The sequence below is a fragment of the Brachyhypopomus gauderio genome, chromosome 16, assembly GCF_052324685.1.
Source record: "Brachyhypopomus gauderio isolate BG-103 chromosome 16, BGAUD_0.2, whole genome shotgun sequence".
NCBI lineage: Eukaryota > Metazoa > Chordata > Actinopteri > Gymnotiformes > Hypopomidae > Brachyhypopomus > Brachyhypopomus gauderio.
Window position 1 is genome coordinate 15,540,790 of NC_135226.1, and position 543,594 is coordinate 16,084,383.

At 44.4% G+C, this 543,594-nt stretch overlaps 30 protein-coding genes, 4 long non-coding RNA genes and 1 pseudogene across 76 annotated transcripts in view; 15 read left to right on the top strand and 20 right to left on the bottom strand.

Annotated features, from left to right (window-relative positions):
- Positions 1 to 35,834: 35,834 nt before the first annotated feature.
- Positions 35,835 to 85,942, bottom strand: LOC143477365 (RNA-binding protein Musashi homolog 2-like). Its single transcript, XM_076975948.1, has 8 exons — positions 85,704 to 85,942; positions 85,385 to 85,425; positions 84,992 to 85,073; positions 84,484 to 84,568; positions 79,417 to 79,458; positions 42,231 to 42,323; positions 37,466 to 37,505; positions 35,835 to 36,031 (listed from the first exon to the last, which is right to left on the bottom strand). The coding sequence occupies exons 1-8, from the start codon at positions 85,763 to 85,765 to the stop codon at positions 35,835 to 35,837; spliced, it is 642 nt and encodes a 213-aa protein (XP_076832063.1). The 5' UTR covers positions 85,766 to 85,942.
- Positions 67,192 to 80,522, top strand: LOC143477495 (uncharacterized). Its single transcript, XM_076976107.1, has 3 exons — positions 67,192 to 67,606; positions 68,485 to 68,660; positions 78,687 to 80,522. Exons 1-3 carry the CDS (start codon positions 67,546 to 67,548, stop codon positions 78,771 to 78,773), a joined length of 324 nt encoding a protein of 107 aa, XP_076832222.1. The 5' UTR covers positions 67,192 to 67,545; the 3' UTR covers positions 78,774 to 80,522.
- Positions 85,943 to 92,614: 6,672 nt separating the features above from the next.
- Positions 92,615 to 104,736, bottom strand: akap1b (A kinase (PRKA) anchor protein 1b). Of its 5 annotated transcripts, none has more exons than XM_076976126.1 (11): positions 104,542 to 104,736; positions 99,123 to 100,696; positions 96,405 to 96,538; positions 96,072 to 96,198; positions 95,826 to 95,950; positions 95,531 to 95,708; positions 95,080 to 95,230; positions 94,928 to 94,995; positions 94,755 to 94,828; positions 94,576 to 94,641; positions 92,615 to 94,369 (listed from the first exon to the last, which is right to left on the bottom strand). In XM_076976126.1, the coding sequence occupies exons 2-11, from the start codon at positions 100,669 to 100,671 to the stop codon at positions 94,307 to 94,309; spliced, it is 2,535 nt and encodes an 844-aa protein (XP_076832241.1). In that variant the 5' UTR covers positions 100,672 to 100,696; positions 104,542 to 104,736; the 3' UTR covers positions 92,615 to 94,306. The 5 variants fall into 5 exon arrangements, with proteins under 5 accessions (XP_076832241.1, XP_076832242.1, XP_076832244.1 ...); XM_076976127.1 differs by lacking the exon at positions 104,542 to 104,736 and adding an exon at positions 103,574 to 103,858; XM_076976129.1 differs by lacking the exon at positions 104,542 to 104,736 and adding an exon at positions 103,146 to 103,537.
- A 3,801-nt stretch (positions 104,737 to 108,537) lies between these two features.
- nf1a (neurofibromin 1a) lies at positions 108,538 to 160,353 on the bottom strand. 9 transcript variants are annotated; one of them, XM_076975922.1, is made up of 59 exons: positions 160,109 to 160,353; positions 156,421 to 156,564; positions 156,042 to 156,125; positions 154,370 to 154,560; positions 154,144 to 154,250; positions 153,909 to 153,976; positions 153,744 to 153,819; positions 153,466 to 153,623; positions 153,206 to 153,379; positions 150,978 to 151,106; positions 150,078 to 150,152; positions 149,496 to 149,627; positions 149,008 to 149,136; positions 148,559 to 148,672; positions 148,377 to 148,456; positions 148,151 to 148,274; positions 147,088 to 147,334; positions 146,864 to 146,937; positions 146,683 to 146,766; positions 146,189 to 146,533; positions 145,856 to 145,995; positions 145,318 to 145,440; positions 145,054 to 145,137; positions 144,846 to 144,962; positions 143,675 to 143,856; positions 143,347 to 143,558; positions 143,095 to 143,256; positions 142,857 to 142,960; positions 142,479 to 142,614; positions 141,004 to 141,066; positions 138,750 to 138,908; positions 138,550 to 138,647; positions 137,971 to 138,117; positions 137,391 to 137,537; positions 136,765 to 136,875; positions 121,182 to 121,614; positions 120,573 to 120,913; positions 119,976 to 120,178; positions 119,620 to 119,813; positions 119,298 to 119,438; positions 117,709 to 117,988; positions 116,884 to 117,098; positions 116,690 to 116,751; positions 116,437 to 116,578; positions 115,487 to 115,588; positions 115,182 to 115,322; positions 114,872 to 114,998; positions 114,585 to 114,716; positions 114,307 to 114,442; positions 113,611 to 113,762; positions 113,006 to 113,128; positions 112,623 to 112,741; positions 112,339 to 112,439; positions 111,496 to 111,638; positions 111,089 to 111,135; positions 110,455 to 110,671; positions 110,088 to 110,165; positions 109,562 to 109,615; positions 108,538 to 108,787 (listed from the first exon to the last, which is right to left on the bottom strand). In XM_076975922.1, exons 1-59 carry the CDS (start codon positions 160,166 to 160,168, stop codon positions 108,645 to 108,647), a joined length of 8,406 nt encoding a protein of 2,801 aa, XP_076832037.1. In that variant the 5' UTR covers positions 160,169 to 160,353; the 3' UTR covers positions 108,538 to 108,644. The 9 variants fall into 9 exon arrangements, 7 of the variants coding, with proteins under 7 accessions (XP_076832037.1, XP_076832033.1, XP_076832032.1 ...); XR_013121545.1 differs by having other exon boundaries at positions 108,702 to 108,787; positions 110,022 to 110,165; positions 153,909 to 154,003; XR_013121544.1 differs by having other exon boundaries at positions 108,694 to 108,787; positions 109,562 to 110,165; positions 153,909 to 154,003.
- Positions 118,441 to 123,402, top strand: LOC143477341 (uncharacterized). 3 transcript variants are annotated; one of them, XM_076975931.1, is made up of 3 exons: positions 118,441 to 118,655; positions 121,965 to 122,109; positions 122,306 to 123,401. In XM_076975931.1, the coding sequence occupies exon 3, from the start codon at positions 122,311 to 122,313 to the stop codon at positions 122,827 to 122,829; it is 519 nt and encodes a 172-aa protein (XP_076832046.1). In that variant the 5' UTR covers positions 118,441 to 118,655; positions 121,965 to 122,109; positions 122,306 to 122,310; the 3' UTR covers positions 122,830 to 123,401. The 3 variants fall into 3 exon arrangements, with proteins under 3 accessions (XP_076832046.1, XP_076832047.1, XP_076832045.1); XM_076975932.1 differs by lacking the exon at positions 118,441 to 118,655 and adding an exon at positions 118,712 to 118,916 and having other exon boundaries at positions 122,309 to 123,402; XM_076975930.1 differs by lacking the exon at positions 118,441 to 118,655 and adding an exon at positions 118,717 to 118,916.
- On the top strand, positions 124,116 to 128,245 carry LOC143477344 (uncharacterized). The gene is made up of 2 exons (XR_013121547.1): positions 124,116 to 124,395; positions 124,870 to 128,245. It is a non-coding gene; the product is annotated as an uncharacterized LOC143477344 (long non-coding RNA).
- On the top strand, positions 131,231 to 136,875 carry omg (oligodendrocyte myelin glycoprotein). 3 transcript variants are annotated; one of them, XM_076975928.1, is made up of 2 exons: positions 131,231 to 131,453; positions 132,705 to 136,875. In XM_076975928.1, the coding sequence occupies exons 1-2, from the start codon at positions 131,449 to 131,451 to the stop codon at positions 133,870 to 133,872; spliced, it is 1,173 nt and encodes a 390-aa protein (XP_076832043.1). In that variant the 5' UTR covers positions 131,231 to 131,448; the 3' UTR covers positions 133,873 to 136,875. The 3 variants fall into 3 exon arrangements, with proteins under 3 accessions (XP_076832043.1, XP_076832044.1, XP_076832042.1); XM_076975929.1 differs by lacking the exon at positions 131,231 to 131,453 and adding an exon at positions 131,477 to 131,890; XM_076975927.1 differs by lacking the exon at positions 131,231 to 131,453 and adding an exon at positions 131,935 to 132,225.
- A 767-nt stretch (positions 160,354 to 161,120) lies between the features above and the next one.
- On the bottom strand, positions 161,121 to 170,484 carry LOC143477621 (galectin-9-like). 2 transcript variants are annotated; one of them, XM_076976316.1, is made up of 11 exons: positions 170,226 to 170,482; positions 169,858 to 169,946; positions 168,757 to 168,964; positions 164,065 to 164,184; positions 163,851 to 163,877; positions 163,643 to 163,672; positions 163,454 to 163,483; positions 163,190 to 163,222; positions 162,999 to 163,087; positions 161,724 to 161,880; positions 161,121 to 161,556 (listed from the first exon to the last, which is right to left on the bottom strand). In XM_076976316.1, exons 1-11 carry the CDS (start codon positions 170,259 to 170,261, stop codon positions 161,410 to 161,412), a joined length of 966 nt encoding a protein of 321 aa, XP_076832431.1. In that variant the 5' UTR covers positions 170,262 to 170,482; the 3' UTR covers positions 161,121 to 161,409. The 2 variants fall into 2 exon arrangements, with proteins under 2 accessions (XP_076832431.1, XP_076832430.1); XM_076976315.1 differs by having other exon boundaries at positions 161,461 to 161,880; positions 170,226 to 170,484.
- A 6,289-nt stretch (positions 170,485 to 176,773) lies between these two features.
- LOC143477214 (kinase suppressor of Ras 1-like) lies at positions 176,774 to 206,214 on the bottom strand. Of its 6 annotated transcripts, none has more exons than XM_076975732.1 (19): positions 205,746 to 206,214; positions 197,462 to 197,602; positions 191,354 to 191,501; positions 190,573 to 191,014; positions 189,108 to 189,262; positions 188,925 to 188,985; positions 188,750 to 188,833; positions 188,608 to 188,666; positions 187,963 to 188,072; positions 187,620 to 187,791; positions 186,820 to 186,862; positions 186,072 to 186,108; positions 185,479 to 185,927; positions 185,188 to 185,284; positions 184,968 to 185,101; positions 184,743 to 184,874; positions 184,354 to 184,489; positions 183,528 to 183,661; positions 176,774 to 177,862 (listed from the first exon to the last, which is right to left on the bottom strand). In XM_076975732.1, the coding sequence occupies exons 1-19, from the start codon at positions 205,965 to 205,967 to the stop codon at positions 176,860 to 176,862; spliced, it is 3,759 nt and encodes a 1,252-aa protein (XP_076831847.1). In that variant the 5' UTR covers positions 205,968 to 206,214; the 3' UTR covers positions 176,774 to 176,859. The 6 variants fall into 6 exon arrangements, with proteins under 6 accessions (XP_076831847.1, XP_076831851.1, XP_076831852.1 ...); XM_076975735.1 differs by lacking the exon at positions 176,774 to 177,862 and adding an exon at positions 180,801 to 182,593 and having other exon boundaries at positions 205,746 to 206,211; XM_076975734.1 differs by lacking the exons at positions 197,462 to 197,602; positions 205,746 to 206,214 and adding an exon at positions 193,950 to 194,410 and having other exon boundaries at positions 176,787 to 177,862.
- On the top strand, positions 204,403 to 206,576 carry LOC143477216 (uncharacterized). Its single transcript, XR_013121521.1, has 3 exons — positions 204,403 to 204,825; positions 204,934 to 205,011; positions 206,501 to 206,576. It is a non-coding gene; the product is annotated as an uncharacterized LOC143477216 (long non-coding RNA).
- A 4,247-nt stretch (positions 206,577 to 210,823) lies between these two features.
- On the bottom strand, positions 210,824 to 222,552 carry wsb1 (WD repeat and SOCS box containing 1). 2 transcript variants are annotated; one of them, XM_076977367.1, is made up of 9 exons: positions 222,161 to 222,552; positions 221,010 to 221,178; positions 219,421 to 219,692; positions 217,843 to 217,974; positions 217,373 to 217,473; positions 214,321 to 214,493; positions 214,104 to 214,217; positions 213,367 to 213,474; positions 210,824 to 212,641 (listed from the first exon to the last, which is right to left on the bottom strand). In XM_076977367.1, the coding sequence occupies exons 1-9, from the start codon at positions 222,198 to 222,200 to the stop codon at positions 212,479 to 212,481; spliced, it is 1,272 nt and encodes a 423-aa protein (XP_076833482.1). In that variant the 5' UTR covers positions 222,201 to 222,552; the 3' UTR covers positions 210,824 to 212,478. The 2 variants fall into 2 exon arrangements, with proteins under 2 accessions (XP_076833482.1, XP_076833481.1); XM_076977366.1 differs by having other exon boundaries at positions 219,421 to 219,695.
- Positions 222,553 to 230,347: 7,795 nt separating this feature from the next.
- cuedc1b (CUE domain containing 1b) lies at positions 230,348 to 247,093 on the bottom strand. Of its 4 annotated transcripts, none has more exons than XM_076976217.1 (11): positions 246,861 to 247,093; positions 237,720 to 238,386; positions 236,771 to 236,898; positions 236,140 to 236,266; positions 235,740 to 235,971; positions 235,065 to 235,127; positions 234,810 to 234,899; positions 234,612 to 234,705; positions 234,279 to 234,337; positions 233,785 to 233,854; positions 230,348 to 233,094 (listed from the first exon to the last, which is right to left on the bottom strand). In XM_076976217.1, coding segments are annotated over exons 2-11 (1,191 nt in total). In that variant the 5' UTR covers positions 238,047 to 238,386; positions 246,861 to 247,093; the 3' UTR covers positions 230,348 to 233,093. The 4 variants fall into 4 exon arrangements, with proteins under 4 accessions (XP_076832332.1, XP_076832334.1, XP_076832333.1 ...); XM_076976219.1 differs by lacking the exon at positions 246,861 to 247,093 and adding an exon at positions 241,117 to 241,319; XM_076976218.1 differs by lacking the exon at positions 246,861 to 247,093 and adding an exon at positions 239,787 to 239,994.
- A 455-nt stretch (positions 247,094 to 247,548) lies between these two features.
- On the bottom strand, positions 247,549 to 263,800 carry vezf1b (vascular endothelial zinc finger 1b). Its single transcript, XM_076976437.1, has 5 exons — positions 263,597 to 263,800; positions 258,634 to 259,391; positions 258,160 to 258,229; positions 250,991 to 251,156; positions 247,549 to 250,831 (listed from the first exon to the last, which is right to left on the bottom strand). The coding sequence occupies exons 1-5, from the start codon at positions 263,627 to 263,629 to the stop codon at positions 250,485 to 250,487; spliced, it is 1,374 nt and encodes a 457-aa protein (XP_076832552.1). The 5' UTR covers positions 263,630 to 263,800; the 3' UTR covers positions 247,549 to 250,484.
- Positions 263,801 to 266,305: 2,505 nt separating this feature from the next.
- LOC143478222 (ras-related protein ORAB-1) lies at positions 266,306 to 269,398 on the bottom strand. The gene is made up of 6 exons (XM_076977189.1): positions 269,289 to 269,398; positions 268,830 to 268,902; positions 268,538 to 268,633; positions 267,994 to 268,089; positions 267,786 to 267,917; positions 266,306 to 267,517 (listed from the first exon to the last, which is right to left on the bottom strand). The coding sequence occupies exons 1-6, from the start codon at positions 269,300 to 269,302 to the stop codon at positions 267,296 to 267,298; spliced, it is 633 nt and encodes a 210-aa protein (XP_076833304.1). The 5' UTR covers positions 269,303 to 269,398; the 3' UTR covers positions 266,306 to 267,295.
- Positions 269,399 to 269,401: 3 nt separating this feature from the next.
- On the bottom strand, positions 269,402 to 273,333 carry LOC143478221 (uncharacterized). 5 transcript variants are annotated; one of them, XM_076977186.1, is made up of 5 exons: positions 273,126 to 273,333; positions 271,904 to 272,090; positions 271,204 to 271,629; positions 271,034 to 271,090; positions 269,402 to 270,935 (listed from the first exon to the last, which is right to left on the bottom strand). In XM_076977186.1, exons 2-5 carry the CDS (start codon positions 272,037 to 272,039, stop codon positions 270,502 to 270,504), a joined length of 1,053 nt encoding a protein of 350 aa, XP_076833301.1. In that variant the 5' UTR covers positions 272,040 to 272,090; positions 273,126 to 273,333; the 3' UTR covers positions 269,402 to 270,501. The 5 variants fall into 5 exon arrangements, with proteins under 5 accessions (XP_076833301.1, XP_076833303.1, XP_076833302.1 ...); XM_076977188.1 differs by having other exon boundaries at positions 271,904 to 272,119; XM_076977187.1 differs by having other exon boundaries at positions 271,904 to 272,119; positions 273,043 to 273,333.
- Positions 273,334 to 273,949: 616 nt separating this feature from the next.
- LOC143478223 (synaptosomal-associated protein 25) lies at positions 273,950 to 292,394 on the bottom strand. Of its 2 annotated transcripts, none has more exons than XM_076977191.1 (8): positions 287,498 to 287,638; positions 277,878 to 277,962; positions 276,653 to 276,694; positions 275,757 to 275,805; positions 275,461 to 275,572; positions 275,195 to 275,332; positions 274,705 to 274,849; positions 273,950 to 274,607 (listed from the first exon to the last, which is right to left on the bottom strand). In XM_076977191.1, the coding sequence occupies exons 2-8, from the start codon at positions 277,947 to 277,949 to the stop codon at positions 274,542 to 274,544; spliced, it is 624 nt and encodes a 207-aa protein (XP_076833306.1). In that variant the 5' UTR covers positions 277,950 to 277,962; positions 287,498 to 287,638; the 3' UTR covers positions 273,950 to 274,541. The 2 variants fall into 2 exon arrangements, with proteins under 2 accessions (XP_076833306.1, XP_076833305.1); XM_076977190.1 differs by lacking the exon at positions 287,498 to 287,638 and adding an exon at positions 292,252 to 292,394 and having other exon boundaries at positions 273,951 to 274,607.
- A 403-nt stretch (positions 292,395 to 292,797) lies between these two features.
- On the bottom strand, positions 292,798 to 302,494 carry LOC143478226 (calpain small subunit 1-like). Its single transcript, XM_076977193.1, has 11 exons — positions 302,203 to 302,494; positions 301,734 to 301,809; positions 301,524 to 301,560; positions 301,259 to 301,351; positions 299,972 to 300,029; positions 294,609 to 294,673; positions 294,413 to 294,481; positions 293,885 to 293,963; positions 293,558 to 293,674; positions 293,401 to 293,459; positions 292,798 to 293,284 (listed from the first exon to the last, which is right to left on the bottom strand). Exons 2-11 carry the CDS (start codon positions 301,778 to 301,780, stop codon positions 293,258 to 293,260), a joined length of 651 nt encoding a protein of 216 aa, XP_076833308.1. The 5' UTR covers positions 301,781 to 301,809; positions 302,203 to 302,494; the 3' UTR covers positions 292,798 to 293,257.
- A 5,796-nt stretch (positions 302,495 to 308,290) lies between these two features.
- On the bottom strand, positions 308,291 to 316,471 carry LOC143478225 (calpain small subunit 1-like). Its single transcript, XM_076977192.1, has 11 exons — positions 316,074 to 316,471; positions 315,764 to 315,846; positions 315,545 to 315,581; positions 315,297 to 315,395; positions 314,468 to 314,525; positions 314,055 to 314,119; positions 313,410 to 313,478; positions 309,718 to 309,796; positions 309,383 to 309,499; positions 309,234 to 309,292; positions 308,291 to 309,097 (listed from the first exon to the last, which is right to left on the bottom strand). Exons 2-11 carry the CDS (start codon positions 315,811 to 315,813, stop codon positions 309,071 to 309,073), a joined length of 660 nt encoding a protein of 219 aa, XP_076833307.1. The 5' UTR covers positions 315,814 to 315,846; positions 316,074 to 316,471; the 3' UTR covers positions 308,291 to 309,070.
- Positions 316,472 to 319,700: 3,229 nt separating this feature from the next.
- LOC143477174 (calpain small subunit 1-like) lies at positions 319,701 to 326,798 on the bottom strand. The gene is made up of 11 exons (XM_076975692.1): positions 326,120 to 326,798; positions 325,690 to 325,772; positions 325,480 to 325,516; positions 325,264 to 325,362; positions 321,814 to 321,871; positions 321,386 to 321,450; positions 320,865 to 320,933; positions 320,514 to 320,592; positions 320,184 to 320,300; positions 320,034 to 320,092; positions 319,701 to 319,897 (listed from the first exon to the last, which is right to left on the bottom strand). Exons 2-11 carry the CDS (start codon positions 325,737 to 325,739, stop codon positions 319,871 to 319,873), a joined length of 660 nt encoding a protein of 219 aa, XP_076831807.1. The 5' UTR covers positions 325,740 to 325,772; positions 326,120 to 326,798; the 3' UTR covers positions 319,701 to 319,870.
- A 6-nt stretch (positions 326,799 to 326,804) lies between these two features.
- Positions 326,805 to 335,525, top strand: LOC143477172 (transmembrane protein 87A). 7 transcript variants are annotated; one of them, XM_076975686.1, is made up of 21 exons: positions 326,806 to 327,035; positions 327,334 to 327,406; positions 327,497 to 327,588; positions 327,704 to 327,823; positions 328,070 to 328,114; positions 328,204 to 328,245; positions 328,541 to 328,618; positions 328,706 to 328,814; positions 328,933 to 328,994; positions 329,147 to 329,330; positions 329,984 to 330,083; positions 330,173 to 330,266; positions 330,529 to 330,596; positions 331,643 to 331,755; positions 331,871 to 331,929; positions 332,124 to 332,227; positions 333,002 to 333,075; positions 333,273 to 333,334; positions 333,423 to 333,475; positions 333,807 to 333,837; positions 334,326 to 335,525. In XM_076975686.1, the coding sequence occupies exons 1-21, from the start codon at positions 326,898 to 326,900 to the stop codon at positions 334,365 to 334,367; spliced, it is 1,743 nt and encodes a 580-aa protein (XP_076831801.1). In that variant the 5' UTR covers positions 326,806 to 326,897; the 3' UTR covers positions 334,368 to 335,525. The 7 variants fall into 7 exon arrangements, with proteins under 7 accessions (XP_076831803.1, XP_076831804.1, XP_076831801.1 ...); XM_076975687.1 differs by lacking the exon at positions 330,529 to 330,596 and adding an exon at positions 331,131 to 331,199 and having other exon boundaries at positions 331,647 to 331,755; XM_076975685.1 differs by having other exon boundaries at positions 326,807 to 327,035; positions 330,529 to 330,600; positions 331,647 to 331,755.
- Positions 335,526 to 335,587: 62 nt separating this feature from the next.
- LOC143477171 (uncharacterized) lies at positions 335,588 to 341,420 on the bottom strand. Its single transcript, XM_076975684.1, has 3 exons — positions 341,181 to 341,420; positions 336,973 to 338,966; positions 335,588 to 336,092 (listed from the first exon to the last, which is right to left on the bottom strand). The coding sequence occupies exons 2-3, from the start codon at positions 338,801 to 338,803 to the stop codon at positions 336,088 to 336,090; spliced, it is 1,836 nt and encodes a 611-aa protein (XP_076831799.1). The 5' UTR covers positions 338,804 to 338,966; positions 341,181 to 341,420; the 3' UTR covers positions 335,588 to 336,087.
- A 4,244-nt stretch (positions 341,421 to 345,664) lies between these two features.
- Positions 345,665 to 364,332, bottom strand: LOC143478089 (uncharacterized). Of its 2 annotated transcripts, none has more exons than XM_076977025.1 (13): positions 364,092 to 364,332; positions 354,527 to 354,807; positions 354,127 to 354,277; positions 353,463 to 353,645; positions 352,939 to 353,076; positions 352,620 to 352,814; positions 351,290 to 351,509; positions 350,924 to 351,021; positions 350,110 to 350,161; positions 349,590 to 349,747; positions 348,561 to 348,734; positions 348,128 to 348,189; positions 345,665 to 347,456 (listed from the first exon to the last, which is right to left on the bottom strand). In XM_076977025.1, the coding sequence occupies exons 2-13, from the start codon at positions 354,802 to 354,804 to the stop codon at positions 347,225 to 347,227; spliced, it is 1,941 nt and encodes a 646-aa protein (XP_076833140.1). In that variant the 5' UTR covers positions 354,805 to 354,807; positions 364,092 to 364,332; the 3' UTR covers positions 345,665 to 347,224. The 2 variants fall into 2 exon arrangements, with proteins under 2 accessions (XP_076833140.1, XP_076833139.1); XM_076977024.1 differs by having other exon boundaries at positions 349,590 to 349,750.
- A 5,620-nt stretch (positions 364,333 to 369,952) lies between these two features.
- On the top strand, positions 369,953 to 371,150 carry dharma. The gene is made up of 3 exons (XM_076977170.1): positions 369,953 to 370,612; positions 370,708 to 370,892; positions 371,015 to 371,150. Exons 1-3 carry the CDS (start codon positions 370,294 to 370,296, stop codon positions 371,090 to 371,092), a joined length of 582 nt encoding a protein of 193 aa, XP_076833285.1. The 5' UTR covers positions 369,953 to 370,293; the 3' UTR covers positions 371,093 to 371,150.
- A 2,267-nt stretch (positions 371,151 to 373,417) lies between these two features.
- Positions 373,418 to 389,980, bottom strand: clip3 (CAP-GLY domain containing linker protein 3). Of its 2 annotated transcripts, none has more exons than XM_076975925.1 (14): positions 389,833 to 389,980; positions 387,324 to 387,475; positions 386,969 to 387,108; positions 382,559 to 382,652; positions 382,056 to 382,217; positions 377,343 to 377,461; positions 377,005 to 377,241; positions 376,275 to 376,410; positions 375,630 to 375,773; positions 375,299 to 375,433; positions 374,778 to 374,901; positions 374,493 to 374,557; positions 373,983 to 374,055; positions 373,418 to 373,876 (listed from the first exon to the last, which is right to left on the bottom strand). In XM_076975925.1, exons 2-14 carry the CDS (start codon positions 387,451 to 387,453, stop codon positions 373,822 to 373,824), a joined length of 1,614 nt encoding a protein of 537 aa, XP_076832040.1. In that variant the 5' UTR covers positions 387,454 to 387,475; positions 389,833 to 389,980; the 3' UTR covers positions 373,418 to 373,821. The 2 variants fall into 2 exon arrangements, with proteins under 2 accessions (XP_076832040.1, XP_076832039.1); XM_076975924.1 differs by having other exon boundaries at positions 373,418 to 373,879.
- Positions 389,981 to 390,658: 678 nt separating this feature from the next.
- On the top strand, positions 390,659 to 408,128 carry LOC143477337 (cytochrome P450 2M1-like). Its single transcript, XM_076975926.1, has 9 exons — positions 390,659 to 391,034; positions 395,500 to 395,662; positions 395,754 to 395,903; positions 396,188 to 396,348; positions 396,819 to 396,998; positions 397,560 to 397,701; positions 405,572 to 405,759; positions 405,881 to 406,022; positions 407,813 to 408,128. Exons 1-9 carry the CDS (start codon positions 390,837 to 390,839, stop codon positions 407,995 to 407,997), a joined length of 1,509 nt encoding a protein of 502 aa, XP_076832041.1. The 5' UTR covers positions 390,659 to 390,836; the 3' UTR covers positions 407,998 to 408,128.
- On the bottom strand, positions 407,849 to 409,265 carry LOC143477345 (uncharacterized). The gene is made up of 3 exons (XR_013121548.1): positions 409,017 to 409,265; positions 408,549 to 408,627; positions 407,849 to 407,980 (listed from the first exon to the last, which is right to left on the bottom strand). It is a non-coding gene; the product is annotated as an uncharacterized LOC143477345 (long non-coding RNA).
- A 2,740-nt stretch (positions 409,266 to 412,005) lies between these two features.
- On the top strand, positions 412,006 to 414,121 carry LOC143477342 (cytochrome P450 2M1-like). The gene is made up of 3 exons (XM_076975933.1): positions 412,006 to 412,324; positions 412,415 to 412,564; positions 413,942 to 414,121. Exons 1-3 carry the CDS (start codon positions 412,168 to 412,170, stop codon positions 413,959 to 413,961), a joined length of 327 nt encoding a protein of 108 aa, XP_076832048.1. The 5' UTR covers positions 412,006 to 412,167; the 3' UTR covers positions 413,962 to 414,121.
- Positions 414,122 to 414,342: 221 nt separating this feature from the next.
- On the top strand, positions 414,343 to 416,446 carry LOC143477340 (cytochrome P450 2M1-like; annotated as a pseudogene). The gene is made up of 4 exons (XR_013121546.1): positions 414,343 to 414,595; positions 414,763 to 414,948; positions 415,065 to 415,206; positions 415,998 to 416,446. The product of XR_013121546.1 is annotated as a cytochrome P450 2M1-like (transcript).
- Positions 416,447 to 416,821: 375 nt separating this feature from the next.
- LOC143477826 (cytochrome P450 2M1-like) lies at positions 416,822 to 424,294 on the top strand. Its single transcript, XM_076976668.1, has 9 exons — positions 416,822 to 417,171; positions 420,121 to 420,283; positions 420,502 to 420,651; positions 421,188 to 421,348; positions 421,628 to 421,807; positions 422,217 to 422,358; positions 422,518 to 422,705; positions 422,848 to 422,989; positions 423,614 to 424,294. The coding sequence occupies exons 1-9, from the start codon at positions 416,968 to 416,970 to the stop codon at positions 423,796 to 423,798; spliced, it is 1,515 nt and encodes a 504-aa protein (XP_076832783.1). The 5' UTR covers positions 416,822 to 416,967; the 3' UTR covers positions 423,799 to 424,294.
- Positions 424,295 to 424,774: 480 nt separating this feature from the next.
- gipr (gastric inhibitory polypeptide receptor) lies at positions 424,775 to 441,429 on the bottom strand. 2 transcript variants are annotated; one of them, XM_076976667.1, is made up of 15 exons: positions 441,211 to 441,429; positions 434,073 to 434,168; positions 432,988 to 433,165; positions 432,690 to 432,786; positions 432,287 to 432,394; positions 431,993 to 432,114; positions 430,754 to 430,860; positions 429,763 to 429,916; positions 429,381 to 429,540; positions 428,658 to 428,718; positions 428,503 to 428,572; positions 428,102 to 428,190; positions 427,416 to 427,554; positions 427,258 to 427,299; positions 424,775 to 426,835 (listed from the first exon to the last, which is right to left on the bottom strand). In XM_076976667.1, the coding sequence occupies exons 3-15, from the start codon at positions 433,042 to 433,044 to the stop codon at positions 426,497 to 426,499; spliced, it is 1,545 nt and encodes a 514-aa protein (XP_076832782.1). In that variant the 5' UTR covers positions 433,045 to 433,165; positions 434,073 to 434,168; positions 441,211 to 441,429; the 3' UTR covers positions 424,775 to 426,496. The 2 variants fall into 2 exon arrangements, with proteins under 2 accessions (XP_076832782.1, XP_076832781.1); XM_076976666.1 differs by lacking the exons at positions 432,988 to 433,165; positions 434,073 to 434,168; positions 441,211 to 441,429 and having other exon boundaries at positions 432,690 to 432,895.
- Positions 441,430 to 475,523: 34,094 nt separating this feature from the next.
- Positions 475,524 to 493,382, top strand: eml2 (EMAP like 2). 2 transcript variants are annotated; one of them, XM_076976503.1, is made up of 22 exons: positions 475,524 to 475,745; positions 478,471 to 478,656; positions 479,027 to 479,153; positions 480,063 to 480,167; positions 483,980 to 484,008; positions 484,767 to 484,896; positions 485,153 to 485,302; positions 486,065 to 486,134; positions 486,337 to 486,447; positions 486,796 to 486,891; positions 487,441 to 487,575; positions 487,693 to 487,792; positions 489,300 to 489,454; positions 490,467 to 490,592; positions 490,768 to 490,899; positions 491,188 to 491,255; positions 491,447 to 491,535; positions 491,726 to 491,823; positions 491,928 to 492,015; positions 492,102 to 492,197; positions 492,499 to 492,629; positions 492,718 to 493,382. In XM_076976503.1, the coding sequence occupies exons 1-22, from the start codon at positions 475,676 to 475,678 to the stop codon at positions 492,841 to 492,843; spliced, it is 2,418 nt and encodes an 805-aa protein (XP_076832618.1). In that variant the 5' UTR covers positions 475,524 to 475,675; the 3' UTR covers positions 492,844 to 493,382. The 2 variants fall into 2 exon arrangements, with proteins under 2 accessions (XP_076832618.1, XP_076832619.1); XM_076976504.1 differs by lacking the exons at positions 475,524 to 475,745; positions 478,471 to 478,656; positions 479,027 to 479,153; positions 480,063 to 480,167 and adding an exon at positions 481,259 to 481,386.
- Positions 493,383 to 498,607: 5,225 nt separating this feature from the next.
- gpr4 (G protein-coupled receptor 4) lies at positions 498,608 to 516,512 on the top strand. The gene is made up of 2 exons (XM_076977171.1): positions 498,608 to 498,740; positions 513,536 to 516,512. Exon 2 carries the CDS (start codon positions 514,023 to 514,025, stop codon positions 515,115 to 515,117), a length of 1,095 nt encoding a protein of 364 aa, XP_076833286.1. The 5' UTR covers positions 498,608 to 498,740; positions 513,536 to 514,022; the 3' UTR covers positions 515,118 to 516,512.
- Positions 516,513 to 520,556: 4,044 nt separating this feature from the next.
- On the top strand, positions 520,557 to 522,793 carry polr1g (RNA polymerase I subunit G). Its single transcript, XM_076976924.1, has 3 exons — positions 520,557 to 520,780; positions 520,868 to 520,988; positions 521,244 to 522,793. Exons 1-3 carry the CDS (start codon positions 520,708 to 520,710, stop codon positions 521,935 to 521,937), a joined length of 888 nt encoding a protein of 295 aa, XP_076833039.1. The 5' UTR covers positions 520,557 to 520,707; the 3' UTR covers positions 521,938 to 522,793.
- Positions 522,794 to 531,289: 8,496 nt separating this feature from the next.
- nova2 (NOVA alternative splicing regulator 2) overlaps positions 531,290 to 543,594 on the bottom strand; it is a 43,288-nt gene continuing 30,983 nt past the window's right edge. The window contains exon 4 of the mRNA XM_076977270.1: positions 531,290 to 541,349. Within this exon, the coding sequence (XP_076833385.1) occupies positions 540,327 to 541,349 (1,023 nt within the window). The 3' untranslated portion in view covers positions 531,290 to 540,326. The remainder of the gene's footprint in view (positions 541,350 to 543,594) is intronic.
- Positions 541,672 to 543,594, top strand: part of LOC143478309 (uncharacterized) — a 3,874-nt gene continuing 1,951 nt past the window's right edge. The window contains exon 1 of the long non-coding RNA XR_013121726.1: positions 541,672 to 542,263. This is a non-coding gene — a long non-coding RNA (uncharacterized LOC143478309). The remainder of the gene's footprint in view (positions 542,264 to 543,594) is intronic.

Sequence of the window (543,594 nt, forward strand, 5' to 3'; positions counted from 1 at the left end):
AATAAAAGAAGACATTGTAAATAGCTCTTCGGAACAGGAGCTGATGTTTAAAGTCATCATCACCATTGTGCAACTGCTGTAAAGCTGCTCAGCCTGCCTGATCAGTGCTGGCTGCAAATCTTAAATCTCAACCACTGTCTGTTCATTGAGATGATTTTTAAAAAATAAGGTGTTTTCCAGTCATTCACGAGGCTTTAACAAACCCATACCATCAATGCCAACAGATCCTGGTCCCTTCACACAAATGACCATAAAACTAATGTTTGCATCATATATATTTTTATATAAGCAGTAGGCTGCTGACGGTTGCTAATATAATAAGCAAAGATCCCACTGGATAAAGACTTATGTGCTGTATTTGTAAGAACGATGTAAATTACCACAGTTTCACGAGGGCCGAGTATAAGCTTAGTTATTAAGTTATTAGGCTGAGTTATTGATTTAGTTATTAATAATTCACATCAGACCAGTTTTGATTCTGTTCTCTAATCATTAGCAGCCATAAGAGGTAGTTTTCCTATAAGGAATATTAAAAAAAAAGACCATCGACGTGCATATTTTACTCAGGAGCACCACTCACAAGTCCCATAATTCCTTGTGCTTACCGCAGTCTCACTGACCAAAGAGCTCAACAAATCACACTTCTTGCTCACTCTCTCTTCAATTAGAGCGCAGTGTTCTCGGTGAACTAACCATGAATAATGAACCGAAACACGTTACAAAACAAGCGTTTCCATTCGGACGGCCAGGCCAGGCTCCGGTGTCGGGTTCAGGTTCGCGTCCTCTGGGTTTGTCGACCGAGAGGCCACTGGGAGCCACTGCTGCTCATTGTCTTTGGCAGGGCCCAGAGGGAACCTGAGCAGGCAACCTGAAGCCTGTGCCCTTTATTTAGACCCCACGAATAAAGACGGCCAGAACGTTTGGGTTCAAACACTCGCAGGGTGAGAGACAGCAGGAACAGATCTTATACGCAAGCATGCAACAGGTGGGCCTGTTTCATGAGCCCCAGCTGTGGAAAAGTTTCTCACACCCGATTGGGATTTCGGTGCAGAGGTGGTCCATCACGTCCGAGGCCTGGACTCACCACCCTGAATCTCACCAGACTGTAAACACTGAGCAATTTTAAAGATTTATGTAAACTTTGATGATATAACAAAATCACTTGATCAACTAACCATGCAAAATCCCACACTGGGAGAAGTCAAACAAATCCAGCAGTGACGTGAGGTAGTCCTAAGACGACGGGTTCGGTTTTAGCGGTATGTTTTAATTGCACCAATTATAAAATTTCAGGAAATTTCAAGTCTTGGAATAAGTTTCCCTTCAAGTTAATGACAACAGTATTTCCAAAACATTTGTCCAAATGAGGATTCTCTGTCTCAAAATTCATGAGGTCTGCGGCAAAGTGGCACTGCGATTTCACTCCAGATCTGTTCCAGAGTGTTTGCCGCTGTCCTCGGCACGCGGGTCGGCCATGGCTGGGCGCCGAGAGCGTGTGGCGGGCCAGGAGCCTCCGGTCCAGGATGGGCCGCCGTCAGCAGGGGCTGGCCCGGGTTGGCCAGGACCGGCTGTTACAGTGCTCAGCAGGAAGCAGAGCCATGGCCCTGTGACGAGCGTCCTGTGTGAGATTTATCTGCCCTCTGGGGGCCACGGGGGGGGGGGGGGGGGGGGGATCGACTCAGAGTGCAGGGATGGGGACGGATGGGAGGTAGTGATGAATTCCCAACCACTTCTGTTCGCAAGCTGCTCAGGAGCGGGTGGGTTAGCCCAGCGCTTTATTTATGGGACTTTAACACGCCAGGCTGTTCCCACTACGCTGCTCTGGACGAGCTACGGCGCTTTTCCGCGGGGACGTATAACGGCTGAGAGCACACTGGGTGCACATTACGATCCACTAGCACGGCCAACCAAAGGGCCACAAGCCCATGTTTGCCACGTGAAACGGTACTTGGGGAAGGAGCAAATCTAAGCACCCCAAAGGAAGTGTTAAAAGCCAAGACTCTGGGATGTTCAGTCAGAGGTGTGGTCTAGATCAAGGCTCCAGGTTCGAGGCCCAGTTGTGCCAGATGCCGTGCGTGGCCAGGGGTGGCACCGTGGCATATGGCACCAGTATGAGAACACAGCTATCTGTGATCTCACTGGATGGGAAGTCTGGGTGGGCTCTTCACTGGTATACGGAGATCCACAACCACAGAAAGCTGGCTGGGGCTAATAAATACATCATATCTGACCATAATTCTGTGCTTTTATTAAGTTTTGGACTTCAAAAGCATAAAATATATTTTTGATTATATTATATATATATATAACACCTTGATTTTTATTATTATAATTTTTTTTATAAAAATCATTGTATTTCTTCGAATTATATGGCTTAATGATATTAAAAGCTTGACAATTCCATAACAAATCCTGCTAACTGGAGTGTAAACATGAATTCTAGAAAGGCTTCTGTCCAAATTCACAGATTTAAGAATAAATATGACTGTCAGTTTTCATTATGGCCGAGTGACACGCAGGCACTGGCCTGTGTGGACACACAGCAGCGTGAAGGCTGCTCCATGCCAAATGAACTGCGTGTGTAATCTAGCGGGTCAGTTCACTGGGGCAGGGGCGCTGACCAAGGTGCTGGCTTAACCCCACCCCCTTCCTGTCCCTCTCTCCTCCCTCTCCTCTCTCTCTCTCTCCTCCCTCTCACACTCCCTCTCCTCTCTCTCTCTCTCCTCCCTCTCTCTCTCTCCCTCTCTCTCTCTTTCCTCCCCCTCTCTCTCTCTCTCTTTTTCTCCCTCCCTCTCTCTCCCTCCCTCTCTCTCTTTTTCTCCCTCCCTCTCTCCCCCTCTCATCTCTGCTCTCAGATCGATGGTAAAACTGCAGTGGAGAGCGGACCATGAGGGTGAGTCTCCAAGTGATTCTTGTAGAGGGCCAATGTCATTTTCAGCATAATGGAAAAGGAGAAGAAGCATTTTTGCTCTTCTGCAGAGCAGGTGGTGTGAGAGCGTTGTGAGAGCGTTGTGAGAGCTCACCTACGCCAGCGTCTTTCTTATCAGAGACGCCAACACCCTCCCAAAAAAAAAAACACTAGAGGACACGCTCAGCCTCTTACCACATGGGAAAAAAGGACAAAAAAGAGAAGAACCTCTCTGGTATCCCTGTGCACCTTTCAGCATAGGAAAAAAAACGAGATGTGGCAGCACTGGAACAGACGAGGAGGCACAGGTGGACCGACTGGTGGACAAACGAGGAGACAGGTGGACCGACTGGTGGACAAACGAGGAGACAGGTGGACCGACTGGTGGACAAACGAGGAGACAGGTGGACCGACTGGTGGACAAACGAGGAGGCACAGGTGGACCGACTGGTGGACAAACGAGGAGACACAGGTGGACCGACTGGTGGACAAACGAGGAGGCACAGGTGGACCGACTGGTGGACAAACGAGGAGACACAGGTGGACCGACTGGTGGACAAACGAGGAGACACAGGTGGACCGACTGGTGGACAAACGAGGAGGCACAGGTGGACCGACTGGTGGACAAACGAGGAGACACAGGTGGACCAACTGGTGGACAAACGAGGAGGCACAGGTGGACCCACTGGTGGACAAACGAGGAGACACAGGTGGACCAACTGGTGGACAAACGAGGAGACACAGGTGGACCGACTGGTGGACAAACGAGGAGACAGGTGGACCGACTGGTGGACAAACGAGGAGACACAGGTGGACCGACTGGTGGACAAACGAGGAGACACAGGTGGACCGACTGGTGGACAAACGAGGAGACACAGGTGGACCGACTGGTGGACAAACGAGGAGGCACAGGTGGACCGACTGGTGGACAAACGAGGAGGCACAGGTGGACCGACTGCTGGACAAACGAGGAGGCACAGGTGGACCCACTGGTGGACAAACGAGGAGACACAGGTGGACCGACTGGTGGACAAACGAGGAGGCGGAGCAAAAAAAAACACCAAAAACCACCTACATTTCAATAAACAAAATATCCGTCTTCCCAAAGCTCCATGCACCCCCCCCTCACCCCCTCACTCCCCTCACTCCCAGTCCTACCCCCCCCCCCACCCCCCCCCAAGCTGCAGCAGATGTACGAAGCCGATAAAAGTGCATTAGGGGTTACATCAGAGTGCTCATTTCAATTACGCCTCCTGACAGCCCATCCCCCCCGCTGTCCTTTATTTAGTGCGCGCGCTAAAACCTTCATAAGGCATATTCAATAGCATGACATTCACCATGGGGGAGGGGGGAGGGGTAAGTATAACATTCTAGTACCCCTCCACAATGTAAAGCAGTGCCACGTTCTGAGAACTTGCCGTTCCTCCTTTTTGTTCTTTGAGAAATTCCAGGGCACGATCTGAATAGCGTTATACATCCCTCTATTTATTAAAGCTTGGATGAACATGACAGGGAGTTTTGTCAAGGGAGTCTTCTCCACAGGCCAGAGAGCACCTCCACGCAACCGTAATAGTCTACGGTTAATATCTTTGAGTGATGCAGGTTTCTTGGTGTTCTAAAGCAGAACAAAAAGGGGGTTTATTTGAAGTGTGAACACAAAGGTGGGATTGTAAAGTGGATTGGGGGGGTTGAGACAGTAGAGATGAACGCTGCATTATTTGAGATCGAGAGCGAATGAAAACAAAGGCAGGAGGAGAGAACTCGGACCTGTTGACTAGAACCACGAGCGCCTTTTACTCCTTTAGCGACCAAGGACCGACTCTTTGCACCGTAAAAACACAATATTTGTTAAATACTCATTTTTCGTCCCACAGGTAGCCTCGGGTTCTTAAGAATGGGTTTATATTTGAGCCGCTAATTTCAGCGGCTGTGAGCCGGGGAAGCAGGAAATAAAATTCATCATTCCTGAATACACACTGTTGGGTACAGATAAAAATTCTACAGGATGTAATTCAAACTCACAAAAGGTGTTTTATGTCTTGGATAAAGAACAAATGACATATTTCATCTTCATATCAAGCGCCTTCAACTACAATAAATTCAAATAATCACTGACTTGCAGCATTCTAATGCTTTTTAAGGAAGTCGTCCAGCCGTGGCCTTCTGGCTATCATTAAAACCTTATGAGCCCACATTTTTAGATGCGGTGTCTCCTTAAAACTCTCTCCAAAGCCACTGGAGGCTGTTTCAGAGTGGGGGGGGGGGGGGGCCAGATTGTCCGTTCTCTGCTTTTGCTCATGAACATGTATGAGGAGTCGGGCACCCCAGCTGAGCTCAGAGCCATGACTCCAGCGGTGCTCCCAGAAGTGCAGATGAGCAGAGGTTCAAACATCTGGAGGTGCTCACCAGGCCTCCAGGGGCCCGCGGTCACAGGAGCCGGGGCTGGGGACGAGGATGGAGAGCCAGGGCTGTCTGAAAAGAGTTTAGGAGAGCTGGCTGGTTCCTGGAAGTGGCTCCACGGGGCCACTTGTGGGCCGGTGAGGACGTGGCGGTGTCGTGTGAGCGGGTGAGCTACTCTGAACGGCCACACTCCATCACGTTAACCCGAGGAAGACGAGACCGCTCTGGATGCTCTCTTAGCGTGATAGCAGCTAAATGTTTTTGGAGGAAAACAAAGGAGGATTTAAACGGCCGGTCAAAACAGAACATGGAGGTTAAGGTAATGAAGCCGTCTGGAGCAGGGAGACGGGTCACCATCACAGGACCCGGTACCCTCCACGTCCTCTACCGCTTCTGTTATTACCTCATAAACAGGCAGGAGTCCTAGAAGAGAGTGCGTATCTCAGAAAGTTGGGAATTGCCGACATCTCCAAGGTGCTGGTTGTTATGGAGTCAAAGCTACGTCCGTGCACATGACTGATGACAGAATCCACGGTAGCTAGGGGTGACTGCAGCCTCTTCTGACGCACTTTCAATGACTTCGGCAGGTATCGTGCAGAGGCAGACGTAACCGCGCGGGTAAATTCGCCGGGCGAGTTGTTAAGGCGTACGATTGTTCCGTGTACTGTTTCTAATGCCCCCCTCTGCCTTCCAGCTCACTGTGTAAACACAGACTTCACCAGAGTGCCTCATTACAAAAGAAAGAAAGGAGTTATTATCACAACTATTTCACTTAGCTAGTGGACGAGTGCGCCACCATCAAATAGTGAAACCACCGCGCTGATACTTCTCAGTTACGGATATAATTTAAAACCGCATGGTGTCCTTCGCAGACGCGGCGGTGGGGCTGGAGCTGCTCGGTACCGGTGCCACACGCCACTTCTCCTCTTTAAATGCTTTCACCAGCTACAGTCTGGAATCGGGGGCTCCCGTCCCGGCGCCGAGGGTGGCATCTGTGCCCGCGGCCCGGTGGCGCCGGTGTGGCGGCTGGGCCGGGTTAGCGCTGGTAGGAGAAGGCAAGGCCAATCACGACCCCTCAGTCTTCCCTCAGCAGACAAGACGGGACGCGCAATTATCTGGCATGCCAGTCACGCGGCCCGGCCCGGTCGGACCGCTCTCTCCACGGCCCGTTTGACGGCAGAGCGGCAGCGGCGAGTAGGGACGGCGAAACGAAGGGCTGACGAGGTTCTCACAGCGACACAAGCGCATTAGGGATGTAACAAGTCGTTTTAATTCTGAGAGACATCTATTGACTTGAGGCCGTAAAAGGGATATCTGGGTCAGAGAAAATACCGGAGGCCTAGCAGAGACACAGAGATAGATAGAGAGAAAGAGAGGGAGAGAGGGAGGGAGGAGAGAGAGAAAGAGAGAGAAGGAGGGGGAGAAAGACAGTGAGAGGGACAGGGAGAAGGAGGGAGGAGAGAGAGAAAGAGAGAGAAGGAGGGGGAGAGAGAGAGAGAGAGAGAGAGAGAGAGGGAGAGAGAGAGGGAGAGAAGAGAACAAATGCGTACCTCAGCTGTTCTGGTGGGCTTTCCATTATGTTTCTGAAAATGGACTGAGGAGGCAAAAGAGCGTCGTTCAGATGGAGCGCAGAGGCAGAAATGAGTTATAATGAATGAATGCAGGCGGCTGGCTTTCCACATACCACACCATTCAGTTTTAAAAAGGACTTTCAGAAAAGTTGCGTGAGGACATCAGCGTCGTTGTGACTGACCTGAGGAGAAGACGGCCAGGAGTCTCACTACATCTCTCTGTTGACTCATACTGAAATTCTACTTTTCTCTCTCTCTCTCACACACACACACACACACACACACACACACACACACACACACACCTCTCTCTCTCTCTGTCCCTTCACTTTAAGGTGTTGTGCTGAATCATGAACAGAAGTCTGTACTGAATTAGGCATTCATTAAGTCATGAAGTCTGTACTGAATTAGGCATTCATTAAGTCATGCATATGCATAGATGCAGAACTTCATGAATATCTAGGATGCATTTGCTTAACTCCACCCACTCCTTCTTCTTAAATGCACAAAAGGTTACATGAATTCAAATAGGACAGGGCCTGCGGCTCACAGACAGAGGACACACGGGCCGCAAACCCAAAGCCAAAGCAAACAGCACAAGCGAGCTTCAGACGAACATCAAGACACCGGTCCCGTTTCCGCATGAAATGACACCATCGGCGGAGGCGACCGACCGAGAGCCCCTTTCAGTCGCACGTCGCACGAAGCCTGCGTTCTGAAAATTAGCGGTAATTGATGTTACACTCTTCCAGCGGCCGCCCCCGCGTAATGGGACAGAGCGTGTGACGGGCGTCACCTTTACGTAGCAGGACAGGGATGCCCATTGATTATGACATCACTTCCAGGATGTGTGAGGAACGCCAGACAGGTGGAGGCTCGTCATCAGCTGTTAGCACTGGGCCTGCATCACCAGCCAGAGGGAGGCCCACACAGCAGGGTGGAGCGGGTGGGGGCGGTGGGGATCTAGCCTAAAGGCACCTTGTGTGAGCATACTGTGCATCCGTTTAGCAATAAGCCCCCTATGCAGCTGACAAGCAGCGGGAGGTGTGTGCGTGCGCATGTGTGTGTGTGTGTGTAATACACACAAAGTAACTGTGGTTTAGTAGGCATGAAAAGCAATGCCATGTTTAGCCCAACAGAACAACACAGCAGCTGTCTGAGGCTCTGAGTGGCCAGCCTGATCAAACACGACTTCACAAATGCCACAGGTTGGATAACATCATCTGTGGTTCCAACCTACTTGTTATTTAAAAAAAAAACTAAATCACAGAGGGAAAAAAAGAAGGACGAGCAATAAAGAAATCGTGTTGTTTTAACACGCAGACAACACGGTCAGAGACGACAACACTGTCATTCTTAAACTCAGGAATGCTTACACAGGGAAGTCGGCCCTTATTATATGAGAGCTTTTGTTATAGGGTGCTGGGAGGTTTCTTCCTCATCCACTAATAATGGTAGATCTGTCTATCCCTCTCTCTCTCTCTCTTTCTCTCTCTGTCTGCCTCTCTCTCTCTCTCTCTGTCTGTCTCGCACTCTCTTTCTCTCTCCTTCTCAGTCTCTTTCTCTCTTTTCCCCTTTTCTGTCTTTACCACCCCCCCCTGTCAGTCTCGAGCAAGGCAGGCTGCCTCTCTGGACTGCAGGAGATAAGCAGGCGATTCATCATGCGGCTGAAGGCTACACACGGTGTCTTATCAGAGCCTCACACCCAACACCCCCACCCCCCCACACCCCCACCCCCCACCCCACCCCGCAAGCTCTCTGTTTGCAAAGTGACCCGCAGCTTCCCGGCCGCAAATTACCATGACAACATTAGAATTACCCGGGCAAAAATGACAAGAGGCAAATTAATATATTTCTCACACATATACCCCCCACCAGGGCACCCCCCCCCCCCCACCCCCAAAAGCACAGAACTCCACCACTCCGCCTCAATCTATGTTTCTATTGTTGAGGGAGAATTAATAGCTAACCAAAGCCAACCTGGTGAGGGTGAGGGTGGAGGTGAAGGTGGAGGTGGGGGTGGAGGTGGGGGTGGAGGTGAGGGTGGAGGTGAGGGTGGGTGTGAGGGTGGAGGTGGGGGTGGAGGTGAGGGTGGAGGTGAGGGTGGAGGTGGGGTGGAGGTGAGGGTGAGGGTGGGTGTGAGGGTGGAGGTGGGGGTGGAGGTGAGGGTGGAGGTGAGGGTGGAGGTGAGGGTGGAGGTGAGGGTGGAGGTGGGGGTGGAGGTGAGGGTGGGTGTGAGGGTGGAGGTGGGGGTGGAGGTGAGGGTGGAGGTGAGGGTGGAGGTGAGGGTGGAGGTGGGGGTGGAGGTGAGGGTGGAGGTGAGGGTGGAGGTGGGGGTGGAGGTGAGGGTGGGTGTGAGGGTGGAGGTGGGGGTGGAGGTGAGGGTGGAGGTGAGGGTGGAGGTGAGGGTGAAGGTGAGGGTGGAGGTGAGGGTGGAGGTGGGGTGGAGGTGAGGGTGAGGGTGGGTGTGAGGGTGGAGGTGGGGGTGGAGGTGAGGGTGGAGGTGAGGGTGGAGGTGGGGTGGAGGTGAGGGTGAGGGTGGGTGTGAGGGTGGAGGTGGGGGTGGAGGTGAGGGTGGAGGTGAGGGTGGAGGTGGGGGTGGAGGTGAGGGTGGGTGTGAGGGTGGAGGTGGGGGTGGAGGTGAGGGTGGAGGTGAGGGTGGAGGTGGGGTGGAGGTGAGGGTGGAGGTGAGGGTGGAGGTGGGGTGGAGGTGAGGGTGAGGGTGGAGGTGGGGGTGGAGGTGAGGGTGGAGGTGGGGTGGAGGTGAGTGTGCAGGACTGGGGTGAGTGTGCAGGACTGGGGTGAGTCTGCAGGATTGGGGTGAGTCTGCAGGACCGGGGTGAGTCTGCAGGACCGGGGTGAGTCTGCAGGACTGGGGTGAGTGTGCAGGACCTGGGTGAGTGTGCAGGACCAGGGTGAGTCTGCAGGACCTGGGTGAGTGTGCAGGACCGGGGTGAGTGTGCAGGACCGGGGTGAGTGTGCAGGACTGGGGTCAGTGTGCAGGACTGGGGTAAGTGTGCAGGACTGGTGTGAGTGTGCAGGACCGAGTCTGCCACGAGGGGCCATGAATCCGCTCTATTCTCTCCTCTCTGGAGTCCCCATGAGAATATCAGCACACCAAAAACACTCTCGCTGAAATAATATGAATTATCAACAAATATCTGGCTCTCTATCCATTTTCTGACATTTGAAAAATCATGAGTCAGACATGCACACACAAACACACACCCACACACACACACACACACACACACACACACACACACACACACACACACACACCAGCAAAGACAGTCCAGCCTAACCTTATTTACTGGGAAAGGAAGATGATGAGTTGGGTGATAAAGTCGCTGCTTTTGTGTGAGTGTGTGTGTGTGTGTGTGTGTGTGTGTGTGTGTGTGTGTGTGTGTATTTGGAGGTAAGCTTTTCTGGAATAGCTGTGAGAAGAAGGTAACTATGAAGCGTGTTTCCAGCATGGGGTTTGCCCTACACCCCCGCCCTTACTACACACACACACACACACACACACACACACACACACACACACACACACACACACACACTGAGGACAAGTGGGATTCCACGACTACACACTCGCTGGCATTCCCACTCAAAGGAACATCCAACGGTTTGGGATTCCTACAAAAGCGTCTCAAACAGCTGCTCAAACAGCAGTCCGCATGCACACCAGTCTGGCTTTCATTCCCTCCCTCGTCAAATTATTGTTGTATCAAATTTCATTTTAATTGGGAATACCCGTTTGAAGGATCCCTGAGCTTCCGATCGTCAACATGCTAAACAATACAGTGCTTATTAGAGCAGCCCAGACAGCTCTGTGCTGAGAGACGCCGGGGTGACTTGGATTTTCAGAGGTTTCCCTGCAAGGTATTTGCTACTTTAATTAACAGCCCTATTAACAAGGCAAGCGCGAATTGTCGACGTGTTGGGCCCCGTGTTCGGCCCTCGGGCAAACAGAAGGGTGAACGTTCATGACTACCCGGGCAATTTCCTTTATAAAGCAAAGATTCAAAATCTGCCCCGTAATGATATGCAGCCTTGGTACTGATCGAGAGTAATGTTTATACTGGCTACAGCTTAATATGAACCTTAGTGCGCTGGTCAGAAACACACCAGTTCACCCCTAGAGATGTTTTTGCCACATCCGGCTACGGGCCCCGGGCTGTGTGCGACCCCGTGCGCTCGGGGAGTTTACCGAGTGCCAGTCTGTCCGCACGGCAATCGTTTGCCTCTCATCTATTTCTCCTCCAGGTTTCAAACGCTATTATCTCAGGGAGCCGCGCCGCGAATGCTAAACGCCGCCAAGAGTGCGGGGCCCACGCTCCGCATCGCAGGGCCAGAACGCTCGCTTCAGCGGAGACGCCGGCCGCGATAAAGGGGGCGGGGCGGCCGCGGGGGGCGTCGGCTGTCGAGGGAGGGGCCCGCGCGGGGCGGGGAGGAGCCACAGGCGGCGCTAGCCCTGAACGTGGCGCTGAGAGACCGCGCTTGGCAGCTACGCCGCTATCACTTGGCAGACGGCGCTGCCGTCTCCAGATCATCTGTTGATCGTTTAATTACAATATGTTTCACGGAGGGAGAGACGAGGGGCCACTATGGGAAAAAAAAAAGAAATAATTATTTTAAAAAACCAAAAAAAAAAAACAACCATGTGGTGTCGCGAGGAGGAAACCAGACCGCCCGGCCCTTAACATCACAATGGCCGTTTCTCTACCCCTACACCCCCCGCGCCTTCCCCCCATGTTTAATCCATTTAGACAGCCAGAGATAAAGATGGCTGGAGGGCCCCTGGGTTTCTCAGGGCTAAAAACAACTCGAGGTTTTGGACGAGTGAAACAACATTGTGTCGTCCATTTGCTCAGGAGCACTCTCCAGTCTCCGAGTCTAATCTGAAAGCACTCCTTCACTCTCAGATTCCCCCTGAGTACCACCATCCATTCACACACACTGTATCTTATCCATCTATTTACTCCCACACACACATACGTACACACGCGTACACGCGCGCCTGCACACGCTTGTCCTGACAATCACAGAGACAGCTCCGTGCAGCTCAAGCCTAAACACTCAGGCCACGCCGAGATAGATGCCCAACCATTACTGGCAAATGAAAAAAGACTTCTTGTGTTGTGATAGCCACCATTCTTATTTTCTTGTTGCCAACCAGACAGTCCAATAAGTTAAGGGTTCAGAGAGGTAAACACAGAGATCTCACATGTCTGATCCTCTAGCTAGATTAGATATTGGGAATGAGTATAAAGACAGGAGACCCCAAACACAAGATATATAAGCTGTGGGTTATGAAAACACATCTTCTTTAAAAAAAAACAAATAAATAAATAAAAATAAAAAAACACCATTAAAACAGCAGAATCCTAATAGACTTAATCATTCACATCAATCAATCTAACAACGACATTATGGCCAATCTGGCATAACTAACTCATACAAATGACAGTTCGCTTAAATTCGGATGTGCCGTCATTGAAAAGCCTCGCAAAGGTTAATGTGTTTTTACAGGAAACTGCATTGATTAAGGGAATACACAAGAAATGTGGCGTGGGTCCAGAGAGCAGGCGGGCTGACCGTGGAGACAACGGGAAACGGAAAAAGACCCAAAATTATGGAGCGGCACCTTGATCTGCAGCCACTTGGGTCCGCACTCCTCGCCAGAGAAGTGGAGTGTTTTACAACTGCAGGCCTCCTCTAACCCAACACTTCCTGCTTTTGTTTTGAGCTGATTACTCCAGCACCGCTCACTAGGGGCCAATCAAAAACAATCTCTCATTAAAACGTAAAAACAATGAGAATGGGGTGGGGGGGGGGCTAGCAATTACTGCGCTTGTCTGAAATGACAAGTCGGCAAAGCATCAGATGTCAGTCATGGCTGGTGGGGGGGTGGGGGGATCTAGGATCTGGGAATAGGGTTCCTCGGGATGTCAGTGAAAGGGTTATATCCACACTCCATGGACAGGAACGGGACACCTGGTCTCTTACCAAAACCCGTCTGGTGTTACGGTGAAATGAAATGTTTTCCATCATTTTGCCCCACAGATTGAAGCTGGTGTTGTCTGTAGCATCCAGCAGGCAGAGAGCAGAGCAACAATGTCTCCGGATATACTTCCTGTTCCGGCTGGCCCGAGCACGCACACACACACACACACACACACACACACACACACACACACACACACACCGCAGCACAGCAGAGAACAAAACAAAACAAAAGCACACACACACACACACACACACACACACACACACACACACATTTCACACCTCACCAAAGCTAGAGAAGGAACAGACTGAATTCACAGACAGTGAGTAAACTGAGCTGAGGGAAGAAGAGGAAGAAGAGGAAGGAGGAGGAGGAGGAGAAAGGAGGATGAAGGCTGCCACAGTGCTCCCACCCTCCGTCGAGGGGGTGGCGCCCCGGCCCCTCCGGTCCCTGCACGGCCCCTCGTGCCTCTAAAGGCAGAGCACGACATCAGGGGACGTGGCAGACGAGTCACGCTGCCTCACACCTCCACACCCAGCAACGTTTGGTGGGAGGCTGACAGGAACGTGGGAACAGCCACGGCTGGAGAAGGGGCCGTCTCATCACACACCGCAGCTCCAGAGCACAGACATGACACCCACACGCAAGAGTCAAAGGCAACGCTTTGAACTTCAGAAAGATTCAGTCAGAGGATTCCTGTCCTACCTGTGTTTAAGGACTACGAGGCTTGTTCTACCAACGCCAGTCAGAAAAATTAAACGCTGTTCAAACAACTTCGCCTGCTCTTATTGGATATTTTTAGCTGGCGTGTCAGGGATGTTTACTGGGCCACACAGGACACCTTTAAGGAAATCTCAGGACATTATAAACAAACCATGAGCCACTGGCCTTTACGAATACATCTGCAACTTTAACGACAGACTGGAAGATTCCACCTCAGCCGGGTGTGATGGAAAAAAAAGAATAAATGAGCAAAATCCAGTGAATGATGTTTAAATGGTATAAAGAGGAGTTGGAGGGAAGCAGAGGGGGTTTGTGTTTGGTTCAAACGGACGACAAGATCTGTTTCACTACGCGCATTGTCTTTGCTGAATTTAGATATTAATGAATGCAGAGGTTTTGTGTCGTCTGCAATGGCACCTTCCATGGAAGTGCAAATGATCCACTCTGACACGCTCTGAACGCCGCTTTGATCTGCCATTTGACTAGCACCGCTTCCACTGAAAGGACCGAACAGAGAGAGAGAGAGAGAGAGAGAGAGAGAGAGAGAGAGAGAGAGAGAGAGAGAGGAGGGAGAAAGAGAGAGCGCAAAAAACCCCCTCTGAGCTCAGGGGAGCATTCGTCTAACAAGGCCTCTCTCTGATCCCTCTGCTCTCCCTTAAATCAGCGCTCACTCACAACCCCAGTGCTCGCTCGCTCTCTCTTTCTCTCTCCGTTTCTCTCTATCCGTCTGTCTCTCTCTCTCTCTCTCTTTCTGCTACGTCTCTTTCTTCCACTGTCTCTCCCTTCTCCTGCTCCACCCCGTTTAAAGTGGGGAAGCAGCATTTGACTACCACAGATGAAACGCGCTGCCATTTATCCACTGACAGTAAAGATCATAAAAGCAAATGTGGGAGTGGAAGGTGTAGCGGTGTGACGGTGTGTCGGTGGAGGATGGTGGTGTGTCGGTGTGGAGGGTGGCGGTGTGTCGGTGTGGAGGGTGGCGATGTGTCGGTGTGACGGTGGAGGATGGCGGTGTGTCGGTGTGCTGGTGTGGCGGTGGAGGATGGCGGTGTGTCGGTGTGACGGTGGAGGATGGCGGTGTGTCGGGGTGTCGTGGAGGATGGCGGTGTGTCGATGTGACGGTGTGTTGGTGTGACGGTGGAGGATGGCGGTGTGTCGGTGTGACGGTGTGACGGTGTGGCAGTGGAAGATGGCGGTGTGTCGGTGTGACAGTGTGTCGGTGTGATGGTGGAGGATGGCGGTGTGACGCGCTGCTCTCCCCGAGCACCGTGAGACCGAACGCCCAACCTCGCCTCTCCACCGCTGCCGTTTAAACTCGCGTTGCATCACTCAATGAAAGAAAACACACACACACAAACACACACACGCACACTAGAACGGCGCACTAGCTTTGGTTTGTGTAATAAAGCAGTCCTGTCTGAAGACAAAGGCACTTGCTTTGACAGCGTGTGTCACTGGGCCCTGAGGCGGGTGGAGGGGAAGGGTGGTTGTATCTCAGAGGGAACCTCCACCCGCTGCCCTACCAACTCCCCCTGCTACGCCAGCTGTTTGCTGCGGGACTGGCTTGTCTCGGTGCAGTGGCGACACTCCGGCTGCAGGGGGCGCTCTGGGACCCCCAGGGACCAATGTATGAGCAAACACCCTCAATGTGTCTACACTGAGCTGTTTTTTTTGCCCTTACACATTAAAGAGAAGGAATGCCATTGATGACTTTACATTCAGTGCGACGCAGGAGGGTGTAAACATACGGACGCTCGGCCGGGGCGGCGGGAACGGGGCCAGCGATTTGTAAACGTCGCACTGAAAGAGGATGAAACAATATACCATCAGGACGACGCGGGTGAAATCATTAGCGGGTCCGTACGCAGCCGTGGCTTCCGCTGCCCCTCTTTCCTGAGCCCCAGTGTAAAATTGGCTCGGCAGCAGTGTTGGCTGGGCTTTGCGTAAGCATTGCAGCTGTGTGTGTGTGTGTGTGTGTGTGTGTGTGTGTGTGTGTGTGTGTGTGTCGCACGCAGTATCCTCTTTGTGCCACGGAGGCGCTCACTCTCCACTGCCATTGCCACAGCGTTGCCACGGTGAGCAGGTCGCCCTGGCGACAGTAGGAAGTCCTACAGGAGCAGCGACCTTAATAAAGTCTCCTGGGGTTTTTATCAGCCCCACACATCTCAACACTGGGCCACTTTAACATGACGCCAATGGCCCTCAGACATATTTACAGTCAGGGGCAGAATACTTTACTATTTGCAAACTTTACAACTTAGTGGCAGCAGTACAAGTGAATACGTAAAAAGAGACGGATTGATTTTTATGTGTGATGTGACACAGACCAGTGATGGACGAACGTGTAATATATGACATAGGTACGTTGGAGGGGGGTGAGGTTAACGTTGGCAGATTAAAAAAGGAAAAGAGAGCAAATAAATTAATGATCAAAGACCCAGCTGTGAAAAATATTCTCCCCTTAGCTATCAGTTGCATTTATTGATTGCCACTAAACATCGCAGCTGGCAGCGTATGAAATATTCATATTTCAATTCTGACAGCTTTTGATAATTTCTAAATATTTCAATGCAACAATATCACAGAGAAAAATGCTCTTACAAATCAACAGTCAAAAAAAATAAACAAGACTTATGACTACTGCACACACACACACACACACACACACACACACACACACACACACACACACAGTCAGCCTCTGGAGCGCCACTCAGAGATCTGATAAATGGCCACTATTTCAAAGAGTGAGAAATCCCAGTCACACACAGCCTCTTGTTTATAGGCAGGTGTACAAGTGTGTGTAGGCTGGTGTAGGAGTGTGAGCGTAGGTCGGTTTTAGGAGTGTGAATAGGCGAGTGTAGGTAGGAGTGAGTGTAGGCGGGTGTAGGAGTGTGTGTGGATGGATGTCGGACTGTATCTAACAGTGGGCTGCTTATCATAGATGCCTGGTTTGACTGACACAAGGATCAGCATCTATTTGTGTATTTGTGTTGCATATATGAGAGAGAGAGAGAGAGAGAGAGAGAGAGAGAGAGAGAGAACGCACTTGAGTGAGTGCACTTGAATGAGGTCTGTTCAGTGTCTTTGAAGAGTAAAGCCATATGTGAGCAAAGAGGGAGTTCTTAAAGGGGCCATACGTGAGCAAAGAGGGAGTTCTTAAAGGGGCGGGGCCAAACGTGAGCGGAGACGAAATTCTTATAGGGGCGGGGCTATACGTGAGTAGAGAGGGAGTTCTTAAAGGGGCGGGGCCATACGTGAGCGGAGACGTAATTCTTATAGGGGCGGGGCTATACGTGAGCAGAGAGGGAGTTCTTAAAGGGGCGGGGCCATACTTGAGCAGAGAGGGAGTTCTTAAAGGAGCGGGGCCATACGTGAGCAGAGAGGGAGTTCTTAAAGGGGCGGGGCCATACGTGAGCAGAGAGGGAGTTCTTAAAGAGGCGGGGCCATACGTGAGCAGAGAGGGAGTTCTTAAAGGGGCTGGGCCATACGTGAGCAGAGAGGGAGTTCTTAAAGGGGCTGGGCCATACGTGAGCAGAGAGGGAGTTCTTAAAGGGGCGGGGCCATACGTGAGCAGAGAGGGAGTTCTTAAAGGGGCGGGGTCATACGTGAGCAGAGAGGGAGTTCTTAAAGGGGCGGGGCCATACGTGAGCAGAGAGGGAGTTCTTAAAGGGGCGGGGCCATACGTGAGCAGAGAGGGAGTTCTTAAAGGGGCGGGGCGGGGAGCAGGGAGTCCCGGTCTGGTCCTCCACCACCACGTCGTAGTTGGAGGTGTTGGTGCTGACGGAGTGGCCAGGGTTCCCTTCCCCACACTGGTCACCCTGCAGGTCAAAGCTCCCCACACCAGCGCCGCATATCAAGCACCACTGGATTATTACCATTTGCATAAATTGCCAATTACGTTTTACAGTTGCTACAAACCTGGCTAATCACTTGTTTCCAGGCGTTTAATTACCACTCAGCGATGGCTGACTAATATCATTAAATGTAACACCTTATTGTTGCTTATCATGCCATATTAAGGAAATTACACCGGAGTCGTTTTTCACCACTCGGTGTGTATGTAAGCGCCCGTGTCTGTGCACGTGCGCGGAGATCACCTTGAACACACACCCGTGTGCCCTTCACACCACAGCTCAGCGAGGGAGCGGCAGGCGGCTCCACTCTGCAGACCCAACACGGGGAGAACCGGCCTGAATCTGGAGAGGCACGACATCACAGACGGGCCGCCATAGTTGTTTTGAAATACTGCAATAAAACATACGTACGGCTCTGACTGATTGAATTGCCTCTCACTCACCTAACACGGTGGTGTCATCCCCACACACAGAGGAAGTGGTGCATGCCTGACTCCGCCCCAACATCTACCCGCACTCCAAACGTACATGATGAAAATAATTACAGCGGCAGAGTGACCTGTGGGCTTCTAAAACATCTTTGTGGGCATCTTTGTTTCTTTTTTACTCACTGAGTAACACACACACACATACACACACACACACACACACACACACACACACACACACACACACACACACAGTGTGCGCTCATCCTACCTAGGTTGTCACTCAATCAACATGAACTTTAGAGAGCACTTCATCTAGATCACCAGCGTCTCCCAGCTCAGAACTGCCTATTAATGACAGTCACTCCTCCAGCGGTGTGTGCTCCACCCCTATTAATGACAGTCACTCCTCCAGTGGTGTGTGCTCCACCCCTATTAATGACAGTCACTCCTCCAGTGGTGTGTGCTCCACCCCTATTAATGACAGTCACTCCTCCAGCGGTGTGTGCTCCACCCCTATTAATGACAGTCACTCCTCCAGCGGTGTGTGCTCCACCCCTATTAATGACAGTCACTCCTCCAGTGCTGTGTGCTCCACCCCTATTAATGACAGTCACTCCTCCAGTGGTGTGTGCTCCACCCCTATTAATGACAGTCACTCCTCCAGCGGTGTGTGCTCCACCCCTATTAATGACAGTCACTCCTCCAGCGGTGTGTGCTCCACCCCTATTAATGACAGTCACTCCTCCAGCGGTGTGTGCTCCACCCCTATTAATGACAGTCACTCCTCCAGTGGTGTGTGCTCCACCCCTATTAATGACAGTCACTCCTCCAGCGGTGTGTGCTCCACCCCTATTAATGACAGTCACACCTCCAGTGGTGTGTGCTCCACCCTGTCAACACACGTAAGCCTTTCCAAACAGCTGACTGACTGGAAGCACGCAGTGCAGCTAATCATGCAAGAAACACCAACGGGAAAAAAACCCCAGAAACATCATCAAATAAACCGAGAAACACCAACGGAAAAAAACAAGAAAACACCGACGAAAAATGGGACATCTAGCAATGATGAAATTCTAACAGTAAACGAGTGACAGCTCCGTGCTTGGGGGAGTGGCTTCTAATCAGCAGCGACACAAAACCTGGCTGGTGACATGTTTCCATGCTCGGGAGGAAGTGTGACCTTTGTACCTAAAGTCATCTCTTTCTAAAGAGAGGTCTGATACCTGATGGGTCTTTTGGAAGACAGGTCTGGTGAGTTACTCAGCTCAGGCAATACTGGTGCTGATCAAACCCGAGATTCCAGAACCTCAGTACGGTATATAAAGAAAAGCACACGTCCCCTCACGGGTTCTGTGCTACTCTCAACCTGATCTCCAACCAAAGCAGCCTAACGGTTTCGAGCCTTTGGTGAGGTATTTCTCTTTATGGCCTCTCATCTAAAAATAAACAGAATGAACCCTCACAGGCGATCTATCAATCTGTTAGTCATGCAAGTGGGCTCAGAACCATCGGTCGTGCCAGGCCAGAGATGACGGCCCCTTCCCAGAGGAGACGGCGGGCGATACCAGGCTGCACATGAGGCGAGAAACACAAATCGGCTCTTGCGCTTCTTGGCAGGGCGCGCGCTCTCCACGACCCGAGGCAGCGAGGCACCAAGTGCGGCCACTCAGACGCCAAGGGCATCTGGGCTTTCGCACGCGGCTGCCAGCTCTCCCGCTCCGCCAGACGCAAATGGAAAATGTCAGGCACAGATTCTGCACAATCATCTGCGGCCATTTCTCTGACCTATTTATCTGCGCATTACCAAATCGAATCAAGGGGGCCAGCTTCTGGCTACGAGCGGAGGGCTCGCGAGGCCGCTGAGGCCGTTTCCTGGCTGCCATTTTCTTTTGGGTCAACTTCGTACGTGTCCCCCGCCCAGAGCAGAGAACATAAGCGGTAGATCCACGGGCCTCCTTCTCTGCAGGAGAGGCTGGTAAAACCTTCGTTTTTGATCGTCGTCGGCATAACCAGAGCAGGTGCCTCAGTGGCGTGGCTTCCTGCTTTCACACACACGTTCAACAATATATTCACCTACATCAACCGTCAGTCAACCTTGGCAAAAAAAAAAAAACACCAAACAGCATCATTTTTAGTTCAACCTGAAGACATCCTTTTGAAAACCCAAATTAGTTCAATTCCGCAGAAGTAGTTCAGTCCTGTCTGTCAAATCCTGGCAATGAAGTTCTTGTGCATCTCCATCGCAAGAGACATGAAACACAGCACTGGAGCGGCAGCTGGAGGCCTGATAGCTGTAAATCATGTAGCAGCGTTTGCACAGGGCACATACCAGGGGCGCCCAATCACCTCCTCCAAATCAATGCAAGGTGTGGAAGCCAGACAGCCTCTTCAAGGGAACAAACACGTCAGGTTCCTACAGCTGACGTGCAGCTAAAACGAGAAGCACTTAGCACTTAATTTTTCCCCCCGCTGTACTTCACTGGAACAACATTCGCTTTCCCGTTTTGGCCCGACATCCTTCCCGAAGAATCATACCAAATAACATAAGTCGCCGTCCTCGGCGGCCCGAAAAAAAGGGACGAACTGTCTGAGAAAGGAACGAAAAATAAGCCGCGTGGACTTCGGCAGATGCGACACGTGACTTATGGTTTTTCGGCCCGTAATTAGAAGAGCGCTGTTTGGTTCCCTTCCGTTTTGCGCGGAGAGACTTGGCCGTTTAGAGTAAATACTTCAAAAGCCATAGCAGCTGTGCCAACACACTCGCTCTCGGGCCAATTACCGCCTGTCACTATGGTTACCCCTCCTAGCACCTCAGCTCATGACAGTTCCGGAAGAGGGCTTAGGCACAGATGAAAAGGGCCTGACCGCGGCGGCCGGGGACAAACGTGCGGCGTCTGGCCCGCCGTCTAAATAAGAGACAATGGAGCGGAACACACAGGAGGTCAAAGGGCGAATGCCTGAGGGATTAGGTTTAATTCAGACGTATCGGGAGGGGCCGTCCACGTGAACGCCACGGTCCCCGTGTCTGCTCCGGTTCAGCGGCGTTCTGACTGCCAAGCGCGCCTGCACGTCACACGCAGCTCACGCGGCACGCCGTGATCTCGGACCAGACAGCGGCGTCAAATCACGGCCGGTAACCTGTGGAGAACTCACGGAAATTAACAGACTGTGTATACGGAGGGGAAGTCAGGACGGAGCATTCGATTTCAGGGAGCTCACGAAAGGAAAACTCAGGTGACCTTGAGAAATACCCCTTGCTTCAGGACTGCTTAAACTCTCCTACCGTTTAAGTATGTAATTTACGAACTTATTTATTTATTCGCCAGGGTCCTGAAATGGCCAGGCCGATAAACAACCCATTGACGGCTGTCATTTTTATCCGGCACCTGTGTGACTTTCATAGCTCAGGACGAGACGGGTTCCCCCCTCCCCCCCTGTTTTGAATGTCTTTTCAAGCTGGCTATGTCTGAAACATAATTGAAACTTAATCTTCACTGAGCTGGATTCTGAAGTCACTTTGAGGGGAGGGGGGTTAGGAAGAGGACTAATCCCCCCTCCCCCAGTGAAAGGCCAAGTGGCTGTCTAATACTGTCTAATATACCGGATGGCCAACCGGAGGCTGGGATGAATCCATGCGGAAAAATCGGAGTGTGAAGTAGAGTTCCCTCCACGCACCCTCCACCCACCCTCGCCCACAGATGTCCTCCACTCTGTCTACCAACTGCCTGGGACATACCCGTCCTTCCAGGACGATTTCTCCAGCACCCAGCGCTGACATGGGGTTAGGCAGAGGCAGCTAGAGACAGCAGGCATAATATAGGACACTGCTTGGTTGTCGGCCATAGACCTAGTTCAGAAGAGGAATGATAACTCAATACATTTGACTCGGTAGACAGCTGATGAAGGACCTCTGTCCGAAATGTTCTGTTTCTCTGAAAACCTTGTGAACGTTACTACAATTCTGAAAATCTCTACATCTATTACTACAGTACACTGCAATTACTCACCTGGAAGTGTGTTGAGTGTGTGTATACGCACACACACACACACACACGCACACACACTGAACACAATTCCAGGTGAGTAATTACAGTGTACTGTAGTAAGAGTGTGTGTATATATAGTAAGAGTGTGTGTCTCACACACACAAACACACACACACATATATATAAACAAATAAATATCTGTCTTCCAAGTCAAATGTATTGAGTTTGCTCCAGAGGCCAATAAATCTGGATTAAGGTTTGATTCTTTTTTGTGTCTCCTCCTCTATCCTTGTCCAACAATGACAGTCCTCCAGAGACACGGACGCAGGACATATCAGCTCAATACAGGCTCGCGTATTCTGTCATAAATATCCCCTCAGCTGTATTAATTGCTAATGGTGCCTGAATGGTACCATCAGCGTTGCATACCAAACGTCTCAGTTGCTTCCTTTCTAGAATGCACCTGGTTATGAAATGGATACCGCTGCCGCAAACAACAGAGGCGAACCGGCCGCTCTGGACGGCCCGAGTCTCTGAGACAGCGAGGGCCCGAGTCTCTGAGACAGCGAGGGCCCGAGCGTGGAGACAAGGGAGCAGTTGTGCTTCTAACTTCCACACCGGCGCTTGGTATGAAAGGGCCGATGAAAGCCGGTCCACCCTTGGACGGTGAGCTTCGCCCTTCAACGCTGCTTTGGCTCTAGTCTGGATCTTGGAGGTGGGGGTGGAGTTGTGGGGGTGTGGAGAGAGAGAGAACAAGTTTCAAGAATGTGAAGTAGGCTTCCGGCTTACTGGGCTAAATCGAACAGATTGAAGATTCATAGGGGGCTTGCTACACATCACCTGTCAAAGTCAAACGAATTTTAACAATAGCGTCACTGTGCATGCGAAGCCTCGTGTAATACGCTACCTGCGCTCTGGAATTCAACGAGCCGAAGGACTGCTTACAGATGTTCTGTTTTGTTAATTAATGGGTGACCTTTGCTGAACGGAGCCTGTGTAAACATCACTGTTTAGAAGTTCATGGTTGAGATTAATGCTGGATTGCAACCAGTAGCGAGCAGCGCGGTGTCACGGGCCCACGGGCCCCCGTGCTCCGTGCGGCTCCCAGGAGGCGTGCTCTTCTCCTGGCCTGGGGGCCCCAGATGGCACAGTGTGGGGAAGCCCCAGGCCGCCAACCACCACTGAGCTCTGCCCTCTGGCTGCTTCTGATGACTACCAGATGCCTGTCTTTCTGCCAGCCAGCAGCGAGATTGAGAGAGAGTGAGATAGAGAGAGAGAGAGAGAGAGAGAGAGAGAGAGAGAGAGAGAGAGAGAGAGAGAGAGGGTGACAGAGTCAATGGATCGAAGCTGAGTGACATCATTGTGGCACGGTGTGTAACCTTCTATCCAACAGATGGTGTCATGATTGGAAACAGGGCCCCTCTCGCCTCGGGGACCTTCCGCTGGGAGACGTGTCCGCCGGCCAAGCCACCACCGCTGGGACCCACCGGACCCCCAACCTGCGGCGGCCATCGACTCCACGAGTCCTGCCCTTGCAGCCAAAAAGGACCCCCCCCCTCCCGGGTATCTGGCACCGGGCGTCCCCCAGGACTGTGCGAAAGAGCACAGGAAGAACCAGTAAACACAAACAAGGGAATTGGGAGAAAAGTCACCCAGTTGTAGTGTGGAAGAGGCCAGGGGCTCCAGGCGTTGCTGGCTACACAGGAACAAATAGCAGGTGTCAGGATAACAACTCTCTCCTGCTCATATGACGGCGCCGTTGTTCAGGGACGAGAAGGCCAAACGGACCTTGGAGGGAGTCTGCAGGAAAAAACCTCCACGTCCTCCACTCTCACTCCCAAAAGTGATTTGTTTTGACCTTAAAAAGCAACACGACTGCCTTAAAATTCTTAATCCACTGAACAGAGTTTACAGAACTTAACAGAAGGATAATCTGTGTATCACTTTCATGTACCTCACTATTTGAAGTTTAAAGGCAGCCGGGACAGTTACAATTTGAAGTTAAGACAACAAATACGGTGGCCAGGGGAATGGAGAATGCCAATCATTCGGCTTTCTACACCACCACACAGACTCTTGGCCTACGAGAGAAAGTGGCCACTTGCAGCTACAACCAACCAACTACTCACCCTCTCTTAGGAATGGAGTCATCTGAATTCTCTATAAACAGCATATGGCACGACTGAGATTCGAACCAGCGCAGTGGTGCACGCTCCTCCTTTATAGGCAGTGTTTTCCTGGTGCAGGGCTCCCAAATGGCTTATGGATAAAAACACAGCATGTTAAACAGGGGTGCCCAGTGTTCCTCCAGCCCTTATAGGCTGTGTTAAAGATGGAAGAACGCGTCTTGCACTGCCCCATACCAGCTCTGAGGACTTAATAGACTAGAAGCTTGGCTGCGTTTTAATTAGCCTCATGAACAATGTGAGATTATGCATCCGGTTGTCCAGGGACTCCCGATAATAAAACAGAGATGATTAAAAAATAAATACAGGCCTCCAAACTTTGAAACAGTTTGTGCCGGCAGCCTGCCAAAGCACACATCTCTACTCGCTCTCCTGCTCACCTAGTCCTCCGGTTCCTCTCTATCTCCATCCAATTCTCTTTCGTTTAGAGTCTGTCTGTCCATAGTCCTCCCCTGTCTCCTGACTAAGTCCCCCACACAGGTTCATAAGAATATGCAGCAACTTTCTGAATAAACACAGCACAGGTGGACAAATATTTAAGATGAATCAGAAGGTTTTTTTGACGGACCCAATGGTTTATGGGATTGGCTGAATCCTCGTTGTCTATGTAAACCTTCAGGTCATTGATTCTGATGGCTAAGGTTCCATTTTATGGGCTGCTTTCTGTCCTATTAGATGGTAAGAATGCTAAGAACCAAAGAAGCACAAGGTCATTCAAGGTTAAACTCAGGCGTTTCTTTCAAAACAGAACAGAAATAAACGTGAGGAGGAACAGGAAGTGCCCTCAAGACCGAGGCTGCGTCAGCCGGCCAATAGCTGGGTGAGACGCCCCCTGGCTCCTCCCACCTCAGTTCCTATTCTGTTCTCGCTAAATAAACAACAGGCAGGTCCAAGATTGGAGAAGAAATTGGATGGATGCTAGTTCAGTCAGGGACCTATTTATTAACGAGAGCAGAATCTGACAGACCACACAGAATCGCCCGAACCTTCATAAACTGCTGAAACACGACATATTCGAACAGACTGCTGGAGGAGAAGAAACCATCGAGGGTGCGGCGCAAAAAAGCAGCGCTGATGTTCCCGAAGAACGAATATCGACCTGCGTGAGACTCCGGCTGAGGAGAAGAAGCCTGGCGCCCCGTCAACCTTCTACGAGAGATCAAGCAGAGTGAAGACGCCAGGAACCGCGCACCTCGCTCTGTGTTAAGAAACAGAGCCATCACACACACACACACATACACACAAACACACATGCACGCACTCACATGCACACGCAAGCACACGCACACACACACACACACACACACACACACACACGCACTCACATGCACACGCAAGCACACACACACACACACGCACTCACATGCACACGCAAGCACACGCACACACATGCATACACATGCACACACATGCACATACACTCACACACACACACACACACACACACACACACACACACACACACACACACACACTTGCGAGCTTGCCCTAGCCCACCCGCCACATTGATTTATGCCCCTTTAGGCCATGATTCAGAACACATGGGACTGTGCACTGTCTCTACATGTGTGGGAGGAGCTAATTAGTGCCCAGGCCCGTGTACATGTGCGTGTCTCTGTGTGTGTTATATATACCTACATGCTGTTTGTGTGACACGCTCCTGCCTCATGTCTCTGCGTGTGGGTGTAGGGGCCACAGCACTGTGACTCATGAGCAGAGCCAGCTAACTGCATTAGGGCTCCGCACAGCTACAGCCCAGACCCGGGTGCCCACAGGCCCACGGGGAGACGCACAGGGAGCCCGCCCCGCCTCCTACCCACGGCGGTGTTCGAATTAACCCGATCCTACGTTCACACCAGGACGGGGTCACGGAGAAAAGGAGGTGGGACCAGAAAGTTGGAACAAGCGGCAACGAAGAGGTTGGTGTGCAGCCAGAGAACGACGTCCACACGGCCATTACGAACCTCTCCCACGTTCGTCAACCCCTCACATGGATCTGCAAACGGCCGGTGGATCCTTCAATAAATCTTTATTAGCATTTTTAAAGTGAATTAGCACTCAGTAAATTGCTGTGACCCTGGAGTCAGAGGCAATAGAAATTAAATTGCTTCAGTCTATCAGACTTACACCATCAGTGTGATTACATTTGCTGGCTGTGGATTCTTTTAAGCTTTAAGCACAATTATGCCATTGTTTGTTGGTTTTATTTTCTCAATCTATCAAATGGGGGGGAAAAACACAGATTGCAGGGCACAGCCTTTATTGGCCAGCGAACTCTTTGGCACAAGGCACGGTGGGCGGTAAAACTTGGACCTCATCAAAGAAAGAAACGAACTTCTTTCATTCCTCAATATTCCACTTCAGTTCTTATTCTGATCTGCGAATCAAACTGTGGTCGTGTCACCCTCGTGGCCCCTAACTAAGTCTAATAAGAAGGCATTAATACAAATGCAGGATATCCTGGACCGTTAAATGGTACTTAGCATTTTAATCAAGATATTTTTCAAGATATATCGCCTGCCTGACTGTTGAAACCCCAGAAGCGAGTGCGGAGACATCAACACTAGGAACAGGAGTCTCTTAGCAGTGTGGTCAATGGCCACCCAGAGCTGAGACCAGGCCTGGCAGCTTTTCGCCTCTGAATGAGCAATCGACTCGTTCTCACCCTATACAATCTGTCCATTCTCCCTGTCATTTATCAACCTTTTCTTTGCTCTTTAGCCTGCCCCAGTAATGGCTTTGAACAAGGCTACTTGAAACCCTGCCAAATTTAGAGCGTGAGAGAGTCGCAGGGAGAGAGGGAGAGAGAGAGGGGGGGGGGAGAGGGAGGGAGAGACAAAGTGAGGAGGGAGAGAGAGGAAGGGGAAGGAAAGGGAGAGAGAGAGAGAGAGAGGAGGGGGAGAGTGAAACAGAGAGAGAGAAAGAGAGAGAGAGAGAGAGGAGGGGGAGAGTGAAACGGAGAGAGAGAAAGAGAGAGAGAGAGAGAGAGAGAGAGAGATGACTTTTTGATTATTTTTCTAAATGACACTTCAGTCCAGCACTCAGGCTGTGTAATTGTGATTACTGTGCCTCTATTTTGGGGGCGATAGAGGCTGCAGGAGTAAATAGCTGAGGTTCTCCTGTGGCTGAGGAGGACGCCTGGGGTGTGTGTGTGTGTGTGTGTGTGTGTGTGTGTGTGTGTGTGTGTGTGTGTGTGTGTGTGTGTGTGTGTGTGTGTGTGGCTGGTGGGAGGTTAAACACCAGCTCTGACTCCACACCCACAGCAGACCCGCTCCAAGCCCAAGGCCCAGGCCCGAGCAGCTTGGCTTCTGCAGCTCCTGTGATCACATCTCTCTGCAGTTCACACACAAACACACACCACGTCACGTGATCGTGAGCTTCCGCGGGCGGGACAAGCCCGTGAGGGGCCGGGGCTATTTTTCTCTGCAATTTCCAAAGCAAACAGGCAGGAGAAAGTACAACAACGCGATACTTCATAACACGGCAAATCGAGTTTGCCGCAGAGCCGGCAAAGCGCGGAGGAATGACTGATTGAATTAGGAAGAGAAGAGACTCTCTTCATCCTGCAGGAGGGAGAAGGCTTCGGGCAGACACTGAAAAGCGTGTGCCGTTTGGACTCGGTCCCTGGATGAAGGTCAAGCGCTTGAAATGGCTGGAGGAACCTCCAGAGGGCGCCGCTGAGCAGCACTGCAGGCCATGTGACCCGAGGGAGGTCGTTACGGGGAAAGACATGGCCCGGGCGAGCCGTTTCCAGTTTGGTTACCATCTAACGCGCCGGCCGTCACCTGACCGCTCACCGTTAAGACCTCCCCGCCCCCCCTCGCAGTTGCCACGGCAACCCTTCGCCTGGCCATTTAATTACATACGGTGCGTCTCGAGGCAGGCCACAGCCACCTAAGGCTCGGCCGATGGCAAAGGTGAGGCGCGAGCATCACCAAGGGTCAGAGGTCAAGAGCAGGGAGAGTGAGTGCTACAAGAGCCCGTCCCACTCGGACCAGGTGTCCCCTCGTCTGCTGTCCCTGTGTGAAAAGGCCATGACCTCAGGAGCTTTGGGCTGGACAACCTGACCGGTTATGGCACCAGAGAGAGAGAGAGAGAGAGAGAGAGAGAGAGAGGGGGGGGGGGGAGGGAGGGATGGAGAATAGGGGAGAGGAAGAGAGAGCATGAGACAGAGAGAGGGAGTAAGAGAGATAGAGAGACAGAGAGAATGGGAGAGAGGGAAAGAGAGAGGGGGAAGGGAGAGAGCGAGAGGAAGAGAGGGAGAGAGAGGGAAAGAGGGAGAAAGAGGGGATGTATTATTGTATCACCACCCACGGCTGTCACGAGTGTCATTCTGCATTTGAGCACTGAAGTAGATTAACAGGCTTATCATCCATTTGACAAAATAACACTTCACCTGACGCTCCCCCTCCAGCTGGGAGGGGGGCTCCTTTCTCCCTTTCTCCCTTTCTCCCTTTTTCTCCTCTTTCTCTATTCCGTTTCAATCTCAGCCTGCATCTGTGACATGATTCGTTCTCACATGACGATGTCAATTTGAACTGTGAAGGCTTGTAGAGGGAAAGTCCTGATTCAGCAGGCAGACACACACACACACACACACACACACACACACATGGCGCTGCCAGTCGAGCGCTCACTGCCTAATCGTGGAGCTTTTGATACGTGCTTAAGGCTTCCGCACAGGGGAGTCACCAACTCACAAGATGACATGTAAAATTTCAAATGGCGCAAAAGTAATGACAGCTGCCTGGGTGACAGCTGGTTAAAAGCTCGGAGGAAGGTGAGTGTGTGTGTGTGTGTGTGTGTGTGTGTGTGTGTGTGTGTGTATGTGTGGAGGTCGGTGTGTACTTGCTGATTCAGTGCTGCACACACAGTGGTGAGTGTACTAGCTGATCACTGACACTATTGCCCTTCTCTTCGGCTGGGAGCCGCGCCGCTAATTTACTCAGACACCCTCATCAGACGGAGAGTCACACAAGGTTTGGACGCCAAAGGCAGTGGGAGCGTGTTTGGATCGGCCCTTAAGATAAATGTATTTCAAACTTTACAACAGGCCCCGGATCAGCGAGGTCGCAAAAATCTGCTGGTAATGTTAGTGTTCCCCTTACGACAGACTGAACACAGAGCTTATACACAGGGGCGGTGGGGTGTGCAGCAGGTTAAGGGAACTACAGGCCAGGCTGCTGGCTGCACAGATGAGTGGAGGAGGGTGTGTGTGTGAGGGGGGGTTGTGGGCGTGAGCTAGAGTCTGTGTGCAGCGTGGGGGGGGGGGGTGTTGGACAGAATCTAATAAAGCCAGCCAGCAGAACTGTGCAACCCTACAGCTGCAACTACAGTAATTACAAAACACTGCACCTGACAGTCAAGCTGTAAGCCCTGGACCAGGGCGCTCTCTCTCTCTCTCTGTCTGCCACACACACACACACACACACACACACACACACACACACACACACACACACACACTCTCTCTGAATCTCTTTTTGCCACGTTGGCGTAAAATCCCGAGTGAGGGAAAAAATGCCATAGAGGTCAAGGTGCGTAATGAAGCGTTCTGGTGGTGTGAATGGTTATTAACTGCTGTGAGGAAGGCCCCCCTCCTCCTCCTCCTCCTCCTCCTCCAGCAGTGGAAGACGAGAAGAAAGTGTCCCCTCCACAACAGCGCCAGAAGGTGAAGCAGGGGGTGAAGCAGGGGGTGAAGCAGACTCCAACTGCAGCACACACTCCGAGCCCGTAGGTTGATGTAATCATTAGCCTATGCAGCTTATAGCATTCACGCTGTAACAAGCAGCATGTTGACCGGGGCGGTCAGGACGAGGCTGCTCTAAACACCGCAGGCTTGCACACTCCTGAAGGCAATGCCACAGAACCCATCAGTGGCAGGATCGCCGGTCCTGACGCCCCAGCAGTCACACAGGGGGAGTGTCTCGGGGGTGGGGGGGGGTGGCGCCCCCTTGAGGAGCACGGCGGAGGACCTGTGGCCCCACATCTCTGCGGCCCAAAGCCCGTCTGTCAGAACTCGCTCACGCACACACCCCTAGGATCCTCTGTCAGGGAAAAGAAAACGCAAACACTTTCTCTCTCTTTCTCTCTCTCACTCTCTCTTTCTCTCTCTCTCTCTCTCATATCCTCCTCTCTAAACAAGTCCTGCTTTTATACAGAGCATTGTGTTTAACGGTCCAAATGCCAAATCTGAGGGAGCTCGGTTCCCCCTCTCTCCCATGGCATGCATAAATTGCCAGTAAATTAGAATATAAAAGACGTCGGCGAGTGAAATCTATCCGCCGCGGTGCACGGATATGTATTCCAAGCCTTGGAAAGGTCACATTCAGGCCTGGCGCACTCTGGCAACAGGCGATTATTCCGACGCTAACAGGCTGGAAATACCAGCACTCGCACTGAGGGCACCACACATGGCCGCCTCACTTCCTGCCCGGGATTTTGTTGTTGTTTATGTGTTTATGTATGCGTGCGTGCATGCGTGTGCGTGTGTGTGTATGTGTGTGTGTTTCAGCTTTCACGCTTGTATTAAGCAACTTCTTTTCATGCCTTTGGTCCTCCTCGGGCGAGAGGTCCCAAAGGTAACCAACATGTAAATGCAGGTGAACGTGGAAGAGAATCAAGCGTGGCCTCTGAAAAAGTCCAACTCAAGTCAAATTCAAGTCCAATTTGTACTACTTTTAGTCACATACATCTATACACTATAAGACATTAGGAATCGTCTTATTGGTCAAGGACACGTTATCTAGTTAGTGATATGATAGATCTAGCTCAAAATCCAAGACGGTGTATGAGTGGGTGTGAGTTATTTCAATCCAACTCAAACCGCTCAGACGATGTAAGAGTGGGTGTGAAAGGCTTTGATGTGACTCGGAAAGGTAACAAAGGAGATTTAAGATTCAGAGGAACTGTTAAGAACCATCTATATCCACACAAGACTGCTGGGACGTTTTACGTTCGTGTCTGTTTTTTAAGAGGATGACGGTGAGCGATTTCTTCATCTGTGGGTTGCATTTGCCTTTTGCGCTCAGGAGTTCCTTCCTGTGGAGGAAGACAGACGTGAGGAGTCACAGCACGCTAGCGGTCAGGAGGAGGGGACGGCACTGAAGGTCAGGGCCAACCAATAGCGGCAAAGGGTGTGCCAGCTAGCGCCCGTCACTCAAACGCTGGCCACGCCTCTCGGGAAGAGCGCTCTGGGTCAGCTTTCAGGCAGCGAAAAGTTCTGACTTTCTACAAGGCCACAACTGCAGATAAGTACTGCAGGCAAATTGCCTTTAACCACATCGTAATCACATGTTGGGAGGAAAGACACAACCGTTGACCCGCCTGTCTGCCTGTTTTTATTTTTAACACACACGCAAAACTGTTGTACGTTACATAAAAACAATCGAAGCATATTTTAGATATTTAATATTAAAATTCACTTATAAAATATAACTAATATAACTTCCTGACCTGATTAATAAGGCTGACAGTGGGCAGGCTGACTGGCAGTCAGTGTGTGATGGGGGGTTGGGTGTGCAGAGCTACTAAAATCCCCCCCCACGCTCTCACAGCGGGCAGCGTCTGGCACATGCCGAGCTCATCGTAAACATAAACACGGAGCCCGGCGGGCCGAGACAGCGCCAGGCAGCTGAGCACCGCACAGCCCGTCAGGCACCAGAACAGGCGGCCCAGGGGCAGGCGGTCCAACACTGGGCAGCTGCAGATGTGAACCGTCTCTCTCTCTCTCTCTCTCACTCTCTCTCTCTCGTCTGTACCCCCCCCAACCCACGTGATGACCCCGTCCCACCCCCCCCCCCCCCCCCCACCGCCATGCGTCGCCGTTCATGCCATGCATGGTAATTGGAATTACACGTCAGCTCACTAACGAGACCCTGACCCCTCCCTCTTTCTCCTGCGGCAACTGAACCAGCCGCTGTCTGGCCGTCCTCGGGTCGGCACAGACGAGACGTCAGCCCAGCTTTTTACCAACGGTCTATTCTGCTATGTCGTTAGCAGTGTGGGCCATTGCTAAGAGACATCGCGGAACCACGTGGAGGGAGCGAGACACACGTACATGGGTTCAGCGACTGAGTGGCTTGTCCTCTATAATCGCCTGCACTACAGTCAAATTAGCTCTTATTTATTTGTGAACAATGTTTCCGTTGTTTTCTTAACACAACACTCACGCTGGGTCACAATGATTTAGAGATTACATTAAGCCACACTCTCAGAGCTTAGCTGCCGTCTGCCTAATAGATGGTCTCTCACAAACAGCAGACAAACGGCACCAGTCCGTCGGCTGGACAAGCGGCACGTTTCAAGGGCAGATTAGACGAACCGGGTCGCACTGCAACTTTAAGATCTGGACCAAAGGCTGGGGCCCATATGTATGTACCATACACACTGTCCCCACACTGCAAAATACAACCATGTCTGTGGACAGTCGATATCTGTACATAAAGGGCAACGTCCTTTCACTAGTTTTCCAGAAGGCTTCCCCTCACCGTCACCCCCACCTCCAACCATGCCCACACCTGATGTAGGTCTGATGATATAGGTCTGATCAAATCAAATCAAATCAAACATATTTGTATAGCGCTTTTCACAACATATGTCTGATAGTATGTCTCTTCCAAACATCAGACATTCAACCTCATTACATCAACAGTCATTGTTTCTAATAAAATTTTTCCCAATGTTCAGCGGCCTTGGTGTGGAGGTGGGCACTATGGTGTGGAGGTGGGCACTATGGTGTGGAGGTGGGCACTACGGTGTGGAGGTGGGCACTACGGTGTGGAGGTGGGCACTAAGGTGTGGAGGTGGGCACTAAGGTGTGGAGGTGGGCACTACGGTGTGGAGGTGGGCACTACGGTGTGGAGGTGGGCACTATGGTGTGGAGGTGGGCACTATGGTGTGGAGGTGGGCACTAAGGTGTGGAGGTGGGCACTATGGTGTGGAGGTGGGCACTAAGGTGTGGAGGTGGGCACTACGGTGTGGAGGTGGGCACTAAGGTGTGGAGGTGGGCACTATGGTGTGGAGGTGGGCACTAAGGTGTGGAGGTGGGCACTATGGTGTGGAGGTGGGCACTACGGTGTGGAGGTGGGCACTAAGGTGTGAGGTGGGCACTAGGTGGGGCCTATGGTGTGGAGGTGGGCACTAAGGTGTGGAGGTGGGCACTAAGGTGTGGAGGTGGGCACTTTGGGGTAATGCCACAAACATCTGAGAGTGTTGGGAGCGGTCTAAAGGACAGGACAGTGGCGTGTTGTCATTAAGACGGCCAACGCTGGTGCTCTCGGAGATTGAGGGGTGGAGGGTTATCAGGCAAGAGCCCCCCTCTCTCTCTCTCTCTCTCTTCCTTTCTCTTTCTCTCTCTCTCTCACCCGCCCGCGGCCCTCCCTCCGGCCAGCTGTTTGGAACGATGGATGACAACCACCTGCTGTGGAGGGAAATTAGAACGTGTGTCGGCTTTATTCAGCTCCTTTGCGACAAGACCGCGTCGTTCGACCCCAAACACCCCTCCCCTCCCCCCCCCCCCCCCCCCCCCCAAACCCCACCCGGAGCGCACGTGCACTTCTCTGGCCAGCGCCGGGGACAGATTGGTCAGCTCTTTAATCGCATTGGGCAAATTGACAATCTGTCTTTTCTCCGAGCCTGAAAGAGAGACAGGGAAGCATCTTGCATCTCTGATCTCCTCTCTATGGCTTTGATAATGTTTATCGCAACGGCTGAAAATATATGACAGTCTCCCATTCGGTGGAAACAATTACACTCTATCTTTTCTTTAATCCATTCAAGGTGACATTTAACGAGCAAAGTTGCTCTCGCTGGAAACCTTTGGGGAGAGATAAATCAGTCTGCAAAATAGAATACATTTTAATGCATGGTGAAATGTTTTTATTTTCCGTAGCCGTATTAAAAACAGGCTCTCTGTCGTCTGGGAAAGCGGCCAATAAAGTCAGGACTCTGCCTCAAAACTCGACCTCGCTGTCTGTGGAAGTATCATTTCCTGAACTCTGTCATACACAACAGCTTTTATTACAAATAGCAATATATCATTAACGCGTGGGAGACGTGTCCAAGCAGCCTCTTACAGGAGCAGTCAGAACATGCTTTCGATGAAGAATAAAGTGTTTTTGATTCAAGTTTTGTTTTGTTTTTATTTGAGATGGTACAGTCCACGTGAGGTAAGCAAGTGGAATTTTCTGGAAATCTTACCCTAAAAACAATCAGAAGAGAGCTGTTGTGTCTCGCGCTCATGTCGCTTTCATTTCTCGCCCCTTCCTGTCATGCCCGGTGGGGGAGAATTGGGGGGGGGGGGGGGGGGGGGGGGGGGGGGGGTTGTTCCCACTGCCTGAGACTCATCAGAGGGGACCCGGTGGGTGCGAAGAGACAGGAGGGACCTGGCTAAACCTGCCTCCCTGCTGTCTGCGGGAGCCGTCTCTTTAGTGCAAGTCCGTCTCCCCCATCGTGAAACCTTAAAGCACTCCTTCATGCCGTCTACACTAGCGTCTCATCACTGTTGGCCATGAGCCCCCCAGAGCGCAGATAGTTTAAAAGTTTGTGGGGGAGGGGGGGGGGGGGGGGGGGTTGGTATAGGTAACGCGCTGGCATTTCGCTTAATTAGTACAGCAATCTGCCTGGCTTGCTTTATGCACTTGACTCTCGTGAAGTCTTGCGGAGATCTAGTGCACGCACACGCGCACGCACACGTGCACGTGTGCACACGCACCCTCCCGCCACACGGCTGATCCATTTATCAATCCGATCTGCCTCTTCCACTTATCCATCACCCCTCCCCCTCCTCCATCTTCCCATCTAGCAAACCAACACAGCAGAACCCCACCGTTGTTGACACTCATTTAAAAGGACATGCCCTTTCAGTGAAGCAGCGTCTCATAGCGAATTCAGTCTAATTATTGTGTGTGTGTGTGTGTGTGTGTGTGTGTGTGTGTGTGTGTGTGTGCGTGTGTGTGTGTGTGTGTTGCTTTTTCTCTTCCTGATGTGTTAGTCTTCTTTACGTTGGCAGGCTTCCACTGGAGAACCCCCCAACCCAAACACACACACACACACGCGCACACAAACGCACGCACGCACGCACGCACGCACACACACACACACACACACTCATTCTCTGCCATGGTAAGCGCAGTAATTGTATATGATGCTCAATACCTTTGAGGCTTCATTAAAGCTTTGCATCAAGCTGCAGATGGAAAAACACAAGCTCTGCTTTGCAGCGAGCACTCACGGCATGGGGAGAGGTGTGAAAAACAAGCCCATCTACCAAGAGCTTCAGGAGCGTTCTGAGCACAGGAGGAACTCCTCCCAGCGGGCTAGTGTCTTCAGTCTTGTACTCTGCTTTTGTTGTTGTTTTTTTTTTTGCATGTTAGCCTAGCATGATGAGTGACAGTACGACGTTCATTATAATGATCATTTTAATAAATGAGATTTAATAAGCCATCTTATGGGTTATAACCATGTTATAAAAAAGATCAATTATGATAAACGATAAATAATTAGAATGTCCCTCTTTACGTCCTTCTCACCAACTTATTTGGACTGCTTTAGCACCGAGACATGCTAGTTTTTGCATGCAGCTCCGCTGGCTTGATGAGACACGGGCATGTCAATCTTCTCGAAAGGAGAAGTCTTCAAAGTACAAAAACCCCGCCTCAAAAAGTTCACAACAAGCGACAGCTTAAATTACCGGACCGGTAATCCTGTTTTCGGGCCAACAAATTTCCGAAGCGGGCAGCAAGCATGACAGGAAGCTGTCACTCAAACGCTGCCTTCGCCTCCAGCTCCTCGATGGCTTTGTGGACTATCAGGCGGCGACAGACTTCCTCCCGGTTCTGAGAGCCCCGGACCCGCGCCGGCCTCCGTGCTGAGAGGCGGCCTGGCAGGTGAGCGCGCACCTCGGGCCGTGACCGCTGAGGACGCTTCTCTGACTTGAAGATCATAGGGGCCCCCCCTGAGTCCAAAGTTATTACCACTCCAAGGCCACCTCCACAGGTAGGCGGGCGGTGCTCGCTTGGGGATACGGAAAGCTTCCGCCTCCCTGGAAATGGCCCCTATTTCCCCCGTTAAATCCTAATGGTTTGCCGCTGTTGCTTTAATTGGTGCACTCCATGGCCAGGAAGTGCAGGAGGAGATTGCAATCAGGGCCCCGCATCGTTTCGGGACGACGTGGGGCCCAGGCAAAGCTGATCTGATAGCGCCACTCAACGCAGCCGATGGGTCAAAGCCAAAAAGCCCAAGAGATCTTTGTCACAAAAAAAAGAGAAAAAAAAGGCAAAAATCTTCAAAATGTTGGGCAATCTGAGAGAAGCATTTTACCTTTACACTTCATCCTATCAGCTTACCTCCACAGCTCCGCCAACAGTCCCCCGGATTGAGCCTCGCTATCTCCCAAGATTTGCTCATGTTAGCAGGGCCTGCAAATCCTCTTCAATCATGGTCAATCTTCTTAAAATAGCCGGCCCTTTAAACAGAAGTGTTCTGGTGGAGAGGCCTATCCGCACACGGCCCGATGACTCAGTTCAAAGGCAATCAAGGCAATCCCTGCTTTACCCAGAGGGACCTGATATGGAAGATTTACTTGGATAAAGCTGGAACAGTTGGAAGAGGAATAAGGAGCAATGACATTATGTGCTCTTGAGAAGGACGCCCTACTTAAAAAAACAAAACAAAACTGTAAAGTAATGTGACATGAGAGGATGAAAATGACAATGGAAGTGATCTCACAAAACGATATCATTTGGCTTTTTGGCAATCTAAAGGTAAAGAATGCAGAGGAAGGACTTTGAAATGAGCAATTCGGATGAAGGCTGATGGGAAAGAAATGCAACGCTGTGTTTTGAAAGAAACGCTCTCTCAAATAGCCACCAGACACCGGGAAGACACCCGGAAAAGCTGACGGACTGAGAACCTCCCGTAAACGAGCCTCTCCGTCCTGCACCAAAATAAGTCTGCCAAACTGACGCTGCCGTGTGTAGCGACTCCACCCTTGCAACACCCTCCAGCAACATCTCCAAGACCTTGACTCAGGTGCTGTTGTTCACTAAATCATCTTAGTGCCCAGGGACTTTGAAGGAAAAAGCAATTAGTAAAGAGAGAAATTAGCGGGTCAGATTAAGTTACAGGAATGCAGAAAAGCTCCTTAATCAAGAGCAGATAAGTACGAAAAAAAACACGGATGTCCTTTGATGAACACAAGGATTTCTATCCTCTTGATTACTAGTTTTTAGAGAACAAAGGACAAAAGTATCAAGGCATGGAAAACAACAATATCTAAAATAACAGAACTTCAGTAAATGTTTGGTCTCGGTGTTTAATAATGAAGAGATCGAACAGATGTGAAAATAAATTAGTAAATAAAGCACTCCTGAAGGCAGCTGCAGCTTACTGCCTGAAGGAGACTCCTTCAGCACGGGGAAGGTGTGAAGCTGGAAGCTCACGAGAGAACGGCACAAGGAGGGAATGAGGTAGGGGAAAAAAAGCACAGCAGACAGAATTCAAATGAAAATCACTGCCAAGAAGCCGTTTAACTTCCCATCCTCGAGTGGGCGTGTTAAAAATCATCCCCCCTGACTCCTGGAAACACTGCCAAAACTCAGAGCAAACAAAGGTCAGGAAGAATATTAAATTATCTGTCTCAGCACCCCCCCCCACCAAACAGCATATGTAGTTCCCATGTCTTTATAGTACTCTGAAGGCCATAACCAACGTGATACTGATCACATCAAAGCTTTTGGAGCAACCCTTACAATGCCATGTACGTGTGTGTCTGCGTGTCTGGGGGTGGGGGATTTGTTGCTTTGGGGGCGGAGTTGTGGGTGTGGGGGTGGAGTTGTGCCTGTGGGGGCAGAGTTGTGGAGCAAATTTGGTGAGAGGAATCTTTTGGGTGCACAGTGGGTTTCCATTCATTCAGGTGACTCTACTGCAAAGATCATACCCACTATTAAAAATGACAGATTTCAGCATTCATCTTAAGACTGTTAATTAAGGCATAGTAACTTTTGGTGCATAAGAACAGTGCTGAAATTAAGCTGGTAAAAGAAGGGTGGGCCTGGAACCTGAAGTAGAACCCTGTGACCAGGGGAGGTTCGAATATGAAGTGTGCCGAGGTAAGAGATGGCTTCCAGGACTGACACCGACCAGACAGGAGTGAAGCACAGGGAGACAGAGATCAATCTCCAGCTCTGGGAGACTCGTGACACCTCCAGTCGGTGGGGGCGACCAAATAACGGAGGTGTAGGCCGGCAGCCTGAGCCCGCACCGAAATCAATTGTGTTTTCAATCTTCACAAGAAGATTTGGTTTCACTGGTCGGCACGAGCCCTATGAAAACCATTTTGAGAGCTTGTTAAAGAGTCTGCGGCGAAACAAACAGAGCGGTGGCGCTCGGAGCGACGGAAGGGTGACAGGAGCGAGGGAAGGGCAAGGGAGGAGGGGGAGGGAGGGGCGAGGAAGGCGGAGAAAGGCGCATCATCTCAGAACTAATCCTGCGCTGTCTGAGAGGTGCTGCTCTTCCTCTCCTTACACCATCCATCCCCCTCTAACTCTTGGTGTGTTACCCTCCCACGCTCCAGAGGGCAACGGCGAGCCCCCTCCACCTCCCCCCCCCCTCCGTGATTGAGTACTTCCTACGCTTTAAAGATTTTCTACCTTTTGTTAGCTACGTCCCGCTTGTGTGGAACCACTGATGTGTGCCGAAGGTTTAAGGGCCGGGCGGCCCCAAAACCTCCTTTGGGAGTCTGTGGGGCGCTGAAGTGGTCGGCAGAGAAGTGTGGCTAACCCAGCCGAACAAAAGGACTCATCAGTGATTGGGGAAAAGAGAACACACAAAACTAACAAAAACCCCCGGGCCGTCAACTTCAATCCGGTGCCGTGAGCTCTACCGAAAACCCACATCCAAGCACGCACTCACGTGCAATAACCACGGGAAACAATATCAGCTGCCTGTTGATTCGTACAGACAACGCGAGCGTTGCTGCGGAAAGCTCGAGGCTTGTTGGGAAGAACGCTGCCAGACACTTTTACGGAACGCTGCCAGACACTTTTACGCATGTTTATGTTGTACAAGGATCCGGTCGATTTTAGGCACACGCGTCTTCGTGGACCACTCTGGCTGGCCGCCAATTGGGTACTGACCACCCAAGTTCCCAGCTGGCATCTCACTGCCGTGCAGCGTGACAGAGCCCGCATCCTACGACCCCGAATGGCGAATCCATAAACAGCCCCCATTAAACGAGCTTATCAAATCGGACTTTAAGTGCCCAGTGATGCAGGAAGCAGTGCACTAGGTGCTAACAGAGCAGAGCGCTGTTTTTATTACCTGTGCCTGAGGTGAATCGAAACGTTGTTATTAAATGTTAGCGGTTCACCAGGTACGTTAAATTAACACTGAGCTCTTTGAATGCTGTCATTACGGTGGTGGTGGTGGGGGGGGGTGCATACTCTCCCCCCTTTTTCTGTCTCTCTTTATCTATTTCTTTCTTTATCTATTTCTTTCTTTCTTTCTTTGGTCTTCCTTGCGCATGTCCCACTGGCCTGTCAGCGGGACGACGGGAAGAGTGCGTCCGCACGTTTGACGTTTCATTACAGCAACACCAGCGCACATCGCATAACTCATTACTCCTTTCTCCTCTCCCTCTTAAAAAGTAAGGAAAATCTCATTTTATGGCAAGACTGATACGCAACAAGGAAAATAAACAATGCTTTAACACTACTTTGTTTGATAATTCCCTTTTATTACACCCTTTCTTAACTTAAAATGAGTGTGAAATACACTCCAAAAAAAATCGTTTCCATGTTCCCTGACCACTTAGCTGATAATATAGTGAGCAGTGGTAATAACACCCATAAACCAACCTTGGATCAAACCTAAAGTCTTAAGATGTCTTTCTGCTCCTGGTTTTATCCCATAATTGACTGTAATTTCTCCTCGCATACCATGTGCATACTAATTCTCCATTCCACCCACTCCGGGCACCCCCTGCTCCAGTAGCTCTATGGTCCTGCAGCAGGGATTCCTTGCCAGACCAGAGGAGGTCACAAGTTCCCTCTGATACAGTGGGGCTCTGGCTGTCGCCCAGGCTGATATGGCAAGCAGGGCAGAGGAAGCATAAAGGCCTGATTGTGCCTGGCCACCGGCTTGGAAACAACTCCCAGGCCCGATGAAACCTGAGCCAGGCTACAGCAGAGCAGCAAAGTCCAGCACAAATAAAAAGAAAACAGGATCGAGAGGGGGCGGTGCAGAGGCGGGCTCGAGGGCAGTCCAGGGGTGGGGCCAGGGAGAGGGGGCGGGGCCAGGGAGGAATCTGATTAAGCGAGCAAGGGCAGTTTCAGCTTAGCCAAATAAGATCACTTTGTCTGGAGACATGCTCCAAGCTAACTGCAATAAACCTATGACTAAGCACAAGGCATCCAATCTAATGACACTGCCTGAAAGGTTTACAGCTCAGGGCAACTGGGACATGGGTTTTTGCAGAACCATCATGACGGAACACAGTCCTGCCATTTTGACCCATTTTAATGAAGATACAAATATGTGATGTTGATAAACTTATGGATCAAAGCTGTCAGTTACATTAGCCTTACAAGCACATGTCTCTGACACTGTCAATATAAACTGTTTTCATTTAAAATTTTCCAGATTATGACTCAGTAAACTTCCTGCTCTTGAACCAATCAAGTCTATTAGCACGAAGAAACTGGATGTCATAGGGAGCAGTTATACTCCCAACACCTACATGAAAGGATTTTTAAGGGTCGTAATTCTGCAGAGGTGTGAAATTAATGCCCTTTAGTGTTTCTGAGAGAAGTGCTTGTGTGTGTGTGTGTGTGTGTGTGTGTGTGTGTGTGTGTGTGCGTGCGTGTGTGTGTGTGTGTGTGTGTGTGTGTGTGTGTGTGTGTGTGTGAGTGTGTGAGTGTTGCGTGTTCTCTCTCCCTAGCTGTAAGCTGTCATGAAGCAGAGAAGAGGTTCAAGCACAGCATCCACAGAGACAGGTCCTGTGACCTCCTGCCCCATGCCACCTGCTCTCCTCCCAGAGAACCTCCCTCCGTGCCTGTAGAGGCACTGTTCATTGGCCCACACACACACCTACCAAAATATGTGTATCCTCTTATCCAATAGTAACAGTAATCACCAAGAAATACAGTATAAATACAGCAATCACATCTTAGAAACCTATAGATCCCTCCACAACTCAATTAGAAGCCACTATGCATCCCTAAACAACTCAATTAGAAGCCACTATACATCCCTAAACAACTCAGTTAAAAACTACTATACATCCCTAAACAACTCAATTAGAAGCCACTATACATCCCTCCACAACTCAATTAGAAACCACTATACATCCCTACACAACTCAATTAGAAACCACTATACATCCCTACACAACTCGGTTAGAAGCCACTATACATGCCTCCACAACTCAATCAGGTACCTCAGACCTTTCCAGAGTGAGCAAATGTTCCGAGGCCTCTAAAATGAGATGCTGCTTTTACAATAGTTTCCTTTTAATTTCACGGAGAACACAGTCCATTAGCAGGTTTTACCAAGCTAATAACACAAAAACACCAGCACTGTAACGTAATTAAAACATAATTAACTACTGATTTTCAGAGACGAGACGTTGTGATGTGCTCGTGACCTGAGAGACAGCCAAAATTTGAGCCACTTTTAAATGAAACTTTTGGGCCGAGTTGTTTACCAACGTCATTCTCTCCATTCGGTTGCTCAATTAAAAACAACGAATAACAAAGTGTTTGGGCTGTTGTGGAGTCAAAGAAGCATAAAGAAACCCTATGGGAAGACATGACGAAGGACAAAATGAAAGCTATCAAGTGAAACTCATGAGAGGCTAAATTAGGGTTCTAACCCTGCATGTTGACAACAAAAGGAAGACAACCACAGTTACGATCTCTCCACATTCATGTCTGGACCACACGCTATGGCATTTGGACTAGAAACTACAAACTGAAGCAGAGGTCAAAGTGAACCTAAAGGGTCCCGGGACACGGGCTTTTCATGTCCAAACGTCACCATCTGAAACGGCTGGTCTGAGAGCCCCCCACATGAAAGGAGCCGGTGAAGGGCGCCATTTCCTCAGCACACTCAGAGCACATCTCTCAGCGAAATCAACAAACAATGGGGGAACTTACCTTGCCAAATTGTTCGAAATACTGCTTCACATCTTCAACTACTGTGTTCGCTGATAATCCGCCTACAAATATTTTCTTTGTTCTTGTGACCATCTGGAAGAGAAGAGAGGACAAGAGATTAAGCCCATGTGAAACCATTTCAGAGCAGACTTCAAAAAAAAAAAAAAAACCCAAAAAAAAAAACACCAAAGGGAACTGGAGGGTGCTCAGAGCCAGACGGAGCTGTGAGATGACCCGTCCTGCTCCCCCCCTCTGGGAGCACGGAGAGGCGGAGCAGTGTGGGATTAGTCGAGTTTGTGAGATGCACATAGGGACCAAGTAACACCTAGGCTGCCATGCCCATCGCCCTACTCCCTACTCCCTACTCCCTACTTCAGCCCTCTCTAGGCATAACACCCTGGATTTAACACTTTTTTTGTTGTTGTACACCGGGAAAAAACACCTGAGCTGTGAACATTGCTGCAATGAAAGGACCTCTTAGGTCCCATGGTCCACGGTGAAGAAACTGGGCCAGAAACTTTTTTTTTTCTTTTTATCAACAAAAAGCCACCACTGGAAAAAAAGGTGGGGAGTGGAATACGGACGGAGTTCTGATGGACCTTCAAAGACATGCTAATGGAGACGAAAACACAGGTGTGGAAGTTTCGATTTTCCGGGGGTGAGGGCGGGCCTTGCCTCGCTGAGCAAGGTCTCAACGAGGCAGACGACACTAGAGGTTACCGGCATCACGGTTACACAACACAGGTCCATTTTTCAAAACACAATTAGCTCTAGCTGCTGGAGAGATGTTTCAGGGTGCAGACAGTCTCAACTTCAAGTGCAGCTTAATTGCACTGATCACGGAGGTCAGTGGGCTCACCTATCACTGAGGGCAATGATGAGAGCTAACGAGAAAACTCCTCAGACAATGCCATGGCTCTTTTTCAAGCCCATGAAGAAAGCGAACACGCCCGGCCTCCTCCCTGTCTGGCCGCTGTTCGTTTCGCTGTGTTATCGGTGGTTACAGGAGAGAAGGTTCATGGTTATGTTATACAGCAGACCAGAGCAGCTACACAGATGCAAACAAGGTGCTGGAGGGAATAAAGAGATCCATGATAGAGGCCCTGGTGCCGTGTTAGCCACTCGCCCACGCGGGAACTCCGACCCTGCTTACGCCCTAGTCGGGAGCCGTCCGCCGACTATCCCGCAGGTCCTTTTCCCCTGTCATCCCGCAGAAGCTCAGGCCAGCCCTGTGTATCGTGGGGAAGGATTGGCATTTTTAACCATGTCTTTATGGGCCCTGACAGCACCAGCTCACAGCTGATGGGATTTCTTGGCCCTGGGAAGGTTGCAATTACTCCATCCATTTCTCTCCACCGTGACAACAGGCAAAGGTGGGTTGTTGTTCTCCTGCTCACCTTCCCCCCCAGACCGAAGCCAAGACTCAGCCTCACGAAGCCAGCCGCTCACGCCTCGGCATCCGGACGGCCGTCTCGGCCTGGATTATGAGCGACGAGACACAAACGAGCAAGAGTGTGGACACGTCATGTTCGGATCGGACATGTCAGTCCTGGCAGGTCCGAACTTGGATGGCTTTGTCCGGCTGTCCACTGAGCTGACCCATCTTCCCTATGTCCTCGTTACCCCCCCCCCCCCCCCCCCCCCCCCCCCCCAACACACCAGCCTACCCGATCTACAGCCATTACAAGACAAATGCATTGCGGCTGGATGGCATACAGCTGAGTGTGATTAATCAGGCAGAGGCGGCGAGGTCGGTCCACTGGGCCGTAATCGAGAGTTAGTGGGGACACAGCGGACGGGTTCGTCCTGCACCGACACGCCTGAACAAGACGAAAGAGCGCTCGCTGTTGCTGGGGGATTCACACATTCGCCGGCCAGCCCTCGTGACCGGGCGCTGCTGGTTACTCGTGCAAATTCGAGAACGCTCTCTGGAAGGAATCGCAGAGGAATCGCCGAACAAAGGCGGCCAGGACGGCGCGATAAGGTCCGGGACAAGACCAGGTTTCTGGCTGGAGGAACGGTGAGGAGGTGAACACTCCTACTCCATCGCTACCGCAAACCATGAAACGTTTGGCCAAGAGATTCTTTGAATACGACAAGGATGCAAGGGCAATGTAGAAACAGCAGTGTGCAGAGATCTGGGTGGATGTGTGTCGGGAGGGGGGAGAGACTCCGTCTGGGCTGCTGATGTAGCTCTTTCGGTCCCGTCATTTTCCCCAAGCGGTGTCGGACGAGTCTCGGCATGCCTCGCGAAACTGCGCCGCCTTCCCACCAGTCAAGAGTGGCAGCTGTCATGGAGACGAGGGGACGGGTGAGTCCCTGGGCAGATCCCTGCCTGGCCAGAGGGCCAGAGAGGAGCGGACAGGAGGTCATGCGCATCGTTTATAAACAATGGCAGCTTCCACTGGGCCAATGCCACTGCTGTTCGGGGGATTTATGGGTTGTGCTAAACTCAGCACAACCGAGATCTTTAAGCGTCTATGTATATACACATAAAAACACTCTTCAGCTTGAGATACAAGTGATGTGTACATTCAAAACTAAAAGACTATATTTACAACAGCTCTGAACAAACGAAAAAAAAAAAATCCACAAATGAGAGAGAAAAAAAAAGAGAATACCCGTGATTAAGGCTGTTAAAGGCTGCTCGGAAGTGCAAAGCCCGCCCCTACAGCTAGGGCTCGTGGTTCGAACGCAAGCTGAGCCAAACGCCGTTTGAGACCAGCACTCCCTGAGGGAGCTGGCCAATTGGCTGCATTCTCAATGGGAGGGAACGAACAGATTCCCTCTCTGCTCTCTTTATTATTCTGAGTACTATTCCATGACGGTTGGGTTTCTACATCCTACATCCTGTAGTCAGGTGATTAGCATTCACCTCTGAGCATGTTCCCAACAGCTCTGCATGAAGAACAGCTAGGAACGACGTGAAAGAGTGCCCCTTACACGCCAGCTGATGCTGACGCCTCTGTCTGCCCGTCACGCGATAGGGACGATATCTACTGGCTACAGCAAGATTTAGCAATAAATGGGCAAAATAGCAAAAATGATTTTTAAAAAAGTTGAGTTTTTTTGTGCTACACAGCAAGAGGCGCATCTGTTGCATTGAAATGTGTGTTCCTCAGTCCCCAAAGTGTGTGAGGGACTAGGAGAATGTAACTAGCTAAAGGAAGATCTTCCTCAGCTTCACACCACAGAAGCTGTAGAGCTGAGAAGTGGATGGTACGGGTGACAGCAAAGTTCACCATTTACCTGCAACAAAATAGAATGGATCGAGACGTTTCCTGCAGCCCAAATTGAAGGAATGTGATAGGAGTGACAATTTAATATTGCATCTCCTCTCCTTTGGGCACAAATAGATCTAATTAAGATCTTTCATTAGATGCGCCGTCGCCAAACCCGCCCTGAAAACATGGATCCTTATCAGAGCGCAGGACAATCGCTGGAATACAGACACACCAAATCAAGTTATACACCAGCACAGAGAGCAAGGAGGAGAGGAGAAGGAGAGGAAGGCGAGAAAGAGAGGGGGAGGGGGGGAGGGAGGGAGAGAGAGAAAGAGAGAAAGAAAGAGAGCGAGAAAGAGAGAGCGGTTTGACAGATGATACGATGCAGGTGACTCAGAATTTAACAAAGAACAGAGAGCAGAAGGAGAGGAGGGAGAGGAGGGAGAGGGAGTTTAAATCTTCTTCTCCTCCAAACACCTGTTGAGCTTCATGTAGAGTGCAACCTCTCCATCTTTGCTCTCCAGCTAAGGGAAGCAATGGAGAGACATGCACTGTGGTCTATTTATGTTTACTGTGTACTCCTGATTAACTGCACTGTGGCCTCTCAGTGCTGATTGCGGTTGACTAACATTGGTCCTCTCCGTAAAATAAACCCATACGCCTCAGACAAGAGACGCTCTTGTGTTCTGACGAGGAGCCTTTTTTTTTTTTTAATCAGAGTCCTCTTTACCCACTATTTTCCTGGCTGGATGTCCCCTGATTAGAATGAGATAATGAGCCTCAACACAACCACTACCACCTCCACCCCCCACCCCCACCCCCAGCGCCATCCTCATCCTCACCACCCCCCCCCCCCACCCCACACACCCTCCCCCAACTCCTGCCAAGGCCTCTTCATCAGCTCAAATCACACATTCGCCGCTGATTGCCGGCTCCTTTGCGCCTCCTCGCCTCGGCGAATCACGCGCTACGGGCGAGCGTGCTCGCGGGAAGGCGAGCGGGTTCGGGGGCGAGGTCCGCCACGCTGTGGAGGCAAACCGTGTTTTTCCGTGGCTCCGCCGTGCGCCCGGCCCCCGTGTCACTCGCTTGAGTGACAGAACCCAACGCAGCTTGCCACTTTCCATTTTGCCGGCATCTAAATTTAGCCTCCCGGCTCCAATTTGGACGCTGTTTTCTCCCCCCCCTCCTCTATTTTATTTTTTTATTTTTTGAGATGTAGAATTTTAATGCTGACATTCAAGTGTGCTGGGCCAAACAGCCGCACGCCTCCTCGGCTGGTGCTAAACCTGATTGACAGGCAAGGCAGCCGTTTGACTGAGAGCTCAGATTATCTGATTAGTAACATTGGCCAAAGCCCCTGGATTTGCATAGCGTCAGTCCCCTCCCCCAATCCACACTCTATCTCTGCTCTATCTGTGCCATACCTCTGTGTGCAGCAGGCTGGGTCTCTTTGATCCTCCATAATTGTGTCTTATCTATAGTCTTCCGTAAGATATGTAAACAGGAGTTTGTTTATGAGGAGAGAGACTGCGGTTACATTATCGGGAAAACAACGAGGAAAGAAATCTTCTCCCCGTTAAACGACTTACGTGACATTATTTTAGTGTCGGCATATAATGAAGCAGGTACTAATGATCAGAATATGCAGCTCCTGTTTTTAGACTAAATCAGAGGCTAGAAACGTGGCGTAGATTATAAGGGTGAAATCCGAGCAAGTTCAGTCTACGTGGTGAAAGTGATCCTAGCCGTGGCACTAGGGGTTATTTATAGAGCTCTAATTGATGACCGCAGTGCCACTGCACTGAGGCAACGAGTGAAAACCACATGTTTAGTGTGAACGGCAGGTGACAGGGCAAACAGGTACGCCTCTTAAAGCCACCAAGACAGCGGCAGCCCGCTACCAGACCCCAGGCTCTGACCGGCTTTGGTGGTGTGTGGTTAGTGTGTGGTGTGTGTGTGGGGGGGGCTCCTTGTACATGTAAATGAGGCAACAGAAGAGCCTTCACAAGCCACTTAGCTCAGACCCAGGCAGTTAGAACTCAAGCATCAGTCAGGTGCCCAATTAATCCCATTCATTCTCACTCAGGGTGGAAACGTTAGCCTTTTTAAAAGCTCACCCATAGAGGTATTTCAGCACAGCAGTAATGAGGCTGAAAGATGAATGTATGGGGAAAAGTCAAGCAGAAGGTTCCTTCCGCAGTTCTCGTACACACCATTACGGCAACGCAGGCCTAGACAGACGCTTCCACTCTCCGCCTGTGATGATACAAGCGTAGGTTCAGGGGTGAATATTTAGGCTACCTGTGATGGGTAAGACTTGATCGTTCACCCCCTTTGGAAAACGTGCCGTCCCACTGATGCATGTGCAGCCGGTGTCCTCACAGTTGTACTGTAACTAAAACGGGTCTGAGAATGACTAAAGGTGCTTTCAAAGGTTCTTTTTTTTCATCTAACTGGTAGTCACTGTGTGTATAGCTGGATTTCCAGAGCACTGCAGGAAAATCTGGTGATCTACCCCTGCAAGAACCCGTAGGTCGCCACCGAGTCCTGGTTCTAGCAGTACTGGTCCAGTGGACCAGCGCAAGCACTCACGACCAGACCAGATGCACACCTGAGGTCCTCTCTGAGCCTAGGCACAACAAATAGTGATCGACGCCATCATAATCCACAAAAATCCTTAGTGAAAGTCCTGTTGAAACAGGACATACCACAAAGGTGACATCAAGCACTGGATTAATCCAGAGTAGTCAATGTCATGAGTCTTGCAAACCGCATCAAAGCAGGACACCTTCTATCGTGACCTCACCAAGCATGATGCTGTACGTGTATTAAGACCACTCACACTCACACTCCGTGAGGCAAACGTGAGACACTGTGTAAGAACACCACTCAACCTGTGAAACCTCGTAAGTGGCCTGCAGTGCACATTCTGGGCTTTATATGGGCATGCGCCTTCAAATAAGAATGATGCATGCAGCTCTAAACCCGAGTAACACCTCTGAAATCGCTCACACGCACTGCAGATTTCATCTACAGCCCACATGCCTGACCACTACATAACCACTAGAGTAAACAGAAGGAACTGCATGACTGCGAGCTGTGCGCCTGGCCTTTTCGATATCACCCCGGCCCGTGCCAATACCCCGGCCTGACAAACTGTGGCAATACCTCCTCCGCGGCTTTATCTTAATGATCTGATGTGCTTTACACTTGAACCGAGAGTCGATAGATTATTGTACAGTTATGAAGATGGATCGCGTGTGCTCATAGTTCCTTATAGGACCCAGGAGATGGCCGACCCGATACACCTCCTGCTTACCATCCAGGCAACCGACGCCGCATCTCAATGAGCTATCGGCTTTGACAAACAGTCTGCAGAACGGAGAAATATTTTCACATTAAGGACGAGCAACGCGGGGGGCAGGGGGGGGGGGGCGAGAAATGAGAAGCCGCTCCTCAAAGCCATTCTGAAAAATTAATATGCTAATTAAGTGCTTGCTTCAGGCGAAATCTTCCAAACTTTAGCAAGGGAGTTATAAGCACTTAACAAATTACTTACACCATTACGCTGGAAGCCGTATACATTTTTAAAACGACTGTATTTTTTTCTCTCACCTTTCATTTTTTACAATAGACCTTGTGCTGAGCGACGTCCTCCCCAGTCACCATTTAGGAGCTCGAAACGGATATCGGACTTCAGTAGGCTGGAAATCATCTCTCTCTCCCTCTCTTTCTCTCTCTCTCTCTCCCTCTCTCTCTCTCTCTCTCTCACACACACACACACGTGTGCATCTGCTGTACTCCGTGGCCTGCTAGGAGAAGGCAGAGATAAATAGCTGTAAGGGAGGGAATCATCTGCAGAGCTGTTATGCCCTGCGAGCAGCGTGGACCGCGGAGACACGGAAAGCTGGACCGAGACGCCACGTGTGCTCTGGAGCAGGCCGACTGGATCGCATCGCTTCACGAGTCTGTGACACCGGTGCCACCGGCCATCTGAAAGGAGGAACCCCCACCCCCACACCCCCACCTCGCCCCGGCATTTCCATCTGACATCCACCGGGGCCAAAGGCTTGAAGGAGAGGCTACACACACGAGCACACGCGCACACATGAGATGTAGTTCGGTTTGGAAGAAAAACAACAACTCTTCCCCAGCTAAGAGTGCAGTAGTAGGGTGACTGGCTGAGGCTAATTAGGGCCCAGCTGGCCAGAGGCAGCAGTAGACGAGACGCAGAGACGCACAGACGGCAGCCCGCCATACCCAGCCAGGGCCTGTCCGCTCCGCCGATCACCGCCACACACTCGGCAGCTACACACAGCTACGCCCGCTGGAGTCCAGAGGCATCGTGGGAGCTGTGGTCACGCCACTCGGATATATGACACGTGGACGTGTATTTTCAGCCACGCCCTCCTCATGCATATGCATTAGGTGGCAGGCCCTGCGTCGACACCAGATTTTCGGTTTCTGGACTGTCGCGGAGACAGAACCCACCTGCATTAGCCCAGCTGCCTTTTGCAAAGCACACTCGGGCTTCACAAGATTGGTCTACAGCTGCTTCAAGCCCTTCCAAGTCTTAAAAAAACAAAAAAAAACTCCCTCCAAACTTCCTGCTTCTCTCCTGACATAAAAAGCCTGTCAGTCTTAAGATGATAGTTAAATCCTAAACCCTAAGACCACGCTAACACCACCATCCAACCCACGAGCTAGCGCGGCTCACAGCGGGTTTGAGGTGCTGGGGCAGGGTTTCTTCCTCCTGACTCCAGTGTGCTAGCCTTCCTCACCCGTGCTCCTCCTCTATGCCCTTCACCGCTCCTTCATCTGACCTACATTTTCAGGGCATCTGACGGCGAGTTATCACACGGAGGAACGCAAATAATAGAGAACTGCAAATAATAGAGAATTCGAAGCAGCTTCTTTCCTGTTTTGACACAACAGCGTCGACAGACTGTGGCGTGAGGCGGGGTTTTTTCTCGCTAGCGGTGTCAGTGTATCACACTTCAATACAGCCCTAAGGAGAAGTACATAATAAGAGCATAAGACAAACAAGAGCTTTCAGAGCTCTGCAGACAGGAAGACGACACTCTTCCATCTGCTTTTGCCGCACGATGCCACGGCGGCACGCTCCCCGCCACACTTCCGCAATGCGCTACGTCGCTTCGCTAAGTCTGCTGCGTCACACCACTTCGTAAGGGTGACATGTCTGCACCACGTCAGCCCCCTACGTCCGCTACGTCAATCACTACGTCACGTCAGCCCGGATGTCACCCTGGACTACGTCTGCCCCGCTACGTCAGTGCGGTACGTCAGTGTGTTACATCAATGTGCTACGTCAGTGCGCTATGTCAGTCCGTCAGTGTGCTAGGTCAGTGCACTACATCAGTGCGCTACGTCAGTGCACTACGTCAGTGCGCTACATCAAGCCGCTATGAATGGGCGTAACTTTGCTTTATGCCTTCTTGGGCACAAAAACAGGAATGGGGGGTTGAGTTCAGCTGTCCATCAAATTCTTATTTTGTTTTCGTAAATCAAATCATCTTCTCTCATAAGAAATCAGCACTAGGAAGGAAAGGGTTCGGAAAAAAACATGGCCACTTCTGTCGAGTCGATCGCCACTGAACTAGACAAGAAGTATTAGCGTCATGGGTCAAAATAGATTTGTAGTACTATTGTTTGCTATTTAATTTGATTAAAAAATAATTCGCTTTGTTCAAACGTCATTTGACTTTCCCGCAGCTGTTCTGGGCTTTTTCACAGAGCTCATGTGCAATGGCAGACATTGGTCATAATATATTAGAGGCGAGGATGACCAGGTACACCTTACCGCATGATCTCTGCCTCGTTCTCACACTGTTTGGACAGGCTTTTTTGCAGCAAGCTGTTATATAATATACTTTCAGAATAACCTTTCAAAAAATGGTGGGGACAAAATCGACCATTTCCTGAAGTGGTGGGGACCATGTCCCCAGTGTCCTCAGAATAAATTATGCCTATAGTGTTCTGTCAGCCCGGTACGTCTGCCCACGCGGCGAGTCCGAGCGCCGTGGGCGGAGCTAGAGGCGATGTGTGCAGGTGAGATGGAGCTGGAGGAGTCCTTGTTGGCTTACGCAGACATACGAGCTGATAACAGCACTTATTCCCCGACACTCCACGGGTGTTTTTTTTTACAGTTGCATAATCCCTATCAGCATACCAGCGTGATCCAAACATGCATGAAGGTACAATGCTCCAGTTAGTGGGCCACTAAGAGACACAGAAAGCTCCTGTTCATGTACTCCTGTGGGTGTTAGAGGATTATTGACCTAATGCATGTCAGAATGATGCCACGTTGTCAACAACTCATCTCTATAGATACCGCCAGTCACCACGAAATATGGCACGGTTTCAGGAAAGAAACAAAAACATGGTCTCCAGATGCTATCAGCTAACTGAACACAACCAGTAAGACTTTAAAATGGCTGAACGTGGCCCTCCGGTGTGCCTGACCTAACGAGGAATGTTCAGGGCACGGGGTAACCAAAACAACACCTCCACCCATTGTTACTAGGCAGCAGGATAAAAATAAAAAAAAAAGAACCCGGGGCGAGGGATTAACTTGCAATTAGGACGATGGCTGTTACGGCTGCTCTGCCTTTGGGAGAGAGTCTGCTCCACTGGCAGGCAGAGAGCTGCACAGATGCTGTGGCTTTGAGGGCCACTGAAACGCTATCCTACTCTGAGTGTGTGTGTGTGTGTGTGTGTGTGTTTGCGTGTGCATTATTATACATAACATCCCTGCCTTAAGCAGTGGCTTCCCATCTCCATGGAAAAAGATCTTCCATCATCTCAAATGTCTGGACGCTCATGTTTGTTGTGAGGGGGCAGGAGACGCCCTGGGCACCCTGCTGCCGCTCTGAGCGATTAGCTGAACCTCACGTCGCCAACGGCCACCGCGACCCCAATCTGGGGGGGGGGGGGAATACCCCACGCATGAGCACAGGAGCATCAGCCAGGACACGTGTCCTGAAGCGTACGGGATCGTGCGGGACACGAGGTACACGCCAAGCTTGCTATTCCATGAAGGCGGTGCAAAGGGGGGGGAAAGAGGCCACTTTGTTGTTCTCTCTGAATAAATCCTGCTTCCATTCGCTGATTCTGCAGCAAATCTACCTGGAGCAAGTAGACAGAGAGCTGTTTGTGACTGCAGTAATGCCGTACAGGTTGAGTGGGTTTTAACAGAGCTTCTATAGTGGGGGTTGTACATCTTAACAGAATGTTAGCAGAGCCTTAAGCACATGTTCTCAAACAGACACGCATGCAGCCACACGCATACTTGGCACGCACGAGCTGGGGGGAGGGGGGGGGGGGCTTCTGCAGAACAGACATCTTTGCTCGTCCACGCGTAACCTGCCCCAGTGTGCTGCTCCGACCGCAGCACCCCCCCGCCCGTACAGTCCACCGACATCAATGCGGGGTCAAGGTCGCGATTTCAGCTCACGCCAAGCCCAGCAGCAAGCACCCGTCCGCCTCTGACGTCTCCCCCGGCCCTGATTTTGGAGGGGAGGGGGGGGGGGGGGGGGGGCTGTGAATGGCATTCCAAACGCCCTGCCTGCCAGATCCCTTTCACCGTGTTCCGACTCTCCGAGTTCTGTGGGTACAAATCCATTCTGCTCTGACTCCTCTCTCTCCCCAGAGAAGACAGAATGCAGCGTGGCTCTAATTTAACATCTGTTACATTGTGATATGGGCTGGGAGAGAAAGACGGGGGAGCGTGAGGAACGAAGCAGCTTTGAGAATGATGCGCACTCTAACAGGATGGCTGCTCTAATTAGAAAAGAGTCCACATGCAACATGCCGGATCCCCCAATCAGTTTACACAGCAAACAGGCAAGTGGTTCTGTCTCTGCCCGATACAGCTTGTTCAAACCCATTTCAAGAGCAGCTCTGAGTGGAACAGCCATCAGTCCCTCTCCGTTTTTTTTTCTATTCCTCCCTCCTTTCCTCCTGTCCCTCTCTCTCTCCCTCCCCCTCCCTGACTCTCTCTCTCCCTCCCTCTCGGTCACTCTCCCTCCTGTCCCTCTCTCCCTCTCTCTGACTCTCTGAATTTCTCCCCCTCTCTCCCCGTCTCTCCCTCCTTTCCTCTCTCTCTCTCTCTCTCTCTCTCTCTCTCTCTTTCCCTCCCTTCCTCTCTAATAGGAGCCATTAGTGAGGGGCAAAGCCCTTCTCTCCCACTCTTGGATTACTGCACTGTGTAATTGCAGTGGGAGAATGCCACTCCACAGTCAGGGCTTAAATGGCATGGGAGCAATATTTGGGTGCGCAATTTGCCGAAGGTTCCTCCTGATTCCTCCAGCCTCTCTGCCCCTACATCATATTTCAATTTTGCCCTGAGCCAGTCAACTAGACAAGCCGTCTCCTCGCTCCCTTAACCCCGCCCACCCGTCCGTCACCTCCCCCCCCGAGTACCCGACGTGGGAGCCCCCTCCATATGTGAGGCAGCGCCACACGTGCCCCAGCCACACGCCGCCCGCGCCGATCCACCCAAAAAACCCGACAAAAACCCCCCAAACAGGAAGGCTTGCTGCACCATAGATGGGTCTCTACTTGAAAAGCCCTCTTTCCTTTATTCGAGAGAGCAGCTTCTCTTTTGTTCTGCATAAATGCCAATTACCTAATTCTCTCTAGCATGCAAATCAGATGAAATGAGGGCACGGCAGATTGCCCACAGAGTGTGCCACACCGCCGTTTCCACAGTGACAGGAAGGTACCTTTTGGGACACTTCTCTACTTAACACTTTAATCAAGCTCCATTTAGAGGCAAAAATTGTAATAGATTTTTTTTTTTTTGCTCTGCATCACTGTCGTTCTCTTGCGCTCTCTCTATCTCTCTTGCTTTCACTCCATCTCTTCTCTCTCTCTCTCTCTCTCTCTCTCTCTCTCTCTCTCTCTCTCTCTCTCTCTCTCTCTCTCTCTCTCTCTCTCTCTCTCTCTCTCTCTCTCTCTCTCTCTCTCTCTCTTCAAAAGCTCGTGAACCATAACAATCACTTAGCCCCCAGGCCACATACACTTCATGCGCTGCCAGGAAGAGCCTATCTGCGTTCACAACCACGAGCGGGCGAACGCTCGTGCAAAGCAAACACAATAAGCAGGTCTACATTACTGCAAATCTCATCGAATTTTCGCACAAACCGGAAACACAGTCATCGGTTTCCATGACGGGCCAGCCTGCTCAATTTGACGAATCTTGAGGTGCAAATGATCGCAATTTCGTTCTAAAAAGATGTGAAGCGGTTATATGTAGAGCGGGAACCCGAGGGGCTTTAGGACGGCAGCGTGCCGAGTCCACTCCCACTGATATTCAATACGCTCGTGACAATACATTGCTGTGTTCCGCTGAATATGATAATCATAGTTCGACAAGAGTAGCTGTGATCCTTTCGTGGAAGCGGAAGGCGTCTGCTCTGTAACTGCCGCTGCCCTACCTTGCAACTTGATCCGTCAATCCTGTCGATTCTTGGCAAAAAAAGAAAACACCCTGACAAAAGAAAGTTGCCTGGCACGACCAGGGAAGAGACGGGATGTGCACGCACCCCCTCCACCAGCCCCGCCCCCTCCACCAGCCCCGCCCCCTCCACCAGCCCCGCCACAAGGGATCTTTCTGCAGATATCAGCAGGTGAACCGGGGGGGGGGGGGGGCGGGGAGAGGGAGCGAGAGGGCGGCCCGTCCGGATGACCTCCATGCCGTAGGGCCGCAGCGGCGTTTAAGCCAGAGCAGAAGCCGGGCACATCATAAACAGCCCCACTGAGACGGGCCGCCGGACCCCCTCCCGTGCCTGCTGGCCTCCAGGCCCGCCGGCTCCCCGTGAATACCAATGAAAGAGTTGTGTGATGTGGGCAGACGTGTGGGCTCCGCGCTCCTGAAGGCCCCGCTGACATGTGATTACATTTCGCACAGAGCCCTCGCCACCACCGCCACCACCACCACCTCCTCCACCTCCCTCCACCAGAAGCAGCAGGCACCCGTGTCACAGTCGTCCACTGCTCAGAGTGACCTCGTTAATGAGGAGAGAAGGGTATCCGGTTCACCTCCACAGGCCACGGCTCGGCCCCGAATACTAATTACACCAAACAACCTGAAGGTGAGACACAGAACGCCAACAGAGAGCAGCGGGGACGGCGGATGGGGGAGGTGTGTGTGTGTGTGTGTGTGTGTGTGTGGTGGGTGGGGTGGACTTGGCACGAAAGGGAAGGGAGTGCAACAAATGGCCCATGAAGCCTCTGTACAATAAAGTGTTCCTCTGCGAAACAGAAGTCATTGGCGCAGGGGCGAGCCAGCCCCCAGAACAGAGCCGCCACTCTTTTGTTATCTTTAAACGTTATCGACACCTCGCTTAAGTCGCATTTCGGGGATGAAAAACACGGTGGGCTTATTTGCGCGGGGGGTGAGCACGTGCTGGGGTTGCCGCGCCCGTAGCGTGCTGGGTTGTTGTGGAGAGCGCAAGTTCAAATCACAAAGAGCCATGGCGAGGCTTACGAAGGGGGGGGGGGGTCTTAAACAATGGCCTGCTGAAAAGGTGGAGCTGAATGGATTTAATGGATGCTTGTATCCCTACACTGCAGAGCTATCTGACCTAACTGTCTTGGTCAAAACAAATGGGTTTAAGTTGAAATCTTCCGCTATTTCTATGTGCCACGGCTAACGCAGCCGCGCCGATGTTGTGGCCAAGACCGGAGCAGGCCTGGACGGTTCCGTCTATCCAAGCCGCGATCTGTTCACCGGAACCATTCTGTAGGTCTCAGGATATCTAGATCCAGAGTCCGCTTCCCCTATAAGGCCCAGGAGTTCACCCACGCAGCCTCCTACAGAAGGTTGACGTGCTCGAAGGAGACGGCCCATCACCCTTCACGTGATCTAGCGTGTTCTCCTGACTGTACGGCCAGGGAAGCACGAATCGTTCGACACCGCCCAACAGGAGAATGGCCGGATGGCGCTATGGTTTGCTGAGCTACACAGGAACCTTATGAACCTGCATCGAATGACACACCATGCTGCGGCAAGCACATTCAGACCACATTCAGACCACATTTAGACCACAACGGTGACTGAACTCTATCCAAACCGCATTTCTCTGAATTTCAAGCGCGGGTGCTGAGTACTGCGTTCACGGTGCTGGTGATGACTGTGTGTGTTCACCCAGGCAGAAATAGGCTCATCCTGTTGCATTCTGCTGAAGCCCCAGTCAGTTGAGCCAACTGATGACAGAGGAAGGGAGTGTCAGAGCCACACAGGTTTTCTCGGAGACTGGAGCTAGCACTCATGTTTGGGGTCAAAGGTTAAATGCAGCGTTACAATTGAATTTCAAATGCAGTAAGAGATTTTTCTGTTTTTTTTTTTGTTTGTTTTGCTCCTGGTGGCCTCCCTCAGACTTGAGGAATTCGCCAGTTAGACATTTGACAGTTAAATTGCACCAAGTGGCTTTGGTTTATCAACTTAAGAGAAAAAAAAGATGCGGACGACGCGCACAGTCGATACTGAAGAATCTTACGTTCCAAGAAAGGTTCCGCTGGCAGATCCCCATTCATTACTGTTATCGTCGCCACATTCATATCACACCAGACAGACAGTAAGTATCGCGAAAGGGGGGGGGGGGGGGGGGTGAATCTGTGAGCCAAGCTATCATGTTACAGAAGACTTCTCTTCTCTTCCCGGCCGAGTACACACCCCCATGCCCATTGATTTTTCCCTCTCAATACTCGTTCCCGTGCACTTACGACGTTTGTTGCCTATGGTGAATCTGTTCTGGCGAAGTGTGTCCTACAGTATCAGCCGGAGTACAGAAAATCCTTCTAGAGGCTCACATAATTTAGACGGACCTTATCTTACCACAAGGGGATTTGTTACTTATAGCGCTTATCAGAGGCGGCAATGTTGGACATACATCAGAGTTATCGTCTTATTCGTAAACAATACACAGTAGCCTACATCCATTTATGTATTTAGGACACCAAGGACTCTTTGTAAATGGGCCTCCAGAGATATCTGCACTATCTGTTCTCATTCAGAATGTCTATTTTTTTTTAGTTTTCTCCATGGAAAAATTCAAATACAATCAACCTTTTCTCTCTCTCTCTCTCTCACTATCTCTCTCTCTCTCTCTTTCTCTCTCTCTTTCTCTCTCTCACTCTCTCTCTCTCCCTCCCTCCCTGTTCCTGGACAGGATGTCTGATGCACGCACTGCGACTTTGCCACAACCCACCATTAAGCCATGACTCCAGCATGCCCCCCAGACGCGGGACCAGCCCGACGCCGATGCTGTGCAGCGTAACGTCACGCTGCGCTTAGCGGAACGCCGGCTGGAGACGGATAATTGCACGTATTGTCAGCAGAGTCCTCGGTGAAAAGGCCATTCTCCCAGACGTCAACCTTCCTGGGAGGGAACGTGGGAGCGTGAGGTGTCGTCGGCCGACCGACGCTAGCTCGTCTTTCTGGTCCCACGCCGCCTTTCCGCCGCGCTCAGCAAAACTGCTAGACAATGCGGCGGTAATGTAATACGTGCGGGGGGGAAGCGTGTGGCGTGTCTGAAGGGCGTGGCCAGGCTGTGCTGATAGCGTCGCCTAAAGATGCCCTTCCTGTCCGAGCCCCGACGGGCCCCTCTGTATTGGTTCTGCTGCGCCTAAACGCCGCGGTACTCACGGCCGCTGTGAATCACATCAATACTACCTCAACCGAACTAAACCCCGCCCCCTCCTCCCCCAGATTCCCCTGTCCACTCTGTTGAGTCTGGTTACATAGGCGCGTCACACACAACACATCGATTTATTTCAAAACCCATCAGCCATCCACCTCTGACTTCTGAATCATTTCGAGATATCTTCACATCCAAGTTTTGCGCACAGCCAGTATAGCGTCTGCGAGTGGGGGCAAGGTCTCCAGTCCTGTCATCTCACAGCCGAGACGCCGGTGTCAGCACTGGCCACCTGCACCTGCAGGACACCGACCCAAGCCCCGTCTAGACCCACAGGTGCAAGACCAAGGAGACCGTGCAAACTCCCCCCCCCCAGGCTCCCATGAAGAACCCTCTCCTCGTGTGGAACAGTGCCTGCCAACCTCAGGACTGGGACCAACACAGGACCACAGGCAGGTGCTTCTCTCAGAAAACACTGTGTGTTAATCCTGACTCTCATCAAACATGGCGTCCGCTAGAGAGAGATGCCAAGCTGCAAAGCTTCTCCGTAGAATGCCAATATAAGTGCTAAAGTACGTCCCAGATGTCAATAATGTTGCTCTAAAAGTCCTTAAATAAAAAAAACGGAGGTCAAGATCAATTTCTGACTGAATAATGTATTTTTAAAAATCCATCAGGTCTAAAATCAACAGTGAAGTAGTTACAGGAGATATTCACACCCCTCCTTTTCACCCAGAGCTGAGGTAAGTGAAGCTATTTTAAATCAGATGGCATTTTTGCGGCTTGACACTGTCCACAACCCGAAGAGGAACGCTCGACGAGTCTCTGATTTCCAAGAAAACGTTCGTTCCAGGGAAGCAGACTTTGTAACCGTCGGCGGGAGGAAATGTCAAGTGCTGTTACATAAGCGCGGCCCTGCAGCGGGAGTCACGCGCGTGTGCTGAATCAGGCTAAATTAGGCAGGAGTGCTGATTAGCAGGAAAGCCATATGCTCCATTGACAAGGTCCATCATAACGGAGGAGGCAGCCACCCGGGAGGCCCGCCTCGGACCGTGCCTCTGACAGCTGAGGGTGGACTGCGTCCCACAGGGGCAGGGGGCAGGTTTGGGGGGGGGGGGGGGGGGGGGGGGTCTATAACCTTCCTATGAAAGAGGAAATGTTGCACAGAAGAGGCAGCACAGAGAGGCCAGCATGAGCAAGGAGAGGCAGGCACATGCAGGGAGAGGCGGGCTTACGCAGGAAGAGGCGGGCTTACGCAGGAAGAGGCGGGCACACACCTCCCCTGTTCCAGCCACTGTGCTCCTCTCTTCCCTTCGCTGCCTTTCACAGCCTATGCGGTGCCATCATTAGCACCTAAGAGATGTTGGCGTCTAGACGGTCCTGTGGCTGGTGCAAACAGGCGCAGCAACAATCCTGGGTGGCTAAGTTTAGAATTCTATCCGCAGAGGAAGGGGGGGGGGGGGGGGAAGGACACGCACCAGTGGCGGAGGAGGTCTCCCCGCTGCGGTCACCTCCCAGCGCCTACTCCAACCACCCAGCCTGCAGGTGAGGAGGGCCGGGGACGGACTCCAGCAGAGGACGGGCTTGGGTGTGGGTGCAGACTTTGCCAAGGACAAATGGTACTGCAGTTCACTCGTTAGCGGGTGGCTAAGCGACTGATAAGAGGAGAAAAGTTCATTTTTCTGCTTTGTCCTTCTTTTGCCGCGCTCCAACCCGCAGCTTTTCTGACAGAGTTTATTAGCCTGGGAGGGAAAGTGATGAGAAGGTCAACGGGGTCAGACACAGGAGGAGGTGCTGGTGCACTTCATTTAACTACACTCCACAGAACCCATCAACCAAATCCTCACAGCAATGAGAGCCGGAGTGAGAGAGCGTCTGTGTGTGTGCGCACGCTGGTGTGTTAACGTAAGAAAGAAAGAGAGAAAAGAGTAGCCGGGGATTGAGAGGCGTGCATAATTCATACACCCGTTTACCAGAGATGATTCTGCACATCTTAAGAGAGAGATCAGAGTCATGATCTCAGATGAGCCCCACCGGAGACCTTAGCAGGCCAACTCTTCTAGCAGAGGACTACCCCTGGGCCATGGGGCTGCCCTGCACACATTCCCTTCTAATGCCCCTCTCCCAGCTGCCCATAGCCCCTCCCACAAACTAAAGCCCCTCCCACAGTCCAAGGGAACAAGGACTGTGGACACACACACACACACACACACACACACACACACACACACACACACACACACACACACACACACACACACACACACACACACACACACACACACAGCTCCATCTTCCCCCACCCTGAGTGTCAGTCCCAGAATAGCAAAGCATCATCCATATTTCAAAGGGCGGTGGGAAACGATTACGCCCAAGTGCGGCAGGTCCATTAACTCGCCCTCACCTGCCAGCAGCACCGGCCCAGAAAAGAGCAACGGCTTGGCGGGCGGCGTCAGAAACGCTGTTCTCCATGGAGCCGGGCTGGGCTGCACCTCTCCGAGACGTTTGATCCGGCCCCACCCCCCAACGCCCCCCCCTGGCCCGCCACTCTTCCCCGTGACGTGGGACTCTGCTGAGCCCGTGGGCTTTGCATTATCCATTCTACCAGTATCACATCCAAACAAACACAATGATGCCTTTCATCTATTCAGCCCAGTGTTTGTGTGCTGTGTAATGGATAAACCAGTACGGATTCTCTAGTTCTTCACAGTGCCTGGGAATGATCTGTTTCTGAGACATCTGATATGTTGTTACCCTTGGCAATCATATCATAAACACGAGGGTAAATAATACCATCTCTGGCACAAAGAATCTCAGCATGCTTCCCTGATAGGAACACTAACAGTCTAAAATAACCTAGTTTCTTTTCCTGCAGTCATCATTATTGGGGGGGCTGTGGGGAAGTGAATGCGCTCCATTATGCAGTGACACCCCCACACATGGTGAATGGCGATGCAACAGCACAACAAATAATGCACTAATATCTCATATGTGTCCCACATAGATGTCAAAGGCAGAAAGTGGCGCCGTAATAAATACGGGAAACACGCGGCACGCTGGGGCAGGGGGCATCGGGGGGGCCGCACAAACGAGGGCGACGCGGGCCGTGATGTTACATCGATGGCTTTGATTAGCCGAACCCGCTCGGCTAATCGCGATCGCGCTCGTGAGGAGAGGCGGCCATCGTGCACGCGCGCGAGACCGGGGCAGGAATGCGGAAACGTGCCGAAGGCTCGGCCCGGGCAGTCCTCGAAGGCTCGGCCTGGGCGGTCCTCGCACGCTCACGTCACCACCCTCCCCAGGTTAAAGGTTCCCGCGCTGGGAGAACGCGGCGGAGTACAGAGGTCTCTCCCACTCGATTGCTAATTAGTTCACCGTGCTGCTCGGTACATGGTAATGGAATCCATGGGATTCATTGACTGTATGCGCTGTGTTTAAGGGCTATAAATTACCCCCGGCGTCTGGGAGGACGGACTGGCCTAGACCCAAGACCCCGGGCGGTGGGCCGGGTGGCTGGGAGCACGGGCATCGGGCCACGCGCGGATGTACTACGGCGAGCGGTCCACAGGAACACTGCACACACACTGGATATGTGGAGCGGTTATTGATTATTCAGGTCTTAATCTCCTTTATGCACCTTTTTCATTTCCGATCCTCACTGTGCACAGGTCTGAGGGGACTGCTCCATAGGGCCATGAACTGTAATGGTTTAGAGTGTTAGTGGTTTACACAGTATTGGTTTTATCCACAACACAACAGACGCAACCTGTACCGGAGGCCTAAAGATTTTCCGTTAATGAGGAATTTAGGGTCTCATCGAACTAGCAACCATTTGTATCTAAGAGGAAAAAGAAAAAAAAAACGAACGTTGTGGTGAAATTACATCTGTCTCCTTTCACAACACCCAGATAACAGGTGCTGGAGGTAGTCTGTCCTAGCTACCATCTCACCCTATTGACATATCCCAGAATGCATCTGCAGATGCGGTCTGGGGCCAACAGACCACCTCTGCTGGGCTTTAATCTTGCCTCAGTGACCTGACAGAGAGAGCGACTATGGCTTTGGGTTCTTTGATGCACAGGGCTCCATTAGCAATCATGGCTAAGCCAGACAACCACCCCCACCCACCCCCACCCACCCCCACCCTGCCCCTCCACCCACTCCGGCACGTCGACTGTCTTTTTGAACAGCCTGCACACAGGAGCGGAAACAATGCGACGGAAATAAATAAATAAAGGTGGGTCGAACGTGGAAGTTGTCTCTTCTGCCTAAGAGCTGCTCCATCTCGGGCAACTTCAAGGGCGCGATTTGGGCTTTGATGCGTGGCGCGGTGGCGGCTGACAGCGGGCGAGAAACACAGCGCTGCTTACCGCAACAACAGGAGCAACAAACGCCGTCTGTCTGACGAGCGTCTCGCGCTGAACCTGTGGATGACTAGCCTCCTTCTTCCCCCTTCATCTTCCTCCCCTGCGACAGCTGGCGCATCGGGTTCCCGAGTCCAAAAGACAACCCCCCCCCCCACACACACACACACCTCACCACCACCACCTCCTCCCCCAGAGCCAAGAAAGCCCCCAGGCCGCTCTCTGCTTTCAACGTCACCTGAGCAATTACGGTCACCGGCAGCCTGAGAGCGGGGGGGGGGGGGGGGGGGGGGACGGAGCGCGGGGGCTGTTTATTCGACAGAGTGGAGTGCCGAAGTCACGCCGTGATTCGCCGTGAAGTGGGAGGTCTCTCGCGGCAGAGTGTGCGTGACGCACGGCATCAAACGCACGCGTGTCCCCCCCGCCAAGACGGCGTCGACGCCAGGGAGCGGCCGGCCACAGCTGCTTCCCTGCTGCCGGGCAGGTTTGGGGGGGGGGGGGGGGGGGGGGTGTGCAGATTACACCGCACAGAACAGGCAGAGGGATCCGATGTTTACACCCCGCTGAGTAGAACTCATATCCCCCAAACATGATCCTCATATTAATATCACAATGACACACAGAAAGCTCTGCCCACCAGGGACAGATTAAAGCGTGCCATTGAGCACACACACACACACACACACACGCACACACACACCCACGCACAGATGCACACACACACGCACGCACACTCTTTTCAATGGCCATTCGCTTTAGTGGCCGGTCAAACACATCTACCAGGCTAATGCCATTATGAAGCATATGCAATTAATGCACCAGCTAGCTCTCTTCATGACATTCCACATACGGGCTGTAATAAACCAGCTTTTAGCTACTGCTCCACTAACCAGCAACGGCTCAATTACTCCGGGGGGGCGTTTTGCGTGTAAACCATTACAACCCCTCTTACAACACCGGGTAATGGAAAACAGACCCAGGCAGACATAGTTGGCTGATTTCAACTGGCCGGCACAAAGAACCCCTTCTCCTCTTCCCGTTCGGCTAATGCGGCCGCAAACATATTCGTGTCCGGCTGTCCTCGGGGTGAACCTGCCGTTTCGGTGACCCGCCATGCAGGGGCCGTGGCCCGCGCCGGCTAGCACCGCAAGCTTCGATGCTACGCCCGAGCTGTCGGTTCCACCGGCCACAGCCACCCCAACCAGGCGGGACGGCTGAACTCCGAGAGCGCGTATCGCCCGACGCCCCGTGACTCGGAGCGCACCTCAACCTATCAAACCAAACGCCTTCTGTTGGAAGAGAATTCCCAGGAGCTGGATTACGTTGTGGGCGTTGGAAGATGTACAAGGTAGCCCGCAGACGAAGAACAACAACGCACGGAAGCCTCCGCACGAGCTGGACGGTACGCGGGAGTACGCACGGATGCAAACCGCAACCGAACAAGTCAGGGCGCCATGGAGACAGCTTGGATGGGTCCTGGGTCGGCCCCTTTTACCCACAAACCCTTGTCTCGGAGCCGTGATAAAGCGTTAAACTGCATGTTGCTCCAAAGGTGTGTGAGAGACGGCAGGTCGACGGCCCCTACCATACGCAAAAAGAACAGAACATGCCTACAAAACAACGACCTTGGTCTAAATGGGAGAGCCAATAATGTCAAGCAACCGTTCCCCAGCAATAATTGAAACCCCGATCGACTGGGGGATTCAGAGCCCTGTACCATGAGCAGACAGTGATGGACATCACACGAGTTAGCAGCAATATTCTACCGGGCAAGTCCTGTGGCTTGAAGTAATATCACGGCAATATACTGTAAGTAAATAAAACTGACAATTACTGAATAAGTCATGAGCTGTCACTGGAAGTGTTCTCTCTGTCTTTTTCTCCCTCTCTCTTCCCCCTTTCCTTTTGTTGAAGATGCTGCCTTTTCTAAAGATGCTTGCTTATTTCCTTTATTTTATATTATTTTACTGATGAAACTCTGACAAAGTCGTAGGCAAATGAAAACACATAATGTAAACATAGGCTGTAAGTCTAGCCCCCAGCTGTTGTACAGAGGTAGCACCGCTGTTAGGGAGTCATAAGAAACGCTGTCTATTTGTTATTATGCAAAGCTAAATGAACTGACGGGGAAAATCGAAATGCATTCCAACCTAATGATAATGGAGCCGCCGTGTACGACAGTCCCACAATTCCTCATTTTACTGCCCCGCATTTGCATTTTACTTAATGTGAAAAATGTTTCGGCACCGCGGAGGAAAATAAATTTGAAGAGCTCTGTGGACGACTTGCTGATTAGCCGCTGCTAGACAAACCCAGCCCTTGACAAGGACAAATTAAATAACAACCTTAAAATATGCAAAATATAATCATGAAAGTAAGATAGCCTAATTAAAATTGTCCATTCTCTTCAACAGGTCCTCGCCAAGGTTCTGGACACCTTCTACGAGCAAAAGCCCGAAGTGGCTTAAAACATCTCCTATAAAAGCCGGAACTGAGGGAGAAAGAGCATGTTCGGGGAGGAGATATGCTTGGTCGGAAAAGCCTCCGTGCTCAGGTGAACTATCGAGGGGAGTGCCAGGGACGAGGGACACACAGCCTGTGGTTTGGGGCTGAAATGACCGGTGTCCCTGCTGGAGGACGGCCAAGACAGAGAGAGACAGAGAAGGTGAGGGGGGGGGGGGGGGGGGGTGTAAAGGCAGGTGGGAGGGTACTTCACTCTCCCTCTCAGTAGTCAAGGACAGTTACTTTCAGACGTCTCTTAAGCTGTGGTTGTGACTCTGAATCTATTTACAATACCAGTGGAGAGAAAAATAAAGAAAAAAGGGAATGGTAGAGGGAAAAGGGAGTGGAGAGAGAGAGAGAGAGAGAGAGAGAGAGCACACCCTGAAAAGGCTGGTATGGGAGTTTACTCATTCAGCACAGGCATAAAAATCTGATGAGGCACCCTATAAATGGCAAACAAAGACCAACAAAAGTGCAAAATCATCCAAATCGAAATGTGTAAATTAGCCTACGCACCCAGAGCCCTAACCCTAATCGAATGTGTTTTACCCTCCTGCACTGTGCCTCTCTGCACGCTGAGGAGAGCACTGCTTTCAAAGCCAGGGACGCGAGAGTGTTTGTGTATTTAAGCTGCAGCTGATGAAGCCTGGCTCATAACTCTGACAGGAGAGGGGAGGGGCGGAGAGTGGAGGACAGGCCAGGGGAGAAGAGAGAGATAGCTGTGGTGGTCCCAGTTCAGATCCTGCCGGCCACTAAATACCATTCAGCCCATCGCCACCATATAAGCCTCCACACTCCCTCTCCCAGTCTGCTGGATCCAGGGGACTCGGACAGCACTGGGGATGAGGGATTTAGCCCCTGCCCAAAACATGAAAAGCCCCGATTTCATGAATCCCTAGAGCTAGTGGAGACAGAAAAAAAAAAAAAAAAAAAACGAGAAGACGATGGATTCCACACAAGAAGCCCTGGACCGAGGCCCGCGCCACCTATTTGTGCGTGTGAAAATAGCGTGCTGCGGGTTTAAGGACATCACCTGTCACCTTTGGCCATCGCACGCTCTATTGGTCAGACGCGAGTCTCCCCCGTGAAGCCGGCACGAGGCCAAGCGCGAGAGCGGCTAGCCCCAAAGCGCTAGCGGCGGTAATAACCGAGCACGTTTAAAAAGGCCCTGACTTCGTCTGCCAGAGTGAAGCCAAACAAGAGTCTCCCTTAAACAGACCCGGCAAGGTCAGCCCACCGTCCTTCTCCATTTAGACCCTTTTTTTTTTACTTTCGCCAATACACTGACAGGCATTCAGTAATTGGCTCTCAAATAAAGTAATGGACATTTGTTTGCATTAATAACTCATTTTACATTACAATTAGTTGATAATGAGCTTGCTGATAAAAAAAAATATGCCAGGTAATTTACATAATCGTGTCTCTAGACAGTTTTACTGATGTACTGATGCCACATAGGTTAATTTTAAATTACAAAAAAAAAAGCGACTGGACTTAAAACACACACACACACACACACACACACACACACACACACACACACACACACACACACACACACACACGAGAGGCTTGCTCAGTTCTGCACAAGGACAACTGACAAAGGAGGATAACGTCCATGGATTGTCCTTTTCTTTCCTTCACACCTGTGCGGTTCTCTGGAATGAATGACAGACTTCTATTTTCAGAGTGCTCTCACTGACTTATTGGTGTTGTGATAGTACTTCCACACCTTGCCTGCAGAAGACGGCTTTGAATGTAAGCTTGTCGTGGTATTTGTTATGGTATTTAGACGAGTTTAACTTGAGTATGTAACCTGTATAAGCCAATCAATCAATCAATCAAAAAAAGTGACAAAAGCCAAACGATTTTCACATTAATCCAACCCATTTGTGTGAAGTATGTTGACAGAAGCGGGAAAAGGAAATCCAACATTTGCTGTTCTGAATGCAAAGCCCCAGGTAGGAAGACGTCTACCCTAAAACCACAAGAATACTGAGACTATGAAAGCCCTTCATATTGGGATTCTTCTCATTAGACACAAAAACAAGCTCAGCGAATTAGAGTAAACACGTCTTACGCAGCATCAACATCGCCATCCACACACCATACGCAGGAATACGGGGGTGTCTGTTTTACAGTAACCCCAAAGAAGAGTCATCGCACAGTGCAGACATACGATGCTTATTACTGCAACGCTCACAGCAAACGTGCACAGTCAAACCTCTCCCGGTCCCTTGGCAGCTTTGTTGAAATAGCCAGCCCGTAAACACCCGCCACACACCAAATTGAATCGGTGGAATCGGGGCGGTGCTTCCGTAAGGGATCCCGGCTGCTGTTTTAAACATGGCGCCGTGGTCTTGGTGACCGCGCTGAGCGTAGCGGCCCTGACTCGAGGCCGCCTCTCTGCTTCTGAAGGCCTGCTGCAAATTCCGCTGCCATCCAGGGCACGGACGACCTGCCAGCAGCACCCACCGGCGTCTACGCGAATATCTGAATAGCTAACAACGGCATTATTCATGACAGCGCTGAAAACCGCCAAACCCAGAATGACGCGCGAGGAATGTCCAGAATGCCTGAAATCGGAATCAACACCGCTGAATGGAGCCTCCCCAGACACAAGGGTAAGAGGATTCTGAAAAATGTGGACTATAACAATCTAAACTGAATTGTGAGCTTGGTTTAAACAAATATGTATGAGACCGACGCGTACAATGCTCGAGCGACTCAGCATGCATAATATCACAGGGAAGACTTCTCACTTTGCAAAACAGTGTCAAAGAGGTTTTCAGCTACCTGCCAGCTGCATTCGGAATTCACCGACGCTTCCACAAAAGCCCGCGAAACAAAAGCCACCACGGCACACACATATTTTGCAAGGTGCTTTACTCTTCGCTCGTACATTATGGCTAACTTTATTCTTTAGCTCTTGTAATCAGCCTTAAATGAATGGCCGACAGATTGACGTGGCACATCAACAAACAAAGCCACGCTATATGGGCGTCTCCTTTGTTTTATCACTCCCTTCTGTCCCTTAACTGCCAGTAGTCTGGGCCTTTTTATTACCGCAGGCGGACCGAAGTAATGGAAGATCATTTAGAAAGCTGTGGTCTTTCACCGTTAATTACTTTGTATAATTTCTACTCCAATATTCATCAGCATCCTCTTTTGATAGACATAGCGGCATTAAAACCCCAGTATGTAATTCTATGAGCCGCACAGCAGTGTATATAATGAGTAATAAATCAACTTTCATTTACTGTCTATTGTGAGCTATTAATCTTTGCTGCGTTATCGGGAGTGTAACTGTGAGGCCAGCTGCCTGTCTGAGCCGCACGCGCGCAAACATCATCAACCGTTCAATATCTTTCATGGATATGAATGTGCACGGCAGGCCCGTGGGGCCGATCACAAGCCCAAACGTGGGGGCTATTTGTTTTGGTTTTTGTTTTGTTTTGTTTACATGCTCCGCTTTTCATTTTTCTCTCGACACCTTTCGCAGGGGGAACTCGGAGCGTCCGGGTCCGAGCGGGCCTGCTGTCTCTCCCCGGGGCCCTCAGAGCAAGATGGGACAAGACTGCCCAGAGGAAAAGCCGGCGTGCGGAAGTCAGGGCCTCACCCCCAAGAGTTTGGAGGTTGGGATTGTGGAGTGGGACAACAGAACGTTGGATAGGTGAGGTGAGGAAACATCACGCAGAAACTCAGCTGAGCTGAGAACACATAGGCGTGCATTAAGAGTCTGGATTTTACACAAAGATAACAAAATACTCCGCCTGCAGGATTAAAGTTCAAAATAAACCTTAATCTTAATCACATTTTGCCTGTACAGAGTGAACTGTGTGGTTTGTAGGAGCAACGTTATTTTGAAAGAAATTTTAAGTAAATTAATCAAATGAATCAAATCTTCTTCATATGTAGAACATGTTATTCCTTGTGACCAAAGAAAGCTTTCTGATAATCTTCTGGATGTGAAAAAAAATGCTTAACAGAAACAGAAAATCATAACTGCATATTTTTTATATAACATAACTGGGCGTTTTTTTTTTTTTTTTTTAAGCAAGAACTAGACTACCACGCTTTGTTAGTTTGCTCTGTTCAAACGCAGCACACAGTAAAACCCGAACCCATGCCGCAGCGTTTCAAAGGCCCTGCCGCACACTTGAGCTTCCCCACGGTGCAGGACTCTCCAGTAAACACCGCTCCTGCCACGACTCTCCGCGTTCGCATCCTGGATGTGGACGTCAGCTAACGCCGGCGCGGTGCGGCGTGGGGGCCTCGTCCCACGGCTCCCAGGAGGTGCCGAGGGGCTCGGCGTCCCCCAAGGTCGATTCAAGAACATCAAAACCTCGAACACAAGCAGCTGTGGAAACAACGGCCGCACCGCGGTCGCCGAGCGACAAACAAGCGCTCCCCCGAGGGGTCCTGGCTCGCAGAGGGCCGTGTGGGGCCGGGTCGGCGCCGGGGCCACGGAGGACACAGCTGCAGGGAGCAGATCTGTAGTGGAGGAGTCTGTGGGGGGTGGAGGAGGAGGAGGAGGAGGAGGAGGAAGAGGAGGGGGGTGAGTGCGACCGGCGGTTCAAGGTTGGGTGTTTTAAGGCAGAAAACGTTGGTGTAGTCCAGGGAGGTGTAGTATTGGAGTATCGTTCTCGGAGGCATTGCCCTGTGGGTGTAGTCTAAGGCTGCACACGATCTGATTCGCTAATCGCTGCACAATTCTGACTACAGCACTAAAGCCTACGCAAACGAGCCCTCGAGCCAATCGGAGCGTTTTTTACTCGCGTGCCGTGAGCATCTGGACCAATCCCAGACTCGCCTGACGAGTGTTCTGTGGGTGGCTGAATCAATCACAGCTGTCACATGATCTAACAAAAAGTCATTTTGGTGAAAATAACGCAAGCCAATCTCTTGCAATGATACAACAAGGTTTCACCTGAATATTGATCATATATTGCAAAATATATCCTCCTAATATTTATCAGTTCTTAGCCGGCCTAATATTCTCTAAATGCTAGTTCAGCCAGAGGTAACTGTGCAGACCAGCGCTGATCTAACGGGCAAACAGCTCTTCATCTTAGCCTACCCTTAACTATTAGCCCCAAATCAATCTGCCCCGAAGGCAACAGTGTGTGTCTGCGGAATGGATGGATCGCTGCCATCAAATGGACATTTACATCAGAGCGGTGTGGTCGGTGGGAATATTATATCTATATTCTCATCCACTATCCCACTCCCACAGACATTTATCCTCATAACTTTCCCATTACGTGCCTTGCATTGACCATCTAGAGCCGCCAGAGCTGCCCAACTTCCCGGTAAAAGTGTCGTATCACTGCAATAGAAGCTGTCCAAATGGCTCTCGTGATCGCTCTGAAATGATGATACAATTCCTTTAATGATATTATTTTTTAAGGAACCGTTCAGACCTGCCAAATGGTCAATAGGTATTCGGTCCTTAATGCTTTAACATTATTTCTAAATGCTAAATCACCCACGCACCAGGCCAGCTGATTCTTGTGTTTAACTAATAGCCTTAAGAAGCAGCCTGGGTTGTTACTAGGCTATTAGCTGCACTTACGTACTTCAAGTTCTCTCCTATCTGGGGAGCACCCTTATACCTGCACACGAACACGGTAGCATAGCAACCGGTGTCACATGACCCCCGTGCACCACGGGGATGTGACATTTTACTCCTCGGAGCCCACAGAGCCAGCAGGGTTGTGCGTGGGTTGTGCTTCCTCTTCTGGGCTGATCCCGCACCGCTAAGCGTCTGCGTTTGTGGTTGCACCGATCGGTACCGTGCCTCACCCTCATCGGGGGCCCGGGGCAGGCTGGTGGCTAGGACAAGTCCCGAGGAGCCGATGGTCCTGAATGGGTGTCGTGATCGCCCGAGGATCTTCGCAGGACGGGGGAGAAGCAGGCAACGGGAGCATGTGGGCCAGCCTCCATGCGGGTAGCAGCTTCGGGCCAGAAGGACCCGCAACTTAACACGGACGCTGGCGTGATTTAATAATCTGATGTCGGGTGAGCGGGGCGTCTGTCCGGAGTTGGGGGGGGGGGATGACACGTTCCAGCGAACCCCACACCTGTCCCCTCCCCATAGGACAGGTCCATTAGAGACCCCACTATGCACACTCACGCCTCGCCGTGATTGATAATTAAAATTTGATGGGGAGATGGGCAGCCCCACGTGTTAGCCACCTCTCTTTCATTCATAATTGATTGGCAATTATTCTGCCGATTAGCAGTGTGGCGCTGTGTGGCGCGGAGGGTGGCGGCCGCAGCAGGACTCGCCCTCTTGACACGGCGCCCCCCGGGCCCGACCCACGGCATGGAGAACACGCTGACTCGTGCAAATGTGTAGAGGCATAACAAGGTGGACCGCCCAGGTCCGGTCCCCCGAGAAACACGTCTACACGTCCCGTCACATGAGAGGGAGAGGGAAGACACTAGCAGCGGAGTATTGAAGCGAAATCAGACCGCACACACCACTAACAGGCTGACTGCTCTGGGCCTTTACTGGAGAAGAGGGCTTGGATGCGGTACAGAGAAATCCCTCGTAAAACACGAAGAAAAGCGATGACAACAGATCCCGACAAACTGTCCTAGCACTTCTTCTCCAGCTACGGAGAGCATGTGGGCCAAAGTGCTCCGCAACCCAACCAACCCGCCAATGTCCCTAAAATCTACCCAACCGATTTAAAGAAGCATCCGGTTCAAACGTGCAAAGTCCGGACGAGCACCCGCCAAGGGCCCCGGGCAGACGACTAGCCTACTTCTCCGCTTCCGACCCAGCTTCCTTCGGATGCGTCGGGTCGCCGGTTCGGAGGTCGCTGGCACCCATATGACGGCGAGAGAGGGCCACAGCCGCTCCGAGCCCCGCTGCAGTCAGACGCGAGAGCTCGGCCTGCGCTCTGGAAAGCCGGTTTATTTTGGCTCCGTGGTGTTCTGAGCGAGGCGGGGGGGGGGGGGGGGGGTAAAAGCAGGTCAGTTTACAGACCTTTCAGAAGTGCCCCCCCCCCCACCACCCCTGTTGGTGCAGCTGGATGTGCCCTGAGAAACAGTCCTAGTGTAGTCTCCATCAGCCCCATCTTCACACGAACCCCTCGCGGGCCTCAAACAATCACCCCCACACCTCCACCCCTCTCCGACGCCCAACCCCCGTGGCGCTGCTCACGCTAATCTCCAAGCCAAAACCCCGCGGCCGCGCAGAGACCCGCCATGCCGAACACGTCCGCACGAACCTCCAACCGCACGCGGGCTCGGCCGCTCGGCTGTTTTGTTTGCAGATCCCGTTTATGTGACGTTATTTCAAGCATTAAGGTGGTGGTTTTGCAAACTGAAGGTAAGTGGTTTCACAGGGACTTGTGGAGTTAAGTGAATGAAACAAACACCGTGCTAGTGATCACATGGACACAGGAGGCACTGCCGGAGCTAGCCCAGCAAGCTCACCGTTACATAACTGCATAGCTACTGTTGACAAATAAACTAAAGCATTTCGACAAACCACTCTCAGGAGCAAGGTTGGGCACTGGGGATTAAGAGTCATGGGAGAGTTCACTTAAGTTAGTGCACTCTGCAAACTCAAGCATATTCAGTACTGCAGAAATTGGAGCAGATAGCTCTTTCAGGATCACACAGTGTTTCCAAGAGGAAATGAATGTGCCAAAGCAGACTCGTACGGCATAGGGAGTAAACTGGACCAGACCGCTCGACAGGGTTAAGTGAATACGCATGTTAAGAAGACCGACAACCTTTAAACTATGAGCTGACAAAGTATTTTCTTTCTGATAGATCGAAAGAAAGCCTGCTTCTCTTTCATACACACACACACACACACACACACACACACACACACACACACACACACCTCCCTCGCTCTTTCCCTCTCCCTGCCAGTAATCTCTCTCTCTCCCCCCCCCTTCTCTCTCTGTGAGAAAAACGGCCTCTAAATTTAGCATCAGATTTATCATGCTGAAGGAGAGGCTCCAGAGAGGGCGGGGAGAAAGTGACGGAAGGAGGCGGGATCAGCCACGGCCTGTCCATCACTAGTCACGCTCCGAGCCAATGAAACGCTGTGGGCGGGTTTCAAACAGAAGTGCACGCACCGCAGGTCCGCACAGGCCCCTCCCACCTCCACCCGTGTGCCACACGACACACAAAGAACGACCGGCGAGACGGACGGAAAAGAGGTTTAGAAAAAGAAAGGAAAAGAAAAGAAAAATCACAGGGGTGAAGGGAAGGGGGAAAAGGAGACCCATCAGACGCCTGGGTAGATAAGTGTCTGTGTGGCGAGAAAGAGAAGAGAGGCCAGCCACTGTGCTGGAGTGAAGGACAATCACGAAATAAGGACACACACACACACACACACACACACACACACACACACAGTGGGTCAGGCCGTAAGCACTTAGGCCAGCTTCACCCACAGTAACAGTGCACTCATTACACACACCGCACACATCACAAACACCCACAGAGAGGGTGGGGGGGAGGTTGTGCGGCTCGCAGACGACAAGTCACTACTCTCCGCCAGTGCACACCGTCCTTGCTGGGCGGGAATATTCTGTGCAATACATTTATGGATATAACCTAAATATACCATCGTAGCGAAGCAGGCGAGAGGAAAAAAAGAAATGCGGCTGTCATATTTCATTGATATCATGGGAAATAGTAATACTTTCAATGAGTGCAGGCATATAACAAAATATTACTGATACAATATAAAAAGAAACCATCGACATAAAGCCATCCATCCTGCACAGAGAGAGGAAGAAACAGGTAAAGTTTGACAGGAAGATAGAGATGATAAGGGTGTGTGTGTGTGTGTGTGAGACACAGACATAGACTGAGTGAGCCGAGCTATCACAGAGAAGAGAGAGTGAGCGGATAACCACAGCCCTGCTACAGCGCGTGTGACACGGCGGCTAACAGCAGCTTCAAAGCGCAGCGATGTGCAGCGTGTGCATGGGCGGGTTTGGAGGTCTGTCTGCTCCTACGAGGGACTGGAGTTGCACTTGGCAGCCTCCCACTCGGGGAGAAACCCTAAATGAATGTGCAGGACGCTCCAAACTGAGTTTGTCACTGTGTAATAACCTGCCTGGGATGTTGACGTGCTTCCTGGCCTTGACAGCTCACCAGCCAGTCCGAGTCTGCTAAGAAATATAGCAGCTGTTTGGAGAATCACATGAGTGTTGACACAAACGCTGGGCAAACCAGGGCGTTATCCCACTAAAATCTTAGTGTGCATAATCAGCGTGCAAAAAATGCATATCGATTTTACGCACAATAAAAGCGCCCATGACAACTACAACAATTCGTTTTATGTCCAATTAAGACCATTTGTTTTATGCCCGGTCCCCGATCTAAATCTGTTTGGTACATGCGGAGCCTGGGAAGCTTTTGCGGGCTATGCACACGCTCTCCGAGACGTGTCGGGTCCACCCGGCCATCTTCCTGACGTCTGGCCACCACTCCAAATGGTGGAATGTCTCAGATGGACCACATGTCAAACAGAAGCCTATAGCATGCTAGTTCCTCTGAAGCTACTCAGAAGCCCCTTTGATGAAGCTAATTCATCAGAATATAGATATCAAGCAAAAGGGGGACAATATTTGTCAATGACCAGGACAACACAAACAACAATGCCCTGGTATGTTTTTTTTTTTAGGCCCAAAGTAAAATTTAGACAAGGGACAGGTGGAATGATAAAGTTCAGTTCAATTTGTCTCTAGCTGGGGGGCAGAACACAACACCCTCAGTGTTAGCGCTGTACTTTGCCTTTATCACTGAGGTAATGTCACGGTAAAAGTCAGGGGGAAAAAAAATTCTCCTTCCTGACAATTCTTTTCTGTCTTTCTAGAACTGGCACAAAGCCAGTCCAACGGCCACTGAATATTGCACAAAGGAACCTTTCTACCTCATCTACTTCAGAGGAAAATGGAGACCTCAAAGCAACTCTGTCTAGTTGATGTACAGCCAACAATTACAACAAATCCTGTAACACCAAACAGCAGCCATTTTTTTCCCATTACGACCTTCACATGAGCTTGAAGCAAGGGTTGAAGAGGACCGCCCCACCTGGTAGCTCAGCGACCCATCACACCTTCTTCTCAAACCGACTGTCTGCAATTAGGGCTCCGGGCACTTTTACAAGTGGAATGAATCTGCGCGTCCCTCTTTCTCACGTCCAGCTCTGTTTAGGTTCTGTCTATGACATGTTGCTATACTCTCACCAAGCTTCAATTAGATTCCTCTCTTTCTGCTAATCAAAACAAATCAAAGGAAAACCTCTAAAGAACCTCGTCCTCAGAAGCACGGTAATTGAGTGTCTTTTGTGACGGTTTGAGAAAGAACAAGAAAAGGTTGGGGGGGGGGTTCAGTCTTGGGAAAGATCGCTGCGACTGTTGGAACCTGAAAGGAGTTTTGTCACCGGCCATGTTGAGAGGAGCTCGTTTTCTCTCCCTTCCGCATGCCTGCGCTCCTCATTAGTGTCACTCAACGGTAGTTAGCGCCGGGGCTAGCCGCAGCGGCCCTGAAATCTCCTCCGTATTCAGCGCCCTTGCAAGTACGTCACCCGTGCTCCCAGACAGCCACCCAGCAAGACGAGGGGAAATACGCAGACCCCCAAAGGTGCCTCGCCGAAACAGAGACAGAGACATCACAGCGCGGCAGGTTAGCAGGACGGAGCTGCTGGCAAGATCCCGGCGTCAAGACAGCTCCTCCACCGCCGAATGCCTGAAACGGTCAAACGCGGGCTGTCGTTGGGATGAAATGCGGGCTGTCGTTCATCTAATCCAGGAAGAAGGCAACAGCAGGTTTCCCTCCATCTTTAATTTGGCAGGTGTGTGGCTGCTGAAAATGTAGCATAACATTTCAGTGTTACAGTGTAGCATCAGAGCTGCGCTGTTATGGCAGCTGAATGCTTTTGTCAGACGCTTGCCACAAACCTCTTATCCTTGAGCCACTCTGCACAGGTTCTACGCAATATTTAACCGAAGCCGCTCAGACACCAAAGGCCTCCCTCAGACGGCGGGGAAAAGGCTGAGAAACACAGACTGGAAGTGTCCAACTCCAACCTGTCAGCACGCAGGAGCGTAACGAAAACAGCATGCAGCAGTGACTGAAGAGTGGGACCGAGCCGAGTTGAGTCGAGACGAGACGAGGCGAGACGAGCTCTTAATTGGCACAGGAGAGGCAGTGGGCTGTTTGGCAGGGGGATTTCCAAGCTGCCCATTTCCCTCACTTACTCTCACACACACATACTCTCTCTCTCCCTTTCTCCCTCCCTCTCTACCTGACAGCTAGCCAGCGTCCAGAATGCCAGCAATTGGGGTCTTCACACAGCGTGCTGCAGCACCTTTCGGACTTCATTAAAAAACCCGGCCCGCGGTTCCTGGGCTGCGGGCCCCTCCCCCTAGCTTCCTGCCGCTGGGTCCTGAAAGCCTCGGCTGTTTCACGGTGCACGCGGCGTAAATATTTCCTGCTTAAAGCAAGCATGAGGTGGAGCGTGAGCTGAAGGGTAAAAGTGCCGGAGAAAGGTGCACAGGAGAGGAATTCAACTGCAGGGAATGAGGAGAAAAATAAAATGACGTGAGAGTAAACCGAGCTCCAGCTGTGACATCATCTCCCCCGTCCCACGGCGAGTCCCATGCCAGGCTGGTGCACGGGTGCCGCGGCTCAGGAGAGGGAGAGCGGGTGCAGGCATTGTTTTGACAGCTCTCGTGGCGGTAAATGCCAGGACGTCTCCACTCAAGCTTGTTGTGTGTTGCACTGCAGCTGAAACCGAAGCATCCTATTATACTGTCTGCTGAGTCTTTTACCTCCTGCACGCACCACCACCCCCCCTCCCAGCCCCGCCCACTTCACACCCCCACCACATTCTGACTGCACTTCAAGTATAGAACCCATTTTTGTAGATAATGTCACTCATTAGGCTGATTATAGCTATTGACATGGAATTCACTGGTGAGACTGGCAAGATAAAGGTGCAGGACCAGAGACCAGAGACCAGAGATGACTGCTTGGAGCTTTCAATCGCAAACTCATTACACAGTGTCTAACAGTGTTTGGAACTGGTGTCAGCAAAATGACACAATAATCTTTTAAAGGCTGAAAACAGCCCCAGAACCAGAAACCAGTGGCTGCTAGCCAGAGGCGTTGAGAATAAGTCCAAGGGCGATAAAATGGCGAAGATCTCCCGTGGTCCAAAACGAGAGGGCTCGGGCTCCAACAATAACTGGATATGGAAAACCAGATTCGCTTCCTGTATCTTCAGAACATCACGGGAGTGCGATGCCTTAGAAATCACAGCAACACACATTTGAATGAGGGGTATTTCTTTTAAAGCTAACGACTCACCTACATACTTCCCAACCAGTTCCCCGGATATAAAAAGACATGAGGAGTGTAGGCTATGAAGTAATAGCGCAAAGTATTTTTATATTTCATTGTCCCCAAAATAATAAATTGCTCAAGGGCGTTGAAACAATGGGTAGTAGACAATAGTAATACTTTACACGTCCCAGGAAGGAGACAGAAGCACCAAGCTTATAAAAGAGAAGTGTGATAATAAAAATGATCAACCTGGAACGGTTCCACCTACAGACCTGTTATAACCATGCGGTGCCTTCATTAAAAAAAAAAAAAGAATACGCAGCTTTTTGCGTAATGACGGTATCCTCCGAGAGAACATCAGATCTGCGAGATCTGATACTCGCCCACGGAAGTGACCTTCGCCGCAAATATCAATTAAAAACTTGTCAGGACACGCAAAGATGCGTTATGCAAATGCGGTGTGAAAAAAACAACAAACGAGGCTAAGGGGAAAAACAAAAACAAAAAGCGCGCGGCCAAGCGCAGCTGCGCAGGCGATCTCCAGCTACGTCCGCCGCGCGCCGCCGCGCCGCTAACGACGATCACAGAGAAACAAAGCCACTGTCAGTTTCCGTGCCTTCGCTGGGAAATATAAAAGCAGCCTGCCACCGTACAGACAAAACAGCGCGGCTATTTAGAGCGTTTTCCTCTACTCCGCACTGCTTTATTTGCACATGCTCACGCGCTTCTCGCCAGTGGGCTGGAGGAAAGGGCGGTGTAACACATTTGCATCATGCTCAGACTATTTGCCAAGTTGTCCTGGCTGGCCAATCTCCCGGCCCGTGATTGGAGGAGAGGGTATTAATGCATTTGCATCGAATTTATCATTCGGCGGTTTTCTCGGCTCGCCGAGTTGCGGGCAGATACGAGACTGCAGAAGCGGCGCTGTTGGAGCCTGGAGGCATTAATACCCCCATTCATCCTGGACCCGGTCTGAGCCAGGAAGCAGCGTTCAGCCTGGGGCCCTGCGCCCGCTTCTGGGACGGCCTCTCTGGCACAAGCATCCGCGCGAGAGCGGGAAAACTTGTGCGTCATTTCCCCTTCGCAGATACTCCCCCCCCCCCAACACACACACACACACTTTGGAGCCAGTGAAAAAAAAACGTCTTTATTTTTTAATTAGCCAGACAAGTGTGCAATGGACACCTGCCACCCGGGCAGATCTCCCTCTCTCTCCTCTGCTCGGGAGGTGGGGTGGGGTTGGGTGGTGGAGGTGGGGTGGGGTCGGGGTGGGGTTGGGTGGGGTTGGGTGGTGGAGGTGGGGTTGGGGGTGCTACCTTTCACACAAACCGAAGTGTGCTGCTTTTCTCTCACGCAGCTTCCCCCTTGCAGGGAGTGCAGCCATCGCTGGAGAAAGCTCGACGTCGGTCTCAGCACTTAAAAGTGGGCAACGGCACCGGCGGCACATGGCACAGCTAGCGAGGATCCCAGCTGAGGCTCCCGGGCCAGGAGAAGACAAGTGCTCCGCAGACACCAGGAAGCAGAGAACAGACCACCTGGCTGACACTACACTCGGCACCGGAGAGCCTCCATACCAACACGCTGCCAACACGGCCAGCAGAACCAGGACAACAAACACTAACGTCTGAAGATTTCTTTTTTTTTTCTTTTTTGCTGCCTAGGGCCGCACTCACCTTTCTGGGTAGGGGAAAGAAATAACGAACCATTTTTCTGCTAATGATCTTCGGTTTAAGGGAAGACTACTGTGTTTCGGAGCTTTGTGTAAACATTAGATTCGTTTAGTAAGTGATGATTACTCCCCTTAGGACCCTGAAGTCCTGTCTGAATCTCCTCCGCTCACCTCTCATGGTTATTGCGTGTATATTGCATGAGTTTAATTGGGCAATCAGAACTTAAATGGCCAGCAGTAACCCTCGTCTGAATCTGCGGCTAACTGCACTACATACATTAAAAGACAAGCATTAAAGAATGAATGAATGAATGAGTACCTTAGGGCAATACAGAAACCACTGCACTAATGAGCACATTCGTAGGCAAGCGAGAACTTTTTTCAGCCTCTCACACAAATCCAAACAGCATGCTCTCAACAAGGTCCTCTTACCTTGGGTTGAGCACGTCTTGGGAAGGCAACTTTAGGGTCAATCTAAACAGAACAAGAAAGCAACAGCTGCGTGAGAACTACAAGACATACAGAAGAAGATGACCAAATATCTCAGACATAATGAGAAATAAAGACATAATGGTGACTGCACACACATAACAATATGATATAAAGCACTGTGTCATATGGGATTAGGTATTACATGACCTGATCATTACCTTGTGCTTACAGCAGACCTGCGCATTTGTAAAATCAGATAATATAACTACACGACTCTAATGCAAATACACAGTTTCAATGTGTGTGTGTGTGTGTGTGTGTGTGTGTGTGTGTGCATGTGTTGTAGGTAAGATAAAACATCAGGTATAATTATAGCTCTAATTTTAGAGCTTCATGGATAAGGCTCCCAGGCCCTGGGGACGCCAGGCTGACACGGGTTTGTATTGGGGGGCTGCAGTAGACATGTGAAGAATCAGGAGAGGCCATGGGATCAATACTCCCACAACCCCCTCCTCCTCCCCCCAGAGGGATTATCATCATTACTGGTGACTCCTTCCCTCGTAGCTGCCGTCTGAGGACAGCCCGTGGACGCCAGAATGGACACTGGGGAGATTTCTCATCTTAAGCATAAGTAGTGGACGCTCTTCCGGCGCATAACTTGATTTATCGCTCGCGACATACGATGTCATGATACAAAGGCTGTCGGGTTCTCAATTCCAGGAGGCAGAGAACACAGAGCCATGTAACCAGTGATCTACGGCATCTCCGTGTACTTCAACCTCTGTGCCTAATATGAACTTGCGTACTAATCCTGGGGAATAGAAAATCTCGTCCACAGCGGATTTTCTTTGATCTTTGCAGCTCTATGATCACATGACATAAGCTGAACATGACAGTGTATGAAACAGGAAAGCTGTTTGGAGATGTAATGATAAATGGCTTTTTTTTCCTCTCTATGGGGTGAAAAATGTATTAATTGAAGTAAAAGAATACCCTTTGATCCGGTACAGACACGAGTCTGTGTGGCTCGTCAGGTGCCGGTGACACGCTCTAAGAGCATAAACGTGGGACCATTGGGAATTAAAGCAGGATCAGGGGACACAAAATGAAGAGTAGAACAGAAAAACCCCAGAACCAAAACCACGTGCTTTTACTTTTGTTTGTTCTGTTTTGTTTCTTTTTTTTTTCAGTTAGTTTTTTTGGGGTTTTTTTTTGCTGGCCAGCCCTGTTGGCTGAGAGGATGTCAGCCCAGTGGCGTGAGGGTGGGCGAGGCATGAAGGCCCCGCTCCTCATCGTCTCTCCGGCCTTCTCCTCGAACGGGAAAAATAACTCAAGGGGAAAAAACCCATTAGTGGAATATTGCACTTCAATACCCAGGGTGCTTAGCGCTTTGTTCCTTCATAAAAAAGTGAAACACTGAAGAAAAGGAACGAGAAAAAGAAAAATGAAGCAAATGTCGTCATCTAGATTTTTGTGCCCTCTTTTGTGGGTGGGGTGTTCTTTGGTATATTAATTTGGTCTGAATAGAAATGTAATGTACTGCCTGTAAAGGACTCTTTCTGTGGAAAGCTATGCTGTTTTATTATACTTTAATTCATCCAGAAAAGTGTTTAATCTAAAACAGATTGCTTTTAGAGAGGACTGCAGCAGGCGAACGACTGTCAACACACAATGCAATTTTCACTCCAGGTTCGTACATCCGCAGCTTATGTAACTGCTTTTAATCAAATGTGAAATATTAAAGTGTGTGGAGAATTCTACAGTAGCAGTCTGCTCATATCTCTTCTCATTTCTCATGCATTCAGCACTTATCAAAGCAGGTGGTGAAAAAAATGGGTGAACATATAGAACAGGTAGTAATATTGAGATACACAGACACAGAAACACACACACACACACGTGTGTGTCTATATCTGTGTGTGTAGATTCAATTCTAGGGAGTAACATTAATTGTAGTTGAAGATGTAGAGCATGCATTGCTGATGAAGGACTTCTGTCTAGAATGTCCTGGAAGACTTTTACACTATGCTGCAATTTTTATGACCTATGCACATGCACAAATACACACACACACACACACACACAAACACAGTCTCTCTCAATCACACACACACACATTTTTTTTAACAATCATTAAATAAAGTCACATTGTAATAATGTTAATGCACAACATCCATTGGCAAATAAATCCATTGACAAGATAAACAAAAATTAAAAAAACAAACACAATACAAATAGAACTGAGATTTGTCAGATGACATGTGAAAACCCAAAGAGGCAGAAAAAAATGTTGATCTTGCTTTTAAAACATCTTTCACAGTCCAAATGTCAACATTAGATAACAGAACGTAGTCCAGGGTCATCCCTGTACATTTAGCACTGCTTCTGGATCTTTGATTATCCTTCTTTGCTTCGTTTTATTTACTCTTTTATTTTGTTTGTTTTGTTTTGCCTTCCTCTGCCCAATCAAAGACGTGGAGCAACTGCCATGGCGCTGAAGTCAGCTCCATGGTTGCAGCTCCATGGTTACCTTTATGAGGTCACGCTTCAACACAGAAGCATCCCGACTGCCTCTCAGGTCAGGGATATGACATCACAATCCACTGCTTGCTAATCCCTGATTTAGCCGCTGTATCCTTCGTGATTTCAATCTGTCTCTGTACTGGACACAGCCCTGCTAATGCTAACACTTCTGGTGCTACACTCGGAAACATTTAAAATGTCAAACCTTGACCTAGTTTTTACCCAGAATAACAGCTCCACATGTATGGAGTGATTATGTAATATCGCTGGCCCAGTTTAGGTGTCCGAGATACTGGACTAACACAGGACTCAAAAGATAGCACAGCCAGTTTAGGTGAACAGCTAAATTAGCTGCAAACATTTAGCTAAGAAGTATTTTGACAGAGACAATCCTTAGCCATAGGTTCACAACTATTATGCCACTGTGACCTTAGCCACAGTTCACGGATCTGCATACTCCTGCCTCAGTGTTGATCACACGGTCACATGACGTACCACGACACAAGAATGAACGGCATGAAAGAAAAGAAAAATAGCCTAACACCTGGGCCCAACACATATTTGGTCCCTTCTGTTTCAAAACAACATTACTACCATTCATTACTTAAATAAAGATTTTACTCCAAACTAAAATCTAGCTTTCGTGTTTACCTACTAACTGTACAAAAATAAACTACAATATGCTTTCATCCCTGTGTGGGTAAGGAATAGAACAGTAACTGTTGTTGACCAATGTAGCCCCCTAATCTGAACACATAACCAAATTTCTGTCACATCCTCAGACACAAACAATGCTCAAAATATGTTTCACATAAAAACAATTATAAATGGTTTTGGGTAAACAACTTAAAACAAAATGTGACAATGATGATTAGTTCATTAATTCATCTATTTATACAGAGTGGACAAAATATTATTCCAGACTACAAAGACGTTTCTGTGGAAAGTGCTGTCCAAACACCTGATTTGTTTAATATTTGCCTTTTTTCTTGAATAACCATATTTGTTTCAGGTAGCCTCTCATCGATAGAGGTCAACTGAGAGAGCTACACAATCTTAAATCCATTTCTAAAACTGAATGCAAGAGAAATAAAAATAAACCCCTGATAACTGAAGATAGAACAGCTCGAGAAAATAATACCAGCAAAAGAATTCCTCACTGGTTTCCTCATTAGCACTGTGCCTCTTTTAAAGTCTTTTAAAACCCTAAAATACATGTTGTCTTTTCTACGGGTCATGTTATTAAAATGACACCCGTGAGGTAAATGTTAGGCTGTCTGTCCTTAGACAAAAGCTCTTTGCTTCTGGACTCCTGATATTCCAAACCCCTTATGTGTACAAATCTAACTATGACGTACAATGGCTACTGGCTCTCAGATCTGAAACAGCAATATAATTAGGGCATATTTGGTACGTTCTGATCCTCACAAAATAGGTGCCATCCAATGAATGTTTTTCCTTGAAGCCTGCAATGTCAGCTACAGGACATTGTTGAATGTGCTATGTAAGTCGCCTGTGAACTGTCTTGTTGTCATTAATGGACTCAAATACAGTATTTGGGGACTATAAAAACAGAACCTTTTTGGTACGTAAAGGAATCAAAAACATCTGTGGATATTACTTATTACATACACATGAATATACATTTTTTTAATGCTAAATAGCACCTAGCAAAAAATAAATGACTAATCACTGTGCATAAAAACACAAATCTTAGGGACTTTTTGAAAATTAATATTCTTTATTTTTAAGTGTGCAAAATGAATTTATATGCGTTTTGGCCACCTATGACAAACTGCACCAATTACTAATCAATAGCAAAGCGCGCACACACACAAATAATGTACATCTCCACAAAACAAATTGAATATGAACATAAAAAGAAATTACATTGAAAGCCATTTACGTTCTAACAAGAGAGCAACAGAAATGAAGAGAACAGTCTCTGAACCATACAGCCACCTGCAGACAGAAAAACCCCAACAGCAATAGAGAAACTTGAGCCAAAACTATTAAGGCATGTCTGCGATGAAATGACCCTACTTAAAATAATCACAATGAGCGCAAACCAATTCCTGGATGCGCAGTTTTAGCACTGTTTGATCAGCTTGTGTGCGTCTGTGGCAAAAGGCAGGCATTCCAGTGATGTATCACTCTCCCAGTACACATTAGTTTAGCTGGGCACCCATTCAGAACAGCAATAATGATTAAATACACAAATGTCGTAAGCCTACATCACTATTGACATGAGCCATATTCTGTACAGAAGCACAGACGGCAGATGCCCCCTTTAACTGTTCTGAAAGGGTGCAAATGGTGTTGGCATGTGCAGGGTTAAAGCCCGTCAAGGCACTGGGGTAAGAGTGATAATTACCTGGACACTTACTTGCGTCAAGTGCCTGCTGTTGTGGTAGTGGTACAATGAGACATGTGATGGAGCAGTGAGACACGGATGATACGATGGAGACCTGCGTGTGGTGCGTGTGTCGGGACACCAGCATCTTTTAACAGCACTGCACAGTAGCACAAGAAAAGTCAACGTACCGTCTTTGAGTCTAATTCGTGGTGAGGTTGACCTAAGACTTTATCTACACTGGCCGCATCCGCAAATGTAACGAACCCAAATCCCCTGGAAAAATAAACACACACACACACACACACACACACACACACACACACACACACAATCACACACACACACACACACACACACACAGAAATACATTTATATCTGTTATCGCACGAATGCAAAGCTACTCATCCCAAAAGAACTTAAAATCATTTGTGCTTCGAGTGATATATTTTCAAGCTCGCACACATTTCGGTGTAACTTTTCCACACCGTGTGTAATAAATGACCGTAAATAGGAGGTTACAGCAGTGTGTACGGACCACAGCGGGGCGAACTAAGTACAGGCGGCGTGTTATTGGGATCCAATGTCAAACTGCATTCTCGCAATCGCTGATCCAAACGGCTCGGGGAAAACGGACCGCCGGTACCGAATAATCACAGCAACAAAAGACACCGGGCTCGGAGCGTGTGGATGTGTTACCTGGAGCGTTTAGTGGTGGGGTCCCTCATCACCATGCACTCTCTGATCTCTCCAAATTTACTAAAATAGTCTCTAAGGCTGTCTGTGAGCAGAAGAGAGAGAGAGAGGGAGAAAGAGAGAGAGAGAGAGAGGGAGAGAGAGAAGGCAAGTAAGTAAGCATTCGTGTGTCAAAGTGCTGCTCACGTCTTTTAAAAGCCCCCGTGGTGCGTGTAGGGGTCGAATAGAGGACTTTTAAACTGGGGGACCATAAGGAGCTTTAGCGCACCAGAACAAAAACATATCCCGTGTGCTGCACGCCCGGGATACTCCGACCTGCACCGAGCGGAACCGGAGCGAAACCGCAGCCCGGCGCGAGCCCACAAAGCCCGAACGACGGCGAGCGGGTTTTCCTACCTGGTGAAGTTTGCCAGCTGAGGCCACCGATGAACATTTTACTGCAAGAAGGAAACACAGCAGAAGTAAGTCCAGATGTCAGATCGGCCATTTTGACGTGGAGCTCACTACTCAGCTAGCCACGAAAAGCGGGCAGAACCGAGGCGGAGATCCGCTCCACGGGAGCGTTCCGAGAGCCCGGCCAGGCCCGCTCGGTGCGGACCGAACAAAGGTGCAGACCAGCCGGCGCGTTTATCAGCGCCTTCTATAAACGTCCTTATTCTCCAGCCTAGCCCGAATAAATAAAGGAGTCAAGTGCGGTCCGGATCCGCTCTCTTACCCTGGGTCGTGTTGCGATTCGGTAAGACTTCCAGATGTGGCTTGACTCCCGTCTCCCTCCATTGCTGACACAACTATAGGCAGTAAGTAAACACGCTGTCAGATCAACGCCGGAGCCCCGCTAAGAGAATATCAGAGAGCCGGGAATGCAGTCGTCACACGTGGGATCAGCACCGCCTCCACCTCCCTCCCTTCACCCACATGGGCGGAGAAGGGGCTCGTCACCCAACTAAGTCCACTGACGTCATTTGCATGGCCGCGCCCACACCGGGTTGAGTCGAAATGTTGTTGTTGTTGTTGTTGTGTTTTTATATGCGCCCCTGGGGAGCACTAGGCAAAGAACCATTACATCACCAATAACAGCAATAGAGATCTGTCTTGATTAATATTAGCAGTCCCCAGGGATCGGGCACGTACTGTGTAACCTATTTGTCTAACAAACCATTATAAAATTGGTATACGATCAATTTTGCTTAAAGTGTGACCATTAGCACAGTTTTTTTTTTAAGTTAAGTTTGTTTTCTAGTGTTTTTCTCGCGCCGACAGGAGTGAAGGGACAACTGTGCATGCGTTCTGTAACTTCAGCGGTTGTTGTGTTCAGTTCACACAAGACTGGGGTTAGCCAAGGCTTAGATGGGCTTAGTTTAGATAATTGAGTCATGCTCAAATATTAGACGCATTTTATTTACTCACAGCATTCGCGTTTTTCTCTTTTATTTAGGAACAAATATATAAAAATGGGTTACAAACCGATGAATATTTCTAATCAAACAGCTGTTGTTTCAACCAGCTGCGTTTTGATTTATTGGTTGTGGTTGGTTGTTGCAGTTATAATACCAAATGCAAAATGCATTTATTTATCATTTTCTGAACCTATATTTTAAAAAATCAATAACCAATGAAAGAACCTATGAGAATCCAATCTGATATGTCCATATGTTTATACAGATACGCGGTACAGCCACTGTCACAGATGTATAACCTGGTCTGTACACTTTCAGAAATCACTATTTTACTCATTTCAGTAATAGCTTCAAATAAAATAAAAATAAATAAAACATTTTTAAAAGGTTAAGGAACCTTGCACCCCAAATTATAGAAACAGACCCTCATTATCCAGCAAGAGGTGGAGGAAGGGGTGGAGGAGGGGGTGGAGGAGGGGGTGGAGGAAGGGCTCTCTCCGCATTAAAGAGAGGACGAGGGGGGACAAGAGAGTGCTCAATTAGGAGGCCTTGCTCAGAGCCGGCTCAGTTATGCTACAGTGATTGCTGTTTATTTCCTGCAGCACCATTTAAGACGAGACCCCGTGTGGTCCACAGCTCCTCTCTGTCTCCATGAGGCAGATCTCTGAACAGTTGTTACTGCAAGAAGTCAAGGCCTGCAGCAAGCTAGCGTCCAGAGGGGCGTCCAGAGGGTCGTCCAGAGGGGTGTGGCTAAGACACTGCTGATTGGCAAGTAGACGCCCCTGTCTCCCCTCTCTGCATAGCAGGCTGCCTGTTGGTAAACTGACACACAGTCCTGAAGCCAAACATCTCTCGTCAAGTCCAGTTTCCACAGACTTCAAAGAGTAAAATGGCTGAGCCACAAAATGCAGCTTAACTCATTGTGAGATTTCACATTTTATTTGGTTATGGTACGAAACCACCTTCTGTTATACAATTATAACAGATGTTATAGTAATAACCTTTCATAATTACTACCTTATGTCAAAAAGACTTTGATCTAAAAAAAATGTGATTAAGGTGTCCTGGAAACTGAGATATCAAACTGAAATGTAATTTTCGTGCTGCAAAAGAGTTTGTTTCTTACTGAAATGCTATTTAGATTTAATACAAATACCCATCACCACTGCAGTTGCTCCATTTCACTCTAATGTAGTACATAATCACGTTTCAGATTAGGCCTGGCAGAGAGTGGTTTACAGGCTATTTACAGCAATCTAAATTACATAATTTCATAATAAGATTTGATAAGCCTAATGGTCAACAGTGTTCTTTGTTTAGAATGGTTGCCTTTCATTGAGCATTTACCTGAAAATCAGATCTAACGTATTTGAGTAATCTAACTAATTTGAGTACACAAAAACAAAATGCAGGAGTTTAATGCATTTAAAAGCAGAAGAAAGAAAGACTTGGAATTGCATACTTATAGTAAGCAGTACTCAGTGATAATGTCACGTACCACTGGGATACGTTTCAGTTGTCGTAACAAAGCAGTTAATTTTCACATAGATCTTATAGCCATAAAGTGAAGCTTCAGACAGACCCCCAAGGCACAGCACTGTATATTAGTATAATTGTATGTGGAATGCATATGCACATTGTGTGTGAGATACAGACAGCAACCACCGGTGTGATGAATCTCAATGAACCACAAATCAAAAGATTATTTAAATGCATACATTTGCATGTGCTGCTTATAAAATAACTGCTAATTTATGCTACAACCCCACCATTATCTATTTAAATTTAATGTTTCAAAAAGTCCATTATGACTTCAGAAAGAGCACAGGAAGATTCCGGAAGCGCAGCGTCTGATTAAAGTGAAGACTAAGTGCATGACGAAACTCTGCCAAATTAGAGCCTGTGCATTTCGCAATTAGAGGTAAATTCAGTGTGCCACGCATCTCTAAAATTGGACAGGCAATTTGACAATAAAAGTGTGGAAAGACTTCAAGATGTGAATGAATAACCTTACAAATAAGATGTCGAAGGTGCATCTTCGGGGGGTCTGGAGTGGGCTGAGGATTAGTTATGCCTTTTTCCTCAGGTCTGTGATATTTGATCACAAAATACAGAGAAATGGAAGGAACGGTGAGTGTGGTAGATCCATGGATAGATCCCAACAGGTCTGGGGAAACAGCACGTGACATTACTGGATCATAAGAATCTCAGAGCTTCAAATCCAGCCAATCAAGTTGAACCACCCAGACTGCACACAGTTATGTATAAGGCTGTCAACAAATAAAACCCCAAACCATCAAACTTACTAATTAGCATTAGATTCTAAACAGAAACAATAATCTTTTGCATTCCAATTAGTGAGCAAACGTAATATCCATAAGCCCAGTGCTGGAAATTAAACACAGTTATCAATATGATTTCACAAGTCTTACACTAACCTTGAATAAAAATAAAACACACTAATAAACTGCACAACATACCGTAAAAGGTTTACGCAATACGTATCAAACCACTTCTCATGTGAAAATGTTTTGCAGTGATCTTCATATATTTTCAGTTATGTCTCCTTTTTCATTCTTTTAGGTGCAAATTAAAAACAAGGACACAGAAGGGCCGTGAAATGGATCTTCTCAGTTTGTGTTGTTGCTTGTTTAACTGTCAGCACTCTTGATTATTAAAACATTCTTTGAGGTACAGTATATGGACCATTCAGTTCCATGACAGCTTATATGAACAGCTTTAGTTCACAATACATGAGAGCATGGCTCCTTCACTGCACTGAAAGCCCTCTTGCACGCCGAGCTCGAACGCCTGTGGCCTCTCTCTCTCTCTTTTACCTCAGCAGACATCAAGGACGAAGAGGGAAAGGAAAATGGAAAAAAAAGGAAGCTAGCATTCTTTTTGTAATGAACGCCCATCAAAGTGTTACGGCAGTCCACAACAAAGCGGGCGCTCCATTCACGGCCCGGAAAAGGGCCTCCGCGTGTGCACGCGTGCGCGCGCGCGCGCGCGTGTCGGCACAGCGAGCAGATGGCGCGGGCACAAAGGGAGGAGCTGAAGACCCTCCACACGCTTTTATGCACAACCTCCTTTACTGGGCCTCAAAGGGCCGTTGAAGCCGTCCGCGGTCACCCCCTCCTCTCCCGTGGCCCTGCTAAGTACCTTTAAAGATCACTCAGAAGCCAGCGATATAGCTGATATGTTCTGGGCTGGATGGTGCAGCACCTGGCCCCCGTGCCGCCGGGCTTTTAAACAGTAGGACTCGGGGGCTAATGTGATCTCCGTGGCTGAGCTAGAAGGTTTAACTTCAAAGGCTTGGTATTGTTTCCAAATGTTGATCAGCAAGGCGCTGGTTAAAAGTGAACGTAGGGAAAGATTATGGGAGATTATGTTGTGGGGCTTTTTGGCAGGTTTCTTTTAGACGGAGGAACAAACGTGTACTTACAACTGATTCAACAGGAAGCCTTATGCATTTTATCACTGCAGTGAATCAAAACAAGGCCTCAGTAATATTCCCCTGCAATATTATGATTTCCAGATTGCATTGAAGTGTATTAGCAAATGGTGGGAAACCACAAATTCACTTTTTCCCCCTCTCTCATGACAGGCAATAAGAAAACAATATAGAGCTGAGGTCACTGCAGTGAAGCCAGGAGTCTTTATAATAACAAACCCTCATCCCTTCAAACCATGCGAGTAAAAAAAAAACTTCATAGCTATGCCTATGAAGAATAATCATGACTGTTTTATATTAGTATGTCTGGGAGAAAAGAGAATGCCATAGAAACAAGTGTGCGATTCTCATGAATGAAAATGTCCAAATCTCCCATCCTATTTATGCAGGACTAAGGATATCAGAAATTAACATGCCTGCTTCTTCACAGAACCAGACTACATTGACCTCTAAAACTAAACTGATCTGGTGAGGAGAAAAAATTAAACCCCATTTTTTTAAATATCCGAATGAAAACCATATGCGGTTGAGTGCCCTCATTAGATCTATCAGAGGTTTTTAAGGCTAGACGTCTCCTCTGTTTGAGAGATTAGACAGGCATAAAGTTCATTCATTTAGATGCTAAAGAAGTAGCCCATAAGTACTGAAGTTGATGAGCTCATTCAAGGTTGAAACGCTGATCGTGTTCGCCATCTAGTGGTCATGCTGTCTTACTGCATAGGTACCTCGAAAAATCCATTCTCGTGTTAAAATAAATGTAAAAAGGTGATGAAGAAGACGTTTAAGATATGTACCAGGTGTAGACACGGCTAATGAACATCCTTTGAGGTTGCATTTTGGAATGTGTAGGCCAGGCAGGTTTAAAGAAAACACACAGAGGAAATGGCTGAGCCAGTGTTACTTCCAAGTAGTGAAACTGAAGGAAATGCCCATGAATTTTGCACCTCATACGGAGTCCCCAGGGCAAATGGCCAAATTGGTTCAGCTGTTGGTCAGTCTCTTCTCGGGAGCAGAGTGAGTGACTCCACCAGAGCACAACCCGGCCACCCCGCTGAGAACTAGCTCCCCCCCCCACACACACACGTTTAACTGGCACCTCCTGCTTCCTGACAGGAGACCATCCAAACATTTAAGTGCAATATTTTACCATGGGAAATACAGATGCTCTCGGTGTACCTGACTAAAGACTAAAAAAACAATGCCTAGCTGAACAGAGTATGAAGACATTTATGTACTTCTAGTTTGTAGTCAAAGTCTTTGAGTAGCATTTATTTACAAGCATTATTCATTCACAGAATGACACATTATCCTAAAAAGAGCTCTTGCGACCCCTGGTGGCCCAATTTGAGATCAGCTTAAGTAACTGCCCCCCCCCCGAAAAAAAACCCCCCATTACACAAATATTAAAAATTAAACATACATTACCCATCACGAACACTTTGCATTTAATGAGTTTAAATACTGGGGGGAGGGGAAATCAGAATTTTGAGGTTAGCAACAAACCCGTTTGTGGTGAAGAGAAACCCATGGTGTTTGAACAGCAAAAGGAACACTGCCTGTATTTTATGACCGATAACTCCATCCATGATAGACCAGATAAAACGGATAAGACCGGACATGTTTTAATAACTTTATTCTCTTTTTCAATAGATCTGTACAACCAAGAATCAAACCTTTTCACAAGTCTAGCAAAAACTGTCCTGTAAATGTCTTATGTTTTGAGCAGGCCTGGTTACACTCACTTCAATAACCAAATGATTCATCAACTAGCTAGGCAAACACTTCAAACCAGTCCTAATGACAGACCAAGGAGCAGAATTTGGAAAGGGGGGGTGAAAAAAAACAAAACCAAAAAACATGTTCCCTTTGTTAGCTACAGTCTCCCCAGTTATACAAATGTACAGTGAAACCGTATTTACACAGACCTGGAAAAAACAGGACTAAATCAAGCCATATGGTTTGAAGAAGCATCATGTGAAAGAGGGAGGGTTGGGTTGGGAGAGAATACTTGTAATTGAATACACATACCATCAGAATAAAGCATGTGAGTCAATAGTATTGATACAGAAATCAATGGCTTTAACTGCACCCTAACCTATGTACTTAAACGGAGGGAGGTGGAATGAAATATGGAGGAGGCAGCAACTTGTTTAGAGGTCCTGTAACTAGATCACCGTGGTTCCCTTTTTCATTCGTAGACGCACTTCGAGACTGACCAGCAACAACCGTTTATGCGGGACGCTCAGTACCGCCCCCTGCCTGACGTGGACGTTTCCGCAGGACACCTAAACACACGACACACACAGCAGACAGGAAGGCCCGTTCCTGAGACTCAGCGCGGATATTACAGCGGCCGCCGCATCCCGACAGCCAGGACACCGCAATAGGTAGAAGAGAGCAACACCTACAGCTGCACATTCTGCCTTACCAGTCTCTCTCTCTCTCACACACACACACACACACACACACACACACACACACACACACACACAATAAGTTCTCAAGTGCTTCAGCTGAACTCACTAAAGCTAGACGTATATGGTGAGAAAAAGCTCTTCACATGGTCCATGAGCGGTTCAAGCTGAGATTACTTTACTCCAAGAGTTACTGGGCGGTTTTGTTATTGCCAAAACAATAAAAAAAAATAAACTAGTGCTTGCAAAAAAAGAGCTTGAACAAGAGACAAGAACAAACCGGGAGTAAAAAAATGTGAGCAGGACGCAGGTTAAATTGGGAGGAGGCATAGCAGCAGAAGACTGGGGGAGTGGGGTGGGGGGGGGGGGGGGGGGGGGGGGGGGGGAGCCGTTAACCTGAAGGCAACACAGATCATAATCAATGACCTCATTCAAGAACAAAAACACGCCAAAACAAAAAAAGTTAAATTCCTAGTGGTTTACATTCAGTTCACCAGATTAGAGGTACCACAGTGGAGCATACCTCGATAACCAGGAGTCGAACCCAACAAAAGGAAGCGGAAGTTGGCGCGGCGTCGTGAAGCATTTCGCCACAGCGCCGGTGCACACGTTTACACTCACAGCCGACGTGCGTCCCGCCCGCTTCCCAGAGCAATGGAGACCGTTACGACCCCACTATTCAAAAAATAAATAAAAAAAACAAAAGCCACGATGCCCGCCGATATCTATAAAACGAGACCGCCGACTATAAAGGATTGATCGAAACTGGTTGGGAGGGAGGGGTGCTAGTAGGCAGCCAGCCACACTACAGTGCAACCGTAGGCCTAGCATGTGATATGGGCACCAACACACGACTAAGCCAAACTAGCGCTCTGAACAGAATTACATGCACACAACGGACAACACGGTGGACTCTTACTATATACAGTCCATCTAGCCACACAGAAGGCCGTCGTCAGCTCCGCACACACCACGATCCACGAGGCCCCAACACGAGCGTGTGGTGCCGCCCATAATGGGCCCGACCCGGTGCCTTATCTTAAAACTCTAGAAACTGAAGACCGGAGAGGGGTGGACCCTGGAGCACCCCGGACCCAGCCCGGCGGGCGAAAGCGCCTGGGAGCTACGGACTCCTGAAATCAGACATGGTAGGAGATGCGTGTGGAGAGGACGGCGGGAGACAGGGGATCAGACCCAAGGCGACTTTGCAGGACCCACGGGGGAAGGTGGTGGGACAGGACGGGTCTCGCTCCCCTCCCCACCCCCCATAAGGCCACGGTGCTGTATGGAGAGAAGGTGGGGTGGAAGATCGGACTTGGTCCAGGACCTGTGGAGCAGTGGCAGGTGGCCACCGGAGACCGCCAGCCGTGTCCTGCGCGGTGGTTTCGCAGTGGCGGCTCTCGGGGAGATGTGAGACACGCCTGCAGTGCAGGGATCCGCTACCATCCGCCCGCACGCAAAACCAAACCCAATAAGCACAGGAACCAAGAAGAAGCCAGAAAATCTGCACAAGCTGTGGAGATCAGTCCCAACCGAACGTCAACGGTCCCTTCAGACACGACCAACAGTGAGTGTGCACGGCACCATAGTTATATTCTTAAATGTACATTTTCTTTACACAATTACAGCTTTTACATCCAGGGCATAAGCCACAGTTAGAGTTGTGCTAGGAGGAGCCTTGTTGGACGGACAACAATCGTTCTGTAACCGCGTTTCTGTAGATTTATTTAAATTTACAAGAACATTGAAGAGATTTCTTCATTCAGCTCTTTGATTGAAACTTGTCTTCATTTTTCTTCTTCCTATAATTATTTTTCTATACAGTACATTACTTTGAAAGGGAGTAGAAAATGAAAAGAAAAAAAAATAAAAATCAAACAAAAAACAAAACAAAAGCCCCAAAACCTCAAAATCCAAACCCAAAAGTTCATTTTCCCATAGCCAGTGATGTGCACTTCAGGTAGGAGGGGGCGTGGACACATGCCAGCTCTGCGTAGTGAGGGGATGATGCGGGGGTGGGGGTGGAGGCTGTGGGAGGTGGAGGTGGTGGGGATCAGAAGCTGTCCACCCAGGTAGCAAAGCCTCGCTCCGCCAGGGTACGGTTCAGCAGCACCAGCTACGAGAGGAAAGAGAACGTGAAGTTACGATCACACTCACCACCATCGCACGGCAAAACCATGAAACGTTAAAGATTTTCCCTTTTTAATTTGTCAAAAGATAATTTAAATGTTTGTTTCCATGTTTAAAGTGCTATATGAAAACTGAATATCCCTGCAAACAAATCACCATTCATTATTTGAACCCCCCCGAAAAAGCCCTTACCTCTTCTCCAACCATGTTCCACATCTGGATTAGTGGAAGGCCTGTGTTATTGTCATAGTTTGTGACCTAAAAACCAAGGGTTTGTGGGTAAGAAAGCAAGAAAAAGAAAAAAAAAGATGGTGGTTAGCCAATCTGGCGACTTCGGAATTGAAACAAATGATTCTGGTTGGTCAGCTGACCTGTGCAAGCAGAGGTAACCCTTGTGTCATCTCCTCCAAGGCAGAGTTGGCTTCAGTTGAAAACCGATCCTCCCCTATAGCATATACATACATGAAGCGCTTAAAAGGCAACTAGAAGAACCTACAGGCAAAAGAATCAAGTCTTGTAAACATTAGACAAAAACTACCCTCACCAGGTAGAGGTGCGAGGTTGTCTAGTAACACCTCCGTCCCTTGGAACGGTAATGTCACAAAATCGGACCTGCAAGTAACAAATTATTTAAGGAAAAGGACAACTAAAAACGCCCTCAGCCTCATGCTAATCCCAAGCAGAAGGAGCCGTAACCTGATCTGGCGGAGGGTATCGATCTTCACTCTGTCGTAGCCGCCGTAGTCCACGTATCGGATCTCCACTTCGCTGGAGTCCTTGTAGAAGGAGATGACCTGTGCCCTCCACCAAGCTCCCTCCACCGCAGGTGCCGCGCAGATCACACCAACTGCAGCCACGGGAAGACGGAAAACGCTTAATTGAGAGGGACACGTTAATCTAGGGTAGAAGTTCACGCCGGTCCCACGGGGCCACCAGCCAGGTCCTGTTTTCGTTCTCGTCCAGCTCCTCATACAATTGAGCCGGAGACCAAAGTGCTAAAAGGCTCTTCATCGCCTGGTTAAGGGGACGACAGGAACCAGGAGAGTAAACAAACCGAGCAGTCCGGCAGAGGAAGCACAGCGCTCGCGAAGACTGGATTGAACTTCTAGATGGATGGAATTCGTTGTAAAGGGGCGGTGTTTCCTACCCTCGGCTGGGGAGGGCAGGGCAGGGGTGCCCGGCTGGGAGTAGCACAGAAACATCTGCTGGTCCAGACTGCGCAGGGCGTGGTACGTGGGGTGGGTGTGCTGCTGCACGAAGACGTGGCCGGCCGACACGATGTTCACCACGATCACCTCCACAGTCACGCCGTTAGGAAGCAGGAGCTGGGGGAAAAAAACAGACAAGACGCAGAGAAACGGGACTTTTAACGGGGAGAGTTTCACGAGGTGTGTCCGACTGTTCCTCCAGCAGGACGTAGTGGAGGGTGGAGGCGGCCTTACCCAGGACGTCATGGGCAGAGAGGGCAGGGAGAGGGGCAGCGGTGGCGCGTACAGGTTGGTCAGGTCCAAGTCCTTAAACTTCTTTCCGATCAAGGCCAGCGCTTTATCTACCTGCTGCTGGGTGCCTGTGAGAGAGAGAGAGGGGGAGAGAATATCAAAGCGTGTTAATAGATAGCACAGGTCCTCCCTCATCAAACCATCAAACCAGGCTTTGGCAGGAGAAACGACATTACGCAGCTCACTCACCCTCTAAATGGCAGATCTGAAACTCTTGAGTGTAAGGCAGGGTTGATATGTAGATCTTTGCTCCAGAGCTCTGCTTCAGGAAGCTCACGTATCTCCCCTGTTTGCCAATCAATCTACCAACCAGAGGCTGCAAGAGAGGGATGGAGAGGAAATCACTGCAAAGTCAGGACGCAAGTCTCCATAGCTCAAGAATAAGAACATGGTGGAGCGCGTGGTTCGCTAGTGAACAACTGTTGTCCCTTGGCTTCCAAAGATTTGTTCAGTACAGATAACGCAACCCGATTCAATATTGAATGTGGTTTAAAAATTACAGGCATTTCTGAGAAAGCTTACCTTTGGCACCTCTATCTCCCATACAATCAGCTCAGAGCTCTGCGATTGGCTGACCTGGCTGCCACTCTGTTGACCATCTCCCACCCCCAAGGTGGAGCAGCTGTCCATCGAATCCATGCTGTTGACGTCTGAACCTACATTAAGATGTTGACATTCAAGAGCACACACAGCCGTGAACGTAAGCTTTGGCAAAAGTGACTAACATTAATTCAGACATTTCCTGTCCTAAATAAAACAAACAAACAAAAGTCTTGAGGTTTTAAGCCCACAGACCATTCTTCATAGCATAATCACACATTTTGGGCTCATCTTCCATGTAAGCACAGAAGGCCTGAACTACACGTTTGTCCACCATGGTTAGGACCAACTTTCATGGGCTCCAACCTACTGCTCTTTGAAGAGTAACAACAAACAGCCACATTACCAGGTCACTGTGGACTACTTAGCAACAGGAGTAACAAAAACACAAGTCACACGGGCGAACAGTCCCACCAATACCTGAAACGCACCTTCAAAGTTAAATGGCTGGCCAACGTCAGACCCGGCTGTTACACACAACCCACCACACGCAGTCGGCAAAAGGCCACAGACTCTCGAGCGCTTTCTGAAACCAACCGCCTGCATCCTTCACTTCCTACCACATGAAAATGCAAACAGCCTGCAGCTCAGATAAAAGTCAATCTGCTAGCCATCTCCACTCGGGTCTGCTAGCCATCTCCACACGGATCTGCTAGCCATCTCCACACGGAGCGCTGATCCACTAGCTGCTCGATCAGCAGAAAAAGTGGCTGGGTCCAAAGGAGGGTGAAGTTACTCAACCTTCAAGGTAAGGAAGGACTGGGGAACTCTGATCTTCTAAGCAGATCTTCAACTCTGCATCAGAAACATAACTACACAGTATTCTCTCTCTCAGTGATGGGGATTATTCTTGAAGATCTCACACAGGGCCTCTGTACAGTAGTCCGTGTGGGTCTCAACTTACTTACGCTAAAGAAAGTGGGAAGGACACATGACCCAGCCACAGTGCACAATGAGAACTGTGTGAAGAATGGATGTGTCATAACGCCCCTCCTCCTCCCCCCAACAGAAAAAGGAAGCAAAGATGGATGGAGTGAGCAGGTGTAGTGAGGACCACACCCTTCTAAAGGCACAGGAGGGTGTGGTTGGGGGAGAGAACACCAGCTGGAGCATCAACGCACACTAACGCCACACAGCAAATTAGTCCTCATGACACAGGTGCCTCCTGTTAATAACACCCCTCCCCCCTTTGTGTGTTCAATAAAGGAATAACTCGGTTTACAATGACATCAATTAATTAAGACAATGTGATGTAGAACCAACACATTTCTCCAAAATGTCCTGAAATAATACTCTACGTAACGCTAGTCCTGAAATAATACTCTACGTAACGCTAGTCCTGAAATAATACTCTACGTAACGCTAGTCCTGAAATAATACTCTACGTAACGCTAGTCCTGAAATAATACTCTACGTAACGCTAGTCCTGAAATAATACTCTACGTAATGCTATCTGTTAAGAAAATCCTCATCAATATTCCCCTGCCCAGGTCAGGGTGAGTTTTATGTTGTACTGAACATTACACAAAAATACAGTAACCGATGTCTGGACACTGTGACAACACCTAAGCTCATGGTGTACATCACAGGTGTCAGACACGACAGTTTTAAAGGGTTTGTTTGTTTGTTTGTCAGCACAGAGCTGCAGGCGAGAGGCGTGGGCGGCTGGTGCACACAGTGCAATAGTGCACGTCCAAGTGTGAGCTCTCCTCACACGAGCACACAGCGGCGGGACTTCCCAGGTTCCCCCCATGTCTGACAGTAAATCGACGTCAACCCTGCCGTCTGTGGTGATGTCTGGCCTTTTAATTAAACAAAATCTCACCCAACAACCTAAACCAACTAGATTGACTATTGTGGTTTTTTTTTTCAGGGAATGAGATTCTGTTGATGGCCTATTAGTCCTGCCTAACCTTTATGTCCAGTTAGTCCCTCAGCAAAGCAGTGCTGGGTAACTAAACATTTAGCAGTAAGCATAAAAACACAGCCTCCCATTCTAAAACGGTCCTTAGTGTCAAACAGGGAATCTGAACATGACTGTTCTGAAGCACTTCAACAACAAACCAAAGACAAAAAACCCCCCTTTGATTCAGAGCCGTTGTACGAAGTGGTTGATATCCAAACAAGGAAGGTTGATGTTTATCAGCGGATTACGGTAAAAGCCAGTATCATTAAGTCTGGCATGTCCTCCCTGAGTGGAGGCTGTCCTGGACAAAAAAAGGTCCTGAAAGAAAATCCTCTTCTCATAAAAAAAGGTTTATGGGAAAAACATGCGGCAATCACCACATAAGGGGGCTCGCGGAAGGTAGTTAGAGATCAACGTTACGGCCTCATGCTACGATACATGGCCGACCCCTCCTCAAAAGGCCAGGCAACCCAACAAACGAAAGTAAACGTAAATTGTAAATGTTCTCACGATATTATGTGACTGTGATAAACAATGCTAACAGATGTTTTTTTTTTTTTATATTTTCCAAGTCCCACTGCCCCAGCTGGATAAACAAGGTATGTATCTTTTAAACATGAAAGCCTAAAATCATAGGTTGTGTTCCATTACACACTTATCCTGACGCAATGTTCAAAATGCGAGATGCTTTATAAGGCACACATAAAACACCCACCGCGGAACACGGTGCTCACCTCCTGATTGGTCGGCCTCTGCCTCACTGGTTCCGTTCCTGAGACCGGCCCCGTTCAGACGGGCCGCCTCGCTGACCGCCGCCACATGCTCCGAAGTCAGCGCCGGCCGCTCCAGGGCCACGAGGTCGGAGATCGAGCTCTCCGGCCGTTTGTCCGGCCTGCCCTCCGTACTCCTGGAGATCCCTGAAATGCGAGCGAGGTCCTCTTTGCTCTGGAGCGGCGTGGAGGGCGAGCTGGCGCCCAGGAGAACCAGGTCCTCGCCGCTGGTCCCGTCCTCCGACTGACCCGTGCTGCAGCCGGAGTCCTCGGTCACGGCCTCGTGGGCCTGGACCCTGGAGAGGAGCGGGGTGGAGTGCAGCTGGGCTCGGACCACCGCCCGCGGGCCCCCGTCCCGCTCGTCCTTCTCCTTCTCCCACTCCGAAGATGGCAGGCAACCGTTGGCCACGTCCTCCGCCAGCCGAGCCGCGAGCCGGTCCGCGTGGCTCGGCGAGGCTCCCTGGGCCTGTCGTCTAGCGGCAGCCTGCCCGTTCAAAGTGGGCGTGCTGCAGCCGGCCGCCTCCGACGGGCCGTGACCGCCGACCGCCATCACCTCCTGTGTGGCGGCCGAGAGGACCTCCGTGATGAGCCCCGCCGCCAGGCGCTGGAGCTCCTCTACGCCGCCGGTGGTCTCCGTCGGCTGGCGCAGGTCTCCGTTCTCATGGTGCCTGGTCTCCAGGGGGCCGTCCGTGTCAGGTGTGGGGGCGGAGGTGGGGTGCGAGGTGGACACGGCGGCGTTGGCGGGCTGGCACGATCCACCACGAGCGTGCAGGTCCTGGGCCGTGGCTGGGGCCGAGGACCGTTCGTCTTTGGTGGGCGAGGGCCCATCTTTCACCAAGTCTGCTTGGATGGACTCAGCAAAGGGCACCGTCAGCACCTCGCCGGCCACCTCGCCCTCCGGTTCCGGACGCTCCGCCCTGGCTAGCTCCACCGCCGCCGTTTCCTTAACTCCAGCCTCTGGTTTATCGAGCCGGTCGTCCACCGGTTTCCTGGCCGAAGCGGCATCGCCCGCCTCTCCTGCCGCCGGACACTGAATGACCTCTGGCCTCTTGCGAGGCGAGCTTTTCTCCGCCAGCTCCGTCGGCGTGGAGGCCGAGACAGGCGCCTTGTGCCTGGTGCTCTCCGGGCTGCCGTGGTGAGGGTCCATGCCCGAGCCTCTGTCATGACCTGTCGTTCCTGACGCCTCCACCGGGGGCAGCGGCGGGTCCAGAGGCTCCCTGCTTACCGGTGCCCGAACTTGTGCCACGACCTCCTGCTCGGCACGCCCCTGCTCCGTGAAGCCACGGACGTCCGGGCAGGTCCGACTGTGCGGGGTGCCGGCCGGCGGACAGCCCGTCTCCACCACGCCGTTGCTGCCCTCTACGGGGGAGGCCAGCAGGCCCATGGCCGGAGCCTCCTCACCGTCCTGGGTGGAGACGCGCCCTTTCTTGCGTGAGATGTACCACCACCAGCCAATAAGCACCAGCACTCCAGGAAGCGTGTACGGGACAAAGGATCGAAACCTCAGCGGCATCTCCTGCTGGCCCTAGCTGCTACTCCTGAGAACATCAGAACAACATCAGAACAGAGTCAGAGCAGTTTGGCAAGAATACGTCACTACAGCTGCAGCACTCAGAATAGTTAACATTACACCAACTGTGACATTTTCAAGCAGCTACAGTTAGATGTATAAAAAACATCATTTTTGTGCATTTTGTGCTAAAGTCACATTCAACACACAAATGGTTTGCAATTTTCTATTCTATTTTGGGACATTCATGGTGGTGAGGGTTACATTACAACTATTTAAGCCATTGCTTGAAATCTTCTTGGATTCTTAAAATAAATACAAAGTATGCTACAATATGTAGGGCCAATAACATCCATTTTAATGTACTTTAGTCTAGATCCCAAGTTAAGCCAGTTAATGCTTGTGCAAACATGAATTTTTTGTCCCACTAAAAGTGTAGCCAATTAAATGTGGGTGATATGGATGTTATTCCAGTCAGACCAAACTGCATGGATAGTGGGAACCTCTGAAGCACACACAAACACACACACACACTTTGGTTTAGTAACTGCCAAACCCATTAAATGTTTAGAGCAGACATCATTTACTATTTTATATATATAACATCCAAGTGCTGCAATGACACACGGGAAATAAATATGTAAAAGATCTAATAGCTCTCAAGTAAGTAGGGCACTTGCAGGTACAGGGTTATGCACTTTGTTTTGCTTAATTTGCTCAAATTGACAGTCAAAATTCATCTATCCAAGAATTTAAACCCACACATGTAGTGAGATGTTGCCACATCTCACAAACACACACAGTTCCAACAAAACTTGCCTCTTTATGCAAAGCAGCACCAGTGTCTTAGAAAGCACAAAGGGGACACAACCAAACGAGCTACGTACTAGGACATTAGGTCTACAAAAAAAAAATTACATGCAAAATGTTAGACAACCATGTACAGAACAGCAAAAAAGCTAAATCAGAGGTGTCAGACCGTCAACTGCAGAACTTCTGGGGGAAGGTGAGATTCCTGCATAGCCACTAATCATCAAAAACAGGTATACCTTTCCTTCCTCATGACCCAGCACAACTACGATCACGTATCCTAGTGCACAGTTAGCGTGGCCTGTTACGAGGGGGAGGGGTTCTGTCTAACCGAGCCACCGGAGGCGGGCCCTCCTAGTTACGGCCGAGCCAAACAGGCTCGCGGAAGTGCACGCCAAGGTCCCTCATTGGCCAGCAGCCGCACCATGTTTAAAAAAAGGACACCGAAGCATGCCTTGCCATAACAGAGCGAGACGCCCAGCTTGTGGGAAGGGAGGAATGCACTGTGGAAGGAGGACATGGCTGGTGGAGACACCACACTGCATGGGAGGACGCCGCACTAATATGTTTTGGACTTTGACCCCCACAGAGGTCGGCCACACTGGGGACCGCCAATAGTCGGGCTCAGGGAGCGTCATGCATCATGTACTGCAGAGGCGTTCGTAATAAAGATACCCAGGGAATATCAGCATGTGAAACCATTAGACACCAACACTGTTGCTCCGATTAAAGGAAGCAAGGGCGATTTGTCCTATGAAGCTGATGCTAAATTGGGGGTTTTGATGGCTCAGTGAGAACTTTGGCAAGTAACACTATAAGCAGAACGAGTGGCATTTTCACCAGTGTTATTTAAGGCAAGCAGACTTTATCGTGTTTAAAAGAACCTCGAATGTGGATTATGAAAAGGTAAAAACTAAAATGGTCATAAGGACAAGTAACCAACTGGACCGAGGTTAAACTCCTGATGTGTGGCTGAGGCTGGGCTAATTCGCCAGCATCAACGGCCTTCACTTTCCACTGGAATGCAGTAATAAATGCCCAGGAACCAGGTCTGGAAGAGCAGTTTGCATACTGGTCAAATTCTACACACCCTTTGTGTACACTCAACTGTATCTGGTAAAAAGTAGCAAGATAAAGGTTTATGCAAAGAAACAGAGCACACTAAAGCCACCAATGCCCTTCACCACGCTTCCCAGAATGCCCCGTGGTCCAATTCTTCATACTACTATTTGTGACCTTTGAACTGGAAGGAGAAGGCTTCAACTAGGTGAGGAGTATATGGATGTTCAGTCTTATTACCCTGAAACAACACGTTTCACTATGGCCAAATTTTCGTTCAGCACAAGAATGAGTAAAAAGAAGAAATATCAGTGTGCCATTTTGCAGCACCGAGTTTCCTCCACCTTCAACATTAGATAATAAATCTAGCAAAGCAAACAACACAATTACAAGTTGCCAAGTACACATTAACTGCCGTACAATAGTATTTCGACACAGATAGACTCATCTTCCAAACATTTTTTGACTAACCGCCTGGAAAGCAGATGCAGTAATGGCGAGACATTAGAGAACATTAGTGAGAGTCACGTGGCTCCGGCTGCAGACACAATCTGATCACGTACACGTGCCAACATGTCACTCCTCGTGTCAGCCCGAGATCCGTTCACCTTGGTCGAGGTTAAACGCATGCTCGCGCGGTTCCCGTCCGCACCGGTGCTGCTGGATCACGGCCTGGATCAAAGCTGCGCCGCGGTACGACCTTGGGACGGAGGGGTAGATAACGGGAGGGTCAGCGTGTCCCGACCCACCCGGCGCCTCCAGACGTCCTAAGCAGCTTACAGAACAGCGTGCACCACCGAGCCGGAGGCGAAACACGCACCGAACCCTGGACTCGGGCTTCACCACCTGCTGTTGGAGAATCTCACCGCGCCGTTTACTCTCTTTCCAAAACGATTAATGTCATTAGTGACACCATTCAAGTCCCCGCGTGTGCTAGTAAATAAACCCCCCCTCGCATATAGCGCCTGCAAACGTGTGACCGTCGCCGTGCTGCAGACAGACACCGACATGTGGCGCGCGGGTTTATCGGGCTTACCTCGAGGCTGCGGCGGGCTGCGCGCGCGCTAGCAGCGGTCCTCGCGCTATCGCGACCGACTCGCTGACGAGGCTTTTAAAGAAACATACCAATGATTCAAATGCACGCGTGCAAAAAAAAATTAAAATAAATCATGCATATAAATATCCTAAACGCCGCTAATAACTGCGGGCTAAGAAACACACACAATTGCATAAGCGGTTTTTTGGCTAAGGGGGGCTGCAAGCTGGTGGACGTTCGACCGAGAGCACGCGCGCACGGCTCGCGCGGTAGGCCCGAGCTCCATACGGGGCACCTGCCCGGTGACGTCATCGAGAAGCGACGCGCCGAGTGGGCGATCTCGGAGCGCGAGCAGCTCCAGCTCCGCGTATAATAACCTTCGCGGCGCCCTGTTAAAAACTAAGACCCAAAGCGCCGCGTTACCCACACAACCGAACTCTCCCCCCTCACCCGAACCCCCCCACAACATCCACACCTCGGTGTATCTGCGAGTTAATTTAACACCAATTTCACCACAGCCAGGAAAGGCAGCCGGTTGAAGGGCTCTACCCCCCCTCCCTTCACCTCGGGAGAGTTAGCCGGCTAAGCTAACCGAAGCTACACACAGCAGGCGACGTGAATTCATGACAGACCGAGCCACAGTTGGTCTGCGCTGGCTTAGACAAGTCGTCTTTATCCGCTGATGGGCCCTCGGTGCAATGTGAAACCGCTCAATTAAATCAGCCTAAAACATTTATAAAAAAACAAACAAAAAAACACTAAATTGACTCAAATTAACCCCATGGACATTTTTTTTGTTAGCTAGCCACTCTCTAAATAGAGGGCAACGCTCAGGCAGCATGACACACTAGATAGCCGCGGAGCTAACCGGCTAGGCTAGGCTAGGCTAGCACATGTAGCTTCAACAACCCCGACGTCGTTAACGCGCTCGCGCCGTCGACCTGGCCGCTCGCGCCACACACACTTACTGTGCTTATATGTTCCTCGCGCCGCCACCGTGAACTGCACACTCGTCAATAAAGCTCAGTTACTGTCCCGTAGTCTGGGCCCGACACGGTCCAAACGTGTCCCTTACTTGGTGTCTTGTCTTTTTTCCCCTCTCTCTCTCCCTCACTCTCTCTCTTTCTCTCTCTCCTCCCCACGTGTTGACCGACCGAAAGCACTCTAAACACAGACGTATCAGCTGATCAAGTCTCGCGATAGCTGCTTTTTTGTGACCAATGTCAAATCTCGCGCAACTTTGCCCTCAAATTTAATGTAAAAACATCTAGGTGTATTAGTTTCGCAGAATCGTTGGTTGCTGCTGTTAATCTATTTATGATTATTCCGCTTTTGCTGTAGGCTTAAATCACAGTGTTTGGGACATTGGTTGTACAGACAATGCACCAAAGATCCTTTAAAACTGGGCTATTCAGCTCTGACCGTGGTTCTTGTTGGGAGTATTAAACCTAAATGAACGTATGGCCAATAATTATGGGCTTATGCAGAGTGGGTGACGTTTATATGTTTTTGTGTTACATCTTTTCAGTCTGATTCCTCAGATATTCCAACCAGAATGTTGACAATATCAGTGAGGAATAGGCTTGATGCAGTTATTGTGGAGGACTTGGTTATACAACAGCAACTTAAAATAAGGACAATTTAACGTGTACTTGTCTTGACTTTATTTACAAAAAATGGAGGAATGAAAAAAGTGCTATATTTCAAAATGATGTAGCACATAAATATCTGCATTTTTTGAAACATCTTCCTTTAACTTCAGCAAATACAGCCATCTGCAGTACACTCTTCCATTAGTTTTGTAATGTTTGGCATTACAGGAATACTCGTGTTTTTCAGCGTAAATGTACCATACCTGTAGCATATGGTCAATTACAACAAACATGTTCTATTAAAAGGTTAATTTCCGTGTTTTACCAAATGAATTCCTGTCCAACACATCTGTAGCATATGATCATTACCACAGACAATTTTGGCTAAATTCTCTGAAGAAAATAGAACATGTATTTGAACAGCACTTCTAATAGAACCCTAATTGGGGAATGAAACCTTGCAAGAACTTTCCTTGGGCTTCTGTTAGAAGTGTTTTGAATCATCAGGCTTTGTGTACTTTTCCAAATACAGGGAAAAGCTTCAAAAGTGATTTGCATAGTAATTCACTGTAGATGTAGTAGAGGAGTATAATCTTAACACATTGGATTACTCCTCAATATATTCCACTTTGATATCACTGACAGGGTAGTGGACAACTTTTATTATGAACACAGGTATAATTAAATTGTCATGTTATACATGTAACTAATTGCTTTACAAAAAAAAAGCAATACAATGTCATATTTACAATCATAACGTCCAATTTTACACAAAAATATTTACAGATGACAAATGTGCTGTTTACAGATGACTGGTGCAATTAAAATGTGATAAATTCTTCAGAACAATGCGATTTTCTATTATAAAATAAATGCAGTGTTTCTTAACCACAAATCATAATGAAAAATGAGCAAGACATTACCTGGTCATAATTCAGACAAGCATGCATCCAGTAAACAGCCGTGCAGGCAGTACCTACATCAATAGCTTCAGATATTACTACTATATATCCTTGAGATCCTTAAAATTAGCTGTGTACCTTAACTTCAGTGTATGGGATATATGAAGGCTTAACTGAAAAAGGCAGAGATTGAATATCAGGTTGGTTATCTGAAATACCCTTACTGACCTCAGCCCACTGTGTAGAGTGGAGGTATATAAAAAAAATAATAAATCACGTTAAACCCATTATGCTACCTACTATGTTAAAACATTTTGTAAATTGCCCTGTTACATGTAGAGTATCAGAATGCAATAATAACATCCTGCCAAACAATCAACATAAACAAGACAACATCTCTGCAAAAACACCAACAGAGACTAGAAATACTACAACACACCTGCAGTTAAACAGAGACAAGAAATACTACAATATAACTACAGTTACAGACAGACAATGGGGTCAAATAACATTAAAATAACAAAGCTACATCGCTTAGACTTAAAAAGACTGAAAAAGTATCATAAGAGAGACAAAAAAAAAAACAAACCAATTAACGTCTAGACGGATTGGGTCCCCTTTCCAAAAGCAAAACGATGCTGTAATTTAAAGCTCTAGAACCAACATGCATCAAGTAGAGGACCCAAAGCTTTTAAGCCCATTCGTTTGTAGGAGATAGAGTGGTTACAGGTAGCATATAGTGGTTGAACAAGAAATGAATCAAACAAATAATATAGGTGGCTTTTGTTAAGTAAATTAGTATTGTTTTTATGCATGACCGGTGCCCTTTTGTAGTGTGAGTTTATAAAACTTAATAATGGAGGGGCATTACTAATACTCTAAGAAATGATCGCAGGTACAGTGCTATGCAGCAATCATCTCCCCACAGGAAAAGTTGACGACAGTAAAGACGACATCTGGCAGTATTGCACATGATCAGCAGACGTCAGGGACATTATACTGAGCCCGCACTGTAGTGGTGTTTTCTGTGGACGAAGTAAATAAACAAAAAAAATGTTTCCATTAGTGTGGGGACGTCACCAAGCACGCAGGGGGTACATGCAGACCAAGAACCCAGACACCAGCATCAAAAATGAAGGAAAAGGTCAGAAAGCACATAAACACGGTCACAGAAGGACAAAGGCTGTTGTCTCGGCTCACGAAAACTCGCGTCCCGACGTCTCGCCTTACGCCGATGTACCTTCAGCGCAATGCCATCACGACATGCAGGTGTCCCGTACCACTGGCTTAGCCATTCGTTTTGTGTCAGTACAGTAACATTCAGCAACGTTGCACAAGAATATCGTGTCTTGGGTCTTTTCTCGTACCTTCAAACACGTTAAACCTACAGCACCACCCCGTGTTTGCATTTCAACTGAAACCATTACTGGGGTCTCATCGCCACGACTCCGACCTCAACCCTTCGAAAGCTCTCAATTGCCACTTTTCCCCACAGTCATCGTAGAAACGTGACCGCATGGCACTCGTCAGTATAATTGTGATATCTGAATGGTTATAAGAGAAAGATGGAGATTATAAGAGAAACCTTCAATTAATTCTGGGCTATTTACCTTTATAAATATCTCCAGTAAATGCATCAAGAAATGATAGTTATATATGAAGATCGTAGGATACCTTTTTGAAGACAGTGCAGCAATGTATAGACACATGTATATGTAAAGAACATTTGTCCATAATAGTACCAGTTTTCCCCCTTGTTCAGCTTATTTTATAAACTATACACAGCTGATCATCTTTGACGAAGGCACACATTAGACAAAACAGCAACCCAAAGTGTGTGATCACCACCGCCATCGTCACTTGTATATATACATCTGCTCGTTATCAGAATGACATCCGATCGCAGTCCAACCTGCTGATATCAGGTTCTTCAATGACCTGCTGATTCACTTCCCAGAAACTATCTGGGACAACTGTATTCAGGCCAATCCTGACTCTGAGGTCATCTTTATCCACAGTCAGTTTTGGTCAGGAGTTGTAGTGGTTGTTAGAGGTCAGTCCCTGCTGTTACGTGTATTAGATCTTTATTGTTCAATCTCATAATGCCAGATTCCTTTCAAGGCCTTGCTATATAGTGTGTAATCACCTGCTTGCACTGTATTCCAATAGCAGACAGTGTCTTTAACATGGCTTCCCAGCACCCCCCCCCCCCGACCTGCCTAGATGGAGCTAGAAGGGTGAACTGTGAAGACATGTTCGCAGTGTGTGTGTGTCTCTGTCATTGTGCAGCCACCAAAGAGTCACCTCAGGTGAACTATGAGCCACAGGTGCCAAAAGTCTTGGTACTTCGTATCACCACTCGCCCGTCGCACGAACGAGAGTTCACGCGAGCGCACGGGGCAAGCGTTGGCATTTCCTTTCCAAGGTCTTCCTCAAAACAAAGAAACTGAAGCTGGAACTGGAGCCGTTCTTGTCCGTTAGGAACCTTCTCAGGCTGGGCAGCAGAGCAACGGGCACGTGTGGGGGGGAGGGGTGTGGGGGGGGGGGGGGGGGGGTGTGGAGCCACGCCTTCCTGCCTCAGACGATCTTCTTGATGCTGGAGCGTTTGAAGCTGCCCGCGCTTCGCTGCTTCTGCACCTGGCTGGCCGAGCCGTGACGGGCACGGACGCCGCCACACAGGCCGGAGGTCGGCGACAGCTCCACGTTCTCCTTATCCACACCTTCGGAGGCAAAAGGAAGCTTCAGAAAACATCATTCCCAATCTAGTGAAACGTTCCCAGTATTTTCACCTGCAAACCATCTTATGGCAAATAGCCACATTTACACACATAGATGACGAAATTATTATTGTTTGATTTTGAGGTACTCAATGCGCTTATGTCAACTATTTGACCAAATTTGCATTAAAACAATGTGGATATTTAGCACCTTTCCTCATAGGATGATTAAACATGTCTTGCGTATAAAAGTGCGTCAACGTAGGGCCCTAAGCAGTAAAAAGTCATACAATTCTATTTATTCCCCCATCCATCCCTTTATAACTGAATAACTGAAATTATATTCCAGCATCAACCAGAAGGTGGCGGCTCAAGACTCAGTTTTGCAATGAGAAATGGGTCTTGCTCATGTCTAATTCACACAAAAACAGAAGGGGGCATTGGGGAGGAAATTAATTTTCACTGTTCCAATTAGACCCTCTGAAATGAAACCATATTCACACTCAGCTATGGGATTTGCAGTAAAGTCAGACAAATGCAACGAGCAACAAAAATAAATTCATCACAGCTTTCCAAAGTAACAGTGCCTTTTCGTGCTGTGTTCTTACAGGGCTACAGTTCCTACAGAGGAGTGTCACACTGTCCTCTCTCAGCAACCAGCCCTCCCCTCTCTAAACACCACAAATAATGACTTTTTTTTTGCGAAACAGTAGCACGTCTCGAGTGGGCAGTGAAGGGCAACGTAGCGACAGCTGTCTGCGGCAGTGTTTGGAATACCTGGGAGGGCGAGGTGTGGCGGAAACACGGCCGACTTAGAGCAAGGAAGAGAAGCTTCGTGCGCACAGAAAAGAAAGCAGACATGAGTGACATCGACAACTCAAAGTATAATAGGAAAAACAAAAAGACAGAATGAATGAAAGAAACAGAAAAATATAAAACAATGGCTTGATGCATGTATAGAGAAAAACTGCCGTTAGATTTGACTGCAGCGCTTAACCAGTTTGGTTTGCTTACGTTAATTGTTACTCAATTAAATGGCTAAAATTAGCATGGAGATGATTTTCTCTCATTTTATCTTTAATTACTATTAATCCCATAATCAATGATCCATAACTATCATTTAGCTAATTACGGTCATTCATTTAAGTTTAAACAGCTATTTCTTGGCTGCTCATGTCAGCTGTTACTAATCACCACATAAAGCAAAGTATAGACAGTAGGCACGTAAATCAGTTACCAAAGTCTGCAAACTATAGAGCTGGACTCTAATTGCCCATCACAGCTCTATAGTTCAGGCTTGTACCAGCAGTTTTCGGCGGCATCTCTTCTGTCGTCCTGGCATAGGACAAAGTCGGGGAGCGTCTAAAAACTACGGGGCCCTCTGAACGGACGGCATGTCACACATATAGGAGAGAGCGCAGTGAGGTTAATGTAGACACAGCGGTAATGACAACACACACACACACACACGTTTAGAGCTTTGTCATCTGTTAGCACTGCTGCATTCCTTCCTGCGTTACTACTGTGAGGTTGAGGGCTTTGGTGACTTAAAGGACGTTTTTGTGTACAAGCTAAGGAGTGAGGAAAAAAAAAAAGTAAACCGCGCCTAAAGATAACAGCTGACGTGCTCGTTAAGGTAAACGATTATAATTACGCACAGGTGTTCTCACCTGGGGAGTGCTGCAAGGTCACCAGAGAGGTCATGGAGTTGGACAGGTTGAGGTTGGCCGTGATGCTGAGCTGACTCGGGACGCTGGGCGGGTAGGGGGAGGTGGGCGTGCGCTGTGACTCCTCCCCCGCTTCCTCGTCGATGCCAGGAAGGTAGGTGTCGATCAGAGTGTCCAGGAACTTCACCACCAGCTCGGCATAATCTGGGATCTGGGTTTGCTGCGAGCGCAAGAGCAGGAAAAGGCCGTTTAATCAAAACCTAACGCACGCTTGAAAAAAGGGCTAATGGGTGGCGTCGGTGAACCTAGGGCGCATTTAAAAGTCCTTGTGACTGTCTTCAGTAAAAACAAGGCAATGTCTCCAGCTCCCGTTAAAGACTCAAGACGCCGTGGAACAGGCCGACTTCAGGGGGGGCTAAAGTCTATCCAGCTGTAATCGGTCCTAGAGCAAAAAAACTCCGCTTTTCAAACTTTGGAGGGGGAAGGGTGAAGGGGTGTTATCCAAGCTCCATTATTGCGGGCTGGAGACACATCTCAGGACCCTTCGTCCAGGGAGGTGACTGTTTCGCAAGTGTAATTTCCTGCCTGCACTGCCTCAGGACAAACACAAGGCACATATGAGGATGCTTAATCATACCTTGGAGAAGGGGCCGGCAAACCGCCAGAGTCCATTAAAGCCAAAGCCTGCCGGGGGGGATGATGGGGGAGAGAGAAGAGAGGAGAAATGATGGTAAGCACACAGAAGCCCGCACCTAAACTGGCTTAATTTTAAACCAAGTACTGTTGAACCCATCCCTTCTACAGTGAGAAATCTACTGCCTTTACTCAATTAGGATACACAACAACAATTGGTTTATTTATAGGAGATGCAGCCTTGGTACACAGGCAGGAGATTCATCGAGCTTATTTTTCACATGACCAAGACAAAACGGTAAAACAGAGCAGGACAGGCAACAAAATAAATAAACGATGACCCTAGCCGTAAACAGGCAGGAACCCCCACGTGGTGGTGGGGTGTTTGGAGAAGACAGGATGGGTGTTTACTCTGTAGGCAGGAGGGCTGGTACTGCGGTGGAGACTCTTCGTGGTAGACCACGCTCTGGACGATGCTGTGCACCGGGTTCAGCAGGTTGGGGTCCTGGCACATGGACAGCAGGGTGCTGATCTTGGAGTCCAGCAGATTGTGCCTGCAGCAGCAAAGTCACACGCAGGGGAAATGAGTGCTAAGCACACGTGACGTGAGAAACCTGTGCGTTTCCGTGCACGTTTGACGCATACTGAACGACGCCTGATGCATCTTGAATACTGTCGGGTGCGTTCTGAACACTGAGATATATGGAACACGGCCATTGTGCTGTTGAACCTTCACAACAGAGTTTCACGTTTTCCTCACAGCGCATTCGCAGACTTTTACATGACAAAGCGGAGTCAAGAACAGATCACGGCTCGGGACTTTTCCATCCCGTGAGAAACACATCGTGATCATGGCATACGCCTTCACCACATCATGGCGTGCTGTATATACCTAGCGCAGGTGACAGCAACTGTAATCAACACTTCCAATGAGGTAAAAACCCTCCAACATTTGTCGAGGAGAATTTCTGACTGGGCTACACGAGGCTCCTGAAAAGAAAAGCCTCAACAAAAGCCACAAGCAACGGCCTCCGTGGAACAGCCTCCACCCAGTGAGTTCAAGCACAAGAACGCTTTCATGCGACCTGGACCGTATCATGGCTCAAAGCGGCTCAGTTCCAAGTGCCCTTTCCACTTCCACGCACGTGTTCCCGGCAGCCTGGTCTGCTCTAAAGCACCACGCGGGTAAGAACGGCGTCCCAGGATTGGGAGGGGGGGGGTACACTTACACCACCGGGAGGGGGGTACACTTACACCACTGGGAACACCTTTGGGAAGACCACACTCGCCTCCGCCAGGTACTCGTAAAGGATCCGCTGGTGGAATTCATCAGTCGAGTACTTCACTTGAGTGGCCTGGTAACAGAAACGAACCCGAATGAAACTTATGGACCCTCGAAGCTTTTAACATGAACATCATTAGCAAAACGAAGCAGGTTTCAAGCGTACGTTAACATCGATCCCCTCGTGCCATTTGTGTCTTGATCTAGCACGGGAGAAGCTAGCAGAGTAAACACGCAGAGGGCGGGCGGATCTCACCAGCACGGTGAGGAGGAGGGTCTGGATCTTGGGGTCGGTGAGCACTTCCTCGTCGAGCAGCACGTTGGACTCGGACACGGAGACCTTGCGCAGGTGGGAGTTGGCCAGTCGCTGAGTCTCTGGAGGGGCATGGAGCATGCACGAGTCAATCTTCCTCTACTCAGGGGTCAACACACAGCCTGTCCACCATCTTTAACTCACATATGTCCAAAATACACCCACATTTACTCCCTGTAGCACTCCTGACTCGGCTGAACTAAACCGTCGCGTCACAACACGCAAGTATCAGAGCAATGTAACAAATTGCTCGGGAACATCATCCCTTCAGATCCCGTTCATGTCCATTTCACCGGTGACCTGCGAGAGTCTTTGGAGAGACGTACCAAGGTCATAGTCGTTCTCAGCCACGCGCCGTATTTTGGGAGGAGTGGTGACGCCCGACTCCATCTCTGCCCTTTTTGGTGGTTTGGAGTCGGATATCAGATGGTCAAAACTCTTCCGGGTGCCTAAGAAACAGAACAAATGCAGAAATCCAATACAGGGTTCTATTTAAAGCTCTATAGCAGACTTCCATGGGGCCCGGTTGAGTGTTTAAGTACCATACTGTGCTAACAACAAAAACAGACTTTTAGGTCTCCATTCATCACCACTGTGTGATTGAATCCTACACCAGCTGAGTGCCTGAGAAACAGACCTTAACACCTAAAATGCCATTTTTTTTACCCATACATTTATTCATATGACAATTTAACAGGTCTATTCTTTCTGCGTAAAAGGTACATAAAAGTAAAACCAATAGCAGCTTATAAAAATGCATAAATTATGTCCCCAAATTCCCTCAATTCCCCCAAAATATATATTCAAAATATTCAAATAGATATTTCCAGAGCTGTTACATTTTGAGGCCAAAGCTATAGGCCTGCGTGTCTGGTGAATGTCCGTCTCTTGTATCTGTACGACAGTCCCTCCTCCCCCCGCCCTTTCTCACCCAGCTGTTTCTTGGCCTGTGATGGTTGCCCCATGTCCACACTCATGGACTTGCGCGTGCGGGGGCTGGTCTGGACCGCAGCGGGGCAGTACGGGGCCAGGTAGCGCTCCGACACCTTGGGCGAGGTCCACGGCTGACTCTCCTGGAGCAGCCTGCCGTGACAGGAGAACAGGATGATGGGTCCCAGCTAGCAGTCGAAGCCTCATGAGGAAACTCGGAACAAAATCGAGGTGGCGTGGTGTCGCAAGAAGCGGAAAGAATCATGAACTCTGGGAGGTTTAATACTTCCCAGCTACCTTCTTCAACAGCACAGCGTGGGATTTTATCTGAAGCCCGTATCAAGATGCGAGAAGTGGTTTGTAGATGAAATATCTACGGCACACCCTGGAGAACTACCGAATCATACCCGCACTTTCTCCACCACAGGCAAGAGACTGAAACGCTTCTGTCTGAAGCACCACGTTTGAAATGCAGTATCGTGACGGTCATCTTGTTCAGTCTGTACATCAGACAATTACTCAATTATTACAGTGAAGAGTCATGTGCAAATTCGAATGGAAGAACAACATCTGGGACTCAATCCTGCACTTGGTTAAATGTTATTTTCCATGAAACACAGTGTAGTGGGCTAGGCCCATATAACGCTCAGGGGAGCTGCAAACACAATGAAAAGGCAGTGGTAGAGGATGATGTCACCTGCATCCAGACTCGGGATGGTAAACGGAGTACGTGTCCACAGGGAAGTTCTCCATGGCAACATCTGAGATCAGCAAAGACTTCCTGTGCTTGAGACTGCAACGGCTGCGCACCTCCTCAGAGACGGTGAGCAAGGCTGCAGACGCAGGCACGCACAGTCAAGACGCAGGCACGCACAGTCAAGACGCAGGCACGCAAGTTGCCAAATGCAACACAGTCGAAAAACGTCAGGAGTGGATACGGCGTGTCTGGTTGGGGGGTTTTCCACCAGCGCTCACCTGCCAGGTAGGCCACGGTCTGGGTGTTCACCTCAAACTTGTCGCAGTTGCGGTGTTTGCCCACCAGGCCCAGGAGCATATGCAGAACACGCACCGTCCGGGCCACCGTGGCAGAGGACGGGTGTCTGTAACCTTCAGCCATAAGGACGGCAGAGGAGGAGAGGCAACATGCCATCAGAAGTCGGGCCTTAGACAGAAACGCCAGTAACACCACCACCAGACACTCTGCACAGCCCATTTCTTTATGGAGGCTGGGTGTGTGTTCGTGTCCCATTGTTCGTGTGTACCTTTCAGCAGATGGCCCACCAGAGCAAAATTGAAGTTGGAGTTGAAGTTGAGGCCCACAAAATGGTCCATTTGTTTACAGTCCCATTCCAGTGGCTTCCGGATCTCCATGAACACCTCCTCAGGACTCTAGAGAGGGTTACAAAAAGACCTGCCACACTGCACTGAACTCTCCGCCCAAAGGGAACACTCGATGCTCAGTCACTACAGATACTACAGTCATTTATACACACTACAATGCAGCAGAAGGAAATAAGGTTATGTAGCTGATGTGTGTGTGTGTGTGTGTGTGTGTGTGTGTGTGTTTAGTACCTTGTCATTAAACACCCGTAGGCTGTCTAGTGTGTGCAGGTTTTGTTCCAACAGCGCAGTCCCAGCAGAGTAGAGATTCACCTCGTCCAGCTGAAGAACTGACACCGCCACCCAGAACAGGGCCTTGTGCATTGGAGAGTCCTGAACGAACACACACACACACGTTTGGTCATAGTCCTGCATCACACTCCCCTTTCCACACACCCACGTTCCCAACTCGACTCGCCGGAGAGGTCCAAGATGGCTCCTCCCTCCACTTCATGCCCGTGATAGGCGGGTCTCCCAGCGGGAAGGCAGCACGGTACCTGTCTGAGCAGCGGCTGCAGCTTGGTGAGGGCGATGACGGTGGCCTCGATGAGGACCTGGCTGTTGTAGTTGTCCGGCCCCTTTAAGCAGCTCTCCAGTCCCTGCGGAGGAAGAGTGTTAATCGGGCTGTCCGGCGGAGCGCAGCCGTGCGGGTGCAACACACACACACACACACACACACACACACACACACACACACACACACACGTTGCCTGTCCAGTAGAGAAACACACCAGCTGCTCACGCTGGAAAAAGCACGCACCCTGGAGGGCGACTTCTTCTAAATCACAAGAAGTGAGTCGGCGTAATTCTGGGCAGGTGGTTAGGGGAGAGTTTGCACTGAACACAACCATCACCACCCTGATCACCTCCCACCTAGGGTGGCTGTTCATTTGTCATTGGCTATGATGGTGGCAAAAGTAATTTGGTGTGCAAGTGCTAGAATGGGGTTTACAAGCTCCGCCCCCTTTATTGACATGTTCAAAACTAGAAAGCGAGCATTAACTCGCCTCTCTGGTAAATGTAGAGAGAATAAACCAATACAACAGGTCAAAGCACCAACTCAGAGCTAAAGGTCTTGCATCGGAACTGGTTCACGAGGGGCAGCGCGCGGGGCAGCGCGAGGGGCAGCGCGAGGGGCAGCGCGAGCGGCAGCGCGAGCGGCAGCGCGAGGGGCAGCGCGAGGGGCAGCGCGAGGGGCAGCGCGCGGGGCAGCGCGCGGGGCAGCGCGCGGGGCAGCGCGAGGGGCAGCGCGCGGGGCAGCGCGAGGGGCAGCGCGAGGGGCAGCGCGAGGGGCAGCGCGAGGGGCAGCGCGCGGGGCAGCGCGAGGGGCAGCGCGAGGGGCAGCGCGAGGGGCAGCGCGCGGGGCAGCGCGCGGGGCAGCGCGCGGGGCAGCGCGCGGGGCAGCACGAGGGGCAGCGCGCGGGGCAGCACGAGGGGCAGTACCCACCCGGTCGATGCTGAGCAGGGGACTTGCTTTGCTGAGGATCCGGATGATCTGCTTGATTTGGCCGTGAGTGACGCGCTTACTGATGCAGCCGAACACCACCAGCGCCCGAGGCTGTAGGGACGGGTTATACTGGAAGGCAAACCTAACCAGAAAGACAAACAGCCCAGTCAGTGAGGAGAGACTGGGAGAAAGAAACAATTTATAAAGTTAGGCTACAGGGGGGAAAAAAACCCCTTATCTGGCTGTTACACACTTCTGAGCCAACTCTGTCCAATGGTCCAGCCACTTGCACCCAGGAATGTCTCTCATACAAGCCTAGACAGTGGATACAGTCACACTCAGCACAGAGGGATCACTTCAAGAGACACCCGGTCACGGCTCACATTTGGCAAGCATAGTGTACATCCAACATTTCCAAACCCTGAAAAAGCACAGCGTGAGACTCGCCTCCATGATCTCCAGCAGGGCTTCAGTGACCGTCTCCAAGGAGGAGAGGGCGAAGGTCTCCCTCTCGTAGGAGCCCGGCGAGAAGGAGCGGTCCCGGTAGCTGGAGCGGAAGGCGATGACGGCGGCCGACTTCACCTTGCTGATGCCGAAGAGCAGGTAGAACTTGGGCAGGGAAAACTCGGTCAAGCTGAGCCTCAACACCTGCTTGGTCTCCTCTGGAAGCAGGAGAACGGAACCATTGGTCAACCATCGGCAGGATCATCTGGCAGTCCAGGCCAGGACACTAAACTTGCAGCATGATCACAGGGTTTTGCCGCTCACGCCAAACGCTTAGTGAGTTATACGATGTCTACAGTTATATGATGCCTGCAGGGTCTAAGCCCTGGGTTATATTCTCACCTGATTCCCCTCATCAGTTAATTACGGGGTTTTGGACATGTGGTAAACCAGAATGGCTCCAGAATGTGCTAGATGCTGGCACTCCGGGTGCCTGTGCTTTTGAAAATTGTACTACGCATCCAGTCATCTGGGCTTACTACTACTACATGAAGATGACTCAACAGCACAAAACCTCGCATATATCAGGGGAATAGTAATTCGCTGAACACACCATGTGGCACACAACAGTGCAGCCTCAACAAGACAATCCCCAAAAAGACAACACCTTTGAGAATATTTAGACCACGCGCCGGGGATACAAAACAATATAAACGTTTTCCAAACGAGAAAACGTTTTCAAAACAACATAAACGTTTTCCAAACGAGGTACTTCTACGTACTACTTTGCTGCACGGCGGGTTTTTACGCGACCTCGCGCTCTCTCACCGCTGAAGTTGAGCTGCGAGCAGGTGCAGAGGGAGTGGATGATGTTGATGACGAGGCCGTGGGTGGAGGCCCGGAGCGACAGCGGCCCGGTGGCCACCAGCAGCGTGACCACGTGGAACAGGTAGGGCAGGTGGGCCGCCACGTCCAGCGAGTTGTTGAAGGACAGCATGAGCATGTAGCGCGCCAGGATGGCGATGTCGTCCCACATGAGGTGCTGCTCCAGGGTGGGCGTGGGCGACAGGCACGTCTTGTCGATGATCTTGCACATGCGGCCGATCACCTGCAGAGGGCATGGCGGGCAGGCGGAAGAGGAGGAAGTGTTGGTGTGGCTTTGGCACCAGGTGGAGCCCTCGCAGTGTGACTAAATTAAACAACACTGGCTGGAAAATTCAATTGTCAAGAGATCACACAAAGATGCTACACTGAACCGTACCAACAAATTGGGGACAAAACCAATCATTTAATTCTCTGGGTACTTGTATAGGGATTCAAAATAAAGATACATATAAAAAAAAAATCTGCCAACATCCTACTGTAGTCATAGTTTCATGCTATATTTAGTACAATTATAGGTCAGTTTCAATGTGGCTTTTGTTAGCTTCATTTCCCTCTGTGCGTCATGTACCTAACCATCACCCTCGAGAGGCGTACGACCTCGTCAGTAAGGTCATGTTTGGGTCTGGGTTTGACCTCTGAGCCCCGATATTGTGCGAGACGGAGAGAAGGCAGATGCGATGACTGGACAAAGCGTGTCCTTGTCCTCCAGACTTGGCTTGGTGTGACATCAGCAGCGGCTGGCACATGCTAGCCAAACCAGGATTAGCACCCATTCAGCTTTACACTTGAAAATATACCCAAATTAGGCGAATGGAGATCACTAGCTAAGACAACAACCCCTGAAGGCTTTTCTGCTTCACGCAAGGACCACTATGCCGAAGACGCTCAAGGTTAGTGGGCTTTAAAGCAGAGGGGCCACCTTTGTGTTCGACTGCCTCACAATGATGTCCATTCACCGTAATGACTAACAGTGGTTCATATAATAGGAGAGACTGGCGGGCTGGTGTACTGTTGTGTATTTGTCCGAGCGTGTGCATGCACAAACTGGGAGCGAGCGTTTGAGATAATGGATTAGCGGAGTGAGGTCGGATAAGATCAGGGACGCTGCGAGAGAAATGGTTTTGGAGCGTAAAAGGCCAGCAACCGCAAAAGTAAGTCGGCCTCCATTTAAGGGACGGTGGGTAGGGTGGTGGGTCTTCATCACATTAAGAAATGGAACTTCTAAGATGCTGTAAGATGTGGTTTTGTTTAGGTCATGTGATGACAGCATACTGAAATTGAGACTGATAGAACGGGATGTTTTCATGAGAATAACGTAAATTAACAAATTCTGAACACCAATGTTGTTTCAGTGTATTTCAGCATGGTTCATCACAGAGTGTCTTTCAAACATAATTTAAGTGAGGCTTTTGTGACTACAGATTAACAAACATCCATTTAATTAGCATATGATGTGCTCTAGGTAGTGTGACTAGCGAATATAGCTCATCACTGAACATCTAACATTATGCTACTGTGGCTCCACAACCCACCTTACTGGACACCAGTTTGACATTTCCTGAAGCTAGAGCAACCGCAGTATCAGCCATTACTTCAGCTTTAATGGATCCCAGGCCCCCAGTAGCGCTGGTCTTTATGAAGCTATCCAACACCACGTCGAGAAGGTCTGATATCTAAAGAGAGAAGACAAGAGTCCAATTTAAAGTCACCTGTAACTCTGATAACCCGAGTTGTAAAGACTTTCAGAAGCAGTGTCTGAAAGACCAAGATCAGATTTGAACAATAGAATGGAAAAAAAAAATAGCTTCGATCCTGAGGGCTGCATTTGCAATAGGGTACTGTGAGGAAACGGACCTGACCCAAGCTGCCCCAGATCTTGGCCTGGATGGAGGGGTACATCTGTTTCTCATTGATGGTCATGGTGATGAGCTTGTCCAAAATGGCGGTGACGCGCTGACGCTTGGCGTCGTCGTTGTGCTTGCAGAAGCGTACCAGATTGCGTAGCCAAGGGGTCATGTACTCCAGACATAAGTGCTTCAGTTCAATACCTGCAATCCCACAAGGGACAGATGTGAGTGAAGACAGGAAGTTGCCTCAAAATGACGTCTAGCACGGGGACTCTGCCAGACATTGTGTACGAATATGAAGAATGAGGGCAAATGCGTTTAAGTACGAATGTTTACTGTCCTTTGCATGTGTTTAGCACTGACTTGACTTGCTGAATCCAGAGATGCATTCTTCCAGGAACTCCAGGGTAAGATGGGGCTCATTGGCTGCTAGAGTCTTACTGATGGACACGATGAACAGCGTGTTGTTGGCAGGGATGCATAAGCCAGACGTCTCGAGGAGCTGCCCCTCAATCTTGAGGTTGAAGGTGCAGGTCAAAGCGCATAGCAGGTTGTATGCTGCGGACCTGGTGATTGGATCAAGAACGTCAGTGTCGCATACGAGGATTTCTCTAGAAAGCGTCAGTTTATTGCGTAAACTGTGAAGAGATACGATAAAATTTAAATGAAGCAATGAAACACAAGATGTCAGATGTTCTTGGCTCTCAAACAGCTCATTTTTCTTTGGCCCGAGGTTGGAAAGTTTCAATTTTTATCTCTCCAGCTCAACTAAAGACATACAAGACCACTATCAGCATTTTTAAACAGCTCAATACAAAGACAGAAGCCTGCCAACAATAGGTCCATTGTTACAATAAGAACTGTGAGACCATTGGACCATTCTTCCCTGACTATTAAAATGGCCGTGCTCCAGAGCAAGGTTGCCTTCAACCATCCATGCTGAAAATAGCGGCCCGTCACCTGAGGCTGGGGTCGGAGCTGCCCAGGTTGAGGAGGGCGATGTTGAGCAGGGTGCCGGGCACGTCTTTGGGCCTGATCTTGGTGTGCTGGGGGATGGAGTCGGGCTGGGAGAGCTCCCAGCGCGTGCGGATGTGGATGATGGACTGCACTATCGCGTCACACTCCTGGTGCATGAAGGTGAGGGGCGTGCCCTGGTTGGCGATGGTCAGCGTGAACTGGTTCTCGTCCACCAGACAGATCTCCTCGATCTCGGAGGCGTAGTAGATGTCGTTGAGGAAGACGGACTGGCCAAGGACACGGGTGCGGTCAGCAGACGTCACCTGCACAGCTGTGGAGCCCACCTGGAAGGGGAGGGGAGGAACATGACAAAAAACACAAAGACAAGAACAGGTGGCACGGAGATATTCAACAACCTTCAGCCCTCTAAAATGTTCACAGCTATACACTGTGCAGTCCAGTTTATTCCAAGTCATTATTCATTTGGAAAGATATCTTCACACACGAGCTGGCATCTCTCTAAAATGGCTTTCAATCAAAGCTTAAAAGGGGGAATTCTCATAGCCTGACGTTTGCAGTGCTTTTTTCTCCGCACCGTCCATGGATCGTTACCTTAATGGACACTTTGGTGTCTTTGTGCGCCAGCTTCAGTGCGGTATGGAAGACTTTGAGGTCCTCCTCCAGGGCCAGGGTCGCAGCTGGGAGCTTCTGCTGTTCAGGCTCCACAAATTCGGCGAGACGTGCGGGCGAGTCGATGAACACCAGCTTCTTGCTCCCCTTCAGTCCGGTCAGCAGTCTTTCGTGGTATTTGGTGTATTCTCGCACCCAAGTGTTGCAATTGTAGATGAAGACTGTGGCCACGTTCTCATAAGCGAAATTCGGAAACACCACAAACCACTTGGAGAGGAAGTCGGTTTTGAAGCGGTTACTCGGTCCAACGTGAGTGAGGTCCACTACTATTTCATAGTGTTTGGCATAGTATGGTTTGAGGGTGAGCAATACATGGTAGATGAGAAGGTCACCATTGATCTGTCCTGTTTTAAACCTAAAAGAAAGGGGGGGAGGGGTTATTAGTGCTTTCAGCCTGCAGTCCATAACACTACTTTGAGGTGAAAACGTCATGTTTTGAGATTCTGAAAATCACATTGAAAGCAACTTCGAATGAAATGACGACCTAACCTTAACATTGACAAAAAACCCATTTGTGTGATTTAAAAGGTGTGTTTAACACATTCCAGATGACTTAAATGGTCTTTTTAAAAAATAATTTACCAACATCTACAGCCTTGATGTACATCGATTTAGATTACACTTATATCTGTATTTAAACTCAATAGACTTTACAACACAGATATTTATTCTTCCATTTTCTTCTGTGTTCATTTTCCCCCACAGCTGCAAGCAAGGCAAATTTAAATTTAAAGGCCCCCAGAAAAAGTCCACTGACGAAGGGGCAGGAAGTAACTGCACCTTGCTTAGACTGTCTGCATTCAGGTTAACCAAGCTCTTAATCCAATTAAACAACTCTACAAACCAGTAGGTAAGCCTTGAGAAAAATATTTTATAATATTAATAAATATTTATAATTAATAATACAGGAAAGCAGAGATGGTGTAGGGTCGTGCATTTTATATATTATATACATGCATGTCAACTACATGATGATTTCAAGTAATGAGAGAAAATGTCCGTTAGTCATTTTCTACTTATGAATAAGTTCTTTGTCCACATCTCAGCAGGTATGGGAACGGACACCTACTCAAACATAACGAATATGATGCTCACCACCACCGACGTCATGACTCAAACTCCGGATCGCCCTGATGCGAGCTTAGAGAGCTGCTTCATAGACCCTCAGCTAGCGTTCATAGTGGCCACATCCTCTGGGGGTCTCATCCTCATCCTGTTAATATCCACTTTGGTGCTGACCTACAAGGTCATCACCCTGAAGCGGCGGCACCGTGTCCGACGCCCAAACCGTAGCAACGTGGATCTCGTGAGCGGGACGGGCTACTGGGGCGCCGAAAGAACCGAGGGAGGGATTGTGGGGCCGTGCGAGACCAACCTCCTCCTGGAGGAGGTCAGAACCGAGGGGGAGGACGAGGAGGAGCACGACGGCGCGGAGAGGGTCGTCACGCAGCAAAGCAGCGGCGCAAACACAGACGCAGAGAACGTCCCAGGTACCATGCAGGTCTCAACCTCCAGAGATTCCTGCATAGATCCTGTGAAGGAACTGGAGAACATGCCGCTGGTGGTGTGAATTAAACTTCACACCACCGATCCTCCACTGTGCGATCCTCTACTGTGTAAGGCAGCGTTTTATAGTTTTAAAGTCTCCATGTTTTTTTTCCATCTCATTTCATATTTTTAATTGGGTGGGTCTTTCTTTATTATATAAAAGAGGTCCGTACTGAGAGCTACTAAATATATGGATGGTAATAGGTGTCTGAGTTATGACATTTACAGGGACAGCAGAACTTTTTCTTGTCAGAAATGTAAAAATTTTTGTAAAAGAATGATTAAATGAGCTAAAATATGTGTTATGAAGTCATTCTGAAACTACTGTAGGTCTTTATTTTATTTCTGATTGTTTTGATGAAAGACAATTGTGTATTATTGTCTTTTAATATCCTAGCTTGTGGGGGGAGGGGCAGCTGGGTCATATCGTATTATAAGTGTAAAAAAAAAAACATGTTTTTTTTTATCAAATAACATCACTAAACTTGTTTTTCAGATTCACATTTTTACAATCTAACCTTGATTTAACACAATTATGTAATACTGTAATAATATCGTATATGGATGGATACAGTATTTCCTGGGCACAAATAAAACTTGGTCACAGATTAATTTGAGCTCCAACCTTTTCTTGAATTTACAAATTATTCACCAGTGCATCTTTTGGCATACTGTAATGTGCCTTCCTGCCAATTTACCAAATGGCTTCACGGTATCCAAAAGCTGAAAGCATCATACAACATCCAAATTAATTGAAAACCTAAGAATGGATTCCAAAAATAAGTAAGCTCAGAAGAGAACAGGAAAAGTTCAAATTTTCACCAACATGCAGCCTCTCTTGACCACAGCATTTTATATTTCACCAGAAGATGGCAGATTAAGCTGGTCTCCAACACGAATGAGTCTTCTCATGCTCTTCAATATCAAACTGAATGCTTCATCTGAATTTCCCTTGTAGAAGCTACATTTTTGGTGTTAGTGCAGCAGAAAAGCACCAATATGTATTATGTTAATTGTCATAAATAGAGCCAAAAGAATGAGAGGACAAACCTATTCCTACTTTTTTTTTTCCCAATGGGTTATGATTATCAAAATTGAAATTAATTGACCAGTCATACCGATTTTGATATTTGATCTATATGCACGCATGCTATATGAAATAACTTCCCCAATTGCTCGTGAGAATTGCTTTTTCTTTTTCTTTTCTTTTTTTTTTACACCTGTTCAAATGTGTTAACACATTTGTTCAACTGTTTTTACTTGGTGCGAGAAAGTGGTTCTGCATTCCATTATTTTTTGCAAGTTTGGGACAGTGAGTCATTATGAAATCCTCTAATTCTGATTAGTTAGAGGAGGTGGGGGGGGGGGGGGGGGGCGTTGCGGGGGGCAGTGGTTTCACAGCTCTCATTTCCTGTCAGTCAAGTAAGTTCCTCATTCTGCAAGCCCAATGCCTCTCCTTTTCTGACAGACTTGAGAAGGGGCACTGCGTTAGTAATACTGTAAATACTTTCATCAGCCATACTGATATTTATGCTCCTAAGACAGAAGAATGTTTAGACTTCAGAAGAAAATCCCATGACTGAGACTGGTGAGTAATGCAATTTACGGCATTTATGTGAATTAGGCTACAATAATTCATGAGCACACCAAATAAAACAGGGTCTGATCTGACTGAATTGAATATATGGAACTGCCAGAGATTTGCTACAATGAACTGATGGTTAATCTTACAATCACTCTCGTTTTTTTGTCTGGGCTTTTTGTTATTTAAGAATATCATTATCAGATGATTTGGGATAAAAGTAAGCACTAGATATATAAATATAACCAGCTACATTATAAAAGGTTCAGTTTTGGCATAGATGAAAAAAGGAAGAGGCTTTTAGTTTGTAGCTAATATTAGGAAAACGTAACTGGGACATTTCACAATCAGGTTACAATTTGTTGCAACTTGCTCTTTCCAAAAAGCTTCTGGAAAGAATTAGTGATGTTCATAGATGACTCACAAATACAGGCAACAAAGATCATAGACAAACTTACAAGAATACTTTTTCTTTGCAAGTTTTTCAGGAGATATCACCTATGAAGAGCACATTATGAAGACCATTTTTAGCACAGTGTTGCTAGTTCTGGTGCTTCCATGGAAACTAAGTGGTGGTGAAACACTCAGCCCAAGTGCCTCCAACCATGAAGGTCCAACAGTAAGAGAAAAGTCTGCCATTTTCTTACAAAGTCAGGATGAAAACACCACATTAACTACAGATCCCCGTACAAGTCACCCAGATGCTTCAGATGGAACTTTTATGAAGATTAGCCGTGGTACTCCTCCTATTAACTCAACCACAGTTGAAGCCAGCTTCCTAATAAACAACTACACAAATACCAAAGACTCTTCCACTGGTCTAAGTTTAACTGTTAGCACAGGAAGTGTTGACAAAACGGATATGAAAGCACCACATTTAATAGCCACTAGAGCTATAGCTACAAAGGCTGAAACCAATTTCACTGATGGGAAAGATCAGATGCGTACCCCTTCACGTTATCTCCAAACTACTCCGGAGCTCATCACAAAAGAGTCAGAAAAGGTGTCAGTGAATCTTCTGGCAGGAGTACAGACTTCAAAGCATGCTTCAGAGAACCCTGAAACCAAAGACATCAAAGTTCCCACTTTCCCCACAGGTCCTCCTAATCTCTACACAAATGCATCAGATAGACTTCTGGTGGATATTACTCATGGTCAAACCAATAATGATGCCGTTCCTATTAATTCATCCACAATCAAAGCTATCTCCACAAATTCCAAAGGAACTTCCAATGGTCCAAGTTCAACTGTTAACACAGGAATCGTTTCCTTTTTGTCTGAGGAAATGGCTACAAAAACCACACACAAAATAGACACCAGAACTCCAAAGGCAGAGACTGATATTTCTCCACCCCAGCAAGTCCCAGATAAACATGCTAATGAGTCTACAACTCAAAATGCCATAGTGGCTTCAAGATTATCTTCAGAAAACTTTTCGGTTATGAGCTATGCAAAAGGTCAAACCACCATAGCAAGAACCTCCACAGGAGAAAGTAAACCATCTTCACATTTGTCATCTGAGGGATGGATAAGAGAGAGCATGCATGCCTTTCATCGTAATCAAACTACACCATCAAAAGAGGATACATTAAGTTCCAATGAGGCGAGCAACACCCCGGACAAGCAGAAAATATTGCAGACAACGGCCTATATGTATAACACTTCAGGTAACTTCCAAACTACTGCGGAACGTGTCACACAAGAGTCAGAAAACCAAGAAACCAAAGACAAAGCTCCCACTTCATCTAGAAATGACCCAGAAGTTACTTCAGTTCAAAGCACCCAAACACATACCCCTGCTCTTATCTGGACTTCCAAAATGGAAGTGACCTTCCCACAAAAAAATGTCACAAATCCTTCTTCTGTGGCTATTTCTACTGTTAACACAGAGAACATCACTACTGCCCCGGCCAATAAGGAAATGACATCTGGCAAACATGACAAGAAAGTTATGACTACAGAAGAAGAGACATCCACCACTCTCCATGCGCTCTCTCCCACCACTCAGCCAACACAAACCCCTAAACCAACAGAAGGTACCATAATGCAGTCCACCAAAGCTGAGACCTCAAAACCTTCAGGAAAAAAAATTGAAAGAGGGGACCGGCAACCTTCAGAGAAGCCCAAGCAAGCAAATCCAGGACCCATAGTAGCGGGTTTGATCACCACTATTCTGGTTCTTATGGGCTTAGCGATTTTGATCATTTTGGTAATGAAACATCGAAGGAGGAAAAAGCAAATGAAGAATTCTGACTGGGCTGGTCCCTCACCCTTCCTTGAAAGCAGCATAGATCCCAAACTTCCCAAAATGGATGCAAGTGACCCGCTCCACTGTAATAAGTTGAAAAGGATCTCCCTACACTCATTTCTGCCGCAGCAGTTGTCCTATCGGCTCTCGGTGGTGCCTGAGGATGAAGTCCATATGGTGGACATTTCAGCAGGCTGTACATTTAGCAGAAATGGGCGAGATAATGTCCCATCACAGGACGAGAAAGTAGAAATGGAAGAGAACGAGACCCAGATGCACCAAACGGATCAAAGTCCCCCCGCTGAGCCACCTCCTCCAGACTTCCCTGCCACCGAAACGTTGAATGCACCTACTGCTCCCGTCAATGGTCTCAGCGTCCAGGAAACACCACACCCTGAAGATGAAACCATTCCAACCACGCCCTCAGAAACAAGTACTGTTGCTCCATCTCCATCATATTTTCAAGATGTAGATCTCGATCCTGCTCAGGGTCAAACCTCCAAATCTACAACAATTCCTACACCACCACCACCACCACCACCACCACCACCTACCCACTGACGAGAACAGAAAACCACCAAAACAGAAAGGAATTGCCAAAGCCTTTTAGAACTGGTGTCCGTTCTTAACTTGCATTTACTTAACCTCAACAACTCGATCAAGGAGCTCCTTAAAATATCCCTCCTCTTCTTAGCAATATTCAGCTACATTTTTGCTTAATTGTTGCTTCTTTAAAGGCATTTAAGTAGACTGCTCCTGCATTTCAGAACATAGGAAAATACACAAACCATTTGGATTTGCACCACTGAAAAGCTTGCAGACTCACAGCTGAGAATGTGCATAAAATGAGAGTAGTGTGTATGCATGAGAGAGATCAAAGAAAGAAACAGTACAGAACAGCAGCAAAGGAGAAAGACTGAGGGATAAATGAAAACACAGCTGAGCCTATTCCTACGAAGACCGAGACCATTTACTACAGCACTTCTTACTTACTTACACCCAATCCCATGTGAACCACATCAGTCAGCTCAGTAATTCCTGGTCCTGAAAGCACATCTTTTCAGCTGTGGCTAATTTTTGTTAACAATGATAAAAAAAGATGTTTGTACTTTATTTCTGAAAAATAGAACGGTCTAATTTGTATATTGTGTTTTATATTGGTTACCGAACAAATGTTCCCAACAAAATACATCTGTAGCTATTCTGAACTGAGACTGAGGTAATTCCTGGGATATGTTGTAGGCACTGATCCATCTGAGGTGTCACGACACCTGTGTCCCCATCACCACTTGGACAATCTTGAGATTAACCTTCCACATTCTCTCAAGCTCTTCTTTCAGTCCTGGGATTTCTTTCGACTTTTAACATTCCTTTCTTTGGATGTTGTAATCATTTGGCTCTGATCTGCTACCACTGTGATGGTACACAGAATGCAGAAAACAGCAATATCTGGCTGGTCTAATTTGTTTATCTGTTTGGATCTGGAGATCCCACAGGATCTTAGCATTGTTGTTCAACACTTCTCATGGTTCTTCCCAGGATTATGTTCCTGTATATTCCTGGCAGACAATGTTAGAAAAACTGTTTCAAATAAAAACATTCATTCCATGGGGTTCTAAAACTTTAGGATTCCCAACTTTACTGCTGCCAATAACAACAACTCGTAACAAACAGATGCATCATGAATGCAGTGTCAATTAGCATTAAAACGCCAAGTCATGACCAACACTTAATTGTGATGGCGCGCCACAAAACGATCAAGCTTTAACTTGATTTCTCCAATGTATATACATAAATAAAAGAAGAAGTGTCAGGAATGGGACCGGGCGGTGTGGGGATATGACCAATTGGAAGGTCCAGGGTTTTATTTGTTTTATTTTTTTATAAACCTACCAAACCTACTTGTATACACATTAGTTAAGTAAAGGGGTTTGTCCAGGAAGAAAATTCATGCTGGTGAAGAAATGAAACTAGGAAATGCTACAGCTCAAAGTTAAATACGGATATGAACCACAAGACTATTTTTGGTAGTCCCACTTGTTCTGAAGTAAACACGACATCCAGCATATTAAATCGGATAACCCTATGATAAAATGTAACCAAATAAAGTTCTCGTTGCACCTGACTAACCGAGCTGTGTACTTCAGGTATAAATACACAGCTCTGAATGCTGTAACTGCATTCAGCCAGCGGCTGTTTCATGTGGAAGGCTACCAAAGCAACACCAGAAAGTGATCAGAGAGCCACGGTCGTCGCACGGGTTAACTTCATCGAGGAACATCGCAGAGCTTGTTTGTTCTAGCAAAGGCGTAGTGTTGCTAGGCAGCCCCTCGCACATCTGCCAGTGCTGCCACAGGGATTTGCTGCACCGTTGTGTGATGTCTCACCGCTGCACCAGCATTCTGCAGTCATTCGCAGTGTGTGTGTGTGTGTGTGTGTGTGTGTGTGTGTGTGTGTGTGTGTGTGTGTGGTGGGGGGGGGGGGGGGGGGACACCAGAGCGGCCGCCTGTATGCACCGATGTGCCTTGTCACAACAGAGAGCAAAGTAAAACAGAGCCTATTCGATAAATAGGCTTGCCTCTTTAGTAAGCACACAGAAGTCGACAAAGACTTCTATTATAAGATTATAATTGAATAAGAATAAGCAGACTAGTACCAAGATTAACAGTGACCAAAGAGGTTAAACACCAAAACAGTCCCCCAAATATTTGACATTTATTTGTAGTAAACGACTGGATTACCCCAGTCCAATTGCTAACCAATCACAATTTTGTTAGTAAATGTTGCTTGTTCAAAGCCATTTTTTAAAATACACCAACACAAGATATCAAGCAATAACCAAACTGTGACCACTGATTATTTGTGAACACACAGAAACTTTGGGTGGGAAAGTCTTACCAGCAGAGGCACACAGCCTTTAGAATAGTCTCGTATTACTCTCTATATGAATCAACACATGAAGGCTGGGAATGTGAAAAACTAAAGCTGAATAAAACAGCAAAATAATATATATTTTTTTTCATTCTGTGTCTGCAGAAACAAATGCAAGAGGAACAGAGAGACGGATAGAGAGAAGGAAGGAAACTGTGTGTGTGTGTGTGTGTGTGTGTGTGTGTGTGTGCGCGTGCGTGCGCATGAGCAAGTGCTCAACGTGTTTGTGTAGACACATCTCTCTCTCCATCTCTCTCCGTCTGTCTCTGTGCGTTTGCGTTTCTGTGTACTGCATGGAAAGAGACAGAGTCGTAATCTGCCGAAACAAAAAAAAAAAAAAAAAAAAAAAACGGCTTTGCTTCACATTTTTACGGTCGGGACAGAAGACGACAGGCTTTCATGTCAGTGCTAAAACGAAGGCACAGACGACCCTCCAGCCACCATACCCATGAGCCCTTCCAAATGGGCCGCTCAGCCCCTGTCAAAGCTTGTGTTCAGAGATCTAACCTCCCATTAAAGCCTAAAATTACTCAAAGGAACCCTGAGCTGATGAATAAAAGGATTCATTTTAATTGTGAGCACGCCCAGCATGAAAGACGCACCAATCCCTAGTCACACGTTTTTTTTTGGCTGCACACAGAATGAACCATTATCCAGTTGATCTGAGGAGAGGAAGGGGAAACGTGCTAATGACACATGATCACACTAGGGGGCGCTTCACAGCACATATTAAGCACTCGACATGAAGTGACAGGACGAGTCCAACGCCGAACTCTGTGGCGAGCTGTGCGTGTTGACGACACCTGCTGCCTCAGTAAGAGAACGACTGGCACGAATCCTGGCGTGAGAAAGATGGCGAGGGAGGCGAGTCACACCGGGTCATGTGGGTAGAGCACCTCTGGGTCTGGGCACCAAGGTGCAGTGTTCGGGTTAACGCGTCATGTAAAGCTGGTTTATTGTCCACTCATGTGCCTGGAATATCATGACGTGTTCACAGCAACACTGCGGCCGACCTGAGAGAAAATGTAAGTCTATGCGTGTGATTGGAGAATGGAGAGACAAAGACAGAGAGACAGACAGTCAGAGAGAGAGAGAGAGAGAGAGAGAGAGAGAGAGAGAGAGAGAGGGGATTTCGTTGAGTGTGCGGATCCTGATTATAAAGTCTAGAGTCAGCAGAGTGCCACCCCCCCCCCCCCCACCCGGTCAGCAGTAGTAGTCTCCATGCTACATTTCTTTCCCCTCTCTTAACCCCCTCCCCCTCATCTCCTGGCCCCGCCCCCTTCGCACACTTCAGGACAGCGTGCATGCCAGTCGAGCGGGCAGCCTGCAGGGCTCGAGCTGTCGGGGGTTCGCTCACTCACTCACGGTACGGCCGCCGCAGGAGAGGAGACGGCAGCAGCTCCGGCCCAGACGGGAGCCCCGCCTGGCAGCTCGTTACTGGTTACCACGCAGAGTGGGAGGGAGGGCGTGATAGGGGAAGACTGAGGATGATGGAGGGGGTCATTTAGAGAGAGAGAGAGAGAGTGAGTGAGTGCGACAGGGGAAGGGAGAGAGAGAGAGAGAGAGAGAGAAAGAGAGACAAGGGAAGAGAGAAAGTGGAAGAGAGGTAAAGAGTGTAGGGGGGGTGCGGGGTGGGGGGGGGGGCACTGAGAAGGACTGAAGGACTGAACCGCCATGCAGAACATCAGAAAAGAGAGAAATAAAAGGTAGATGCTGAAATGATGCTCTCCTGCTCCAGATAAAAAAAAAAAGGGAGCAGAGGAGGACTCGGCTTGTGCGCAGCAGAGAGAGGAGTCCGGAAGAGAGGAGGAGAGAGGAAGAGAGAGAGAAAGAGAGGGTGAGAGAGAGACAGACAGACATGCCGACTAACTGATGAAGGGATGAGGTAAGTCATTTTCATCATGGAAATCAAAAGCAATCAGGTGAGGGCAGGGTGTGAACTTGCTTAGTTATGTCAAGGACTTCACATTGAATCAGTATGCCATCTTTCTCGTCTCTGTAACCATTTCCATCCCCACATACACTTTATAGTCCTTTTTCTGTTTCACGACTTCATTCTTCAGCAATGATGCTACGGACTGCAATGCATGGATTTTCGGTAACCGCTCTATACACGTTATGGAAACTAAATACGTTGGCTGGTTGTCAACACCTGGAGAATGCCTGAAATTTCTAGAACCCCATTGTGACATCACAATCTGGACACACACATGCAGGCGTGCTCGCACGAACACACACAGTGATGTAGCATATCTGGGTGCTGATGCCCCAACGAGCAGGCAGCTAACGAGGGACGAGGGAGAGGAGAAGACGCAGGAGGCGGTAAGCAGGCTAAACGCTCCGGTCCAACACCTCACTGCAGCAGGGGGAGGGGGGGTGGTACCTGGCAGGGATTCAAACCCGGCCGAGCGTAAGAACACGGCAGCGGGCCGGACACCCGCTCACCTCCCCGAGCAGCGGGAGGACGGCCGGACAGGACAGCTCAGCAGGCTCCGTGTGGGACCGATCGGGCTGAACGTCCTTGCGGCTAGAGCCACGGCAGGCAACGACATGTCTGATGAGCACGTCGGGGGCGGAGTTCCGCTCCCTATTCGAGGGCGAACTTTTTCAGGAACGTCTCGTTCGCGATTAGAACCCAAGACACGGAGTCGATCAAGGTCATTTGTGTGGCTGAATTCTAGAATTTTACGACATGGCCAGGACAGCAGGCGTCCCGCGGAACGCATCCGTCAGACCAGCCAGTGCTACTCGGTGGTGAAAATGGCAGAGTTGTGGCGAATTAGCAACCACAGGACTGCAGGGGGCTGTTCTCAGGCCAGCCAGATGGGCGGCACGCACGGTTAACGCCCCCAATACCGTCCTCCAGGGCAACGCTGCTAAACATTATATACTTTGATTCAGGCCATGGAAGTGTGTTATATAAGAAAAGGAATCACTGCACACATATGGGCTTTACACCACAAGTGCTACAGCCCATGGCTAACTATACGCTAATAGGGAAGATTACTCGCTTGGAATGTTAATATTGTTCTCAGCCATAAACAAACTGGAAGAAAGCTGTTCATGGCACATTAACTAACAAAAACAAAACAGGTGGTGCTATAACCAATGTAATTTCTACCCTTCTATTTTCCAGGATGGCTAACGTGATGCCCGCGGCTATGCTAGCCAGCCTTCTCCTCCTGTTCCTTTCCACAGCGGCTGTGCTGGCAGTCTGCCCCCCGATGTGCTCCTGTGGCAGGGGTCACCGGACGGTGGACTGCTCCGCCCGCGGCCTCAGTCTCCTGCCCGACAGCCTGCAGCACAACATCAATTTCCTCAACCTGTCCCACAACCGTCTGCAGGACCTGGACGGCCTCCTCGTTCACTTCGCCCACCTAAGAACCCTGGACATCTCTCACAACCGCCTCCGCCGCCTGCCCTCCGGCCTGCCAAGAGCATTGTGGGACATCCACGCCTCCGCCAACCGCATACGTCAGCTGGAGAAGAACGACACCGCCTACCACTGGAACCTGCAGTACCTGGATTTATCCAACAACCAGCTGGAGCGGGTGGTCTTCATCAACAACACCCTGCCCAGTCTGCAAGCACTCAACCTCAGCCATAACAAGTTCTGGACCGTGCCCACCAACATGCCCCATAACTTGGAGGTGGTGGATCTGTCCCACAACTTCCTGCTTCAGATCTTGCCCGGTTCACTGGACCGCATGCGGCAGCTGAATCGCTTTTACCTTCACGCCAACCGCTTTGCCTCTTTGAGCGAGGGCGCGTTCGAACAACTGGAGGCCCTCCGGCTCCTCACGCTGGGGGAGAACCCGTGGGCGTGCGAGGAGGAGGAGAACATCGCCCCCCTGCTGCAGTGGGCGCAGCGGACCCCGGCCAGAGTGCTGGGCTGCCCGTGCTACATCAGGCCCACGTGCGGGGAAGCTCACCTGGCCACGGGCAGAAGCTGGCACTCGGCCTCCTACACCGAACCCCCCCTGGGCGCAGACGCTCGCGACGCCGGCCGCCGGCCACCCATGCAGGCGGTCACGGCCGGGTATCTGTCCAAGTCGGCGCTGCTCAATTTGCCTCACGACCGCATTACGGGGAACGCCTCGGGGGCAGGAGAGCTGACCAAGCGTGGGGGTTTACTGACATCCACCCCCAGCGGCCCCTCGAGCCAGACAAGCACAACCATCCGCGTGCGGAGCGCCAAGAAGGCGGGGACTGGGCAGGTCCGCAGCACAAGCGCCCCGGCCCACACACGCAGCCCTCTCTCCATAAGCCTTTGGATTGCGGCAGTCGTTTTCAGCACCTTCTAAATTCTGCGTAATCCTAGAACAAGGATCACAAATTAGCCCTTGGTCTGGATTTAAGACAATAGAAAGCCAAACTGAAACTTCATGAATGTCAAAGGAGGGTCTGTACTCCTTGGTTTTAACCGCACATGCTGTTGAATGTTACTCCATCTATGGGTATTCTCTACAGTATATATTCTCTGTATGCTTTGAACTAACTGAACATCCTCTACAAAATGTAGTTGTGCACATCCATACTGAAACCAAAACAAGACATGTCTACAGGTAATTTAAACTACAAACAATAGTTTCTTGGTATGGAAAATATATTATGCTTGTCCATTGACAAACTGTTGCATTTCATAGTTTAAACTGTATGCAATTGAAAAAAAAAAAACCCATCTGGATTGCAGTCTGCTATGAATGAAATGTAAGACCTCATGACAGCAGTAACAGCAGTAACAGAGGAACAACATTTAAACCGCAGAATAAAGAGACGCCCTGTCAGCGGTTCAAGAACCAGAACACTTTATCCATAACGTTTTGCTGAGCTCAGAACAGCAGAAATAGAGAGAGCAGCAGGTGATCCTCATTACTGAGGTACACTGGCAGCACAGTCACCTTTGCGTGGCCCAGCACTGAAAGGACGTAAATAAGGTTCTAGTGGACCATCCATAAGGTTCATAACGGAGCATCCACGGCTGGGTCCTCACTCACTCCGAGAGTCATCAAGATCGGTCAGCCATTTTCCTCTTGGTGTTGTGACCGAATAAAGCCTGACCCTCCCATTTACTCAGCGGCACTATAAAAATGACACGGGCGTTTAGCACCGGGGCCGTGATTCTGTGGGAGTCGAGCGGCATTCTGTGACCTAGAGCCAATTTTCTCAGTGCTTTACTAGTAGAGTAGCAGGTGCAATGCTAACAGGAAGGGAAAACAGATAACCAACCTTGAATTGAAGACAAAACAAGACAGATGTGTGTGTGTGTGTGTGTGTGTGTGTGTGTGTGTGTGTGTGTGTGTGTGTGTGTGTGTGTGTTCGTTCAATCCAGGGCCTAGCAGTTAGCCTGTAACACGTTACAGCTGACCACCAAGACAAGAGACGCAACTCGGCGTTGTTGTATCTTTAACTTGTGACTCCAGAGATGGGTATTACCATGCAGACGTTGCAGTGAGACAGTCATGTTCGACAACTGCACTTCAAGAGTCAGATCGCAACCTGACAGTTTATACAGATCGGCAGCAACCTACCCGATAAATAACACGGAGCACGTGCATTTTAAAGGAATATTCTTGCACTAAACCTCAAAAAAAGAAAACCTTTTCAAGCATTCAGAGTCATTAAAATTTTTTTACAATGTTTCTTTGTCAAATGCTTAGTTTTAGGAGTTACACAATAAATTAAAGAATGCTTTTAGAAACTTTTATGCCATTACGTAAAAGTAGGGCTAATAATTGTATACTGAATCGAATGTTTGAATATGGTACAGTTTGCCTGGGATTCCAATACAGCACAGCACTCCAGTTAAGGGCTAGTGATCTCATTTCAGCAGTTCATTCGAGCCAATGAACATTCAGTTTCATTTAGTCCAAAAAATATGGGTTCACACTGAATCATGTCTGTCTCACTGCCCAATGTTTATACACACAAGTTGGTCCTGAAACTAAGAAAGCTGTTACTATAGCAACTGAGACTGAGGCTAACAGCCATCAATTTTGTTTGTTACTAGTGTAAGTGTGTAAGGCAAGTGTAGTAAAATACCTCATCATTATCATCATCAAACACGGTCCGATAAACCAAATAACGAGGACACAATATGGCTAAACTCTTTACGCTCACGGTTGTAATTGACTGTTTCTTGAATCAAAAAACTGCCCCGTCAAGGTCTATGCAAGTGTTATTTTTGTACTCTTTAGAACCAAAATCGGACAAACCTTTCAAAATGACTATGAATGCTGAAAAAAAAAATTAGTTTTTGAGGTTTAGCATATTTAGCACATTAGTTTTAAAATGCCAATATCACTGCAACAGAAGAGCAAACTCAGTGCAGTTTGAAGAGTAACTTCAAACTTATACAAATAAACAGATGAATGGCACATATTAAAAAACAAACAAAAAAAAACAACAAAACATGTATACAACACAGTTTAATGATCAGTCAAATGTAGATGCCATCTAGTCCCTAGTTACCGGTTTTCCTCTCTGGCATGTGAAAGACGGCCTACATAGCTTGCAAAACTCAACAGCGCCACAGCTGGTGGGCTGCAGTATTGACAAGCATGAACCTCACTACTGCAAACATCTGTCAACAAATGATTCAGCAAAACGCTGGTTTAGAATTTACAATTAAAACAAAACGTGTTTTAAAAATGCAAAATGCACCGACTCGTTTGTTTACGGCCTTTATCCTCTGAACTATATTTGGCTTCAACTGTCCAAGATGTCCCTATATTTGTTATAGACCTGAACAAAATAGTGCTTTGTAGTCTCTACAAATCACAGAAAGAGGAAAGAACCTTCAGTAGCCCAAACATTTGAAAGCTCTTGTTGCGAACTCTCATTTTGTGGCTCAGGACAATAAGCAAGAATGAGGCTATAAACTACAATACACAAACCAAGTTCAAAAGAACATGATTTCCACATACAGGCACTTCCATGATAGCACAGTGAATGATACAAATACAATTGTTTTACTATAAATAAACATAGTAAAATGTACTCTCACATTCCTTTTGAGAGGTTACTTTGTTATGTAGTGTACCCTCTCTGGTTATAGCCGACAAACCGTTTTACCCTTCCATACGCATAAAACAAAAGAACCATTAGCCCTGGACAAGGTTGATGCACAGAGACATTTAACTCAGCTGTATTTCAGCACAGCGTTAAGTCAATATTCCACATAACGGAGCTTTTACCTGCGAGCTATGTAGTAGAAGACAGGGTTGCCACTCTTAGATGTTCCTGCTTGGTAGAAGATGTTCAGTGTCTTCAGAGCTTTGAATTCCTCTTTTTCGTGGACCTGGTGCCTGAGGATAATAAAGTATTATAATAGAAGAATCACTAGCCCTTTGAAACATCTTCTTGTTTTATATTAGAGAACATTTCATCAGAGAACCGTGAAAAAAATTCACTACTTAAAAAAAAAAAAAAAAAAACAACCCCATGAGGGAAGAAAAGTGTATGAATGTACAGGTAAGAACATTCAGAGATAAAATGTGAATACTATAATCAGGGATGCCACAAACAATTTTAGTCTTTGCACATTATTTAATGGGACCTCCCTCAAAAGAAACATGCATCGTAACTAACGGTTTGCTCCCAACTAACAGCAAGTGAACTTGCAATGTTCAAAGGCACCAACAAAATGATCAAGAAAGAATGACTAATTCATGTTAATTAATTAAATGAATTCATTTTTAGAATTTAGAATTCATAATCTCTGCAGAAATAGCCCAAAACTGCAGTATTTGCACCTGGTTATTCTTCATTAATCTAGATGACTTGTACCAACTCCTCACAGATGAAAGGAAGGGGAAAGCACCTGGTCATGAACTCCTCAAACTTGGAGCTGGTGAGGTTGTGGCTTGACCAGTGAGTGTCAGCTACAGGTTTGTGCTCAGGTGGGCCAAGGTAGGCCAGCAGGGTAGCCATCTTATCGAAGGGTCTCCTGCCAACAGCTTTGTGGTCCCTGCCGAACACAAGTGAGGACTTTGATTAAAAACGCGTCATTATTATTTCAAGGCAGTTTTGAAAGAGCAAGAGCGATTTCTTCAATGAACAGAAGCATGGCAGTATCACAGGAGAACACTGGTGCAATGGAGGGGCAGACAGGGTCATCATATGAAAACCACACAACCTTGCTGTGAAACGTGGTCCTAAATACAGACATATTTAACAAACATTGTTGTTTACCAAAAGCAGAAATGCAAGCAGAAAATGTGAGGTAAGTGTCAAGGAAAGTGGAAGTGTGAATGTGTGAAAGAACAAGAAGGAATGTTTGAGGCCAGAGGTCTTCATCTTCCTCAGAGCACAACGCCACCAGACTTCACACTTTCATGAGAATGTCGGTGCTGGTGCCTTTTTAAACTTCCGACCCACATCGCTCCATCCTGCAAGCGCACCTGTTGCCAGAGAGGTAAAGCCCGATCCGTTCCTGGTTGTTCCACAGCAGGCGGTGGAGGGCCAGGACGTTGCCGTCGCTGATGAAGGACAGGCTGTGGTTGACCGAGTCGCTGGGGGGCGAATCGGACGCTATGTCCAGGAAGAACCTGTACAAGAGAACGAGCAACTTTAAATCCTTGATGGGAAAGAAAACTATCATTTAAGAAATGGTAACGGGCAGCAAAATATTGAAACATAACCAGCCAAGACATGATATACAGATGTGGAAAGTTGCCTAGTTTAATTTAGCGTGTATTTAGTTTATTTCATTTAGGAGGTTAATGTAGTTATGTAGTAGGGAAGATTACGGCATACCAATTAGAATCTTGCTGAAATAACACAAAACCTCAAGCCATGCCTAGTTAAATATTCTCAGATATATTTTGCTTATGTAGTACGAGACTTAAATCTGTCTTAAATCTGGAATTTTGTCTGTGCTTTACCACTTGTTGTCCATGTAAACCTTGTTGCTCTAGTGCAAAACTTAAGCAGAATTTGGAAACCAAACTTGTGTTGGCTGCCACTGTACAGATACATACCTCCTAGCAGCATCAAAGTTGCTTTTTACGAAATCATTAAAAGGCCTCATATGTTCCTCCTTAGTAAACAGCACGTGATTGGCGATACTCTGGAGAATCTAACGGGGAGAAGGGGTAATACTGAGAATAAGTTCCTCTTAAGCAGACGCGTTTTAAGAAGAGGCCCGGTTCTGCCCTGTCCAACCCCCCCATGCACCCACCTTGGACATGAGCTTGAGTCCACGCTCTATGCACGGAGGAGGCTTCTTGTCCAGGACGCCTGCTTCGTACGGGGACACGATGGACGGGTTGATGAAACGTAAGAACATGGCGCTACCCACGGCGCCGATGCTGTTCTGGGGGAATCGCTGGCTCACCACCTGCACACTGACACAGCACAGGGGGGGGGGGGGGGGGGGGGGGGGGGGGGGGGGTTGGCGAGGCAGGAACAGAGAGGGTGGGAGGGTGCAGTGACACCCCCCACCCCAAAACAAACAAACAAACAAACCACCACCATCTCAAGCTATTTGAAGCCATGCCAGCATATTTATATTGAAGGTTAGATGGACAAGCGGACATAGGACAACACAGACGGCAGGATCACAGAGCTCAGAGATGGGGGTCAGAACGGGAGCTGTGAAGTGGAAGTGTGGAATTAATCTGAACACGTGCGAAAGGTCACACAATCTGCGCTAAAGATGCTCTGTTCGGCCCCACCGTACTGCATGATGGGAACATGCAAGCAGACGTGACCATCTGGGCCACCTCACAATGATGACCGACACAAGCACAAACACGCACTCAGTCACTGGCAACCCATAATCCAACCCATAATCAGTTACTCTCTATAAAACATCTCTAACGACTACAAATAAAATATCTGGAAAAGAAAAAAGAAAAGAACTAAAGAAACAGACAGAAATAAAGATAAAGAAACTATAATAATAGGGAAAGGGAAAAAGGGATGATAAAGAAACCGTAATACCGAAGCATTGTGTGCATGTATCAGGACTATATAGCAACGATTTATGATTCAAATTCTGCATTTCCTCAGATGACTCGTTCAAGTGCAGAAAAACTGCAGCAACACCGGAAGCTCTGAAGAGTTCATAATGCACCATGATGTCATCATGCACATCATCATCCCCCCCCCCCCCCGACATCATCATACCCCCCCCCCCCCCGACATCATCATACCCCCCCTCGACTCATCATACCCCCCTCCGACATCACCCCCCCCCGACATCATCATACTCTCCGCTCTTCTTCAGCAGACCACTAACAACGTGTATTTTAACAATCCATATGAAAAGCGTGCTGCTGGATAGCAACTCTCTGCAGTTTCTGCATTTAGTACATTGATCTTTAAATGATAAATGTGATTTTAAAAATATATATTTCACTTCTTGTCAAAGATGTACACCTTATCAATGAAACACCGTTCCAATTACACGAATGATACCGATTACTGTGGATGTAGCAAGGCAAAAAAAAGGCAGTGATATCAATAAATGACCCTTTAACAACAAGTGGAGGAAAGTGGAAGCATACATACTGGAGAAAACCACACATGTTGAGGACATGTACGTTAGAAACAAGTTGGAAACACCCACATCACGCATGCAGCTGTGAGGACTCATGAAAGTACTGCTCCAACCTCAGGGTGACCAGCACACACACACACACACACACACACACACACACTCTTTGTTCACATCATACACCAGGTACAATGTCAATACCCAGTTTGACGGTGATACACAGACAGACAGGGACAGAGACACAGCAAATGCAGGCAATAAGAAGGTTTAAGTCAAATTCAACCAAAGCAGGATACAACACACTCTCACCTAACGTAAACTCTCACAAAGTTACGGTTCTACCTCTGACTTTGGAGCAGTGGTTGAATTCAGACACTACACTTCTTCTAGTCCGCAAAAGTGTCCATGGCAGAGGAGGGCCCTCCTCCGTAATGGAGAAAACTCACAGAAAAGCCACAGATTTACCACATCTGTGTCGGCGAGATACAGACAAATGGGAAAGCCTGTCCATACCCACAGGTCCTGCACCTACCCGCCCTGTCTCCCGGCCCCTGAACCGGACCCACAGGTCCTGCACCTAGTCAGTCCCGTCCGGGTCCAATCCAGACCGACAGGGTGGAAGAGGAATGGGGGACAGGGTGCTAGTGACCCATGAAGTTTCAGCCATGGGGACTTGAGTTAGTAAGTGGTTAGTAATGCCATTTTGTTAACAGGATTGTGCACGGACTTGCTTATGAACAATGTTTTGCGGTAAAAATAAACAAAAGAATATCACCAAAAAAATAATTTAAAAAAAAATCAAGATATTTTTTTTTATCGAGATGAACTAAATAAAATTGGTGTGTTGCAGAATGACTTAAAATAGAAGAAGAAGAAAAAAAAAAGATCAACCCAAAAATGGTGGCGAACAAAAATAAATTTGCGGGAGACTTACGGCTTTTTTGTTTTCCTTTTTGTCTCTAACAGTGGCTTTATTCAGAAGAGAGTGACACGTAGCCTACAGGGCAGAGATGGGCACAGAGAGGTCACAGCAGCACAGGCACACAGCCAACAGGGCACATGGTGCACACGGCCATACAGCGGGCACACGCCCACAGGAGAGACCGGCGTCTGAGCCACACACGCCCACAGGAGAGACCGGCGTCTGAGCCTCACACGCCCACAGGAGAGACCGGCGTCTGAGCCTCACACGCCCACAGGAGAGACCGGCGTCTGAGCCTCACACGCCCACAGGAGAGACCGGCGTCTGAGCCTCACTCGCCCACAGGAGAGACCGGCGTCTGAGCCACACACGCCCACAGGAGAGACCGGCGTCTGAGCCACACACGCCCACAGGAGAGACCGGCGTCTGAGCCACACACGCCCACAGGAGAGACCGGCGTCTGAGCCTCACACGCCCACAGGAGAGACCGGCGTCTGAGCCTCACACGCCCACAGGAGAGACCGGCGTCTGAGCCTCACACGCCTACAGGAGAGACCGGCGTCTGAGCCTCACACGCCTACAGGAGAGACCGGCACCGAAGCCTTAGGATTACGCAAGCGCCATGTTGCAAAGATTCCACCACTGACTCCAAGATGCGCCGACTACTTACCAGCTACTGAACGTTAAGCTGCAAGCTGTCTATAATGGAGCAACATGAGCAAAGACAAATACAAGCACGGGTGTAGAATTCAGGTGGTGCAGAGGGCGGAATGGTGAGAGTGAAGAGCTGAAGCCAAAACGTGTGGCGCCACACAGTGGGCAGACAAGGGAACTACACCACACGTGTTTGTGGAGGAGAGGAGAGGGGAGGCGGCTCAGAGGTACAGCCACACTGAAATGAAGCAAGCATGTGGGGTTGGGCCGGATTAGACCCGTTCTGAGTTGCACCACCAACCGTGGGAATTCTGCAGTTTGTCTTAAGCTTAATCTGCATCTCCAAGACGGTCCCATCAGCTTTAAAACGGTCCACGCGTGATTACGTGATTCACAGGCTCTCTCCAGCAAACCTCTCATGCTCTGAATACCCGATTTACTCGCCTTCACTACTTTTAGTGCCGTACGTTTCACCACACGATGAGAGAAGAATGAAGCAAAAACACTGCTTCCTGGGTTTGACATCTTCAATATGACGACGCTGGCCTATATTTTACAGTCAACTCAAATCACATGTCTGGGGTCTGGAGAGAGCCAGTGATTGGTCAGGATGACCGGCTGCATGGTGCAGTCAGTCCGAAGGTGCCGCCCAGCAGACAGAGCGGCACCGCGGCCTTCGTTAGGCACCTGCCGGCCCACCAAAGCTCCAAACGCACCTCACAAGCCTTAGAAATGGAACGACAGGGGAGAGCGCGAGCAGAGGCGTGGCAATGGGAGCAGGTGTGGAGCGGTCAGGTGTGCGGGGGCGGGGCTAAACGCGGAGGAGGGCACACCTGGTACAGGCAGTGGCACACGCTGCGCAGCTGCGGAGGAAACTCGCTGGAGGACCTGATGATGGCCAGGAAGAAGCGGTCCGTGATCTGCAGCAGGTTCCTCCGGTTCTCCTCCAGGTTCTCGCTGGGCTCCAACCTGCCAAAACGACGCGTTTTAAGTCGGAAATTATTAGCGATAAACAGCTCAAAGGAGGTGCGACTGGAAAGTTTTCAGTTTTTGAGAGACAAAATGAGGAAACGTAACCCAAACATGTGGGTGCTTACAGAGTTTAGGATACAGGTTTCCAAACAGTTGTGTTAATGTTCTGTGGGTATAAAAGGTTCCTTCTAAAACGACAATACAAGGTTTTGGCTGCATACCAACATAAACCAGCATACCTGGTGGGGTCCACCTCAAAACTGATATGCTGCCAGTCAGGAGTTGTGATGACTCCTCGCAACAGTGGCTCTAGAAGTTTCTGGAGATATGCAGCTCCATACACCTGCAACACGTAAACCATGGAAGAGGTCTGGATGCAGCTTTATCCAACTACACGTTACACTGGAATATTTTATATTAACAAATACAAAACGGTCTGGAGCCTTTAGGAAGAACTTCATTATTAACTTGTTTGACCTTAAAACAGAATGTCATGATCTTGCTGGCCAGACTGTTGCCTCTGAAGAGCGTCTGCATGGAGTCTGCTAACTCCACCTCTTTGGAGAACATGTTCCACAGCAGCTGATAGAGCAAGTGCCTGGAGTCAAACAGGGTCACCAACACCCTGGCCAGCTCATCCTGGAGAACACAGACCGACAACGGCTCAACATCCAATCAGAACGACCGTCTTCTGCTCTGTATCCAATCACACACTTCCTGGCTCCTTACCCACTGGGAGCAAGGCACCACATTGGCCAGCGCCATGGCGATAGGCAGCTCTCCCTGGTCACCCATCATGGTGACGAGCTCCACCAGCCTCTCGAAGCGGTCGGCCAGGACGGTCTCGGCCAGGGTGTCGAACTCCGTGCCCTGCTGCAGGATCTTGGTCAGCACCTCCATGAAGGTGGCCCTCGTCTGCAGGTCCTTATGGTAGCCCAGCCCTGTAGACAGGCACAGGAACAGCGCCGTGACGCTCGGGGAAACAAAACACTTCTCCTCTGCTAATACCACCACTGCTCAGATCCCACGCGGTTCCCCCGGGCCGTGGCGTCCTCACCGATGGAGTGCATGAGGCCGCTGTCCACGTTGGCGTTGAGCAGGTTGGACATTGCGAGGACGGTGCAGTGGCGCAGGGAGGCGAGACGGCGGGACATGCCCCGCTTACGCTCGCCCGCCTGCTGCCCGTCCTCCTCCGCCTCGCTACAGTCGTTCAGCAGGTTCATGAAGAGCGTGAAGTACCTGTGGGCGGCGTGGGGGGGGGGGGGGGGGGGGGGGGGGGGGGGGGGGTGGTTACGACCGGGTTACAGACTGCAGCACAGTGGGGAACCGTCAGGGCCCTCTACGCCCTCTCAGAGGACCTAAAACATTCTTAAAACATAAATATATATAATTTATCCAATTTTATTTTATCTACTTACAGTTTGACAATCGACATCTAAACAATTACAAAAATATAAGCAAATAAATTATTCACCCGTGTCTATTCAATCTGTGTTTGAAGGTGAGGGGTTAAGTGGAAGCCTGTGAGCCTGTGTCTCCCCCCATCAGGACTGTGATGCCCGCTGTTCGTTTACAGAGGGCCTGGCAGTTATAATTCAGCGCAATACCAGTTTCAAATGACAGTAAAATTGACCAATCATATCTTCCCTCTTAGTGGGAGGGCTTAACTGTATGATAATTTCCACCCGCTGTGGCGACGCTAGCTGTCGTTAACGTACCACCGCTAGCTAGTTTCGATTCAGTCCTTTGATGCCCTCGTGCGCGTTGTTTACATATTCCGCTTCCGAGGAACACGGAGCTGTGAACCTTATTTTGTGGGAACCTTATTTTGCTTAAGAAGTTATCTAGTATAGATGTTATTGTGTATTGCGTTTTTAAAGCTGTACTGTTGTCTCAATTAAAAAAAATTTTTATTGCAGTTAATTAGGAGAGGAAACTACTTTTTCCGGGGGGGATGGTAGCGGGCCCAGGTTTAATGGTCACGGTTCACTACTGCTGCAGCACGACAGCTGAGAGACAACACCAAAACCAGCAGTTCAGGACGGGGCAGAGAGGGAAACATAGAATGGAAGCTTGCAGCGTGCAATAAGCTCTTGATGGAGAAAATCAGGGAAATCTGGGTAGAGTAATCGGAGTAATCTGGGTAGTGTATATCGGGGAATTGAGTCCAGAACCAGGGTGAGTGTGCGTGCGTGTGTGTGTGTGTGTGTGTGTGCATGTGCTCCTACTTCAGGAAGAGTTGTGACTTTGCCTCCATCAGCTCCACCCCGTCCCCCTCCTCCGGCTGCAAGGGCAGCCCAGCCAGCAGAGACACCACCGCCTCCATGCTGGCCTGGTCCAGATCCCTGCAGCCAGCAACACCAAAGTGTGTGAGACCACAACAAGCAAAAACAATAAAGATTCCATGGCAAGAATTCTGGGATGAAGAGACTGTACCGTGTGAGATATTTAACATCGTCGTCCGCTGCCTGATTGGATGTCCCCATCACCCAGTCAGTCAGATACTCCACCATTTTATTCCTGAAGGAGGCAAAACCTTTATTAAAAAACATTTGGGCTCTCATTACGATGCTCGTCAAGTACAGCAATCCTAATGGTCTCATAATCCACCCTGATGAAGGGGCTGAACGCAGCCCGCGTGATGGGCCTGAACACCGTGATGGGCGTCAGGCTGAAAGACGTTTGAGGAGGTGCAGTCACCTGAACTTCATCTCCTGGCAGAAGGACAGATCATCTCTCCGCTCCATCATCACCTCCACCAGCTGGCACAGCTTGGTCTTTATCTGGATGGCATGGACGCCGTTCCCCAGAATGCGCACATACCTACAGAGGCAGGCAGACAGGGTTACGCCGTGTTGGGCATCTGGTCAAAGTCCTTTGCTACAGGCAACTACAATTTACAAGACTTCAGTTATCCCTTTGACAGGCTGACACGGGCCAGGTCGGACTGATGGAGCGTTCGATATGACTGTTTGCTTAACATATTTGCAAATTATATATGAAGTAATCGTAACCAAATACAGTTTAGATCCATCTAGACTATAATTGTTCATCACGTGGATTGAAGCAAGATTCAACGCTTTCGACTGGTAATGATTTAAACACTTATCACTGTGCCACCTATTTTTGTGATATGAAGCATGAGCTTAAAGGGAAGGAGAGAGGGAGAGAGAGAGAGAGAGAGAGAGAGAGAGAGAGAGAGAGAGAGAGAGAGAGAGAGAGAGAGATGTGAGCAGACCTGACTAGGTTAAGCATCATGTGCTCAATGCTGGCTTGCCCGAGGTGCTCAGAGCTGCCCTCTGTCTGACTGTCAAGCAGGTTCTTCATGATGGCAATGGTCTGCTCCACAAACAGCGTGTTAGTGTCCGTTATGGGCACCTGGAGAATACACGGTCATGACTTTAGAAATGATGACAGCTTTGCATCTGGACAGTATATAATTGTGGAAGCGAGTTCAGAACATCTTGTTGTCGCAACTGCACCCCCTTGTGGCTAAAAGTCTCTCACAAGAGCATTCAGAGATTTTGAAAGCAATCCACAATAAACCCATTTACATGACGGCGCCGCTCACCGGGCCCTGGGTGTCGAAGAAGCGTCCAATGCTGTTGCGCAGCTTGGTGAAGAGCATGGGGTAGAGGGCGGGGCTCAGCTCCAGGCCCACCAGGTCCTTGACGTTGGACCGGACCTGCACGCCCACCTTCTCGTGCGTGCACACCATGAGCGCCAGCAGGCGCTCCAGGAAGCGTCCCAGCGGGGTCTCGCTGTTCACCTCGCACGAGGCCACGGAGATGGTGGAGTCCTTGCGGTCGCCCAGGGGGCCCATGGGCGGGCTGTAGGTGGCCAGGCAGGGCGTGGTGCTACGCTGAAGGCACACGCCTCCCAGAGCGCACAGGAAGCCGGTCATGTTGATCCACTCCTGGGGGGTGGGGGGAGTCATTAGCATCAGAACGACTATGTTATTGAAAGGGGGGGGGGGGGGGGGGGGGTGAGCTGCTCACACCTGGCCATGAGCGACAGTGTTGCTCTATGTTATTGAAAGGGGGGGGGGGGGTGAGCTGCTCACACCTGGCCATCCTCAACTTTGTTCTTTGGGTGGTTTAGCATTTGTTTTGTTGCTTGTTCCCATTTCGCGTGCGTGTCCTCCCAGGCCTGAGGCACAAACAGAGGGTTGAGGAGAGAATCAGAGAAGAGTTCAAGCAATGAAAACCAACAAGACCGAGTGGCCAAACACCACCATCGTGCCCACCTCTATGTTTCCTGCTGTAGGATGTTCTATCCGCCTTAGCAGAGCCATCACTCTCTTCTGTAGTGTAGAACGACCTACACACACACACACACACACACACACACACACACACACACACACACACACACACACACACACACACACACGATTACTCACAAAACCTCAACCTCAGCTCTTGAGTAACCCCAGCCGGAGCCGTTTCCCCCTCCCGGTCCCCGACGGACCTGTGGCTATGACGTTGCTGACTGAGGCGAACTCCACGAAGGCGTTGTAGTTGGGCAGGACGGCGTGGACGGGCAGCTCGTCCACGCTGCAGCGCACGTCCGCCTCCTCGCACAGGTGGCGGAAGCAGGACATGGCCACCAGTACGGCCTCCACGTCCGGGCTCCAGAGGAAGGAGTAGAGACACACCTCCAGCTTGGTCTGAGCCTGCCTGCAGATGGGGATGAGGCTGCCCTGCGTGGCGCACTCCTGCAGGGGGCGACCACGAGCACAATGAAACAGCTGGAGCTTGGTGGTCACCTACAACACTGTCGCTCATTCCACAGATACACAGGTGTGTGTTCCTGACACACTGCACACACTCTCAGGAGGCAACTACCGGATTTTGTTGCATGAAGCCAAATTTCAAATTATGTTGGATTGGTTAACCACTTCTGCATATACAACAGGAGCAGGACAACATAATTAAAAAAAAAAGGATGACGGCAAGATAAGAAAGGAATACATTTATTCTAAACAGCTGCAAAGCAACCAATAACAGAACGGAGCACAAAATGCGTTATTGTGAAATGTGAACCCATGCTTGGTCCGATGACTACAAGTTATTATTTATAACTTCAGGAGAATAATGGTGTGATCAGAGGTCAAACATGTATGTCAGTGCACCCAACACGGGACAGCAGACGGGACCGAGCCATGCGTCTACGTTGCGGGCGAGCGCGGGACAAATGGAACAGGATGAATACTGGAGGAAGCAGAACTAAAAAGATAATATTCTGTCCATTCTCATGTCATTGCTGCAGTGTTTAATGGCACCCTATGAAACTGAGATTTTTGAGGAGCTATTGAGAACACTATTTGCACACTGTGTTCTGAAGAACCACGGCTGACCTCATGGGAGGGTCTGGAGGAACACTGAGGCGTGCTGGATAGATGGAAAATGTGCATTGGGGAAATGTGCACAACAGCGCCCTCTCCTGGTCAATTGACATTAAACGCAAATTCAAGAAATGGAAGACTCGCTTTATTAGTTTGAAAGGAAAAAGAGAAGATTGTGACACTCACCTTGTTCTTCAGGAGGAACTTGTTCCTGCAGATGAGAATCTCCCGCAACCACTTCAAGATCTCTGTGCTGTTGATCAGCTGGTGGCCAATCAGCTTCTTGCAGATGAGGAACAGGACCTGAGAGCTGAGAGACCAGGTTCCCGGGGGTGGGGGGTTAAGTCGTCGGTCAAACGGGCACGGCGCTCACAGCACTACCAAGGCCACGTCGGTCTTTGGGGGATCTTACCTGATGTCCCAGAATGTCTCAATGGGCGAGTGGGGGTTCCACAGCTCGATGGTCTCAGGCTGATGTAGCACCAGAAGCGCCTGAAGGACAAAGAAGGCATGAGCTGAGCACGAGGACGAGCGACTCCGTCCACACAACGAGGACAGGACGGCACGGAGGAAAGGACGAGTCTAGTTCTGCACCTCCATGGCCTCCTGCGAGAGTTCTGCAGTGTGGGTCAGGGGGACGAGCTGCACCAGGCCTCGGATCAGCTCAGCTGTGCTGTTCTGGATCTCCTGGCTCTGTTTCCCAGGGTTCTGGTACAGGGCACACACACACACCCCCACCCTACTTACAAACTAAAGTACTATGTGTTATAACTCCTTAAATCTAGGGTTATGGGGTTCTAAAACACCAAATCCTCTTATTCCCATTAAACCAAAGTAGCCACCACTAATCACCACAGGACATTACTGTAGTAGTGTGGAATAAGTGAACTGCGAGTGCAGGAATTAGGATTAACAGAAATGACTCGACTTCATGGGAGGAGCTACGTTAGTGGGGGAGGAAACAGGACGGAATAAAGGAAGCGCCTGATTGGCAGACGTCCTGCAGCGTTGAGTGTCTGAGGGGGCACGGCAGGGCAGCTCACGTGTAACATCAGTTTGGGGTCAGCGTGGATCAGTTTGACCAAGGCCAGCAGGTGTGCACGAGAGTCCAGGTCTGCAGACTTCTCTTTAAATTTCAAACTGGTGGTCATCTTCTCCTTGAACGTCAAACTCTGAAGAAAAAGAAGGAAAAAAAACATTAATACATTACAAAATACATTAGAACAGTGCTTCAAACACACGCGCGCGCACACACACACACACTAAAAAAATGACATTTCATTTCTTTCAACGCATAAATAACGACCAGATGTGGGAGAAACTTTTGTATCTGTTTGTGCCCAGTAGTAACAACACAATTTGGTCAGTCCGTCACACAAACACATGTGGTTTCATAACCACACAAGCATTAGTCAGGACACACACACACACACACACACACACACACACACACCTAGACGGCTTAATTATGAACAACTCGATGAGCAGCGACTGGTTATCAATAACGTGTGCACACTAAGGCACGTCTCACCGTCGTCATCCTCAGGGGCGCGTGGGCACTCGGGCTCTGGATTACCCTGCTCAGGGTCTCTGCAAACATGGCCCGCAGTTCCCCCGAGTAGCAGTAGATGGCATCGATCTTGGGCCACCAGTCCAGGTGGGACTGCAAGTCAAAGGCAGACACAAAACTGCCATGTTAAGAGGGCAACAAATGTTCTGTCTTTAAAAGACAAACAAGAGGGCAGACCAGGTCAATAACGGTCAGTGTTCCCATGATGACATGGGAAATGACATTGAGCCTAGTTGCTCCTGATCCCTTAAAACATTTTTCTTGTCTTATTTAAATGAACGTTAAAATGGTTGGGTATTCCTGCGCAACATGCTCAATTAAAGTGTATTTGAAATAATGTATTTCTTTATTCAATGAGCTTGTTAGCAGCATACCTGTTAATGCATAAAGTAACTGTATAGGTAATATAACATTTAAGTATTTGTTAATGTATCACAAGTCATGGTAGTCGCATCGTATCATCGTAGCGCTGAAGATCGTTACTGCACAGGCGCACTGACATCATATCCCGCAGGCCTTGTGCCTGCTGTGCTCAACACTCACATTAATGATGATTTTGTGCAGAGAGTTGACCAGGACGAAATGGAAGGTGGGTGGAGAAGTGGAAGCCAGACAGACCTGGAGGAGGAGCAGGAGACACTCTTACACTCAGAAACCAAGACTGCAATAAAACCCAAAGCCAATCGAACCATCTCACGGTGGACACCCCTAAACACGACACGTTCGGAACGGAAGGACAAACGGAGAACCAGCAACAGGGTCATGGGTGCCCAGAGCTCAGGAACACGTATGGGCAACCTGCACATGGTCACATGAGCATCAGAACAGTGGAGCAATGAAATCTTTGAGCAATGAAATGTGTCCCGGTCGGACGGATCGCGTTTACATCACGCGGACGGCCGTGTGTTTGTGCGTGTCCGTCTCACTTCCCTGGGGAAGAGATGGCAAAATGATGCATTATGGGAAGAGGAGAAGCCTGCATCCTGGCATTCGTGCGGATGTTACTCTGATACATATCGGCTACTTAAAGCATCTCAATCAAGCATCTCCGGGATTTGCTACGACCCTCAGAGGCCCAGCACTGCAACTTCTAGGATTTAAAAGATCTGCTGAAAGATCTTAAAAGATCTGGTGCCAGATACCACAGGATACCTTCTCAGGCCTTGGGGAGTCCATGCATCAAGAGGACAGAGGGGAGTGTCCATAATATTAGGCAGGTGGATATAAATTCTATTTATATATTTACAATCAAGAAATGGCAGCAAACGTTTATATGCCCACAAAGTTTGCTGTGTTGCAGGTTTTCCAGAGACCTAAGAACTGAATCGACAAAAAGTAGACACTGTCCAAAGGGATGCTTCACCTCCAGCTAGGAAGACAAGCGTGTGAAACGTTAGGCTTCATTGAGAGGGATGGAGAGGGGCACGAGGACGGGCAGCTGACCTTGAAGTGCTGGTTGTTTTGTGGGCTGATACGGAAGCAGGACACGAAACAGTCGATCATCAGGTCCACGTCTGCGCTCTGGCACCCTGTACCCCGTGAGAACGGTTTGGTGGGATTGAAGAGGAGAGCCTGGGGGTGCCACACACACACACACACACACACACACACAAAGAGATCAGAACATGAGGGGTGTATGATTTAGACCTTAAAAACACACAAGCTCGGCCACAAGCACAACCCCACTAGGGCTGAACGATTAATTGCATTTGCGATAATTTCGCGATTTTTTAAAACGCGATTGTCTAATCGCACAGGCTGCGATTTAAACTGGTCACGTGACTTGGGAGCGAGCCGAGCCGAGGACGAACGGAGCAAACCCGAGCAGGAGGCAGGGAGTTGGAGAAGTGAAGTTAACACAGCGCACTTTAACTTGTTGCACAATGGCTTCAGGCTCGACAGAAGCTGACACAACTGAAAGTCTAATACCAAAGAGGGGCAGCACATAAGTTGTGTGAAATTACTTTGGCTTTTAAAAAGATGCTGCTCAACGTCAGGTACCCTGCAAAACATGCCTTGCTACTGTTGCTACGACGCGAGGTAACACTACAAACCTTCAGCATTAAAAAAACACCACAAAGCCTCGTATTATATTTGTAAGGCTAAAATGCCAACGACCAGTGCTGCATCTTCAAATACGCCAAAGTGTTTCTCTGCGCTTATACAGCTTTTTAGTATGCGGTGAGCAGCGAAATACCGTAAAATCACGCATATAGGCGCAATAAGATTTAAAGCACGGATGAATCGCGAAAGCGCGAATAGCTTGACCGCGGTCCAGCACCGAGGGTTCACTGACCGAACCGTTTGAAAGTGTAACTCCTTATGGATGTAATTCGAAGCGGCACGCTGAAATAACTCGGGCAGTAACGGAGTTCATAGTGAAAGACATGATGCCCGTTAATATAGTGAACAAGCCCGGCTTCATGGCTTTGTTAAACACACTGGATATGCGCTACCAAATGCCCTCACGCACATATTTTAGCCAAGTTGCTATACCTGCAGGGCTGCCAACTCTCACGCATTGAGCGTCTTAGACTAAAAAATTAGTAGTGTGGCGATCTACTATCGATCGATCACGATATAATAATAATACTTAAATTTAGTCCATTTTACACCCAGTGGCGGACTTAGCAATTTGGAGGCTCAAGGCGAATTTAGCTAGGGGGCCCATCAACATTAATATGCGAGAAATAAGTTCAGGTTCACACTACAAGATTTTAGGATGGTTTTTCAGTCGCCGACTGTTTTTGTAGATCGCCGACAGAAACTGTGGTCGGACGCAAATCGGGGATCATTCGGCGCTCGCTCAGTCGTGTAGTGTGAACTGCTGAAAGACGCTCGCCGAGCCGTCGCCGAGTGGCCGCCAACTCATCGCAGACGACCGGCAGATATCTAGCATGTTTAATATCTAGCATGTTTCATATCTAGCCCAGTCGGCGACTGTGAGTCAACAGCAGCGTCTAGCTTCATACAACTTTACTACAAGACTGTGTTTAAGTTATTGTGACAGCACTGGAGAAATAGTGCGATTGACTATATCTATGTTCACTGCAACGGAGAGATGAAATAATTCTGGCAATTTGGGACTATGGGGTGGTTAAACGGTAAAAAAATAATAATAATAACGAAAATGTGGAGCACATTGTTTTGTGGAGTTGTTTTTATTTTCTTCGTGGTGTTGCTGGTTCTCGCGAGTGTTTCATTTTCGTGTTCTCGTGTTTTTGGACGGCAGCCAGATGAGTCGGCGATTCCCCAGTCGTTTAATTCGTGAGCCCACGTCACCGATCAGTCATGTAGTGTGAAAGCCACAACAACTGAAAGACTTGCGATTACAGCACAACCAGTCGTCTAGTGCGAACGGCACAAAAACCTGATGACTGAAAAGTCGTGTAGTGTGAACCTGGCTTTAGCTAGACAAGGGGGCCCTACAGTGGGAGGGGCCCAAGGCAATTGCCTAGCAACGCCTCTATGCAAAGACCGCCTCTGTTTACACCCCCCCCCCTCCCGCAACCCTGTATCTGAGCTGTATAAAAAATGCCGAAACAGAGTTTCCTGAAGTGGAACAATGGGAAAAAATCGCGATTTTAAATCGCAATCGCAATTTATAGATAAAAAATTGCAATTAGATTATTTTCCAAAATCGTTCAGCCCTAAACCCCACACCCTCTTACTTTGAGGTCCAGCACGATGGACTGCACAAGGAGGAAGATGACCGAATGATCCTCCCAGTTGATGTAGGTGGAGGCCTTGCAGAGCTTCACACAGGCGATGGCCGCACTCTCCGTCAGCTGCTTACTGCCGCCGTGGCCCGTCAAGGCCTTCCGCACACTGTCCAGGAACAGCTTCTGCCGAGACACAGCACATTCACGCCCATTCGGGCCTTGCTGGAACGACAGCGAGAGCGACTGAACCTTGAACCATGAACTCTGACCTTGTTGGCTCTGCTCTCCTCCACCACTTCTTTAGAGATGCTCTGCGTGATCTCAGGACAGAGGATGAGGAGGATGATCTGGAGGGGCCACACCGCAGCCTTCCTCTTGGCACTCTCCGCAAAACTGTCAACCAGGTCGAACAGCTTCTCCGCGCAGTCTAGACGACGGGGAGGACAGAGAGCGGTCGGGTCAGCGTACGTCCACCCAGCACACCGGCTGCTGCCCAAACCCGGTAGAGGTCACCTGCCCCAGCGCACTCTCCGTGAGTGACCCTCACCTGCCATGTCCGTCTGAGGTCTCTGGTACAGCATGGTGAACTCCTCGGGGTAGAACTCCACCCAGTTCCAGAAAGCCTGAGGAGCCCCAACACGAAGGACAAATTAAATCTATCTTCTCAATCTTCCATCGGCAGTAAAAAACTAATTTTACTTTGTAAACAGACCTTTTCCAGACTGTTGATGACGGCAAGCTGTGCTGGCTTTTTTAGTGCTTTAAACTTCAGTGCAGTTTCTGCAGGGACACGAGCATTGGACACGACTTTCAAAAGAAAGACCAGACAGCAAGACCAGACAGCAAGACCAGACAGCAAGCGTTACTTAAAATCTCATTGGTTCCTTCGTGAGATTTTCTGCATTGCAACAAGAGAAAAAGAACTGTAATGTAAGAGTTCACTATACCTTGTAGTAATCTCTTGAGCTTGGAGCAATCAACACTGATGTACTGAATGAGCTCGATGTCATGAACATCTACTGTGTCCTCCATGCACACTGTGAGCTCCTGTAACCTGTGTGGACAGGACAGGCAAAATATCTCCTGCTTTCAACCTGCATCATGTCACCACATTCAATTGTTACATCTATATGAACACACGAGAACACAAGACATGCACAGACATTACATTACCGGGTGGAGATGCGGCTAAAGACGGCGTTGAAGTTGTTGCAGCTGAGGGAGAAGAGGACGGCTGAGGCGGAGCTTCGCAGCTGGGCGGCGTGCTGCTGACCCTCCCGACACGAGTGCAGGAAGTGGCAGATCTCTGGCAGTAGCTGCTTGACCAGCATGGCCTCATCCAGCCGCAGACAGTCCTTGGTTTGCTGTAGGATGGACACACGCAGACACGGGCAGGTGTGAAGTAACTTCTGTAAAGCACAACCTGCTTCAAGCACAACCCACCCACCCCATTAAGTTCTATCTTCTCCACCGTCTTATTTTAAAAATGTCAAGAGTGGCTACTTCTGCTTCTCCTATAAATTATATCTCTTCACACCTACTGATATTAAAAGAACATTCAAAACCACAAAGGCTTCAGATATGTTCAGTGTCAACCTGCCACGGTACCATGAAAGCAAACTGACGAGTCACGTGAAGCAAACTGTGCCACCACAGAGAACAAGGCACTGTGAATTGTACTGTGAATGCAGTTTCTCGTCTGTGGCAGGGTCAGAGAGTTTCCCGGCCGCCTCGTGCCATTCTGGGCCAACCAGGGCTCGTGTGAACAGTCACGGTTTCGTTTTCCATCCGCCGTGCTGCTAAATCAGGACCAGGAAGTACCCAAGAAAAACTGCTGTGACAGTGACTTACTGTCGAGGCAGAAACATATCTTCTGCTGACCCATGACGCCATCTCGGGCATTTACCAGAGCACACACTGACCTTGACCTAAGACGTTAACTACTGTCTTTGCTTGTGTGTGCTGAATAGTGCATCATAAAACTGACAAGAACACAAAACGGACCGAACGGCAGTAGCTACACTCCAGGGAAGCTTTGGGCCCGGGAGAGCCAGGTTATGTGGAAACACCATTGGAGCAGCTGTTCAGAAACCACCACGCCACATCCCATGGCAACATCCTGCTCCGTTTACATGGCGACAGTCTAGTTTACACTGCCAATACAAAACGTAAACAGTCAAGTCTTAATCTGTGACTGATCAATCACCATTCATGAAGTAAGACTGAGAAAATGCAACAGCAAGCCATATGGAGTGACCTGAAAAATTATCCATCTAGAATTTTTTTTTTACTTCGTTTTCTTGCTAGTCTTTCTAGCAATGGTTCTGTTAAACACTGTTCTAGTCAGAACGAAATTACAAGTCAAGGACAGCGAGCAGCTGTCATACATCTGGCATCGTATTTGTGAAATATTCATACAGGAAAACCCTGTCAATCCCACCAGAAGCAGAGCGAATGCTAACTCAAGACAAGGGAACACCTGCAAATGTAATCTTCTGCAGAGCCAAATCCCGAGCCTCCTTCCTGGAGGAGGAGGAACTCGGAGCTTTAATAGTATCAGCAGACCTCTGTGTCTGAGCCTCCTTCCTGGGGAAGGAGAAACTCCAGGCTTTAAATGTATCAGCAGATCTGTGTGTCCGAGGCATTCATAAAACCATGCCGAGACGCAAGACCGATACGGAACCGTTTCTGTTCGCTCGGTATTCTCAGAGTTTGAATGAGGGGACAACACCCTAAATGCACGCAGAGAACGTCGGTGAGAATGTTGTCACATCCTAGTTTTTCTGAGGCCTACGCATGTGATTCAATGGACCTGGTGAAGACTGAAACTGGACTGCCTGCTCACCCCCGCCAAACACTTCTTCAGGGTGTCCAGGATGATGAGCTGGGAGAGGTACAGGTTCTTCTCGGCAGCTTCCCCAAATATCCGCTGGGAAAAGAGGAAACGCCGAAATTTGGACACGATAAAACATGAAGAGAGTACAAAAAAAACCACTACAGGCAAAGCAGTAGAGGTGTGAAAATTCAGGTTCAAAGAAGCAACCATTTCATGTAACTAATTAATCCTAGTGGCCATTTTGAGCCAATTAAACCATCTGCCTTTTCCTTTTCCTGAATTTCAACCAATTTTAACTTTGCACAACATGCACCTGTAATCACATTGTGGAGCTTATCTGTGGAAAACAAGTCAATGCCTGGTAATTTGCCAGTAGACAACAACTTACCATGTTGTTAACATTTTTGAGGATGTTGGTCAAGCCGTTGATGACGAGGGAAAACTTGTATTTGGAAATGTTAATCAGACACTCCTTGTTGTGCTCTGTGCTTACTTTGGTGTGAGTGTTCTGGTGTCCTGTCCTAATGGGAAGCTTAAAGAGAAACAGAGAAGGGTTAAGAGACAGATCGCCATGATAGAAACAGAAGTGTAAGGCTAGGTGGCTTTCACGCCCAGTGTGCCCCCATAAGGTGGTGCCCACAGTATATAGACCAGTTCTTCTTACTCTGGGCCTTTAAAGAGCCTCAGAATGGAGGTATGAGACTGAATGAAACTGTGCTGGACACATGGAGGTTATTCCACACCCACCCAGCCACTCCAAGCCTCATGTGCTAGAACAAAAGAGTCAAAAACCTCCAGACGTCCGTCTCCCACCTTCCGAGCTTCACTGCAAACCTGCAAGCCAGCACATCTGCTCACACACGCACTCTCGCATGCACGCACGCACTCTCGCACGCACGCACGCACTCTCGCACGCACGCACGCACTCTCTCTCGCACACACTCTCGCACACACGCACTCTCGCACACACACACACGCACTCTCGCACACACACGCACACACTCGCACACGCACGCACACGCACACGCACGCACACGCACACACTCGCACACGCACACACTCGCACACGCACACACTCGCACACACACACACTCGCACACACACACACACACACACACTCTCGCACACACTCGCACACACGCACTCTCGCACACACTCGCACACACGCACTCTCGCACACACTCACGCACGCACACACGCACGCACGCACACACGCACTCTCACACTCTCGCACACACACACTCTCGCACACACACACTCTCGCACACACACACTCTCGCACACACACACTCTCGCACACACACACTCTCGCACACACACACTCTCGCACACACACACTCTCGCACACACACACTCTCGCACACACACACTCTCGCACACACACACACACACACTCTCGCACACACACACACACACACACTCACACACACACACACACACACACACACACACACACTCTCGCACACACACAAACACACACTCTCGCACACACACAAACACACACTCTCGCACACACACAAACACACACTCTCGCACACACACAAACACACACACTCTCGCACAGCCAGACCTGCCGTAAACCCGGTACAGCCGTTGTGCAGAAAGCACGCTAGGCCTGGCTGTGTTAATGAACCATGAGGATTTGGTGGGAGACGACTTTCTTACCACTAAACACTCCCTGATGTGGACTCTCCTGCTCCACAGCAGTGCAATACGAGCAGACCTCCTGACATCCTAAACCAGCATCCGCACTGACCTGAGGCCAGCCACTGGAAGCTGCTTCAAACCCCCCTCGCCAGTCTGAACTGCGTTCGCGGACAAACTGCTGTGGCCAATGCTGATCTAGCTAACAGATAGGTTTGAACGTCTGGCAGGCATAAAGAATTCAAATGTTTTCATACGATTATTTAGCAAATATTATAGCAGTGTTACACAGATGATTTGGGTAGGTCTCAGAGGCATCTGCCTATAGAAATAGCCAAAAAGTCTTTGAACATGCTGGTACATATACACCGCCCCCCATCTATGCTCCATGGGTACTAGGGGAAAAGCACATGGCTACAAGCAAAAAGTCCCAAGACCAGAGAAGTCTCAGGCTTGCAGCAGGCGTACGCACACAGAGTGCGGCCCTGTTGACATCCATTTTAATGCAGGATGCCATGAGACAGTGAACACTTTGTTTTCTCAGACATGGTTTTAAATTTCACAAAGGTCACGGACTAATCATATTCCTTTGTTGACCTTTGGAAGAGTCTGCTACACTCACGTATGCTGTATGGATCTATGGATTATGGAGTTGTGTGCATCACACAGTGTATGGGAAATTCAGGGAGGACGCTTGACTGTACTATCCAAGCCCAACAGCAGACACTCTTGAAAAAAGGCCGAGGAGGAACAGCCCTGTTTACAACACCGACTAAATATACCATTTTTTGCTGCAGCTATAGTGAAGCACAGTCATTCAATATTACACTGAAAAAATGAAACTCAATATCTCAAAGAAGGGAAAAGGCAAAAATTGTGCGAATTATTCAAAATCAGCTTTTTAGCTTCCATGACTCACAACAAACCAGCCCTGCAAATTCCACAGACATGGTGTGAGCCATGTATAGTATGACGGTGCATTCAAGAACAATTTGTTCAACTTGAACACACGCTTAAACTAACAGGAACGACAAATGCCCTGAACCCAAATATTAGGACCTTATGAAATTCTTCAGCCACTACCGAGCAGCCCCACCATCTTTTAGGCCATTTAAAGAATATAACATCTCTCAGCAGTCTAAGTCTTCCCCCGAGAGGATGGATTACTTTTCCATGAGCGTGCACGGACATCTGTGAGGTCATTCTTTCAAGGTGCTCTCTGGATTCACACTGCTGACATAGCAATAAACTACCAGTGAGGACCATCCCAAGAATGAAAATCAACAAAACCACATAAACTTACATTTAAAAAATCTGCTCCTGTTTCTTTTTATACATTTACATTTCGCGTACAGGGATACTGGCTTGATTCAGTGTGCTAGTCTATATTTCTCTGCAGATATTCCATCATTGTAGATCCTTTATTACTGTCATATGACTCCTGAAAAGTTTATAAATATGCTACGGAGAAAGCAGGGCACAGACAAGACTTCCCCTTGAGTTTAGCAGCCTCAGAACAACCGTTTAAAGTCCTGCGATTTAGAGAGCTCTGGGGTGGCTTACCAGTAACCAAATCCCTCATTACACTTCCATCAAACTGTTATGAGACTAAAACCTCTAAGCACAACTACAGCTCCTAAACCCAGGGGTTCAGCTACCTGGTGCCTGTGTGAAGACACAAGCCGCCCATAAATTACAACCTGGACAAAAATGAAAAGGCAATAGTGAATCAGAAAACGTGCACACCTCTTCCTGATTAGTCAAAGTTCGCCAGTGTCTGTGAAACACAAATGTCCTGCCAAGTTAAGGTATGAAAAGAACACACCTTACCACCACCACCACAACCCCCCCCCCCCCCCCCCCCCCCCAAAAGAAAAAACACCCCAAAGATGTGGCAATTGATATAAACAAGACTCGGAAACATGTCCAAACATTCCAAACTACACCAAAATCTCACTTAGACAAGGGGGAGACAGCTGAAATGACCAGCTCGGGTGGATACAGCGGAGTTACACTGTTACACCGCAACACTAACACCGTTACACTGTGCTGTAGGCGCGCGCGTCAACAAACGGCCTCGTTCTCGCCTTTGTTTATATTTATCCAGCGCGCGAGACGCTCTCAAGGTTCGAAGCCGCGCCACATAAATAAAACGGCAACGGGCGAACGCGACCGCGCGCTGTTCCCAAAGGCGCGTGCTCTTTAACGTTACCGAAGTACTTCAACATCACACGCCAAAAGCGAAATCCCAACACATCCACGTTTGCCTACGAGTAACGAGGCTAGCCGTTACGTTCAGCTGCCTAAACTTTGGCGCATGCATGTCATCCGCTGCACGGGAGCGAGTCTCCTGATTGCAACAGACCACTTTTATCAACGCGGTCCGTTGCATTGAATTTAGTAAAAATCCCCAAACCAGATGCATTTCTTACCTGTTCGTCGAACCTATTAATTACGGCCTGGACCCATTCCACGGGTTTGTGAGCCGCCATACTCGGGACGGACGCCAACTGTAACGCTGGCTGCCTTAAAAACCCAATTAGGACGGCTTCGCTTAATGTACAAAGCGACACGAAGCGCTCCAAATCTTTTAGGAGGAAAAGAGAGGGATCAGGGTTTAGTTTTTCACTTCAAGCACACTCCACCACGCCGCCATGACACACCACCGGAAGTTTGAATCCTTCTCTCCAATACACTGTTGCGCCTGCGCAGTAGTATTGGCGTCCGGCCGAATTCAGAGACATGGAATTTATAAGGGTAGCAAAGTTGTTGTTTTTTTACCACCCAAATAAGTCTCACTAGGACTTTGGACCTTTTTAGAAGCAGTATATTATGTCAGTTTATAATATATCTATTACAAGATCTTTTTTCAGAACGTCTGCTCACATGTTCATTGGCCATGCAGTATGCTAATTGTAAGGACCATACTACTGGGCTTGATATAATAGGAGAAAGATTTTCCCCTTTCAACTTCCATACATACAAATAAGCATAAAGACGAAAACCATTAATGAAGTCAATATATAATTTTTTTTACTTTATCTTACTTTACAAATAAATACTAGTACATATTTGTTTTGCCTTGATTTGCAAATATTTAAATGCAGTTTTTAAAAGCTGATATATTTAAAAGATATTTAAAATCCACAAAAATAAAGAAAGATTTTGTCTTTTGTTATGATCTCAAATCTAAATACATTGGCTGAAGTTTACACCCTAAATGGAAAATAATGCCAACCATCTGGGCAGGTTTTGGCGTGTAATAACAGAGCCCTTTGAACAAGAGCAGTCATGGGCTAATATAAAAAATATAACATCTTGAAAACTTAAGGACACATGAGATGACATTTTTACGTTTTGTATGCTATTTGACATATTTTACAACTTTTAAAAATCTTGTTTATCATTTGCTTACGATGTCATTTGTGTACAAACAATGAAAACTCAAATTAAAAACGCATTTTATTAATCATATTACAAAAGGAGGGTTACATTTTACCAGGACTGAATACATACGATGGATTATTTACATTGCTCCGTATTAACATTTACATATATTACACATAGATGGGACTGTTGTACTGGTTAAAGTGAGGAGTAAATATGAACGTAATTAATGGGATATATATGATTATAAAATAGTAATATAAAAACAGTAGTTAAAAGTAGCATACTATAGTTTTAAGAAGTAAAAAGGTGATGCGAACACCCACACCCACACACACAAACTGGACTAAGCCTGCACAAAGCTCAGGCTGAGGTCACCAGAAATATCGATAACGTCAATCTCCTGCAGATTGCGGAAGCGATGCTTGTACGTGTGCACTTGCGTGCCGTTGACGAACACTCTGTAGTGGTCCGGACCGCAGGAGATTACCACCTGTAAGGAGCATTACTGCAATGTGACAAAGTGCATATCACAGACAGGTTACTCAGATAATCAAAGTGACTGTTCTTTTTTACCTCGACCGGCAAATCAAACAAAACAAACGCGGTCGGAAAGGTGCACGCAGCGGTAACGAGTCCCACGTTTGGGCCGCTCTGTACCTGGAAAGGTTGTCCCCTGTGGAACGGCATTCCCCCGGAGCGCTCCTCAGACCCCCACGTGTCCTTCGTGAGGGTGTTGCGCACTACCGTGTTCTCATCGAAACGGGGGTTGTAGTGCAATGCAATTCCACTTGTGTGTCGCAAGTTAAACGCGAATCTGATGATAGAAGCACCAAATTTGCAGGATGCTTTATAGTTTATTAGTTTAGTTAGAAACAGAACTAGTCTGTCTGTCTATCTATATCTATATCTGGCAGACATTGTGCTGAGAGAGAGAGAGAGAGAGAGAGAGAGAGAGAGAGAGAGATATCACATTATGAATACTACAGGAAAGGCCATACAAAGGACAGTAGTGCCCTCCTGTGTTGGAAGTCTATATGTCTATATTGCTGGACACAGAGGAGAGGTCATCTCTACATTTTAAGACCATCGTAGACGCTTCAAAATCATCTCAAAATGCACTTATCAGTTTGCCTTTTATAATTTGTCAACCTCTTTTTTCTAGGTTTCCATCATCATTACATTGATTGACTGTGTTACTCTTTTATAATTATTTTTTTTTATTTCATACATTGTCTTTTATCTTTATAATCTAAAGCACTCTGTGAACATCTTAAGGATAATATACAAACAAAATGTATTATTGCCGCAAACGTTGCCCAACTGGCACTATGGCCAGCAAGTGGCGCTATTGAGCACCGACTGACTGTGGCCGACCAACAGACAGCTCTGCTGCCTCACCATCCACTTCCACTTAAACAAACAAACTTCAGCAGGGAGGAATAAAATGGCGGTCATTTAAAGCTGCTTGGTATTGGCATTTCACCACTGATACATCAAAGCATTTCCTTCCTTGCATCTGTTCTAAAGATGGTAGGAAAGACGGTACAGACAGAGTCCCACCCCTGAACTCCCCATAGACATGATGCTTGAGTCAGATCAGCACAGAACCTGAGGGCACTGCATCACATAACTATTGACCTACTGACAAAAATGTAAAATTGACACTCTGTATTCTTGGTTCTGTATTTGCTTCAATATATAGGGGCAGTCATGGCCTGGTGGTTAGGGAACTGGTCTTGTGACCGGAGGGTCGTGGGTTCGATTCCCAAACCTGAGGCCATGACTGAGGTGCCCCTGAGCAAGGCCTTTAACCCTCAACCCTCACTTGTATAAAAATGAGATAAAAATGTAAGTCTCTCTGAATAAGGGCTTCTGCCAAATGCTGTAAATGTATATAGACTTTAATTAAACACAACAGGTGTAACAACTCACTTGTGGGCATTAGGGTTTACCACGCCATGGATGCAAATGTTTTTACCAGGCAGCAACCCACCGTTGATGATGCTTTTGTATGGCACACTCTAAAAGAACATGAAACACGGAAAGTGGTTATTGGTTATTATAACTCCATCAATTTGAAGCAGAATGTTGAACAATCATGTGAAGTGTCCCAGTATTCTTACATAGCTAGGCTGAGCAGGAAATGAAGGGGGTACCTGCAAACGATTAAGGAGGTTAGCTGCAACATATACACATAATAGTCTTTGATGCAGCATAGAAAGCTCTGCTCACAATAATAATCCCCTGAAGAAATGTAGATCACATTACTATAAAGGCCACAGCTGCAGTCTGATTTAGATTAATGCTGCCTTCTGTACCACTAGGAGGATAACAGACACATGCTCACAGGAGAATCATTTGGAAGATTAGAGAAAAGGAGAACTTACAGCATATCCTAGAGGAAAAGCATACTGTGGCTGTAGAAATAACAACAGATATTTAGGATATCTACAGTCATCTGACCATATATATATATTTACTTAAACATATCTCTAAGCACACAATGAAGACATTTTTGTAGTAGTCTCCAAATTACACACACACGGACACGCACACACGCAAACACACACACACACCTGGAATCCTGGATAGGCAGGTACAGCACCCTACAGAAATAAGCCAGAAAGCAGGAGGATTTTACAAAGCAAACCTACTTCTACAGAGACCCACCAAATGCTGGCTTTTATTTTATTTTTGAAATCAGAAATTCTCCAAATATTACTAGAACGAAAATGAAAATGCATTCCTCTTGTTGAGATGGGCATACATGTAGAGAATACTTACTGGAAAACCTGGCTGTGGAAAGGATGGCTGCAAAAGTGGAATAAATTACAGAAGCTATTACCAGAACCATTATAGCTTTTTCATCTCGTCATTGATTCAGTGTTTCAAGAAGAAACCGCAATATATACAGCCATGTAGTTAGCAAGAGTTTTGTGAATTTGATCCACTCTGAGCTGGTTTAGTGTCAAGCTGTAGTTCAGTATGTTGCTCTTACCGCAGGGTTCTGGAACGCGATAGAATTAATCTCCACCATCCCATCCACTACAATCGTGTCTACGTTGCTGAACGGGATACGGTGCTTGTAATCCATGATGTGGTTACCGTTTACACTTATCTACAAAAAGACACCGTCAGATTAGTGTGGAACCTATCACACTGCATGACAGACCTCTGCTCTATAAATTACACACATACATATCTAGGAACTGGAGGTGAGTACACATAAGTGCCCATTCTATGATATAACCTGATTTAACATTCTACAATATAACCTGATTTAACATTCTACAATATAACCTGATTTAACATTCTACAATATAACCTGATTTAACATTCTACAATATAACATGATTTAACATTCTACAATATAACCTGATTTAACATTCTACAATATAACCTGATTTAACATTCTACAATATAACATGATTTAACATTCTACAATATAACCTGATTTAACATTCTACAATATAACCTGATTTATCATTCTACAATATAACCTGATTTAACACCTATGTGTCACGTTGTGGGGGGGCCCCCTACCGGTCGCCCCCGGTTACAGCGGCAGCGGTCCTGTTTTTGGTCACGTGATGTTCGTTCCTCAGGTGGGCGGGACCCGTGATCCGTCTCACCTGAGGGTCGTTTGTTCGTCTATATACGTCTTGTCTTTGTACCAGTTGACTGCTGGTTATTATTTCCTTCATTTGGAACAATGCACGGGTTTTTGGTTTGCACACTTTCTATTAAACCATCCTCTTTCCCTGAGACTTGGCGTGATCGCTTCCTTTTTGAGTTGCTCACCCTGCCCGTCACAGAATAACCAGCCACCTTCGGAAGCCGCCAGTCTCCTTTGCTTTCTCCTTCGTTCGTGGTCATGTCTCGTGGTAAGTGTTTGTCTACGTGCTGTGTGTTTGTCGTGTATTGTCTGAGAGAGTGTTGAGTCTGTCCCCACTCGTCCCGCCGTGTTTAAATGTTGTTTGTGTTTAAATCCGTAATTCACACGGCGGTGACTAGAGCTGGGGACCGGTAGACTCCGCTCTCGCCCAGCGAAACTACCGGTGCCTCATTGCGCACGTCCGTTGTCCGTTATCGTCTCTGTGTGTGTGTGTATGTACGTTGTAGTGTTTTGTTTTAATAACGACACGGACGTGAGCGAGTGTGTGTGTGTGCCGTGGTGTGTGTTTCGCTGGTGGTGTTCGTGTGTGTATGTAGTCGGGTCCACCGGTGCGTGCCGCACGCTAGACCGCGTTAGACGCGAAGGTCTCTCGGTGCCTTTTGCCTCGCTCACCCGATATCCCGCGGTGACGGGGGTGAGCGACTGCGCCCGAGAGACGCGTCGCTGTGGGCGTGACGCGCAAGCCGCTCGCGTATAGCTCTCTCTCTCTCCAAAGATCTGCGGATCCCGTGGGAGAACGGTGAGAGAGAGAGAGCTGGAGTAGGCGCGTCACGCTCCGCAGAGCGCGCGCATCGGTGGGTCCTGTCCGTTTGTTTGTGTTCTGTCTTTGCGTGTTCATTTTGTCCTAGAGTGTAGCGTGCTTTGTTTTATGTAATTCCTCTCTTGCACCCCTCTTCACTGTGTGTGGGGAGGGGTCCATTTGAGGTCCCGTGCCACTGGATGTGGCACGGAGGGCACCTTGGGTGCGTATATGTTAAATGTTGTGTCTGTGTTTTTGTTTTGTTATTCCCCAGAGGGGCCCCCCCTAAATATGTTTTTGGGGGGGAGCTGTGGGGTTCCTGAGCCACGACATGTGGCTCAGAAGGCACTGCTCCATCAGGAGACCTGACCGGTTGGGAGGGACCCCTGAGCAAAGAGGAGCCCCTGTACCCCTTTGTAGGCGGAGGACGCCTGGGGTGTAAGGACAGGGTGTCTCCTCAGGCCAAGAAGGGGTCCCTTCCCCCCTGTGTAAAAGGGGGGTCAGTGGTCGGAGCAGTGCGCGTTTTGTGTTATGTGTTGTCTGTGTGCGTGTGTGTGTGATGTGTTGCAGGTCGCTCCTGGAGGTGGACTGCGGCACTCCCGGACCTAGTGGGGTCTCCAGGCGGAGACCCTCCCCTTCAAGCTCGGGGTGACCAGCGTGTCCCTGATGCGGATTGCCAGGGCCCTGGTCTCTGGCGCTCCTGGGTTGGGTGGAGGAGTCCACCTTGAGATGAGGGGCCCCGGGAGGGGTTCACTCCCCAGGAGTCTGGGGTGACCCCTAGCGAAAAGGGCAGGGGTCAGCTCCGAGCAAGGAGGTAGGTTCGGGAGGTGTTTGTGGAAGCCGTGGCCGCACCCCAGTGTGGCGGCCTGCACACATCCACACCTGTGACGTGTGTTGGGCCATGTGCTCCCGGTCCGCACACAGCAGTGGGGCTTAAGCGGCCTAAGGCCGGTTAGGGCGCGAGGGCCCTGTGACCGACCGGGGCGTGGTTATCGTCTTGTTGACGGCCCGGTCGGTCCAGGGTCCCGCCCAGGAGGCGAGCTAACTTATGTGTTTTTATGTTTCAGCTCCAGGACTGCAGGGAACGGGTCCCTGCCTGGTCTGCGTCCTGTGACGAGGAGCATATGTGTTTTGTGTTTCAGCTCAGGACGGCAGGGAACGGGTCCCTGTCTTGTCCCCGCCCTCCCGCCCCTTTGTTGTGTTTTGTGTGCTGCCGCTGTAAGCCGCACATCCGGAGGGGAGTGCGGCTTTGGTGGGGGGGTCTGTCACGTTGTGGGGGGGCCCCCTACCGGTCGCCCCCGGTTACAGCGGCAGCGGTCCTGTTTTTGGTCACGTGATGTTCGTTCCTCAGGTGGGCGGGACCCGTGATCCGTCTCACCTGAGGGTCGTTTGTTCGTCTATATACGTCTTGTCTTTGTACCAGTTGACTGCTGGTTATTATTTCCTTCATTTGGAACAATGCACGGGTTTTTGGTTTGCACACTTTCTATTAAACCATCCTCTTTCCCTGAGACTTGGCGTGATCGCTTCCTTTTTGAGTTGCTCACCCTGCCCGTCACACTATGAATGGAGATTCAAAGTTCAGGAATCTTTACATTTTTACTACAGTACACAGTGCAGTGTGTGTGTGTGTGTGTGTGTGTGTGTGTGTGTGTGTGTGTGTGTGTGTGTGTGTGTGAATTTATACATATACATACTGTATATGCATATGAAGAGGATTCACAGGTAAGTAACCAGTGTATTTAGGTAAGACATGTAGAAATAGTAAAAACTGAATTTACCTACACAAATGTCCAGAGAAACAGGCAGTTTAGGCAGAGGTGAACTTTGAACTTTGCTTGCAGAACCAATGAATCACCCCTGATGAATCTGATGAGTCACACCCGATGAATCACCCCAAAACATCCTGTATCTCTGAAAATGTTGTGTACTTCGCTACAATTTTTAGTATCTCTACATATCTTACACAAGTACAGTTACACTTAAAAATCATCCTCAGATTTTAATCTCTCTCTTTCTCTTGTTGAGATAATGGGTTTTTGCTTAGCAGTTATATTAGCAACAATATATTTTGCTTACCAGTAAACTTGATATTAAAGCTAGATATGAATGCTGCATAAGGTGCATTAAGCTACAAAAGTATATTCATAATTTTAGGGGTGGATTACAGAAGTTAAGCAGTATATTACTGTGCTCTCTGAAATAGACAAACAGGATGTTCCACAGAATGTGTTAACACCTGTGCAAGTTCAAAGAATATGTTTTAAGTTGAAAACAGGTCGTCAGCATCTGCGAGATGGAGCCGGAGAGCAAAGTGGAAAACGGTAAAAAGGTCAGATCAAGTTCACGGGGGCAGAGTGGCTGACGTAATCTATTTAGAGAAATAGGCAGACAAGTTTTCAGACATAGGGAGATTCCATCGCAGAGTAGTAAAGGTGAGGTCTTATACCCAGGTCATACTATAAAGTACAGGTGGAAAAGTGTGTGTTTCAGAGACCTGCACACAGAGCTACAGAGTAGTTAGGCTTTTGTGTATTATCTGCAGAGATATCTGTATTTTTATTTGCTTTTAATAAAAGCTTAAAGACAAGACAGATGATGTTTTCTTTTGCATCGATGAACATGCGCTAAGGTGGAAGAGGATCAAAGCGCAACACACTCTCTCTCTCTCTCTCTCTCTCATTACGCCACAAAGATGGCTCTAGTTGTGTACTAAACAATTGGCGGAAGTAATATTGTGCGGATATTTTCATGTACTGGAAAAAATTATCTTGGTTGCATTGCATACAGCACACTGATGTGGGTTCCACACATCCAGTATGTAAGTAGATGTAATAGTTTTGAACACAGCATGTTTTGTTAAAGTCTTCTAGTAAGTTGGCACAGCTGCCCCTTGAGTTATCATTTTGTAAGATTTATCTTTGCAAATTATATTTTGCATATTAGCTTTGCATATTTGGATGAGAAGCACAAGGGCGACGAAAACGTCATGTTCACTGCTGGGTTCATCTTCTGTGGCCTGGAAAACCATGAGTAAAAGCATGGTTGCTGTTTTCCATGTAGGACTGTGATCACTGTTACCTACACAGAAACCGCCAGCTCATGCAGCTAAATTAAATTAGCAATACAAAAACATCCAATATGAGCTTCCCATCTAGCTAGTACTTGCATCTAGAAGACAGTGCCAATGCCAAAGACTTGCACAGTTGTCTTATAGCATATAAACTACCGGCATTAATACTAACACAAATGAAAACTGAAAACATGCAAACAACCTTGTATGAGTCCCTGCTGACCAGGACCTGCAGGGTGAAAGGATGACCAGTGGGGAAGAGAGGCTTGTATATGCGTTCCTCTGGGCCCCATTGGTAGTTCTGGTTGGTGTTGGTCACTATGTATCCAGGTCCACTATCGTATCGTGGGTTAAAGTGTAGGGCAATGATGGAGTCTGATCTGGAACCACACTGGAGGTTGACGTGGAACCTGGTGTTCATGGGGTGGAGAAGTAACAATGGGGGTTAAGGAACAGGGAAGAAGCAGCCACCACAAAGTCTGCGTTTGACGATGGTTTTTCCTCTGGTGGTGTATCTGTTGTTTTACAAACACCACTACATCCACTGACATTGTCTTATTACTTCTGTATTTCTCTGTTGAATTAGTCAGGCAAAAACGGTTTTCACAAGTGTTCAGAATGACTTTAACATCTACTCTTATTTATTTATAGATAATAAAAATCAGTAAACACTACGTATAAAAATAATAAAAACTGTTTCAGTAAACACTACGTACTATATTTCAGTAATGGCAGATTAGTGTGCTAGATGAATTTATTGTAATCTGAATAAGTTAAACATTAGTTACTGATATATTTGACATGGGTTGAGCCTAATCATGGACTGTCAGTGGTAATGCACCTCTAAGAGTGTTTATAGCCTACTGTATGTTTAATCTTGGTCTGGGAAATTACCTCTAAAGCTAGTTTAACCACTAATCTCTCTATCTAAGCTTCATTTAAGCATGTATTGTATAAAATTCACTTTCAAAAACTAGGAAAAACGAATTTTTGTTCATTTTCATTCAAGTGTTGACCTTGCAACGGTAAGATGAGCAGAAGTGTGTGTGTCCTAGAACTGCTTGCTCCGACATTTTGCAAAAAAACTCCTGAATCCCTGCCAGCCAGGACCTGCTGGTAGTTTCATTTTCGTTTTTAAAAACCCAGTTAAGTTTAAGAAGACATTTTAAGGCACTTTCCGTTTCAGTTCTGACCGTTATTTTGTGCAACTCACATTTCAGGATAATAATTCCTGGAACTATTGTCCACCTACCATCTGGGAGAAGTTCACAGCTCAGTGCCAAATACCAACTAACGCACTTACCTGTTCGCGTTTGGCAAAACACGTCCACTGACAATAATACTTTTTCCATCCACCAAACCTCCTTGGATAGACCCCGTAAAAGGGATTCTCTGTTAAGCATAGTCAAGATAGATTAGAATTAATGGCATGTGGTCTACTGTTTGTTATATAATATACATACAAACAAAAAGTAACATTTTAATGGCATTATGTAACGTGTGAAGACGAACCGCAAGGAAACGTGTAATGATCTTGAATGTTTGTCATATTTTGTCACATTAATGTGCCATTTTTATTCATTTAACCTGTTTGCTTACACTGAACACCATCAAAGATGAAGCCTTTTATAACAATATGAAACAAGATAACCCAAATAATTCAACACTTACAGGGTTGTAAAAAGGTTGCTGCTGATGGAACGTCATTTCTCCGAGCTCGTGCAGTTTCTCTTCTCCGTTTTCTCTTCTGTTGCGCCTAAACACTTAAATTGAATTATTGTTCCTGTCTACAGTATAGTGTATGATATTGATATTGTAAGGCTGTATTGTTTTGTAGGACTTCTATTCTCCCAATGTGCGCGATTATTAGTTGTGATCGGTCACTCTTGAACACAAACGTTTGAGCCAGGGTTCGAATTACGGGGGGGATTGGGGGGGTCAGACCCCCCCGTTTAAGGCATCAACCCCCCTAAAGGGGCAAAACCAATAATTTGGGGGGGGGTCAAAACATTTAAATGTACTTCTCACATTATAATGTTAAATACTACAAAAAAATGCAGTGTCTATGGCTGGAAGAATATTCTGATACGATTTCAAGCACCCCTAAAGTGGATCATACCATTCCGTGTTAATAGCCATTCGCGTTTGCCTGCCTGACTCATTATCGGTCAGGTGATGTAATGGATTTATCATTTACGTGCTGTAGACATTACAGTAAGAAAGCAAGACACTGTAAGGATGGTAAGACTTCAGTTTACTGAAGCACGCGCTTGCGCTGTACTGGTTTTCATTTACACCCTGAAAAAAACTTGACCCCCCCAATTATCATTGTATAATTCGCACCCTGGTTTGAGCCCGATACAACTGCTCAAATATCAAAATATAAATCCCGCCCTTTCCGTTAGGCACATATAGGTTTCCTTTTCTCAGTTCTGCTTTTCCACAGAAAGCAGTTAAACTTTGATTCATAACATATGTCAGGACATGTTCATACAGCGCTACATACCATTGGAAAGAACACGCATGCGTGTGTCCATGCTATACTGTATATACGGGCAGGATTATGGAGTGATTTTTGTTTCAATAGTTCCACAAAAGCAAAAGTAAATCCAAGAGCAGAAAGTATATGTTATGAATGCAAAACAGAAAAAAATATATCAAAAGTATATATTTTTTATATAATTGGTTATTTGAAACTTATTTTCGTTTGCATTTTGACAAGTTTTTGGTTCCATTGTTTTTGTTTTTTTGGATTTTCCCAGTAAGGTCTTTTGCTTCTGGAATCTCTCTTTGCTTCTGGTTCGTTTTTTGCTTCTGACTTTTGGAACACATTTCACGTGTGGGAGGGTCTTAGATGAAGGCGTTCCTCTGCAATCTCCATTGGTCACTGATTCCGGACTGACACAGAGCTCTGAGACCGCCTCTGGGACCAAGCCACGCCCACCCCACCAGCTTCCTAGCGTTTTCAAACATGGCGGAACGCGGTGGTTCTGTTTCACAGGCTGTTTCTCAATTCAGGGGCTGCAGCCCACGAAGTGCGCGTTTGTAGGCCGGTTACGTCACTGCGCCGCGACGAGGCTGTCCCAATCCGTGGACTCCTTCTTATGCGGCCGACGAATGTAGCCTTCAAAACCCCGAAAACGAAGGATGCATCTGAGTATCCTTCGTGTCCCACCATATCCCAGGATTCATTGCTCTATGAACAATAAACAGGCGGAGTCTAGTGTACGGTCCGAAGAATTCGTTTTTAAATGTCGGTATTTTTTAAATATGGACATTTATACTGCAATGAGATGCTAAATAACATGCCAGTTATTCATGATATTGCAGGTAAACATGTGCTTTGAGTATTTACTAAACGTTTATACGTAAAAGTAACGTAAAAGTAACGTTTATAAAAATACATTGAATTTTGTTCTGAAGTTATACTTCCCGTCAAACGTGAATACATGTTCAACGCATTTTCTTTTAGGCATTTGTGGGTGATGTGATATTTGTCGGACAGCTCGCTAACACGTATGTAACGTATGAAACGGGGCAGAGCGTGGTCACGCAAACATACGTCTTGCGAAGACTAGACTGTCTCATTTAACAGCCGTGAGATGCAGCCTACCCGGCCTTCGAAGTGTGTGGCCACCGTGGGCTGTGGTCTACGCAGTCTACGTAGGCTGCAGCCCCTGAATTGAGAAACAGCCAGTGGCTGTGTACATGGCTGTGTATGCTGTGTACATACATACATACAGTGTACATTTGCAATATCTACAGACCATTTACCAATTAATTATAACCTTTGTATAAACTTTTATGGTAAAACTTAGTTTACATGCTACTGTGAAACAGAACCACCGCGTTCCGCCATGTTTGAAAACGCTGGGAGGCTGGTGGGGTGGGCGTGGCTTGGTCCCAGAGGCGGTCTCAGAGCTCTGTGTCAGTCCGGAATCAGTGACCAATGGAGATTGCAGAGGAACGCCTTCATCTAAGACCCTCCCACACGTGAAATGTGTTCCAAAAGTCAGAAGCAAAAAACGAACCAGAAGCAAAGAGAGATTCCAGAAGCAAAAGACCTTACTGGGAAAATCCAAAAAAACAAAAACAATGGAACCAAAAACTTGTCAAAATGCAAACGAAAATAAGTTTCAAATAACCAATTATATAAAAAATATATACTTTTGATATATATTTTTCTGTTTTGCATTCATAACATATACTTTCTGCTCTTGGATTTACTTTTGCTTTTGTGGAACTATTGAAACAAAAATTACACCATACAGGATGGTATGTGCACGCGATGAGCAAGAAAACGCGCGTGAGGGAGAAACCCCCCGCAGAGCCGAGAGCGCGAGCTCGAGCGTCAGTCCACCTCTCCTCCGACACCCAGCTCATCTCCGATCCGGGAATTTTGTCACGATTGAAAATAATATTCGGTGTGTGGCTGTAGAAAGCAAGAATATTTGAAAACTAAACGAACTTTTAATGAGATATTAGACATTATTTTCTTCTGAAATAAGTCAGTGGAGAGGTGCACCACTGTGGAAAGCCTCATCGCGCTTCCCCAACTAGCTCCACAGCCGGAGGCCACACGGCCCTCCTCCAACAGGCGAATGCCCTGGAGACCAGCCCGAGTATAATCCTCGAAACATGCGGGATTACACCGTTCACACCACGGACTCCCCACCACCTCAAAGAGGGCGGTACTGCTTTAAGTCTCACGGCGTGCACGTTTGTGTGTGACCCCGTTGAACGGAAGCGTTCTCTCCCTCTCACACCATGATCAAGAACTCCTACTGTAAGGGCAGTTAATAAATGACACCGGTTTATCACCGAAGGACTTTGTGGCCTGTGTCTGTTATCTGTTCCCCACACCTCACACCGTCTAACACGTCAACATGTTACAACGCCAGCAAAAGATGATTCCACTGGAATACATAAGCTAAGGGAGAAAGACATGCGCTCAGTTTGAATAACTTAAAATGTGATAATTTCAAAATAAAGCTATAATTTACTTTGAAATATCATTTTCTCTGGGCCACTATCTAGACATGCCTGAATTTATTACGTTCTGGGATAATCCTGAGTGAAAAAGGGCAGAATTGTCTAAATGGTGTAACAATAAAATGCACCAAGAATATAAATTGTTGAAAAAATGTGTAATGACATTCTAAACAGCCTCTGAAATACACTGGCATAAACAAGTGTTTTTTAAATATCGAATAATAATAGAGAAACATGGCAGTTCTGAATATTTCCATTAACATGGGGAATCGTGTCTGCCCAGTCAAACGTCTGGTCTACTTGTGTAACCACCCTTTTTGGAGCCATTTTGAACATTTTGAGCCAGAAGATCATGTAACAGAATGTGATGTAAAACAGGAGGACCTCTGAAGACCCCAACTGCCACAAGTCAAGATTAGTAACTCTCTGTAAAATTTGACAAAATAAAGCAGATTCCGGTCATGATCAGGTATGACTGGTATACATGTAAAATGGTATGACCTCAGTAAAATGTTAATAAGCTCTGTCTTTCGGACATAAGTACCCCAATAACACATATCGTTAATCTCTCTGTCTCTACTGGGTTTGTTCCCTGTTCTCTTAAAACGGCTGCTATTACTCCTGTTATTAAAAAACCTTCTCTAGACAGCTCCGACGTACAATCCTACAGACCGATTTCCAATTTACCTTTTATTTCTAAAGTTCTTGAGAAAGCTGTCGCCATACAGTTACAGGCTTTTCTCACCACCAATAATCTCTTTGAGCCATTCCAGTCAGGATTTCGTCCTTTACATAGCACTGAGACTGCTCTTCTCAGTGTTTTAAATAACCTGCTCCTGTCCTCTGACTCCTAAACTACTCCTCTCACGTCTCTCCAGTATTGGTCTGTCTGGCACTGTGCTTTCATGGTTTTCATCCTACCTTACTAACAGAGCTCAGTTTGTCAGTATAGGAAAGCACAAATCCATTTCTGTCCCAGTCACCCAGGGTGTGCCACAGGGTTCCGTTCTTGGTCCCCTACTATTCATTACATACATACTTCCTCTTGGTAACATTATCCACTCCTTTGGCATCAACTATCACTTTTATGCGGATGACACACAGATGTATCTGGATCTGCACCCCTCTGACTCTTTCCCTCCTACCACACTGCTGTCCTGCATCCAGGAGATAACTCACCGGTTAAACAATAACTTCCTCAAACTAAATCCTGCTAAAACCGAATTCATGATCATCGGCACCAAGTCAGCCATCTCTGCCCTCTCGAACTGTAGTCTATCTGTTGATAATATCCCAGTTACCCAGTCTTCTGTTGTGCGAAATCTTGGCGTTTCATTTGACTCCTCTCTCACTTTCATCCCACACATAAATTCTATCAGGAAATCTGCTTTTTCACTCAAAGATGCTGAAACCCTTGTACATGCATTCATTACTTCCAGACTAGATTACTGTAACTCCCTGCTTTATGTTCTACCTGCTAAATCACTTCGCCCCCTACAACAGATACAAAATTCTGCAGCCAGAGTTCTAATGTCTACAAAGAAATCTGCTCACATCACTCCTATCCTCCATCAGTTACACTGGCTTCCTATCTCTGAACGCATCCACTATAAAATCCTACTCCTAACATTCAAATCTCTACATGGTCTTGCACCCTCCTATCTCTCCAACTTTCTCCACCTTCATATCTCATCACGTCAGCTCCTCTAACCTAGGTTTGGTCTCTGTCCCACGACACAGACTCTCTACTATGGGTGGCAGATCATTCAGTGTTGCTGCCCCCACCATCTGGAATTCGTTACCTCCCTCTATTCGCTCCTCTGACTCTCTCTCTACTTTCAAAACTCAACTCAAGACTTTCCTCTTTTCTCGATATTTCCGCTCTCTCTAAGCCCTGTATTTTTCCCCTTTTCATGTGTGTACAGCGACCTTGAGTTTGTGAAAGGCGCTATATAATATAAACATATTATTATTATTAATAAATGTAAATCATCATAAAATATTCAAGTTAATATGAAAAATAGTTTGGAATATTCAAACCAAGGTCAAGTGTTTACATAATCGTCCACAATAATGCATGCAAAATTTGGTTTCAATTTGAAATGTCCTGTGGAGAAACCGGGTTACACCATTGCACCATTTACTTTATGAGACAAATTTGATCAATTTATGGATAATCTTATTATTTATTAATAAGATTATTAAAATTATTGTTATTATTAAAAATATAATATACCATAATATGCAGCTTGAAATGTAGTCTAAAAATAATTATAAAATCTCTAAATGAATCTGTTTTTAATTTCACATTTCTATAGGATAACGCACATAAACAAGAAGTATGTAGGTGGAAACCTGTGTATGCAAACAACAAACTCTCCTCTTCTTTTTTGTACCTGAATTTTATTATTTTTAAACAAGTAAAGAACAAAAAACAAGACAGAACTGGGCTGGTGCATCACCCCCCCCCCCTCTTCTCCCCCAGGGCATAACATAGTATACTTCAATAGCTCAAACACAACCCAATCAAAATATTAAAAACAAAAACAAAAAATAAATACACAAATAAATAAGAGAAAATAAATAAATCCAAAGTGCAAAATGGAATTGTCTTTAATTATCCAGTGGTCTCAGTCTCCTTAAAGAATTCCAAAAACTGTTCCAATCTGAGTCTCTAGTTCCATTCAGTTTTCCAAGCATTGTCTCATAGGAGGCCATATCCGCCATTAGCCTGATCCACTCATTCAATTCAGGGCTCTTTGTGGTTTTCCAGTGCCTCAAAATGATCCTAGACGCGGTCACAAGTCCCACCGAGATCACTGAGAAGGTTCTCCTTGGGACGTCAGATATTTGGGATATCATTCAATGCCTCTCTCAGTTGTGCATAATATTTCCAAAGAGCCTTAGTTGACTCAGCTCGTGCGCTCCATCGAGTACCTGACATTGATTTCAGTGTGAGTTTGATATCAGTATCACGGAAAACCTTTCCCCACCTGTGTGTAGATGATGCACAAAATGTGTACATTGCCTGTACAAAGTCAAAAAAATGTCCAGCTTCTGGGCTACTGTCAACAGCATTGACACCAACTAAATTCAGTGAATGTGCTGCACAGGGGACAAATTATAGGGTTTCTTTGTTTAAGATGAGCTTGGACTCCATTGTACTTTCCCGACATGTTACTTGCATTATCATATGACTGGCCCCTACAGTTGGATAAGTCTAGGCCCAGATTCTCCACCATAGCAACGACACACTCTGCCAAACTGTCCCCACTATGGTTTTCAATAGGCTCCAAAGCTAGAAAACGCTCAACTACATGTCCGTCATTATTAACAAACCTGAAAATAAAAGTAAGTCCACATGAGCAAGGTCTGGAGTGGAGTCAACTATAACAGAGAAGTATTTTGATTCTTTGAACTCATTAACAATTGCCTGCTTTGTTCTCTGTCCCATCAAATGGATAAATTCTTCACACACTGTTGATGATAAGTAGGACACAGAACCTTTTCCCTTACCTCCAAACCTTTGGAGGTGCTCAGCTAGGAATGGGTCAAATTTGGCTAAGAGTTCTATGATGCCCAAAAAATTACCATTGTGGGCTGATCCTAATAGCTCATCATCTCCCCTGAAAGCAAGGCTCCTCTCCCCCAAAAACTGGATGACTGCAACAACTCTTTTCAAAACTTCCCGCCAGTATTGTCTTTCTGCATCAATTTGTTTGACAATATCAGAATCAATTGTTGCTGTGCCTCTGGAGCGATTATTTAATGCTAGCATGCAAGCCCTATGCTCCACACTCCCCTCATGCTCACCAATCCGCTCTGAATGTTTCCAGTCAGAAAATCCATGAACAAAAGTATTGTGCTTACTGGAAAACAGTTTGCAAGCAAAACAATACACACAGCCAGTTGAAGGAGAGTAAAGTAGCCACTGCCTAGTCACAGTTTGCCCGTTGGGTAGAGAGCAACTGAGTAGAGCATTTGTAAAGCTCCTACGGGTACCCCCAATGCCTCTATCCCTGACTGAGGCTGGGTACTTAGCACTTCTGTTTTGAAATGCAGTTTCTCCTCTACTAACAAGAATCGACTTGGCTTGGTCGGTAATGGTACAGGGCCATAAAGCAGGGTCGTTGACCGTTTCACACCAGGAGTTGGGGTCCTTGCCCTCCTCATTTGAAAAACGACACTCGCACGATGCAGCTGGCTGGTCTGATTGTGGTTCTGACACATCTGCAACTTTCCGTTCATGGTCTTTCTTGCTGCTGGTCTGTGGTAGCCTGGCAGGGCTGGCATTCCTGCTCTGCACCTGACTGGGTCTGCAAAAAGGGTAGTTTTATTGAGAAGTTTGAAGTAAAAAATGGAAGACAAATTAAGGCCCTGGACATAAGACTAACAGTTTCAGTCATCTTCTGTACTTTAGCTATCAAAGAGAAAGAGACAGGGAAAGATCACAAACATCCAGTCACAGAACTGCCCAGGGAAACACAGGTACAGATGAGGGAAGAGTGGAAGCAGTGTCAGAGGCAGTACAGAGAGAAGAGAAGAAGATAAGGGTGCTTGCTGAAGTTTTAAACCTTACTCCTCTATCACTGCATTCAACATCAGATGAGCAGCTTTTAAGGGCCCTCCAGAGCCCATAGTGTATGTTGCTGATAATGACTATGTGAAGCCAAGTTTAAAGAGACCACAGGCATCCTCCACTCATGTGAGGGTAGAGCAGAAAAGTACCAGCAAACAGAGAGCAGTGCTGCAGAAAAGGGAGAAGCTAAGGGTCATAAAAACAAGGAACTTTAGTGAAAGCATGAAGGCAAAAAAGCCGCAATGGGAAGTTGATGAACTCAAAGCAAAGAAAAGAATGAAAGTGCGTGTGAGAAATAAAAAGAGACAAAATTAAAATTGCAAAGGAGAAAAAGGAGAGGGTTGTCACCTTTCTCACTGAGATATGGATGAGTGGAATGTTCAAAACATCCCATATGCACAATGTATGTAAAATTTGAATAGTTTTTCTTCTGTCTGCTAGATATCGTCTTACATTTGATTGTTTTTAAATGTAAAAATGTAAATGTCCCATATTTTGTCAATTGTGATTTTTACACCGCAATTGTGATTTGTCCTCTGCTTTTAACTCATCTGTGCAGTTAGAACACACACACACACACACACACACACACACACACACACTCGTGATTACTAGGGGGCTGTGGATCACACATGCCCAGAGCGGTGGGCAGCCCTAGCCCGGCGCCCGGGGAGCAGTTGGGGTTAGGTGCCTTGATCAAGGGCACCTCAGTCATGGCCTCAGGTCTGGGAATCGAACCCACGACCCTCCGGTTACAAGACCAGTTCCCTACCACCAGGCCATGACTGTAATATGATGAATAAGGTGTATGAATTGTTCTTACTGTACTATAATCAGAGATCAATCATGCAGGCAGTCATGGCCTGGTGGTAGGGAACTGGACTTGTGACCGGAGGGTTGTGGGTTCGATATATAATTTGAAATTATATTTCATAATAAATCTCTTATTTCATCTGTACACTTACATAACTTCTAGAAGGCTGAATGATTTAATACTTGTCATGCTTTTGTGGTTACACCATTTGACAATTTAATGTGACTGTGTTTCTTTGGTTAAAAATGGTAGAAATGTTATAAAATGTTATGGCACCAACAGAAATCCAAACTATACATCTAAACAAACATCTAGCATTTTGTTTTAACATGTTTAATGCATATTTGTGATTTGGACGTCATACCAACCCTTATTTGTCACCGATCCAGTAAACAAGCAAAAATAAATGCAATATAAGTGTGGGAAAAGTGTGATAAGTGTTTATGGACCAAACCGTATGTAGTTTCCGTAGTTAACCGCACACACAAATGCAACAACTTGAACCATTATGCAAATATGAATGTAGTTCCAGCAAACTATTGCTAAGTTTTGTTAAATTAATAGTTTAATAACAGTACTTCACTACCCCAACACTGATACCAGAGCCGGAGTGGCTAATAGGGAGATTCGGGAGGATTCCCGATTGGCCGCCTCATGTCAATCTCTAGTTTGGGCCGTTTTAGAGGGAAAAATAATTTTGGGCTGGATTTGGGCATGAAACTCCCGGGCTGAAAAGGGGGCCTACTCCGGCCCTGACTGATACCGATTGTTTTTATAAAATTAATAATGCACCACAATCATTGTTCGTACTGCATAATATAAACGACATATAAGCAACATCTGGAGTATTGAATAGTTTTTTATATTTAATTTACATATGCAAAATAAGCATCTGATTTATTATTGTAAACAATGAAAATGTTAAACAGCTGAAATAGAACATTGATAATTGTTCATTGATAAAAAAAAACATTGTTCCTATGTAATATTTTTTTTACAGATGAAGCCCTGACTGCCTCCCCACCCACTGCATGGCTCTGCTGAAAAAGCAATTCTCAGAATTGGGTGAACATGGTCAGAGCAAAAGGAAGCACTTTTCTCACAGGATAACCTTGTGCATGGCTTGATTCATGCACCCTTCAAAAACACAAATCTGCTCATCATTGATCCTTCACCAAACGCCACAACAGATAGACACACTGTGGCAAAATTGGCCCTATGCTTAGGCCGGCTTCACACAGCAGTACATTAAACATGTACTGCTTAACTTCTGTACAGCGCTTTGCTTGTATCGGGGGGAAACTGCTCTGTGAAGACGGCACCCTTTAAAGACCCTTAAACATGGCATTTCCTGTCATCCTTTGTCTCAAACTGTTTCCTGTCAATAATTCCAGCATGCCAAGTTATTAAAATGTTAAAGATCTTGAATTCTGAAGATGTTATCAAACTATACACCCTTGATGCCATGATACTGTGTGAAATGTGCCATGTTGAACGCACCACTGGATTAGCAGTTTCACACAGTTTAGAGACCTCTGTTAAAACCTCCCCTTAGTTTAGGGTTAGGGCTTCCCCTTAGTTCTTTAGGGTCATGGTTAAAGCTTCCCCTTAGTTCTTTAGTGCCCGATTGCAGCACCAAGTGAAACCATGTTACAGTTTGCTAATCATATCGCTATCTAGCAATGTTGCTTAATTTGTCAGTCAGCGTTGTGCTTGTATCATTAAGTCAAAATGTGTTTGTAGAATTGCACAGGTTACCGCCGTGTTCACATTTCATCATCAGTTTGTCTTTCGGAATTTCCCACAATTTCATTCACCACGGGAGGACTTCACTGAAAAGACCACTCATGTTACAATAATGTTCATCACCAGATTAGGTTTTATTGTTTTTCAAATCTGAAAACAAACCAAAATAAAGTATCTTTACACATTCACCATACTGTACAAAAAATATTAATTCTTACATGATGGTAAAAGTACATCAAACCAGTCCAAAAATGTACATTTTAAATTTGATAACACCTTAATATTTATAAAACAGGAATAAAGTACCTATTCCAAATGTTATGGTGAAAATGATCATATAAAAGTTTGTACAAATAATCATAGAAATCCTATCTGCATAATAAATAAAAATAAAATCTGTATGTCCAAATCTCATAAAAGATTTGCTATTGTGAATACTCAAGCACTGCAATCTTTGAACACAAGTTCAATCTAATTGTCCAGAACTTTGCATTCACCACCCCTAAGAAGCCCAACACACACACACACACACACACACACACACACACAAACCCTACAGTGCACATTCCAGGTATACTAGAATAATCTGAACATTGAACTCTTCCACAGGTGACATCTAACCTAAATCTATTCTTGCGTAATTGTAAGAAAATGTTTCCATATTACTTCTGAAAGCTTGCTGTTCTGGGTAGTTATTACTTCCAAATCCTCTTTAGATACAAAATGAAACTATTCTGTCCATGGGGGCTCAGTTCTATACAAAAAAAGTACAAAATAAATCAATTTATTTGCATAAGACTCCAAAACAGCGTTGTTAAAGCCTGGTTATGGAGGACCAGAATCCAGCAAGGTTTAGTGACTGATCTGCTCAAGCACACAAACTAAACCTGGCAACTAATTGACCAGTTGAATCCGGTGCAGTCAAGCAGGTTGGTCATCCAACCACACTGGACTCTGGCGTCTCCAGCCAGAGTTTGACCGATTCTGGTCGGTCGTCCAACCACACTGGACTCTGACGTCTCTAGCCAGAGTTTGACGCCAGTTTTACATTACGTAATATGCAATTATGTAAATTAAGTTATTGTAGTGTGGTGTTAATCCCTTTGATCCGTTTAAGAGCACCAACTCAACTAAAGAGTAGTTGTGTTTAGTAGGCATGTGTGAGCAGACCTCTTGCCCTCCAGTACCGGGCTTTGACACCCTTTAAAGGAAGTATTGCACTGTGAATAAATCACTCTGCTGCAGTGAGGGTGAAAAGTCACATGCTTACAAAACGACCTCGTCCATCACCCCAGTAAAAAGATGCAGAGAGAAAAGAATGGGGAAATGTAGATTTCACAATATCATTCAACGTTCCTTCCTGTCCATTTATTGGACGTTTAGAAGAAATGTCATGTTGGGCATCGCACTGTACACAGTGCTTGGCGCTGACAGAGTCAGGAAAGTAGGAAGGGTAGTAGCACCTTGGTACCACACACCCTACCGGAGTCTAGCAGTCAAGCATATATCTGCAAACTCTAAGAGTGCATGCCATCTCTGCTAAGTCCAACCAGGCATGCATACCTGCAAGCTTTAGAAGAGGACCCACTCTCCGCTAAATTCAGCCGAGCGTGCTCTCTTTTACACAGCCGTGTTTGGCAGGAAATTCAGCAAAGGATCCCGGCTGGGAGTGTCTAGCAGGAAACCCTGCAAAGCCAAAGTCATGCTTGTCTGGTTCCCCGAAACAGAACAGTGCAGTGACAAACCTGTCCAAACTGTATGTAAAGGAATCGTGTGAGCACAGAAAACCGTTAAGGAACCCGTTCCCTGCACACCAGAGCTTCTAATTAGCTGTTTTTGTAAAGGTAGGGGCAGCGGGAGTGAGCACCCCGGCTACAGTGATCACGCAGACAGTGATGACGCCAGGAGCTGCAGAGAAAGCACCACGTGTTCCAGACGCAAAAAAAGAACCAGGCGGCAGATAGAGAGGAGAAGGTCGGAGAGGATCGAGGGTTGAGAAGGTTTGAGATGCAGCAGAGTGGTGGAGTTGAGGGGGCAGGGCGGTGGTTGTGCAGAACGTTTGAGGGAGAGGTCACCAGCAAGAGGTGAAGGTCAGTCAGACCGCAGGGAGTGGTGGGAGGAGTAGAGAGAATACAGACATGTTTAACGAGTGTGTACATTTTTCAAGACTTTCATATTTTGCATTCTGTTCTGCTTGCGTCCCTCATTTTGATATGAGTGACATTCTGTGGTTGCCAAAACAGTCACTTTACTGATGTTGGGGGATTCCCAAACTACACATCTACTCCTAACTGTCAGGGCTGAATGGAAACACTGCACCAAGAAACAACGGAAGTATGAATCTCCACGAGTACAGTGTACTCAAACAGTGAGTATAATACTCCGCATCTTATGTGGAGAGTCTCTAAACATATACCGGTACTTACATTTCAAATGGTCTGCAAGGTAATGTCACATTAAGATGACAACATTCTGTCAGATTAAACTAATCACTCAGATTAAACACTTCAGTAGAAAAAGAAGGAAATGCACGAACATGCATTTGTCCAATCCCACTCCAGAGGCCATTGTCAGATTACACACCGGTCTTAAGACACCTACTGAACTGGTGGTTTTAACGTATTGTGTCGACTGAACCTTTCGTTGAAGTCACGAAGAGCGCATATGGAGCAGGAATCCCACTCATCCTGGCATAAAACACGCTCCAGGAACCCGGCATGTAGTAGCATGCCCCTAGCGAGCGCTCTCCTACGGGCACGCTGGAGAAGCGATTCTCGTCCTGACGGGGCGAGGGGGCTGGGGGGGAAGCACCATGCAGGGCGACGGGGTCTAGGATACGTACTCCGCAGACTTCCAGAAGTGTCCCGGGTGAGAGAGTCTACGGTTCAGCTTGGGAAGCTTCTCCAGAAGGTCAGCCAGCTGCGAGAACGTTGGTCTGTCCTCTGGCTCCAGGGACCAGCACACGGACAAGATCTCCTTCAGGGCGGAAATAGGGTCATCATACAGTCAGTTCTCAGACTAGCTGCACATAGATTCCTGACACACAATGTACAATAAACATTCCCAGTGTTTACCAGTTAGGTTAGAGTAACTAGCTTGATCCGATTAACCTTTTTTGGGGACACTTCATCTCAAGGTCATAAGGCTTGTACACAATGTGTATAACGCATCGCTCACAAATCATACAGAAATATTTTAAATTCTTATTTCGACAGCCTCAGTGTTATGGCAGCATTCGGGCAGACCAGACTATTAATGCTAGAAAAGGTAAATATATAAAGACAACTGAATGGATAAAATGTAGCCAGTCCCTACACTGCACATGCTGTCTGTTCACTGTACTGCATTAGTCTTATACTGGAGAAGCTCAGCATGGTCTTGTCTTTGCCCTGTTGTCAATAACTACCGTGGTGGGCGGAGTCCTGTGTGGTGATTTTCCTGCTCAAATACACCAGATTCGCCTTGCACGGCACATTTTATTCGGAACTGCTGCAGGAAAAGTGCATTTCCACATATTTTTCATAACTGGGATAAAACAAAAAGACCCAGACTTCACTCTGCCCCCTGGTGGTGGATGCAGTTCATGCATCGCAGTTGCGATTTACTCTACATACGAGCACAAAAACCGCTCGTGACGAGACCGACTGGGAGAGCAGTGGTGGACTCACCGTGACCTCCTTGCCCAGGCTGACCTGGGTCAGCTGCTGCCGGACGCCTTTCCCACTGCCCAGCTGCCAGAGAGCCGCCTCAGCGGGTTGGCTAGCCAACGGCCAATCACGCGCCTGCAGCTCATACCAGATAGTGCTAGAAAACAAACAACACACTGAATATTAATATTCGTCACGCTATAACTGCTTAGGAAGAATTTTTAAAGAGGGGCAATTAATTTCATAGTGAAATTATGAAATGTTGATCCCTGAAATAATACTAGTTCTAAATTAGCAATGGATGTTGGATTCATCATTATGGGTTTTCCACAGAGTTGGTGGAGTGCAGGGCCACATCACAGCCCAACGCGAGGAGACAGGGAAGGGAGACGGCTGGGTAGGGTCTTTACCCAAAGGCGTAAACGTCAGCAGCTTTGGAGAAAGGCAAGCGGTCCTGCTCGGCCCCAGGACACAGCTTCTGCACGATCTCGGGGGCCAGGTAGTAGATCCATCCTCTTGGTAGCTTCAGCTCATTCTCTCGCCTGGACAGACGTGCACAGACACGGGAACGATTTTCACGAGACCACATCCAAAACGTCCGTCAGAACGCAGTGTCGACATGGCAGGCTCCTTACCTATCCTCCTGCACTACACCAGACATGCCAAATAGACCAAAATCTGTGATGACCACTTTGTTCGAGTCATAAAATACATTCTTGGATTTCAAGTCCTTGTGCACAATGTCCTTTGCATGAAGGTAGCCCATCCCCTAGAAGATACAAACACAAGAACCATCAACCTATTGTGAAGGAGACAGTGAAGACATGCAGGCGAGAGACAGACGCACCGTTATACCTTTACAATTTCTTGAGCGATTTGCCTGGTTTTGTTGATGTCCAATGTGTTTTTCGGATCCCTGACCACGGAGAACAGTGTCCGGCCCTTACAGAAACTAATCAGAAATATATTATGACCACATGCGCAAGCTCAAACTAATCCAAAAACATAATGAAGGAACCAACTGCAAAATAACCCTGCAGATTATAATAGTTACAATTCTACTCTTTACAAGTTCCAATAGTTTACATGTTCCCCCATTTCCATAGATTTGTACCGATCCCGTCAGCAAGCTCGTTATGATCTCACCTCGTTATGATGGCCAGCTGTGGCGGGTTCATGCAGGCTCCCATGAACAGCACCACGTTCTCGTGCCTGGTCTGCCGGTAGTTCATCACCTCCTTCTTGAAGAGCTTCAGGTGGCCCTGGTTGTTGCCGTCGATCTCCATCAGGCGGACGGCCACCTCGCCGTGCCAGCGGCCGCGGTGTACCGGCCCCCAGCGGCCCTTCCCCACCAGCTCGCCCAGCTCCAGCTGCTCGAAGGGCACGTCCCACTCCTGCAGGTACACGCTGGTCTGGCTGTGCTTGCGCGAGATCGGGCCCTTGCGCGGGTCACGCAGGTCCGGCAGCTCGTCCAGCTCGTCTTCCTCCCCCTCATCCTCCGCATCCGAGGCGGCCTCTTCCTCCTCCTCCTCCTCCTCCTCCCCTTCCTCCTCCGGCGTTTGGCGCGTCGGCCGATCGTCGTCGCTGCCCGTGTTCTGGGGAAACACATCACATCGTTAACAGCTAAGGAGGTCCGTCAGGTGTGCAGGGCAGGGACGCATGGTTAAACAGGGACCCTGTTTATTCCCACAATGCTGTGCGCCGAGCATCCTAAGAAACCCATCTTCTGCCATACTCACCACAGTATCCTCCTGCTCACTGGCCTGCTCCTTCTCCCTGGAAACCAAAGAGGTTATTGGACATTTCACATGAGCAAACCATCCTCTGCTCGGCATTAGTCATTAGGAATTAGGAATGTGATTGATAATAACCCAGGTATCTGGGGACATGAACATACTTCTGGGTAGTTTATGCTGTGGCTTTGAATTCAGGTACCTACAGAGTATTTCTGTGCGTGCTATATAAGGAATATCTCCTCCTTCACCCCACCTCCACTGCCAAATGGATTTTGGACATCCCTACAAACTACCATCCATGACCAGGACTACTAGAAAACTATGCTTTTGTTTATTTCACTATTTACTGCTTAATTTTGATACTGTTAACATGCTGTCCGCTGCCGACCAGAGGAGGATGGGTTTCCCCTTTGAGTCTTGGTTCCTCTCAAGATTTCTTCCTCATGCTCTAGGACATTTTTCCTTGCTAATATCACCTCTTGCTTTCTCACTGGGGCCTTGGACTCACACATATGTAAAGCTGCTTGGTAACAACAGCCATTGTAAAAAGCATCATACAAATAAATATATATCTGTAAAATATGTGATATATATATATATAATATTTGTATATTTTGTATTAACCTGATTGCAGTACTCCCTGATTGGTTAAAGAGTAGAGTGGAGATTGGTAAAATCAGGCAAATGTAGAGGAGACATTTGTTCCGGTCTAAAACGTCTGGTAAAAATGACAGTAAAGGACCTGCCTTACCCAGAGTCCTGCAAGCCATCTGTATGTGTGGAACGAGACACATCTGTAAAGAAGGGCAAACGTGGACATTTAGGTTACACAGGAAAACCTTGACGAGTCGCTGATTGCTGTGTTCACCATCTTAATAACAAAACCCTCAACAGAAGCAAAATACCCAATGTGATTTCAGTCTATAATATTACTATAGATATGTTAAAAAGAAATATCTCTAGCAATATGCCATGCTTACAACTAATGTTCACTTCCACGTCATTGCAATGACTCATTGCGTCCAGAAGGAGGCGATAAAGAGCAGCACAAAACCACATTAGGTAACAGATGAAAAGGCATGTAGCGTAGGGCATATAGAAAAAGGCCTTAAGGCATTTTCTGTAGAACCTCAACTAGGATCTTTATCTGGTGTCACAACTGGGAAACGGGTGATTTCCACTGAAGATAAAATGTTGTGTGACCTGAGCATAGTTCAATGAATGATCAGGACAGAATCGCAAGAAAATTGGTGAGTGGGCGGAGAAAGTGTTTACAGAACGCTCCCCAATTCATGTTTAGCTGTCTGAGAAACACGTGCATAGCCAATTACTAACCCCATTGCTACTTTTCACTCTTGAGTTACCGCTAGTGTTGGAGGGGGGTTAGTAACGGTGGGTGTAGTAACAGTGTGGGTTTGTATCAGTGAGGAGTTAGTCACATTATTACATAAGAAAAAAAAAACCCAACATGAGTCTAGTGCTTAGAGAATAGTGAGACATGTCAGGGCAAATGAGGTCAGGGGGTCGTTTTTGCGCCCTGCGGTCACAGACCTGGGAAGCAGAAGAGACTGTTGTCGCGGGGTCCTTTGGGCGAAGGGTTCGGGGGCGGCGTGGCACTGGGCGGGTTGCTCTGGCAGAAGGCAGCAGGGGAGGAAGGCGTGGAGGACGTGGTGGAGGAGGGGTTACTGCTGGAGTCTGGCTGAGCGACAGACGGAGGCTGGTCCTGAGTGGTGGAGCAAAACAGGAAATGTTCTGAAGCCACCAGAGCGTATGAAGAAGTTAACGATGGTTACCAACTTCTGCAGCGCCAGAGGAGGTCCGATCGGCCTCGCTTTCTGGGACCCACTCACAAAGTTCTGTTAACCATCACGCACCGTCAGGTGGAGTCACTCACCTTTCTGGTCAGCGTCTTCGGTAACGTACCAAACTGTGTGGCAGGTGGCAGGAGCTCCACCTGGTTATTGATGTCCGAGGGCACCGACTCCGTTCTCCTGATTTTCGAAACTGGAAAGCACAGGAGGAAAGAAAAGGACAAACATCATATTTTCGTTTCATGTCCACCAGTGCAAACAGAAAGAAGAATATAAATATTTACACTTCAGAATATCTTTAATCTCAAGAAGAACCGAGTATATCTGAGGTCACTAACATGGCGTCATCAACTAGGCTCAGCAACAAGATAAAACGCACTGGAACCAAATAACATTTTCACAGGGAGGAAATATTATCCCCTGTAAAGGGACAGAGTACAAGCCCTTCTGGACAGCACATGTCCCCATGACCAAACAAGTAGAAAATAATGGTGAAATGACGTAAAGCCTGCTTCAAGTCACGGCCATTGTTCCGATTTGTTTTTGTTTTGTTTTTAGTTGCAGTCCAATCCTGAGCCTCACTGATAACGTTAATGGTATTAACCGATATGACCTGAGACTGATGTATTCTGTCTGCCCTTAGTCCAATGATCAAATTCTAAAATTTTGGCTTCTAAACATGCTCTTAAAAATATGTTGGCTCATAGTTGAATGAATCAAACTCGTACTTCGGAAGGGAAGATGGCACTGAGGAGCCTCTTTGGTACACCTGTTGTGGCACTTCAACCTGAAAGCGAGAGAAGGATGATTAGTAGATTGTGTCGGTGACGCCAGGCGTGGTGTACCACTGCGGTGCACATCCTGACTTACTTGCAGTGTTTGCACTTCACACCGAACATCATGTTCTTGTGACACACCGCGCACGTCTGAGACAACCATGACTTGGTGGAAAACCTGAAAGGCCCAAACAAAACGAAGATTTGCTGCAATCGATGCTGATGAACGTTCAATGAAGCCGTGAGGCAGGAGGTTTGACTCCTCATACCTGTGTGTGAAAGAAAGGCCGTAATCTCTCCGCACGTTTTGTGGAGAGCTTCTCTGGACATCTAGAGAGCAAGAGGACATGAAGGAGAATAAGCCAGTGGGAAAGGAACAGAATGCCATGTATATGTGCTCACAGCCAGGAGTTCTAGCACCCCCCACAGGATGTCATAGCTCAAGCACCTACGTTTTAGCAGTGGGCTATCCACGAATGTTGGTGTGACGGGGAAGGTATATGGAGACCGTGCTGGGAACTGTGAGGACTGTGAGAGGAAGTCCTCACCACTGCTACCCCCGCCGTTCACCTGCATGTTCAGAAGCAGCTTGTTCTTCTTCCCATTCCTGCAGATCAGAGCACAGGAGAAACTACATTACCCACAAATCCATATGACTCAGAAGCCAAATATGGCCCACATGCCTCCACTTCCCTAGGATATTTACTGATGGTATTGATCTAAGAAGGCCACTGTGCCTCCATGAAGTGTTGCTTAGCAGTGATTAACCCAGTTCCTAGAGATCTTTCTTGCAGAGTTTGGAAGCAATCTGAAGTGTTCAGTTCTTACATGTAGCCCACACTTGATCCAGCCAGGTGACAGGTGAGAAGACTCTTAACAGTCCAACTATTTGTGTTAGAGCTCCAAAGCTTGGAGCCAAAACTTTGTAGATTTTCAACAGCAGGACCGCGGTTGGAGAAACTAAGCCTAATTACTAAAATGCTCTAAGCTGCAGTGGTGTGGACTTCAGAACTAGGCGGTTCAGTTAAGACACCAAGCAGATTTTAGAGCTGCTTTCTTGATGCTGGATTTGGCAAGGAGTGTGAGCATCTGTAGTGAAGCGTCAGAGCCGAGTAAAGGCCCGGCCTCCGCCCGACACTTGCAGGAAACGTGTAAGGTGGAGAAGGTTATGGGGTGGAGGTGTCTATTTAGCACGAGCTCCATAACCCCTACCATTCCGCCAAGGGAGTCATAGTCAAGGTGAGAAGTTTATGTAGCTCTTTTTACAGTAGCCATCGTCATGAGTCCACGTCCCCAGTGAGGAATCCAACCATGGTGAATATGTGCTCACACTACACCACGTTCCAGAGATGCGTAACTCTGGCACAGAACACGAGTGCACAATGGAGCCAGGTGGAGCGTTCACCACCGAGGCGCTGCTGAGAGAGCTTCACATGGAAACACGAGACGTTTCTATTCCTGTGCCTTCCATATGTGGATCTTCTGCTTGTATCACAGGAGTGCGCTGCAAGATGACTGCGTGGTTCTACCGTCCAGGCGGTTACAAAGGGACCGAACACAAAAGGCCTGTTGGCTGCAGACATGCCGGCCGCTTTCAGGAAGGAGGTTAGTCCCCTCCTCTGTCCTCTGTTTCACCCCCCAAGTGCCATCACACACACCAGAGAGGACACAGCAGAAGCTCTGTGGACGTTAAATCCAGATTAACTTCATCCTAATAAACAAGCTTTGGCATTATCCCAGACTGCATTTGCAATAAAAAACTTTGAGCAAACAAGGGGATCATGTAATGGTTATCCACCGACCTGGATGAGCAAGTTGTCCCAGCCAAAAAACTACATGATATAGTGAAGAAAGGCATCAGGACTCTTGACATACTTAAATTCCAGATCCTGTATGCGTGTGGTGTGTTGGACGTACTTGTTGGGAGCGGGGTCGTCCACGCGGTTGGCCAGCTGGGTGTGGCTTTTGCTCCGGGGGAGGGAGATGGCAGGAAAGAGCTGCCACCGCTTGTTGGAGGGGGGCGGTGGTGTGCAGGGGGCCTTCGGGAGGTCCGTCCTGTGGGGGGAGGGCGTAATGGGAGGAGTCTGCGCGTAGCCCAGCGAGGGCTGGAATGGGTCAGGCAGTCCATCGCAGGGGTGGAGCCTGCTCGGGAAGTCCACAGAGGGCACCGCGGACACAGACACGGATCGCGGAGCGCCGGGTGCTGAGGGGATAATGGGGTGAGACCTGGCTGGCTTGGGGCTGTAGGTTCGCAGGCCCCGGCTGGGGCGGGGTCGCGGGTCAGCTGAGGTTGGGGCGTTGATGTCACAAGAGGTGGGTTCCACTATCCAGGGAATTCCCTCATCTCTGAGCTCCCGCCCTGCAATGGAGACACTAAAGTGAGACACGGAGAATGTGAAGGACGCGTCCCCACCTTCCTGAGTCACCAGTGAGTACAACAGAAGAGTCAAACACCTGATTCTGCCTTCTTGGGCAACTGTCTCTTAGCTATGCTCAAAAGAGAGCATTACTACATCTATAGCAGAGACTCATGGTTCACCGTGAGCTGGGTACGTCTCTTGTGTTCAGCTTATAGCTTACCTATAACAGCATGTCAACCTGATTTAATAACCCGAGTTCATTTAGGAACGATAGCAAAGGTGCTAGCTTCCTGGCCCCCCTCAAACAACACACGGCCCGAGGTGGGAGGGCCACAGACCTGCGGTAGTGGTGCTCTTGAGGCAGGAGAGGGCCGCAGTGATCCGGGAGCACTCGTCAGCGCTGGACCCCAGCCGCCTCATGGTCTCCTGTACCTGAGCACTGGACATTTGCAGCAAAGCATCCAGAGACAGCTTCACTGGTACTGCCTGAGAGAGGCGGAGACGGAGAGGCAGAGAGGGAGAGAGAACATTTCTGGGTCTTTATTACAGTTTTTAGGCCACCAGGTCAGTCAACAAACTCAAAATGTATGAAAAGGAGGTTCGGGCCTTGCTGAAAAATCATGTTAAAAAAGAGCAATATTGTCAGGACAGGCAGCGATGCTGTAATGGAAGTCCAGGAAGGGAAGCGTGTTCCAAAAGGAGCTGGTGAAAGGTGACGAGGCTGGACTGACTTCTCCCTTCAGTCTCATCAGCCTGCCAGGCCACAGGAGACCGATGTCTGCCTTGCCTGCCTTTTTCTGTCTGTTGGAGTCTGCCTCCGTTCACACAAGCACACACAAACAACAACAACAACAACAACACCACAGAGAACTTTACAGAAGTGCCAAAGGAATGACTGCCAGCAGCAACAGCCAATGGGGGTTAAGGATTAGAGAAGGGAACTGCCATGGCCCCTGTCGCCACTCCGCCCGCAGAATGGAGGAACACCGCCCTGCCGACCCCTCGGTCTGCCTGCTCTCTGCTCCCAACCCCCACCCTCCTCCAACCAAACTGCATTCCCCTCTATTCTCACGCCTCCCTGGCCACAACCCATCATCAAACACACACACACACACACACACACACACACACGGCATTGAAGATTGCCCAGCAACAGGCTGCCTGTGGTCAGTAAAGACGCTGTAAAACAAAACAAAAAAAAAACTGGCATAGTAAAGTTCTACAGTGAGACACTGCTATTGAGCGGTTACACTTTCTTACAACCAATCGGCGACAGTCGTAATCTGCAGAGACTCGTCTTGGACCATGCAAACGAAGCAGAACACGGCACAGATCCGCCCTGCCTCCGCCAACATCAGCTCCGCCCTTGCAGGAGAGTTCAGGCAGATGTGAACTCTTCCCTGCCCTCCGAAACCCAACGCCTTCTCGTGTAAACAACCACACAAGAAAGCACCAAGGACATTCTGCCCCACTTTAAAATCCCCCAAACAGGTCGGCCACATTCTTGGAAAGGGTGAAATCTTCACATCTTCACTGACGCACCGAGGTTACAGGGGATACCGAGATTGGTGGTGACGTATTGGAACCGTAACTTGGGGGTGAAACTAGTTCACTAATGAACTGAAGGAACTATAAACACTGCTTAATCAAAGAAGTGTATTTAATAAAACATTTCTATTGTTCTATGTAGATGGTAGTAATCCGGGTTCGATGCAACATTTTGGGGTGATCAAAAGCAACACGACCACATGCTGGATGCAGAGGAGGTTCTATTTAAAGCATTCTGCTGTCATTTACATTCCACTCGGTAGTCAAAATTAAACCAGCTGTGGGGTTTGTGTGTGTACGTGTGTGGGGTGGGCTACTATTTTACACGTGTGTGTGTAATTGTATATTTGGTTTTTGAGCCTGAAAGTGCCTGATTATGACTGAAGGTGCTTACGGGCATATTTGTTGGGGTGGTGGTGGTTATGGGTGGTTTAGAGAAGCAACAACACACCACCTACTGAGAGACAAAGGGAAAGATTGCAACATGGTGTGTACACACACACACACACACACACACACACACACACACACACACACACACACACACACACACACACACACACACACACACACTTCCCACAGCAACAGGAAGCTCACTTCCAGGAATGACTACAGAAACTTCCTTCATGGACAAAAGCCAGACAGCAGCGTGACGACTGCAGGTACAATAGCCTCCTCAAGACCCCAGAATGAGCACCAGCAGAAACCATCCGCTCAACTTCAAAACGTACTTCAGCCCAAGACCATCTGGCACTAAGAAATGACTTAAGGATGGCCTCAAATGAACAAACTCCGTGATAAACACCAGATGGACTTTTACACCTGTTAAAGCTACACAGTATAATTCACCAGTGAATCCTCCCCATTTCCTCCCTGAAGAGAAGCAGAGGTAGATCACACAACATCTGAAGCACAATACAGGAAGAATGAAGCTAAACATATTGAGTTAATCAATTATCAGACAATACCCCTCTAAATACAAAAAGGTATACCAAAAAAAAAAAGCCACTTGATTTGTATACCGGTATCTCACTATAGACCAAAGTGTATCCCAGTAAATACCAGAACATGTCTCAGTATACCAGTAAATACCAAACCGTATCCCAGTATCCCACTAAATACCAAACTGTATCCCAGTATCCCACTGGATTCAAACCAGACTTATGGCACTATTATTCCAGCAGACCTGAAGAAGGAGCCATGCTATGAAAAGCACGAGCCAAGAAGCAGAAATACAATAGGAACACGCTTCCAAACTCTGCGCTCGTTTTGAAATATACGAGCCAAACTGGTACGAGCAACAAAGCAAACAGTATTGTCTGACATTTGTTATAGAGACAAGCTAGGGCGGAATACCGAGTCAGTTGAAATGGGCTTGACACATACCTAACGCCGAGATGATGTCTGAACATGCCTTCCCTGCCCGTGTTTAGTGTTGATGTAACTTGTGGAGTGACACTTGGAGAGTGTACACTAAACGAAACACAAACACGTCATCCCTGTTGACACGTGTTTGTATGTGCACATGCACACAGACAGACACAAAAACATACACAGACACATACACACTCATGCACGCACACACAGCAATTATGAGCTCCAAGGAAAACCCCTTTCAGAAGATCATTAAACACAGCGGGCTGTAAACCATGATACCATGACCGATAAACGGATCCTCCCTAACGGCCACCTGACACAGAGTTTCGGCACGGCACGGCACGCAGCAGAGCGTCACGCGACGAAACCGCACGCACGTTATCATCAGAACCCCCGACGTAGACCCATGCTGGCAGATGTATTAAGCCCAGACTCGAAAGTAGTGCGAGACTTGAAATGTTAGCAGTGTACTGTTGTAGCTAACAGCACATGGGGGGGGGGGGGGAGTTGTTACAGACAGGAAACCACAACACCAGAGCAGAAAATAACCACCAGTCCCAAGTGCAGAGTAAAGAGGGCGAAGACTGTAGTGAAGAGTGTTGGGTGTTGAAATGTCTTACCATAAAAAAATGCTGTTCTGAAGTTTCCCTTCCTCAACGATCATGTCCCACACACCAAGTGTTCGCCTCCCTTCACAAGTTAGTCCCAGTTTGAGAGTGGCTGCCTTCTGTTTCCTCCCCTCCCAAACCCAAACGTCTTCCCCTCCTCCTTTTCTCTGACCTCCCCTTTCTTTATGTCTCTCTCTGACTCGCCCTCTCCGTGTCCCCCTCCTGCTCTTACTCCCAGTTTCTCTTTCTGTCTGTCTCCTTTTCTCGTTGCCCTCTTTCTTTCTCTCACCTGTTGTTTCTCTCTCTCTCTCTCTCTCTCTCTCTCTCTCTCTCTCTCTGTCACCACATCAATGGCATCTGATCAGCGTTTTAGCGTTTCCTGTCCGCTGTGGCCACCCTCCCTCCTGTGGCCCGTGATCAGCCCTCCTCTCATGTAAATGCCTCTGGTGGACACCTGCCTGAGCACTTGCATTAACACGTTCCATGACTCTCATTAAAAGGAATGGCTCAGGATGATCTAAAAGGTTAGATGCATTTTGAGCAAGGAGTGGGAGGGGCTTAGCTTAGCTTCCCGTTAGCCCCGGCAGAAGCGTTCCTGCCCCCCCCCCCCCCCCCCCCCCCGAGAGGGACCCATATAAGGCCAGATGGGAGAGAAGACTCAGGGAGAAGGTCAGAGGTCAGGAAACGCCGCTTTGGGGGAGTCTGCTGCTTTGTCATCGGGCTCCTCACTTCCTTTCCTTCTGTGGATCTACAGGATGTGCGTCCTGAACGTCCCGCCCGGGCAAACGGGCCACTGCCTTCAGCCGACTTGGCTGACCTCGATTAGCGATCAACTCCAGGCTTTGCTTCCAGAGTAAGAGTGCAGGCGAATGGTCTGCAAATACCTTTTTTGTTTGCACGATGCCAAACGGCACCGGCCCTGTTCACCACGCTGAACTACAACCAAGCATCGGGAAATTCAAGGAGCAAACCGATGAGTCATGGTAACAGGGAGCATTCACGGAGTCAAATGGGAATCCAAACGGCTTCGTTGTTGGAAGAGCCGTTCATTTCCCAGAACGTGGTGTAACCTGCTAAATGTACAGAGACTTGCTAAAGCCACAGGGGCCAAACTGCATCACCGAGTTCTGCAATGACGACTTGCACAAAAACCGTACTTGTCTAAACACCACAATTCGGGTGTGAAACTCACCCTGCCCACTTGTGATGGTGAGTAAATTCACCAGAATCATTAGGCTACATTATTACAATTTAGAGCATGAAAAAAATAAGTGTGAGCTGCGAGTTTACTCCAACACACACACACACACACACACACACACACACACACACACACACACACACACACACACACACACACACACACACACACACACACACACACGAGCCTGTCTGCTTTCACAGGGCTTAGATGAATGCACACACAAAGCACATTTCCCTGAACCATCCAATCATACGAATTCCTTTTCAGAGGGCCAGCCTGATCTTGTCTCCCTGGAGGGACATTCCTCTGTACTTCCTGGGAAAACAGCCTCGCACACAGCTTAGGGCTTCAGCCCCGCCGACGCACGTCTTGCTTAGAGTGGCCTGAGAACCAGCGGCTCTCTGTGATGGTATGCCGAGCAAACGGGCCCCAGACGGCCCCCAGACGGGCACCAGACGCACGTGTGCATTCCGGCCCTGTGAATCATGCAGTATGGAGTCCAGGGTATCAACAGCTTCTGCTGAGCTTAAAAAGGGACAGTGACTAGCCGACAAGAGTCGAGACAACAATATATACAATCAAACAAGCAGTCACACACACGCAAGCAAGCAAACGATCCCACATGCAGCACATGAACCGCTAATGTCACACATGACGTCCTCAGCCGGCATCAGAACTGAGGAAAGTTCCTTCCCTCTTTCCAGCTGTCACTCAACCATGCAGGCTCCTCCCACCTGTGCTCCTGCATCTCATCTACCAACGGTAAACAAAGTGATGTGTCACCAAGTCTGAGTGGAATCCTGTTCTGACCAGTTGGGTGATAGCGTGTGTGTGTGTGTGTGTGTGTCTAGCCAGCAGAGGGTGGGGGTATAAATAGGGAGTCTGGAGTGAGTTGGAGAGAGAGGCTAACTCAGCACATTCTGGCATTAAGGGCTGGATCGGCTGTGAGAGCAGCAATATTGCCACACCTCCCTCTCTCCCTCTCTCTCTCTACCATCCACCCCTACCCCTCCCTCTCTCCCTCTCTCTCTCTACCATCCACCCCTACCCCTCCCTCTTTCTCAATTCAATTCAGTGAGCTTTATTGGCATGACCATATCCAGTTACAGTACTGCCAAAGCAGTGTTATAGAACAACATGAATAAATCAATTAAAAATATGAACAATTCTAATAATGATTAACATGAAGATATTAAAAGGTGTGAAAAGACACACACACACACACACACACACACACACACACACACACACACAGACACAGAGCTCACTCTCTCTTTCTCTCTCTCACCCAATCCTTTTTACAGATAGCTTCCCCATGAGGCATTTCGAGAGTTTGAAAGGCACATATCCATGTGAACACACACGAAGAGTTTAGCTTAGAGGCAAGAAAAACTTCATTGCCATCTCATGGTAGAAATAAAAATCTGAATCCTTCTTTATTCCTATTACATTATTTTTTTTACATAAGATTTGATAAACCATTGACATTTATGTCTCAGAATTCCATCTCAACCTACAAACGCTTAGCATCAACCCCTAACATAAGTAAACTTGAATAAAGTTAGCACGTTTCTACATTCACTCAAATAATAAGAAAATGTCTAACAGACAAAACTCTCTCTACATGCAACAACACTAAAGACATACATGCAGGTGCACAGAGAACACATGCTCCCAGACCCAGGTGTTCAATCCCAGCCATACAGTACCTCTATGAGCTCAGGACGGAAGTTGATGGTATAGAGCCAGTCCACTAGGTGTGGGTAGGAGTCAAGGGTCAGAGTTCGCTCACACTCTGGAACCTTCTGCTTGTACTGTAGCTGTGTGCTGATGTACTTCACCAGTTTCACCTGTAGGGGGCAAACACACACAAACCACACAAGAACTTAAGACTGTAAAGCTCATCTTTTTTTTTGAGTTAATAAAAAAATCAATCATATTAAATACAGTTCAGTTCCATTCCTCTTGTTCCCTACAGCTTTAATAACAATATAAATGTAGTTCTTCCAGAAGACAGTCTGGAACCATCCTGCATAAACCACTTCTGTGTCAATTAATCGGATAATCGGCACAATTAATCGAATAATCGGGTATTTTTCCTGATTTTTACTGACTGGTTTAAATCACACCTCCTCATAACAAAAAAAGGCATACCTCTCAATCAGAAAACCTGTCAGAAGAATTGATGAATTCACTCTTAAACATCAGCGTGAACATGAAAATGACTGCAAGCTAAGCAACTGTACTGCCAGTATGGTACCAGCAGCAGCCCTGGAGTGTGGGCTAAAATGACAAACACTCAAACAGTAAGCCAGCAAATCTCTGGGAACGTCAAACGAAAAGTTAGCATTGCTTTGAAATTATGGTCAAATCCATGTGAAGAAAGATGTGCTAGAAGAGGCGTGTGTGTGAATGCAACTGATGTTTCAGTGGGTTTCTGTACCCACTCCTGTGTATGCAAATGAACAGGGTTCGCAGGCTGCTGAGAAGTGAGCCTCTGACATGAGGAAATCCCCCACAGATGACGGCCAAAAGGGGGGCGAAACCTGTTGCTACTAGCAAGGGGGGGGGGGTGCAGAATTCGAGAAAGAGAGAGAAACCGACTCTGTGGTTATTTGTGCAAAAACTGGTTTATGCAAGAAACAGTGTATACTCTACAAACTCTAGTGTACTGTACTCTCTGTGTGTGTGTGTGTGTGTGTGTGTGTGTGTGTGTGACATTAATACAGAGCTCCACTGGCGAAAGGACATGCCTGAACAGTGCAGAGCTGGGACTGCCCAACCCCCTGGGGGCCCACGACCCGACCCAGCTGTCAGAACCACGGCTGTTCAGACCGGGCTATCGCCACACAGCCAAGCAGTGCGGCCCACCGCACTGCTTCCTTAGGTGGGTATCAATGATCAGCTCTCATTACTGCATTATCTTCACGAGGCTTTTACCAGGAGTGCTCAAGCTTTGGAATTGGGCAAATGGTTAGTGGGATGGGTCCAGAATGACACAACAGTACACAAATCAACACGGTGTGAGGGTTGCAAATTAAGAAACATGGGCATTATATTCACTCGTGTTTTTTCCATAATAAACACAAGGCCTAAAGGATTAATTTTCAAAATACATTCAGAATTTCTGTAGGATCTATGATAATGGACACATTAACCATTATTGTCAGACCTTTTCTTGTGGGGCAAATCACAAACGGCCCTGGGCTATACTTTCCTGAAGACAATCGTGTGACAACTCTGTTGTGGCTAGACTCTCTGTTCCACTTATCTTGCGAACTCTCGTACCAGGACACACACTATAAATAACCAACAGTTATTATAGTGGAGGAGTCTGGTCTGTCTTCCCCATGATTGGGGGGGGGGGGATTCTGCTCTGTGGTCATGACAACACAGCGGATGTGACACTGGGGCAGCAGGAAGAACCAGGCCTCCATGACATCACACCACAGACGAACCACAGACTGAACCACAGACATGCCAGGGTTGCCCACCTGCTCTGTGCAGACTCACTCAGCAGTCACCGAGACAACGTGGACAGTCCAGCTGCCGTCTAAATCCATTCGCTCCAATCTGAATAAAGGACCATTTATTTTACATGGACAAACTTCACAAGAGTTCATGAGCAGGTATCTGAAGCACACAAATGATTTCCATCAAATCTCTAACTTCGGGTGATCTGTGCTACAGTGCAGGAGGTCCCCTTAGCCACATCTTCAGAACTACAGTGCCAGTTTGGATCTTCTGAACCGGTAAGCCACAGTTCTCCACGACAGTGGGGTCATGGAGTTCACCGCGGCAGTTCCCTCAGCTCACCTGCTTTGTCTTTTGCACCAGCAAAGCCTGCGCAGAAGAATAGTGCTCAGAGGAGATGAGAGGTGAAGAGAGGAGCACCATTAAAGTTTCAGCAGCTAGGGAGTAGCAGCCGATGTGTGCAGGCAGGTCACGAGTGTGTGTGTGTGTGTGTGCGTGCGTGTCACTCCAACACTCCAGCAGCTCAGTCCCAAACGCCTCCACGCCTGGCAACCTTCTCCATTACACCTCTCCAGGGCCAGCTTAGCCCAAAATCAAGTCCGACAATGGCCTGCGCGTGCTTCTACCTGGTGGTGCGGGTGGAGGGGGCGGGGGGGGTGGAGGTAATACAGCCAGCCCCTCTGGACCTGCAAGAGCAGTGGCCTCAACACAAAAGCAGGCGTCAGATTAATCAGGGCAGAGGTGGAGCGAGGAGGTGGAGGGAGGAGGCGACGATCGGGGGCCACGGAGCGAGTTGCTAATGGTGTCCGTTACCACGGCGCCCTGTCAGAGCGATGGAGGCTACCTGAGCAAGTAGAGCATAGCAGAACGCTGGCATTCACTTCGTGATAATGGCTCCCAGGTGATCAGCTGTGAGGTAATTAGGAGAGAAGAGTGCTCGCGGCATGAGGCATATAACACCCGACCGTTAAAAGGGACACCGGGTTACCAAGTGCAACTTCAACCAGAGCAAGTTCTGTCTGTACCCCACGATCTGCCGGGAGGTTAACGGACGCCCCGGCGAAGAACAAACAAAACACGTGTGCAGATCGGAGCTTCGTGAGATCATCGGACCTGCAGAAAGATTTTAAAGCATGAGAGAACCATCCCAGTTGTAAATGCTGATGAGAGTAACTTTAGACCAGGGCGGCTCATGTTCCCACGTGGTAGAGTAAGGTAGCTGTACACTGTGCTCCAGACTACAAGAGACCCATTTTCATTGTATGAGCCCATGCTAGGATAACATCATGGAAAACTGTGCACACGCGTGTGGTGTTGGTTGAGATGCTGGAACTGGCCTTCTGTCCTGTGAGAAACATAGAGAATGTTTCACATCACGTGACGAAACAGATCAGAAGTTTAGATGGGAAAAGGGAAGGTTCCAGAATACTTTGTAATTTTCAGAAAATTATGTAAAATTGTGTAAAAAGTGTGACACGCACTAATTTTAGCCCTCAAGATTTGTGTGTGGAAAAGAGCTGTGAGAAGCGTAAAGAGGACAACAAAGACAACAGAAATGCTGGTAAAGGAAAGAAAGAGAAACAAGAATTGGGGGGAGAGTGAAAAAGACAGAAACCACATTGGGGATTTCCTGATACTAACAAACAGTTGGTCTAGTGGCCCAATGTGCTGCTTTAGCTGCCGGTCTTCAGAGTCTTGGTTCATTTTTGTTCCATAGAAAGTGTAAAAAGACAAACATCCTTATTTCCAACTACAAGTCTTATATAAATCATGCATCTACATCCACTTTTTACACTGAGAAACATGACAGTGTGTTTCTGGAGTGAGATCCAAACTCAAGTGCATTCAAAGGTTTGCATCTAGAACTGGTTCTGCGTGACGAGCAGCATACAAGAGCAATTATAGCAGTCCCGTCCCTCCAAGACACAGACCCAAACAAACAAGACAAACCCAACCATAAAATGGTTTACACCTACAAGTTAAAGGGTCTTGGCTGGTTAAAATAGATCTGGTAGGTAGGCAGGCACAGGTAAACAGGATCAACAAGTTTAGCAGCTGACTCTGTTTCACAGGTGCGCAATGCATGTCAAGGTCAATGTGTTCATTTCTCAGGTAAGATGGGCAGAAGAACAAGAACGTATTAGTTCTTCAGCTCATAGAGCACACACCTAGAATCTGGAATCTGTTGATCATTTCTGAAACATTTTCTTTAAAGGAATACTCCTCTAAACTATCCATTTACCACAAAGATAAACTGACATTTAACAATGGAAATCGAATTAAAATCAAAGTTTTAGTTCGTTCAAACGTTTACACACCCTCAGTGTCGTATATCCTCACTGTAGCTTCTGGCACAAGTAGATTTATGTGGTAGCCGTGTACGCATCTGTGTACACGATTGGTGTCAACGGTCAAGCAACCCACTGCTCTTGACAAAAAGCCTTCAGATCCTGCAAGTTCTATACACACCTAGTAGCGCTACACTTATGACCATCCACACCACCACTGCTCAGCGACGCAAGGTTGAACCTTCTCCTCCTGCAACAGTTTGTCGTCCTGCCAGAACGTCTAAGTGCCCCCCACGTACAGCCCCCCCCCCCCCCCCCCCCCCCCCCCCCGAGATGATGCGCACGCATCTGGTTCCAGGATTTCTCACAATCCTGACATCATCTTGCCCTCAACCTCGACCAAACTTCCCGTGCCGGCGGACTGCGAAACTGCAGAGATCCACCTTGGCGTTTCACAGCAGGGATGGCCCACTTATCTTCATGCACCATCTTGACTTCCATGCAAACACAGCATTTCTGGTTATGATAATTAAACGCAAAGACTTTCATCTCATCAAGCCAAGTTCCTCTGTCAGAAACCTTTGGGTTTTCTCCAGAAGCCGTTTGGTTTTTTTACGCTCTACCTGCAAAAGCAGCCCGTTCCTGTGCACTACACCTTCTTATTGTACACACTGAAACTGCAAGTCCGCTCTCCTTCAGCAATGCCTGCTTGTGGGTTTTGCTTTGCATCTAACTATTTCCTGGCAGTTGAAATTGTTCTATGTCTACCTGATCTTGGCTTGCGTTCCCCAGAACTTTCCTGCATCAGCAATCTGAATTGTGCTCAAGAGGAATTGAAATTCTTTGGACATTTTGCCCTTATTTGTAGAACTGTTTTTTTTATTTTCTAGCAGATATTATTTCAGAGTTATTTTTGCTTTCTCTATATTCTGAATAAACCTTTAACAAATTTTAACTACAGAGGTCTTTGCTTTGTGTTTTTGAATTCTGATGACGGTCCTCAAAAAGAAACTCTTGCAGATTCTTAAGGACAAAGCAGATCACTATCTTGACCTTCAAGGTGATCTAAATTTACCCGAGTATACAATAACATGCCAAACATGAAAGGGTGTTTAAACTTAAGACACCTTCTATTTTCAGACAAGCACCTTCTGTTTATGAAATACTGATATTTCATGCTAGGTACATGGATTAGTGAAGATTTAAATAGCATTTAGTTATCAGATTATAGTTATAAACATTATGGATTTAAAACATGATCTTGAATTCAGAAATCTGAACGCTAATAAAGCCAAAGCTGAGAACAGAGGATGTAAATGTATGGAACCTCTGCATTGCATGATTTAAGAGATCCTTTAACAGAATACACAACTATAGGTTACGTCAGCAAGTGAACGCCGTCAAAAGCTGATCCTTGGCCATCTCATGAATTCTCATCGTTTGGGCGTCACTAGATAGCTGGGTGTTGACCTATAGGGTGACTTCAAATCTTAGGAGTTTTTTAAAAACAGTTCCATCTGTTGTTCCAAAAGGTTGAGCTCTGCTCGTACTCAACGAAAGAGCTTTAACAGACCCCGTAAAAGCCAGGCATGCCAACTGTTGCCGAGCAATATGCGTGCGAGTGTCATTAATACACCAGTTCACTGATTAGACAGGACGCAGTGTTAAGGTCAGGAGTGTGTGAGATTATCACACAAGCCAGGCTTTTCAAAAGGTATCGGCTGCAAGGCCTGAACTAAAAATAGAGAGATTAGAAATATGACACAGAGCACATCACAGATGGACGTGATGCTCCACTTTCCAATGCCATGCTATCATTCTAGTTACTTTGGTGTGATCACAGCTGCAATGATTCAACAGATATAACACACTGCACTTCAGTTCTGACAAATGTTTCCACATACACCGGCACCAAGGACCCAGAGACAACCTACAACTCTAGATGGATACGTAATTGTTCCTCTATATTAGAGGTAATTGTCTAATTCTAGTTCCTCTGGACATTTAATCATTCTTCTAGATGGACATTTTTTTCCTTTTGATGGATGTGCTGGTTGTTTTGGGAGAACAGTCCTAATCCAGAACCCAGCAGTGGATTGAAATGAAAAAACAGGTGACAATAGTGTATCAGGACCAAAGTACCATTACCTTTCAAACAGTAATGCGACCATGTTTTGTGGTACAGGCTGATGTAAACTGAAAAGAACTGAACACCACATAGCAAAGCCACTTCAGGAAGTAATCATAACCTGAAAGTGAATACACTGGTAGTTGTGCACTTGCACTGTTCAGCGTATTCTCACACTGACAATGTGCAGATGTGCACTAAAAGTACAAACCCAGCTAATCCAGATATTCTGGAGACCACGTTACCAAAACCATTATTAGGATCAAAACTTTCAACACCCACTGCTAACTATATTGCTTGCTATGCCAATGCAAAACTTGACAAACTTGAGACAAACCACATTGTGCCTAGTGACGCCTTCACCATCACTCATCACTCTGGTAATGGGCGTCAATACACACAATTGCAGATGATTACATGATGTCCCACATCCAGCCAATCTGTTGCAGCAAACATGAAAATATAATAAATTTCAGCAGTTGCCGCGATCGCTGAAGGCACGGAATAAAAGAGAAAACGTCCGGGCGTCCCACTGCCTGCGTTTCTCAACTCTTGGGGTCTCTTCGTCTCTCCCAATTGTTTAGACCAGCGACGCGCTGTTATTGGTACGTTCACTGCCGAGACTTTCCCGGTGCTCTTTCGTTATTTACAGCTCTCCCAGCATATTTCCTGAAGTTTGATCACAATTAGTCTTCACTCCGTTCGCATGTAATGTCTAACTCTGAAATGTGCAGGGAGTAGGGCTGATATATATAAGAAACTCGCCAGAAGGACCACACTTGTCACCGTGTCATTTCGTCCGTGAGCGAATTACGTCCATCTCAGGAAAACTGCGTCCGTCACATCCTGCCTGTCCGCGAGTCAACCATGACAAATGGGAATAATTCATAATTGACATGAAGACCATTTACCCATGTTCTTGAAGGTGCCCGTGAGAGAAACCCACTTGAAGAGGGAGTTCTTTGACATCACAGGCCTCAGACAGGAGAGCATCAGAGGAGACGTGTGAACATCTACCATTCCAAGTAAAACACCAGTCAGTGCTTCAACGGCACCTGTAGACCTACGGGTTTGCCATGGTGGACTTTAAACCTTTGTGGCTGCTTAGAGATACGAGACGTGGAAAGGTGCCAGGATGAGCTCCAGCTTCTTCCTGGGTCATCCATACCTTATGAATCACCAGGTATGTGCTGACTCCTCACAACAGAGCCATACTTTTATGATCCGTCATTCTGTCATAACATGATAGTAAATTGTGATCCATTTTCCTTGTGAACTTTTGAAAATACAGATATCACAGAATCATGGACTCCAGGCTTAGTAACAGAAAGAAGATATGTAAACTCTTGGAGCAGGTGTAATCACACAGGTATTGCCTTCAAATACAGCACGTCGAGGACCTGAACCATATGGTCTCTCGTTTCACGTTTGGGGGGAGGGGGTGTCTAGATGGTGTTGCAACATACCCATGTCACTCTAGAACTACAACACAGTCTCACCTGATACCGGCTTCTCTCATTTGAAATGCTATACATTAAACACTGTATCACGGTGGTCTTGTAACAAACTCTGATAGAAACAGAGAAAAGGTATTCCCTGGAATTCAAATAATCAGAACAAAACCATTTATGCCAGTCTCAACTTCTGAACACAGGGTCACAGCTTCACAGGAATAAAGGGCACACTATTCCACGGCTAAAATGCTATTTACATATTTATGGGGAAGTACCCAAATAACCCTTAAAGCATTGGGCAGGTGGATAGACACATTTATCTGACCTCAGAAAGCAGGAAGCAAGATGCATAGCAGAGGGAGCTACTCCCCTACGTTCATTACAACATTAATAGAAAGAGAAAAGCCCACTTGATACAGGCCAACAGGGAAACCCTCACTGGTGAAACTTCACTGGCAATCGTGTCTCATCAATACCATAAAAAATATCTATAATTATACCAATAGATACATGTCTGTCGCTTTCTGGTCTGCAGATGAACAGTAGGCGATGTTCTTTAGTGGATGCGCACACATCACAGCACACAAGCCAGTGTTAACCAGCCAAACCCGTCCATTAACTGGGTCCAACGTGTCCCCCCTGACATTACCTCCAGTGTGCGTATCTCCTGCTGGGTGAGGTCGTTAGATGAGGCGCACCTCGTGCGGAGCCCTTGCAAACTACAGATGGAGATATCGATGATGTTCTGGAGAAGTTCGCACTGGCGGAGCGCCGCCACCGCCGCGATGCCGCTGCCGGTACCGGTACCGGTTGTATCCAACAGCTCATCACGCGCGACCATGTTTCCACCTTTGCCGGACACTGGATCCATTCCTCGGCATTGGCACCGTTTTGAAAGGCTGTCCTCCGACCGCAAACACTAGTGCATGCACATGCTTCAAATCTATAAAGTGATGTGATAAATGTTTCTCCTACATAATTCAATGTTTAGTTTGTGGGGTCAAAAAACCCTACAATTCTTCCAAGTTTAGCGTGGACTGTTTTTGACAGCCAGCTGGACGCGTTGGCGGTTCCGCTTCAAGCGCGTGAACCCCCCTCGCCTTTCCTCAACTGTTTGTAGTTTTTTTCCCCTTCGTCAAACGTTAGTAGCACCAGTAAACGCGGTGCATTGTAGGAAATGAAGTTCTACCTAGTGTTTCGTCGCGCACAGTTTCCTCCAAATTATTAGTGGATTTAGCGTAACGCATAACAGAACGTTGTCTTGTAACCACTATTAGATGTAATTAAACAAGTTCTGTTAACACGCGTTTTACTGAGTCAACGATAACTTATAGTCGTAGCCTTTTGAAACGAATGTTTATACTAAGATGTACCTCATCAACCTCGGTTTGTATGTGTTTACAGGGAATACTGTCTGTCCATTTCTACACATGAAGGAGCATCTTTGCACACTTTCCACTGGCTCAGGACTCCGAGTTGCCGCCTCCCGCTGTGTCAAAAATAAAGGTTCATATTCTACATAGGTGTTATAGGTCCACTATATTATATATACTATATATTATCCACTGTTATAGTGGACCTAGACTAGAATCACTATCATCACCTCGTATAAACTGCTGTAACAAATATAGACTGATGGCACAGAAGTGTCATGTGGTGTTTTGGGTCAGGAGGGCACAGTATACTCTTATCTGAGACAGGATTGCTGTCGCATGCTTACAAGCTTTCTCATGGGAGAATCCTCCTCTTTTAATCAGCTTGCCAAAAGCTGAGCACGAGGGTTCATTCAGTCCATTTAGGACAGTGGGGCCAGGATGTGAGTCGGCACTCTGGAGACTCCTGCCTGTGCACTGACTTGAGAACTTCCAAGTCAGACATTAGCATTGCCGATGAATGCAGTGTGATAAGTGACACAGTGGCATTAATCCTGACTCAGCTGCATCCAACAAGATACTTTTACAGAGTATACACACACACACACACACACACAGCACACACAGCACACACCTCTCCTACCTCAGGCAGCCTGACAGGACTATGAAGGTTCCCTGTGGCAGATGACATACTTAGTCAAAGAGTTAAATAAAGCCACTCCACACCCAGTTTTGTTTGAATTGTGAGCTAAACTCACCTGTGGGTTCGGCTAATAGTGTCCACGTGGCAGGCATGGTAGACAGACGCAGAGATGGACAGTCACATTCTCAAGTGAATGTATCGTGCCTTTATCTACAACAGTTCATTTTACACACTTGATTATTGCATAAATCTACAGAAAATGGTATAAGTTCGCTCACAGTTAGGAATGAGCAGTTTTGCATTTGAGAACTATTGAATGTGTTCACGACTCAAACACCATTCCTACTCAAAAGTTAAGGTGTGGCAGCACTTTGAGTTTAAAGTTCACAGTAAATAAATAATTAAATGAAATTCTTATGCTTCTGCTGAAGGGCAAACAGGCTGTTGTAGAAGCAAGACGACAGCTGGTTGGTTAAAGACGACAGCTGGTTGGTGTGTGAAAGTGGCTCCACCTGCTGGGAAACAAACAACAAGAGGAATCCATGATTACAAGCAGTGTTTCCATATTATCTTGCCAATTCAATGTCAAGAAAATTGTACATTCTGAATCTAATCCCTGTTCTTTTCCACCTGATGGTATAATACAGAACCCGAGGTATGCAGATGTAACACCAGCATAGGAAAAAGCTATGTAGTCTATCGTAAGATGACAGGAAGCGTGAACAATTGTAGGAAAGAACAAGACTTTTCCCTTCTTATCTTATCTGTATGAAAGAATTTAGGGTGTAAATACAATTTGTAAACGTCTGCAGTAAAATGCTACATTTTGCATTTTTAAGTAATTCCAATTTCTTATTATATATTAGTCTAACTTGAGTAGAACAATCACACTTAACACACACACACACACACACACACACACAGGTATGAGCTAGTACTGGGTTGGACCCACTTTTGCCTTCAGAACTGCCTTAATCCTTTGTGGAATAGATTCAAAAAGGTACTGGGAACATTCCAGTATCATGCAGTTGCAGTTGCCGCAGATCTGTCGGCTGCACATCCATGATGTGAATCTTTCGTTCCACCACATCCCAGAGGTGCTCTATTGGATTGAGATCTAGTGACTGTGGAGGCCATTTGAGTGCAGTGAACTCATTGTCATGTTCAAGAAACCAGTCTGAGATGATTCGCAGTTTATGACATGGTGCATTTTCCTGCTGGAAGTAGCCATCAGATTATGGGTACACTGTGGTCATAAAGGGATGGACATGGTCAGCAACAATACTCAGGTAGGCTGTGGTGTTGACACAATGCTCAATTGGTACTAATCGGCCCAAAGTGTGCCAAGAAAATATCCCCCACACCATTGCACCATCACCACCACCAGCCTGAAATGTTGATACAATGCAGGATGGATGCATGCTTTCGTGTTGTCGACGCCAAATTCTGACTCTACCATCCGAATGTCGCAGTACAAATTGAAACTCATCAGACCAGGCAACGTTTTTCCCACCTACTATTGTCCAATTTTGGTGAGCCTGTGTGAATTGTAGCCTCAGTTTCCTGTTCTTCCTGAACCATCTGCCTCAAGGTTCGGCGTGTTGTGCGTTCAGAAATGCTCTTCTGCATGCCTCGGTTGTAAAGACCGATCAGTTACTGTTGCTGTTCTGTCAGCTCGAACATGTCTGGCCATTCTCCTCTGACATCAACAAGACATTTGTCCCCACAGAACTGCCACCCACTGAATATTTTCTTTTTCAGAGAAAGTGTATATGTACACTTTGCTTGCACAGCTGATGAAGGACCTCAATCCAAAATGTAATTTCTCTGGAGATCCTGTATACTTTACTACAATTTTTATATCTTTACATAGAGATCAACCAGCAGTGATTCAAATTTCACATTTCCATGCTGTGTTCCAACTTAACCACATCTATTTTTCTGTTTCAGATGGAATGTTGGATGTTTCTGGAATGTTCTGGAATGTTCCTTTCGGTTCCACCACTGTGACCTCTCCCTTTAAATCATTTGCATTTTACATAATTACTTATCAGCTGATCACAGGCCGTCCAAAGTACTTAATGGCTTTAATAATTAACGTAATGCTAAATGTATTTCATCCTTAAAAGTGCAAATCAAATGCATTTAATTAATTAATTAATTAAGTTGCTGCATTGACAAAAATGTAGAATTCTGAGGAAAAGTCAGACCAAATGAGAAAATTATTTTACTGATATCAAAATAATCAAAATTTGATGATCTATGACACCCGTTCTTGGATCGTGCCTATGACCAAATCACAGCTGTGATGTTATTCACGATAAAAAAACTCCCTCTTGTGCTCTATTGCTTAAATATATATATATATATATATATATAAAGATAGAGAGAGAGAGGCTTATAGATCAACCAGCAGTGATTCAAATTTCATATTTCCATGCTGTGTTTCAACTTAACCACATCTATTTTTTCCGTTTCAGATGGAATGTTGGATGTTTCTGGAATGTTCCTTTCGGTTCCACCACTGTGACCTCTCCCTTGTGTTTTACATAATTACTTATCAGCTGATCACAGGCCATCCAAATTACATAATGGCTTTGATAATTTACGTAATGTTAAATACATTTTACCATTAAAAGTACAAATAAAATGCATTTAATTAATTTATTTATTAATGAAGTTAAAAGTCAGACCAAATGAGAAAATTTGATTATTTTGATATCAGTAAAATAAAGTTGACTCTAAAATATTAGCTACATGTGTATTTTATTTTTTCAGATCTAAAACCAGCGAAGGAATTAATCTTAGATTCTTGGTAGGTGTGTCAATATTTCACATAAAACCACATTAGGAGCATTTCTTCATTCAAAATACACTGACATATTGTGTGTACATGCTTATATATTTGAACTGTGCAAATATATCTTGGAAAGCAACGCACAACAGCTCAAAACACAGAGCAGCCTCTGCCATAGTTTCAAAAATGATTCTCATGTTAGCAGAAGTGGACTGATAAGTGAGGTTATGCGACCTGAAGGTCCCAACGTAGTGCAACGTCTGGGACTTAACATTAGCTCCGATACTGGAGAGGTTAACTCCCCACACACACACACACCATAAGAGTCATACACAACCCCCACATGCTGTGATATTTCATGTCTAAACGAATTAACTCATTAGAAGTCATAGTTGCAAGGGCTTTTGTACCGAGGGTCTACTAGACCTTGCACGAGTATGTCTGCTAACAATTTTAGGCCTCCTAGAGAAAAGTGGCATATGGAAAAAATGCTTCACCTTTGCATCAAGGATTTAAAGATGCAGGCGTTGTGGGCCGTGTTGGCTAACTGCACCTACTGTTGAAGGCTCTGCCCTGCATCATTAATAGTTCATTAGCCATTAAAAATCCAAATTCATGAAGCATTGTGCGTGTTTGAGCGAGTTTCCACTCTGGAAGCGCAAGAGCACAGCTCCTCTGTACTTAAAGCTCTGACCCTCCCAACAGCTGGAGTTTCTAATAGGAAACTAGCCTCGGACTCGAGATGTTGCCCTCTTCCACCGTGTGCCAGTGGAGCTCAAGGCTGCTGGATAGGCAGGCAGGCAGGCGCACACACACACACACACACACACACACACACACACACCCCTCCATCTGTAGCTCTCCCTCCACAAGTGCATTTGATGGCATGCCTTCTACAACACCAGACACAAAAGCACCTTTTGAAATATGCCTTTATTTTAAACTTTACAAATGCAAAAACATACAAAACAGAAAAAAGTACATTCGTCTGACTACTTCAGTTGCTACTATAGTGTTCAGCATAAATAGAAATAAAATGTTCTATTTCAAAAGGAGGAAAACGGATAAAAAGGAACACTGTTGGAGAGGACCACACTCCCTCATGCTAGAGCATCCAAGCTCTGGCCTTCTTGCAGATCACTCCAGAGTTTCAGCACATCTCTCCAAGATATAGAGGAAAAACTTGCTTTAAGACAGAAGGCCTTTTTTTTTTAGCATTCTTTTACAAGCACTAAAAAAAACAGCCATACATAAGCATACATTTTCAAGTTTTAGCCAGAAGTCGATGAGGGGGGGGAAACAAAAAACAAAGAACAATACCAAGTGCCAACTGTATGATAAAGAGCCCGAGGGAATCTTTGGGAACAGCTTCAACGGTTATAACAAATGCAATTTATTGCTAAGATCCTTTAAATGCACAGAGACAAACCCGTTCTCATTCTATAAAATGCAGCCATTCACCAGACATCGAACTCCTGCTTCCAGCAGCTAGATGGAATTGTCCAGCAGGCCGAGATACCCACACCACCCGTATCTTTGCCCCACCCTCCACCCCATTACCAACTGTACAGCTGTTGCTCCCACTGCACCACCTGCCTACACACACACACACACACACACACACAACACTGAAGATAGTTGGCGATCTTTATGAGAGCCTCAGGCTGCCGGGAGAAGGAATATTGGTGCTTCAGCTGGTTAACTGCACCCAACCCCCATGCAATCAGCTCTGGACCCAATCACAGTCTATTCTGAACAGAGACATCCGTCATTCAGATACAGAGGTTCACAGTATGAGAGAATTCACACACACCGGCATCATACAGTCTTAGAATAAAGCATCCCCACACTTATAAAACACACAAATTTCTGTACATGTAGAAATATACAATTTAAGGAGGAAAATCCCGTGAGTTATTCTGCTTTTACCTTGGGACGGTAGAGACGAGGATTGTGCCGTTACCAAGGCAACGGTTTGGGAGGTGGATTTCAAGCATACAGTACTGGGGGTTTTATCAAGAGGCACGAAAGGGGGAGGAGCTACCTGCATCCTTGATCAACTGAATGCTCATCCATCACACCCCCCACACTCCCACCCCTTCCAACTCTATTGCGCTCAGAGCGACGCCACAGCACTATTACTGCGCAGGCCGACAGCACAACTTCAGCCCAGCTAGGACCAACACCTTCACACCTTCCGCCACAAAGAGTAGACTCAAACGATCTTTCTATTCTCAACACATTGCATCGTACGACTCTGTACATGAGGTTACATTTGGAGGAGAGAAAAAAAAAAAAAAACCTCATAAGGCTATTTAAGGCCACTGCCAGTTGTAGGTGAGTGCAGATATAACTTTAAAAGGAAGAACGAACAACTTAAACAAAAAAAACAAAAAGCAGTACAAGTGCAATGCAATACTTCAAAATAAACACGAAACAGTAACCTCGTGAAGTAGAGCATGAGGTTTGAGAACAAGAAAATTAAGGACTTTTTTTCCCTCAGTCTTTTTGGGGGGAGTTTTTTTTCTTTTCTTACGAAGGACGTGTGGTTGGTTGGAGCGTGCGGGAGCTAGAGGCTGCGGTAGGCCAGGTAGTCCTGCATGCAGTGGGGGATGGGGAGAGTGTACACCTGCTGCGTGGGCAGAACCCGCCGTAGCGCCATGCGACACAGGTGCTGCAGACTGGCGGTGGAGCGCGGACACGCCCAGAAGTGCACGCTGCCGTCACGCGAACTGAGAGAGGGGGAGAGAGCCCTCGTTATAAGCCGGAAAAATTGTTGCATGACACATCTTTAACGATTCACGGAAATTAAGCCTAGTCTAGGACCGCTCTGCAGGATGAACAGTAAATTAACAACTGGAAACTCCTGTTCGTTTGGATTTATACTTAAAAAAAAAAAAAAAAAAAAAAAAAAAAAAAGTCCCTTTGGTGCATGTAACAAATCCTTCCACCAGCAGCTCTGCCCCAGCGAACGGAGTTTTGCTTTTGCAGATGGCAAATACACCACAAATCGGTTCTGCAGAGCTCACTCTGCATGTGAACTGAACTTTGTATGGCAGATCGGTGGTGCGTTAGGGTGCACGCTGCTCTTTCTGCTGCATGTGTAGCCCAGGCAGCCTGCACGAACACGCTGCCAGAACAGGGATCTAGTGTGCTGAACACAGACCACACGACCCGTTTAGACAGGACGGTTAGCATTTCTCCATCACGCAGGTCTGGCTGCAGGGCCGTGCATTCAACAAACTAAACGGCCAATCTGGTCTATCTTGCATACACACATTCATTTGTTTAATTAATAGATAAAAAATAAACTGTACCTTTTACTATCATAACAGGTATATGAGGCTTATTTGTTTTACTAATGTAAACCATGATTAAAAGCATATTTAAAATGCGATAAAATAAGTAAATACTTCACTTCTAAAAGACAAAAATAAAACACCCAGCTCGAACTCACCCAGCAGCCAACACACTCCCGTCTGTGGAGAAGGCACAGCAGAGGCCATTGGTGAGGGTGCTGATGGCTTGGGGACTCTTCTCATCTATCCTCCAGAACCGCACCAACCTGAATAAAAGGGGCCCAACAAACCAACATGAGGAGAACGTTAGAGGAGCCACCACCCCGCGCAAGCGTCGGCTACGGCCGCTCGGCTAGGACTGGCTGTTGCTCATGGGAGAGCTGTATTGCAGTCAGTGAGTGAGAAAGACCACGCAGCCATTTCGCACTCAGATTCCAACAAGAGGAACAGCTAAAGCATGCTGGGTGCTCACTCTTTCACATTACTGGGCCCTGCTGTTTTAAAGCAGGTTTCTACGCATTATCTGCATGCCGTTTGCTTAAACTTTGTGTCAAGTGAGGCCACTCCGAGATCGCAGTTTGCGGTGCTGCGGTTGTCTCTACGCATTTTTTTTTAGGAGTGAAAGAACACTGGTTCCTTCAGCCAAAGCAGAGTCACACCCAGTGCCTCAGCAAAGCCCTAATCCTCCCCTCAACAGCCAGCCAATCAGAAGAGGGAGGCGGAGCCGGCCTGGACAGAATCTGGACTCCTCTTGTGGATTGTGTGAGAAGTGTGTGATCTCTCCCAGGCAGCGAGGCCCGGCGAAGAGAAGACGCTCCAGCACAACCCTTCCCTTCCTGCGCACTCGGCTAACGCTTCACGACACGCCCCCAATCATACAGACACGCCCCCTTACCTGTCGTCGGTGACGCTGGCGACGTGTCGGCCATCGTGACAGAAGGCCACGGAGCGGACCCAGCGGTCGTTCGCCCCTCCGGCGAATATGGGCGAAGGAGGAGGGAAGAGGTGCCTGTGTATGGAAGACGGAGAAGGGTCATAACCATGCTAAACAGGGCGAGGCTGAGAAAAAAAAGGGGGCTGGACCGAAGTTGGTGGCAGGGCAGAAGTCGTACCCCATCTCCAGCAGGACGACACCGATGTGCGGGTCCCACACTATGATGCGGGTGTCGTAGGAAGCCGTGGCCAGCAGGGCTCCATCGGGCGAGAACTCGCACGACACCACGTCATTGTGGTGGCCTTCCAGCTTACGAATGAGTGTGTACTTGTCCATATTCCACAGGAAGACCTGTAAAGAGGTAAAGGGCGGTTATAGACCAGCACCCAAGCTCCAGCCAAACACATACAGAACCCAGCCAAACCCAGGTTACGGGCAACGTTAGATGCAATTAATGTCAAATTATATTGAGATCACTTTATGCTCAGTGTCATTTTTTAATCATTATGCACTATAGCCAACAAGGAAAAACTTGGCACATGCCATTCAAACAAGTAAGGCACTGCTAAAGTGACTGGACAAAATTCACTGTTTACACATCTCACTGCTAAATATTTATGTAGAGAATAAATTAACAACTTCTAGAATATCAGATTATTTCTAGCTTTTTACTTTCATCTTACACACAAAAACTACAAATATTTCAAGGGTAGGTATACAAATGTAATTAAAAATGCGCTAATAAATTAAGGATGACTACAGCATATGGTAAAAAAACATTAAAATATATATATTTACAAAAATTATAAAATTATATAAATATACAAACAAATATTAACTTAAGGTAACATAATGTTACTCCACTGGTATCCCCCTTTCAGTTTTAGTTCACGTGAGATTACAATAGGCTCGCACCACGCCGGCGGAGGCCTACACGGAGACACAAGATACTGCAAGAGAAGAGAACATGATGGCCAAAAGGTTGATGCCTTTGGCAAACACAGATACACAGCAACACAACTGCACACTTGTTAAAGTCAAAACCTGCAATGTGCTTTAGCTCATTTTTGCTCCAGTGCAATGGGACATTGGTCAGAAACAGACAACGAAAATTTAGCGCAGCTTGCAAATTAACGAATTTTTTTCGTAGAGGAAAACATTCCTTTATAGTCCACAGCTTCAGGGTGGAAAGATTTGGCCGTCGTTTTTGTTCTAGGTCGAATTCTGTCGGGCACTGCAATGCACTCGAGCAAAACCATAAAATTGCATTACAACGACTAGTTTTCCGATCTACAGCTGAGGACCAAGTTAGTGTGGGTGGGAAGCCTACAGCGACAGAAGCATACGGATTTCCGCTCCCTCTCATGATGCAACTTGGGATGAAAGGGCTTCAGTGTCCGAGACCGTGGCCTGCGTTTGGACAGGAGCTGCGGCTGGGCGGAACCTGTGGGCGGAGCTGCAGCTGGGCGGAGCTTTAGCAGCAGGACCCAGGTTGGCAGCAAAGGCATGGCTGGCACTGGGTTCTAGCAACTCCGCATCTGTTCTTTGCACGGCAAAGCCGAGGACGACGGCTAAGAGTCTTGAGTCACTCGTGCGTCAGCCATCGTCTTATTCAAAACTACCGGTCCACCTCTTTACGGGCAGGTCGGACAAACCCCGCCGCCAGTCATGTGAAGGGCTAGAAGAGCCCTTCAGCCATTTCTGTAGCAACGTGGAACACATCTTGCCGCATGTTTCACTGAAGCTAATGCTGCCTTGTCTTTACCACGTCCAACAAAGGCAGACTTTATCCAACCGCAGACAGTCGATCCAGGCACAAAGAGCCCTTTCATACCCCACAGATGCCAACAATACCCTACACCCGCCGCTAACTCCGATGAGCTTCCTCGGAGAGAGAGAGAGGAGAGAGAGAGAGAGACAGAGAGGGAGTGAGGGAGACACACACGCTGGCTACAGTCCACCATGGCCCACAAAGTTGTGGGTGCCATGAGCTTGACCACTAGAGTTGCTTAGTTAAGTCTACATCCTGACTCATACACGTACAGCAAGACACACGAGGGCCTGCTTGAACTGACAGGGAAGAATTAAGAAGGGAGGACAGATGTGCAGGAGGAGGGAACGCTCATGAAATTACAAATGGAAGAATACAGGGGTGGAAGGAAGTGGGGGGGAGGGTTTTCCTCAATCAAGTCTCCTCTTAATACATCTAATGCACTTTAGGAGTATGTGAACAGCGACAGCAGAGGAAGACGGACATGGAGCGGCACCTACGTACAGGAAGCCCCCCCTGCGCGCGGGGGCACGGAGGCCCCACCTTGGATGGGCGGAGGGGGCGGGGCACGGGCTCGGGCACATGAGCGTCCAGCAGGGGGCGCCGATGGCAGCCGTGCCCCTACGTACTCCGTGCCGGCGGCTCTATGCCAGCGCGGCCCTTCCGCTCAACACTCACACACTGAGCTCTGCCTCCACCTGGGACAGGGAAAGCAAACACTTATGGACACACACACAACCGCACAATACAATGACAGCGGTGCGCTGCTTGTGGAAGGGGGCCTAGCCGCCCCTCAGAAGTTACAAGCTGGGTGTGGCCAAGTGTCAGCCCCACCCCCAAATGTACTCACTCAGGTCTTTTTAATTCTTAAACACCCGGGACCGTATTGCTTGGCCGCACCACTTCCACCCGTCCTTTATGGGACAACGACTTTATATTTTCTTTACATTTTCCCTTAGTTATGTCAGTTCATTGCATATGGTCATAGAGCCAGACACCCCCCCCTCCCCCTCAAAGTCTTTAAATTACTCACTCCCACAAGGGCTCGTCAGGCTAGGCATGCTAATACAAAACATTTCATACCAAAACATTGTTTAATCAATTGATTAATTTGTTCGGTTTAGAATTAGCATGTGACTAGCGTACCATGTACTTTGTTCTAGAAATGGAGAGCCCATGGATTATGATAATCTGCTGCTCATGAAGCAGTAGGGATGGCATGTCTGTGTTTTCTAAACACTCCACATGCACAGTCCCGTCTATTAGAAAAAAACAAAACAAAAGCGAAACCAAAAGCATCAACAACAACAAACTCCACCAAGTGTGAAATTAAAGGCGGGGCTGCAAGAGCAGATCATGACACCGAGCATGTGTGCGTGGATAAGAGATTCAGCCGGATCGGTCACGTGGCACACGAGTGCGGTCAGGGCGGAGAGCCCGAGGAACGGCCAGGACGTACCGCTTTGCCGGCGCCCACGGAGCACAGCACAGAAGAGTCGGGCGAGAAGGCACTGCAGTACACCCAGTTCTGATGGCCACGCAGCACCTTCACCATGTTACCTGAGGGCGGCAAACACAGAACGCCATCAACAGGCTGCCATCAGACTTACGTAGCGCAAAGAAAAAAAAAAAAGAAAAAAGTAGGTTTGAGATAGAAACTCAAGCAGTTGGAAGCTACTGGTATCACCACTAGTAATAATAAAATGCAGAAACATTTTAATAGTTAACCAGAAAACATTCCTAATAGAAGAGGTGATATCATGCGACATAACCAGTCTGCATTCCGACAACGGCAGACCCTGGTGGTAAAATCGAGCCTGCAGCACGAGGGAGCACCAAATCTGGAAGGCACTTTAAGGTCTCCCGGGAATGCAGAGAGACAAAAATAATCTTGGAATAAGTCTTCGTCGACATGTATCCCCCCCTCACCATCGTCCTTGAGGTCCCAGACACGCAGGGTCTTGTCTCTGGAGGCGGACACCAGCACGAGGCTGCCGTCGGGCGCAAACGTCAGATCTCGCACGATGTCCGTGTGGTCCATCAGGTTTAGCAGGAGTTTACCTGCACAGGGAGGGACAGGTTGCTTTTAGTGGGAGGTTACACAGAACAAAAAAGATCACACTAATCAATGCCAAGTTTCTTTTAATCCAGCACTGTTTACTGTACAAAGTCTATGTCGATCAATTCCAACTACGTCAGAGAGTGTCTTAAAATCAACACCGTCAGAGAATTGTAGGTAGATTTTTTGAGGCAGAAAAGGGGGGGGGGGGGTGTTAAAGAAGACTTTCTTTAAAATTGACAACTGGTTTTTAAATCGCTTCAAGTAATAAGACTTGCTACAGCATTACAGCTGAATGTTTGCATGGCTTAGCCCTTCAACGTATGGAACAGTTACCTTAAGGCGTAAGGCCATAAAGCTAATTCACATCAAAGCCCTTTAATCAACTTAAGTAACCGTAGGCAAGGTATTCGCTTTCTGACAGACGATATTTCTCCCTTCCAGCAATTTTGTGGCAAATGCCACCGTCAGGAAAGGAGTGCTATCCAATTGCCGAACTGAAGAAGAGGATAAAAACAGAGAGGACTGAGGACTCCTGAGGTGTGTGCAGTGGATATCGAAGGAAGTGTGACTCTGCAAACAGCTAAAGGTGGCAGGATCAGTTACAGCAGACACAACTCAGACAGTGCCAGCCAATAGCAGAGCAGGACAGGACATGCCCCTTATACACCCTCTGCACGGGAAGAATGTGTACAGGGAGGAATGTGTACGAGAGCAGTCTCCTCCTTCTGTAAACATACAAAACTGGTCATACAGCGAACACTGGTTTTCTGGTGTTACTTTTTCCCCTACATCTGACGAGCTTAGGAGTAATTAACGAAAGGAGTCCACGGAGGAGGAGGGAGATAACACTGGGAGGCAAAAAAGGGGTCGAGGTCTTCACAGTAACCCGAGTGTCGGGAACAAGCAGGCTAAAGCATGGCAGCCCTGGTTCGGAGAGGCACTTTGCAGAAGAAGACAAACTGATACGCTATCTGGTCATGCCGAAGGCTGGTGTTTTGATTACCCAGAACGCTGTGTGCAACAGAGCACAAAGGAGGGTAAAGGGCAACAGGGCCTAGTCTCACCAGGAAGGGGGGAGGGGCCGGGACTAAAAATATAGAGGGGGGGGGCATGTTAAAACCGCTGTCAGCATGTTACATAAACCTTGTCCACACTCTCCATGAACAGGAATTACACATATGGGAGTAAGAGTGGAAACGTGGGCAGGATCATAATCTTTCGCAATGAAACACAAAAAGGGCAATAAACTTTATCTAAGAAATAACGCAAAGCACAACGACTGCACAGGAAGGAAACGAAATGCTTCTTCCATTAACGGCTGTTACATCAGAGTGCAGATGTGACAACCAACCAAGAGCCCTGCCAAACCTATAGAGAGAGCATCCAGCAAAAAATATGACCACCGGGGCGGGGTCATAAGGTCGCCGTTGGCCCAGGGCCCTCACCCGTGTAGGCATCCCAGATCTTGATGCGACCGTTGTTGAGGCCGGTGGCGAGGAGGAGCTGGTCCTGGCCGAACTTAAAGCGGTGCCACTCAATGTTCACGCAGCGACTTTGCTTCTCGGGCACAGACGAGCCGAACGCCAGCCCCCACACCACGTCGCCGCAGTCGATGGTGTGCTCCCGGGGTTCGCCGGGCACCGGGGCGCCCTCGCTACCTTGACGAGACAGACGCCGGGGGCCGCCGTTGTTCAGACGGTCCTCCTTCCTCATGGAGCTGCTGGAGGGAGGGGGGGGGGAGAAGCAGAGAGAGGGGGGCGGGGTTTAGCGCTTGGTAAAACAAGCATTTCTTGAACCAAACAAAAATTAGGTCAGAGGTAGTGTGTGCGTAAGAAACGATGCCATTTGTGTTCCATTGTGAAAAGACAGCAGGTATGAGGAGCCTTCAGGCAAACTGCATCAGAATGTGCATGTGTCATGAACCTTATTCAGCACCCCCCCCGACTTAAACAACAAAAAAAATAATAAAAATAAAACACGATGTATTTACGATGCTTCTCTGTCGACAAGCAGCTCCTGCAGCTATGCCAATCTGGATCAAGATTTAGAAAAGTCACGAGGGCTACTGTCAGAAAGAAGGGTGTGGCTGCTGACGCCTGCTATGTTTGACTAGCAGAAAGCCAGCAGCTTCCTGAAGCCTTCTGCCACTGAAATGGGTTAGTATAAAAACATCAAATATGGCCAAATTTGTGTTGTTGTCTATCCTGTTGATAAGATATAAAAATATGTTCTATACCACAGGGACAAACACCATAATCATATCAGTAGAGGTCTGTCCTGTTCCCAATAAAACAGGTTCTGATAACCGAGGTGAATGACAGCAGATATAGATACAGACAAAACATTTCTGCCAACATGACCTTGTGTGTGACAATTTGAGCTCATACACACTGCATTAACAAAGTTTTCAAAGCTTTTGACGAATGCTTTTACTGAATTCAACCCCCAGAGTTTTGATTTATACTGGCATTAGGGTACTTGATGACCATAATTCTGTTGGTTAAATATTTACCACAATTCCTCACTCGTTAGTTTTGATCCTGTTCTTAAACCACAAACGAACACACCCACAGTACCAACAAGTTGGTAGAATAAGTTTGACTACAAAAAAATTCTTCTGCCACCATCTAGATACAATATAACTATACTTTAATTATTTCTTACAAGTGATCACATTCTACTCCAATTATAACCAACTGAAAAAGGCCAACTGAAACTTGACCTAGAGCTCTTTAACCACCAAGATGAAGCCTCGGGACAACGTGGTTACATTTACAAAATGACACTGTGTATTCTGGCAGGCTTGTGAACATCCACACAGAGAAGTGAAATGTTGAGTGATGACCTGTTCAGGCACTCGGCAGGCCAGGTCAACAACCAACACACACCTATATCTCAATTGCTTTTTTGTTCTATTCTAGCTAGAGTTTAATCATGAAACCTTAAAGAAATATTACAAAAAATAAAATAAATTAAAAAGTCATCACTGTTTGAAAAAACAAGTGAAAGAAATGGGATTGTGACATGTACTCACAAGTTGGTCATGCATTTTGCCCACGGCACGAGTCTCACAATGCGATGTCCTTGGGACCAAGCAAAATAGGAACCATCGGGTGCAAAAGCCACAGTCCACGTCTCCCGTCCAGACTTCTGGTCAAAGGGAGCAACTGGAGCTAAGAGTTCTCCAATGAACTTAGCTTTAGCTAGGAGGAAAGACAGATCAGCAGTCAATAAAATGTGAGATTCCTGTGCTTACCAAAGATTAAGAAGATCGGTTATGCCATATAGACCAGATCCTAGTTCAGCATTTCTAAACATTGACACCTGATAAAATAACCCTGATTTATTCTCTCCTCTTTGCTTACACCTTTACCTGTGTATTGCCTGTGAGAAAAACAGGTAAGGTGTTGTGAAACCAAAAACAAAACAGAACCCAAGAAACACAAAAACAGAACCCAATAAAAGGATAAACAGGCATTAAAACTACAGGAACCATTTCTACTAACATACATAAGCTACAACTGAATGAAAGATAAATGCTGGATTACTCTTTATGCCTTATTTTTTCTTTCCACGCAAACTGAGGCCATCAGATCTTGCCACACTATACATTTTCCACATATAATGTTTTTTTCTTTTCCATTTGAAATGTTAGGTAAAATTAACTCAGGAGATGAAGTTAAATTAGTTTTTTTTAATCCATAAATTGAAATATAAATGAAAAATTAGCCAATAGATCAGCATTAATCATTACCCTGGCTGACTGTGTTTGGTAAATAGTGACTCATCTTGCTGCAGTTCCACCCAGGGTCTAGTTAAACTCGGAAGTAGGGGGTGGAGAAGGGGGCAAGTGGTCGAACTCTAAGTCTTGACACCCATTTGAGTGGGGGAAAACCACACATATATAATTTTATATATATATATATATATATATATATATATATATAATTTTGGCCAGTGTAAGACATATATGTTTTAAGGGACTCCGAGGGTACCAGATAGTACAACAAACAAAAAACCTCCCATGTATTTGTCTGTATGATGTGGAAATGAGGGAGGAAATAACAGCAGATATCTACCAGGCCAGGCCAGGCTACCCCTCCCCGCCTACGGCCATAGCCATAAAAAACTAAAGTAGCAAGTAAAAAAAACACACACACAAATAACACAAGCACAAAAACTCACCTATTTCATTTTCGTTGACAAAATCTGGGAAGCTTGCCATCTAAATAGAAACGGGACTCTTTAAACCACGTCTCAAGTTAACGAAATAAACCGAACGAGTGTTCACGAGCGACACGCAGATTCTCCCTCCGCGCGCTCTGTGTGGAATGCGCGAGGACGCACGTAGGCGCTAGCTAGCGTAGCTAATGTAGCCCGCTCACTACAACTACAACTATCTCTAGTGAATAGCCAGCACCTGTAGACAATTAATATAGTGACCTAAGCTTTCCGGCTTTAAAAATGGAACACCACATACAAAAATAAATAAATACAGAAAAATGCAACGAGCGATCGGTTCCGCGGTGTTTCTCAGTCGCCCTATTCACGCCAGTGTGTCGTAATGGCCGCTCGGTGGCTGAGAATTCAACCAGTAGGCGGAGTAACTCCACCTGCGTCATCCACGTTGCCGAGGCGACTACGGCGCCGCCTCCCCTCCGACTCGTGCGTGGTTTTGATTGAGCGTTTGATTTGCCACGCGGTTCGGGATCTGAATGAATGCGTGTATTGTGCGTCCATAAAAATAAAAAAATTAAGATTGCGTAAATTCGTTATTTTTCAGTGTATAAAAGGAAAACGCTACATTTTTGATGCTGTTCAATATCTAAAGTTTAGAAAAAAATTATAATTTGGGGTCAAATCCGACGTGCAGTATGTTATCAAAGCTTATAGACGCATTTCTTAATTGTATGCCTTAATGCACATGCGGCTTAATTGAGGGCCCAATGAAATACAGCAATACTACAGGTTTGGGCTTTGAATGTTACACAACCCGCAGTGTGAACTGCGTTAACAGTACTGTTGTACAGTGCACGCTCCCAAAGTAATTTAACAGTGTTTGTTTCCAGAGACACAGGACGTTTCGGAGAGAGGTGCTACAGCAGCTTTGCAAGCAAAGACCTTTTGAATGTGTAGGCCTATCAGGTTAACCAATTTATATTAGGAAAAGGATATGTTTAAATCAGGGGTGCCCACAGTTTTCAGCTTGCGAGCTACTTATAAGATGACCAAGTCAGAAAGATCTACTGGGGTGGCGGCGAACGTAATTTGTTGAGCGGGGGGGGGGGGGGGGGGGGGGGGGCGAACGTAATTTGTTGAGCGGGGGGGGGGGTGGCGAACGTGGATTGCAGATTGGCTACCGTGAATGTCAATCAAAATACAACCGTCAGTGCAGATGTGCGATTCATCTACTACTATTTTTTTATGTGACGCGATCTACGCACATTCCTTCGCGATCGACCGACACTTCCTTCGCGATCGACGTAATGAGCACCCCTGGTTTAAATGATAGCATTAATTTCATGGATGTTTCTCAATGAATCCAACAAAGTGGTTAGCAAATGATGGTCCCATTTTAGGACCAACACTAACATGTAAAACAATCCATTGGATGATAGTCCAAAACCAGGACATTTCCTTACTTTAAAAAAACCCGGAACATGAAATACGAACATGTCCCGGGAAACACGGACGTTTGGTCACCCTATATATACATATATCACTTCACAGTTTCTACAAATCCTTGAACACTCCAAAGAAACAAACCAGTTACTCCCTACTTCAGTGGGCATAAAACAGTTAATACAAGGTCAGCCAACAATCCATTGTTAAGACAACAAGAATTCCTTTGGTGCCAACTCATCCTGCAAATACAACTGTGGCCAAGATTATACTTAAAACACCTCAGAATCCTCCAGGATGATCCAGAGACCACAACCATTTTAAAGGATCCTCCAATAATCTTCTACAGAAGAGACAAAAACAAATACATGCTCGTCAAATGCAACATAAATAACCATACAGACACGGACGTAATTTGGGGGGGGGACATGTCTTTTGAAATCAAAATTACGTCCATGCATACAGATAACTGTGGTACTGTAGCCTGCAAACTCGCTACACAGTAACTACAATAACTAGCACGAGAAGACCAATGGTTATAATCTATCCCTCTTCCTGCACTATGGGATTGACTGTATTATTGCAAGAGGTGAAGCGAACTTTGCGCTGGACATCCAAAAGACGACTTGCTGACCATTTATGTTGAACACTCTCAGACCATCAGATATGTTTTATTTCCAGAGGAAAGGCAGTTTAATACTAATGGACCCTGCATTAACAATTATCCGTTTGCATTGCCAGCTGTTGCTAAATATAAATATATTAGCTGTTGCTAATATAAGCTGGTTCCACATTTTTTCAGAAGCAATTTATACAGCTGAGGAAGGAATTCTGTGCAATAAGTCCAATTTCTCTTAAAACACTGTGCACATCACTACAATGTTGACTCTCCCTACATCTTTTACTACAGTTCACTTCAGTTACTCAACTGGAATCTTCAGATGTATGCATGCTTATAAAAATGTAATTAGATCACACACCCAGTACATCACTGGAGAACACATGCACTATTCACCAAAAGTGTAAGGGATATTTGGCTTTCGTGTGAAATTGATGATGCAAAACATAAAATGTCCACACTACAGTGATATTATATTTAAGTAGAAGCATGCAATGGTGATTCTCATTTCAAGCAATGTATTAAAACAAAAGCAAACTGGTGGGTTTACACCAAAAAACAATGTCAGTGTCTGAATAACTTGTCATGTGCCCTTGAGCATCAATACCAGCTTGACAACGATGTCTCATGCTGTTCACAAGTTGACATATTGTCTTCGAGGCACGGCATCTCACTTTTCTTGAAGGACGGCCCTCATGTCATTGAGGTTCTCGGGTCTGGAGGTCTGGAGAAAATGCCGGCCACTCCATCTGAGGTTCCCCAGTCTCTAGCAGCCGTTCCTTAATGATGCAAACTTGATGAACTGGATCATGAAGTGCATGTTGTTCGTACAGAGGCACAACGACTGGATTAATGATGTTATTCAAGTAGTAAGGGCTTGTCACAAAGTGTAGGGCAGTTCTGTATTCACTGGACACATCTGCCCATACTGTAAAGCCACCATCACCACCAAAGGCTCATCTGGTGACAACAGTGGCTGATGCACAGCACTCTCCTTGATGCCTCCAACATTGTTGGTGCCTGATGATGTGGTCAGGTACTCTTGTAGGTCGTTTAGCACCAGTGCTGGGTAAGTTACTTTAAAAATGTAATTCATTACAGTTACAAGTTACCTTGTTTAAAATGTAATTGTAGTGTAACTTTTCCGATTACTTTTAAAAAGTAATGTAACTAATTACTTTCGGATTACTTTTTGATTACTTTAAGGTTTAAATGAGTATTGACCCATGATCAATATTTAATTTTTGAGAACTGACAGTGTGAACCTTAAAAGAGTACTAAGCTGAGAGGGAATTGCTGACAGGCAATCACAGGAGGTCCACAAGAAGAGATACCTGCACCAGGCATGTGAGATTCTCAGACTTCCATCATCGGGCCATACTCTTTTCTGCTCTTCCACCAGGCTCTACCATTTTCAGTTTGCAGACTAAAACAAGCAGGTTCAGAAACCACTTATTTCCCACAGCGGTCACCTTATTGAACTCTTCCCAAAGACCATTCTTTCCTTCCCCTCTATCCATACCTTACAATCCACACATCTGTACAGAGTTCCTCTTCAATTCACATCTGTATAGCCCTATCTATAGGATAGGATAATTTGTATATTATCTGTATGATTCCAACTGTATTTATCACATTTATTTATACCATGCTATTTTTCTTTGCCCTGTGCATTGTAATGCCATAACTACATTACACACACATGCATTTCCCTAGGTAATTTATCTACTCTGCACATAGTAACCATCTTTACATACCCTAGCTGTAAATAACTGCATTTTATCTCTAAATACCGCATTCTATAGATTCTGCACATGTTGCACTTGATTAGATACCAAACTGCATTTCATTACTTCATACAAATTTAATTTAAATGTATTGCTTGTCGAACGGTAGGTCTAAGATAGGGCCAAATGAAACCAATTGGGTAGGCTAGGTCGTGTCAGACATCGACAAACGTTTTTCCAACACCAAACAGTCATAAATATTCATTTGATACCGTCTGTCATTGTCTATAATAGTCACTTATTATTCCAACGAATACCTGTTTAGGACTTTAAACAGTTAATTTGGTTAGCCTGTAAATCAAGCTAGCATGCTAAAGGACGAACACATTCAACTGAATGGTAGTTGCTAGCCCAGCAGGTAGCTAACTATGGAAACCACAGTGTTTGACGGTCAGCGTACCCTGCTGTTAGCTCGCTTACAACCTCAATAGTGGTTGCCTTCTGAGCGGAAATAAACCTCCAAACTCCGAAATTTACACAAAGGCTTGGCATAATCACAAATAGTTGCCGATAGTGGCACATGGTTCACATTTATTGACAACACGTAGCGAAAATAAATGCTCCTTAAATTCCCAGCGCTTCAAGGCACCTGTCATTATTGCTGCTTGAGCTGACACTGAACCGCTTGCTGTTCCAGCACCAGGGTTGCCAGGTCCTACAAAAATAGCCCAAAAACCCGCACCCCGCGACCCCAGAATTTTTACCCGCGGCAGGATTTTCAAACAAGCCCAATTTGGCGTGAAAACCGCGAACCTGGCAACTCTGTCCAGCACAGAAACAAGCGGGAAACAGCGATATAGGGCGCAAAGCAATAAAAAAATCGTTAAATATTTCGCAAAGGTTTTTGTTTATATTTTTGAAATGTAACTAAAATTGTAATTCTTAATATTTCCAGAAGTAACTGTAACTGAATTACATATTTTCTCATGGTAAATGTAATGAATTACAGTTACACTTTTTTGTAATTAAATTACATAATAATAATAATAATAATAATACATTTTATTTCATAGGCGCCTTTCTGACACTCAAGGACACCTTACAGACAACACAGCAATAAATAAGAGAACAAACAATTTAAAACAGTTAAAGCTATAATACAACAGAAGCAAATTCACACTTACATTATGACATTTGGCAGACCAATCAGATGTTATAGGCTATCCTAAACAGGTAAGTTTTAAGTGAGGATTTGAATTGATTAAGAGAGCTTATGTTCCGTAGATCAGATGGCAGAGAATTCCAAAGTTGCGGAGCAGAGCGACTAAAAGCTCTGCTCCCCATGGTGGCAAGACGGGCAGAGGGTATTGTAAGGTGTATAGATGAGGAAGATCTGAGAGAGCAAGAGGGAGTGGCAACAGTGAGAAGATTAGAAAGATAGATTGGAGCAAGATTATGAATGGCCTTGAAAGTGAGAAGAAGGATTTTGTAATCTATGCGAAACTTGACCGGGAGCCAATGAAGCTGTAACAGAACAGGAGTGATATGGTGGAAAAAAGGAGTTCTGGTGATGATACGGGCAGCAGAGTTTTGAACCAGTTGAAGCTTATTGAGAGATTTGTGTGGAAGACCAAAAAGAAGAGAGTTACAATAATCTAAACGGGAAGTGACGAGACTATGAACAAGAATGGCAGTGGCATGTGGAGTAAGAGATGGGCGGAGACGACTGATATTTCGTAGGTGAAAGTAGGCAGACCGGGTAATGTTATTGATATGGGATTGGAAAGATAGGGTAGTGTCGAGGATGACACCCAAACTCTTTACCAGAGTTGAGGGGACAACAGAAGAATTGTCAATATTAATAGACAGACTGTTGGTTTTGGATAATGTTGTTTTAGTGCCAACGAGGAGAACCTCGGTTTTATCACTGTTTAATTTTAGGAAATTGGCAGAGAACCAGGATTTTATGTCTGTTAAACAATCAGTAAGGGAGGTGAGTGAGATGTTGAGAGTGGGTTTACAGGAGAAATAGAGCTGGGTGTCATCCGCATAACAGTGGAAGCTAATGTGGTGTCTACGAAAAATATGGCCAAGGGGAAAAAGGTAAATGATAAAAAGAAGGGGCCCCAAGACGGAGCCCTGAGGCACACCTGAAGCAACAGGAGATGGCTGAGATGTAAATGATTTTAGTTGAATAAACTGTGTGCGACAGGAGAGATATGATTTGAACCAACTTAGGGGAGTCTGAGTGATGCCAATGGAAGAAAGTCTATTGAGGAGGGTGGTGTGACAGATGGTGTCAAATGCTGCACTTAGGTCTAGTAGGATAAGGATGGAGAGTGAGCCGGAGTCAGCTGCCATAAGGAGGTCATTGGTGACTTTTATCATGGCAGTTTCTGTGCTATGGAAAGGGCGGAAACCAGATTGGAACTGTTCATACAGGTTGTTATATGATAAGTAAGTATGTAGTTGAGATGCTACTATTTTTTCTAAAATTTTGGAAATGAAGGGTAGATTAGAAATTGGTCGTAGATTATTGAAATTAGTTGGATCTGCACCAGGTTTTTTAGAATCGGAGTTATTACTGCAGTTTTTAAAGAGGCAGGAACAGTTCCAGTGGAAAGAGAGGAGTGGACAATGGAAGAAATTATAGGAACCAGTGAGGGAAGACAGGATTTTACTAGTACTGAGGGGATGGGGTCTAACTGGCAGGTAGATGGCTTAAGCTTCCGGATAATGTCTGAGATTTCGGAGATGGAAGGAAGATGAAAGAGAGAGAAAGAAAGTGCAGGAGGAGAGAAATCAGAGGTAAACCTGGAAGTTGATTGTGAACCAAGATGATGGTGAATTTTACAGATTTTTTCATTGAAATATGACATTAGTGAGTTACAAAAATCAACTGAATGCAGATGAGATGGAAGAGAGTCCGGGGCTTGAGTAATTCTTTTGTACAGTGAAAATAATGACTTAGAATTACCTTCATTTGAATGGATTATGTCAGTGTAATAACTAGATTTACTTTGTGAAATACAGTCCTTATAATGTAGCATATGATCTTTATACATGTCTTTATGAACAGAAAGTCCAGTTCTCTTTTGGAGCCGCTCAAGTTGCCGCCCTTTGGCCTTCATGAGCCGGAGTTCGGGTGTAAACCAGGGGGCTGAACGGGAAAATGATACGGATTTAGTTTTAAGTGGAGCCAGAGAGTCTAGTACAGAGTGGAGCCCAGTATTGTAGTGTGGTACCAGGTCATCAAGAGTGGTTAGATTATGATTGTCCATTGTGGAGTTAATGCTGGAGGAGAGAGAATCCAAATTGATGTCCTTAATATTGCGGAAAGAGATGAGACGAGGGGATTTAATAATAGGCAGTGTGAGACAAACATTAATTGAGAGGAGAAAATGGTCAGATATGGGGAGTTCATCAGCAGTACTGTCTAAGGGAGATAATCCTGAGCAGCAGATTAAATCCAGGATATGACCCTTACAGTGAGTAGGAAAATTGATGTACTGCTGAAGTCCAAAGCCCTCAATACAATTCGTAAAGTCTTTGGTAAGAGGGTTATTAATATTGTCCATATGAATATTAAAATCACCCAGCACAATGTTATTTGGTGAAAGAGCAGACAGTTGTGCGAGCAAAGTGGCAAAGTCATTTAAAAATTCTCTGTTTGGTTTTGGTGGATGGTAGATAACAGTAATGATGATGACATAACGTCGTTACATGTAATTCGTTACTCCAGTCCCCAACACTGTTTAACACACAGAGCACCCTGATGTAAATGGTTTCGAATGGTCTGACATGACACTTGGGTGCATGGATCTGTGTGGCATTCATCATTTAGTTCTTAAAATACCAATTCTAATTGACCCATGAAATGTACTGGTTGATTCATCAGTTGAACACCTGTTGTGAATTTTGCCATTAAGCTCTGTTAGAGAACAGCAAGTTGTGCAAAAAGTCTGAAACACTGAACTGTTGGACATGTGGAATCATAAGATCAGAGGTCACATCAAGTTCACTCGTAAAGGTTAGAGTGCATCTTCTGAAATTTCACCCGAAAATCAAATATCCCTAACTGTGAGTAGTGTATTGACTTTGGCTATGCACATTTGGTTATATTTTTATATGCAAGTACAGATGTATGTCTGTGTACACATATTACAAGTTTGAGTGGCTTATCAAGTGGTAGAAAATGTCTCAAAATGCAAAAAATTGCATTGATCAGAAATGGTGCTGTACATTTCTTCAGAATTTTCATCACTTGGCCCCAGTGACAGTAGACATGTTCCCAAGTGACTCTACTAAGTAAAACATTACTGGAAAAAACTTATGAAAAAATCAATTTTGTTTTTGTTGATTAACATGAAACAGCTCATGAAATAAGTTGAGATCACAACAAAACAATGTATAACAATTTTATTACTTATTTCAATAACTAATAAACATCTCTGGATTGTAAGAAAAGTTTGGATTTGGACTTAGGGTTGATAGTATGACTGGTTATAGAACCTTCACCATCATTGGTGGGGGTAGACAGTCTTTATCCAAAGAGAGAGAAAAAAATATTTCTTAAAACAAAATCCAGTAATCCAAAAATGTGTTTCACGAGTCAATTTCCTAACATGACTAACTTTAAGAAAATATTAAAACAAACTGATAAAAGGTGAAAATGATTTTTTTTACTTAATGGTTACTACATTCCACAGATCATTACATCACTCAATGCTGCACACAGTAAACTTTCCCCACCACGTACAATGAATTTAACCTACCTTGACCCTTCGTAAAGAGCACTGATATAAGTAGACTTTGGAGAAAATTTAGGTATTCATTCAAGAACATGCTAAAATGAAGTGACGTGACCATACCAGAGAAGCAGTCCTTGAATACATTATACTATCTTTATGTTGTATAAAAAATGTTTTTGGTTAGAATTCTAGTTTTTATTGCATTACAAGAAACACATTTGAGTGTGCTACATGACCCTTTCTTCTCTTCTGTTCCTAGCTTTCCATTTATGTTGTGCTTGTACCAAATATCTAAATGAGAGCAATTTCCCTGAGAGGTTAAATGTGCTAGTATGAACAGGCCAGGTGGGAGACCAACTAATGCACATAAAACTAATGCCATTTGCTAATGTTTTATGAATTTAGTCACATGGTGAGGAAAAGGCTTACAAACAATAAATCTCATATCAAGTTCAAATAAGGGACTAAGAAATGTTGGACAAGCTACTGCCTTTATAAATACATCATCGGTTTATACTCCCTATAAAGAATTCATTTTTCTTACCTCATCTCATGTTTTCAAATACGTTGTCAACGTCACCATAGCAGCTATGTGTAGCATCATATTTCATTATTGCCCCTCATCCCCTGGGCATGGTCTTACATTACAGATTTCTACACAAGTACACCAGTGATTCACTCCAAACGCTGACCATAACAGAACACTGAAAGTCAGCGCTTTCCAACACACCTGACTCAATTAAGCTCGTCATTACCAAAATCAGCAGTGATGGAATACATAATGCACTGTACAGTCAACCCCCCTCCCATGACTTGAGGTGAAATTTGTTATCTAGAACTAATATAATGGTGGAATAAAGGTGCATTATTTGACTACCACCGTTTCAAACATTCATTAACATTAAAATGTGGCCTGTGCACACACTATGTAAAGATCCTTCAAAAAGTAAAAAAAATATTGCTAATTCACTGAATCAAATATTGCATTAATGGCACAAAAAACCGACAAATGAATGTAATCCCCATGCTTTGGCACACGTATTGTTCACAGGGAATAACGGGCAGGGAGTAACCAGGTAATGACGATAAAAGAACGCTAAGCCCCCAGTATGCTAGCACCACACTGACCCCACTCTAAACCCAACAGTCCAGGAGGCCACATTCCAGAAGATTTCTTCCTGTACAGAAAATTCATGATGTTTGAAGAAGCAATTAAAATAATCCCATTTGATCCAGCCTAACAGAAACAATACATTAAACAGACAATGAAAGCATCATTCAAACTGCTGTGTACCAAATGTACTGACATAATTCTGATAACCCAGACCCAGAATTTATTTATGTTTAACTGGCATAAAATTGTTATTGTCAAAACAATACTGGCATGGCCATTTCAACTGGCATTCTCTCAAAAACTAGAAAAGAACTGCAGCATTACAACACAAACAGATATGGCAGTGTGTGTAGAGGGAAACATTTTCTCACACATCATCGTGCTTGCCAACGTTTGTGTAAAGACCATCAGAAAAGTAATTTTGGCATTAAGGATTCTTTAAAACACTTAACTATAGACAACGCCTCAACTGGCTACTCTAGAGGACGCGTAGGTAGGCGGGAAAAGCTGGTACGTAGCCTCCTTGGGTAAGAGAGGATCTGAACAGACTGTACGGAATGCTCATTCTCTTGTACTGATTTAGTGTAGAGGCATGACATCAATGTGGTTTGTGCCCTTTATTCTAGCCAGAGAGAACATGGGTTCTGCTCTTCAGAAAATGCATTTAGAAAGACCTTCTAGTGATACTGTAGTAAGAAGTGATAAAATAACCAGGTCTGGCCATTGAGTAAATAAATTTCATGTACTTAAAAGGGATGAATCTTTGGGGCAGGTTAGAAAAAAATTCGTATTAATGTTCTGAAAGTTACAACTGTTAAACTGTAAAAATTAGTATGTTAAACAGACTTCTAATATGTATCTATGTACTTTTTTCCAAATGATAACAAGGCAAACACTGCTCAAACCATAAATAATTAGGGGAAAATATATCTAAAGTAAATATTAGTTATCAAACAAAAACTAGTATAAATTGAGAATTTCTCATTATACAAGCATTCTCAGAAGGAAAAAAATATATATCAAGGCATACTGTTTCTTCATCTCTACATATGAAACCATATATTAACAAATAGTTATAGTACAGTTTTAATACAATTCAGATAACAATAATGGCGGGTGTGTTACAATGCTGCTTCAGACTGACAGGTTCCTTCCTGTGTGGATGACTGTTGTGGAGGGTGTGGTTCACTAACAAGGGGCGAATGCACACGGCCCCAGCAATACCTGCCATGGATCATTCTGATGTCACCATGGGAACCGTACACACACCAGATGACACAAGGGATCTGAAATGCAACAAAGAGCACATTTTAAGCAACTTCTGAGACTTTCAATCATGTTCCTGGCAAATCTGGGCTTCTACCTTAATGTAGCTAACTTGGCAGAGCTGACGATGGGCACCAAGGTTGTCCAATATTTGCAAAACAATTTTACCGTATCGCAATAAGCAAGTAATTTCAAACTAGTTTCATAATCAGGACAATAAATTCAGTGTACTTGTACACTTCAGTGTAATGTTGTAGGACAGCAATCTGTAAAGATTATATCATGTCAACATTGGCCAAAATCTTGTGTAAAGCACTTCACGAGAGACTAAGGTTGTACTTAGAGAAAACTACAGTGCCGTTCAGTATTAATCTGTATTCTTAATAGCATTATGTGAGTGTATCCGTTTGCTTTGCTATTGTTTATCTCTGTATCTGTTTACAGGCCCTTAGTTATCTCTGCAGATGTTCCTGTATGTGACCCGTGCCGTTTGTTTGCGGGTTTCTGTGGACCGCATATACTTTCAGTTTGCTGTACTGGAACAGACCTAACCTACTACTAGTTGCTAGATACTTTGTGCAGAGAAACCCACAAGGTCATTTATTATTAGTCTTAAATTACATTTGGTGGTTGTAATCAAAAAGCACTTCTCAGTAGACAATCCCGGAGATCCCCTGGGCCATGTGCTCGACTCGGCGGTAAAAACTCACCATGAAAGAGCCTCCTTCTGGGGTCGTTCCTCCTCTTGAGTGGCCAGCCTTCTGAGCTGACTCTCCTCTTCTAAAACAGACACAAATATCCCCATCACGCCGCTGCCATCTTCCCCGTACTGCTGAAGGGAACACCTCCATCCCCTACAGCACTCCTGTACCCGCACCTCAAGTTTTTGGCTTTCACCATCTTATTAGTCTTTAAATAGTTTACTTGGCCTTATATATTGTGAAGTGGGGCATATAAAGGCTTGCTTCCAAAACTAAAAGAGTGTTTAGGCTTGACAACTTGGTGCAAAGCAACAAACTCTACATCTGTGCTGCAGTGGCTCCTGTTGACCAGTGAGTCACTCCGGTTACTTGTGATCCACTGCAAGTGGACTAGGTGATTGGCGAAACATTGGCCCTATAAGCTTCTCTGGCAAAGCAGCTCACCAGGCTTGATGTCCTGTGCACGAGATGCCAGAGACACTCAACAGTACGCTTGTTCTTACCACATGGGTTTCCGTCTACATCGTCCAGGAGATTAGCTGTGGAGTTTGCAGTGCCCAGTCTGAGTTTGTGGTTAAGGTAAATGACAGTGTAGCTGTCTAAATCTACTTTTAAATCCACCTGGACTGTTTACAGTATCACAGAATACAGTATATTCATTTGCACTTAAATGAAATTTAGAAAAATGACAGAAGGCTAATGTTGGCAGTATTAAAACCCATTGCCACATTATACATAACAGTAGTTGGTTATGCATTCGTTAGTTAGGGGATTACTGGCCCACAATTGCCATGACATCCACAGCCAGCACAGAAAATCCAGTGCTTGAAGGATACGAGTGATGCTTCAGAAGCAGTTTTCTTTTGGACTTTCTTCGTTTCGTCTTTTCTGAAAACCCTTTGGCGATTTCAAACAACTTCTTTCTGGTTGCTACACAGAGGAAAGAGCACTTTAAACTCGAAAGGGTTCGTGCTGTACTTTAGGAACTGAGAGATAACAATCCGTGTAACATCAGGTGCTCAAAGAGCTCTCACATTTTCCCATGTGCTTGAGTTTGTCTCTGAATAGTGCATCATCGGACACTGCGGTGCACACCTCCATAGTTCCAGGAGTGTAGTGGTCACCTGGGCAACACATGCATTGGTGTTAAAATTGCTCATGGTTCCCAAAATCTATGGCATTGAGTCACCAAAAAAATATCACAGAACATCCATCGTAATATTGCTCACCGTGACCAGGTATATGCAATTGTATACGCCACATGCTCAGTGCAGGTGGGAGATATTTACCTGTGGAGTTGGTAGCTGATGAATGACTTGACCTGGATTTCTTTGACTCGTATTTCAGGCGATCTAAAGCCGACAAGATGGACAAGAAAAAGAATCTTAACATGGAATATTGAATATTGAAAACTGGAACAGCACTAAAAAACACAAGTGACAGATTAAGGCAGCATTGACATGCAAGTCTGCAAAGGTTTCATGCCGACCTTCAGCTTCCTCAGTAGACACCAACTCCATGTTGGATCGCTCGGAATTTCAGTTTCACTGGTCATAATTTGACATGCGGTGTGACACACGCCACGAACCGCAAATGCCACAAACGGACGACCATTGAGTGGCTGGATGGGGGATTTCTAACATCATGATTTGATTTTCCAAAATTCACACGTCTTACTAGCGGTTCCTTTTGCAAAGTGGACAAATGTGTACGGTCCACATGTTCCCAGCCATGTGGACATCCAGATTTCTTTCCCCCAAATGAGCAGCTTTCTTTTTGATGCACAAATGTGCCAAACTTTACTGTAATGAGTCCTTACAGAGGCAAGCATGCCTGTATGAGGTTGCCTTTCAAGCATTGTGAGTACATGTGTTATGTCGTTCAGGCCCAATGAGTGTGTGCGTATGTGTGTGTGTATGCAGGTGTGTGTGTGTGTGTGTGTGTGTGTGTGTACCCGTGCACACCTCGTTCAAGCGCGATGAGGAACTCGCGGTTACGCTGTAGCTCCTTCATGAACTCCTCGTTCTGCAGGAACAGGGCGATTCTCTCGTCCTCCAGGTACTGCCTGAGCTTGCGCTCCTGCTCGGAGGCCCCGGCGGGCGCCTCTCCCGGGGCACACGAGGCCTGCTGACGTGCAGGAGGAATGGTGGAGGGAGTGGAGGAAGAAGAGGCAGAGGAGACACCTCCCTGTGAGCTCTGAGGGAGACAGAAGATAGGGGGAGGGAGGGAGAGGGTGTAAATAAATGTATAGAACAATGAATAAAGCAGAAATGGTAGTTAAATAAAAATTATGAAAGTTATTCCATCATAATAATAATAAATAAAAAATTTTTTGACATGATTCAGAAATTTCCACTTCCACACCTGGATACTGTCTAACTGCTGGGGCAAGATTCTCAGGAAGTCATCAGGCAAATTGCCAAGCAACGGTGGGTTCCAGTTCCTGTAACTCCGGGTCTGCCGGGGTCCTGTAGGGGGCGGGGCTTCAAACCTGCAACATTTTGTTCATGTGATTCATAGCTGGCTTTAAAATTATATTACTAAAACTATATAGTAATACACAAGGAATCCCCTGCATATTAATATATCATCATATATTCTATTGAATGATATGATGCATTACTAATGTTAATCAATTCTCATTCCTGCATGTCTCACACTGTAGCATTTTTACTTGGAGATGAACAGTATGAGATCGTCATCAGGCCCTGAGACACCCATGATCCCCTCTGCAGACTCACCCTAACATGCAATGTCATTTATCAACACTAGGTGGCATCAGAAGAAAAACTGAAAATATGCATTTTGCTGGTCTTGGTATGCTTGTTACAAATACATCCAGATGTAAAGAAATGAGCAAATCCACAATTCAATCCTACAATCTAAAATCTATTTAGGAATAAAGCACTTAACAGGATGTGAAAACTTCCCCTACAGATTTCATATTATTGGAGGGAACTAAATGAATCCTTTTTGTTTGGTTTTTCTTTTTTACCGTGGGGGAGGAGTAGGGGGTGCGTTGGGATATTTCCTGTCATATATGTGCATGTCGTAGGTGGGCGGAGAGTAAACTGGCGGTGGTTCCTCATCTGAGCTGTCGGGCTCAAGGGTTCTCTCCAGAATCTGATGTGGGTGAGAGGACAATACAAAGTGCACATGCATAAGAGATTAGCCTTCAGAATTCTCAAATACCCCCCCCCCCCCCCCCGCCAAAGAACACACGCATATCCTGCTTTTTACTAGATTTTCTAGATCACATCATCAAAGGCAACCGTCAAATCATCTTATGTAACTATACACCTACAAGGTTTTACTGTGGGTTGTACCTTTACATTCAGACAAAAGAACACGAAAGAGTACAGAGAACAAACTTGGACAGGGCACACAACTTTTTTTCCCCCTCATCATCCAAAAAAATAAAAATTCTAGACCGGGCAGCAATCAGTGAAGCCCTGCTGTACGAACACGGTGCATACTGTGCTACGTGATGGACCGAGACGCCACGTGTGTCTGCACAGGGCTGTGACAGAGCAGGATAACGCTGCCCAGAGCGTGGAGACGGAGGCGTGGCCAAGCACGAGTGAAAATGGGGCTCGTCATGGGAGTGCAGCTTCTCAACAGGCGCAGACACGTGGAAGGGGAACGTGGCGGCTTGAGCAAGCGTCGGTCGTAATCGCGCCGGGTTTCGTAGAACGCTAAAGATCAGTTCATAGAAAACACCCACGGAACAACAAACTGGAATGTATGAGGTTGATCAAGATTCTCACGGGATGGGAGAAAGCTTGTTTGCATATTGCTGCCTTTTGGGATATCGGTACTGAAAAAGCCAGTGTTATAATGATTAACAAATGAACGTCTTAGTCTAGCGATGGGTGGACATTGTCTAAGTCTACCACAGCCCAGGGCTGCATTAAAGCCGTGAATGGAGCGGAGCAGTACGCTACCTCTGGAGGGATGCTGTCATCCGAATCCGAGCTGTCATCCGATCCGTGGCCCTCGATGCTCATCTGCAGGAGCTGGTCGATGGTGGCGTCCACGGCTCCGTTGTTGGAACGCAGCACGCACTCGATTACCTCGTAGTCCATGCTGGGAAACATGGTCTTAAAGTCCTCCATGGCCTGGTTGAACTCTAGCCGCCGCACCTGCCGATTGGGCCGGCTGTTGTTGAGCTCCCCCGCCCCCTCCCCGCCCCCTCCCGCCCCTGTCCCGCCCCCTCCCCCTCCCCCGCGAGAGCCGCCATTACTGCTGCTCCGCCGGAACAGGCTGGTCATCCTACAGAGGCCTGTATCCCGTCCGATCGGCTACGCCAACCCAGAAAAGCGATGGCGCCAAGACGACCACAACTCCCGCCGTAGGTTCACTCGTGTCCACTCGGACTGGTGTCGGTGCGCGCAGGCCTGTCAAGCCCCAATTACTCGTTCATCACTGCGGAGTTCTGGTAGTCCGCTGGGCCAAGAGGAGGGCTTTTCTCCTCCTTTTCTGCTTCTGCAGCTGCATCCAGTATTAACAATCACAGTGTGACCGCAGACAAGAAGTATGCAATCCAACGGTTTGTAGCCTAAGACTCCAGATACTGCAGACAGCTTGTGACGTCCATCAGTTCCGCTGGAGCTATGAATGAACACAGAAGGAAAAACGACACTGATGACCAAGAAGAAACCAGAAGGCATACCAGAAATAAGCTTCGTCAACCTAACAAATTTTTTTGGTCTCTCTCCAGCTAGTCTATAGACTATGCTAGAACGTGTTATGTCTGATGACATCCACAGTGATATAAGCAGATGGAAATGGTAAAGGAAAATAACTTTTAATTAATTATTTAACTAAATTGACCCCTACAAAGCAGCATGAGAAATTTAGGAATTCAAAATATTTTCTATGACTGGTCACTCTATGACTTTCTGAAATACAGGTTAACTGTTACAGTTGAGATGCAATTTAAAATCCTTTCGTCCCCAATTTACTTGAATGTTTTCAATTTCCAAATCAGACGATTGTGATTTGTATAAATAGCTTTACATTTTAAATTATTACAACAAACAAAAAATAAACTAAAATGTTTATTACATTAATAAATCAAGACTGAAACCTGAGTGGCTTCAATAAAAATTATGCCCCGTTTGTTCAAGACCATGTTAACACACATCAGATATCAGAATGTAAGGATGTTAAAAACAACACAATCTAGAGCGCCTGAAGTCACAGACGTCTGATGTCTGAAACGCACATGTTGTAGAGCTGTTTTGCAATCCTTGCTATGGTTACTACCCATATTCAACCAACTGCAGTCTGAGGCAAAGTAGCTACACCGAACATCAGCAGTGTATGTGCCCTAATGCCCCACACGAATGTGTGCCCTAATGCCCCACACGAATGTGTGCCCTAATGCCCCACACTAATGTGTGCCCTAATGCCCCACACTAATGTGGCCTAATGCCCCACACTAATGTGGCCTAATGCCTCATCACGTCATCTTATTTCACACGTAGTCAATTTATGCTTGCGATAAATATTTAAATTATTAGAACATTCAAAGTTACTAAGAAGTTACTATAACAAAAAAAGATGAACCCGTTAATTGATCTTTGGTGAACACACACTACTCAATATGTGTAATACCTGTATATCAAAATCACTATTACGGGACATGGCGATGCTCATCAAAGAAGATTTATCTGAGGTTACAGATTATCAATTGGCCTAATATGTGTGAGTGAAAGTCGTCCGTTTACTTCTGAACAGGAGGAATGTGTGTATGTGGAATAGTGCTGTAGATGCAAGCAGTCTGTGATTTAGAAGGTCTGCAGATACACTTGCTGTTTGAGAGAGATTTCTGTTCAGTAGATTATATCCAAAACTAACGAGCCATGTTAGATGTTTTTTCCCCCCACGCTCACGATACACAAGTTAGTTTAGAAGATAGCATTCTACGTTCTTGGACACATAAATACAGAAACATGTTAGCACCCGAAAGGCAGCCATTACAAACAGACCAGGACGTATAGCTTTACCTTCTCGTCTGCTCCTCTAATGACAGAAAATCTACTTCGGCACTTACTGTGGCCACCAGAGTCTAGACGCCCGTATCTTCTTGTTACTGGAATTTCGAAATAGGAATTCTAAAAATGTCAGAGACTATAAAGGTTCGCTGTAACTTTCCTGTGATGTTCTGTGCACTTGGTCTGAGCCACATCAACACCCCCCTCACCCCACCACCAGTGCTGGGTAGAGAAGTCCCTGCTCTGGGGAAACAATGCACCCAACCGAGACTAAGCCCCGCCCACATGGCACTGCCAGGGCCCGGTGCACTTTGCCAAGCTCTCGTTGGCATGGAGACATTTTATGATGTAAACAGGATGCTTTATGCAAAATGAGAATATGTAGACTGTAATTCTGGAGCTGCTTCCTAAGGTTGGAACTGTGAGGCAATCTGCAGTCGAGTTATTCCGGAATCAAAAGGTATTGTCTGGATGCCTTTTTAAGCTGAAAGGGCTCCGATTTGCATCTAATTAATCATTCTGTTTGGGCACCATGATGCCTTGACAACACACTGAGATGCCTTTAGAAAAAGAGACCGCCAAAACAAAAGTCTCGGGGAAGAAAGGATGAACTATTTGTCAATTACTGATTTATTTTCGTTGGGAGTGGAAAAAAAAGCAGAGTCTAACTAATTCAGGGGTTATTTAACCATCATTTTGTACACATAAAGTAGCGACTCAGGGCACCGGCATGGAAATCTATGCATGGCTCTTAGTAAATGACACTACTAAAAAGGAAACCCTGTCATAACCCATCATGCTATTAGGCTTGGTTTCAAATTTCAATAACATCTTTTTCTCATTATGAAGATCTAAATTCCTGTTTCTCAGGCAGAATGCAGCCAGTGTTTCTAGCCAGGGTAAAAACAGAGAAGGATTTATATATGTCCCAACAAAAGCTGGATTTACATGCGGCCTCTTCCTTTATATTTTTGTGTTCCCTTTTAAAACAAATATGTAGGCCCGAGCACCCTGTCTCTACAGGACATTACAGCAAGGGAACTCAGCAGAAATGGACTCATGCTTCACTTCCCCTGGAAACAGGAAATAGGAAACAGGATGCCACAAGCATACGAAAATGTGGAACGACTTGCAATACATGCACATAACGCGCTCAAAGGGACAACATTTATATCTGCCTCATATCAGCATGCAACAGCACACAATGCTACACCACATCACCTATTACACAGAAGCTAAGCCCGCCAGTAGCACACTAGCATAATAAAATAAAATCTTGTTTCAAAGTTCCACACGAGAGTGGTCCGACGTTAAATATCAACTAAAAACAATAAACGAATACCTTATGACAGTGCTGGAGGACCCAGAGATTCACCGCACCGTGGTGGCGCATTCATTCAGCATAGTTATTTCCACAACACTAACATTAATCTGCCTTTCAGTCCCGCTATATTTAGCGGTAGGATCCAGATCTTGTTGTCGAACGCTGGCGTGGCAACAGGAAAGAGGGAGCTCGTGTTCCCTTCAGAGGAGGGCTCCACATTCAATGAGTCACAAAGCCACAGTGCTGCAGTCTTTCCACCCGAGCTCTGATTACAAACCTAGGGGACCTATAGTTGAAAACAAGGCTGCTGCTTCAAATGGGCTGAGACTAGGAATACCTCTATTAAAGTTACAAGCACACGGCTACTGAATTTGGCCCAACTAGGCAGCTTCCCTACCTAGCAATGCATTCCCAATCATCATCAAAATGGAAGCAACTATCCTCTTAAAGAAAAAAAAAGTGTTTCTTTCCCCCTAATACAAATCAGTAACTTGGAGATAGACAGAAGAGCCTGGAGAACCAAATTACACTGATTAAGTGATTAGCAGTGTGATTGCATTGGCTGGTAATGCTTCCTGCCTTAAACCACATTTATAGCTGTAATGATACCAGTGTTCAGAAAGGGTGTGATGTTAGCAGAAATAAGCAGGGATCAGAATTTCATAAGCCAGTTCAAAACAAAAAAAAATACAAAAAGGGATGTTCTTCAACTAAAACATTTAAGTCTTTGTTATAGCTCTAAAACTGTAACTGTATCCATGTTGTATTTTCTAAAATGATCAAGTTTGGAAATGAAGCTGGAGAGAAATGCAATGCCCATTTTTACTGGTGATGACAGCCGCCTTCTAGAAGGGCTTCCTGTTTTGGAAGACAGACCCTTTTAAATTGGTCATGTGATGTAAACTGGGCATTTAGGGTTTCCAGTGCACATTATTATTTCCATTTCACAGGTCACTCCGAAGCTTAAAATGCTTCTAGCATACATTTTAAAGACTAAAAAACCTGCTTCTTTGATACATATACTGCCCAAAGTGACCAGTGCCCAGTTACCCAAAGGGCCTGGCGATAAAGTCACTTTCGGGTAACTAGAACATGCAGCTTCAGTCACTACAAGTATAAGTGAAGATGAAACAGATCTTAGAGAGTTGAGTCAGTAGTAGACGCCTGAGCGCTGGAAGAATGTCTCGCCTGCTCTAGGGCTTTGGAGGAGACCATTTCCAGCAGGACAGATTGTTTGGAATCTGGAGTACATTGCTTGGAAGGAATACAACAAACCAGTAACAACATAATGCTCTCAAGACTGCAGCCATCATGAATTATAGAAGAAATGTCCAGTGAACGTGGCCGCAATTGCATTTGGCTATTTAATATGGAGAGATACATGACCATGTCCACGATTAAATGCAGCACTCCTCGATCCACAGTACATGTCTGCCTTCTAATCCAGCTTTTAAAACACCTATACTAAGTACTGTGCGTTCTTAATGGCTCCTATGACCTGCTTAAGAGCAAAAATGTGGCTTGTTCACAGAGTTCTGAGTACTGGGATTGACTGGGAGGACTGGAAACATTGATTTCCACATCCCCTACACTAAACAAACAGTGTAGACGTCAACAGCTGGGCAGCTATCTGATATATTCAAAATACACAAAGGATAAGAATTTTGTTTTAAAAAAACTGAGATACACATTTAGTTATCTTGCTGCTCAAAATCACTCCATATCTATTTAAAAACAATTGACGTAAGTCATAAGACACTAGCTCTTTTATTATGGATGTAACTGGATCAGTAAATCCTGGTGTCTTCATTTCAAGGTGATGACTCAACATCATCAGTTTTGCAATGCTAAATCATAACTGATTACGTACACAGTTGCTTTTGCCAAAATCAAAATTTCTTTTAATAAAAATCTGTTATAAGAGATCATCTGTCTACAGCTGGAAACGGTGTGTTGGTGGACACCGTTTGAGAAGGACATCGGAGAAACAGAGGAGAAGCATTCAAGTTAGCTTTTAGTGTCTAGATGGGACAGAGCGTAAAATAATCCAGAATTGTATCAAAATAATCTAATTTTGGTGAAAGTAATGATTTAATGTGCCGATTTCCACCCCCCCCAAAAAAACTCGAATCAAACTATGAGGTCACCCCTTCTGTGCAAAGTAAAATAACCTTGTGATGTCTCTACATGTGATGAATAAGTATCTAGAGAATTGTCAATATCGCTGTGGCTAATCTCTCTTCATACTTTCTATCGTCACTGTAGAGAAATCCAGATCCATTGTAGGATGTGAATTACGGGAAAGTGTGGGGGTGGGAGGGATGTTGGGAGAGGAATCATATCCTGTCTTCATGCTGGCAGTGGGCCATCAGACAACCAGATGTTGCACTACTTAAACACCATAATTTACACAAGCGGACAAGGAGATCATCTGTGCCAGCACCACCCCGAAAACACACGTTTGTTTTTCAAGAGATTTCTAGAGTACCGAGAGCGCATGATTGGCAGGATGTTTTGTTTCAGTTCATCTTTCATCTAAAGTGCAGAAACAGAAGGTCACGATCAATATGCCTTTGTCTACATCTTAGAGAGCTGCCTCCTATTTCTCATTAATGGGCTACAAAGTGGGACTGTGTAATTGAACTAGAGTGGCTTAGCCGAACTTGCCTAAAAAAAAAGTGCCTATTCACTCTAGAGGAATCCACTTTACTCATTAGCCAAAATCTCAAGGTCATCCATGAGGGGATTAAAAAAATAGGCTAAATAAAATCAGACCAGCATGGTTGCACATGGCTGCCGTTTCAGCCCAAACAAATATCCCAATCACAATATGAATCTCAGAGGAACAAAAAGATGCCACATTAGAAATTATTCTGGGCCCCGGACATGGATATCTCCGGATCTCCTTTCACGTGAACATTAATCCCGTGGTCCTCGTGCCACGTCCCATTTGCACTCGTCACTGAGGTTTCAGATCGTCCCATCAGCCCTTGTGGCTGGGGGCGGAGCACCTCACCTGCTCCGTAGGAAACAGGCCCCAGCTCAGCTTGTTTGGACAGTCGACAAAGACAAAACAGGCAGCAAGGTCTGCTTTCATGGTCTTGAACAAAGGAATTATCAACATATCATAAACCAATCGCCACTTAATAGAGGAACCAGCATCTACTCCAGGGCAAGAACAAAAGCTTCACTGGGCTACGTTACCTGCTCAGTGCAAACACGTTCTACACATCAGGACAGGAATGGCTAAGGGAATTCACACTATAGTGTTATATTTACAGAATGGAAAAGCAAAAGGGCAAACCCAAAATATATATTTAAAAATCTTGTCATAAGTTTGATTTTGAAATCATAGAATTGAGAAAATTCTCACATAGAATAGAGAAAAATGACAAAGAAAGTGGCGACTGAGCCAGACAGCCTTGTGTTTCTAGCAGAACGCACGCATGTGGAGAGACGCACAGCGTATTGATCAAAAACAGCACAGCAGAAAGACAAGAGGACAAGAAGAAACAGACATACAAGGGAAATCCATTTGTGCATGCTGCCAAGTGATGAAAATGTCGATCTTCTCTTGAACAACTCTGATGAATCTGTACTAGTTCATTTATATGAAAATGGCGAGACGGAGCATGAGGAGTGTGTTCAAAACCGCCGGCGACGTCCTGCTGCCCTTCGGATCCACCGAGACCAGTGAAAGGGTGTGAGAACGAGAGCAGCCCGACGCCCCAGAACGTGGCCGTTTGCTAAACGCATGCCAACCCGGGGGGGACGACGACACTCTGAGGACTTGGAAAGCCCCCCTCTGCCCCGCTCTAGCCCGCACGTTTCCCGACGCTCGGCACGCCGAGCAGGCCGGCCCGCTGCGACGCCTTGGCGTCCGGACAACAGCTAACTGACTGCGAGAAACCAGACCTAAGATGGTGTCTAATCAATCACCCAGTCTGGGGAAGCTTGGCTGCACACGCTCGTTGATTCTGAAGGCCGGCTGTTCACGTGGAGAGCGGAGAAGCCTCCCTGGGATGCCCTTAAAAGCAGGAGGAGAACACAGCCACAGACGCAGAACTAAAACCCATGATTTGAATATCAAAAGGTTTGAGGCTTAATATTTATTATATTTGTTTAGTGAGAAGCAGGACAGAGGTATACAAAAGATTTAGGTCAAGACAACACAGTGCAACTCTGAGTGGCAATATGGCCTATTAAAGTGGAAAGTTTGACCTGCTGTTCAAAGATTTCAGGAACAAACAACCACCATTGTGTCTGTAGAGGAGGGAAATGCATAAAGAGGTACAAAGGAGTAGTGAAACCGATGAGTCAATAGAGTTGGAAAAGAGACCGTGAGATTAGACACTGAGACAGACCCACAGTCCCACTGTTATGATTATTACGTAATATGAAGGTCAGCAGCAAATAAAATAATGACCCAGAGTTCGATTTCACATCAGCCTGAAATGTGGGTTTTCCACACCATTCAAACACCAATCACACTTCGATGAATCACTTCAAAATTAATCTGCCACACGGTCTATTAAACTAAACAAAAATGACACTTGATGTCTGTTTGGTACTAAAGGAGACACGCAAGAGAAGTAAATAAGACACTTCAAAATGGCTCAGCTTAGCAGGGGTGGACTGAGGTTCAGATCTCAGCTGCGTCCGACAACGTGACTCGCCATGCTGTCACGGAGAAGAAGGTACAATAGTGTCCCTCTCTCCTTTCCCGTTTGTGCAATGTGCATTGTGCCCGGGAGAGCTGAGTGCATATTCTTTTCCAGAAACTCCAATAAAGCCAGCAGTACACTGGGGGTATACAAAAGTAATAAGAAGAAAACAGAAAAAAAGCAAACCATTATTAGGTGAATAAGGACTTTATGCATCTCCTGTTTTCGGTGCATCAGAGATGTTGACCCAGTCGTCTACCACGTGTTCTAGCAGATGCAGTCACGCGGATGGAATGGCTTGTGAACGGATGCCATAGGTTCAGAAACCTTCTTGGAGGTCTCAAGTCCAGCACAGGGGGTCAGTGGCCATATACAATTCAACAGCCTTTAAAATGGGGAGGGGTACCAGCTGTCTTTAAGATCTCCTTCAACCGCACTGCACTTCAAATAAATAAAACAAATAAATACTACAATGCCGAATGCAACAAATACCAAAACATTTAAGCCATCGCACGTGCAGCTTAATTCGTTGTTTCCTTTTGTACTTTGTTTTTTGTTATATGCGTCGTGTTCACTGTGACCAAGTTATTATGAAGCTGGTGTGTTCTCAATGCACACAATCACTGCACGGATAACTGGTCATACACAACAACCTGTCCGAGCACACGGTCGTTTCTCAGCGTCCAAGATGAAAGGAAACGGTGCAGGTTCAGGATTAATGTTCTTTTGATCTTCTCAACGTGACCAACGCCGCTCACATACAAAACCAGCACTTTTTAACAAGAAACCAGAATGCATGGGCGAAGCGCGGAGAGAGTCTCGGAGATGTAGTTAATTAATGAGCTTAATTAAGTGACCAAACGTCATTAAACGTTCGTACGCCTGGATGAAGTGGGTTTTGCACGGAGAGGCCGCACCAGCGGTTCGCCACAATACACCACGAGATGGACTAGCTCAAATGTGTGTTTGTTTTGTCTTGATATTCTAATGTTTGCTGATATGGTTATAGATTAGGCATTTAATTGTTTTGTGTTAATAATTACAGAAAGCAACGAAGTGCTGTAAGTAAGAATGAGGATACAAAACAAGGGTACTTACCCCGGGGGAGGGGGCAGCTGGCGGCCGGAGAGCGTCGTTTTCTGTTGGTTTTAATGTCCGCTGGGCTAAATAGTGCTCGTTTGCTTTACCTGGACGGATTCGGACGTTGGCATGGATTATTTTAAATGTAGGATAACATGGACAACGTGAACGTGTGGCTTCGTTTGCCTGTATTACGGTGAGGTACCGTCATTGCGTTGTGTAGTGGACGAATGGAGGAGGTGGAAGGGGGTCTGTCACGCTATGAGAGGAACAAAGAAGCAGCCCGCCCCCTAGTGGACAAACACAGGAAATGCACACGGACGGACAAACGTTACTACCCCAAACAGTAGTCTAACAGATCCGAAACATTAAAAAGATATTCCGCAGAAAAGTTTTGGAGTTTTTTTGTGGTTAGTACTGGTTTCGCAAAAAAAGTGTTATTTCTTCTATGCATGAATATACATCAAGGCCAATACGGCTGGGAGACATATTCTTAGGTCAGTATCAGGAACCTAAATTAATTCCTTATCGGTTTAATCGTGATCATTGATATAATACAAGACGTATTGCTGCTAAACTTTTATTTTAAAAAGTTAATATAAGCTTAGCAGAACGTTCACTCCGTCATACCAGTAAGCCAGCCAGTGCGCATTGCCCATGTATAAGATTACAAGATCAGATTCAAGGATGACGGTAAATTCATGTTTTACAATTTTCTTTTATTTAGACAACCCAAATAAAAGGCACATAAAACATTGTTTACATAATTGTTCTTGACAAACATACATTTAAAAAAATGTAGGAATGTTTTACCTTTCTGCTAACCAAAAAAGCCTAGTCTTCATATATACAAAATTATCAATGTTAATGTTCTAATACAAAAAGTTTTATAAAAGGTTATTTTTTATTTTTTTCCTTGCACATGTCTAACATAACTACCACATCCTCTGAGCTAAATGTTTTATACAAAGATATACATTCACTGGCATTCATGTGGTTTTGCCAATTCATCAAAATTTTTAAAGGACTGAACTACAGGTTTATTCTCTGATGCAAAACCGAAAAGATTTTTTTTCCCCTCACTATTTCATCGAGTTTATTTAAAAGATACTGTTGGTGCATAAGGCATAATAAAAGACTGAAAACAATATTTAGGAAAAACCTAACAATTTCATATTTCCGTACATGTGTCATTCTCCAAACAAAATAGATGTTAAAATCTTCCAAACAAACGTGGTAAACTGGACAGGTGACATGTTCTGATGTGGCATTTTCAGATCAGGCACAGGAAGAGAATGCCGCTGCTTGAGCGTTTAGTCGCTTCGCTCTTCAAATTCCAGTTTTCAAAGTTCAGCCAAAAACAAGATGGCCCTTGTTTGACTGACACACACACACACACACACACACACACACACACACGAACACGAACACATGCACACAAGCGTATTCCAGGTGTCACACTCCTACAAGGACGATCATGAAATTCAGGGAAATGCTACACCAAGACCAAATGGGGACACCCTTTTGTAGCGCAAAAAAAAAAAAACCCCAAAAACGTCCAAACACCTGGTACCAATTAAGCTTCGTTTAAACTCACAGTCAAATCCCCCCCTCCCTCTGCATCCATCCATTAAGTCTCTGATCAGTAACTACATTTAACAAAGTCTTACTTCCAGTTTTTATACAAAACTATGCACCGACACTGTTTAAATGCATAATTCACTATCAGGTCAATGAGTACAAGAGGAAACCAGTATTTATCCTGCTGTTTAAACAGCCCTAGAACAAAAAAAAAAAAAAACCCTTAAAAATTTTAATCCAGATCTTAACCATGGCTATGATTAAAGTACGGGCACGTTTAGCTGATTTCTCTCATTTGACCAAACATGTTCATATAGTACAGAGCAAAAAAAAAAAACAAAAAAAAGAATCAAACCCCTCCAAATGATCAGAAGACAATGGAATGGATTAGCAGTTTAATATTGATATTGCTTTTGCCATCCATAATGGATGAAATACTTTGCCTTGGTTCATTACTTCCTATAGATTCTACTTAACCTCCTATAGTTATTTGGAGCAGAAATGTGTCTCACAAAATAAACACCAGGCCAAGAGACCTGAAAGATGATTGCAGTTTTGGTTTAACTATTATAAAGGAAAAGAAACAAGCATGCATGCTCTTGCACAAGTGTGCGAACACACACACACACACACACACACACACACACACACACACACACACACACACACACACACACACACACACACACCCATAAAAAGTAATAAATTTAACCACATTCATCTTCCACCCTTATAACGGTCAGCAACTTACACAGAATAATGGGAACTTCATGGGACTTCAAAGTTTCGAACAATAAAGAGGAAATGGATTAGTGTATTAAATAAGTAAAAACAAATATCCATGTTCTGAAGAGTGTTATGCAAGATTCCACCAAAATGACTGTCAAATGAGTCGGATTCTTTCAGCAAAGACCCAGAGCACAGGCCCTCGTACTGACAGGGGGCTAAAGACCCAGAGCACAGGCCCTCGTACTGACAGGGGGCTAAAGACCCAGAGCACAGGCCCTCGTACTGACAGGGGGCTAAAGACCCAGAGCACAGGCCCTCGTACTGACAGGGGGATAAAGACACAGAGCACAGGCCCTCGTACTGACAGGGGGCTAAAGTACAGAAGGGAATCTTGGGATCTTTCAGGAAATGTGGTCACTACATGACCAGACACCTAAACAAAGAAGCTCAAATCCCAAGATTTGAAAACATTTTCTCTCATAATACTGCCATCAGAATATCACCAATCAGATATGTTTTCAGTGCAAGACGTGTCAAATCGCTACTGTTATGTCCAACACCCACTAAGCAGAAGTTCCTATTTAAAACAGCATCTTTTTTCTACCAGGAATGACCATCTCCAGAAATGATTTAAAAACTAGAATAACAGCTACAGTATTAAGTGGCTTACACTGAAGGTAAAACCAGAATAACCTCAGAACAGTTTTCTTTGTCAATAGTATTGTTATTAAAAAATAAAATAAAATAATCTTCCACAAATGGAAGCATCTGTCCCTTTTGTAGTACAAGACTCAATGCATAAACCTAGAAAATACTGATTAGCAAGCTAAAATAAAAATAAAGTCCTCACAGTTCAAAACCGTTCTTCCAGTCACACACACTATTCGATGGAGCTATTTGCTCCTCTTCAAATGGCTACTGGCAGAGATTTTCTGGCACTAGCAAAGTGATATCACCAAACATACAGCATGTCGGGTTTCCACTCCATGCATTACCTACTTTCTTCCTTTCTTAAACTACTTGACTAAACTCTAGACAACCTGGGTCTGCTTACCCTACAGCCATAAGGAAGAGAAACAGGGCACCACCCCCCAACCACCCTATCTCTCTCACACTTTTACACACACACACACACACACACACACACACACACACACACACACACAAGCCGCCACGCCACGCCTTCTCCTCACAGGGGAACCGTGCTACCGAAGGAAGACCAGAACAGGCGATGGGGCATCAAAATAACACACAAGGGGGTGGGAGAGAGAGAGAGAGAGAGAGAGAGAGAGGGAGGGAGAGAGAAAGGGACTCAAGCCACGTGCCATTCTTCTACCAGGGCGGAGAGGAGGGCAGAACCTGGGAGAGAAACGGCATGCTCTCCATGGACCTCATGGCGATGTTGAGGGGCCCGGTGATGTTCATGGGCATGGGTGTGGTGATGGCCACCGGGTGGGCGATGTTCATGGGTGCTGTGGCGGGGATGTTGACGGAGGCGATGTTCACCGGAGCGGTTATGGTGACGGGGTGCTGGAGGCTGACGGGCGCCGTGATGTTCACCGTGTTGGAGGCGATGGTGACGGCGTTGCTGACCACCCCGCGGTTCATGCTCGCGGTGCTGGCCGCGGCAGTCACCGTGACGGGGGTGACCGAGGCAGAGTTACACACACTGTTAGTGTCTGGAAGCAAAATAAATAAAGCAATAAAAACAAGGAAAAAAAGCGTCAGCGCCAAGTAAGCATTTTAGATGGTTCATTGTGACATCACAGGAGTCAACGCCAGCTCTCGTCACTGGGCAATGTCCTGGTGGGCGGGGACAGGGGCGGAGCCATTCCTACCTTTGTTGCAGGGCGAGGTGAAGCCAGCCTGGCTGTGAGTCTTCAGGTGGCTGGTGATGTAGGCAGCGCTCAGCATCTTGCCGCAGATGTTGCAGGTCACTTTGCCCTCGTGGCGGATCATGTGCGAACGCAGGCGGTCTTTGGTGGCGAAGGCGGACGTGCAGGCCTACCGAAAGGAAGGAAAATGGAATCAGCACGCTGGGCGCCGTATCGAGTCAATAATGACACTACTGCCCCCTAGTGGAGGACATGTGCTGTAGAAAACAGTGTCCTACCATCATTCCAATATTATTAGGGTTCACACACATAGTGTGGGAACCCTATTGTAATTGTTAGGATTTTTCTTTCTTCTTCTTATTAGGGTTCACACACACATAGTGTGGGAACCCTATTGTAATTGCTGGTATTTTTCTTATTTTTCTTATTCTTTTGCCCATTTTTTGACATAAAATGCATCGTGCAGCCTAGACCGTAATGCCTAGAAAACCCAATCTTGGCAAAAAGGTTCAGTTACCTCCAAGGACCAGATTCCCATACAGGGACCCCAAATTGGCCTGATGGTGGCGCTATAGCAGACCATATTGACTTTTTGTCCATATCTCCTACACCGTAGGTCCTAGAACCAAAATTCCAGTTCCTATGCATTCCTTGACTAAATTCAATAGGACAATTAATATACAACCATTAAGCTCCGCCCACTTAGATTTCGAGTTAATTTGCATAATGTGCAAAATCACACACATCTTTGAGCGCGAACTAGTCCCTGGATTTTTCACATACGTGCACATATGTGGTATCAAAACGTTCAGAAGAGTCTGAACTTTAAAATGTATCCAACAAAAATGCTAATTTCTTCACTACCTAGTCAGTATAAGCCAATCAAATCAGGGGGCGTAAATTCAATAGTAAATTTTGCACAAATGGAACTCTAACTTAAGAAAACTTGCATGTAATGAGATGGCACTTCACAGACAGCTTCCGTGTGAGGGTCTGGGGCAGCTCGCAGTGGTTGCCATACCTCACCTGCTAGGGGGCGCTATAACATGCAAAAATTTGCCCCATGCACTCAGATTGGCCGATCCACATGAAACTTGACAGACATCATCTATGGGCCTCTGGAAACCAGGTCCTAAAGCAGACATGCCATACTTCCAAAATGGCTGACGTAATCGGCCAATCAGTGATCGGCACGCGTTTGACAGGCTTACCATTGGTCGATCTGCACGAAACCTCTTGGGTGTGGACAAGTGCACGCCCCCTATGACATAATCCAGCCGGGTGTCGATTGGCCACTGGGGGGCGCTATTGCAAAAAAAGCAAGTGTATCCCCTACATAATTCCACTTGGGAACATGCAATTGGACTCTTTTGATTCCTTGCAGTAGTGCGAACAACTTTCCCATTACATGTCCTATTAAAAAATGCACAGTTTATTTACAGTTAATAATAGTTTGAAATCATCACTTTTCATACTCCTCCTAGGATTTTCATACTATCATGTCAAGCAAAGTCTTATAATACTCTACAGAGTGTGAAATCAAAAAACAATCCAAAGATTTTGGATTTGAGGACACTTATACCTGCTAAATATTTTTTTAATGGACAGCATCGATACATATAATATTCATATTCTTAAAGCTCTTTCATATTTTACCCAATTCTGACCAAAATGCACAAGCCCATTCAGAATCCCATCCTGAACAAATTTGTCAAGTTTCATCTAAATCGGTTATCGTATGGCTCTACAGTGCAGTATTATATACAATGCATAAGAATGCATGTAAAGTCCCTCTGTCACCTTCTCCTTCTCACACGCACGCAAGCTGAAACTCACACTCTCAGTCTCTCTCACACTCTCACCCACATTCCCCCTCCCATCTCTGTGCCCTAAGTAAACATTGCTCTGGCTACCTAGATCTCTCTGTGTCTATTAACCAGGCACACACACATACAGGCACAAGCAGGCCTTCCTATAGCATTCACAATTGACACTTCCCTAGCCATACCCACCCATATCTCAGTGACTAACACATGCTTATACAAACTGATATTTGGCTTCTTTTTTGTCTCTCTCTCACACAAACACAGACACACACACCTTTATACCTATATGTATGTATAGTTTCTATGTATACTTATGTATGTATGTATTAGTATATGTTGTCATAGTTTGAATACATATACTACCACACACACACACACACACACACACACACACACACACACACACTTCTACCTAAATGTATGTATAGTTTGTATGCATATCTATAGTATATGTATAGTATATGTCAGTCATACCAGTGATGTCAGTCATATCAGACATGCCAGTCCAGTCATGTCAGTTATATCAGTCATGTCAGTGATGCCAGTCATGTTCTGCCAGTCATGTAAGTCATGTCAGTCATATCAGTCATGTCAGTCCAGTCATGTCAGTCAAATCTTCAAATCATTACAGTCATGCCAGTTATGTCAGTCATATCAGTCATGTTAATTTTGTTCGTCATGCCAGTGATGTCATTCCAGTCATGCCAGTCATATCAGTTATGTCAGTAATGCCAGTCATGTCAGTCATGCCAGGCTTTGCAGACTACATTCATACTTTGAATACACAGGCAGTCATGTTAGGCGTGCTACGTGTACAAGGAGTGAATTAACTAAGCATAGTCTCTGGCTCCCTCAATCTCTCTCTGTCAGTAATATACAGGCCCAATCATGTATAGACAAGTGCAGGCCTTCCTATACTGTTCACATAGATGCAGCCATAGCCAGATGTGCTATTTTTGTGTCTCCCTTTCTGACACACACAGATGTCATCACACTCTACATCTGTAGAGCACACACTGGCCAAACCCAAACAGCTTTTTTTTCACTTTTAGGTCTAAAGGACCTTTTGGGCTTCCTTTTGCCTATTGAGGCCAAAATGCCTATTGGTGTGTGAACCCGCCAATCGCCGCTTGCGGCTATATTTATTATTATTCTTTTGCCCATTTTTTGACCTAAAACGCATTGTGCAGCCTAGACCGTAAGGCCTAGAAACACCAAACTTGGCAAATTGATAATGTATGGTCCAAGGACCAGACTCAAGTACAGAGACCCACATTGGCCTGATGGTGGCGCTATAGCACACCATTTTGTCGTTTGGTCCATATCTCCCAATCCGTAAGTCATAGAAACAAAATTCCACTTTTTATGGACTCCTTGGCAAAATTCAATAGGACTATTCATATACAACCATTAAGCTCCGCCTACTTAGATTTTTTGCTAATTTGCATAATATGCAAAACCTATTTTTTTATACTAGTCCCTGGTTTTTTATCTGATCACCACAATCTTGGTGTCAAAATATTCACAAGAATCTCATTGTCAATGAATATCAACAAAACTGTGACATTGGTATACAGTCTGACTGTCACATGTCAATCAATAGCTCTGAGGCGTGGCTAAATTTACTTCAGCAGCTATATCTCAGCAATGCTTTGACCAATCTTCATGAAAATTTATCAGTTGTTAGGGCACATGACTCAGAGGTCACAGATCAAAGCTGGCCACGATTGTCCAATAGGGGGCGCTATAACATGGGGAAATTTGTTTCTCAGAAACCATTAGTCACATCAAGCCCAAACTTTACAGACGTCATCAGGGGCCCAAGTGGTATCAAGGCACACAATGATGACCTCATCACTCAAAAAACATGGCCGCCATAAGCCAATTAATTTTAATTTTAATTAATTGGCCATTTGACAGACTTACCATAGGTACATACACATGAAACTGACATGGTATGTTCATGTACACACCCTCTAAGACATACTCATGTTAGAAGGGAATTGCACCACTAGGTGGCGCTATACTAGAAAATCCAGAATTTCTCCTACATATTTTCACTTATCAAGAAATGCTTGCACTCATATGATTGTATGCAGAATTCCTAGCAACTTTCTAATTACATGTGCTTTGCAAAAATGTACCACTTTTTCACTATTATCAAATATATATAACTTGTCATTTTCATACTAGTCCTAGCATTTTAACTCCATCACCTTTAAATCACACCTTGTAATACTCAGCAGACTCTGAAATGCTAAGATTAGCAAGAAAATCCTAAGGTTTTCACAAATTAATATTTTTCATATACATCACAATGCTACCATCGTAACACATCAAATTCACAGTTCAATAACTACGCCATAGTATGTCTGATTGTTATGAAAACTGACATCCACATTCACATGACCATTGTGGTGAAGTGTGCCAAGTTTGAGCCAAATCCGCCTGCAAACGGCTCTACAGTGAATATTTTCATTTTCCATACTGACCAGTGCAGGGAGGCATAGACAGCTGCTAAGACACGCACGTTCTCACACACGCTGCCCCCCTCCTCCACTCCCCCATGCTTCTAACACTTTACAACCCTTGGGCTCTCCCTCCCCCTCTCTCTCTTTCACATGCACTCACACAAACAAAGGCCTCTCTGGCCTATAGGTTTTACATACACACTAATTCTAGCCATTACTACCAATTACCCAGTGACTAATATACAGATATTTAGCTTCTTTTTTTCCACACACCCTCACACAGGACTTCCTATATGCTTCATATATACATTTCTCTTGCCATTTCCAACACACTAACTGATATTTAGCTTCATTTTTCCATCCACACTCTCAACTCATGCCCTCTATACATCCTGAAATGACATAAGAGAGGACAGAGATATGTAATTCACATTTCACACACAACCTCTATATAACTGCATGCTTTACTTATCATCAAAGTCTTGTTAGATACACATTCCTAGTGGCCCCCCTACTATGGGCACAACAGTGAGAACATGTCAGAGTAGGGATGAGAACATCATGAACAGGCAAAGATAAGAATATTTGTGTTATTTTATTGTATAGTAACCCATCACTCTGATTTGTTTGAGAATCACATGTGACATATTTTGTCAGCTAAATGAAAAGGGTTAAAGAGTGGTGTTTACATGTGGGGCATTAACCAGAGCTCTCCTGCTGCTATGTTCACAACATCAGTCAAATTCAGCCAAAGGTATATTTATTTGACTAGGCCCCTGGGTCAGTGTGTCAGTACTTTTAACCTAATCTCAGCATTTGATTTAGTTGTATGGTCTGAATCATTTTGCTAATATCTTCCACACTGTATGGCCTAGAAACAAAATTGTACTTCAGCTGTATTCCTTTGCTCAAGCCAACCAAAAAAGCCTCAAGAAGCCCTTACTGCATACATGAAAAAACACACACACACATACAAAGCTAATCACAGCATTTGATTAACTTCTATGATCTGAATCATTTTGCCAATACATTTTGTTTTGATCTTTTGGGCCTTTATTGCCTCAGTTGAATAAGACACGCACGTTTGCCATTCTCACACACGCTGCCCCCCTCCTCCACTCCCCCACGCTTCTAACACTTTACAACCCTTGGGCTCTCCCTCCCCCTCTCTCTCCTTCACATGCACTCACAAAAACAAAGGCCTCTCTGGCCTATAGGTTTCACATACACACTAATTCTAGCCATTACTATCAATTACCCAGTGACTAATATACAGATATTTAGCTTCTTTTTTCCACACACCCTCACACAGGACTTCCTATATGCTACATATATACATTTCTCTAGCCATTTCCAACACACTAACTGATATTTAGCTTCATTTTTCCATCCACACTCTCAACTCGTGCCCTCTATACATCCTGAAATGACATGAGAGGACAGAGATATGTAATTCACATTTCACACACAACCTCTATATAACTGCATGCTTTACTTATCATCAAAGTCTTGTTAGATACACATTCCTAGTGGCCTCCCTACTATGGGCACAACAGTGAGAACATGTCAGAGTAGGGATGAGAACATCATGAACAGGCAAAGATAAGAATATTTGTGTTATTTTATTGTATAGTAAGCCATCACTCTTTGGTTTGTTTGAGATTCACATGTGACAGATTTTGTCAGCTAAATGAAAAGGGTTAAATAGTGGGGTTTACATGTGGGGCATTAACAAGAGCTCTCCTGCTGCTATGTTCACAACTTCTGACAAATTCAGCCAAAGGTATATTTATTTGACTAGGCCCCTGGGTCAGTGTGTCAGTGCTTTTAACCTAATCTCAGCATTTGATTTAGTTGTATGGTCTGAATCATTTTGCTAATATCTTCCACACTGTATGGCCTAGAAACAAAATTCTACTTCAGCTGTATTCCTTTGCTCAAGCCAACCAAAAAAGCCTCAAGAAGCCCTTACTGCATACATGAAAAAACACACAAACACACACATACAAAGCTAATCACAGCACTGATTAACTTCTATCATCTGAATCATTTTGCCATTACATTTTGTTTTGATCTTTTGGGCCTTTATTGCCCCAGTTGAATAATTTTTTGCAAATTACTTTATCTGTCCATTTTTTGGACTGAAGTAGCTTCATATCACTTGTTGGTCTAAAAGACCCTTTGGGCTTTTGTGCCTTTTTTTGTGTGAACCCGCCAATCGCCGCTTGCGGCTATATTTGTTGTTATTATTATTACTAAGTTTATTACAGACTCAGAGGTATACCTATGTAATAAGTACTATTCATATTTTGAAAACGTCAGCTGTATTACTGTGTACTTAAGAAATATGTTTATTTCACTAATGTATTGCTTTCTCAGGTCAATACAAGTCTTTAGAGATATGAACCCTGTACTGTGGCAATAACCCACTACTTAGTGACAATATTACTAACATGACTCACTCTCTGTACCCTTGTGTAGAGTCTGCATACTGCTAGCGGCTATGTAAATAAAGCAAACTATTTACTTTTCCATATACTTTATGAAAATCCAGATTTTTGTCCCCATCAAACCTCAAGAAAGGCGACTTGCGTCGAGAGCCCTAGATCACAGATCTCCTGTCAGAGAGTACCTAAGGAACATTAGCCGATGACTGCACGTTTACGACTGAAATCTGGGGGCGTTGGTATTCGAAGCTCGGCGCTCCTAATTAGCTTCAGCGTGGAAACAAAAACAACTGGCACGTCTCCAGCGTTCACTCCGACTCAGCGAGGACCGCGAGCGGCGAAGCGAACAAGCCCCGGAGCACACAAAGGATTCCCACAGACTCTCCGCACCGAAGCCCGAGGCCGCTTTAGGTGACGTGGCCTCTTACCGTTACTTGGCATTTGAAAGGTCTCTCTGTGGAGTGAACATGCTTGACATGACAGCTGAGATGATCTGGCCTGGAGGGAGAGGAAAGAGAAGAAAAACACACGAGTGAGAAGCTCTTCCAGCTCTTATTTTACCTGCTTGGGAGGCTCAAAATAATGAAAAGGAACGGCAAAGAGCGAAGATGGTAATTAAGATGATATCTAATCAATAACAGACATGGACCTCAACAGAAGCGAAACAGTAAATGTTTCCATAAATAAGTAAAAATGTGCATGTGGGGAGTAAATTTGAAATTTGAGGTGCATCACAGAAATGATCCATGGCACTTTTCTCAATCTACTGAGAACATTAGGACCCTGTTGCAACTCAAATATTTGGTCAAACCACCACAAGCGTGAAAGCGTTATTTAAGGCATTGTGGTTCAAACTGGCCTCTTGACTTTCTCTTCATCGTTCGAGATGATTCTTCACCCACCTGGAGAAGCCCTTCCCGCAGACGGAGCAGACGTAAGGCTTGTGCACGCCGCCGTCGTGCGAGCGCACGTGGTACGTCATGCGGTCCTTCCGCTTGAAGCGCTGGTGGCAGATCGGACACTCGAACGGCTTCTCGTCCGAGTGCGACAGCTTGTGCCGGTTGAGGTGGTAGACGTCGCGGAAGGCCTTGCCGCACATCTCGCACCCGTGGTTCTTCTTCACGGGTTTGGGCGGCTTCTTGGGCACGGTGGCCTGCTGTTGCTGCGGCAGGGTGGACATCACCCCGACCGCCGCCGAGGCCGAGGTGGTGGCCGTGGTGAGGATGCCCGCCACGGTGGACACGTACGAGGGGTTGCCGTTGCTGTCCCGCGGCACCGTGGAGATGAGCGGGACCATGGTGGGCGCTGTGGGCGGCTTCTTGGGCCGCGACACCATCTTGATGCCCGTGTGACAGGACTCGTGCCGCCGCAGGTGGTAACTGTCCCGGAAAGCCTTATTGCAGTAGCCGCAGATGAAGGGGGTTTTGGATTTGGGTTCCTTCTTAACCACCACTGGGCCCCCTCCACCCCCTCCACCTCCGCCACCCCCACCACTGGCCACATTGTCCTTGAGCAGCTCGGCAGCGCTGACCGGGGGCTTCTGGTCCAGTGGGATGGGGAGCACAGGCTTCTGGTCTTGCGGTTCTGACGCCGAGTTGAGTAACGGCAAAAGGCTGTTCTGGCCCACCTGGTGCTGGTGGTGGAGGGCTTCATTCGCCTGCTGGGGGGAGAGAAGCGACATCTCAAACACCTTCACTACAAACATTACACTATATATAGACCCGTGGAGACATTCTTGGAAGACCGGATCATCCTGTGCCCAACAAAGCTGGTCTATAACAAACTGGAGTAATGAAGCTTATGTATTTAGAATCTTCATATTCGTATTTTCTAAGGCACTCTGAATCAACAAATTTATGCTCACTACATGCTTGTATACATAAGCACGAGTAATCCATTCTGCATCCCAAGAGTAAAGCAACACAAAATTACCAACGCTTTGGAGAAATGCAGAGAGGAGATCACGTAACCAACGAGTGCCTCATGCCTGACGACGCGCTTAAAAGTGGCCAGTCAGACTACTAGCAGTAAAACTTGGCCGTAAAATAAATGCAGCATAATAGAAGTGTGGTGGCACTGGACGGAGTTTGGGAAGGCGAAGCCAGAAGACGAGTGATGGTGGTAAATCTTTATCGGAAATAGAAAGTGACTCATTCCTGGAGCATCTGTGCAACTTGGAAAACAATCCGCCCTGACTGAGACCCAGCGAGACGCGGAATGAGGACGAGCAAGCGCAAGAGAAAGAGAAAGAGCGCGAGACTTCGGAGCTTTAGGGGAGCTTTAAAGGAGCTTAATCCACACGCGGTGGAAGCACAATAAACGCTGGTCAAAATCAGACCTTCCACAGGTGGCAACATGTTTCAAATATTTTTAGAAACTCAAAATCAAGTCACTGCTGTGCATGGTGTGTGTGTGTGTGTGTGGTTCTAGAGGGACGTCCTTTGGCAGCGCTGCCCTGCACGCAGCATACGCCATACGCTGCCACTACCGGACCTAAATCTGTAGCATGTAAAGTGATCTGTGACCGCGATGAAAGCAGTTCCTCATGTGACCGGCCTCGCAGGGCACATGCTGTTCCGGCTGACGGAGACGTGCCAACCCTACCTCACCCGTGTGATACGGATCTTGGCACCGAACTCCCAGCACGCAGTGAGAACGTGGTGCGTCTAGCAAAATAAGTCCGCACGTTACCTAAACAACATGGGGAGACAAAGAACCGTGATGGTTCCGCTGCTTGGTCCCACTGTCCTAAGAGCAGGACAGACAGGACAGGGAGTGCTGAAGCAGTGTGAAAAATTCCCCGTGTGATTACACACCACACAGCCAACAGGGAGAGGCCCAGACTAGGTGATAAAAAGCCAAACTTTGGACGTCATTAACACGCCCAGATCTGAAAGCAACTAAATACAAATTAATGCACTACAGTGGCATTACTTATTACTTTAAAATGGGTTTACTAGAACTGGGGCATTAAAGAGTGGCAGTTTATTTTGGCTCCTGCGGGGCACGAACACGTTTCAGAAAATAAGCACACAAACAAACAAGAAAAAGAGAGAGAGAGAGGAACAAACTAAATGAGGAGAGGTCAACGGTGCATAAGCTCATGAGGGTCTCTGGGGGGCCAGGGCTAACAGTTGAAAGACTACACTATCATTAAAGCCTGTCTATTCCGCAGCTGCCTGCATTGTCCGATTGGTCACGGTATCCAGAAAAAGAGGGAGAGAGAGAAAGAGAGAGAGAGAGAAAGAGAGAGAGGGGTGCAATGGGGAAGCACCTCCATGACTACAATTATTCTCATGTGAAAAATAGCCATGTCTACAGTAACCTGTGCCAACCCTTAGTGATGGGACAACTCTCACCTTCTGTAACGGTAACTGATGGCACAAGGCAGAACACGGTGGCATATTACATTACTTTCTACAGTTCATTAAAAGACAACTTGTGTACACAGCCTGCAATAACACAGAGAGAGACAGCATTCAGAACACAGAATAGTGTGTGCAAACACACAGAGAAAGGCGGACATCACAATCGGAGCTCGTCCATTCGCAGAGGCGGCAAACTGCTAAAACATTAAAACTGCTTCAGAGTGTGACGGAACGGACTCGTCTTACGGCAGGGTGCTAAGCAGAGAAGGTGTTGGGCCCGGGCCGGATCTGTGGAGGCGTGCATGTCCAAGTTGGGGCCTGACACTCACGACCGTGACGTCGGCCAGACGCTCCAGACAGCAGCAGAGCAAGGCAGGCAGGCCACAGGGCCTCCACGGTAACGACGGGTCACACTCGGTCCACTTTAAAAGGCCGAACATCATCGTCAGTAACATCCCAGACCAGTAGAGCACAGGAATACACGGACACACTCTACTGTGCCTGCTAGTCTAGTTACAAATCCGCTTCAGTTCTGTTTTTCTCTAGTTTGTAGTAGAGGGGAACTCAGACCGAGATTCGTCTGAAGATGCCAACGGCATTATGGGCTTTTCTATATCTTTTGTCTCTTTTTTTCATCCTTTCTTTTTTTCACCTGCCTCTTTTCTCCTCAGTTAGCCATTGTCCATGACTGCGGCTGCACCAGCCCTGCTGGGGGACCAGAATCCAGGGCAAGTTCCTCGTCTGCTACAGACGGATTAGGAGACGCCTGTTGGGAGCCGGACAATGCGGCGTTTATGAATAAGCACAGACGCCGGGCGAACAATACGAGCGACGCGCTACACCGCAGCGTCATTAGGTGCTTCATCACAAGGGTGGAATCAACCAAAACAACCAACGTGTTTTCTGTTCAGTTTTCTCACAGAAAAAAAACCCATCACTGATCCCTGCGTGGCACAGCCTAGAGGCTTTCTATAATGATCAAAAGATATTTTTGTTTAAAATTGGGCAACATGTTTCGGCAAGTTAGGTGTAATTGAAAAGGGATTTGTATCTCATCTAGTTAGTAATTACAAGAACTTTGGCCCTATGTTTACCTGTTAGAGTAAGGCAGATTTCTAGCAATGAAAACTCAATCACACATGCATCAGCCTTAAACAACTGAATATCTTAGGATATTATAGCCACTGGATTGCAGTTATTGATTACCAGTTAATGTGATTTACCAAGAATGCTCATACAAGAACCTACATTATCAGTTAAATCAATTCTTTCACTTTCCGGTTTTAAGGAAAAATTTTGAATATCAATAGCAGGTCATATTCTAGGTATTTTTCTATTACACAAGCAAGGGTTGGGGAAAAAAAGCGCATCGCACTCCAAAATCCCATCTAGGCCTCCGAGCAAGACCAACTCTTCCTGACGGCAAAACTTTAGTTAATGCCAAAACATTCAGTAGACTTTGAAGCATTTTTTAAAAATCCTAAACACAAATTCAGCAATCGCAACAGCAGTACTAACCGGCACAGAACCGAGCTCGTACACACGCACCACACAACTGTCCGCCAACGGGACCACGCCGACCCACAGCCACGCTGGACCCGGTTAACGTTTGATAGTTCGCGAACCGGGAAGTCTAATTTCGTTCGCGTGTAAACGGGCTGGAGTTGCACGCGAAGTGGGCACGAGGATCGTCCGCGCGGCCCAAAGTGGCCCGAACATAGTTGGAATTCCAAACCCGAGCTCGCGGACGCTCGTTTCGCTAAAGTGGCGCGCGAGGAGGGAAAGAAGCTCGTGCGCCGTCAGAACCCGCAGCGCGCGCTCAGCTCAGATCTAACCGGGATCTGGAGCAAACGCGGAGTTACAGGATCACCGGCCCCACTGCACATTCACTCACACAGCTAGGACGGACGGTTCCGATATCTCGATATTAAAAGAGGGGAGGAGGAGGAGGGGGGGGCTGCGACGCTGGATGAAATGCAATAAATATGCAAGTAAAAGTTGGTAGCAGCAGCACGTGTGTGCAGTGACTATAACTGTTGTGAGCTGGTGGACTAAAGTAACAGAAATCTGAATTTAGTGCTTTTATCTGCTTCATTCCACACACGGCGAGGACCGTGCGGCTGGTAAATCAATGGGGGCATCATTAAAAGTGCATGCTGCCATGCAAAAGTAAGTGGCTGGCCAGCGAGCACATGTCCAAGCTACTACAGGCCAGATAAAATGGAAGAAGCAGAAAGAAAAGAGAGAGAGAGAGGGAGAGATGCGAGTCTCCTCCATACTCCACAGCTGGAGGTCTGGAGCTAACCCTAGCCTGCTACACTGGCTAGCTCACGTAAGCTGGCACGTTAGCCAGCGAGCTAGCTAGCTACCATTGTTTTTGCTTGAACAGATTGACCCAAAATGAACGTTTCGGAGGTTAAATGTTGGCGGCGCACACGGGCTTTGGGCTCGCCGCGCAGTTCTGGCCCGCCCGACCCGTTTGGAGCGACTCTCTTACCTGGAACAGAAAGGAACTCCAGCTCGGCTCCATTGCAACACTTCAAAAAAAATCTGCAGGAAACCTACAAGAAATCTACAACAAAGCAGCTAAACATGGCAGCTGCTACAACTTCCTGTAGCCCTCAGGGCCGAACCATTTCATTAGCTGTGTGGTGGCGAGATGGTGGGACTGCCTGCGCACGGATGAAGAGAAGAGGGAGAGTGTAAACAGGACTGTGGTGGCCACGCAGCTCACGCAGGGTCCACGCATACCAGATGGTCACGCACAAACGCATTTTCACAAAGAAAACCGTGTGTGGCAGGTTAAAAGGGCAGAAAGCTCCGATGCGCAGTCTTTCTGTTTATTCAGATTTGTTTTGTTTTGTTTATTTTTTTATTTTTTATGTTATAAGTAAACATTAATTTAATTTAACGTAAAGATTGTTTTTTATAAAAAATGCATTTTAATTAGGACGTGTATTTTTCAGTGTCTAAAAGCTAATGGAGAGTTTCAAATGAACAACACGACAGAGTAATCAGGATCCTTCCTAAGAGAATATTACAGTGCTGGATCAGCCGGGCAGTGCAGGCTGTGATGAAGGCCACATGACCACACATGGGACTGACCCCAAAGCAAACAGAGCCTGTCCAAGAAAGAGCCAGAGAAGACCTAGCGATTACCTAACATCACCTAATATTACTAATGTTTGAAGGAAACTAGTATTCTTTTTAAAGTGATGAGTCGCCTTGTAGATAATCAAGATTAAGAAGCAAATCATAAGCGTTTTGAACAGTTACGCATATATATATATATATATATATATATATATATATATATATATATATATATATAGAGTAACAACATTATATATATATATATATACACCACATTTTACTATATATATATATATATATATATATATATATATATATATATATATATATATATATATATATATATATATATATATATAGTAAAATGTAGTGAATTAGGACCCTTATTCCCACAGATTCCTTTGAACATTTTGTTTAACTCTTTATACATTTCAAAGAACTTTTAACTCTATGTTGTGTTGTACTGAGTCTTTGAATACAGTACATTGAGGATTTTGGTTGAACGCCTGAATATGTTTGGGCAGCTCAGTCTCCCAAAGCAGGTTTAGTGGAGGCCACAGGACGTATGGCATATTTGTTAGCTTTAAATCAAATGGAGGACAACTTTACAAAGTTGAGTGCCTCTCCCATGAATTTGTGCCTTTTTACATTCTAATGCCACTTGCAAAGGTTGGTTGAGTAGGCTAAAAGTAGCATAAAACATTTAAAATATTACAACATTAAAACAATTAAAACATTAAATGTTTAAATGTTTTAAAATATAAAAACTAGAGTACAAGTAGAAAATGCATAAGGTAAAAAAAAATACTAGTCATAGCAAGTTATCTAAGGGACTGTAATGTAACGGCTTAGTAATAACAACAGTATCAGCACAGGTATTGAAGTTTGAAGTTCTTCTCTTTTCTAGAAGGTTTTGGTAAATAAATCTTGAAAGTTAGAGATGAGTCCAGCACCAATCGCATCGTGTGAAAAAACGCCAAAGACGAAAGGATTTGGTAGCCCCCCCCCCCCCCCCCCCCACCCTATTATCTTTGGCGGCTGGGTGGGACAGGTGTTGCTGATCAAGGAAGAATACCTTCCTATGTGTGGCAGGATTGGGTCGAGGCAGAGCTCCAAGGAGTGATCAGAGCACAACCTGCAGGACGGTTACACGGAGGTGAGCAATGACACCACAGCCAAGTTGTGCAGACATCATCCACTTAATTTTTTCGCTCCATCCCACAAACAGCCTTCCTGGTGCGCCAGTACAGTGTGGCCCGCAGCGAGAAGTCTTTGTTGTGATCTCTTTGGGTCATTATCATTACTTGTGGCCCGTGAGTGGATCTGCTGGAACACCTGGAGCAGGTGGGTTGCCCAGTCTGAGAATATGTCAGTGCATGTCCAAGCAATGACAGGTTTCACTGCTTCTCCCATTGCTGGGGCAGGCACTGTAGCATTATAGAGTAATTTAGTAGAGTTTCAAAGGTGGATATCTGGCATGGAATACAGATTTATCCTGAGATAGAATTTCTTGACATACTTGTTCTGAGAAAAATGATATCAGATTAAAAAAATCGAAGGTCTCCAATTCAATTGCATATGTATTGTAATTTATAGATGGGGTGACATTGCACTAAGAAACAAACAGGTGTATTCAAACATAAAGCTATTAATATAGGGAAATATCAATTTTTCCTTTACTACATCGAAATGTATTTTTATATGCAATCTGGTAAAAGAAAACAATTGTGAAGTATACAAACGCTGCCTCTGTCACATGAACATTGTTGTAGTGGATCACTTATGTCATTAGGACAAGTGTCACGTTTGACTTGGATTCATGATTTAGCTTGAATAGCCTGTACACGGTGGTCTGAGTTTTGTCCACTGGAGGGCAGTGTTTTCACTGTATTGCACTTCATCACGTGTACTGAAATTTCATTAGGCTATTACAAAGCAAATAAAATGTTTATAATGTGGCTTAATTTTTTTATTGTCTGAAGTATAGACAAGTTTGTGAAGTAGTGTATTTAAAACACACATAAGATCATCATTTGTTTTGTTTTGGAAATTTTCAATGTTCAAATGTGTTTTTGTATAAACACAAAGATAATGCATTTGTAGAGAAGACATGTCCTGGTTGTATCTGTTATGAGTTAGGAGCAGGACGTGTTTGAAATGTAAAATCAAGGCAGAAAAAACATCTTTAAAAACTCAGTTTAACTCAATGCATCTGCTTCTGCTAATGTGCTATATGGTATAAGCTTGCTTGGACATGTTTTAACATAAAATTTGATGTAAAAAATGTATCCCCCCAAAAGTAATAACTTATTTTACTCAACAAATATCATAGTTTTACAAAGGGCTAATTTGCTCATAAAACTAAAGATTACATATTCACAGACTTATATTGCTCAGTATAAATCATTTAGCCTATAATGCCCATTATAAATGATTATTAAATGCTTAATATTTAGCATAAAAACTACATGCTTAACACGTACTAACATGCTTACTTAAAATACCAATTAGAATTGTGTAACTGAGCATAAAAAGCACTTCTAACATTTGATAAAACCAGCATTTGAATTTGAGCTCATTACAATATTTGAATATAAAAAAAAACTGATCATGTATGTGTCATGATTAAATATCATAGATGTGATTTACTGATTGTTATATCTTCATAAAAAAATTCAAACATGAATCTAATAGCTAACATTTCTAGCAATTAATATTGTTTCTACATTTTTGCATTCCCAGTTTATTAAAATATGGCAATTGTGTTTCTGTTTACACTGACAAATGCAAACAAGAAATTGTGATCATATTAGTATAACTTTTACTTGCTCTGGTTTGAGCTTGTATTACCAAAATGACCAAATGTATTATATATTACCAAAATGTATTACCAAAATCTTTTCGCTTGTATACCACTACCAGATAAAAAGGAATATTATTTATTATCAGGCTTTTAAAACAAAATCTAGCAAAGATGGGATGTAAATGGGACATATCACCTAAAAGACAAGAACTAACTAATAAGAAAAATTACTGTCATTAAAAACTGTGAAATGCATTAATTCACAAAATTTCACGCTAAACATTCTCCATATGAAATCTGTTAGCAACAGGTTCGGACCTCCTCTCCTTTTGCCTTTTGTCCTCCCGGCCACAGGGGGGCGCTGTTTATATTGGATCCCATTTTAACAGTCTCATTCTGAATGCTGTCTGCCCCAATCCGCTTCTGGATTTCTGAAGCTAGTGTTAAAAACGCCTTCTCCACGTTGCTTGCATCCTTTGAACTTGTCTCCAGGAATGGGACGTTAAGTGTCTCTGCAAATTCCTGGACACAATTAATAATCAAAGGGTTGAGATGTGTCAAACATGAAAATTTCTACAAGTATCAATGAAGTTTAAATGCTCAAGTTTAAATTTTGGATACACATGAAGCCTTTGTGTTAAATGAGCTTGAAGAAGAAACACAATATGTTATGTAACTAATATTGTATACTGTGTATCATATAAAACTGAATATTAGGACACTGGCTTCACATTTAACCTGTATCCTAGAGGGAGAGTGCTGTAAGTCCTGTATATCTTTGATCAGACACCTTTGCTGTTGTGAAGTCCACCACCTTTTTTGAAGTTAAGTCACTTTTGTTTCCCACCAGCAATTTAGAGACATTTTCACAAGCGTAGCGGTCAATCTCCTCCAACCACTGTTTCACATTACTGAAGGATTCCTGCAATCATAAGAACCTTCATGATCTCAGCTATTTTCACGTAAAAACTCCCATCATAACTCAAACTAGTAATTACCTGGTCAGTGACATCATATACAATTATAATCCCATGGGCACCACGGTAATAGCTGGATGTTATGGTCCGAAATCTCTCCTGACCTGCTGTATCCCACTGTGATATGATCAGGTTAAAAATACTGAAAGTGTTTTTTAAGAGCACATTGTCTTCACATGTTAATGGAAAGCACACAAAAACACAAAAGAAATTTGAAAGAATGTCCTAGCTATAAATTTTAGCTGTATCAATTTTAAGCTTGCTTGTCATTATTTTATGCATGCATGCAATGCCTTGAAGGGTATCAGTGAAGTGTTAAGCCTGGATAAATTATAACAGCTTAAATGTAAACTTATTAAATTAATAAATATACATATTGATTTAGAACACATTATTATGTAAATAATAATTCTGAAATACATTTGTAAAGATCAAATTATATTCTGTTAGAGCATACATTACTTATGAGAAACATGAAATCATTGTTTATGTCCAGTTGTATAGGCATCACCCACTCCCAAAATATATTAGCAAAAAATCTTTGGTATGCATAGTTTTAACTCACAATTTGCAGTTTAACAACCTTCCCATCCATGTCAATAGTCCTGATTTTGAAGTCAACACCGATAGTGCTGATGTAAGTTTCAGTATAGGTGTCATCCTGTTGGCATTGACATGCTTTATGAGCTCACATTAGTCAAAGACATCAAAATCTGTCCCAATTCTACAACCAAACACTTCAGGCCAATTTCTAAGGATCAATTTCCATAGCTGACAATGAAATAAGTCCACATCTAGTCTAACATGCTGTACCAGAGTGACTACAGAATGGATTTTCATTGACACGTTTGGCTTACCGCAAAACGTAATAATAAACATGACTTTCCAACTCCAGAGTCTCCAATCAGCAGTAGCTTGAACAAGTAGTCACTAAAGGAAACCATGACACTGCTGAAAACAAGCCTTTTGATGTCTAGAATTCTTTTCAGAATGCTACTGCAGCTGGTTTATATGAAAACATTTTCACAGGTAGTGTTTTGGGTAACATACTGAACAATGTACATTTTAGAATATCAACACAGTTGTATATATTCTTTTTGTGTTGAGTTACTAGACATTAGCCATACGAACATAGTAGTCTACAACTTTACTAATACAAATGCATTAGGATTAGGCTAATTAAAAATTTGGGTGAACATTACTCACAAAACGATGACGTGGGAACCTCGATCTTACTTTTTAAGCAACAAACTCAACTAAATGAAGCTCAAATACAAACGCTCCACCCCACATCCCAATACACAAAATATACTCACTACTCAGGGTTCATATTCAAACCAATTAATGGCACTTCCAAAGTGTTTCGTCAAGGTTTCCTTAAGACCGTGCCTTTTCTGTCCTTCAAAATGCAAACGGCAATAACAGTGGCTATGGAGAGCCCGGAAGAGCCATTATTTATTCAAGTCACAGATTGAGTTACAAACTGGCGATTACTTCGGTCTTGAAGCGTCACAGCAACAGGTATGGACAATGAGAATGGTCCTCAAAACACCTCACCATCATCATTTGAACCAAGATGTTTATTTTCATTTATTAAAACCATTACAGCAGAATTTATAGTAGGAAAACATTTAACAGTTTTCCTTGTTATTGGAAGAGCAGCCAAAAAAAACAAACAAACAAAAAAAGTAATCTGAATCTTCATCATACAAATCCTATTTATATTTGAAACTTCTATGGTAACTGTGAGGAGGAACCTGGAGAGAAAAAATAAAAATACATAACCAATCACAACTGAGACCAGCTGAAGGTAATTACAGAAAACATACATTTTAACATGAAAGTTAAAAGAACTGCACATTTTCTACATACCATGTTCTCTATTTATAGAGTGCAGACATGTATTTAAGGTTTGAATTGTAACCTTTAGTTCAGGAAGGAAGCATTGCAAAGTTAACACTCTGGCATACCAGAGAACTGGCACAGAGAGGAAGGATTTCCAATCCAGGTGGTATGATCCATATGTTGACTATTTTACTGTCTGAGCAGTTCAGATAAATATACTTTTAATGTCACTCATAATTTAAACCATTGTAGTACTTTTAAATTAGCTTACTTGCATTGCATCATTAAATAAAGCTCTGTAAATTTAAAGTAAATGGGACATTGTCAATGTCCCAATCATTATTAAGCACAGAGCCATCTCTGATAAGCTCTCATTTGGCTGAGGTACAATTTTCGCTAGTAATGCTACTTTTCACCTGTTCTATGCCCTCCTTTCCTCTCTGCTCTCCTCCATTGGTGTTTAGAGAAACCTTATTTCTAAGGAAATAAGTACCCAGTCAGCAGGGCTAATAGTGCATCAGAATCCAGTCTCGTGATCTCCCTGGATACAGTAAAGGAAGTACTGGTACTATAGTGGAACGTGGTCACGCCCTTGTGAGGAAAACACCTGTACTGTCCGATTGGTCCGCTGGCTGTTGCCCTTGCTCCGCGGTGCACGGACAGAACGGGGGGGTGGGGGGTGCGCTATGGCCGCCCGTTGACCTTATCCTGCATGAAGCCCAGGGCGCTGGAGGAGAAGTCGCGCAGCACGTGCAGCGTGTCTCGCTGCAGACGGAGCGTGTCGCGCGCAAACGCCTGCTGCGTCTGCGCCAGCCGCTGCACGGACTCCGACAGCGACTCCAGCGAGCGCGCCAGCACCCCCATCAGCACCGTGGTGGCCTGCTGCTCCTGCAGGCTGAGGGAGGCACTCTTCGCCAGGTGCACTTGCAGGGCGCTGGGGTTCGACGAGGAGGGGCGGGGCGGCGGGCGGGTGGGGGTCCCGACGTCGGCCATGACGTTGATGGGGACGTGAGGCTGGGCTTCGCTTTGAACGCGGTCCGCATCGGCGCTGGGAGGGTCGTGGAACACTCTACATTGATCAGATCGCTGTAGTCCTTCACATATCTGTAGGCTTTGGTCTGGTGACGGAAGGAAACGCAAAAATGTAAGGAGTCCCACACATGAAACATTATTAACTGTGTAATACGAGGTACAAAGACATAGGTACACAGCCTACCTTCTACGCCTGACAGCGTCTCAATATGGAAGTCACTAAGGGGCACTACAGAGTCATCTATTGCATCGCAAGGACAACATAAAACAATCAAATAGTGCACTGTTAAATAATAACTCATGCACTCTGGTCACAATAACATGGCTAAGAGGGTCAGATCAAAGGGAACCTACACAGTGGCAGATCCTGCTCCACTTTTTCGGCGTGCAGCGGGGGAGGAACGTGGACGGGCAGCGGCGGGGCGGGCAGTCTGCCGTTCGCCATGCTGGCCGAGTGCAGTGGCATCCCACGGGCACACCCGCCGGCCTCGTCCGAGGGACGGCCCGCCCCTTGCCTGCCCTTGTCGGCAGGGACTGGCATCTGCAGGATCTGGTGCACCATGGTCTCGGTGGGGGAGAGCTCCTGGGAGATGCGACTGGCCGAGAGGCCCGAGGCCCTCATGGCCGCTACTTTGCGCTTGGTGTCGCATTTGAGGTCCGACCACTTCTTGATGATCTCGATGATCTCGCGGTGGCACTCGCTGATCTCGTTGATGCGAGCCGTGAGGTTTGCCCACGTTCGTTTCTTCACATCGCTGGACACACCTTGGTTGAATTTACCTGTTTGCAACACATAAACAGACTATGTGTATGAAGTCTGAAGCATAATGACACTTATTCAATAAGTAAAATTTGTACACGCTTATGTAAATTCATACTGACCATATCAAATAGTCTGATCCAGAGTAAACATTAGACATTTAAAATCCATAGATGGTGATTTTAAACAAATAATTCTAAAGCTATATAATAATACTTTTCATACATAAACAAAACAAAGTATATCAAGAGAGAGAAAAAAAGGTATATGTTCAGTAAATTAAATTATACCAACCAACTAGTATGTGGCGATTCCTCTTCACCTCTGTGAGCAGCAGCTGGACCTCAGGGAAGGTAAAGCGAGACTTTCTTTTCTTGAAGCGCGATGAACCCCCTACAGGACTGGAGTACGAATAGGGATATCCAGACATCCTCCTTCTGCCTTCTCAGCCTCCTAGACACGAGTCTAAAAGAATACCCACCTAATGGAAAACAAAATGGCACAATAAACCTACACATGTTATTAATGACAACTGAATTTGGAACTTACCTCTGCAATACATGGTATGCGTAACTTGCAAAAACATGGATGTAGGGATAACGAGGCTTGCTTTCTCGTGTATCTACAGTACAGAACGTTGTTAACAGTACATTTCCCCTAGCATAACGTAACGTCAGTGCAAGGGCTATTGGCAACATAATTAGAAAAGTAACCAAGTCTAATGTTAAATGCTGTAAGTTTTATGTAGTTTACTAGATCACAAACTTTTACTAAACAACTAAATAATTACTAAATAATCGTAGCTTCAACTAAAATCTATCAAATAATGTTATCTAGCATATATCTAGACATAGTGTTAAGATGTATTTAAGATGTCTTTTAAAGATCTGCCATCTGCCTTAATTAATCGCAAATAACGAAGAAGATGCGTTAATTAATGTAAGACACGTGTGCTTGTTATTCCGTCTATGCTCGGAGCGGATATTTAAAACCACAGAAGGAAGGAATCATCCCAACGCACGCCTTTCCTGCATCCTTTGGCTTTAAATTAACCATTACACCTAATTGACGACGGATCACACGGCGCCTCGCCGATGCCCGAACGCTTCCTGCTTCTTTGTTGTGCTATGACATTTCGAAAACCCGACGAAACGCCATCGTAGCCTGTACAGCTACCGCCTAGTCGGTATTTCAGACGCAAACGTGAACTGACCAGTGAATAAAACACGACATGACCGCCGTTACCAAACCGACGATCGCTGTCGGATGCGCCAGTTACCGTCGACGCGCGTAACCGCTCCGTTTATAAAAAGCGAGGTTAGCTAACCTAGCTAGGCGGCTAACCTAGCTAGCTAGCTAGCTAGTTAGCAAGGTGCCGAGGTTGTCTGGCGAACGTATTCGCATTTTTATTTCATTTTGTTTTCTATAATCACCTTGAGGAACGTCAAGAACGTCAACGAAAGCGAAATTTGACAGAGGAGCGATTCAAACATAGTATAGTAAACTTCCCCGTTACCTATGTGAACCGTTTTAACGTTTTATTTGGTAACTGTCGTCAAACCGACGAATACGCCCTCGGGTTCGTATCCGAAAACTTCGTAGCGCGAGCTCCACTGCGCCGCGCAGCCTCAGCTCGCTACGTCATTTTTTTCTTTCTCCCTCCACGCGCACGTTCGGCTACGCGGGACGGTATGTGTATAGCGCTGCACGATCGTCGTAGGTTATTGCGTACACAAAAAAACTGCGTAACTTTCACGCACGAATCCAATTGTGTTCTTATTCAAGAAGCAGTTTAACCCGCTTGACTTAAGTACATGTGCGTTTACTTAATGACTAAGTGCTTAGTTGGACTACTCAAACTAAATTTAAACATTAATGCATTAAGTTAGAGAACGTTTTAGCATGATTTTTGACTATATAGGCATCTGCGTATACATGTTTATTACAGGTACGCACTAAATAAAGTAGTTAAAGTTTAGTTAAAAAACGAATGAATTGTACTAGCCTTAGTTACTTCAGCTACTAGACTGCAGCTTGTAAAAAAGCTCATAACGGAGGTCATACATTTACACAACAAATATCCTTAAATTGGACATAATGCAAAGTACTTGTATGCTTTTGTAGCCTAATTTTGATATTGAAAATTTTATAATTCTCAGTGAGTTATTAAAACAAGTTTTATACTAAAAGGGTGCACCAAGCCTGCACACTGCACACCTCCATTTTGAGTTCGCGTCTTCTCGATATTTAACAGCAATATTTATGTTCACGTTTTATCCAACAGATGGCACTCGTGAGCGCATATAAAATGAAGCACGATTAAATTTCTTGGAAGTATCAATCCCACTCAAAACTTATATTTATTACAAATACATAACTTGACAAAAATACAAACTGAAAATGGCCCGGCAAAAGAGGGTTTTACCTCTTTTTCATTTTTTTCTTGAAATTATATCTCTACTCCAAAATGTTATTTGGGTAAACACACCAGAACATTAATAATCTTTGAACTTGAATTTTTGTTTCAACCATTTCAAAGAGGCACACAAATACAAACTACACACACAATTGCACTGCTGGTTGTCAAAAATATATGGGTTATAACAAATAACTACACATTATCATTAAGTATCTACAGGATTGTTCTTACATAAAACCCATTCATTAAGAGATACACTGAAGTACAACAAATAAACAGTCCATGTAACAACTAGAGAAATGTAACAACACATGTCTTTATGTAAAGTTATGAACTGAAAAATAAATACAACATTTCTCTACTCATCTTAAATTACAGTTAATATATTTCCATAAGAAATTATTTTACAAAATGAACCGAACATTAAGGGATTTATATTCTTTCCGTGGTGTGTACTCTTTTAGGTGTGTGATATAGGAGACAAAACGAAGGCTTGGCACATCCCCGCTGTGTTTATCTTGCTATTAGTTTGTTGGCCTTCTGATTAGCCTCATTGATGCGAGACTCATTGACATTGGCCTGCGAAAGCAGAAAAAACAGGACGAGAAAACAGGATGAGAATACCGTCTAACACAGTACATGGCTAATGTTAAAATGAAAAGCGAAAGTCACCCACCTTCCCCTGAACGCGGTCAATCTGGACGTTCTGAGTGTCGATTTCATTGCCCATGTCGAGCGCCATGCTTCTCAAGTTGCCGAGAATGCTGCCCACCTGGGCCAAGTTCTCCTCCATCTCGTCCTCCCGTGCATCGTTAGTCACCCTGAGAGAGTTTACATTTAGAGACTACATTTACGTTTTAGATATATAGCAGATGCCGTTGAAAAGAACGACTTTAGTGCTTTGTCTACTCATATAACGTATCCTAGCCAGTACGGTAGGCTATGAATTCAAGATACAGTTGAACAAGAATACTGATGAAAAGCAAGAATCAATGCGAATACCTACAAGAAGATCAAAATAAGAATTAGGTCTATATCAGACAACGAAAAGTGCAATTAACAAACAATACGAATCAAAATGCACTAGAGTTTCAGTTATTTAACAAAACTGAAATTTTCCACAAGTAAGGTTTTTCAGTCTGCATTTGAAAGTCATGTTCTAGGACCTTCTGATATATCCACCACTCATGGTCATTTTCTCTCTCTCGTCCACCACACGGGATGGGGGTTGGTTGGACACCACGCCGTCCTGATTATTACTCCACACCTTCTTGTAAGCTCCACTTGCTTCAAAGTCCTTCAGCCTGAAAAGATTGGCAATAAGACGATGAAATAAAATGATCGATTAATCTGTCTTACTACCTTAAGGTTTAAACTGCGATTTATAACTGACTCGTGTTCAGTGTCTGTACGAGATCTCAGCATCGCTTACTTATCGCAGGAACACAGGCCGCAGCATTTGCCCAGGTCAGTGAGGTTTTTCTCGGCCTCCCTCATATCTTGATTAATCTGGTCTAGTCCTTCTTCAATGCGTTCCAGTTGCTCTGGACAACAGGGCGTGCAATGTGGAATATGCGGGTTTTAACCCAAAACCAAACACTTCTCAAAAAAAGAAATCAAATGGTGTCTGAATGTTAAGGTTCGGTTCATTTGACTGTTGGCTATTACAGTGCACATTACATGACAAGGTGCAAGGACAGATTGAGGGAATAATTATTGTGTTATTACCGCCTTGTTCATCCAGCATGACTAATGTCTTGATTCCTGCATCTTTGCTCTGTTCAAAGCATATTAGAAGCAAGATCAACACAAAAGTACATTAAACTGTACAATAAACATGTGCAGATTATTAGACTACCCTACTACATAACGCATGGATTAAAGGAAGATTAGCAGATTAAACCTCGCATATTCTGCTAGTAATAAAATACAAACAACGAGTAACTGTAAATGAACGATGGATAAACATACTGTGATGTAGAGATGTAAGCATATTACCTATAGTTTAGTATTGTATGCATGTGTTTCTCATTACAATGAAGTGTGGATGCGCATGTGTGTACACATCACAGGTGTTTGCATGTCCAGAAGCTGTGTTTGTGCCCAGGGGCCCAGGACAGATGAGTCATTTTACAGAAAACAAAGAACATGAGCTGTCGTTCATTCACTTTGACTACGGCCACACGTCTGGATACACAAAATCTCATTTCAGAAGAACAGTAATGAACTATTAGAGGCCACACACAGAGGAAAAGGTCACTGGCACTGCCTCTGCTCTCAGACCACTGTAGTACAGTGAAAACAGCTAACGTGCTCATTAAGGCTGGGACAACATTATGGAAAAAATAACAGTCCTGGATTATGAGTAACAATACGTTTAATATTTTAATAAGATAAAAGAATAGTATAAATATATTATATCATAACAAACAGGTATTATTATTCTACTTATTATTTTTAGTCATAATAATAACATTATTATTACTTAAGTAGTAATAGAAGTAGTTGTAGTAGTAATAGTATAGTAGTAGTAGTACTACTAGTAGTAATAGTATAGTAGTAGTAATAATAATAGTATAGTAGTAGTAAGTAGTAATAGTATAGTAGTAGTTGTAGTCTCTCACCTCCTCCAATAGAAGCTTCATGTTTCTGGTGATCTCTAGAGACTAGAAGTGGAAAGAATCAAGAGAGCAATCCAGTGAGAACAATCCTGCATGATCTACTGGGAACCGCTGCTACTGAACTCATCATCTCCTTGACAGGTGCACAGAAGCGACAATAATAATCATGACTTGTTTTATTCTTGGCACTGAAACTGGGCATGTAGCTGGTGCCCGACTACTGGAGCTCAAGCAGGAGATTATAGAGTCTGTGTTATATTCCCTGCTGAGGTCAACGCACACCTGTGGTAACCTTTACTTAATGGGGTTGCAGAGGTGAGGTCACCGCTGCCATAGACTAAGCCCCTGAAAAGGAACGAATGACACTGTAACGTCTACTCCGCCCCAACCTATGTGAGGTCTTCATGTTTCCCTTAGTTTAGTTTTTAGTTGAATCTCCGTAGCGTTCCCCTGTCACGCCCCTTGATCCCGCCGCCCATTATTAGTTCTGATCAGCTCTTTAGGTTTAACTCCTTGATGTGTTTGGTTTATATTCCCGTGTGCCCAGTCCTTCCTTGTGAGTCAATCTGGTGTTTGCTGTTGTGACAGTTTGTATGTTCTGTTCCCTGAATGCGTTTGTTTGTTTACTGTTTGTGCGATAACCCGTTCGTCTTTTGTGTATTCTCTGTCATGTCCGAGAGGTATTAGTCAATGAGTCTGTTGTGCTATCATTCACCCAAGGAGTTTTATCATTGCATTGGCAGTGTTTAGTTGTCTGGAAACTCTCTGTGTGTATGTAAACGTAATGCCTCGCCGTTCAAGAGCGATTCGAGCTGATCTGGTTAGGAGACAGGAGGTAACTCCTGCTCCTTCCAATAAATCTGACTCTCAGCAGCATTTGTGTCCTTCTCCTAGTTCTCATGCGTTACAGACACATGTGCCCAGCTATAATCATCATGAAGGGGGTAAAAAAACAACAGCAACATTATCCCCGCAATGAGACAACAGCGACAATCGGCACATTTTGCAACCTAATTATTGAGGGGCCCTAGTTTATTAATGCTGAACATATGATGCTGTTGAAAAATGAATAGCTGTCATGCTGACTTGCTAAAGAGATTTAACGTTTTAGTTCAGTCTGAAAATGCATTAAGAACACTGAATTTCCATGTGACGGGCAATACGGCTACCATCTTACTGTCAAAGTTGATCAAGGTATGATGCTTAAAACATTCGCCGGTGCCGTTACCTCATCCGTCACCTGATTGGCTCGTCTCTGGAGTTCTTCCACCTCAGATCTCAGGGGGCAGTCGGCAGCCATTTTAGGTTTACAGCTACAGCAAGAAAGAACAGACAAGGGAGGTGAGGTGCAGTTATTCTTAGAGAGGAGGCAACCTTCACCATAGCTCACCCTGTGAGGTATAATTGGCCTGTTGCAACGGATGAGAGCACAGTGTACTTGATAAAGTAAAGACGTAAGTAAACAAGATACCAGCAGGCTCTAAACCTACTGCAGTGTGTGAATCCAATGCAAACAGCAAGACGATGCCTCCCACAACATCCTAGTTGCTATTCATTAATTGCAGAGTGGATAACAAATCCAGCGGCCTCCAGCCGCATCAACGATGGTGACGGTGGTAAATTATAGATCATATCAAAGCTTTTGGTAATCTTAGTGACACAGTGTATGTCGAAAGGGTACATTTAAGAATTTGAGTTACCCAATCAATAGTCATATCAACAGTCAACAGAAGCGACATGTTTGAATAGAACAAACAATACCTATTCAGTAAGAAAAGAGAGAATGTGGTAACTAAAATATTATATTTGAAGCTATTCTGAGGAATTGATAGTCTAAAAAGCAGCTCTTTAGAAAAGGTTCAGAAAGTAATGGCTAAATGTTTTGTTTCATTTTTAAATGAATTTGTGCCTTCCACAATCAAATTAACATCACTTGATAAATCACATATCTAGGTCCTAGTTTATGTGTGAGTGATATAAACGTGTTATACACACAAAATATGTTTTTATACTAGGATATATCAATCACACATAAACCAGGGTAAATCACTCACACATAGACCAGGATATATCACACATAAACCAGGATATATCAGTCACACATAGACCAGGATATATCACACATAAATCAGGATATATCAATCACACATAGACCAGGATAAATCACTCACACATAGACCAGGATATATCACACATAAACCAGGATATATCAATCACACATAGACCAGGATATATCACACATAAATCAGGATATATCATTCACACATAGACCCGGATAAATCACTCACACATAGACCAGGATATATCACACATAAATCAGGATATATCATTCACACATAGACCAGGATAAATCACTCACACATAGACCAGGATATATCACACATAAACCAAGATATATCAATCGCACATAGACCAGGATATATCACACATAAATCAGGATATATCATTCACACATAGACCAGGATATATTTTACTCACACAGGCACACACAGAAGAGCTGGAGATGTTGCCTGCAAATGCAAGTATAATTACTTCATAATTACAGACTAAGGCAACATGCTGACATGCAGAGAGGCAAAATGTGTGCTTAAAAAAGGCTACCTCTACTCAATCCTATTCAACAAATTTAAACATTCTTCAATTAAAGATGTTATATATATATATGTTATTAGATATGCTATATATCTTCATACTACATATTTGTAAAATACATCCGTCTAAACCTAAATCCATCCATCCATCCATCCATCCAGTTTTGGCTAGTGCTGACTACAGTGTTGTGTGTGTTAGAATGACTGCCATTTTCTTTGGGGTATGGGTTTTTTTGGTCGGTGCTTATGGTAGCGGGTTTGTGTGTAGGTTTAGCTAGCCTGTGTTTTGCTTGAACTTAGTATGGCTTTTGTTTGTTGTTTTGGTATTAGTTACTCCTAAAATCCAGATATTGTAAATAGCATACACACACATAATATATACATTAGGGTTGCAGCGGTAACCGGTTTCACGGTATACCACGGTATTAAAATGCACGGTTATCATACCGTGTGCGTTTGCTTATTACCGGTAAAAAGCAAGCCAGCGGAGAAACTGACCCGCGCATGCGCAACTCCGCTCCGGTTCAGCTACTCAGCACACAGCAGTGAGAATGGCAGAAAGTGCATCAGACTTAACACATTTTTTTACAAAAAAAAAAAGCTAAACTAAAATCAGTGGCGAAAATGACGTAATCGCGGTGGCTCCGCCCGTGCGCGAGGGTCTCGCGCGCTGTCGATTCGCGAGGTCGTACACCTCTCGAATTTTGTAACTTTGCGCGCTGCGCCTCAGCGCAATGAACAAAGTCACGTTTGCAGGATTCATACACGTTTAAAAGGTGGAATTAAAACACTTGTACGTCACTTTAAAGGTCCGTTTCAATATTTCCCAGCACCTTAAACTTAATTAAGTTAAATATTTATACATATACTCGAAATAATTCGCTTTTTCATCACATTATTTAATGGTTGTTTATTTCCAAAACGCCCAATCTTAACGTCTTCACGTTCTCTCATGTTTTGTCCTGGAATTAAAAGAGGCTCGTATTTGTTAACGTAAGACAAAAGAACTGTGCGGAGTCGCGTGCTACGGTCACTAGTGAAAGTATAAACCTAGCTTTTTATGGTCATTGCTTTCACTGGATGTGAAAGACGCTATTAATTTACATGCGTTCAAATTCTAACGTACCTGTTTTTGATATGTTAAAACCAGACTCGGTGTGAAAACCTTAAAATAGAAATCTCTATTGTGATGATGTCAGAAATAAATCCTCTCTTCCTGCAGTATCTGGTTATATTCCAACTTGGCAGTACAACGGACGTTTACAACAGTTGTTGATCAGACACTGACCCAGGCTGAGTTTATCAGATATTAAATAATTTAAACTTAAATAATTGTACTGAAATCCATGATTTAGGTTTCTCTAATTTTGCAGTATTTATATAAACATGTGTACAGCTTATTTTTTTAAAGGACACATTTTGTATACAATAGTTCCAGGTTTCTACAATAAATAGTTAATTGAACAAAAATAACTTGTAATTTCTTTAAGGGTCGGTGTATCTTTTAATAATATACAAACTAACTGTGATACCGTGATAACCGTGATACCGCGGTATTTTCTGAGACGGTTATCATACCGTGAAAATCTCATACCGTTGCAACCCTAAAATACATATATAAGTTAATGACTGGATTCATGATGTAACTCAAGTAACATGTGCTTGTCACAAAGCAATTTTTATAACCATATTTATAACCATAACTATGGGCAACACCTTCCCAAGGTGATAGATCTCGAGTCGTAATAATCTTCTTTCTTTTCTTGTGTAAAGCACTTTGAATTGCCAGTGTGTATGAAAGGTGCTATATAAAGAAACTTTTTATGTATGTCATATTTTATATATGTCACGGTGAGGCGGCCCCCTACCGGTCGCCTCCGTCCACAGCGGCTGTTGTTGTTTTGTTGCATTGTGTGCGTCCCTCAGGTGGGCAGAGCCCGTGATCCGTCTCACCTGAGGGTCGTTTGTTTGCCTATATATGTCTTGTCTTTGTACCAGTTGACCGCTGGTCATTATCTCCTTAATTTGGATCTATGTCACGGGTTTTTTTTTGCGCACTTTCAATTAAACCATCCTTTCGCTTCCTTTTTCTTTGCTCACCCTGTCCGTCACTATATATATATATATATATATATATATATATATATATATTAGAGCTGGGCGATATTGGGGGGGGGGGGATTTTGATTTTTTTTCACATTTATGAGTGATTTTGGATTACGATTTTATTAGTTCTTGTATAACAAAAAAATAGCTTAATTTTTTTTGTTTTTATTTTAAATTTAAATGTACATGTGCGGACTGGCGACCTGCCCATGGTGTACCCTGCCTTCGCCCGGAGATGCTGGGATTGGCTCCGGCCCCCCCGTGACCCTGACTAGCGAGATTAAGCGGTTCAGATAATGGATGGATGGATGGATGTACATGTGCCAAAATAGTACAACAGCACCATCAAGAGCTTTTAAACTTATTTATTTTATATTTATTTTCGAGGGATTCAAACGTATTAGAAACCAATATATTAAAAAAAGATTTTTTAACAATAACAAGAATCTCCCATCAATCTAAATATAAAAAAATTATGTACACCATGGCCACATAAAAACATAAATTTTTTAACGTTTCTTGACAAAAGCACAAGCCCATCAACTGTTTCAGGCTTGAGAGATGCCCTCTGGCATGTTACAATGTTTCCAGCTGCACTGAAAACTCGCTCAGAAGGAGCACTGGTTGCAGGAATACAAAGGTATTTCCATGCAAGTTGGCTTGGATCAAGCGTTCAGAGCAATCTAGTGAACTCTCCATTTTGGCCTGCTGCTTTGTTTTAGAATTCTGCGCGCATTGGTCTGTAGGAAGTGTCGTAAACAAGGTAAAAACTGCAATTTTTTGCGTTCGTGTCACTTCAGAAATTAGTAGCATTTTCGGATATTTTTTTATTAAAAAGATAAAATGTCTGTATGTAAAGGTATAAAATCTCGATTACACCATTTTGAAAATCACGTTAAAACTGTCATTCGAATTAACCGAATTAATCATGAAAATCGCCCAGCACTAATATATATACATACACACACACACACACACACACACACACACACACACACACACACACACACACACACACTATACACTGTATTTGCTCACCCAACCAAATTATTGGAATCAGGGGTTCCAATCACTTCCATGGCCACAGTTGTATAAAATTAAGCACATAGACATGCAGACTGTTTTTACAAACATTTGTGAAAGAATGGGTCGCTGTGATAGGATGCCACCTGTGCAAAAAATCCAGTCATGCAATTTCCTTGCTCGTAAATATTCTAGTCAACTGTCAGCTGTATTATAAGAAAATGGAAATGTTTGGGAATGACAGCATTTCAGCCACAAAGTGGTAGGCCATGTTAACTGACGGATCGGGGTCAGCAGATGCCACTGGACTCTAGAGCAGTGGAGGTGCGTTCTCTGGAGTGACGAATCGCACTTCTCCATCTGGTAATCTGATGGACGAGTCTGGGTTTGGCGGTTGCCAGGAGAATGGTACTTGTCTGACTGCATTGTGCTAAGTTTAACGTTTGGTCGAGGGGGGATTATGGTGTGGGGTTATTTTCAGGAGCTTGGCCCTTTAGTTCCAGTGAATGGAATTCTGAATGCTTCAGCATATCAAGACATTTTGGACAATTCCATGCTCCTTTGTGAGAACAGTTTGGAGCTGGCCCCTTCCTCTCTCAACAAAGTCCATAAAGACATGGATGGTGTGTGTGGATGAACTTGACTGGCCTGAGTCCTGACCTCAATAGAACCCGCCGATAGATCATCCTACATCAGTATGTGACCTCATAAATGCGCTTGTGGAAGAATGGTCAAAAATCCCCATAAACACACTCATAAACCTTGTGGACAACCTTCCCAGAAGAGTTGAAGCTGTTGTAGCTGCAAAGGGTGGACCAACGTCACGGATTAGGAATAGGATGTCACTTAAGCTCATATATGAGTCAAGGAAGGTGAGTGAATATAGTGTGGCGTGGTGTGGTAGAAAGAAGTTGCAGAGAAGTCCATTCTCCAAACAGAACAGAGGTTTTATTGTTCTTTGTAATAAAACTGGCACTCACAGGCACAATCAGTATAACTCGAGGCCTAAATGAGGTCCGCCTTGCACATGAAACACAGGGGGAGGTCATGACGACGGCAACGTTACACATACATGGAGGGGAAACTAAGATAATGCACAGGTACACAAAAGGATGGACCGGGGTGACTTAACTAATAAAACACAATAAATAGTCATTAAAAACACTATACAAACATAAACATCGCATAATTAAACACAACAGGGCCGGGGCCGCAAGGGCTCATGGGTAATGGTGTCACCCTCCGGCACCCCCCATTGGCCCGACGCTACACAGCCCCCCCCCAAGAGGTCAGCCGTCCCGGCGACCACACACAAGACAGTCCAGTAGCGTATAAGGGCAGAAACATGGCATCAAACACACAATTACAGCCGTATGAGGCAGATCCTACTCAACGCGCATGTAAAGCGCAAATACAATCCTGGAGGAAAGAAAAAAAAAGCAAGGGCAGTACAACTCAAGACATACGCATGTCGTGTACAAGGCATTAACATGAGCACAGCAGTACGGTAACGTTGTCAAGGTGGCATCAAAAAGATTAGGCATCACCACAATGCACAATAAACACCTGGCACATAACGGACTTGGCATAACAAACAGAGGGAGAACAGTAAATAAGGCAATCAATAGTTACAGACACAATTAAAAATGCGTATATATATATATATATATACATGTACACACATAGAAAGAACAGTCCATAACTCGGCATGAGAATGTTAACAATGCAGTTCACAGAACAATCTATGTCACACAGTCCTGCAGGCGCCGCGGTAGCCTCCGCGTGCGCTGTGGCCTGGCCGGACCGGCCACAGGGGAAGCAGCAGGACCAATAACCGGGGAGACAGGCGGTGAAGAGTCCGGGCAGCGTCCAGCACCCTGCACCTTAGGCTGGTACGGGGCAAGGCGGTCGCGGTGCACCACGAGGCGCCGCCGGCCCCAGCGGATCCGGTAGACCACGTCACTGACACGCGCGAGCACAGTGCAAGGCCCCACCCATGCGGACTGCAGCTTGGGGCACAGTCCCTTCTTTCGACGGGGATTGTACAGCCAAACCTCAGAGTGCACGGGCAGGGGCCCGCCGTAGCAGCGCATGTCATAGGCGCGTTTCTGGCGCAGTCCGGCCCCCGCCTGGCTACCCCTGGCTCGCTTGTGGACGTCGAGTAGTCTTGTCCGCAGCCTAGAAACGAACACAGGGCCAGGTTCAACATTAACATCATCAGTGGGAGGTGCCCCAAATGCCAGGTCCACAGGTGATCGCAGTTCACGGCCGAACATAAGCATGGCGGGGGTGAAACCAGTAGTCTCCTGTAAGGCGGAGCGGCATGCCAGCAGGACGAGAGGCAGTTGTTTGTCCCAGTCACGCTGGTTCTCCTGTGTAGCCATGGCCAGTTGAGTAGCCAGGGTTCGATTGAACCGCTCGACCAGGCCATCACCCTGTGGATGAAGAGGAGTTGTTCGAGTCCTGTGCACCCCCAGCAGGCGGCAAACCTCGGTCATGACGTCCGACTCAAAGTTTCGGCCTTGGTCGCTATGTAGGACCTCTGGGACGCCGAAGCGACAGAAAAACTCATGGAGCAGGGTCTCTGCTGTAGTAACGGCGCTTTGGTCGGGCACCGCATACGCCTCGGGCCATTTCGTGAAGTAGTCCATGGCCACGAGCACGTAGCGGTTGCCCGACTCAGTCACTGGAAACGGCCCCAGTACATCCACTGCCACCCTCTCCATGGGGCAGCCGGATTGCATGGGGTGGAGGGGCGCACGTGAGACTCTCGCCGGTCCCTTCTTGGCAGCGCACGTGTCACAACAATGGACAAACAGTTCAACTCCAGCTCTGCAGCCCGGCCACCAGAATCTCTGTCTCAGTCTGTGAAGAGTTTTTGTGATGCCAAAGTGGCCTGAGCCTGGCAGACCGTGGACAGCCTGCAGAACAGTGTCACGTAGGCCCTGCGGTACTACAGTTTGAGTTAAGCGGCTTCCAGTGCTCGGGTCCTCCCAAGTTCTGTGCAGGACGCCCCCAGCGATTCTCAGGCTGTCCCAGTTGGATCGCAACGCCTTAGCTACGGGTCCCCGTCGTACCACGTCGTCCCAGTCCGGCACGGCGGCCGCCTCCAAAGCGTCCAGCGCCCATGCCAGGTCCGGGTCGGCCCTCTGAGCCGCAGCCAGCTCCGCAGTGGAGATACAGGGTGACACAGGAGGGGCAACAGCAGTCCGGCCCACCGCTGCACATACACCGACAGTTTCTGCCTTTCCCTCAGCGCGCTGGCAGTGCTTGCAATCGTGGGAAGCGCACGGCCGGCGAGACAGTGCGTCAGCATTCCCGTGGATTCTGCCCGGTCTGTGCTCTACCACAAAGTTAAACTCTTGTAGCCTGGCTAACCATCTCGCTAGCTGGCCCTCAGGCTCCCGGAAGTTCAACAGCCATTGCAGTGAAGCATGGTCTGTCCTCAGCAGAAAAGGTACGCCGTACACGTAAGGTCGGAAATGCCAAAGCCCTTCAACCACTGCTAACAGCTCGCGCCGTGTCACACAATAATTTTTCTCAGCTTTGTCCAGGCGGCGGCTGAAGTATGCTATTGCGCGCTCTGAGCCCTCTTGGACCTGTGACAGTACAGCACCCAACCCGTGGTCGCTTGCATCAGTGTCGACAATAAAGCGCTCAGTGGGGGAAGGATAGGCCAGAACAGGCGCACTGCACAGTCTCTGCTTTAGTGTACGGAAAGCACACTCGGCGTCGTCAGGCCAGCTAAATCTCGTTCCGCCACCCCTTGTCAGGTGGTGAAGGGGGGCAGCAATGTCCGCGAAGCCCTTTACAAAACGGCGGTAGTATGACGCGAGCCCGAGGAAACTGCGAACTTGTCGCACCGTACGCGGAGTGGGCCATTCACGGACCGCGGCCGTCTTGCCGGGATCAGTGGCTATGCCCTCTCCGCTGACCACATGCCCGAGAAAATTAATGCGACGCTGAAGGAGGTTACATTTAGCCGGGTTGAGGGACAGATTGGCCTCCTTCACTAAGCCCAGTACCAACTCTAGGTTGGCCAGCGCAGACTCGAAGCCCGTAGCATGGACCAGCACGTCATCCAAATACACCACACATTTACTGCTCGGAACCCCAGACAACACTCGCTCCATTAACCGCTCGAAAGTGGCCGGCGCGTTACAGAGCCCGAAGGGGAGGACCTTGAAGTGCCAAAGACCTGCACCGATCGAAAACGCAGTCTTCTCCTTCGCTGACTCGTCCAACGGGACCTGCCAGTACCCGCTACGCAGGTCCAGGGAGCTGAACCAGTCTGAGCCAGCTAACCGCTCGAGTGTGTCGTCTACTCGCGGCATCGGGTAAGAGTCGAGTTTAGTCACAGCATTTAAACGTCGGTAGTCGACGCAAAACCGCCATGAACCGTCCTTCTTCTTGGCTAGGACCACGGGGGCAGACCATGAACTATTTGAAGGCTCAATTACGCCGGCCGCTGCCATTTCGCGGATTTGGCGTTCGGCTGCCACACGCTTGGTTAAAGGGAGGCGATGCGGTCTCAGGCGGACAGGTTTTGCGTCGCCCGTGTCAATCGCGTGGCTCGCCAGCCCCGTCCTCGAACAATCACGCTCGCTCACAGCGAACAGTCCCCTATAGCGATTCAGCAGCTCGCTGAGTAGCTCGCCCTGCGACGCGGACAGGCCCACGCTACATCTAAGCCACAGCTCATGGACCGGGTCCCCCGGTGACGGAGACAGCATTTCTCGACTCACTGGCACAGCTGATGTAACGCACGAACGTGAGGCTGCATCATCTCCACAGCACACGTCAACTCTTCGCCCGTTTAGCGACAACTCCCCCTGTCTATAGTCGATAACAGCCCCGTTCTTCCCCAAGAAGTCATTACCGAGGATGCAGCGATCAAACACATCCCCGACCCAGAACTCATGCGCCACGGGTCCCTGCCCGAAGTCAAAGGAGACATTGGTGCGCCCTAGCAGCTCAAACCGCTCGCCGGTTACTGATATTAAATTCCCCCGGACCCACTCCACAGCATCGGGCCCCCCCGAGCAATCATTAATCAGTTCAGGCCTAATTAAGGAGACCGAAGACCCCGTGTCAATCAGAGCGGTAACAGAGATATCGCCAAACTTACATGAAATATGCCAGTCACGTTGTCCGGCGATTCTCGAGACAACGAAAGAGGGGTGGCCAGTGAGAACCGGAGTCGCCGCGCCCCTCACCGGGCGGCTCCTTGCTCGTTTCCCGAGCCGTTGCACTGGCTGGCTTTGTGGCCGTGAGCCCCGCAATTCCAGCAGACCAGTCGGTGGCTTGCTTGGCGGTCGTGTGGGCGGGTCTGACGGGGCATCCTGTTAAGGCAGTCACCGGTGAAGATTTGTTCTGCCCTGACGGCCTCGTCCACGGCAGCGTCGAGAGTGGTCGGGTTGTACAGGCGGACGTGTCTCCTCAGCTCAGCCGGCTCCACCGCGCCCAGAAAAAAATCTAGTTCTAACTGCCGTTGGGCCTCGCGTGGGAACAGGGGGTAGGCCAGGCGAACCAACAGTGCCAGCTCCGACGCCAACACTCTCAGGCCTTCTCCCCGAGCACGGCGACGTCCCGCCAAGAGCTGCTTCGCCGTCGACTCGTCCGGTTGCCGCCCGAACCTGCTCCTCAGTGCCGCTTTGAGTGGCGTCAGCGCGTTCCTGTCCTCCGCTGGGAGCCCGACTAGAACCCTGAGCGCAGGTCCCCGTAGCGCCAGGCACAGTTGAACCGCCGTCTCAGCGTCCGACCAGCTTTCGTAGTTGGCGACGGCATCGAGCTGAGCCTCGAACGCTGCCCAATCCGCTTCGCCGTCATAGCCAGGCAGGCTGAGCCGGCGTGTCGGGCCGGTCGTCGCTTCCGTTGCCGATGTACGCGTGGCGGCGGGAGGTAACGTCTCGTGGCGCGTCCCGGCGGGTGGTGGTAACATCTCGTCGCGCGTGTGGCGCGTCCCAGCGGGCGGTGGTAACATCTCGTCGCGCGTGTGGCGCGTCCCAGCGGGTGGTGGTAACATCTCGTCGCGCGTGTGGCGCGTCCCAGCGGGTGGTGGTAACATCTCGTCGCGCGTGTGGCGCGTCCCGGCGGGTGTCGTTCTGCGTCCGAGGGACGGTGGTACGATGTCGCTTGGCCCGTCAAGATGATGTCTGACCGATTTCCTGCCGTTCCTTCGCTTCTCTCTCAGCCCTGCTTCAAGCCGTTCGAGCTCTCCGGAAAGGTGGAATATTTCATCACGGAGAGCCACTTCTGACACCAATTGTGGCGTGGTGTGGTAGAAAGAAGTTGCAGAGAAGTCCATTCTCCAAACAGAACAGAGGTTTTATTGTTCTTTGTAATAAAACTGGCACTCACAGGCACAATCAGTATAACTCGAGGCCTAAATGAGGTCCGCCTTGCACATGAAACACAGGGGGAGGTCATGACGACGGCAACGTTACACATACATGGAGGGGAAACTAAGATAATGCACAGGTACACAAAAGGATGGACCGGGGTGACTTAACTAATAAAACACAATAAATAGTCATTAAAAACACTATACAAACATAAACATCGCATAATTAAACACAACAGGGCCGGGGCCGCAAGGGCTCATGGGTAATGGTGTCACCCTCCGGCACCCCCCATTGGCCCGACGCTACAATAGTATATATATGGAAGGAAGGTGAGTGAATATAGTATATATATATTTATATATATATTGTCACATCACACAACCAACTGGACTCAAATACCCAGAATTCCTCACTCTCGCCAGCCCAAAGTGCCATAATAAGATCATCATCACCGGATTATTGATTTCACCTGCAAGTCTGTCCCTCTGTTATTTAAGCCCCTTTCCCTTTTCATTAGTTGCGAAGTATTGCCTCAGTTCTCATGTGTGCATACCAAGCGTTTCCACGGCTACAGTTCTGGTTTCGACTTCTGCTTGTGTCCTGGTATCTCGTTCCTAGCCTGCTCCCTCGGATTTGGTTGCCTGATACTCCTGCCTGTTCCCGGAGTTCTGTGTCATCAGGACTACTTTATGTTTCTGTGTACCTATTAAAAGACCTGTTGATCTGCACGCGTCTCTCCGACTTTGTATCGTTACAGATATATATATATATATAATGTATGTATGTGTGTATATATATATATATATATATATATATATATATATATATATATATATATATATATATATATATATATATATATATATATATACAGTGAGTCCAAGAAGTATTTGATCCCTTGCTGATTTTCTTCGTTGGCCCACTAATAAAGACATGATCATTCTATACTTTTAATGGTAGATGTATTCTTACATGGAGAGACAGAATATCAAGACAAAAATCCAGAATATAATTTTAAATAATATATTTTAATTAATTTGTATTTCAATGAGGAAAATAAGTATTTGATCCCTCTTGCCAAACACACTCAATACTTAGTGGCAAAGCCTTTGTTTGCAAGCACAGCGGTGAGACGTTTGTTGTAGTTAACCACAAGTTTAGCACACACACTAGGGGGAATTTTGGCCCACTCTTCTTTGCAGATCCTCTCTAAATCATGAAGGTTGGTGGGCTGTCGCTTGGCAACTCTGACCTTCAGCTCCCTCCATAGATTTTCGATCGGATTGAGGTCTGGCGACTGGCTGGGCCACTCCATGACCTTAATGTGATGTGTCTTGAGCCAATCCTTTGTTGCCTTTGCTGTATGTTTAGGGTCGTTATCATGTTGGAAGACCCAACCACGGCCCATTTTCAGATCCCTGGCAGAGGGGAGGAGGTTGTCCCTCAGGATTGTGCGGTACATGGCTCCATTCATCTTCCCAGTGATGCGGTGTAGTAGCCCTGTACCCTTGGCAGAGAAACACCCCCAAAACATTATGCTTCCACCTCCATGCTTGACGGTGGGCACAGTGTTCTTGGGGTCATAGGCAGCATTTTTCTTCCTCCACACATGGCGGGTGGAGTTGAGGCCAAAAAGTTCAATTTTGGTCTCGTCTGACCACAAAACCTTCTCCCAATAACTTGGTTCATCTTTCAAATGATCATTGGCATACTTGAGGCACGCCTCCACATGTGCTCTCTTCAGCAGGGGTACCTTTCGGGCACTGCAGGATGTGAATCCATTGTTGCGCAAAGTGTTGCCAATTGTTTCATTGCAAACTGTGGTCCCAGCTGCCTTCAGGTCATTTGCTAACTCCTGCCGAGTGGTTGCAGGACGATTTCTGACCGTTCTCAGCATCATTGCCACCCCACGAGGCGAAATCTTCTTTGGAGTACCAGGGCGAGGTCTGTTGATTGTCATGTTATACTCTTTAAACTTTCTGATAATTGCACCAATAGTTGTTACTTTCACATCCAACACCTTACTAATCTTTTTGTAGCCCATTCCAGCTTTGTGAAGGTCAACAATTCTGACTCTGAGGTCCTGTGACAGCTCTTTGGTTTTACTCATGTTGGAGACGTTGGCTGTGTTCGAAATAGACTACTACATACTGGATACTGCATACTGGACTCAGTATATACTGGATACTGCATACTGGTCCTCGTAGTAGTATGTAGTACAGTTTCCAGTATGCGACAAAAGCAAAGCACACTACGGGGTCACGTGAACGTAGCGTTGCATGATGGGATGCAGTACACCACGAAGACAGCTCTGTTCGCGTACTGGAATATTTTTCGGAAGTAGTAGGTCATCCGGGTATGTTTCGCGTACTGGAAATTTTCATTTTGGTCACATACTGCATACGACATACTGATTTGGGGCTCGATCAGTATGCCAGTAGTATGTAGTAGACTATTTCGAACACAGCCTTGAAATCTGTGTGATCTGTCTGATTCTGGGGACAGGTGTTTTTCACACAAGTGATTAGTGAGAACAGGTGGCTTCAGGTCAGGTAACAAGTTGATTGGGAGTGTCTAACTGGTCTGTAAAAGCCAGAACTGCTAATGAATACTAAGGGATCAAATACTTATTTCACTCCATGAAATACAAATCAATTAATATATATTCCTTAGATTTATTTTCTGGATTTTCTTTTTAATATTCTGTCTCTCCATGTAAGAATACATCTACCATTAAAAGTATAGAATGATCATGTCTTTATTAGTGGGCCAACGAAGAAAATCAGCAAGGGATCAAATACTTCTTGGACTCACTGTATATATATATATATATATATATATATATATATATATATATATATATATATAATGTTTGTTTTATTTATATCAGCAGTTTATTTATATCCCCCCCTTTTTGGGGGAATCTGTCCATTGATATTAATGTACACATATCAGTCATGAAGCATTTTATAATGTATTGTAAAATGTCCCTCATACAATAACTGAAAAGGGCACGACGCATACACGCGAGTGTATGGAATTCCCCGGGGTATTTCAACTCACTGTATAATTTATTAGACCAGCCTGCACGTGGGTTTTAAAACAACAGGTGAAGCGATGCTGAAACACTGTGAATAAAGACTGTATGGATGAACATCTTCAGAATAAACACTCTTTTAACTTGAGATGATTGATATAGCGCAGCTAAATAACACTCCAAAGTCGCTCATACGTAGACAAACGTACAAAGTGCTCATTCGAATTTGTGGCAAAATCAAGAGGATGCCAATAGTTTTGACGTCAATGTATCATCCGTACGCACACTACGCAAAGTGATGCCTCATATGTATCCTAATAAAACGTTTCTCAAGAGTTTGAATAATTTGCAATAAAGATAATGCCACATAGCCAGCCATGACCTACTATATGTAGATTCTCTTTGCATAAAACGCACAGTAACGCGCAAGGACTACTAGAAAATACTTTCTGTATACAACTTTTATAAAGCCGCGATAATACATAATAATGAATGGTTTACCTCTCGGAAATGTAAAACGACGGGTTTTCCGCTCTTCTTTCTTACTTGCCCTTGCAGACAAAGCAGCGGTTCACTTACGCGCCCACAACACCTGTGTTTGCTCAGTGATCTGATTTTAGCATCGTCTAGTCCGCGGAAGCTCCGACAGGTTATTACGTCTCGGGTAAATCTAAAGCCACGCCCCTCTGTCGGGCCGTTCTCCTATTGGCTGTTGTGTTCATTAGCCTGCGACATAAATGTGCTATTGAAGCGTCGGTCATTGGCTCAGCTAGACGCCGTGGTTGCTCCAGCAACTGTTAACCAGCTTCCTTGTACTTGATGTTTCTTTTCTACAGATTCCCCAAATAGGAAACCCTAAATATTGACAGTAAAATCAAAACAATTATTTATGTTTTCAAAGTGATCGTCTTCCTTAACTCACGTTCTCTTCATTTTCTCCAAGTTTCTATTTATAGCTTTGACTACAACAATTCAAACCTTCTTTACCATTTGCCTATAGATCTACCTTTAGTTTCTTGAAATGACTCAAAAGGGGAAACATTTTATTTATTGAAAAAAGTTTAATGCAAATGTTTATGTAATCCAAAACAAATACAGCGTTTAATAAAGTACTTGACAGCCTCCTGCAATGCAATGTATGGCATAGAGCCAAATAGATGTACATGTTTACTGCATTAACAAACTAAACGACAGTTCGTCTTATTGTACTCCTGAGTTGTGCTGAACCCACATTAACTTGAACTCAGAAATTGTGCGACTCGTGAACTGTGAAATTCAACTATATAGGCAACGCGGAGAGCAAAGAGTTAAGCGCTGTGTAAACACAAAGGTGCCCCCTAGTGACAAGATGCTGCAACACCACGTTTATTACCAAGTAGTAGTAACACCTCACCTAAAAACCAATTAAAAAATTCCAAATTAAAAGGCTTATTTAATTATAGGGAAATTACTATAATGGTCAGACCAGCTAATAACAATGGCACAGAACAGATGATTTCCTCTTGACTTAGGAGTACATGGTCAACTGCAGCCACTGTGGACAGATGAGGAAAAAGTCAGACACTTGTAAATAATTTAAGTTTCATTAATATATGACTTTAGGTTGACAAGAGTCTATGTTGTTAGCCCAATTCAATGTAGCTCTCATACCTCCTTAATGTTGACTTTGACAGTACCGGTTTTGTCCTTGTCCAGAGTTTTGAAAGCAACTAAGATAAACACAAATGTCTTTTAGTAAACCATGTCTGGAAATATCCAAATTAAAAAAATCTTAAAGTGTAAGATGCCGTAAAACCCGCCAACTTACGGCACATGGCATCCAGCCGTACCAAGCAGCCAATATAGCTGTCGAAGTTCATGTTGCCACTTTCATCGCTGTATCTGCGGGTGATCATCTGGAAGAGTTGGTCATTGAGAGGAAACCCTGGTGTCCAAGTGGGAAGACAAACAGGACTTGTGAGACAACATAGCTAACATCAAACAGAATGATGTTTACTTGTGCCCAGGTGGGGACACCAATTAACTCTGGAGTTCTCAACACTGGCAGTGTGTTGACCTTTTAACTGTGGTCAGTTTGTGCCGACATAGCTGGTGTGAGACCTAGAAGTGCTTCTCCAGGACTAACCACACTAACCTGCAGCTCTGAATGCACCAGGCAGTTCATCAGCTCCAATTGTCCCAGAGCGGTCTGCATCATACTGTTTATAGATAACCTGAATCAACAAAGAAAAACTGAACTCTATTAATCTGCAACAATATATAAGGAATAGTGTACATGGACTACAGTGAAGGGTGGAGAGACATATTTTATAAAAATATATTTTATAAAATCGATCAATTTTGAATTTCAGTGCATTTATGTCATATGTGACTTAAACCAGTGAAGTACGAGGTTTATAGACTACCTGAACCAAACAAAGTCAAACTGACCTCTTTTAATGTAAATCTATAATATATACAGCATGAACAACCAGTCTGCACAAAGGCCTCTTATATAAAATCATCATCAAGATTAAGAGTTAATTTTATACATTATATAAAATATTTAAGGAGAATATTTTAACTATACAAGTCAAGACTATCAGCTAAATTCAGATTATCTGAAATTATTTTATCCAGTTATATAAATAAATAATAATAACACTTTCCCTCAGCTTTTTACCTGCCATCTCTTAATATTGTTCCATAGGTGTTTGAACTCCTCAAAGCCTAATCTTCCAGAGCTGTCACTCTGATTGAGGAAGAGTTAAGTTAAACAAAAGGTAAGGACAATACTCCAATCTTGGTTGAAAACAATGTCCAAGATATTAATTAATTAGTTCATTTTCTCCATATTCATATTTTTTATGAAAGGATACATCCATCACTGCCACCATGCTCTTGCAATTCTCAATCGTGAAACCATTAGTCCTTAGATCAGAATCTAAAATTTGGAGAGACAATATAATGATACTTTTGTGTCAATGAGCATTACCAACCAACATTATCAATCACCATTATTACAGTCGGTTTAACTATAACAAAGAAAATTTCACAATGTCCTGCCTAACCACACCCACTACAGTATCTCAAACTTACTCTCAGCATGACTTTGATGACTGACTCAAAATTCTGGGCATACCTGTTTTAAACTATGCAGTCACCACAGACTAATGCAATACCCCACCCAAAAGTCAATGTCGAAGTCTTGCCTGACAGTGAATTCGTATACAAATAACGAATAGGCTCCATTTACTCAAGCACCACTCCCGTGTAATAGTTCTCCTGGTTGTCTTTGCGAGTTTCCTCGAGAACCTGTTGGCTGATGCATGTGCACCAACTCCCTGTGTTGCTACATGAGAGAATGCTTCTCTTGCACAAGTGTACAAGACCAACTTTCTGCCTTCACAAATCAGCAAGCGTAAGTTTATATATCGGCTAGACACGGTAAGTGTTTTGATTTATTCATGGCTGGTGTTGGTTTGTTCCCGTGTTCGGAGTGTGGCATGTTTAGTCTAGACCCTTTCGCCACTGATAGTAATAGTGATAGTATTTGTCAGAGGTGCAAACTAGTAAATTCTCTCGTGGCGAAAGTGGAAAGCTTAGAGCGACGCGTCCACTCATTATTGAGGGATAGAGAGACAGGGACAGGGTCTGTAGTAGGTGTGGACGCGCCAGGGAGAACTAGCGCCTCCGCGACTCCGGCAATAGAGCCCTCACAGCGGGGTGAATGGGTGACGTCTCGGCGGCGTAGTCGGAGAGCGAGGGCTGCAGCTACCGCTAACGCCAGCGCTAGCCCACCAGAGCACCACTCCCCGGTTCACGTGTCCAACAGGTTTGCCCCGCTCAGTGTTACACCCACTGAGGAGACTTTGGTCATAGGAGACTCTATAGTCCGACACGTGAAAGTAGCTGTAGCTGTAGGGGCACCAGCGGTTACAGTCAGCTGTTTACCGGGAGCCAGAGCGCCGGACATTAGTGGCAACCTTAGACTGTTAGCTCATAGGAGGTTTTCTAGGATAGTGATTCATGTAGGGGCCAACGATATACGTCTGCGGCAGTCAGAGGTGACTAAGGCTAATGTTAAAGAGGTGGTTAAATTAGCCCAGACGATGTCCGATGCCGTAATCTGCTCTGGCCCCATCCCAATGCGGCGCGGTGATGAGCAGTACAGCAGGCTCACGTCGCTAAACCGCTGGATGTCCAAGTGGTGTTCAGAAAATCAAGTGGGCTTTATTAATAATTGGGAAGAGTTCGAGGGCAAGCCTGGTCTTTTAGGCAGGGACGGTGTCCACCCCACCCGGGATGGCGCTGCCCTGTTATCTTGCAGCATAGCCCATAGCCTGTTAGCTAGTCGGCAGAGTAGCACTAGAAGCTGCTGACTGTCCAGGGTCGCGACCAGGCCGCAGACTAATGGGTTAAACCTGTCTGCGAGCTGCTTAGAGGCGTCACCAAGTTCCCTTAGGATTGAGACTGTGTCTGTGCCCCGGGTTAAACTAAATCATAAGAAAATAGTCCGCCCGAAGTTTTTAACTAATATACAGACTTCACATCAAATTATTACAACCTATATGACCGATCTGAAAATTGGATTAATCAATATTCGATCGCTCAACTCAAAAGCAGTTTTTGTAAATGAACTTATAACAGACCAGAAAATTGATATTCTTTGTCTAACTGAAACGTGGGTTCAATCTGGTGATTATTTAACTCTAAACGAAGCCACTCCTGTGGGATATAGTTATATACATAGACCTAGACTGTCAGGCAGAGGAGGTGGAATATGTATAATCTATCGTGATTGTTTAGAAATTCATCAGAAATACTTAGATATCTCAAACTCATTTGAGATGCAGTCTATTAATGTTATTAGTCCATCTGAAAATAAAAGTACATTCTCCCTAACTAATGTATACAGACCACCAGGGCCTTACTCAGATTTCTTAAACGATTTCACCGATTTTGCAGCAAATTTAGCAGTATGTAGTGACAAAATAATAATGGTAGGAGACTTTAACATACACTTTGATAATGCGGAGGATCCACTGACAAGGGCTTTTACTTCTATATTGAACTCTGTCGGCATTAAACAAAACGTAGTAGGACCTACACATTATCGAAATCATACCCTAGATCTAATATTAACGCTGGGTATCGACGTAGATAATATAAACATACTCCCGCAAACCGTAGCAATCTCCGATCATTATTTAGTAAAATTCGATTTTCACCTTAACATAAATACCCGCCCGTCTCCTCGGCAGTGTATAAAGCGCTCAATAAATTCATCAACAGCAACACGGTTTATTGAAACCCTCCCTGACTTAACTGCTTTAGCCCACTCGCCATCCGATCCAGGAGAGTTAGATAGTCTAACCGACTACTTAGAGAATACCTGCAGATCAACTCTAGATATAGTAGCTCCACTAAAATATAAAAAAGCTAGATCCAAAAAGCTCGCCCCATGGTACACCGACCAAACTAGAAACTTAAAACAAATAGCACGTAAATTAGAGCGGAAATGGCGATCTACTAAATTGGAAGTATTCCACTGTGCCTGGAAGGATAGCATTATTGACTACAAACGGGCACTCACTAAAACACGCTCAGCATACTTAGCCTCACTGATAGAGAAAAATAAAAACAATCCTAGATTTCTTTTTAATACTATTTCTAAACTTACAAAAAATCAAGCAGGCACAGAACCTCAGATTCCAATAAACCTCACTAGTAATGTATTTATAGATTTCTTTGATAATAAAATAGAGAATATTAGACAAAATATAAAACCCTTTATTAGCAATACAACTGGTATGTCATCTGGTTTGGTTGATATTGATTTAAATTACATACCGGGAGAAAAACTTGATGCTTTTCATCCACTCCCAAAATCAGAATTAGAGAAAATAATTTCTTCCTTAAATTGTACTACCTGCACATTAGACTCAGTTCCCTCAAAGTTATTAAAAGAGGTATTACCAGCTGTAACTGAACCTCTTCTAACTATAGTTAACTCATCCATTACAATAGGTCACATGCCCAAATCATGTAAATTAGCAATTATCAAACCTCTGATCAAGAAACCAAATCTTGATCCGACTGTGCTATCTAATTATAGACCCATTTCAAACACATCATTTATATCTAAGATCATAGAAAAAGCTGTTGCCCAGCAATTATGCCTATATCTGCATAGGAATAACACATTTGAAAAGTTCCAATCTGGTTTTAGGCCCCATCACAGTACTGAAACAGCATTAGTTAAAGTAACAAATGATCTCCTCCTTGCATCAGATCAAGGCTATGTATCACTGTTAGTGCTTCTTGATCTTAGTGCAGCTTTCGACACAATTGATCATAGGATCTTGCTAGAAAGGTTAGAACGCTGGGTTGGAGTCTCAGGCACAGCCCTTTCATGGTTTCAGTCTTACTTAACAAATCGCTATCAGTTTGTAGAGCTCAATAATATTTCATCCAAACGTACAATGGTTAAATATGGGGTCCCGCAAGGCTCCATCTTAGGACCACTATTATTTACATTATATATGCTACCATTGGGCACAGTTATAAACAAACATGGTGTCAATTTTCACTGCTATGCGGATGACACTCAACTTTACATATCAGCCAAACCCGATGACAAACTCAGTTTAGGAAAAATTGAGGCCTGTGTAAGAGATATTAAATGCTGGATGTCTCTAAACTTCCTACAATTAAATGAGGACAAAACAGAAGTTCTCCTTGTGGGCCCTAAGGCCGCAAGACAGAAAATTCCAAACTTAATGCTTAATCTTGCAGACTATCCCATTACACCTGGCACAGTAGCCAAAAACCTAGGCGTCATACTCGACTCCGACCTATCATTTGATAAATATATAGATCATACTACTAGGATAGCTTTTCTACATCTCCGCAACATTGCCAAATTAAGAAATGCATTATCACAGGATGATGCAGAAAAATTGGTGCACGCCTTTGTTAGCTCTAGACTAGACTACTGCAATTCACTACTGTCAGGATGTTCAAATAGGAATCTAAATAAACTTCAAGTAGTTCAAAATGCCGCAGCTAGAGTTCTGACCAGAACTAGAAAATTTCAGCATATTAGACCAGTCCTATCAGCCCTGCATTGGCTCCCAGTTAAATTTCGTATTGATTTTAAAATTCTATTATTAGCATATAAAGCACTACACGGGCTTGCTCCTGAATACCTCCAGGAACTTATTTCCTATTATGAACCCCCACGTCAACTAAGATCACAGGGTGCTGGTCTGTTATTAGTTCCACAAATTAACAAGGTAACAGCAGGGGGAAGAGCCTTTTCTTATAAGGCCCCCCAGCTTTGGAATAATCTTCCTAAATGTGTCCGGGACTCTGACACAGTCACAATCTTTAAATCTAGGTTGAAAACCCACTTATTTAGTCTAGCGTTTGATAATTAATATCCCCCTTAGATAAAGGTACAGATCCAGGGGTTCATAGACGAAGGGTTTTATGGTAGACTGGGGTGCTGGTGCTGTCATCCTGTCACTGCTCGTGGTCACTCAAGTTTGTTGACAGTGCAGTGGACGGATGCCATTGTCTCAGAATGCCCCCAAGCCTATGTTACCTTCTGGTTCTGCCTTTTTTTAGCTAGGCTGTAATAATTTAACTTAGTGCCGGAGTTGCTGCCACACTCCAGAAATGTTTATAATTTTACCTGTCCTGTATATGTCCTCATACAGAGCTAATTTTCCCTGTTTCATTTCTCCACATGGCTGCCCGCCTGCTTGAGGAATAATGAGATGAGGAGAGACAAGCGATCCATCCTGGCCGGCCACCTCCTGCCTAACCGGATGCCTACACCATGATGGACATTATTACATATTTTTCGGTCTAAATGGACATTATTGCATCTTTTACATTCTGTCTACATTCTGTCTATATTATTGTTGTTGTCATGGTGACCGGTGTCGGCCAGAGGAGGATGGGTTCCCCCCCTGAGTCTTGGTTCCTCTCAAGGTTTCTTCCTCATGCAAAAAAACTAGGGAGTTTTTCCTTGCCACTGTCGCCTTTGGCTTGCTCACTGGGGGCTAGGACTCGGCACTTGTAAAGCTGCTTTGTGACAACAACTGTTGTAAAAAGCGCTATATAAATAAAATTTGATTGATTGATTGATTGTGTACTATTTTGCAGGAATATCAGTTCTGAAAATAGCTTGATGGCTGATTTTCAGGCTTAAACAGAAGGTAAGCATGCTCACGTTTGGAAATAATCTTGTTGAGAATGGTCATCAACTCATTAGGACTCACTTCCATGTCCTGTACAAGAAACAAACACAAGAGGTAAAAACTATCAAGACTCACAAAGCGCAGTTGTTTGCGCTTGGCATACATCCAAATCTACTGACTACACCAGTTTTTAGAAATGCCATGACGGACACATGCAACATTAAGGGACTGGCTGAATTAAAATACGTTGTTTTCTTTACATTTAAGACATCCTCAGGTACTCCATAACTATGTCACACCTCACATCAAACCACCTATAACCACCCATTTTACACAAGAAAACCTCAAAATCTGAACCATCTAGATGCTTTTCAGGAATGACAGGAATCTGTCAAAGGGGAGGAACCAGACAGGTTTCCTAATTGAAGGATTTTACCATGCCCAAGTAAAACTTTACATGCCTGAATCACACCCCTAGTTTCTGTGTGAAGCTCAGTAATGAGTCTACAGATGGGAGAACACATGCGCAACTGGTCAAAATCCATAAAGGAATCAAACCACCATGCTGGAATACACATAGTTCTGTCTGCAGAATATACATTTCTCTCATAGTAAGTAAAATAGTAAAGATAATCTATTTAAGATTAAGGATAATCTATTAGTGAGGCATGGTGGCGTGGTGGTTAGCACTGTCGCCTCACAGCAAGGCGGTCTGGGTTCGATTATTGGTCAGAACTGCTCTGTGTGGAGTTTGCGTGTTCTCCCATGTGCTGCGTGGGTTTTCTCCGGGTACTCCGGTTTCCTCCCACAGTCCAAAGACATGTTTGTTAGGTTTATTAATCACTCTAAATTGCCCGTAGGTGTGAGTGTGTGTGTGTGTTGGCCATGTGGTGGACTGGTGACCTGCCCATGGTGCCTTCACCAGATGATGCTGGGATTGGCTCCAGCCCCCCCGTGACCCTGACTAGCAGGATTGAGCGGTACAGATAATGGATGGATAATCTATTAGACAATAAGTAATATCAAGTGCCAAGTAAGAATAGATTCAGAGGTTTTCGTAGGTGTAAGCTGAGCAAATCTCCCATTTTGATCCAACAGAGATGCTACCTTTTCATGTCTTTACATGCATGAAAATTTGTGGGTGGATTAGTTCCTGTATGTTATCTACTGTACTCTGCATACTTGTTTCTTACTGCACTCAACCATGCACCAAAAATAATGATGAAAATCCAATTAACATATGAAAACTACACAGACGAATGCTTAAAATGCATGCAACAAGTGTGAGAAGGTCCATTATGGCGAAACTTAGACCTTACATCTCCAGCGAGCTGTTGGAAAACTTTGCGAAATTGCCTGTCCTCGTCACTTTCATTTTGCGGAGATTGTAATAGCGGTCTTCTGGGTGGGGGCTGAGAAGCAAAATCAGAATATATGCTGTAAGAATCATAAATAAATACATAACAAGTCCTAATGTAGTAAATTTGGCAGTTTCCATGCAATGCACACATCCCTTTAATGTAAACAATGACCATGTAAACAATGACAAAGAGGTAAAGAAAGAACATGGTGGTGGTAACTTACAGGCTGGGAAGGAGCAAACTGCCCAGGATCAACATTGCTGTGAAATGTACGGGGTCATGAATGAAACAGTAGCAATCGTTAAGATTAAGTAAAAATGTTTTAAGTGTACGTTGCTGTCACTACTGAATTGATGGTAGTTACAGTAAAGGTTGAAAAAACAAAACGGGTGAGTAAAGAGGTAGAAAGTTTAGCACCAAGCATGCCACCAACCTCACGACATTCAGAATCCCTCCAATTAAGTTTTGGACAAAACTCATTTTGATTGTGAAGATGCGAGTGTTCAATTCTATAAATAACATTCAAACAAAACGTTTACAACCCCAGTAGTCGCTTCTCTTACAAAATACGTTAAATAAAACAAAAATACAATCACACATTTGGATAAAATGCTTCCGACATACCAATAAAACATTTCCTTAAACACAGTTCATCGTTTTAGAGTTTACAAATGTTCTTTGATGCTTACAAATAATCGACGGTATCATTTTAATCGGTTCGTTTAGCACGAAAACGATTTTTGCATCGCAATGTTTAACTGTAGAAATAGGCAGGGCTGCTGCCTCTGCGTCGCTTAAGACTAAACAGATTAACTTCCTTTCCTGTAATGATCCTCAATATAAATCAAAAATAGCATTCTAACATCGACTGGTTCTTTTAACTTGTGTGTAGAAAGACTCACCAGATCAGATTCGATGTTTCAGTGTTTCACCGAGCAACTGACAGACGAACAAGTTTCACTACACTAGGAAGTTATTTTAACTAGCAGCTATTAAAACTTGCTGTGCAGGTTCGTTAGTCCTCTGCTCTTTGCCCTAAAGACGTTTGATTAACTAGATCATAAACTACACGCATTTTACATTGCTGCAGCTTTCAGCAAGGCTTGACACGTTTAGCTACGTTAAACGTTGAGTTTAAAATGAAAACTAGAAGATTAACAAACATGAAGGTTTTGACGGAAACTATGTTCTTAAGAAATCCAGCAAATTGTCACGGTACGTCAGGCGCTCCGCCCTCCGGACCCGCCCACCTCAGGTACGCCCACCTCAGGACACGCGCCTCGCGTTTTTGCCAGCTCGCTGCTGTGCTGATTTTGTTTAGTTCGTCTTATTAATGCCAAAAAATAAATTTAAAAAACATATACAAAAATACCTGCACGTGAAGCTAGTAGTAGTCAGTAGTCAGTGCTCAGTAGTAGTCAGTGCTCAGAGAAATGGCAGACCCGAGTCTTTATCAGCACAGCAGAATATAACATTGTTAACTCATTTTTATTCTAATGCTACACTTTAGAGGAGTACCAGAGACGGGGAAATGGATACTGAATGTGGGCAGCGCGTATCTTACTTCATGACATTCATTCTCGCACATTTCATTCTCGAACACGTCCACCTAAACTGAATTAGCTAGCTGCCGTTGTTAACCATGTTTTTTATTTTTTTACCAGACTGCTATTTTATCATTTGATTATATCGTTTTTTCACTGATCTTACTGTTGAAAAGTCTACTCATCTGTACTCTGTCCCGCTTGATCATAGTTTGAGCCACTAAATGAATGCACTAAGGGGGGGGGGGGATTTTCTTTGTCCTAAAATGCACCATCGATGATATTTGCAGATTCCCGTAACTACTGCCAAAGAGTCGAGCAAAGATGTAATGAGCAGCCTCTGAGTGGCTTTTGCTTTTGCCTGTTAGCATCACTGCTCATCACTGACATGTTACTGTTGCCATATCCACTGGCTATTCAAACACTGTATGGTGGCCCTGTGGGCAAATGCACCATCACATACCCCTTATTCCACTATAGACTATTGCCCTACAGAACATGACTCTATCCTCATTATAGGTTCAACCCAATACATTTATGGCTCTCCAGCCACCAAGCACACATCGCCCTAACGTCCTCACCTAGGAGCCAGGGTCATCAAACAGTGAACCTTCTCTCTGGCCCATTCTCTCTGTCCTGTGGCCCTACCTCTCTGGTCCACCTCCACTGAAAGCCCCAATGCAAATCCAACATTCATATCTGAGCTCTACAATGACATAGCAGATTTATTTAGTATATTTGCTAAATCTATCTATCTATCTATCTATCTATCTATCTATCTATCTATCTATCTATCTATCTTTCTTTCTTTCTTTCTTTCTTTCTTTCTTTCTTTCTTTCGTTAAGGCCACCCAGCTTCCTTGACACTGCACTGATTGTGTCATCCTGTTCCTGATGCATTTCCTCCCCATTGCAAGGGGTATCCTCTTTCACAGCAAGAGGAACAGGTAAAGGAACACAACATCCAGGAGGCTCTGGCCAAAGGGTATACGTGCCCCTCCACCTCACCTGCCTCATCTAGTGTGTTTTTTTGTGAAGAATAAAGATGCCCAGTTGAAGCCATGCATACACCACAGATGCTCAAACTCTAGTCATTGCCTGCCTTGGATCTAGCAATGCTAGAACAGCTTAGAGGTGCATAGTAGCTCACAAAGTTAGACCTACACAGCACCTACAATCTAGTGAGGATCAGAGAAGACAATGATGTAAATATGCCATATTTTGTCAATTATGATTTTTCACCACAATCGAAATTTGTCCTCTGCTTTTTACCCATCTGTGCAGTTAGAACACACACACACACACACACACACACACACACACACACACACACTAGTGATTACTAGGGGGCTGTGGATCACACGTGCCCAGAGCGGTGGGCAGCCCTAGCCCGGCGCCTGGGGAGCAGTTGGGGTTAGGTGCCTTGCTCAAGGGCACTTCAGTCATGGCCTGTCTGGGAATCTAACCCACGACCCTCCGGTCACAAGACTAGTTCCCTACCACCAAGCCATGACTGCCCATGACTGTATTTGGATCTCCTGTATGGCCTAGCCACAGCAACCTTCTGCTTTCCAGGTGTTCTTTAACGGTGTCCACCAGGGGTACTTGCAAAATTATGCTAAGCGTCGCTTTTAGTTTCACTTCATCATCTTATGCCACAAGGGGGTGAAGAGGGGGAGAAAAGGAGGACTTCCCTAATTTGTGGGGCCATACGCAGCGTTTCGGCTCTGATGTTACTGTTATGTCTCAGTTGTCATTTAGCTAAAGAACCACCATTAACACTTCACAACCACACCTCTGTTCACAATCACCAGTTTATTGATACTTGCATTCATTGCACTTTCTCCTGTGCCATACCTGTCTCCAGTGCTGTGTATTTGAGCGTCTACAGCAGGACCTACTACTAGTCTGATGTATATTCTGTGGTATAGTCTGATGTAATTCTGTGATCAGATTACTTTGTAAGTCGCTCTGGATAAGAGCGTCTGCTAAAATGCCGTAAATGTATATAACGTTGCTCCTGGTGCCTCTACTAGTGCATTTTGTTTTGGTTTCTGTCTTTTCCCCACTGACGTTTGAAAATCGACATCAGAGAAGAGTGACATCTGGTGGCCAGAAAAAATGATTGCAGCCTGCCAATACTGTGTTAATGTTGTTATTCTTCTTACTAATAAAGTCACAAATACGCGCATTTACAGCAGGAATAAGTGGAAGCGGAGATCAGAATATGAGTGACATCGTTAATATCGGCATTTGAACCCACACAGCCACTAGTACGGCCCCAGACCACAACAGCGAAATAAGTGAAGGACTAATTGAGGAATAAATGATTCAAAACAAAGTCATAGCTAATGCTGTATTTGTTAGCACTGGACTGGAATCATCAGGTCTGGCTTAACAACCCACGATTAGCTGACCTGAAACAAAACGGTACAATCCTGCATTGACGTAGAAATACTCTGGTTGGTGTTGTCCCACATGTTTAATCTAATTTTCTTTCTTCATTGGCAAGGTACTAAATTTAACGTTTATTGTCGACTTAATTCATAAAATTTCCTTACCAGTACTTAGCAACATCTATACTGTAACATATTTTGACGGAGACATATGTAAATCTCTTATTATTAATTGGATGTGCTCAGATGGACCCAACACCATTGTGTCCATCAAGGACATTGCGCATGCGCACATCGTTTTGAACAGCTCACTGACGGGCCGGCCCCAATCTAACAATAAAGAGGACGACTAGGAAACGTCCTGGCTTGTACCGAAGATGTTTGGAATGTATCGGTCAGTGATACCGTTGCCATCTGTAATAAATGCACAACAGTATCACTTTTGAAGAAAATGTGCGTGATTGTGATTGAATTGTCGATCATGTCGTACACTGCTCCACAGCGACATCTGGTGGGGCTGGATATAACAATCGTCTACAACTGGGAACATCGCAGAAGAGGAGTTGGTGTTCAGTATAATAAACTGAGCCTAAACAAACAGTTATGCTGACAATTCTTCCCCAAAGATTCCTGTCCTGCAGCAAATCTGGAGTCCACCATGGTGGGACAGATTCCTGTGGCACTGCAGACTCAAAGTAGATGGCACATTCTCTGGTTAGCCTTTCATGCATGAGCATGGCTTAAATTACAGAAACCTAGTTCATTGTATGGGTCCAGCAATGTGGCTAATGATAGGGCAGTAATCTCCTCTATGACAGGAAAATGTAAATAATTTTTAAATGTTGGCCAGATTTGCAACAATGAGGTTTTTACTTTCTTCAAGTTTCTATTTTTAGATTTGACTCCTCAAGTTTAGACCCTTTGGTTTTAATTTCAATACATTGTGTTACCATTTAGTTACCTATCTTTCTTGAAATTACCCACATGGTAATGACATGGCTTTACTGAAAAATGAAAATCAGTTTAAATGCAAAATGTAAATGTTTGGTTAAATATAACCCAAAATAAATGGGAAGTAAACACAACAGTGCACCCAAGTGACAAGATGCTACAACACCAAGTTTATTACCAAGTAGTAGCAACACATCACCTAAAAATCTATTAAAATTGCAGTTCCAAATTAAAAGGCTTATGAATTATGTGTCTGAATTCGCACCAGCATGTGCATTCACTTTTTTGATTAATTAAAAAATCATTCTATGAGTATTTAGATTATTTTTAAGGATGCATGCTGTGGCCTCATTTAATGCAAACAATGACAAATAAAATATTCATTATCTAAATTAAATTATAGACAGAAAACTCATATACGACAGGGACAAAGCCAAAGCCGTAACAAGGTGGACATAACAGGGTGGACAAAGAAAAGGTAATAAATTATGCGATTTAAAGGTTTAAAAATTAATTTCTTATTACATAAACTTTGTGTCACAGGGTCCCGCCTCCCTCCTGTCAGTCATGTCTTCTGTTTTGTTCTCTGTGTTTGTGTCTTATATTTTGAAATTCCTTCACGCCCCTGCCTTGTTCTCCGCCCCTCGTTATTGCTGTCTGGTCTTGTTGAGTTCCTTGTTTGGTTAGTGCAGTGGTTCCCAAACTTTTTCTGCCGTGCCCCCCTTTAGTAGATGAGAATATTTTTGCGTCTCCCCTACACACACTCCCCCATATTGACACATGTGCACATGTTTTACTTCCAAGCTCCCCACCCCACCTAGGGGGTGCGCCCCCCACTTTGGGAACCACTGGGTTAGTGTATTTAAGTACCTTAAGTGTATTTTAAGTGTATTATTGTAAGTACCTCTTGCTTGTATACCATTTGGAATCTTGGTCTTCCCTGTTTGTAAATTTAGCCTGTTTGTACTCCCTGTTCATTGGTATTCTCTTTCAGTAGTACTTGGTGTGATTTTGGTTTCTCTAGTTATATGCTTGTTAGTCTTTCCTTTTCTTTAGCCATGTCCCCCCAATTATTTCTGTTAGTGTTGTTCGGTTCCTATGTTAGGTGTTTGATTATTCTTGGTGTATGTTCTGTGTGCTCTGTATAATGTATTAGTTTTGTTATTAAATCTTTGTTCAGTCCGCACTTGCGTACAGCCCACTCTCCCAGTTCGTTACACTGTCAATGAGTAACTTTGCCTATACTGGTTAAAAAAATCAAAAAAGTAAAAATGGTCCAGTATATGGCACTACATGAACAATGTATTGTGCCTTCATCATGAAAAAAATCAGCAATTGAATACAGCCTAAATGATTACAATTCTTTTTAGAACTATAAATAAAGTGTTGGGGAAAAAATCTAATCTCGTTATTTCCCAACAGGTAATCTACATACTACGTGATTTTTATCAAGATGGAAAAACCATTTATTCAGAGGCTCTTGCATTAGGCAGAGTACCTGGTCATCAGTTTACCAGCTGATATTCCTTTGTGGACTCAGCCAGAAGTATTTGTCATATCCATTGTGGTGCATGCGTGCACTGTGACATTGACTTTAGCTACTGTCTTCTTCCTGCTTGTCTGCCTATATCGCCACCATTTATTTCTCTTTGTGTATATCTTTTTTTTCTCTTTCTGTGTGTATTTCATCCTCCTTTCAGTATCTGAATTCCAATGTTCCCTGTAATGTTTCTGTCTCTCAACAGCACTTAAGGTCATTCTTTAAGAGATGCACACTTAATATCAATATTTCTAGCAATATACTAACTAAATTGAATAATAAAGCTACATAAAACACATGTGCATTGACATAGATACACTATGATGTCCACCCTGCTACGTGCATGTCCTGTTAGGTCATTGATGGTAACAGGGTGGACCTTCTGACATAAAGTTAGCCATTATCCACTGTGTGAGCAAAACCAGTCTAACAAAAAAGAATAACATGCTTTTTAATATGATTATTATGATTTTTTTTCGTAACAGAGTGGACATGTTGTGGTTGACTATGTCAGACTGATGGGATAAAATGAGGAATAACAGACACTGACATGAAGACATAGCCACTCACCTTCGACATTTATTTTCCCTCTGAAAAATGTATGTGAGCTCCAGGAAAATATGTTGGTATGTAAAACAGCTCTTCATTTACAGAGACAGTACTTGGACATAACAGGGTGCACAGTAACTTGAGAGACATGCGATAAAATATATAGTTTAGGGAGGACTTGAGCAATATTTTTAAACACTATTAAAATGCTGAAATATTCTAGTGATTATACATCATATTTCCATCACAAAAACAGAAAGCACAACTCCAGGGACATGGGAAAACCCCAAGCGTCTGATAAATAAAAACAGTGTTGAAGGTATAAAAATACATTTGGGGGTAGATTGCGTTATATTTCAGTAGGATTTACAGAATTTATATTATTTGACTTTTAATAATAAATATATTGATCAGTGCTGGGGATGCAAAAGGCACCAAATTGTAGGAATGACCCATACACAGAACTAAATACTGGATAATGGCATACAAACAAACCCAGGTCGCAAGAAAGTTATACTAAGCATCGGAGCAAAGGGGTAGGACTATCTCCCAGAAGGCAACACACATATGAAATCCGTGACACGAAACAACGGACAGCGGACTTACAATTGAGGACTGGAAAAGCATGGAACATAAACCACTGGGAAACAGAAAGGCATGACAAACAGAAGAGAAAAAACCAAGGAGATCGAAGCAAGGACGAAATTTAAGGGAACACGAAAGCACAATACACAGGAGGGGGGTGGAGCTAGACGTGACGGTGGCACAAAACAAATGATTTCCTCTTGACTTAGGAGTACATATTCAACAGCAGCCACTGTGGACAGATGAGGAAAAAGTCAGACACTTGTGAATAATTTCAGTTTCATTAATATATGATTTTAGGTTGACAAGAGTCTATGTTGCTAGCAGTAACAAAGTTTTGAAAGCCCAATTCAATGTAGCTCTCATACCTCTTTAATGTTGACTTTGATAGAACCAGCGTTGTCATTGTCAAGCATTTTAAAAGCATCTGTAAAAAACGTCTTTTAGTGAACCATGTCTGGAAATATCCAAATTTAAAAATCATAAAGAGTAAATTGCCATAAAACAGCTAACTTACTGCACATGGCATCCAGCCGCACCAAGCAGCCAATATAGCTGTCGAAGTTCATATTGCCGTCTTTATCACTGTATTTTCGGGAGATCATCTGGAGGATCTGGTCATTGACAGGAAACCCTGGTGTCCAAGTGGGAAGACAAACAGGACTTGTGTGACAGCTGAGACAACATAACTAATATCAGAATGGTGTTTACTTGTGCCCACGTGGAAGAGCTGGTAATTGAGAGGAAACTCTAGTTTCCATTTAACTAGTGACCTATAGTGACCTTTTAACTGTGGTCAGTTTGTGCCAACATAGCTGGTGTGAGACCTAGAAGTTCTTCTCCAGGACTAACCTGCAGCACTGAATGCACCAGGCAATTCATCAGCTCCAATCACGCCAGAGCGGTCTGCATCATACTGTTTATAGATAACCTGAACCAAACAAAGAAAAACTGAACTCTATTAATCTGCATCAGTGTATAAGGTATAGTGTACATGGACTACAGTGAAGGGTGGAGAGACATATTTTATAAAATTTTATTTAATTAAAAAAATATTTTATAAAATCTATAAATTTTGAATTTCAATGCATTTATGTCATATGTGACTGAGAATAGGAACCAGTGAAGCATGGGTTACAAAAATGTATTCTTAAGGCCCATTCACACCCTACGGTAATTACGGATACGGACCCTTTCGTCCGGTTCCGGAGGTCGTTTCATCCGTCAGTGGGTCCGTTGCCAGAGCGCTTACGAATCCGTAGCAACGGAGCAATATAAACCGGAAATCAGGGGGCAGTAGAGAGTCAGAAGCATCGGACGTACACCAATTCGGGAAAATCAATGAAGAAGAGTACTGGACTTTAAAAAATGACGCTCGAGTTAGAAGAGAAACTTTGCGAGTTGGTTAGAGGCTACATTCTGCTACGGTGCCAGGTCATCGCGATAAACAGCGATGCAAAAACAGCTGGGAGGAGATTGCTGGTGCGCCGGTGCCGGAAATTTGACTATACTGCCCTCTAGAGGATGTATTTAAAAAAATCATAACAACGTTGGAACTGGAAAGAGGTATAGTGGCCCCCTACGGAAGCTACGTTTGGTACGGACGGACGAAATTCGTCCGTGTCCGGAGGTATAAAGCAGGCTTTAGTTGCCTACTGTTAACCAATCAGTCTGCACAAAGAACCCTTAACTCTGAGAATATTTCATTTAGACTGCATATAATATTTAAGGATATTATTTAGAACTAAATAAGGCTGTCAAAAATATATATATATGGATCACCACTTTATTGTGGTGGAGGGTTTGCGTGCCTACATGATCCTAGGAGCTAGGTTATCGGGGGCAATTCTCCTGGTAGGGTCTCCCAAGGCAAATTGGTCCTAGGTGATGGGCCAGACAAAGAGTAATCCAAAAACCCATATGGAACTTATAAATATCAGGACCAGTTACCCTCGCCCGGATCAGGGTTATCTGTGCCTCACCCTGGAGCCAGGCCTGATGGAGGGGCTCCTTGGCGAGCACCTGGTGGTCGGAATTCTACCCATGAGGCTCAGCCGGGCACAGCCCGAAGGAGAAACATGGGTTCACTCTCCCATGGGCCCACCACCTGTGGGAGAGGTAGTACTAGGGGTTAGATGCATTGTGGATTGGGTGGTGGCTGAAGGCGGTGGCCTTGGCGTACCGATCCTCGGTTACTGAACCTGGCTCTTGGGACATGGAACGTAACCTCTCTGGTTGGGAAGGAGCCTGAGTTGGTGTGCAAGGCTGAGAGATACCAACTAGATATAGTTGGGCTCACCTCGAGACACAGTTTGGGTTCTGAAACCAATCCTCTCTCGAGAGGCTGGACTTTATTCTTTTCTGGAGTTGCCCAGGGTGAAAGGCAGAGGGCTGGAGTGGGCTTACTCATAGCTCCCCAGCTCGCTGCCTGTGTGTTGGGGTTTTCTCCGGGTTGCTTCCCTGCTCCTTTGCGTTGGAGAATGGGTTCTGACTGTTGTTTGAGCTTATGCACCAAAGGGCAGTTCAGAGTACCCGGCCTTCTTGGAGTCCTTGGAGGGGATACTGGAAGGTGCCCCTTCTGAGGATTCCATTGTTCTGCTGGAGATTTCAATGAAAGGGTGTGATTAGGAGGAATGGCCTCTCCGATCTGAACCCGAGTGGTGTTTTGTTATTGGACTTCTGTTCTTGGACTTCCATAGTCGACCACAGAGGTGTCCATAAGTGCACATAGCACCAGGACACCTTAGACCGAAGCTTGATGATGGATTTTGTAATCGTGTCGTCGGACTTGCGACTGTGTGTCTTGGACACTCGGGTGAACCGAAGAGCTGAGCTGTCAACTGATCTCCACCTAGTGGTGAGTTGGATCAGATGGTGAGCGAGGGTGCTGGACAGACCTGGCAGACCCAAATGTATTGTGAGGGTTTGCTGGGAACGTCTGACAGAGGAACCTGTCAGAAAGGTCTTTAACTCCCATATACAGCAGAGCTTTGACTGCATCCCGAGGGAGGCTGGAGACATTGAGACCGAATGGTTCTTGTTCCGCGCCTCCATTGTTAATGCGACAGACCAGAGCAGTGGCCGCAAGGTTGTCGGTGCTTGTTGTGGTGGTAATCCCCGAACCCGATGGTGGACACCTCGTCATGCTGAAGAAAGAGTCCTATCGGGCCTGGTTGACTCGTGAGACTCTGGAGGCAGTAGACAGGTACAGGAGGGCCAGGTGGATTGCGGCTTTGACCGTTGCGGAAGCAAAAACTCAGGTGTGGGAAAACTGAGACCATGGAAAGTGACTTTCAGTTGGCTCCGAGAAGATTCTGGAAAACCATCAGGCAACTCGGAAGCAGTCCCTAGAGGGTGCATAGGAGTTTGCTCAACCAGTCCACATGTGTTTTGTGGATTTGGAGAAGGCAAATCCACAAAAAAGACTGTGTCCCTCTGGGAATCCTCTGGGGGGTGCTCCGGGAGTATTGGGTACAGGACTCGCTGCTTCGGGCTATCCAGTCCCTGTACAAATGGAGCAGGAGCTTGGTTCGCACGGCCAGCAGTAAGTCAGACTGGTTCCTGGTGGGAGTTGGACTCCTTTGTCATCGATTCTGGTCCTTTGTCATCGATTTTGCGGCGAGGGTGGGGAGAGGACCGCCCACCGCAGCACCTGCAGCTCCCGGGTTCTCCCCACTGGCCACTCTCCTCCTGGCATGCAGCCTGGCGCCATTTACGTGTTTGTCTGTCCCTGTATTCGTATGTATTCCCGTATGTCTGCCAAATCCCCCCTTTCCCTTTTGTGCCGCTGTGTGTTAATGTTCCTGTTTGTGAACGTCCTGATGTGTTTGTCTAACGTGTTTTCCACGGTCTTCCCAGGGAGGGTGTTCTAAGCTGTTTGTGGCGGACTCTCCACCGAGGGCGGTCATCTCCCAGACGCAGGACTGAGCGTTTCGGGTCCGCCCATCGATGTGGGTTTGGGGCACTTGGTCCTTTTGGCACCCCTGGACGGGTAGTGCCCTTGGTGGGTGCGTCTGTCACGTTACGGTCCCAGACCCCTCCTTTTGGGCATGTGTTTACGTTGTCTACGTCTAATCGTCTGCGTCTGTGGATCTCCGTGGTTGCGGTTATGTCTTATGTTAATTCGTCTCACCTGTGGCTCGTCTCGTCATCACGTGGGGTTTATGTGGTTTGTCTATTTAATGTGCGTTTGCGCAGTGTCCTGTGCTCGTCGTTGTTGGAGTAATACATGTTTGTTGTTAACGTGTTTCATGTGCGCTGTCCGCGCTTTATGTTCAGTGTCAATAAAACGCAACGTTTTGGAAAGCGAAAGCAAGGATTCCTGTCTTGTCTGTCACCTCGCCCCAGCGTTACATTAGCCCGGTGCAGTTTATACAACATTTTCCATATTTTTTTTTACTTTGTAAGTGCGGCTTATATTGAGGTGTGCTCTGTAGTCGAGAAAATACAGTATATATACATATATAGTAATTTCAATGCCCATGTTGTTATGAAAGCAATCAGTTTAAGCTACAATGTATCAACACATTTCCACAGCTTTTTACCTGAAATCTCTTAATATTGTTCCACAGGTGCTTGAACTCCTCAAAGCCTAATCTTCCAGAGGTGTCACTCTGATTGAGGAGAGTTAAGTAAAACAAATGTAAGGACAACACTTCAGTTTTTGTTTAAAAGAATTTCCAGGATATTAATGAATTAGTTAATTTTCTCCATATTCCTGTAACGCAGCGTAGGCTGCGGAGTGAGGAGGCGGACACAAACACTGAGGAGAGTGAGATGTATTGAAGGGAAGACCAAACTCAGGGTCGAAATGGATAGCACAGTTCAGATCTTCCAGGGAGTCAGAACATGAAACAAGGAGCGGCATACTAAACACAAGGAGTACTTACAAAACCAGGCAGGTAAACAGAACAGGCAGGAACAGAAAATCACAAATACCAGAATGACAGAGATAGCAAACTTCACAAATTCACAAAATACTCAACAAGGGACAAGGGAAACACTGGGACTATAAATACACAGAACTAACAAGACACAGGTGGAAACACTGACGACACGGGCGTGGCAGGCTAAGGGAAACCATGGAAACAGACAAGCAGGGAATACAGAGGAACAGGGAACCGGAGTGACAGCTAGAAGAGGGGGGTGTAGCCCTACGTGACAATTCCCATATTTGTATGAGAGGATACATCCATTACTGCCACCATGCTCCTGCAATTCTCAATCGAGAAACCATCAGTCTTTAGATCAGAACCTAAAAGTGGGAGAAAGAGACATTATAGTGATGCAATCATCATTTTCAATCACCATTATCAATCACCATAATTTGTATAGTCAAAAATTACATAGTATAACTGTGGCAAAGACAAAAATGATTTTGTGATGTCCTGCCTAACCACACCCAGACCCACTACAGTATCTCAAACTTACTCTGAGCACAAATTGTGCACTCACCACAGACTAATGCCATACCCCACCTAACAGTCAATGTGGACGTCTTGTGTGAGAGTGTATTCATATACAAAAGCTAATTTTTGCAGCAGATATATCAGTTCTGATAATAGCTCATTTTGAAGGTTAAACAGAAGGTAAGTACGCTCACATTTGGATACAGCCTTGTTGAGAATGGTCATCAACTCATCAGGACTGACATCCATGTCCTGTATCAGAAAGAAAAAAAAATGAGAGGAAAATACTACCAAGACTCACAAAGCTCAGCTGTTGTTTGTGGTTGGCCTACATCCTCTACTAACTTTTAACTAACTAAAAAACATTTAAAAAACTAAGGAATGGGCCTTAAATTCATGACAATTTCAGGCACTCCATAACTGAGACATTCCACATCAAACACACCCATTTTTAACAAATGGCCTGAAATGGTTTTCATCACAATGTTAGGAATCAGTCAAAGGGGAGGGACCAGACAGGTTTCCTAACTGAAGGAAAGAGCTTTATCCAGCCCAAACCACACCTAGATTCTGTGCAACGTTCAGGAATGAGTCTACAGATGGGAGGTCATATGACCAACTGACCAAAATAAAGGATTTAAACAACCATGTCGGAATACACATAATTCCTTGCAGTTGAAAAGTCTGCAAAATGGAAATAGAAACTAAGACACTTCAAGTACCAAGTTTGAACGGATTCAGAGGTTTTTGTATATGTAAAATACAATGTAAATACATGTAAAAAGTATCCTATTTTGATCCAACAGAGATACTATCTTCATGTCTTTACATGCATGAAAATTAGTGGGTAAATTAGTTCTTCTGGGTATTTGCTGTAGCTACTTCTGCATATTTGCTTTATGCTTCATTCAAACAATAATGTATAATAATTAATAACAGGCAATTATGAACACCCCATAGATCCACGCTTAAAATGCATGCAACAAGAGTAAGAAGGTCAATTATGGCGAAATTAGACCTTACATCTCCAGCGAGCTGTTGAAAAACTTTGCGAAATTTCCTCTCCTCGTCACTTTCATTTTGCGGAGATTGTGGATACATTAGCGGTCTTCTGGGTGGGGGCTGGGACGCAGAATCAGAACATATGCTTATATTTATCATATATAAATACATAACAAGTCCTAATGTTGTACATTTGACCGTTTCCATGCAATTCACACATCCCTTATGTTAGCATTAAACATTAACACCTTAAAAGCGCTTAAACTTACTGGCTGGGATGGACTGAAGTTCCCAGGATCCACATGACTATGAAATATATGCGGCATGAAAGAAATAGCAGCAGTCGTTAAGATGAAGTAAATGTAAGAAATGAGAAAGTTTTTATATTGTACGTTGTTGTTACTACTGAATACACGGCAGCTACAGTAGCCTAAAGGTTGAAAAAACAAAACGGGTGTGAGTAGGGAGAGACTAAATGTATCACCAACCTCACGACATTCAGAATCCCTCCAATGAATTTTTGACAGCCCCCAAACATTTTGATTGTGGATGTGGGCACGAGTTTTCAATTCTATTAAAACATTAAAATAAACATTAGGAAACAGTTGTCGATTCTTCTCAAACAGTCAAATGTCATTTCCAGCATAGCCTACCGTTTTCTAGCTTACACTGATGCTTAGAAGTAATCGATCAATATTAATCGATTAGTTCACTAAAATGTAGCCACAATGCCGCATTGTAATATATTAAACTTAAATAAACGTAGTCAGCTAGAAACTCAGATGCAGAAAGACTCACCAGAGAAGATTCAGTGTTTCACCGGAAAGGTCACAGGCGAACAAGTACTCTATGTACTATGAAGTTGGTCTAAACAAATGACATCACCTGCTCTACCGGTTCGTTAGGGCTCTCCGCCCTAAAAAAACCTTAGCTTTCAGCTATGAACAGTTGTTCCAAATACCGCAATTAACAAACCTACGTGACAGTCGTGACTGAAGCTACGCTGTAAAATACGCCAAAAATAAAAACAAATTACAAGTAAACTTAGACAAAAACTCAACTCAACAAAGGTCCCCAAAACACATTCACCACTTTTACGAAGATCAGCTTCCCTGAACCCCTTATTATATGCCTACAAGGGTTAGAGCTTCACTAGCTCTAAATAACAAATTCTGTGTAACAAACACCCCCTTTTATGTCCCCGTTCTCTAAAATGTATGGGCATACAAATTCCATGTATGAGACACTCGCCCGCGCCTGCATTACGTCACGAGAAATCGCTCGAGCAGCGAAAGTGGCCCACGAGGAAGTTGCGGGCGCTCACTGAAATGGCAACTGCCCTAACGGACTCGTTATTATCAGCGCATCGGAGAGTAATATTGTTTATATTTGTCCTCATTTCCATTCTGATCCCACCGCTTAGAGCAGTATCGGAGCCGGGGAAATGGTTTCTGAATGTGGACAATAACATCCACCCAGGATGTCACAGAATACTTGTAGCCAGGGGCGGACTGGCATACATTACTACCGGAGATTTCCCCGGTGGGCCAATGGGTTAGTAGGTCGCCGGGCCACCGACCGCCGGTGGTTTAACTCAGCCCGTGGAGGAGTCACGCTGCTGTTTAACGTTGTCTATTACCTCTCCCCCGCTCCTGTCAGGCAAACCTGCTCATCGTGCGGCCGCGGACTGATCCTGTAAACACATGAACGAGTCGGACCGCGGCCGCGGACAGGGCCAGCTGATGAAAAAATAAGTCCGCATTGCCGTAAAGATGGAGCAGTCTAAGCCAGGGTCTAAACAAACTACGAAACGCAAAGGTGGCGCTGAAAAGCTGAGAGAGAGAAAAAAGAAAAGCTGCAGAGGTTACTCACTGAGTGAACAATGTAGGTTTCAGTAGCTTTCCAGTTGTTTTTCCCCCTGTATTTTGTCAGGGTCAAGTTGTTAAGTTTGTTAAGTTATTTTGTTATGCCACTATGTGGCTTTGTAATCATATTATTGTTGTAAGTAATATAGCCCATATGACAATAAGAGCTGTCATATACACTACGTGCCATGTATAGATTCATATACAGTCAGGGCCGGCGCCACATGGGGGCCCCAGGGGGTTCCCACTAATCCAAGGTTGATGCACTTTCACATCTGCATCAAAGGGGGTCAGAGGAGGAACCTGGGTCAATGAAAACTATCCTTCCATCTAAAGTATGCATCGCATCGATAAGGTGGGAGATTAATGAGGAGATAGAGAGAGCTATGGAGGGACTAAATAGACCAGAAGCTTGCCCAGAAAGTAAAGAGGTATGTGCCCCCCTCGTGCAGGGATAAACTCCTGACATGGGCACACACCTCATTTTACTTCGGGATGTCCCAGGTTGACCTGCACTCTTTAGCTGCTTTCAGGAAGGTATTGGTGGGAGACTATGTCTAGTGATGTGCATGATTATGGAATCACATCGCTGTGCATTTTGTCACTGACTTACCGGAGTTGCATGGTTTCACCACTATTCTCACGGTTACCGACCGGTTTTCTAGAGGGGTCTGATTTTTGCAGGTCTTCCCATTGCCCTCCAGAGTGCAGCCTAGGGTGCAGCCTAAACCCTTTTTGCGTGTATGTAGAGTATTTGGCATCCCGGAGGATGTCTTGTATGATAGAGGGCCACAATTAACTCATGTTTGGACTGCTTCTTTTAACATCTAGGGGTAAGAGTCAGCCTAACATCTGGATACCACCTGGAGCCGAATGGTCTACTTTAGCAATCCTTCTGATTGGTCGTCTTTCTAGTATGGCCTCAGATGCCACAGAATTCCATAACCAGCTCTGCTACTAACTTTGCGCCCTTCGAGTGTTGTCTATAATATCAACCTCCCCTGGTTCCTTGGATGGCCGTATGCTTGGATGTTCCAGCAGTTGATGCTTGAATGGAGAGGAGTGAATGAGCCTGGGAAGAGACTCATCAACAGATCTCAAGTGTACTGGAAAGAAACAAAAGAAATGCAGATCGATGTTGTGGTCCAAACCCTGTATACCAGGTAGGCGAGAGAGTGTGGCTGTCAACACACAAAACTGAGAGGGATGGGCCGGTGTATCAAACTCAAGGTCAGATACATTGGACCGTTTAAGATCAACAAACAGGTAAACCCTGTCACCTGGAGCTCCCTTCACATTACCGTATGTCCCGTTTGTTCCATGTGTCTCTTCTTAAGCCAGTTGTTTCAGGTCCTCTGGAGGAGGTCACCTCCTGACATGGAACCACCTCCGGATGCCATAGAAACTGATCGAACACCCTTATACACGGTTTGAGAAATTCTGACTTCCAGGTGAAGACGCTTTGGTACTCAAAACCTGGTTGAATGGCAAGGCTATGGCCCAGAGGAGCAAAGTTGGGTTGACGCCAAAGATGTTCTGTACAAGGGTCTGTTAGCAGACTTTATCTTTAAAGACATTATCTGGACCATCCTGCAGATCCTTGTCACCAGAATACTGAGTTCACCTATACCCTTTCTTACTTCCTCTATTTAATGTTTCCCATGTCCTGTTGTTGTTGACTGTAGCCCCTTTTTTGATCTGACGCCCATTTGCCCTGGTTTTGATTCTGCTGGGCAAAAAAAGGGCAAATCATTTCATCTTTTAAAAATCTGGTTCTGCATGTGACTGCTTTGCCTTCCGCCCACGGTTTCGCATTTAGTGTCTAGTTAGTGTCTGGTATTTAAGCCCTCCGTTTCCCAAGTTTGTTTGCTGGTCTTTGTTCTATGTACAGCCGTTCGGGTTAATGTTTCTTTGAGATTTTATTGTGAAGTATGCCTAAGCCTGTAATCCATGTTAATCATCTGTCACGCGTGCCTCTACTAGTGCATTTTGTTCTGTTTTCTGTCTTTTCTAGTGATGGACGGATGAAGCCCCACTGACGTTTTAGGAGCTTCTTCTTGATTGTGCGAAATCGACATCAGAGAAGAGTGACATCTGGTGGCCAGAAAAAATGATTGCAGCCTGCAGATCAATACGGTGTGGTCTTACAATTCAACTCGTGTATGTTCTGATCCGCTGAAAATGATGTTTACATAATGTTTACATAAATACATATTAGTCATCAGTGGGATCTCTGGCACAGAAAGCCTGGTGGGGCACAATAAACTCTGCAGCATCTGACTCGTTATTGAAACTACACACAAACCTGCATATTCAATGAATTCAAACACAAACGCATATCACCAATAAAGTCACAAATACTCACACACACATACACACACACACACACACACACACACACATGTACAGCAGGAATTTGCAGAAGCGGAGATCAGAATATGAATGACGTCGCTAATATCGGCATTTGGACCCACACAGCCACTAGTACTGCCAGACATTATTTATAAAGTCAATGCTGAGAACATAGGGTGTATGCTAAGTAAACACAAAGGCACATAAGTGACAAGATGATGCAACTTTATTACCAAGTAATAGCAAAACATCACCTAAAAATCAATTACAATTGTGTTTCCAAAATAAAATACTTTTTCAATTATAGGCAAATGTTCTGATGAGTAGCCAATACAATGACCAAGAAAAATGGCACAGAACAGATGATTTCCTTATGACTTAGGAGTACATGGTCAACTGCAGCCACTGTGGGTAGATGAGGAAAAAGTCAGACACTTCTGAATAATTTAAGTTTCATTAATATATGATTTTAGGTTGACAAGAGTCTATCTTGCTAGCAGTAACAAAGTTTTGAAAGCCCAATTCAATGTAGCTCTCATACCTCTTTAATGTTGACTTTGATAGAACCACCGTTGTCCTTGTCAAGCATTTTAAAAGCATCTGTAAAAAAACGTCTTTTAGTAAACCATGTCCGGAAATATCTAAATTTAAAAATCATAAAGAGTAAAATGCCGTAAAACAGCTAACTTACTGCACATGGCATCCAGCCGCACCAAGCAGCCAATATAGCTGTCGAAGTTCATGTTGCCACTTTCATCGCTGTATTTTCGGGAGATCATCTGGAGGATCTGGTCATTGAGAGGAAACCCTGGTGTCCAAGTGGGAAGACAAACAGGACTTGTGAGACAACATAACTAACATCAAACAGAATGATGTTTACTTGTGCCCAGGTGGGGACACCAATTAACTCTGGAGTTCTCAACACTGGCAGTGTGTTGACCTTTTAACTGTGGTCAGTTTCTGCCGACATAGCTGGTGTGAGACCTAGAAGTGCTTCTCTTGCAGGACTAACCACACTAACCTGCAGCTCTGAATGCACCAGGCAGTTCATCAGCTCCAATCACGCCAGAGCGGTCTGCATCATACTGTTTATAGATAACCTGAACCAAACAAAGAAAAACAACTCTATTAATCTACAACAATATATAAAGAATAGTGTACATGGACTACAGTGAAGGGTGGAGAGACATTTGATAAAAATATATTTTATAAAAATATAAAATCTACAAGGCTGTCAGCTGAATCCAGACTAGCTGAAAATACTTCATCCAGTGATATAAATATATATTCATAACTGATTTCAATGCCCATGTTGTTATGAAAGCAATTGGTTTAAGCTAAAATGAATCAACACATTTCCACAGCTAGTTACCTGCCATCTCTTAATATTGTTCCACAGGTGCTTGAACTCTTCAAAGCCTAATCTTCCAGAGGTGTCACTCTGATTGAGGAGAGTTAAGTAAAACAAAAGTAAGACAACACTCCAATTTGTGTTGAAAACAATGACCAAGATGTTAATGAATTAATTAATTAGTTAATTTCCTCCATATGTGAAATGTGCCATATTTTGTCAATTGTGATTTTTACACCCCAATCGAAATTTGTCCTCCACTTTTAACCCATCTGTGCAGTCAGAACACACACACTAGTGATTACTAGGGGGCTGTGGATCACAAGTGCCCAGAGCAGTGGGCAGCCCTAGCCTGGCGCCCGGGGAGCAGTTGGGGTTAGGTGCCTTGCTCAAGGGCACCTCAGTCATGGCCTGTCTGGGAATCGAACCCATGACCCTCCGGTCACAAGACCGCCAGGCCATGACTGCCCTTTTGTCATGTCATGCCCTGCCCTCATGACTGCCCCATGACTGAATATTCACATATTTTTATGAAAGGATACATCCATCACAGCCACCATACTCTTGCAATTCTCAATTGAGAAACCATCAGTCCTTAAATCAGAATCTAAAAGTGGGAGACATTATAGTGAAAAATATGCGGCAATCATCATTTTCAATCACCATTATCAATCACCATAATTGGTATAGTCAAACAGTACATAGTAATTACACAGTATAACTGTGGCAAAAACTAATATGATTTTGTGATGTCCTGCCTAACCACACCCAGACCCACTACAGTATCTCAAACTTACTCTGAGCACAAATTGAGCAGTCACCACAGACTAATGCCACACCCCACCCAACAGTCAATGTTGAAGTCTTGCCTGAGAGTGTATTCATATACAAAAAGCTAAATTTTGCAGAAATATCTGAAGTTCTGATAATAGCTCATTTTGAAGGTTAAACACAAGGTAAGTATGCTCACATTTGGATATAACCTTGTTGAGAATGTTCATTAACTCATTAGGACTCACTTCCATGTCCTGTATCAGAAAAAAAACACAAGAGGTAAATACTACCAAGACTCACAAAGCTCAGTTGTTGTTTGTGGTTGGTCTACATCCTCTACCAACTTCACCATTTTCTAGAACTTTCATGACATTTTAAAAAAACTATGTGTGGGCTTCTTCACATTCATGACAATCTCAGGCACTCTATAACTGCGGCATCCCACTTAAAACCCACCCATTTTTAACAACAAAGGTAAACGCCTGAATCCGTGTATCATTCGTTCATTTGATATTCAACTTAAAATCAAAATCGGAAAATCAAAAAACCATTCATTATTTTGTTTTTCGTTTTGAATATAAAAACAAAAAAACAAACCAGGCTTGTATTTTTCAGTTTTTTATTTGATGATCCAAACAAAAATAGCAAAATAAAAAAACGGGTTCGGAGCCGAACTTGATTTTGATTTTTTAACTTGACCCATTTGTGTGCCCCGGAAGTTACTGATATGTTTATTCTTCGTGGTCTTCGTTTGTGCGGGAGTGCGCTGCAGTGTTACTTGTTCTACTCTGAGCCTAAACATTGGAACATAGTCTATATTGGTATAGACAACGTGACCATATTGGAACCACATTCTAGATTAATTAAATATTTATTTGAAGGTGGCAAGACGCCTGCAGAGATTTCGTGCACGTTGCAGCAAATGGATATCCAGTGATGATCCGGTGTTAATATTTGTCATTGTGTTTTGTAGTGTTCGTTTACTTTAGTCTCTGCTGTGTTTTCTGTGCCTTGTATTATTTATATAAACGTGTTTTCCTTTCATAATCGCTGTGGTCCTTTATATTCCTTCGTGAGTGTTTCTGTGAAGTGTGTTCTGTATGCCTTGTAAGTTGCGCACTCTCCGTGTGGGCGCGGTTCACTTAGAGCTAGGGTGACCAGACGTCCTCTTTTTCCCGGACATGTCCTACTTTTGAGACCTAAAAAATGTCCGGGGGGAATTTGTTCGACTGCCTCAAACAGAATACATGTACAGTGCAAAAGTGTTTACAAGTGAAAGCACGTGTGTCCGCCGGTTCTACGGCGATGAAACGAAAGTGTACGTTTACGGAGGAGTTAAAGAGAAAAAACGTTCGACACACACACCATCCACCTAAATCATTCACCGATACACCGATGACCCCCACCCAGTACAAAAGGTGTCCTCCTTTTCAGAAACCCAACTCTGGTCACCCTACTAGAGGAGACTAGCTCCGTTAAAGTATGTGCCAGCCCTTTATCGCGATTGTGTCCAACCCACCACGTTACACAGATATTGGTATATTATTTATTTCAGTAATTCCATTCAAAAGATGAAACTTGTATATTATACTCATTCGTTGCACGCCGACTGATATATTTAAGAAAATTTGAATATTGTGAAAAGGTTCAATATTGAAGACAATATTAAATAGCTAATGAACTAAAACTGGTCTCTCAGTCTAGTTCTGTATGCTAGACAGTCATGGGAAAGAAAAACAAGTAGTTATATATATTAAGTGCATCCTAAACAACAACCTACAACTCTTATTACAGGTGCTGTTCATAAAATAAGAATATTATGAAAAGCTATTGAAATAATTAGATAAAAACTCACCACCACTATTAGGTAAGAGGTAGAAATACTCATATCTGAGTTGTAGGTTGCTGGTCATCATGGGCTTAATGTAATACAACTTGTTTGGTGCTGTTCTGATGGACCGTTTAAAAGCTATTGAAATTAAAAGATAAAAACTCACCACCACTATTAGGTAAGAGGTAGAAATACCCATATCTGACTTATAGGTTGTTGCTTAGGATTGCGCTTAATATATAATAGCTTGTTTTATGATCTTATGATGCACCATTTAAAAGCTATTGACATAATTAGACAAAAACTGACCTCCACAAATTGGTGCAAGGTAGAAATACCCATATAAATGTGCCATATTTTGTCAATTGTGATTTTTTTTCACCGCGATCGAAATTTGTCCTCCACTTTTTACCCATCTGTGCAGTTAGAACACACACACACTAGTGATTACTAGGGGGCTGTGGTGCACACGTGCCCAGAGCAGTGGGCAGCCCGGCACCCGGGGAGCAGTTGGGGTTGGGTGCCTTGCTCAAGGGCACCTCAGTCATGGCCTCAAGCCTGGGAATCAAACCCACGACCCTCCGGTCACAAGACCAGTTCCCTACAATCAGGCCATGACTGCCCGTTGTATTACAAGTTGTATTACACAAAGTGCATCCTAAATAACAACTATATACTTTGTGTAATACAACTTGTTTGGTGGTCTTATGATGGACCATTGAAAAGATATTGAAATTATTGAAAAGAAAAAAAAACAGAGTGCGCAGTGCTCTGGGGCCTTTACTACCGCCACTTGCGTCCGTGTTAACGTAATTTGTAGACGGTGCCTTAGACGTCGTAGCGGTCACAATAGTACATTTTAAATAAAATGTTGTATACAACTTAAATATGTATATTCCTGGCGTAAACAAAGTTGTAGATATTTATTTTGCACATTTGGGCACTTATTATTGAAGAAAGAATTCCGAATATGCAAACGTGAAACCAACTTTACCGCAGTCAAACGAAGACCACGAAGAACAACTTCCGGGGCACACAAATGGGTCGAGTTAAAAAATCAAAATCAAGTTCGGCTCCGAATCCGATTTTTAATTTAGCTAGTTTTGTTTGGATCATCAAATAAAAAACTGAAAAATACAAGCCTGATTTGTTTTTTTGTTTTTATATTCAAAACGAAAAACAAAATAATGAACTGTTTTTTTGATTTTCCGATTTTGATTTTCAGTTGAATATCAAATGAACGAATGATACACGGATTCGCCTGAACCATTTAAATGGTTTTCATCACAATGGTAGGAATCAGTCAAAGGGGAGGGACCAGACAGGTTTCCCAACTGAAGGATCAGTAGCTTGACTCAGCCCAAACCACACCTAGTTTCTGTGTGACATTCAGGAAAGAGTCTACATGTGAGGTCGTATGACCAGCTACCAAAATCCATAAAGCATTTAAATAACCATGTTGGTATACACATACTTCCTCGCAGTTGAAAAGTCTCCAAACTGGAAATAGAAACTAAGACACTTCAAGTACCAAGTTTGAACGGATTCAGAGGTTTTTGTATGTGTAAAATGAACAAGTATCCTATTTTGATCCAACAGAGATACTATCTTCATGTCTTTACATGCATGAAAATTAGTGGGTAAATTAGTTCTTCTGGGTATTTGCTGTAGCTACTTCTGCATATTTGCTTTATGCTTCATTCAAACAATAATGTATAATAATTAATAACAGGCAATTATGAACACAGCATATATGATATATCCACGCTTAAAATGCATGGAACAAGTGTCCATTATGGCGAAATTAGACCTTACATCTCCAGCGATCTGTTGGAAAACTTGGCGAAATTTCCTCTCCTCGTCACTTTCATTTTGCGGAGATTGTGGATACATTAGCGGTCTTTTGGGTGGGGGCTGGGATGCAGAATCAGAATATATGCTGTAAGAATCATATATAAATACATAACAAGTCCTAGTAGATTTGACCGTTTCCATGCAATTCACACATCCCTTAAAAGCGCTTAAACTTACTGGCTGGGATGGACTGAAGTTCCCAGGATCCACATGACTATGAAATATATGCGGCATGAAAGAAATAGCAGCAGTCGTTAAGATGAAGTAAATGCAAGAAATGAGAAAGCTTTTATATTGTACGTTATTGTTACTACTGAATACATGGCAGCTACAGTAGCCTAAAGGTTGAACGGGTGTGAGTAGAGAGAGACTAAAGGTATCACCAACCTCACGACATTCAGAATCCCTCCAATGAATTTTTGACAGCCCCCAAACATTTTGATTGTGGATGTGGGCACAAGTTTTCAGTTCTATTAAAACATTAAAATAAACATTTGGAAACAGTAGTCGATTCTTCTCCAACAGTCAAATGTCATTTCCAGCATAGCCTACCGTTTTCTAGCTTACACTGATGCTTAGAAGTAATCGATCAATATTAACCGATTAGTTAACTAAAATGTAGCCACAATGCCGCATTGTAATATGTTTAACTTAGACAAATGTAGTCAGGTAGAAATAGGTAGGGCCACCGCGTATTCGACGCGAAAGATTGTAAACAAATGCAAACTTTTCCTGTAACGAGGCTCAACATAAATCAAAAGTAGCATTCTAAATTTGATTGGGTCTTTGAACTCAGAAAGACTGCAGAAAGACTCACCAGGGAAGATTCAGTGTTTCACCGGAAAAGTCACAGGCGAACAAGAGGCATGTACAATGAAATTGGTTCAACAACAGAAACCTGCTTTACCTGTTCGACAGGTCTCTCCACCCTAAAAAACCCAAACAACAAAAACAACAGCAACAACAACAACAACAAGAAACCCCGTAGCTTTCGGCTAAGCTTGGAACAATTGTTAGTTTCACCAAGTAGAGTTTAAAATAGAAATCAAATACCAAAATTAACAACCCTGACAGGCTTGACTGAAGCTACGCTGTAAAATACGCCAAAATAAAAACAAATGAAATGTAAAATGAAATGTTAAAGTGAATTTAAACAAAAACTCCAGTACGTGAAGATATAACAATCAACAAAGCTCTCCCACGACACATTCAGCATATTTACGAAGATCAGCTTGCCTGAACATCCCATATATGCCTAGTATCACTCATTTTGACTTCACTAAGCTCTGAATAACAAATTCTGTGTAACAAACATCCCCTTTTATGTCTCCGTTCTCTAAAATGCATGGGCATACAAATTCCAACATATGAGACACTTTGCAGTCGTTAAGTAGCCTACGGGTCTAACAGTGACATGGGCACATTTGGCTGGTGTATAACACGCACAATAAATAAAACTGCAGGCCTTTGGCGTGTCGCACGCGAACGATTCCGTGGCACCGCTATGCGTCACTTCCTGGCTCCACGTGCCAAACATCCGAACCCCCTCGCGAGGCGGAAAGTGGCCCGCGAGGAAGTTGCGGGCGCTCACTGAAATGGCAACTGCCGTAACGGACTCGTTATTATCAGCGCAACGGAGAGTAATATTGTTTATATTTGTCATTATTTCCATTCTGATCACACCGCTTAGAGCAGTGTCGGAGCCGGGGAAATGGTTTCTGAACGTGGACAACGTAAGTCTGACGCGCGAGCTCATCTTAACGACGCTGCTAGCTAGCTTAAGCTAGCTTGAGCTTAATCTAGCTATGTGTGTGCTGTGAGCTAGCTTGAGCTTAGTCTTCTCGCAACGACACAAGTTGTTATTTCGTTTGACAGGAAATATAACTAATCCTGCTGCAGTATGTATAAAACTAGTATTAGCTTGGTAGCATTATACGGATATGATAAAAAAATGTTATGTGTTAATGTGTTATGTTTGCTGTAGGTTATGTTCCAGGTACATACGTTTTACACTTATTTGTTGTTTTACAGGACATAATAAAGAAGCAGTCCTATTTTTATTTCTCAAAGACATTGTTTAATAACTCCCAAATTGACCTCAGATGTAAGTATATGTTTAAGCTGGTCTGTCCTAAGTCTGCACAAGGTCTCTTGTTATGGAGCTAGTGTTTAATTGTTATGATTGAATCATTAGGGGTCAGTGAAGAATGCAACACTCCTGTAAACCTGGGTATATCATGGCATCTACGCAGCTCCCGATGCTATGATGAGGTGTTTAACTTGGATGTGAGTGGAGAACTTATTTAAGTGTTACAGTCTTGCACTTGGTTAAATTATCATCTGCACTTTGTCAACATGTTTTTCAGTCCTACTCCGTGCTTTCTCATTTATGTTTTATCAGGCACAAAAGGCAAAAGATTACTTTGACTCAAAAGCAGTGCTCCAGAATGGTGATCGTGGTTTCTACAGCAGCCACACATATAGTCCGATTGAGTGCCACCAGCACATGACTGGAAATAAGGTATATGGAGCTTCTATTGTTTTTAAATGAACTTAAGATTTGTTTTAAAGCTCTCTAGAAACCTGTACTAATATGTAGCACATTTGAGACTGTTATCAGTTTGTTGTTACAAGTCAATTGACCAATTTCTCAATTAGGTATTTTATTGTAATTTACTTTTCATTCCAAGAGATAAATGTGATCAGTTCTCTGCCAGCTGATCTGGCATTTTGCATTTGATTTTACTTTGTTGCTTACTCCTTATAGTTGGCAGTGTCCGTGCTTGATAAGCCAATACCTTTTCCACAACCGGTAAGATGAGCCACAGTTTTATTGAGATGTGAGCAGTATAAATATGTTACTTGACTAAGTAGCCACTGAGTGAACTAACTTCGTTTTAGACAACATCTGAGACTGTGGTGAAGAGGCGGAGAGATACAGAGGTAAATGAAAGATGATGACGCGTAAAATACTACAACATTTAGGTTGTCTAAGTAAGGCCCCCAGGACAGACTCCTTTGTAAAACTAGTCTGCATGCTTGATTTTATTTTTAATGATCTTACTGATCGTCCACGGATGAAAAATCTACTCGTGTAACATACTGTGTACTTTGTTCTGCTTGACCAGTTTTGGCCACTGCATGAATGCACAAAGGGAGCAGTAATTCATTCCGATTAAATACTTTCTATGTTTTATTTTCTTGGTCTTAAAATGCTGGTCCATATGCACATTTGCAGATTCCAGTTACTACTACCAAAGAGTCAAGCAAAGACATGAAAAGCAAAAACAAAACCCAAATTGGTGTCGGTGATCCGGTGAGTTAGGTGTACCCAAGGTCCTTTTTGCAGATTTTCTATAGCATTCTTTCTTCTGTTAAACCATCATAACTATTGTCACGCCAGACCTCTACACACTACAGAGTGGCACAGGCATGGGAAGACGGTCCTTACATGTTCATCATCAAGATTGCTGAGATGAACCAGGTTGTAGACACAAAATGGAGCATCAAGTGTAAGATTACAAAAACACAAACCATGACACGAATGTTTAGGTGATTACAGATATACATGAGCTTGCTTTTATAGTAAGACTGACTAACTCAATTATAAATACATTCTCATGTTCACAGTGGAGGTCAGCATGAATGGGCCTTACCAGTATATATCAGCCTCTGAGTGGCCTTTGATGATCGTAAGTCCAGAAAACATTCTAGCTCTTGTTTCTTAGCACTTTAGCCTGTAAACGATTTAAATGGTGACATGGATTTGTAAGACCAACTCAAGACGTAGCTTCTTCTGCTTGGCTGATATCAGCCACTTTATTTTATGTGAATATCTCCTCAGTTCTACATGGTGATGTGCATCGTTTACGTGTTGCTCGGTGTACTGTGGCTGGCTCTTTCGGCCTGCTACTGGAGAGACCTGCTACGGATCCAGTTCTGGATTGGAGGGGTAATTTTCCTGGGCATGCTAGAGAAGGCTGTCTACTATGCAGAGTTTCAGAGCATCCGCTACGATGGCCTTTCAGGTAACTAGCTGAAGCCTTCTCTGAGTTATTGGAGATTGTCAAGCATGTTCTTTTATGGCAGTGTACTCTTCTAAACTTCTTATGTGATAGTTTTACCTATGAACCTTCAAGGCATATATACTCATTTCAGTTTGAATAGTACCTTGGAATTCGATACACTAAAGTTTGTTGTAAATTTGCTTTTTAACCAAATGCTGCCCAATGCACAATTATAAGGCATGTGTGAAATGACCGAAATCCTACATATTTCATTGTAAATTAAACTCATCTTATTTTCCTCTAGTGTGTACAAATGTGCTCTGTCAGATTAGAGGAACCCAGGCAAATTCATTGAATTGCTTTAACTGTTGTATCCTTAATTCTGTTCATACAAGAGTGAGTGTTGATGAGAATTGTGAAATATCAGATGAATGGCTGAAGTGTGAGACGTGTGAAGCAATGCTGGATGTGTGGATCTTGTTCACAACTACTATAATTAGGGCCTTGGTCAGATCAGGTCTAACCAGAACGTACAGGTCAGGGCATATTCATTCAGTGCTTCCATCCAGTCTTGTGCTACGTCTAAATTATGTACCGCTTTTGTAGCTAAGGGAAAGCTTCAGATTTTTGAATGTCCTTGTTGGTGATTGAGTAGTGTTTGTTTCATTTTGCAGTCCAAGGAGCTGTGGTATTTGCTGAGGCTCTCTCTGCTGTGAAGAGAACTCTGGCTCGAGTGCTCGTGATCATAGCCAGCCTCGGCTATGGCATTGTCAAGTGAGTTCTTGAAACTTTTCTTAGTATACGTAAACAAAGATAAACCAGCAACTTTTTTGTATTTCTCATGTTGTCTGGTGTTTTTGTAGACCTAGGCTTGGAGCCCTGCTGCACAGGGTGGTAGGTGTCGGCCTGCTCTACCTCAGCTTCTCCATCGTAGAAGGTGTCCTGAGGGTCAACTCGGTAAGACAGAGCGGTATGCCCGAGCTGTGCTTCACAGCAGTTCACTATTCCACTAGAGGTCACGTCACCCAACCATAATCACATTTCACTATCGGTGAAATCAGTGTTCCTCTGCCACTTTTAAGCACGGGTCCTGAAGTGCAGGCTCCAAGCAAACCTTTTACGAGCCCATATATTCTGATCTTTACTTGATTTGAATATGTTGAGAACATTCATGTGATGCCATTGTTAGTCAATGAACACAAACCTGTCTCTCTCACAGGAGCAAGGAGGCTCCAGCAGGCTACTGTGTGACATTGTTCTGGCCGTCACTGATTCTTGCATTGTGTGGTGGATATCCTTTAAAGTGTCAGTTGTTCATTGTAATCATGCCATCATGTTTATGCACGTTCCCTGCACTTTTAGCTCTAGTGGGGTCAGTAGTGCAGTATGCAGAGAATGTGTACGTTGTCAAATCTGGAGACTTCCTAGATTTTAAATTGAGGCAGTATTCCCCTCTTTGGTTTACACAGCTGGAGTCTAAAGCTTGCGTGACACTCACCACCGTTCATGGTTTGAGCTGCATCTTTATTGTGGCACGTAACCCTTGGAACTAGCTTGTGTGATATTGTCCTCTCTTCCTTTTCAGATTCCCTGCTAAACTTACTTTGCAAAGTGCATATCGCTTACCCGTTGGTTGGGTCTGCAGCACAAGTGTGTGTGCACTCAAGCCTTCTGGTGGTCATGGTGCTACTCCTCCTCTTTCTCTTGCTGCGTCGTTCATTCTCTCTCTATCTCTAATTTCCCCTCTCTTCTCCCTCTTTGTTTTCTCTTTCTTCTTCTTTTGCATTCTTTTCCTCTACCCTCCCTCTATTATTCCGCCAGGCTGAAGATGACCTGGTGTTGCTGGCTGCCATCCCGCTGGCTGTGCTCGACTCTACCCTCTGCTGGTGGATATCCTGCATTGCACCATGTCTGTGTATTTTTCCTTGCTCCCAACCTGCTTCCTCCCCGAGTTCCTATGTAGTGGTACCTCTGTATGTGGTTTATAAGCGGTTCTTTCCATTCTTCTGTCTTTCGGTCTAGTTCACCCACCCAACCCTTTTTTGTATGCGCAAAGCTTTAGATAAGCGCAACCTCATCTGCTGTCTTCTTATCTACAGCCTACAAGAGAGGAAATGGAATTTAATTATAGCAACGTTATGTGATTATAGGCAATTGCTGCCTGAGAACCTGGAGTCTTGAGGCTGCATAATCGCTGACCATTGCTATGGGCTGGCAGAAAATATAACCAGCATTAGTGGTCTTTTTCCATATACCGATTTGTGTTGTGATTAAATTTGAATTTCGTTAAGCTGGGCCATCCGTAGGCTAAAGGTTTGGTCCTTGACCTTGAGTTACATCTTCATAAGCCTGGCACAGACCATGAAGCTCTTGAGGCTCAGGAGGAATGTGGTGAAGCTCTCCCTTTACCGCCACTTCACCAACACCCTCATATTCGCCGTTATAGGTGAGGAGCCACTGATACATTGAGGTTACCTGTTGCTGCTCTGTTTTGAGTCATGACTAATGAAAATAGTTGAATAACCTGAGGGATGTAATTCCATCGTCTGTTTGTGTTTCAGCCTCAGTCATTTTCATTGTTTGGACAACAAAGACCTTCAAGTTATCTAAATGCCAGTCGGTGAGTAAAATCTGAATCTCACAGCCGCTTAATCAGGTACACTTGGACTAGGTATATTTTATAAGTGCACGGTTTTTGGTCTTCACCAAAAATTCATTATTAGTTATATAAAAGTCATCGCCCTCATCACTGGTCTCTGAAGGTGCTGATTTGTGGCCTACGTGGTCTTCACCTGTCCTGCACGTCTCTTACAGGACTGGAGGGAGCTCTGGATAGATGATGCTTTCTGGCGCTTCCTCTTTTCCACTATTCTGCTGGTCATCATGTTTCTATGGAGACCGTCTGCCAACAATCAGAGGTGACGCTGTTTAACAGTCTGACCATTGTTTACATGCAAACATGAACAAAACGTGAACAGGAAAAGGTCCATGGTTTAGAAGCTAGTCTCCGTCCTCATGAGTCTTTGTGACTATAATGGCTGAAACATCAGATCAGTTATTGGACTATAGTGATTAAATCACTAGATAAGGGATTTCCATACAGGGCTTTTTGTAGTGTGTAAAAATAAATGTTTGGGGAAAAAATAAAAATGCATACTAAAGACATCTTGAGTGTTTCAAGAATTATGTGGATGTGTAGCATATCTACTGAAAACCCAGTGGAGATGTTTCATTATTATGTAGTCTTCAAAGGCATTTAGTGAGTTAATTGTAAATGATGTGTAGTATGCCAAGTCCGTCACTTTGATTCAATTGCATTGTGTAAAAAGTCTTCTGGGTACATGGGTCTTAGTAATTACACTCTCTGGGCTCATTCATGGCTTGGTACTTGGAACAAATCGGAAGCAAAATATTAGGGAAGCATCATACTGCATATCTATTATACTGCCTTGTTTAGTTGTTCGGAAGAATTAAAAACAAAATTTTTTTTTTACAAAATACAAAAAAAAAAGTTGTTTGTATGCATGATCTCTCTTGTAATCGAATACAATGAATCCAGGGAACATTGCAGAACCTGTGCTTCTCACCTATACAAGTTTGTCTAGATAATTACAGACATTTTTGTTAACAATAGAGTATGGGCAGAATTTCAGATGGCAAAGACCTGACTGCTGTTATTCTAAACTCCCTAGATATGCCTTCAGCCCATTGGTGGATGAGGTTAGTGATGAAGAGCAGGCGGAGCAACTAATGAACGAAGGCTTTGGTAAGAAAGAAAACATCCCAACCAGTGGCACAAGTGGGAAAATTGCATAGAGTAATCTATGGAATATTTACACTTTTGATGATCAAATATGCATTAAGGTGAATTTTTGAGTTCAAATTTTTTTCTGATCTTCAGCTGACCTCTGTTCTGATTCAGGCATTTCTCATTTAAGCTTAACCAATTATTTGAATTTACAGAAGGTGTGAAAATGCGGGGCATTAAAGTGGAGACCAATGGAAATGTAAAACCCAATAAAGTGGTGAGAGAAAAATAAACAATATACTGGTCACGTCTGTATCTGGCTCAGATATATAATATAGGTTTTATTAATTGACTGGTTTCTTCAGGATGAAGATCTGAAATGGGTTGAAGAGAACATTCCTTCTTCCATGGCTGATGTGTAAGTCTTATGAGGGCAACAGTGATGTGATTTATATGATTTTTATTCTGTACACCAAAAAAAAAAAAAAAAAAAAAAACGTCAGTGTGACATTCCCTCCACTAGCACCAGTGAGGGCAATTGCAACAAACAAAAACATTTTCTAGCTTAGCCAGGGATTTAGGCTTATAGTATTCTTAACACTGACTTATCTGTGCTGACTTATCTTTGCTTATGTGCATACATATAAACTAATGAGGGCATGATAACGATGCATTTCACCTCTCATTCCTTTATAATCTAAGCAGTCCTTTTTGGATTTATAAGTGTGTCTGTCTCTTTATTTTTGCAGTGCACTTCCTCCTTTATTGGACTCAGATGAGGTAAATCACCTAAATTATACCCCTATTAGACCCTAAATAATTCTCTATTGCCATGGTATTCCCAGATATAATGTAATGCCACAACTGACCAGACATGGGCGATCTATGAGCTGTAGAAATCAACCAATCATGTCACACTGTTTATCTTTCTGCTCTCCGGGTTGTTGTCTTTCTGCCTGAAACAATGGGGGCACAGTGGCTTAAGAGTTTTGTGTCTAATAAGAACTCTCTTAACCTTGCCATGGAGACATCGGTTTGGTAGCTTCACAACCAATGTAGACACAACCTCTCTGAAGACGAAAGGCAATGTCACAGCAGAGCTCTGTGCCTCTGTGCTCAGAGCACTTAAAAATCTCACATCTGTTCCAAAACAAATTTTATCTAGGTTCATTACCCCCAGATGATGTGCAGTAGTAATATATATTTTTTCTGTTTTGTTATTGTATGTTCAAGATATCTTTGTCATTATATATGTTCTTTTTTTATAGGAAACCATATCTACAAAATTCGAGATGTCAAAAATGGAATAGAAACATGGCATGTATGATTGTAAATATTGACATTTGTGTGTATGAACAGTTGTTTTAACCCTAACTACAAGATTTGTAAGCAATGTATATAAATATGTGGGATGTCCTTAACAAAAATAATTGATGGATATTTATTTGTATTACCTCTATTGTCTGTCTGTATTTATATTTTCACTGAGATGGTATTGGTATGTTTTTTTTCATATTTGATATGCAAAATGTGATCAAAATACACAAGTATAACCTTTAAAAAAATAACAATAATTTAGATGGTTCAAAATGAGTTTAATGTTCCATGCATTATAATCAATAGACTCTGCCTCTCTGAACATGTCAGTGGAAAAATTAGAGTACATGTTCAATGATACAAACATGGAAAGTTTGGTCAAAGTGTTATTCCAAAAGCCTTTTTCAGATTACTCCATTGTGAATCAAAGCTTTGTCAATGCAGTTCTAGACATTGTCAGATTTATTTAAATGCTGCTTAGTTATTTTTTAATGGATTGGTCTTGGGTTATTTGTGTTCATGTGTTTTATGTATAAATGTGTGCTTCAAAATGAAGGGAAAGTAGGCATTCTAACAAAAACATCAAAACCATGAGCCCATTGTAGTTGATTTTGTTTTCATCTATCAATATGTAGATTTTTTTCTTAAGCTACATTATGTATCCGTCTTCCTTATTTACCAGTATTGTAGCTGGTATTGCAGTATTTTTCCATGCTAAATCCAATTAATTAATGAACCTCATTCATTTTGAGTTATCAGTCCCTGACTTTCTAATCAGCTGGTAGAATTACCATCTTAATACCTGTTGCTGAACATACATTAATTGTAGTTGTTCTATTGATAATGAGATCATGGAAGAAAAAATAGAACAGCACTGCACTTGTCAAGGTATCTCAGGTGAGACATCAAATGAGGGCCAGCCTAGGCCTTTTTTCCATTCACATAGTCCTGTCCGTCATAACATCTGCTGTGTTTACAGTTTACTGTCTTACATAACAGTAGTCGTTACCAAGATCAGATTAATTTATCTTTATTTTTCGCAAATTATTTTTACTGCATTTTGGGTGGTTGGTTAAAAATCATGCTATAATTATTCCATATTCCATCCGATGTATTTGTTTGTTTGTTAATTACATAATTTTGAAATATGCTACCTGACCAGTATTTTCATAAGCTATGACAAATATTACAAGGAAGTCCAGAGAGTGACACATGATTTAATGGTGGTTTATTCATGTACACAAGATAACAGTCTAAAAACATAAACACAGAGATTAGAGCACATTCTGTATTGATTCCATGACTGGGGGCAATCTGGAGTTATCTTGTGTATGTATCACATTGATATATCTAGTGAAAAGAAAACTACAAACAGAATGGCAATTAATATAAAACTAACAGTCTTTATGATCACGGAATGTGATCGCTGAGATTAACGATTCAAAGGAATGTAATTTTTGACGATATAAAACCTCACTAGAAGACAAGCAAAACATTTACAATAATGGAATAGTAGCAAGAATGTGCTGATTTATTGCTTTCGAGTAATTTTCTTTTAAACTATATGGATTGCATTTCTCACCATGGTGAATCGTGACGTAAACGTGTGATTACTCCTTTTTTGGGGGGAGGGGGGAAGGGGGACAAAGCTCCTCGCTGAGCGAATCCCATGCAGATCTAATCCTCTTTGTGTGGTGTCACGTTTCCCGCCTTTTATTCTGGTGAATGATAACAAAAAAGATTAAATATATTATCATATATATATATATAATGAGATACAACATTCATTTTAATTTTGCATACCTTGTGAAAGATTAGTAATAGTTTGTCATATTTGTAGTCTTCAACTAGCAGAAATATCACAATATGGAACACCAAACAACACAGGGGATTAAGTTGCACAACTTTCCAAAATGTGGAAAAGAACTCATTTAGGTGCTGCCAGCTCCACACTTAAATATGCATTTCGGCATACTTTAATTTTGTCAGCTGTTATATATAGACACATTTTGTATCAAAACATTTGAAGTGGTATTACTGATACTATAAGAAATTTCACAAGAATCTTCAAAAACCACCTCTGTCAACAGGAGACAAGGAAGTGGGAGGGCCATGGTTGGAAACTAACAGGGTAATGGCCTTTGATGTTTGTCCATGACACAAGACTACGTTTCTAATCAAAATAAGGAAGAAATCAATTTTAGGCACGCAGGGTGCCTAAACAAAGGGGTCCCTAATTGTTAACTGTTCAGTGACATAAACCAGCATCAACATCTGCATAACTGCCATCATTTTTTGATTGGGAACATTTCAGACTACTGTCCAGGAGATGCTTCTCCTTGGCTAACTGCTCAACAGCTCCTGATACCACAGCCTGAACAATGGAAGCTGCAGCCTCATAGAACATCCTCTTCAGAGCCTCTTGGTCATCTGGCTCATCATTGGTCTTTGTTGACTCGGCAAAGAGGCGTCCGTTTTGAGGACCCCTACAAACTCCAGTCTCTAACTCAACACTAGCACCTAGTCCTACTATAGACTCTGCCTTGCCAATTCCATAGCGTTTGTGATCACTGGCCTCATTTGCTGCTTCAGACTCACCGCTTTGGGCAACTGCATTGCCAGTGCTGCATTTCCCATCTTGAGCCAGGATCTTCCCGTCCTTTGAACAGGTTATTTCACTAGAGGTGACGCTCTCCTTGTTTGTCTCTTCTTCCTTGCTGTCGTCATTCTGGGCAGGGGGCTCATGATTGTGTTCTGTGGTGTCCTCCGATGCAGCATCTGAACATTTATTCTCACCATTGGTCTTGGCTTCCACCACTGTCGTCTCTGTCTGGCCTCCTCCCTCCGATGATAAGTGAGGCGTGTCCGACTGCTGACCAGATGGCACACTCGGGAGGGATGTCTCCTCTCCATCAGAGCTCTTGTGCTCGTCTGCCACCTGAGCTCCGTTGCTGCTCCCGCTCTGTGTGGCCGCCTGGTCCTCTGATCCACCCTGTGGGAGGTCAGTTGTCCCAGCTGTGTCTGTAGGGGCATCAATTTCTTTAGCTTCCTCCTCTCCCTCTTTTGGTACTGCTGAGCTCTCCCCCAAATCCATGCTAGGACTCTTTCCTTTGCGCAGTATGAAATTCTTTAGTGACACAGCACGGTTGAAATGTGTCCTTTTTGACTTGGCAGTCTTGCCTGAGTCTTTACCCGCCTGTGGTTCATCAGTCTGTTCTTGCTCGCATGCTGGTTCTTCCTCTCCTCCACCGGCGTCTGCCGCTTTCTTTGACTTGGGAATTACTCGTTTTTTAAACGAGGTCCAGATCTCATTTGCATGGTGGTCCACAGATTTCGCACGCGCTACAGCAGTTGCTCCTTTTTCTTCTTCTCCCTCTGCGTTGGTCTTCTCCAGAGTTTCTCCTTCGCATGTTCCCTTTGACTCTTCAGACTCTTGTGCGGGCTCCTTCTCAGCCTCTGGGTCATTTTCATCTTTGAGACTATCTGAAATGTCTTTATCCTTTGGTTTGTGGATTCCAACAATAGATGGATCTCTCTTCACTCCTTGAAATGTCCATGACCTCTTCAGTTTCCACCTTTTTTGCCCAGTGTGCTCTGACTTTGTTGTTGAGTCTAGGGTACCAATGTCTCCTGCTCCATCTGCATTGGCACCATCCGCTCCGTCAACATCTTTGGAGTCATCGGTACTCTTCTTGTGGGCCTTCTGTGCCATAATCTTCTTAAAAGAATGCCAGCGTTTCATGTGTTTTGCTTGGGCAGTCGACTTGTCTGGTTCTTCAGGTTCTGCCTGTGGGTCCTCAATTTGGTCCCCAATGGCTGCACTGACTTCTGCATCGGCTAGTCTGTCGAGAGATTTTGATCTAGCCTTTTGTAGCTCCCCATCTTTTTTATCTGTGCTCCTGTGGGAAAAAATCCTGGCAACAGGCTTGCGAATGAAATCACGTACACTGGACTTCTCCCCATGCTTTGGCTTGACACCAGGCACCTTCTGGTCTTGGATGCCCTCTTCATTGTCTGGTACTTTTTCAGTAGCTTGACCATCAATCACAGCTTCACCTGCCTCTGTTGATGGACTAGATGGCTGGTCTTTAGGATCTGCTGCCCCCTCATGCTCATTCTGGTTTGTGGCTGAGCTTTTGTCTGGTTCTTCCCCAGCTGCATCCTCAGCTACTGTACTAGGATCTTTTTTCTTCTTCCCTCCCATTACTTTTCCAAGCCCACTTTTATTGAGAAAAGAGTCCCAGATTTTCTCAGAGGCTGGCTTGCCCTTGCCGTCTGCTGACTGCTCAGTGCTCTGGGGTGGCTCCGTGGTAGGCTGTGTCTCCTCAGTTGGAGCTGGAGCTGACTCGGCATTTGCAGGTTCTTCCTCAGCTTTGGTCTCCACAGTGTCCACTTGGACAGGCTCCGTGCCAGGCTCTACCGCCGCCATATCAAAAAAAAGTGCTCTTTGATCTCCTTCACTTAAACTCACTGTTTTGTTTTGTATTCTTTAGGGAGCCGAGTTCATTGGTGACCAGCTGCGTTTGATAATATTCCCAAAAGAAATAAGGATTTCTGCATCATATTCCGTGTGAAGAAGTGGGACCTCAAATCTAAAGGGAAAAAAATCAAGAGTACATTATTTACAAAAAATGTTACCAGTGATACTTTCTCCCCTCGTTCTCATGTAAAGGATAAACACATCAAGCGTTTCATATCTGGAATTCAGTCTGGAATTTGTACATGCCTGTGATGACAGATCGGTAATTTCTCAGGTTTTGAATGTATGAACAAATAAAATCATGGTTTGTGTGGAGTGGACAGGGAAGATCTACTCTACGGTCTACTGTCAACAGTTTGAGGTACTGCTAGTTATTTTGTTCAGTAACAATCATCTCAGCTCCTGCTGCTCACTATCCTGTCAAAACCTAATGGATCAAAACGCCGCCAAAAAAAACAGCGAGTTGGGTGAAAATATCTTTCCAGCACGAGCTTGTCTACTTTTCAGAAAACTTTAATCTAGGGAGAGGAAAACATTGTCAAATACATTTTATGATGGAACATGTCTGAGTCCGTTATGTAGTTCCTAAATGTAAAAATAGTCCTCATTACGGAAATATATAAGGCAAAAGAGCTCATTATTATGAACTCTTATCTAAAATCGTCCAACAGAATGGACACTGGACTTTTTTTTTTTGCTCCTTAGAGTTCTTTTGTGGTTTAATATTTTATATTTCGACATGCACTTCTGCAGCTCGAATCCCCAGTTTGTACATTTGAAATGATTCACATTTAGCAGATTCCAGTGTTGTCGTTGTAGGTTACGCCTCACAAGAAAGTACGCGGGCCTACGGTATATTTGGTATATTTACTCACGCAAGATTGTGAATGCGTGTACTGTTAGATCAGCAGCCTAAGAAAATATAGTATCCAAAAACAAATTTGCTGTCACCATGTACGGAGCGCAATGTAACGACACGTTTAATTGTCTTGCGCCTGGACTATATGTGTAGCGCTGGCTGTGTTTACCGTGGGGGCTCAACCCCGTTTGCCCATCCCACTGACACAGGCACAATTGAACCTTGACGGTTTTGTCCTCTCTTTTCATTGACAAGTCCCTTCGCCCTTTGTTATGCTAAAGGAGGTAGAGAGCGGGAGACGTTTGGAGAAAGTCCCGCGGTAAAGCTGAACTGTGCTCAAACCTTGAGTCTCGCAAGTGGGGCATCATTCTAATGAGGGCGCGAGCGAAAGGGCATCGCAAATGCCCAAGACAGCAGGTGTCCGTGCTTTTCAAAAGCTCATTTGCATTGCTAATGTAGTTCCCAACCTCCTCCATTTTGTAAAAATAAATGCACATTTAATATAAATAAGACCACAATTAAAATATTAACCGAAGTGTTACGCTGAATGACGCAAAACGAACTTTGTCAGTGCGCACCGAAAAGAATGAGTCATGCTTATGTTGCGTCTGGAAAACATCTCGAACAATGGGCAGACGCGTAAATACAGACTCAAAATTATAGCAGATCGTAATTGGTGAATATATTCTCAAAATGCAACTGTTGTGAACTGCTCTACAATGTGAAAAATGGTATTCTCGTCGCGTGGTAAAGATGCAGATAAATAATGAAATCAACATGCAGCGGGAAAACATGTCGAGCGCCACAACACCGTCACCGTGTATTGTGGTAAAGCCACGCTTGTAACCCGCCGATTAGACTACCTTCTGGAAACATCTACTGCAACTGAGCAGCAAGTGGCGAGAGCAAGAGCGACAAAAACACAATGTTGCTTCTTTGAATTAATCGGAACAGCATTTAAAGTGCGTCGAGTTCAGTCCTTCACATATTTACACTTGACTGAATCTAATGCGAGGAGACAGTCTGGCGCGTTTGGCGAAGTTGATCGAACGAATGGAGTCGTCTGGCAGAGCGAACAAAGCCATACAGCACGACCACGTTTCAACCAAAAATATATAACCCACAAATCATGAAATATACACCGACAATGAATTTCCCAATAGCTGATCTCCGCGGATTCAAAACCTGGGTGCAGTTGTTGACGTTCTAATAAACACCACCAGTATAAACCTCTGCGCTCGCATACTGCATTGTCAAACGATTTTGACTGGCAACTATTGTATAAATCTTAAACAACATGCATGTGCATATAAATAAATATACAGACATATATATATATATTTATATAAATGCAGCGTGATCTGCAGAATGAGACTGATTAAAAAACAAAAACCCCGTTACGCGTTAAAACGAACACCAAGATTCCAGTAAAAGTTGAAATAATATTTTCAGCAATTTTCTTCTTACCTTGTTTTCGGATGCTAAATCCGTTTCTGTGCACGTGCGAAAGGTAATAATCTGTTGCAGACTGGAAAAGACGCTGAAACTAAATATGCGCTCGCATCCTTACGCCTCGAAGCTGCCAGCCCAGTGTGGAGAATTGCGCGCGGACTCGAGGGTCGCGGTGGTATTAGCGGACGCGCAGCTGCGGCGCGGCAAACACACACCATCTATCTCACCCCGTTGCCCTTAGCAACTAGGGAGACCACCCCCACCCCGCACACTCGAGATGTGCCCATAGCCAACACCAAACGGGTTACTGTACTGGTTGAGATGGTTTCGTTTAGTAAGTAATTCTCCTTTGAGGTAATAGATACGTCGCAAAATGTGCGCAAAATAGGAATGTCATCACTTCTCCCACGATTTGAAAGAGCAAGCCCGATGGAGGATTCAGACATCTGTTATTTATTGTTTGTTTCAGTTATTATTATAGGCACTGATGAGAAGTTAAGCGGATTGAACGCAAAGTGCATTCTATTATATTGTATACCGGTCTCTTTTTTGATTGAACTGAGGACAATTAATAGGAAATCGACGTATTCGTTGTTTAGCCATATTGTTCGATAAGTTGTGTCACTGCTGGCTTGAGACTGGGGGGGATATCTCATGATTAGTCATGTGTTAGGGTGCAACTTGAATGAAAAGACAAAACTCAAATCACAAAAATTCCACCGGAGACCTCAGGCCAAAAGCGTAATAAGAGTGTCGGCAAAACTACGTGCTCTTTCTTTGAGCTTCCATTTCCTTGTCGAGGATGCCATTAAACCTGCCCTGCTTGTAGCTCTCATACGCTGCCATCTTGTTTCGTGTCCATGACAGAAATTACGGTTGAGGCCATTGCAGTTGTCAGAGCATTACTGTTATGCCAGATCATATTGTTCATGCCATAAATAATTGCTCACTTTCGAGACGCATTCGTGTCTGTCATAAGTGGAGACCAGAACAAAGTCGTCACAGACTAGGTTAAAACAATGACACTGTTGCCCTCTGCTCATAACCTGCCAAATCAGGTCAAGAGAGACGTGCCAGCAGGCTGTCACCATTTGTTCTCTACACCACTGGCTGATTTAGAGTATGCTAATTAGAGTATGCTTCCTTTTCCTGACAATCCTGAGCTCAATGTCATTTGTAAGTCAGCAACACGGAGAGTGGCAATACTCATTCGAGACAGCTCAGGGTTTTTTTTTTTTTGTTTTTTTTTTCTCTCTTCCCAACGTCATCTGTGCCAGTGTGATCAGACGACAGAGACAGGACCCCCCCCCCCCCATTGCCCCCCTCCCCCCTAACAAATTCCCCAGCAAGAGCTGACAGATAGAGTCCAATCATCGCTGGTTTACAAACCAACCGCAGTCAGTAAACACTCAGTTAATATCTTGTAAGTGCAGGGATCCACCGTGAGCCCCACAGAGAGAGGCAGAATAGCCAATCGATGTGGCAGGTCATGCGCTTTTCTGCGTGTGAGTGTTTTTCTTACCATTGCCTGGCGACAGTGTTCCCATATGTGTGTGTGTGTGTGTGTGTGTGTGTGTGTTAGTAGAGGGGTGACGTGGGGGAGGGAGGTCTGAATCTACTATGACAGGCTCAGCTGAAGGCTGTGTCAAGCTTACGCCGCTGTCTGTCAGGTCCATTTCCTGTGCACTTGTCTATAGCACGGAGGTCTACGTTTAAGGAGCCGGTGGCGTGACCGGCGACCAGCGCTCGTCTCAGGATGCAGCTGTAAACAGCAGGTTCGGGAGGGAGCCGTTCAACTTGTATTATCGGTGCGGCTCGTGGCGAGACTGGGACGGGAGCTCTTAGTCACTGCCACCTGCCTCATGTTGTACTCAAAGCTGGTGACAAAGTGTGCGGACCGGAGCTAAGCCTGCGCCTCGGAGGACTTGTTTTAGGAAGAGAAGCACAGCCAGGTTCGGTCTGGGAGAACGGGGAGTCGTGAATGAGAGTTGTAGGTCTCGCTCGGGCACTGCAAGTGTGAGACATTCCACGCAAGATCCATTGAGAGGAATTAGGACAGGGAGCAGAGAGGGAGGCGGGTGTGTTTGCGGGAGGGAGGGGTGCCCAGTCAGGCTTACTGTCATTGTCATCTCAAGCGCTTGTGTAGGGGAATTAAGGACTGCTCAGATTCTTACTCCACCAGCATGGGGAGGAAATCAGGATACAGTGTAGATTTCAACCAGAGTTTTGCACTGTGGAACTGTAGCCTTTCCCATTTTTGACACCCATTTATGTAATGGGACCTTCCATGGGACATTAATTGGTGTAATTAGGTTTCTAACACACTATGTGAAATCGATTGCTGCAACATACATCACTCTTGTCCAGCCTGTGCCCATCAGAAGTTGGTTATGATGAGTATGATCTTTAATGTTTTTGTCTGTTCATTTCTCCCTTTATTTTCTCACTGCCCCCCCTCCCCCCTGTCAACCTCAGCATTGGGAGATTGCATTAGGTCTGAGTCATAACCAGAGGCAGTAGTTATAACTGGTATTCACTGGCACAGTGGTACTGCAGTACAATGATGTGCACCTGTTCATTTGAGGTAAGCTCCACTGAGCCATAATCAAGAGACTGTATGGCATCCTGCCAGCTTCCTAATCACCTTTTAGCCAGGGCAGGCCATGTTCCTGTCCGGTCTGTTTGCAGACATGTTTAGATCCTTCATCCCGGTGCCCTTCTGGATGGCCTGATTTGTCTACATAGCTCGTTGACCATTTATAGATTTCATGATTGGTCAATGCGTGCCTTGCTGTGAAGAGTTAACATCAAGGTTCACACCATGCATAGGCAACCTTGAGTTGAGGCGGTTACAGTCGTCCATATTCCTGCCATTCTAATCTACGTAATCTCTTTATGGGTGCACAGGCTGTCAATCTCAATCACGCCTGTTGTGGCAGAGCCCTGCTGGATGGGGGTGGGGCCTGTGGTTGGGATCCCAGGAACCAGCCAATGGTGATCCGTCCTGTTGATTAGCTCCATGCTACCTCATTATGTTTCTTTAGTACCTCTGGCCATTGGTGCTGGCAGAGGCTGGAAACACTGAAGGCCCCAAACAGTGCATACTGCCAACATGTACTGCAGTGGCTGACATTCACTATACTACAAGTTCAAAGGCAGCATTTGACGTTTTATTAACTGGGTCTCTGGCACCAGTAGAACAGACTAATTCTGTACTAGAGAAAACCTCAATTTCGGGTAGGGAGAAAAAAAAAAACACCAGTTAATTGCATTATTAAATATGCTGTGGCTGAAATAAATTTTTTCACTATTCGGATAAATGAAGAAGGAACAAAAACCCTACTTGAGAGAAAGGAACTCTATAAATAAAGCCAACCACCCGTCCTGTTGCAGGAGGCATTAGGGAACAGGGAATATGAGACACCTTGCAATGGTGTCACTAATGATAATGATTAGAGCATGTAACTGTGTTTAATGACGTCAAAATATAGAGATAAAGAAAATAAGTGGTTTGAGGGCAGATACAACACATGACTTCTTTGCATGGTATGCAAAACCAAACACCCTTCCTCTTCCACCGTGTGCACAAAGGACAGCATTAGTGATACTTCATAATTAAAATCTGGTTCTCTCAAATTGGTGCGTGCTTGTGTTTATGTATTAGACGGTCAACCCAATGTCTGATCCGTCAGGTCCATCTCTGCTAACCTAGAATAATAAGCAGCGAAACTATCTGTAATCCATATTAAAAAGTAAGGTTACATAGTAGGTGGTGCTGCATTTAACAGTTTAAGAACAGATTTACATGAACTTAGCATCGCTGTCTTTAGTTGAATGTATATCTTTGGATCTAGTCTTGTGTGTTGCCTTTCACAATGCATGATATATTGTCCAATCTTATAAAGGATATCTGCAATTTCTTGTGCCTAATTTAGTTATGTGAAAAATGTAGCCCAGTATAGTAAATAATCAGGAGGCACTGAAACACCTCAGGAACATTTACAAAAGCCCGTGTCTTATAACAAAAAAATGAACTGACAAAGTGCTCCTCCACATTCTTCTCTTCTTGTTTTTGCCCTCTAAAGTAGACGCCAGAATTTATTCGCTCGGTTTATAGCCTCTTGGCTGGCTGTTTCGGATACTTAACTCTGTTGTCCAGCCTCGCACAGACAGACATTTTTTAAGCTCTCTTCCTCCTGGTTCTTGCACCCGACTCCCATGCACAGTTCAACTCCAACTACGCTGAATGGATGGCGTAGGGGTTGAAAGGCCATCTGCAAATTCTTCCAGCTAAGAACATTTGTGCGCTAATTGAATTTGAAATGTTCTTGGGCATTTTCTCCAGCAGTGGCACAAAACCCTCATTCAGCGCGTCCACTAACCCTGATACAAAAGGAGGGACACTGACCACATCCCCCCCCCAATGAGAATCACACAGTACATCACTCCACTCACATTCCGAACAAGTTAAAAACATCTACAGCGAATCACTTGTTTTAACTCATTTATTTCATTTGAAATGCAGTAAAACAGTGCAAAATCTGTCCCTCATGCAAATGGTCTTCAGCTACATGACCTCTGTACTGGACATTTTTTGTACACGCAGTGCAGAATCCCCATAAAATTTCCCCAGTCATATTTTTCACACTGCGGTATAATAATAAAGTGATTCCTTATGATGTGGTTCAAGGCTGCTACCATAACGCGTACTGTGGAAAGGCCCAAGGCTGTGTAGACACCCAGTCCAATCTGATACCGCTCATCTTCCCTTGAAGTCTGAACACAAAAATCTGATCTTTTCAATTCCAGTTCGAACCACATTCATGATTTGGATTATATGCTAGCAAGATGAGCTTATCCAAACAAACATTCACTCAAATACACAAGGTTAAAAATACTGACATGGAAAGTCAAATCTGATTTGAGGTTCCAATTTAAATATAGCATGAGTCCTCTGAAACAGTTAGTAGAATAGACAACATAGACCACATTGTGTGCATCTGAACTTGCAGACAAATATGAACAGACATGAGTGCACACACACAGCAAGTGGTGTGTTGTACCTGTAAATATCGGGGGTGGGGGGGCAAAATCACACTCAAGGCAAATATTTTTTTAACCAAATCTGTGTACATACAGGGTTATTTTTTGATTCAGGTACTTTTAACCCCTTTAGTGCAGAATTTTCTCTGCTCTGGAATTTATGACATCCTTACATAGACTAAGCAGCTTAACAGTAAATATGTTCCAAGCATGTCTGTTTTGAAATGGCAGTGCTGGTTCAGCAAATTAAAATCTACTCATGAGCAGGTTCCCCATATATTTTCCACCATCTTTCTGTTCTAAATACAGTGATAACATTCTACAAGAAATACCAGCATGTTGCTCATGACACAGAAATCTAGTTCCTAGACAGATGTTGCTGAAATGGTGCCTTGGACAGTCCAAAACTATTCACTGGCAGTATAGTGTGTACACACACACACACACACACACACACACACACACACACACACACACACACACACACACACACACACACACACACACACACACACACACACACACACACACACTAACAAAAAAATCCTACCCTTTATAACAGCTCTTTATATATACACACACACACACGTTACATTTGAATAAAATAGAACAATTTAATTTAGCATCTAAACATTTTAATAAACAATTTTCTGATGTTCACATATGACCTCTTTAGTTTCATTCCTCTCTACACAGGGCATTCTCTTTAATCTCCAAGTTATAAAGTTGGTTAAAAGGTTAACAAGGTGCTGCTCTGAATGGACTTGAAATGCCAGTGTGATAAATCAATATTTGGTTCAAGTAAATGGCTACCCTATCCGAGGACACTCTTGGGACCCATGTGTCATGTGCACTAAGCCCAATCAATGACTCAAACAGTCTAACCATATTTACGATGCCATTTCGCAGACACGGCCTAAGGACCAGACCACCAACAGTGCCAACATGCAGGAGAAAAATGCCTCTTCTCCGTCTTTTGACCCAAGTGCTTTTCAGACCGTGTGTCTGTGCCACCCTCAAGTTGGAGGTGGGCCATTGACGTACCGCAGCGCTAGATGAAAAGAACGTGCCAGGGTGTTGGAGCGGTGGCACTGGCCGTCCTGGAGCAGAATGGCAGCTAAGATCACTAGAACCAGCAGCAGGAGTAGGAGAACGTAGAGCCGAGCTGGGGCCCCAAGAGCCTCCACCAGCCTCAAGAGCCTCACAGGCAAGAAGCGGCCTACAGAATGCCCCTGTCCACTAGGGACACTGTACAAAAAAGGGAAAGACAACTTAAGCCAGAAAAGAAGAGGATTCCAACAATTCTAAATGTTGTCAACAAAACCAATTACATAGAAGAATTTAAATATATGACTTTCAGATGATGCCTTTCTTTTATGTTTTGAGTTGAGGGTAAGCAATTATGACAGTTATTTAGCCACTGCATTGCTTATTAAAAGGGTCTTCATTATTTTTTTGCCCTTAGATGATGTCTCTATAAGAACTGCCAAACCACTTAGAATTAAGTGGTCTGGCTGTCCTTAAAGAACTTTTATTTCATCACTTAAGTGGCCAATAGATGTTGTAACTTTGTATCAAAATTACATATTAAAATTGGTATTTCAAGTAAATTGGATTCGTCAGGAAATCTATGCTACTTTGTCAAATGGTTGTTTAATTTCATCTACTTAGGGAACAGCATCTGAAAAGTGCCTTTTTCTAGGATTTGAGAAGCATTCAATTTAACCGTTCATTAAAAGCAATACAAAATGAGCTTCAGTCTCAAATATAAGGTCTTAAATGTGAATTGAATCATTGCAGATTTAAGATAAATCTGTTGTTATAGGGAACACAGTTAATGAAAAAAACAAGACCACCAAGACCAAAATCACCTACTGATATTCAATTCACAGAGATCAGGTACTTAAACTTTCCCTCACCATTGTGTCTTAGTCTGACTGCTGCCATCCACCAAGCCACTGGAACATGGCATCTTCTGACACTAGTGAAAGTGAGACACAAGATGGCAATGGCAGGAGCTGAACAAAAGAACCCCCACGGGGACTCTGGTGTTTATGAGCAATTTGCAATCAGAAAACATTACGAGCGTAATTATATATACACAGTTTAGAGGTGTAAAGTACATCATAAAATCAACCGCACTAAATGAAAGGACTCAATGTGCCACACTTCACTACCCATGTCTTTAATTCTAAATTCTCAGGTGACTCCAAAAAGCCATTAGAGAATCCGTGATGACCTACAGTGTTATTGCAGGCGGGTTGGATGAGGTTACCAGGTTGAGTAACGGAGGGGACAAATAACCTTTCTGAGGGGTGGGGTCTGGTGTGTGTGCGTGAGAGAAACACACACCTGTGGGCTTGCGTGCCATTTGGCGGTGTGTGGCTGAAGATCACATGACAAGGCGGTACCCATGTTTTCAGCTCGTGGTGAGCAACGACGCCTCGTGAGGACCACGTTCCCCAGACACTTGGATTCATCTGCCTCAGTCTCTTCCAGAGTGGATGGTGGTAAACTCGAACACCGCTGACCAAAGCAAAGAGCAAAATGGGGGTGAGACTGTAACTGCATCCCTGCACTAAAAGAGCAGCCGATTAACAAGCAGAGCCCGATTCTATTACGTCTTCTCCATTATTTCACCCTCACACACAGAGACCTCCACTAATGCCTCCTATCCACCCCCGGTTGCTCCTGGGCTATTGGTCCAGGTAGCTTAATGCTTGCATGTCTGCACCCACGATTACGGCAGCGGTTAAAGGGCTCTTCTCAGTCACGTATAGCTGCCAATTAATCACCAGCACAGAGAAATTACAAGAGCCTCTTTGAAATGGAAATGGCTTTCCACTCGGTCTGGGTGTTCTTTTAGGGTTTCTGCTGGAACGGTATGTACAGTTTGCCGACAGACAGACAGACAGACAGACAGACAGACAGACAGACAGACTCTGAAGGAGGAAGAGGCGTGCGTGCAGTGGCGTGCGGAGCTGCTCCCATGACGACACACCCGTGTGCTGTAATGCAATTTAAGGAGAAGTGCACATGTCCTCCGCTACTTATCCAACCTGCGGTCCACACTGCAGCAGTGCATCGCAGTGCTAACACTAAATTAACAGTTTAAGATCAAACCTGGAGGCCTGTGTAACCTCAGCTGGGGCTCCGTTATGTTATTTATGCACACACTGAGAAATAAAACACTTGAACAATCTCTGAAGAAGAAGACGGGACTAGCAAGTTCGCTCAGAAATAAAACACCGGAGAGAAAGTTGTTTATATATGCATTGGATCACTTTCTCCATATAAAACAACCAAATAGTCACGTCTAGCTGCAAAGGCGGTTGTAGAATCTGCATAATGTAAATTCAGTGTGGAGTGTGTGGACTGTACCTGCGGAGCACACTCTGTCTGAACTGCTTTGGAGCAAAGCCGGTGGGACTGTCCCAGCCAGGCACTGATGCGGTCAGGGTCAAAGGTGACGGGCTCCAGGGAGTGCGAGCCTGGAGTGGAGGTCTTCCACAGCCCTGCATACTGTGGTCCTTCGGCATCTGCTGGGACAAACCAACGTATAGGATGTGGGCCTCCACTGAAGACACGACTGGGGATTAGTTCTATAAATAGCTGAGACTGGACTATATATTTTTCATGATATGGAACTCTCTTAAGAAGGAGAGATCATTTAAAAAATTGCAAAGGAGTAATTTGAATGTAACACAGAAGGCTTCCACACATGGGATTTGCCAAGAACTACAATGAACCACTTTTGTTAGATTTTAGGATTAAGGTTATTGGAAGAACAAGAGGGCTGCCAATAACGGACCTCCCACGCTGATCACACCTTTAAGTCGTGATAAGTGGTGCCCTCACTGGCATCATTTCTGTAGTGACCAATCCGAGGCTTTGGTTTTACCTGGCAACGAAGTCTGGGGTGGAGCCATGCCCTCTAAACTCCTTTCGGTGTGCTATTGGAGAGAAGCAGCCAATCACAGTTCAGCCTTTTCAACTTTGCTGACAAAAGTGTCAATACAAAATTCACAAAACTTTTAGTGCAGCTGATTTATAGCTTCAAGAACACCGAATGACAAACAAGACATTTAGGTAAGCATATAAAACAGCACTAAAAATGACAACCTGAATCTTCATTTTGGCCCGACAGCTAGTCAGCATATGAAATTGATGCTGTTTACACAAGCATAATTTGTAAACAAGTATCAGAACTGAATTAGGAACTGTATCAAGAGTGAATGTTTAGATTGTTTACATCATACAGTGAACCTATTACTATACTGATAAACAAACTAACTGTAAACAAACTAATAAGTATTTAATGAGTATTGTGCATTTTGAGCAGATCGAGGCCAAGAATGTATTAAATATGAATTTTTCATTCAACTGATCCCCATATATACCACCACTGGAATGCACAGAGCCATAATGTTTATACGAGACGCACAGACACAAAAATAAAACACATGCTGCTCACAAACAAAAAATTCAAAGCATGTACACTCCCTTGAATTTGCATATCAATTGTGTTTGTTGCCTACTGGAAAATATACGCACCCACATAATGTCACTGTAAATTACCATTTCGTTATTTAAGATATTTCCCAGCTAAACTGCATCTTTGCTGTACACATTGCAAAAAGGGGATCTGGTCAAGCCCAGTGGACGCTGCTGTAGCCCAGACGGCGGTCAGGATCAAGGGCAGGTGTGATGCTCACCGGCTGCAGGATACGTGCTGCAGTAGGGGCCATGGGTCCCAGGGAGACCCTCTTCCCCAGAGGATCCTTAGCAAGCAGTTCCAATGTGCCACAGACACCTTAGGAAGAAAGAAAAACCTCTAATTCCGTCTCATTTAGCTGATCCTAGGATTGGAGGTTTATACAGCTGAGCAGTCATTGTGCGTTATACGCCAAAGAACTGATGATAGCAAAACCAAAATGACAAAACGACATTACATGCACATTATGGATTCATATCATTCCCTAAAATAGAAATCACAGTACATAAGTATAGAATGGAAATTTTGAAATGTCAATTTGGGAATACGTACTGAACATTGTAACGCAATAACATCAAACACCCACCTGCACTGAAGTAGGAGGAGTCTGCGTCATCATGGGAGACCGAGCCTCCGATGTCGACCATGGGGTCCCACTCCAGGCCCAGGTGCTCGTGGCAGGGCAGAGGGGGGGTGCTGGGGACAGCCGGAGGTGCCGGTCCACTCTCCACCACCCCCTCCTCCTCCAGCACGCTCTCAGAGGGACAACCAGAGTCTGGACATAGAGACCAGTCGTCCTCGAACACCTAGGAGAAGACAGACTCGCTTTCTGGCTGTGCTCTTTCAGGACTTATATAGCAACGCTTAACATTGAAAAAAGCAGTTTTAAACAATACAATTCTCAAGAGTTAAGTGCTGCAATTAAAACGCCCGTCACATTTAGACAAGAATGTCCTGTGCTACGTCTATTCAGACATCTTGAGATCTGTGCAGAAGACTCTTGGTTGTAATATATTGTAATAATAAATATTTGAAATATGAAAATATTTAACATATGTTAAATTAAGAATCATCACATAAAGAACATTAGAACTGAAGAGATTTTGAGGATGGATTATTATCATTATGAGGCTTCATTCTAAAGTTATAATTCCATAATTTAATGTTATAAGGGGATCTCAGAAGCAAACACTGGTTATGTCTAAAATCATAGTCACTCAAATCCAAACGGCAATTTGCCCATGACTAGAAACTGCCAGGTGACTTCCTTCAAGGATTTAGCTTTTTTTTTTTTTTTTTACACTCCACTATTTAGGGAACAAATTCTCTCATGCAAAATCCAGAAGGCGGTGGGAAAGACAGAGTGCTAACTCAGTCCTTCATATCCAGTCTTTGACACCATAACCTCTTCATGCCTGATGTATAATGAGCACCAATACGGCCCATTTTGACTGTGATTGGTGTCGGCCTGCGGAGACAAAGGCTCACACAGAACTTGCTCACATGGACAGTACATGTATTGTACACATGCTGCTTGGCTACGAGGCAAGTATTTCAACTATTTTAGGGACACATTCATGATTTCTCATCAACTGTACTTCAGAGAGATATGAGAGGATATTCTTCTCGCGTAATGCTTATTTGGAAAATAATAATAACATTTGATTGAACACGATTACAAAAAGGAGAAGACATTAAACTTAAGTGACTGTTTCTAGATTTTATGAATTATCTCCATAGTATGTATGCAATGTGATATGTTTACTATAAATAGGTCACTGATTGATGCATAATTGCTTTAAATTCCCTTTATTCCCATTAACCTATGCACTGAGGTTCAGCAGAGTTAGGGCCAAGGTGCCATTAATCAGCATGAAATGTTAATCATGTTTCAACTCCATCTTAGTGGTGTATACCAGTCTCATGCTGAGCAGGCGCGTGTGAAGGCGTCCCAGACCCTGGAACACGCGGCCGCAGTAGATGAGCAGCTCCTGCAGTTGACCCTCAATGACCTGAGCGTCTGCAGGCTCACTCCTCTGAATCAGCTCCTCGCCTCTCTGGAGAAGAGCGTTCAGCCGGCCTGCGCTCTCAGCCACGGCTTGCTGGAAGCCCTGAGACACACACACACGCACACGGATAGATTCACCTCCCAAGATGGATGCGAAATATTCATACACCGTCTTATCCTGAAGTAGCTAAAGTATCTCATGAAGCAGGTGGAAGGTTAATGCCTGCCTGAAGCTGCCGCATCTTGGCACACGTGTCCCGCTCGGAGAAGTGCTCGACCTCAGTGAGCCGCAGGTCCATGTCGGCCAGCCAGACCGCCACCTCCTCTCTCTGCCTCTCAAAGTCCTCACGCTGGAGCACAAAGTGCTGCAGGAGACACGGAGAGGAACAGCAGGACTCTCTCAGTCTCCCTACACCCGCTCACGCCGTTTCATACCGAGCACTTTCTGGACATGGCCTCAAAATGCAACAGGACAAATTACTCCACTGGACCCAGGACAGGGACAGAGTAATGAGGTCATTAACTGCACATGGAGCTCAGTCTTAGGCAGGCGTGCCCAGGTTAGGCTCAGGTTAGGCTATTTCAGGGCCACTGTGGGTGAAAGAAATAAGACAAGCATGTGCAGCCAGGCAGAAGAGAAGGTTCACGTTGCAAAGCAGCTGGGATTAAAGTGGGGGCAAAGGCATGGCCTTAAGCAACAGGGGTCACGTCGGTCACGAGGAGACCCATTGTCACCGTCTCCCGCGTTTACCTTTAACCGACGGCACACCGAGTCCACCATGGCGCTGAGCTGGTCCCAGCGTTGGCCACACTCTTTTGTCATCTCCACCAGCCGCCTCCTCATGGTGCCTGTGAACAGACCCAAAAGCGCGCGGCTCCTCTGACCCAGGCTGTCCAGCTGGACCAGGCGCAGGCCAGTCTCGGCGCGGAGACCCTGGGGATTCAGAAATACAGCCATACGCATGTGTAGGTTTGAATATGGTTTGTTTGGAATCAGGGAGGAAGCAGCCAGAAAGCCCCAGCAGACTGTGCTGTGGTGACATTGCTTAGGAGATGTGCCAAGAAGCTCCATTACCATTTGGTGTCGTTTTATCCCACTGGAACGGTTCCCGGGCTTTTAGGGCGTCTTAACAGATGTACTGTTTACATGCGTAAGGCTGTGTGTTCGTGTACATGTGCCATTGATTACACTTTCTTTGCAGTCAGTCTCAAAAATGGGTGCCAGCATTCTCTCACCAGGGAAACACAAAAGCTTAAGAGTGACCGAAAACAGTCTGGACTGCCTTATATCAAAAGGCGTGAAGAATAAAAAACGACGCTTGGGGGGAGGACTATTTGAAAGTGAGCTTTTTATACATGTCGGCAAATAGAATCAAAGAAACGACCCGAGAGAGGGGGTTAGTGCGACATTTCACCTCGAACTTCTGCAGCTCCTCCTTCGCTGTGATGTAGAGCACATGGCTGGAATTCGGGCGGGCAGCCAGTTTCTCCGCCTGCCGCAGCCAGTCATCCAAGCAGGAGTGTTCCTTCATGAACTCGTGCCAGAGTACCCACCGACGCTCCAGCCTGATGCAGGTACACAGACCAATGAAACGCCCAAAGCAAAGATACTTCCGTGATGGACAGGTACACGGACCAATGAGATGCCCAAAGCAAAAGTCACTTCTATCTGTGACGTGCATGCCCTTGAGTGCCATTGCTTTATTTGTCATAAAGCATCAAGAATCCAAATCTTGCACACACAATCACCTACTCACATGTGTGCACCAATGACATTCAGTGTGTAGTCTACGTATAACCTGGTTTTCAACTCACTGCACACAGCCTTCAAGAAAGAAGGTGTCATCTTGGCTCAAGAAGGTGTCATCTTGGATCAAGTTTGCCACAGAGAGCCGGCGTTTGAAGTCCCCTTTCCCCTCATCCAGTGCTATGCAGTCTGCGTGTGGAGAGAACGTGTCGGCGGGTTGCGGGCGCGTGCCGCACGTCGGCTTCTCGTCTCCCTCCGCTTCACTTCCTGTGGGGTAAACTCGGGCGTTTCCATGGTGACTGGAATCGAGCGCCGTCTCCCCCAGCATGCTAGCATCACCAAGCATCACCTGTTGGCCAGAGCACAGCTGTAATGAGGGAGGAAGCTCGTTAGGAACCAACGCAGTGCGACACGCACAGCACGGTGATGTGCGATCCCAATCTCTGGAGGAGGGGGGGGGGGGGGGGGGGGCGCAAGTACTAAAAATGCAACATTTTGAAGTGGAGGAGCATGTGTTTCTACACAGAACCTCCGTGACCTCTTTAAATGCGATTGACCTACTTGTCAAGTGTTAAAGCAATTTTGATTTTTTTTTTTCCTGAGTAGGGTAGCAAGTTACAGACCAGAGCAGAACAACTCCCTCTGGGGCCATTGGTAGTGCCAGTTCAATTTCTTCGGCTCCTTTTTTACAGTCAGGCCTAGTGTGTGTGCCGGAATGTACCTGGGATGCGTGTTGGACGCGTCATCGGGCTTCTGGGCCTTTTACCAGCTTCTGTCAACACCTCAGACAGCAGCATGATGGCCATGTGTAGCCCATATTTTCCTTATGTGCATCCTTCTGGCCAGACCACAGACACGTTTGGTTACCAGCATTTTAAAATGTCCAAATTCTTTCCAAACCATTACGTGTACAATAAGGGATCCAACACTCCCAAGTACACATCTCCACTAAACACCTCTTAACTGCTGGAATCTGCCATCCACGAGGGAACTATCCTGGTGTAAAAGCAGTCAAAAGAGAGCTGGAAGCAGATACCAGGAACTCAAGCTTCCCACAGACCAAAGCAGTCTCTCTCCCAGGGTCCCACAGACAGAGTACCTGTGCATCTTTGTTAAGCTCACTACACATGAACAAATGAATGAATGAATGTTAAATTTATATAGCGCCTTTCAAGATACCCAAGGTCACTTTACAGTTTTAACACAGGTACAACTCTTACACAACCAATCTAGCAAGAAGTGGCAGCCAATTGCGCACAGTGTACTCTCTACCAGGATCCACAGCCCTCTGGGGGACTGAATGGGGTGCAGGAAGGGGAGAGAGGACAGACCCTAGTGACAGAGCACCATCCACCACTGGACATATAAGCGCACACACATTCATACATACACTGAGACAACTGCTTTTACTGAACATGAGACATATCAGGGACTGCCAATTTTACCTCACCTCCATGTCTTTGGACTGTGGGAGGAAACTGGAGACCCCAGAGGAAACCCACGCAGACACGGGGAGAACATGGAAACTCCACATGTTGCCCACATGTTCATTGGATCTCAAAAGATTAACATCAGGTAAGAGGATATATTTAGTTAGGCAGTTAGTTAAGCCTAAATGTTAGGCCATTAAGGTTTGGTCCCTTAACACCAACATAAGAACTTCCTTCCCTTTCCAGTTATCTTGCCAATATATACAGGCTGAAGTGAATGAGAAGGTTTACAGTTCACTGGTACACAGAAAGATGCCACTCAACCACTGAAAGATCATGTTAATATTTTGCCTCACTTGGCAACTGGCTATAAGTTTATAAGAGGACGCCAACACCATGCATCAGTGCAGTCCCATAAAGCAAACATTAATTTCCTGAAAGTCGTCACAGCGATTTCAAAGAGAACAACTTGTACCATAAGAAAAGTTTAGCAAGGTGTTATTTTCTAGCTGAAGCAAATCTCATGTCATGTATAGATTGTCTCACATATTTCTCCTCAATTTCCTTAAGAGACAATGCTGGACAGAAATGAGATACACCATTACAGAGAAAGGGAATCAAAACTGAGAATTTGAGAAACATTAGACCAGGGAAATCAATTTCATTTCTTGACCTAATCTCTTTCAAGTATAATTATTTCCTGCTAATGGGACAGCCGTAGTATGAACCAATATGGAGCAGCCTATATTGTCCATTTAAGCACATATAGCAGTATATCTAGATTATATTTGAATACACTATAGAAAAAAATTTTTAAAACACTAAAGAATGTGTAAAAAAAAAAAAAAAAAAAAAAAAAAAACCTACTGTGAACCTAATGTGCTGCATATGTCTGGTATAGACATTCAAAACTATTTTGAATGACAGGCATGAATTGGTCTTGTTCTTTCTGACGTTAGTTTTGTCTTCATGAAATGTCACTTGGAGTGCTGATTCAGGATATAGCCTGTGCGGGAAGACAGGAGACGCTTTACATCTGTATTCTACATTTCATAACCCAGTTACTGCAGGTAGTCTAAAGTATCAGGCTTTAAAATGTTATGTAGGTACATGACAAAGCAGGCAACTCTACATTCCTAGCAGGGCTTGGTTGACTCATCGTTTTCTTTGGAAATTGAAAACCTTTATATAATGTCAGATAAAATATGTTTAAAGAAGTAAATGTTTAAAGGGCCTGTGCTACACACTATTTAAAATGTGCACCTGTACCTGATGCTCCTTCTTGAGCTTCCTCACTTGTTGAAGAGACTCAGCTGCCCTACAAACACACAGGTAAATAGAGCCTGGAAGAGAGATCCGAATAACTCTGCTAGCTGCTTACCTACAGTCAGTTTAATTGGTTGACTGTCACAGTAAAGTTACCACTAAAAAAAAGTTTGCTGCTACTATGAGAGGTAATGCTACCGTTAGTCATTATGACATTCAACATAGCTAGTTGTGGCTTGAATATTTTCAAAACATTTGGCAAGTTGCAAGCTAGCAAGACAACAATTCCACATTCCATTTTGAGTGAGATTTATTGATACAACTGAACGTTTATGCAAATATTGTACAAAGTATAAAACTACAAAAGGTGATTTTAGACTACGTTACAGTGAGTAGTTTTAGACCACAAATTCAGACCTCAGAATTGCCAGCTAGCAATCCCTATAAGTAAAGTTAACCTTTAAGCTAGCTAAGTAGTTTGACAAGGCACTGAAACACTAAAGTTTTAGTATTTTGTTTAAATGTTTTTTTATTTGTTTATTTAAAAACGTGAATATATGTTGCCATTTGGAAAACATAGGCACAGGGTGTGACTGAAATATCAGTTTAATCTTGAGGCATTTGAGCTTGATATTTTTCCTCCCTTTTTTTTTTTGCTTAGTAGAAAAATGTGCACCACAGTCAACAATTTAAAAAAATCTTAATTTCTTTCAATCATTTCTGCATAGGAGAAACCCCAGAGCTAATAAAGATATATTTTCTGATTGTTTTCTTATTTTATCCCCCCTGCCATCTACATTTATGTAAAGCTTATGTGCACAAAAATCAGTTGTACTCTTGCATTCAGTCTTTACATGACACCTTAGATTCTTTACTAGACACCTTAGATTCAAAATGTGCTCTTGGCACTGGGGTAGAAGTTCAGCCATCAGGGCCCATAAATTATCTTTATACCAGTTACTCAATGGAGTTATGAGGCTGCTACACCAACCACGGCAGGGGAAAATGCCAAATAGATTTTCCTTGCTCTCATACCTCCAAAAATCCTCTGGTAGAGCAAGGTCAGCTGTCAGGGGGAGCTTGCCTTTGTCAATCAGAAGTGATGTTCACAAGCCTGGGGTTAAAGATGTCACAACCAGACCTGCACTGCAGCAAGCGCCGACACACCCACAGTACAATACTAATCCACACCCCACGCTAGAACAGAGCAGATCCCGTCTGGAATTATGAATGGACCAGGCTTCCACCCACACTTGAATGGTCCCTTCAAACTTTCAACTCCCAACCAGTCAATAACTAAGACGGCTATAATTTTCCTCCAGCATTGCCTTTCACCACAAAAGCCTCTGGTTCAGGTATACTTGGGGCCCGTTGGTCTGCTGAAAGCACCGTCATTTCTCAGGGTGTGGAAGTGCAGCTGTTCTGAAGCTTCCCTCAGTGCAGGACATTAAGGTGGTCGGCTGAGTCACGAGGCGGCGGAGCTGAAAATCGAAGGCAGCGGTATTGCCTTCCTGGACGTGGGGAGAACGTTCCTCATGCCCGAGAGTGAAACCAAGTGTGAACGTGATGGTCGTCCACACGTCATTCCTAAACTCTGCAGCAGGGCGCAACACCAACACTGGGCTGTATGGCTCGCTCAATGCCTTCGTTTTGCTGGCAACTTACTGACGTGTCCTTTGGGCACCAGTGGCATTGAGGTCCCACCCTTATGACATCGAGAGGTGCGTTGTTGCATAATGACCGCAGGCAGAAGCAAAAGAGGTCTCTCTGGATCCACCACTTCCTAATCCTTGTTCCATAGACCTCGCATCCCACATTCACAAAAGTCCATCTTAGGTTTCAGAACAGGCTACTGTTACACATCCCAAAAAGACACTTCCAGGCCTCTGGTGATATCCTGGCCTATCCTCTATAAAAAAATGTTGTTCTCAAATGCATAAACATAGTTCAACTATAAGGTATCTACAAATCAAAGGAGAAGAACGTCAAATGTTTATTCTTTGTGTATATTACTAAGAAAACTCATTCAACATGGCTGGTATCGACTTACCCTTCATGGTAAACATACTGCACAGGCGCTGGTGATCGCCCTCCTGTCAGTGGTCATCAAATAAAGCCAACAACCAATACATACAGAGCATCAGACAGGATGTAATGGCAAACATCAGGGATACCTATCTACACATAATCTCATTCAGTCACTGTTGGGAGTTTGGATTTGCTTAGGCAAAGCAGGTGCATCTGGGTACTTTTCCAAAAACACGGCCCGCATTTGAATGAAGCCGAGATGAATAAACAGTCAAACTGCTGTCTGTGATGGAGAGGGAAAAAAATTTTCGCCTCGGACATAAAGGTGAGGCTGGGATGACTCTGGCTTCCCTTGGCAAGACAAATTAAAAGTAATGGCAGGCTCGGCATGTCAACAAAACCGCTCCGTGGCCCTTATTTTTGTTTTATGTCCTGGCATCAGCTAGTGCCCCATGGCTGCACTACCACAGCACTTAAACACACAAACACATACAATATGTGAACCTCTCACAGGGAATATCACTGTTGCTTCTGAACACCATACAAAAATGGCCTAATTACTCTGACATTAACAGAACCTCATAACACATGACCATATAGTGACTATTCAGTGGCCAAAGACCAATGCACCAGCCACTTCCTTCCATTTTATAGGGAGCTCTAAAAGTTTATAAAAAACCCAGTCAAAGGTCAGAGCTGTCTGAAAGTGTAGATGTGGTTAGTCATAAGCCAGAGTCAATAAACAAAGTCCGAGAGCATATGCAGTAAGTAATCTTTGGAATAAAAGCTAACGTTTTTCTCCATATTTTATTGATTTGTTTGCATATTGGAGACCACATATGCTGAGCATTTTTTTACATCATTACATCTGTTGTAGTCTTTTCTTGACAGCATGAGCAAACATGAAAATGTACCAGAATCTAATAAAATAAAATAAAAAGTTTGTCCCCAAAATGCCTTTGGCGTACATACAGTAAGGACATACTCCGCTGTGGAGCACCATGTGCCACATCCTTTAAAGCTCCATCTTCCTTCTAAACAGAGGTGCATAGCCACACACAGACACACAAGGCTCTAGAGTACAAGAGGGATGAGGTCATGGACCTGGCAAAATAGCACCAGGGGAAACTCTTGACATCAGCAAAGCTAAAAGAGCAGGTTGCTTAATTTAAGGCAGCAGGTAAGACATCTCACTTCTGTGCATCACTGAAGTTGGTGTGGAAATGGTCAGACGTTTCAGTGCCTGGCAATGTCTTAGTTGGTTGACCCAGGTTATTGTGGTTGGAAGCTGTGTTCAAAAAGTATCCCTTCAAAAAGTGCCATTTCAGGTAGATTACTAACTGAATGAGGATTATGGCTACCTTGGGCCATTTTCACCTTCTGCCTTTTGGCAAGACTTAAAGGCACAACAGCCCATAGCTCTAAAATTAAAAAGCAAAGGGACTCCTACAGCAATAATCCTCCAGAGCACTACTTCCTATTTCTACAACTTTGCTGACTTTCTAGGTAGCTGCTGGGCTAGATTTCACTGACATTTGCTACTATTCATGTCTGCTGCAGGACACCGTTGTCACTGTTTGCTGTTTATTCAGGAGTGACCATGAAATCTTATCTGACGTTAGCAGCATATGATGCTAAAAATATGAACAGTGCATAATCGCTGATAAAACATCTGCTCTGCACCTAAAAATAGGTGCGCAGTAGTTTATGTCCAGATACATCTTGTAGAAGTGTTTTTAATGGGAGATGTGTGAACACTGTTGTCCCTGTGAGACAACAGTGCTCCTCCGACTCCTGTCTGTGACGGCCGAGAGAGAGAGAGAGAGAGAGAGAGAGAGAGAGAGAGAGAGAGAGACAGTCACAGCCCCAGGACCCATCTGCATTTCCGGTGATGTGCCCACAGAGGTTGTGGAGAGAAGGACCCTGCATGCACTCTTTCTCCACATTCAGCCATCAGCTCACAGCCCTGCCCTCCCTTCCCGGCCTCTCAGAGACTGAACTCATTGTCTCTTTAGTGCCACAAGCACAAATAGTGAACAAGTGGGCCTTTCTCCGCACCCGGATAGGGGGGGAGGGCAGTGCCAGGACACCTGATCCTATCCAGGGTGCACACAAAAGCTAGAGATGAACCAAAACCATCCCCCAACCTGGTCCCCATAGAGTGAGCTACGCAGAAGAAGATAAGTTTGGAAGAGCAACAAGTAGAGCAAAGCTCATTTCAACTCCTCCTGCCACATGGGAGCGCCTTAAAATACATCATCTCTGTACAGAAAATGTAGGTCCTACACGGTCATGAAAGACCCTCGATATCTTGATTGAATGTTTAGTGTTTCAACTGTAATGGTTTAAAGAGTCTTCTGAGGTGCTCAGCAGTCTTAGAGTACCTGTCTGCAGAGTTCAGCAACAAAACTTTATAATCAGGTTCCTGTTATTTCTTAAAGAGACAGATCCTCCAAAATCCTAGAGCTGTTGCGGTGACAGTAGCTTTCCTACCTGTTACCTCGCAACACGCAAGGTGAACGAAAACAGTCTGCAGGTATTTAGGCATCCTTGGGCAACGACGAGTCCAGCCTAAATGTGGGTTAGGAATTACCTCAGTAAACAAATGTATTAAAATCGTCGATATAGGGTGCAGTGCTAATTTGGCAATCGAAGAGATGTCGATCATCTCTTAAAAAACGTTCCCGTCCTTTTATAATACGATTCGTCTCCTTTCTTATGAATAGCTGATGGAACACAGTTAGCTCAGCTGTGACTCTAAAAGACTCGTGGCAGGTGTAGAGTGCAAGGAGACGAACAACCTGACGGCTGAACGTTCACTCAAGGACAGACGGCACGTTTCTTCCAGCGCATCGTCTGTCTGTCGGTCGCAGTGCCGTCGTAGCCTGAAGCAAGGACATTTTTCTCAGAAGACCGAGCGAGCGGGAGAGCGCCAGATAGACCCGAGTGAGCGAGGGTGCTTGCATGTGCCTCTATAATCTACGTGAGGATTAGGGGGGGTTGGGGTAGTCTAAGAAAACAAAGATTACAGTCATCAATAGAATCACACAAACGCTCTGGCAGATCACGCAACTCTCGTCGCCTGCAGGTAGATTTACTCATTCTATACATGGAAGGTGCGCGCCCCGGACACTGTGGTGTCTGACGTTTCACCATCATTGGGTTTTTAAAACCACGCTCTTCCCAGGGGGGCTGGGAGTTTCATGCAGCTACGCCTCAAACTGGCCAGAAACCACAACCCAGCTCACTGGATGCCAAAGGAAGCAAGAGGTCCAACCCAGGACTGAAAGACCAATTAGTTCTGGTGTGGGACAACATTCATGAACAGACTTGGTAGTGGGATAAAACAGGAGGTTGCGTAGTATAGAGCATTTAGAAAATTGCAGGGGGAAAACGTTTGATCTGATCACTGTTCTCGTGTTGTTATAGAATTGATAAAAAAAATCATTCCACATTAAGTGCATACCAGTCATTGACGATTTCAAAACCCTAACAACAGGAAAACAATGTCTGCACTTAACAGGGCATAATAAGTGGTTGGCTGGGTCTGTAATTACTTCACTGGATTTAAATTAGAGGGTGAACTAATGCAATTGTAAATATTTAATCAAATCAATTACAGAGGCGGAAATAGGCTGCAATGGAGCGTAACGCGACCAGTGCTTCTTTATAGATTCAATAAAAAGACCTTGATGGATGGAGGCACGCGCAGGTAAACAGCTCCGTCCTCCTAAGGACGCTCGCGAGGCTGCGGAGGGCACAGCTGAACGCGGGACTGCGAGGGGTTTTCATCCCGTCAGTCAGCCCATTGAAAGGATTTGAACCTGCTGTCTGCAGCCCGCTGCTCTGTTCGTCAGCTGAGTGCGCGCACACGAACGTCCTCGTGATGATCGCCGTCATCACGCGAGCAGCCCACGCCAAATGTCCCATACTTCGGCTCAATGAAGTATCTGCTATTCTTACTTCTCCCCTCTTAACTGACGACAGGGCTTAGAGATCAGTGCACTGCAAGCACCATTTTCATGCTGATGAGCTCGGTAAGGGCGACAATTGGAGGATTTGCAGCGCGAAGCAAGGCATAATTATACGCATATGAAAATGCTTCTGATTTTCTCTTTTGCACGTCATAGCTTCCCACAGCAAGGCTGCAAGGGTAAATAATATATACATAATTTCTTTTTCGAGCGTCAAATAAAAATGACCAAATTAATCTCATCGTTAAGAACTTCGAGTAGTCTGACAAAGTAGATGTCACAAGAGCAGATGAATAATCCAGTGTGTGCATATCCAGATTCATTCTCTACATGCTTAATAAAGGCAGAAAAGGCCTTGACACATGTTCAAGAAGAAAGGGATTAATGCTTTAGACTACATGCAATTAATTTTAACACAGACACAGTTGTAATATTTTTAGCATATCAAAACCCCATTTCCAAAAAAACTGGTGTATTGCGTGTAGTCAAAATTCTAAATGAATACAGCGCATTTATCACAAGGATTTTAGCATCAGATTTCTCTGAGGGATATAATGGGCCTTAAACAAATATGCCAGCAAAGACATAACCGGACGTCTTGACACACCACTTTCATGAGTCACGTAGGCGCCCAACAACGAATGAAAACAATGCAGGACCTTTACGTCGTCTCACGTTTAGGAACCGTGTTTGTTTGGTAGTATGGGAATACTTGTGGTAAGATTTGTATTCAAGCCCGTGAATACACTGTAATGATTCTTTAGATTTTAATATTGAATAAAAAAAATGCACAAATGCCAAGAGAACAGCCTTTTATGAGAATGAAGTTATAGCTTCTTTCGCTGCGAGATGGTTTAACAGGTGGACTCTGCGGCCTATATATAAATGTGTCGCGGTCTCTCATCAAAATTAACATGAGTGACCATTGCACTTACGTCCGCGTAGATGCGCCTGACTTCATTCAGGTATATCAAGTTCCTGCTTCAGGAAATCCCGCAAGTCTTAATTACAAACATCAATTTTAAAAGAAAGTGTAGTCGATCTTTGCGCGTTTGCACAGCTGAATCTTCCCCAACTTCCTCTTTGCTGACGGCTGGGGAGAGCCAAGCGGCTCCGGATCACGTACGTGTAAGAGAGCACAAACTTGAGAGTTCCAGGTAAATTGAATTACCACCTGACTCAGGTAGTCTGAAGCCACGCCTTTCGCTCACGTGACTCGCTTTTCTCCCTCTGATGTACATAGAGCGTTAACACCGGACCAAGCCTATCATCAATAACGTTATAAACCTCTGAGGTTTTTATACATAGGTTGGTATCTGATCTCTCGCTTTTATTACACAACATTTGAATACGTCTGCAGAGTTTGGCGCCTTGTTTTTCATTCATCCCTTCAGACACAATAGTTGGGGTTAACCAAACATTTAATAACCTCTTTAAAATGTCATCTTTATTGATTTTAAACTCTTTAAAATGATGAGTGGCATTTTAGCGCTTTTTAAATACATAAATTCACTTGCATACATGGGGCCTGCCTACACCGAGTGTAGTTATGCAGATAAGGGCATATTCTGAACCAGTTTCGTGAAGAATTCAAAGCAGTTTCCTGTGACTCGCACAATACGTTGTGTGCAACAACGTGATCCTTTCACATGAAATGTTTTATTATTTCACAGACTATTCAGAACAATGTGAGTGAAAGTGTGTATCGGGACAATGGCATGGTTGAATATAAGATTCTAACATGTTAATATTAGCTTGTATGTGGCACGTCTTTTCTGGAGAGATGGGATAACTGTGTTAATAGGCAACCCTCCCGAAGGCTACGCTTTGTTGCCTACCGAGGAACAAAGGGAGAAACCTAAGGGGTGTGCTCTGTTGTCTGACAGGCACTCTCTCCAAACATTGCGAGCACACCGAAAGGCAGAGTGACACCGTTTAAACTCCTTTGATCAGAATAGTAGCGCGAGAGTGTGTCAATATGCCACATTCCCTCCCAGATCTGAGATCTGCCTGCTTGTGTGTGTGTCTCTCTCTCTCTCTCTCTCTCTCTCTATCTACCTCCATTTGTGTTCGTTCCTATTAGCGAGAGGAGATGAAACGCTGGTGTTAACGCATATCCTACATGGCGAGGGTTCCTATCCTTCTGCTATAATTCACCGCGCATGTCTGAAAGGATTACTCACTCCGCTAATTATGAACAAAACACACTATAATTATACGCTGGAGTGGATTTATTTGCTGTACCCCCCCCCCTCTAATTATGCAGAGAAGAGGCGTGCCCAAATTGGCCTGTCCATTAGAACGATACCACATGTGTGTCCATTGAGGTGGAAAGGTGAACAGGCCGCAGATTTCATTACCGAATAGGTGCAGAGGTGAAGTTCAGGTTCTACTCATCTGACGTGTGGATGTGTGGATTGGACTGGCTACCTCCTACATCTAGCACGTACATACCAGTGATGTATGAAATGTTTATAATACACACTACCACATGAGTGTCTCATGGTCCTTTACAGTCATATGATGCTGAAACTGGGTCAGGGCCAGTTGCCCTGGGTGATCAGGTGGAATACACACAGGCCTGGTTTGGTTGGAGTGTGTGTTTGTGTGTGAGGGCTGGTCGTTTGGGAGTGGTTCAGTCCCTCAGCTGTAGTCCTTCAGGGTGTCACCAGTAGGGCACACACACATATGCTACTTCCATTTATGACGCAATATTTACATGCCCCACCCCCCCATTTCACTAACAAAATGGAGCTCACCTTGCTGGCCTCCCAAGAACAATATTTCCATTCCATTTGTTTAGCTATATTAGTGTATATACTGATAATATTTCAATATTGTACAAAAAAATAACACAGATTGTTTAAGCCATATCCTTACAATGAATCATTCAGTGTTTGTGTTGTAGCTAATTGTATGACGGTCCACCAGTATGCAATTATTTTAATAAAATGTCTCCCCCTCGTGGCACTACATTATACTGCATAAGAAAGATCACATAATTGGTTATTTTGCCTTTGATGTCCTTCATGTAGCGACTGTAGGCTCAAAGGCACGTGCAATGGATGTGAAATCTTAAGATATTTTATTTTTCATGTTTTCAGAATGCTGGGAAAGGCTTCGTAAGGAACCAGCACATATCCCTAATTAGGTCATCAGTCTTGCTGACTACAAGTGTTTTAAGCTTTGCATAGGTCTAAACTAGGCAATTGTCTATCATGGCCTTGTCATGATAGGTCAGTAAATATTTCAGCTTCCACAGGAACAAGCCCTTGTGAAAGCTTGTGAGACTTCAAGCAGTCAGATACCCATCATGCTTGGTTGGTATGTACCAGCAAAGATGACAAACCTTTTCTACAATGTCAGCAACAATGAAAGAATCCAGCTGGCAAAGACGTTTTGAGCGATTCCAGCTGGAGAGAGGACTGGAAAGACACTTCACTTCCTTTTTGCAATAATTTAGAAAGTTTTCCCAAGTACTAAAGGAGAACTGCATGTATGTGTGTGTGTGTGTGTGTGTGAGAGTTGGTTGTCCGTTGCAAATCAAAACAAATAGTTAGTCGACAAAGGTTTGACCATTAACACTGGGAAAACATTGTGCTATGACATAGCATTTTCAATTGTTACATTCACTTTGACATTTGATCTGTTTTCTGTGTATCCGAGGCAGCAGGTGCAGAATTGAGTTGGGCAACCTGACCTTCTGTTCATAATTCTAATTGCTTTGTAAGGAGGCTACAGATCACACTGACTCGACACCATGGCTCTTAGCTAGGATGAGATGTGACCTGCCTTTGCAGCCATCTGGAGGAGTCAAGGAGAAATTTGGCCTAATACACTTGCACTATTTGCACTATCTGGCTGTTGGCCTAAACTATTGGGACACGAGGCCTATCAGAGCAAAGCGAGATGATGTCCATTACAAGAATCAGCTGACTCATGAGCACCAAGTGAGTGACACATGGCGCCGACTGGTGGTCACACGTGTGAACTACAAGGCAGTTACTATTGTTATGTTATGTTATTTGGCTTTGTTATCTGGCTTTTGCTGTATTTGTATTCTCTGAAACGTTTTCACCTCTGTTCTGTCTGTATTCTAATGAAAATTCAAGTCGCAAGTCATCTTTATATCTTATTCAGGTACTCTGGAGTGACAGATAATCTTAATTTCTTACTACATTAACTTGGTCTATATTTAGTTTCTTAACATAACTACAGCATTTTCAGCCAAGATAGATAAAAGTGGGATAAAAGTGGCCTTACACTTCAGTTGACTGGCTTACCTTTGGCCTCGGTCTGCACTAGTGACATCATAACATGCAAAATGTGCTGTTGCATCCAATATTCACAAACGGTTCTGTATTTTCTACATTCTTTTACATTTTGCTTTGTGTGTTATTTTTTTTTTTTTAGATTCAAGCTCAGTTCACTGGATCTTATTTTACATGCTAACTTGGCAGAACTCTTGCCCAGAGTCCAGTCTGGCAGAGAGGTCATGCCATTGCTAATTTTCTATTGTCCCAAACCCATATCAGTGCCTGTCAGCACTTCCCACATCCTGGTTTCAGAAACAGATGCTGAACTCATGCTTATTACTCACAAGGCAATATACAGTGACTCTTGAGAATGGGTTGCATTGACTCACAATTCAATGTCCAGCTTTGGAAACAGATTTTCTTTCTGTCTCTAGCTGGCAATTTCATGCTCATAATGAGCTGGTACTGCTTTGATGTGCATTGGTGTTTGTGATAAGAAGGTCGCAAACGCTTTGATGTTTGAGATGACGTTACTGCTTTCTTGATCTCCAAGGCTGATGTATGATTGATTGATGTGACACACTCATTCATCTTTTTGAAGTATCGAAACAGCTTTTTAGCTGTAGGCTAACACTCATTCATCTTTTTAGCTAAACCAGCTCTGTGTCTTCATCAGGCACAAAATGCTGTGTAGGTTTCATTTTTGTGGCTACACAGTTTCACAAAAGCTATTTAAGTGCTTGGCTTAAAAAATCTTTATTGCAATTTCATTCTTTTAGTATGGGAAATGATGTAGTTCCTTCGATAAAACATGTCTTTTAGGGAGATGTGGGCTAAATTTCTTTTGTATAAACAATAGGATGGATGTTGAAACAGGGTAGACACTGCAGTATTACTACTAAATACAGTGTGCAGGATGCTCTCATGGGCTATTGAAGATTATCAAAAGATTCCAATTGGCATGGAAACAAGAAAAAGTGTTTCAGTGTGGTTTTTATATGACTTCTTGGTAATCCCAAGTATCTAAACAAAACAACAACTCATGTTGGGTATGTTGATAAAATTTTTCAGTTTGCTAAATCATTTAAATTCCATCTGTCCTGTGATACAATAAGTAACCAACACAGAGAGAATCCGTGATTTTAAAATGACCATTTATCAGTTTTTCCCACAGTGTGTACATTTTCATTGGAAACGGTGCCAAGTCTACTGGTCTTTGGATAATTTTCTTTTCAATAATGTTGGGGTTTTCCTGCAATTACATGACATAATGGATGCCTGTTCACATTCTGTTCAGCAGAACAATGTTTCATATGGCTAAAGTGGAAAAAGTATATAATTTGGTAACATTATACAGTGAACATTTCAATGTTATTGTGTTACAAGTTGATAACTCTTTGAAAAACGTCAATTTATGGAAGCTGTAACCGTTGGATGTGTAATAACTGGAACATACACTGAAAAAAATAAAGCATTGGCTCAATGTAATAAAATTGAATTAATCAATCACACGAATTTTTTTTCATTGACTCAATCCAAAAAACTAAATTTATGACTAAATCAGTGTATACGAGTTCAAACAATGCCGTTTTGACAATTTGTTACAGAAGCAGTTGCTACCTCTTGAGAAATGTGCACAGCCATATGAAACCAAACGATGGCGCCATTTCGTAAAATATGAGTAGGGCCTATATTTCTACGGTAGCCTATTAATTGGCAAGTTGAAAAAACTAAAACGAAGAAGACGAAATATTAATATTATTAGAAAAACGTATTTTAATACACTGAGGTCTAGTCTTCTGAAGTTACTAACTTCAGAAATCCACTGCACAATTGTATATCCCCGTTAAGATAGCTTAAGGAATTAAAGCGCAACATGTATGTACATGTTTGTATAGCTATATGTATGTACATATATGTAGGCCTATATTTGTATGTATGTGTGTAGCTATGCATGTGGTCAGTAGTGGCTATGATTGATATGGGACCTAAAATTGTTAAAACATCACTATTGTTTCGTTAGTGCCCAATTAGATATCGCTTCATGGAGCCCAAAGTCCTTCGAGGCATCTCTCCCTGCAGGCTGCAGTGTGGACCCTGTGGTGTGCGTGCATGCGTGCGTGCGCGCGCCCACATGCATACCAGAGGGCAAACGTCTGGCCTATTTTTTGTAATATTATTAATTTAATTAATATAAAATAAAACCTCTGCTATTCACTGTGATCACAAGGTTTTCAGCAGTCTAGTATACAGAAAGTCGACTTTAATCTTAACTTCTGAGAAAAGTCGTTTCCATTTAGAAGTCTTTTGTGCTTTTGGCACCTTTCAAGGGGGCTGCCATGCAGTCCGATAGCCTTCATCAGAATATAAGTCAAATGTAACCTAAAAGGTGGATAAGCCGGAAAGTAACAATAGTCTCCTAAATCCAAACAGAAAGCATCCACATATTATCACATTATAATATTATCACAATATTATTACGTAACTCGTTCCACCGAACTAAATAAAATTCTTTAATGGGAATACAGATGTGAGAGCACGTACGCTACGAACAAAGCGTTCTCTTTGAACATAAACACATCAAAGTAATCAAAGCTTTAATGTACAAAGGGCGTCGAGCTCTTTAAAGTCTAATGTAAAAAGCTAATTGCCTTGTACTGGGCCTTTGAGTGACCTTTATAGTTTCACAGAAAGCAAAGAGGTGATAAATGGCCAATAATGGAGTTATTAATCCTAACCATGGAAGTTAAAATGAGGAAGAGAATAAATATCAAGCTTACCTGAGACCGAGTTCAGAACTGAGCCTGAACAACCGAGGAGAGGTTACAACCGCTGGAAGGACATTGTTTTTCAAGAACAGCGCATAACGGAGAGGAGAATCATGGACGAGTTGAAGTTCTCCAACTTCACTATTGATTATATTCTGGGGGAAACGACGAGGAATCGGACACCTGCGATGAACTTTCCAACACCTCCGGAGTCCCTCAGTGGACATTTTAATACACTAAACCTGGCACCACTGAATGGATTGAATGGTCAGGCTAGCGCGGACGCAATGATGAGTTTCCAAGCGCACTGTCAAGGATTATACGACAGAGCATCTTGTTATAACACGCCACACTGTTGTGCACCGGTCACTTACTATCAAACAAACTTAAATATGAGTTGCTGTAGTGAGCAATGCTTTTATGCCTTTCCAGGTAGGCCTATGTTTAATCTCTTTATAATATAATAATAATATAATATTTAAAAAGTGTATGTTGATGTATATTTGATTGTTAATGATTTTCCACAGACTGCAACAAAGAAAACTGCGGTTTCCGGACAACTCAGCAGAGGCAGCGCAACCGGATTAGAACCGTTTTCACGGAGAGCCAGACGAAACAACTGGATCAGCTCTTTGGCATTACCGACTACCCAAGCGCGGAGGCACGAGCAGAGGTCGCCAAAAACACCGGCCTTAGCGAAGAGACAGTTCGGGTAAGTTAGACGAGATTGTCTGTCCGTCAGTCTATATTTTGTTTAAACTCAGTGTTGTATTTTTACATTAATGCCATATTTCACTAAATATTAACTGAATACTTTAATTTTTTCTCTTGTAGGTGTGGTTCAAAAACCGTAGGGCCCGACGTAAAAGGCAGAAGGGCACGAGCGCTGCGGTGGGGCCTTATTCTTCATAGAGCCCAGCTGACACCACCTGTAGACCACAGTTTTGTTTTTTACCAACTTTAAATAAAGATTCAAGATTCAATTTCCGTCCTCTTCTGTCCTCATTAAGCAATCAATATGAAATTCGGAAAGTTACGTCATTCTTTCTCACAAAAATGACAGGGATACTTTATACGAAACACCAAGTGTTTATTATTGGTATGTCCATAGAGGAGAATTCTCACTTAAGTTGTTGATGGGAATTAACATGCTAACACACTGCAGGAAAAAGAGGAGCACAAATTTATAAAGACAGCATGCAGTAGCCTAGTTAGCTAAACCAGAACTGAACCAGCATTACAATCTTCACAAATCTTTCCTTATAGTTTACATGAATACACAAACATGGATACTGTCACCAGGTTGTTCCACCGATGCACATTAAAAATTACATATTGAAATTATTAAAATAGATCTTTTTCGACGGAGACATGTTTACAAATTAATCATACTAAGTAAGCTACACAACTGTAGATCAAGAGAATGTAGATTAACTACTTAAAATGCCATTTTAAATATATGATACTGAGAGGGAAGTATAGAGAATTAGACATTCAGTGAGAGATAATTCATACACTCTGTAATTTACAGTTTGATATCTCACACACTATTTTGCTGTGAAATGAAGTGTCTTTAGAAATGGAGTTCATAAGAAATAAGAGATTTTGAGTAGTGGAGTTTTGATGAAATGTGAGTGTCTTAAAAAGTCACTGTAAAACAATATACTTGTTACAAAAATGGCCAGATCCCACTAAATTCAATGATTATGAATACTACTGGATTTACTGTTAAATTATGCACTCAATCTTAAATGCCTTTTACTAGTCTCAGACCACTACGAGGCAATGAACGCAGTACTACACAAATTTTAAGTACACATATAATTAGCTGACTGAAAAACAAAACCGTATAGATTTGTTAAGCAGTACATCTTCATTCTTGCATTCATTGCTTTTTAATTTTTATCTTTTATTTTTGCAGTTCTGCAGTGCTGATCATCGGGGTATTGAAGTGCACAAGCGATGCCAGATATTATTATTCTCATTATTTTACTTTCCTCATGTTCAGCCCATAGCTGCTGACCTGGGATCAGTCCCAATTTCTAAAATGCTGTTTGTGATAAAAAGGTGTTGTTAAGAGAATGACTCCAAAGCAGTTTAATTACTTAAGGGCAGAGAGTGACTGGAACTTCTCTCACTCATGCTGTGCTTAAGTATACACAAGTAACACCCATAATCACATAGCAAGTCAACATAGATTAGATATTGCTGTTTTTACTCAAACACTTGTTAACACATATATAAATCACGTACATTTTGACTATTAGAGGTGTGCTGAAGTAAAAGTCACAAATTTGAATAAATGAATAAAAATTGAAATGAGATATAGGAAGAGAAGGGCTGAAAGGTGAGTACATCAGTCACTGACCTATAGATAATATTGAGTATTGTTGGGTAACCTGCTTCAGTTATGGGTAAAATTATTCTCTTAAATTTGTTTACTCTATAAATCTAGTAAAAGAGTTTATTTTGTAATTTGTTTCAATGTTACAGCGAATTGCACCAACTAAACCACAATGCAGAATGGGGTGATAGATTTGATGACATTGATTAGAATTTATGTCTCCTATGATGAGGCTGAAGGCGATGCTAAAGGTGTCCTGCCTTAGTCTATGTGAGTAATGGCATATAATCTCATGAGATTATAAAACTAACCTCATCTTCAGACTTTTGATGCAAAGGAGAATTACTCATTAGCAGATGGCAGGAGATGTAGGATTTCACACAGTATGCCCATATACATGTACACACTATCAGTATGCACATATACATGTACACACTATTAATATGCACATGCCTGCACCTTGTCATGCAGAGGGGATGCCGTTACAACTTTAAGCAACACTGGCATTCAGAACAGCAATTAGAACATAAACAATAAACCCTGTATTGTTTTTTTTTACTGTCTCCCTGGCAGCTCACAATAATTTCAGGCTACATGTATTTTGCATTTATTTTTACGATGATATCATGTAATGGTAGGAGAAGGTGTGAGGGTATTTGACAGTGTATTTGAGATGGATGCTAACCATCTACATATAAGCATGTTGTGAGATAACTAATGAAAAAGGCATTTGAAAGCTTAGTTTCCCACTCAATACTGACATTAAGATAGAGTGCACACGCCAGCAGAGGTCACTATATATTTTGACTAAACTCAGAAAAGGTGTTTTTCTAAAACAAAATCACACAGGCCAAGCCCACAAGAACATTTAACGGAATGTTTTAGGATACATCTTAGGGCAATAGTTTTTTTTTTTGGTTGTTTTTTTTTTTTTACAACCATGTAAATGTTATCTAACTAAAAATGTTCCATGCTAATGGTTCACTTTTGTTAGGGTCATTTTTCCCTAATGCAGAATTCCAGAAACACTGTTTGTTTTTTTGGTTAACAAACGGAATGCAGGACAATAATTGCAAGGCACTAGTTTTTTGCTATTGATCTGCAGTCAACGGGGTAGTTGGGCAATCGCACAGTGGTGCCTTGGCCAGTCTGTGTGACTCTCAGAAAAAAAGCACATATCAATGATGGATGGACAGTGAGAATGGGGAATGTTTGCCATTTGAGGGATAAAAATAGAGAGAGAGAGAGAGAGAGAGAGAGAGAGAGAGAGAGGAGGAGAAATAGAGGGATAGTGTGTTTAGGATTGCATTTCCGCACGGAGCATCCAGGGGAACCAGCAACAGAAGAGCAACCTGCTGAAACAAACACACAGGTCACAGGTCACAGGGCACAGGTCACAGGGCACAGGCACGAGATTTTGCTCTGAGGTGTACATGGAAACATACATGCCAAACATACCTGGATATGGAGCTCTCAGACGTAATGTCTTTCGGAGACCTCACAGCGTTGAAGGTCCGCTTTGGCTGAGACACTGAAGAATAATACAAGATAAAATCAGAATTTCCCCATTATCACAAAGACAAAGAAGTTGCTGAAGTTGCTGAAATAACAGATACAGCCAGAAGTCTACTAAATACATTTTAGATGAATATTTCTGATGGCTAATCTAATGGTGTAATCTGATGGCTCAAGCCAATGAGGAAAATTACATAAAAGTAAAATCTGTTTTATAATTTACCCAACAGTGGTGTTGAGGGCACTAAATATTTAAAATCCGATCTGTACTTTTAACATGCATGATTCATGTTCTAAAGCAAATGGCATGTGAAGCTGGTGAGATGTGCGCCAATAACAACTACACTACATATAACATGCTGCACCTTTAAATATGCTAATCAGAGACATGTGAGCTGTGAGCACAGACCTGGTTAATGGTCAGCAGGAAATGAACATGGTCCTTATACTTACTAGTCACCTGGTGAACTTTCTTCACCAGTGTCCCTTCACCCTGGGGATCCTTAGGGCCTCCAATCCTGCAGATCAAAAAATATCCCAACGATCGCCACATGCTTCATCTGGATATCGTGTTTGGTTGTTAAGGCCTTTTATATATCAACAGTGAACTTAGATCATCTATATATATAAAACCTATGTGAATATTCATAAAACCAATTTTGCCTCTGAAAGCTGTGAACTGGGATGACATTGGCTGCTGTGTAATCACATTACAAGCCTTTTTGGTCAAGGTGTTACCTCTGAACACGGGACGGTGGGGCAAACACCCCGTATTTGGGGAGGCAGGTGAAGTAACGGACCCCGAACACGGAACCATCATGCTTCCCAGTGGGCTGTTCCAGTTCCACTCCGAACCAGTAGCCTGCACAGACCCCACCCCCACCAACCCCACAGACATGGTGATCAACATGCTCTTGTGAATGCACCTCCCAGCCACAGATGGTGGTACCACTGCACCTAAACGTTTATATTTTTTGGCACAACCATTGCACTCAGTAATCAGCTGTCTTATGCTCTTTGTCTGGTGTGACCTTTGGTGACCTCTTTCATGAGTGACCTGGTTTTAGACCATTGCGCAAATGTTGTAAATGCACCTGCAAACATTTTTACAAATATAGCTAGTATTTCAAAAATATACCTGAACAACACTTTCTGTTGATTGGGCCTTTAAGTAAGCATGTTTCATTTTTTAATTAAAGGAACAACAGTAGTTATTCTTTTGCCTGATTTCTTGAGATGTGTTCTTCCAATAAACATACCTGGTGCAAAGTCTGTTTTCCCATAGAAGCGCACAATTCCCTGCTTCTGTCCGGCCACCAGAACCTGGTCTCCCACATCAACTTTCACTCCCTCAGGATCCAGACTGCCCACTGACAGAGACTTTTTCCTCATAGCTAACAGATTTTGAAAAATGGAAGTATTAAATGTGTTTAACACATCTAATGTTTGTGTTTAACATATCTAATGTTTAATGTCAGTTAAACGATCTAATAGATCTTAAGTTTAACATCTTACATACAGGAATATATTGCAAGAAATATCAAATATTGGTAGGGGCACACACTGACAGAAAGTGGATTTGTTACTCACTTTTCTCACGATCCTTTTCCTTCTTCTCTTTCTTGATTTTGCCAGTGACACGAGAAAAGTCCATGCGAGGAGTTTTGGGTGTGGAGGTGACTGAGGAGGTTTGATCCACAGCTTTGGTGATCTTAGACACTGGGGCAAAAATCCCTGAAAAGAAAACAGCAGAGTGAATAACAAAACCACAAATAGCATTTACTAAAAATGTGAGACATCTGTCTTGTGAACCTGCACAGCACCACACTTGTGGTGAAACTTACCCAGTCTATATTGTGAATGTATACAGCACACATTGTGATGTCTGTATTGTGTCTGTATTGTGAATATATATACACAGTCTGCATTGTGAACCTGCACAATGTGCACAATGTGTTTGCGTACCCAGTCTGTATTGTGAGTACATGCAGCACACATTGTGATGCGTACCCAGTCTGTATTGTGAATATATACAGCACACATTGTGATGCATACTCAGTCTGTATTGTGAACCTGCACAAAACACATTGTGATGCGTACCCAGTCTGTATTGTGAATATATACAGCACACATTGTGATGCATACTCAGTCTGTATTGTGAACCTGCACAAAACACATTGTGATGCGTACTCAGTCTGCGTCGTGAACATATACAGCACACATTGTGATGCGTACCTAGTTTGGGCGGGCAGATGAAGTAGCGGACTCCACCCACGCTCCCATCATTCTTGCCCACGGGCTCATCCAGCTCAATGCCCACCCACTGGCCACTGGCAAACTCGGTGGTGCCACAGAAACGCAGGGTGCCCGTCTGATGAAGAAAGATAGACTACATAAAGATGCATACATTTGATTGGACTTAGAATGTTCTTAATGACATTGGAGCTTTTAACTTGGAAGCAAGGCATATTATGTGATACACTCACCATCTCTTAAGTCATCATAGTTTTTAAAAATATACTAAATTAATAATACATACAGCTGTTCACAATGCGTGTCGACAACATGTAAACAATATATAAGAACACCCTGGTAGAGTTACCTCTGTTTATCTGAGCTGCATGAAATCAAATTTCCTGAGGTTATATGTTATGTATGCATAATGCGAGAAAGGACACTTTTGAACACAATGCTCCAATTTCTATAGTAAAATAAAACATTCTTCATAAAGTAGCTTTTGGAGTGTATTCAATGGACACCAATGGATTTTTGGTTTGCCCCACGATGCTCCTATTTTGGAATGGATGTAAAAATCGTTACACAAACACGGCAAAAACCACACGGAGAATGAAGCAGCACGTTGTGTCCCTACAACGCTGGTATTCCTGCTTCCTGCTCACTGCTCCACTTCCATGTCCTGCTCCATCACTAAACCATCAGTGCTAAGCGCTCCCCCGTCACCCACCTTCATGTCGTCGAGCACGACGCGATCGCCCAGCTTCAGCCCAAGCGAGGAGAGCATGAGGTTGCCGGGGATGTTGTCGTAGTTGGGCAGGGTGACCCGGGGCAGGTTGCAGCTGAGGGGAACGGCGTCCAGCAGTATCTGCTTGAGTTCCTTGGCCACCATGGCTGCCTCGGCCTTGTCCAGACTCATGTCCATGGGGTCGGGGACCACGTCGGCCGGGCCCTGGCCCTTATCATTCTGGGGGAGAAGCAGCAGGAAAGGATTGGTGCAGTGAACCGTGCATACATGGATAAGGGACGAATAAGATCTACAGCTGTGAACTAGCTTCTGGGTCATACCCGGACACTGGGGTTGGCTCCATGCTCCAGAAGGCATTTGACAGCTCCCAGGCAAAGGTTGGAGGCGGCAATGTGAAGGGCAGTGCCATGGTAGAAGTCGCTGCAGGTGGAGTTGAGCACTGTGCAGAGTTTATAAACAGGCCTCTTAGCACACACACCATTTCCTGCTGATCAAGAATCAATAGGAACAAACTGGATGCTTCACTTCCTGGACAGGCTCAGAGATGTAAAGCTCAACACTATGAAGCCAATTTTTGGGGTGCCACATAAAGATGGACACATGAGATGGAACTGAAACGTTCTTCATGATGTTGAAGTCCCACTTTTAAGTCATATTACGTGATACTCTCACCATCTCAAACTTTGCACCTTAGTCTTTTAAACATGTTAAATAAACATTCCCTATTGCAGCAAAATCTGCAAATTATCAGCAAATGTTTTGAATGCACATAATTAAGTATTTCATATTTTGCATGTTGAACTTTTTTGTAAAATTTTGTAAACTTTTTTGAAACAGACCTGACTCATTTTGTAGTGTTTTGTTTTTTGGATTAAACTTTTCATCTAACCTCCTGCGCCAATCTGAATGAACATAAGGTCACTGACATTAACACAATGAACCTTCCATATAAATGAGCTACGATACCAGTATTTGTTTATTGCTACATTCACGGTAATTGTAATGATAGACTTGCAGGTTGAAATTCTCACTACCTGCTGTTACGTCCAGCTCCGCCCTCCTTCCCAGTCTGCCCTAGCCCCGCCTTGTTTTCTTGTTTCCATGGTTTCCCTTCTGTCTGTCACACCCCTGTCCTCAGCGTTTCCACCTGTGTCTTGTTTCTCTCCCCTGTTTCAGTGTATTTATACCCTTCTGTTCTACCCACCGTTGTCGGTCATTGTGTATTTCTGAGTCGTTTACATACAAATTTCCTTTGTAGTTCTCCGTTATGCGTGTTTACCTGTCTCCTAATCCTGGTCCATACATTAAGTTCGGTGTTTCATGCTTTGGGTTTTGTGTGATTCATTTTGTGTTCCCTGTCCGCCGCTTAAAATATTCCTGTTTAGTCTCATAGTTCCCCCCCGCATCCATTACCCTAATGGCGCATTTCCACTAGGGCCTGCTTGGCGCGGTACGGTTCGATTCGCGACGGTTTGTGAGTGTTTCCATTAGTACCAGGGCCCGGTTAGCCGGTACTTTCGGGTACTATTTTCGTACCTGCTCGCTCGAGGTTCTAACCGTTCCGAAGCGGTACAGTTCTGTGACGTGGAGGAACAGCATGACACTGATTGGCCAGGGAGTGTTGTCACAGGTTGCGTCAGGAGAGCGACTCCTCCGCTATGCTATGGACTCCTCAGCCATTTTTAAAACCCAAGGAGCGAAGTCTGTTCCCTGGTCAAACGCCGAGGTACAAACCTTTCTGTTAATAATCAGCGATCAAAAAATCCAGGGCGAACTGGACGGGGCCACTAGAAATGTAAAGGTTTTTAGCGAGGTTTCTGCGCTAATGGCCACTCATGGCTACCAGCGGTCCATTCAGCAGTGCCGGTCGGTCCAAGCTAAAAAAGCTTAAAGCGATTACCGGGCGGTGAAGGACCATAACGGACGCAGCGGAGCAAACTGCAAAGACTGGAAATGGTTCCAGCAAATGGATGTCATATACGGTCACCGGCCAGCCAGTAACGGAAGAGAAAACGCGCTGGACAATGTCGGTGCTGGAGGCCACGGAGAATGGTGAGTGTATTGTGATTTCACAGTTTTACTACTAGGCTCGTAAAAGATGTAATATGAACGTAATATGAACGCATCTATTGTAAACGCAGGAATTTAGAGCTGTGTTTGTAGTTAATGTTACCACCACAGTCACTACTGTACAATAGCTAGCTCTTAGCCTTGCTAGTTGCTAGTTAGCTGTAGCCATAAACACAGCACGAGCAGCGATGATGTGCTACACATTTTGTGCAGTTACGCTATATTGTTGTTGCTTTCACGGGAATGCTTGTGTTTAATATTTGTTATTTTTTACGTTCAAGATTCCCCTTCCACTGACGAGGCGAGCGGAGTTGGCGGAAAATGTTTCCTTCAACCGGGCTTTCCTCGGGGTGCTTGGCGAACTTGTGAACACCATGCGAGACAGACGCCAGTAAAAGCACACAAAATGTTGCTTGTAGTACTATAAATATTTATTTCATATAAAGCTATACGTATATATTTGCTTTTTGCACTTTTTTTAACTATAACTATATTATTTACATATGTTGTACTTTAAATATCTATATTTCATAATAAAGTTTGATTTCATTTGATTGTATGACTGATGCTTTTTATGCAGGGTGTGTTCAGCCTGTTTGAGTAATACCAAATTATTATCAATAATTAGAGCAACCACATACAATAATGAAGATAAAGATAAATAAGATACAATAATGCTATGTGTTAAGGGGCATCGACCGGTGTTGTGGTCGCATACAAATGATGTCACGATACTACAACCCGCGCGCCAACAGCGACTCCACCCACATTGGGGTGGTTTACCATTGTAATGAAAACACAACGCGACCGTACCGTTCCGTTGCGAATCGACCCGTATCGAACCGTACCGCGCCAAGCAGGCCCTAGTGGAAATGCGCCATAAGTGTTTACATTGTCTCCATGTAGTTCCTGTGTCTAGTTAGCTCATGTTCTGGTGTTGTACTGGTTAGTTGTGGATGGTCTTCAAGTCTTACTTTGCTTCTTTACTTGGTAGTTCTGTTAGTCGTGTTGTTCTTTGTATGTTTTCTCTAATGTACGGTGGGGAAAATAAGTATTTAGTCAGTCACCAATTGTGCAAGTTCTCCCACTTAAAAAGATGAGAGAGGCCTGTAATTGACATCATAGGTAGACCTCAACTATGAGAGACAAAATGTGAAATAAAATTGAGAAAATCATTTTGTCTGACTTTTAAAGAATTTATTTGCAAATAATGGTGGAAAATAAGTATTTGGTCACCTACAAACAAGCAAGATTTCTGGCTGTCACAGACCTGTAACTTCTTTTTTAAGAGGCTCCTCTTTCCCCCACTCATTACCTGTATTAATGGCACCTATTTGAAGTCGTTAACAGTATAAAAGACACCTGCCCACAACCTCAAACAGTCACACTCCAAACTCCACTATGGTGAAGACGAAAGAGCTGTCGGAGGACACCAGAAACCGAATTGTAGGCTGGGAAGACTGAATCTGCAATAGGCAAGCAGCTTGGTGTGAAGAAATCTACTGTGGGAGCAATAATCAGAAAATGGAAGACCTACAAGACCACTACTAATCTCCCTCGATCTGGGGCTCCACACAAGATCTCAGCCCGTGGAGCCCGTGGTCAAAATGATCACAAGAACGGTGAGGAAAAATCCCAGAACCACAAGGGAGGATCTAGTGAATGACCTGCAGAAAGCTGGGACCAATGTTACAAAGGCTACCATCAGCAACACACTACGACGCCAGGGACTCAGATCTTGCAGTGCCAGACATGTCCCCCTGCTTAAGCCAGGCACGTCTGAAGTTTGCTAGAGAGCATTTGGATGTTCCAGAAGAGTATTGGGAGAATGTCATATGGTCAGATGAAACCAAAGTAGAACTATTTGGTAAAAACACAACTCGTCGTGTTTGGAGGACAGTGAATGCTGAGTTGCATCCAAAGAACACCATACCAACTGTCAAGCATGGGGGTGGCAACATCATGCTTTGGGGCTGTTTCTCTGCAAAGGGACCAGGACGACTGGTCCGTGTACATGAAAGAATGAATGGGGCCATGTATTGTGAGATTTTGGGTGCAAACCTTCTTCCATCAGCAAGGGCAATGAAGATGAAATGTGAGGAGATCTGCATGGAGGAATGGGCCAACATACCAGCAACAGTGTGTGCCAACCTTGTGAAGACTTACAGAAAACGTTTGACCTCTGTCATTGCCAACAGAGGATATACAACAAAGTATTGAGATGAGCTTTTGTTATTGACCAAATACTTATTTTCCACCATTATTTGCAAATAAATTCTTTAAAAGTCAGACAAAATGATTTTCTCAAATTTTTTTTCACATTTTGTCTCTCATAGTTGAGGTCTACCTATGATGTCAATTACAGGCCTCTCTCATCTTTTTAAGTGGGAGAACTTGCACAATTGGTGACTGACTAAATACTTATTTTCCCCACTGTATCTTCCTGTTTACTTAGTAGTTTCCTTTTGTTTGGTTCAATTTCTGTTTTATTTAATAAATTGCACAAGAACCTGCATTTGCGTCACACCCGCCCCCTTGTTTCGTTACACCTGCATCATTATCATCTTTTAAATGAAGTGTGATATTTGCTGTGTTTATATTCAGACTATGAGAGCCTGATTCTATTGTTTTTGCACTGTGAAATAAGCACGGCCCAAGGTAGCAAACCAACGGCTAGTTTTCTGAAGCCTGTTGGAGAGTGATCAATGCAGGGTTAATGAAATGGGACGTGTGTGTGTGTTTGTGTGTGTGTGTGTGAGAGAGAGAGACAATTTGTAAGGCGCAAAAAAATGTGAGTCATGGAGTTTGAGTTTAATCATTTCTGAGAATGTACCACAGCAAAGCCAAGTCTAATAAAACTCCTGGACAGGTTCCACACTGAATTAGTAAGAATAACTCAAATTGACTCTCTCCACTTCTGTGTCTGTGTGTGTGTGTGTGTGTGTGTGTGTGTGCGTCCTCACCTCTGGGCTTAGAAGCTTTGAGCAGAACCCGGATGAGTTCTGGCACGTCAAAGTAAGCCGCGTAATGCAGTGCGTTCATGTTGGTCCAACGGCTGCGGAGACTCACGTCTGCGCCCAGGCCAAGCAGCTGCGTGGTCAGTCTCAGCGCTGCCTCAGGGTCTCCTGGCAGTGGACACACAAGCAGCCATCAACCCCAGAGTGATGCCATATTAGCCTGTATGATGGTTTTCCACCGTCATTGCTTCAGTTCCTTTTTGCATTAGGAAAATATGATGGCATGTATATTATATGTAGTCATAATATTCCAGGCCATTAAAGACAGTAGAACGGTAGAAGTGTCACAGAATAACACAGCATGCAGCTCCAGTACAGTATGCAGTACAATAGCTACTGTCTGCACTTCAAGCTTATATTCCACATTACAAACACACAGATATATAAACAGTTTGGATTGACCATGAACCGCTGCGTACAGGGTAAAGAGAAGGAGGCCAGTCACTCACCCACTCCATGTGCTCCTGCCTTGCAGCTGTAGTGCAGGAGTGTCATGTCTGTCAGCCCATCACGATCATTAACATGGCAACCACGCTTTAAGATCTGAAAGACAAGAGGACATGCTAGTGCATCTGGAAGGGAACGGCTTGGCAGGGAATATATTAAACATATATGATTATTGATAAGCAAATAACTCAAGGGTACCAATATTTTAAATATTAATACAAGCTAAAGCACCTCAGCACAATATAAGATAATTTTATTTACAGAACATATCTGAACCACTGCAAAAGGCTCAAAGAAAACCCAGTAAAAGCCCACCGGCCTGAGCACTCCAGCAGAAGCAGAGAGACACTGGACACAGCAGACACCCTCGTAACGTGATGGCTCTTTCAATGGCGTGACATATCAGAAACCCGTGGTACACTCTGAGCCAGGCATAACAGTTTCTGAGTTAACTGCCAACAATACTTGCTGATCACACTACAGTGAAATGGCTTATTTTGTATGTCAGCAAGAATGACACACGAAAGCAGGAGTCTGAGTTCTTAAAAAGGGACTTTAATAACCTCTTCGGCACAATTAGAAAACGTGGAGACCAAACATTTATCAGTGGTCCTCTGCCTGCATGGAGAAGAAGATTTAACACCTAAGAGCTGCAGGCCCAACAACCTGAACTTTCTTGACGACTTCAACCTGTCTTGTTTAGGTGAGACAGATAACAAGAGTACCGGCAAGTCTTTAGAGAACTTAATCCTCTTTGCACAATCTATCTAGCACCACCAACGACCACAAACTGGCATATGCAGCCAAGGGCTTCCTTTCACTGGCAGATTTATCATCACTCTAGAGCTTCAGTCTCTCCCCACCGTAGGGGAGTTGCAGACCTTGGATGAGAGCCACAACGGTGATAGAACTTATTCGCTTCCGGAAACACCACAGTCATGTGAGGTCTCTATAATGTCCTCCATCTCCACGCCCCATTCAGCCCAGCTGAACTTCCCAGCAGCGGTGAAGTGGGTATCAGAAGTTGGTATCAGCCCTCAGGTCCAGTGACAAACCTGCCGAGTCCTCCTTCTGCACTCCTACTGCCCCGTCCCTACCTCCATCCCTCAGACGTTCCTCTGAGAAGCGTCACATTCCCTCCACACCACCCCTCATCTACTGCCCCGTCCCTACCTCCATCCCTCAGACTCTCCTCTAAGACATCTAAGCTCCTCCACCGCCTGTGGTGCCCCAAGCACTCTACCACATGGCCAACAGGATCCTCGCTCACCAGCATCCGCTGTAATAGGACACTTCAACCTCAGTGTGCCACACTGATATTCTTTCAAAAGAAATGTGACAAATCTGCATTATGTAAGATGTTAGTCGCAGAGTTTGGTGAAAAGCATGAAGGGTATTAAGTTAGCTCTTCTTAATATTACACCTCTCACAAACAAATCTCTTAATTAATATTTAATTAATAACTAATTATAACACATTTGATTTTAAGCTTTTATCTGAAACACGGTTAAATGAATATACTGCTAGTAAACTAATATACTGCTAATACTGCAAGTGTTAATTGAGTCAGGACCACTAAATTTCAACTTTATAAATGTCTCTTGAAAGGAAAAGTGGTTTATTAATCTATTTAATAGTTCCTTCCAAATGCAAGCAGTATTCAATTGGTAACTTTGCATCATTTGAGTATATCTGTGCAATTCTGACAGAAATGCCAAAAATATTACTAGCAATCTATAGGCCTCCAAAGTGCAATTCAGATGTTACTGATGAATATTCTGTGCATTACGAATATTTTAACCGAGGATCCATGCCTACCTAGTCATAGGTAATTAAAAGATAAGTGGCTTCTCTGTACCAAAATGGCAGCTGGATTGATACACTAGATTCATCAATGATGCAATAGAGTGAACAGAATTGAACAGCCTGGTTACAGTTATGAAAGCATTTTATTCTGTGGGTAAAAAATAATGTCTGGCACGCCCTTTGTTTTAACTTAACCTTTGCAAAGTAGCTGCTTACTGGAGGTCAGCCATTACTGACTAACTTCCTTTGTCCAAAGACACCTGTACTGAGGGATAATGTTTGTTGGGGATTGGGTGATGGCAGTGGACCAAACCACTGTGAGTCATATGAGGGAGAATGCAATCTTTTAAAACATAAAAGTGAATTTACAGTAATAAGTAATTTATTATTTAAAATTACTTTATGTTTACTATGATATATTGAGGGGTGGGCGGGCGGTCAGGACCTCCCTATTTCCTTCATAATCTCTGCCCTGCTGTCAGTTGTTTATTGATGGATGAAAGGGGAACGCAGTTTTGCTGAGTCATTCGCTCTACCGTATCATTTCCCACTCCACTTTCCATCAACCTCTTAGAGACTTCCACTGAGAAAAGGCAGCCATTTTGTATGTTTTTGTGGTCTTTGGTCACTAGCAGAATATCTTGGAAGATCATAAGGCACTGGTTCAGAAAAAGAGTATCTAATTATAAATAAAAAAATTTATCAAACAAGGAATAATATAGTGCAATGTACAGTTTGATAAACTTGATTACCAGATAAAGAGTGAATCATTTTGCTTTTGAGTCTTACTGAGACTACAGAAAGTAGAGACACTTGCTTCCCTCACAGACTTGACAAAGAAAAATATTTAATGGAGGAAGTGTATCCTCCAAGATATCAATCCCTGCAGCCAATGATACACAGCAACAACACCAGGACAAGTCCGTAGCCACATGCCAGTTTTCAGAGAAAACCGTAGCCACATCCTTGTGTTTCGGAGAGAGAGAGAGAGAGAGAGAGAGAGAGAAAGAGAGAGAGAGAGAGAGAGACCAATAAGAAGAGATTTGAGCTGTAAAATGATATCTAAAACAAAAAAAAAAAACATTATTTGCCAATCCATACTAGCTACATGCTCAGCTCCTAGACTGGGAGGGAATCTCAAACCACTGCCCACTTACTGTCATGGAAAAACTGAATGTTCTTACAGATCAGCACTAACTGGTCGGTCACCAGACACCTGGCAAACAGCTTAAATTGGCTACCATCCATCTCTCCTCAAATTGACAAAGTGAGAATAACAATCCAGCAATCTGGGCCAGTTATCTAATAATCTTCAATGGGGAATACTGTACACAAATTAATTCGATATATTTCAATCTATAGCTAGGAAACTGGTCCACAGAATTATACCCTTCCAAACACTGAGCGATGAATCGTCTGACATTTATGCATTACACTGAAGATTAAGACTTCAAAGGACATAATTTGTTATTCTGAAGGCCATTGTAAAACTTGAGAAAAATTCCCAGGCCTTGTGAAGGTAAATCACTGAACCCTTTAAACCCATTAAGGAAACAGATAATTATGTCAAATGTAATTTTTCAAAGAAAGGCCCCAATGTTGCATAAACTAAACTCACATTTCCTCATGTGTCTGTCAATAGAACACCTCATTCTCACTGTTTTGGCTATTTATCGAGCATGTCATTATTTTCTGTGATTATAACATACTAAACACAACACACACCTGTAAGAGACTGCCAGGACTGTGCCACATGACACTACAAACCACATTCTGCACAGCACCGGAAACCTGATTCCACCCAACAGCACATTGTAGCTGTGCACAAAATCAATACATCTCTCCTTGTGTTGCCATGAAGGCATTTGATAACAAACGAATTGGCTTTGCACAGAGGGACCTTTCAAAGATTAAGCCAGTAGCCAGAAAGGCCACAGACCTTCTCAGTTAGTGAGCAAACACACAAGCAGGCTTTAGTTGTTTTAGTGTGTCAAGATGGCTTCCATTTTTTATTCATCATACTAGAGCTAGCGTTCGACTATTGCGCAGGTGAATGCCATCGGCCTTTAGTTCCGTTTAATACAAAAATCAATTCGAGGCAACGGTGTATGTAACTGACAAGGCAAAAAGCAAAACACTGCTAAATAGTAAGCTTAGTAGTATGCACCAGTGCCACACCAGTGGGATGTAAACACTGAAATGAAATCAAAGTTGAAACCATTTGATCAAAAAATGCATTGCTATTTGATTCCCTCTAGAATATGTCACAAGAATTTGTATTCACTTCATTCATATATAATTTATGTACATTAAGTTTTTGGTTTTTGAAAAAACAGAATGTTTATAACATTTCCTTTCATCTGGGCACATTGCCTAATGTCTAACCTGCTGCAGAAGTGTCTCAATCAGGTGTCACGACTTAGCCAGACCAACGTTCTGTTCTTTATAAGCTCCTCATTTACCTTGACCAACTAACCAAGGGCTGTCAAGTTCTTCATGACCTGCTCAAGGTGTTTTGAAAGCTGGAACACAGTAAATATGTGGGACTGGCTGGAGGTCGCCAGAGACAGTGATGAGAACCTTCACCCTACATATTGTTGTCTCACCTCTTCACCGATGATGTCAATCTTGTGTTGCACCTGCGGGACCCACTGCCGGATAATGGCGAAAAGCTCTGGGATGGTGGTGCGGGGATCCGCTAGGATCTCCAAACAGGCCGGATCGTTCGGATCAAAGAAAGTGAAGGCTAAAACAGGGGTGAATGAAATACTCAACACAGCTGGATTTTCACTGACAAAGAGTTATTTTTTGGAATAGATTATTTATAAGTATTTCAAATGAGCAGTGGCTGATTATGTAAAAGCTTCCTTTGACTTAAAGACTTTGATGTGCTGGTACAACAGGTTTCAGGTTTCTTTGATAAGCATTGCTGTAAAGGTAAAAATCAGGCCCAGCACACACCGTAGTCTTTGGGGAGCGGAGCCTGCGCAGATGGGTGAACCATGGGTTTCTTGCGAGGTTCATGGACAGGGCTGGTGTACTCAGAGACAGACTGGGTCTCCTCCACCTCAGCACTCTCTTCTTTAGTCATCGTAATGTATGTGACTGTAGGCCTGGGGGAAAAAAAACGGGCATTCAGTTGGGCAGCAAAGCTGAGACAGTCGCTGCTAATTCAGTTCGCCACGTAGAGGCCTCCCCCTCAGACACCGTCCCTCATCCGACATTGAAAACAAAAGCAGAAAAACAAAAGCACCTTCATTACAGCACTTTCATTAGATCTACCAAAGGTGTCTCAAGGAGACCAAAGATGTCTCAAGGAGACAACACCAGCAAGCTCATATGTCAGAAGCTGTGAATAGGAAAAATGAAAAGATGTACAAAATTACAGACTGCTTACCTTGACAATATTATTATTTTATCCTCAAGAGGATCTTAATTTTTATGTCAGTACTGACCCCTCTTCATTATCTGATTTTTATTTGTTTTTGGTAATTGGGTTCCCATAAGCCACTGGGGCTTTTTCATTTACATGAGGCTGGAAGGTGTGGAAAGTCTGCTGATTTAACACCCTGAGCAGGTGATAAGTTTAGCATGCTTTGGTGGTTTGTGAAACAGGAAGAGAGTTACTAATCTAGTGCATTCTCTACTTATGACGAGGAAACAGTGTTTACAATTACCCTCAGTAACATTTTACAACCTAGTGATGCACATAACTATTAAGAGTGATGTTGGTGTGATTGGCAGCTTTTTATGTGTCTTAGCTACTTTGCAGCTTTGTGCCATTCCTATGTGCATTTCTAAGATGCCAGTTCAGTCTCTGCTTAAAGTCAAAATGCGTGCACTTATCCATAATGTAACACACATCTGCCAGATCCTTTTTTAGACTTCTGTAATAAATAGAACCAAATAATGTATAAAGCTTTACAAAGACAGGGCTAGACATGAAGTTTAAATCATCAGCTAGTGGGGTAGCATAAGATAATAGCATAAGGTAGCATAAGACAATGTATACAGAATGGTTTAAATTTGTGTGAGCAACATTCATGCCTTGTATGTGAAAGGGATGGCGTCCAAAGAGCGAGTTGCATATTAAAGTTGTGATATTTCTAGAATTTAGCATTGGTCAGGTTGTGACCTTTAGAAAGCTGCTTGATCAGTAATGGTTGGGTCAGACCACTGACCATGCTGTGTGCCCATAGGATGGTCTTGCATACACTATTTATTAATCTGGGTTTTCTTAACTATTGCAGTGGCCATCATGAAACGGGGTGGAGTCGTGCTGTAGGAGGTTAATGCAGAAACGCACATCAAGCACAATAATATTTATTAGGCTTCTTGCTTCTTCTTTAATGACGAACAGTTACTCGTTAATTATAAACTTATGCAACTACAGTAATCAAAATGTTTGGAATAAGTCTTCACGTGAAATAGAAAAGAGATGTAAAATGAAGAAATAAAGGGGTCTTTATAGGCATACAAGCTATACTCATTTTAAACTTCATGACGATGTTGTTTAAATATCAGCAGCAGACACAGACATGTCTAAAACACCATCTAAATGTTCTATTTTTATTGCCTTATTTCTTTGAGCAATGCATAATAAGACTACATGTACACAATAGATATTTATATTTTGAATATGCTGTATGAAACAGAATAAAATATGTAATAGCCTACGTATTCTATCACCCTGCAACTTCACACTCACGTAGTCATATCATACAGGCACAATAACAGGCCCTAAGACCTGGTTGATCCATCTTCACACCACCACCACCACCACCACCACCACCACCACCACCACCACCACCAACAACAACAACAACAACAACAAATAATAATAATAATAATACTAATAATAATAAACATCAACAATGATAATAATAATAATAATAATAACAATAATAATAATAATAATAGGTTAAGCTAATCGTCAACAACAGCAGTATATCCTTAGTTTAACATTTTCAGTGTAATCTAAGTAAATGCGCATGTAATGGGGTTTTCATTAATTCTTAGGGTTTTAGACTACACGTGACACATACTACTGTTTTTTCCACAATAGCAGATAAAGATATATTAGTATTTGAATATTACAGTTTAACTCTGAGCTATCGTAAACGTAGCATAGACTAAGAATGTAGAGAATAACCAGACCAGAGAAACGCCCATAAGCCCAGATTTGGATGGAAAAGAAGCCTACCTGATATAACATACGGCTCAGTATTAGTCACCACGCTAAAGACTTTTACTTTTAATTTTACACCATACTATAAATCCAAATCGCAGCGCTCTGAAACAACTGTATTTTATGTCGAGCATGTATCGTTGTCCTTTCTCTATGTCAACAACATAACATGGACGCTCCTATCGCGCAGGATAATGGAAACAAAAGCATTGTCATTCTACGGTAAAACGCCAACGTCTACATCGCGAAGAAGCGCTTGTTAACTGGAAAATATTGACATACCTGATAACAAGCCACAAATTTCAGACCTTTTTTACCCCCCCTTTAATCTGCGCTCCCTTCTGCTCTGGATCGTAGAAATAACGTACAGTGATGACTGGACGACGGCGGATGCTGCTGCGTCTTGTCCTGTTCCCTGCTTGCGTCACATCTCTGACTCGGGCCTGGACCACTCTCCTCCAAGCTCCATTCACATCTCGCCCTGCGCGTCCAACCAAGCTTGACACTCATTCTATAACTCTTGAGGATGCACTGGGACTCGTGCTGTCAGTTTAAGATACTGGAATACTGCATGGGGACTAGTGAACAACAATAATAATGATTATATAATGATCCGCCTTTTGCACTCTCAAAATACAGACCTCCCAGATCCATAAAGAAATTAACATACTTCATCTACAAATGAGACTTGCAACCCAACAACTGTACAGTTATTTTAGTAAATATACAAATTAAAATAATCATTTTTTAAAAGTATCATAATTAAATGAAATATAATTAAACGAAGTTCAGAAAGTGAATTTGTCATGCAAATAGAAAACCTGAACAAGTATATAAATTGTTATAATTTCCGACAGATGCAGTAGCCTACATAATTTGTCAGGACATCACAATCTATATAAAGCCTCTCTGGATACACATGAAGTCTGCCCGATAATAACTAAAAAACTTGCATGCAAAAGTAAAATAGGCCTATATTATTTATTTTGCATACCGTCATACCGTACCGTTGATCTACAAAAGCAACTAATTAGTGACAAAAATTTGAAAGTTGTTTACATTATAGATTAAAACGATTACGATGTACGATTAGTTCCTTGAGAAAAATATGTCTCATTTTTCTCCATCTACTCTTATACGTCATCAAACGTTCGCGTATAAATACGTGCTGTCACATAGCCGAGCTGCTGACATACACCTGGATTGGTTTAGAGTACTTCGAACTTTAATAACCACTAAATCCGTGTTTTCATCCTTTTAATTTTCGACTGTTTTTAAATACAAACATGGATCTATTACTAAGTTTACAGACAAACTTTCTGTCTGTAGTTATGGCTGTCGTTGTTTTATTTCTAATCTGGAAACGTCTCGGTAAAGGCTCTCGGAGTAGTTATGGAAGACTCCCTCCGGGTCCCACTCCTGCACCAGTGGTGGGGAATTTTTTTCAGGTGCACGTGAAGGAGCCATATAAGTATTACATTGAGGTCGGTAAGCTATCATACCAGTGACTTGTATCTGTGTTCTTCTAACATGCACCTACAGCTTAAGGAAACATAACAGATGTTCCATCTCTTTAAATCTTTGATCATTCATCTGGCCTTTAGCAGATCTTTAAATGAGATAAATGAACAATAGAGAGACTCCACCATGTCATTATTTAACAAAAATCAAGCCAAGGTGGAGAAGCTGTGTATGAAATATTAAGTACACCCCATGATTCAATAATTTGTAGAATCACCTTTAGCAGAAAAAAATTTGATATAATATTTTTTCAGTATGACTGTCAGTCTCTCACATCATTCTGGAGGAGTTCTGGCCCATTTTGGCCCACAGTTCTTTGAGGTATGTGGGCATTTGGTAATTAATACAATTAACTAATAAATCACCACAACATTTCAAATGGGTTGAAGTCTGGACTTTGACTGGGCCATTGCAACACCTTGATTGTTTTTTCAGCTATTCTGTTGTATACAATCTATAGATTTACTGGTATGGTTGGGTTCATCGTCCTCTTGCATGACCCAATGTCAGCCAACCTTTAGCTGTTGGATAGATGGTTTCATGTTTGACTCTAGAATACTATGAAATCCACTCCTGGGAAAAATTTGTGAGCATTTGTTAATACATGCTCTCTTTAAAACCCACCACAGCATTTCAGTTTGGTTCAGTTCTGGACATGGACTGAGCCATTGCAGCACCTTTTTGTCAACCATTCGGCTGTAGATCTACTGGTGTGGTTGGGTTCATTGTCCTCTTGTGTGACCCAGTTGAGCCCACATCACCCCTCCTCCACCAAGGAGCTGGTATGAGGGGTTTATGCACATACTTGTTTACGTGGTGTTTTTTTGTACATTACTGAAACATTTAACATGCTGAGGCTTGTAGTCTTGTTTTTTTTATATTTCTGTTAGCATTGCATGGTCTTAACTTGGGGTGAATTTGCTGGCACATCCACACCTGGAAAGACTGATAACTGCATTGAATTGTTTTCCATTTGCAAATAATCTTTCTAACTACACAATGATAGACTTCAAATTGTTTGTCAGTGATCTTATAACCCTTTGTATAATTATAGGCATGCAACAACTGCTTCTCTAAGATCTTTGCTGCTAGCCTTCCTCTTTGGCGTTATGTTAGCATAGACCCGAATGTTCCAAACCAGGAAAATGCCACAATTTCTGATTTATAGAAGAGGTCACACTTGCTGATCATACGTTAATTAATGGCATTTGATAAGCAGCTGCTGGCTGGTATTTACACTGTTAATTCCTATGGTAGCAGTAAGGGTGGACTTTATTTTTCACACACTGCATCTGCATTTATGCTATAAAAAGTATGTTATAATGTGTTATGCAGTTGATCACCTGAGGTTGTACTTACCACAGATTTATTTTAAAACCTGTTAAGGACCCAGTGATTTCTTATATTCTGATATGTAAAACCATAGCATTCAAAGATAGTGCACTTTTTACATCGTAAAGTACACTAGGATGTCTGGATATGTCTGCATTGAGGCCCTCAGGCCGCTGAAGAGAAATTCTGAGCAGCACAGAAGACTCAGAGTCAGTGTGCAGTCAGATATGCTCCAGTTTATTGTGGAATAAGTTATTTATACCCTGTGTGTGAAAGAGGAAGAACAGGGTGCAAAGAAAAGTGTAAAAACCACATTTCACCATTGGAGTCACTATTAACATACATAGTCATACATATAACATACATATTCTCAGAATCTATATTCTTGGAATTTAATTAATACAGCTTTTCTTACCAGTAAGTCTACAATCAAAAAGAACATTTGTCAATCAGCATATAAAAAAATGACAGCAAGACAAATATCTTCATATTCATAAAGAAGTAAAAATAAACAACTGAGATAATGTGGTTGCGTAAGTGTCCAAACCCTTTTAGAACTGGGGGGTGTGGCTGTGTTCAGATTTAACCAATTACATTCAAACTCATGTTAAATTGGAGTCAGCACACACCTGTCACCAATTAAAGTGTCTCTGATAAAGGTCAGTGTGACGCTGGGCGGCGGCAGACGGACGAGACACAGAGTCCTTGTTTTCACAGACGTCACTTTTATTTTACTACGAATATTGCGCAATATAGCGCACGAAGAACATCCACTGAACACTGAACGTGTAACATAGACAATGACGAGCACAGGACACTGCGCGAGCGCACATTAAATAGACACACCACATTAGCCCCACGTGATTACGAGACGATTTACAGGTGAGACACATTATTCACACGACATAACCATAACCACGAATATCCACTGACGCAGACAAAGCACGTGGACAACGTTGACACACGCCCAAAAGGGAGGGGCCGGGGTCCTCAACGTGACAGTCAGCTGTTCTATTAGGCTTGTCATCCAGTTCAAGCCATGGTCCACAAAGAGCTGCCAGAGCATCAGTGGGATATCATTATTCAAAGATATCAGTCAGGAGAAGGCTTCAAAAGAATTTCCAATTCATTAAATGGGGCACTGTGAAGACTGTCATCATCAAGTGGAGAAAATATAGCACAACGGTGATGTTACCAAGAACAGGATGTCTGTCCAAAATTGATAATAAGACAAGAAGGAAACTGGTCAGGGAGGGTGCCAAGAGGCCGACAGCAACACTGAAGGAGCTGCAAGCATTTCTGGCAAGTATTGGCTGTGCAGTACATGTGACAACAATCTCCCGTCTTCTTCATATGTCTGGGCTATGGGGTAGGGTGGCAAGATGGACAAAAGTTGAACTATTTAGACATAATTCCAAAAGGTGTAATTGGCACAAAAACAACACTGCTCATGACCAAAACAACACCATACCTACAGTGAAACATGGTGGCAGCACCATGCTATGGGGCTGTTTTGCTTCAGCTGGAACTGGGGCCTTAGTCAGGGTGGACGGATTTATGAACAGCTCCAAATACCAGTCAGGGTTGCCACAAAACCTTCGGCCTTCTGTTAGAAAGCTGAAGATGATCTTTCAGCACGACAAGGACCCAAAGCACACATCCAAACCAACAAAAGAATGGCTTCACCGGAATAAGATTAAGGCTTTGGAATGGCCCAGCCAGAGTCCAGACCTGAATCTCATCGAACCTAAGACATACAGCACAAATATATACAGCATTAAATATTCTTATCCCTAGTACTCCGCCAGAGTGACTCACTAGAATGGGCTGTACAGATGCATGATTGTCAGATGTGGATACCTGTGAAGCAATTTTCAAGTGTAACTGTAATTATTGGTGCCATTTTCTACTTATTAATTTATGCTCATATTTAGGTATTCCTTGGATGTATTTGTATAGTTTAGAATATTTAGTATTGCAGTATAATTATATTACTATGTTTATCATTTATATTTTGTTCAATCTGCATTTAGTTTAATGTTTAGTATTTTCTAGAATGGATAGCCAATAGGAACTGACGCTGAGCAATGACGTTTTTGGAGCTTGCGCATCTGTCAAATGTAAAACCTGCTGTTTGTTTGTTATGCAAGATCTTCAGTAAAAACGGGGCGACCACACTGTTTTCTACTGTTGTTCAAACTTTTAACGCGTAGACTCGTTCATTCCGTCTGACTGAGTGGTTATTTGTATGAATCTGAAGAAAGAAATGGTCAACTTAAGAACAAACATTTAGCCACTACAGTAATGCTTAATATCATAAATGATTCATGTACTGATTATTCTTCATTGATTTTGTAAAATGTTAATTTTTTTTGCTACATACGGGACAAAGCCAAAGTGGGCTAAGAAATCGACTTTATGGTTATTTGATTAACAGGAACAGTGTTTGAATAGCAGAACATACAGAGTCCGAGAGTGTGGCTGTGGTTCTGGGTGAAGGGAGCAGAGGTCCAGTGTTTGAGCTCCTATTTTTTTGTAAGGCAGCTGAGCTTTAAGTTGATTGAGAGATATAAGGAGGATTGTTTATTCATCTCCCCTCCAAAAGTCTTCATGATGATTTCCCTTCATGCCAGATGATCAAACAAGGCCAGCAGAAGAGACCCCTTTAGTTGTACCGAGTTCAACCTTGACTATAACCACTGTTGATGTGGGTGATCATTGAGAAATTCCAGTCATGCTTGTGGTAACTTATCTGGTCATCGTTTGTCTCCACAAGTACATAATAAATCTGATAAGTAGCCGTTGCATTAATTGTGATACCGATCGTGGTACTAAACCCGGGGCACTTGAATTGAATTGAAATAGGGCTGTTTGAGCAGGAAAATGACATAATCTGCTGTTTGACACTCCTGGACCAGAAGTATTAAACTCTGGACCTCAAGTTCAATTTCAGGTTCTGGATTTCATAATCTTTAGTAGTTAATTGAATGAATCGTAACTGATTGACCAGTTCATCTGGACACTCCAGGGAAAGGGAAGGGGATTCATCTGTTTTGTGTTCACTAACCTTAAAATGCTGTTTGCATTACTTATCAGCTCAGCAAAAAGTATGGCCCTGTCTTCACCATCTGGTTTGCCAGCACTCCTGTTGTGGTGATTGCTGGATATGAAGCCCTGAAGGACTCCATGATTGGCATGGGGGAAGAGTTCAGTGGCAGATTGGACTACCCCATCTTAATGAAATCCACCAAGGGATATGGTAAGTTCTATAACTAGAAGAATAATGTTCTATAGAGTCTGGATTTTATTCACAGAGGTGGGAGTCAGAATGGCTGTGTTCTGTTTTGCAGGTGTTTTGGTGAGTAATGGCAACAGGTGGAAGCAGCTTCGCAGGTTCTGTCTGACAACCCTGAAGAACTTTGGGATGGGACGAAGGAGCATTGAGGAGAAGGTGAAGGAGGAAGCTCGCTGTCTGGTGCAAACATTCAGCACATTTGGAGGTACTGGCCCCTTGCTATCTGATTATGGTTTATGTACTTAAACTTCAGATTTTCTGTAATTTTTGGAACGCAAATCTCCAGACACACTACTGTGTGAGCTATATGACCATTTAAACTTGTACTCTCTAGTAAATATCAACACTTATGAGTGTGCTCATATGACTTGTTGTAATTAATGTCACTGTTATTCATATTAATAACATGACAAATGTCTGAATGACAAATATTGAATGACAAATGTCTGGCTCCAAAAAATGTTGTAAAAACATTTATTTTCCTTACAGACTCTGCTTTCAATCCCCGAGACTCATTATCTGAAGCAGTGTGCAATATGATTTCCTCGGTTCTTTTTGGACACAGATTTGAATCTAATGACCCACAGCTCAAGATGATCATTGAAACCACTGATGAGTACTTTGCTTTCTTATCGAGTCCTCTTGGGCAGGTAATATCTGAATTTTAGTTAAACACCACAATGCTTTTTTTTGGCTTACCTGAGGCAAGTTGAGTAGAGGAAACAAAAAACCGAACTAATCTAAACTCACCATGGATTTACTGCATTTCCCTCTCTGGCAACGTACTGCATTATGTTATGATGATAAATTACATTCTTTTTAAGGGAAGTAAAAAATACAGAGAAATACAATCAATTTAATCTGACCCAAAACTTTTAAATCCCAAGGGGCTCTGAGAATATCTAGAATTTCATCTGAGAAGGTCTAGTTGACTAGGTTTTATGTACACATTTACCTACACATGCTATTTCTGAATGACTTTGTCTCTGAGGATTTTGTAACTATACATTATGACCCATCACAGGAGATTGTTGAATGCAAACCACAGTTAAGACAGGCAAACAATAACCCTCTGCACATGGTTTCTTTCATTAACACCTCTGTCTTTTTTCTCATACAGGCCTATAACATTTTCCCTAGATTAGTCGGCCTCTTTCCTGGACGACACCATGATATATTTAAGATGCATGAAAGAGTCAGAGGTTTGCTAAGACATGAAGCTGAGTCAAGGATGAAAACACTAGATATTACTTCACCACCGCAGGACTTTCTTGAAGCTTTCCTCATACAAGCTGAAGAGGTAAAATTGTTATCAGTGCCATTAAGATAGCATGCATGTTTTGGTATGCATTTTTATCCGAGTAACGATATTATGTCGGTCTGCAAAAATATTTGTTCATGATGTTGAAGTTTTGCCAGAAAACACCTAATTGTGGTATTATTGATATACAGAGTTACAAAATAGCTACTGAAATAGGAACATAAATTATATTTCTGTTCTTGTCTCTTCAGATATCTGAAACATTAAAATTAGTGCTGTCAATTCCAGGTGCCGCGATTAAAAGTCCTCACCAGGATTTTGCTCAGGCTTCCTGGATTGTGTTGATTCCACTAATTTTACCTGGATTGCTAATTTAAAAATCTAGCAAGCTTGAGCAAAATCCTGGTGAGGACTTTTAATCGCGGCACCTAGAATTGACAGCACTAATTAAAATTAATTTTTCTACTAAACCGCATAGAATCTTTTTCAAATAGATATTTCCTCATTAAAAAACAAATCTTAGCAAAGATAACAAAGCCATAACTACAGAGTGAAGGACTCTGGTAGAGAATGTCTAATTTCTGTGAGTTTCTTCTGCAGGAGAAACACAATCCCAATACAGAATTTAATATTGACAACTTATTGAGCACAGCCTGGAACTTGTTCAGTGGTGGTACTGAGACCACCTCCAGTACTCTCCGACAGGCCCTGCTGCTCATGATGAAGCATCCAGATGTCCAAGGTGAGCAATCAGATCACTTCAAACATTCATGTTTTACCACTCACACTGAAGCTGTGCACGTCCAAACTGCCTTAGTTTGTGCTGTGAAACACGTACTGTTTTTGGGCCTGTGATCCAATATGCCTGCAATATCTTAGAACAGACAAAGCAACTTTATTTATATAGCACCTTTCATACACACTGGCAATTCAAAGTGCATAGCTATGTTATGACAGCCCTATGTCTAGTATGATCTGTCCAAGTGGAAGCATGTTTAAATTGAATAGGAGTGGCTCAAGAATTGAACCTTGTGGAACACGACAAGTCACTGGCACTCTTTTCAGAAATCTTATTGTTGATTTCAACAAAATAATTCCTGCCTTGCAGGCAAGAAGTGAACCATTTAGGACTGAGACCAGCCCACTTCTCTAGTCTATCTATAAGAATGTTATGGTCTACAGCACATATGTCAAAGTCAAGGCCCGCGGGCCAGATCCAGCCCACGAATTGATTATCTATGGCCCCCTGGATGATATTTAATTACTATTAAAACCGGCCCGCAGGCCACAGCCGCCCACTGGTGTTTTGCACGCACAAACACTACATTCCAACCAATGCAACGGTAGCCCGCGAAGTCACTGCAGCGCGCACAAGCAGCGAGGGTTCGCGCGGCGAAAATTACGTAATCGCAGTGGCTCCGCCCGTGCGCGAGGGAGTCAAAATTGGGTTTCCGGTTTGGACTGGGTAATGATAGGCCTCGCTGTTGATTCACGAGGTCGTGCACCTCTCGAATTTTGTAACTTTGTGCGCGCCGCGCCTCAGCGCAATGAACAGTCATGTTTGCAGGGTTCATACACCTTTACAAGGTGGAATTCAAGCACTTGTACATCACATTCAAGGTCCATTTTAATATTTCCCAGCACGTTAAACTTAATTAAGTTAAATATTTATACATATATTCGAAATTATTCGAAATAATTTGCTTTTCATTCACATTATTTAATGGTTGTTTATTTTCAAAACGCCCAATCTTAACGTCTTCACATTCTCTCATGTTTCGTCCTGGAATTACAAGAGGCTCGTATTTGTTAACATAATACTGTGACGCCGGAGGCGTCGGGACAGAGGCAGCCGGAGGCGGGGTTTGAACAGAAGGATGTTTATTGTCCATGGCAACCAAACCAGTAAAGCTCTTAGCGCACACTGCAAGTGATGCAAGGTAAAGCTCGTAGCGCACACCAGTAAAGCTCTTAGCGCACACACTGCAAGTGATGCAAAGTAAAGCTCGTAGCGAGCACGCAGGTAGGGAACGCAGTGACGGACACGCAGAGACCAGAGACACTCATGTAGCGGCAATGTGCAGCACTGGACCAGACGACCTGCGGGCTTAAGAAGAGCAAAGTAAACAAGAAACGGGTGCTCAGTATGATGGTGATTGTGACTGTGGGAGTGGTTGCGTGCGCGGGGGTGTGTGCTGGGATCGGCTGCTGGCCAGGATGCGCGCCCTCTGGTGGCGACCCGGCTCCCTCACCATGACAGAGCCCTCCCCCAAGGACCCCTCCCGTCGACTCCCACGCGGTCTTCCCCGTTGCCGCGGAGCTGGCCGGTCTGGATGTTCCCTGTGGAAGTCGGCGATAAGGGAGGGGCCTACCACTTGAGAGGCCTGTATCCAGGAGCGCTCCTCCGGTCCGTATCCGATCCAGTCCACCAGGTACTGTAAGCCACCCTTTCTGCGCCTCGAGTCCAGTAACCTCTCCACGAGGTACGCGGGTCCGTCCGGTAACTGCAGCGGCGAGGGCGGCCGTGACGTCGAGGCCTCCTCCAATGCACCTGCTCTGTATGGCTTGAGAGCGGACACATGAAATGCACGCGACACACGTCTGTCTTCGGGCAGACTGATGCGGTATGTCACTGGGTTAAGCCGTCTCAAGATGACGTACGGGCCGGCATATCTCTCCCCCAGTTTACCTCTCCTGCCCAGGCGTCCATCTTCGGTGGAGACCCACACCTTATCCCCTACCTGATAAGATGGGGCCTCTCCCCTCCGACGGTCGGCTTTCCTTTTGAAACGCCGGATCGCCTCCTTCAGCCACTGATGGGTGTCCTCCCACACCCGCTCGCTCCTCTTACACCACTCCTCGATGATGGGCTGGTCTGAGGACGCGGCGTTCCAAGGATAGAGTGGCGGCTGGCGACCGAGCACGCACTCGAACGATGTCATCCCCGTGCTGGAATGAGTGAGGGAGTTCTGTGCGTACTCGGCCCAGGGCAGAAGGGCGCACCATGTGTCCGCGTGCTCGCTGCAGTACGCGCGCAGGAATTTTCCCACCTCCTGGTTCGCGCGTTCCACCTGTCCATTAGCCTGTGGATGGTAACCAGAGGTTAGGCTCACCGTGATATTCAGCTTGGACAGGAATTCCCTCCACACACGCGAGGTAAACTGCGGTCCCCTGTCCAACACGATATCCTCAGGCAGACCGAACTGCCGGAATACGTGCCGAAACAGAAGATCCGCAGTCTCCCACGCGGTGGGCAGGCCCCGCAAGGGGAGGAAGCGAACCATCTTCGAGAACCGGTCTATCACCACCATGATGACCGTGTTCTCCTCGGACGGGGGGAGGTCCGTGACAAAGTCCAGAGCGATGTGCGTCCACGGCTGCTTGGGTGCAGGGAGAGGGAGGAGCTTACCCGCAGGAGGAGTGTGTGGCACCTTGCACCGCGCACACACCGCGCAGGACGCCACCTGCTGCAGTACGTCCTGGTGCAGCCCCAGCCACCAGTAGCGAGCCCCCAACAACTGAGCCATTTTTGACACCCCTGGGTGCCCCGTCCCCACTGACGTATGAGCCCAGCTGATGAAATCAGAAATCTCTGAAGCTCGCGCCGTGTGTGAGGCTGCGTCCATTTCACGACCGCCTCCACCTTCCTGTGCTGCATGTGCACGGAGCCTGGCCTAATGGTGTAGCCTAGGAAATTCATCTCGCTGAGATGGAACTCGCACTTCTCGAGCTTGCAATACAAACGATTGCGCAAAAGTGTGCCCAGAACTGCCTGTACATCACGCACATGTTGGTCGTAGGAGGGAGAATAGATCAGAATGTCATCGATGTAAGCGACAACGCATCTATTCAGATACTCCCTTAAGACCTCGTTAATGAACGCCTGGAAGAATGACGGAGCAGAGGCCAAGCCATAAGGCAAGACGCGATACTCGTAGTGCCCGGTAGAGGTACTAAACGCCGTCTTCCATTCATCACCCTCGCGTACGCGAATAAGGTTGTAGGCGCTGCGCAGATCCAGTTTAGTGAAGACTTTAGCCTTCCTTAACCGCTCCAGCGCCGGCGGCACTAGAGGCAGCGGGTAGGAAAAGTTCACTAAGAGGGAATTGAGCCCTCGGTAATCTACGCATGGCCTCAGCCCACCGTCTTTCTTCTTTACGAAGAAGACGCTGGCTGAGGCGGGAGAGGTGGAGGGAGTAATATAGTCCTGATCGAGAGCCTCCTTAACATACTGAGCCATGACCCACTCCTCTTCCTGGAAGAGCGGATAGACTCGACCGCGCGGTGGTGTAGTACCTGCCTTGAGGGTGATGTGACAGTCCCAGGGTCGGTGGGGTGGTAACTGGGTGGCCTTGGCAGCGCTGAACACCTCCACGAGATCACGGTACGGAGCGGGAATGACTGGGGTGGAGCTGATATTAGGGCTCTCAATGCTGGTGGATTGCGCGAACACACGGGAGGGAGACCGGGTGCCCTGGAGGGGCGCTACCCACTTCAGCAGCTTACCAGTGGACCAGTCAATAACAGGGTTGTGAAGCTTAAACCAGGGGAGACCTAACGTGATGGAATAACGTGTGGAAGGGATTACATAAAAACTGATAAGTTCCCTTCGGCCCTGAACGTGTATGGTGACTGGTGCAGTGCGGTGAGAAATAAAACCCCCGCCCACAGGTCGCCCGTCTAGTGCGTGCACGCGTCTCGGTCTCTCCAGCTGGATCAGGGGCACCCTCAGCTGCTCGGCAACGCTCCTCCGGATCAGGTTCCCCGAGGCACCCGAGTCCACTAGGGCAAACACAGGTAGAGACACCGCCCCGTAAGACACCGACGCTTCCCACATTAACAGACCACCCATCAGAGAGATACTTACCCTGGCCCGCCCCCTCCTTGGACCAGTGGTCCGAGTGAGAGGGGGGGCGGTAGCACCCAAGTCCATGGGCTCGACTGTCGTGGTCTCACGCGGCAGCGTGTGCACGGGAGCCTGCAGGGTGAGAGGAAGCGCCGCTCCTCCTTTTCGCTCCTGCAGCAGCCTGTCCACAGTTATCGCTCGGTGCACCATCTGGTTCAGGTCTTCTCCCTCGGGCCGACAGCTCAGTTCCGCCCTTAGGTCGGGTTTCAGCCCCGCTATGAAGACGTCTGTCTGGGCGGCCCCCTCACCGTGACAAATACAAGAGAACTGTTCAGTCAGATAGCTATTTGTTGTGAAACGAAGTAGTTACAATTATAAGCATTTTCAAGTACTTTAGCCTAAATTCCAGCACTTTTCAAACCTTTATTACTTTATTCATTTAATGTACAGGACATGTTTTCTTTGAATGAAGTTTGTTTTTATCTGTTTGATTGTTGAAAAATGTTTTCACTTGAAATTACTGACGGATCCATTAGAAAATATTGCTTTATTCATTTAAATAAATAAATAAAAATAAGCATTAAATAATATATACTTAGGTCTTGGTTCAATGGGCTATGTGCAATCATTTCAATATGTTTAAATAAACATTGAACCAGTCCGGCCCTCAGCTTGTAGCAAATTTGGTTTTTTGGCCCTCGGTGTATTTGACTTTGACATCCCTGGTCTACAGTATCAAAGGCTACACTAAAGTCAAGGAATAGTAGAACAGACAGCTTCCTTGAATCTATATTCATTCGAATATCCTTAATTACCTTGGGGCAGTTTCAGTACTGTGAGTAGGTCGAAATCCTGGCTGAAATGTGTCTAGACAGACAGAAAATCAGTCAGTGTAACGATTGTATGGAGCAGGCGAGACACAAATGCAGGAGAAGAGGGGTTTAATCAAGGTAAGCACAACACACCAACTGACAAATGTCAAGAGAAGCATATATGAAGCAACTCAAAAATAGTCAGTACTCGGTTAACAAACAATGAACAACACACGTAAAACACAACACTAATACAGGCATGGGGAATATAACTGATAAACGAGAAACCAACAAGAATATGGAGCATAAGTACACGACAGAACAGGGAATCCAAACTGACATAGGGCAACCTATCGGACACCAAGAACAAACTCGTGCATAGGATACACAAGGAGGTCGACGTGAACTACGAACAGAACAGCGTAACAACCGGCAAACATGAGAAGAACGAGGAATATGGACAAGAAGAGAAACTTACCCAACCAAAATACAAGAGACACACAGATACCAATCAGAATATACAACAGAGCGAGGACGAGAAACAGACTGCAAAACAAAGAAACAGAAAATGAACTGGGAATACAAGGAAGCTGAGAGGGCAGAGGGAAACAGCAAGCTGAACACACCAAGATACCAACATACAATGACTGACAACCAATAAATAATTTTCCCAATAAATGGTATATTTCTGGTAGGTCTGTAATTACTTTGCACAGATGCCTCCAAATTTATCTTTTTTAACAGAGGCCTCACCACTGTAGTTTTCAGTGCATTAGGAAAAACACCCAATAAGAGTGTTTACTATCTGATGAATGTCATCTGCTCTTGAGTGAAACACATTCTTTAAGGAGGTATTAGGTAGAGGGTCAAGGCTGCATGTAAATGATTTAAGGTTCCTCACTGTCTCAATTAAGTATTCATTGTTAACAGCACTAAATTGTGGCATTTCCATGATAGTTTTACGTGGTGATGGCCAAGTCACAGGCTGATTTGTGAGCAGAGACATACTAATATCTTGTCTGATTTTGAGAATTTTGTTATTAAAGAAAGATGCAAACTCATTACATTGAATAATTGATATTAGTTCAGGGGCCATTTGTGTGCACATTTGTTAATTTGTCAACCACGGCAACACGGTGGCTTGGTGGTTAGCACGTTTGCCTCTCAGCATTGGGGTCTTGGGTTCAAATCCCTATCTGAGTGGAGTTTCCATGTTCTCCCTGTGTCTGCGTGGGTTTTCTCCGGGATCTCCGGTTTCCTCCCACAGTCCAAAAACATGGAGGTTAGGTAAATTGGCAGTGCCTGACAAATTCCCCCTGAGTGTGAGTCTGTGTCTCCATGTTCAATAAAAAGTAGTGTGTGTGTGTGCGCATGCTTGTATGCCCAGTGGTGGATGGTGCTCTGCCACTAGGGTCTGTCCTCTCTCCCCTTCCTGCACCCCATTCAGTCCCCCAGGGGGCTGTGGCTTCCGGTAGAGAGTGCGCAATTGGCTGCCGCTTCTCGCCGGTGTGTGTGTGATTGGTTGTATATATATATTGAACATTCATTCATTCAACCACTAAGAAGAGTAATTTGATAATGTTGGAATAAAAGTTTTGCATATAATTTATATTGTGAGCATGCAGCAAATCTTTGTATATTTCTTTGTGAATCAGAAGTTTTGTTCTACGCTATCTGCGTTCAGCCTTCCTGCAAATCAATGGTCGAAATCAGTGGAAATGAGAGATTGCAAATCTGAAAATGCATCAGTAATTGATTATGAATAATTTCAGGGAAATATGTTTGTTATAACTGGAATAGATGAAATGATGATATATCAGTCTCATTACCGAAGGTGAAGCTCAGAGTCTGCGCAGTGACCCAGTACCACTGGTTGAAATATTTTTGCCACAGTAATTGGTTTGATTAACAAATGCTAATTTTATTGATCAATAGATAAACAATTTAATATTATAATGCATACGATGCATCAGGTCAAAAACTTGGTTTAGGTTCAGAGAGTTAATCAAGTTATTAACTGAATCAGAGGAAGGACAAACCAACTTAAGTTAATTAAACTAGCTATGGAAAAAAAAACTCCACAGACCATTTAAACCAATGTTAACCAACCCAAAAGCTACGATGATTAAATTAAATGAAAACGGAGGAAACTATTAACTGGAAGATACTGGCGTGTCTTACATCTGTGCTAAAATTAGATAACAGCTAGGTCTGAAACGCAAGCTAAGGACTGGCTAAAATGTATCACTTTTGTCAGAGAAGGTAATCCTACAGTGAGTATGAATTATAATGGCAGCAACAAGACTGGCATCAAAGTGGCATGATGAATGAAGGCGCCTTACTCAGGGCGAGAATCTTCCAGACTCGGATGGCTGTCCACTGGTGCCAGCAGGAATACGCTGTATTTAGAGGTCCAAAATAAACCCACGCATACTTTCCGAGGTTATACCAAGCACTCACAGTGACCTATGTGACCACAGTGACGATATATGATATTATATTTGGCTGAGTAATCAAGGCCTTCATGGACTTGGGCAGTAGTGCTCGCTCGCCAGTCTTTATGCGCTACTGTAGAATTTGTATTAATTTCTTCTGAAGACAGAATTAATCCTAACTCTACAAACACAGGAGGCAAGACAACTTTGCGACATGCGTTAGAGCAAATTACTTGAATTTAAATGAACTCACGGCTAAACATATGTCCGGCTTAACTTAATATTATTTTATACTTAGCTCTTGGATTCCCTTGAGATTGATGTTTTTGTGGAAATCCAGGCCCATTTCTTGTAGCGATGTTTTGGCTCCTTTCCAACTCCTAATTCCGACTTCCACTTCAACTAACTTTCTTACCAAGTTACTAAGTTTTAGTATTGATCCAAGGGCGTTTCGAGAAGGGAGGGACTAGCTGTCGTTAATATTCAAAGTAAGGCATTTCTGTATAACATGCTCCATAGCCCGAGTTCAGGAGGAGATTGATGAGGTCGTGGGGCCACACCGGTGTCCATCCCTGGATGACAGACAGAACATGCCATACACAGATGCAGTCATCCACGAGATACAGCGCAACCTGGATGTCAGTCCTATTGGTGTTCCTCACAAAATGCTCCATGACACTGAGTTTAAAAGCTATCTCATCCCCAAGGTATTTGATTTGTTTTTTAATGTGCAGTGCTTTAGCCAAGTCGCTTTTTTGCAATTTCCTGACAAACTCCATTTTTCACTTTTCCATTTTCTTTGCTGAGAATATTGTGCTGTTTCTGCAGGGAACGGTTATTCTTCCATTGTTTTGTTCTGTGCTCTCTGACCCTAAACTATGGAAGAACTCGGACCATTTTGATCCAAACAACTTCCTTGATGAAAAGGGACGATTCAAGAAGAACGACGCATTTGTTGCCTTTGGAATGGGTAAGTTTAAAGCTAGGAAGTGTGTCCCTGACTCAACTCCTGTAATGTGTACAATGTGTCCACCTATTTTACTCCTCTGTACTTCCAGTACACATTGTTGGAATGTCAGGATATTTACAGTTAAATTTGGACCTGTTAAAGAACAATATCTCAAGCTTGTACAATTATTTGCCTTCCATGTTTTCATAAACTAATTTTTTTCCTCTGCTTTAACACACATTAATAACAAACAAACAAAAAAAGTCAGCTCAAGGTCTGCTAGAGCTACTTTATTCCATTTCCTAAATTGAAATAGAATAGCCTTAAATATACCTCATTATGAGATCTCCTCTGTGGATCCATCTTATCATGGTGGAGGGGTTTGCACGGCTGCATGTTGTCAAGGGCAACACCCCTGGTAGAGTCTCCCAAGGCAAACTGCGGCTCTTTGCCTGGTTTCATGCGGCTCCCCAGCCGGTCCGCGTTCACCTGCACTAACGGTCTGTGTCGTGGCCCGGTTACCTCATCAGCTCTGAGGGCGACACACTGCTACATCTTCGTGGTGCGCGGTTTGTTTACAAGCCTAGCGAGCCGCTAATACTTTTAAAACCGGCGTAGTGGAAAACACGCATTTGACTGATTGTGATTGACTGATCACACGAGTTACTAATTCGCTAACTACTGGCGATCAATCGACCCCCCCCCCCGGTCAAAAATCTACACTCCCCCCCCCCCCCCCCCCCAGCAGGGTAGTTGTGAAACTCTTTGGGGGTGAACGTTGTCTGGACTGAGTTCCACTCTGGATCAGGGGGTTCGGTGTGGTGGCCTCAGGATTCCATGTCTCTCTTTTGCGGATGATGTGATTCTGTTAGCATCATCAGGTCAGGCACTCCAGCTCTTGGTGCATCGGATTGCAGCCGAGTGCAAGATGTCCAGGATGAGAATCAGCACATCTAAAACCGAGACCATGGTACTCAATCGTGCCCTCTCTAGGTCAGGAGTGAGTCCTTTCCTCAAGCTGAAGAGTTCAAGTATCTCGGGTTCTTATTCATGAGTGATGGACGGATGGAATGAGAGGTTCACAGGTGGATTGATGCGGTGGCTGTAGTGTTGTGGACACTCCACTGGACTATTGTGGTGAACAGAGAGCTGAGACAAAAGGCAAAGCTCTTGATTTACTGGTCAGTCTACATTCTGACTCTCACCTATGGTCACAAGTTCGGAGTAGTGACCGAAAGAATGAGATTGTGAATACAAGTGGATGAAATAAAATTTCTCCGCAGGGTGACTGGGCTCTCCCTTGAGATAGGGTGAGGAGTTTGGTCATCTAGGAGTCGAGCTGCTGCTCCTCCATGTAAACTGGAGCCAGTTGAGGTGGTTCGGGCATCTGGTTCGGATGCCCCCTGGCTGCCTTCCTGGTGAGGTGTTCCGGGCATGTCCAACTGGGAGGAGACCCTGGGGAAGACCCAGGACACACTGCAGAGATTATATCTCTCAGCTGTCCTGGGAATGCCTCTGAGAAGAGCTGGAAGCAGTGACCGGGCTTCCTTGCTTAGTCCTGTAACCTGGACCTGGATAAGCGAATGCAAATGGATGGATGGATAGAAATATAATACCAACAAAGTGGTCACTTAATTGACTACTTCATAACCCCTGCATAATTAGGACATAAACTTCCACCGTGCAACAACACTATATTTTAAATGCCAAGCATCTACTTTTTTATGTAAAGTGTGTGTGTGTGTGTGTGTGTGTGTGTGTGTGTGTGTGTGTGTGTGTGTGTGTGTGTGTGTGTGTGTGTGTGTTCTCAGGCAAGCGGGCCTGTTTTGGTGAATCTCTGGCCCGGGTGGAGCTCTTCATCTTCTTCACCTTCCTCCTCCAGCGCTTCACCTTCAAGGCCACCCAGCCACCAGAGGAGATCGACACCACCCCCCTCATCTGTAGCTTTGGCCGTATTCCTCGTTCCTACGAGTGCTTTGCTGTGCACAGATCATAGACAGCACTCAGCAACACCAACAAACAAAACTTGTGGTTACACTTCTCTTTCAAGTGAGACCAAACTGAAAGCATGCTGCTGGTTAATACAGCAATATTTGGGAACAAACTACACTATGTTTATATAGACAAATAAACTTTCAATATCCAGCATAGGTTAGAGATCTTGTTTTCCATCTAGTTTTTCATTCTCAAAATTTTGTGTGACCTTACTTTGTTTGTAAATTTGGTAAAAAAAAAAAAAAAAAAAAGTAACAGATTACTGCTGGGTTTATGGATGTGATAAGGCCAGTGAATTATGAAATAAGAGAGATTTATATAATTTGTATAATTACTGCCACTAATTCCTACTTCTGCGTGTTTATCAAACCTGACAGCTACTATGGTGCATAACAGATGTTACCAAATGTTGAGACAACCACAGTCTTAACAATACCCTGATCACTTCTATCACACATGTCGATAAACTTGATTATATTAAAAATTATTTCAGTCTAGACCTGCCTTGAATTGTGTTATTGGTCAATCTGCAAAAGCGAAGCACAGTCTCACCTCTTCCCTGATGATGTGACTCGTATGCCACACAACCAGATCGTGACGACAAGTTCAGGGATGGTGGTGCGTTGATCCACTAGATCAGGGGTGGGCAACCCGTCAGAGACCAAGAGCCACTTTTTTTTTACCGTGTTACAGCAAAGAGCCACATCATACACAGTAGCACATTGACGAAAATACCGGGGTGAACTCAAGTTAAGCGAACAGCACATAAAAAACAAACAAACACAAACTTCGATATAAACGTAAGGATCCGGAAGGCCCCTAAAGCACGGCAGGGTTGGCTAATGTGAGTCCAGGACGTTTGGCCCGGTTGGAGGAGGTGGGCCACGGCACGGCGAGGTTGCTCCTGCATGCGCGCACGCACACTACGAGCTCTGCTATGTACGCAACTGTTGTTTTCTAGGTAAAAGTGGATAAACTTCGTTATCAACACTATTTACAACGCCACTGACCTGCGCTCACCTTTAGGAACAGACAGCAGCAGTAGTTTTGAAGCCTCCCTCAGTCGTGTGCGGTGCCTTTGCTGCACCTCGTATGTGGTTTATTCCAAAACGTGTGACAGAAGACCGCGTCTCACCAACGAGACTCAGAATCACAATAGATACTTCATGCCGCTGGTCTCCCGTTTTCCACTACGCCGGTTTTAAAAGTGTTGGCGGCTCGCTAGGCTTGTAAACAAACCGCGCACTACGAAGATGTAGCAGTGTGTCGCCCTCAGAGCTGATGAGGTAACACAACAGGCCGTTTGTGCAGGCAAGATCGCGGGCCGGATGGGGACCTCGTTAGGAGCCGCATGACACCAGGCAAAGAGCCGCATGCGGGTTGGCCACTCCTGCACTAGATTCTCTAGGCTGAATCAACCAGGTCAAAGAAAGTGAAGGCTGAAACAGGGACTGAATGAAATACTTGATACAGTTGGATTAAATAGTGTTCTTTCAACCGAAGGTTCACAAATATTTCATTTGAACAGTGGCTGATTATAATATGTAAATCATTTTGCTTAATGACATTGATTTGATTTATTTCTGTCATTATTCTGTGGTCTGAGTTAAATACAGTTAAATTAAGTTCAGAAAGTGCATTTGTCATGCAATGTATATATGCAAATAGAAAACCTGAACAAAGTAAGTAAATTGTTGACATTTCCGACATGCAGCCGCACAATATGGCAGGACGTAAATCTATAAAGTCTCTGTTGATACACATGAAGTCTGCATCGCCTCATTTGTAAATAACGAAATAACTAAATTAGGGGAAAATCTGCATGTAAAACAGTTCAGACATGAAAACATTACATATTTTGCATGCAACTGAATCACTGAGAAAATATGTCAAATTTATTTATCAGAACTTTTTTTCTTTCTCTATACGTCATTAAACGTTAGCGCATAAATGCATGCTGCACCCGCGGGAACCGTGCTGTCTTTTAGTTTAACTGCTGAGAAGTAAAGGCTCTCGGAGTAGTTATGGAAGACTCCCTCCGGGTCCCACTCCTGCACCAGTGGTGGGGAATTTTTTTCAGGTGCACGTGAAGGAGCCGTATAAGTATTACATTGAGGTCGCTATCGCACCGACCTTTATCGTAACCTAAATCTGTTATTTATGATACCTGGGGGTTGTCTGCAGAGAGGTTGTATACGTCTTAGACACACTGCTGTTTTGTTTCAGAGATTTCTTTCAAATAACAATTCTTAATCCAAAACCGGTAATGCCATATAACGAATGAATCGAAATAAAATACTTATAAAAGCTATTTATTCTGTAAAACACATTTAAAAACATTGTCATTGTAACTCAAGGTCTACAAATCTCACCCAAATTCCATCTAGTGATTAGTTTGATCTTGTTACCAAAAGGCAAACAAACGATACATGCTTGATCCACTTTGAAAGGCAAGAGGAGTCTGAATGTTTGTAGTTTCAACTCAGCTGATGCATCAAGATGGTTTTAAATGTCTTACACCTGAGCCTATGAGATTCAGTAGCCCTGTATTCCAAGCATAAGTAATTTGTTTAGAGTTGGTGGAAAAAATATGTGTGAAAACTACACAATACAGTAACCAGGGGCAAGTGGCAAACGAGAGGTATATCCTGCACCAATTGTTATTGTGTGTAATAATTTGGAGAATCACCTTAAGCAGCAATAATGATGTAATAATTCTCACATCTTTCTGGAGGAATTTTGGCCCACTTTTATGAATGAGCATTTGTTAATACATGCTCTCTTAAAAACCCACCACAGCAGTTTAGTTCAGTTCTGGACATGGACTGGGCCATTGCAGCACCTTGATAACTTTTTTTCAGCCATTCGGTTGTAGATTTACTGATGTGGTTGGGTTCATTGTCCTCTTGCATGACCCAATTGAGCCCACATCACCCCTCCTCCACCACCATGCTTGAAAGCTGGTATGAGGGGTTTATACACATACTTCTTCAGTTGTTTTTTTTCTGTACCTTACTGAACTTAAACATTTAACGTGCTGAGGCTTGTAGTCTTGTTTTTTTTTCTGTTAGCATTGCATGATCTGAACTTGGGGTGAATTTGCTGGGACATCCACACCTGGAAAGACTGACAACTGTATTGAATTGTTTGTTGTTGTATTGCATTGATTTCCAATGGTAACACAATGGTCCACAAAATGGTAGACTTCAATTTGTTTGTCAGTGATATTATAACCCTTTGTATAATGATAGGGAGCAACAACTGCTTCTCTAAGATCTTTGCTGCTAGCCTTCCTCTTTGGTGTTATGTTAGCATAGACCCAAATGTTCCAAACCAGGAAAATGCCACAATTTCTGATTTATAAAAGAGGTCACACTTGCTGATTATACGTTAATTAATGGCATTTGATAAGTAGCAGCTGGCTAGTATTTACCCTAATTCTTATGGGAGCAGTAAAGGTGGACTTAATGTTTCACACACTGCATCTGCATTTATGCTATTTTTCATGCTAGAAATAAATTATGCTATAATTTATTATGCTGTCAGAAGATGGAGAGTATTAGTAGACTATATGTAGTCAAATGCAGCAGTAGAAAATGACAGCCTTGCTTAAACGGTGACGTTCTTTGCAAGCAGGGGTCTCTTCAACAAGAGGGCAATTGTGACAACATTAAATATTCTTAACCCTAATACTCACTAGAAAGGGTTGTACTGATGCATGATTGCTGGATGTGGATACCCATTAAGCAGTTTTCATGCATAAATGTAATGCAGAAAAGCATAATTGATCCATGTACTGGTTATTCTTCGTTAATTTTGTTAAATGTTTTTTTTTTTTTAGCTACATATGGGCCAAGCCAAAGTGGGTATATACCAAAAGATATCGACTTTTGGTTATTTGATTAACAGGAACAGTGTTGTTTGAATAGCAGAACATACAGAGTGCGAGAGTGTGGCTGTGGTTCTGGGTGAAGGGCACAGAGGTCCAGTGTTTGAACCTCAAGTTCAATTTCAGGTTTTGGATTTAACAATCATTAATAGTTCATTGAATGCATTGTAACTGATTGACCAGTTCATCTGGACACTCCAGGGAAAGGGAAGGGGATTCATCTGTTTTGTGTTCACTAACCTGTACCAATTAAGAAAAAAGTGATATTAAAATGCTGTTTGCATGACTTATCAGCTCAGCAAAAAGTATGGCCCTGTCTACACTCCTGTTGTGGTGATTGCTGAATTTCAAGCCCTGAAGGACTCCATGATTGGCATGGGGGAAGAGTTCAGTGGCAGATTGGACTACCCCATCTTAATGAAATCCACCAAGGGATATGGTAAGTTCTATAACTAGAAGAACAATGTTCTATAGAGTCTGGTTTTATTCACAGAGGTGGGAGTCAGAATGGCTGTGTTCTGTTTTGCAGGTGTTTTGGTGAGTAATGGCAGCAGGTGGAAGCAGCTTCGCAGGTTCAGTCTGACAACCCTGAAGAACTTTGGGATGGGACGAAGGAGCATTGAGGAGAAGGTGAAGGAGGAAGCTCGCTGTCTGGTGCAAACATTCAGCACATTTGGAGGTACTGGCCCCTTGCTATCTGATTATGGTTTATGTACTTTTGGAATGCAAATCTCCAGACACACTACTGTGTGAGCTATATGACCATTTAAACTTGTACTCTCTAGTAAATATCAGCACTTATATGTGCTTATATGACTTACTGTGACGGGGGTATAGAGGCGGCCATAGGCACTGGTTGCATGTCAGGAGCTTTATTATCCATGACAAATAAAACAACTTAAACGAGCACGAAGCAAAACAGAATATGCACAGATCAGAAAGAGCTAATGAATAAGAGCATAGAAGAAGGGCTCTCCTTTTAGGCATGGTGTAGTGCAGGACGTAGGAGACGCTTCAGTCCTCAAAGGAATGTGCAGCACTGGACTGCACGACCTGTGGACATAAAAAGGGGTGCAAACTGATGGTGTACAGGTGTCAGTAATTAGGTGAGTTGTGGCCTGGTGCGTGTGCGTAGTGCGTGAGCGTGTGAGTGCACGCGCCCTCTGGTGGCCTCCTGGCCGACCCACCGTGACACTGTAATTAATTTCACTATTATTTATATTAAGTACATTTGAGTCTTAATATTTTATTTTTAGAGGTGTATGTTTAAAAGTGTATTTTAGAATCCTTATTACCCTTCAGTCGAGTTGAATGATAAACAAACTTCTAGCTCCAAAAAACCAGTTAAAACAGTAAAAACATTTATTTTCCTTACAGACTCTACTTTCAGTCCCCAAGACTCATTATCTGAAGCAGTGTGCAATGTGATTTGCTCAATTATTTTTGGAAACAGGTTTGAATCAAATGACTCACATTTCAAGATGATCATTGAAACCATTGATGCTTATTTTGGAGTCTTATCGAGTACTCTTGGGCAGGTAACGTACCTAGTCTGAATTTTAGTTAAATAATACAATGCTTTTCTTGGGCTTACCTGAAGCAAGTTGAGTAGAGGAAAAAAAACAAAGCTAATCTAAACTCACCACGGACTTCCCTCTCTGGCAGTGTAAGGTACTGCATTATGTGATGTTGTCTTTTTTAGATGCAATATCATTTTTTTATCAGATAACTTTTGTTGTTGATTAGATATAATTTGTAGCTCACAGTTCCTTACCACTCCAACAGCACTCAAGGTGCTCTGAGAAGGGCTAGAATTTCACTGAAGGATCTTTGTTGTCTTGACTGCAGGTTTTACGTATTCATGACACTGTCCTGTGTCTTTTATTCTTTGCTTTGTTTGGAAATGACTACACATTTGCTCTTCATGAATGATTGTGTCTCTGAGGTTTTTGTAACTAAACACAATGTCCCATCACAGGAGCTGCTCAGTTAAGACCAGGCAAACGATAACCACATGGTCTCTTTCATTAACACCTCTGTCTTTTTTCTCTTACAGGCCTACAACATTTTCCCTAGATTAGTCGGCCTCTTTCCTGGATGACACCATGATATATTTAAGATGCATGAAAGAGTCAGAGGTTTTCTAAGACATGAAGCTGAGTCAAGGATGAAAAAACTAGATATTACTTCACCACCGCAGGACTTTCTTGAAGCTTTCCTCATACAAGCTGAAGAGGTCAAATGATCTTGTTATGGGGTTTGTCCAATTAACAATATTGAATCAGTCAGCATTGATATTTGTTCATGATATTTAGGATTCGGTTTTCCGGAAAACACATAATTGTTGTATTATTGTATTAGTGTATCATTGTATTATTAATGATATACAGAGTTACAAAATATCTAGTGAAATATATGAACATAAGTAATATTTGTGTTTTTCTCTTCACATATCTTAAAATGTTCCGTTTTTTTACTCAGCTGCATAGAATATTTTTAAATTGGATCTTTAAAGACTACAGAATGAAGTTGTCATGTTTTTCTGTTGCTGGGGAATGTATAATTACTCTGCAGGAGAAGCACAATACAGATTTTAATATTGAAAACTTATTGAGCACAGCCTGGAACTTGTTCAGTGCTGGTACTGAGACCACCTCCAGTACTCTCCGACAGGCCCTGCTGCTCATGATGAAGCATCCAGATGTCCAAGGTGAGCAATCAGATCACTTCAAACATTCATGTCTCACCACTCACACTGAAGCCGTGCACCTCCAAACTGTTACACATACTGTTTTTGGGCCTGTGATACAAAATGCCTGCAATGGCTTACAATGCGTAGAGAAAAGCTGATGATTTTCGGTGTAATATGCTCTACAGCCCGAGTTCAGGAGGAGATTGATGAGGTGGTGGGACCAGAGCGGTGTCCCTCCCTGGATGACAGACAGAACGTGCCATACACAGATGCAGTCATCCATGAGGTCCAGCGCAACCTGGATGTCAGTCCTATTGGTGTTCCTCACAAAATGTTCCATGACACTGAATTTAAAAAATCTCATCCCCAAGGTATTTCATTTGTGTTTTTACAGAATGTTTAGCTAGACAGCTTTTGTGCACTCTCCTTACAAATAAGAGTTAAACTCTGTCCATTCTTTGCTGAGAATATTGTGCCGTTTCTGCAGGGAACAGTTATTCTTCCATTGTTGTGTTCTGTCATCTCTGACCCTGAACTATGGAAGAACCCAGGAAATTTTGACCCAAATAACTTCCTTGATGAAAAGGGACAATTTAAGAAAAATGACAGTTTTGTTGTGTTTGGAATGGGTAAGTTTACAGCTACGAAGTGTGTCACTGACTCAACTCCTACAACTGCATTTATAAGTAATGTGTCCTCTCCTTTCTACTTCCGTTACAAGTTGTGTGTCAGGAATTTTACAGTTATGTTTTGACCTCTTAAAGGAAAAATAACTGAAGCTTGTACAAAAATGTGCCTTCCCACTTTTACAAGCTAAACTCTTTTGTTTTTATATTTTCTCTGCTTTAACACACATTTGTAACACATGAAACAGTCAGCTCAATGTGTGCTAGAGTTGTTTTATTCTGTGTCAAATCTGAGCTGTGTATTCTGGGGGTTGTCCCAAGAACGGCATGAAAGCATTCCAAAATATGAGTGAGTCCTCATATTTTTGCTGACCATAAAGAACAGTTTAACTGCACCCTACTTCAAGACTAATTTGTTTACGCACATTTTCACCAGCAATAGAAATAGCAATTGTGTCCATCCCACATCCCAGCTTACTAAATAACTTGTGTAACTGAATTGTGTAAATTATTAAACATATACAATAGTCTTTAAATATACTTCATTAAATTTGAGTCACTTCTTTGACCGTAAAGCTGAAGATTATGGCTACTTCATAACCTCTGGATAATTAGGAGATAAAGTTGCACCCTGCAACTACAGTATGTTTCAAATGCCAAACAATTACTTTTTAAAATAGCTGGATAAAGAATCATATTCCATAAACAAATGTATGTTAAAATCTCTGTCCGGTGTGTGCCTGTGTGTGTGCCTGTGTGCGTGCCTGTGTGTGTGTGTGTGTGTGTATTCTCAGGTAAGCGGGCCTGTTTGGGTGAAGCTCTGGCCCGGGTGGAGCTCTTCATTATCTTCACCTTCCTCCTCCAGCGCTTCACCTTCAAGGCCACCCAGCCACCGGAGGAGATCAACACCACCCCCCTCATCTGTAGCTTCAGCCGTGTCCCCCAGTCGTATGAGTGCTTCGCTGTGCGCAGGGCATAGACAGCACTCAGCAACACCAATAACCCATGGCAAATTCCACATACGTCTGTGTTGGTGATTTCTTGAGACCTTTGAATTTTTGACAATAAACCTCAAGCAATAGTTCAGCGTCCTGTAATTGTAGATCTATAGCTATTTTCTCAATTTTTTCAGAGATAATGAAAAATGTGTAGTACAACACGTTTAGACATGAATCAATGCACCAACAACTTGGATTCATAACGAAGCTCACAAGAAACTTGTAGAATTGTTGTAATTACTAATTGTAATTGTAATTACTAACTGTCTCAATGAAAAATAAAAGGTCTTTTCAATTAAGGTGATGTTGTGGGGAATTTATTTATGTAAAAATGACTTTTAATAGAACTAACCACATTGTGTTGATAACCAAACTTCCTAAATTTCAGTTAGCCTATTTGAACATGTCATACAATGTTTTGAATTGCACCTCAAATCTGCAATGTGTAAGGATGAAACCAGACACGTTGAGACAGGCTTTAGTTTTAAAGCTAGAACATCACAGTTCTCTGTCCCCTGTTTGCGTCACACCTCTCGTGCCTGGACCACTCACAAGACCGTTTGTTTTCCGTACAATGTAGGCTACACGATGGGCGTGCACAATCTGGGCACAACCTTGCGCAACGGGAGAGATCCGTCAGTTCCCCTAGCACCGCAGCGTTACACTGCTGAGAAATACCTGAATTGCGGACTTCAATTAAAACATATTCGTGTTTTCTGCCTTTTAATTTACGATTTTCCAAATTTTTTTACGATTTTCCCCCAAAATGGATCTACTGCTAACTTTACAAGAAAGCCCTCTGTCCATAAGCATACTTATGGCTGCCGTTGTTTTATTATTAATATGGAATCATCTCGGTAAAGAAACTCAGAGTAGTTATGGAAGACTCCCTCCGGGTCCCACTCCTGCACCAGTGGTGGGGAATTTTTTTCAGGTGCACGTGAAGGAGCCGTATAAACATTACCTTGAGGTCGGTAAGCTGTAGTTACAATGACGTATATGTTATTTATGTTATCTGGACTCTGGGTGTCGTCATCATCAATGTAGGCTGCACAAGGCTATTGTTTGAGATTTACCCTTTAAAAAAACAATTGTGAGCTAAATAATGAGTAGAATTAAAAACGTTTTAAAACCTCTCATTCTCAAAAATATACACATTGTTTGAAAGGTCTTGTCAAGGTAATTCAATGACTACAAATCTTATCCAATTGTATATTGTCCTCATTGCCAAACACTTGAAACACAAAGCAGCAAAAAAATGTCCACTTCATGCTTGATTCCTCTTTCACAGTTAAGAGGGGTGTGGATATCTGTAGTTTCAAGTGTGGTTTCAAGATATCTGTAGTTTCAAATGCTATGTCTTACACCTTTAAAACTCATTAGTTTAAGTTTGTGAAAACCAGACGGTACAGTAACTGGGTACCATCAGTAACTGTGCACATTTTGCGGCAGTTTGCACACTATGTAATTGCGTACTTATTAAACGCACCTACAGGATAAATGAACATAACAGATGTTCCATCCAGCCCATTTTAGATTATGCCCATGCTTCAGATCCCAGTGACAGCTTGCCCTTCATGCTTTGATACACATTTCTTGCAGCGTGCCATGGCTTTCATGTGAACAGGCTCTCATCATTGTAGCACCACACTTTCATTATAGAGGCAGCAATATCTTCCAGCCATGGTAAAGCCTGGTTGTTATGCGCTAGATCCACTGGCAAGACTTAGTCACCTCTACCTGTGGCCCTTTCCATAAATGCTGGACCACCACTGTGTACTAAAAAGGTCCATTAACATGGCCACGGGTGTGGTGTGCACATTTATGTGGTGTGCACATTGCAATTTGCCGAACTGAGCGATTCACTGCTGTACATCACAGCGCATCTCCCTGGTAGGAGTCTGCTGGAGAGCACAGGCTCTTTGTGGAAGTGTCAGCAGCACCTAGGGGTTGGTCAGATGAGCTAGGACAGATAGATGCATGACTGAAAAGTGAAAAACTGAGAAGAACTGAAAGAAACCCTGCAAAATGTGTGGAGAAGAGCAGTTTGCTACTGCAAAATGTATAATGTGATATAATGACGTAAGGTAACTAAGATAAATCAGAATTAAATAACCTAATATGCAGAGTAAAGTGAAGAGTAAAGACAGCTGCGGTGTTTAAGCTACTATGCGTTTCACCTTAATAAGTTCATAAAACTCTGTACTGATGTACTGGCATGCAAACAAATGCTCCCACAAAAGCCACTTACATACACCATATACTGCACTGCCTGATGACATAATCTGCATTGACAGTCTAGTTTGTTTTTCATGTAGCTCAGTCTAATGATACTCGAGGGCTTTGGGAGTGTTTGTTGGAGACATGCTGATACTTGTTTCCCTGGGATTTCTGCTTTGCAAAAGCCCTAGAGACCTAGTTGGAGGAGATGTGGTTCAGCATTTTAACAAAATAAACCCATTACTCACTTTAAATAATTTTTTTTAAATTATTGGTGGAATCTAGTATAATTCAGCTCAGATGCGAAGATCTGAGACAGGGTCTGTGGAAGCCAAAGCAGGTGGGTGAACTAGGGGAAGGCAACAGAGTGATGACGTTTGAGCTGTGAATAAGGCATGTGAAAGGAGGCACCGTATTTAGGTTGCTCTCCTCCAGTGAGCTTCTTTGTGATTCTTCCTGTCAGTGGATCAGAACAGGTCTGTATTTAGCTTTACTGAGTCTACACTAAACTCTGATCTTTTTATGGGAAGGAAACTACCAAATCTCTGCTCTTTGACACCCCTGTACCAGAGGTATTTAACTCAATTATGCTGTTATTGTGACTGATTGACCAGTTTATCACCTGTCACCAATCCCTCCTCTGTCCACCAGGGGTCCCTCTCACAGGAATGCTAAGTGTTGGAATTTAGGCTAAAATACTTGAAAATGCTTGAAATTGTAACTGCATTACACTTCAAAACAAAAGCTATCTGACTGAATGGATCGTTGCGAATTGATTACGTTTACAAATACAAGCCTCTTGTAATTCCTGGGCGAAACATGAGAGAACGTCAAGACGTTAAGCTTGGTCGTTTTGAAAATAAACTATCATTAAATAAAATAGCCTATATGCTATTTTGGTAATTAAATTAGCTATGGGAGCAAATCCTAACGAAACTAACATATGTTTTAAGTATATTAATACACAAACAAGGTTATGTATTATTATTCTGCTATAACCAAATTCCTTCTTTAATCATTTATTTAAATGTGATAAAAAAGCGAATTAAAAATTCAGAATACAAATTTGTGTTTGTATAAATATGTCACTTAATAAAGGTGTAAGGTGCTGGAAAATATTGAAAATGGATCTTGAAAGTGCCTTACAAGTGCTTGAATTCAACCTTGTAAAGGCGTATGAACCCTGCAAACATTATTTTGTTCTGAAGCGCGGCACGCGCTAAGTTTTTACAGAAATCTAGAGGCGCAAGACCTCAAGACGCGACAGCGCGCGGGGCCAACGCGTATGGGCGGAGCCACCGCAATTGTGTAATTTTTTAACGCGCAGACGCTCGCAATGCAAGTATAAATCTAGCTTAAACCTAGCTTAAGCTCTATCACCACATCTGACTTCTAGGGACAGGGAATGGGATTACTCTGTACTAACTGATCATTGGGGTCTACGAATTGAATATGTGCTATTACATTATAAATCTATGAATACAAAATCCAGCATTAAAGTCTCTCTGGCATAGTTTCATAAGTGGATGAAATTACACGTGCCACTCTTTATATTAGTCCACAGATAATATTCATTTTTGGTTGATTTAAGGAAGTGTCTACTTAAGAAATTTAGTTTTGTTTGCTGCTTTGTGTGCATTGAAGTGTGCAGATTATAAAGTGTTTTTTTTAATTATTATATTTATGCATGACTTATCAGCTCAGTAAAACATATGGCCCTGTCTTCACCATCTGGTTTGCCAACACTCCTGTTGTGGTGATTGCTGGATATGAAGCTCTGAAAGACTCCATGATTGGCATGGGGGAAGAGTTCAGTGGCAGATTGGACTACCCCCTCTTAATGAAATCCACCAAGGGATATGGTGAGTTATGCTAACACAGAGCAGACACTCATTGGTTAAGACTTTCTTGTTTAGGACTAGAGCATCGTTCTTTGTCCGTAATGGTTGTGGTTAACAAGGGTTACCAAGATTTACCAAGTGAATCACTACAAAATCACTTAAATAGACTTAGGCAATTCTATAGAGTCTGGTTTTATTCACAGAGGTGGGAGTCAGAATGGCTGTGTTCTGTTTTGCAGGTGTTTTGGTGAGTAATGGCAACAGGTGGAAGCAGCTTCGCAGGTTCAGTCTGACAACCCTGAAGAACTTTGGGATGGGACGAAGGAGCATTGAGGAGAAGGTGAAGGAGGAAGCTCGCTGTCTGGTGCAAACATTCAGCACATTTGGAGGTACTGGCCCCTTTGCTGTTTCTTATGTACTTAAACCACTTCAGACTTTGTGTCATAGTTATGTCATGCAAATCTCCAAGCAAAATCTTATGTGAGTTATATGACTATTTAATACCATACTCACTAATAAATATGAATTTGTATGTTTTGCTATAATTCATCTGAGTATATTAAGTTCATCTAAGTGAGCCCCAGAAGATGCACTTGTTTATGGTTATGATATTTGGACCAGTGGTGTTGGACTATTAATTTGAAGTGTATATTACTCACGTGATCGGAAGTATTTATGAATTGGCAGTTATTTGGTTATCTATCATTTCTAGCACATATGTTCTGCATGTTCAGTGTAGTCAGTGTTTAAGATATTGCTATGTAGTCTGCATGAACAGTACTGTAGATACAGTGTCATCAGGTCATATTCAGTAAAACACCATTCCAGTACACATGGTCTCAGTATTATTTTTGAAAAGGTGCATGTTAGTATCTCTACTACCCTTCAGTATAATAGTTCTAAACACCCTTTTTATTTCCTTCAGATTCTGCTTTCAGTCCCCAAGACTGGTTATCTGAAGCAGTGTGCAATGTGATTTGCTCCGTCATCTTTGCCTGCAGATTTGAATTTGATGACCCACAGTTCAAGATGATCATTGAAACCATCGATGCTTACTTCAGTGTCTTATCGAGTCCTCTTGGGCAGGTGATGTACTATACCTAATCTGAATTTAAATGAAATAATACATGGCTCATCAAAAAGGTATTCATTCACTGTCCTGTGCCTTTTATTTTTGTTTTGTTAGGAAATTACTACACATTTGCTATTCCTGAATAACTTTGTCTCTGTGGTTTGTGTAACTAAACATTATGACACATTACAGGTGCTGCACAGTTGAATGCAAACCAATGTTAAGACCAGGCAAACAATAACTCTGTCTGCACATCATGGTTCTTTTACTAACACCTGTCTTTTTTCTTACAGGCCTACAACATATTCCCTAGAGTAGTTGGCCTCTTCTCCAGACGACTCCACTATATTTTTAAACTGCATGAAAAAGTCAGAGGTTTTCTAAGACTTGAGGCAGAGGCAAGGATGAAAACACTAGATATTACTTCACCACCGCAGGACTTTCTTGAAGCTTTCCTCATACGAATGGAAGAGGTAAAATTCTCTTTAATGTCATTAATATATTATACATGTTCTAGTATGCATATTAAATTGGGTATGAGGTTTATTCAAGCATCAATATTAACTCAATCACCAATGATATTTCTTCATGGTATTGAGAATGGACTGTCCTTTAGATGTGACAAAAATTGATGTATAATTAATGATATACTGAAACAGAGGTTTTCAGAGCTACTGAAATTAATAAAGCAATATAGCTAAACTCCATATGCTTGTCAATCAGATATCTTTTTTTAATTCTAGATAAACATTCAAATGTTTTTTGACCCCATTAAATCTTTTTTTTTGTTAAATAACAAAATCTCAGCCATTGTCACATTGCTGTAGTCATGTTTTTCTGCTGCTGAAGAATGTATAATTACTGAGTGTGGCTCTTCTGCAGGAGAAACACAATCCTAATACAGATTTTAATATTGACAACTTATTGAGCACAGCCTGGAGCTTGTTCAGTGCTGGTACTGAGACCACCTCCAGTACTCTCCGACAGGCCCTGCTGCTCATGATGAAGCATCCAGATGTCCAAGGTGACCAATCAGATCACTTCAGTCACATCACCAATCACAGGGACGCCATGTACCTCCAAAAGCCTTAAACAATTTAATGTTTTTACACATTTGACACTGCATGCCGTGGCTTACAATTTTTAGAGAGAAACTGTTGCTTTCCTGTGTAACTCACTACAGCCCGAGTTCAGGAGGAGATTGATGAGGTGGTGGGACCAGACCGGTGTCCCTCCCTGGATGACAGACAGAACATGCCATACACAGACGCAGTCATCCATGAGGTCCAGCGTAGCATGGACCTCAGTCCTACTGCTGTTCCACACAAAATGCTCCATGACACCGAGTTTAACAACTATCTCATCCCCAAGGTGCTTCAGTTGTGTTTTTTATAGTTTGTTTAGTGCTTTATGTAGACAGCTTTTGTTCCCTGCTATTACAAATAAGTAATAAAGTTCACTTAAAAGTTAAACCTTGTTTACTTTTGCTGAAAATATTGTGCTGTTTCTGCAGGGAACAGTTATTCTTCCATTGCTGTCCTCTGTCCTCTCTGACCCTAAACTATGGAAGAACCCGGACAATTTTGACCCAAACAACTTCCTTGATGAAAAGGGACAATTCAAGAAGAATGATGCATTTGTTGTGTTTGGAATGGGTAAGTTTAAAGCTAGGAAGTGTATCACTGACTCAACACCTATAACCCTGCAATTATAAACAATGTGTCCACTAGTCTCTTTCATTTCTAGTACATGTGGTTGGTATGTTATTATCTTTATATTTAGTTCTGACCTGTTAAAGTGAAAATCACTGAAGCTTGTCTTACAAAAAACATCCAATCCTCCAATGTTTTTGTTTTAACACACTTGAGCAACATATGAACAAACTGATGGCGTGAACACAAGGACCCCTAGAGTCGTATTATTCTGTGTCAAATCTGATTTGTGTATTCTGGGGAAATTGTTGGTGGAAGTGGACTGTTCAAAGTATTAAATTGAAATGCAATAGTCTTAAATGTATGTCATTTGAGACCAGGAATGTGACCACTTCATTGACTGTAAGGCTGGACATTATGGCTACTACATAGCCCCTGGATAATTAGGACATAAACTGTAGCACCCTGCAACTACAGTATATTTAAAATGGCAAGCAACTACATCTTAAAGTAAATCACCTGGATAATAACTTTATAATCAATAATAATAATCAAATGCATGTTTAAATCACATTCACTGGGTGTGTGTGTGTGTGTGTGTGTGTGTGTGTGTGTGTGTGTTCTCAGGTAAGCGGGCCTGTTTGGGTGAAGCTCTGGCCCGGGTGGAGCTCTTCATCTTCTTCACCTTCCTCCTCCAGCGCTTCACCTTCAAGGCCACCCAGCCACCAGAGGAGATCGACACCACCCCCCTCATCTGTAGCTTTGGCCGTATTCCTCGTTCCTACAAGTGCTTTGCTGTGCACAGAGCATAGACAGCACTCAGCAACACCAACAAACAAAACCTGTGGTTACAATTCTCATTCAAGTGAGATCAGATGTACTCGTATCATGAATTTGTATTAGATGTATTTATCAGTCCAGGGCACATTTGATCTCAGATCTGTACATGCTACATCGGCTCTTGGCCTTTGGAGATCTGACGTGAACGTCCACACACTGGTGAAGCCTGACTCACACTTTTTTTGTTGTTGAGAAAATAACAAATGTTTTATTAATTAACAAACATCTTTTAGTAATCATTTTTAGTTTAAGCTGATTTTAATTTTGTTTTATTTCTTGAATAAAAATATTATATTTTTAATATTTAATATTTTTAAATAATAGATACTATATTATATATATTTAATATTTTAATATGTAATTTTCTTTGCTTTAATATTTTTTCCCTCCTTTCATGAAGTTTTAAAATCTCATAATTTTTTCATTTAAATCAATTACATTTTAATAAATTGTTTTGTAACTTTTTTTAGAGAGATCTCAATGTCAGTAAATGAAGCCTCACGTAACATGGCAACGAATGACAGAATTCTGTTACAATGTCTCACTTCAGCACAAAACAGTTGAGAAAATCAGTTAAACCAGACTGTATTAATAAAGAGGTATGGACACATATTCATGTCATATTCAGTAGTCATTACACTGACTTCAGAATAGATGTTAAAATACTGTAACTGGTATAGGTGAGAAAACTGATTTTTTTAGCACAGGTATATTAAAGTTCCTCCTTAGTTCACACAGACATAAATGCCCAAAGGAGACTGCACAGTAAAGGATTTCTGGCTTGTGGCATCATTGTACACTTCAGAAGCTAATTTCCTATCAAACTAATATGGGATAAACAAATGGTGAGACAAGCACATGATTCACAATACCAATATCACTTTTATTATCTTGTCCACTTTTAATATACTTTAATATATTAAACATTATTAAACACAAATCCAGACACATACTATACAATATGATCCTTGCCCTATCAAAACACTGCACTGGAAGGGTGACGCAACACCGGGAAGTAGAGGTAAACAATTTCGCGTCGTTTCTTAGCTGCTTCCACTAGGGGGCGCCTGCTGCCTGGGTATGGAACGACCTTGAACGTCATGTTGTACCGCAGTGCACGATCAAAGCTGAGCTGCGGTGGAGGACTGCACGTGGGTTTCATGAGAGTCCCATATCCAGTGTGCCTTTCGGATTCTGCTGGGGTATTTATATTTACCACCACAGAACCTAAATGCCCTGAATGTTATTTCATTTAAATTCTAAAGTATATGTTAAAACACACTGTAAGTTGAAGCATGCAGTGTTAGCTAAGTGCGTTTTTACATATATATTAACTTTGGTAAACTTTACTGTTGGAAGTAAAACTTTGCAAATAAATATCAGTGTATTCACTATAATTAGGAAATAACATTCAATTGACTTAATAACTGTTATTGTGTACAACCCATTATGTCCATGTAAATGCCCTTGTAAAAATCAACCAAATCAGAATATCATGTTATCACGGTTATTTGAAAATCAGCAGTGAATGTGAAATTCCACCATATTCAGTAATGAGGCAGAAACAGGATTAGTTATAACACTCTGAGGAAATGAGCTTTAGGTTAAATATTGAGAAAAGTATGAAAACTAGCCTTTCAGATGGGCCACACCAAACATCCACAATCTCTGTCTGCAATGTTTTTCAAGGCATAAACAGTAAAATATATTTTAAACCTTCTACTCAACATGATCAGAAAGTAGTAAACACATTCAGATTCAAAACCTGCTTAGCCATACCTGTCGGAAAGTCTGTGGTATTAATATAATGCTCTGTTGGCATCTGTGTTATGTCCATGTGAGGGTTTTAGGCCACTGATGGAATTCCATGCCATAAAGAGCAGATTAGATCGCCTGTTGTGTGCACAGACCTGTATCCCCTTAAATACACCACAGGACTGTAAGACTGCAGGTGACAGAACAGGTGAACACTTTATTTTATGCATTCTATGGCACCTTCCAAATAACATCTGCAGTGGCAATACATGCCATGAGTGACCCAACCAAGAAAACCATTACAGCAATGTTAGTCATGACTCTTGAGCTCATATCTAAGTCACAAATATATTAGGTATCAACTAATATTAGGTGGCTCTAATTGGAAACTAATTAGGGCTGATGATATATAGCTCATACAAGCAAAAGCATTGTATTTGGCACTCTATGACCATGAGACACTATAACAAGGTTGTAGAAGCTGTATCACCTGTGCACACAGGATATATTCAGTTGGGTACATGTTTTGTTTGTAAGTCGATAACCCTCAGCAGTTTAATGCGGCCAGACTTGCTTGAGAGTAATGGTGCTCTGGTGACACAACATTATCAAAATGATTCAAGGAGGTAGAAAAACAAAAATAAGACATAATAAAGACCACAACTTTGTTGGGACCTTCCTGTTTCTAAAGCACTTGAAGGCTTCATGAAGTCCAGTTATAGACTGTCGCACTGCTTTCCAGAAAAGGTCCGTTCAAAGCTAACATCATAAATGTTCGCGCTACCTGTAAACTGTGCTGACACACTCTCCCTAGTAAACGTCATGTTAACAGACACAGATTGCTTCCGTGTGTGCAGCTCCTGTCCTGTACCCGCCCCCTCTGGGACCTCACAGCCACCACCGAGCCAAGTCTGTTTAGCAGTAGCTCTCACAGTAGCCGATCGCTCCTTCCACCCTAGCGTGGTCCAGAGCTGGCGGGCCAAATCCGTTCAGCCCTTGCTTGCGCCCAGAGATGTAGCAGTACGCCTTGCCCTTCTTCGGATGGTGGTGACGCTGGGTGGAGGGCGGGGCGGAGGCGGGGGGAGGGTCGGAGCCCTCAGTGCTGCCGTGTCTCTCGGGACAGTCCCGCTGGCACGGGGGCTCGTGGGGGCACTTGAAGCCCTGTGCCGTGTTGCTGCCCGTTGTGCGCTGCTCATCCAGGATACTCATTCCCAGTTTCCAACGCTGCCATTTTTTCTTGATCTCCGACTGCACCTGTGAGTGAGTGCGGCATAGTCAGAGAACCATTTTAACACTCCGTTGTTTCTCGGTATGTTAATAGTGTGTATAAGTAGTTACGTTGTAGTTATCGTATGCACACACACACACACACACAAACACACACACACACACACACACACACACATTAATTAAGCACGTGATCATTTCAGACTTGCATTATATCATGGTGCAATATGATCTGATGTACAGTAGTAGAGTTCATTACGTCTGGAATGTCCTCCCACATAAGACATTCTCAAATCAGTGCATGTGTTCAAGTTTATGGACATAAATACATACATATATCATAAAATAAAGATTATATGAAAGCAGTTGATCCTGAAGGACCAGGCGGTGTGCAGACCAAACACTTTTTGGAGTTCAGCATCTTTCAGCAGCATTTTGGTGGCTCTTACCTCTTTATTCACAAAACAGTACAAAATAGCCACCAGAAAACCCTGCAGAGGAACACAGAAGGAAGAAGAACAATCTCTTAAACGTGTCGGCGATGAATAGGCTTCCCCCAAGAGAGGGTGTGGGGTTTAACGGCAGGGCTTTGCCGTCGGGCCTGTACCTGAAAGGAGCTACAGAAAAGATGAAAGAAGAGACTGACGCTGCGGAAAATCCCCTCGGTCTGCTCCTCCGTCACCACCGCAAACACCACCTCGTGGATCCCCAGCAGAGGGATGAGGGTCAGGGTGGACTTGGCCAGCCTAAAGAACCACACGCACGCAAATCTGTTCAGTACACCAGACCGATTTATCCTCATCGTGCTGTTGTCTTTACAATTACTAAATAACAAAGAGAGCAGAGATCTGAAATCTGATTTCCTAGCTTCCATTCACTTGGATTGGAAATTTATGAATTTATCATTTACAATAATGTCAAAATGTAGGTTTTAAAATGACACATCCTATAATTCCCCACTGGATTTGGCGTAAACACAAACTCCTAAAGACCCTCCTGTAACCAAAGGCAACATGTAATGTCAGAGGATTTATGCCCATAAACGCTGAAGGTTTATGGAGGAAGTTCTAGTCATGCGTACACATTTTAATTATTATTAAAGATAGATAATAATATGGATAGAGAAAGATATTCGAAGCAAATGAGTACACCGAGGATGACTGTCTATACTGCCTGAAGAATGTCAAATGTCAAGTGTACAAAGGTTAGTCAAAAAAACTTCATTAAGAACATACACTATATTAATCCTGAATGTAGTCCAGTTTAGTTGGCCTTGTGTTTGCATAGCCTTACCTGAATTTATAGTCTGTATATCTCATTTGATGTGCTTTCAACTTGGAGACAAGGATCTGAATAATCCTTATGAATATAAAAAAGTTTACCTGCAATGTATCACACAATCAGAATGAAAAATCATATTAAAGAAACCATAGAGATGAATGCACAAGAGAGATGATTATGACAAATTATAGTAGAAGGCTACTATAATATCAGATTAATCTTGATGTTCAGATGGGTAACATTTCACAAAACCAGAAAGAAGCCTAAATTGTAACCGAGAGTTTCCAAGTCCTTAGACATACACACATACTGGAAAAAACCTTCTAAAAATATACTTGAAGGTGTTACTAGTATTAAGTTCAAACACCTCAAAATGTTTTACTTATGAGTCCACACCAATCACCAAGACTCACTAAAATAGCCAGGAGGATTGGAGTTCGGATGATCCACCAATACCCCAAGTTTTCATTGACCTCCCAGCACCTGTAAGAGGGATTGAGGAAATTTCGTTTTTACAACTCTATAGTAACGGCAAAGTACAGCACGAAGTCCAGCAGACAATCCTTACATTGTGTTCTCATACAAGGAGCGTACGACGATCCAGGGCACCACAAAGAATATGGGAGTTCCTGGAAAAATAAATAACAAATATTAAAATGACAAGCATTTGGCTCACACATCAGTATCTTGCTTATATAAATGCTTCAACAACGGTTAGCCATGACATTAAAACCAACAACAGGTGAAGTGATAATAATATTAATTATCAATAATAATATTGATTATCTCATTTCACCTGTCAAGTGCCATGGCTTCCTGGTGTGGATGTTACTTTGACACATACCACCTAAACACGTGGTATTCCCTAACGGCAATGGCCTCTTTCAGCAGGATAACGCAAACCCTGCCATACTACGAAAAATTGTTCAGGAATGCTTTGACACACATGACAGAGAGTTCAAGGTGTTGGCTTGGCCCCCAAATTCCCCCAGATCTCAGTCCTATTTAGCATCTGTGGGATGAACTAGAAAAACAAGTGTGATCCACGGAGGACTCTCTTCAGGACTTACAGGACTTAAAGATCCTGCTGCTAATGTCTTGGTGCCAGACACCACAGGACACATTCAGAAGTCAGAGCTGTTTTGGCTGGACGAGGGAGACCTACCCAATATTAAGCAGGTGGTTTTAGTATTATGGCTGACCGGTGTACGAGTAAAACGATGAATGCTTTTGATTGCACATCACTGCCAGCAGTCAAGAGCTCTCTATGCCCAGAAGTGTGCATACCTACCCCAGCCTATAAGGAGGTATCCCCAGAAGAAGGTCTGCTCAGAGAACACCATGAGCACCAGCAGGTTGTGCAGGTACAGACCCTCCACAAGGAGCCAAAGGTAGTTGGCCCCCACGCAGTATTGCATCATCACCTGGGCTACGTGGCATGCAGACAGGGCCTGGAGGCAGGGCACGGAGGGTCAGGGGTCAGGGGTCAGGGAGCCACAAAATCTTTAAATGTATTCTGTTAGGTCTTCTGATTAAAAAGTATGACTTGAGATGTATGATTTTAGGATAAGTGTACTTGTCATGTGTGACTGTAAACTTGAATTAGATACAGGAAATCCTTTTTGGGTGTATGTGAGAATATTAGAGACCGTAGCATTAACGGGAGCACAGACCTGCTCGTTCAGGACAACGGGCACGTCACTGTCGTCTCTGAACTCGGGCATCTCCCGGGGGAGCAGAGCGTCGCGCATAAGCACGGAGACAGCGCGCAGGATGAAGGAAGTGAAGAGGTTGGTGTGGATGTAGTTGCGGGTGCAACGGAGCTTCCTACAATATTGCAACCAAAAAAATTGCCATTTACAAAAAAGCAGAAACAAATGCAAACGTCAGTGGTTGCAAGTAGCACACCTGAGGTTTAGTGCCACAAGGTCACACCAAGTGTTTAATAATACGTAATATGAACTATCAAGATAAAATATTTGATTTAGGCATGGTTGCTGGTACTGTCCCATATTATTCCATAATATGGTGGCAAAGCACAATGCAGGAACCTAATCATTATGGTGTAATTGACATCCAAAAAGGTTCAGAATTCTCTGAACATTTTATGTGGACCACAGTAAAGTGTTGCCAAAACATAATAAGCTGGAAAAATAATAACAATATTGCACACTGCATGCTGCATAACAGTAAGAACCTGATAAATATCATTGTTAGCCAACCTGATTGTTACTGCCTGAGAGCTTTGATGCTGGCTACATGTCAAAACATATCAAAACTTAGCTGGAGGCTTCAGAAGAAAGATGGCAGAAATATGGTAAGACTATGTTGAAAACACATGAACTTAAAAAAAAACCAAATCAATTTTTTGCTCTGCTCTGAAAAATCTAGTGCTTCGTGCTGCTAATGGCTATGCTAATGCCAACGACTGACATTTACGAGATGCATTTGCGCACTGCAAATGACCATGAATCCTCATGTTAATGCGGCCACACTCACACGATGATTTACAATGTTCACTGTTCAGTCACATTATCAAATTGTAATGGTCGTGTGGCCAAGTATACCCTACAGGCAAACACACATGCCAGTTCAACATCGTTTCTACATGACAAAAGGTTCTCTTCTTTTTGTCGCTATGGGACTAGGGACATTTGGACTCACCTAAACAGAAGCAGTATGATGACGGCCAGTGAGAGGCTTGCCAGGGACAAAGAATATCCAACAGTGTACATCACCCTGAAGTAGACTAGGACCAAAATCTGATTCTCCTGTTGAAACATACACAGATGGCTGGTTAAAACATGCATTAAAACAGCGAGTCTGCCCCTTCTGTGATCACAATGATTTTAATTATTATACTGTAGCTGCATTACCAAAATGTGTCAATTTGGCAACACGCACGTCTCTGACACAACTCCTGAATGCCTTAGATTTACGGCATTCATAGGAAAAAGGCACCGTTCCTGTGTACTTCAGTGTGGCCTGAGACTGCTGTTAATAAGACATTATAACATGTAATTTCTCACATGTCTGGCATGCAAGACGATGCCAGGTGGGTTGTGATTGAGAACCTGTTGACTGAAGCTAATGAGCTTGCCCTGTTTACGTAACACCAGGACACTGCGTTGCTGTAGTTACAAGCCATTTCAACCCCTCACTGCCAACCCCTCACAGCGCATGACTAGCAAATGGTCCTGTGCGCGTCTTGAGACGGAGACCATGGCATGGCAATGATGCTTTTAAATTTGTGGAACCCTTCACATGTAATGGACTGTAACTGGAGGTCTAATAGCAGTAACCTGATGAGAAAGACTCACCTACAGCGCCATAGTCAGTGCACTATTCAGAGTGGGTCTTATGCCTTTAGGTTGTGGACCACTTTGAAACCCATATAATGAATGTGAATAGTTCATAAAGTTGTGAATAATGTAAAAAAATTGTACACTATACTGTATGGTTTGTAATAGCTATAACTTTTCAATCATGCAAAAAAAAACTCATATGGCACTCTTTCGTTTTCATATGGCACAAGAAATATATACAAAACGTTTCAGGAGCAAGTTCATTTAGAGCAAATATTTTGTGGTTCCATCTCTTATATAAAGGTCCTGAATTTAATTCTCCTTGTGCAGGTAAAAAAAAAAAGTCATTACCTCCATGTCAGTCTACCTCATGCTGTTACACATCATTTACCCAGAACTTTTGTCCTTCACCTAGTGAGTGGTATCTAAACAATCGAGTGGGAAGAAAAGTAATAAAGCTGTGACCTGATTTTGAGAATGCAGGTGTACAAAAAAGCCTGCAGACCACCCTCGGAATCCATTAAGGTGAAAATCTTAAAAACTGATGGTGAGTAAATTTTGTTTTAAGCCTTCACACTCTGACTGGGGGAAGACACACCTGTTCTCTTAGGTCGCTGGAATTGAAGTCACACTGTGAATGGTCTCTCCAGGTGTGGCTGGTGTTGACGGTGTGCCACCGGCCGTCTGGGCCACATTCCCGGGTCACAAATCCAGTGCTCACTGCAAAAAATGGGAGCTGAATCACTTATAATCATGCCTTACAATGTCTTATAATCATGCCATCTTCTTCCATTTTCAAACATTTATTTATTCTGTTAACACTTCATATTTACACTACTAAATATATGTATTGCTGTATATTCCACATTAAACTATGAATGACATCAAGTACCTTGATCATACCAAGGCAAATACCAGGGGCAGGGTACTTTGACTGTGGTGTTTGGCATGCCATCTGTCCAGCAAGCATACATATCAAACATGCGTCTGCAGAATACACCTGGGTAAGGATACGGGATGAAATGAATGATGCAGTGAAACAGCCTCAACAGCAGTATTTCGACATCATAGGAGAGACTGTAGTTCATTATGATACTTCATCTTCATCACAAGTATTTCGCTGGTTTCTCCACTTCGCAGGCCAACAAACAGCAAAGCAGTGCAAGTGGTGCCGTAATGTCAGTTTCAAATATTTAAAACTTTATTTGATGTTTTTTTGGATGGAGCCAGACATCCACCACTCGTGAATCAGACCTGTGGCTTGACTGGCAGGGAGGGAAATGTTCTCTGCGTACCTGATGCCACGGGCTCGGAGCTGATATTCCGCAGACAGTCTTCCTGATAACTCTGCCATTCCTGCACCATGTCGTTCAGTGTCTTCCCACAGACGCACTGCCAGACGGCACCCGCGGGATGCCGAAACATGCGGTTAATGTGACGTGAACGTGCACTGGGAGGCTCACGCATAATCTTACATGTTTTTGGCCTAATTGTATATGGTGCAGCTTTAAATATTTATACACATACTGTCTATCCACGTCTATAGAGCGTTATACTCAACAGCCTGTTGAGTTGCTTTAGGTGGTCACATACCTCAGCTCTGTACAGGACAGATACAGTGAGGAGGAGGATGGTGAAGGCGCTCTTCATCACTGAGGCCGGCGAGATGGGGGGCCACGATAGGGGGGCCAAAAGGGTCTGCAGACTGGGCTATCACCCAGCCAGACTCAAAGCTGCCCATGGCTTTTCAGCTGCCGGCTCTTAGATACCACTTCAAGCATGACACAGAACACAACATAAGGAACAAGAAACAGCACATGGTAAGAAAATAAATGCATAAAGTATTGTGTACACAGTACCAAGTTTGGTAAAAATGAATAAATACAGCATTATAGACTATAGTAATTTTCAATCAGGAGTTGCCCCTGACTTTTTACTAGTTACCTCACAAGTTTCCTGACTAGCTACCGGACTAGTTGCACTAGGATAGTTTTGGGGTAATAACAAAAACAGAACAGCAACAGCAGAACTAATAATATTTCTACATAGAAGCAACTGGGGGACACAGAAGCAATTAGTTCAGTCATTCTTTCAATAGTCTTTTATGCAAAATCAGATCAGTTAATTAAGCAATGCCTAAGTGCTATTTTTATGCCTCTATGCCATTACTGCATTGATCTACTGTACACTTCAGAAGTTTAATGACAAATTATGGTTTAGTGTTTGCTGCCAAAAGCTTATTGGTTATTCATAGAGGTCTCTAGGCAACAGCTGATACCCATGGTTCACTGCCTTGATAACAACTTCAATGAGAAGTTATTTTGTGCATATAAATGTGCGTACCATTTGCACCTATTGACTTCTCATATTTAATACACATGCCTAAATGTGCATTTCTTGAGTCTAAGAATGTTGGCATAACATTCTTTTTTCTAATTAGAAATTTTGCCAAGCTTTTGCTTTAGGTTGTGGACTATTTAGTATACAAAATGTGAATAGATTATAAAGCAATTCAAACCCCTACTGTGCACGTTATGGATGCACAATATTAAAATGTACGGACTATTTTATAAAACAAAAAAAAAACAATAAACAACAAGAAAAAAAATCGAAATTATCAGCAAAACGATCTTGTCAGCCATAGCTGGGAAATGGAAGTTCCCTTCTCATCCACTTACTGTCGATGTGCTGCAGCACCTGTGGCGGTTCGGTAGAAAGTCGCAGAGTTATGACATCTCTCACCCAAAGTCAACTCCGCTGATGTCCTCTCAAGCCTGATCAAAGGGAATAAACCACTTAAACCTGGTGAGACCTGGTAATTGCCGCATAAACTGTATGAGCTTTTAAATCACGTCAACGTTTACCTTAAATTGTTAGTGTGGGTCATTCTAAACAGAGGGAATGCATAGTATGAACTCAAATAATATATTTTGGTGTTAGAGGTGTCAAAGGTCAAGTCCACTCTGAGGGGTAAAATGGTTAAAAAACTTCCTCAACCTTGGCAGGCATGTTGAATTGTAAACATGACAGCGCACGCCATGTTTACTGATACAAAATGAAAGAAAGATCTTGGTCCAAGTTTAAACCACGCAAATGCGAACAGCGATTGGAATGCAATCAATCAGGTAGAAAGGAAGACCCCCTTTCTCCTTAAGGCTAAAAATAACGTTCATGACCACACGGCTTTCACTAAATTGTCTGCAAACATTAACTTCATTTAATGTGGTAATGTTACAAAAACAAGACTTGACTTGTTTGAACTTGGCTTGGTCACTCATAGCATTCCCAAGCAGCACATTCTACAAATAAATTAACATTTAACAGTCTGCCTAAGTATCTTATTACACCCTTACATGATCTCTAAAATGTCCCTAAAATGCTGCATCTCGTCTCTGTTTTCAGAAAGCAACAGTATCATGACTATAGCCTGTGGTATTAAGGACCACCAAGATGTACTCTGCAAATCACTACATCCAAGGAGTTTTATGCGAAGCTGGAAGCCTCATAAAAGATCTTGATTTAGACCCTGGTAGTTATTTTCTTAAAAATTCCATTATAAATAATCAGACAGTAAGCTTACGTATTATAGATTTTGCTTATTATAAAACTGTAAAGTCTCAGCAGTTTTCAGACCAAATAGAATTATCACATGTGACTATCCATTTTGTAAGCCATCACATAACATAGCCATCAGGTCTATGTTCCCTGAAACTTTTGTAAAAATCTGTAAAAATTATGATTAACTCACTATCTAGCTTTTTTTAACGGATCCATCCGTTTGTCTAAGATTAACTTTTCATTTAACGATTTTGAAAGGTTTATACATATGTTATTTCCTCCTGACTTGATTGTTGTAAGGCTCGTTATGTCTGTAGTATTGAGACTCTCTCACACTTACAGCTGAACCAGAATGCAGTGGCTCAACTTCATAAGTGTGAGCATATTTCTTCCATTATTGGCTTCCCTTCATTGGCGTCTTGTTTTATTATTTGCTTATAAACCCATGAATGGATTTTTTGCTTCAAACTATCTCTCTGCTATTAACTCCCTACATACCACCTAGGTCACTCAGACCTTCTGGTCATCTTCTCGTGGTTGTCAAAGCTGAACCATAGAGGTGATCATGCTTTTGCTGTAATTGCTCCCAGGATCTGGAATGAGCACAGATCACATGTTAGACTGGCCCCACTTTACCTGTTTTAAAACTCATTTTTATAGCTTAGCTTTTAACTGATTATGAGAGCTGCTTTTGAAAGTTTTACCACGTTTGTTTTATTGTGATGTTTGCTATTTCTAGTGTTCGTCCTTTGTGTGTAGCTTAAAATGGATTTTGTGTATTACTGCTCTGTTTATGGTTGTGACAAATTTGACAGCACAGCAGTTTGGTCAGCTGTTGATGTTTTTGAACCTGCTTTATAAATATATAAATGAAATGAAATGACATCAAGTGCCTCTGTCACAGTCCATGCTCGTGGTATCTGGGTTAGTAAGTTTTGGACTTTTCTCTTGTTTACATCCTTGCCTACCTGTGTGTTTTGTCTGCTCTTTCTCTGGCTATTGACTTTTACATGTTCTTTGACTACGGCTATGGATTATCCTTTTATAAATAAAATAGAGTTATTTGATTTTATCTGCAAGCGTCTGTTTCCAGTCTTTGGCGTTACAGTCACACAAAAGTTGAAGCAATGCTAACAACACCCCCTGCCTATCCATACTGAGTACAGATATTCAGACTGTGACCTAAAAAAGCAAAACAAAAAAAATTAATTTCTGGTTAATGTGTTACCAAAAGCAGTAAACAATATGGCAAAGAACTTATTCCTTTTAGTGGATCTTGTTGTGTTATCTACAATATTTTTTTCCACAACACATGAACACTTTTCCATTTTCATTCAAATGTGGTTGATAGGATGCTGTCTGGTGCGTGAAACCAATCACGCCTCCCCAACAACAGCAGGACACTCAGCAAGATGGCTCCAGGCAGTGTCTCTTCATTCTGGTTTGTTTTGCAACTGATACACTTGTCACAAAACAAGTCACTGAATAAACGGAACAATTTAAAGTTTGGTAGAGCGGTGTTTCGCGGCAGGAGGCTAATGTCTTCCTGTTTCTCATTCAAGGACAGTTCAGTGAGTGTCATTTGCAATGGCTTCATCTGCATTGCTCCCTGTATACAAAACACATTCTGTTGCCGGACTGGTTAATGTATCGCATAAACAAATCAGATGTTAGAAGCAGACATGTGCACCATAGTGGGACACACGATACAACCATTTAGGTACGGGATGTGAATTCTGAAGAAGCAGTTAAAGCTTGTGTCTGGGAACATCTTTTCTGATCCAATGGCAGTATTTTCTGTTGCTCTTCAGAAATAAAAAACTTCCGTTTTATTATGTGCAGTCGTGTGAGCTCTTTAATGAGATGAAATGATAACTAATCTCCTTGCCCTCTGGCTTTTGGAAATTCACCTCATTTGTTTGTACTGTACACTGAAGGTGAACACTAAAAAGTAAAGTGTGAATATACCAACATACTATTAGTAGTTTGAGGAATGCTTCTGTAAGCTTATCTTGGAAATCTCCAGTACAAAGCAATGAGAAGTTTTTAAATGATATTAAAGCAATTATAGAAATTGCTTTGTTAACAACAACAACCATTGCTGTCAAATCTGTATTGTATAATAACAAATTGCTGATGGGATGTAAGTATCTAATGCCAATATATTCTGAATTCTTCTTTTGTATAGCTGCTTATGCTTGTAAATGTTGACTTAAAAAATAACAAATTCAATCTTTTTAATAGCTTTATTATTTTGGCACTACTGTTTTGTAGTTGTATTGTGTCAGTTGCATAATTTGTCCATGATTTTTTCTCATCACAGCGATGATTATTGTATTTGGTGTGACATCACAAAAGAAAATACTTCAGTCATGCACACAGGCTGCTAACATCATGGCCAGACCAGAGTATACAAATATGTATGTCTAAAAATATTAGATACAAGTTAATTCCTTTAAGGTTTTTTGGTTCTTCTAAACAATGATTAAGCAGGAACAGATAAAAATGTTCAAAGTGGACATCAACACCCTCAAACCGGCACAGGCTGGAGTCAAGAGGACAGGTGGGAGAAGTTCTAGTAGGATCATTAACAATGTCTCCTGTAGTCTCATTACTCTCAGCCAATCCAAATCAAATCATTTCAGATTGTTCAGACTGCTAACACTGACATATCCTTTCAGCTCCAGTTCCCTTGTATTCTTCCTCCAACATGCAAGTTAGTCACATCCTGCCGCCTACTTACCATGGACAGGCTCAACTCCTGCTGTCTCAATGACTGCTAGCTGTCCTTCCAGAAATTATTGGTCCTGTCTCACATCCTAATTTTTAAATTTTTAAAGACTTCCATGTAAATAAATTTGTTTACTTTTTCAATGTCACATGTTCTTTGACTTTTGTTCATGAAAATACAACATAAAATTTGAAAAAGGAAAAATGTATTTTAAAATTTTAGTAAAATGTAATATTTCACACAAATTGTACCTAAATTAAGTGTAAAGGCATTGAGGGAGTGAGAGGCAATTGGTTTGTCGAAAAGTCTTTCAACCACAAGAAAAGCAAATAGCTGATTACGCAGCAAATCAAACACTAGTCAGGAAATGCAGTAAAGAAGCGTCTTAACAGTTACTATGAACCACACCATTGGGACTGACGGCATGACTTCTCGATTTCTTGATGTGCAATGAGGCGCAGCGATGATGACAGAAACCTGCGGGTTTAAGTGGTGACTAAAAGCAGAGAGATGAAACAGGGCACATGTGAATGGCATTAACAAATAATGAAGTCATAATGAGAGGGGCAGGGCCTGTGATTGCGATTGAGCAATTAAAGATCAATGATTTAGATAACAAATATTTCTTGGACTTTCACCAAACTGATTTTTTTAAAGACAGGCACAAACCTTTAGGTCTAGCTATTCAAATTAAACAACCTGGAGTAGAGCAGAAAAGTTAGCATTAATTAGTAAAAAAATTAGGCATTCTCCTCAGGAAAATTTTTATAAATTTTACAGTCACAACTCAGCTTTCTACTTCTTACTACAGTATGGCGCAGAGAGCCTTCTCATGAAAACACTTGGGCCTATTCATTTCACACAAGCATATGAAATGAAAACATGGATATTCTTTATCACCTCCTAATGGTCCTCCCAGCCATTACTTTAATACTTCACATTCAGAACTGCCTACTTAATCAGTATTCAACCCAGCTACTTGGTGATCTGAAATATAAAGTGCTGGAGTCAATTTAAAAATGCATAAACACCTGCAATCCAGAAGGCAAGGAAAATAAAGGTTTGTGATATAAGGAATCCAGTGCCACTGATCCGATTATGTAAGATTATATGTATAAAGTATAGAACACACAAATGAACACTTAACTTATTCAGTGGCCAAAACATTCACTTTCCAGATAAGGATTATGGTAGAACACCTCTTAGTTTGTCCATGTCTTGGAATACCTTCAGTCCAGAGGACTAGACCAAGCCAAAGCCAAAGCTTATTAGAACATACCGACAAGTTCAGTCAGGGACACATGGTCTCTCAAACACATATGCTGCATTTTCCTGCAAGACTGTGACCACTTAAATTTAGCACTGTTAAATCTGCTGTTATTGACGAATACTGTAAAAAGGATAAAGATCTGTATTTGAGGAAGGTATTTTCAGCACTGACAGAGTAAATATGATTTATTGTACCAACTGAACAACATAGAAAATGTTAAATAGGGCTACACAATATATAGTTTTTTGATCATTATCATATTCTTAGCCTCAGTAATCTTTTATGGCTAAAGCCACAATAACAAATAAATGAAACGTTTGAGTAAAGACATTCATATGAAAGAACAATTAATTTGGGGCAAAATAAAGACATTTTACTAAAATAAAATTTTAGTAAACATTTTATTTTACCCCATTTATTTATTATTTATTTTACCCCAAGACATTTTATTTTACAAAATAAAGACATTTTAGACAAGACATTTTACAGCTAGGGCAGTCATGGCCTGGCGGTTAGGGAACTGGTCTTGTGACCAGAGGGTCGTGGGTTCAATTCCCAGACAGGCCATGACTGAGGTGCCCTTGAGCAAGGCACCTAACCCCAACTGCTCCCCGGGCGCCGGGCTAGGGCTGCCCACCGCTCTGGGCACGTGTGATCCACAGCCCCCTAGTAATCACTAGTGTGTGTGTGTGTTCTGACTGCACAGATGGGTTAAAAGCGGAGGACAAATTTCGATTGGGGTGTAAAAATCACAATTGACAAAATATGACACACACATACAATACCAATACTCATAATACTAAGTGATAAACATTAAAATGGTAAAATATTCTCAGGTTTGCTGAAATGTAGTGACATAATCACAATATTATATTTTGTCTACTGTTTTATGTAAAAACTGTAAACATTATTTTTTATGTTTATATACTGGACACATACTGTCACAGTAATCCATCTAAGGAACACTGCTACAGACACGTTCACCAACACTTTAGTACACTCAGACAACGTGGTTAAAAGCTTGGATCATAGTGTGCGCTGATTTCGTCAAGATTTATGGGTTGCGATAAAGGTTCAATAAGCACCTGACATTACAGTGTCTCGGCCAGCAGTACCACTGCTGAGGTTATTACCCGAGATCTGGCGAATGCAATTGCCATGTATTCCAGATTGTGTTGTTAAGATGAGGTTTGTCTGGCTGTTCCAAAGCCTCTGTTATTCCATGTATACAAAACTGTCCTGTTGCTTGCAGCATTTTCTGACTAGATCTTTGATCTTGTCATCTGCATAATTTTGTTCTAAGGGTAACTTTTCATACATCTTTTAAACACAAACATTTGTACCTTTACATATGCTAAAGAATAATTAAATGAAGTCACCATATGGGAGGGGGTGTTCTTCATTTAGTTAATTACTCACAATAAATGTGGTTAAATATGTTATTGAACTAACATTTGTGTTTTCACAATTTGTTGTTTTACCTAGTCTAGGTGTGTGGCAGCAATATATCTGTATAGTAGGATGACAATATGTAATTGTGACACGGGATTACAAGTTACCCAGTCAGACTATAAATAAAACCAAAGAACACAAGCGTAGCTTAGATATACAGAACCAAGAAGACCAAGATGTATGTTGCCAATAATATATAAAATGGACACTGGCGAGATGTTATGCGTGTCATCAAAAGACAAGAAGTAATAAGATCTGCTAAGAACAATATTTTGTTAAGAAATTGCGCGGTGGTTTTGAAATCAATTTATTAAAAGCAAATTTTCAGTTGAATTCTCATCATTTTGTGTACTTTTTTGAACTACATATGCGCTTATAACGATATAAATGACATTGGGGACGTTATAAAGTGTCGTGGATGGTCCCCACCTTTGTGACTGTACAGGGCGGTAACATGGAAAACGTACTCAAATCTTTATAGATTCATAATCAGATTATGACATTTCTTAATCCTGTTCGTAATACGACACGGAAAACTTATTCGTAGCTACCATGGCCGGGGCTCAGTGACTTATAGTAAGAAGTAATAGAGATGTACAGAAAATAGCGCACTTACGAGAGATATAAGTTAGATTCAGTCGAGACTGAAGTACGACTGATTTGTAACAGCATAAAGTAATTTGAAACTGACACAAAGCAAGGAAAAGCAAACCGTTCAGTTATATCACGAACCTATGGATAATGTCGCACAACCGTGTTCAACAGAATTACGTCCCAGAACCGCAGCATAAATCCAGCATCTTACCGGCTGAAGAATTCCTTCTCGGGTAAAACTGTATCTCTGCGCAGAGTGACCTGTAAATGTAACATATAAACTCCTCCGCGCACGTCTTAGGTCCTATTGATTAGAGCGGGATTTAGTCCAGTTTCGATACAAGTAAAATATTTGTTCGGGAAGGCTTTTGTAAAAAATAAAAAGCGAATAGGTCTGTCTCGGAGTCCGCTAACACTCTGAAGTACCAGTTCTAACACCCGCTCATCACTAACTCGATTGTGAACGCGCATACCCATTAACGGGAGCGTGCACATACTCACGACTGCGTTACCTGCAGAGCGATTGTATTTGATGACTGGGCATGTTTCTTAAAGGTCCAGAGGAGCACGAAATAATTCACTTTTAAGTGCGAAAAGTTTGAAATAAATTTCAGTTATTAAAATTATTAGTTACTGATATACCAAGCGACAAGCTTTCATCCAGCAATGTCCTTCTCTCTCATGAAGGCCACTACTATCCAATGATATATTTGAATATCAGATATAAAGGTGTGTGATAGGCTACTGCTTAATTACTCATTTAAAAGTTACCCGTGACATAGTTATGTTGGCTTGCGAAGCAGCCAACATACTGTTCTCCCTATTCTTCTTTTTATGTTGGCTTGCGAAGCAGCCAACATACTGTTCTCCCTATTCTTCTTTTTCTTATTATGTTGGCTTGCGAAGCAGCCAACATACTGTTCTCCCTATTCTTCTTATTCTTCTTCTTCTTATTATTATTATTCTATTCGAGTTTTCGGTAACTTTCACAGGTCGCAGTTTTTGAGCTAGAACCTTGAAAATTGGCAGGTTCACAGATCTCATATGGAAGAAGTGTGCTTGTGCTTTTGGGACATGTCGGACATACGGTGTCCTCAGGACAAGTCCTCAAAGTTGACTTTTTCCCATAGAGAATGAATGGCGGAATGTTCAGAAATGTCCCCAGTTAGTGTGCTCTCATGAAAAATCTCCTGGATAAACAGCTGTAAATTCCTTCCACTTTCATCTAGAAGCTCCATTTAAATTTTAAATGAGAGAGAAATTTGTCCTTTCTGGCAGGCCAAAATATCTAATCATTTTATTAATTACTTTTAGAGTTATGAGCATTTGTTTGGCACTAGACACAGAAAACTGCCCCATTAACTCCCATGTTAATTTCTCAAAATCAGAACTGTCTTTTTCACAATTTGCCTCTGTGTTTAACTTGTCATAAATCAGACAATATTGGGTCAAACAACACATAAATTACACCAAAATGATCAGCCAGGGGTCCTCTCTCATACAATATCTTCGGTTAAGCGATACGTTAAATAGAGCCCGAACTACGACCGTTTGTTCGGAGGGTGCAAATCACATTAAACAAGGCGTCTACAGTGGCAGAGACCGTGTTTCAGTTAAGGGATTTTTCACAATTAGCCTGTTTTTAACTTGTCATAAATCAGAAAATATTGGGTCAAACAACACATAAATTACACCAAAATGATCAGCCAGGGGTCCTCTCTCATACAATATCTTCGGTTAAGCGATACGTTAAATAGAGCCCGAACTACGACCGTTTGTTCGGAGGGTGCAAATCACATTAAACAAGGCGTCTACAGTGGCAGAGACCGTGTTTCAGTTAAGGGATTTTTCACAATTAGCCTGTTTTTAACTTGTCATAAATCAGAAAATATTGGGTCAAACAACACACAAATTACACGAAAATGATCAGCCAGGGGTCCTCTCTCATACAATATCTTCGGTTAAGCGATACGTTAAATAGAGCCCGAACTACGACCGTTTGTTCGGAGGGTGCAAATCACATTAAACAAGGCGTCTACAGTGGCAGAGACCGTGTTTCAGTTAAGGGATTTTTCACAATTAGCCTGTTTTTAACTTGTCATAAATCAGAAAATATTGGGTCAAACAACACACAAATTACACGAAAATGATCAGCCAGGGGTCCTCTCTCATACAATATCTTCGGTTAAGCGATACGTTAAATAGAGCCCGAACTACGACCGTTTGTTCGGAGGGTGCAAATCACATTAAACAAGGCGTCTACAGTGGCAGAGACCGTGTTTCAGTTAAGGGATTTTTCACAATTAGCCTGTTTTTAACTTGTCATAAATCAGAAAATATTGGGTCAAACAACACACAAATTACACGAAAATGATCAGCCAGGGGTCCTCTCTCATACAATATCTTCGGTTAAGCGATACGTTAAATAGAGCCCGAACTACGACCGTTTGTTCGGAGGGTGCAAATCACATTAAACAAGGCGTCTACAGTGGCAGAGACCGTGTTTCAGTTAAGGGATTTTTCACAATTAGCCTGTTTTTAACTTGTCATAAATCAGAAAATATTGGGTCAAACAACACACAAATTACACGAAAATGATCAGCCAGGGGTCCTCTCTCATACAATATCTTCGGTTAAGCGATACGTTAAATAGAGCCCGAACTACGACCGTTTGTTCGGAGGGTGCAAATCACATTAAACGAGGCTCCTCCACTCAGAGTGGTGTCAGTTATGTTGAATGTGTCTCCCCCTCCCCCTCACACACGTACGCACACACACATGCATTTCTCTCATACCCACTCCACACAGACACACACAGATGGAGCAGAGGAACAGATGGGGAAGATGGAGCAGAGGGGCAGATGGGGCAGGTAGAGCAGCAGGGCAGGTAGAGCAGCGGGGCAGATGGAGCAGACGGGCAGATGGGGCAGATAAAGCAGATGGGGCAGAAGGGCAGATGGATCAGAGGGGCAGATAGAGCAGATGGAGCACACACGCACGGAACCTCTTCTCTCCCTCAGTCCCTGCAGCAGTATTAACTGTATAACTGAACAACCACTCAATTTTAACTAACCCACAACCAATTACCCCTCAACAGTAATTGCCCCACCACAGGTAAATACCCCCTCAACAAAACATTCCACATCTAAACAAGCTTTTAACAGGAACTACACAGTAATCTTTATACCCATCAACAACAATAACCCCAACAGGTCAATAACCCCTCAATATCAACTACCCCACAGCCAATTACCCCTCAGCAGTAATTGCCCCAAACAGCTATATTACCTATTCACCGCAACAACACCATTAAACGAATAGCCTTCAACAATATCAAATACATCTGCATTAACTACCCCAATGGCAATAGCCCCTCAACAGTAATTGCCCCACCACAGGTAATTGCCCCTCAACAACAAATACAACATCTAAACAAGCTTTTAACAGGAACTACACAGAAATCTTTAAAGCTATCAACAACAATAACTCCAACAGGTCAATAACCCCTCAATGTCAACTACCCCACACCCAATTACCCCTCAACAGTTATTGCCCCACCACAGGTAAATACCCCCTCAACAAAACATTCCACATCTAAACAAGCTTTTAACAGGAGCTACACAGTAATCTTAATAGCCATCAACAACAATAACCCCAACAGGTCAATAACCCCTCAATGTCAACTACCCCACAGCCAATTACCCCTCAGCAGTAATTACCCCAAACACCTAAACTACTCCTTAACCGCAACATAATCTAACAATGATGACATTAAAACAACCTTTAACATTAGGCCATCAACATTCAAAACAGCGTTTCGACTGCTTTGCAAGCCAACATAAAGTTTGTTCACAAACTTTGCCTATCTAGTTATTATGTTGGCTTGCGAAGCAGCCAACATACTGTTCTCCCTATTCTTCTTTTTCTTATTATTATTCTATTCGACTTTTCGGTAACTTTCACAGGTCGCAGTTTTTGAGCTAGAACCTTGAAAACTGGCAGGTTCACAGATCCCATATGGAAGAAGTGTGCTTGTGCTTTTGGGACATGTCGGACATACGGTGTCCTCAGGACAAGTCCTCAAAGTTGACTTTTTCCCATAGAGAATGAATGGCGGAATGTTCAGAACTGAACATTCCGTAAGGGAGATCCCCACAGGCTCACACAACACACGCACGGAACCTCTTCTCTCCCTCAGTCCCTGCAGCAGTATTAACTGTATAACTGAACAACAACTCAATTTTAACTAACCCACAACCAATTACCCCTCAACAGTAATTGCCCCATAACAGTAATTGCCCCACCACAAATAAATACCCCCTCAAAAATAAATAAATAATAAATAAATAAACAACAAGCTTTTACCAGGAACTACACAATATTCTTAATACACATCAACAACAATAACCCCAACAGGTCAATAACCCCTCAATGTCAACTACCCCACAGCCAATTACCCCTCAGCAGTAATTGCCCCAAACAGCTATATTACCTATTAACCGCAACAACACCATTAAACTAATAGCCTTCAACAATATCAAATACATCTGCATTAACTACCCCAATGGCAATAGCCCCTCAACAGTAATTGCCCCACCACAGGTAATTGCCCCTCAACAACAAATACAACATCTAAACAAGCTTTTAACAGGAACTACACAGAAATATTTAAAGCTATCAACAACAATAACCCCAACAGGTCAATAACCCCTCAATGTCAACTACCCCACAGCCAATTACCCCTCAACAGTAATTGCCCCACCACAGGTAATTACCCCCTCAACAAAACATTCCACATCTACACAAGCTTTTACCAGGAACTACACAATATTCTTAATACACATCAACAACAATAACCCCAACAGGTCAATAACCCCTCAATGTCAACTACCCCACAGCCAATTACCCCTCAGCAGTAATTGCCCCAAACAGCTATATTACCTATTAACCGCAACAACACCATTAAACTAATAGCCTTCAACAATATCAAATACATCTGCATTAACTACCCCAATGGCAATAGCCCCTCAACAGTAATTGCCCCACCACAGGTAATTGCCCCTCAACAACAAATACAACATCTAAACAAGCTTTTAACAGGAACTACACAGAAATCTTTAAAGCTATCAACAACAATAACCCCAACAGGTCAATAACCCCTCAATGTCAACTACCCCACAGCCAATTGCCCCTCAACAATAATTGCCCCACCACAGGTAAATACCCCCTCAACAAAACATTCCACATCTAAACGAGCTCTTCACAGGAACCACACAGTAATCTTAATACCCATCAACAACAATAACCCCAACAGGTCAATAACCCCTCAATGTCAACTACCCCACAGCCAATTACCCCTCAGCAGTAATTGCCCCAAACAGCTAAATCCCCTCTTAACATTAACAAACCCATTAAACTAATAGCCTTCAACAATATCAAATACATCTGCATTAACTACCCCAATGGCAATAGCCCCTCAACAGTAATTGCCCCACCACAGGTAATTGCCCCTCAACAACAAATACAACATCTAAACAAGCTTTTAACAGGAACTACACAGAAATATTTAAAGCTATCAACAACAATAACCCCAACAGGTCAATAACCCCTCAATGTCAACTACCCCACAGCCAATTACCCCTCAACAGTAATTGCCCCACCACAGGTAATTACCCCCTCAACAAAACATTCCACATCTACACAAGCTTTTGACAGGAACTACACAGTAATCTTAATACCCATCAACAACAATAACCCTAACAGGTCAATAACCCCTCAATATCAACTACCCCACAGCCAATTACCCCTCAGCAGTAATTGCCCCAAACAGCTATATTACCTATTAACCGCAACAACACCATTAAACTAATAGCCTTCAACAATATCAAATACATCTGCATTAACTACCCCAATGGCAATAGCCTCTCAACAGTAATTGCCCCACCACAGGTAATTGCCCCTCAACAACAAATACAACATCTAAACAAGCTTTTAACAGGAACTACACAGAAATCTTTAAAGCTATCAACAACAATAACCCCAACAGGTCAATAACCCCTCAATGTCAACTACCCCACAGCCAATTGCCCCTCAACAATAATTGCCCCACCACAGGTAAATACCCCCTCAACAAAACATTCCACATCTAAACGAGCTCTTCACAGGAACCACACAGTAATCTTAATACCCATCAACAACAATAACCCCAACAGGTCAATAACCCCTCAATGTCAACTACCCCACAGCCAATTACCCCTCAGCAGTAATTGCCCCAAACAGCTAAATCCCCTCTTAACATTACCAAACCCATTAAACGAATAGCCTTCAACAATATCAAATACATCTGCATTAACTACCCCAATGGCAATAGCCCCTCAACAGTAATTGCCCCACCACAGGTAATTGCCCCTCAACAACAAATACAACATCTAAACAAGCTTTTAACAGGAACTACACAGAAATCTTTAAAGCTATCAACAACAATAACCCCAACAGGTCAATAACCCCTCAATGTCAACTACCCCACAGCCAATTACCCCTCAACAGTAATTGCCCCACCACAGGTAAATACCCCCTCAACAAAACATTCCACATCTACACAAGCTTTTGACAGGAACTACACAGTAATCTTAATACCCATCAACAACAATAACCCTAACAGGTCAATAACCCCTCAATATCAACTACCCCACAGCCAATTACCCCTCAGCAGTAATTGCCCCAAACAGCTATAATACCTATTAACCGCAACAACACCATTAAACTAATAGCCTTCAACAATATCAAATACATCTGCATTAACTACCCCAATGGCAATAGCCTCTCAACAGTAATTGCCCCACCACAGGTAATTGCCCCTCAACAACAAATACAACATCTAAACAAGCTTTTAACAGGAACTACACAGAAATCTTTAAAGCTATCAACAACAATAACCCCAACAGGTCAATAACCCCTCAATGTCAACTACCCCACAGCCAATTGCCCCTCAACAATAATTGCCCCACCACAGGTAAATACCCCCTCAACAAAACATTCCACATCTAAACGAGCTCTTCACAGGAACCACACAGTAATCTTAATACCCATCAACAACAATAACCCCAACAGGTCAATAACCCCTCAATGTCAACTACCCCACAGCCAATTACCCCTCAGCAGTAATTGCCCCAAACAGCTAAATCCCCTCTTAACATTAACAAACCCATTAAACGAATAGCCTTCAACAATATCAAATACATCTCCATTAACTACCCCAATGGCAATAGCCCCTCAACAGTAATTGCCCCACCACAGGTAATTGCCCCTCAACAACAAATACAACATCTAAACAAGCTTTTAACAGGAACTACACAGAAATATTTAAAGCTATCAACAACAATAACCCCAACAGGTCAATAACCCCTCAATGTCAACTACCCCACAGCCAATTACCCCTCAACAGTAATTGCCCCACCACAGGTAAATACCCCCTCAACAAAACATTCCACATCTACACAAGCTTTTGACAGGAACTACACAGTAATCTTAATACCCATCAACAACAATAACCCTAACAGGTCAATAACCCCTCAATATCAACTACCCCACAGCCAATTACCCCTCAGCAGTAATTGCCCCAAACAGCTATATTACCTATTAACCGCAACAACACCATTAAACTAATAGCCTTCAACAATATCAAATACATCTGCATTAACTACCCCAATGGCAATAGCCTCTCAACAGTAATTGCCCCACCACAGGTAATTGCCCCTCAACAACAAATACAACATCTAAACAAGCTTTTAACAGGAACTACACAGAAATCTTTAAAGCTATCAACAACAATAACCCCAACAGGTCAATAACCCCTCAATGTCAACTACCACACAGCCAATTGCCCCTCAACAATAATTGCCCCACCACAGGTAAATACCCCCTCAACAAAACATTCCACATCTAAACAAGCTTTTAACAGGAACTACACAGTAATCTTAATACCCATCAACAACAATAACCCCAACAGGTCAATAACCCCTCAATGTCAACTACCCCACAGCCAATTACCCCTCAGCAGTAAATGCCCCAAACAGCTATATTATCTATTAACCGCAACAACACCATTAAACTATTAGTCTTCAACAATATCAAATACATCTGCATTAACTACCCCAATGGCAATAGCCCCTCAACAGTAATTGCCCCACCACAGGTAATTGCCCCTCAACAATAAATACAACATCTAAACAAGCTTTTAACAGCAACTACACAGTAATCTTAATACCCATCAACAACAATAACCCCAACAGGTCAATAACCCCTCAATGTCAACTACCCCACAGCCAATTACCCCTCAGCAGTAATTGCCCCAAACAGCTATATTACCTATTAACCGCAACAACACCATTAAACTAATAGCCTTCAACAATAACAAATACATCTGCATTAACTACCCCAATGGCAATAGCCCCTCAACAGTAATTGCCCCACCACAGGTAAATACCCCCTCAACAAAACATTCCACATCTGAACAAGCTTTTAACAGGAACTACACAGTAATCTTAATAGCCATCAACAACAATAACCCCAACAGGTCAATAACCCCTCAATATCAACTACCCCACAGCCAATTACCCCTCAGCAGTAATTACCCCAAACACCTAAACTACCCCTTAACCGCAACATATTCTAACAATGATAACATTAAAACAACCTTTAACATTAGGTCATCAACATTCAAAACAGCGTTTCAGCTGCTTTGCAAGCCAACATAAAGTTTGTTCACAAACTTTGCCTATCTAGTTATTATTCTATTCCACTTTTCGGTAACTTTCACAGGTCGCAGTTTTTGAGCTAGAACCTTGAAAATTGGCAGGATCACAGATCTCATATGGAAGAAGTGTGCTTGTGCTTTTGGGACATGTCGGACATACGGTGTCCTCAGGACAAGTCCTCAAAGTTGACTTTTTCCCATAGAGAATGAATGGCGGAATGTTCAGAAATGTCCCCAGTTAGTGTGCTGTCATGAAAAATCTCCTGGATAAACAGCTGTAAATTCCTTCCACTTTCATCTAGAAGCTCCATTTAAATTTTAAATGAGAGAGATATTTGTCCTTTCTGGCACGCCAAAATATCTAATCATTTTATCAATTACTTTTAGAGTTATGAGCATTTGTTTGGCACTAGACACCGAAAACTGCCCCATTAACTCCCATGTTAATTTCTCAAAATCAGAACTGTCTTTTTCACAATTTGCCTCTGTGTTTAACTTGTCATAAATCAGAAAATATTGGGTCAAACAACACATAAATTACACCAAAATGATCAGCCAAGGGTCCTCTCTCATACAATATCTTCTGTTAAGCGATACGTTAAATAGAGCCCGAAGTACGACCGTTTGTTCGGAGGGTGCAAATCACATTAAACAAGGCGTCTACAGTGGCAGAGACCGTGTTTCAGTTAAGGGATTTTTCACAATTTGCCTGTTTTTAACTTGTCATAAATCAGACAATATTGGGTCAAACAACACACAAATTACACCAAAATAATCAGCCAGGGGTCCTCTCTCATACAATATCTTCGGTTAAGCGATACGTTAAATAGAGCCCGAAGTACGACCGTTTGTTCGGAGGGTGCAAATCACATTAAACAAGGCGTCTACAGTGGCAGAGACCGTGTTTCAGTTAAGGGATTTTTCACAATTTGCCTGTTTTTAACTTGTCATAAATCAGACAATATTGGGTCAAACAACACACAAATTACACCAAAATAATCAGCCAGGGGTCCTCTCTCATACAATGTCTTCGGTTAAGCGATAAGTTAAATAGGGCCCGAACTACGACCGTTTGTTTGGAGGGTGCAAATCACATTAAACGAGGCTCCTCCACTCAGAGTGGTGTCAGTTATGTTGAATGTGTCTCCCCTCCCCCCACACACGTACACACACACACACACATGCATCTCTCTCATACCCACTCCACACAGACACACACAGATGGAGCAGAGGAACAGATGGGGAAGATGGAGCAGAGGGACAGATGGGGCAGGTAGAGCAGCAGGGCAGGTAGAGCAGCGGGGCAGGTAGAGCAGCGGGGCAGATGGAGCAGACGGGCAGATAAAGCAGATGGGGCAGAAGGGCAGATGGATCAGAGGGGCAGATGGGGCAGATAGAGCAGATGGAGCACACACGCACGGAACCTCTTCTCTCCCTCAGTCCCTGCAGCAGTATTAACTGTATAACTGAACAACCACTCAATTTTAACTAACCCACAACCAATTACCCCTCAACAGTAATTGCCCCACCACAGGTAATGTAACGTGGCTCGCGCCACGGAGCGAGAGGACGGACACAAGTGCTGAGAAGAGCGAGATTTATTCAGGGGAATACCGTATTCATCGTCGGATAGCCAGGCAGGGTCGATAGCAGGAGGGCAGTCCGTGAAACAAGCAAAGACAGGCATTACAAAGACAGGGAGCACGGGTAACGGGGGAAACACGAATACGGTCAGGTACAGAAACAGCGAAGAAACAGACACGATCACAAATCAAATTCAAAATACCGGACGAAGGACAAGGGAGACTCAGGGGCTTATATGCACAGACATTAAACAAGGGGCAGGTGATGACAATGACACAGGGGCGTGGTAACAAACGAGGAATCAAAACCAACGAGCAGGGCGGGACAAACAGGCAGGGAACACGGACATGAGGGAACCCAGAGTGACAGCTACGAGAGGGGGCGTTGCCCTACGTGACAGAACCCCCCCTCAAAGCGTGCCACTCTGGGGCACGCAAGGGCAGACAGGACAGGGACAGCGGACACAGGACAGACCGGAGGAACAGACAGGGGGAAAGCAGGGCATGGAGACCGGGGCACGGCAGGGACAGGGGGACCAGAGATGGGCCAGGAGCCGGGCCGGGGCACGGCCACACAGGCAGGGACCGGGCGAGGCACGGGAGGAGGACTGGACAGGACAGGACAGGGGACAGACACGGGAGTTGGGCCAGAGGACAGGGCAGAGGAGAACACGGAGGCAAAGACAGCATGAACAACAGAGACGGGCACAGGCACAAGGTGGGTGACGACTTGGGGAACAGACACGGGGACCGGGACAGAGACAACACCACAGGAAACAGACACGGGAACAGGAACACAGACCTTGACAGACATAACCACGGGGACAGGGACCAAAACAAAACCAGGGATGGAACACGGGAGCAAGGGGAACACAGGCACAGAGGCAGGAACACGGGGCGGAGCAGACAACACACTGAGTCCAAGCCCACGCGTGGGCAGCACAGTCTCTGGGGCGACAGGTGCGGCCGGGCGGCAGGCAGCGGGAACAGGAGCCGGCAGACAGGCAGCGGGAACAGGCAGGGTCCGCTGGCGTGCAGCGGGAACAGGCAGGGTCCGCTGGCGGGCAGCGGGAACAGGCAGGGTCCGCTGGCGGGCAGCGGGAACAGGCAGGGTCCGCTGGCGGGCAGCGGGAACAGGCAGGGTCCGCTGGCGGGCAGCGGGAACAGGAGCCGGCGTGGACGACCTCTCCAGGGTCGCGGGGACAGGAACCGGCGTGGACGACCTCTCCAGGGTCGCGGGGACAGGAACCGGCGTGGACGACCTCTCCAGGGTCGCGGGGACAGGAACCGGCGTGGACGACCACTCCTGGGTCGCGGGGACAGGAACCGGCGCGGACTGCCGACGGGCAGCGGGAACTGGAACCGGCGCGGACTGCCGACGGGCAGCGGGAACTGGAACAGGCGTGGACTGCCGACGGGCAGCGGGAACTGGAACAGGCGTGGACTGCCGACGGGCAGCGGGAACGGGAACAGGCGTGGACTGCCGACGGGCAGCGGGGACAGGAACCGACGTGGACCGCCTACGGGCAGCGGGGACAGGAACCTGGGGTGAGGAGATGCGCTCGGGGGGCGTGTACGCCAAGCCGACGTCCTCGGGGGGCGTGTACGCCAAGCCGACGTCCTCGGGGGGCGTGTACGCCAAGCCGACGTCCTCGGGGGGCGTGTCCGCCATACTGACGTCATCGGGGGGCGTGTCCGCCATACTGACGTCATCGGGGGGCGTGTCCGCCGCGCTGACGTCCTCCGGGTTCCGAGCCGGCCACTCCTGGGGTGAGTGGCTAGTACTCCCCCCCAAAAAATTATTTGGGAGCCTTAGGGGAGCGGCTTCCGGGATCATCGGAGGGAGGTCTGCGTCACTGGGGTCCTGGGCGAGCCTGGAAGAACACACAGACACAGAAGCCTCTCGGTTGCTCTCTCTGCGACGGCTCCGCCTCCTCCGAGGCGTCGGGAGCTCGCAGTGGCCACCGAGAGCAAACCGAGGGTTAAGCCAACGCTCGTCTGTGCGCTCATTCCGTCTGCCCGCTGCTTGCACCACAGGTTGCTCACGCCTGTGGTGTTCGCCAAGCCGGGCAGACACGTAGCGCTCAATAGGAGTCTCGTCGCGAAAGCCAGTTAAAAGTGACTGCACTTTCTTCTGTGAGCGACGAGACTTCCTTGTTCCCACAACGCCAGGGGTATTCCTGTCTCTGGTTTGTTCGCACTGAAATACCGGAGAGTCTAACCGGATTAAACCAGCCGACATCCATTCACAGTGTTTGAACTCACCAGAGTCTCGCTCTCTCGCTGTGTCCTTACGGGGTCCGGTATTATGTAACGTGGCTCGCGCCACGGAGCGAGAGGACGGACACAAGTGCTGAGAAGAGCGAGATTTATTCAGGGGAATACCGTATTCATCGTCGGATAGCCAGGCAGGGTCGATAGCAGGAGGGCAGTCCGTGAAACAAGCAAAGACAGGCATTACAAAGACAGGGAGCACGGGTAACGGGGGAAACACGAATACGGTCAGGTACAGAAACAGCGAAGAAACAGACACGATCACAAATCAAATTCAAAATACCGGACGAAGGACAAGGGAGACTCAGGGGCTTATATGCACAGACATTAAACAAGGGGCAGGTGATGACAATGACACAGGGGCGTGGTAACAAACGAGGAATCAAAACCAACGAGCAGGGCGGGACAAACAGGCAGGGAACACGGACATGAGGGAACCCAGAGTGACAGCTACGAGAGGGGGCGTTGCCCTACGTGACAGGTAAGTACCCCCTCAACAAAAAAATCACATCTAAACAAGCTTTTAACATAAATTACACAGTAATCTTAATACCCATCAACAACAATAACCCCAACAGGTCAATAACCCCTCAATATCAACTACCCCACAGCCAATTACCCCTCAGCAGTAATTGCCCCAAACAGCTATATTACCTATTAACCGCAACAACACCATTAAACGAATAGCCTTCAACAATATCAAATACATCTGCATTCACTACCCCAATGGCAATAGCCCCTCAACAGTAATTGCCCCACCACAGGTAATTGCCCCTCAACAACAAATACAACATCTAAACAAGCTTTTACCAGGAACTACACAGAAATCTTTAAAGCTATCAACAACAATAACCCCAACAGGTCAATAACCCCTCAATGTCAACTACCCCACAGCCAATTACCCCTCAACAGTAATTGCCCCAAACAGCTAAATTACCTCTTAACCGCAACTACCGCTTTAGCCAAATACATCAGCATCAACCACACCAGTCAATTTAGTAGCTGATGCCTAGCGCTACACTGATTATCATATTGATGCCATTTGTCTATCCTCCCCTTCTATCATTTCATTCATCCCTCCATCTTCCCATAAGTATGCATTGATTTCATCAATCCCTTAATTTGCAAGATATATTGATCAAACCTGTTAAAATGACTTAGGAGCTGATCCCTAACACTACACTAAATATCATATTGATGCCATTTGTCTATCCTCCTGTTCTATCATTTCATTCATCCCTCAATACTCCCATATGGACCCATTGATTTCATAACTGTTAATTTTCAAGACTTAATGATCAGACTTGGTGAACTGACTCAATAGCTGATCCCTAGCACTGCACTGAATATCATATTGATGTCATTTGTCTATCCTCCCCTTCTGTCATTTCATTCATCCCTCCATCCTCCCATAGGAATGCATTGATTTCATGACTCCCTTAATTTTCAAGATATAGTGATCAAACTTGGTAAAATGACTCAGGAGCTGATCCCTAGCACTACACTGAATATCATTTAACAGTGATAACACTGAAACAACCTTTAACATTTAGCAGGTTGTCAACATTTAAACAGCCTTCAACATCATTCAGCAGGATATCAACATTAAAACAACCTTTAACATTAGGAGGTCAACAACATTCAAAACAACGTTTCAGCTGCTTTGCAAGCCAACATAAAGTTTGTTCACAAACTTTGCCTATCTAGTTATATTTGAAACTCCGTTTTTTTGTTGAAGGACAGGGGCAAAAAAATAAAAAGGAACCACTGTACAATAATGGCCCCACAAAATACAGAAAAGACATGTTAGCTTGTTTTTTTAATTTAATCAGGGTTTGTAAATCCAAAATCTTCAAAATAAAAGTATTTGGTGGCACCCATAGACTGGGAAGGCCCGTCCTCGAGGATGTGCGAATGTGGAGAAGGCAACTTCATCTCTTATTCCCGTCACTGTGATTTGTTTCTCATTGCAAGGGCACTTTGTGAATGTAAGAAACTAAGATGGCACTTCTGAGGGTTTTCTTTTTCATTCAGCTGTGGAGAATGTCAGATTCCTCCCATTGTGAGGGCACCTATATGCCACCTTGAGTCACAGCACCTGCCCAGAATATATAAAGTTAAAAGTTCATGTTGGTGTTCATCATATATTTGCAACTAATCAAAGGTGTGGTTGTCTTTGTTGACTTATTGTTGACTCATGTTAACATGCTCCTGAAATAGAACAAACTGGCCTCAATGGGAACTAACAGGCACAAATATAAAGAGGTATACAAAGGCCAGTCAATAAGTGTCAAAGGCAAGGGCAGTGCAAGAATATTTGAGCAATGTTAAACACATGATTTATTTATGCATTTACTTATTTATTTAAAATGAGGAGACTTTCAGCTGCATTCCTCTGAGTCCAGCTTGGTCTTCATAGTGCCTGTTCTTCTCATTTGGTTTGCTCCAAGTTTAATTCCACTCCTTTGTTCAACAACATTTGCCGATATTGAATTGTTTAACTTTAGGCCTGTACACAACTATAGAGGAATTGTGGCTTTTGTCCCATCACTTCTGCAATACTATCTTGTTGTCACTCATGGGTGCTGGTTTTACAGGGTGTGTTGACTTGTTCCACACTGCCTCCATGGTGCTGATCTAAGATCAGCTCTGGCCAGACTTGTCAGGACGTAATTCTGCTTGAATTCAATTACAATCCTGATCTGAGCTCAGGAACAGGTTTTTGTTTAGTTTATTTTTTTGTAATTTTTTTCTATCAACTCCTTCAAATACTAAATACTACATACTAAATACTAGTTTGGGTCCACCACTTTGCTGTATTAATAAAACAATAAAAAGTCTTTTCAACTTATTTATCATATACCCAACAATTTTGTCAAATAGCTAGGGCCTTAAGTTAGCGTTGGATTCGGAGAGCCTTACCCTTTTTGCAGTTAGAACTGTTGTAGGTCCTACTACCATATAGCTGTAAAGTGGCACTTATATATAGGAATATAATCCGAGGTTTATCAAGGCCAAGGGAGCGGTAGCAGTCACCACCCCACCTGTCACCAAATGAAAAATAAGTATATAATAGAGCTAAATGACTTCAGTCTGCAACTTGTTTGCATGTTTGGAACCCTGCAGGGGAGCAGCGCTTTGTTAGTCAGAGACAAATGCACCATAACTCAGGTTTTCCCCTACGGAAATGCAAATGGTGATTTAAAACACTTTACGTGAAAACGTCTTGTTCTGATAAACATTTGGCATTCACTAAAAAGACTTCAAGATGTACTGCAATGCTTTTATGAAATAATAACACTTATTTTCTAGTATTAATGATTTGTGTTTTCCTCATATTCAAACAGTGAGTACAGTTATATATTATATACATACTCACTGGATAATCACTGCCCATCAAAAGTTCGAGAAACTTTGCATTTTTAAAATACTGTATATGATTTTCAATGTGACTTTTAACATGGATTGTTTTTTTTTATCATGAAACAGGTGTCTTCTTCCTTGAAATATTGGACTTTACTAATGATCTAATATTTTTTTACTTTGTAAAAGCACATAGTAAAAAAATATTTTGCCCCTTTAGTGTTTTAAACAGAGGCAGATGAGTGTTGGTTAGTGCTGACATCACAATGACTTAGGATAAAATGTGTAGGGTATGTATTTATTCACAAAATAGTACTTTTGTTTGCCATTCAAGCAATATATATACACAGTGCTGCTTGAAAGTTTGTGAACCCCTTGAGTAGTTTAGATATTTATTTTGTTTTACCATGATTCTCTTGTTTTATTATCACCAGTTTTTGTATATGAAATGTCCGGTTTATGTTCATCAGTTCCATTTACTTGTTTTAAAGAAAATGTGTCAGTTGCCAGCAGATGCCATTAAACATGGCATCAGAGCATGTGCAAAAGGAAATGAACCACAGCTGCATTGGTAACCTCAATCAGGTAAAAGACTCAGGTGAAACACATGTGAGTGCTCAAGTATTCAATTAAGCACACCAATCAAATGAAACATCCATGGGAAAGGATTTGAGCCACACTGGTCAAAAGGGAGAGGAATCCAACCATATTGTGCCAAGACGTAAAGCACACAGAGGAAAGGAAACATCCAAAGGACATCAGGAAGAAGGTGACAGTCCATCAATCTGAGGAAAGCTTCTAGACCAACTCCAAAAGATTCCAGCTCCATCCATCCACTGAAAAACGAATCATTTACAAATAGAGGGCACTCAGCATTACTGCAACTCTGCCCAGAAGTGGATGACCATCGTAACTTACACCAAGAAGCACCAGAAAAATAACAATTCAGGTAAAGGCCAACCCACACATCACCTCCAGTTGCAGAACCATCTGGCAGCATCTGGGACAAATGTACATGCATCTACAATCAGGTGAAAAATCAATAGACATGGTATTCATGGGAGAGTTACTAGAAGACAGCCTCTGCTCTCAAGAAAGAACTAAGTTGGCCATTAAAACTTTTCCAGAGAGCACTTGGACAAATCAGAGATTTTCTGGATATAAAGAGAAGAATCCCCCCCCCCCCCCCAGTGAAGCATGGTGGTGGAAATATGAAGGTCAGAGCCTTCTGCCTCCGGACATGGATGACTGCATATTATCCATGGAACCATCAATTCCTATCAACAAATTCCTGACCATAATCTCCTGCCATTAGTCAGGAAGTTGAAGTGATTGAAATGACCCAAAAGTATTCAAGCAAAACTACCAAGCAATGGCTTAAAGAGAAAGAAGATTTGTACTCTGGCAAATGACTTTGGCCCAGTCAAAGCCTGGACCTCAATCCCTTAGAAATGCTCTGGCAACGTCTGAAGCGGGTGGTACATGTTGGATGTCCCTGCAAACTCTCTCAACAGGCAGAGTTCTGCAAGGTGGAGTGGGGACAAATCTCCAAAAGCAGATGTAACACACGCATTTGTGGTTGCAGAAGATGTTTGGTTGAAGTAATGGCTGCAAAAGGAGGTGCCACAAGCTACTAAGAGTTCACATATTTTTGCATTTGGCAGATGTTCACATTTTTGAGAAATTTCTTTTGTTGAATAAATAATGAAAATGTTTATACTTTTTTGGGAGTACCTTATTTGGAACTGCTTTACAAATTGAGATTTGGATGTTCATTTCATAAGATTAATAATTTTTTTGACCATGATGATTTGGGTGGCTTATAAACTGCCAAGCAGCACTGTGTGTGTATGTATAAGTGTGTATATATGGAGAGGGAGAGAAGGAGAAAGAGGATGATTTTCCAGAGAAACAGGATGTCCCAGACAGAAATTAAGCCTGAAGAGCCTTTGTTGCACAGGGTTTTACTGTAAACAGAAAAAATCCTCCTCAAAAGCCTTTAACAATTTTAGAAGCATGTAACTATGTAAAATGTATTTGTTTGCTGTGGCATTAACGTTTCCTTTGCTGGAACTATCAGAAACTCTAGATCATCCCTCCTTGACCAAAATTTGGTATTGGCATCATGTATTGCATTAGGTGGCACTGTCCTGGCATCTGGCAAACCCAGATTCAACCACCAGATGGCCAGATAGTAGTGAAGTGTGATTGATCACGCCAGAGAAAACATTTTCACTGCTCCAGAGTAGGTAGCAATAATGGACAGTAAAAAAGTCATAGAAAGGGTTGTGCTGGCCAGATTCATCCATCAAATGTCCAGATCATGAAGTATGACTGATCACTCCATAGAACATCAAAAGATGTTTCTACATCACAATGCAGTGGTGATGTGCTTTACACTGCTCCAGCCAAAGCTCGTCACTGAATAGTGATCTTAAGATTGTATGCTGCTTATCTGGCAGGGAAACCCATATCATTATTCTTCTGATGCTCAGATCCTGTGCTTATGTTGCTTGCAGAGGTAGTTTGGGAATCTCTAATGAGTGATGCAACAGGGCATGTGTGATATGCATACACAATGCACTTCAGCACTCAATAACCCCATTCTGTTAGTCTGCATGGTTTACCATTTCTGCTGTTGCTCCTATACACTTTCTTTTCACAATATCAGCATTTATGTTTATCTGAGGCAGATTTAGCAGGTCAGATATTTCACAAACTGATTTTTGAATCAATGTTTATGGAGGCCGCATGGCTATATGTATTGTCACGTCGCGAGGGAGCCATGCAGAGAGAGCCACGTTTATTATGAGAAACGCATGACACGTTCAAAGACAGACAACGGAGGACAAACGGGTTTAAATACTCTAACATTAACAAGGAAAACAAGGTGACACAAGGCAGGCTAAAATGGAGGTGTGGCAACACAACTATAGACAACAACAGCCATGGGTGGGGGGGCTCTGCCAGACCCTGAGCCTGGGGTGAGCTGTGCCCTGAAGAGCCCCACCTGAAAGAAGGCGGGGCTCTTCAGGGCACAGCTCACCCAAGGCTCAGGGTCTTGCAGAGCCCGGCAACCATAAGGAGAGCCCCTTAAGCTTGGTGTCTCCCATCCTGGTGCTGCGGCCATTGGCCATCGAGCCACTGGCAACCAGTCAAACGAAAAAGAAATTCCAGGGAATTTGAAAGGACATAATACTGAGGCTTGGGGAACCACTTTGATTGTACCACAGATTTTGTCCTCTCTGGCTACAGAATAAGCTGTAGAAAAGACCTTGCTTTTCCATAATGACTACAGCACACTGTAGCAGAGAACAGAGAAACGCATTACAAGTTATTAAAGAGCTTATGTGGATGACTTGCCACTGTCTTAGATTAACACAAGAAACTGAGGGAAATGTGTTCTTGATGTTCCTATCAAATCACTTAGCTTGACCAGCTTGACGAAATATACATAGGGTTTAGAGTAATGCCTTTGTCTCGTCACTTAGCACTGACCATAAACAGTCAAATCTGTACAGATGTCTGGAAGCTCCTGCAATGTCAATGTCCAAGAAACATCCAAATAAGCCAGCCCCAAAGAAATAATGCATAATGATCAATGAAAAACTGATTATTATCGTCCCACCCACAGCTCACCCACAAAACAGGCTGTTAGACTGCAATAATCATTCCTATTAAACCGTGTGGAGATTCGATTCCATGGAAAGCATCAAAGCACCTCAAGAAGTTTCTGCAACGTTTGAAATGAGACTAAAGCTTACAGATCTCATCTTCTGTTATGTAGGATTGGGAGTATACGAGATTAAATCTCACAAATCTCATCTTCTGTTAGGTAGAATTGAAAATGCACCATTCACGGGTCTTGTTAATGCTGAATTTCTCTAAATATAAATGCCATTTTGGTGCAGCATGGTTATGGGATAAATCTGTGCTTTTGCAAGTGTGAAAGATTAACGTTAGGCTCAGCTGAACTAATTCTACAACGTTCATTGGCATAAACCCCATACAGTTCCAATGTACTACCTCCTGGATTTTGCAGTGCATCTTGGACACACAAACCTGAACTTGTTCTTCAAAAGCTGACATACAGACCATCCTGTTGAATAGAGAGCATGCAAAACAGTGCAGGTCTCCCCTGGGCAAAGGGAAAGCCAGCCAACAGCACATTACTGCAATTCATTGAGGAATGCAAGTGCTGCAGATTTTAAGGCCTGTAGATTTCCTTTCAACAATGGCTTTATCAGTAATAGGAGAAGCACAGGAGTCAAATATAAGCACTCTACAGCATTGGGCTGTAGCTAATGGCGACAACAGAGACAGAAACAAGTGCATAAATATTATGGGATAGGAGCCCTCTCTCTCACTGATAGTCTCCAGAGGAGTGTAACTAGCTGCAACTCAACTAAGATGATACAGCCTAGCTCTTGATTCATTTTGATGTCTGTTAATGCAATCGATTTACATTGCGATTAATGCAAAAAAGCACCGTTTAAAATCACTATCACCAAAGGCATGACCTGGTGGAAACAGTGACCAGACCTTCAGGCATATTATTATCTAACATTGTGAATCAAGTGAAAGTGACTGCAAGAAGCGTATTGTCCATCTTTGTTGGCCTGATGCAATAATATATTTGCCAAAGCGTTTATCTGTTTGTAAATCTATATGCAAAATGATTGTGGCATGTCGTCTTTATAGAAAAGGCAAGTTGAAAAGTTGAAAGTTGCAAGAACTCCTGTACTCTGTATTCATAGCGGTCAGACCAACCCTGAACGAAGGAATTAAATGTGACAACCAAAACAAACACTATGTATCTTCTCCATACAGCCTGAGAAATAAAAAGGCATTTTCATTTCACCAGCTGGACAACTGCTGTTAATTAGAAAGCAATTGCTTGTAACCTCAAAATCTGCTTGGTTCAAGGTAAGAATTTTTCTGCCTTGAAGTCATACAATAGAATATTTGAACTGCTCTCAAATTAAAATGTTGAATCTTTTTGTGGAGAGGAAGAAGGTAATGGAAGTCATCTTACATTTGTTTTCTCAGGAAATAATTCATTTTTTCATCGTTGTCGTGCTTTACTGAGGTATAAATAATTACAGTGAAAAAGTGTTTTTAGTTTAAATTATTTATTTTGATAGATCAACATTGTAATCCGAAAACATTTCTTTTTTATTATATAAATACAGTCCTGAATATAACTGAAGCAACCGTTTTGCTTCTGATCCAGGGCCATCTTGGCTGTCATGGCTGTACCTGGAATGGCTCTAGGAAAAAAATCCTGATTACTTTGGTCTTTATGAGTATAATGACGACAGATCAGCAAGCACAGCTGAATACCGAGGGCCATTCTTCTCGTCCACTGAAATAACACTACCAACCCCTTCTAGTTGTCTGAGGGATTACCTTGAGAAAAACAAGTAGGGATTAATAAATCCAAGAGATTTTTTTAAATATTAGAGTTCACTCCATTTCTCCAAGGCAATATCTATCAACCAATTATTTGTCACGTGTGGTACAGATAATGATTCATTTTATTAGTGCATTATTACTAAAGTTGTAATAAGAGAAGAGAATGTTTGTCATGTTTATCAATAAAAGCCCTGCGAGGAGGAGGGGAATAATAAATGATTAGTAGATGAATGTAGGCACCAGGACGTCTACTCTTTTGTATGATGAGAGAGAAATGGAACCACCCTTAAGTGACAGACTGTCTGGCTGACATGGTCAATGCTCAGAACCTCCTACGTGAGAAAACGAATTCTTTACAGTCTGAGGACAGGGCTGTTGATGATGGGGGAAGGGGTAAACTCATAATAGTGCTTGTTTACCATGTTTACTCAGTTCATCTCATTACCATTAGATTAATGGAAAACAAATTACAGTCAAGGGCCACTAATGACCCTTTACATAATAGTGATTTAGAGTAAATTATTAAACATTTTAAATTCAGGTTTTGCAAGGGCCTCAAAAAAAAAAGAAAAAAAAAAAAAGAAACCAGTTCCTGTCAGCCAAAGTGCTCTACAAAAGCACTGTGGAAAATCTCACAGCTGTCAAAATGCAGGTTTAGAAGTTATTATGTTTTTCTTTGGATCTGTTTAAACAAGGCCAGATCACAGGGATGTGCTTAGAATCACTAGAGTATGCACAGATCTAAATCGTACACATGCTCACCAGCATAGACTGATTACACAAGCTGTCCATCATCCGTGGCGCCAAAAGTGAGCTCGGGTGCTGTGCTTGGTGTCTAGCCCCCTCCTGTGCAAATGACATTGTGGCGTAAATGATCAGGTGAGGAATTGGTTCCAAAAGTGCTATTCCACTGAATTTCCATGCTTAATGCAGATCACAGATTACCTGTTGGACCTAGAGAGCCGAGCAGCCCCGTCGACAGGGGGGGACAACCGGGTCTGTTGTCCCGGGCCCCAGGGCCAGGGGGGCCCATCAAAGAGCCCAGCAATTTATTATTTAGTCTATAATTTTAAATAATCTTGAAATCTTTCATTAATATAAAATTCTGTATTCAAAATAAGCTCAATGGCTAAAAATATATGTTTTTTACCTATCTGCATATTTTTTTTTTTTTTACCTAAGTGCATACACCCCTGTCTCCCACTGAAAAATGGTTTGATCCAGCACCGATCGTAGCCGGCTGGTACCCGTCCAACAGCGGGAAATACAGTGGTGGATAGTTAAAGTAAACAGAAATCTGGAGCGCAGAAAAGAAAGGAAAAATATTTACCTGACGAATTTTAATGTTGCATTGTGTTCCAGGTTTGAAAAGTGCTGGAATTTAGGCTAAAGTACTTGAAAATGCTTGAAACTGTAACTACTTCTGTTCACAACAAATATCTGTCTGACTGAATAGTTCTCTTGTATTACGTTAACAAATACGAGCCTCTTGTAATTCCAGGATGAAACATGAGAGAACGTGAAGACGTTAAGATTGGGCGTTTTGAAAATAAACAACCATTAAATAATGTGATTAAAAAAGCTAATTATTTTGAGTATATGTATAAATATTTAACTTAATTAAGTTTAACGTTCTGGGAAATATTGAAATGGACCTTTAAAGTGACGTACAAGTGCTTGAATTCCACCTTATAAAGGTGTATGAAAGGGGCACATGAAACTTTCTTGTCCCGGGCCCCAGCAAGACTGTCAACGGGCCTGGAGCCGAGTATGGCCTTCTGATTCTGCCACTGCATAGAAATCAAGCCTACTGCTAATGGTAGATACTGGCATTAGCATATTTTACTTAAAGGCACCATGGCTATGATGATTTATCTCTATCTTTGTTTTGTGTATGTAGGTTCATGTACTAAATGAGAGGATGTGTTGGGTACACCACTGGCAAAATTTGTGTCTGTTTTATTTGTCATTAATGTCCTATTTAAGGTCGTTGTATGTTTTTTACAAAGCCATACAGATTTTTATTTGAGGGCTTGTGATTTGTCATTTTTTGTTGCATATTAATTGCTAATTATTCTTTTTTTGTTGGGTTATTTGTCTTTGTTGCTGTTTATTTCATGTTGTGCTTAATTATCCACTTGTGTTGTTACAAAAGGCTTCGTCTGAATGATGAATGTTGGCGAAAGAGGATGAGATGGGAGGATGGGATCATCTATATTTGTGACGCTGTGGTGCTGGAGGAAGCAGGAGGCACGACACGCGTCTTTCAGTGAACATTCAACGTTTAATCAACACGCAAAGTCCAGCACGAGCGGAGCAAGCACGCAGACGCGATGCTTGCACGGGCATGAACTTTAGACAAAGACGAGCACTAGACACCGCGCTAACGCACATTAAATAGGTGAATTACACAGACCCACGTGACCTCGAGACAAGGCACAGGTGTAACCACGAACACGCTCACAAACAACCCACACCCACGGAAGTACAAACATGGACATAACGACACGCAGACAACATAGCGGCACGCCCACAGGGAAGGGTCCGGAGCTGTTCCGTAACAGAACCCCCCGCCAGGGGCTCGCTACTCCCGGAGCGTCCCGCGCCGCAGGAATGCCCCGAACAAACACCGACGGGCAGGTCCGGAGCCCCCGGGATCACGAGCCTCCGAGAGCAGTCACCCCCGACGGCGGGAACCGCCGCGGACAGCACTAGTACACCCTCCCTGGGAAGACAGGGGAAAATACATTAAACAAAGGCACGCTGACAAACACACACACAGGTACATGAAACACGAAAGGCACAAGAGGGAAAAGGAGATTAGGGAGACACAGGGGAACAGACAGACATATAGGAACAGGCAGCCACGGCATCGCTCCGGCTGCCTGCCAAAGCGCAAACGGTGGCGCTATCCCTCCAGGGAAAGCAGGCTGGGTGGGCGCAGCAGGCGGAACCGGCGGCGAAGTCCCACCGGTCCTCGGCTTCGCACCTCCGGTGCGCGCTGCTCCTCCAGGTGCGCCCCTGGTCCTTGCGCCCGAGACCTTCGCCTGAGGAGCCTTGGCCTCCTTCCTGGGCGCTGCCGGAGCCGAGACGCGGCGCCGCGCGCCGGCAAACCTCCGTGGCTTCTCCTGAGGCGCGCAGAACCCCCACCTTGGACCGCCAACTGCGCTGGTTCCTTCCCGCGCAGCCGGGATCACCGGCGTTTTGTCCCCCGATGTGTCCATGGGCTCACCCTCCTCCGAGACACACCGATCCAGGGACATGGGCTCCTCCTCTCCCTCCGAGAGGCTCCGGTCCAGGGACATGGGTTCGTCCGTGGCAGGGCAGCTTGACCAGCACATGCTGCTCCTCTCTGACGACGCCCGAGAGGCTTTCCTGCCTAACGGACACCCTTTCTCTCCCCGCACGGTGTCCGCAGAACCCACCGAGATGTTGTCCTCTCCCTCACTCCCGCTGTCGAACCCGGAAGGAGTCGAACAAACGGACGGAGGTGGGCTGGAGCTCCCTCTCTCCCCGTAGCACACGGTTGACTCGGAGTGCAGGGACGGAGGGGGGCTAACGTCCTCCCCCTCTCCGTAATACACCGTTGATTCGGAGCATACGGATGGGGGAGGACTGACGTCTTCCTCCGCCTTATCGGGGAGCTCATCGAGCTCAACGTCGGAGCAGACCGATGGAGTGGCGCTGGTCTCCTTTTCCTCCTCCGACGTCAGGGAAGCCACGGACCCGGGGGAAGGGCAGCTGCCCTCACCCTCACTCTCCTCTCCGGAGTCCTCACTCCCGAACTCATCTTCGGGGGGAGAGAGGGCAAAGGCGCCTACTCCCACCATAAACGGCTCACTGGTCTCCTCCTCTTCGGGGAAGTCCAGGAGTGGAGCGCTCTTCTCCTCCACATTGCAGATGCCCACAGCACCGGGTGGTGGTTCCGCGGGCGTGGGGGGGTGTCTCTCCCTCCACAGGCGGACCGCGGATGTGCGGAAGTATTCCGCCATCCGTGCATCCTCCGTCTCCTGGGCTGCGCAGAGCATGTACGTACAGAGTGGGTCCTGCCTCATGGTCTGCTCGGAGACGGGGGCTTCGTGGCACTGGACTGGGGAAGAGCCGTGGTGACGCCGGCTCTTCTTCTTCCCCTTGTTTGAACGCTTAGCGTATCCGGGCATCTGAGCGGCTCGTCTTTCTGTGACGCTGTGGTGCTGGAGGAAGCAGGAGGCACGACACGCGTCTTTCAGTGAACATTCAACGTTTAATCAACACGCAAACACGCAAAGTCCAGCACGAGCGGAGCAAGCACGCAGACGCGATGCTTGCACGGGCATGAACTTTAGACAAAGACGAGCACTAGACACCGCGCTAACGCACATTAAATAGGTGAATTACACAGACCCACGTGACCTCGAGACAAGGCACAGGTGTAACCACGAACACGCTCACAAACAACCCACACCCACGGAAGTACAAACATGGACATAACGACACGCAGACAACATAGCGGCACGCCCACAGGGAAGGGTCCGGAGCTGTTCCGTAACAATATTAGTACACAGCTTGAAGCAAATGTGATTGCAGCAGTAACAGCAAATGCTATGTCTATTCTGGAACAGTAATGATGTGTCGTAGATTTAATAGAGTTGTATTGATCAGCTTGAGTCATGATCCCTCCAAATCCCTGTCAATCCATGTCAATCACCACATTTGACATACATTTATCAGGCAGTGTGTATGACACTCACACCATACTGGAGACAAAGTGTGTTTCTCAGGATCATAACGAGATTAGAATGCTGTCACAGTGTCACGGCAAGGCCATTTTCAAATGTGCATTATTGTAATTCTACTATTTCTATAATATTGAAGAAATATAAATTTTTCTTTATATTCAACCACACAGCATTTATTTTGCGTCTTTGATTACCTTGTGGCCATTTTGCAGCTTTATACACAAGAGGGATTAGCATTTATGCTAGTGGAGTTTGAAACCTCAAGCTACTGTTGTGGATAGCCGGCTAGCTAGCAAACTTCTTAGCATAACAAGTAGCCTATCTAACACGATTGCGTTAAAAATGGGAAGAGCAGAATCCATCGTGCTGAAAGGCAGAGGCAACACTAGAAACTGAGGTAAATAAATATACATTGGGCAAGAACAAGCTGTGATGACAGTGCTCTCTAACTACAGCATCTTAATAATCCGCCTTATGAGGATAGGTGTTGGTTAGTTGATGGTCAGCCTACAGCTGCCTACGTAATCTCTGCCTACTTAGGCAGTTCACTAGGTTTTGGGACAAACTCTGTTAGCCTTGGAGGAATAGAAACATTGGCCTGAGGGATACTGTCTTCAGATGAGTCATCACTCCTTGGTGAGACAGATGGGCACCATTTCTCACTTGTTTTGAGTTTATTACCTATAGATCCTATAGAACACTAAAACCAATGCCATATTCGGAAACTATAGGTCCACAGCCCAATTATATGGTTCCACTTGCTTCGTTGCTCCTATCTTCTAGAATATTGATAAGGTATATTGATAAGGTGATCATAGATGCAGCAGCCAAACCAAATGGCAAACACATTGAGAAGATACACTCACTGGCCACTTTATAACGTACACCTTGCTAGTACTAGGTTGGACCACATTTTGCCTTCAGAACAGCCTTAATCCTTTGTGGCCTAGATTCAACAAGGTGCTGGAAACATTCCTCAGAGTGTCTGGTCCATATTGACATGATAGCATCACGCAGTTGCTGCAGATTTGTCGGCTGCACATTCATGATGTGAATCTCCCGTTCCACCACATCCCAAAGGTGCTCTATTGGATTGAGATCTGGTGACTGTGGAGGCCATTCGAGTACAGTGAACTCATTGTCGTGTTCAAGAAACCAGTCTGAGATTATTCGCTCTGTATGACATGGGGCGTATCCTGCTGGAAGTAGCCATCAGAAGATGGGTACACTGTGGTCATAAAGGGATGGACATGATCAGCAACAATACTCAGGAAGGCTGTGGCGTTGACATGATGTTCAATTAGTACTAATGGGCCCAACGTGTGCCAGGAACATTTCCCCCATACCATTGCACCAGCCTGAACCGTTCATACAAGGCAGGATGGATCCATGTATCCATTGGCATGTTGTTGACACCAAATTCTGACCCTACCATCCGAATGTTGCAGCAGAAATCGACTCATAAGACCAGGCAATGTTTTTCCAATCTTCTATTGTCCAATTTTGGTGAGCCTGTGCAAATTGTAGCCTCAGTTTCCTGTTCTTAGTTGACAGGAGTGGCATCCGGTGTGGTCTTCTGCTGCTATAGCCCATCCGCCTCAAGGTTCGATGTGTAGTGCAATGAGATGCTCTTCTGCATGCCTTGGCTGTTGGTTATTGTTGGTTATTTGAGTAACATCATATGTTATGTTAAGTGTCCTTGGGTTTGTGAAAGGCGCTATGTAAATGTAACCTATTATTATTGTTGTTGTTGTTGTTGCCGTTCTATTAGCTCAAACCAGTCTGGCCATTCTATTCTGACCTTTGGGATCAACAAGGCATTTGCACCCACAGAACTGCCACTCACTGGATATTTTCTTTTTCGGACCATTCTTTGTAAACCCTAGAGATGGTTGTGCATGAAAATCCCAGTTGATCAGCAGTTTCTGAAATACTAGACCAGCCCGTTTAGCACCAACAACCATTTCACGTTCAAAGTCACTTAATCACCTTTCTTCCCCATTCTGATATTCGGTTTGAACTGCAGCAGATCATCTTGGCCACTAGAGGTGTGCCAAAAAATCAATTCACATATCGAAAATCGATTCTCATTTACTATGATTCAGAATTGATTTTAAATCGATTCTAAGTCGTGGTGAAGTGTCTCGCGTTACGTAATTACAAAATTACGCGAGACTTTACACAGCAGGTTCTGGGACACACGCATGCGCGGAAACGTTTTAAAACAAATGGAGGAAAGAGATATTCAACCTGTCCCGTCATTTGTTTTTACCGAATGCCGGGGAAGCCCGAACTTGACACAATGTAGCTCGTGTGCAAGGCTTGTAAAATGAAGCTCAAGAATTTTGGTAACACAACAAAAAGCATTTTATTTTACCAAAGCACTTTATTTTTGTTAATTAAATGTGAAAGACACCATTTTCTGTATTTGTCATTCTGTCTTGCAAAGCAGACTGTAGTAGATCATGCAGATTTTATAGATTGAAGCAGAAATCTTTATAAATCAAATCATTTTTGAATCGAAAATCGTTTTGAATCGAAAATCGTTTTGAATCGAAAATCGATTTAGAATCTAATCGTGGCCCCCAAAATCGGAATCGAATTGAATCATGAGATAGTAAAGGATTCCCACACCTATTGGCCACGTCTACATGCCTAAATGCATCGAGTTGCTGCCATGTTTACATTTATGTTCAGTCTAATTTCAACACAGCATATCAGGGCCTCATAAATACTCCCACAAGTACTTATACAAGTCCTTAAACCATCAGGTAATTACTATAATGTTCTGCTAATTGAGTTAGTGACATTCCCACTCTAAATATAATGCAGCTGAAAAAAAACACGACACATGACTCCAGTGTGGATACTGGAGCTAGGCCTGCCATAGTTACTGTGATGGGCAGACATTGCTGGGTTGAATGGGTACTGGGATAATGCATCCCATCCCCTTGACAAAAATTGTGGCATACATCCTGGAAACGCCGTTCCTCACTGTTTGAGGCTCTTTATTCAAGTTGGAGTGTCTTTGGAATATGTCCTAAAGTAGGATAGAACATTACATTTACATTACATTTACGGCATTTAGCAGATGCTCTTATCCAGAGTGACTTACAAAGTGCTTTGTAACATTAAATAGTTTTAGGGTAAACATGTGTCCTCTTTTTCCTAGAAATGTCCTTCATAAGGCTGGGATTTCTAAAATGTCTAAAAAATCTGGTCTTTCTTTTCAGTTATTTGTTTTCTACTGTACACTGTGTTGCTGTTTTTGCATTGCTTTGCTTTGACCGTTCTTTCGCCACAACTGTACATGCCCTACAAACACTTCTCAGGGTGTCTGTGTAGCTGCTTCACAGAAGAATATGACTTGAGAGGATGTATTAGGTTTACCTTCTATATAGTTATTTGTATACAGATATACAGAGCATATAGTGATGCTGTAAAGGCCGATCTTGTTTTTTTGTCTGTGTACAGGATGCATGTGACGTTATAATTGAAATAATAACGCAAATTAGTCAGTCTCATTACATGCAAAACCCACCACCTACACTCTGTTTTAATTACTTTTTAGGCTTGAACAAATTTAATAGAATAATAAATATGAAGTGGCCAGTGTTTGTGTGAAAATTTGACTACATTCCCTGTGTGGGTTGCATATCTGTCTTGTTAAAATGTCATTTTCAGTGGTGGAGTCCTCATCCCCTTTTCTTCTTCTTTAAAAACAAAAAACCCCACAACACGATCACCCTTAATAGTTTCATTTACCCAAAGAACATTGTTTGATACTTTATATTTAAGGTTACACCCTGTCATTGCCCAGTGGAAACTCAAAGGCCAAGTCAAAGTATAAAAAGCTCTTAGATAACCCTACATTTTAAACATTAAACATACTTCAGAATAAAATGTTAATGTAAACTTTTATGTTTAATGTTTTTACATGTACCCTAAAATAATCATTTTTATAGTTTTGCAGGATTGTTATGGTTATCGTTTTGTGCTGATCATAATGGAAATGTATTTTAAAATGAAAAGGCAGAGACCAAGATGGCCTCATACCACCACTAAGCTGATCCACACAGAGCACGATTCTCAAATCACTTAATGATCCCGGTGAATCAAGTCAGTTAGTGATCCTGCTGAATCAAGTCAGTTAATGACCTTGGTGACTTGGTTCACTTGGTGATCCAGTGTAAACACTGAACTGTTTCCCTGGAGAGTAACCCCTCTTAAACTCACAGTGTACAGAGAATTGTTTACACTGTGAACTGAGGAGTGGGTGATGTAGCACATGGTATTTGCTGGTCTCTATATGTTACCACACTAATTTGTTCCACTGAGGTCTAGAGTCATAAAATTAAAGAAGACAATAGTGGTTAATTTTAACTCTGCTTCCTCTGACAAACTTCATTGCTGTTCTTAAGTACCTAACTAGCATGTATTCTACTAAATTCTGAAGTAAAAGAGCACACTCCCCCAACTCTGATATGAAAGAAAATCACATTGCTTCAATTATGACATCAACAGTAAATGTTAGACATGAACAGCTCCTACTGCCTTTTAGTAGCAAAACACAGCCCTTAACAAAGTACACATACAGTTAATCAGTGAGCAAAACATGACCCAATTATTCATAACTGGAAGTACAGAAGGGTAAGCAAATACAGCACATGTAACCGGCAATAAAACTGAAACAGGCTAATCCACTATAAAATCACATAGCTAATAAAATGAACAGGAGACTGTGCTGCTTTAGAGATGTGCAGTTTAAACATTAAATGTGGGCAGGTGCACGGCATCCTGGGAAACCTTGCAGTCCCCGCCTTCTCCCTCGCCTGTGGCTGACTACACAGAATGTAAGAATATGATGCACTTTCACATTGAGGCAAACGTGTCACAACTTCTAATTGGCTGATGTGTTTACACTCCTATTGTAGCAATAATGCTAACAATAACCATACAGCTACAATTTTACGAAACAGGTAAAGGTCAGAGAAATATATTGTTGCATTGCTTGTGGTGGCCATTGTACTGACACACGTCTGGTCTAATCACAAAGATCTTGTTTAAATATTGGATCAGAAACCATAAAGGTCTCCTTAACAGAGAAGATTTATCAAAATGATGTAAAAAAAGGTATAATTCACAGTGTTTGCATTTTTGGCACATGTAAATTCAAGAATTTCATCTCCATTATAAATATAGATATGCAGCAGTGATATGGAGGAAGCGAGAGGCATGTGCAGTTGCAGTGAGAAACCATGGCAACAATTCAGCACCACAGCTAGTGCAAAGAAAGAGAAAGCTAAACAAAATCTGCAGGAACTCTCATACAGTCAAAGCAGCTGCAATTCACGTGTGTGTGTGTGTGTGTGTGTGGGCATGCCCCTCCTCCTGGGAAATAAATGAGTTTACAGTAATTCATTACATCTGAACTGAAGAGAGGGCTATTAGGATCAGGACAATACATTAGAGTCTAGTGTTTTTAAGATTTTTTTACAGTTTAGTGTATAGATATTTCTTTAGATATACTGACTTTGTATAGATAAATTGGTCCACTGCATTCAGCTGTAAAATGAATTATTACTGGATTACCAGGAACTTCCACTGAAATGAGGTACGCCAATGTCAAGACTCCATTTATCTAGGTGTGGGATGTGTGACTGAGGTGTTTCCTATAATTATAATCATATTAATATCACACTATTTATACATAACAGTTTTGTTGTGTAAACTTAGCCATACACAGAAATTATATTATACAGTTTGTGTTCCTTGATAAGAGGAACTGCAAGGGAAAAATGAACACCTTGCATAGGACGCAGGGTGAGGATTCATGCTGAACAGGCAGACATTATGTAAATCGCTAGGCTAAAACAAATAATCTAAAAATACTGAAAAGACTAAGAACATACAGTATGCTGTGCCTATGAACATTGGCAGATATGAATCTTTATTATTCATTTGACACCCACCTCCTGTCTGTGTTTTGACACAATCAACTAATCATGTTAATGTGTTTTACTCTACAGGGACAGTGATATTTTACACTGCATGCATTTTTATTTTATTTTGTTGTAATTCACTGTTATTCAGGTTAATTTAAAAAAATAATCAAATCAGCCAGTCCTGTAGAGCAGGGTTTAACCAACCACAGCATACACACGGCCCCCCACCTCATTCACCACTAATGCTTGATAAGCTTCTAGGGTTCACAGGGTTTGTGAACATTCCATTCCTATCTTAGTAATGGGCATAATGTTAGATACAGGGGTTAGAGGCAGCGTCAGACCAACACTCCACTTCCATCTGTTCCGTGCTGAATGGCTATACCTGAAGAGTGAGCAAGCTGGTATCAAATCCAGTCCAATGGTTCCAGCAAAGCTATGAGCTGTGAATAATCTACTCAGCTTAGTTGTAAAAGAACGTGAGGGGCAGGAGGAGGGCAACGATTGAATGTCTTGAATATCTTACCGGAAAACTGGGGCAGTTTAGAAACTCTCTTTCTGATGTATCTTGGAAATGTATTAGTGTAACATCTAATAAACAAGCTAAAGATGTTCCTCTGAAAATAAAGCAATACAAAACAAAAACAACAAAGCTAACATGATTTAGTTAACATAGGTTTGTATTGTAGTGTATTTTTTTGTAATTGTAGCTGCTGACTAAACACTCATAATGCTAGTATGGGACAATAATGTGAAGAATGATTTGAGTGGTCAGCATATTTTAAATAAAACACACGGAAATGTCAACCAGCAATAATCCGAATAACATGGTGATATATGCTTCTTTCTTTGTTCCTTGCTTTCCTTCGTTCTATGCAGAAATACTGTCATCTTGTAAGTGTGCGTCATTAGATTAATGGTTCTTTTGCATGTGCTGGAACTATAGATATCACATCAGTCATATTGACCCATCTCACCATAAAAAGCGGTCAACATAATGTGTGGGCCAGGTTCTTTCAGCTATGATAACACGAGCACAGTCCTTGTATGACACAAATCATCCACAATCCCACAGTCTGGACAGCGTTTAGTGGGCAAACATGTTACAGGCTGCACTATTTGGTCTAGAGGGCAAACAATACACTGGACACAGATAAGCACGGAGCTTATTTAAAAGGTGTGTGGTTTGTCTTTGAAAACTACACTCATCCACAGTATCCCTTGATAAATAAATATTGATAATATTTCTAATATAAAATATTGATGATACTGATTAATTTCAATGCTCAATAAATATAAATATATTTGAATATCAAAATATCAATTTAGGCTACATGTGATAAATGACATTAAGCACAGAAAGTATATTCGAATATAACTCAGAAGTATGCTTTATGTTTACAATTTAAACGTACGTATAACTAAGACCTTTTTATACCTTGACTTAGCCTTTGAGTTAGCACCGGGAACTTAGATAGAACTGAAAATACCAAAGTATCAAACTGTGCACTTTGAATAAATTTAAACTATTAGGCCAAGTATTCTATACTATGTTAGGACTTATTCCGAAGACCAACTTGAATAAAGAGTCTTAAACAGTGAGGATCGCCACTTCCGGAACTGCCCAATATAGCCTTCAGAATGGCTTAGCCTACCTCTCACCTTCACATAGGAGTCTTAGACTGGACTCCAAGACAAAGTCATAAAAGAAAACCATGAAAATAACAAAATAATGGTTCACGGTTAACAAACAAACAAATTAACGGCAAACGTGCTTTGGTCGCGTATTTACATGCAGTGTGAACGCACTGACAGTATCAACCAGCGAATTCGCCCTCTTCTGATGTAGATAGCCGATAAAAATATAATAAACGTCTACTATTTCTTCTCCTGCAGCCTTCTTTCCTTCCTACTGCCGATCTTTGGTCTTGATTCACTGAATTGATGTACCAAGGTAATCGAATCAATTTAATTCAATATTACTGAAATGAGGGGATTATTGAGCAAGCCCTTGTGTCTCAATACAAATAATGCAGGTTGAAGAACTTGGTCTAGGTACAAGGACAACACTGCCACCTGGTGGCCACTACATAACGCAATTGTATCATTCTCAACAACGAACTGCTCGTTTCTTTTAACTATTAACTAAACGTAAATCTTCCTTCATTTACACATTTGTCTTTCGCGAGACAACTATACCAGTATTTATAATAATTAAAAATAATAATTAAAGGTTCTTTTAGAAACAATAAACCGATGTTAACTAGTCTATTTCCAGCTGATCGCAGGAATGATCCTTGCGAGGCAAACAGGTAATTAATCACATGTAGTGTTATCTCCAGGGGGACATGAATTTGACTATGTATCCATGTATCGTATCAGGAAACGCGCAGGTGCGAACACACTCAGTCGGCTGCAAAGGGAAACGAGTCCTCGTGTTTCATCTGGGTGCAGGACTCGTCGGTGAGGCTGTTGTCATAGTAACGCGGAGCAGGTATCAGCGGAGGCTGCAAAGGTGTCGGAGGTTCCCCCCCGGATGTTAAGAAAGTGGCAGACAGACATTTGTTATTGCAAGGTAGGGGTTTGTCGAGAACAGGTTTTTTTCTGAGAGAAAGCGAAAGAAATGTCGGAAAGAATAGCATCATGTGGCAACCTGTGTGATACAAGCTCCCTTCTTCTACGGTATTACAACGGTAAGTTTGACATCGACTGTCTTTTCGCGTTTATAATGAAGATACCGCCGCGTATTCTTTGTTCTGTGGGGTCCGTATCCCTGTCACACACATACGTGTGCAGGTGCGCAGCCAAACGCCACATTGCATGATAATATTCCTAGAGCACTGACATACTGTATGTTGAGCCATGCTCAGACTGTAAGCTTGCTTTACACCATACAACCCGTTGACAAATACAGCACTAGATATTGTTCGATATTAAATATGTGTTATAGGCTACATCTACATTTAAATATTATTTTGGGGTAAGTTATTTGTAAATAACGTATTTGCACATTATTGTCGCTTTGGAGGCTGGCTGTTGATATCCTGCCCTGTGGCTAGAAAATAAAAGTCTCATTCTTGTTCCACCAGGTAAAATGATAAAATTATTTCAAGCCAGATGTTTTGGTAAAATTAGTAAAACCCTCAACGTTAGATCAATTGATGATGTAATTTCTAGGTCATGTGACTTAGTCTATACGTGACATAGGCCTACAAGCTTTTTTCACTTGCCTGTGATTGGCTCTACATAGTGTCTGCTATTTAAATTGAAACTGCCCTTGTATCCAGTTACACAATATTTATACAGTATTCTCTGTATAAATGTCTGCATGTGAGATAGGGGGGGATGTTATGCTGTTAGGCATGTAGGAATGTAGAATTCAGCCTAACCCTGAAATATTTATACACAGAAGCATATCCGTCATAATATTGGCTCATTGGCAACATTCATTGTATTGTTGCTTATTGAAATAACATTTTAATTTTAAGTTTCCAGTGCAACATTCTCAATTAAAACTATTCCTTAATCCAGAGGACAGTGTGTGGAAGTGGTTGTGATGCTTCTTACTCGCCAACATAAAATATCTTAATGGAGCTCTGAAGGAGGCTGACTGATCACCATGAGATCTTTGCTTTTCTTGCCAAGTCAGTGCACCACCTGCCTGGGTTCAGTGCTGTGTCTCCTCATCATTTTAAGCATTCTCAAGCTTCACTTCATCCTTAAGATGTTCTAACAACTAATATAAAAACCAGCCAAGCCAACAACAACAACATAAAAACTCCCTAACAATGAGATATTTGTGAAAATATGAATGTACCGATGTTAGTGGTGGTTCTTAGGCTCTACGTGTCAACCAGTGGAAGTATTGCATCATTGTAACAGATGGTTTAGTTGAATGACAGATGGACGGTCAGTGAGATGTGTCAGTGTAAAATGATACTGATGAGATGCAAGCAACAATGGGGATTTGTGCCAGTGAGTTATATGTTGACTGGCCACTGGAACATTATTCTTTACACACAGAATACTGGGATGATACACGAGATTATGGGTTTTAACAGTTAGAATGCCTGCGTTCCCTCTTTAAAAGTGAACGTTGAGATATATCAGTGAATGGAGCCCGGAGGTGTGACGTCACAGTGCTGTATCGATGAAGGCTGCTGATCACAACACTTCCTGGTGACGCCCACTCACTGCATCAGGGAAGTTCTGGACCAGAGCCAGGCCTCTCCACCTCCCGGGCAGCGCCGGCTAAACGCATGCAGCACGGACGGATGACTGGAAGAGGAAGTGTCCCGTTACACCACACAGCGCTCCTCTTTGCAGATGGCACAGAGAGGATTAGGAGGGGCAGGGAGGGGTCGGGTTAGGAGGGAGTGAGGAGGAGGAGGGTGAGAGAGAAAGCAGCAGCAGATAAGCACCCCTAGGAAACCCCTAGAGTGGGAAGTAGTGGAGCAGAGCGCTACGGGCTGTCTGTGACGGACTGGCAGACAGAGCGAGGTCCTGACAGGCATGGCAGGTAGGAGGGGAAGGCAAGCCACACGGAGTCGCCTCTCTATGAATATTTTAGTGAGCTGTGCTCGAGCCTACGGTTACCTCCAGACCTCCTCTTTTGTCCTCCTTCATCACCATCTCCTCTTCTCTGACCCTCCTCCCCCTCCAACCCTCTCACCTTGACTTCTGTCCCTTTAGTTTCAATGTTTTCACTTGACATGCTTGCCACCTGCTGAAGGTGGGGCGAGGTTGTGTGTGTCGTGTGTTAGCAGTCGTATTACAAGGGCATTAGACATGCAGTTGAACAGCTGAATTGCAGCTACCGTGTTCTCTGTTTTTTGTTTGTTTGATTTCATTCACCCTCTCTCTGACCTAAAATGTGAAAGATGATGAAATGCATAGTTATAAGGAATAGAAATGATGCTGTGTATGTTTTACTGCATTTTCTGTATTTGAATCAGCCTCTTGTTGTGTTGGATGAATCAGCATTACTGTTACTGTCTCCCCATTGTTGTCAGGAATTAGTGACCTCCAGTAAGTGTCCCATGTGCTAAATGTTTGTTTTCGAGCAATACTGAACGTAGATTAGCCACCGTGTTGTAGATATAGGCACCAGCTCACAGTATGTTTTAATTACATGATATACACAGTATCATTTGGGTAAACATTTACAACACTGTCCATTGTTTTCAGCCTCGTGTCCAAGCATTTCATTCACAACTAATTTGTTGATTGATAGAAGTTTTGTTTGTTCATCTTTTGACAAGATGTCCATATACAAAGGCATGTTTATTCCGCTTTCCAGTCACACAGATTAAATGGGTTCTTGGACAAAAGACAGCTCTGATTTGAAAGTGTCTGGATGGCTGGCGAAAGGGACCAATTGTCTTAGTCTGTCTCCTGCTCCCTGCCTGTCCTCCCCAGACGACCATGTGTCCGCGGGGAGCGGGATGGAGATGGACGATCGCCTGTCCCACCTGGAGCAGCGGGTCCAGCTGCAGGAGGACGAGATCCAGCTGCTGAAGGCGGCGCTGGCCGACGCGCTACGCCGGCTGGGCTGCTGCGAGGAGCTCACTCAGGCCAGCAGCCGGAAAGGCGCGCCCACCAAAGGTTAGCCACGCCCACCAAAGGTCGGCCACGCCCACCCATGCCATGCCCCACCCTGTGCTGTCGGCCTCTAACGAGAGCTTACGAGTGGGGCCTGGTCCGGCGTGGGACCGGATCTGGTCTGCCGTCATCTCGCTTTGTAAGGCAGCGTCATGTGTTACGACCGGGGGGGGGGGGCATTGGCATTGTTTTTTGTTCTGTTCAGTAGTTCAGTAGTTATTGATTAAGTAGCTTCATTGCCATATCTACAAGTCTGCTGTTGTTGCTTATCAGAAACATTACTGCGTAGTGGGAACATAAAGGCTGGAGCGTGTGATGTGTTCATTTGCTTATCACACCTGAGCTTCCCCTGTTGCTCTATTTCCACCTACAGTTCGTCAGATACTCCAAGCTCTTCCACCTAAGCCAATGACCAACGGCTACATTCAGCAGAAAAGGTTGGGCGGCTTCCCATCCTCCCCCTCCTCTCCTAAAAAGGAGGTAATAATGTCCATCAAAAGGTAAGACATCTGTTCACCTGGCCTGAAAAAATAAAAACCTCAATAAATTAGTTATCTGACAACAGTAGCAAACTAATGTCAACAACAGTAAACTAATTTAAGCTGTTGTAAAGTGAACCTCCCTGTGCCATTTGATCTATAGTGTTCAAACTCATTGTTATACTCATTATCTAAAGGCCAAGATGTCAGTGGTAGTTACAAGCAATATAGTATCCTACAGTGCCCTACAGTGCCATATATATAGCCCTACAGTGCCTTTAAAATCTTTTTTGTGGTTTGTATTTATTTTTATGAAGAGCAATTCATAAATTATCAATTATCTGTTGAGATATACCTTTTATATATATTTTAACAATATTTGTTTCATGTATTCTTACTTCTTCATTTATATTTTCTATACATTTTTATATTATAATTTTGTACATTAGATACAGTAAATGTTACTGTTCTATTACGTCAGCGATGTGTTATTTTTAGATCGCCTCAAGATGGCAGTACTGAGTAACTGAATGTGCATGAAAGGCCTGTCGGCCCTCTGACAGCCATCAGACGTATAGGATCTGATGTGTTTTAATATGCAAACCTCTGCTTCCTCTTTGGTAACTAAATAATAAGGTCTTACCATTTCAAATTCAAATGATCATGATGCCTTAGATAGCAAACCTATGAGCGAGGTTAGAAACAATATTAACGCCTTTAAAATAAACTTTTAAAGGTTTTCAAATTTTGCAGGATGAAGTTGTTTTTTGTCCCTTCCCTCCTCATATACTCTTTCTGGGCCCTTTTGTTGTTGTTGCTTGTTTTTCTTTCATGCCGTCTTTCTCCTGCTCTCACAACCTGTTGAATTAAACATGGGCTCTCTGCCATGCCCTGCCTGCCTGGCCTCTGTTGTCTCCCATCGTCTGTCAGGAAGAGCATGTCCACAGAGCGCCTGTCCACAACCAGGAAGGAGATGGCAGACTCACGCAGCAGAACCACCTCCTCCAGCAGCTCTACCTGTGCCAAAAGAGACAGGTAGCTCTCCCACATTTCAGCTTCATCTTTTTTTCTTTCCGCTAACAAGGAAGAATCAGGGTGACGCTATTAGCATCGACAAAACAGCCACACGGATCCGTCCTGCTTTGCTATGGTTTCTTGTCCATAATAGGAGAGGCAGAATGCACTGTGTGCATCTTTCCTGGATATGAATGACAATCATTTTTCAACCATATTTCCTTAAAAGTGTGGCGGCATACACAGTGCATGCACAGCTGGCCTCTTTGCTGAGGCCTCATGCTGACTCCACTGTATTACCCTGGTGCTTGTACAAGTCACGATGGGTAAATATAGACCGGCCACCCCATGCCAGTGGGATTAAGAGTCCAGAGCTAAGATCAGCAGTCCTGCAGAGTGTTAATCTTGCATTATATGCTTCTTTTCTATTGGTTCACTTCACGTTTACACTCTGATGACTTCTTTTGATTCAGCAAAACATGCCTTTGGCAGTAAAGTACAGCAATAGCAGAGTGGCAAGACACAATCAGGCATCTATTACGTATAAACGGTATACTGGATACTGACAAAGATGTGACCCAAATACACTCCCACTGGTTTAATTACCAGCTAGCATGGGTCAGCTGAGCTGAAACACTTGTTCGAAAAACAGAGGACTACTCTCTCTCTAAAGATACTGTAATTGCCTCATTGTGAACAGCTTCCCGGCAGGTGTTCCTAGCTGTTTTCATATTCACTTAGACCCAATGTTGACAATAAAAGTGACGTGGTTTGGTAACAGAAAGCCTTGGTTGGTGATCAGATTTCACAAACCAGTTTACGTGGGCTTGGCAGATAATGCTGTAACTATCACAACAAACAAATTTACCAGAGCACCTGCAAATGACTTGAGTAGTAGATAATATAGACAATTCAGTAGAAAAACCATAATATAAGGTGCTTTGTCATAAAGCTTTGAATAACATAGAAATTCTATACTGTGGTTTGGCCAACACCCATTCAATAGTTTACTCTCACCACCGGTAAGGTACTGCACTGAAGTACCGGAGGGTGTGGTCAAATGGAAAGGGGCAGTCATGTAATTTGAGGAAGTGTGGTGCTATTGGCTGGAGAGGGTCCTACGCCTTCTGTGCTTAAGTCCTCTCAAACAAGGAACTGGTCTGTTGCCTGTCGGTCTCTGTTTGCAAAGTCCTGCTAGTGCTACTACATTAAAGTAAAACAACATGAAGAAAGCACCCAGGTAAACCTATCATTATTTCTGTTTTGCATTTGACAGTTTGCGTTTTTCAAGTTTCAGATTACTCTTGAATGGTAGCTTCTTCAAAATCTGTGGATTTTTGCTGTTGTATTAGATGGTGTTAAAGTAGGTTAAGGTTATTGGTATGTCATTCATAATTGCTTATATATGACCAAATACAAACCTGTTGTACATGCTTTGAGAATCCAAAGGTGAGGATTTCAGAGCTAGACAGAGCTGCAGTCAAAACATGCAAACCCATTCCTAACGGAGTGTAATCCACGCCTTTCCAAAGGGAGTTAACCATTTCTCATTCAAACCTGCTGTCACAGATTTGTGAAGCCATCTTTCATTTTCTTTTTGTACCATTCATTCTCATAGTATGAGAAAGATCTTTCAGAAACTTTACGCAACTCTTCTTTGAGTACATAAAAATAGTACATTTCATGTTCCAACACACCTTGTTACAAGATAGTAAACAGGCTATCTTGAGACTTCAGTGTGGTAGTTTACTGTACGCCACTGTCTGTGTGGTTTTGCATTCAGTGTTTTGTCTGTGTTTATGGGACTGCCTCCCCCGCGTTTTAGAAAATTAAATACAGGAGCTTCCTGTTGGTGGTTGTAAAATCCTTCTCTGTGGTTGATAACTCATTTGACTGCATTGAGTAACTTCGGGACTTGTTTTAGTATGCTTGAGTGGTCATGGGGGAACAAAAGTATGTTCCCCATTTCCATCTTGCTTTTATTAGTATTGGGAGACGCAGGTTGAAAGATGCGCGTGTAAGATCCATGATGGTCCACAGACTCCATACTGGACTGCTGATGCAGCACTGTGTGCAGAGTAATTGCCCCCTCATCTACCCGTTCCCCTCTATCCACACGCATTAAGCATAATCACTTCATCGACCTACTTCACGACACCCTCACTGGCTGCAAATCAGAGATTGCGTTGTGCCTGAAGCAGCACACTCCTGGCTGAAATGTTGGGACTTGTGTAGCTGCTTTCAGTTAGAATGGGTTTTCTGTTGTTTAAAAAAAGAGTTTGAAGATTTGTTGTTGTACCCTTTAGTATATTGTTGGAATATTGTTTAGTATTTTATTAGTATTGTTGTAGAGCTACTAAATATGGCACTACAATGCACTGCAGAAATATTGTATACTTCTACATTTGTGCTCTGTTTTCTTTGTACGCCACTGCATAATGCTTTGACATTAGACAGCGCTACGTATATGTGGTTAATCTGAGACAGAGCATATTAAGGTCCTCATAATAACAACAGAAATCAGATGTGCTTACACTTTGTAGTGACACGAGATTCATTATATCAGAAGATTTATGACCCTACTACTGAGTTTAGGAAATTACACTATTCCCGGCTCTTTTCTGCCAGTCGTGTGCTATAACCTGAAAGTAAACCTGTAAACAATTTTTTATTCTTTGCCATTTGATGACAAATTGGAATATTAATGGCTTATTCTTCACTATGTCAGCTGTCTTCAGCTGATCCTGAAATGCTCTACATGCCGACCACTTTGTGGTACCTTGCTGTAAAAAATCTTACTACAGTTTTATGCTGCAACATCTGTTTTGCATCACTCGTGTGGTGTACCGTAACTGGGATGGATGGTGGCTTCTTTGGGGCCTGTTTTGAGTGAAGATTTGATTAATTGATTGATTAAATCTTTTCAAAATAGATCTGAATCTGGCAACACACTCTGTTGGTCCATTGTAAGTTTTTGTGTGTCACCACCCACACCTTGTGTTTTCATGTAAAGGCACATCATCCCCTGCTCTGTCAGTAGATGCATTTTTATGTTTGTTTAAAGACACCTGGGATTTGTTAATGTTAACTTCGAGAGAACCTTCTTTAGTCTAAAGTGGTCTAAAAACAAAATCTCCTAAACGGTAACTAGCGGCTAACATCTTTAATATTGCAATGCTGATTTACTGGGTGCTTTTTATTTCTACTGTGATTTTGTATTTATGAAAACCTGTTTTATTATGCAAAAAATGATTTCATAATTACTTTTTGATTGACACACGAGCTCTAGGATATCACCTGTAATGTCAGACAAACACACACACACACACACACACACACCCACACACACAATAATAATAATAATAGGCTAAAAGTGCATGTGTGTCTGTCTGTTTGCCTGTCTGTCTCCGTGCAAGGCAGTCTTCCAAAGCACTTTCATGTGCCTTCTTAATTTCCCCACAGACCTGGATATTATCATATAGATATTGCTGGTGAATGTCGGAGGCAGCTCTCCTTGACCCTTTGCCCCGTTATCGCACCTCACCGTGTACCCGGCACGTTGGCACATTATGAATGGGGCCTTAGAGCAGCAGACTCAGCACAGGATGAGCCTGCTAAATTATTCATCCTACCGTAAAACACCATCGATAAAACCTGGCTAGCTCTTATTTGTAACTGTTGCAGAACTACGTTGACAGTTTGGCAATGATACTGCGATCTTAGATTTTAAATTTTAAAGAACCTTAAAATTCACAAGAGCTTTAGAATTAAAGTATGTGACATGATTGTGTAATGCTAACATGACTAATATGCTTTGTCTTGTTTCCTTTCAGTAAAACCAAAGAGTGTACTTTCAATGCTGGTAAGTCTGTGGACTGTAGGCCTCTGGTTCGACCTTGAATCCGTATGCTGGGGGTTGTCAGACCAGTCCTAGCACTGGGCTCCATCATATATTGACACTACTGTCAGTGCCTTATGCAAATAGCAGGAGGAGTCAGATGTACTGCTGCTACAGTGCCAGACTGGTGGCTGGTATCTAGTGCACCTGCCTGCCTCTTCATGCGATTTTGGCCTGACAACGAGCAAACGGTGTTACGCATTAATGAATCAGTAATGATACCTCAGAGTTTGTTTCCCATAAATATTTAAGCCAGTTTTGTTTTATCGTTTCACTTCTACCTGGCACAAACATGAAAAATAAATGAACTCTGGATGTTTGGCATGGAAAAACAATAGAAATTCAGTCAGGTAACCATCCCTTGTATGTGATTCTTCCTAGTCCATTACAAAGATCCTCTGTACAGAGGATTACATAGAGGGCCTGAAAGATAGTCCAAAGTCACTTGTAAACCAGGCTGATTGGCTGACAATATTGTGCCAATTTCAGATGAGTGCCATGAGGGAAACATGTAGGATGAAACACTATTAGCGTCCAGTGAACCGTACTTACTTTGTTTCTAGTTCAAATTATATTTATGTTCAATGTTAAAAATACATTACATTATTTTCATATTTATCATTAGGCCTACATTACATCTGCCAATAGTTTGGTGTAAATGTCAGTGAGGAGGGGTAAAGTGCTTGCTCTGCTAAGTGGCACACGTGTCTTCTGCTGAACAGAGGACGGATATGTGAGGATGTTTCTGCGGGGACGACCAGTCACCATGCACATTCCTGACCAGCGGAGGGACAGCTACAGCCTTGACCAGAAGGTGGCGCTGCCGGAGCGCAAGCTCAAACTCCAGTGGGTGTATCCTTCACGCGTCGTGGAAACGTATACTGTGTGTGGTTTTTATTACCCGTTTTAGGCATCTGTAATGGGCCTAAAGTGCTATGAATGCCTTAAACACTTTAATATTCTCTCCTCGACATGTTTTCGTCCCTACTTCAATTCAAGCTGTTCGCTTTATATGCGTCCCCCTATTCGCATGCTAAATAGAAATGGTTTTAGGACCCCTGGTTCTTAGCAACAGCCTGGCCTCATGTTCTTTAACCCAGTCGGGCAGGTATGGCTACAGAGGCCGCGACTGCCGCTCCAACCTCTTCCTGTTGCCCACGGGAGAGATCGTTTACTTCAACGCTTCCGTGGTGGTGCTGTACAGTGTGGAGGAACAGCAACAGAGGCACTACCTGGGCCACAACGACGACGTCAAATGGTGACCAACAGCTCCCCCTGCAGGCCCTACTCGCCATTGCAGACTAAGGATGGCCTACACGCAGCATTATAGTACATTTTGTCAGTTTGTAATCTGCTAGAGGGGGAAAAAAAACTCGCATGCCATAACATGCACAAATTAACTAATGCACCTTCTTTTATATACATTTAATCAAACCTCTTGATTGGCTAAGGTCCAGTTTTTAGTCTATATGTTATATATGCACACCAAACAGGAAGAAGTTAATCTGGTTCCGCAAGTCATTTTCCTTGACAAGGACTAGTCCTGCTATTACTCCTGACGTCTTTCACCAAGTCCCAATCTGCTAGATAATCTATTCCTGTGCTGTATTCAAATAGACGCACACTGATACCAAGACTGCTGTGTATTCAGGACTATATTTTTTGTGAATGAAGCCTCGATACGATTTTGTAATGCAAATCCATGGCTTATCTGGCCAGCACAGCACAATAGACACTGTCTATTATGTGTTCAAAATGTTCATGTTTTGCATGTGTGTCTGAAGTTGATTCTACAACAGAAATATTTTATATTGCTTACAAACTCCTCATAGTTTTCTGAATCATTCTCACAGTTTGTTAAAAAAAAAAAAAAGTTCTTTAATGGATTTATTTAAAAGTGGAACAAGGAAGATCTACAGTGGAGCCAGGACGGTCTGGATCAGGACCGGTTTGGTTCTTCTGAAGAGGGGGCAAGAGTCTCTGCTGCTCGGCCCTGACCATGACAATGTTCTCTTTGTAGTTTGGCCGTCCACCCAGACATGGTCACCATAGCGACAGGACAAGTCGCGGGAACATCCAAAGACGGCAAGGTGAGGTGTTTACGCTCTGCTTTTGTGAAGCACTGATTCATTCGCCTCAGATTCATCTCGCTCAGCGGCGAAACGAATCAACAAATCTACTCCTATTTTACAAAATGAACGCCTCCAGAAGCACGTATGAGCAGGCTGATGTTTTATATATGAAAATAAAGTTTTGGAGTGAGGTCTGAACGAATGCGATTTCTTCCATAAGCTGCTGCCACCGCACGTTCGAGTGTGGGACTCCGTGAGTCTGAACACGCTGCATGTGATCGGGATGGGTGTGTTTGACCGCGCCGTTACCTGCGTGGCCTTCTCCAAGTCGGTATGTTAAATTTGAACATTTACCTCCCTGATAAAATGTAGGTCAGTACTGTAAATGTGATGTGATCAGAGGTGTATAATCCAGGTTCAGAAAGTAAAAGTCCTCACCAAGATTTTGCTCAAGCTTGCTAGATTTTCTAATTAGTGCAATCCAGGTAAAATGAGTGGAATCAACACAATCCAGGAAGCCTGAGCAAAATCCTGGTGAGGACTTTTACTTTCTGAACCTGGATTATACACCTCTGGATGTGATTATGGCTTGGGAGAGGCATGCGACTGAAAGCATCCTGAAGATGATCTGGTTTGTGTGTGAATGGATAAAAACCGGCAATTCTCTCCATATTTACAGAACGGCGGCGCACACTTGTGTGCTGTTGATGATGCAAATGACCACATCCTGTCTGTTTGGGACTGGCAGAAAGAGAAGCAGCTTGCCGATGTGAAGGTGAGCTCGACAGGTTGACGACGTTTCTGTGCGAGAGGAGAGAAATCCCAAGCCACCTGTCTATCACGAGACATTGGACCCGAACAATTTGTGGCAGTATGTAATAGCAATAACAGTAAAGGATGAGAAAACGCTTGAGCTGCCATATGTTGGCCTGAACTGGGAAGTAATGAATGCAAAGTGGTTGCTGCTGCGAGCTACACTGAGTGCTGTGGTTTGTGGCGAAGGTAATACGGCACGCCATTTCCCAGCATAGCTACGGCGTGTTGAGCAAGCGTTGCCTTCACTCAGCGTTCATTAGAGCAGAAATGAGTGCTTTTATGGCTCTTTGGTGCATTAAACTAAACAAAAAGAATTGGATTTTAAACTAGTTTGCTTATGAGTCCACAACTTGACCAAAAAAATGGAGCGCTTCATTACTTTGGGTTTATATTAAGAGATTGCACTTAGATTAGTTGGAATAAGAAAGCTTTTTAGAATGACTTTCTCTTGATTGAAAATTCGAGGATTGTTAAGTGTTGTATTACACGTGTCCTATCCACCATACAGTGCTCCAATGATTCTGTGCTGGGGGCGGTCTTCCACCCCATGGAGGCCAACCTGATTGTCACCTGTGGGAAGTCTCACCTCAATTTCTGGACTGTAGAGGGGAACACTTTAACCAAGCGCCAAGGCTTGTTTGAGGTTGGTGGCCTCTCAAAACGTATTCTCTAGTTTCTTCTGAAAAGTTTTGTTTAGCTTTTCTAAACAGGTGTAAATGTTTTATGGAGACTTTGAGCAATCGTTCGACATGTTTTTCAGAAACACGAGAAACCCAAGTATGTGCTGTGTGTCGCCTTCGCTGAGAATGGAGACGCAATCACGGGAGACTCCAGTGGAAACATCTACATCTGGGCTAAAGGTTAGTCTTTAAGGAACTTTTACTGGCATAGCTGTATGCATCTGATAGCATTCATGTGATGAATACCCTTCATAATTCAAAGAATTCAGATGATCTTAAAGATGATCTTACTGTGTTACATGATATATGGGCCTAATTGGACAGAATAACATAGAAGGGATGTGGCACGCCGAACAGAAACAGAAACAATACAGGGTACAGGTTGTATGTGACTGTTAAAATAATTTTATAAAAACATCACAATAAATAGATTGAATAGATTTTTGCAGGCCGTGATAACAGCAATAGAAGTTGGATACGAGGCAATTGTTGTGCCACAGTATACTTTTGCTGGTGAGAACACTCTCCACAGTGTCTCTGGAGAGCGCTCAAGGGGCCAGATCGGCTTCTTTAAGTCTATGAGAGCATCATTTGCCCTTTTCTGTGGGTGTGAAGGATGGCCTTGTTTCTCTCGCTCTGTATTGTTCAGTGCGGCCATGGCGACTGCAGCCGTCTCTTAGGTTACCAACGTTTGTCATTCACAGTTGCCCGTTTTATGTAATGTGGGAGGATTAGCTTGTGGATATATTCAGCACCTAAATTAGGATAAGATTGGGTTAAAGGAGATGCCCTAAAACAACATGTTCTTCAGTTGAACCCTGTTCAGGAATACATTACTTAAACTGAAATCTTTTTTATATAATTCCTTGTATGAACTGTATCACACGTGATTTGCTCTTTCTTTTAAAGCTAATGTGAGGCAGCACATGCTTGTAAAACATGTTGTGATCTCTCATTACTGACTGAAAACGAATTGTCATTTAGCCTGGTTCTCTGTGTATTATTCTCACTGCTGCTAGTTCTTTAATTCTAAATGTTCTAAGAAATGCTGAAGAGATAAGTGCTAGCCAAATGTTTGTCATTCTTAAGACTCAGACTCTTGAACGCTAATCCAAGTCCCTGGTACTTGAAGCCGATAGCCTACCACTCGCCAGACCTGCCATTAAAAAGGAAGAAATAGTTGCTCTGCTCAGCTGTAGTCTGTGCCCCAGGCTGCATGCTGTTAGTCTCATCACCGCAGAGTCAGAAGTGAACTTGAGGCCTGTGTTGGTACTGTGCACGGGTGGGTGGAAAAGCATCACATGTGGGTGCTGAGCACACTGCCCTGGGGAAGGGGGGGGGGGGGGGGGGGTTTACCGTGTGGGTTGTGATTGGCTGGGAGGGAAACACCCCAATTCTAATGCTCTGAGATCAGTTTGTCAGGAAGTGCAGCACTCCAGAGCGTTTAATCTGCTTCAGGTATGCAGAGTCTGCTGACGGGTGTCTGTGGCATGATGCATAATCGGCAGTGAATTCACGTACACTGAGATGAGGGTGAATTCCAAAAATTGAACAATCAGCAAAAATGATTAAATTTATGCAAAACAGGACCAAAATCACACCAGTCATTTTTGAATTTCATGTCATATCATGAAGTAATATCTCCTTCCTTGTGAGGAACAATTTAACGGCAAAGTCTGATGGACAGGTGGTAACAGGATCAGCCAGATGGTGGCAGCAGCCCATGAAGGTGGGATCTTCTCTGTGTGTGTGCTGAAGGACGGCACGCTTGTGTCCGGGGGAGGGAAGGACCGCAAGGTGGTGCTGTGGGATCACGAATACCGCAAACGGAATGAAATGGAGGTATGGCTGTAGAAAGACAAACAGAGTGCACATTTCCAGGTCAACGAGTTCACTTTATGACCATATTTGTCATATGATCATATTTACATGTTATATATATATATATATATATATATATATATATATATATATATATATATATATATATATATATATATATATATATATAATTTCCATATTACAAACATTGGGTCCTGAAGGTTTTCTTTCTAGCCTCAGAATAAATGTAATCTTTATACTGTATTTAAGAATGTCAGTTGATTGATCATAGACTCTTATGAGGAATCCCAGTGTTTAAAAATTAACTATGTTCAAACAGTGCTGTAATTTTTTAATACAACTTTATTGCAAATAAATATTTATTCTTAAAGACAGTTGCTTATAGATTCCACAAGAGTGTTCTTGTCCTTTCATGACCCAATATGAAGATTTTCCATTGAAACAATGCAAGTGTAAACAAAGCCATTAGACTTAAACCACTGGCTCATCCTGCTGAAAACTAGCCCTTATATCTCATTTCCCCCCCTCTCCAACTCCTTTGTAGTTAATCCAGTGGCAGTGTGATTTTTGTTGTTCTAAATCAGGGGTATTTTTCCAGAGAATATGTTCCAGAATTAATGGTAGAGTTAGATATGGGTGTGAATTAAACTTCAATGAAGGCAGGTTTAATCTGAGACTTCCTCGTGCATTTAACCTTTGCTAATTATATTAGCAAATGTCAGTTGCTGCATTTAAGACTACACAGAAGGGCATTCATGCATAGGCCTGTAAATGATGCAACAGCTTCTGTTTTTATGGCAACCAGATTTTTGTAGCCTATTTTTGTATCCAGTTTCAAGGGAAAGCGGTTTCAGGGCTTTACTTTCATCTTTTACCCAGCAAGTATAGCGGCTTTAAGACAATACCTTATGTTAAAAGTGCATTTTAGACGTCTGGCTCAGAAAGTTACAAACTTTGTATCAGTGAGATGCCTTCCAGACACAAACGCTGCTATTTTTCCATCCGGCTGAAGGTTCCCGAAGCCTTTGGCCCCGTGCGCACCATAGCCGAAGGACGGCGAGAGGAGTTGTTTGTGGGGTCAACTAGAAACGTCATCCTGCAAGGCTCCTTCTCTGGTTCTCTCTCTCCTATTGTTCAGGTATGGCTGAAAAAAAGATGAGTGCAGAAAACCTGAAAGAGCTGAACTGTACTGTTCTGTACTGTACTGTACAAATCTACTTGATGAAATGTTGTTATAGCTCTAATAATATTCCCAAAAAAAGCCTGCATGTCTTTTTATTGTAATCTGTTCTATTTCTGTGTTCTCTCTGCAGGGTCACACAGATGAACTTTGGGGCTTGGATGTGCATCCCAGCACTGAACAGTTTGTCACCTGTGGCCAGGACAAGCAGGTGCACCTTTGGGACGCCACCTCCCACCAGCCGTTGTGGAGCAAGGCCATTGAGGTTGATGGAGAATGAGGTTTATCATTCTCATGCACAAAACATATTTCAAACCCATGGCAGCCTATCATTTGGCTGTATTTGTGTGTGCTAGACACTAACTACAGTTACTTTCTGGTAACTGTCTGCATATCTATTGCAATGCCACTGTAGCTGTTCTGTGTGTGTGTGTGTGTGTGTGTGTGTGTGTGTGTGTGTGTGTGTGTGTGTGTGTGTGTGTGTGTGTGTGTGTGTGTGTGTGTGTGTGTGTGTGTGTGTGTGTGTGTGTGTGTGTCCGTCCGTGTCCTTCAGGAGCCTAGCCGTTCTGTGGGCTTCCATCCTAGTGGCAGTGTGCTTGCTGTGGGCACCATGACTGGAAGGTATGACTGAATATTTCATGGGTTTCGTGATGTAGTCAAAACAACAGACCTGGTCACAATATACATTATTGGGGGGGAGGGCTTCTTATGCTTGAAGAAATATACTGCTTTGTTAGCTGAAACTTGGTTATTAGTTCTTGTTTTGATTATATGACTGGTGTGTCAAAATCTTCTACCTTTGTACATCCTAGGTGGGTAGTGCTGGACACTGACACCAGAGACCTTATTACTATGCACACAGATGGCAATGAAATCATCTCCATTGTCAAGTATTCTCCAGGTCATGAGAATTTCCGTGACTTATTTAACAATGAACACTTGTTGCACAAAGACTGCATTTAGATCGGTGTATTAATACAAAGCAATGAACACAGGCAAAACTCCCATTTTGCATTTCCAGTGATATTCAAATGTGTGTGTGTGCTGGTCATGTTACACTTTGCACTAAACATCAGCGCTTTCTCTCCTAGATGGAGCATACCTAGCTGTGGGTTCCCATGACAACTTTGTTTACATCTATGCTGTGGCTGAGAATGGGAGAAAATATAGCCGTGTAGGCAAATGCACTGTGAGTCTTTTCTTTCTTTTTTTTTTAGTCACATTTTAGATCTTATCTTGTATGTCAGCTGCTCCATCTGTTTTCTCTTCACCACTCCGTGTCTCCCCATACAGGGACATTCCAGTTTTGTCACTCATCTAGACTGGTCTACCGACAGCCAGTATATTGTCACCAACTCAGGGGACTATGAGATCTTGTTCTGTAAGTTGCTTTGTCAGTATGACTTTGTAATAAGGTAACGCAGATTGAATTTCCATTTTCTAATCGGAACGATCTCTGTTTGGAAGGGGAGGCCTCCACGGGGAAGCATATTACAAGCACTGAGGTAGTTCGCAACCTGGAATGGGCCACTTCCACATGTGTGTTGGGTTTCAGTGTCTTTGGTGAGTCAAATGTCGGCAATCAAAGTTATAGCACTATTACCCCCTCACATTCATTTAAATTGAAGTAAATTTGGCAAAAGTTGTTCATCACAGACCTGCTAGTTCTGCATCAATGTGTAAAAGTAAGATCAGATTTTTAAAAAATCTCACCCTATACCTCACAACCGCTTCTTTACATTTATTTGGTTTTTTCCAGTTGGGTATCCTCCTCTTCATATGATATTAAGCCCTCTATGTCTGCAGCTGAGCTCAGATGAAGGTTTGTGTTGTGAAAATATTTTTCTTTGCCTCATGTTGCTAGGCATCTGGCCAGACGGTGCGGACGGCACAGACATCAATGCTGTTTGCAGGTCAAATGACCGTGGAGTGCTTGCCTCTGGCGATGATTTCGGCAAAGTGCACTTGTTCTCCAATCCCTGTTCCCAGCCGAGGGTGAGCTTCCTGCACTCGTCTTTGCAAACACATTAACACATGTAGAAATTTTTCTCTCTGTACAACGCACTCTTTTCCAACTGTTCAGGCACCCAGCCATGTTTATGGCGGGCACAGCAGCCATGTGACCAACGTTGCCTTTCTCCACAATGACCGTCACCTCATCTCCACTGGAGGCAAGGATACCAGCATCCTTCAATGGGCACTAGCCTGAAATGTTCCTGTTCAACTCTCACTGCTTATTTACTGTAGCCTCCTCCGCACTAGAGGGCAGCACTGCTGTGCCTACCCTGCACCGCTACTGTCCTGTCAGTCTATAATCTGCTGTATCACTGTATGTTTTAACACGAGTGACCTTAATTGCTGGTCTGGGACCAGTCTTTTTCCCTTTCTTTTTTTCTTTTTCATAAATAACTATTTAATAAGGTAAAAGTGGGGACACCGGTCCAATTTACTAGCAGCCCTTTACCTGAAATCTATTGTACATCATGATAATGCACCACTGATGGGTTTTGTGGTGAAAGAGAAGCATGCCCTAACTGTTCAGCCTGTTTAAAACTATTTCAAGAGTTCTGACCTCTGTTTGCATTGCAGAAGCCCATACATAAAAATATATATTATGCAGTCAGAGTGTACATGTGATTTGGAAAGTACATGGTGATGTTCTGGCACTTAACTCTTCATGCATAACTAGAAATGAACTTGAGATGTGCTTTGCTTTCATTTTGTTAATAAAGTTTCTACTTGTATTCATGTCGTGTTTAAGGAGCTGTTCAAATGTCAATTGGGAGATGTCTGCGATTACGCATGCCAAATAACCTTGTTGTTGCTGGCTGTAAGCTTTAAAGATTTGAAGGGTACGTGGAAGTTTAGTTTGAACTATCAATATATCACGTGATGCCAGAAAAAGCCATTAATTTTAATGGAGCAATGTGCGTGGTGTGCTGCCTACTTCCATAAACCGAGGCAGGTCCTATAATCTCTGAGGGTGCTATCTCTGCAGTGAGGCCTGGACGCACCTTATTGGGACTGATTGAGCAACGTTTCTTGTATTTACAGCCAACATATAAAGGTAGCTAGAAAGGTCATAGAGTAAGTCTGAACAACAAACATTCACCCTCAGTTTTCCACTAAAACAATCTACTTCCTGATGTTTTCATAGGGGTTCCCAAAAATATGCATGTAAATAAGCATGTGCCAGAGTTTACAGGAATGTCCCTTCATAATTTCTCACATACAAAATGTGATCGCTCGTATTCTCCCTCTTCTACTCAAAATGAAGTTCAAAGCTATCAAAAAGTTCTCCCAGTGTTGTCGCAGACTAGAGGAAGCCAGATCGTTCCTATTTAACAATGGAGGAATTTGGAATTCCATGAGTATCTTCCTTTCCACTTCCTAACTCCACACTAAACGTAAAGTGAATTTGGCATTCAACCACAATGAGTGTGTGCAGATGAGCACCAGACACATTTTGTGTCCTATGTGAGCAGTCATACACAACGTTAGCTGGGAGGAGTAACTGCTGGTGTAGTTTTATTCACAATTAATTCCAGCAATTATAAATCTATGAAGGTGCATAAGCAACTGCTTCATGACTTGACATGGGGTCTTACTATTCTGCCCAAGTTCCTCAAAACGGAGATCGCCTTCAAATGATCACTCAGAACTTAGAGTTCTTCAGTGTTAAATGCAGTGTATGACACAGTGGTTTGAAACAACAACCAAAAAAAAACCATACAACCCAAATCCTGAGGAGCAGTTAGCAGGGGTAGTGCTTGTAATCTTCATAGAGGAAGAAAAATATCTATGCTAATTGGTTGCTGAGCAACAAGATGGTGCTTTTTTTTTTAAACAGCTGTGTGGATCAACCACCTGTGAAAATGCTCTTTAGGAAAAGATGCAAGCAAAAGCATCTCAAAATAGACCTGCTTTTAAGTCATACAAAGGAAGACCCATCACCTGCTCAGGTTTCCTTCTTCATTTTTCTTCCCCTTTCTCTCTTCAAACAAAACTGAAGTTATAAGGCGCTATGGCAGTTCTCTGTCATTTTTGAGAGATGTTGTGTTGGTCTGGTCTTTGTCCCAATCTGAAGGAAAGTAGTACAGATACAGTGAAAAAAATCATTTAAAATGCTCTCCTTTTCAGATTTGTCTCATTACTTCTGTTTCCTATGCAAGATAACAAGCCATTTTTCAAGGCTTAATGCAGGATTTTATTAAATGGGACATGTTATTTATCAGACTGTCTTGAATTTCTTAACCATAACAAATGAATGCTTCTCCTTATACTCGGGTTTTATGCATTCTTGCAATTGCCATTTGATTCAGTGGCACTCAAACTAAAAGGAAGCTAATGTAATCACATCAGTAATGGATTCAGTGCAGTAAAGCCCTCATCAGGTTTCACTGATCCAGTGGAGTGAGCCATGTTCAGCTGCGCAAGTTCACTGAATAAATATCGTGAAGGGAGTTTTTAAAAAGCAAGTTTCTCTAACCTACTTACTCTAAGGACCCCCGAGCCCCCCGAGCATCCAGACTCTCAATATTCACTCTTCTCTAAGCCTACATTCTAGAAGGTTAAAGTGTAATCGCCTTGGTAACACCTTTGTCACGTGAGTCAAATTTGAGTACAGACAAAATTGCAAACAAAAACAAAGTTTAAAAGGGGTGGAATTTTGTTTGTGATGCATAACAATGGATGTGAGTGTCAATATTATGGTTATATTATATGTGTCCTTGAGTACACTGTTATATTGTATAACATTAATAACATTATGGCATAATGAAGCTTCCAGTTCATCTTAATTCTACATTGGTGCATTAGTCAAATGATTGCATTAATGTGTTTAAACCTTATTATATGGTGAGTGAGCAATTCACATACCTACTGCAGTTCACGTCTAAATCCTTTGGCCAAAGAGACATTCTGTTTTGAATTTTAATCCTGTTAATTTATCCTCCTAGTCTCCAGTGTGTAACAACACTTTCTAATTTGTTCTGACTCTGAAGCAGCGGTTGCAATACAGCTGCACTGACAACGAAGGCTAACATCAATGGGGAAGGGAAGTTTGCCATATTATCTTACATATTTAAGAGAATGAAACTGTTAAATGCCAACTTCACATGAGTCTGTGTTTCGGGTGTCATTTGGGCCAGGGATAAAATGCAAAATAAACTAAATTCAGATGATGAGGATGACAGTCGTCCCCTAACAACTCCGACACTCACTTCACTATGTAATCACTGTAAGTTTATGCAGCTGTAATGTAGCTACAGTAGATAGGTGCCTATGTAAGCCATGTCTTCCTGTGTCAAGAAGTACAGTCTTGTCAACCACCTCCCCAACATATACATACACCTAGAATTATAATAGGGTATTTGGGGCAAAGGGTTAGTTACACATGGCTCAGGCAGGAGTCTGGGGTAGTTTACTGAGCGTAGAAAAAACAAATCTGATAAGAAAATCGTTTTGGCAATACTCACTGAGATTTCTATTACTTGAACACTTTCAACAAAAAGGCCAGGAGTGTTTGTCCTTGCTCTCCATTCCAGTGCTCTGTGTCATGTTCTACATGCATTAAATCCTTTTTGCCCACTGGCTTTTCGGCACAGAAAGAATCATTGTGACTGTGTCACAAGGATACTAGAGCTACTTTTCCCTATTTAGATCTTTGAATCAATCTCCGAAAATGGAAGTGAATCTGATAGTGGGAAATATACGTAAATTGTTCACAGGCTCTCCTCCAATAAACATCTCAGATGCTCTGTAGGCCCGACAATGCCAAGGATAATAGCAATATTGGATTTTTTGCACTGGTACTCTGGGACAGAGCATCAATGCTGATGTATGTTACAGAGGTTTCATGGAGACAGAATTTGACTCTTGGAGGTGAGAGAATGATGAGGATTCGCGAGCAAATAAGGAACAGATTAGTCTATAAATCAGGGGAATGGAACAAGAACTGTCCACAACTAAAGCCGACGCACACGTCTCTGCTGTCCTGCTGTTGACCACAGCTCTGTGTGTGTGGGTGTGTTTATCTGCATTTGGCTCAACTAATTTAGCCTTTCAAATGGCAAATGTTTTAATTTGTCATTCTATCCCATCACAACTAAGGTAAAAACATATGAGATTCCTGCTGCTTGATAAGTCCAAGCTCTGGGCTTTTAACCTTGCAAAAATGATAAAGTAAATTAATCTAAATTTTCCCCTCAACCTCCATTCAACATAGTGTGATAGATATTTGTATAAGCATTCTCTGGTCTAATGCATTTTACTAAATTGCCTGGAGAGAGACAATACATGTAATTTAAGATGAGCAGTTGATTGTTCTGCAGTGGAACCCTGTGCTACTGAGGACGCTTTCTTGCATCTTCCTTGGATTACATGAAGCTATTTTTGTGCATGGGCCACATAGTACAAACACTAAATCATTACAGTACTGCATCACGGCAACTGTTATATCAAACAATTAACAAGGCTGTGCATAAACAACGTTAACAACTGATCAACATTTGAAAGAAATTATTTCTGATGACTTTTGAGCCTTCCCCTGATCTGTACATGATGCTAATGTTAGCTCGCTGATCTCCATTGGCTGATCTCCATTGGCTGATCTCTGTTGGCTGATCTCCTTAGAGATTTAATTGGCAGTGTTTATCATGCTTGTTTGTGCTATGCATTCGACACATTACATCGATCACATCCATATATTCACATCCATATATGTGCTTGTTGCTGGCTGCTGGTAGCTGATATATCCACGGGGGAATGGTGTCTTCAGCCCTGGGGAATACAATTAATGCAAACATGAAACTGAACACTAAACAAAGAATAGACTGATACAGATTTTTTAGCAAGCTCTGATAAATTAAACTCCAAAAATGTAGGATAAACAAATTAAGATGAACATGTATAGAAAGAAACAACAAATTTGTGTACATTTGTAAATATGACCAAAGATACATGGAAATTAAGATTTAAAAAGGAAACCTGTATAATTTGAGATGAAGTTGCATCCTAAGCAATCTGCCTTTCAGGACTGTGCATGTTTTAATGAAAGGGCTGGGTGGTTTTTTCTTCCAAAAAGAAGTTCATAAAAAGTAGTATACCTCTCGCAAGAGGCATCATCAAGAAAGAGTCTGCATGTACTATAAATCTGAGAAAAGCATGCTAAAGAAAAGATCCTTAATTTATGGCTTCACGCTTATGTACTCAGGATATTGTGAGCGTTTTATGACTTCTATTATGATGTTTCCTGAATATGCCTCTACCTTCTAATATCTACTAGAAGAGAGTGGTGCAGTACAATGTGAAGAGCGCATGCTAATGGTCTTGTTAGTCCCTGGGGAGAATCATGTTTTAATGCACTGCACATTTAAGTGCGGCAGACCTGCGTGGCTTGAAAAACACAATTAAGGATTTTAAAACCGTTTGATAGAACAGTGAAGGAGGTGCCACACCGGATTTTAGGGTCGGCAATAGAAAAACTAGGAATCTGGGTCTTTAACTATGTAGAATTGTTGCGTTTGTCGAATAAAGTATTTATAAAATTCATTCTTATAAAGTTTAGTTCTTTATTATCATGAAATTGTCATTAACTGATCATAGGCCTAGTTCAAAATAGTTTACAGAAGCCAACATGCAAGATCATGCCCTAATAAACTGGCCCTCTGGATACAGAATAAACATATAAAGAAAATATGTGTACTAATTTTAGATTTCCTTATTGTAACTCACCTTCGTGCTTTTAATGGCCTGGTGATTTCTTAATTTAGCTGTTCGAATCAAGAGGGAGTTCATTATCATGTGGCGCGCTGCAAGGTAATAAGCAACGTCACAAGTTTAACGGCCCGAGCTACAACCCCTCCACCTCTCCATCCCTCCACCCCCCATCCCCTTTTCATATATGTCGTGAAGACAAGCAAACGATCAGTCCGAGAGCTCCTGATGGCGCCATCGTGTGAGGGAGGGATCGCGCATGGGAGGGCTGTCACAAGTTCCCACTGCACAATAGCGCACCATTCTCTCGCTGGGAAGTACGGAGATCAGTGCGTTGAATGAGAAGGAACACGGCAGCCTGAGATGTGTCGTACTGGAACGTAGCTGACAGTGAGTACCTACCTAACAATATTTTCACACAGGTATATTTTGGAGAAGATGACAGTCTAGTCTACATTGTGCAATGGGACACAGTGATATCGTTCAGTTAGATGTTTTTGTTAGTAATGTCTCTTATAAAAACATTTTTGTTAATTAAAAAGCACTTTTGCATCGCGATCAACACTTTAAAAAAGTGTTTCTTTCATGTTAATTTGATGTATGTCTGTGTCTTCTCACTTGTCTCTCTTCTCATATTCTGATGCATACTGCGCGTGGGTACACACTATTACTTAAAACAGTTTAAAGTCTTGATGATGGGATTTCCCAGTATAAACGTCTGTGCAATATCGCGGTGGTTTGAATAGATTTGTTTGTCCGTCCAACTCATTTAAGTGAAGTTGTAACAATAGATTATTTGTTACTTACGTAGACTACATAAGTAATATATCCCTTTATCCGTCAGTCAGGTATAAAGTTGTAGGGCGTCCTGTAGAAAGTTTAAGTTACATCAAGAAATGATGAATTCATTACTTTATTAAAAGTTATGTAGTGGGATGTTGCGAGCGTGACGGATAACGACAGCATCATTTATCGCTCATAGTGGCTCGCTGTGAATCTTTGAATAAATTAAGTGCGCCAGGTGATTGTTATTCCCTTATTTGGTAAATACAATAAATATTCATGGTAGCACAGTAGGGCTCGTTGATCTGTTTAGAAGATAAGACATGTTCTTGCATCTCTACCTTTCTCAGGCCACTCTCAAAGCCAGCTTGGCACTCCGGTTGTATGAAGTTTCCTTTCCTCCATGATGTGATGGGCCATTGATTTTATAGTCATGGCATTTTGCTGAACTGTGCCTCTGCAACCTAGTGGGAGCTTTTATTGTTCTTGGAGTGGAGCGATTTGAAACAAAGTGATGATTCTTAAGTGTGATTTCTCCACATTCATGTCTGATTTTCGTATTTGGTGTTGTGAGAAAAGCCTTCAGACATTTAATCAATCCCCTTTGAGTGAAGAGTAATTGCCCACTTGGGGACATGAGATAAGAGTGGACATTAAAACCATGACGAAACGAAGAGACTTAATCGTTCCAAGGGCCAATGGCGTCTCTCCTCCTCCTATCCCTACCCCTCCCCTACTTAATGAGGGTGTTATGGAAGGGTAATGTCTGTTTTGTACACCAGGTTGTGAAAGGGAAACTCTTTACTACAGCAGTACCGAGGCACCATAAGGTGTTTTTATGAAACATACCAGTATGATCGTACCAGTAGGTAATTTGTATTTTGAGGCGCATGCACACACACATATACACACACATATTTGTATTATTATTATTATTGTGTGTGTGTGTGTGTGTGTGTGTGTGTGTGTGCGCGCATGTGTATATATACATAGTTAAGTCGAATAACTCATGACCAGAGATTTATTTTTGTTATTTCTGTTTTTTGTTTTGTCGTTTTTTTACTTTTAACTAACAGCCCCACACACAGTGTTAATATAACTCACATGGAGGGATATTTGATATCCAGTTCACGCCACAGTTATGTGTAAACAACCCTAGCCTCTGCAGTGCTATTCATGAGACAAATACAGCTGACATTCCAAGTGGCTGGACAAGCAGAGAACAATATAAACATGGCCCTGTTCTTTCCACATTGACTAACATGGACAACTGCTCACGTTTAATGATGTGAGAAGATGCTAGAAGAATGAACTGTAAATAGGTGGCTTCTTGGATTCATCTATGTAACTCGGTATATTCTGGGTTGAGTGTAACTCATAGATCCTTAAGGTCTTTAGGATGAAAGAATACTAACACTGATAGAGTGACTGATACCTTGCAGAAGAGAAATGCAAACCAATGTGAAGAGTCAGTTTAGAATAATACGTTTTATTAGTGCTGCTGGTAATGGCTTATGAAAATCACAAAACACATTTGCGAGATCCGTATGCTTTGAAGTTGCTTGTTTGGATGTCGAAAAAAAAAGAATCACATTTTTGGTTTCAATACAGGTATTTTTCATTTGAAACTATGTGACATTATTTACAAAGTGGCTGTTATATGTAACCACGGGAAGTTCTGTACTTATGTACAGGATTTCCTTGAACAGCATTCTTATAACTGCCCAGGTGCTGAAAACAATGTAATTTTAAGTATATATAAGGTAATTTATATGTTCTTTTCAGTCTTCTATGTTTTACACTAAAATGTGTGAGCTTCTGATTAAGCTGCTTCTCATACTTAAAGTTGCATTTTGTCCTGTCTCTATCTGTCCCTCTGTCTCTCACACACATACATGTCACACACCCTCTCAGTATATGGGGTCATACATATTTAATATGAGTTTCACTTAACCACTAAAGTACCTCTATGCAATAAGGATTGTCTGAGCTTAAATATAATCTTAACATAACATCAGCAACCAAAACATATTTTGCTTGTTCTTTTTATAAAAATTTTTAATACAATTTATAAAAAGCATTTAGGCTACCCTTATTTTTAGCTGAATTTCAAATACAATCATGGACATTTTGGTTCTGAAAAAGTATGAAAACAAACATAACCTCCTACCCACACAGACACGCATACACACAAACAAGGTTCAGACCCTTGGTCACTGAGATTATGACAACATGTTAATATCATTTCAGGTTTCCTCTTGTCAAACGCTTTGCCAAATTTCAAAGTGCATTTTCTCACACAGAATGACAATGCATGATACGTTTTTCTTATTTGGTGTTTGTTCCTTTTGCCCTGAACTATCTAGTGACTCTTTATCATATGACACAGTCACAGATTGCTTTGAGATATTTTCACAGTGTGTGTCAGCACCTTGGATTTCTAAAAAAAAATAATCCATTTCCATGGCACCTTTCATAAATTAATTAAAGCCTTTATTTTGGCATGGCTATGTGCAAAGAGTTCTCACTGTAGTCCATGGTCATGCCTATATAAAGGTTTTTTAATATACTAAGCAGTGCTTTGGAGATATGTTTCCCTCCTAGCAGCCTGTATGTTGAGGTTTCTCTGGACCTTGTATTTCTTGTTGAGTATGTTGCTGTTGTGTTGTTTGTGGAGGTCACAGTGTTGTCTATGTAGGGTTGAATGCCTAGATTGACCTCTTACTCTCCAAGGATTCAATGGTGGATCCAAACTCTTGTTCTTCACTTTTACAACCCTACAGCTTTCATATATTGACATAAAGTCACTATAGTTACTGGATAATTGATAGACGTTACTGAATTATAGTCACTATATTTAATGACAAAATAATAAGTCCGGTGTTGTATGTATGTAGGTAAACAATAAAGAGCATAAATTGAACTGGAGGTACCACATGAGATGTGGAGGTAGTTCTGAGAGACCAAACGTATGAGACAGCTTTCAGTCTGCTTATCCACAGTCTGCTTATGTTCTCATGACACTTCAGCACTCTGCTGCTGTAATGGTTGTATCCACATTATACTGCTAAATCTGATTCTGATGTCTGCTTCTTCTGAAGGGGGTTTTGTGCCCATGTCAAAAGCAGCAGGACAGTTTGCATTTGCATTTAGCCTTCTGAGTGAAACTCTTGAGTAGGGAAACTTTGAGTGGAAAATGCGCCACTCTGAAATCATTAATTCTCCCTGCAGGATGTCTGCTCCACACTTGCTGTAGTCTCCCTGCCGCCTGTCCACTGGTGCATGAAACGGACAGCCTGCAAGGCCTCTACAAAATACTTGTAGACAGGCGTTACTCCGCTCACCTGCTGGGCTCAGCCTGCATTTTGGACACAATGTAAAGAATGCTTTTCATCATTTAGATTGCGCTCTCTCTCCCTGTCATATTCATAGCATGCACAGCCACAGAGGTGTTGTCATGATAGAATATTATTAAATTAGCTCAGGTGTAGGCAATCGTTAATACATATGGTGAAATGTTCATATATGTCTCTGTTGAAGTTTAAGATACCTTTGGATCAATAGGCTTTTTTGTCTTGCAAATTTCTTAAATTAGATCTGAAACCTTTAGCCCCACAGGGAAACTATATGAGTCACATGCATTGCTCTATGAATCACATGTTGTTAGATGTGGTGAAATTCCTTCCACATTATTATAAAAAAAAATGGTTTAGGCACCACTGCCTTATACAGTTTGAACCTCAGCTTGTGAACACAAGGCCCTTGAGTGATGGTGTGATACAAGGATGACCCCAGAGAAAGGGTCACTGGGATTCCGTTTTAGTTGCCTCCTCCGCCATCATGTTAAGTGGGTTGCAACCGAGTTGATATTGTTCTTTTTCAGTAGATTCATGTTAATATTTTAGAAGCGTCCGGTGTTTGAACAGACCAGCGTCTACAACCGACTCAGTGTTAATCACAATTTGGGCCAGTGGAAACCTCTCTCCCATCCCTAGATCACAGTCAACACATTCTATTTAAAGGCAGTTACGGGGGGGTGGGGGGGGGATTATGTTCTTTTTATTGTTGTTGGAGGAGCAGCCATTATCTGTTCTGTAACCTGCTGAGTTAGAGTACTTGATAACCATAGTGTGAGAGTGCTTGTTTGTCACTTCAGTTTGGAATTGCTGTTTCTGTTTTGTGCAGCTATGTTTTTTTTTCTTCATTCAGCTTTAACTCCAAAATCAACAATGCATTTGGTTCACATTTGTGCAAGTGTGTCGAACCAATATTTTGAACCCAGTAATATAACCAAAAGTATGTGGACACCTGACCACCACACCTATATGAGCTTGTTGGACATTCTGTTCCAAAACCACTAGCATTAATCTGAAGCATTAATCTGCTCTCATTTTTCATAATAACAGCCTCCACTTTTCTGGAAAGGTTTTCTACAAGGTTTAGGACTGTGTCTGTATCTGTGAGTAAGTGTGCCCAACCAGTCGAAAGAGCATTTGTGAGCTGAGGCACTGACATTCTCAATCGATGTTCCAATCTATCCCAAAGGTGTTCAGTGAGGTGGAGGTCAGAGCTGTGTACAGGCCACTGAAGTTCCTCTATAGTGAACTCATCAGACCATGTCTCCATGGAGCGTGCATTGTGTTCATGGACACAGTCAGGCACAAACACAAAAGGCTCTTTCTCAACCTGTTGCCATACAGTTGGAAGCATATTCATGTCTAAAATGTCTTTGCATGCTGTGGCATTCACATTGTCCTTTACAGGGACTAAAGGCTCTAACCCAAACCCGCCAAAACAGCACCATGGCTCTCCATCATTCCCCTTCAACCAAACTTTACTGTTGGCACTGAGCATTCTGGCAGGTAGCGTTCTCCTGCCATCTGAACGCCATATAGTAAAGTGTGATTAATCACTTCAGAGGACACATATCTACTGCTTCAGAATCCAGCCACAGCCTGCTTTACACACTCCGGCCGATAGTCAGAGGATGCGCGTTGTGACCTTAGGTTTGTCCGCTGGCGCGTTGTGACCAGAAGCCATTTCACGAAGTTCCCCAACGCAGAGTACCTGTGCGGATGTTGCATTTCCATGTGTTGCAAGATGTTGCAAGTGGTTTGGAGTTACGCAATGATTTTTATGTGCTACATGCTTCTGGTCTCGGTGGCTGCGTTATGTAAGTTTGCATGGTAAATGGCTGAGCACCTGTTCCATTCCATCGCACTTACAGTTGACAGTGTCCGATTTTGCAGGGTAGGAAGTTTATTAACTGACTTGTGGCAAAGGTGGCATTCTGTGACAGTGCCATGGAGATCTAACATGCTGAGCTCAATTGCCTTGCTGGTGTTTGTCTATGAGTGCATAGCAACGTGCTTGATTTTACAAACCTGTGAGCAATGGGTGTGGCTGACAAAACCTGAACTCTGTAATTATGAGAGGTGTCAACATACTTATGGCCATATAGAGTGTTCATATTTTGCAGTATCATTGACAATTACTAGAAAGCCTATTACTAGTATCATATGTAGAATGTAGTTCTGTTTGATTGATACTGATCAGGGTAGTGTGTGGAATAAAATGTCACTGGGTGTAGTCTTTATCTTATGCCAGTTCCACATGTTAATGTAGCAGACTAGCTTTACAGCAAAGTGGATCGGAATCATGTTTTTGTTGTCGTTGTTGTTGTTTTATGTGTATTTAAAGTTGTATGTATTTTAAGTTGCGTCCATCTGTAAATGCACAGCAGAAAACAACACAGGCCAATGCAATGCTGCACAACAGTAGGGCAGAATAGCTGAAAGGCTTTTGATGGAAACAAAATTAAATATACATGATGAGATTACCAAGAAGAGCTTTCCGTAGGGTCTGAGTTATGACGGTTCATAATGTGGAATAAAATGCATGGTGTTTTATGGCTGGGAGTGAGTTGCCTGTTCTTTACTTTGTGACCTATGCTGACAGAGTCCTGGCGAACTGAGTCACATAACTTTGATTATTAGTAACCTGTCATCACCTGCTCACAAGTGAGAGCAGCTAGAGGAATGTATGACACAGGGACAGTCTAGATGCTTGAATCAGTCTCAAATATAACCACAATATGGAATGCTACCTGCTACGGTGACTGGAAATATAATAAAAGGTCTGCAAACAAGCAGAAATTACAGGTGTGCCAGAGCACCACCAGGGAAGATATCAACCATGTGGTGATATATATGGGTCAGAGATGTCAAACATCATTCAATGCAAAGTCAAGTCATTCAATGCAAAGTATTTGCATCCAAATACAAAACATGACAGTAATATGTAAATATATGTTAATTACATGTTGTTCGCTGTACCACAGGGGTCACGTGTCTTTAATAAAAGAGGCATTATAGAGGTGACTGCATGAATGTCCTTGAAGGTGACATTTTGCGTGTTAACCCCTTACATTCCAAACACCCATTCATGGGTTAGGAATCTTGTATCTTGTAATACACTATAACTACACAACTTTTATATTAGGCATAGCATAATTTACTAAATCATTTGTAGTAGTTATTAACATACAAAAAGATCAACTACTAAATAACAACCATGGAATGTATGAGGTAAAACTCATAAGCATAATTTAATTTCAAATCTTACATGTTGAACTATACAGCCAAAACAAAAGGAATGTGTAAGAGACTTAAGAGATCGAATATGAAACCCTGCCGTATGATGTAATCTACATAATTGTACTGTTTTAAACATCATTTTCTTTAGTATTTAATTTATGGTGTATTTAACACCATACATACAGGTTGTGCCAAAGATTAACACTAAATAACTTAAACAGGTTTCTGTTAAACATATTTCGTATTCCATAAAGTCATATTTTGTGTTCAACAATATGAAAATAATACTGAGGAAAAAAATAAGCAATATAACTGTTTAAAAGTTCTTTCTTGGTATTGTTGATAACTGTGTCAGTGCTGTGTTGCGTTTACAGCTGCATATTTCACATAGAGGTCTTGGTGAAAATCCATGTAAACATTTTAGAATGATGGTTTACTATGTGGATATACACAGACGTTTTCTAATTGTAATAAGTCATGCTGTGTTTGATTTAAGCTACATAGTGGTGAGAACCTCTTGATTTCCACTTAATTTCCATTGTAAGAACTTCCTTGTAAAATGCCAAAGTGACTTTATTACAAATGGCTTAACTTGTGAACAACATCAGCTGTGGTTAGAATATGTGGTAGAGATTTCAAAGTCAGTACTGAAACGTGGCACATTTAGAAGATCCAAATTATTACACTAACCAATAACTCTTTATTATAACATTTTCTTAGGTATCAATCTCCATTCCAGAAACAGTGACAAATGAAAATCAGGGCTGTTTGGCAGCATCAGCCAAGTATGTTGCCCTAAGCAGGATGTTTTCTAATTAAATACATTTTACAATTGATCCAGCCTGGCAGAGTGAATGTTACATTGAACATTTTGAGTGCTGTTTGGCTGCACCTTATTTCTGGTTGCTGGAGGCATTTTCTCCTCACATTTGGCCCACTTTATTTCCTGTGTTGTACCATCTCACAAGTGCCAGCTACTGTCATGCCCAATATTGTTGAGCAGAATGTTTCATACCTTGTAATAAATAACAAATTACTCCACTTCTAGCTAATACACAGAACTCTCTTGTGTCAACTAGCTGCATCTCCTCAATACTTGAAAAGAACTCTTCTATCATTCTATTCCATTCTATCATTCTATCATCCATTCATATCATTCTGTTGTTCATTTACATTAAACACCTGGAGGCAATTTTCACAGGCAATGTACATTTTTCATAAATTCATTCCATGTTTTTTAGCGAACTGACTTCCAAGAGATGAATATATGTGGGAGAATGTATAAAAACACAAATCAGGAATTTGTGTTTTTGTGATTCTTATTAACTTACAGTAATATATGATTACAGTAATACAGATTACAGTATTAATTTACTAATATTAGTACTTAGTATGATGCTTATTATCATTTATAATAATAGGCACTACACACTTCACAGCTTCTGTAGTCTCAAACGATACATCCAACAGCTGTGCTATAAGAAGAAATATATTTGAACCGAGTAAACCCACGGGGTAATGCCAATAGATTTTAACCCTAGCCCACACATTCACAGACAGATCCACTGATTCACAGACTGTCTGCTTCATGAACACTGACTCAGAACCAGGCTTGAAGCTTGTTCTGGTAAGCCAAGTCTCGTACTCTCATACTGCTTCTTCTAATCTTCAAAGCACTATTTGCCAAAAAAGCTGCATGATGTCACTCAAACACACCCTCTAGACTGCTCCCTGCAGGGAAACGTGTCAGTACAGTTGTTCCTGTTTGTGCATATGTACTAAATCAACTGTCACTGTCTGTAATCTATCCTCTGAATACATTGGCTCTGAAGGAGGTAGGATTGGCCCTTCGCTGTATAGTGATCTATGAATACATATTTATCCAGTACATCCTAAGTCTCGTCAACATCTTGGTTATTATTGGAAATAAATGTTTTTCACCATGGGTTTTTTTTTGCTGTTAGAGTGAACAAAAATATGGTGTTGTTTCCCCAAAATAGATCTTGCCCTAGCACTTTTTAAAAAGATTGTAAGACTTCAGCGTACTTGAATGTAGTGAATTTTAGCGAATGAGTTTAGCGGCCTTTACTGCTATTCTTTTTGTTCTCCCTCAGTACATTAAAATTCACAAAGAAGCTCAGCTGGTTCTGGACTCTCGTGCTGCCCGACTGGGTTATATTATTCCTGCCCAAATGTCTGATGTTTGATCTCCCTGAGTGAATGAGAGAATGGACTCCATTATGACTCATCATTGTGATCTCTCTCCCTTTCCCTCTCTCTCATGCATCGTTTCCCTCCACCCCAGGACACAGAGTGGTCCATTTCTCAGCTCTACCCGATTATAAATCTGCCAGGTTCTCGCTCCTCATGCTGTGTGTTTATTGTTGTGAGGCTGATGCTATAAAGTGGGCCTTTTCCCACCAAGGCGGAGGCAGTGTGGAGTCACGGAGGTCCGTGAGGAGGCCGCATCATTGGGGAGGACTCTGTGTACGCTCCTCATTTAGTACAACCCAGCAAGATGCTCTGCAGGGACACCTGTCGCAGACACAGAGCTGATAATGGCTCAACACAGACCATCTGGCAGTCAACTTTGTACTTGCTGAAGTAACAAAGATATGACATACTGTAACTAAATAGAGACGCCATGTTGAAGGTTGTGGTGTTTGAGACGCTGTAGTGGAACTTTCTGGGTTTGCACAAAGTCAATGGCAATTTCTTTAATGATATAACAATTGTGTACTGTTGCAGTGGCAGTATCACAGAATAATTGCCATGAAAGATGCAGTGATTTGTGGCTTAAGACTTGACATTATCTATAACTGTTCAGGCCTTAGTTAAAAAGACTAACAGTCCCAGTCATGAGTGAGTTTGGCTTGTCTGAATTTACCACTATGTTCGATGCCACTGAGAATGGCACAGTTGAATGGTAAATTATACAATCATGCATATTTGAAAAGTATGATGTTAATATGTGGTTGATCAAATTTGAAGTAACATGAGCTACCATTTATTGTGTATCAGCATGTTATTTCTGCATGTCCTGAAAAAAATTATGCACCCCTTATGTCCTTTCAACAAGAGATTTGAGAAGAGCTTAATGTTCACTTGTGTTTTGGCTTTAACGCCTAGCCTCCAGGTCTGATTTGATGTTTTAGTAGGTATATTAATTACACTGCATTCAGAAGAACTGAATAAACCTCACGTGACATGCAAACAACAATGAACAGTGGACCCATAAGTGAACAGTCCATTGTCTGTCGTCTAATTCTATTAGATGACATTTTGAGTTTTATTGACACCTAAAAATGCCTGTTGGTAGTTGAATCAGAATGAAGACCTGAAAAACCTGAAGCAAAAATGCACATAATTAACTTTTTATGTTAGTAATTATAACAATCATACTGTAACCAGTGGACAGCAACTGAGCTTTGTTTAAGGCAATAGCACCGACATTATAGGAGAGTATTGTGTCATTCTTCTTTCTATTATAGTGGTAAGCCCTGTTTAGATTAGATTAGGTTATCAGGGAGATGTTTGTAATCAAATATGTCACATGTCTTCTTCGCATGAATCTCCGCATCCGTATGGCATTAGACAGGACGAACGAGTTTCTAGCGTGTTGTATTTAATACGAACCCGGATGTTTGTGTTGAGAATTGTGTCTATTGTATTACATTATCAGTTTGAATATAAACAATAATTTATAGTTTTATTAGTTCAACGGCATTTTGCATTAGACTCATGATAACTCACAGTGATAAGTAACGATTTTATACCTGAAGCTGTGTTTATAAGCCCCTTCAAAGGGGATCTGGTTTATTTTAGTTTGTTTCCCTCCATTTTCCTTCTTGCTTTAAAAATGCTTTAATGAACATTCCAACACAGATAGATGTAATATTTGTTTTTTAAATATTTTAATATGTGGTCCCAGATACAATTTCATTTTAATCTCTCCATTTGCAGTGATGCATGTTTACATTACACGTACACTTGGCCTTAATATTTACACATGGCTTCTCAGATTTTAATACATTATGCAAATCATTCTAACTTCCTGCTTTAGTCTAGATGGGCTGAGAGAATCTTCATAGTTATGGGTCCTGTGAGAAATCCACCCATTTAGCATCCATTTACTTTCTTAGACCGATACACAACAACAAAAGAGTGAACATGCATGGAAATGAGGTTTGAGTGATGGGATTATGTCTGGAAAGCAGACTGGATAAGGGCCGGTGGAAATACAGTGTGCTGGAGAAGTAGTTGTCAGCAGGGTCTTTGTGTTGGGAGGTAAACTAATCCCATCTCACAGTCAAGCAGGCCATATTCCAGACATCATCCTGATATCTTCTTCAGCATACAGTATTTTCCTCATTATCCTATGGTGTCAGAAGACAAGAGAATATTTTTAGATGCTCGTAGAGGTTACCCGCATGTACCCAGATGGCAATCAATTCAGTGGATAGTTTGAGGGGTTGAATTTTAAGTTGCCACTTTTTTGTCAAATGTGAATTTCACCCTATTCGAAATGTATCCTCTGCATGTTGTATCCATCTGTGCAGTTAGAGCACACACACACACACACACACACACACACACACACACTAGTGATTACTAGGGGGCTGTGGTGAACACGTGCCCAGAATATTAGTTTTTTAGAGTTTACCATCATAAAAGGAGTTGTGCAATTGTACATTTTAATAGCTCATTTCCTTTTGACCTTTCTAGGGTCTTTTATCTGTTGGATTATGCTTGCTTTTTGGTAATATTGATGATATTCAGTATATACTGGTAGCCCAAGTATATTATATTGCGCTGTGCTGATCATTTCTCCATTGTTGATGACATGTGTGCACATGGACGTAATTTTGATTTCAAAAGTGGGGGGGGGGGCATGGATTCGTCGCTATTTAAATATTTGGTTTTAACCGTAAAAACTGGGGGGGACCAAAACCGGCTTTTGAAAAAGTGGGGGGGACATGCCCCCCCCCCCCCCCCCCCCCCCCCCCCCCAAATTACGTCTGTGTGTGTGCAGCAACTCTGCTTATGGTTTAGGGTCAACTCTGCTATGGTCAGGCACTTGCAGTTACAAACCTTTGAGGATATAGCAAGTTTCCTTCCTTCATTGTTGTAGAGTTCACAGCCTTATTCCTCACTGTGCCTTTGTTCCTTCACACTGAACTGTTCCTGAATTTCGCTGTCACTCACTTCCCCTGTAATTTAAAACGTCTGTGTGAATCGCAATTATTGTAATAGTGACGCATTTTTCATTCCGTGTGGAGGAGCAGACTTGGTGTTTTTTTTAGTGTGGTGAAATGTTTGCATGAGGACAACTACATCGGGAGAGCCAGACCTACAGTACATTCCCACCAGTCCTCAGGCGTGTAGAGAGTGTTTGTGGTCACCTCCTGCTTGGTGTTGATGGTTGCTCTGTTCTTCTCTTGCCCTGTGGGGAATATACATATGTAGCTATTTTTATGAACCCTTTATAAACTCAGTATGCATTGTTTTGTTTTAAAACTGTTTCGTTTCTTTGAAACGTGTAGCCTTCCTGTCTGCATCCTTTAGCCTGGCACTTGTGACAGGCAAGATGTGGTAAATAGGTTTCCTTTTTGCCTTTCACCTTTCTTCGTGTGAACAGAGGAAGCTGACTCGGCAGTGGCTTGGAATTCCTATCTGATGATCTGTGAGATCTTTCCTGTTCCGGGCTGGGCTTCACAATCTAGAGGGAATCCTTAGTCGTTAAAAACAAAGAGCTAGGGATTGTAAATGGGAATTCAGCAATAACTCCATTACTAATTGGGTCCTGTCTGAGAAATAACTTGGGCTTAAATAAGTCTAAAAGATCATTTCAGGGCTATTTGAGTCCATCAGTCCAATTTATTTGATAAGCGTTAAGATGGATGCAGTATGATACCAAACAATTTAGTAAGTGCGATAAAAGAAACAGCTCATTTTCATGTGCTATATTTTCACCCATTTATGCACATGTTAAAATCCAGGTGCTTCACGTATATTCCATACTTCCATATATGTAATTGAGACAATTCATTACCAAGATCAAACAATGATGAAGTCAAGTTGTGACTTCTAGTGACTCCGTACGTATGTCTCTAATCATCTTTAAACTATGCGCATTTGGAAAAATGTGTGACGTTTGATTGAACACTTGTAACTGTGATGTTTATCATTATTAAACCAGCCGGACAGGAAAACAGGTAAAACACTGCTGTGTTGAATACAGTCTTTGTGATGATTGGGACCATCTTTTCAGAAGCTTTTAATTATGACCCTCTCAGAGGATTTACTCAATGTAAATTATGATAATATCAACAATATTGAAAATGTACACCATTTAGGTTGTACACCATTTTTTTAAAGCCCCTCCCTTAAAGATGAAAATGCTGGATGATTTAAAGGGAGAGTGAAATTAATTATATTTCACATATTTCATGTGCGTTAACCTCACTGTTTTTGCCATTACGATATCAGTGTAAGGTGAAGTTTGGTAGCCGAATTGGTAGCCACCGGTAGCCAATAGCAGCTATCCCTCATCTGATTTATTGTTCATTATCACAAAGGGAAGTCTCACTGATAAGCCTCTGTCTGAGCTTGAGTAGTAAATAACTCATGAGCACTTATCAAAACCTGTTATGCACAACGCTGTTGACGAGCCTCAGGTGTGTCTGTCTCACAACTCGAACCACCATCCACAATCCACCAGGATATAAAGAGGACACGTATCCAGTCTCCTCTCTGTCCTAAAACGTGTTTCTTCGTCCAAATAGAACCTGCATTTCTGCTACCTAAATCTGAGATTGAACATTGTTTTGGAGTTTATATCATATCTACCATGTAAAACTCCCTTTCCTCATCATCTACATACACGACCCTAAAATAATCTGCAGCTGAACAGTTGCCCTACATCCGTCTTTCTTGGAAATTTCTCACTGGTTTTAGACAATATGTAGCAGGAGCCATCAATGTCAACCACACTTCAGAATAAAATACACAACAGAGCCCAAATATTTATTGTTATAAATAAATAACATGACAAAGCAGTTTGGTTATAAGCTTGTAAATAAATGTCTAATGTAATCCAGTCTGCACACTGCAATATTGCATGGGATGTCTTAGCAAAATGCTGACAGGCTTCTGTTAGTGTGGACAGAGGCACTGGAGTTTAGAATCGGGGCTGGGTCTTGTGGGCCTTGTTTACTGACATTTGCTTATTCCACACACCCAACATTTCATTTTATCTCCTTGGCTCAGCCATGGTCCATGTAAGCCTATGTCCCAGGAGAGATGTAAATAGCCCTGAGCCCAAAAGAGCTTTGTGTCTCTCTGTGTAGCTTTTAGAGGACAAGGCAGTTTAAGAGCTATACTACTAACAAAAATGCTTTTGTTATCATTCACTAAGCACCATGGCTTTAGTTGGCGATACTGGTAACCCAGTAATAAATGCAGGAGAAAACATACAATGCAGACTATCTCTGTAAGCTTTCTCTTTCCAATTAGAGTTCTAGGTCAGCCAGTTTCACCTATATACCTCTGCAAAGGTATATGATGACTCATTCCTTACATTGCCTATTATAGTAAATTCTGGCCCTGACACCAAGCACATGTTGAAAGTACTGTAGCAGACAAGTCCATCACACTCTAACTCAATATTCCATTATTTAAACCCGATAAATTTACACTTGCTGTTTTAGCACATTTTGTAAAAATATGAAGGCTCAAAGCTTGAAGTGCGTAACTTTAACCCTGGTGCACACTGATATTATCTCATATGTCCCTTTTGTTTTGCAGATGGACATAGCTGATGGGGCCAAACAAAATAAATCAGAGATCCGTGTCCAATGAGAGCTCAGAGGGAGGAGGCCATGCTGTGGAGGCCAGACTCCACACGCCACTAAAAGGAGCAGACCCTTTCTCGTTTGATTCTCATTCCCTGATTAAACATAGCTTCACCATCGACGCTGCACACTGTGGGAATAGCTGGAAGGATTCACCGTTGCGGGACTATAGGCCAAGTCATGGAGTGTAACTGAGACACGCGATGCCCTCAGCCCACCATGCATGGGCATGGACGTTTTTACGTGCCTCAGTCACACACTGAAGACAAATGAGGGAAAACTGTGAGACATGCATGCTTTGGAGCATCTTGTAGAGAAGGACTGTAGCAGTGCTTATATTTTATGCTAAGAACGACCAAATATGGCCTGACTCAGGAATTTGGAGCGCTAGTTCTTTCTTGATTATTATATCAAGTTTTAAAAGCATTCAGAAAAAGATCATGTGCAACATCTCAGACTCCTGCAATGTTGACTCAAACATTGACCCGTTCTTCCAGCCAGTGCTATACATTATCGTCATCGTCCTTGGCTTCCCTATGAACTGCACAGCTCTGTGGGCTGCCTATCTGCAGGTGAAACAAAAAAATGAGTTGGGTATATACTTAATCAACCTTTCTGTGGCAGATCTCCTGTACATTGGCACTTTGCCATTGTGGATTGACTACTTCCTCCAACATGACAACTGGATCCATGGTCCAGGATCCTGCAAGCTGTTCGGCTTCATCTTCTACACCAACATATACGTCAGCATCGCTTTCCTCTGCTGCATTTCCGTGGATCGCTACCTGGCGGTGGCTCATCCGCTCAAGTTCGCCAAGGTGCGTCGCGTCAAGACCGCCGTCATCGTCAGCATCGTCATCTGGGTCATAGAGGTGGTGGCCAACTCGATGCCGCTCTTCCACGACGAGCTCTTCGAGGACCGATTCAACCGCACCTTCTGCTTCGAAAGGTACCCGATGCAGGACTGGGTGGCAGGCATGAACCTCTACCGCATCTTCCTGGGCTTCCTGGCTCCGTGGTGTTGCATGTTGGCGGCGTACGGAGGGATCCTGAATGCGGTGCGTGGCAACGTCTCCACCGAGCGGCAGGAGAAGGCCAAGATCAAGCGCCTGGCCCTCAGCCTCATTCTCATTGTGCTGCTCTGCTTTGCGCCGTACCACGTGCTTCTGCTTTGGCGTAGCGTGCTCTTCATAGGCAACCCCTGCGACTGCGGTGTGGAGGAGAAGCTCTTCGCCGTCTACCACGTGACGCTGGCACTCACCAGCCTCAACTGCGTGGCCGATCCCATCCTCTACTGCTTCGTCAACGAAGGGGCACGCAATGACGTCAGCCGCGCGCTATACGCCCTGATGAACCTCTTCCACCGAGGTCAGGTCACAGAGACGCTGATGAGTGGTTCAATCACTGTGGAAACTCCCTTGGCTAGCAAGAAAACTGACCTCTATGGAGAGGTCAAAACAAATTCCTACAAAAGTGACATTGAGGTGCTGAAGGAAGAGTGCCTTCAAATGACCAAACTTAGGGGCAAAAAGTGAACTTGTGAAATGCAGGAACTTTGACAAGCGAATTTCAGGGACTGCGCACACCCAGTTTGTTCCCAAACACAGAGCCTGTTTTAGAATAAACTGTTGATGCACGAGCCTCCTCTGTTTGAATGTTATGCCGGATGCCTTGTTTGTTATTGTTAAGATTTTCATAATTTGCAGACGATACAGTTTTCTCCATCCTCACGTACTTCTGCTATGGTGATTCATCAGTACTTTGTTATGAGCATCTTCCTTTATTTATTTATAGCTCATGCCCCAATAAAGCTCAAAACAAATGCAAAATGGCCAGGAAATAATGCCATCACAGCAGGGCTTATAGTGAATTATGAAACAATATTTGCATTATCTGAAACAGTTTATGCTGCAAACCCCTTAACAATAGATACCTAAGCAGTTTGTTTGTGCATCTCATTAAATATGCTAATCTTGAAAATCATTAAGTTATTTTTTTTAATGATCCTCCATTTCACATACTTTAATGTTGTATATATAAAAACATTACACATGCTATATCCTCATGGCTGGTACATAGCTGGTAAATTGTATGTAATTGCAAATTGGGGCATCATAACAAGAAACTTTATGTGCACCGTAATGAGAGCAAACTACCTTTTCTGCTTCAGTTTGTGAACCACAAAATGTTGTCTTTTCAGTTTCTTTCGTGTACTGTTACCTATAATTTTTAATTATAAAAATAAAAACTTTTTATTTTTTACCACAAAGCTTCTCAAAAACAAGAATAATTATATATGTTGTTATACTGTAGAAATTGACATATTGTCAAAGATACTGTGCAATTGAAAATAAATAAATACCAGAAAAGAAAGAAATATATATTGAGGACAGTGATATATTGTAAATTAGTATCCAGTTGCTCTTCATTGAACACTAAAATGTATGTCTACTGTGTTGTTGTACTGACTGATGTTATTTGCTTTCAAAACATGTGCTGAGGCTTTTGGGTGTCAGGGCATTTTGGAGGCTATATGCAGTCTTACGCAGAAAGTGCAGTGTTTTGGGGTTTGCAGTAACTGTTTTGAAAATGTGATAATGCTCCTGTTGTTAGCAGCGGAGGAGATGTAGATGAAGTCAGCTTGAGTGAATTGTCATTGCTATATCTGAAGCCTTTCCACATGATGCTTGAGGGGGAGAGACATGTTATTTACCAAATTACACACCTCACTTCGTTGTCTCTTATTTGTTTGAGCCACAAAGACCCAAAATGAAAACGTGTCCAAATAACAGACTTTGCACATGTTTACCATTGTGTCCTGATGCTTTCTTGGGACTCCTCACTGTACATTTTGAATGTCTTCTGTCAGCTAAAGGTTTGCAACTGAACTGAGCACACCTGTCCTGCCAAACTGAAATAAATTGCTAGTTCTTTTGTTAATTATTTTCTTCTGGTTGTGACTCCTCCTTATACTGTGATTGAGAACAGAGAATCTTGAAAACAATGGAAAAAATACTGATAAAATATCTAGAATTGGAAATCTAGATAAACTAGAGCTTAGGTGCAAGTGTTAATAGGAAGGCCATTGCTCTTTTCATGTGGTATCCAAAGTGTTTGTGTACACCAGAGCATGGCTGTACATGATCTTGTCAGCACAGCTCGTATCATTATTTGACCCTAAACCATGATGCTCTTGAGGTGTGACCCAAAAGCAGTGTGAAACACAGATCAATGTAGTCCTTGAGCCTACTGTAGCCTATCCCAGCCTCTCACCTTTTAATCAAGCTGCTAACTGCATTCAGGCTGACTTCCTGACCTATGTCTCCTTGGAGAGGCTTGCTGTCTATTCAGGGTTGATGGTCACTGTGTCATTCTTCGCCTGATTGAAACCAAACACCTTGACATTTTGTCTGTATCTTTTGACCCCAGCACAACGAGGTTGACCAGTGACCTGAGCAGTAGCAAGTTCAATGGGCCCTTATCCAAAGATGGCAGATTGCACAGATGTGTCTGTCCTGGACCTGTGTTGGGCTGTCAGTGCTAGAGGAGGAACTAGACAGTAACTGAGACAGACGTATAAGATAAGACATGGCGCTGCATTAGAGTTGCAATCCATAAATGGTGGCACAAGGAGGTCAAACAACATTGAGGCCATGGTTTCACAAAGGTATCTGTCAGAGAGCCTGACTAAATGACATAATTAGCATAATGGTTTTATGGATTGCTGATAATATGCATATGACTATGAGGAGTTATCAGTAACTTGCTCTTACAAAAACCTAAAAACTAAATGAGATTTCCAAATGTTTTATTTAAATAAAAGAATATATCTTCCCTACACTTCATAAACATATACCAAACCATTTACATCTACAAAGAGTCATATTATACCTTTGGTACTGAAGTCACATTTGACTACCCCCTAGCTACCACTAACTGTGTAAGATGCATCTATGCTAGTTAATCATTAAAGCCCTCCTGAGGAATGGACAATACATTGCTACAGTAACACCAGAATTAGCACAGATGTTATTGCTTGAAAACCTTTGTTGCCACAGTTCTTAAAAGCTCATTTGTAGTTAGCAGCAATTCCTCATTGGACCTTAAATTAAGGTTTACATATACATCAACACAAATGAATGACTAGAAAATGACTAGACATGATGTTCACTAAGAGTAAATATGATCTTACAGCACAGTAATCAACAATTGGAAAAAATAGCCAGGACTGATATAGTGGCTTTAATGGTTTATGTAGCTCTGAAATACTGCTGAAAACAAATACACAAGCCATTGTTAAGTACCTTTGTGTTTTGGTTTAGTATAGTCAGGATAGTTCACATTATGCTTTGCTCACTCCAGCAATCAGCTAAGACTATACTGTTGTAGACATTGTCAACCACACCTTGCAAATCTTTTCTACACAGTGCACTACCCAAACAGGTAGTACTATGAGGACAGACATGAGTGAGACTGTCTGCCTGTGATTCACCTTGACAGATGTCACAGATAATTAAGAAGAACAATTTATCTTCTTAAAAGATTTTTGTCTTCAGGTTGCCATGAACTTGTGTGCAGCACATAAACCATTAGTTATTAAAGACACAGATGTGTCTTACCAGCTGTACTTGTGGTCATATTTGGTAATATGTACATGTATTAAGAATTAGATGTAATCAGTTTTAGGAGATTATAGGAGCAGGGAATTAATGTTCAAATTATAATATCTTTCTTATTTTTGTGTTATGGCATGTGGTTGATTAATCTTTGGTAATATTTAAACAAAAAAAAACTGTTTAAATACATAAATGGTACTTTGCAGACATTGCATGCCTGAAACTACAGCACAGTGCATAAGTAATTTTTTGTTATTTGTATTCCACTATTTTGGATTTTAAATGAAACAATACTTAAGAGAAATGGTATTTGAATACATTTATGAATCCCATTTATTTTTATTAAAACTTTCTCTATTCCAGATCTAAACAGTAAAATCCCCAGAGGTGGATTTTTAGACTGAATTCTTGAACCACTCTTGAACTTTTAGGTCTTAGGGTTTTAATTTCTAGTGAATTGAACTTGATGTTATAAGGAAACCCACAAGAACAATCACCCCGTGGGGACCATCAACCCCAGCGACCCTCACTATTCAGGGACCACCAGGGAATCCTTTCCATCTCCTAACTAAACCAAAAAAACCAAGAACACTGGTAATACTAGTAAAAACATACTGTGCTATGCAGTTGTGCTATGGCAGGAAAACCCTTACAAAAACAGACTGCAGTAATGACTGCATAAATTATTCATTTAAATATATTTAAATATTTTGCTATAATTAGTGAGGGGTGATTTGACAACCTGCAAAGCAAAGTGTGGGAAACATGTCTGGCTTCTTTCTGATGTCATATTGGGGGCAGACTTCAATTTCCCTGGGTTCTCATCCCCTTTGTGAATATGCCTTAACATTGTTCTGACGCTTAAAAAGAGGAACACTACAAGATGAGCTTGTGCATATGGAACAGAGCACACTGGACCAAGCCCCACCCCCTTTTTTCACAGAAAAAAGAGAAAAATACTCCAGTAATGTTCTTTTGGGGGCATTATCATTACTTCTGAAGCAAACTTTTGAATACACTGTATATATACAGCTTGGAATATCACTGTCATGTGTGTGTGTGTGTGTGTGTGTGTGTATTTGTACATTTGTGTGCGTGCCTGCCCTGGGGTGTTTTACATGACGAAACAAATCTGTCATCTTTCTTATAGTCGATTGTAAAATGTTTAATATTGCATGTCATTATACTGATATGAGTTGCTGATTACCCTTAACATCTGGTAATGATTAACAAGTAATGACTATGACAGGACATATGTGTGCACATGAATGCCAGATATGTTAGAAAGTGGTCAGCTATCCCAAAGTATATTAACATAGATAAGATTGATTCTTTGCCTATAAATATAAAGTAGTAAACACCATTTACTTAACCAATCCAGGAAAAATTTCAACAGCAATGTCATTTTTTAAAATAATTTAAAACAACTTTACATCTTGCTTGCAGGTTTTTATGCAAGTGCCCATTCATAGTGTAACCTTGTCCTGCTATTTCTTGTTCCCACCAATGCAGCAGACTCATTCAGTCTAGTGCAGGAGGCTCGTGTAGATGTGTACGGGTATGCATGGGTCACAACAGACAGGGAGCACTGGGTTTAGGAAGCTCCCTCTCCCAATTGTATAATGGTTATACTCTACATGCTGCATGGCAAGTTCTCCCACAGTTTCCAACCCAAGTTGACCTTAGAAAAACAAACACTGCAGAATAAAAGAACACCATCTGTGTGAAGCAATAGCATGGTGCCTTCCTTTGCAGAAACTGGGATATTTTACCAACCTCCCCAGAGCTATTTCAGCTATTCCCAGGCATTTAACGTCAGCTGATAACATCTGATGTCTGCACAAATTTTACCCATCTATTTTAATAATCACTTTATATACCACAGAATGGTGGTTCCATGATGCGACCTGTTCACTGCAAGGAAAAAAGGAAACATCTCTCTCTCTCTCTCTCTCTCTCTCTCTCTCTCTCTCTCTCTCTCTCTCTCTCTCTCAACCCTTAGAGAGAAGAAAACAATAATTCGTTGCTTCTCTCTCCCTCTCTCTCTCTCTCTCTCTCTCTCTCTCTCTCTCTCTCTCTCTTTCTCTCTCTCTCTCTCTCAACCCTTAGAGAGAAGAAAACATTAATTCGTTGCTTCTTGCGCCCCCATGAGGAACGCATTAGAAAACGCTTTCTCAAATAACCGCTTTTTTAAAAGGACAACTGCGTTAAATTAAAAAGTAGTACAGGTATAACAAATGAGTAATGCTTACAAATTACAATCGATTTGATGAAGAATTTCAATAATTTCAAGCTGAACCTGTAATTTGCGCATACCTGCGTAAATTATAAGCAACAATGATCCACTTGGAATAGCAGCAGCCAAGAGTTTCCGGGTCAAAGGTTTTGGTTGTCGCGTGTGGTTTACACGCTTCGGGGTAGCATGAAGTTAGTTTGTGTTTAGCTATCAGAGTTTAGTGAAGTGAAAATAACATATTTTACTGATAGCAGCACATATTGAAGGTTCAGTATGTCGCATGCTGTATCTTCGAACGAGGACCACCCGGAAACATCACAAAAGTCACAGGACCAGCACCAGAGAGGTGAGTTGCAGGATCACTTGTTATTTGAAATCATGGCGTTATTATCTCCCGCTGACTAATTCACACTGAACTTGAATCTCTTTGCAGCTTCGAACTACGAGTGTCCTGTCGATTTTGTGTCTTTTGAATATAACTCAAGCAAGCTGTCGGACAGCGATGAACACGAGCTGTGGCTCATTAAAGCTCCGTCTCGCTTCGACCCGAAAATGTGAGTGCAGAAAAGAAAAATCTATCAGGGTTTGTGCTTCCTTTGAATGTTGGGTTATTGAACTGTTTACGCGTTAATGTAGCTAAACGACCATACAGAAAGTTGGTGTTTGGTTTGGAAAGAGTTTGCTTTATTATATAAACCTGACCATATTTTGATCATTCAAACGTAAGGTAAGAGTGAATGTATGTTTGATTTGTTGTCTTAACTGATTTATTACACATGGAGTTATCATTTGTGCTCTCTGCTTCTCAGCCTCAAAGATTTAGAGTTACCCTTATCAGGCCTGAAGACAATCGAGGCATCTGGAGGGACTCCACAGCACTACAGCGTTCTGGGTAGCTGCACAGCACCTACTGAAGTCCAAATTCTCACTTGCAGCCATAAGAACCGGGACACACTGTCCGCTTCCAACTTTACTGGCATCCTCAGCATCAGTGAGAGTTATGGGAGCTGTGTGGGGAGGCAGAGTCTCTTCTCTGTTCCGACGGCCCCTGTCCCGAGTGTCCCACCAGGCCTGCGACAGCGCTTCCAGCCTTTTGGCAGCTCCACGGCAGGGGCCACCCCTTCTGACTCACCTTCGCCCCTGAAGAGATCGAAGCGGAAGTCGGATGGATGTGGCGAACAGAGAAAGAAAAAGAAAAAGAAAAAAGCGGAGAAACACGGCGAAGAGGAGAACCATGAAGTATTAGAGGTGAAACAAGAGCAAATGTCCTATGATTTTGGTGAGATGCAAGTCCCCGAGGCAGCGGGGGAAGATGGGACTGCAGAGAGAAGGAAGAAAAAGAAGAAGAAGAAAGATAAAGAGAAGCAGGCAGAGGATTGTTCAGATGAGGTGGCATTCGATGCCAACTTGATAGCCAAACAGGAACCCATGGACACTTCCTATGGTGACGTTGACAGCCCAGTGAAAAAGAAGAAGAAGAAGAAGAAACATGTGGATGAGTAAAAGAGACATGGGGTGGGTCCTGACATATTGACATGGTAACAAATGACTTTTTAAACCTTCTGCAAACACGGACCTAGATCTACATCTGCACTAAGGCCAAAACAAAGTCTTTGTTTCTTCATAATTTCCAACACAACGACTAAACATAGCATATGCCTTCAAAACAGCTTTTAACGTTAAACATCTCCAGTGCTGAAACCAAATGTGTAATTGTCATTTCCATGGTGTACTGCTTGCTCGTTCTAACATGGCAGGGCCTGACATTAACCTCATCGATCCGAATTGGTGCTGCAGTTCTGCAGTGCTCAGAACGCACCTATAGGTGGCGGTATGACTCATTTGCACAGCTCCCTCCACTGGCAGGATACGCCGGAGGTTTGCTGAGAGTTCTGCACTGAGGTATGGTCCTGTTTTCTAATGAGCACTGAGGATCTGACACCTGCTGATTTAATATTTTTGCTCTCCGCCTCTGCCCTCGTGCTGCTAGTACTCCGTTACTTTTACAGTACTCTGTTCAAGCAAAACCAAAGCATATTAATGGTACATATAATTTGGCTCACATTTTATATACTCTATTGGTTTGATAATGACTGCACCTGCTGGTTCTGTGTGTGACTCTGCAGTGCTGGTGATTGGATTACTTTAGAAATTAAATTTAGTACATAGCCAAGTAAAAGCCTCAGTTTTGCATTTAACCTGACTGCACTGCAAATTATGTGTGTGCTTAAACCGAACTGTTCGTTCGGCTACCCTGTCATAATGCGTAGTGTAATAACCCCTCGTGTGTCCTGTCTGGCTGTTGCAATGTTCGTTAATATACCACATCAGTAAATTACCTCATGGATTTCACACCTGTCCAGAAGTGTCAGATTCTTCATTTGGGCAAATGATGCATGTTGCTTATGTTGGCGAAGGACAGATTGATCTTTGGCTGTGCTGGCAGATCTAGAAGCAAGACAACCCGATAGAACGCAGCGGGAGGCTGCCCGGCTGGGTGGGTTTTCCCAGAGTCTGTTTTCCCATCGCACTCCATCAATAACGATGGTTTGATTTTTCTGGAGGAGATGCTGGTGCACCATCGGCGTGGAGAGATACTGGAACACTACTCTGCTGTCTGGCAGGGCCGATAAATAATTGAATGCAGTCTGAAGTTTGGGAGCAACGTGTCCAGACTGCAAAGTAGGCGATCGAGCCCCGCGCGGCCCGTCCGATGCAAACGATAAGGTTTGGAGGGGGTGTAATGAATTTTTAGAGCCAATCTCATTTGTACGCCGCACCTCCCTCTTCCCTGTACCCTTCCTAACCCCCCTCCCTCCACTGCAGCAATCCTTCTCTGTTTTATGCTGTAAAGCTCTCACTCTTTCAATTCACTCTCTCGCTCTTCCTCTCTCTCCGGCCTGCGGCATTCGGGGAGGGGGATGGAAGGGGGGGGGTGTTGCCATGACAACGTGGACTTGCCAAGGACCATGGAGCGCCGTGGCGATGAGCGTTCCCTCGCTCAGCCACAAAAGGACTCGCCTTGGCTGTTTTCGCACCAGACAGAAATCTATGGTTTTCACGTCATCTTTCTTCCGCTTTCTATTCTTTCGCCTACAATGGCCAGAGTTTGCCGCGCCGATCAGACCCGGCCGCGCGGGGGTACCGCACGCTCGTGCTCACGTCTTTGTGCTGGAGCTGGGGGGGGGGGGGGGCGGGGGGGAGGTGGGGGGTTTAGCCTATGCGGCAACCGAGTGCCAACGTAGCGCCTCCTCGCCGCACCCGCAGCCTGGTGGCATACTAATGCCCTGGTTTGATGCGCCCTGCTCCCCCCCCCCCCCCAGCACTACCCCACCCCCCACCTCTGCAGGAACGCACGTGGGACCGACACATCCCGACAGTACGCCCATCCTCCACAGCTTCTGTTTTTCATACAGCGCACCTTTCTCGCTCGGTTCCAAGTTAGGCGACGTTCAAGGTTTTGAAACAGAACTGTGGTTTTGTTCCAAACGAGCCGTGCATGCGTGTTTGTGCCCCTATATGCGCGTTGGGGCTGGGGGAAGGGGCTGTGGGGGTGGGGTACTGATGCTACTGTTGCTATGCGCTTACCGACAAGTCAAGTCCAACATATGTTATGAAAGCGGCCCCTATTCAGCTAGTCTCCATGACAACCACAATGCCATTTTTTGCCCCATTGTTGCGACACTCACCTTCCTGAATGTGTTTGGAGGTTGAAGCTACACAAGGACACTGCCTAACGTTCATCACCCTGCAGTCGCCTACAGCCTTCGCCGCTGCCGCTTAATTGAACGCCTACGCAGAAATTTAACGTTAACTATCAATATTAACTATTTAGTTCATTTGAATAATTGAATAATTTTGAATTTAGTTGAATGTTTTTCTAAGGAGGTAGAAAGACGGAGCAGATCAGATTTTTTTTGTTGTTGTAAAAATGTCATTAGGCACCACCCGTAATGATGCTCGACGTGAGTGTTCATTAGCCTCAAACCCCCCCCAACACTGAAGCACTTTGGCTTTTTTTGAGAAGTCTTTTGTTAAGTGTAGTTAGTTAGTACACTGTTGAAGGATGTGATTTTGAGGACAAAAATGCTGCCTTTCTTGGCACCGTTTTTTGTTTGTAGAGCCCTGAATTGTCTCCATGTTGTCGCTACACCATCACTCAAACACAAATATTTCTGAGCATTTACAAAAAAAATTTCCTGTACACCAAATCCATGATGTAGCAGCCGCCTTGAGCAAATCTATGTGATGTCTCTGTGGTCCTGGCCCAGACGTGGGTCCAACAGAATTTCTTGTAGTGGAGGCTCGTTTTGTTGAGGGCCAGGGTTCACCACAGTAGAGATGGACGGCGTGACCCATCGAGGTAGGCCGACTCTGCCTCTGCCAGACCTGCTGTGTGGCCATCTGTCTGAGGGTCACAGTTTGGCTGACAACCCACCATCTCTTTCCCTCTCTATCACTCTTTCTCTCTGCTTCCCTCTCTTAGCCCCTCTACCTGGTGTTTAGCGCTCATGTCTTCACCACGTCTTCCTCGTACCCCCGGCTGGACTAGATAATCTGGGAGGTGCTGCTGGAAAGTGGGTCATAAGAGCTTTTTATATCCTCCCTCCAACACTGTTGAATTTAACCTTCAGGTGTTGGCCACAGGTGCTAAACTCGTAGAGAAAGGTGGAAATGTTGGTTAAGTAGGGTAATTAGATGTTGATTCTTTGATTTAAAAGAAAATGAGTCATGATATATACCAGCATGAGATACAGGAAAAAGTGATAAAGGCAGATTTAGAGTCTGTGAAGTGTTTGTAGTCTTTTCCCTCTTATAGGATTACAACATGCAGCACATACTAAGAGCAAAATGATTGCTGCTCAGTGAACTCAACAATCTTTTGAAGAGTTTGACTTCATGTTGGCATTTGTGTAAATGTGTTTTTTTTAATACACAGTTGGCTTTTACATGGGGATATTTTTATGGAGATTATCATGCTTTCATAAGTTTTATTTAACTTGATATAACCATTTTGGATTGCTAGTTTTATGCCACCTGATTTCCTTCCAAACCAATAGCACAGTTAATACACACACTTGCTTTTTCAAATAATTCAGCTGCTTGCCTGTGCACCCAGAGGACTTAGTTAATATTTTCTCTTCTCCTTATGGTATAAGCACCTTACAAACTCCTCCTTCTATGGTCCTTCTGTGGGCTTGAATTGCGTTCCTCAGAAAGGTCACAAGAACTTAGGTTTCCTCCTGTGGCCCTGTTAAAAAGATATATGTCTCCCTTCAGAATTAAAGCCGGCCTCAATGAGGCTGCCCTCAGCAGCTGGGCAGCCTCAGGATGGTGGGAGGGCCAGTGTTGGTAGGAGAGCACTGTTCAACCTCCTGGGCTCTGAATGGCCCCCTTCAGAGCATCTAATCCTTGCAGAGTGCATAGAATCTGAACTGAACTGTTGGGGAAACCCTTGCTGTGGTGTTTGAAGTTGCCTCTTACATATGGAGCTATTTATGAACTGAGTGCAGTTCTGGCCTTTTTTAATGCAAATAGCATTTTAATTTTAATTTAAATAGCAGTGACCCACTGGATGAAACTATCAAGAAACTATCAAATATTACATAATCTTTTCAGTGTGTGTGTGTATGTGTGAATTACTTTTTTCATATATCAGGACATAAAAAAATAATTGGGTCCTAAACTTAAAATGAGGTAAATACAGTCTCAGATGAACAATAACACATGATGAATTATACCGTGTCACAATTTATGTAACAAAGACTAGGCCAAAATGCAATAACAGTGTGAAAAGTAAGGAAGCATTCCAAGGAAGCAGGACGTGAGCAAATGATCTTGGAGAGACAGTTGTTGCTGTCCAGTTGTCTGGGAAAGGTTCTATGACAATTTCCAAATAATGTGAAGTCCGCCATTCCACAGTGAGAAAGCTTACTCACAAGTGAAACATGTTTAAGAAAATTGCCTGTCTTCCCAGGAGTGAACAGCCCAGCAAAATACCCTTCCACACCCTGAGTCAGACCATGTAATGCTCAGAGAAACTGCAGAAAACCCAAGTGCTACATCTTGGACTCACTAGGCCTCTTGACAGTACAATTTTAAAAAGACTTGCTGGTAGAAAGTCTCTTCTTTCTAAAAAAGTAAAATAAACAAAACATGGCAGCATGGCATAAGTTTGCCAAGTTGCGTCTGAACAAAGCACGAGACTTCTGGAACAGTGTCCTCTGGAAAGATGAAAGAGAAGACGTTTGGCCATAATTCACAGTGCCTCATAATCGTTAAGTTGACTATGAGCTCCTCTGTTTACCAGAGTATTCTAGAGTCAAATGTGATCTATCTATCCAGTACTTGGCTGAAAGTGGAATGATCCCAAACACACCAGGAAATCCACAGCAGAATTGCTGACAGAATTATTATTGCAATGGCCCAGTCAAAGTCCAGACCTCAACCCAACGGAGATGCTGTGGTGAGTCCTTAAGGGAACTGTGCATAAACAAATACCCACAAACCTGAACTGAAGCAAAGTTGTAAAGAAGAGCAGGACAAGGAAATCCTCCAGGAGGATCTGAGAGACACAAAAAAATCACTCCAGCTTATTACTGATATAGGGGCTTCCACAAGCTGTTGATTCATGGGATGTACTTAGTTTTCACACATGGCATCTCCAGCTAGGTTTAATTTTTTGTTAAATAATTACATGGTAGAATCGGTTGTGTTGCTGTTCATCTGAGGTTGTGTTTACATATGTTTAAGATCTGCTAAATATAAGATGATAGAATTCAAAGAGGGTGGACTTTGTGTGTGTGTGTGTGTGTATAACATTGCAGATAGATGATACAATCTAATTTTGTGCATTTACAGTGCTTTTCAAACGTATATATTTAAGTGTACATATGTAACCAGAATGTATATTTATAGTCCGAGCATGATAGCCTACATGTGTTACATTAAAAAAGACTAAATTAATCACTTGAGTAGCACAAATTGTTATTTTTGAGAGGATAGAGGATCCCCTAGCAACCAGTGACCCAATTAGCCCTACTGTTTCAGGGTGCAGCCACAGTGATGTCTAATAGCAGAAATAGACATGGTGACTTTTTAATTTATAACACCGATCGCAGAACGGCACAGTAACAAGCTCACACACAGCACTGGTGCGGAAGAACAAGAGGATGAGAAATTACAGATGGTCAAGTCTTCCTGCTACTGCGATCCTCATTGCAGCTATGCATAATACTAATAATAAATCACTAAAGTAATGTGGAAATGGCGTGGCACAATGATTTTCCAAGAAGCGCTTAGTTTCCGCCAGTTTGCTGTAGAAAAACGTATTTATTAAAGCCTATGCCCAAAAACAAGGAACAACTGCAGTAATGCAGAACATATCAGATGTACCATAAAATTGATAAAACAAAATCACTGTATGCGCTACAGTGCTTTAAAATCACAGCTTTGCATTGCAATTTCGGATGTTCTTAATTTATTTTTCTTATGTACATACCATAAAACATTCTTCAGTTTTTAAAAGTTGAATTTATATTATGAATAAACACTAGTTCATATTTTGTCAGCTTCATTTGTTAGAAATATTACAACAGCAAGAAACAAAAAACATACAAAACTATTACAATCATTTTCAGTATTTGCTTGCGTCACTGACAAAACTGGAGCGTGATTTTAGATAAAGTTAATGGAAATGAATAAATAGATATTTTGGTCAGTCAGACACATGGAGATATTTCTCAGCCTCATGTTAAATGCCAGTAAACGTATAGAGCACAGACCACTTGTTCACCAAATGCACGTGAAACAGCTGGATGGGTTAACATCGCAGAACAGGAGTGGAAACTGGGCCGTATCTGAGCACCTTGCTTGCATGCTCTGATTTGCACACAGGTCATCAGTAGCACGCTCTTCCCTTGGGCTCTGTAGGTTGGAGGAGGTTCAGAAGGGGTTTAGGCATCGAACCAGCAATTACTGATCGTCATCTCTTGGTAAAAAATATGCAGCAATGCTCATAACGGCAGCATATCTTGGAAGCCTTGGGCCTTGTATTTTCACAGTTTTATCATTTGGAACAGTGTTTTTTGTTTTGCTACTTTATAATACATTTTATGTTTTAAATTGCACATTTAAAAAATATGGAATTATCATGTATGTGGACAGCATTTAAATGAAAATGTGAACATATACTGTGTACCTATTGCTCTGTGTGGTCAATATTTTACATTAGCTGTCTGGTTTGATCACAGTTTTATTTATGGTAAGTAACTAATGACCCTTAATAGTAGCACTGTTGTATTTCCCAAATGATTAGAAATATAGATAATAACATATTTAAACGTATCACTAATCCAGGGATCATGTGTTTTGAAGTTTATAGTCCATGGACAGTCAGCATTGCCAGATTTGCTCAGATTATATTTTGCAAAACAAGACACTCACTAGTGTTCTGTCAGTTTGTTCACTGATCTGCAAACCAGTAAAGCTATGAAACATTTAAAATGTAAATTTCTGTTCTTTATATAAAATGCTCTGAAAGAAAAACAATCATTGCACCTTTTAGGTGCAAACATATTTGGTCATTTGGACAAGTTTAGGTGCTGATAGTTTCCACATTTGTATCTGCACAGCATTTCATGAATTTGGACGAGAAATGTTGCTTCTGTAATCCAGGCAGACTAAAGGTCTACAGTGGTGTTTTTTTATTATTAGAATTAAGTGCTTAGTCTTCAAAAGAAGGCTCTGCATTGCACATGCTTGTAAGAAATAATGCTGAGGCCTATATTTGCAGAGGAGGTTCCAGTGCTGTTTTTTAAACACGTCCTATAAATCATAAGGCGTTCATTATGTAACAGAATAAAAGTACCTTATTAAGTTTTCAATCATTTTCAAAATTCTGTCATAATTATGTCATAAAGCAGAGACATATAACCACATTCATTTGTGTGTGTGTGTGTGTGGTGGATTCAACTAACATCAGTAACTTAACTACTGACTTATCAAATAAGTGTATTATGGTTTCATGGACTTCGTCTCTTGACAACTTCAGAAGATCAGAGCAACAAGAAAGAAACAACAACAGACACTCAACATAGAGGAGGAAAAAATCCAAACCAAAAAAAACCACGAGCCTCTGTGAAAGCGTTCTCCTTCGTTCAAGCACTGGACAGGCGAGCTGGAGGTCTCTGCACATGTTCCATAGGCCTGCTCCCCAGCTCGGGGGGATTTATGAGGGCTGAGAGCATATTCGTGTCCGCTGCTCGCTCTCTGCCTCCGCGTTGCCTCTGAGGGGAGGGCACAGTGAGAAGGGGATTCTCTGCAACATCTGGGCTTAGAGGAAGCAAGGACTTCTGGGGCTTTAGATAGGGTAGAGGGGGTAAGGGGGGGGTGGCGTGACAAGTAGCAGGAAAATCAATGTGGCCTCCGACTGGAAAAGGTGCACAATTAGCAAGATTGGCTACACAGAAACCACAGAACTCTGTCTTTCCCCCAGTTCACCGCTCTACTCCCAGTAGAGAGAGTTGGATGGTGGATGGTGGGTCTACTGAAGGACCCAATTATTCTGCATCACGATAAGAGCATAAGGAGCACAGGCTTCATTAATGGACACTGCTATAGATGTCACTTGAGAGCTGATTAAAAAAACACAACCCCCTCCCCCACTTCATGCTATTGTACTCTGTTAAATTTAGGCCTGGTAAATTTAGCTTTCACTGGGGCATGATTTTGTTCTTTGCTCATTCTATTCCTTCTCCTAAGCATGTTGTGTGTTCAATAGGCGCTGTTCACTTAGAGCTGGGGCAAACCATGCAAGCACCTTCTCTGAACATTTGGAGGTACTTCTTTACTTCATGAGCTGGTTTCATGAGACAGGTTTTAGGTCATGCTGGGATTGCTGTGTTCCCTGGAGCCTCCACTGTGGGTCACAACGTACCAGAAGCCAATATGAGTGGACTGGTATATGCTCGCTGACCGATGGCTATCGGAGAGACCCTCGAGGGAGCTCGTATTGCATGCTGGCTTAGGAGATATGTCGGGGAAGTGAGGGTGGCTTTTGCTGGTTGGATGATCTGGTGTACAACAACAGTGGGTGGATGGAGAATGACCAAGAGAACCACGTAGATGTTTTTGTACACATAATGTTCCCCCTTATCATTCAGGTCCAGCACTCCAGTCATATGGTGCTACAGAATACCGGTTAATGGTCATGAACACACTGCAGGGATTTTAGGATGCGAACTATATATTGGTCAGTCTCTCCCTAAACCTTTATCAATCATTAAAACCTAGTCTTTATCTTAGCTTCCCTAACTGCAATTATATATTCTCCACTTTTGTCATATGCTCATTACCTAAATTATAAATTCTCTGTCCTACATAAATTGTTGTGTGTCCCCATTTATTCCCACGCTACCAGTTTTTAGGTCAAGTATATATTCTCATCAATTAACTTACCTCTAATTAGGGATTTAGTCATGCACGAAACTGATAATCCCTCATGCGCCCCTTCTGATAGCTAGATGCACCCTGGCATAAGACTATAATCATTTCTCCCTGATAGTTATTATGTTGTTTATTTTCACCTTCACCATATACAAATACTGTATGAACAAAATCTGTACAGTAGCAATCACATTTTTGGATGGTCCTCCCAGTACTTTTCTTCAAGATAGGTGACAAACACTGACACCAATGTTTTTTTTTTATTAATTGGCAACTAAATGTAGCTCTAACTATACACTGTACCATCCATTCTAACATTTCAAAAAATGTGTCATTGCAAAAAATAGTAACATGCAATGTTTCAAAATGCGTCATTACCACATTACTCCATGTCACATAGAAATAATCATTTAAAACGAAGTCATTTTGGAATTTCTCGTTATTAAAGAACTTTTTTTTTTTTTTACTCCTACACATTCTTTCAACAGCGTTGGTCTCGTTAAGGTTGTAAACATTACAGCATTTTGCGTTGCTCCTTTAAGTGGGTGCATATCATTCTTTTCGAAGACTTGATAAGCATACATTATAATGTCTTTGGGCTCCTTAGAAAGCATGAGGGAGTGCTGGATTGTGATTTGGCAAAATCACAAAGTAAGGTAGATCAAGAAGACACCCTGAGAATCACTGGTCTGGTTTTATCTTACTTCCTTTTTTTAAATTTAGAAGTGTCAGGTTGGGCCTGTCCCTGGCAGCCGATAAAGGATGGTGGCGAATCATGAGCGAAGGAAGGTTGACGGGGGCAACCGCCTCCTCGGGAGGCATGGAGACAGAGTTAATGTGGATCTGGTCAGGTAGTATGTTATCAATGAGAACATCACATGGTGTGGAGTGTGTGGCAGGGAATGACTCGGAGGGGGAGAGGGAGTGGTGAAGAGAGTGGCTGGGAGCGGGGAGGTTATGGAGGACCAAAAATTAACTAGGCTCACACGATGGGTATCAGCTATAACATCAGCAGGTCCCATTGGTAAATGGAAACCCAACAGATTTTTAGCTTTTGTGGACAGAGGACAGAACAACCACCCACCCAAGTCTGTCACAGCAGCCACATTCATTCTCTCTCGTTCCCTCCCTCTCTCTCTCTCTCTCTCTCTCTCTCTCACACACACACACACTCACTCTCATGCAGCGTGGTCCCTTCAGAACCGAGCACATGGTTTCAGGCACAAACTTGCAATGTGTTACTTGATGAGATTGAGTGTAGTGAGAGGTGAAGAAAAAGACAACAGAAGACAGGTGATGCTAAAATGAACATTTATAATGACTGTTGTTGCTGTCGGAAAAAAAATCTTAAAAACGACTTAATATATATTAGCACTAAATTGCTGACTTCACTGGTAATCCACAAGTCAAGAAACACAACTCACTATTTTTTTTTACAAACACAATGCTACAATTACATTAAATATTCAATACTTTTTTAAGTCAGTTAATGAATGGTGTTAAAAGAAACCACTAAAATACTAAAACAAAACAGTAATTCATCTTTCCAGTCATTTCCCTTTTCTAGTTGCTGTCATTTATTAATAATGTATCGTTGTTTGAAAATAAATAAAGCTCATGAAGGGTTATCAGAAAATAAAGCTGGCAGCATAGAAACATTAGATGTGGAGCATAAAGCGTAGTCATGACTACAACTCTTTCTTCATTACAGAGAAACAGGACTGATGTTCCAATGGTCAAAGACATCCAATGGACACAGTTTACACACGACACATCTGATATGTACAGTGAGTTCAACAGCTGTCGTCAGTTCAAGTATAGAAACCTAGTCTGTCTGTCCATCTCGAATGTTAGTAGCACAAAAACGCGATGAGTATGAGTTTTCGAGTGCAAGAAACGCTTCGGATATGGACTGATGCGGGTTGTATTTGTTATGAGACAGACAGAGCGTTTGTTGAGCTAGCAATCTGACAAAGCACCTGTGATAGAGAGATGATAACCCACAGCTGAGCTAAATGTCACACAGACGAAGCTGTCTCCACAAGCAAAGCTCTAATCTTAGCAAGCGTGTGGAACAGCAAGAGGAGCAGGGATCTGGAGGCAAAATGAACTGTCCCATAGCGATCACTAGCAATAACGTTGAGTTTACAGGGATAAGTTTAATATTGTTGCATACAACTGTATTATTGTTATTTTTTTTGTTAATGATTTGGTGCAAAGTGACCTTTTCAAAATGAGTATTATAAATGTTCGTTTTGAAAAATAGGTTCTATAGCATGTCTTGTTAACATCAGACTTTGAATGCCATACTGTTAGTAATTGGTGTTTTCTAACACTGCCATTCGGAGCACTCCACAAAACCGATTTTATGCTGCCAGCCCCGTTCTGTTGAACACGCTTCTGGTTACAGTTCAACAAAATCTGACAAAAATATTTACAATGAGAGGAAAAAATGAAGTTGTGGAGAAGCAGTTTGGATCTTGTTTATATTTTTTTTGTTTTTGTTTTGTTTTTATTCTTTATCTCTGAGAATTGTCCCCAATGATGATTTTAACACAAAAAAGGAATCCAATGATATCAACTATAATTGCACAGTCTCAAAAAGGTTTGGAGATGGAATGGAGATTTTAAGTCCAAACAGTTGATGAACACAGAAGGGGAGGAAGAAGGTCAATAAAGTTCATGAGGGGTGAAAAGTTCAAAGTTCAGAAGACAGAAGATGGCTGCGCAGCTGACGTTTATACTCCTCAGCTTTATTTGAACATGTTTCTATGGTAAAGAAAAACAAACTGTCACTGAAATGAATTTTGTTTTTTTTTTTTTGTTGCTGTTGTTTTAATGTTTCCCATCGAAAATCAAATGGAGAGACTCGGGGGGTGAGGAGAGTGACAAGTGTGCCCAACATAATGGCACACAATCAGTGATGTCCTGGAGGTTGAAGAGATGACAGAGGATTAGGAAAAGCAGTTTATGAGAGGTAGCCAGCCTTTTACCGTGTTATTCCAGGTTTCGCTTTTTTTTTTTTCGCTTTTTTTCTACTGGTTGCTTTTTGGGTATATGCTGAGGCGTCATGACTGACATCATGTTATGGAGGAACATGCTGGCTTCATGGGTGCGTCCAGATGGATGTCCAACATACAAGAGAACTCAAAAAACGTTTGGAATGGTACTGTTGCTGTTTGGCACTCAGGAGAGAAGGCCTGGGAGGGTGTGAGGAGAAGGTCAGCAGAAGAAGGGGTAGTGGTTGGAAAAAAGGAGGGCAGTGAATAGTGCAAAAGGGGGAAAGGGGAGTAAACAGGATATATATGAATGACATTTTTGTTATAATTGGTCTAGGTTAGAGAGTGTCATACAAATTAAAACAGGTAAATAAAAAAAAAAGAGAGAAAAGAACAGTGATATGACAAATGTGTTCTAACATTGCTGGTGCTTTGATGGGTACAAGCTTAAGAGTGACCCCAGGGCTTTTCCCCGGGAGGCGGGATCGCCAGGGCGTTGGGGCGGGTTTGGGCTGGGGGCATGCGGGCCAGAGGGAGGGCGGACCGCCCTCGCCATGTGCCCACCTAAAAGCAACGATCTTATCGACACCAGATAAACCATAAGTTTGCAATCGTCTTCGCTCTACTGCATGAGACAAAGCTGCCAGACTGGGAGACAAAAAAACATGGGGCGTGTACGAGCACTGACAGGGGAGAGCCACGACATGACCGCTCACAGAAGCTGCTCAAAGCTGGTACGCACGAAACAGGACACCCTCAATAGGAAGGCAGCGCAAAAACAAACAAACAAACAAACAGACAACAACAACAAAAAACTTGTTCACAAAATACCTGACACTAAGCATGGATGTGGGCAGTGCAATGGTTGGATCATACGCGTCGACATGGACCTTAAAGAAAAGCATCACGGGCTTGTACCTGCCCCGTTTTTGGCACATATTTCACCAAGTATTATTTTTAAAAAATCGACAAGGTGCATTTCCAGATGCTGTAGACTGTATAAACTGATCCTGCTGGCCTGGTTGGATAAGTGGGACAAAGTTTTTGTTCATGCTGTTCATGCAATCTAACGATACTAATTCAGAAACGGCACTGCCTTTGTGGCCTTACACAAAAAGAAAAGAATTCGCTTGTTCTCCATGTAGCGGAGATTACAGGTGATGGGTGGAGATTAGCACTGCTGACCTGTCATATAAAGTATTTACATGTCAGCATACGGTGGGGGAGACATAACAGAAGCTGCTCAGCAGAGACAGAGGGCGCAAGTGAGAAACTTCGCAACTCGTTCACTGCCATTGGAGAATTTGGGCTGCCTTAGTAGGTGTGCGGAGGTGTACAATATAAAGTGCGTATCTTTGTAAGAATGAGATAGAGGTCAATGTGAGTTATGATGTTGTGAAAGAACAGGGCACTATGTCACCTAAATGATATTAGTATTGGCACATGATATACAAAAACACATACTCCAAAAATCATGACCAAAAGCGAGATATGCAAACTTATGTAGGGGTGTGTTCATTCAAGGACACAACCTTGTTTTCAGTGAGGAAAGAATCATAGTTTTTAACCCAATTTTGATTAGGTTGCTTTTGCTATTATTTAATTAATCTTAAATATCACAATCACAAAATGGACAATTTTCTTTCAAAATGTTATGCCTCTCAGGCAAATAATTTCTAAATTGTGTAGTAAACAGAAAGACTGTGACTTGGATTACATATCAATGATTTTGGTTTCTTTAAATGAGCTAAAAAATGTCTCAGCTCGGTCTTACAGAACTAAAAGACAGGTTAGAATGGCTAAATGAATGAATCCAATGCTCCAACTGTTGGCATGCAAAGATTTGTCCTCAAAATGAACGCACATTGCCTAATTTTTTTGTATTATTTTTGCTTCATGAAGTTTTTTTTTTAATCCACGCTTCACTTTGATATCATGCAATATAGACGTGCAAAAAAAGATAACACCTATCTTCACAAAATACATTTTCAGAACTAGAAAAGGCTGTATTAAGAATGCTGATAACTTATTAAACTCTAACCATGCTAGCCTAAGTCTACGGCAGTCTTCTAATCCCAGTAACATAGCAGTAATGGCCACATGACACAGTATGCCTTTGTTTAGTGAGCAAGATGATTCCTTCATTAGACCTTTCTCTTGTTTTAGTTCTTGAAGGGGTAGAAAACGTCCAACTTAACAGCACTAACATCTATTTTGCTCCTACTAGTTTTAGAAACTCACTTTCACCCCCTGCTATTTATGTCTTAAATGTGGTTTGGCACTTTTCACATTTTTTTTAATTTATAAAATTATGTCTGCTTGTAACTAGTGGTGTTTAAATCACACATTTACAGTTTCTGAATCTGTAAAGATCTAATTTGGCACAGGATTATTTAATTTGTTTTATATAGCAGTTATCTTATCATGTAGCATTTATTACACCTCTTAGAACTAGCACATCTTGCTAAACAACTGACCAGATATGTTTATCTTAAATTTTAGTACGTCACTTATTCAATAGCAGCATCTTCACAACTTAAAAATATTAAATATGCAAACCTACTGAACACCTAGGTAAATTGAAAGCTCCTACACAGACAGAATAAAAGACAGGACAGGACAACATGCTACTACGTATATTGCTTCCAGTACTCATCACATTTTTATCTATTTCCCCAGTTACTAACAAAAGAAAGAAAATGCAAATGCCCCCTCATAATATGCGCTCTAAGTACTGAAAAAAAAGAAAAAGGAATAGAATAAAAAACAGGAAGCTGCTCCTAGGCACACTATGTTGGCACCTTTTCTTAGTTTTCACATTGAAATTTCACAGTACTATCTTGCTTTACTTGTTCTTATTAATCAAATTTCTCTGTAATTATTGAGGCCTCCTCCCTCCTTTTTCCCCTTAATAAAAACGTTAGTGTGTGTGTGTGTGCGCTCAAGTGTGTGTGTGTATGAGTGTGTGTGCTCGCAGTGGGACGTTTATGGTGAGGGACATGACTGATTTTGATCCTGGCATTTCTGCACCCAAGTGTCTGATTATGTGCTGCACTATAGTTCCAGAGTGGGATGCCGGTCTAGTCTAAAATTCTGAGGACTTTCCATTCCTTCCCTGACTTTATCTCACAGCTTTTTGTTCAGAAAATATGGCAGCCCCAAATAGTCACTATATTTAAGCTGTTTGGAATAATCATCAAGACTGCTGTCTGCTGCAGCGGCTAGCGTAATTAGCAACTAGTGTCATTAGTGCATTCAGCGAGACGAAAAACCAACATTTACTAATCAGCCGGGTGGTAATCTGTGCTCGAAAACAACTAGAAGTAGTCTAGCTTTGAGGTCCTGTACAACAGTGCTGAACATTAAGCTAAATCTGTCAGCCTGATTCGCATCTACGCACAGGACCCTTACCGGAGCCGGACCAGAACCTAGAGCAAACGCCTCGTCTCCGTATGGCAATGCTTTAGGACACATCTGCCTGTTTCTTGTAGAGTCACCGTTTTGTGAAAGGGCAAGCAAGCATGCACTGCAGCACCAGACACCGCCACCCATGGAGAAATGGGAGAGAAGGGGTTCTCTGGGTTGATGTGTCAAAATGGGTGTGCACGGATATAGGCAAAGAGAGGGGGTGGGGTAGGGGGGTTTGAGAAGAGGTGAGGGAAGTGGATGGTATTAGATGGGAATAAAGAAGCCTCCTTACCAATAGGTTCAGATATACCCTCCCTGGTGCTCCATTAGCAATTGAGAGGAAGACAGTCCTAGGTTTTGACGGTGGGGGGGGGGAGAGAGAGAGAGAGCACACTGTTGCCTAAATCCTGCTTTGGTTGTGTTGGTATTTTAGTGTTGCTTCTGGGTTGGCTCCAGCCTCTCTGGAGAAGCACTCTAGCCTTTAGATTCGATGTTTGGACGTTTTGAAATGTTGGGAGTCTGTATAGGGGGAATCTACGCCATCTTCAGCTTAAAATCTACTACTTCAAAACTGGTGGGGGATAAGTATTTGATGGCTAGAATTAATAGAGAAGCTGAAATGAAATGAAATTCTGATTTAGTAATATCATGCCCGAAGCAGCTTGGTATTCATCATCAGACTGCCTATACTTTTCTTTTCTGTGTATAGTGTAGCAAACCAGTTTGTCCTACGCTCCTGTCACCTGAAGTCCTACAGCACTTAGGCTGTAGTGGTTGGTATCATTTTGAATTTTGTCCATGTACATTCTTATGACAAAATGCTTTTTTTCTTTTCTTTCTTTTTTTTTTGTTTGTTTTGTCTTTAGACTGCTTGTTTACAATGTGAAACCCTGACTTCTGGGCCTTCAAACGTGGCCTCCACACTTCACAGTGCATTAAGACAAAATTCAGTGTATTCTAACAACAAAGGAAATGCAGTTCTACAGGATGTTTTATTCTCTCCCTTTTAGCAGCATGTATGTTGCTCACAGGCAGTTCTGATGAGTACACGGAGTTTACAGAGGAGCCCAAAACAGTTTGCCAAACTATTTGACTCACAGGCAATGAATAGTTAACTGACTCAACCCATAACCATGATGAACAGGTCATGAGATTGAAAGCATTGGTTAATTACTTCTCTTCGCCACCATAACTTTGTATTCAGTGGTGAGACGGTGGCTGGATAAGTCATCTGCCATGTCTCCAGGCCTCCCTGCGCTCACTGGAACTGAAATTTCACTCATTTGTTCAGTAGTACATGTCTGCAAAGAGAGCCAAGGGTCTCTGAGGGACATATTTCTATTTGATATGAAACATCTACTCAAACCGTCTGGAGGCATTGATAGGGGATTTGAGCAGATGCTATAAACTTTAGCCCGCTGAAAGTAAATAAAAAAAGTGCAAAACACTTTCTAATACAGAAAAGAGGACATTTTTGAATGTTATATGGGATTCAAGACAGAACAAGTCCAAAATGGGCCTTGATCGTATGAAAGAGGCTGATAACTTTACAGTTTGTTCTCATTGTGGGATTACTCCCTTTACACTTGTGCAAAAACCTACATTCTGTTTCTATAATTAGATATGTCCGTTAATTGTCTAGTCCCACTGATTTTATGTCTACCCTTATCTCAGGATACATGTATTTACCTTTGTGTGTGTGTGTGTGTGTGTGTGTGTGTGTGTGTGTGTGTGTGTGTGTGTGCGCGTGCAGGTATGTGTGTGTTTTCATGTAATAATATCACTGTACAGTACATCATATCTGACCCCTTCTCCTATTCTCTCTGATGGTGCCGACGGTACGGTTGTCACTGGACTTTAAATAAGACATATATTACACTGTGACACACTATTCAATCCACTTAAATAAAAAACTAAATCCAAAATATTGTCTTTACATTCATGTCAACCTGAATTCACAGATTAAGAAAAAAATGAAATACCTCAGTCCTTATGGGTGAAATTATATTAATAAATAATGTTGATGGTGATGATATTTTTGTAATAAGAGTAGTACTAATAATAATAGTATTTAGAATAATACCAGACTGCACACCACACAGAGAATCACCACAATCTCTAGGTGCTCTGGTATTAAGTTGAGATTCTGACCCAATATTCTGTTTTAGGCCTATATCCCCAACGAGATTCACAAACCTCCTTTAAGCTAACAACATTTGTAATAGCATCGCAAGCCCATGCACCTGGTTAGTGGGAACCCCAGGTTTTTAGGCTAACGATGCAGTAAGAGACCCTCCTGTGGTCTTTCATCTCCCTCCCCAGGTTGCCCTGTGTTGGGCTGGGTCGGAGCGGCTGGGAGTTAGAGGGCTGGGGCGGGTGGCTGGTAGTGTGGTACGGGGCACCACTGACTGGGTGTTGGAGGGGTGTGGTGTGTGGAGGGGGGGGGTTCTACCTTAGGTCTAAAAACCAAGCACTTGTTCGCAGTCTCATTAGACCCACATAAAGGGAGAGAAGGAACGTGGCGCAAGGGGGTGGGTGCTTAAACTGAGGAGTTGAAAAGTAACTAAAAAAATTTCTTGTTGGCAAGGAAGGGATGACGATGGGCAAAGGGTTGATTCCAGGGAGGCTGAAGTCCAACCGCACCACCCTGGTCTCCCCCAAAAACCCCACCCACCCCACCCGCCTGCTGGGAGCTGCAGCGCTGAAGCATGCCAGTCTGAAATACCATTCACCGTTGTCCAGAAAAAAAAAGAAAAAACACAAAAAAGGACGAAAAAACCAAAACAAAACAAAAAATGTAACCAATAAAAAATCCAAAAAGATCAAAACTTAAGAAATAAACCCATATATACATTTTACACATTTTTTTTTCTTGGTTTTCGGTTTAACTCATTCCTCTTCTTTCAGAATGGATTATGATTTCCATCTTTTTTTAATACTGAAATAAGCACAATGCTTGGAGATGATTTCCTTAAAAATTCTTGCCCTCCTTTCTCTTTCTCTGTATCTTTCCATCCCCCACTTCTTCTCTCTCCCCGGTTAGCCCACCTTCTGCGGATTGGTGGCCCTCACACCCTGCTCGTAGGTAATTCGCTGGCTGATGAGATACTGGGCTGCCTGTGTAGCGGCAGGCGATCCTGTAATGGTAACTTTTCGGTTCCTGGTGCCAGGAACGAACTCGCCCTTTTTCGAGATCTGGATTCGGGCTCCTGTCAGTTCTTGGTACTCCACAAGCGTCTTGCCACCCTTCCCCAAGATGGCTCCCACCAAGTTCTCGGGCACGGCGATTTCCACCACGTCCTTGGCCCCCTCTGCCAGCTTCTCGGTGGCTAGCAATGAGCTCGCCACTAGCGGAGAGGCTGCGCTCAGATAACCGTTGGTGGCCCCTGTTGCGGCAGCCAGCGAGCCCAACGTGAAGCCCCCCAGGCCAGTAGCGGGGTGGCCAGTGCTGGTGGACGCGTCGTTGGCATAGGAGGCCAGCAGATTGGCGGCGGCCGCGGCCGCGGGGTTAGCGCTGGCGGCTACTGCGGCGAGGACACCCGAGGCGGCTGCAGGGTTAAGCCCCAGGCCTAGGGAGTTGGTGTTGTATCCATAGCTGGCTAATGTATTGAGGGCGGAAGTGATGGCCAGGAGGTCGTTCCCTGAGAAGCTGGACATGGCAGCAGGGAAGGCGCCTACCCCAGCCAGACCGGCCTGCCCCAGGAGGCTGGAGGCTGTGGCGGCCGCGGCGGCCGCTGCGGCGGGCATGACGTCGGCCGAGTTGGCGTATGGCGAGCCAGTGGGGTTGGAGTTGGCCACTGGGCCCGAGATGTTCGAGTAGCTGATGTTGAGGCAGCTGCTGCTCTGTGGGTCCTCCTGGATCTTCTGCACGATGATCTCCACTGCCTTACGGTTCTGCTCAGGCTCACCGCTGATGGTGACCACGCGCTCCTGCAGGTTGATGCCCTCGGGCTTCTGCGAGAGCTGCACCCATGCGCCTGACTGCTCCATCACCGCCTTCACTGTCGCTCCGCCCTTGCCGATGATGAGGCCTGCCGTGCTGTTAGGTACGATCAGCTTGGCCTACAGAAGACCGGAGTAGAGAAAGGAGACAGCATTAGATCAGAACTCAGCACAGGTCAGAACTCAGCACCGTACGTAACGAACATCAACCAATTAACTGTAACTGTAAGCAAAAACCTAAGCGACTTTTCTTCCCAGCTACCATTCCAGCCAAACTTAATCAGTTCCTTCAGTGAACTGGGACCAAGCAAGTTTTGGCTCAAACACGAGATGAACGATTGCCTTTCTAAATTAAACAGTGACGGAGGAAGTATAAACAGCAGTTGCCATGGTTTCTTTCCTATCTTGAAATGGATTGGACTCGTGACTCTGTGTATTACATTCATATGGGTACACGAAGTTCTCAGCGCACGCTGAACTCATTAAAGCCGGGTTAAATTCAGGCTGATGGAGAGCAAACATCAGTTTGAAGATGATGTCAGAGCTGGCCGGACAACTCAAACCCGTGTTTGAGCTCATGGTTGTCAGGCTACATAAAGAAGGACTCTTATTCTCCCTCCTCATACCTTCATTTACAAACAGAGTGTCCTCCCATAGCGTGAGACACTCGAGATGCAGCCAAGATGATTACGAATGAAAAAAAAAGAGACACAGAAGGGAGATCGAATGAAAAGGCAGAAAGAAGCAACCATTTTATAACTTGTATTTTTAGAGACCACGGAGCTGATGGATCCTAAATGAAATGCCTAAAACAATGTGAGAATATTACAGGAGGCAGGGGGAAGCGAGGGAGGGAAGCGTTTATTTAATTTTTTTTGTTTTTTGTTGGTTTTTTTTTTCGTCCTTGTGCTTTCTGAGCTGTGAATCACTGGGTAAAAAGAGGCTCCTCGTGAAAAGCATCGACTCCCAGGGGTCAGCGTTTCCATGGCAACTCAACTCCAGCATTCAAGGGGGACTGAAAGGGAGTCGGAACGGTGCGTAGCAACCAACCACCCTTTTCTACATGCGAAACACACACACACACACACACACACACACACACACACACACACCTGCGCACACATAATAAATACAGCTACACTCTTTACAAACACCTCCCTAGCTATTCTAAGAAATATCTACAGACACACAGACGCTTATGTGCATCATGGTCCCTAATACCTAAAAAACATATGTCTCCTTTGTTATTCCGTGGAGAATGTGAAAATGGGTGGGGCATATCACCTTTTACTTATTCATAACAAAAAATCTGGCTAAATAACACAATATTCTTGATTAGTGCCAAGCTATATCTAGTAGCTGTAACCATAATTATGCATAAGTGTTCTGTACATATTTGTGGTTCTAGTATTTAAAGCTACTGTGTTCTGACAGTTAATTAGTTCCATTTCACATAATGAAAACCCCCAGCCTAATAGCAACACTTACATAATTCTGGATTCTGAGTATTTGCACACTGTCAAAATGACAAATAGGCCGAGGAAAATACATCCAAAAAGATGGGAGGGAGGGGCGTGTGTGTACGCGCGCGTGTGTGTACGCGCGCGTGTATGTACGCGCGCGTGTGTGTCGGGGGGTGGTGATTGGCTCAGTCTCGCACTTGTTTCTTTTGTGTGGTCTGTTGTGCTCCGTTCCTCAGCACACTCCCCCCCTCCCCCAATCTCTCTCTTTCTCTCTCTCTCTCTCTCTCTTTCTTTCTCTCTCTCTCTGCAAGCAGCGAGGTCTGCAGACGTGCGCCGTGTCCGGCAGACGTGCATTTCTAGCGTCTGCGTGGGCCTTGACACCCTGGCCTTATCGCAAGGACATTTGCATAGAAATAGGAAAACCGAGAGCAGCAACTCACAGACTCCCGCATTCTTTTTTATTTTTTCCCACCTCGCAGAATGAAGCTTTAAAAAACGGTGGAGTGGTTTTGCCGCAGTACCTGTTCTCCCGCCCCAAAGCATTGCCTTTTAATTGATGAAAAGTGAGGTCTTTGTGTTCAAGGACACTGTCACCGGTCACTGATTTTCTAACACAAACGGCGAGGAGGGCCCACCCACACGTACTCCGACGTTCAGTTAAACAGGCAGCCTTGCATTTGACAGAAAGGGAAGCAGCTTGACTTACTCTAATTATTTGGAGCACTAAATCTCAGCAGCGGTCAACACTAAGACGTGTTTCAGCGCAGCGGCAACAAATCAGATGAACTTCCCCCCTCGGCTTTCCTACTGTTGTCAAATCTGGCGCATAATATAAAAACAGCGTTTAGTTTACGTGGCAGGGGCGTCTCATGTGCACTCTCATTGTCCCTTCCTTTTGCATT

Coding starts and splice junctions, on each gene's coding strand:
- LOC143477495 (XM_076976107.1), top strand. CDS start 67,546: ATGTCCAGAATGCCTGAAATCGGAATCAACACCGCTGAATGGAGCCTC. Junction 67,607..68,484: donor GAGCCTCCCCAGACACAAGG/GTAAGAGGATTC, acceptor CACCTTTCGCAG/GGGGAACTCGGAGCGTCCGG. Junction 68,661..78,686: donor CAGAACGTTGGATAGGTGAG/GTGAGGAAACAT, acceptor TCCCCCTTGCAG/GGAGTGCAGCCATCGCTGGA.
- LOC143477365 (XM_076975948.1), bottom strand. CDS start 85,765: ATGGAGGGAGACGGGAGTCAAGCCACATCTGGAAGTCTTACCGAATCG. Junction 85,426..85,703: donor GAATCGCAACACGACCCAGG/GTAAGAGAGCGG, acceptor TCCTTCTTGCAG/TAAAATGTTCATCGGTGGCC. Junction 36,032..37,465: donor GAAGGAGTCTCCTTCAGGCA/GTAAGCTGCAGC, acceptor CTTTGGACTCAG/GGGGGGCCCCTATGATCTTC.
- akap1b (XM_076976126.1), bottom strand. CDS start 100,671: ATGCCGCTGAGGTTTCGATCCTTTGTCCCGTACACGCTTCCTGGAGTG. Junction 96,199..96,404: donor GGGAGATAGAGGTGCCAAAG/GTAAGCTTTCTC, acceptor CCTCTCTTGCAG/CCTCTGGTTGGTAGATTGAT. Junction 94,996..95,079: donor GATACCCTCCGCCAGATCAG/GTTACGGCTCCT, acceptor TGTTACTTGCAG/GTCCGATTTTGTGACATTAC.
- LOC143477341 (XM_076975931.1), top strand. CDS start 122,311: ATGGGAACGGACACCTACTCAAACATAACGAATATGATGCTCACCACC.
- omg (XM_076975927.1), top strand. CDS start 132,119: ATGTCTGATGAGCACGTCGGGGGCGGAGTTCCGCTCCCTATTCGAGGG. Junction 132,226..132,704: donor AAGACACGGAGTCGATCAAG/GTCATTTGTGTG, acceptor TCTATTTTCCAG/GATGGCTAACGTGATGCCCG.
- nf1a (XM_076975922.1), bottom strand. CDS start 160,168: ATGGCGGCTCACAAACCCGTGGAATGGGTCCAGGCCGTAATTAATAGG. Junction 121,615..136,764: donor TTCTACTACATAGCTCGCAG/GTAAAAGCTCCG, acceptor CCTTTCTTTTAG/GTTTAAAACAGGACAGATCA. Junction 115,589..116,436: donor CCCTGCTCAGCATCGACCGG/GTGGGTACTGCC, acceptor CTTCCTCCGCAG/GGACTGGAGAGCTGCTTAAA.
- LOC143477621 (XM_076976315.1), bottom strand. CDS start 170,261: ATGACGTTCCATCAGCAGCAACCTTTTTACAACCCT. Junction 163,878..164,064: donor TCGCGTTCCAGAACCCTGCG/GTAAGAGCAACA, acceptor CCACTTTTGCAG/CCATCCTTTCCACAGCCAGG. Junction 163,088..163,189: donor TTCCTGCTCAGCCTAGCTAT/GTAAGAATACTG, acceptor ATGTTCTTTTAG/AGTGTGCCATACAAAAGCAT.
- LOC143477214 (XM_076975732.1), bottom strand. CDS start 205,967: ATGGATCCAGTGTCCGGCAAAGGTGGAAACATGGTCGCGCGTGATGAG. Junction 187,792..187,962: donor CGAAGACGCTGACCAGAAAG/GTGAGTGACTCC, acceptor TCCACCACTCAG/GACCAGCCTCCGTCTGTCGC. Junction 186,863..187,619: donor CAGTCTCTTCTGCTTCCCAG/GTCTGTGACCGC, acceptor CCTTCTTTACAG/ATGTGTCTCGTTCCACACAT.
- wsb1 (XM_076977366.1), bottom strand. CDS start 222,200: ATGGCAAGCTTCCCAGATTTTGTCAACGAAAATGAAATAG. Junction 214,494..217,372: donor CCGTGGGCGCCGGCAAAGCG/GTACGTCCTGGC, acceptor ACCTCTTTACAG/GTCTTCCTGTGGAATATGGA. Junction 214,218..214,320: donor GTCGTCCTGCTGGAGATGGG/GTACGACTTCTG, acceptor TTCCATACACAG/GCACCTCTTCCCTCCTCCTT.
- cuedc1b (XM_076976217.1), bottom strand. CDS start 238,046: ATGACCAGCCTGTTCCGGCGGAGCAGCAGTAATGGCGGCTCTCGCGGG. Junction 235,128..235,739: donor CCTCATCGCGCTTGAACGAG/GTGTGCACGGGT, acceptor TGTCGGCTTTAG/ATCGCCTGAAATACGAGTCA. Junction 234,338..234,611: donor CTGCTTCTGAAGCATCACTC/GTATCCTTCAAG, acceptor CCACAAACTCAG/ACTGGGCACTGCAAACTCCA.
- vezf1b (XM_076976437.1), bottom strand. CDS start 263,629: ATGGAGCCGAGCTGGAGTTCCTTTCTGTTCCAG. Junction 251,157..258,159: donor CTTTCAAATGCCAAGTAACG/GTAAGAGGCCAC, acceptor TCCTTTCGGTAG/GCCTGCACGTCCGCCTTCGC. Junction 250,832..250,990: donor CACCTCGCCCTGCAACAAAG/GTAGGAATGGCT, acceptor TTTTGCTTCCAG/ACACTAACAGTGTGTGTAAC.
- LOC143478222 (XM_076977189.1), bottom strand. Junction 268,090..268,537: donor AGGTTGTTAAACTGCAAATT/GTGAGTTAAAAC, acceptor ATCATATCACAG/TGGGATACAGCAGGTCAGGA. Junction 267,918..267,993: donor TATATGATGTCACTGACCAG/GTAATTACTAGT, acceptor TTATGATTGCAG/GAATCCTTCAGTAATGTGAA.
- LOC143478221 (XM_076977186.1), bottom strand. CDS start 272,039: ATGTCTGGATATCCCTATTCGTACTCCAGTCCTGTAGGGGGTTCATCG. Junction 271,091..271,203: donor GGAGCAGGATCTGCCACTGT/GTAGGTTCCCTT, acceptor GCGATGCAATAG/ATGACTCTGTAGTGCCCCTT. Junction 270,936..271,033: donor GACGCTGTCAGGCGTAGAAG/GTAGGCTGTGTA, acceptor TTCCGTCACCAG/ACCAAAGCCTACAGATATGT.
- LOC143478223 (XM_076977191.1), bottom strand. CDS start 277,949: ATGGCTGCCGACTGCCCCCTGAGATCTGAGGTGGAAGAACTCCAGAGA. Junction 275,806..276,652: donor TGAAGCTTCTATTGGAGGAG/GTGAGAGACTAC, acceptor TGCTTTGAACAG/AGCAAAGATGCAGGAATCAA. Junction 274,850..275,194: donor AGTGGTGGATATATCAGAAG/GTCCTAGAACAT, acceptor AAACTCTCTCAG/GGTGACTAACGATGCACGGG.
- LOC143478226 (XM_076977193.1), bottom strand. CDS start 301,780: ATGAGTTTTGTCCAAAACTTAATTGGAGGGATTCTGAATGTCGTGAG. Junction 300,030..301,258: donor TCCAACAGCTCGCTGGAGAT/GTAAGGTCTAAG, acceptor TTTCTTGTACAG/GACATGGAAGTGAGTCCTAA. Junction 293,285..293,400: donor TCAAAGTCAACATTAAGGAG/GTATGAGAGCTA, acceptor ATCTGTCCACAG/TGGCTGCAGTTGACCATGTA.
- LOC143478225 (XM_076977192.1), bottom strand. CDS start 315,813: ATGTTTGGGGGCTGTCAAAAATTCATTGGAGGGATTCTGAATGTCGTG. Junction 314,526..315,296: donor TTCAACAGCTCGCTGGAGAT/GTAAGGTCTAAT, acceptor TTTCTGATACAG/GACATGGATGTCAGTCCTGA. Junction 314,120..314,467: donor CAACAAGGCTGTATCCAAAT/GTGAGCGTACTT, acceptor TCCCACTTTTAG/GTTCTGATCTAAAGACTGAT.
- LOC143477174 (XM_076975692.1), bottom strand. CDS start 325,739: ATGTTTGGGGGCTGTCAAAAATTCATTGGAGGGATTCTGAATGTCGTG. Junction 321,451..321,813: donor CAACAAGGTTATATCCAAAT/GTGAGCATACTT, acceptor TCCCACTTTTAG/ATTCTGATTTAAGGACTGAT. Junction 320,593..320,864: donor ACAATATTAAGAGATGGCAG/GTAACTAGCTGT, acceptor TGTTTGGTTCAG/GTTATCTATAAACAGTATGA.
- LOC143477172 (XM_076975686.1), top strand. CDS start 326,898: ATGGCAACTGCCGTAACGGACTCGTTATTATCAGCGCAACGGAGAGTA. Junction 327,407..327,496: donor CTCCCAAATTGACCTCAGAT/GTAAGTATATGT, acceptor TTGAATCATTAG/GGGTCAGTGAAGAATGCAAC. Junction 328,995..329,146: donor CTGAGTGGCCTTTGATGATC/GTAAGTCCAGAA, acceptor ATATCTCCTCAG/TTCTACATGGTGATGTGCAT.
- LOC143477171 (XM_076975684.1), bottom strand. CDS start 338,803: ATGGCGGCGGTAGAGCCTGGCACGGAGCCTGTCCAAGTGGACACTGTG.
- LOC143478089 (XM_076977024.1), bottom strand. CDS start 354,804: ATGCTTGGTGATGCTAGCATGCTGGGGGAGACGGCGCTCGATTCCAGT. Junction 351,510..352,619: donor GCCTGCTCAGCATGAGACTG/GTATACACCACT, acceptor GTCTTCTCCTAG/GTGTTCGAGGACGACTGGTC. Junction 348,735..349,589: donor AGACAGAGTGTGCTCCGCAG/GTACAGTCCACA, acceptor TGCTTTGGTCAG/CGGTGTTCGAGTTTACCACC.
- dharma (XM_076977170.1), top strand. CDS start 370,294: ATGGACGAGTTGAAGTTCTCCAACTTCACTATTGATTATATTCTGGGG. Junction 370,613..370,707: donor ATGCTTTTATGCCTTTCCAG/GTAGGCCTATGT, acceptor GATTTTCCACAG/ACTGCAACAAAGAAAACTGC. Junction 370,893..371,014: donor TTAGCGAAGAGACAGTTCGG/GTAAGTTAGACG, acceptor TTTCTCTTGTAG/GTGTGGTTCAAAAACCGTAG.
- clip3 (XM_076975924.1), bottom strand. CDS start 387,453: ATGACTAAAGAAGAGAGTGCTGAGGTGGAGGAGACCCAGTCTGTCTCT. Junction 377,242..377,342: donor GAGCCAACCCCAGTGTCCGG/GTATGACCCAGA, acceptor CTTCTCCCCCAG/AATGATAAGGGCCAGGGCCC. Junction 373,880..373,982: donor TCTGAGAGCTCCATATCCAG/GTATGTTTGGCA, acceptor TGTTTGTTTCAG/CAGGTTGCTCTTCTGTTGCT.
- LOC143477337 (XM_076975926.1), top strand. CDS start 390,837: ATGGATCTATTACTAAGTTTACAGACAAACTTTCTGTCTGTAGTTATG. Junction 395,904..396,187: donor AACATTCAGCACATTTGGAG/GTACTGGCCCCT, acceptor TTTTCCTTACAG/ACTCTGCTTTCAATCCCCGA. Junction 406,023..407,812: donor ATTTGTTGCCTTTGGAATGG/GTAAGTTTAAAG, acceptor GTGTGTTCTCAG/GCAAGCGGGCCTGTTTTGGT.
- LOC143477342 (XM_076975933.1), top strand. CDS start 412,168: ATGACTTATCAGCTCAGCAAAAAGTATGGCCCTGTCTACACTCCTGTT. Junction 412,325..412,414: donor GAAATCCACCAAGGGATATG/GTAAGTTCTATA, acceptor TCTGTTTTGCAG/GTGTTTTGGTGAGTAATGGC. Junction 412,565..413,941: donor AACATTCAGCACATTTGGAG/GTACTGGCCCCT, acceptor TTTCTCTTACAG/GCCTACAACATTTTCCCTAG.
- LOC143477826 (XM_076976668.1), top strand. CDS start 416,968: ATGGATCTACTGCTAACTTTACAAGAAAGCCCTCTGTCCATAAGCATA. Junction 421,349..421,627: donor TATCGAGTCCTCTTGGGCAG/GTGATGTACTAT, acceptor TTTTTCTTACAG/GCCTACAACATATTCCCTAG. Junction 422,990..423,613: donor ATTTGTTGTGTTTGGAATGG/GTAAGTTTAAAG, acceptor GTGTGTTCTCAG/GTAAGCGGGCCTGTTTGGGT.
- gipr (XM_076976666.1), bottom strand. CDS start 432,861: ATGCGTGAGCCTCCCAGTGCACGTTCACGTCACATTAACCGCATGTTT. Junction 432,395..432,689: donor CTCCGAGCCCGTGGCATCAG/GTACGCAGAGAA, acceptor ATCCTTACCCAG/GTGTATTCTGCAGACGCATG. Junction 432,115..432,286: donor TTTGCCTTGGTATGATCAAG/GTACTTGATGTC, acceptor CATTTTTTGCAG/TGAGCACTGGATTTGTGACC.
- eml2 (XM_076976503.1), top strand. CDS start 475,676: ATGTCGGAAAGAATAGCATCATGTGGCAACCTGTGTGATACAAGCTCC. Junction 478,657..479,026: donor GAAAGGCGCGCCCACCAAAG/GTTAGCCACGCC, acceptor TTCCACCTACAG/TTCGTCAGATACTCCAAGCT. Junction 484,009..484,766: donor AGAGTGTACTTTCAATGCTG/GTAAGTCTGTGG, acceptor TCTGCTGAACAG/AGGACGGATATGTGAGGATG.
- gpr4 (XM_076977171.1), top strand. CDS start 514,023: ATGTGCAACATCTCAGACTCCTGCAATGTTGACTCAAACATTGACCCG.
- polr1g (XM_076976924.1), top strand. CDS start 520,708: ATGTCGCATGCTGTATCTTCGAACGAGGACCACCCGGAAACATCACAA. Junction 520,781..520,867: donor ACAGGACCAGCACCAGAGAG/GTGAGTTGCAGG, acceptor ATCTCTTTGCAG/CTTCGAACTACGAGTGTCCT. Junction 520,989..521,243: donor TCTCGCTTCGACCCGAAAAT/GTGAGTGCAGAA, acceptor TCTGCTTCTCAG/CCTCAAAGATTTAGAGTTAC.